The sequence below is a fragment of the Saccopteryx leptura genome, chromosome 1 (genome assembly GCF_036850995.1).
Source record: "Saccopteryx leptura isolate mSacLep1 chromosome 1, mSacLep1_pri_phased_curated, whole genome shotgun sequence".
Lineage (NCBI taxonomy): Eukaryota > Metazoa > Chordata > Mammalia > Chiroptera > Emballonuridae > Saccopteryx > Saccopteryx leptura.
In genome coordinates, this window is record NC_089503.1 from 187,309,647 (window position 1) to 187,797,233 (window position 487,587).

General features: G+C 42.5%; 2 protein-coding genes and 1 non-coding gene across 6 annotated transcripts; 1 reads left to right on the top strand and 2 right to left on the bottom strand.

Annotated features, from left to right (window-relative positions):
* The first annotated feature begins 112,073 nt into the window (after positions 1-112,073).
* On the top strand, positions 112,074-139,203 carry NTPCR (nucleoside-triphosphatase, cancer-related). 2 transcript variants are annotated; one of them, XM_066383316.1, is made up of 5 exons: positions 112,074-112,213; positions 116,771-116,933; positions 117,416-117,509; positions 132,260-132,469; positions 138,851-139,203. In XM_066383316.1, exons 1-5 carry the CDS (start codon positions 112,180-112,182, stop codon positions 138,917-138,919), a joined length of 570 nt encoding a protein of 189 aa, XP_066239413.1. In that variant the 5' UTR covers positions 112,074-112,179; the 3' UTR covers positions 138,920-139,203. The 2 variants fall into 2 exon arrangements, with proteins under 2 accessions (XP_066239413.1, XP_066239404.1); XM_066383307.1 differs by having other exon boundaries at positions 132,264-132,469.
* Positions 139,204-141,530: 2,327 nt separating this feature from the next.
* Positions 141,531-141,606, bottom strand: TRNAA-AGC (transfer RNA alanine (anticodon AGC)). Its single transcript has one exon. It is a non-coding gene; the product is annotated as a tRNA-Ala (tRNA).
* A 1,160-nt stretch (positions 141,607-142,766) lies between these two features.
* On the bottom strand, positions 142,767-487,117 carry PCNX2 (pecanex 2). 3 transcript variants are annotated; one of them, XM_066383277.1, is made up of 35 exons: positions 486,765-487,117; positions 444,962-445,167; positions 442,744-442,861; positions 442,008-442,044; positions 438,595-439,875; positions 405,000-405,147; positions 404,718-404,863; positions 403,054-403,147; positions 389,470-389,605; positions 375,802-375,947; positions 373,359-373,512; positions 373,243-373,275; positions 370,744-370,875; positions 365,947-366,118; positions 359,981-360,091; positions 358,781-358,872; positions 342,290-342,399; positions 341,063-341,159; positions 328,555-328,647; positions 327,671-327,821; positions 303,644-303,785; positions 299,864-300,041; positions 273,134-273,242; positions 260,399-260,528; positions 205,182-205,240; positions 200,979-201,194; positions 172,347-172,600; positions 167,611-167,844; positions 165,032-165,144; positions 155,579-155,723; positions 154,522-154,752; positions 153,689-153,963; positions 152,864-153,048; positions 146,320-146,768; positions 142,767-144,980 (listed from the first exon to the last, which is right to left on the bottom strand). In XM_066383277.1, exons 1-35 carry the CDS (start codon positions 486,915-486,917, stop codon positions 144,807-144,809), a joined length of 6,504 nt encoding a protein of 2,167 aa, XP_066239374.1. In that variant the 5' UTR covers positions 486,918-487,117; the 3' UTR covers positions 142,767-144,806. The 3 variants fall into 3 exon arrangements, with proteins under 3 accessions (XP_066239374.1, XP_066239392.1, XP_066239383.1); XM_066383295.1 differs by lacking the exon at positions 438,595-439,875; XM_066383286.1 differs by lacking the exon at positions 370,744-370,875.
* Between the last annotated feature and the right edge of the window lie 470 nt (positions 487,118-487,587).

Here is a 487,587-nt window from a genome sequence, read left to right on the forward strand (position 1 = left end):
AGATTCCAGTTAGGGTGTATGCAGGAGTCTCTCTATCTCCCCTCTCTCACTTACAAAAAAAAGGAAGGTACTCTGGAGTGTGTAGTACTAGAACCTCCCTGGTTGGTAATCAGTACATAGGGCATCTATCAACAGGCTGCTGGCCTGGTTCTGGGAGAAGACCTAACAAGGTCCGAGCAGAGGCCCAGACCCAGGGCTGTGCTGAAATCCGTGACTGGACCCTGACAGTAAGGTGCAGACAGAAGCTTGGTAGGTGGAACTGGGGTACCAGGCACCAGGTCAAACTAGCAAAGAGCAACTACATGCATACTTACCTATCTACTGTCTGTCTCTGTCATATCCTTAGAACATCATCTTAGGAACTGGCCCAAGGTTTCCTGCCTCAGACCAAAATTAATTCTGAGGACAAAGCCCATTGCTGAGCATGCTGGTGAGGATGGCCTCGCTCAGGCCATGGGGGAGGGAACTATCACAAAGACTCAAGAGGGAGACCCACAGCCCAAGCTGGCAGCATCTCTATAGGTCTTGTGGGCACTCCACAAAGCAGGCTGGATAAAATGTTGTGATTCTTATTTGACAGTTCATATAGTGACAAATCATTGTTTTGTTTCTCCTGGCTATGCCCTGAAGGTGCAAAAATACTTAGTGACACAGTGACAGAAAAAGATCTCAAACCTCCAACTGCCAAGCCTCATTGTAACAATGATCCGTGAATAACTGGGCAGAGCTGGTGTCTGTGTGGGTGGTCTCTGATTGATTTCACTTAAAGACAGGCAAAAAATATTTAAATGTCCAAGGAGGAAATGTTCTATTTAGGAACACCATTCTCCCAGTAAGTTGAATCCCCATTCAATTTATAATTGCTTACTATTTAAGGTTTCCAGTAGCCCAAGAAGTCTCTGTTCCCCACATTAAATGCAGATGCTTGTTATCAGCCAGACCCATAGAAACGTGAGACCTGACTCTCAGAAGTGGTAGAAAGTCCTTTTAACTTCCAACTGCAGGCATTTAAGCAGGAACTTACTTCTTGGCTCTCTGTGAAACTAGGACAGACTGAAGGCTCATGATTTGATAAGTTCTATGTAAAATGAAGCAGCTTTATGATCACTTAGAAATCAACCCTAGGATCTCTAAAATCTCTAATATCCATGATAGCTTTTCTTTTTTTATTCAGTGAGAGGAGGGGAGGCAGAGACAGACTCCTGCATGTGCCCCGACTGGTATTCACCCAGTAAAGCCCACTAAGGAGGCGATGCTCTGCCCATCTGGGGCATTGCTCTGTTGCTCAGCAACCAAACTCTTCTTAACCTCTGAGGCAGAGGCCATGTAGCCATCCTCAGCACTCGAGGCCAATTCGCTCCCATTGAGCCATGGATGCAGGAGGGGAAGAGAAAGAGAGAGAAGCGAGAGGGGCAGGAGTGGAGAAGCAGATGGGCACTTCTCCTGTGTGCCCTGACCAGGAACCGAACCTGGAACATCCACAAGCCTAGCCAATGCTCTACCACTGAGCAAACTGCCCAAGGCCCATGATGGCTTTTAAGTTGTGTCTGCATCACTCTACTAAACAGGTCATTTTAATACAAATGATCACTTTGAAGGGTCAACTAAGTTAATAGCTTGATATAAAGGCAGAACAATCAATATGGCTGATTGAAGTTTTCTATTCAATGAAACATCTTGAAGTGGGTGTCTGGCTTCTATCTAGGTTAGCTTTGTAATGGAATAGATTAGTATTGGTCATATTAGATCTCATGAGCAACTTTTGATACCCTGACATCTAATCAGGTAATTAAACATAGGTAATCCACTTGAGGTCTGCTCTCTAAGTGATAAATTTGTTCTACAGCAGTATTTACCCATAAGAATGAGAGAGCACTTTGTAAGTATTATGATTGTCTAACTCAGCAGTTCTCAACCTGTGGGTCGCGACCCTGGTGGGGGTCGAACGACCAAAACACAGGGGTCCCCGATGCTTTAGGCGACCCCTGTGTTTTGGTCGTTCGACCCCCGCCGGGGTCGCGACCCACAGGTTGAGAACTGCTGGTCTAACTACTTACTATGTTGTACACCTGAAACTAATATAAAATAATATTGAATGTAATCTGCAATGGAAAAAAATACAAAAAGAAAATTAAATGACCAAATTAAAGTCATTAAGTTCATAAATGAAAAGGCAAAGATTAGATTTTCTATTTTTTCTTCTTTTCTATTTTAAAAAATTTTTTTCATTGATTGATTTGAGAGAGATAGGAAGGGAGTGAGAGGAGGAAGGGATAAAGAGAAGAATCAACTCATTGTTCCACTTGGTGGTTCCTTTTAGTTGTGCACTCATTGGTTGCCTCATATATGTGCCCTGACTGGGAATCGACTTCACTACATTGGCTTGCCAAGACAATGCTCTATCCACTGAGACTCCCAGTCAGGGCTTCTATTTCTTCTTGAATCAGTGTTTGTGGTTTATGTCTTTCTATAAATGTGTTCATTTTGTCTAGGTTTTCTAACCTGTTAGGATACAAATGTTCTTAGTTTCCTAATATAATAACTTTTACTGCTTTTAGCTATTTGAGTCTTCTCTCTCTTCAACTCATTTAGTCTAGGTAAAGGTCTATCAATTTTGTTGATTGTTTTGAAGAATCAACTTTGATTTTGTTGAAAACCAGATACTTAAAAAATATGATGGGAAAACTCTGAAAGTCAGATTCTTCCCCTGCCCAAGGCTTTTTGTTGTTGCTATTCATTATAGTAGTTGTACTTTTTGTTTGTTCAGTGACTATTTGGGGGGAAAAAAGAATGGCACAGTTCTACTCTTTTTATAATTAATAAGAACAGAGTGATTGACTTTCTGGTGCGTGTACTGGGTGTGGCATCAGTTTTCTAAGCTGAGCCAGTAGAAAAGCTGGCAGATAAAAGAGCAACTTGTCATCAGGGCAATGATGGCCACAGAATTAAGACAGAGCCCCTTGGTTTTCTTATTTTTCTTCTCACCTTTATAGCATACACCCAGAGACAAATCAACAGAGTATTTGTACTTTTTTTATAACGGAAGCACCAAAACAAGTCAACTCTGGCAACATCAGAAACCACCTTGTTAGTTTACTTTGAGTATCCATCACCATAGAAACCAATTTAATAGGGTACCCGGTTGCCAAGTTGTCTGATCTCCAGGCTCTCTCAGCATTTCCCATCTGCTCACACAATAGCCAGAAGATGTTTGCCTTCCTGGTTACAAAATAATGCTTTAAAACTGCCTCAAGGAATCTACTCGCCCAAGCTGTTTTAATAAGGTTAATTATATAAAATATCAATTTCACAGAATATATGCCCATATGCTATCATAACATTAGTCACAAAAAATGAACATTTAATTATTCTGGTCTCTAAAGCCAATCTCTGTGGTTAGAACAGGAGAGACTCTGAATCAGTCTGTCTCATTTGTCTATGCCTGTTTTACCTAGTACACAGGGCTTTCTCTATGCTGACATGGTATTTCATTCATCCATCTATCTTGTCAACCATCTCAGCATATTTAGAGGCAGAAAGACCCTCTACAATTCTATATATACCTTTAAACCATCTCCTTTTAGGTTATTACGTCTATGTTCTTATACACTCTTACGGAACATTGAAATTCTGTTCTCTATTCAACAAGAGCCAGAAAGGAAGTTGATACTTATATATATGCTGTGAAAAAACCATAATCTATTGATTGGAATCCTACTTTCCATTCTTTCTAGATTCAAAAGTCCTAGCCCAGCTCTAGGTTTCTAAGTTGGCCAATAGCACAAAATCAGGTTCTGAACAGGGCGGGGGGGGGGGGGGGGATTTCTTGTTCTACTGAAAGGCTTATAGTGATTTTTCTCTTTCATTTCCCTATTGAAAGCCAGCATTCAAATGTGGCACTTAATGGAGAGATAACTGGTAAATGTATCATTACGATCACATTTTCCCAGAGGCAGAAATTGTCTGTGCTTCCTGTTTGCCATATTTTAGGTCAGAACATCTACCTAATAGTCCATGTATGTTTTGTAGATATTACTATATACATGTTTAGATACATGTCTATCTATTTATATGATACATATATATCAAAGGACACTTACTTAAATATTAAAAGTATTTGTCTCTAGGTGGTAGAATTATATGTTAGTTTTATTCCTTCTTATTTGCTTTTGGTTATTTAAATTTTTCAAAAAAGAATACGATTTACTTGTTTACTAATTTTTAAAATGTTCAACAACCCTATTTAAACTGCAGACAGGATCCTATGCTTACCCCAATGATAGAAGTCAATGGGGTATAATGCAAAGGCAGCCTATGTCTGTCTCTCCCCAGTGTGTGCAGCAGCGTGCAAGCATGTGAGTCCGCAGGACATGCTGCCCCCTAGAAAGCTCTATGAGTGCCAAGGAAGGAGCACTATGGGCCAGCCGAACCATTAAAACCCTCCACTTTGATTTCCTAAGAAAATAGTGGTCGACAAGAACGTACTAAAATAAGAGAGTAGAAAGAAACTAATGTTTAGTTAGTGCTTAGATATTTGTGTGTTGTCTCATTTTTCACCTTCATAATCTAGTGTCACTCCTGCTTTGCAGATAAGGAAACTGATGCTGAGTCTTTCATGGTGACGCACGAACTTATGGCAGAGCCAGCGCTGGACCTGATCCTACTAACTGCTACTCTTCCTGTTCTACTGTGTTACATCACGCTTTCTGTATCAAGAGAGTTAGGCAGACGGATGTGGCAGAGACTACCGACCAGCCAGCCATAACCACTGTTTCTCTGTGCTTTTCTATCATGGTTTCTCTTGACCTTGAGAAGTAAATACCCCTAAAACTCTATCAAAGGCCATCCATTCATTACCCTTGTAGTTGCAAACTTACTCAATGAACAAAATCCTTTTGGGTCTTTGATAAAACCCCTGTGCATAAATATTGAGTTTCCAACATATAACCCAGGATAGTATATGTTCACTAGCTCACGATCAGAGTGAAAATAACCATTCTAGACAAGTCAGGAAAAGTTGACATGAAACCTCTGGTGGAGCCTCTCCTTCTCCGTCCCTGACACTAACTGACCGTAAGGGAGCGGCAAGTGTGGGGTCAGTCTCTGACCTACTGTTTAATCAGCTGGCCTCTGACTTGGCGCACACTGATGTGAGGCTGGACTGGGAAGTGGCCTGAAAACCAGGTGCTACAACCTCCCATGCTACAGCCCGGAGAGGCAGCTGCTATGGCAGCCCCATTAGTGACAGACATGGCATCATATTGCGGGAACTCACCACAGGTTTAGAAATCCTTTCTTTTATCAACCTGCAGTCACCACTCAAAGTGGACAGAATATGACTCTTCTAATACTCTCTCTTCTCCAGGTTGAACTTGTTGTTTCTTTGAACTTATCTAATCTAAAGGTATTGTTAGGGTGTCACTGTGTGTTCTTATATCACCACTTTTCATTCTCATACATCCCTAGGCCCCAGGGCCTATGGGGAATGTACAATAATTTCTAGACTCCTCTCCATCCTACTCACTCTCTTTCAGTCATATTATAATTTGACAAAAGTCTCAGTGCATATTGCCTATAATCTGAAGTTAACCAAGAGAAAGGTTATTAATCTTACCTGTCTCTCCTCCAATCTTACCTGATAATATCACTTTTGTGTGCATCCTTTCACGACTTTATGCATATAAGCCTTTGTCTCTGCCTCCTCTCTTTCTCTCTGATTATAAATTCTACATCAGATACAGTATAAACAAGGATTATAAATTCTTACATCCTTGTGTTGTGTCTTTTAATAAGACTCCATAGCTTGCTTCCATGGGTCCTGTCCCATTCCTGCTAAATATACAAGTTAAATTTAAAACTTAAAACTCAAGGTTGTGTTGAGTTCTAACATTCTAGACTCTCTATTCTTTAGTCTAGTGCTTCTCCAGCCACCTCTGTTGGAGACATTGTCAAGTATCTGTGAAAATCCACATTCCTGTGTCCCTCAAATCCAAGTCAGAACCCATGTGGAATGCGCGAGAAACCTACATGTCAACAGATTCCTACGAATGGTGCCTGTGTGCGGACTGAAGACCGCTTTGTATACTTTTCCTGAGTGGGACCAAACATGCTCCCCCTCCCAGCCAGTCTGACCCAGGCAGGACAGCTCAGGCCCCAACACCTCCCACTGGTCTTCTTCAAGCCCATGCCCCTGTCTTGGGCTACAAACAGTGAATGGCGTGTGCCTCTCACATGGAACACGCCAGCATATTTCAAGACACATTCTTACAATGAGCCAAAATGGCTAAGCCCCTGATTGTTTATTCTGGCAAGCTTGCAAATAGCTGCTACCAAAAACTGCGTTGCCCTTCGTGTGGGTTCTTGAAGCGTTGCAGCCATTGCCTAGTCTAGAGGCGCTGCCAGACGCAAGGGCAAACAGACTCCCAATTAGGTCAGGACTTCCTGTAGGCAGAGCAGTAATGCCCAGCACCCTCTCTCACTAGAAAACTCACTGTGTGCTAAGAAATAATTACCCCAACCAGGAGAGCTGTGGCTTCTTTCTCTTCACCCCTCTGCTTACTGTTGTGTTTGAATTCTGTCACCTGATGAGTCGAGTCACAAGGAACTCAGTAGCACCATCCCTTTCAACCAAGCAGCAGGACCAAAGGTGTCACAAAGCACCTGGGGTTCATGTTGATCTTTGGGTTAGAGTTTTAGCACTAGGCAAGTTTTGACAGCCCTGGCTGGGGGCGATGGCAGAAGAACAGTTCAGCCTTGTCCTGGCAGAAAATCAGAACAAACATGTTCCAACCAGACAGAGACGGAGTTTTCAGAGAAAACGCATGCTCTATGGGCCAGACCAAGCCCAGCAGAGCCATCATGGGCCTTCTCAATATGTTTCACCATGTATTTCATGTTTATTATTGTACAAAATGACAACCATTTGCTGCCCATAGGCAGGGCTCCCAGATGGTCGAGCTGGAGTCAGCAAGCCTCCTTTGCTGAGGGCGGTCAGCACAGTAGCATCCTTCACTTCAGCCAGACTGAGGAGACTCTGTCCCTTTAAGGACCAGAGGAAACTAGATCTACACACACACACACATACACACACGCATGCACGCACGCACAAACATACACTAGTGCATTTTAGACTCTGTTCATTTTGATTGGTCCATTGCCTTGTGCTATTTCTTGCTTTGCTTTGGGTGTTCATAATTTCATTTTTTAAAATTATGTTGTTATGATGGCTTTTTGGTGTGTTAACTTGGCAAAGCTAAACTACATTTCCCAGAATCCTCTTTCTAGTATCTGGGAAGGGTGGGCTAGGAGAGATGCTCCCTGAGAGGTGGAGAAGGGGAGCAGCAGGCATCCTGTAGCACATATACCTTCTCCCACACTTTTAGTCAGACACTAATTAAGGGGCTGCTCTCAAGGGACTTTCTTCAATCAGTTGCCTTTAAGTTAGAGGAATTATCTAGATGGGCTTTCCTTAATCAGTTGGCAGGTCTTAAAGGGGACTTAGGCTTTCCATGGAGAGAGTGATTCATCCCTCTGGACAACAGTTTCAGCTCATGCCACAACATTTGGCTGTTCCTGACCTTCCCTTTCTGACAGCCTGCCCTGACAGACTTAAGGTCTGCTTAACCAGCCCAATCAATACCCTGTAATAGATCCATACATCTATGTATCTATGTCTGACCATCCATCTGTCTGACTATCTATCTATAGCTACTTCTCCATCCATGCTACTGGTTCTACCCCTGGTTAAACCATGGCTGATACAGTGCCAACTTCATAAGGTCAAGAACTATGCCTCTCTCTCTCTCTTTCTTTAATCCACCATTGTGTATAGCACAGTGCTGTGTAAATATGTGGCATGTTAAAGATTTACTCTTGGATTTATTTTATTAAGTGTAGTTACTGCGTGATTTACTCATCAGATAAATATCTACTTGATAACTTGCTGAGATTGCTTCAATTTATCTGTACTTGTTGAGTGCCTGGCAAAGGGAGTAGTAGTGTACATGTGCGCATGTGTGCATGTGGTGACACATCTGCATGCTAGACCAGAGATAAACCAGATTTAAGACTATTCCAGATGAAAGCAGATCCATGGCCCTCCTGGTTCACTCCCAGACTGCAGGTTGTTTGACCTGCTATATTGTTATCCACTGATGTTCACTTCATCAGTCACTCAGTTTTTCAGTCATTGTGGTGTAAAATTTGTGAGCCTATCAATGCAGAAATATTCACTGAGGCCCTGGAAAGTTGGCTCAGTGGTAGAGTGTTGGCCCAGCGTGTGGATGTCCTGGTCAGGGCACACAGGAGAGGCACCCATCTGCTTCTCCACCCCTCTCCCTCTTGCTTCTCTCTCCCTTCTCTATCTCTCTTTCTTCCCCTCCCGCAGTGATGACTCGATTGGAGCAAGTTGGTCCCAGATGCTGAAGATAGCTCCATGGCCTTTGCCTCAGGTTTTAAGGAGAGTTTGGTTGCTGAGCAATGGTGCAACACCCCAGATGAGCAGAGCATTTTCCCCTAGTGGGTTTTCCAGGTGGATCCCAGTCAGGGTGCATGCAGGAGTCTGTCTCCGCTTCCCCTCCTCTCACTGAATTAAAAAAAAGAGAGAGAGAGATGCACTGAATTCAACTGATCCTGGAATATCTGATCCATGCAGGCCATCACCTACCATAAATACAGCAGACACATGAGGTTATTTGCAAGTGAGGGTGTTGTTGTAAGTCGGGGGTGCAGAGAGAGAGATCAGCAGATGAAATAATCATGGACTAGCAAAGAACCACCACTCGCTCAGGCAAATGGCCCCGAGTTTGTGCTGTGTCCTATTTTTATTCACAAGACTTCAAAAAGCTTGCTTACTGAGAAATTGGCATAACATCAAGCATAACTTTTACTTAAAGATACATGGAGTACACCTGCATGATAGCTTAATAACAATATAATATCAAAAGGCATTAATTGCTATTGCTTCTATGGTTCCCACAACATTCCTCTCTTTATCTCAAGGGATAACCTTGAAAGGAACAGAAATCTTATGAGAATATTTTACTGAGAAAAAAGCCCAGCAACTGCTTTCAGTCACACAGACCTGTTTCAGTGACCCACCTTCAAGTCACAAAACAATTCTCTTGGCAAAACATTCTTTTCTTGTTGGCTGTGTTCCCATCTAAGGCCATGCAATGGATTATTTCACTACATGAGGGAATTCTCTCACATGCTAACAAACACCAGGAAAGGATCTTGTCTTTCAGGAATGCATTGGAATAACTCCTATGTAAAGAGGCTGGTGTGCTTCATGGAGACAGAAAGAGGAAGCCAGACTTAAGGGGAGAGCTGACAAACAGGCCAGGTAGTTGCCCAGTCTAATGTCAGGGCATTCTGCAAGGCTGAGCAGACTTTGAACCTCCAAGAAAATACCCAGGCTGCTGTCTGTGCTTGCTGAAACTTGTCATGGAGAAAATCCCTGTGTCTCATGTCCCTGGGTAGGTAGAGGGAGGGCTCTCTTTGATAGTGGCTGACCACACACAGGGTCATTTTTTTTTACCAATAAGGTAATGTTGGTAAAATGTTTCCCTCATGAACAAAGGTGATGTGCAGATATAGGCATGGACTCCCAACCAAAGAAATCTGATATGATAAAATATCATAATGTAACTGCTGGCCCCCAGTCATAAGATGCAGATCCCAGTTAACACAGCATAATAAGCTAATTTTCTATTATGATAGGATCTTTGAAATGAGTTTTTAATGATTATTTTTGCAAAGCATCTACAGATGTTCAGCCTCTCCATGGGCCCATTAGCTGAGCAAATGCACACTGGGGTGACAATGAAAAGAACTGTTTCATGGGAGGGAAATAGTGCATTCTTTGCCAACTAGGGTTCATTCAACAAGAAATTCCTTTGACTGTGTTTAAGTGCAGTTTTCTTTTGGCTCCCTTATCCTCTCCTGCTTTAAGCTAAAATCATTAAATATTCAGATAAGACAACCTCATCCACCCTACTGCTGTGTCCTCAAATCACCTCTCTCTAGACGGGAGGGAACTGGGGACTGCCTCTTGAGGTGCCTCTCGGACCGTCACTGACCTGTGCAGTCAGGGGAGAGCAGCTCTAACCTGGGCTCTGTGCTGTGCCCCCTGTGCAGTGTGTGTGTGTGGGGGGGGTAGTTATGGCTCCCCCAGCCTGAGAAGACTCTGTGCTGTGCCCCCCTGTGCAGTGTGTGTGTGTGTGTGGGGGGGGGTAGTTACGGCTCCCCCAGCCTGAGACAGTCACTTTATTCACTCATCTCTGTGTTCCTTCGATGCTATTGACAGAATGGGGTGATGAGATGGCTGGCAGCTCTGGGCTGCAGGTATGCTCAGGGCCACCCTGGGGCACGGCCACATGGTAGGAGAGCCCAAAGCGGAGTGAAGGCTGCCGCTGTGCCTCCTACGGCCACTGACCCTTTTGAAAACCAGAAGATGTCTGTAGGCAAGATTTAAAATGTCATGGTGCCAACATCACGATTTAAAGATCAAGGAAGAAGGACAATTACAGTAACTGCTTGTGGGGTTTAATCCACAGGGTACAAGCGGGCAGCCCAGGAGCTAGATGTCACTCACAGGCAGGTTTTGTTCCCCACGCCCCTTCACCCACCCACCAAACTTTTAAACACTGTATCATGCCTCTCCATTTCAAAATCAATTTAAAATAACATTTGCATAGTCCAGCTTATTTCAGAGAATCAGAACTGGTCACCCTGACCCCTGCTGCCATATGTACCATCTCCTAGGTGCTGAGCATCAGACACCTTTTTGGTGGCACTGAAATTCTCCAGGGACGCAAATGCCACTGTTCTCTGTCACCTCCCCGACATGGACCCCAAGTATCTGTCCCTGTTGTCACTGTCCATGCACTGTCACGTCTCATCCTGAAGATCAGAGGGAAGTCATGTGGTAGAAGGGCAGGTTGTCACCCACATTACTATGCATGCAGAAGGCTGAAAGAACACAATTTACAAGAAGCTTTTATGAAACAAATTTGTCAACTTGACCAATTTCTATTATCTCTCGGGCCTTGTTGGTGTTTGAGTTTGTGGACCATATTTTAATTAGTTTGGGGGATTTCTTGAGCCCTCTGGGCAAGTTTCTGGGCTCACAGAAAAAGGGCTTCTGGAACTGAGGAGGAGGCCATTGACCAACTGTCCTGGTTCCCCAGCTCTGAGGGGCTTCCTGGTATACAGAACTTTCAGGGAAGTTCTCAGTAAGCTGGGATGGGCAGTCACCTTCGAACGGGGCTCTGAGAAGGTGGTAGACAGCTCACCAAATGAGCCCTACCTCCTCACAGCTCTGCCTGGAGACCCACCCTGGGGAGCTGTGTCTTTCACTCTCCAGAGCTGGAAACGCCTGGTCCCCTGGGACCCAATTTCACTCACCTCTGAGGCCAGCATGCCGATGACATAGTGGCCCCTGTCCTCTGTGCTTCTGTAGCACACCTGGCTCTGGGTTTAGGCCCGAGAGCCCTTTGGGAAACTCCCAGATTGCTCGTGATTTTAGTTTGCTTCAAGCTCAGAACCTCGCCCCAATATCCGTCTGTGATGGAGCCATTATGGCACCTTGGGGTCTGGAGGGACAACAATGACACAAAAGAATGCTGCTTGGTCTGTTATTCATCTGGTTTCCTGTTCAGCAGTCTCTCTTGTTGAATATTCCCTGAAGTCACCTCTAAGAGAAAAGATTAGATATTCTTGCCAGGAGAGTAATATCACCTTTTTATCAGGGTCTTTTTTTCCCCCACAGACTGGATGTCCCCCAGCTTCCTCCTGCCATTCCTTGTCCCTCCCAGTTGCAACTCAGCAAAACGCTTACCTTCCTGGAGATCCTCTCCTCGTTCAGCTCCACTTAACTTGGTCACCACCATCAGCCTCTTGTCCCCTGGGTCCCCTGCACTGTGTGCACATGTGATTTAAATTTCATTTGTTTGGAATTCTTGGAAATTCCACCTGGGCTGAGCTGAGTTTTATTGCAGCTTGTATTCTGTGAAGAAAGGTTTTCACAAAACAAATGATTACTGACAACAAAATTACATGGACATTTAGTTTAATAAGGAAGACATCTGCCAAAGTGCTATTCATGCTTTGGGGCCTGGCTGAAGTCTCTCAACAGATGTGTATCTAGTCCACAGGCATGCCCGGCCTTTTCTCTTTCCTCTTCTTGAAACCTTCCCTTGGCCCTGGCTGGTTGGCTCAGTGGTAGAGTGTCGGCCTGGCGTGTGGATGTCCCAGGTTTGATTCCCAGTCGGGGCACACAGTAGAAGTGACCACCTGCTTCTCCACCCCTCCCCCTCCTCTTCTCTCTCCCTTTCTTTTCCTCCTACAACCATGGTTCAATTAGTTCAAGTGCATCCGCCCAGGGTGCTAAGGATGGCTCTGTGGAGCTTCTGCCTCAGGCACTAAGTATAGCTTGGTTGTGAGCATGGTCCCAAATGAGCAGAGCATCGGCCCCAGACAGGAGTTGCCAGGTAGATCCTGGTTGGGGTGTATGCAGAAGTCTGTCTCTCTATGTCCCCTCCTCTCACTTGGAAAAGAGAAAGAAAGAGAGAGAAAGAAACCCTCCCTCATGTTACCCTGGGCTGACCTCAACAGCCTCTCCCTCCTTTGATCCTCATGTCATTTCTGTGCCTTAGCTTCTTTCACCTGCATCTGTACTTCTGTAGTCAGTGTTCTCTCTATCTGTGTGAACCCGACAGCTCTTGCATGCCATCAAGTGTCTTGGCCTCACCTTCCTCTGGGGCCTTTGGCCACTGTTCTGCCATCACCATGGGGCAGCAGCTCTGCATGTGCTCAGACCAGTTCCACACTGCATGGCCCATGGGCTTCCCCTGTGCCCAGGCTCTGTAGCTCCTGCCTAGTTCACATGCAGCATGACCCACCATGTGCCTACATCCACTCAGCCCCAAACGTGGGAGGGTTAACACCTGTGAAACAAAGTATGACCAATGGGACACAAAGTTCTAGGATAAGATCTCTCTCCTCTTCTGAAGCAATTGCCCTGGGACGCATGTATTCTTACAGCCTCCATGAGGCCAATCAAGTCAGGAGAAGTCGACTGGTCAGGCATCCTGGTGTAGCTCTGCATCCTCCCCTGCCTCACCCCTACTCCTCTCCTGTCCTTCCTGCTTCCCTAGGAGTTTAATGCCTAATGAATTAGTTGCTATTAACTTTGACCTCAGGCACTGCTTCCTGAAAAACCCAGGTTAAAGCACCTATTTCCCCATCCATTACTCCCTACCTACACTGCCTCAGAGTGTCGTGGAGCCAAGCCAAGATGGGAACTTGGAGATGAGTCCCAGGGATCCAGTAAATGAGCAGCAGGTTGGGACTAGGGGTGGCCATGGTTCAGCAGAAGGAATCCTGAGGGCAGGGTGAGCTTCAGGGGCTGACTGTGCTGCTGGTGGGTCTCTCCAAAGGGTACAGCTGTCTTTGTTTTTGTTTTCTTTCTTTATGTAAAATGATCATTTTTCCATTGTCTCTGAGTAAATAGATCACATAAATTTTATTTCCCAATATATAATGCATTGTTCACACAGTTTTCCTTTTTCTATAAGAGCTTAAAGATTAGAAGCACAGGCCCTGATAAGACTAGCGGAGCTCCTGTCCGGAGGGCAGCCCTCCTTGGGCTTCAAGTTACCTCCTCCTGCTCCATGAGCCAAGCAGGTCAGGTTCCTAGCTCCTACAACCAGGAGTCCTAACTGCTGCGCAGAATGGGTGGCAGTATTTTGCTAAGAGTCAGTAAATCTAAAAATAATAAGATGCTTCCTTTAAAATAGTTAAAAATTCTAATTATTTAAATAAAATATACCCCAAATAGTCTAAAACAGGTTTTTCATTTACTAAATACATTTATAAAATAATGACTTCTCAAACCTATATGCCATGTCCCCATCATATGTACAGGTTTGTAATTAGAAGCTAGAATTGTTAGAAATCGGGAACTTGTCCTTTTCCTCCCCGGAAGTCCCCAGAGCCTGATGTTTCGAGCTCTGTGTCATAAGCACTCGGGAACATTGCTGACTCATCATAGGGAGACTATAAAATGGTTCTAGGACAGTTAGGGGTCTGGCCCTGGGACTTAAGGACCTGATTTAGAGCAAGAGAGTGGTGACCATGGTAGAGAGGCGGGTTCCGCACACAGACCTCCACTAAGGTTTTGATAGTCAGGTTTATTGAACAAAAGCTAGAAACATTTTTTTTTAATAATTTTATTTTTTTAATGGGGCGACATCAATAAATCAGGATACATATATTCAAAGATAACATGTCCAGGTTATCTTGTCGTTCAATTATGTTGCATACCCATCACCCAAAGTCAGATTGTCCTCTGTCACCTTCTATCTAGTTTTCTTTGTGCCCCTCCCCCCCTTTCCCTCTCCCTCTCCCTCCACCCCCCGTAACCACCACACTCTTATCAATGTCTCTTAGTCTCACTTTTATGTCCCACCTACATATGGAATAATGCAGTTCCTGTTTTTTTCTGATTTACTTATTTCACTTTGTATAATGTTATCAAGATCCCACCATTTTGCTGTAAATGATCCGATGTCATCATTTCTTATGGCTGAGTAGTATTCCATAGTGTATATGTGCCACATCTTCTTTATCCAGTCATCTGTTGACAGGCTTTTTGGTTGTGCTAGAAACATTTTTGCTTCAATCTCAGGGTACTCTCCCAATCCAGAAATATACGAGGCCAGAGGATGAACTGGGGTGATGGGCTCGTGTTTGTGGCCAGGTCTCTGAGCCTCGCCCACTGCGTGGCTGTACCAGAATGCAAAGCCATCCCCTTAGAACGTGCTCACCCTACCTGTCCAGGGAGAGAAAGACAGTGGGACGGTGTGCCAACTCCATGCAGGGCCACCGCCCACAGCCCCAGACATCTGGGAAGCACCTTTAGCAAAATGGCAAGCACTTGGGTCACCAGTGTCAGTTCTGAAAATGTGACTGGAGGGCTGATCTCGGGTGACATTGTAGCCGTTGCTCCCTTATATACCTCTTCAACTTTTAATCATACTTTTTTGTCGTAAAAACACATAAAATTTACCACCTTAACCGTTTTCAAGTGTGCAGTGAGCAATGTTAAGTACATTCACAATGTTGTGCAGCCATCACATCGTCCATATCCGGAACCTTCATAGTCCCAGACTGAAACTCAGTCCAGTTAAACACAGTCTCCCCCTCCTTTTCCCCTCCCCTTTCTGTTCCTGTGAAGTCACCTCTTTTAGGTGCCTCACATACGAGAGATCACACAGTATTTGTCCTTCTGTGACTGGCTTCATGTATTTAGCATCTTGTCTTCAAGCTTTACCCCTGTTGTAGCAAGTACCAGACTTTCCTTCCTTTTAAAGGCTGAATAAATCATAGAATTTCAAAGGTTAATGCTAAAAACGTTCCTCCTTTTGTTAAGAGGAAAATCAACTGAAACCCAGTGGGTTGTCAACTCTATCGAGGGCTGACTGAGACCCCTCAGAGGCTGCCACCTGGGCGACCATAAGGTCGCTGGGGTGGGGGTGGGGGGATGAGGGAGGGGGCAAAAACCACTCCCTCCCTCACCCAGAGCCGCTCTGTCTTCCTTGGTCCGGAGCTGGGCTTCTGTGTAAGATTCACTGAGGAAAAATGGATTGTGCTACTAAAAGATAGCTTGATAACCCCCTGCAGCCTCCCCCTCTTCCGTTCTCCCATAGGTCCACCCATGCCGTTTCTCTCCCTGTTTTCTTTTTCCTGACTCAGTGTCAAGGTGCCCACCTGACCCTCACTGAAGACAAAAAGAGCGACCCCACTCTCCCGGTTCAGAACAGGTGGGTGTCTGCCGACACCAGGTGAGTTGAGTTCGGCTCGGGCATGCTACACCACTGAGGAAGTTATTAGATTTGTTGCTATGAGATCCGTTCAGTGGACTTGAAAACTCACATATGCTGAAACTGTACTTAGTGCTTCCCCTCCCAGGCTCTGCCACCGCCAGAGAGAAAACTTGAGCTTGTTACAGTTATAAATAAAAACACCTCGCCCTTCCTTCCACGCTCTCTGAATCTACCCAGGCTAATGTCTTCCTTCATGTACTCCATGGGCTACATGACTAGAATCTTTCCTGTTCTTCCAAACACACTCCGAGAGCCCCCACTGTTGTCTATTTGCCAAACACCTTTTCTCCATCCGAAAGGGCTTCATCTCCCAGCGGCAGCCGGCCTGGCGGAGTTACCCCACCCAGGTCCTGAAGCAGGAAAGCCAGACCTGGTGGGTCAGTAAAAGCACCTCCTGACCAGCAGTGTTGGAGCCCCTGCGGATGGCACCTTGGGTTCCCACGTGGGAATTAGACCACAGCTTACCAATTCTGTACATCAGAGGCAGCTGGTCTACAGATTGGCTTTTCGGTGCAGACTTATGACCACTGGAAGCTCCTCCAGGCCTTACGGGGTTGTGTATCAAGCCTGATCAGAAATTGATGATGATTGGGGAAAGGTAGGGTTTAGCTCCAACACCTAGTTTCTTTATACTCAAATTCTGAACAGCACCCCCTATTGGTCCTGGGCAGTAATTGCCATAAACTTTAATTAAAGATCTGTCCATTGCAAGACCATTGTGCTGCTTAATTCTAAGGAATACTTTAATTGCCCTGCCTGGGTAGCTCAGTTGGTTACAGCATTGTCCTGATACGCCAAGGTTGTGGGTTCGGCCCCTGGTCAGGGCACATACAGAAATCAACCAATGAATGCATAAACAAGTGGAACAACTAATTAATGTTTTATCTCTCATTCTTTCAAATCAATAAATAAAAATAAAAGCAACAAAAATACTTTCAAACAAGATATCTCTTTTGTCAATGTTTATTTAAATAATAAATGAATATAAGGGGCTTCACCCATAGTCAAGATGGAACCTTCTTCACCAGGGAATTCCTCTGGCTCCCGGACTTCAACAGACTCCAGCAAGCACTTTTGTGCTCAGGGTCTGATGACCCCAAATGAATGAATGCACTGTTCACTGAGTAACAGGGCATCACATCAATAATCTGCATGCCAGTTGGACTTCAGTTTCCTCCCATCCACATTTTACTCCAGATGCTCTAATAATGACCTCTGGCTTTTTTTGTCAATGATCTTCCCTGCCACACTGCTCTGTAATTGCAGCCAATACCCGTGTTTTGATCTCAGGTTACTTGGATAGGTTTGCAGGGCAGCTCTGTCGGGTGCTTTGGGCTGGCAAAGGGCAAGCTACAGCGCTCTTCCCTAATGTCTCCCTAAGAACCCATCTGGACTAATTCCTTAGTGCCCGACATCCCGCTCACCACATTTAGCACCCAGGCCAAGCCTCCTGCCTCTTCCACCAACACCTGGACTTTCATCCCCTGTGACTTTGTCCAGGCCTCCTCAGTCCCTTAAAGCTCTGCACTGAGCCCTAGGGAACTGTCATCAGTCAAGTCCTCTGATTTGTAACTACTTGGGTAAAAGCTCTCTCCACTTCTTGCTCCAATTAAAACACAGCTGCTCTTAGAGGACACTGCTTCCACTGTGGCCTTCTTACATGATGCTTCTTTGTCTGTGTGTGTATTTCTTTCACATCCCACATACCTGGAAGAACACACCTTACAGCCATGTACCTCTATTCATCAATGATTTTAGCCCTGACTACTGCCCTTCTTTACCCTGACTCCTGTCTGTTTCTTGGCAGTTTTAACATTCACGTTGAGCATCCTCCACCTCTCAGATCCTGCACCTCCTTACTTCTCCCCAGCCTAGCCTGCCACCTCACATAATGTTTGAGCTTGTTATTACCTAGGTGCATCAGCTCTAATATCTTGATTTCCCACCCCATTTTCTGACCATAGCCTTTCATCTTGGGGCTCGCCTGCCCTAGCTTCCCACTCAAACACTTATTCCTTCTGATCAAGTGACGTACAGTTTCCCTTTGTCTGCCTGATCCCTCCCCTGATATCCCCGCTTCCTTCCTTCCTGGTTTAGATCCTGTGGCCCATCATGGTTACCCCAGCTCCTTGCCCCTCTCTTTCCCTGTCACACTCACCAGGAAAAAACCCCAAACATAGTTAAATCTAACTTCCTGTCTATTGCACAACTGCATCTGAGCAGCTGAGTGTAGCTGCAAATCAACGCAACCATGTGAGCGGTCATTTTAGTGTGATGAGTACACAGCCCTCGGCATGACTCGGGGTCCTACTGCACTCTCCTGGCCACTTGGCCCTCCTCTCTCTGGTGATCTTGCTTCTTCTTTCACTAGGGAAGTAGATGCTCACAGGAGAACATTGTTGCCCACCCAATCCATTTGTGTCTTCTGGCCCCAGGTTTCCCTTCCTCCTGTGCCAGTAGAGAATGACAAGAAGAGAGAAAGGACTGACATCATTAATGCTTCTTATTCCCAGCCCAGCCCTAAGTGCTTTATGTGGCACTAATGCTCTCAATCCCATCACAGCCCCACATGATGGATACATTATCATTTTTATTTCACAGATGTGGAAATTGAGGCACAGGAAGGTGAAGATACTTGGGAGAACTGTGTGTGCTTCTCTGTGAGAAAGCAGGCTTCCATTTGTCCCCAAACCTTGTCACCTGCCAAGGATGAGACTCTGTGCTTTCCCCTTCCCGTCGCCTTGTATCACATTCTTTTTTGCTAGATTATTCAGAAATATCTTCCATCTCAAGTAAAAGCAGGCACTGGTCTTCCCATGACTGGTCCATTTCCTGCTCCCTTGGATAGCTGACATCCTTGAGGAGAAGTCTATCCTCTCATGACCCTGCTCTAATAAAGCTTTCATGCCTGTCACTTCCACAAAGCCCTCCTCATCTTAAGAGGACTCTCTCCCCATCCAGTGCTTTCCTTGTTCCAGGTCACCCTGGGAAGTTGTTAGCAGGTGAACAGACCTGATTCCTATGTCAGCATTGACCTTGGGCCCAGCACCACGCTGCTGACATGTCACATGAGTGGATTATACAGCCTCCATGCCCATTTTAATCCAATACCCATAATCCTCCACCTTTACATGAAGGAGCCCCCAAATTTCCACCTGCTCACCCTCAGAGTTTCTTATGCCCACGAAAGACAGGAAGAGACAGTTCTTTTTTTCTATTTTAGTGATGGAGCCTTAGATTTTCTCCAGGAATGATCTCTCTACCACTAATGAGTAAAGATTTACATCTTTCCTAGACTTTCTCATACATGGACTGTAAGTTAGTGACAGATTGTCATTAATCATAGTGAAGGGGAAAAAACTAAAAATCCATTAACTAGGAAGAATATTTTGGAATAAGAAACATATAATCTGATTTGAGCGGAGCCACCCAGCCAGATGGCAAGTAGATTGAGTGCCATTTCAGCTAATGAGATCTTCTTACTCAGCTCCAAAGCCAGGCCCAGGAAAGACTCAAGAGCTTCTTAGGCAGACAATGCTGGCTTTTTATTTCACAAGGGCAAGGGCACATCCACAGGAGTAAAAAGAAAGTTCTTTTCCTGTTGTGAAATTACATTGTGTTGTCTCTCAGCAAGAAGAAATGCTAGCCAGGCCCATGTTCTGCTTCTAGACTCAGGAGGAACCAGTCTTGCTGGTCAGGAGGCAGGCACAGGATCAGTGGGCTCCCCCATCCCCCACTAATTCCGGGAACTCCAGCCCTCCTCCTCACCCTCCTTCCTAGTGAATAATCCTGAAAACTGAAAAAGGGAATTGCATGCATCAAACCTGAAGCTCCATTGTGTGGTTTGTCTTTTCATTATGTTCTTATTGTCTTTAGCTGCACAAAAACTTTTTAGTTTGATATAGTCCGATTTGTTTATCCTGTCTTTTATTTCACTTGCCCGTGGAGATAAATCAGCAAATATATTGCTGCGACAGATGTCAGTGAGCTTACTGTCTATGTTTCTTCTAAGATGCTTATGGTTTCACAACTTACATTTAAGTCCTTTATCCATTTATAGTTTATTTTTGTGAATGGTGTAAGTTGGTGGTCTAGTTTCATTTTTTTGCAGTTAGCTGCCCAATTTTCCCAACACTATTTGTTAAAGAGACTGTCTTTATTCCATTGTATGCTCTTACCTCCTTTGTCAAATGTCAGTTGTCCATAAAGGTATGGGTTTATTTCTGGGTTCTCTACTCTGTTCCATTGATTTATATGCCTGTTCTTATGCCAGTACCAAGCTGTTTTGAGTACAATGACCTTGTAGTATAACTTGATATCAGGAAGTGTGATACCACCCACTTTATTCTTCTTTTACAAGATTGCTGAGGCTATTCGTGTTCTTTTTTGGTTCCATATAAATTTTTGGAATATGTGTTCTGTATCTTTGAAGTATATCATTGGTATTTTAATAGGAATTGCATTGAATTTTTAAATTGCTTTGGGTAATATAGACATTTTAAAAGACAAACCAAACAATGGGAGAACATATTTGACAATAAGTCTGATAAGGGTTAATAACCAAAATTTATAAAGAACTTGTAAAAACTCAACACCAGGAAGACAAACAATCCAATCAAAAAATGGGCAAAAGAGAACATACAAATGGCCAATAGACAGATGAAAAAATGTTCAACATCACTAATCATTAGAGAAATGCAAATTAAAACCACAATGAGATATCACCTCACACCAGTCAGAATGGCGCTCATCAACAAAACAACACAGAGTAAGTGCTGGCGAGGATGTGGAGAAAAGGGAACCCTCCTGCACTGCTGGTGGGAATGCAGACTGGTGCAGCCACTGTGGAAAACAGTATGGAGATTCCTCAAAAAATTAAAAATCAAACTGCCTTTTGACCCAGCCATCCCACTTTTAGGAATATATCCCAAGAACACCATATCACTGATTCAAAAGAAGAAATGCACCCTTATGTTTATGGCAGCATTGTTCACAATAGCGAAGATGTGGAAACAGCCCAAGTGTCCATCAGTGGACAAGTGGATTAAAAAGCAGTGGTACAGAGAGAAAAAGATGGCAGCGGAGTAGGCGGATGCACAGACGCCCAGCTCTCACCACCAAACTGGAATACAAATCAATTTAGGAAAAATCAGCATGAAAAACCAACTCTGAAATGCAAGAACGGCTCTCAAAAACCGAGGAGCAAAGAGGAAATCACAGAAGTCCTGGTAGGGAGCCCCTGAACCTCCTCTGCTTGCCGGAACGGAGGGGGGGGGTGGGGCTGAGAGCCCAGAGAGGATCTCGGAGGGAGGGGAGCAAAAAGTACTGCTCACAGCCACTTGCCTGGCGACCAGGGAGCGAGGTGCGTTGAAAGGACCAGCTTATCTCCCAGGTGGAGAGGACAGAGAGAGGGACAGACTGTGAGGGGATAAGGAATGCAGGAGAGGAGCTAAAAGGGCTGACTCATCCGTGCTGGAGGCGGCCATAGCTGGGGAAGGGACTGAACCTTTCACAAAACAGAGCTGAAGTGCTTGCAGATCAGAGACCTCCGGACATCTCTCCAGCTCCAATCAGTGCAACAAGACACAGCTGAAAACAAGAAGTGGGGAGGAGGGGCAGTAACTCAGGTCTCCATGAATATCTGAGATAAACCTCCCCCTACTGAAGCTGAGAAAACACCCTGCCCCCAGTGAGTCTAGCCAGCTAAAGAGGCCTTCAGAGTCTCAGGTTACACCCACCGCATTCCTGGATACAGTTTCAAGGAAGCCCCCTGCTGAGATCAGTAAACACGACTATCACCTGTTAAGAAAACAAACAAATCAAGACTTCAAAGCTGCCCAAATCCCAAAGTGGATTACAGATAACAGCTGATACCAACCCAAGAAGACCTAGAAATAACACAACTGAAAACTGGAGGCAGACAACACCAAGCCTAGACTCAACCAACTCTAAAAATAAAACACCCAAAAAAGAGGATGAGAAGACAAAGGAGTGCAATCCAAATGAAACCACAAGAGACACCTTCGAGAGATGAACTGAGTGATATGGAAATAATCAAACTTCCAGATGCGGAGTTCAAAATAATGATTGTAAGGATGCTTAGGGATCTTAGAACAACAATGGAGGGGCAGTTTGAAAACCTAAATAAAGAAATAGCAACTATAAAGAAGAATCAATTGGAGACGACAAATACAATATCAGAAATAAAGACCACAATGGAAGGAATTAAAAACAGGATAGATAGAGCAGAGGACCGAATCAGCGAGTTAGAGGACAACTGGAATGAAGGCATGAAAGCAGAGAAGAAAAGAGAAAAGAGACTCAAAAAGTCAGAGGAAACTCTTAGAGAGCTCTGTGACAACATGAAGAGAAATAACATCCGCATCATAGGGGTTCCTGAAGAAAAAGAACAAGGAATAGAGACTTTGTTCAATCATATCATAGCTGAAAACTTCCCAAAATTAACGTCAGAGAAACTCTCACAAATCAAGAAGCACAGAGGATTCCATTAAAGAGAAACCCAAAGAAACCTACACCAAGACACATCATAATTAAAATACCAAAGCTAAGTGATAAAGAGAAAATATTAAAAGCTGCAAGAGAAAAAAAAGTTATCACCTACAAAGGAGCCCCCATAAGGATGACATCTGACTTCTCAACAGAAACACTTGAGGCCAGAAGGGAATGGCAAGAAATATTCAAAGTAATGCAGAGCAAGAACCTACAACCAAGACTACTTTATCCAGCAAGGCTATCGTTTAAAATTGAAGGAGAAATAAAAAGCTTCCCAGACAAAAAACAACTCAAGGAATTCATTACAACCAAACCAATGCTGCAGGAAATATTAAGGGGCCTGGTGTAAACAGATCAAAGTGGGAAAGGAATACAGAAAAAAAAAAAAAAAAAAAAAAAAGAGGAATACACCTTTAAAGAATAAAATGGCAATAAACAACTACATATCAATAATAACCTTAAATGTAAATGGATTAAATGATCCAATCAAAAGACATAGGGTAGCTGCGTGGATAAGAAAACAGGACCCATACATATGTTGTCTACAAGAGACACACCTTAGAACAAAAGACACACATAGATTGAAGGTAAAAGGATGGAAAAAAACGTTTCATGCAAACGGAAATGAAAAAAAAGCTGCGGTAGCAATACTTATATCAGACAAATTGGACTTTAAAACAAAGGATATAGTAAGAGATAAAGAAGGCCACTACATAATGATAAAGGGAGTAATCCAACAGGAAGATATAACTATTATAAATATCTATGCACCTAATATAGGAGCACCTAAATATATAAAGCAGACTTTGATGGATTTAAAGGGCAAGATCAACAGCAATACTATAATAGTAGGGGATTTCAATACCCCACTAACATCACTAGATAGATCCTCAAGAAAGAAAATTAACAAAGAAACAGCAGACTTATTGGAAACACTAGATCAACTCGATTTAATAGATATCTTCAGAACCTTTCACCCTAAAGCAGCAGAATATACATTCTTTTCAAGTGCTCATGGTACATTCTCTAGGATAGACCACATGTTAGGGCACAAAAGTGCTCTCAACAAATTTAAGAAGACTAAAATCGTATCAAGCACTTTCTCCAATCACAACGGCATGAAACTAGAAATGAATCACAAGAGAAAAGCTCAAAAATTCTCAAACACATGGAAACTAAATAGCAGGTTGTTAAATAATGAATGGATTAAGAATGAGATCAAAGAAGAAATACAAAAATTCCTAGAAACGAATGACAATGAGCATACCACAACTCAAAATTTATGGGACACAGCGAAAGCAGTGCTGAGAGGGAAGTTCATAGCACTACAGGCACACTTTAAGAAGCTAGAAAAAGCTCAAATAAACAACTTAACCCTGCATCTAAAAGAATTAGAAAAAGAACAGCAAGTAAAGCCCAAATGTAGTAGAAGGAAGGAAATAATAAAGATCAGAGCAGGAATAAATGACATAGAGGCTAAAGAAACAATACAGAAGATCAATGAAACTAGGAGCTGGTTCTTTGAAAAGGTAAACAAGATTGATGAACCTTTAACTAGACTCACCAAAAAAAAGAGAGAGAGGACTCAAATAAATAAAATTAGAAATGAGAGAGGAGAAATAACAACTGACATAACAGAAATACAAAATATTATAAGAAAATACTATGAAGAACTGTATGCCAAAAAACTAGACAACCTAGATGAAATGGACAAATTCCTTGAAACATACAATCTTCCAAAAATCAATCTGAAAGAATCAGAAAACCTAAACAGACCTATTACAACAAAGGAGATCGAAACAGTTATCAAAAAACTCCCAACAAAGTAAAGTCCAGGGCCCGATGGCTTCACAACAGAATTCTACCAAATATTCAAAGAAGAACTAACTCCTATCCTTCTCAAACTATTTCAAAAAATTCAAGAGGAAGGAAGACTTCCAAGTTCCTTTTATGAGGCGAGCATAATTCTGATTTCAAAACCAGGCAAAGACAACACAAAGAAAGAAAATTATAGCCCAATATCTCTGATGAATATAGATGCTAATATCTTCAACAAAATATTAGCAAACCGGATCCAACAATATATAGAAAAAATCATACACCATGATCAAGTGGGATTTATTCTGGGGAGGCAAGGATGGTACAATATTCGTAAATCAATCAATGTGATTCATCACATAAACAAAAGAAGGAGAAAAACCATATGATAATTTCAATAGATGCAGAAAAAGCATTTGATAAAATCCAGCACCCATTCATGATTAAAACTCTCAGCAAAGTGGGGATACAGGGAACATACCTCAATATGATAAAAGCCATCTATGAGAAACCCACAGCCAACATCATACTCAATGGACAAAAATTAAAAGCAATACCCTTAAGATCAGGAACAAGGCAAGGGTGCCCCCTTTCACCACTCTTATTTAACATGGTCCTGGAAGTCCTAGCCACAGCTATCAGACAAGAAGAAGAAATAAAAGGAATTCAAGTGGGAAAAGAAGAAGTAAAACTATCATTATTTGCAGATGATATGATATTGTATATAGAAAACCCTAAAGTCTCAGTCAAAAAGCTACTGGACCTGATAAATGAATTCAGCAAAGTGGCAGGATATAAAATCAATACTCAGAAATCAGAGGCATTTTTATACACCAACAATGAACAGTCAGAAAGAGAAATAAGGAAACAATCCCCTTCACAATTACAACCAAAAAAATAAAGTACCTAGGAATAAACTTAACCAAGGAGACTAAAGACTTGTACTTGGAAAATTACAAAGCATTGATAAAAGAAATCAAGGAAGATACAAACAAATGGAAGCATATACCGTGCTCATGGTTAGGAAGAATAAACATCATTAAAATGTCTATATTACCCAAAGCAATCTATAAGTTCAATGCAATACCAATTAAAATACCAATGACATACTTCAAAGATATAGAACACATATTCCAAAAATTTATATGGAACCAAAAGAGAACACGAATAGCCTCAGCAATCTTAAAAAAGAAGGATAAAGTGGGAGGTATCACACTCCCTGATATCAAGTTATACTACAAGGCCATTGTACTCAAAACAGCCTGTTACTGGCATAAGAACAGGCATATAGATCAATGGAACAGAACAGAGAACCCAGAAATAAACCCACAGCTCTATGGACAACTGATATTTGACAAAGGAGGCAAGGAAATACAATGGAGTAAAGACAGCCTCTTTAACAAATGGTGTTGGGAAAATTGGACAGCTACCTGCAAAAAAATGAAACTAGATCACCAGCTTACACCACTCACAAAAATAAACTCAAAATGGATAAAAGACTTAAATGTAGGCCGTGAAACCATAAGCATCTTAGAAGAAAACATAAGCAGTAAGCTCTCCAACATCTCTCGGAGCAATATATTTTCTGATTTATCTCCATGGGGAAGTGAAATAAAAGACAGGATAAACAAATGGGACTATATCAAACTAAAAAGCTTTTGCACAGCTAAAGACAACAAGAAAAGAATAAAAAGACAAACTACACAATGGGAGAACATATTTGACAATACGTCTGATAAAGGGTTAATAACCAAAATTTATAAAGAACTCGTAAATTTCAATACCAGGAAGACAAACAATCCAATCCAAAAATGGGCAAAAGAGATGAATAGACACTTCTCCAAAGAGGACATACAGATGGCCAACAGGCATATGAAAAAATGCTCAACATCACTAATCATTAGAGAAATGCAAATTAAAACCACAATGAGATATCACCTCACACCAGTCAGAATGGCGCTCATCAACAAAACAACACAGATAAGTGCTGGCGAGGATGTGGAGAAAAGGGAACCCTCCTGCACTGCTGGTGGGAATGCAGACTGGTGCAGCCTCTGTGGAAAACAGTATGGAGATTCCTCAAAAAACTGAAAATCGAACAGCCTTTTGACCCAGCTATCCCACTTTTAGGAATATACCCCAAGGACACCATAGAATGGCTCGAAAAGGAGAAATGCTCCCCCATGTTTGTGGCAGCATTGTTCACAATAGCAAAGATCTGGAAACAGCCCAAGTGTCCGTCAGAGGACGAGTGGATTAAAAAGCTTTGGTACATATATACTATGGAGTACTACTCAGCCATAAGAAATGATGACATCGGATCATTTACAATAACATGGATGGACCTTGATAACATTATACGGAGTGAAATAAGTAAATCAGAAAAAAAACTAAGAACTACATGAATCCATACATAGAAGGGACATAAAAATGAGACTCAGAGACATGAACAAGAATGTGATGGCAACAGGGGTGGAGGGTGGGGGGAGGGAGGATGGGGTGAAGAAGGAGAGAGGGGTTGGGGGAGGGGAGGGGCACAAAGAAAACCAGATAGAAGGTGACAGAAGACAATTTAACTTTGGGGGAGGGGTATACAGCACAATCAAATGTCAAAATAATCTAGAGATGTTTTCTCTCAACATATGTACCCTGATTTATCAATGTCACTGCATTAAATTTAATAAATAAATTTTTTAAAAAAAGACAATTATATAGTGACAGAACATGGTTTGACTTTAGGTGGCAGTCACACAATGCAATATATAGATCATGTATCCTAGAAATGTACACTTGAAACCTATATGATCCTATTAACTAGTGCCCTTCAAATAAAAAAAACAGTTTTTCATTAAAAAAAAAAAAAAAAAGCAGTGGTACATATATACAATGGAATACTATGGGGCCATGAAAAAGAAGGAAATCTTTCCTTTTGTGACAACATGGATGGACCTGGGAACTATTATGTTTAGTGAAATAAGCCAGGCAGAGAAAGAAAAATATCATATGACCTCACTCATATGAGGAATCCAATGAACAACGTGAACTGAGGAAAGGCATTGAGACAGAGGAGGGATCAAAGGGACCAGAGGAAAAGAGGACAGAGGGAAAGGGGATGATAGAATGGGATAAACCGGAAGGAACGGGGGGAGGGAGATGTTGGGAAGAGGGTAAAGGAGATGTTGAGGGGAATACGGAAGAGGGGGGATGCATTTGGGGCGACACTAGAATCTATGTAAACACAATAAATTAAAATCAATAAAAGAAAAAGAAAAACCTGAAGCTCCTCCTCTGGGAGGGAGCTTCAGAATCTCCTGCTCACCATGGCTGGGTAGCTCAGTTGGTTAGAGCATCGTCCCAATACACCAAGGTTGCAGGTTCAATCCCCAGTCAGGGCACAGACAAGAATCAACCAAGGAATGCATAAATAAGTAGAACAACAAATCAGTGTTTCTCTCTCTCTCTCTCTCTCTCTCTCTGTTTCTTTCTCCCACTCTCTCTCTAAAATCAATTTTAAAAAATTAAAAGAAGAATCGCCTTCTCCTATGGGAAAGAGTAGGATTTCCTGAGGGAGGGGCTGAGGGTACCAGGCTGAGGGATTGAAAGAAAAAGCTGTAAAAAGGGAAGCAATGTTGGAAAAAGAGAGAGATTGAGAGAGAGAGAGAGAGAGAGAGAGAGAGAGAGAGAGAGCTACCCTCCTTCCCTGACCAGCAGTGTGGTCCCTACTCTCGTGCAGTGTAAGGAATAATTTTGCTGGACCAGGTCACAATATCAGCTTAGAGATTTCACCACCTTTCAGTTAAGAACCTCAACGACCTTCACTGTTGTTGGCCAGGCAGGGGGTGGAGGTAGCAAGAGGACAAGGCTGTGCCAAGGAGCCCGAGAAAACCAGAGGCACCCAGGTAAAGAGGAACCACTTAAACCATCCTCACTCTAGTAAACTTGGCTGGGCTAGAGGGGCAAGCCATATTCCTCTCCCAGATAACATTGCAGGGCAGCAGGGCTAGTTTAGCCCAAGGCCTCTGCTCACCCACATAATGCCACTGTGCACATTCAGGAAAAGATGCTTACGATGGGAGACCATAGGCATTCGGGCAGATGACGCAGCTCAAGGAGTAAAGGGGGCTGGCCGGATTCTAGCCTCTTTCTGCCTTAATGCAGCAACTTGTAAATTGCATAATCCTCCACATCCTGACTCCCATAAATAACCAAAGAACTGACTGGGGGCTGAAAATGAAAGCCCCTGTAACAATCATAGTTTTTCTCTGGGAGCACTTTCTCCAGGGCACATACGAAGAGGGTGCTTTCCTCTCATGAGCTCATGCAATCCTTCTGACAAGCAGGTTGTTCAGGGCATTTGCTCCTTTGCAAATGAGGATTCTGAGGTTCCACACATTCAGTAACACATTTCAGGACAGACACAAGGAGTGAAGCACCCTGCTTGGCAGCTCCTGGCCCCATGCTCTGTCACCGCAGTCTCCACTCCCTGTTTGGAAGGCTGGCTCTTCCAACCCCACAGATGACAAAGGTTGTTTTCAGGTATTTTATGTTATTGCACCGATTCTCTTCGAACTGGCTGCAGAATGAGGTGGGTCAAACCGCTAGAGATGGTAGAGCCCAAGGTGTCCTCCCAGCCTGCACTCTTCCTGTCTGGTGACCTTAGCAAATGCCACCCATGGGTGTGGCCACGAGGGACCTAGCACCATGGAGCCATGGCTCCCTCCCTCCTCCACACCCAGGTCAGCCTGTCCCCCAGTCTGGCCCCGAAGATGCTTTGCCTCACACAGCCCTCCACACTGCCTTCCTTCCTGAGGGTCTCCTGTTAGCCACACGCTCTGGGCCACCGTGGGCAGCACTGTCCACTCTGCTTTTCTCCAGTCTGCGTGGAGAGTCCCTGTGACAGATCTCAAGTAGAGCGGCTTCTCCTGTATCCTCACAACCATTTTGTTTTGTGGCCTCAGATTTTCACTTCCAGAATGCCCCATGTGTCCAAGTCAAGAACTCCCCTCTGCGGGAGCCATGTGGCTTCCCCGGCTCCCACCACACCTGTCTATGGAGTGAACCAGCTCAGAAGCAGGTCATGCTTATGTATACATGTGCTCATATGCATATGTGTGTGCAGCTTTTGTACATAAATATTACCAAATTGTTGACTGTTTATGTTCATGCCACTTTTAATGAATACATTCTATAGACACTAAGTTGATGAAAATGACAGGTGTTAGTAACTCCTTCCCACTGAGAAAGAAAGTGCTGAGTCCAGTAGCCTCTCACACCCTTGCCCAGCCCTCCACACAGAAGCTGAGAACACGAGAGACTCCTAGCACAGACGGTCTCTCCTTGGGTTGAAGTTGTGCAACCCCCATGTCTGCGCTGTGTGGGACAACCCTCCCGGCCACCTTAGGACAGGACAGGGGGCAGCAAGTATCCATGTGGTGTGATAGCCGCCACCAAGTAGAAGGACACTGGGAAGGAGGTGCTGTGTTACTTTAAGGGCTCAGACACTTTCAAATTCAAGTTATGGAAAAAAAGAAGCTAACAAACATAAATTTTTTTAAAAAAACCAGTTGGGATGATATATATGTAACGCTATGTCACTTGATGAGATGCAATGTTGTACAAATACTGATTTTAAAGGGCAGGAAAGTCTACAAGAAAGCTGGACAGTAGAAATAAAAAACTTCTTCCCCAAGTTTGCAGGAGTGTGCCAGGTTTGCAGAGCCTCCAGAGTGGAGGTGGTGAAGGCAGAAGCCTGTTCTGAGTCAGTAGAGGGCGGGGCAGTGGCCACTTGCCCCTGGGTGAGGAGTTTAAGGGCAGCACTCACAGTGGCCACCTGCAGCAGGAAGTGAGCGGTGAACATATTGCCAGATGTTCAGATGAAAATGCATGACACCCAGTTAAATTTGAATTTCCAACAACCAAAAAGCCCATCAATAGATGACTGGATAAAGAAGATGTGGCACATATACACTATGGAATACTACTCAGCCATAAGAAATGATGACATCAGAACATTTACAGCAAAATGGTGGGATCTTGATAACATGATACGAAGCGAAATAAGTAAATCAGAAAAAAAACAGGAACTGTATTATTCCATACGTAGGTGGGACATAATAGTGAAACTAAGAGACATTTATAAGAGTGTGGTGGTTACGGGGGGGAGGGGGGAATGGGAGAGGGATAGGGGGTGGGGAGGGGCACAAAGAAAACAAGATAGAAGGTAACAGAGGACAATCTGACTTTGGGTGGTGGGTATGCAACATAATTGAACGACAAGATAACCTGGACTTGTTATCTTTGAATATATGTATCCTGATTTATTGATGTCACCCCATTAAAAAAATAAAATTATATTAAAAAAAAAATTTGAATTTCCAATAAACAGAAAATACATTTTCAGTATAAGTATGTTCCATGTAATATTTGGAATATGTTTACACTAAAAATAATTTCCAGTGTATCAGAAATTCAAATTTAACTTGGTGTCATATTTTATCTGGCAACCTTACCAAAAAGGCCACCCCCAGTCCTCATAATAATTAAAACATAAGAGACACAGGATAAGAAAGAGGTAAGTCAGGAAGGTATGCAGGGACGTTGAGGTCTTCTTTCTGGACAGCTGAAGGTAAGGAGTTAAAAAGCCTTTGATGTTGAAGTTACCTTAAAAAAAAATAAAGACTTGAAATAGAGTCAGCCTGAGTCTGGTGAAATTTCCAAGCATAAAATGTGGTTCCAATTAAATGGAAAGTTGTTTTCTTAAACTAATACTAGAATTACCTTAATGGTGATCAGAAGCCGTTATATTTAGGCAGGAAGTACCCATTCCCTAAGCCCCTCCATCCTGCCCTCCCTTTCCTTTTCTTCCTCTTTGTTTATTTTGTTTTCTCTTTCTCTTTTCTCACTTCCTTTCATTGAATACATATTTATTGGTGATTGATTCTGGACAAAGCAAATGTTCAAATGTTCGTATTTTCACTCATATCCAATTATAACTTTCTATGAGTCATTAAAAAATGAGAATCATGTAAATACACTTGTGTGCACCCTGGGGACCTGGGGAGGAAGGGGCTTGGAGCAGAGAGGCCAGTTTGTCGGCTCAGGTTCCACTCACACTAGCAGCCCAGCACAGAGCAGAGGCGGGTGCTTGGTAAGGCTGCCAAGTCAGACTCAAACATGTGCCAAGCTGTTTCCAAGTCTTCTTTAGAGATGTCTCAAATAAAAATGAAAAGTGACAACTGGGGACACAGAAGAGGCAAACCGTCAAAGACAGGGAGATCCAGGTTGTTACCATAATGAACTCTTATGCTATTAACTTCAGAAATCATTTTTAATTAACTCTTTCATTGAAAGCCACAAGAGAATTGGAAGGAGATGTAGAAGAGACATTGGCAAATCTGCTTTGTTTCTCTAGTTTTCAAAAGCTTTGTTCAGATAGCGGGCAGATTGTTTCTGATACTGAAGTCTCCCTATGGGACACTGAGTGACACCACCACAGGGCTGATTCTGTATATTTATCAGCAAGCGTTAACTGTGCATCCCTAGCAACAAGGAGCCGTGAATTACCCAACTATTTAAGTCTTCCCTTTATGACACTCCCTGGGTTTGTCGGTATCAGACATGGCCTGTCATTTTCCATGGAGTCTGAGTTTGCTGGTCCCCGATTAATGCTTACACAAACAAATGTTGGTTGTCCTTCCCACACTCGTCTTTCCAGGCTTTCTCATTTTGTCAGGGAGCTGTCACCGTGGGCAGCTGCTAATTCACAGCCTGTCTCTTTCAGCTCTTTATAGATTTGATATGCTCAAGCTTTGTATTGAGCCCATCACTTTGAATAAGAGGCTGTTTCTGAGAAAGAGGACATTGCCATCTTTCGTCCATCTTCAGAGGGAAATTAGTTCTGTTATCGAATCATTGGTTGGCACATAATTTGTTCTTGCTGTGATCTGGTAGACAACTGCATATTTACATTGTACAATTGACTACAACAGCACCCAGGTTGCCATCTTCTTGTTATTTCTCGAAGAGAAGGACAAAGAGCAAATGTATCAGAAAATTGGGAACAAAAGGAAGATTTTCATTAATGTTGGCTGGCTGGCTCTGCACTGCTGGAATTCTAGGGGCGATCATTTAACTCTGTGCTCAGCCAATTGTACTCAATGCTTCCCTTTTGGCCCATTTTCATGGCCAGAGTGACTGCCTTGTATGTGTTTTGAGTGCAATTTCTCTTTGAATCAGCCACCTGCTATTTTGTTTCAGTTCACAATGCCTATGGGCCCTAAAACACTTTGAGTCCAAAGGAGACATTGAAAGCGATGTGGTTGAATGACAGATACACTGTTTGCAAGTCCTGAGGTTTGTGCTGGACATGATAACTTCTCACACTTGGCACATGTCTTTGGGGCATCACACACAGATAGTGCTTTCATTTAGAGGAGCCAGTTTCTAAGTTAGTCATGTTTACCAATAGTCAGATGATCCTTACAACCACAGCATGTCAGTCCTGGGAGAAACTTGAAAGATCATCTAGTCTAGCTGATTGTTTTTTTACATTAGGAAACTAAAGCCCAGGAAAGCAAACTGATCAAGATAATTTACCTCTCTTTTTGCTTTCATTGGGAGTTCTTATCATTATGCACCCAAAGCCAGTCTTGTGTTCCCTGCTTCTTTAAACTCTTTGCAGAGACCAGCATTGGAGATGGCCATACTCCAAGGTAGCAATTTTCAACCAGTGTGCTGCAGGAATTTTTAAAACATGCACTACCTATTTAGTCAGGGCACAGACCTCTTTTTCCTTAGATTGCCAAATAAAATAAATAAAAACAGCCAGAACAACAATAGCTGTCTGGTGTGAATGAATCAAATTACACTTCTTTTTTTGTCAGATCGGCAAATATTTTTGCCAGGCTGCAGAATTTTAGTAATTAGTTTATGAGATGAGAATAGTTGAAAATTGTTGCTCTATTGCACATACATAATTAGAGGTTAAATGGTAATAATAGCTACTATTTGTTAGACACAGGCTATGAAAGATGGTTTTATTGTATCAGCTATAAGCCCCTTAAGAGCTCTACAGTGTATATAAGAAATAAATGTTGCAGAGGTAGAAAAGAAATGGAGGTTGAGAGAACTTAAGTAACTGGCCAAAGGTCACACAAGTAATAAATCCAAGAGATGATTTCAGCTCAGTTCTCTCAGTTTCAAAAGAGCCTGCTTCACCCACAGTATCACTTGGACCTGCCAGCACCAAAAGTTTTAAAGATGCAATTAAAATATTCAGGTTTTCAATAGAAGAAACCTGCTTCAATCTGTGTCTCGCTCCTGACCATCACGTGGTCTAGACCCCATTATTCACTCGAGAGAGCTGAAGACTCACAGTTTGTAAACAGCTTGACACAAGTATACCAACCAACTAAAAAAAAATAAGCTTTACAAGTCTAAGGGCTGAACGACGAGGAGTCTTACAGAAAAATATTATTTCATCTATACAGTTGACCCTTGAACAACATTGCTTAGAAATATGTAGGTTCACTCACACAAAAATTTTTTTCAATAAATACTGTAAATGTATTTTTTCTTCATGATTTTCTTGATAACATCTTTTTCTCTAGCTTGCTTTATTATAAAAATATAGTATAAAAATACATCACATACAAAATGTGTGTTAATGGACTGTTTATGTTATCTGTAAGGTTTCTGGTCAACAGCAAACTATTAGTAGTTAAGTTTTATGGGAGCTAAAAGTTATACATGAATTTTCAACTGCATGGGGGTTCGGTACCTGTAACCCCTGGGATGTTCAGGGGTTTGTGTAGGTTGCAATTCTTTGTCATTAGTGTTACTTTGAATATGAAAATCAGAATCGTAGGAGCTAAGTAATTCAAGGGTCTTGAACTCTTCTACTCTTTGCTTTCTTCTACGGGGCACCTTGACAAAAGAAATGGCTTGCTAACATTAAAATTCCAGGCTTCTGTGCATGAGAGGAAGAGGGGTTCTTAAAGGCATGGTTAGCTCAATGTGATAGGCAGGCTAAAGGCCTCCAAAGACATCTGTGTTCTGGAATCTGCGATTATGTTGGTTACATGGCAAAGGGGAATTAAGGATGCAGATGGATTTAAATTTGCTAATTAGAGGATCTTGAGATGGAGAGATTATTCTGGATTGTTAAAGTGAGCCCAAGATAGTCACAAGGGTCCTTATAAGCAGAGAGGCAGGAAAAGGGAGTCAGAGGCAGCTGTGATGCAGGAAGCAAGGCTCGGAGACGCGATGCAAGGACTCAACCCACCATGGCTTTCACAGTAGAGAAAGGGATGCTTCTAGAAGCTGGAAGGCAATGAAACGCAGCCTCCCTCAGAATTCTCAGAAGGAGCACTGCCATGCTGAAACCTTGACTTTAGGACTTCTGACCTCCAGACTCCGAGTTAATACATCTGTGCTGTTTTAAGCACATATGTTGGAGTCATTAGTTACAGCAGCAAAAGGAAACGAATACAACCAGTCTCCCACTCACTCATAAAACTGACATTAATTATAAAAAACAATGCTATGTTAGTTAAAATACGAATCTGATATGGATAAAAATAGCTGTAGTTCAAATAAGATAGTCCTCTATTTCTCTCATGTTAAAGTCCACACTGGTAGCTCCTGGAGGTATCTCCACTTTGCTCCATGGCCCTCTGAAGACCCAGACTCTCTTTATCTTGGGACTCTGTTATTCCTTGAGGGGGTTGCCCTCACTGGCATGACTAAAAATAGCTCACCCATAGACTCTGGACTCTAACAACTGAGGGGGGGAAGTAGAGTTGTCCTTCCCTAAAGGATGTGAGTGGGAGAGAGAGACCAAGCACAGCAACAGCAGGCAGCCCTATCTCCGGAAGTGGAAGACCCAGGACTCTAAGTTATTTCCATTAATGTTTATGATCTAGAGATACCAGATGGTATCACATAATGTCACTTATAGCCGGGGCCAGGAAGCATTTATACTGTGAGCCCATCTCACAGAAGGAGCTCACTGCGAGGCTCCTTGTCATTCCGTTAACCTCGCAAAAACGTCTACTTATATATATATTATATTGTTAATATTATATATTAATAATATAATAATATATTCATATATTATATATAATAATATATTTATATAATATAATAATATATTAATATAATATTAATATTGTTTTGGGTCTCAGTTACTATGACATGGTAAGCTATTACTGCTTTATCTCATTATCCTTACAAAAACCAGGATGATCTTAGTATTATCTCTATTTTAAAAATGAGGAAACACAAACATACGTAATTAATAATTTGCCCAAGTTTACCCAGCAAATAAGTACTGGAATGATATTTGAATCACCAGGCATTCTGGCTCCAGTCCTTGAAAAGTTAAGAATGGACCCTGGAGGAAAGTTAGCAGTCTCTTCCATAAGTTTTTGGACTGATGTGAACCAAAAAGACTGTGGTCATAGGTCATTTGGTACCAAATGGAAATATAAATATACCGGTAGTTCAGAAGGCTGTAACTGTTAGATTGGCCTAAGGAAGGACACACAGGCCTGATGAGTTTTATAAGAAGTTTATTTTTTTTAATATTTTATTTATTGATTTTTAGAGAGAGAGAGAGAGAGAGAGAGAATGGGGAGGAGCAGGAAGCATCAACTCCTATATGTGCCTTGACCAGGCAAGCCCAAGGTTTTGAACCAGCAACCTCAGCGTTCCAGGTCGACGCTTTATCCCACTGCACCACCACAGGTCAGGCCTATAAGAAGTTTATTTATACATCTGCAAAGAAAGAGGCTGAGGCTCTAGAGGCATCAATGGAGAGCTGCATGAAGGGAGTGTCTGATATAGGGACTGCTTCAGGCCTGTGCTAACATGGGGCTTGGTGCACCTAGACATGCTCAGGTTAGCATATCCTGGTTTGTGGCCTTGCTCACAGACTGTATACCAAGATGCACAAGAATAAAATTAGACCTTTACCTAACACCACATACAAAACTTAACCCCAAATGAAATCAAAACCTAAATGTAAGATCTAAAACTTTAAAGCCCTCAGAAGAAACCATAGGACAAGAGCTTCCTGACATTGTATTTGGTAGTTAGTTTTTGGATATGGCACCAAAGGTACAAGCAACAACAACAAGAATGGACAAGTTATATTTCATGTAAAAATTTTGTATGTCAAAAGACACTAATCAAGAGGGTAAAAAGTCAACCCACAGAATGGGAAGAAATATTTTCAACTCATGTATCTGATAAAGGATTAATATACAGAATATATAGATAACTCTTAAAACTCAACAACAAAAAAGGAAACAATTCAATTCAAAAATGAACAAAAGACTTGAATAGACATTTCTCTAAAGCAGACATACAAATGACCAATAAGCACATGCAAAGATGTTCAGCATCATTAATCACTAGGGAAATGCAAATCAACACTATAGCAATATACCACCTTATAATCATTAGGATGATTGTAATCATGATTTGACAGTAGTCAAATCATGTAAACATGATTTTGACAGTAGTCAAAACCCAGGAAAGAACAGTGTTGGTGAGGATAAGGAGAAATTAGAACTGTCTTGCACTGTTGGTGGAAATATAAATTGGTAAAGAGGCTATGTAGAACAGTATGGTAGTCCTTTAAAAAATTAAAAACAAAATTACCAAATGATTCAGCAATTCCACTTCAAGGTATGTACCCAAAAGAACTGAAAGTAGGTCTTGGAAAGATAGTTATACATCCATGTAAAAAGCAGTATAATTCACAATGGTGAAAATGTGGAAGGTACCCAAATGTCCATCAGTGATGAATAGACAAGCAAAATGAGGTATGCACAGACAATGGAATGTTACTCAACCTGAAAGAAGGGGGAATTCTGACTCTACCTCTTGATGGAAGAAGCTGCAAAGCCACATGCAAGGGTGTGGAAGACGTTGTGATTATTTGTACAATCTACCACAGAACAAAAAGTGAAAATATCATGGTCCAAGAAGGGAGTATTTCTCAGCTACATTTCACATTGGAGGTTAGTTTCATAAATCTAAAGTTCATGAGCATCTTAATGTACTAGACAGAGCATTATGTGCCAAAATAAGCCACCGCATGAAAAAGAAAAGCAGACAATTTCTATCATGTCACTAGAAAGAACTTGGTCTCAATTACAATGCTCTTGAAATAGAATAAATAAAAGTAACTGGGTCAAGATCTCTGTTCTTTTTATTTCTCCCCTCATTGAACATTTAGATCCATTCAAAATCCCTGTACATTTGGAACATCCGCATTGATGGCAGACCACAAGGCAAAGAAGGTGGCTCCAACTGGAATTTCCCAGGCTCAGGAAAGCTCAGGCTTTCCCTCTCAAGGAATAACAGAGTCCCAAGATAAAGAGAGCCTGGGTCTTCAGAGGGCCATGGAGCACCCCTGCTTGGCAAATCTCCCCGACTCCATGTCTGATCTCTGAGCTCCAGAGGCTAGAGCTGCCAGGTGTCAGGCATAAGAGAAAGAGCTCTCACCTGCACACCAACTGCCAAGCTCTGAACGTTTAGGTTGGACTGAATGAGAAAAATAATTGCCTGTCAAAACACCTAATTGCATCTGAGAAACCTTGTGTCCATCTTTCCTTTTGACAGGTGTCCCCAGATTTCTGTGTCCCCGTGCAGGACTCAGCTAATGCTGGCTCCAGCCCATGTGAGTGATGGACAGATTGTCACTACCCATTAGATTTTGGATGGCACCTGGGGACTCTCCTAGACTTGAGGAAAGTTGACATTGGAAAAAGGAGCATGTGAGTGAGTAGTCAGTAAAGTCCTGGGATAAGTAAAATGTTATTTATTCACATACCCCTTGCATGAAGGGGCTTGCAGGTGGCCTCCAAAAATAAATGTATAATAGAATTTTAAAAATAAATCAGAAAGAAAAGAAAGCAGGCCAAGGAGAATTAGTGAAACACTAATTTCATTTTAGGTAAGTCAGTCAGGAAAATACAAACAATTATATGAGTCCTTGTGTTCATGAGATAAAATTCAGTCAGTTCCTTGTGAGAGGAGCATTTCTCCCTACTATTCGGCTTTGAAACATTTCCCCCAAGGGACCTCACAGGTAGGATACCCTGTAATGCTGTGAGCAGGCTCCTCACCCTCCTTTTGACTGTTTTCACCAAAGGAGGATACACAAGGCCTGATGAGTTTTGTACGAAGTTTATTCTTGCATCTGTGAACAGATGGGCTGAGCTTGGCTATATTCCCCGCTGCAGGGGAAGACTTCTGTTACCTGTGGCAGTGAAACGAGAGAGGAGGGTGGTGCTGACTAAGCAACAGATTGTTCAGATGGGGACGCGGCTCATGGGCAGGATGACGGAGGGTAGAGTAGAGGTAAGACACCCATTAGGACTGTTCTGGTGGAAAGCTACAGTGACTGCCCTGGTGCTGGGTCACCTAAAGTTCAACCTGTCTAGTTGAGGGTTTTGGTAAGGGGCCCTGGACCTGAACCTAACACTCGAGCTTTTTGTTGTTTACAGAAAAAAAGGGCGAAGGTCTCTTCTCCCATAACTACTTCCTATTGGTTAGGGTGGGTGACATATAGGGAGAGAGGATGAATGGCAGTTGGCTGGCTGTTAATATTGGTCTTCTGAGGTTCAGGCTGGGGCCCAGTATGGAGTGATGGCTTGAAGTAGCATAGTCTCTTCAATGGGTTGGTTTGTAACTGTCCTAAGGCGGTCCTGGAGAGAAGAAGAAATGTGGTGTACAAGACAAGTCTGAGAAATAGAGTGAGTCTCAGGAGGGTTATAGGACCTATGAGGGGGAGTTAGCCATGCATACCAGGTGTTGGATTGATGTTCTAAGAGAAAAAGTGCCCCCTTTTCAGCTGTGAGATCTAATCTTCACCTGTTTTGTAAGGCTATAGTGAGGGCTATCATTGGGTATGGCCAGGGGTTGGTTTTCTGGTGGAGTGAGACCATGGTATGTCCAGCAACCACTTTCTTAGTGTTTGTAGGAGCTGCCATCGATGAACCAGGTGTGGTCCACATTAGGCAGGGCTTGGTCTGTGAGGTGGGGAAGAGAGAAGTGCCCTCAAATCAAGAATGTCTGGACATGAATGGGTGGGTTATCGGTCAGGCAAGGGCAGGAGCATGGCAGGATTCAGTTCTGTGCATTTGGCCGAGGTGACATGTGGGATGCTATAAAGATAATATGAAAGGCTTGAATTTGGGAGAGAAGGAGAGTTGTGTAGCTTTGTGAGATAGCAAGTTAGGAAGATTGTAGGGGGGAAGACTGTTGTTCCCTCATTTTGGTTGTCCAAAAATGAGGGGTTTTTTTCTCTCTTGTATGAGGAGGGCAGCTGCTGCTATAACCCATAGGCAGGTTGGCCATCCCTTAACAGTGGTCTCAAGTTGTTTTGATAGTGGGCTATGACTCGTCGGTCTAGCCCTAGATCTTGTCCTAAAAGGCCACAGCTATTTTCTCCCTCTCATCAGTCTGAAGTTTGGTGAGACTGGAGATAGAAGGGTGGAAGCTGAGACAAGGGCTTGTTGGAGTTTTTTAAAGGGTGGGGAGATGTTTAAGGTGGGATCTAGAGGCTCTGATAAGGGGACCTTAGTCGCCTGATAGAGGGGCTTTGCTATGAGGCCAAGGTTGGGAATCCAGATTTGAAAGTAACCTGCAAGTCCTGGGAAAGATAGAAGTTCTTGCTTTGAGGTTCATGTGAACAAGGACAAAATGAGGGTTTTCTGGTCAGTCGTTATGGCTCGGTGTTGAGGATGATAGTGAGTCCTAAGTAGGTGAGTTGGGGAGTTGACACTTGGGCCTTTTTAGGGGGAACTCTGTAACCTTTTTCTTGCTAAGAAGTTGAGAAGAACGATGGTATGTTGCTGTGATAATTGATAAGCAAGGCTTCAGAGAAGATAATCTAAGTACTGGAGAAGAATGCTGGGGTTTAGATCTAAAGTAGCTAAGCCAGAGGCTGGGGCACGGCCAAAGAAGTGGAAGCTGTCTTGGCAGCCCTGAGGGAGGACTGCCCATGTGTGTTGGTGAGACTGTAGTGAGACAGGACCACTCCAGGTGAAAGCAAATAGGTTTTGAGCATCTGGGTGTAGGGGGTGATGAAGAAAGCATCCTGAAGATTGAAGACTGTGAAATGGGAACTATTAGGGAATGAAGGATAAGATAGTGTAGAGATTGGCAACAACTGCATGGAGGGGAGAGCTGCCTGATTAATAATTCTCAGGTCCTGAACAAGGCAATAGGAACCAGCTGGTTTTCGACTGGTAAAATGCGGTGAACTGGTAGGCTTTAGGAGGTGTTGTGAGAGAAGGCAAGTCGTGGTGGGTTGTGGCCCTTATGGCTCACTAGGGATAGGGGTATTATGGCTGACAGGGATATAAAGTGGGGTCTTTGAATTGAATTTGTATTGGGGCATGGTGATGGGCTACCGAGGGGGTAGGTGGATCCCAAACTAGTGGATTAACCTGGGAGGGAGGCAGTGGAAACTCTTTAGGTTCAGGGATAGTGAGGAGGAGAAGGAGGAGGAGGAGGAGGAGGAGGAGGAGGAGGAGGAGGAGGAGAGAGGTTGTCTGCTGAAGTGTTAGCATAAGGGAGGCTCTGAATTTAGATAAACTATCTCTTCCTGGGATGGCGGTTGGACAGCTGGGGAGAATGAGAAAGGAGTGTGTAAAGGGGTGACTTCCCAGACAGAAGAGAGAAGGAGGTGATCAGTGGGTTAGAGGGAATACTGCGGACCCTAATAATTGAGATGGAGGAAGAAGACAGCGGCCCCCAGAATTTGGGAGGTGTAGAAATAATGGTCCCAATATTTAATAGGAAAGAAGTGGCCTTACTAGTGACCTGTAGTTACTCAAGACTCTGCCATTCAGATGGAGGAGGTGGAGGCCTGTGGCGAGGTGGGGCCCCTTCAGTCTTCTTCTCCAGGAGGCCAAGAAGCGCTGCTGTGTCCAGGCCAGTGCTGGGGAGAGGTGGGGGTGGGAAGGGACAGCCCTTGTGCCTTGAGGGATTCGTGGGCAGTCTGACTTCCAATGGCCTACACAGCTACAGGGAGGGCAGGGTCTGGCCCGCGCCCTGGGATTGGAACAGGAACAGCTCCAGTGTGCCTCCCCCAGGGGCCTGTCTGCTCTTAAAGCAGGCCCCTGGGGGAGGGCCGGGTAAACCCTGCTGGAATTTGAGGAGGCCTTTGGGGTCATTTGCGGAGGAGAACCACTGAAACAGAACTGGGAAGAGGAGGAGGCATTTGGAAAGCTGGGCGGGGCTTCACCACAGTCACTAGAGGTTTGAGTGATTCCTTTGGGAGAAGAGGAGGCTGTGATGAAGTAAGAGGGAGCTGCTCTATTTTGTGTTGCTATACCCCAAATGCCCTGCTCTTGGGGGAAGGCAATTTCACTAGATAATTTTGGAACCAGGATTTCTTATCCTTTGTTAATCTTGAGTTATTTGCATTTCAGGAATCTGCATTTAAATGGATGAAAATCACAACTTAATTTGAAAAAAACCAGGGCAGAAGCAGCATACTCTTAAAGAGAAAAAAAAAAGTGTTGGGGGATGGGGGAAATCATTCTGTGGAAAATTTAGTCACAAATTGGGTTTTCTTTTTTCTGGGATCCTAGTTTGTTCCCTTTATGCTTTGGTTATTTGACTTTAAAAAGCAATTTTAAAAGGTGCCTACAACTAAAATATTTCTTTCCCCTAAACAGTATCAATCATAATGGCAGCTGCAGTATAGCTATTTCATTAGTAAGTAAAATCATTTCCAATAATTCAAGATGAGTTCATTTTTCAACAGCTATTTCATTGTCTCCATATTTTTTCTTTATAGTTCCTCTAAACAGGTTTTGCCCCTAATCACACAGATCAACTTGTGTTCTCCTTTCTCTCTCTGTCTCTCTTCTCCCTCCCCCTTCGCTCCCATCCCCTCTCCCTTCCCCTCCCCCTCCCTCTCTTCCTCTTCCTCCTCCTTCTATCTCTCTATCTCTTTCTCTCCATTACTCAAAAGAAACATCCTCAAATGCCTTAAGCTACCTCAGGTCTCAGTAATGAATATAAAGATGCATTATCAAGAATAGCCTTTTCTAGCCTGACCAGATGGTGGCGCAGTGGATAGAGCATCGGACTGGGATGCGGAGGATCCAGGTTCGAGACCCCGAGGTTGCCAGCTTAAGTGCGGGCTCATCTGGTTTGGGTAAAGTTCATCAGCTTGGACCCAAGGTCGCTGGCTCGAGCAAAGGGTTACTCGGTCTGCTGAAGGCCCACGGTCAAGGCACATATGAGAAAGCAATCAATGAACAACTAAGGTGTCACAATGAAAAATGATGATTGATGCTTCTCATCTCTCTCTATTCTTATCTGTTTGTCTGTCCCTATCTATCCCTCTCTCTGACTCTCTCTGTATCTCTAAATAAAATAAAAAAAAGAGGATAGCCTTTTCTAAAACAGTAATTTTAAATCTGTTTCATGTTTTCTGAATGGCAGCTAGCCGTGGTTAAGTAGGTACCAAGTGACATGCATCACATCTACTTTTTTAAAACTGTGTTTTTAAGTCCCTGACTACATTTGTTATTGAGGCTTTAATAAAGGGAGCTGCTGAAACTTTGTTTTAACTCATACAGGGGAGCCTCCTACCCTCCAAAACAGCCAGCAGGAACAAAGTGGGGAGAAGGCACCTAAGCTTGTTTTCTTTGTTTCTCCCCTTCTTTCCTCAGAGGTGCTCGTCCCTCTGCACAGGATGGGGAGCTATTGTGACTGTCCCTATAGCCCAGGTAACCTGGACAGATGAAGTGCAGAGACAGCGCTGCTATCAGGAGGCATTTAATTATGTTTCATAAAAACAAATGATGGCTCTGTGTGAGGGGACTGGCCTGCAGCCTGGACCCTGGGAAGGACGTGTGCTCAGAAAATAGTGGCTGAACTGAGTTATTGAATTGAATTGACTTTCCACTAAATAGGGTTTAAAACACCACTCCCATCATAACAACAGAAATAAACAGGAACGGGCCATGCCATGTATAATCCTATTAACTCATTAAATAGACCACAACATTTTATGAAGTACATTAGTAAGGAGGAGACCTTCTGGAAATCAACTGGTCAAGACTCAGCTTATAAAGGCTTTGTTTGTAGAAGCAAAGAAGGAGCCCCGGAGGAGGGACTGAAATGAGCATCAGACCTCTGGGCGGACAGCCTTCTCTCCTCTTGTCATTGCCCCTCTTTCTCCAAGATAATGCAGCATGTTGCTGAGAAGCCCCGACTCCGCCTGTTACAGGTGGTGACAAGAGTGCAGTTCTTCTTGAAGGAAAGCATTCTATCAAGAGACAAAATGCAGTGAGTAGAAGAAGAGTTTATTAGCTGTACAAGAAGAAAGTCAGAGAAACGGGCCTTGCAGACAGGTTCAGGGGATTAGCCCAGGACAAGCTGCTGCTGCCCACTGCTCCCCTGGTTGCAAATCTTGGGGAGACCCTTAGAGCTTAGGAGAAAGAGAGCAGCAAGGGAAATGCACCTGGGGAGAAGAGGAGGAGTAAGGGAAAGGCAAGGCACGCTCCCAGAAGGGAGAGCACGCTGGGACCTCCATCCGAAGGGAGTTTAAGAGTGGAGATTTTAAAAGAAGTCCCAGGAGAGGACTTATATAGAATATCCATCAGCTTTTTAGGTGTGTTCTCTTAGGGTTGTGGTCTTCATTTTTGGTTGGCACCAAGCCAGGGGGTCATTAGTCAATGCAGCTGGTCCTGAGGTCAGCCATGGCTTTCCTTGTCTGTTTTTGCTGCTTTCCTGGGCCTGGAGCTAAAACACAACTGAGGCCTAAGTGTTATCTCTAAAGGATAATGCTTAAGCACTGTTCTCTGACCTTCTTGTTTGTTCCTCTTCTAAGGGGTCTAAAACCACATGATTAATGATCTGTCAGGTCAGGGAAGGGTCTGGATTCCATGACCAGTGATATGAAACCAGGGGTCTAAACAGCATAACCAGCTAAGACAGGAAGTCATCTGGGGTGCAAGGTCCTTATTTTCCCAGTTGCTAGGCACCTGGGGCTTTCCACCCTGGTGGCCTTCTGTGTCTGGCCTATAGTCCTTGCTCTGCTCATGTCTGTCTGTCTACCATGCACCTGTCTCTGTTCCTCTTTCTTCCTTACATGCTGGGTGCACTATCTGAGCCATCCTTTTCAAGGACAACGTCCTTCAATCATGCCCACCCTGTGTTCATTTCCCCTCTATCCTATATAAACTGCTGTGACCTTCATTTGACAACATAAGGACAGCCCAGGGATCACAGGACTCCCTTGACCCACATCCTCTTCCCACTGCTGTGTCTGTCCTGTGCTTCCCCTTCCAGCCACATTCCTTATGAGTTAGTTACAACACCTGCCTGTTTCATGTCCCTCTCTCTCATGGCTCAGAAACCCGCTGCATTAGTCCTTCACCCCTCCCATTCCTGTACATCCCTCCTGTCCAGATAACTGGAGACCTCCATCCTGCTGAATCTAGCTGTCCGTGGCCCAGTCTTGGTGACTCCTGCCTTCTCAGAAGATGTTTTCCCCAGGTCTCTAGGACAATGTATTGCAGTCCCCTACTACTTCTCAGTCTCATTCTCATTGGCTCGTTGCTCTTTTTTTTCCCAACTTCTAAGCACCGGCTTCACAGGAATTCATTTTCTCTGTTAAAGAATCCCTTTAAAGAAGAGTCCTTTCTTCTTTTCTGCTCACTCTTCCCCACAGCTGTGCAGGTTTATATAGGAGGTCAATGTCCAGTTATGTCTCCATCCCGAACTTGTCTTCTGAATTCCACACGCACACACTTGACATCTCTGTGAGGTCCTAGAAGCCTCTCAAACCTGACCCTTGTCAAAGCCAAACTCATCATTTTTATCCACAAACATGTTTTCCCCACTGTCCTTTCCCATCACAGTTAATGCAAATTCATTCTTCAAGTTGCTCAGGTAAAAAAGAATTCTTAAGTCTCCACCTCCCATACTCCACTATCAGCAAATTTTGTCCACTCTGCCTCAAGATCTGTCCAGTATTGATCACCCCCTACCTGTGCCCTCACCTGTGCCATGTTGATTGCAGCAGCCTTCTCACCTGTCTCCCTGATTCTGTCCTTGAACCTGTCCATCCCTCCCAAGAGTGGCACTGGCTCTCAGTCAAGGTTGGCCAAAGGGTTGAATGACCTTATAGAGGGGTTTAATGAAGATGACATATGGGGAAATTGAAAAGACACTGTTGGGCAAATGAGTTTGTAAAATCTGTATTTTATGGTTTTTCTCACTTTTATTGTTAAAATGGCACTGCTCGTGTAAATAGCCACTGTCAGGTGATACAGCTAATTACCTTTCTGTTTGGGAAGGGGCTTGGTTATGCTTATGTGTGCTGGAAGAGGGCTTTCCCGCCAAAAAGTTTTAAAAGGTGGAGCTAAGAGGCTGTTTTGGGGAGAGGAGACTGCGTGGTTGGAGAGGAGGCAGGGACCAAGATGGAGGCATTCAGAGAGAAGGAGATGGGGAACAGAGGTGAATAAGGCTGGTGAGGCCTTTGATTCTAGGAAAAACCAGAGAAAGTCAGTGGCTTTGGGAGCTCTGAATGGAAAGAGAAGTATGTATTTCTCGCTGCTGGGTGCAAGCTAGGATTAAAGGTAATGGCCCACTAGTTCTTGGCTCCACTGTTTCTTACTCTCTGTCCGAATCAAATGAGAACCTGCATGGGCCAGGCGGCTGTGATGGTGGCTGCGGCTACTGGCCTTACAGACACTGTCCCAGCTATTCCCAACTACCAGACCAAAGGAAAACCACCTTAGTGGGGATGCTTCCTGTAGCAAAGGGCTCAATTTTCAGTTCCTTTCTTCTTTCCTCCCATTTTTGAATTTCTGACCTTTTTTTAAGTGAGTATAGGGGAGATACAGAGATAGACTCCCACATGAGCCCTGACCATGATCCACCCAGCAAACTCTGTCGGGTTGGTGCTCTGCCCATCTGGAGCCATGCTCGCAACCAAGATATTTTTTTAGAGTCTGAGGTGGAGACTCCACAGAGCCATCCTCAGCATCCGGAGCCAATGTGCTCAAATCAAGCCATGGCTACAGGAGTGGAAGAGAGAGAAAGAAGAGGAAAGGGGAGAGGTGGGGAAGCAAATGGTTGCCTCTCTTTTGTGCCTGGGAATCAAACCCGGGACTTCCAAACACCAGGTCGACATTCTACTGCTGAGCCAACTGGCCAGGGCCTAAAAAAAGAGACTATGTTAAGCATAATACTAGTGAAACAGGGTAAGTTAAGCCCAAACTATTGTTTTGATTATGTTATTTTATACAGATGTCAATATAATCATTGAAAGAAATGTTACAAAAGCAACCTAAATTTTTATCTCATCTATCTCATCTTATCTATTTTTATTTTATTTTGTTTTATTTTATTTTTATTCAATGAGAGTAGGTGAGGCAGAGAGATAGACTCTCACATGTGCCCTGACTGGGATCCACCCAGCAAGCCCATTAGGGAGTGATGCTCTGCCCATATGCCCCATTGCTCAGCAACTGAACTCTTCCTAGTGCCTGAGGCAGAAGTCATGGAGGCATTCTCAGTACCTGGGGCCAACCTGCTCAAACCAATTGAGACATGGCTGTTGCAGGAGGGGAAGAGAGAGAAAGGGACAGGTAGGGGTAGAGAAGCCGATGGTGACTTCTCCTGTATTCCCTGACCAGGAATTGAACCTGAGACATCTACACGCCAGGCCGATGCTCTACCACTGAGCCAACTAGCCAGGGCCTAAATTTTTAAATAATTTTGACTGATTGTGTTATAGTCCTCAGATTATAGTCAGATAAAATACAAGAACCAGGACTGTGGCTAAGTCCAGCAAAGAACTATCCATGTGCAAGGCAGCCAGCCCACAAGGTGAGGTCATGGAGTAAATGGCTCCACTGGTTCCATTCCTGAGCATGTGGTGGATGTGGCAGTTCTCAGTTCTCAGATGAGACTTTGAGTAAGAAAGATGCCTCAAAAAATAAAAAACTTCAGAGGAGACAGACATGTTGATAACAGGGAAAAAGTAGTTTCTGATAAACTTCCATGGGACCACTAAAAGAAAGATAATTGGATAAACCATTCTGAATTTTTGGATACAACAGCCATCATTTTTCAGAAACTTTTGTTGATATCAGTGTAGGAACCCTGCTGAGTATTGTTAAAATAGCCACCACAGGGCCATTTTGGCTGTGAGCATTGTAACGACTACAACACACTATAGAAACACACCCAGGTGAGCAGCACCCGTTTTTTCTATATTTCTAGCAAGAGTATGGATTCTCTCTGCTGACCACAGAAATAAATTCTCTGTTCCAATTTTGCTTTGTTTTTAAGCCCCTATCACACAATTCTAGCCCACAGTGTCCTCTGAATGGACACACCACAATTTTTAAAACATTGCAAAATATTGCTTTAACAAGATTTATTTCTATCAGCTTCTGCCACAGATTGTTGGGCCCAGAACTAATAAAAGTACATGGATTTGTTTCTGGTCCTCTGGGGCAGGCATTTCCCAACTTTCTAGAAGTGGCAACATCCTGTTTTTAATTGTATTCCCTAACTTCCTCGCCAATGTCCTCCACCCAAATGAGACATGCTTTACCTTTTTAGTCTTTAATGGGTGGGAATTTTACCTGTTATTGTTCTGAAAAATTTTAGAGACTATTACAATGTCCTTTTAGATAATGGGGCTGAAAATCATAGCTTTAAGGCAATAGTCAAAAGAATGAATGGGACACAGAGCCAGAAGGAAAACAAAAAATCAATGGAGAACTAACATGGCAGAGTCAGAGAGGAAAAAATTAACAGAGAACCTAATTAATTAAAACAATGGAGCCCCCCAAATGTTGTCCCTCAGCACATGGGGTGGGGGTGGGTTTTGCTATATGACTGCCAAGGGCACTAAGTTTACACAATTCATTAATGCAATAAGAAATATTTTTGAGCACTTGCTATATATTATGGGCAGTTTGGCAGCCATTAAAGGGAAAAAAATAAAGATGAATACAAAATGTTTATTCCCTGAGGAATTCCAATTCTATCAGAGAAAAGGAATGGTAAACTGAGTCAGAGAACACTGAACAAATATGTTCTTTAAGATAAGACCAGAAACCAAAGCCAAGTCTCCCCTTCAGATACCACCAAGATGGGGCTCCCTCACAGCTGCTCTGTTCATTAACCTGCTAGACCAAACACTTTGGAAATGTTCATGAGATAGACACCCTCAAAGGATGAACAAAGAATACCCCAAGGAGACCCTTTTGATTTATCCACATTTCTCTAAGGAAGAATTCATTTAATCCCTGGCCAGTTGACTCCATGGTAGAGTATCTGCCTGGCATGTGGATGTCCCAGGTTCAATTCCTAGTCAGGGAACACAGGAGAAGTGACAATCTGCTTCTCCACCTCTCCTCCTCCCTTTCTCTCTCTTCCCATCCTGCAGCAACCATGGCTCAATTGGTTTGAGCAAGTTGGCCCCAGGTACTGAGGATGGTTCTTGGCCTTGCCTCAGGTGGTAAAATAGCTCAGTTGCTGAACAACGGAGCAGTGGTCCCAGGTGGGCAGAGCATTACCTCATAGTTGGCTTGCCATGTGGATCCTGTCCAGGTGCATGTGGGAGTCTGTCTCTCTGCCTCCCTGTCTCTCACTTAACAAAAATAAATAAATAAAATAAAAAATAAATTTAAAAAATAACTCGTTTAAAAGGTGTCCGTATTGAGTATACAGTTTGTGCAGGTGGAAGAGTATGTATTTGGGAAATTGAAAGCAAAAGGAAATGATTTCTTGTCATCTCATAGTGTATAGCCCTATGCTACATCTTTATGTTGGAAGACGAGATGGGCAGGGTGAGAAGGGTACAGCCCTCAGCAAATGTCTGCCCAAGAACTGGGACTCAAAAAATGCTGCCTGGCAGGATGGCAGCCCCGTGTGTGAGCTCAAGGGGCTTCTGCGAGTTGTTCACATGTGAGTGAACACCAGTCTAGTAAGTAGACTGGCCACCTTCCCAGGAAGAGTCCTATAGCTTGAGTTCCCCAGCTCCTACTGCAGTTGGGGATACTGGCAGACAGGGTCAAGGGTACTCTCAAGAAAAAGGCCCTAACCTCAGGACTCTCATGGGGTACCCTACCTGAATCTTAGGCCACTTCATCCTTGTAAATTCACTTTCTTTTTCAGTGGTTCCTTCCAGTAGAAAAGAATCACTTCTATTCTTTACACGAATTCAAGTATCTACCAGTCAGGAAACAGAGCTGGTCCCAGCTGCCCCCACCCTGTCAGAGATGCCTCTGCCTGCGTCTGCTACTCTTTTTTTTGCAACAGCTAACTCCTGTAGATGCCAACAAAGTAACTGTGCCCAGCGGTCTCTGCACATTACACTTAAGTGTATTTCCGTCCGTGGCAGATGCCTCCTCTAATTGTCATACACTGTTTATAGCCCGTAGCCCAGCTTTCGGACTTGCATCAGTATCGGCTCCTAATTCAGGGTGTGGACAGTCCTTCTCTGGCCCAGCTGCCACTTTCCCCATGAACCGATTCCACACACTAGCTGTTTTTTACACTGCCACTTCTGATATTTTTATAGCTTAGAAATTCACGCAGTTTACTAATAAAAAAAATAAGGGTTTCACTCCCTTACTTTCCACACCACTCACCTCTTTGCCCTTCCACATCCATTCTCTTCCACCAATTTGTTACATAACAATTTTTAAATTTAGTGTTTCCATTATGACCCTATAAATATTTATAGCTTAGTTATTTACTGACCTTGGATTATTTTTTCTTGAATAAATTATGTTTTCTGTGGAGTTGGTAAATGTGTCTACTGAAGTTATAAATTTGTCACCGGACTGTCAAAGAGGTGACCCATTAGCTTCATTCTTTTGCGTGGAGCCCTTTGTCCTGGGCCCCTCCTGCACCTGGCCTCCACCCCTGGTCTGATGTGCAGAAGCTGCTCTTAGGTTCTGTTTTACAATAACCATCACTATGTCTTCCTCACTTTCGGGGACAGGGGGTGACTGCATCACTTCTTTCTTGTCTGAGTCTTGATTTAAGGAGCCAGCATCTTTCTCTTTCCAGATTGGTTCCTTTGTTTTCATAGGTACATACTGTGGCTTCTTAAAGTGTCTATGGGAGGACTCTCTGCTTTGTTTTGTTTTATTCATTGGTTTTATTTTTCTTTAGATCTTGCACATCTAAAAATGTCCTTTAGATGTGCCGCCAAGAAGACTTTCCATCCCCACCAGATCAACTTGGATTTGTAGGGAGATGAGCTGGACCCAGAAGAAGTTTGATCAAACCTGAGAGGTGCAGAACTGAGGGAAGAGGCCCCATGACACATGCTGCAGTCCCACTGTGGGATGGAAGGTGCTCAGGGAGACCACGCAGATGAAGACAGCAGATGCGGAGGACATGAGGAAACTAAAGAACAGGGGCACAGAAAAGATCGGTGAAGTGGAAGACCGTATTTGCGGAAGTCGATTTGCTCAGAACAGAAGGCAGGAGGCTGTACATGCAGTGCAGAGTACTGAGGCAGAGCTGAGAAAGGAAAGGGACCGTGGACACAGAGCAGTCAAGCCCAAGAACGCAAACCATTGTCTTTACAGATTGCCAGGAAACATCCATGCCTCCTCAGCAAGGAAGGCAGTGGAAGTGCCTTCCACCCCAGCGCTGAGCAGCAACCCCAAGGTGGAACTGCACAGATGCTAAAATCACTGCTTTACAAGACTCATCTCTACTGAGTCTGCTGCCGATTACACATGGCTCTGCTTCTGGTCCTCAGGGAAGGCACTTCCAACTTCTCTGAAACTCTTAGTACTTAAATGTGGATCTCTTTGCTAATACTTAGTATCATCTATATTTTTCATTTCAGAATGCCTAAATGGCAGTGGATAGTGGTATCTTTCTATGGTTTCATTTGTACTTTCCTGTTTACTAATGAGGTTAAACACCCTTTCGTATGTTTATTGGCCATTTGGAGATCTTCTTTTATGCAATGCCTATTCAAGTCTCTTGCTTATTTTGCTACTTGTGTCCATCCTTTTCTTTTCTTTTTCCTTTTTTTTTTTTTTGACAGAGACAGAGAGAGTCAGAGAGAGGGACAGACAGACAGGAAGGGAGAAAGATGAGAAGCATCAATTCTTCGTTGCAGCTCCTTAGTTGTTCAGTGACTACTTTCTCATATGTGTCTTGATCGAGGGGGCTATAGCAGAGCAAGTAACCCCTTGCTCAAGCCAGTGACCTCACACTCAAGCTGGTGAGACCTCACTCAAGCTGGAAACCTTGGGGTTTCAAACCTGGATCCTCTGCATCCCAGTCCGACACTCTATCTACTGCACCACCACCTGATCAGGCTGTCTGTCCTTTTTCTTTATGACAGTATCTTCTGGGTAGAAACCCTTTGTTCTTATATAGTTTGTAGTTCTATTCACTCACTCTATGGCTGGTGTTTGCATGTTTATAATTGTGTCTTTTGATAAATAGAAGTTCTTAATGTAGTCATTACAATTTATAGTCTTTCCTTCATGGTTAGAAGGATTTTTTTATTTTGTTTTCTGTATACAGTTTATTTTATTTTATTTTTTATTCATTGATTTTAGAGAAAGAGAAAGGGGGAGCAATGTGTGAAAGTTTCATTGTTTGAACTTTTAGATTTAGTTCTAAACCACCTGGAGTTGATCTTTGCCCATTGTGTGAGGAATAAATCAATTTCACCATTTTTCATATATAGATATGCATTTGATTGTTCCCCATTTATGGAAAGGCAACCCTTTCCCACTGCTCTGCAATGTTATCTTGGTCATAAATCAAGTCCATATATAAGTGGTTTGTTTCTGGATCCTCTCTTCTGGTCCATTGGTGTACTTGTCTCTTGTTGCCCAAATACTCCTCTCTTAAACTACTGTATGTAGTCCATAGTAATTCTTCAGACCCAGCAGTGAGAGGCCCTCCACTCTGGTCTACTTTGAGATTGCCTGGCTGTTATTGGCCATTTACATTTTCATACAAATTTTAGAATCAGCTTGCAAAGTTTTACAAAATCTTATTGGAATGTTGATCCCAAATGCATTGACTTTATAGAAGAAAAAAGGAAAAAATTAAATATTTACTATCTTGCATCTTCCATTTGGCTTATTTCTGCAGTTATACAGATTCTCATTAGTCTCTCATAATAATGTGAGGTTTTGTGAAGTCTTGTATACTTTACATTAAATTTATTCCTAGGGCCTGACCTGTGGTGGCACAGGATAGAGTGTGGACCTGTAATGCTGAGGTTGCTGGTTCTAAACCCTGGGCTTGCCCGGTCAAGGCACATACAAGAAGCAATCAATGAACAACTAAAGTGAAGCAACCACGAGTTGCTACTTCTCACTCCTCCTTCCCTCTCTCTCCTCCCTATGTAAAATCAATAAATGAAATCTTTAAAAAAATTTATTCCTAGGTATGCGTCACTTTGACACTGTTGTAAATGAATTAATTTTTACAGTTTTCTTTTCCTTTTTAAAAAAAAATTATTTGGATGATGCTGGTTAACAAAATTAAACAGGTTTCAGACACAATTCTGCAACACATTTCTGTACATTGTATTGTGTGTATACTACCCCAAGTCAAGTGTTTGTTCTTCACCATTACACCCATATCTATACCTTCCTTCACCTTCACCCTGTTCAATCTCCCCACTGTTGTTTGTGTCCATAAGTTTGTTTGTCCTTTTTTGCTCAATCCCTCCACACCCCCATGCAAATCCCTCTGGCCATAGCTATCAGCTTGTTCTCTATGTATGAGTCTAGTTTTATCTATCTATCTGTCTGTCTATCTATCTATCTATCTATCTATCTATTTATTTTTGATTGTTAGTTCATTTTGTTCATTAGATTCCACATAAGAGTAAACTCATACAGTACATGTCTTTCTCTGACTGGCTTATTTCACTTAGCATAATGAAATATAAAGTCCATCTACACTTATAAAAGGTAAGATTTCCTTCTTTTTATGGCTGTGTAGTGCAAATGTACCACAGATTTTTTTATCTACTTGTTGGTACTTGAGCTGTAGACAGAACTTGGCTGTTGTACATAATGCAGCAATAAACATAGGGGTGCATAAGTTCTTTCAAATTAGTGTGTTGGGATTTGTAGAATATATTCCCAGAAGTGAGATTGCTGGGTCAAAAGGCAGTTCCACTTTAAATTTTTTGAGATATCACCGTACTGCTTTTCACAGTGGCTCTACCACCCTGCACTCCCACCAACAGTGCTTGAGGGTTCCCTTTGCTCCACATTCTTACCAATACTAGTTGATTGTTGATTTATTGGTGATAGCCATTCTGACAGGTGTGAGGTGATATCTCATTGTGGTTTTAATTTGTATTTCTCTGATTATTAGTGACATTGAACATCTTTTTATATGTCTATTAGTCATTTGTATTTCCTCTTTAGAAAAGTGTCCATTCAAGTCTATTGCTCATTTTAAAATTGGATTGTTTTATTTTTGGTTTGAACTTTAAATTTTTTTTTATAAATTTTGGATATTAGTCCTTTATCAGATACATCAGTGAATATGTTCTCCAATTCAATGGGTTGTCCTTTCATTTTATTGATGGTTTCCTTTGCTGTGCAAAAATATTTAAGTTTGATGCAGTTCAATTTTTTATCTTTTTTCTCATTTCCCTTGCCCGAAAAGATACTTCATAAAATTTATTGCAATGAGAAATGTCTAAGACTTTATTGCCTATGTTCTCTTTTGGATTTTTATAGTTTCATGTCTAATATTTAATTCTTAAATCAATTTTTAGTTTATTCCTGTGAATGATTTAAAAAGGTTCTTTAGTTTTATTTTTTTTTGCACATATATGTCTAAATTTTCTAACACTGTATATTGAATAGCCTGTTTTTATGGTTCTCATGTCCTCTTTATGCTTGCTACCTCTTTGTTGAAGTTTTCATCTTGTTCTTTGAATTTCCATATAAACATTACCTTGAACTCTATATCTGATAAATTGCTTACCTCCATTTCAGCTAGCTCTTTTTCTGGAGCCTTCTGTTTTGCCTTTTGCAGCCCATTTTTTTTCTCCTTATTTTTGCTGCCTCTTTGTGTTTGTTTCTTTGTATTAGATTTGCTCTGATTCTTTGTAGTATGGCCTTATGAAGTAGGTGTTCTGTTGATCCCAATGGTGTGCTCTCCTTGATCACCTGAGTTGGGTGTTCCAGGATTGACACGTGTGTGGATTATGTGGATCCTCTCTTGTACTGAGGCTTGATTGCTATTGGCCCATGGTGCCTCAGTTTGAACCTCAGGCTGGCTGGCTGTGAGGCACCACCCTGACCAAGGCATGCAAGCTGCAGTGCAGGTGCTAACCACGGAAGAAGAATTCGCTGCAGCAGGTTTGCTGCCTCACAGCTCTTTCTCTGGATATGCTGCTTGTGAAGCTAATTGGATCCTGCTCTGATGTTGTCTGAAGCTAGCCACTGGGTGTGCTGGTTCTGTGGCCTCACATTGGACAAGTAGATTTCAGAGTAAATTATGTTATTGATTAGAAAGGGACCCCATGGGGACAGATAGGTTGGGAATGAGAAAGCAGGTGAGCCCTAGGGGAAAGAAGGTTGCTGGTTGACACTTCCCAGGGAGCAGGAAATCCTACGTCCCCTGTTCTGCTCTGAGACCCAGACTGCAGGCTCCCTGGGGAACCCAGCTGCTTCTTTCAGTGTCAAGAAGCCTCCTAGTTTGTGTTGGTGGCTGCTGGCAATGACTCAGGGCAGCAATCATAGGGTAGACTGGGTGGCTTCTGATACAGCCACTCCATCCTCTCTGGCTACTGATCTGACTTGGCTCACAGAGGGCAGACTTTTCCTTCTTGTGCCCCAGAAGGGACTCTAGGGGAATGAGAAGAGGAACACCAGGGTCTCTGCCATGCCAGCTCCAGCCTGGGATGCTCAGAGCAGCCGCCATGTGACCCTCACTTACTGCGGCTCCCCACCCACAGCTGCTGGTATGGAAGGAGGCTCCTGGCTGAGGAAGGCACTGTCAGAATGGTCAGGTGTGATCGCCAGGTGGGCAGTGGGGTCCCCAAAGGAAGAGGCATAACCTGTCGCAGGCTGCACAATGGTTGTCCTCTCTGCAGTGGGCCTCAGCCAACAAGCTGCTGTGAGGTCAGCCTCTTCTTACCAAGTTACTATAATTATCTAATTTTGGATGTGGAGTGGCCAAGGTCTTCATCTGACTCCTCCTCAGGCGGTGGCTCTAAAGTGCTCACCTGGGGACTGTCACCTTGGCTCCCATGTTTGCTGCAGTAGACAAAGGAGTGTCCCCATAGCACCAGTAGCCTCCAACCAGACAGTACGTCTCCCCATGCCAGCCCCCCTGGGTCCCACCACCACTTTGATCGAGGACATGGTCATGACCAGGTGTAAAATTAAAGGTGAAAGCCACAACTTCTTGAAAGATAATCAGAACTAATCAGTCCCTTGAGCTGTCACTGTTCTGCCAGGACATCCCCTCTCATGTGTCTCCTAGGTGCCTAGGTTCCTTCTGAAGCCTTCTAATCTGCTTGGTATCCAAGACACAGCTTTAGCTACCACTTTTCTGAGTCCTCAGAGAAGGGTTGTGGGCTGCAGAAGCGATTCTGTGGGACTCAGGGCAGCAGCAGGAGACCAGAAAATCTTCCCCTTCCCAGAGAAAGAACCCAAAAATAATTGCAGTCAAGATCCCCTCCTTCTTTCCTCAACAGAGAAAAGATTTCTCATGGCCTGTCACTTCTGAGGCTTTACGGAAATGCCTTTCAAGTTTTGGAAAACAGTAACTTAGTATAAGTTGGTTTCAGAACCCCTCCCACTTGCCCACCTCCCCTCCCCCTCAGGCCTGATTCATACTGCTTTTATCAACCACACTGAGCTTAGTCCTTAGTGCTTTATCGAGATCAGGAAAAGGACAAACACTGAGGCAGGGAGACCAGGAGGCTTAGAGCTGGATTCTGGATCCTGAGTCCAGGCTTACACCAACCCAACCCTCTGTGATACCGATTCCTCAGTCCCCAGCCCCAGGGTTACTCTGTCACTGCTCTTGACTCTTGTTTCTCCCGTGTGTTGAGCCCAGCCTTTCCCCCACTCTCAGCAGCTCAGTCTGGGATGTGTCTGAAGACATCCATGTGGATTTCTGTGTGACAGCACAGTGAGCATGACTAGGATTGAGAGAGAGGTTCATGAGCAGTGCTCTACAAGTCTTCCTCAAACTGCTCCATTCATCATTGACCAATAAAGAAGCTTTGGACTTCTGCTAAGAGGCCACCCAGTAAAGGGTCTGAAGGGAAGTATCATGTAGCCCAAAGGGGAAAGATACATTGATAAAGATGACAACCTTTCTTAACACTTGCCCAGGAATGAGATGACATAGCCCTCAGCAGCTAGCAGGAACACTGTGGGTGTCTGACGGCCCAGGGCACTAGGATATGTATATCTAGGGTCATTCTTGGGGGTGATGTACAAGCCTAGAAATATGATGTGGCTTCCAGGTGAGTTTGTGTGAACACTGGTGTTTCCTGTACAGATAGATGCCCAACCTAGACCTACCTGCTGTGCTGTACTCCCAGGGAACAGATGACAAGTCACATTGAATATATATGATTTTGTCAATCATCTCTCTCTCTCTCTCTCTCTCTCTCTCTCACTCTCCACATCACCCTCTATCTCTTTCTGATACAACCAAACAGATCGGTGTCTGATAAAGACGTACTAGGGAAGGTTCCCCTGAAAAGTCTCATTTCAGTAGTTAGCATGCTATGGAGTTAGCATGCTATCTCTTCATCTGTGGGCTGCTCTTCCCCCAGTGAGGTCACATATTTCATCTGTGACTTGAGGCTCTTGAGGTTTTGTGGAGAGCATATAAAATGTTACAGAATACAGGTTTTCATGTGGGAGAGGGGGACTCATAATCCCTTGTCTAGAGCAGGGGTCCCCAAACTTTTTACACAGGGGGCCAGTTCACTGGCCCTCAGATCGTTGGAGGGCTGGACTAAAAAAACTATGAAAATCTCTATGCACACTGCACACATCTTATTTTAAAGTAAAAAAACAAAACAGGAACAAATACAATATTTAAAATAAAGAACAAGTAAATTTTAATCAACAAACTTACCAACATTTCAATGGGAACTATGGGCTTGCTTTTGGCTAATCAGATAGTCAATGTCCGGTTCCATATTTGTCACTGCTAGCCGCAACAAATGATGCAAGTGTTCATCGGTTAGTCTAGATCAGGTTGGACATTTTAAATTTTTCATCCTAGAAAATGTCTGTTTGCAGACATAAGTGCTGCCAAAAATTGTTGACATTTTAAGAGCATGGTTCCTGATATTAGGATATGTCTCTGATGAGAGATAGGCATAGAAATTAGGTAAGTTGTTTGACTTGAATGCGTCTTTCAGAGAGTCACAATTCTGCAGTTCAGCCAGTTCCATTTGGTAAATTGAATCCACATTTTCAACGTCAATAGAAAATGGGTTATGGAAAAGCCGAATGTCCTGTTCATGGAGATGAAGCTCTTTAAATCTAAATTGGAACTCCTTTTGCAACTTTTCCAGTGAATCCACACATACTTCTTTTGGGAATGCAATCAAGGATTTTTCCGCTAACAGATTTTGAGTTAAGGGGAGATGGCAGAAATTTTCCTCCTTCACTTGTTTAATAAGAAGGCCTAATTTTACTTCAAATGCTTTTACATGTGATTGCATATCACAGATGAGCTTCTCTTTTCCTTGAAGTTGCACATTGAAACTGTTGAGTAGCTCTGTTACATCTGTCAGAAAGGCGAGGTGCCGTTTCCATTCTGGATCATTGAGCTCTGGTACTTCTTTGTTTTTTGAAAGCATAAAAGCTGTAATCTGTGGAAGTAAGTCATAGAAATGTCTCAAAATTCTCCCTCGACTCAGCCAACGGACTTCGGTGTAGTACAGAACATCTTCATAGGCCACATTTAGCTCAGACAGAAATTCCTGAAATTGCCTGTGGTTTAGTGCATTAGTTCTAATGAAGTTAACACAACGTACCACAATTTTCATAACAGAGTCCCACTTCAGTGATTTACTACATAACGCTTGTTGGTGGATGAGGCAGTGTATGGCTATTGGATGAGAATGGTTAAGTTTGTCCATCTCTAGGTTAATGCGAGCAATTACTCCTTTCTTAGGCCCCACCATACTAGGCGCACCATCAGTTGTCATACTGGATAGTTTAGCCCAGTCCAGCTCCAAATCCTTCACAGTTTGGGAAACCTTTTCATAGATATCCTCTCCCATAGTTGTTCCTTTGATGCTTTGCAGTGCAGCAAGCTCTTCTGAGCTTCAAAATTGTCATTCATCCCATGAATAAAAATTAGTAGTTGTGCAGAATCACGAACATCATTGCTCTCATCGAGTACCAAGGAAAAATAAGAAAGTTTTCTCGCAGAGTTTTGCAAATGCTGATGCAAATTGTCCCCCATTTCTTCAATCCTTCGTGTTATTGTAGATCCTGAAAGACTAACTGTACTAAATAAGTCTGCCTTTTCTGGACACATCTCTTTGGCAACAGAAAGAAGGCACTCTTTAACAAATTCTCCCTCCACGAATGGTCTGCCAGCACATGCTATTAGCTTGGCAACTTGAAAACTTGCTCGCAGTGATGAAATATTTAGCTGCTTCTGCTTCACAAAAGTATTTTGCTGAGTTGACAATGAATTTTTCAGTTTTAATATTTTATCTTTTCTCACATCTCCAACCAAACAATCATATTTATCTTTATGTTGAGTTTGATAGTGTCGACGCAAATTACACTCTTTGAACACAGACATTATATTCTGACATATCAAACACACAGCTCTTTCCTTGTACTGCATGAAAAAGTAATCATAAGTCCACTGTTCTTTGAATATCCTACACTCTGAGTCAATTTTTCTCTTTCTTGATGTCATTGTTTCCTAGGGATTCCAAATTGATAATAGTTAAATACCAATATATATATATGCTCTCTGCCCCTCCATATAGGTCCCATGCTCTCTGCCCTTCATGTAGGTCCAGGCCTCTGCCTCCCATGTAGATCCAGGTTTCTGCCCACAATGTAGGTCCATGCCCTCTGCCCCCTATGTAGGTCCATGCCCTCTGTCCCCATATAGGTCCAGGTCTCTGCCCCCCCCATGTAGATCTAGGTCTCTGCCCCTCATGTAGGTCCAGTTCTCTGCCTCCCATGTAGGTCCAGGTCTCTGCCTCCCATGTAGGTCCAGGTCTCTGCCCCCCCCATGTAGATCCAGGTCTCTGCCTCCCATGTAGGTTCAGGTCTCTGCCCACAATGTAGGTCCATTTTTAAAATCCAATTAAAAAATAAATAAAAAATATATTTACCTAGTGCGGCAGCCGCTGCCGCGCTGTGGACCCGGCGCCTCGGTCTTCAGTCTGTCAGGCCTAGATACGCACGTCGCGCGCTACAACGTTGCGACGTGATCATCTAGGTAGGACAGTGAGCACCGAGCGCAATACAGGAAAGAGAGTTCCTGTATAGTGGTGGGCGCATTATTTCAATTGTAAGCGCCAGGGCGCTTACAATTGAAATGAATCAGGGAACCAGCTGAATCCCCATAAGTGCGACGGGGGCCGGGTAAAAGGCCGTCGCGGGCCGTAGTTTCGGGACCCCTGGTCTAGAGGTATACGTCACTCTATGACTCCAGGATGGGAGGGTGAGTCAGGATTAGTGTAGGAATTTTTAATTAAGGTACGTAAACATTGTTTCCAGAAGGCTTTTAGAAAGGAGAAGAGGAAGAGGTTTTCAGATAGGTTCTACTTTCTTTGCTCTGTCTAGCAAGTGGCATCAGTCCTTCCAGAGAACTATAGGAAATAGCTAAACTATGACTAGCTGACTATTTCCCCTGAAAGCTTTTCTTCTTGCATTATTTTTGTTTTTTGTTCCTCAGAAAGGAGGGGTAAGGAGGCCTGACTCTTCCTTTTTAAAATACTAACGTTAACAATTTTGTAGTTCCTTGGCACCTTATCACAATATATATGCCCCTCCCACTTCAATGCAGCATTATTTACAACAGCCAAGATATGGGAACCACCTATCGACCCTTTGATGGATGAATGGATAAAGAATATGTGGTATATATACAAAATGGAATATTATTCACCCATAAAGAAAGAAATCTTGCAATTTGTGACAAAATAGTGTTGAGTGTACTGTGTTAAATCAGACAGAGGAATACAAATATTGCACAGTATTATTTATACAAGGACTCTAAGAATGGAAAACCAAATGTGAACCCAGAGATATAGAGGACTGATTGGTGGTTTCCAGAGGAGTGGGGGTGAGCAAAATGGATGAGGGGGTAAAAGGTACAAACTCCTAGTTTTAAAATAAATAAGTCCTGGGGATGTAGTGAGCAGCAAGGTGACTACAGTTAGTACTGTACTGAAAGTTGAAAGTTGCTAAGAGTATATTTTAACAGTTCTCATCATCAGGAAAAAATGTAGTACCTTTGTGGTGACTAACATTGACTAGAGTTGTGGTAATCATTTTGCAATATACACAAATATCGAATCCTTGTGTTGTATACCCCAAACTTATATGTCCATTATATACCAATAAAATAAAAATACAAATTACTTCAGTATCAGACTATTATAGCACCTCAAAAAGTAAACAAACTTCTTTAATATTATAAATTACATACATGTTCAAATTCCCTGGCTCCCTGATTTTTAAATACACATTAACTGCTTTGAATTATAATATAGATAGGACTTCACCTCCACCACACACATTGCATTTGCTGGTTATATCTCTTCATCTGTGGGCTGCTCTTCCCTTTATCTTTTTTTCAATTCTTTAAAATAAGTCTTTATTTTCAATTGCAGTTGACATATGATATTATACTAGTTTCAGGTCTACAACATAGTGATTAGACATTAATACCTCTTACAAAGTCATCTTCCCCATGATTCGAGTACCCATCTGACAACATATGTGGTCATGACAATAATATTGACTATAGTCCATATGACTCACTGCAATCTCCTAGACTCATTTTGTTACAGGCACTTTTTTTTTTAATAATTAAATTTAATGCAGTGACATTGATAAATCAGGGTACATATGTTGAGAGAAAACATCTCCATATTATTTTGACCTTTGATTGTGCTGTATACCCCTCACCCAGAGTCAAATTGTCTTCTGTCACCTTCTATCTGGTTTTCTTTGTGCCCCTCCCCTCCCCCTCCCCCTCTCTCCTTCCTTGCCCCCTTCCCTCTCCCCCCACCACCCCACCCCCATTGTCATCACATTCTTGTTCATGTCTCTGAGTCTCATTTTTATGTCCCATCTATCTATGGATTCATATAGTTCTTAGTTTTTTCTGATTTACTTATTTCACTTCCTATAATGTTATCAAGGTCCATCCATGTTATTGTAAATGATCCAATGTCATCATTTCTTATGTCTGAGTAGTAGTATTCCATAGTATATATGTACCAAAGCTTTTTTTTTTAAACAAACCTTTTATTTTTATTTTTAATTTATTTATTCATTTTAGAGAGGAGAGAGAGAGACAGAGAGAGAGAGAGAGAAGAGAGAGAGAGACAGAGGGGAGGAGCTGAAAGCATCAACTCTCATATGTGCCCTGACCAGGCAAGCCCAGGGTTTCGAACCGGCGACCTCAGCATTTCCAAGTCGATGCTTTATCCACTGCGCCACCACAGGCCAGGCAAGCTTTTTAATCCACTTGTCCACTGACGGACACTTGGGCTGTTTCACATCTTCGCTATTGTGAATAATGCTGCCACAAACATAGGGGTGCATTTCTCCTTTTGGAGCTGATCTATGGTGTTCTTGGGGTATATTCCTAAAAGTGGGATGGCTGGGTCAAAAGGCAGTTTGATTTTTAATTTTTTGAGGAATCTCCATACTGTTTTCCACAGTGGCTGCACCAGTCTGCATTCCCACCAGCAGTGCAGGAGGGTTCCCTTTTCTCCACATCCTCACCAGCACTTACTCTGTGTTGTTTTGTTGATGAGCACCATTCTGACTGATGTGAGGTGATATCTCATTGTGGTTTTAATTTGCATTTCTCTAATGCTTAATGATGTTGAGCATTTTTTCATATGCCTATTGGCCATCTGTATGTCCTCTTTGGAAAAGTGTCTATTCATTTCTTTTGCCCATTTTTTGATTCGATTGTTTGTCTTCCTGGTGTTGAGATTTACGAGTTCTTTATAAATTTTGGTTATTAACCCCTTATCAGACGTATTGTCAAATATGTTCTCCCATTGCGTAGTTTGTCTTTTGATTCTGTTCTTATTGTCTTTAGCTGTGCATGACCTTTTTAGTTTGATATAGTCCCATTTGTTTCTCCTGTCTTTTATTTCACTTCCCCGTGGAGATAAATCAGCAAATATATCGATGAGAGAGATGTCTGAGAGCTTACTGCCTATGTTTTCTTCTAAGATGCTTATGGTTTCACGGCCTACGTTTAAGTCTTTTATCCATTTTGAATTTATTTTTGTGAATGGTGTAAGCTGGTGATCTAGTTTCTTTCTTTCTTTTTTTTTTTTTTTTTTTTTTTTTTTTTTGCAGGTAGCTGTCCAATTTTCTAAACACCATTTGTTAAAGAGGCTGTCTTTACTCCATTGTATTTCCTTACCTCCTTTGTCAAATATCAGTTGTCCATAGAGCTGTGGGTTTATTTCAGGGTTCCTTGTTCTGTTCCATTGATCTGTTCCATTGATCTATATGCCTGTTCTTATACCAGTACCAGACTGTTTTGAGTACAATGGCCTTGTAGTATAATTTCATATCAGGAAGTGTGATATCTCCCACCTTATTCTTTTTTAAGATTGCTGAGGCTATTCGTGTTCTTTTTTGGTTCCATGTAAATTTTTGGAATATGTGATCTATATCTTTGAAGTATGTCATTGGTATTTTAATTGGTATTGCATTGAATTTATAGATTGCTTTGGGTAATATAGATATTTTAATGATGTTTATTCTTCCTAACCATGAGCATGGTATATGCTTCCACTTGTTTGTATCTTCCTTGATTTCTTTTATCAATGCTTTGTAATTTTTTGAGTACAAGTCTTTAGTCTCCTTGGTTAAGTTTACTCCTAGGTACTTTATTTTTTTTTTTGGTTGTAATAGTGAAGGGGATTGTTTCCTTAATTTCTCTTTCTAACTGTTCATTGTTGGCGTATAAAAATGCCTCTGATTTCTGAGTATTGATTTTATATCCTGCTACTTTGCTGAATTCATTTATCAGGTCCAGTAGTTTTTGACTGAGACTTTAGGGTTTTCTATATACAATATCATATCATCTGCAAATAATGATACTTTTACTTCTTTTCCTACTTGAATGCCTTTTATTTCTTCTTCTTGTCTGATTGCTGTGGCTAGGACTTCCAAGACTATGTTAAATAAGAGTGGTGAAAGGGGGCATCCCTGCCTTATTCCTGATCTTAAGGGGATTGCTTTTAATTTTTGCCCATTGAGTATGATGTTGGCTGTGGGTTTCTCATAGATGGCTTTTTTCATGTTGAGGTATGTTCCCTGTAATCCCACTTTGCTGAGAGTTTTGATCATGAATGGGTGCTGGATTTTATCAAATGCTTTTTCTGCATCTATTGAAATTATCATGTGGTTTTTCTCCTTCCTTTTGTTTATGTGATGAATCACATTGATTGATTTACGAATATTGTACCAGCCTTATCTCCCCAGAATAAATCCCACTTGATCATGGTGTATGATTTTTTCCATATATTGTTGGATCCGGTTTGCTAATATTTTGTTGAGGATTTTTGCATCTATATTCATCAGAGATATTGGCCTATAATTTTCTTTCTTTGTGTTGTCTTTGCCTGCTTTTGGAATCAGAATTATGCTCGCCTCATAAAAGGAGCTTGAAAGTCTTCCTTCCTCTTGAATTTTTTGAAATAGTTTGAGAAGGATAGGAGTTAGTTCTTCTTTGAATATTTGGTAGAATTCCGTTGTGAAGCCATCAGGCTTCGGACTTTTCTTTGTTGGGAGTTTTTTTGATAACTGTTTCAATCTCCTTTGTTGTAATTGGTCTGTTTAGGTTTTCTGATTCTTCCAGATTGATTTTTGGAAGATTGTATGTTTCAAGGAATTTGTCCATTTCATCTAGGTTGTCTAGTTTTTTGGCATACAGTTCTTCATAGTATTTTCTTATAATATTTTGTATTTCTGTTATGTCAGTTGTTATTTCGCCACTCTCATTCTAATTTTATTTATTTGAGTCCTCTCTCTCTTTTTCTTGGTGATTCTAGTTAAAGGTTCGTCAATCTTGTTTACCTTTTCAAAGAACCAGCTCCTAGTTTCATTGATCCTCTGTATTGTTTCTTTAGCCTCTATGTCATTTATTTCTGCTCTGATCTTTATTATTTCCTTCCTTCTACTACATTTGGGCTTTACTTGCTGTTCTTTTTATAGTTCTTTTAGATGCAGGGTTAGGTTGTTTATTTGAGCTTTTTCTAGCTTCTTAAAGTGTGCCTATAGTGCTATGAACTTCCCTCTCAATACTGTTTTTGCTGTGTCCCATAAATTTTGAGTTGTTGTATGCTCATTGTCATTCGTTTCTAGGAATTTTTGTATTTCTTCTTTGATCTCATTCTTAATCCATTCATTATTTAACAGCCTGCTATTTAGTTTCCATGTGTTTGAGAATTTTTGAGCTTTTCTCTTGTAGTTCATTTCTAGTTTCATGCCATTGTGATCGGAGAAAGTGCTTGATATGATTTCAATCTTCTTAAATTTGTGGAGAGCACTTTTGTGCCCTAACATGTGGTCTATCCTAGAGAATGTACCATGAGCACTTGAAAAGAATGTATATTCTGCTGCTTTAGGGTGAAAGGTTCTGAAGATATCTATTAAATCGAGTTGATCTAGTGTTTCCAATAAGTCTGCTGTTTCTTTGTTAATTTTCTTTCTTGAGGATCTATCTAGTGATGTTAGTGGGGTATTGAAATCCCCTACTATTATAGTATTGCTGTTGATCTTGCCCTTTAAATCCATCAAAGTCTGCTTTATATATTTAGGTGCTCCCATATTAGGTGCATAGATATTTATAATAGTTATATCTTCCTGTTTGATTACTCCCTTTATCATTATGTAGTGACCTTCTTTATCTCTTACTATATCCTTTGTTTTAAAGTCCAATTTGTCTGATATAAGTATTGCTACCCCAGCTTTTTTTTCATTTCCATTTGCATGAAATGTTTTTTTCATTCTTTTACCTTCAATCTATGTGTATCTTTTGTTCTAAGGTGTTTCTCTTGTAGACAGCATATGTATGGGTCCTGTTTTCTTATCCATGCAGCTATCCTATGTATTTTGATTGGGTCATTTAATCCATTTACATTTAAGGTTATTATTGATATGTAGTTGTTTATTGCCATTTTATTCTTTAAAGGTGTATTTCTTTTTTTGCTATATTCTTTTCCCACTTTGACCTGTTTACACCAGGCCCCTTAACATTTCCTGCAGCATTGGTTTGGTTGTAATGAATTCCTTGAGTTGTTTTTTGTCTGGGAAACTTTTTATTTCTCCTTCAATTTTAAACGATAACCTTGCTGGATAAAGTAGTCTTGGTTGTAGGTTCTTGTTCTGCATTACTTTGAATATTTCTTGCCATTCCCTTCTGGCCTCAAGTGTTTCTGTTGAGAAGTCTGATGTCATCCTTATGGGGGCTCCTTTGTAGGTGATAACTTTTTTTTCTCTTGCAGCTTTTAATATTTTCTCTTTATCGTTTAGCTTTGGTATTTTAATTATGATGTGTCTTGGTGAAGGTTTCTTGGGGTTTCTCTTTAAAGGAGTCCTCTGTGCTTCTTGAACTTGTGAGAGTTTCTCTTGCATTAATTTAGGGAAGTTTTCAGCTATGATATGATTGAACAAAGTTTCTATCCCTTGTTCTTTTTCTTCTTCTTCAGGAACCCCTATGATGCGGATGTTATTTCTCTTCATGTTGTCACAGAGCTCTCTAAGTGTTTCCTCAGACTTTTTGAGTCTCTTTTCTTTTTTCTTCTCTGCTTTCATGCCTTCATTCCAGTTGTCCTCCAACTCGCTGATTCGATCCTCAGCTCTATCTATCCTGTTTTTAATTCCTTCCTTTGTGGTCTATATTTCTGATATTGTATTTGTCATCTCCATCTGATTCTTTTTTATACTTGCTATTTCTTTATTTAGGTGTTCATAATGGCCATCCATTGTTGTTCTAAGATCCCTAAGCATCCTTACAATCATTATTTTGAACTCTGCATCTGGAAGTTTGATTATTTCCATATCACTCAGTCATCTCCTGAAGGTTTCATTTGGATTGCACTTTTTTGTCCTCTCATTGTCTGTGTTTTCTTTGTAGAGTTGGTTGAGTCTAGGCTTGGTGTTGTCTGCCTCCAGTTTTCAGTTGTGTTATTTCTAGGTCTTCTTGGGTTGGTATCAGCTGTCATCTGTAATCCACTTTCGGATTTGGGCAGCTTTGAAGTCTTGATTTGTTTGTTTTCTTAACAGGTGATAGTCGTGTTTACTGATCTCAGCAGGGGCTTCCTTGAAACTGTATCCAGGAATGCAATGGGTGTAACCTGAGACTCTGAAGGCCTCTTTAGTCAACTAGTCTTTCTGGGGACAGGGTGTTTTCTCAGCTTCAGTAGGGGGAGTTGTATCTCAGATCTCCATGGAGACCTGAGTTAATGCCCCTCCTCCCCACTTCTTGTTTTCAGCTGTGTCTTGTTGCGCTGATTGGAGCTGGAGAGATGTCTGGAGATCTCTGATCTGGAAGCAATTCAGAACTGTTTTGTGGGGAAGGATCAGTCCCTCCCCCAGCTATGACCACCTCCAGTACAGATGAATGAGCTTTTTTTTAGATCATCTTCTGCATTGCTTAGCCCTTCACAGTCTGTCCCTCTCTCTTTCCTTTCCACTTGGGAGATATGCTGTCTTTTCAACACACCTCACTCCCTGGTCACCAGGCAAGTGGCTGTGAGCAGTATTTTCTGCTCTTTTCCATGGGGTGAGATCCCCTCTGGGCTCTCAGCCTCACCACCCCCCTCCATTCCTGTAAGCAGAGGAGATTCAGGCGCTCCCTACCAGGTTTGTTGTGGCTTCCTCTTTGCTCCTTGGTTTTTGAGAGCTGTTCTTATAGTCCAGAGTTGGTTTTTCACACTGATTTTTCCTAAATTGATTTGTATTCCAGTTTGTTGGTGAGAGCTGGGTGTCTGTGCATCCACCTACTCTGCTGCCATCTTCCAAAAGCCCAGGCACTTTCTTAAAGCTTCTTCATCCCTTCACCTCTGAACCCATCTCCCCCAGTCTCCTCCCATCTGGCCATCATCAATTAATTCTCTGTGTATTTCACTATGTTTCTGTTCTCTTTGTTCACTTATGTTGTGTTTTAGATCCCACATATCCACGAATTATATGATACTTGTTTTACATCGCATAGCCTAGGACCCTCTAAATCCACTCATCCAGGTTGTCATAAATGGCAAGATATTATTCTTTTTTATGACTGAGTAGTATTCCATTTAGACATGTACCATATTTTTTAAATCCATTTCTGTATTCATGGAAACTAGTCTTTTTACTTGAGCATTTAAACCATTTACATGAAAAGAAATTGTTGATAGGTTTACAAGCTGGTTGAGAGAAAGATCAATGAAAACACAATAGCTTCACCTGCCCTTCTGTCGGGGAGAAGCTGCCCCTCCAGCCCTCGCCCTGAGGGCAGACAGTGCAGTTATTCCTGCATCCCAGGCGCTATGCAATCTCCTGCCCCAGCGCAGGAGCTCAGAGCAGGGCAGTCTGTCAGTGGGTAAATCTGTGCACCGGCCCCTTAAGGAGAACCTGGGGCCCCAGCAAGCAGCCCTCCCTTTAACTCAGCTGCCTTCCCTGCTGCTCGCTCCTCACAGAGAGAGGTTATCAGGATTTCCCTTCCTGGAATAGGGACTCTGGGCTGAAAAGCATCAAATGGGGCTGGGAACCTGTGATCCTAATGGGGGGACCTCTGAAGCCTGGGTATCCCCCCACCAGTTCTTAACTGCCTCATTGTGAGTGTAAGGGTTTTAGTCATTGGGTTCAGCTGAGTCCTGCCCCTATTAGCACAGGTGTCATTGCAAGAGCCACATAGGAGCTGTACCCAAGGGTCCTTTCCAAGGCAGAAAGTTTTACAGGACCAGGTATCCCACATGGGAATGTACTTCAAAGGAACAGGGAGGTTGGGGGTTCATATTGAACATCTTAATTTCAGTAAAAATTATGTTATCGATCAATAAGAGACCCCATGGGGACAATCAGGCTGGGGATGAGAAAGCAGGTGAGCCCTAGGGGAAAGGTGTTGCTGGTTGACACTTCCCAGAGAGCAGGAAATCTTACATCCCCTGTTCTGCTCTGAGACCCAGACTGCAGGCTCGCTGGGGAACCCAGGCTGCTTCTTTCAATGTCAAGAAGCCTCCTAGTTTGTGTTGGTGGCTGCTGGCAATGACTCATCGGGTAGACTGGGTGGCCCCTGCTTAGGACATTCTATCTCTGTTGGCCCCTGGATCCTACTTGGGTCACAGAGGGCAGACTTTTCCTCCTTGTGCCCCAGAAGGGACTCTAGAGTACTGAGTGGAGAAGCCCCTGGGTCTCTGCCAGGTCAGCTCTAGCCTGGGATGCTCAGAGCAGCCGCCATGCGACCCTCACTTACTGAAGCTCCCCACCCATAGCTGCTGATGTGGAAGGAGGCTCCTGGCTGGGGAAGGCACAGTCAGAATGGTCAGGTGTGGTCACCAGGTGGTCAGTGAGAGCCCTGAAGGAAGAGGCCTTAGCTGTTTTGGGCAATTAAACATTGTTCCTCTCTGCAGAGGGCTCATCCAGCAAGCTGCTGTGGGGTCAGCCTCTCACTGCCATACTCCAACCGCTGGATTTTGGGCTTTGAACAGCCAAGATCTTCATTGGACATATCTTTAGGATGATGCCTTTTCATTGCTCGTCTGGAGCCTGATGACTTGACTTCCACTGTCGCTATGGTGGACAACGGAGGGTCCCCAAAGCAGCAGTAGTGACCGAGCATGCAGTAAGTCTCCCCATGACAGCCCAGCTGGGTCGCTCCACTCCCTTGATCACGCACAAGGTCATGGCCACGTGTAGAGGAAACGGTGGAAGGCACAGCTGTGGGAAGGAAATCAGAACTGATCAGTCCCTTGTGTAGGTCAGTCTGTCAGTGGGTAAATCTGTGCACCGGCCCCTTAAGGAGAACCTGGGGCTCCAGCAAGCAGCCCTCCCTTTAACTCAGCCACCTTCCCTGCCACTGGTCACCGAGAGAGGTTACTGGGATTTTCTTTCCTGGCACTGGGACCCTGGGCAGAGGAGCATCATATGGAACTAGAACTCCTGGCTCCTGGAGAGGGGCCCAGTGCACCCCAACACTTCTCTCACCACAAGTTCTTACCTGCCACACTGTGAGTGTAAGACCTGCCCCTTCCGAATGTCCAACCCGCACACCAGTATCACTGCGGCTCCTGAAACCCTTACTTCTGTGGGACTGGTGTTAGCTAGCTGTCAGGCTGTCCTGGGGGCTTGCTCTGTGTCAGCTGTAACTCTGATGTGGTGCTGGCGGGGAAGGGGGTGGGGAGCACAGTGTGTAGGCTCTGCCATCCTGAGAAGTTCTTCCCTGCACATTAACTGTGAAAACAATCACCTCCTTTGTCCTTTAGTTTTGTTTTGGAACTTGCTGACTGCCTCCCATATTGTCACTTCACATGTCCCTCTGTCCCTTGTATTTCCTGTACGCTGGTAGCTCTGGGAAGCTTTTGAAAGTGCCTGTGTCCAGACCAGACCCTGAAAATGCACTCAGTAGAACCGGGAGCTGTGAGTCTCTAATTATCCTTAGATTTCTAGGTGAGTCTGAGTCTGTTTGCCTCATGTTTGGGAAATGCCAAGCCATCTGACTCTGCATAACCACAAGTCAGCCTCAGTCTCAGCAAGGATCAGAGACGGACACTAAGGTTCTAGTTTCCTGGGTGGGCAGTGGGGGTGGTCACTGCAGGAGAGGCATTAGCTGTCTTTGTGGGTGAACTGAGGCTCAGTGGGAACATCGGGAGCCCCAGTGCGTGTGCCTCTTTCCTCTAACCAAGGTTCAGGAAACTTCCTGTGTGACCACCTTCCCTGACCTTGAGGGTCTCTGTCAGGGGAGAAGCAACAACAGTCTTCCTGCTGTGGCCTCTGAGGACAAGTGTGCTGTCCCCAGGGTGGGTGATTTCACCCAGGCCTGAGGGCCACAAGCTGCTGACAGTGTCCCCTTCTGTCCTGGGCTGCTGATATTCCCCTGTTCCCACTCCCTAGGACTAACTATCACCTTAACTGCTGAGAAATTCCACTGGTGACAGCCAGTCCCTCACTGTGGGCCCACAGCAGTCAGAGTGGTCTTTGCAGTGTCTACATTAGACCACTTCATTACCTTGTTCTAAGCCCACCCGTGACTCCCCATCACATTTAAAAAAAGCCACAGTCCTCGCCATGGTTGACAAGGCCCACTAGAGTCTGGTTCACACCTACTTCTCCCGTCACATCTCCGTTCTTTCTCTTTCTTGCCCTCCACACGGGCCTTTCTGCTGGTCCTGGACAGGCCGTCCCCAGGGCCTTTGCATTTGCCATGTCTTTCCCAGGAATACTCTTCCTCCCACTCTTATGTGGCCCCTCCCTCATGTCTCCACTGAAAGTTACCTCCTCAAGGGAGACTCTGCTGACCACCTTGTATAACTTATACACCTCATCACTCTATCTCCTATCTTATTTTGTTTTTATTTATGACAATATCATTATTTGAAATTCTACTGGTGCCTTGTCTGTCTCTTCTTTTTCTTTGTGGATGCTTTGAAGGGGAGAGGCCTCAATCACCTCAGTCACCAAAATATCCCAAGTGACAAGCACAGGTGCTCAATGCATATTTGTTGAGCAAATCCATAGATGAAGGAGTGTCTTTCTACATGACAACAGCATTTTCTCAGTCCTGCCTCTACACACACACACACACACACACACACACACACCCCACAGGGTTGTCCTCACTCCTCATTGCGTTCAGCCTGAGTCCTGCGACAATCAGCACAGGTGTCCCTGCAGGAGCCAAATAGAAGCTGCACCCAAGGGTCCTCTTCGGAGGCAGGAGGTCTTACAGGACCAGGTACATGAGAATGAACTTCAGGAAATAGAGAGGTTGGGACCTCATATTGAACAATTTAATTTCAGTAAAAATTATGTTATTGACCAGTTAGCATCCCTGTGGGGACAGTCAGGCTGGGAATGAGAAAGCAGGTGAGCCCTAGGGGAAAGAAGGTTGCTGGTTGACACTTCCCAGGGAGCAGAAAATCCTACGTCCCCTGTTCTGCTCTGAAACCCAGTCTGCAGGCTCCCTGGGGAACCCAGCTGCTTCTTTCAGTGTCAAGAAGCCTCCTAGTTTGTGTTGATAGCCGCTGGCAATGACTCATGACAGGAGCCCTTCAGGTAGACTGGGTGGCCCCTGCTGAGACCACTCTAGCCTCTCTTGAGCTCTGGATCTGACTTGGCTCACAGAGGGCAGACTTTTCCTTCTTGTGCCCCAGAAGGGACTCTAGGGGAATGAGAAGAGGAACACCAGGGTCTCTGCCATGCCAGCTCCAGCCTGGGATGCTCAGAGCAGCCGCCATGTGACCCTCACTTACTGCGGCTCCCCACCCACAGCTGCTGGTATGGAAGGAGGCTCCTGGCTGAGGAAGGCACTGTCAGAATGGTCAGGTATGATCACCAGGTGGGCAGTGGGGTCCCTGAAGGAAGAAGCCTTAGCTGTCTTAGGCCATTAAACATTGGTCTTCTCTGCAGGGGGCATCAGCCAGCAAGCTGCTGTGGGGTCAACCTCTTACCGCCATGTTCTAGTGGCCGAATTTTGGGCCTGTCGCAACCGAGGTCTTCACTGGACTTGTCTTTAGGTTGATGCAGCTTCAGCGCTTGTCCAGGGAGTGATGTCCCTGCTCCTACTCTCACTGTGGTAGACAAAGGAGGGTCCCCAAAACACTGATAGCCTCCGACAAGGCAATAGGTCTCTCCATACCAGCCCATCTGTCTTGCTCCACTCCCGAGATATGGGACATGGTGCCTGGCAGTTACAGAGGGAATGGTGGGAGCTGCGGGAAAGAAAATCAGAGCTGATCAGTCCTTTGTGTTCTCACTGTCCTGCCAGGATGTCCCCTCTCATGTGACTCCTGGTTCTTGCTGGAACCTTCTAATCTGCTTGGCATCCATGACACAGCCTTAGCCATCACTTCTCTGAGTCCTCAGAGAAGGGGTGTGGGCTGCAGAAGCGATTCTGTGGGACCCAGGGCAGCAGCAGGAGACCAGAAAATCTTCCCCTTCCCAGAGAAAGAACCCAAAAATATTTGCAGTCAGGACCCACTCCTCTCTCCAACAGAGAAAAGATTTCTCACGGCCTGTCACTTCTGAGGTGTTACAGAAATGCCTTCCAAAGTTTTGGAAAAAAAATTTTTTGTATAAATTTGTTTTCAGAATGCCTCCCACCTTGGCTGCCAACCTCAGGCCTGATTCATACTGCTTTTTTCAACCACACTGAATTCTGTTCCCTGGTGCTTTATCGAGATCAGGAAAAGGACAAACACTGAGGCAGAGAGACCAGGAGGTTCAGAGCCGGATTCCAGGTCCCGAGTCCAGGCTTACACCAACCCAAACTTCTGGGATACCGACTCCTCAGCCCCCTAGTCCCGGGGTCACTCCATCACTTTCCTTGGCTCTTGTTCTTCCTGTGGGTTGAGCCCAGCCTTTCCCTCGCACTCAGCAGCTCAGTCTGGGATGTGTCTGAGGACACCCATGTGGATGTCTGTGTGACAGCAAAGTGATCGTGACTGGGTTTGAGAGAGAGGTTCATGAGCAGTGCTCTACAAGTCTTCCTCAAACTGCTCCATTTATCATTCATTTGTCATCCAAAAGGCACTTGACTTCTGCTAAGAGGCCACCCAGTAAAGGGTCTGAAGGGAAGTATCATGTAGCCCAAAGTAAAAGGCTATATTGATAAGGATGACAACCTTTCTGAACACTTGCCCAGGAATGAGACGGCACAGCCCTCAGCTCCAACCAGGACCACTGTGGGTGTCTGAAGGCCCAGGGCGCTGGGATATGTGTAGCTAGGGTCGTTTCAGGGGTGATGGACAAGTCCAGATGATCCAGTGGCACCCAGGTGAGGGTGTGTGTGCACCAATGCCTCCTGTACAGATGCACAGTTTAGGCCTACCTGATGCGCTGTGCTCCCAGGGAACACGTGTCAGGTCACACTGAATATAGATGATCTCATCAATCATTTCTCTCTCTTTCTCTCTCCCTCTCTCAGGCAACCAAACAGGTTGGTTTCTGTTAGAGAAGTGGTTGGGACAGTTCCCTTGGAACACCACTATTCCGTAGCTACCCTGCCATGGTAACCGTGATGTCATCACTACCGAGTGAGGTCACGTATGGATTCTGTGCCATGAGGCCTTTCAGGTTTTGTGGAGATGTGGAGAGCAGGCTGGAGGCTGAGAGGCCCCCTGCCTGTGCCTTCACATCTGACCCTTACCACCCATGCCGTGGTCCAGTAGCCACTCTCCGTGGAGCGTACCTTTGGACTGCACAGCACTAAGGACCACAGGGAGGCAAGAGAATCTCCATTCTGAGATGAGCATGAGAACTAAGATTAGCCAAGACAGTCAGTTTATGGCACTGACCCTAAGGACCAAACAGTTGGAGAGGAAAATATTTGTGTGAACTGGGTAATCAAGGAAGGCTCCATGGTGGTGGCCTGAAGGAAAAGGGAGATTTGGAGTCTAGAGAGCAGAGGGAAGGCATTCCAGTCAGGAGGAGTAAAAACAAGGACAAGCTCTCTTGACCTTGTTCTGCCTCAGATGTCATTTCATAGAACCCCTGTGTTTTTAGAACTGAAGACTCAAAAAACCAAGATGTTGGGTGGATTATCCTAGGTCACACAGGTAGTGAGCAGGGGTTCTGCTCAACAGTAGGGCTTCGTGTTGGGCTCTGGCTTTATAGCTGAGACGAATGTAAGGACAAGCTCATCACATTTCAGAGTGACTCTGGGAGAGATGTTAAAGGTACCCCAAGGCAAAGTGAGGGTCCTGAATGGCTTCACAGAATAAGAATGACGGCCCCATTTTAGTACTGTACATTAAAAATGAATTCATAACAAAATGATGTAATACGAAATAGCAGCTCAATCAACACACTCCTCTCTCCCTCCACAAGGAAAACAATGACTATGCCACCACCATGAAAGAATTCGATGTGGGTGTGGCATCAGCCCCAGGGAAGAACATGGTCAACACTGTGAAGAGTGTTATTAAAGGATGATTGGGTGCTACTCAGAGGAGGAAACAGACAACTATGCCCTCAGTGTGAGCAGGTATAGAAGGAAATCATGCTTGGGCACCCTTTGATACAATGTGGCCTAGAACTTCCTACAAAGAGAAATAAACTTCTTTGGGTGGGGGATCCCAGATGCTGACCTATAATATGCAAAAATGGGACATTTGTTTTCTGGGACTATTGCAGAGGTGATCAGCCCAGGAGGAAGATTGCCGAGGCTACCATTGAACATGGTATATGTTTCTACTGTTTGTATCTTCTTCAATTTCTTTCTTCAGTGTCGTATCTCATTACAGCTAGCCTTTTTTCTGGAGATTTCTCTTGTTCTGTCATTTGGGGCCTGTCTACTTTCCCTCCAATTTTGCTGCCTCTCTGTGTTTGTTTCTATGTATTAGATAGATCTGCTATGATTCCCAGTCTTTTTGTGATGGGCTTGTGTTGAGGGTGTTCCGTCCGATCCAGTGGTGTAGTTTCTTTGATCATCTGAGCTGGGTGCTCCAGGAATATCCCTTGTGTGTGTTATGTGGGCCCTTCTTTTGTAATTGAATCTTGATTGCTATTGGCCTGTTGTGATGTTATTGACCCTCAGGCTGGCTGACTTTGAGGCTTTGCCTTGACCAATGTGTATAAGCTGCAGTGCAGGTGCTGACCACAGGAAGCAGAATTCACCTCAGCTGGGTTTGGTGCCTGACTAGCTCACCCTTTTGATATGGTGCTTGAAAAGCTAATTGGATCCTGCTCTGATGTTGTCTGAAGCTGGTCACTAGGTGTGTTGCTTCTGAGCCTCTTAGGAGGAAATCTGGTACAGGCCAGTGTAAGACACTGCTTGTGACTGTCCCTCAGCATCTTGTTTGGAGCTATATGTCATCCACAGTTTGTGACAGACTCTGCTGGGCTCATGGGGTGCATGGGGAAAGACCAAGCTGCACACCAAGGCTGGCTCTTACCAACACTGGGCCAGTGGTAGGTCAGCAAAAGACCCAAGGTACCCTGAGATCCACCTCCATCTACCTCCATCTGTCACTGCTTGTTAGGCTTGACCATTGAAAGAGCCTCTGGTGGGGTTGGGAGGGTGTGCTTAGGGCAGGCATCCCCAAACTATGGCCTGCGGGCTGCATGCAGCACCCTGAAGCCATTTATCCAGCCCCCACCGCACTTCCAGAAGAGGCACCTCTTTCATTGGTGGTCAGTGAGAGGAGCACTGTATGTGGTGGCCCTCCAACTGTCTGAGGGACAGTGAACTGGCCCCCTGTGTAAAAAGTTTGGTGACCCCTGGCTTAGGGGATCTCCCCTGTGGGGAAGGTGCCTATCAGGCTTCAGGAAAGGTGTGGGTGTGGCCCCCACCCCAAAGCCACAGGTAACAATCTGTCCTGGATTTCCCCCCAATCTTAGCAGGGTGAAGCCACCAGGAATTGGGCAGACAAAGCCTGTGTATCCTAGAGATCTGGCCTGCCAACAGGACAGTGATTCTCCTGAATTTCCCTTGTGGAGGACACACCAGTCTGTTTCTCAGGAAAGTGAGGGGAACTGCTCCCACCTCAAAGCCAGATACCCAAGTCACTGTCACTCCTGAAGTCTACCCAGACTTCCACTCCCCAGCCAAGACCCATGACTCCTCAGGAGGGTCTACTCTCTACAGGGTGAGTTGAGAGAGATTCCTGAGGTGGGCAGATGCTTTCCCCCAGGTTGATGCCTCACAGAGGGGACCGCTCTGCCCAAGAAATATGGTGACTGTGGTATTGGGGAATGACTCAGCACAGAGGTCCTCATGGCTATCCCCCACTATGTCCCTCTCCAGAGTTGCTAACCCCAGACTCTTCTCACACATCTCTAGTCTGCTCAGCCCTCCCTCCACCACAGCCTCAGGTAAGTGGCTGTGAATGCGATTTTGTGCATTGGTCCTTTAAGAGGGTGCTGTGTCTCTGAAGACTACTATCTCTTTCTGGCAGACAGAAACCTTTCTGCTTTTCATAGCAGAGTGCTATGTGATCATCTCTTCTCAGCTCTGGTGCTCTGGGCTGGGGAGCCCAGGTTGGGGTCTAGGCCCTTCACTTCTCAAGGTTAACCCCCCTACAGCTGAGAGTCCCTCTGGAATCCCAGCCTCTATAGGAGCAGGGCCACCTTTTCACCTCTTCGCCCTTCATGCCAGTCTTGATGTGGCTTCTGTGAATCCTTGGTTATAAGACTCCTCTTCTTTTGGTCTTGAGTTGGATTTCAGGATGACTCTTTTGAAATTTAGTTATCACTCCAGTTTGGTCCTAGGAAGAGGTGAGTGTAACATGCACTTAGTTCACCACCACCTTGGAGCTTCCGTTTTATTTTTCTGATTGTTCATTACAATTGTATAGAAATATAACTGATGTTGTAGTCACTGCCCTTGATAAATTGTCTTTCAATTCTAGTATTTTTGCTGTAGTTGCCTTTGGATTCTCTACATGCACAATCATCTCCCCTGCGAATAATAACCCATTGGTTTGTTTCCTTCATTCTTTTTTTTTTTTTTTCATTTTTCTGAAGCTGGAAACAGGGAGAGACAGTCAGACAGACTCCCGCATGCGCCCGACCGGGATCCACCCGGCACACCCACCAGGGGCGGTGCTCTGCCCCCCAGGGGGCGATGCTCTGCCCATCCTGGGCGTCGCCATATTGCGACCAGAGCCACTCTAGCGCCTGAGGCAGAGGCCACAGAGCCATGCCCAGCGCCCGGGCCATCTTTGCTCCAATGGAGCCTTGGCTGCGGGAGGGGAAGAGAGAGACAGAGAGGAAAGCGCGGCGGAGGGGTGGAGAAGCAAATGGGCGCTTCTCCTATGTGCCTTGGCCGGGAATCGAACCCGGGTCCTCCGCACGCTAGGCCGACGCTCTACCGCTGAGCCAACCGGCCAGGGCTGTTTCCTTCATTCTAAACTTATTTATTTTATTCTTACTCCTTTTGTACTGCCAAGGACTTCCAGACCATATTGGCACTTTTCTCTACCTCTATTTGCAGACTTGTTGATAAAACAAGGCAAACCTTAGGAAGCATGTTTCTAGAAAAATGTTTCTCTCTGAGGTATAGAGCAGACTGGCCTTGTCTACACAGTCTAGACATTTTGGGGGGGAAATCTCTAGAGAAGGATTTAGGGAAAGGTGTGGGTTTTCCTAGTGAATCTACCTTGGAGAAGCTCAAGATGTCAAGGAAATAAATTCCAACAAGGAAACTAGAGACAGAAGGCTCCCACCCACACCCCCATACCGTGTAAGATACACAATCTCTCTTTGAACCATCTACACGTGTGATCTTCACACAGCATCCAAAGATTTGTCAGTGTAGCTTAGGAAAACTTGTACAACACAATTTTTAGGGGTTGGATTGTGCCCCCCAAAATTCATATACTAAAGTCCTAACCCCCGGTACCTCAGATTATTACCTTATTTGGAAATAGTGTTGTTGTGGATATAATTAAGTAAGATGAGGTTATTAGGGTAGACCCTAATCAGATATGACTGGTGTCCTTATAAAAGGAGAACATTTGGACACAGAGACACATGTACAAGGAGAAGGTCATGTGGGGATGAAGACAGAAATGGGAGTAATGTTTCTAACAGCTAACGCATGTCAAAAATGGCTAGAAGTTAAGGGAGAGAATGGGACCACTTCTTCCCTCTCAGCCTCTGAAAGAACCAACCCTGCTGACATCTTGATCTTGAACATCTGGCCTCCAGGACTATAACACAATACATTTCTGTTGTTTAAGGTCCCCTGCCTCCAGTTTGATGTACTTTCTTAAGGCTTCCCTAGCTAACTAAGGCAGCAAAGTTTTGCTTTTCCCTTATTACAGACAACAAGAAATATGATGTGGCTCTAGTTTACTGCTTGAATTTAATAAGAAGTTTATGAATATTAAAGAGTCACTAAGATAACAAATAATGACTTTATAATGTGGCATTGTGCAGAGTATACCTTGCGGAAGTGTCTTTATTAAAGTTACCTAGAGCCTGACCTGGGGTGGTGCAGTGGATCAAGCATCGACCTGGAACACTGAGGTCGCTGGTTCAAAACCCTGGGCTTGCCTGGTCAAGGCACATACGGGAGTTGATGCTTCCTGCTCCTCCTTCCTTCTCTCTCTCTCTCTATCTCTCTCCATCTCTCTTTTCTAAAATGAATAAATAAATAAAAATAATTTTTAAAAAAGTTACCTAGAATGCTTAAATGCCTGGAGTCCACCTATGAGCTACTGAGGAGGATTTTCCTAGAGGGGCCAAAAATCGCATTTTCATGATACTTTCCTGGCGATTCTTGTGCACATTGAAGTGTGACAATGAGTGCATGATGCAATGTGCAGATGAAGTTTTATTGAGTTGCACATCTAAAACCTGTACCCAAATAGATCAATTATAAAAAAAAAAAGATAAAGGAAAGAATCAAGAGGATGAAAGCTGGAGGAAGGTGGTGAGTTGATGTAAACAGAAGGTGCAACACCACCTTCTCATGCTCCAAAGCAGAGGGCAGGAGACTGTGTGCTGTTACATGGAGCAGTCACTGCTATCTGAAGTCATACAAGGGATCAGGTGACTTCCCACAATGGAAATCAAAAGGGTTCATCAAGGTTCCTTCTGCCTCACTCTTGTTTAAAGTTAGAGAGGGCAGCATGCGACCTAAATAAAGATAATTGAGCTGTAAATTCTAGCACCTTTGATCTTTTTTTTTTTTCAACAGAGACAGAGAGAGGGACAGATAGGGACAGACAGACAGGAAGGGGGAGAGATGAGAAGCATGAATTCTTCATTACAGCACCTTAGTTGTTCATTGATGATTTCTCTTATGTGCCTTGACCAGGAAGGGGGGGGGGGACTACAGAAAAGTGAGCGATCCTTTGCTCAAAGCGGTGACCATGGGTCATGTCTATGATCCCACACTCAAGCCAGAGACGTCATGCTCAAGCTGGTGACATCGGGGTTTTGAACCTGGGTCCTCTGCATCCCAATCCAACACTCTATCCACTGCGTCACTGCCTGGTCAGGCTACCTTTGATCTTAATTAAGCAGAGTGATGCCAAGACAATGCACATGATGGGGTCACCCACGCAAACAGCAGCGCTCTAAGTTCATGTTGTTTCTGCCCTCGTCCCTTTCTGTGTCCTAGCCTTGTCTCCTGCCTCCAGAGGTGGATTAAGGTCAGTTGAGGCCCTGGGCACAGAAGAAAATATTGGGCCCCTTAAAAAAATAGAGGGAAAATAAAAATACATGTTAATAATATTTTTAAGTAAATAAAAAATATTATGTACTATTAATGTTAAAATTGCACATATGAAACCAAACTTGGTGTCATTAGAGAAAAGTGTAAAGTTGGACTTTTGCGGGGGCCTTCAGAAGTCGGGGTTCAGGGTGTGTGCCCAGTGTGCCTGCTATTAAATCTGCCTCCGCCTGCCTGCCATTGTGACTGCAGGCTTTTCAATATTCTTTCAAAAAGCCCTTTGTTGCTGCTGTTTCCAAAACATACAAACAGAGTTTGAACCCCTGCTTGAAAGGTTCACTTCTGGTCACTGGTAGAAAGAGATTCCTCAGAGAGATGACATCAGAGTAATGGCGGGGTAGGAAGTGATACCGATAAATCTCCCCCAAAACTCAACAAGATCTTCAACCAGAAACAGAAAAACCTATATTGGAGCCTCCAGATGCTTCGCAATACACCCAAAGGTATGGTCGAGTGAAAAATTGGCTAAATATATAACCAAACCCCCAAGGAAATAGGGAGTAAGAAATGCTCCACCTTCCTCACTAACCTAAACAGGGCGGCTTTCTCTGGTAACTGTGAATATAGAAACTGAGGCGGGCAAAGGAGGTGAATAGATCCAGGCCGCGGCACAAACAGCCAAACCAGGCTGTGGCACGGAGATCCAAGCCGAGGAAAAACTGATCCTGTGGCAACCCGGGCAATACAAGCTAACACTCGCGCCAAACCCAAACAAAGAAAGACAAGCGGGGCGGCCATTTTACCCGGTCTCCTGGTTGGCGTGCGCGCAGTTAGTGGGCGAGAGATTTCTTCCTAGGCCCCGAGGGTGGGTGCCCGTGTTGCCCCACGGAGAGGCAGGGTCAGAGGCCTTTCTGTGGGCCGAGGGCAGAGTCTCTGGGCAGCCCCAGCACCCTGGGAAAGCCACGCACGGGAGGGAGTGAGAACTAATTCCAACGGTGGAGATTTTCCGTGCTGGTGGGGGTTTCACTCAGAGGGAAATGCGGCCGGCCTTATATCCTGGTCTGCGCGCACAGATAGTGAATGAGAGATTCCTCCGAGTGCCTCGGCAGTGCGCGCCCGTGTTATTGCACAGAGGGGCAGAGTCAGGGGCCTTTGTGTGGGCCAAAGCGGAATCTCGGGCCACCCCAGCGCCTTGCAAGAGCCGCGCACGAGGACAGAGCGAGACTCAATTCCAACGCTGCAACTTTTCCCTGCGGTTGGGGGTTTCACTCAGAGCGTGAGACTGCTGGCCGGATATCCTGGTCTGCGCGCGCAGACAGTGAGTGAGAGTTTCCTCCAAGTGCCCTGGAAGTGGGCGCCCGCCTGTGTTACCGGACAGAGTGGCAGAGCCAGAGGTCTTTGAGTGGGCGGAAAGCCCGCCTGATTATGCTAGCAGCTCTGACTAACTGAACCTTACCCAGAGCCCTGTGCTGAGTGGAAATAGAGTGGGGAGTTGCCAGCTCTTTGAGCCTCTTACTATCCAGGCAGAGGCAGCAGCAACCCCATAGCTGGATTATCAGGCTACTAATTGAGGAAGGAAAGACTAGGAGAAAGGCTCCAGGAATGCGGACTCTCTCACTGTCGGAGCCTATAAATGCTAATGAGCATCGACTGCCAACGAGACTAAAGCACAATACATGACATTGCCATAGAGACTTATCAACTGCAAACCTCTACCTGAGCATGCCAAAGGGGCAGAACCCGGGGTACAGAATCACCAACCAGGAAGAGGGAGAGAAAAAAAAAAAAGCAAGAAGATAACCTCTCAAAATCAAGAATAATCTGCAGACTTTATAACCTATCCCATTTTATTATATTTGTTCATTTGTTTCTCTTATCTTCATTCTTGATACTTTTTTTCCTCCTCCAATTTGGCCGATTAACTCTCTGCCGGTCTTACTCTCTCCTCTCCTTGAACTACACTACCCATAAGTGTTACATCTCCCATTATCTTTTCTCTTCTCTTCCTTTCTCTCTATGAGGTTTGCACTCCAAAACCCTTAACTCTCTCTCTCTCTCTCTCTCTCTCTCCTTTCTTTTTTCTTCTTTTAGTGGTTCCCTCTTTTTTTTCTCTCTCTCTCTTTCTTTTCTCCCTCTATATTAGTTTCTTCCTTTCTCCTTTACATCTCCTCTCATTCAAACCTCAATAACAAACAAATTATCTTATATGGGACTCAAACTTATGTTTGTGGCATTTTGGGGGGTTTTTTCTTCACCCTTTTAACTCACTAGCAGTGCTCCCATCCCTGGCTCTCCATTTTATCTAGTTCTTGTTCCACTAAATACAAAAGTAATTTTTTAATTTGTCACCCCATTTTTCCATTTTCCTCTTATTCCTCTCATCATAACTCTTAGACAACCAACACCTAAAAGCAAATCATTTTATTCTTGACCCAAATTTTTTCCTTATTTGCTTTTTGTGGGTCCATACGCTCTTTTTTTTCTTTTCTTTTCTTTTTCTTTTTTCTTTTTTTTTTTTTTTTTTTTTTTTTTTTTTTGCCCCTTTATTACTTTTCCCCAATTCAGGCCCTCCATCACAGGCATTGTATGTTATAATTCACAGTTCACCACAAGATTTTCTCAAGAAAGAGGGGAGAGGAGAGGAGAGGAAAAAAGGAGGGGGGGAACAATTTCCTTTTTTAAAATTATTTTATTTTATTTTCCTTTATTTCATTATTAATTTTTTTAAAAAAAAAAACTTTTCAATTTTTTATATTTTTATTATTTTTTAAATTTTTTTTAAACTTTTTATTCTTTATTAAATCTCAATAATATCAACAAAACCACCCTCAGATGCCATTAAGGAAGAGAAAATCGAATATCATGGATACAAAAGAAAGAGAGGTAACACAGCTAAATGAGGAAAAATCTATGGAGAAAAAATTTAATATATTGGAAACCTTGGAGCTAAATGACAGAGAATTCAAGATAGAAATCCTAAAAATCCTCCAAGATATACAAGAAAACAGAGAAAGGCAATTTAGGGAGCTCAGAAAACAACTCAATCAACACAAAGAATATATGTCCAAGGAAATTGAAACTATAAAAACAAATCAAACAGAGATGAAAAACTCAACTCACGAGCTGAAAAACAAAGTAACAAGCTTAGCTAATAGAACAGGTCAGATAGAAGAGAGGATTAGTGAAATAGAAGACAAGCAACTTGAGGCACAACAGAGAGAAGAAGAAAGAGACTCAAAAATTTAAAAAAATGAGATAGCCCTACAAGAATTATCTGACACCATCAAAAACAATAACATAAGAATAATAGGTATATCAGAAGGAGAAGAGAGAGAAAATGGAATGGAGAACATACTCAAACAAATAATAGATGAGAACTATCCAAGCCTCTGGAAAGAACTAAAGCCTCAAGTTCAAGAAGCAAACAGAACTCCGAGTTTTCTTAACCCCAACAAACCTACTCCAAGGCATATCATAATGAAATTGACACAAACCAACAGCAAAGAAAAAATTCTCAAGGCAGCCAGGGAAAAGAAGAATACAACATATAAAGGCAGGCCCATTAGATTATCATCAGATTTCTCAGCAGAAACTCTACAAGCTAGAAGAGAGTGGACCCCAATATTTAAAGTCCTGAAAGAGAGGAACTTTCAGCCACGAATACTATACCCATCAAAGCTATCCTTCAAATATGAAGGAGAAATAAAAACATTCACAGATACAGAAAAGTTGAGGGAATTTATCATCAGAAAACCCCTACTCCAGGAATTACTAAAGGGGGTTCTCCAATCAGATACAAAGAACAAAAAAAAAACAGAGCCACAAGTAAAAGCTCCAAGAAGAACACAATAAAACCAAATTTAAACTGTGACAACAACAAAAAGAAAGAGGGGGAGAAGATGGAGATTAACAGTAGCAAAGGACGATGGAGTGCAAAAGTACTCACAAATAGTTCGCTACAATGAACAGGGTAGGGACCCTTTTCATTACTCAAAGGTAACCACCATTGAAAAAACCACCACAGAAGCACATGAGATAAAAAAGATAGCAACAGAGAAAAGATGTATGGAATACAACCAAATAAAAACAAAAGATAGAAAAACGAAAGAGAAGGATCAAACAAGACATAAAACTAACAGAAAGCAAGATATAAAATGGCAATAGGGAACTCACAAGTATCAATAATTACACTAAATGTAAACGGATTAAACTCACCAATAAAAAGGCACAGAGTAGCAGAATGGATTAAAAAAGAAAATCCAACTGTATGCTGCCTACAGGAAACTCATCTAAGTAACAAGGATAAAAACAAATTCAAAGTGAAAGGCTGGAAAACAATACTCCAAGCAAATAACATCCAAAAAAAAGCAGGTGTAGCAATACTCATATGGGATAATGCTGACTACAAGACAGGAAAAGTACTCAGAGACAAAAATGGCCATTTCATAATGGCTAAGGGGACACTGAATCAAGAAGACATAACAATTCTTAATATATATGCACCAAACCAAGGAGCACCAAAATATATAAGACAGCTACTTATTGATCTTAAAACAAAAACTGACAAAAACACAATCATACTTGGAGACCTCAATACACCGCTGACGGCTCTAGATCAGTCATCCAAACAGAGAATCAACAAAGACATAGTGGCCTTAAACAAAACACTAGAGCACCTGGATATGATAGACATCTACAGGACATTTCATCCCAAAGTGACTGAGTATACATTTTTCTCCAGTGTACATGGATCATTCTCAAGAATTGACCATATGTTGGGTCACAAAAACAACATCAGCAAATCCAGAAAAATCGAAGTTGTACCAAGCATATTTTCTGATCATAAAGCCTTGAAACTAGAATTCAACTGCAAAAAAGAGGGAAAAAATCCCACAAAAATGTGGAAACTAAAGAACATACTTTTAAAAAATGAATGGGTCAAAGAAGAAATAAGTGCAGAGATCAAAAGATATATACAGACTAATGAAAATGACAATACGACATATCAGAATCTATGGGATGCAGCAAAAGCAGTGATAAGAGGGAAGTTCATATCACTTCAGGCATATATGAACAAACAAGAGAGAGGCCAAGTGAACCACTTAACTTCCCACCTTAAGGAACTAGAAAAAGAAGAACAAAGACAACCCAAAACCAGCCGAAGAAAGGAGATAATAAAAATCAGAGCAGAAATAAATGAATTAGAGAACAGAAAAACTATAGAAAAAATTAATAGAACAAGGAGCTGCTTCTTTGAAAAGATCAACAAAATTGACAAACCCTTGGCAAGACTTACCAAGGAAAAAAGAGAAAGAACTCATATAAACAAAATCCAAAATGAAAGAGGAGAAATCACCACGGACACCGTAGATATACAAAGAATTATTGTAGAATACTATGAAAAACTTTATGCCACTAAATTCAACAACCTAGAAGAAATGGATAAATACCTAGAACAATACAACCTTCCTAGACCGAGTCAAGAAGAAGCAGAAAGCCTAAACAGACCTATCAGTAGAGAAGAAATAGAAAAAACCATTAAAAACCTCCCCAAAAATAAAAGTCCAGGCCCTGACGGCTATACCAGCAAATTTTATCAAACATTCAAAGAAGACTTGGTTCCTATTCTACTCAAAGTCTTCCAAAAAATTGAAGAAGAAGCAATACTTCCAAACACATTTTATGAGGCCAACATAACCCTCATACCAAAACCAGGCAAGGATGGCACAAAAAAAGAAAACTACAGACCAATATCTCTAATGAATACAGATGCTAAAATACTAAACAAAATACTGGCAAACCGAATACAACAACATATTAAAAAAATAATACATCATGATCAAGTGGGATTCATCCCAGAATCTCAAGGATGGTTCAACATACGTAAAACGGTTAACGTAATACACCATATCAACAAAACAAAAAACAAAAACCACATGATCTTATCAATAGACGCAGAAAAGGCTTTCGATAAAATACAACAGAATTTTATGGTTAAGATTCTCAACAAAATGGGTATAGAAGGAAAATATCTCAACATGATAAAGGCCATATATGATAAACCATCAGCTAACATCATATTAAATGGCACTAAACTGAAGGCTTTCCCCCTTAAATCAGGAACAAGACAGGGTTGTCCACTCTCTCCACTCTTATTTAATGTGGTACTAGAGGTTCTAGCCACAGCAATCAGACAAGACAAAGAAATAAAAGGCATCCATATCGGAAAAGAAGAAGTAAAGGTATCACTTTTTGCAGGTGATATGATCCTATACATCGAAAACCCCAAAGAATCCACAAAAAGACTACTAGAAACAATCAGCCAATACAGTAAGGTTGCAGGATACAAAATTAACATACAGAAGTCAATAACCTTTCTATATGCCAACAATGAAACAACTGAGAAGGAACTCAAAAGAATAATCCCCTTCACGATTGCAACAAAAAAAATAAAATACTTAGGAATAAACATAACAAAGAATGTAAAGTACTTATATAATGAAAACTATAAACCATTGTTAAGGGAAATCGAAAAAGATATAATGAGATGGAAGAGCCTGACCAGGCGGTGGCACAGTGGATAGAGCGTCAGACTGGGATGCGGAAGACCCAGGTTCGAGACCCCGAAGTCGCCAGCTTGAGCATGGGCTCATCTGGTTTGAGCAAAAATTCACCAGCTTGGACCCAAGGTCGCTGGCTCCAGCAAGGGGTTACTCGGTCTGCTGAAGGCCCGTGGTCAAGGCACATATGAGAAAGCAATCAATGAACAACTAAGGTGTCGCAATGCGCAACGAAAAAACTAATGATTGATGCTTCTCATCTCTCCGTTCCTGTCTGTCTGTCCCTGTCTATCCCTCACTCTGACTCTCTCTCTGTCTCTGTAAAAATAAAATAAAATAAAAAAAAATGAGATGGAAGAATATACCTTGTTCTTGGTTAGGAAGAATAAATATAATCAAGATGGCTATATTACCCTAAGCAATATACAAATTTAATGCAATTCCCATCAAACTTCCAATGATGTTTTTTAAAGAAATAGAGCAAAAAATCATCAGATTTATATGGAACTATAAAAAACCCCGAATAGCCAAAGCAATCCTAAAGAAAAAGAATGAAGCTGGGGGCATTATAATACCTGACTTCAAACTATATTATAGGGCCACGACAATCAAAACACCATGGTATTGGCAGAAAAATAGACACTCAGACCAATGGAACAGAATAAAAAACCTAGAAATAAAACCACATATATATAGTCAAATAATCTTTGATAAAGGGGCCAACAACACACAATGGAGAAAAGAAAGCCTCTTTAATAAATGGTGCTGGGAAAACTGGAAAGCCACATGCAAAAGAATGAAACTGGACTACAGTCTCTCCTCCTGTACAAAAATTAACTCAAAATGGATCAAAGATCTAAACATAAGACCTGAAACAATTAAGAACATAGAAGAAGATATAGGTACTCAACTCATGGACCTGGGTTTTAAAGAGCATTTTATGAATTTGACTCCACAGGCAAGAGAAGTGAAGGCAAAAATTAATGAATGGGACTACATCAGACTAAGAAGTTTTTGCTCAGCAAGAGAAACTGATAACAAAATAAACAGAAAGCCAACTAAATGGGAAATGATATTTTCAAACAACAGCTCAGATAAGGGCCTAATATCCAAAATATACAAAGAACTCATAAAACTCAACAACAAACAAACAACCAATCCAATAAAAAAATGGGAAGAGGATATGAACAGACACTTCTCCCAAGAAGAAATACAAATGGCCAACAGATATATGAAAAGATGCTCATCTTCTTTAGCTATTAGAGAAATGCAAATCAAAACGGCAATGAGATACCACCTCACACCTGTTCGGTTAGCGGTCATTAGCAAGACAGGTAATAGCAAATGTTGGAGAGGCTGTGGAGAAAAAGGAACCCTCATACACTGTTGGTGGGAATGTAAAGTAGTACAACCATTATGGAAGAAAGTATGGTGGTTCCTCAAAAAACTGAAAATAGAACTACCTTATAACCCAGCAATCCCTCTACTGGGTATATATCCCAAAAACTCAGAAACATTGATACATAAAGACACATGCAGCCCCATGTTTATTGCAGCATTGTTCACAGTGGCCAGGACATGGAAACAACCAAAAAGCCCATCAATAGATGACTGGATAAAGAAGATGTGGCACATATACACTATGGAATACTACTCAGCCATAAGAAATGATGATATCGGAACATTTACAGCAAAATGGTGGGATCTTGATAACATGATACGAAGCGAAATAAGTAAATCAGAAAAAAACAGGAACTGTATTATTCCATACGTAGGTGGGACATAATAGTGAAACTAAGAGACATTGATAAGAGTGTGGTGGTTACGGGGGGGGGGGGAGAGGGGGGAATGGGAGAGGGAAAGGGGGTGGGGAGGGGCACAAAGAAAACAGGATAGAAGGTGACAGAGGACAATCTGACTTTGGGTGGTGGGTATGCAACATAATTGAATGACAAGATAACCTGAACTTGTTATCTTTGAATATATGTATCCTGATTTATTGATGTCACCCCATTAAAAAAAATAAAATTATTAAAAAAAATAATAAATAAATAAAAATAAATAAATAAATAAATAAATAAATAAATAAATAAATAAATGACTTCAATTCTCAAAAAAAAAAAAGAAAGAAAGAAAGAGATTCCTCACTTTGGTCGTGAAACCTCCTATGGGAGTCAAACTACATTCTGATGGTCAACTCCAGTTGTAACGTTGCCAGGCCTGGTGTCCAGATGTTTGGTTAAGTAACACTTTCAATGTTGAGGTGAAGGTGTTATTGTTTTTATTTTTAAAGATAAGATTACTTTTTCAATCAGTAGATTTTAATCAGTAAACGATTTATCTGTGTTGAGTAAAGCAGATGGATGTGGGTCGGCCTCATCCAGAAAGCTGGAAGAGAAAAGACTGAGATCACCATAGAAAGAAGAAATTCTGCCTTTGCTCTGCCTTCAGACTCAAGCTGCAACATCAGCCCTTCCCCTGGGGCTCTAGCTAGTGGCTTTGTTTTGCAGATTTTAGACTTGCTGGTCCCTACAACCATGTGAGCCAATTCCTTAAAGTAAACCAATGTTTGTATTGTTGGCTCCTTTTCTCTGGAGAATGTTGACTAATGCATGTGTCATGTCCATGGCTGTCTGTGCTACTGATGAATAAAACTGGGGCTTATAATTGGTTATTGCCAACATTAGCTCTGGTTGGTAATACAATTCTGCTTTCATTTATTCTGTAAATAATTGTGTGCACCTACTGTGTGCTGGGCAATCAGCTAGAAGCTGTAAGACCTTTGCACAAACAAAAAAAGTTGTCTATGTTCTGAAGCCTCAGTTTCATCCATTAGTAAAATTAACACCTTCATTTGTAGCAGGTTAGTGGTTATTTTTAAAGGTAAGCTAGAAAATCTATTGATTTCCTTTACCAAAAAGAGTTTTATATACACATAGGGAAGAGAGGACAGAGAGACTTGGATTCACAAACCAGATGGGATCAAATATCTGTGGCAGCTTGGAGCACTCTTATGTTCTGAGGAGCTCTTAGAGTTGAAGGAAAAGGGACCCAGCTGTGACATCTTTCCTGGGCTTGAAGGGGAGCTAGCATCACAAGTGCCCCAAGATGCTCACTGCCATCTTAAGAACTTGAGGAGCTTGATTTTGGAACCACTTCCTTAGCCATGTTAGTGTTTGAGGCTGGGGGTGTTGTCACTTCTATAAATAATATACTGACTGACTGGTCCCCCTGTACAATGATCCTCCTACAATGTTAGCATAAGTGTGAATAAAGGGTTGACTGTTGCTCAAGGCAGTTGTTTCTGTGATTTATGTCTGGAGTTGGCCGACTTACATCTTATTGTGAAATGTCAAGACTACAAGAAATATTTTCCCATTGGAAGAGAAACAGAAAGAGAAAATGCTCGTTATAAGACACAATGTGATAACTCATGTTCACTTTCCCTTCAGGCTGCCTGACACCAGGAAAGGGAGAAGAGGGATGTTCGTGTCACAATGTTTTTGGTTCCATTATGAAAGCTATTCATTTTTTGAGAAAAATACTATGTTTCCAATGAAGCCGTCAATTAGACTGTGAAACAATCCTGCTTATTATAAAAGCATAAGAAACTAGCAAAGAGGAGAATTATTTTTATATTCACAAAGTTGAAAGAAACAAATGGTGAGGTGGTGAATATCTGAAGGTATTTGCTTCTTAGTAAACTTGCTACAACTATTACTTATAATAAAACCCAGGTACAGTTTTAGAGTCCCTTCCTGGATATAAAATGTTATGGTAAAATTTTGGGATTAATCATTTAATTTTTAGGATGTAAAAAGCTATTTGTGACAACTTACTGAACACCTCACACTCAGCTAGAAGATGTAGAGATTAAAAACTAAGCAAAGCATACAGACTCTGGCTCTAAGAGTTTAGAATTTTACTAGAGATATTGAAGTATGATGTATTGAATTCTCAAAAGGCATCTTGTATGTGTCCATTCAGGAGCAGTAATTTGATTATTTTGAATAAATTTGCCTGATGACTTAATCAAGGAAAAGGTTTAACTGACTTTTACATTTTCTAACTTGATTAGTTATAGACTTCATTGATCAAATGAATTTGTATTTTGGCACAATGATGGAAAATTCTACCAATCCAATGATAGATCATGTATTCTATTTGTGTTTTCCACTAGTGGATCATGCTCCAAGAGTACTTGTTCTCCTTTCTTGAAAATGGGTGTCTTTCTCTGTAATAAGTGGACCCTGGGGAGCTTTAAAATGTGCTTTGTGGAGCACTTGACAAGTCTTGGGTCAGATTCCCCAGGTATGGAACACTGAGTCAGGAAGGAAGTCAAGCAATGGTAGATACTCATTAGTGGTCACAGACAATTCTTCTGTCCCGTTTGGAAAATTGTGACTTAGGTCCATTGGGTCCAGGGCAGAACCTGAATCACTCAGGTTTGATCATCTGCTGAGACTAAGGACATGCCATCAAGCTTGGGGCAAAGGGAACGTTCCTACCCTCTTCCCCTACCTAAGGGCTACTGAGTTGAGTAAGCTACTCCCTCTTTCTCCATTGTTACTGGGAACAAAAGGCAGATGGCATTTATTGTGAGGCTGAAGTAAAGGTGGAAGAATATTCTTCCAAAAGAGGGACAGCATCTGATAGCTGGACAAGATTCTGTGACATTAATTGGTGTCATTTGTTGAGTCAGGCATAGATGTAATGTTAGACATCTATGAGGTTAGAGTTTATCAGAGACCAACTCGAAGGTATATCGTCTTGCCCTTTCTTTCCTTCCCTCTGTGGGCAGGGGTGTAGTTACCAATTCAGTTCCTGCAAGCTGTTTGGTAAGGAAAATCACCTTTAATTCCTGAGCCAACATAGTTCAGAAAGGAGGGAAGAAGTAGGCGTTGTATAGACAATTCCTCCGTGGCTATCTGAATGGGCTCACAGCAGCAAAGAAGACATCATTTCAGTGCCATCTTTAGGTCCCAAAGACTTTCACAGGTGTCTATAAATGCAGACATTGTGATTGTGATTTTCTAAAGCAATGACATTGGGCTGGGTCTTGGAGTTTGTCCTAGCAGAGTAAGAAGTGATCACAAGCCACCATCTTCCATGTTAATGGGGATTATTTGTTAAATGGTACTGTGTGGGCCATTAAAGGGTCCTATGGGTTCAGGAAGGGGTAAAATCTCAAACACTTTCACCCTTAGTTGGGGAATGTAGATGCACATTTAACCCTGTAACATGGGTACCTAGAGTGTTGGGGAAGGAGGTCAGGGCTGTGTCTTCACGAGCAAGGATAGAGCAGACAGGACTAAAATTCTTCTGCCTCATTCATTTCTGTATTTCTGGGTTGTGCTTCATATGCGATTTCAAAGACCAACTGCAGTGTTGGAATGACCTAACATTTCTGTGACGACTGCTTCTGTTATACCTGAAGTCTCCCAGAAAGCATATCATACACGGAAAATGTATGTAGTAAATATCTCATGAATGTCTCCAATGCAGACAATTAAAACGCATTATTCAGACCTAGCAAAGATACACTGTGGAACCTGATTAACCCCCTTTGGTAATTTACAATGAATTAACTAAATTTCCCAGGTAAGTACTGCAGCCTGATGTTACCTCTCCATGGATAGTCATCAGGTCAAGATGGTGTGAATGAGGTTGACATTTGATAATAACTCTTGAGCTCACAGACACATATAAGAGCAAACAGCAGACCTTAGGGTTAGTAAGAGCCTCAGCTATTGCTGGGTGGCACTGCTGATTTTTACAGAGGCAAAATCACATGCGGTCAGGTAATGACTCTCCCAGGAACACCCACTGTGGCAACGCAGGGAGCAGAGCCCAGGTCTGAACATCCCGCTCTGTGTTCTGTTCAAAGACCGTCCTGCATCACTTGGAGCAGCACATCTGACATAGACCTACTGGCCAATTTGACAATGCTCCATGACCTACCAAGATGGACCAGCACCTTCTCCATCAGTCGGGAGGCCAGAAAAGCAAGAGAACAATTTGGCCCTACAGGCTGAAGACAAAATGGCTTCTCTTAATGGATGGCTAAGTTTTCCACTTAACAAGAAAGAGCCAGAGGACAAGTCCAAGCCAAAAGTATCTTACAAACAAAATCCTCCCTTTTCCAGACATCTGCACCTCTTTAGTGAGGCCTTCACACGTACTCAGAAAGGCAGGAGGTTTCCTCATTTTACAGGTGAGGAAATCTGAGATACATGGAGGTGACAGGGTGGACAAGGTCGCACAGGAGCCAAAGGAGAAGCTGAGGAGTCAGCAGAAGCCCGTGCAGGGGAGGGAAATGTGATCAGGGCGCAGTGAATATACTGTCCAAGTAGAACCAAGCTAATATGCAGTATAAATTCTTTAAATGATTTTATTTTTTAAATTGAACTTTCTGATTGAAACTTAATCAGTATTGGATATTGTGCAAGTTGGGACACTGAAGGTCAAGGTTTGGAATTACACTGCAAATATCTCTTATCCTGCCCCCTAAACTACAGCCAGATGAGAACCATGTCACCAGGCAGTGAATCAAAGCAAGGGCCACTTTGAGAGTAGAATGTACTCTGCTGACTCTAGTTCACTGGTGGTGGACCCACAGCAGTCTTGGTGGTGTTAGTTCTAGGGAGGGACACAGAAACAAGTGACCTGTGATATATGGGAATGCAGATGGAGGAGCCTGGGTGAGTCATTCAAAACCACAGACAGGTAGACAGTGGCCTATTTCCTGTACTATAAGAGATGATGGTGGCAACCACCTCACAGGACGAGAGACAAGAACAGCATGAGTTAAAGACTGTCAAAGTGCTTAGGGCAGTCCTGGTGTATGGTGAGTGCTTGATTTGTTAGCTGTCCTTTGCCTTTAAAAATATGTGCACCCAGTTGGAAGAACATGGTGGTAGGAAAACCTTCCATAAGCACCAGACTTCCCAGGAAGTTAGCAGTGCTATACCTGTACCTTTAGGAGAATGGAATCAAGCTAGCCTTGGGAAAGGTCACTCTGCAACACCTATAGACACAAACATGGCACCTCATTGCTCAAGCAACATTCCCCAGAGGTGCTGATGTGATACCTGTGTGCGCTTATTGTAATGTTAAAGTAACATCAGTGAGTTAATGTAACGTGGCAGAGCACTGGTTTCTGAGCAGATGACCAAATGTCGGGGGACAAAACATCCCACGTGAAGAGTGATTTGGCTAAAAGTGTGGTGTTTAAAAAGCATTGTAGTTTTTACATTTCATTTGAAACGGTGCTATTTGTACTTTAATTATATTTATATATTTTCATTCCTGGGAAGTTAGATCTGAGTAATAAAAGAACAGGAAGGAAAAACATGCCACTCTGTACTTAAAAGACTGTTCTCTTCAATGGCTTGTATCAGTTTAACGAGTCTCTAGTCACTGTCCTCATGTTCTGACTGCCTTTAGACCAAACCTGGACCACCAAGTCAGCAAGGATTGAAGAAAATTCACCCTTTTTTAAAAGTGACTCTGAATGTCAGAGTTGGGTGAGATAAAATCTCGATAGTGAAAATTATTTCGGAAAATCTGTTCAGTCTGTTATACAAACAAGAGAGCTGCAGGTGGCTAGGAGCTATCCAAGTTCAGCAACAATTTAAAGACTGTTTTCTTTAAAAGGCAGCAGCTCCTAGATTAGAAGACTAGGTAATGTCAGCACCTTTACAATGATTTCTCCACCACCTTTAATATCCTTTTATTTTACAGTTTTTTCCTGAATGACCCCCTTTGGTTTCCCACCCATTATGTGCATACATGGCACCTCTTGTAAGTGCAGATGTTAGATGCGGTTGCACCTCTATCCCAGCTGATGTCCCCTTTTTGCTTGTTCTCTGAGGGATGTAGGAAGAAACAACCCACCTCCTGAGCTTTATGCCTTCCTACATAGCTATTTTCCCTGCTCCAGATTTAACCAGAATGTATTTGATGATAATCTTGCTAATTTACCTTTGATATGGACGTGGCAAGAGTTGGGACATTTTATTGCAGTAGCCCTGGGCTCAGCAGTCACAGAAACAGTCTGGACTGGTAAATCTGACTCTTGTTTTACACTCCTCCCACCTGCAATGTGGAATCTCAGGTCTATAAAAGTTTAATTGATAACTATTTTTACAAATTTTCACTCTGTCTACTTAATACTTTGTTTAAATTCTAGCACAGCTAATAAGTGCCAAAGCCAACATTTATTACTATCTATAAAAGCATTTGTATCTAGTACATATATAAATAACTATATATAACTCAATAACAAAAAAGCAAACAATCCAATAAAATATGGACAAATTGAATAGACACTTTCAAAAGAAGATATACAAATGGACAATTATGAAAGAGGCTCAATGTCATTAATCAGGGAGTGCAAGTTAAAAACACAAGCTATTGTTTAATGGATAAAATTTTTTAAAAATGGACAAGAGCAAGTATTGCCAAGGATGTGGAGCAACTAGAACTGTCATACATTACTAGTATACTGTGAATTTTATAACCATAGCGGTTCTCTGGCAGTTTCTTATAAAGCTTACATATGCCTACTGTATGGTGCAGCCATTGTGCTCCTCAGTATTTAGCCAAGATTAATGAAAATATATATTCACACAGAGATGGACACATAAACATTTATAATATCTTTCTTTTTTGTAATAACCTCAAATTGGGAACAACTCAAATGTTCACCAACAGATAAACACACCCTGGTATATCCTTATAACAGAACACTTAAAAATATTTAATTTATTGATTTTAGAGAGAAGAGAGAGAGAGAGAGAGAGAGAGAGAGAAGGGGCAGCAACAAGCAGGAAGCATCAACTCATAGTAGTTGCTTCTCATATGTGTCTTAACTGGGCAAGCCCAGGGTTTCAAACTGGCGACCTCAGCATCCCAGGTCAACACTTTGTCCGTGCCACCACAGGTCAGGCTCAAAAAAACCCTTTTAAGCAATAAAATGAAATCAATAAAATATCCTTGAAATAAATTCACAAACTTACTTATTTCTGTACCTTGTGCAGCAGCAGCCTGTGGCCCATCTTTCTCTTCATTTTCTCTAACTTTGTAGCTGAGTTTATAAAGATTCTCCCCTCCCCATGTTGTAACTCATAGAACCAACAGGATGTTATAAATAAAGACAAATATCCACAAAAATATATATTATGGGACATTCCAAATAGAAAAAGCTACACTATTTTGATAGAAATTAAATCAGGGGGTGTTTGGTGTATATTGGGCAGTGGGATTGTCTGGGATGGGCACAGGTAACTTTCTGGGGTGACAAAAATGCTCCCTGTCATGCATTTGTCAAAACCGGTTATGGCTGTGTATCCTTTAAGAAGCACCCATGTCAGTAGTGTTGTTTAGATAAGATGATGCCTGTAAACCATTAAACATTGAGTCCAACACACAGTAGACTCAGTTTCTGAACTAGTATTACAACTCACAAAAATTAGGGGATATTTTATCACTTCATATTCATTCCCCTAATTTTTGTGAGCACTATATTAGAAGCTTCTGGTTTCAAAATGGAAACCATAATGAGCTAGAGGAAAACACGTATTATAAAAGTTACATATCAGTTTAAAACTTTTCCCCAAGTCCCAAAGACTTGGTGTAATATGAAAGTAAGTCTAAAAGCTTTAAGGGAAATGAATTAAGGAGAGGAAGAAGGACAATAGCTTCTCTTTAAGACATAAGAAGAAAGGAAAGGAAAGATTAATTTTCTCTCCAATTTAAAATAGTGGCTTTGTTTGTATAATTAAACTACCACTTGTTTGTAAGACCTAGTAGACAGGCACAATGTGCAGATTTCAAAATTTGAAATTTAACAAAATATAAAGCAAGAAAAGCATTAATTATAAGGTTTTTTAAAAATTACAGTAGGAGATTATTGAGGAAGTTTAGTAAAGTTCTTTATTCCAAGCTTAAAGTTCATGAGTGGCTTAAAAATAATTTATTCCCATTTAAACCTACACAGATGCTTAGAAACTCTGGATCCAGAGACCTTTGGCATAGAGGCAACTAAATCAGGCCTGATAATGTGGAAGGGGTATTTGAGAGTAGTTATCCTGTCCAAAAAGAACTGAGATTTAGAGCAAATTGTAGGTTTCTGCCATGTTTCTTGATATAAAAGGAGTCTGAAAAGTGCTTTGAAATAAATTCACAGAGCTATTATTTCTGAACCCTGTGCAATGTCAGCCTACATCCCTTCTTTTGCTTTGTTTTCTCTAGCTTTTTAACCTGGGTTTATACAAATGGGCCTCCCAAGATGTACCTAAGACCACCCCAGGCTCTGAACCAAGCACGACTTGGTACTTTGTCTTGTTAAGTAGACTTGGCATAGAGGGTGCTAGGGGATGCGCCTCTGACCAGCCAGCAAGGACTGTGCTCCTGCAAAGCAGAGCAGCACCAGCAGGCAGCGGGCAGACCAATGAGGCAAAGCTTCTTGTGTCAGTGTCATTATGTCAATAGCGCTGAGCTGCAAACTTGACATGGTTTATAAGTGGGGACTGTGAAACAAAGTAAGTAGTCGTCTTTCCACTTACACAAAACGCTATGGTTTGTTGACCATGCTTCGGTTCCTTTTTGGACTTCTTCTGTAGTAAGCTTACTAAATCACTATTTTTGAGGCTTGATTGTTAGAGAAGATGTGATGATGAGGTTACCATTAAGCCAGAAATGACAGTGAAAACTGTTGTGATTGAACTGCATTCACTGGGGATTTGGGGGTCCCAGCGTGCTGGGGTTAAGCCAGACAAGGACATGTGGTAATGGACAGCAGAGCCAAAGCAATTCAGTGATCAGACTATTCAGTAATTAGAATAGTTTGACCTGCAACCTGCACAATCTCTGGTGTTGGTCGTGGTGTCTCTAGAATGGAAAGAGTTGGGTGCTTTCTAAAGTCTTAATTGTAGAAGTGGAAAAGCTCAATGTCTGGGGAACAGAAGTGTGAGCCAAGTCACCACAGTGGACTGTTACAGCCTCTCAACCTCTTATCAGACTTGAGTCAGTCCATGTCTAGTCCAGGGCCAGGACAAGAGTGAGGCAGGCAAGACTGGTAGGGTGCAAAATGTAAGAAGGTGCTCACTCTCAGGGTTCTGCAAATACAGGGTGATCACATGGGCAGAACTGTGAGCATATCACCTTAATTTAGTTCACTAGTCCCTCTCCTCCCCCCTCATCCTAGCCCCAGACAACAGAGCCCCTTAAGTGGAAGGAGGGCAAGCTGTTTAAAGAAAGGCCCTTCTACCCAGCAAACATTTATACTGTCAATCTTTCTCCAACAGGACCTGTGGCCATTTACCCAAGGAGGCATGTATTGAAGAGAGGTAAGTGGTCAGACTTGTCAAAACTTACAGGACACTGGCTTTAAACTGAAACTAACTTCTGGAGCCAAATACCACTGTACTCCACTAGTCAGAACAGGGGCTTATGAAGGTCAGGTGACAACTAAGGTTTGCCATAAATCAGTTTCATGATGGACCCCGTTGGTCTCAAACCCATCCTCTGTAAATGTCCCCAGCTTGAAATGCACAATTAGGGTACACATATTCAGCAACAGGGAAACTTCCACATTGGTCCCTTGATCTCTGGAGTGAGGATGTTATGGTAGGAAAGGCTGGCTGCCAAGGGAGCCACCCATGTGACTAGAAGGTTGAAATTTTCAGTACCCTGACCCCTCGACCTCCTGTAAGGGGAGAGGGACTGAAGATTGAGTTCAGTCACCAAAGGTCAATGATTAAATCAACCATGCCTGCTTAGTAAAGCCTCCTTCAAAACCCAGGAGGAGCTGTTCTGGGCTGGTGAACATGTGGAGGGCTGAGGGAGGGCCCTGGCACAGTGCCCGGCACCCAGGAAGTGAGATCAGTTCACTTTCTGGTTTATGATGACAAAGAGGGGAGTAGACGCTATCACTTGAGGAAGATTATACTGCAGACTTGACTTACATCTAGGCACCTCAGGAAGAGGAAGTAGCATTCTAGAAGCAAGCTATTAGGTCAAGTCTTTTGATGGAATTATAATCTACAAGAAACCCAGGGCACAGATGAGTGGGCTCAGCAGTACCATGGTGACACTTCAATGAAACCCAGACTGTGAAAGGCTGTGTAGACAAACCACTAGTCTCTTTAATAAAGAAATTATAAGAAAAAAAAAAGATGGGAGGGATCTTTATAGCAAAGAAATAGAAGATGCTTCAACTAATTACTATGTACAAACCTTATATAGATCCTAATCAAGCCAACTGATAAAATTAATGAGCTACTGTATTTCTCCATGTATAAGACGCATCATTTTTCAAAAAATTTGGGATCTAAAAACTGGGTGCATCTTATACAGTGGTTGTGGCATTTCAAATGCAATAAATGGAGCTGAAATGAGGCAATATATGAAGACAGTGATTCATCATCAGACACAGATGAGGATAAGCCAGGGGATGGGAGTTTTGACAGTGATGAGGAGTTGTATGAATTTTATGATGAATAAAATGTGAGTTCAGTAGCTTTATGTAATACATCCTTTTTCAAAATTTAGGCCCCAAAATTAAGATGTGTCTTATACATGGAAGTGTCTTATACATGGGGAAATATGGTAATTAGAAAAAATTGAACAGACTTGATATTTTATGATATCAAACAATAATGTTTTGGGTGTGGTTGTGTTTTTAAAGTATTCTAATATTTTAGAGGCATATTAAAATATTTACCAATGAAATGATATAATGTCTGATATTTTGCTTGAAAAAAAATCCAGAGTGGGTTTAGGAGGGGAGGAATGCAGACCAGCCGGGAACTGGTAACTGCTGAAGCTGTGTCCTTGGGGATTATTATTATATTCTCCCTACACTCTTACACATCTGAAAATTTACATAAGAGTTTAGGAAAATAAAAAGAAAACCTAGAGTGTAAAAACAAGTCTTAGTAGTGCTTCTCGGAGGAATGCAATACCTGAGGGAAGGCATCGTGTCCCCCTTCTAGGCATGAAAACACCATAACTGCGGCTGGTTGACTCTATACTTTCTAAGACCCTCTTCATAAAAATCCCACTTCATTCTCACAGTACACCTGAGAGTCTTGCAGGGTGGGAATTTTATTTTTAATTTTCAGTTATGGACACTGAGAATCAGAGAAATTGAATGACTTGCCTAGGGAAACATAACTGGCTAGTCTCAGCTCAACGACTTGAACTCAGTTCAATGTTCCATTTATGTTTCTAAATATTTCTTCTATCAAAAGAGGCCAAGCTCACTCATCATCCGTGCACCTGTGGCAGGGTGGGAAGCCAGGCTGCAAGGCCCTGGTCTTGTTTATGCAGGTCTGGAGAGTCCCGTTTGGCAAAGACGGGCAGTGCCCACTACCAAGTGTCAGTCTGGGGTATGGCAAGGGGCTGGGCACCTGGGTCGGGGTGGTGGGCTTTGTGTGCACTGGGTTGGGTGTAATTACCTGAAATCAGTCTAGCATTTACACAACCCAATGTTCCTTCCACTAGGGAACAAGCGCCATCACACCCATTGGTCTGATGCTGTTCCTCTTTCCTTTCCTGCCCCACCCATCCAGCCTGCATATTGGGAGTGTGGCACTCCACAGCCATCTGTCAACCATTAGTCAGAATCTGACTTGCAGGAGCTACAAGAAAGGCACACAAGAGCCCAAGGACAATCCTGGGTCTTCCAGCAATCTGTGCTGGAAGTCTGTAGATGGCGCTATTTCCTAGGGACAAAGAGGGGACAAATAGCCCTTTAGACCAACTAGGCCTGTGGGGCCATATCAGAGCCCCAAAACCATCCCAATCAAGGATCTTCACCAGCCCTTAACTGCAGGAGTCAGTTTCCCAGGATACCAGCTCCAAGGAGAACCCTGCTGGATAGAAGATCCGTCCTTGGACATCTGGTCATTCTGCAACAGCGAGGGCCTCCCTGCTGGCCTCCCTGCTGGCTCCTGCCCCTCCTCAGCTTCACCTTCCCAGTGACACAGCCTCCATGGCCCAGCTCAAACCATGCCTTCTCCAAAACCCCTCCTCTGACCAATCCAGCCATTATTGATCTTTTTTCTTCTTGACTTTCCATATATTGGTTTTTTAAAAAATATTCTAATTGTGGTAAAACACATGTAACAAAATGTACCATCTTTACTGTTTTTTTGTTTGTTTGTTTTTTGTACTTTTCTGAAGCTGGAAACCGGGAGGCAGTCAGACAGACTTCCACGTGCGCCCGGCCGGGATCCACCCGGCATGTTCACCAGGTGGTGATGCTCTGCCCATCTTGGGGCGTCGCTCTGTTGCAACCAGAGCCATTCTAGCGCAGAGGCCACAGAGCCATCCTCAGCGTCCGCAAACCCTGCTCCAATGGAGCCTTGGCTGTGGGAGGGGAAGAGAGAGATAGAGAAGAAGGAGAGCGGGAGGGGTGGAGAAGCAGATGGGCGCTTCTCCTGTGTGCCCTGGCCGGGAATCTAACCCGGGACTCCCGCACGCCAGGCCGACGCTCTACCACTGAACCAACAAGTGTACAACTCACTGGCATTAAGTACATTCAAAATACCATGCACCCATCACCACCATCCATCTCCAGAAGCCTTTTTATCATGCAAAACTTAACTCTGTCCACATTAACCAATAACTCCTATTTTCCCGCCCCCAGCACCTGATAATCACCATTCTACTTTCTATCTCTACAAATCTGACTACTCTAGGGACATCATGTTAAGTGGGGTCTTAGAGTATTTGTCTCTTTGTGTCCGGCTTGTTTCACAGCATAATGTCCTCAAGGTTCATTTAGGTTGTAGCCTTAGTCAGAATTTCCTTTCTCTTTAAAGCTGAACAATATTTCATTGTATGAATATATTATAGTTCGCTTGTCCATTCATCCACTGATGGACACTTGGGGTGCTTTTACCTTTTGGTTGTAAATGATGTTGTTATGAACATGGGTGTATAAATATTCCTTTGAGTCCCTGCTTTCAATTCTTTCAGGTTAATACCCAGAAGTGGAATCACTGGATCATATAGTAATTCCAATTTTTAGAGAGACTGCCATACTATTTTCTACTTGTTATTTTCTGCCAGTTTTCCAACAGTAGCTATTGTATTTTTATGTAGATTTTACTTGTATCATTATCTATATAATTGTGCTGTGTGCATTGTTGTGGTTTCCAAGCTAGATATACATCCTTTGTTACCTTAGAATGCCTAATAAGCACACTGTAAGCACTAGAAGTAATAAATACTACTGATGACACCGAAGTTGTATTTCTTCACAATGCCAATAAGTGCAGTAGGATGCTACTATTCATTTGTATTTCTTTCCAAAATTTCTTTACCACAGAGGAAAATTTTCAAAAGTGTTCCACTGAAAAATAAACTATTGAGTTACAAACTTATTTATTCAGCCACAATTAATCAAACCCCTAGATGCTGGGAATATAATGGTGAATAAACCTGACCCAGTTCTCTCATAAAGCTTTCATTCTAGCAGAGGAGAAGTCATTAAATAAATTTAAATAACTAATGATTCCGTTCCAGTTGTGGTAAATGGAATGAGCTAGAAGCTCAGGAAACTAAGGAAGCATAGATCAAGGATACCTGACATGTTCCAGGGTGTCAGGAATAATGAATAAATGTTAGCTAGAAGAAGATAATGGGAGGAGAGAGACTGAAGCAGAAGACAGAGTGTGTGCAAAGGCCCTGTGATCCCCATGGGCATGCAAGAACATTGTGCATCACCTCTATACCAAGCAGAAGCCCCAGGAAACTCAAGGTTGGCCTGGCTCTTTTTTTTTTTTTTTATAATAAATTTTTATTAATGGTAATGGGATGACATTAATAAATCAGGGTACATATATTCAAAGAAAACATGTCTAGGTTATTTTGTCATTAAATTATGTTGCAAACCCCTCGCCCAAAGTCAGACTGTCCTCCGCCACCCTCTATCTAGTTCTCTGTGCCCCTCCCCCTCCCCCTAACTCTCTCCCTCCCTCCCTCCCTCCCTCCCATGTCCTCCCTCCCCCCACCCTTGGTAACCACCACACTCTTGTCCATGTCTCTTAGTCTCATTTTTATGTTCCACCAATGTATGGAATCATGTAGTTCTTGCTTTTTCTGATTTACTTATTTCACTCCTTATAATGTTATCAAGATCCCACCATTTTGCTGTAAATGATCTGATGTCATCATTTCTTATGGCTGAGTAGTATTCCATAGTGTATATGTGCCACATCTTCTTTATCCAGTCTTCTATTGAAGGGCTTTTTGGTTGTTTCCATGTCTTGGCCACTGTGAACAGTGCTGCAATGAACATGGGGCTACATGTGTCTTCACGTATCAATGTTTCTGAGGTTTTGGGGTATATACCCAGTAGAGGGATTGCTGGGTCATAAGGTAGTTCTATTTGCAGTTTTTTGAGGAACCACCATACTTTCCTCCATAATGGTTGTACTACTTTACAGTCCCACCAACAGTGAATGAGGGTTCCTTTTTCTCCACAGCCTCTCCAACATTTGCTATTACCCGTCTTGTTGATAATAGCTAATCTAACAGGAGTGAGGTGGTATCTCATTGTAGTTTTGATTTGCATTTCTCTAATAACTAATGAAGTTGAGCATCTTTTCATATATCTGTTGGCCATTTGTATCTCTTCCTGGGAGAAGTGTCTGTTCATGTCCTCTTCCCATTTTTTTATTGGATTGTTTGTTTGTTTGTTGTTGAGTTTTATGAGTTCTTTGTAAATTTTGGATATTAGGCCCTTATCTGAGCTGTTGTTTGAAAATATCATTTCCCATTTAGTTGGCTGTCTGTTTATTTTTATATCAGTTTCTCTTGCTGAGCAAAAACTTTTTATTCTGATGTAGTCCCATTCATTTATCTTTGCCTTCACTTCTCTTGCCATTGGAGTCAAGTTCATAAAATGTTCTTTAAAACCCAGGTCCATGATTTTAGTACCTATGTCTTCTTCTATGTACTTTATTGTTTCAGGTCTTATATTTAGGTCTTTGATCCATTTTGAATTAATTTTAGTACACGGGGACAGGCTGTAGTCGAGTTTCATTCTTTTGCATGTGGCTTTCCAGTTTTCCCAACACCATTTGTTGAAGAGGCTTTCTTTTCTCCATTGTGTGTTGTTGGCCCCTTTATCAAAGATTATTTGACCATATATATGTGGTTTTATTTCTGGGATTTCTATTCTGTTCCATTGGTCTGAGTGTCTATTTTTCTGCCAATACCATGCTGTTTTGATTATCGTGGCCCTATAATATAGTTTAAAGTCAGGTATTGTAATGCCCCAGCTTCATTCTTTTTCCTTAGGATTGTTTTGGCTATTCAGGGTTTTTTATAGTTCCATATAAATCTGATGATTTTTTGTTCCATTTCTTTAAAAAATCTCATAGGGATTTTGATGGGAATTGCATTAAATTTGTATATTGCTTTGGGTAATATGGCCATTTTGATTATATTTATTCTTCCTATCCAAGAACAAGGAATGTTTTTCCATCTCATTGTATCTTTTTCGATTTCTCTTAACAATGCTTTGTAATTTTCATTATATAGGTCCTTTACGTTCTTTGTTATGTTTATTCCTAGGTATTTTATTTTTTTTGTTGCAATCGTGAAGGGGATTATTTTTTTGAGTTCGTTTTCTAATATTTCATTGTTGGCATATAGAAAGGCTATGGACTTTTGTATGTTAATTTTGTATCCTGCGACCTTACTGTATTGGTTTATTGTTTCTAATAATCTTTTTGTGGAGTCCTTCGGGTTTTCGATATATAGGATCATATCATCAGCAAAAAGTGATACCTTTACTTCTTCTTTTCCGATATGGATGCCTTTTATTTCTTTGTCTTGTCTGATTGCTCTGGCCAGAACTTCTAGCACCACGTTAAATAAGAGTGGAGAGAGTGGACAACCCTGTCTTGTTCCTGATTTAAGGTAGAAAGTCCTCAGTTTTATGCCGTTTAATAGGATGTTGGCTGATGGTTTATCATATATGGCCTTTATCATGTTGAGATATTTTCCTTCTATACCCATTTTGTTGAGAGTCTTAAACATAAAATTGTGTTGTATTTTATCAAAAGCCTTTTCTGCATCTATTGATAAGATCATGTGGTTTTTGTTCTTTCTTTTGTTGATATGGTGTATTACGTTAACCGTTTTGCGTATGTTGAACCATCCTTGAGATTCTGGGATGAATCCCACTTGATCATGATGTATTATTTTTTTAATATGTTGTTGTATTCGGTTTGCCAGTATTTTGTTTAGTATTTTAGCATCTGTATTCATTAGAGATATTGGTCTGTAGTTTTCTTTCTTTGTGCCATCCTTGCCAGGTTTTGGTATGAGGGTTATGTTGGCCTCATAAAATGTGTTTGGAAGTATTGCTTCTTCTTCAATTTTTTGGAAGACTTTGAGTAGAATAGGAACCAAGTTTTCTTTGAATGTTTGATAGTGGCCTGGCTCTTTTACACAACAATGCCATCATTTCTACTCTCCTGTCTTCTCAGGGACTTCTTCCATGATTACCCTCTAGAAAGTACACCACACCTTCCTTTTCATTCCCCATTCATCTGTTTTTCTTCCACGATGGCCTGCCTATATTTTTACTTGTTTATTTGTTCGTCTCTCCCCACTAGAATGTAAGCTATACCAGGGCAGATGCTGCTTGCTTTGTTGCTGTACCCTCAGCGACTAGAAGTTCCTGGCACTTAGTGGGTGGGTGAATGTGTTATAAGTAATATGCTACAAGTTATGTATAAAAAGACAGATAAGAAAATACCCTTTAGATCCTTGCTCTTTGAGGGCCTCAGAGTTGGATGGCAGGAGAAGAGGTAAATGTAAACAACTGCCTGCAGTGTCACAACTGTGGAGGTGCTGAGGAAGCATTTGGGAGGGGCCCCAAGAATCAGAAAAGCCTTCCCAGAGCAGTGACAGTGAACCTGTCTTGGAGGATGAGTAAGAGGTGATGGGGAGAGCAGGAGGTAAAGCCTCTCAGGCCCCCACCCCCTTGTTTCTTGCTCATCTCACTGGCTCGTGTCTTCTCTCCATCCTGAGTTGCAGGGACTGACAAAGAGGAGGAAAATTGGATAAGTCTTGGGTTTCTGTGCTGATGACCTAGCTTGGGTCATGTGCTTTCTGGGGCCAATCACTGAGCCAGGCAGGTGAACCAATCTCATTGACCTGAGTTGGGTCACCTGCTCCCCTGGAGAAGGGCAGGGGGATCCATACCTTTCAATATAAACACTGGGCCTGGGAGGTATGTTCCCAAAGGGAGAATTTAAGTGCTAATTTCACAGGGTAAAATGAATGCTGGCTAGCCAAGAACCACATTCCGGTGTCTTTTTCCCCCACGTTGATATTTTCACATTCTCAGTAGCCACACCCTTTGTTCTGTTCTGTTTTCCTGCCCTCAGGGCTTATCCTAACTACGTGTTGGAATCCTTGTTCTCTGTCCAGGCTGGGGAGATACCACTGGACACCAAGAGAGGGCATGTGTTGTGTAGTATGGCAGGGGGCATCCAGGCGTGCCATGTAGGACATGGGGAATGAGGTTGTAGAGTTGTCCCTGCTTCTATGCAGTGATCAGGGAGGGCCCAGAGTATTGACAGACTGTGTTAAATAGGCTTTTTAGTTATCATCACACCATTGACAACATGATTTCTTCAGGAAAAAGTCCCATATTCAAAACCAGCTTATACTGACCTATTGTTAGAAAGAAACTGCTTGTTTACTGTTTCAGTTTGTTCGAGCTGCTATAACAAAATACCAAGACTGGGTGGCTTATGAATAACAGAAATTTACTTCATACAGTTCTAGTGACTGGAAGTGTGAGATCAGGGTGCCAACATGATGGAGTAAGAGTGCTCTCCTGGGATGTGGACTTTTCAGTGTATCCTCCTGTGGAGATAGGGACTAAGAATCTCCTGGGATTGCTTTTGTAAGGGCACCACCATGAGGGCTCTGACTTCATGACCTAATGATTTCCTACATACCACCTCTTAATAACAACACCTTGGGTGTTAGGTTTTCAGCATATTAATTTGGAGGGGATACAAATGTTCAATCTATATCATTTGTATATTAATCTATATAAAGTTCTTTGCTTTGCTTTTCAAATGTTCCTCTGTCCTTTAACTATGTATAAAGTGATCACCTAGGTTTAGTTGAAATTGAGGAGGCCTTCCAAAGACATGGAACTTACAGGTTTAAAACTAGGACAGCCCTGGAAAACAGAGATATGAAAACAAACAAAAAAACCTAATTTCTAGGACTTTGGAGATTATAAAGACTTTAGACCTGTACTACAGCCTGCTTTGACTTAAAAAAAAATGTACTGCAACCTATTAAAGTGAGCCTGCACCCAGGTGCTATAGGAAGAAATAATTAAGATCACCTGTTCTTTAGGTAATCCTACCTTGGTTGGATAGTAAGCAAAAGTTAGATTCAGCACAGTACTTTAATAACCTATTTATTTAAAAAATGTGTTTCTAATTATATCTCCCTCTCTTTTGTTGTTAAGCTCTAATATAAGGTATTTCATCTTTGTTATTGATGTGAAACCCATGGAGAAAACTATAGAAATCAAAAGGCTCACATTAATGAATTACCATAAAGTGAAGACACCTATATAAATCACAACCCAAAGAAATACTGTTTAATAGAAAAAGCACATCCAACTATGGAAGAATTTTCTTTTTGTTCTCTGTGACATCAGTTCTGCACACTTGGAGTCTCTATGTTTCTTGGGCTACCTAAATGATGCCTGCTAGTAGCTCCCAGAATTCCAGGTAAAGTGTCAAAAGAAAATAGTCCAACTTCTGGTGAGTCTTGTAAATATAAACTGCTTTTCAGTAAGGTTACCAACTTTTTTACAATGAAAAGGAGGACAAAAATAAATTGAAGAAAACAATATTGTTAATAAAAGAAACATTTTATTCATTGCAACAATAATACACTATAATATGATTAATGCATAATAAAAACATTTGTAATATTTTATACTGTAATAACACTTATGTCTATTAATTTTTAATAATTAAAAATATATAAAATATAATATTATCTAAATGAGTACTTTTCCCTTGAATATTTTTTGTCAATGTATCATTTTGTAACAATATATTGGAAATATCTGAACAAGAAATATCCTTCATATTGAATTTTACGGCAAGTGCTGCATCTAGAGTATCAACATTCAATTTCAATTTCTCACTTGTCCAAAAATCATTAGCAATTGAAAAAACTCTTTCAACTGCTGCATTAGTTCCAGGGCAGCACAATGTAAATTGAACAAGAATACATTTTCACAATGAAAATGTTCATTTTTGAAACGGCTGAATATTTCCTCCCATCTTTTATCAATTTCGACATCTTCATTTTCCCATTGTATTCATTTTTTAGAATTTAAATATACATTCAGTCTTCTAATTTCTTCAAAGAGATAACTGTCATCTATTTTAATGTCTGGCATTTCTTTAGATAAAAACTCAAGACAAGATTCAATACCTGTCCAATATACTTGTGATGCAGTAGAAAAACACCATTGAAAACTGTTATTTCCCGTGATGTTTGTTTCAGATCATTCTTTGATATATTGAAAATATGTCTGGTAAAAATTCTGCACTTTTTTGATAAACTTTTATGTTATGCCCAGATTTGATTTCTCTAAGTCTGACAATTTTCTTTTTATAATTAAAGTTAAAAATTTTTCTTCAAAACGAGATTTATATTGAAGGATAAAGTCATTCAAAATAAGACTAACTTTAGTAGTTGAAATGTGTTCACCTTCAATCTTTTGAATCATTTTGTGAAAAATAGATGCTTGATTATGTACAAAATACATTAATATCTCAGATATTTTATTATTGAAAAACGATTCCAGGATTTTAGGACATTTGTCTAATCTTAAAAAATATGAATAGAGAGGCTCAAATAATTGTAGAACACGCTCTAAAGCAGGTGTTAGAGCAAGCCACTAACTTTTGAATATCCTAAAAGATTTTATATTCAACATTTGCTTCTTCACAAAATTGTTTTAAGGTAGCAACACGAACGGTAAAATGACTAAAATGCAAATAAATTGTAGTTATTACTTCTGCATCAATCGGCATAGCACATGATGCTATGTTGATTGTATTTGACAAAATATGTGCATTACAACCTATTCTTAGTATTTTCTTTTGGAGTAACTCTTGTAATTTATTTTTTTATTTATTTTTAAAAAATTTTTATTTATCTTAGTGAGCAGAGAGAGAGAGAGAAGGTGGGGAGGAGCAGGAAGCATCAACTCCCATATGTGCCTTGACCAGGCAGGCCCAGGTTTCAAACCGGCAACCTCAGCATTCCAGGCCGACACTTTACCCAGTGAGCCACCACAGGTCAGACTAACTCTTGTAATTCAACATACACATTATTCACCCCTTTGCGTCTTCACCCACCAAAATTTGTATTTGTATTATCAGCTGTTAGTGCAACAAGTTTGGATTTCAAATTGTTTTCATTTATTACTCTGTATAGATGGTTTGACAAAATTTCAGAAATTTTGCCCTCAATGGATTCTAAATTTACAATATTTACTTGAATGCCCTTGGTAACATTAAAATATTACTATTATTGGATACAATTTAATTTCATTATGATTTGATGCATCAGATAAAATTGTTACAAATGCTGCAGTTTCCAAGTCCTCTGAAAATATTTTGTCATAGTAATTTTTAAATACTGATTTCAAAATAGCCTCACATTTAGTCCTGGCACATGAAAATTTTGCATTATGAAACTTTTTCAATACTTCAGTTGTACAACCCATACTACGAAAATTTTGATTATGAATTACGGTATGAAATGCAAATGTTCCCTCCATTGCAGCCAACTGTTTTTCATCTTCAGAATAATTTGAAGTTTTAAAAAACTTGTTACTTTACAACTGGAAGCTGATGCATCTAATGATAGCTTATGTTTGTTGGTGGTCAAGTGTTTCGTTATCGCTGCTCCGCCCCCAACTGCAATACAAAGTTCTGCGCTGCAAATATTGTAGAAAACAATTGTATCTTCCTTTGATATGAGGATTGGAAATTCCTTTTTCAGTTTATCATTGAAATGGCATTTTCTCTTTTTTTATTTTTCCATCCCTTAAATGAAATTTAAAATTAAAAATAAAATATAGAGCTACACGAACGATGCAAGCACATTAGGAACTGAAAATGTTACATCATGGTAGGCAAATTTTCCAGAAGCTAAATTAATAAAACTAAATATCAAACAAAACCACTAATTTGGAGTGATATTCGGGTGTATGTATGATTTTCTAATTAAAAAGCGTCTGTTTTTTATGCAACTATTTAATAAAAATGCATTATTAATAGATACGGTTTGAGGTTAGATTTTCACTTTAAAACAAATTTTGGGAAAATACTTGTAAATAAAATTATACGTATTTGGAAATTATTAAATAATGAATTAATAAAATATGAATTGTGCTTACCTGTCTATGATCGAATATTCACTGAGAAAGAAATAATCATGAGTCTACAATGTTGTATGTGCTGTGTCGTGTTTCAGTAAGAAGTACACAAGGCTGGCCCTGGCTGGTTGGCTCAGTGGTAGAACATCGGCCCGGCGTGTGGAAGTCCTGGGTTTGATTCCCGGCCAGGGCACACAGGAGAAGCACCCATCTGCTTCTCCACTCTTCCCCCCTCCTTCCTCTCTGTCTCTCTCTTCCCCTCCCACAGCCAAGGCTCCATTGGAGCAAAGTTGTCCTTTGGGCTGAGGAAGGCTCCATGGCCTCTGCCTCAGGTGCTAGAATGGCTCTAGCTGCAACAGAGCAATGCCCCAGATGGGCAGAGCATCGCCCTCTGGTAGGCAAGCTGGGTGGATCCCAGTCAGGTGCATGTAGGAGTCTGTCTGACTGCCTCCCTGCTTCTAACTTCGGAAATACACACACACACACACACACACACAAAAGTACACAAAGCCATCAAAGCCATTTGTGCGCTCGGTGTATCTCACTTTCTCGAGGTCTCCTGTGCGGAGCGCATGCGTCTCACAATTGCATCTTGCGAATTGTCATGTCAAGTACAAATATGTCACATCACATGCAATGAATTGATTCTGCATCGATTGAACACGGACATTTACAGATTAATCTTCCAATATCAAAAAGGAGAACATGCAGGAGGAAACTTTTTGAGGGAGGATGGAACTTACAAAAGAACTGTCCTCCGTAAAAGAGGACAATTGGTCACCTTATTATCAGTGATAAAAAATATTGCACATTAGCATTTTAAACTGTTTTTGATAAAAAAAAATAGCAAGAGTGTACACATGATTGTATACATGTTCCTTTCTATATATTGGAAACTACTTCTATGGGTTCATTTGGCTACACTGGCTGTTCTTGATTTCAGTTTGCACGGAGGTAAAAGATAAACATAGGTAGAAAGCCCTGCATTACCAACGATGTGTTATAAATGTTGCAATAATGATGCTGTAGTTACACTGTACAAGTCTAAATATTTTTAGATAATTCCTTTTTAAACAGCAAGAAACAGAGGCCATCTAACCGGTGTACATAGCAGGCCAAAGGGAGCCCTGGAGGTCCCATGTGGGCACAAAACCAATTAAGTTGAGCTGTCACTGAAATTGCTTTCTCAGCCAGGATGGAGAATGATTGATCACAAGTCAAACTCTACGTTTGGCTGAAAGAGTTTACAGGTAAATCTGGACCAAGGCCCTGGCCACTTCATTTCCCTGGCTTACACGTGTCAAGTGGCTGAGGGGGCAAGCCACTTAATTCTTCACACAGGGCGAACCCCCCAACTGGGTCTTGCGTTTGTCTAACGCTCAGGCAAGAAGGGAAACTGGTCATCAGATGCAGAGCACAAGAGGGGACATTTGCCTAGTGAGGGTTTTCAACCCTGTGGACATTAGAAACTGCCAGTTTTTTAAAAAAATGTTTACCTTCACTATATTAGTTTCAGGTGTACAGCACAGTGATTAGACATTTACATACTTTGCGAAGTGATTCCCCCATGAGTCTAGTGCCCACTTGGCACCATTCAGTTCTTACAATATTATTGGACATAATCTCTCTGCTGAACTTCACATCCCCATGGCTATTCTGCAGCTACCAATTTGTATTTCTTCATCCCTTGACCTTTTTCATTAATCTGCCAATCCCCCTACCCCTCTTACAGGGTAATTTTAAACAGGAGACTAGGTGCTTAGGGCTCTGCCAAGATCAAAGACTCTGAACCTGTGCAGATGGAGCCCAGGCACCAAACAGGTTCACAGGTCACTCTTCTCTGCAGCCGCATTGGCAACGCCGGGCACACAGTTCGAACTCGCGGCAAGGTCCCCTCCTCTGAGGAAGGAGGCGGGGAGCCACACCTCCTGCAGCGGGGTTGGCTGGGCTACCGAGGGATTCAGTTTGCAGGTCCGATCCCAGGGCAGGACTCGGGCGACGGCGCTCAGGGAAGCAGCGCTGCTTTAGTAACTGAACTCCTCACGCCCTTCTCCCTGCAAACACCCCACATAAGCCCAGAACCGGACCACCACAGTCCCAGGCGCCGCTGGCGCGGAACGAACCCTAAAACAGAGGGCTCATGCAAACACCGAGGCCGGGGTTGACGGCGAATGAGGACATCGAAGCCGGGGCTGAGGGCGCATGCGCGGCCCGCGGCCGAGCGCTGAGGCGCACGCGCGGCGTGGGGGCGGGGGCGTCCAACCTGCGGAGTTGTGGCGTGCGCACGGTGGGCGGGACTTAGACCTGACCGTCCCGGGATTCGGTTCCTGACTCCGACCTGGTTGTGACCTCTACTCCTGCCCACTGTATGGCACGGCACGTGTTTCTGACGGGGCCCCCAGGTAACCCCGCGGGGTTCTGCCTCCGGGAGGCCAAGCAGTTGGCGCGGGGGCGCGCGGGGAGCGGCGGCGGGCTCCTGGCTCTGGCTGCGGGCCTTGATGTACATAATTGTACAAGCATGGTATTCTGGAGCGTGCGCACCCTTTCCCGGAAGGCGGGGTTTTGAGTACCTGAGATAGGATTGGAGATGGAGCCCCCTGTGGTGATGTAGGGTCTGGGGCTTTGTTAGGGCAGTAAACAGCCTGGCCCCGTGGCCGCCGTGACGACGACGGTGGCCTTGCAGTGGTGATGTGCGAGAAGAATGCTTGGGGATACCTGTCCCCGCTGTGATTGGTGGGAAGGGGCCCAACTTCTTTGGAGTCACCCTGCTGCCCGTGTGACCCACTTTTGTAATGGAAGCAAGTAGGGTCAGTGGAAGCGTGGTGGTAGTAGGTGTGTAACCTTTATTCCTGTCTGAATTCACTGACTCCTGAATTCTCCCCACGAACGAGACTGCAGGCTGAGAAGCCGTGGTACCCACAAGACCCCCTCTCAGACTGTGCTTCTGCCTGCTGCTCTGATGCCTGTCGCTGGGCAGGTCCCTCAGTGCTGTGGGCTGCGGAGCTCTGGCCCCTGAATGGGACAGTGTGAGGTCAAATAATAGACTAGAGGAGGAGGCGCCTTTGAAACGAGTGGCATACGGGAAAGAAGAGGCAGTGAGGTGTGGACCTCAGAGAAAGGTGGGCTAAAAGCGGAGAAAATGACTCTTCAGCTCCTTTGCAAGGCGGTCTAGTGTTCAAGTTAGCCATGAGTTCGGTCCAGTGTTCAAGTTAGCCATGAGTTCAGGTGAAGTAAATTGTTACTTTGGGCCTACAATTCTCTGTCCCTTCATTGTAATGATTATGCTTAGCCTTAAGGAGCAAAGGCTACACTTAATAGTGCAGACTTTGGAATTTTATTTTTACAAAGCAACAGAGGAGCAGAGAGGAGGAGGGTAGTTTGAGAACTCTACAATATCCAAAGACTCCCAAATACTGAAAAGGGCTGTCTCCTGAGAGTTGATTGGTCAGTGCTTTGAGATCTAGAATGTGGTTTTCCTGCATGCTGGCCCCAAGACACCTCTGTGTTTACTAACTGGTGACCTGGTAATTGTGACTGTATCTGCCTGAGTCGTGGAGTTGGCTGGGGACAGAGGCTGGCAAGGCTGGCACTGGTCTTTCTTTCTGTTTCCTTCTTTTATTTTAGAGAGACAGACTCCCACATGTGCCCTGACCGGCATCCACCTGGCAACCTCCATCTAGTGCCAATGCTTGGACCAACCAAGGTATACTCAGCACCTTGGGCCAACACTCGAACCAATTGAGCCACTGCTGTGTGAGAAAAAGAGGAATAGAAGGAGAGGGAGGCGAAGAGAAGCAGATGGTTGCTTTTCCTGTGTTCCCTGACCAGGGATAGAATCCAGGACGTCCACACATCAGGCGGATGCTCTGTTCATTGAACAAACTGGCCAGGGCCCTGTTTCCTTCTTTATAAAAGTTTTACATACATGTAGTTGAAAGAGTCTACAGTGTAGCTCTCTGGAGGGTGTCCTCAACCCACTCACCTTCTCTATCAGTCTTCCTACTGCAAGTATAATGTTTTGATTAGCTCAGTAGGCACTGTTTGTGCTATTTTACTATATCACCCAAGGGCCATGTAGTAATCTATAATTTCTTTATCTTTTATGCGCAACTTTGTTTCCCCTCTGGAGTTATTATCTGTTGTTTTTTTCATTCACTTAGTTTCTTTCTGTCACTAACTCAATCCCAAATTCTGCCTGCTGGCTAAATCTCTGTGTGTTCAGACCAGCAGGAAATCTGTCTTCTTAAAGAGTGTACTTTTTGTGAGTGCTGTCAGTGCCCCACACGCCTCCTTGGCACTTAGCATTTTGCCCACTTTCAGCTGTCCCACCTGTGACCTACCTTGAAGGGCTTTCTCTGGTCTCTGAAGCCCACTCTGCCTGTGTAAGGTGTGGCAGGCCAGAGACGTCCTGTCCCCCAGGCACGTTCTTAAATCCAATGGTAGATGGAAGTAGGCTCTCTACTTCCTTACGCCTCGTACAGGATAACTAAACTGTGTGTCCAAACCTGTCTCCCTGGATTCTGCAGTGGAACTGGGCTCCAGCTGCCCACAGTGGTAACTTGCTTGGTAATGCAGTTATCTCCCTACCAGCGTGTCTTGGGGTCACTTCCCAAATTAAACTACCTGTACTTGAATCTTTATCTCAGGATAGGCTTGATGGGAGAACCAGAACCAAAATAATTCTGGAGCTTTCTTACCCGTGCTTATTGCCTGTCTGTGTGTGGCGTGGGGCTGTCATCTTGGGGTCCTCAGTACAGCTCACATTTTAGCCAGGATACACAGGTCTTGGCTAGCAGCTTAATGAATGGAAGTGAAAAGCTAACTGAAGGAAAATTTGTAGAGCTGAAGAGGATAGGGACTTGAGCCCAGTGCCTCTTGCTTTATTGTGTTCTGCCTAACACACAGGACAATAGGACACGCCATATGTCCATTTTACTATAGCTGCTGCACCATTTTCTCTTTTGCAAAATGTAAATAGCTTTGCTTTTTCTTACATTGAGTAATGTCCATTATAAGACAAAAAAAATTCAAGGAAGTATGTGACATCCCATGAGGTCCAACACAGCGAATTAAAAATAATAATAATGCCCTGGCCGGTTGGCTCAGCGGTAGAGCATCAGCCTGGCGTGCGGGGGACCCGGGTTCGATTCCCGGCCAGGGCACACAGGAGAAGCGCCCATTTGCTTCTCCACCCCCACCCCCTCCTTCCTCTCTGTCTCTCTCTTCCCCTCCCGCAGCCAAGGCTCCATTGGAGCAAAGATGGCCCGGGCGCTGGGGATGGCTCCTTGGCCTCTGCCCCAGGCGCTAGAGTGGCTCTGGTCGCGGCAGAGCGACGCCCCGGAGGGGCAGAGCATCGCCCCCTGGTGGGCAGAGCTGCCCCTCTGGTGGGCGTGCCGGGTGGATCCCGGTCGGGCGCATGTGGGAGTCTGTCTGACTGTCTCTCCCCGTTTCCAGCTTCAGAAAAATACAAAAAAGAAAGAAAGAAAAATAATAATAATAATAATAATAATAACAACAGAGAAATACTAGGTATGTCTGCTATTTCTTAGCTTGGTTTTTCTTTGTATATTATTTTCATCTATTGTGGCTTGTTTTCCATGCTAATAAATATCTTTGTACCTGTTGTCAGATTCTGCACTGAGGATCATTCCTAACCATAGAATTACTGTGTACTGTGTAGGCACATTGAAATTACCCTTCAGAGAAGTACCAATTTACCCATCCACCAATGCCATTTGCCTGTATTACACAGATTCCTCAATGACTTTCCTAAAGCAGCAGTTAAGGGAGGTACTTAAATAAGAATAAAGGATTATATTTTATTGCAAGGAAACTTAAAGGTGTCCTTAAGGAATCCTGATGACTCTGTGGGCAGCCATAACCATAATATGATTCTCAACCCTGTGGTATTTTAAAATGGCTCTATTGCAAACCTGCTAGAAGTTTTTTTGGGTTTTTTTCTTCCATTTTTTTGGTGATTATGATGCCACTGACTTAAGTTGATGTGTGAACAAGGCTCACATAAACAAAACCATGGTGACAGATAAAGGCCCCTGTTAAAATGTATGGTCCTTATTAGGTGTGTAACCTTGGGTAAGTTACCTTACCTTTCTGGGCCTCAGTTTCGTTATCTGTAAAATAAGGGCAAGAATGGTAACTGCCCCAGAATGTGGTGTGGGGATTTAACTGAGAGAATTCTGGAGCATGTGAGAACAGGGCCTGGCTTCGTGCAGCAGTGGTTAGTGTCATGTTAGGTAGCACCAGCCAATGCCTCTGAAGACAAGTTCATCAAAGTCCACAGACCAGGTGGGGAGGAAAAGAGAGGTCAGAGGGGAGGGGAGGGGGCTGGCGGTATGTTGGTTATAATGTGTGGAGGGGTTGGGTCAACCAAAGCAATGCTTAGGGGCACTGGAGGAGGTGATAGAAGGGGTTGCCAACCTAATAGGACAGTCATGTGACAACATGTAGACACTGTTCTTTTTAATGGTAAGGACAGATATTCAGGAGCCGTAGCAATACAAGTCAATGGAGCAGGGAGGGGGTCTCCCCACTCTTAATGTGGGCCTCAAGTGCCCTGAAGGTTGAAATCCCAAGGTGCCCAGCCTTTGCCCCAAGCATGGTGAAAGAGTGTGGCCACCAAAGAGGGGAGTCAACCCGCGAGAAAAGTCCCACCTGACACTGTCATCAAGAAGCTGCTCAGTTGGTTCTAGGATTGTGTATGTAACAATAATGTTTCAGAATTTCAAACTAAACTTGAAGATACCATTCCTATTTTTATTATGTGTGTTTCTCCTTGGAATTAGAACGTTCCGCCACCTGGCACCATCAGAATGAAAGTGCAGTGACTTCATACAGTCTTTGTAGCCTGTGTTTCCCCGATGTGGTGCTCTCTGGCGGCAGGGCCTCGCTGTGCCCTAGCAAAGGAACAGCTCCTAATTGGATTTTCTTTTCCTTTTTAGGAATTGGAAAAACAACTTTGATCCAGAAAGCCAGTGAGATTTTAAAGTCCTCTGGGGTACCTGTCCATGGATTTTACACAGAAGAAGTCCGGCAGGGAGGGAAAAGAATAGGCTTTGACGTGGTCACGCTTTCTGGCCTGCGGGGACCTTTATCTAGAGTTGGGTACTGAGATTTTATTTCTTTGGTGTTTTATTCTCTCTGGGCACAGGATTAGCCATATACTGTCTACCATCTTGAAGGATCTTAGGCCTTTGGATTTTTTAGAGAAAGAAAACAGAGATTAAAGTCATGAAAAGCAAAGTGTAAAAATATCGTATTTCACTTAAAGCATATTTCATTGACTAATCAGTTTTACTCATAGCCCCATTTCTCATGCTGCATTCCAATGCTAGTTGGTGCAGTGGCTTCCAAGAGCTTCGGGGTTGGCCCCACCAAGGTTCCCACCAGACCGTTGGGGGTGGTGGGTACAGTAGCAGCCCTGCTCTCAGGGAGGACATGGACTGAAATCAGCTTCGCACACTCCTGCTTTTCATGTAGGTGGTTTTTAAGGATGATTTAGCAGAAGTGGAAGGCCAGAGGGTCAGTGGAGTCACCACCAGAAACCAATACAGGGGTCTTTCAACAAGAACTCACTATTGTTCCAGGTCAGGGTCCCCACCTGGAAAGCAGGAATGCCAAGTCGGGCAGTACATGGTGGATCTGGCGGCCTTTGAGCAGTTGGCGCTTCCGGTCTTGAACGTGAGTATGGTTTCTGCTCCTGGAGCTCATGTGCTGCCAGTGCATTGTGGGAACTGTGACCTTGGAACAGAGTGGCTTTTGCTCTTAGGGAGAGGGCAGTTTTGCATTTTATAGTTTAATCTTCAAGTGATTGGCCTTTACTAAGGATGTGCAGTGTAGTTTGCTATCACTCTGAGCTCAAGTAAATTCCTTGTCACGTAAATTCAGCACATAGAAAGATTTTATAGTGGGAGGGCTCTGTGCCCAGCTACCAACATACCCAAACATAAGTCTTTCCTCTCTTTTCCCTTAGTTATATTTCAATCCAGTTTTCACAGTGTAAGAAATAAACAGGAAGGAAGAGTCATTATATGAACATAATGGTAAGCACCTAACATATTATATCACTCACTGTATTACCTATTTTTTGTTGTTATTAAAACAGGTTGAGATATAATTCACATACCATACAGTTCACCCATTTAAAATGTAGAATTTGATTTTTCCAAGTATATTCACAGGTCTAATTGCACAACATTTTATCATTCCAAAAATATACCCATGCCCATTGAGAGCTCTGAGGAACATTTAAACAGAAGTGAGAAGATGAGAAGCCACTGTCACTCAGAGAGAATATCAGTGTGGGGTAGGGGCGCAGGAAGATAATCTAGCTGGTAGGAGCAGATCCACAGAGGCCCAGAGTCCTGGGGCAGGAGTGGACAGGGGAGGGAGGGTTGGCGAGGTGGCTGAGGCCACGTGATGCAGGGCCTATGGACCATATAGAGCAGGGGTCCCCAAACTACGGCCCGTGGGCCACATGCGGCCCCCTGAGGCCATTTATTCGGCCCTCGCAGCACTTCCAGAAGGGGCACCTCTTTCATTGGTGGTCAGTGAGAGGAGCATAGTTCCCATTGAAATACTGGTCAGTTTGTTGATTTAAATTTACTTGTTCTTTATTTTAAATATTGTATTTGTTCCCGTTTTGTTTTTTACTTTAAAATAAGATATGTGCAGTGTGCATAGGGATTTGTTCATAGTTTTTTTTTTATAGTCCGGCCCTCCCACAGTCTGAGGGACAGTGAACTGGCCCCCTGTGTAAAAAGTTTGGGAACCCCTGATATAGAGTATGGGTGTTATTTACTCTGGTATAGACTTATGACTTTGATTTACTTTTGTGAACATTGAATGGTGCAGATCTATCTCAAGAGGCTATTTCAAACCTTCCAGAAGTTTCCATTGCATCAACAATAAATTCCAAGGTTCTGGCCTGGAAGGCCCTGTGCTGTCTAGCCCTAGTAACCGCTGACTGTTCTCACCATCGTCCCGCCGTACTGGCTCAGGCACGTGCCCCGTACCTGCCAGGGCCGTGCCAGCCTTGGCCCTTGGTGCTTGCCATTTTCTTTGGTTGGCATACCTCTCAGATCTTTGCTTCTCTGCTCTTTTTTGACATTCAGGGCTCAGCTAAAATGTGAGGACTTTAGTAGTTTCTTGCTGCGAACCAGCATGGCAAGTAGTTCCAGGTCCCTGAGGGAGAACGATGTGGAAAGAAGGAAATAAACTCAAGAGAGAAAAAGGATTGGATCAGGAGGCCTCTGCAAGCTGCTGGCAAGTCAGAGCAAAACAGTGCCTGGTTTGCTTTATTATATAGCCATATGCAAATAAGGAAGTCTTAGATACAAAGTCACACATCAGAAGTAGAAACAGGAATTCTTTTAAGGATGAACAGTAATCCATTTAAGGTGTGAACAGGAATCCCCCCACCATGCATAAGTGAAATCAACCAACATCTGAACAAATAAAGGGTAAGAGGAAGACCATGTAAATTGCTTCTAGCAACTTAAGCAAGCAAGTGAAGTGGGGGGTTCGGATGAGTGCAAATACTCAGCTTTAGAGCCAATATGGAGGTGTAGGGGGGAAGAACTTAGTGTTTTGCTAAGACTTGAACTTACAAAGGCTTTGTCACTTGTAGTATCCCACAGTTTCTCAAGGCTACAGAGAATGTTAGCTGTAGCCTACTGAGGACAGTCTCCGAGTCAGAGGGCTGGAAGTGTCGTGCGCTTCATTTGGTGGGGGGGTTGCTGCTCCTTGGAGCCCACCTTCTCTTTTGCTCCCTTCCTCTTGCCTGCTCCTCCCACTTGCCCCTTTCCCAGCTCCTTCCTCTTGGGACATCCCCTTACTCCCTTTACTCCCGATGCTGGGGACTGTCGTGGACATTGTGTTTCATGGGAACAGTCACAGAACCTGGTGTTTTTCTCTTAATTCTTTTCCCAGTAGATACATACTTCTCTACTTAAATGTTCAAGAGCAAGTGAGGTACTGCAAATGAAACTCCAGGTGAAGGCTCTGGCTTTGGCACCGGATCAGTACAAAGGATTGATTTTTACTTGCCTTGCTCAGAGCAGACTGAATCCTGGGAGAGCATGGTGCACGTGTGCTGAATGTCTGCCTGCAGGATTCCACAGGGAATTGTGTGCTGCTGGAATAAGAATTGAATCTCTTTCTTAATTAAAAAATGAAGCCAACTTCTCCCATTTGTTTATGCTTTGATAACCAAACCCACCATTCATATTCTAGGCAGGAAAATTTCCCAGGCTATGATTTCTTAACCAGGTCATGGGTTTCTTTCTTTCTTTCTTTTTTTTTTTTTTCTTTTGAAGTGAGAAGTGAGAGGGGGTGGCAGACAAACAGACTCCTGCATATGCCCCACCGGGATCCACCTAGCATGCCCACCAGGGGGCGATGCTCAGCCCCTCTGGGGCATTGCTCTGCTGTAATCGGAGCCATTCTAGCGCCTGAGGCAGAGGCCACAGAGCCGTCCTCAGTGCCCGGGCAACTGCTCCAATGGAGCCTTGGCTGCAGGAGGGGAAGAGAGAGAGAGGAAGGAGAGGGGGAAGGGTGGAGAAGCAGAGGGGTGTTTCTCCTGTGTGCCCTGGGAATTGAACCCAGGACTTTCACATGCCGAGCTGATGCTCTACCACTGAGCCAACCAGCCAGGACTGGGTTTCTTTTCTGAAGCAGAGATTCTTGTCCTTTCTCATTATATTTTATTAAGATAAAGAAAGGAAAAAGAATGAGTGTTTCGTCTTTATACTAAAGAGAGAGAGAGAGAAGTTAAAGTAACTAGGCAAAAAACATAGGGGACTAGAAAGAGACAACTTCTGTCATCTGCTTTTGGAATGACCAGCTAGTGTGAACTGTAGACAGCACATTCAGGCAGGAACACCGGCTATAGACTGGTGGCATGCTAGTGTACAGTGCCGGGGACATAGGAACAGGAAACCTGACAAGTCAAGAAATACCTATTAAGTGTCTCCTGTATGAACGACAGAAAAATGGTGCATTGGGCTAGCAGGGGCATGCACGCTGTGTGCTGGGGTGGAAGTATGTGGGGTGGCTGGAACAGCACAGGCCTGGGGCTTCAGGCACAACCCCTCCCGTCCTTCCTGTCCTGCTGCTGGAGCCTCCTTTCCATAGCAGGGTGCGGTCCCACAGACCATCGTGGGCACATATGGGAAAATAGGAGAAAAATTGAGTAAGACCAGAAACATTCTAGATGCAGTCCTTTGTAGGGTTGACGGCTGTGATTTTTTTGCATCTCATGGGTGGCATCTTTCCTTATTTGACAACGTTTATTGTCTTCTTGAATATTTAAGTTATACATATTCAAGGTAGGGAATTTTAAAAAAATAAAATATAAATAAAAAAGAGAATATGAGTAACTGAATTTAACCACTGTAAGCATATTTTGTTTTTCCCCATTTTCTGTGCCCAGTGTATTTGTTCAGTCATCCGAAATTGGGAAAATGATGTGTATAGATATAGAGGCTTGGGTTGTTCCCCAGAATAGGGTTCAGTGATACAGGAATGGTCTTACAATGTGATAATCTTCACACTGTGATATTTTAATGTTTGCATATGATTTTATGGTGTGGGTTTTCATCTTTGGTTTAGCCATCATTTCTCCAGTGTGGGACATTCAGAATATTTCAGAGAACCTTTTACACACACCCATTGCATGAGTCTTTCCCCAGCCGTGAGCGTGGCTCTAGAACAGGGGTCGGGAACCTTTTTGGCTGAGAGAGCCTGAATGCCGCATATTTTAAAATGTAATTCGTGAGGGCCATACAGTATGTTTAACACTAAATACAAGTAAATGTGTGCATTTTATGTAAGACCAACACTTCTAAAGTACAATAAGCCTCTGATTTCTTTTTAATAACGTTGTTACTGCTGTTGCTAACCAATGATGAATAAAGTACTTCTTACCATTAATGCGACTTCTAATGCTGCATGGTTTTGCTGATGGCTTTGTAGTCTGGTTGATATGAGGTGAGGTTAAGCTTCATGCAGGAGTTGAGACTTCCATCCGTTAAACGTGATTGTAGATTGGTCTTAATGTTCATTTCTCCCCACTTGTGTTTGCTTGCCAACTCTGCTTGCTGTTGTGCAAGTCTTTCCAAATCTTCATTCAGTGACTTGAACTTATTCACCCACATGTCTGAGGCCTTCAGGTCAGCAGTTCGTAGCTCAAAATCTCTGACGGAGACACCAGGATGTAACTCAGATCAGCGCTGTCCACTGCACACTCGTGTGGATGAGTGATGAACTTAAAAAGACGAGTGCGCTCATGAAATTCACCAAAGTGCACTTTGAATGACTGCAGGAGATTAGATGTGAAGCCCGCTAGCTGCTGGAAGTCAAGATGTTGAGCAGGGTCACTTGCTGTGCATGCATCTTTAAACTCTCCCAGTGTTTCAAAGTGTAGTAAATGACCTGTTGCAATGTCAGCAATGAAGAGTTCCAGCTTGTTTTCAAATGCAAACACTGCTTGTTGAAGGGATAAGACTGTATTTCCAATGCCTTGCATTTTCACATTGAGCTGGTTCAGATGTTCAGTCATGTCCACAAGATAGAACTTCAGGAGCCACTCAGTGTTAGCTAACTGAGGATACTCGATGTTTTTCATTTCAAGAAGAGTCCGGATTTCGCTCAGACAGGCCGCGAAATGGCTGAGCACCTTCCCTCTTGACAACCAACGGACATTGCTGTGCAGAAGCAGACCAGGATAATTATTCCCAACTTCATCCAGCAGTGTTTTAAACTGGCGATCATTTAAAGCTTGGGCAACAATCAAGTTGACCACCTGAATGACCAGCAACATCACCTCACCAAGCTGCTCACCACACATCTGAGTACAAAGCGCCTCCTGATGTAGGATGCAGTGAAAACTTAGGATGGGTCTCTTTTCATGTTCACAAAGAAGCGCTACGAATCCTGTTTTTTTCCACCATGCACGGAGTACCATCAGTACACACTGAAATAAGTTTATCCATTAGTAGATTTTTTTTCTTTAGCGAACTCAGTGAAAGACTTGAATAAATCCTCCCCTCTTGTTGTCTCTTTTATAGGCAAAACAGCAAGACTTTCCTCACTAGTGTGTCACCCAACAGTATAACTTGCAACTTCGCTGAACTGGGATAAATGGCTTACATCTGTTGACTCATCCAAAGAGAGAGAAAAGAATGGTGCTGCATTTATGTCCTTCACTTGTGTTGCCTCAATTTGATTTGCCATCATGATGGTACGATCGTGAACAGTTCTTGCCGACAGAGGCATGTCTTTTATTCGTTTGATTATCTTGTCTTTATCCGAAAAGTCGTCAAAAAGTTCATTGGCAACATCAAGCATGGATGTTTTGGCATACCTCCCCATCTGTGAATGGCTTTCTGTTTCTCACAATTGCTAAAGCACCAGCAAAGCTAGCCGAATTCCAGCCACCTTGTTGGGTCCAAACATGGAATTGCTGCTGACTGGCTTGCACTCTGCACAGTAGCTCTTGACATGCTTTCTTCCTGCTGTCCCCTGCTGGATATTTCAATGCAAATGTAGTATGGCGTGTGTCGGAATGCTGCTTTATATTGACCGTTTCATCGATGCAATTTTTTTTTTTTTTCATTTTTCTGAAGCTGGAAACAGGGAGAGACAGTCAGACAGACTCCCGCATGCGCCCGACCAGGATCCACCTGGCACGCCCACCATGGGGCAACGCTCTGCCCACCAGGAGGCGATGCTCTGCCCATCCTGGGCGTCGTCATGTTGCGACCAGAGCCACTCTAGCGCCTGAGGCAGAGGCCACAGAGCCATCCCCAGCGCCCGGGCTATCTTTGCTCCAATGGAGCCTTGGCTGCAGGAGGGGAAGAGAGAGACAGAGAGGAAAGCGCAGCGGAGGGGTGGAGAAGCAAATGGGCGCTTCTCCTGTGTGCCCTGGCCGGGAATCGCACCCGGGTCCTCCGCACGCTAGGCCGACGCTCTACCGCTGAGCCAACCGGCCAGGGCTCATCGATGCAATTTTATCATTGCATATTAGATACACTGCAGAACCTGCTCTCTCCACAAAGGCGAATTCCTCTGTCCATTCCTGCTGAGAAGAACGATACTCCTCATCTTTTTTTCTTTTAGCCATCTTCATCAAAAGGGTTTCTGCAATTAGCTAGCTGACTACTTGATTAAAAAAGGAGGGAAGTTTACTTCCTGACCTCACAATGACTCGTGTACATTACACATTATCCAATAAAAATTTGGTGTTGTCCCGGAGGACAGCTGTGATTGGCTCCAGCCACCCGCAACCATGAACATGAGCGGTATAATCCATGAAATGAATGGATTATAATACATGAGAATGTTTTATATTTTTAACATTTTTTTAATTAAAGATTTGTCTGCGAGCCAAATGCAGCCATCAAAAGAGCCACATCTCATGAGCCATAGGTTCCTCTCCTCTGCTCTAGGAAGTGTCTGAAGGTGGAAGCTCTAGGTGGGGCATGTGGATGGTCACGGTTTGGCCGTGTGCTGATGGGGTTCCTGTGAGGCTGTGTCATTGCACCCCACCCACGGCTGGTGCTTGAGCATTCGTCTTGCACGTGGGCCAACACTGAGCTCTGTACTGATTTTCGATACTAAACTTCTTTGCTTTGATTTGCATTTTTATAGTAGTGAAGTTAAATGTTTTTCAGTTATTTTGGGGGGTATTTTTTTTAATCTTTCATTTCTTTTCTGATTCCTTTTTCTACACTTAAAAGAAATCTTTTATAAGGCAAATATCTTTTTCATATTGATTGATTTTATTTTTCTCAGTTGTCAGTTTGGTGATTTCTTTCTTTCTCTCCTTTTTTTTTTAACATTGAGAATGTCCATATTCCAAGTTACTATAAAATATGTTTCTTTTTCGGTGTACCTACTTTTTTTTTAACCTTTATGATTTTGATCCATATGGATTTTGAATATAACATACAATCACACTCTCAGTTAATTTTTTTCCAAATACTTAGCCAGTTTACCAAAAAAGTTTATAAATAACCTATTTCTCATAAGTTTTTTCTGTTTGATTAATTATATTACAAATTGTGTCTGTATATAATGTTTTAGGGTTATCTGCTCTGTTCCATTGATCTCATTCTTGCACCAGTAGCATACTATTTTAATTATCATAATAAGTAGTTACATTATTCTTCATAAAATTGTCTTACCCTTTCTTCATTTCTCCAAATTATAGTAGTAGTGGATGGTTGTAGTATTGCTGGTGAATAGTTACTGAATGCAAGTTGTGAGGTAGTCACTGATTCATTTAACTCTCAGAATAGCTCTGTCTCTATATTCCTTTTTTACAGAGGAAGAAACTGAGACATAGCATAGAAACTAACCTGCTCAGGGAATACACAGCCTGTAAGGAAGAGCTGGCACAAACTGTAGAATCAAGACTTTATTATCCATTATAAAGTCTTACATGGAATGATTTGAATGATACAAAATTATAGTTATTTAGATATAAAGAATATCTTAATATTTTAGACAACTTTCATCCTCCACAGTCAAGATCATAATCTCTCTTTATTTCTTGCTTAACATTATTTTTGGTAAGGTTATTCCTAGGTCTCTTCTACTTTCTGACGCTGCTGTAATTTAGGATTGTTTTTCTTCGTTCTGGTGATTAAGGCTGTAGGAGAACACCGGACTTTTCCTCAGTGGCCTGACAGCCACACAGTGTTTTATTAGAATCTGATGTAATGTAGGCTTTAACTTTTGTTGGTTCCCATTATGTCTCCTCCTCACACAAAAAAGATAACAATAGATTATAATGTTTTAAAGAACAAAGGACCCCTACTGCAAGCCTATTTTTTAGGCTCAACAGCGTCATTTTTAATTAAGATCCGTGGAAGGAGTGGTAACCTAGAACCAGAACGCCCAATGAAAATCACAGAGTTTGAACCTGGCATTTCCAATTTTGATCAAAATAAGGGTTTCAGTACATGTTTGTTTTTGAGAGCAGGATCTGCTTTTGATTCTTTTTTTCTTTTTTGAAACTGCTTCAAATCTTTGAAACTTCATTTTCAGGTAAGAGAACTCCTGTCTAGGAAAGGTTATTATTATTTTTATCACTTGACCTGGAAGTGCCGCTTAAGCTTTTCAGGCCACTAGGCTTTAGATAGAATTTAGAAAAAACAAGTTCCATCCAGTCTGGACTCATTCTTGAAAGGTTGATAGGAGCCAAAGCATTGCTTTAGCTCATTATTGGCAAACTGACCTTTGTGGCTCTAGTCCTCCTCCTCTCTGTTCCTGTACTTCTCCGTCATATACATACATACATCGCAAGGTCAGCCAGGGAAATCCAAAGTTATCTGGTGCAAACAAAAATTGATTTAAACGTCTATAAAAACATATCTGTTGTGAATCAAAATAGATGAACTGAGAGTTTGGTCTAAGATTGGCTCATGGCCACACTTCTTGGAAATCTGATTCTAGGGTAGGTCTGGGATGTCACTGTCTTGTCTTCCCTTGCTGGCCCCCGTGAAGTTCTGTGGCTGAGATGTGGAGCAGGCTCCCACCTTGGGTTTCCATACCTTTGTGCAATTCTTTTGCAGCCCATGCCCAAATAACATGGGGGGGGTGGAATTTTTATCAATTATGTCTCTTTTCTTCATCCACTTGGTTCTATTCCCAGGACTCTCTCTGGCTCCCTCCTCCCATGCGTCAGTCTGAAGTCCTGCAGCCTTCAATGGAAATTCACGTTGATACATTGGTTCTCTTCTGGACTCTGATACTCTGAATGTGTACATGTTTTCTTTTTTTATATTGTTTCTAATTTTTTAAAATTCTATTTGGATAAAATTTTACTCATAGAGAAAATTACATGAATAAGGACAGTGTAACATCACCAGTATACTTGTTATCCAGAATCAACTATTTTTAACATTTGCCCTGTTCACTCTCTCCGAGTGTGTGTATGTATATGTGTAAATATATAAATTTGCAGGGGAACCATTTTAAAGTATGTTGCAATCACCATTTTACTTAACTCCTATGAAAATCTTCACATAGTTTTCCTCAGAACAAGGATATACTCATATAATTGGTATAGTCATCAATCTCAGTAATTTCTTTTTTTTTTTTTAAATATTTTATTTATTGATTTTTTTAGAGAGAGAGGAGTGAGAGAGAGAGACAGAGAGAGAGAGAAGGGGGAGGAGCAGGAAGCATCAACTCCCATATGTGCCTTGACCAGGCAAGCCCAAGGTTTTGAACTGGCAACCTCAGTGTTCCAGGTCGACGCTTTATCCCACTGCACCACCACAGGTCAGGCCAATCTCAGTAATTTCTATACTAAGAAAATACTTTGATCTAATAATCTACCATCCCTATACCGTTTTGTCGATTAACTTCACAGTGTTCTTTGTAACATTTCTTTTCCTCCTACCAGGGTCAGTTATAGTATTTCCTTAGCTCCCTTCATGTGGAATATTTCTGGTCATTCTTTTACGACATTAACATTTTTGATTGGACATTCCTCTTTGAGGGTATGTCTGATGTTTCTCGTGTTTAGATTCAGCCAGAATGCTACATAAATGGTGGTGCATCTTTCTCAGGCATTCATCTGGAGGCTCCTGATGCTTGTTGATGATTTTTGATCAGACATTCCTCTTTGAGGGTCTGTCTGATGTTTCTCGCGTTTAGATTCAGCCAGAATGCTACATAAATGGTGTTGCATCTTTCTCGGGTATTTTATCTGGAGGCTCCTGATTTTGATTACGGAGCAAGGAATTGCCCATTCTGTCCACTGTGTATTTGCTACTTTTTCATTTGAAGCTAATAAACAGTGAGTGGGGAGATACTTTAGGACCATGCACATCCTCCTCATCAAAACTTCTCCTTGTTAATTTGAATTTTTAAAATAATCAGTTTAGGCCCTGGCCGGTTGGCTCAGTGGTAGAGCGTCGGCCTGGCGTGCAGAAGTCCCGGGTTCGATTCCCGGCCAGGGCACACAGGAGAAGCACCCATCTGCTTCTCCACCCCTCCCCCTCTCCTTCCTCTCTGTCTCTCTCTTCCCCTCCCGCAGCCGAGGCTCCATTGGAGCAAAGATGGCCTGGGCGCTGGGGATGGCTCCTTGGCCTCTGCCCCAGGCGCTAGAGTGGCTCTGGTCGCAACAGAGCATCACCCTGAAGGGGCAGAGCATTGCCCCCTGGTGGGCAGAGCGTCGCCCCTGGTGGGCGTGCCGGGTGGATCCTGGTCGGGCGCATGCGGGAGTCTGACTGTCTCTCCCCGTTTCCAACTTCAGAAAAATACAAAAAAAAAAAAAATCAGTTTAGCTTAAGATAAAAATAACTTTCTCTTGAGGCTTCAACTGGAAATCAAATTTAACTACTGCCTTTGAAATATTTTCTGTAACAAGGTAAGCGCTTATTAACATAAAATCACTGTACATTCAAAAGTTGAACTTTAAAAGCCACAATAGTTGATTTTTTAATTAATCTAAGCTGTACTCCTATATTTGTATCGAGTTACCTCATTAGTTAGAAAAAACATCATTACCATTTTACTGTAGCAGAAACAATCAACTTCAAGCAATTTCTAATAAAAGGACATTAGGTATACAAGATACCAAACTTTTATGAAAAGTTTAAATATTGACTAAAACTTTTATTAAGCAAGAGACATTTAAAAAAGGTTAGTTATTATAAACAGTGTCAGCTGTTGAGAAGGGGCAGGAGTGAACCATTTCGGAGAGCTGGTCACCTCTCTTCTGTGTGTAGAGGCCTGGGCTCCTGGTGGAGGCTGAGGTCCTGTCATGTGCAGGTCACACCCACCACAGGGGACCATTCTCTACTTGATGAAGTGATGCTGCTGATAGTAATTATTCTGAGACCCCCAAATATGTAGTTCTTTTTGAGCCTTGAAGTTAATATGATTATTCCAAAAAAAGAATTAGAGGTTTTGTGGCTCTCCCTCTCTCGGCCCCTAGAAACTAAAGCATATGGCTTCCAATTGAAAAGAAGATAGTTTCTTCATGGTCAAATGGATTTCTGAGATCTACGTTTTTCCTTGTTTCATGCTGCAAGTGCAGGTGGAATTGCACCCGGGTGTGGCAGGGAGTGTTGGCAGCAGATGGGAGCTGAGCAACTGTACAAATTACCCCGTTTCCTCTCCTCTCCTGCAGAGCGGAGACGCTGACACCTGCTGCATGGAGTTATTGTGTCTGTAGAGTGCGTCAGTCCCTGGCTGCTGGCAGGCGCGAAACTTAAGATAGTCTGCTGGTTTTTCTTGAGCTGAGTGAGGTGAAAGATGCTGTACCCTGGGAGGAGCCCCACATCACTCTGATTTGTGTCTGCCAGGAAGCTGGGGGTCAGATCCTGGCTGTCCATCTATTATAGAGACCCATGAGCTTGGGTGTCCAGGCTGGTCCCAGGGTGCTGGGGTCACAGGAGGAGGCTGGGTTCTCCATCCATTGGGGTAACTCAGCCAGTAGCTGCTGTTTCAGTCCCAGGATGGTGCTTGTAACCTGGAAAATGCCTCCGAGTGTCGTTATTGCAGGAGCTCTCAAGGTCCCCCATTCCCGGAAGTGCCAAGGCTCCTGATGGTTTTCAAACCTGGGCCCCAGTGCGGTAAACAGACTGTGTCTTGATCAGCTCAGAATAGTTTAGAACAATGAAAACAGGGTATTGTTTGTTCACTGGCTTTTTTGTTTTCAGCTAAAGTTGCTTGAATTTATATAGACAAAACAATTTTGAACACAGTAGTGATTCTTTTATTATGTATGTTCATGTGTTGTTTAGAAAAGCAAGCTGAGTATTTATAGGCTTCTGGGTGGATTAGCACCTAACCTTTGTCTCTCAAGTGAAAATGAATAGCTTCCACTTCTCATTAAAATCCAAGACTTATTTTTGAGAGTCATACAGTTCCTAGATAACAGAAGTCTCTCATTCCAGACAGAACAAAGATTTTAGGTGAGCCAGGGTTTTAAAATGAGTACTTCCAGTTGGTAGAAAATAACATATGTATTGTGTATCCAGATACCTGTGCAGAAGTTCAGATGGTGTCGGTGAGCTGTCATGGTGAGGTTATAGAATGGCAGGAGAGTGGTGAGCACATGCTTTGTCTGTGTACTTGCTCGTGTGTATTTACACAGACGCCCTCTTTCATTTGACTACTTACAGATATGTACCCAATAAATAGACACATACATGGCACACACATTCTTTCAGATTGCTTTTCTTTGTCTGAACTGACTGCTTTCAAAACTGTTATTTTGATGTACCACATTAGGGTTTTGCTTAGCTTTTAGGTGGCAGCCTCTGGGCAGACGACATACACAGTTATTCCTTGTCTCTGGACGGCAGTCCCCCAAGTCTTCCTGATAGTGTCTGGTCCATTGGAATGGCTTGCTCTCAGGGATTGTCTGTTTTTACACTCACAACCAGGTTGTTGGCAGCTGTCTTATTTCTCCCAAATTTGCTATTCAGTTTTGAATAATAAGTTTGGAATAAATAATGCCTTATTCAACAAACACTATCCTTCTTCCCGCACCTCCCCCTATGGAGGGCAGCGTGGCTCCTTCGGTTCAGCTTTGCAGCCTCATTCAAGTCCATAGGAAAGAAAGAATACAGCCTTGTGTGTGTGCACACGTATGTGCGTGCTACATGCAAATAGCTAAATTGAAAGATAAAAATAAAGTGCATTAGAAACACAGGAGTGTGATTGTTTAGACTCTCTTGGGTGATCACAAAGACTTCCTGTTCTTTCTGCTAATAAAATGATTGGGAAATAAACTATGTGTATGGTACTAGGTGGAGAAACAAAAAGACTCTCACTTAAAAGTTGAAAACCCTAGCTCTCACGCTTCCCACCACTCACTGCACAGCTCAGACCGTGCAGTCTCAGCGTCTTTTCCTGACGCCATGTAGCTAGCAAGCAACCTTTCTAGCACGACTTGTGACTGTCCCTGGCTTAGAATCTCTCAGGTATTGGACAAAGTCCCCACCCCTCTGTGCAACATTTAGAACTTCAGAATCTGCCCCTCAGCCTGCCTGTCACTGGCTGCCACACGCTTTACCAGCAGCCCCACTGGGCCATACCTTTGGTATTTAGAATTTGAGCAGAATCAAGGGTAACATCCATTCCGAGACTATGTTGATATCATGATTTATGGAGTCAGAGACCTTCAGTGAGAAGTACTTTGTAAATCAGCTTTACATATAGTTTTCAGGGCAGTGATTTATATAAAAATTATAAATGTCAGTCTGCAGTCACTGAAGTGTTATTATGTGCCCATTGTGGAAGAACTATTCAAAGTCATATCAGCATTCTAGAGAGGACATGTATATTACCTGTTGTGTACGAAATGCCCCCCAAATTTAAGTTTAAAACAACAAACACTATCTCACAGGGTTTCTCTGGGTCAGAATCCAGGAGCAGCTGAGCTGGGACTCAGACTAAGGGTGTCACATGAGTTTTAGTCAAGCTGTCGGTGGGGGCCGATTCATCTGAGACTTGACCATTAAGGGATCTGCCTCCAGGCTCACTTGTTCATGGTTGCTGGGAGGACTCAGTCCCTTTTCTTGTCATCGGGTATTGGAATGTCTTTATAACATGGCAGCTGTCTTCCCCAGAACGACCAGAGAGAGAGAATGAGAGAAAGGGGAGAGATAGGAGCAGAGAAATTGAAACAAGACCCAAAATGTAGTCTCTGTTACCTATCTCAGAAGTGACATATGCCTTCTACAGTACTCATGGTCACACAGACCAGCCCTGGTCCTGCGTGCATGGGGGTGGGGTGCTACACAAGGGTGCAAATCCCAGGAGCTGGGAGCCATTAGGACTCCTGGGCCTGCACCTGTTCCTAGTGTGGTTTTCAAGGAAGTAAGTGATGGACATGAAGGTGTAAAGTCTTTAGAAAGGGAATCTGAGATTTAAAGGGCACAGCCCTGCTCACTCTTTTCTTTAACCAAGATGCCTTTTCTTTTCATTTTTACTTCTTTCCACCAACCCTCATACTGCAGATTATGGAATATACAGACATTTGCCTGAAGCACTTACCTTCTCTTGGCAGATGGAATCTCATTCAGATCAAAATCAAAAACAGAGTCAGTATTATTTTAAGGGCTGCCAGACCTGTTTCATTTCTTCTAAACCCGATGCATCTGGGTCCTGCTTGTTTTCTAGGTGTCTATCCATGTAGAGCTTAGTTATTGCTGGGCCTGTTCTGCAGGAGTGAAATTTTCCAGAAAAAACGGAGGCTCAGGGATTGAATTTTCTGGGTGGGACAGTCTCCAGGGGAGCTTAGTTTGCTGTTAATTGTCCATGTGGACCATGCGATCTGTCTTCCAAACTATAGTTGACTCTCTGGACTCACTGGTGTAACTGTTGGCTGGTGAGTGAGTGTGGAGTGAGACCCCTGCTTACTGTGCCTCTGGTGTCCCAGTTACTGTCTCTGTCACCCTCAGGCAGGTTCCAGCAGCGGCCCGGAGCCAAGAGTGTGTATCATTGATGAGATTGGGAAAATGGAGCTCTTCAGCCAGCCTTTCATCCAGGCCGTTAGGCAGACTCTGTCCACCCCCGGGACTATCGTCCTGGGCACGATCCCAGTCCGGAAAGGAAAACCGCTGGCCCTTGTGGAAGAAGTACGAAACAGATCCGACGTTCAGGTGTTCAGTGTGAGTACTGCTGGCCCTCTGTTTTTGCAGATGGGGCAGTTGCCCTAAAATAGCAGGTGGCTCTAAAGCAGCGGTTCTCAACCTGTGGAAAATACATATTTATTATACAATACATTTTTAAATAAAATATGTATTTCCAATGGCTTTAGGCGACTCCTGTGTTTTGGTCGTTTGACCCCCACTGGGGTCGCGACCCACAGGTTGAGAACCGCTGCTCTAAAGTATCCCTTTGGCTTTGCGTTTCCATCTTTTTTCTCTTATGATGGAGTGCTGGTGAGTCTTATTTTCTAGGAATTTATAGAACTTAAATAATACCTTTATTCCATGTAAAAACACACCTGCCAATGGGGCAGCCTGTCTCAGCTGCTGTGGCCGTGGGCTTCCTCCCCCCACCCAGACACAGGACCTCTCCAGTACCGGCAGCACCTGCGTGTATCTCTTCCCGGGCCAGTGGTCAGGTTAGGATGCAGAAGCCGGTAAGTGCTGTTTCACGTGAAGGTTTCCTTTTGCCCTGACCCACTGGGGAAGAGGAGGCTGTGGAGAAGAGCACAGCCTGCAGACGCTGTGGAGGGCACTGCCCAGTGGGAGTCCTGTGATGGTGGCAGGTGCTGCCAGCACTGCCCAGGGCAGTGGCCAGCACCACACGTCGCTCTTCAGTCCCTCGGTCACTTAGCCACACAAACAGCACAGCTGTGGAGGCCTGCTCTGCAAAGTGAGGTCTGCAGTCCCGCAGGTGCGCACCACCAGCGAGCTGGCGAGACATGGCCTTCTAGTGCTTGCTCCAAGCTGATGGACCGGACTCCCGGGGCCCTGGGCCATGGGCCCAGCAGTCTGTTGTAACCGGTTCGTAGGCCCCTGCAGTAGGGGAGGGTCGCAGGGGGCACAGGGAGAGATGAGTAGCTGGTATAGTCATCAGTGGCAGGGTCTGAGGCAGGTGCAAAGGACTCTGATAGGACTGCTGGCACTGGTCTGCATCCTTGCCTTTCTTTCCCTTTTGTCTCTCCGTGTCCCCCTTAGTCCAATAGTGCCTTGGTCTGCTGCCCCAGGTGTCTTTGTGTCAGTGATCGCCACATTCTGGGCTGGAATCTGCCCACACCCCACTGTCTCCAGCCCCAGTTTGGGGCTGCAGGTGCCAAGTAAGCAGTCAGTCCGCAGGGCCACGCGCTTCAGGGAGAATGGAGAGCAAGTTCTAGCTGCCGAGGACCAAAGAGCACCTTATATCACTGGCAAAGTGTCTCCATGGTCAGCTGGCCTGAGGGGGATATCCACCTACTGTATCCTGGGGTACATGCGGAGTAACAGCACCCATTAGGGTTGGACCAGTTGGACCTGGAATAATTGTTCCCTCCCTCCCTCCCGCTCTGTGCTAGGCATCATTCTCGGTCTTGGTGATGAACAGTGCTGACTGAGTCACTGCTCTCATGGAGCTGACATTAATGGAGGAGGTAGATAAGAAAAATATGAGCAAATAGGCTATTTTAGGTAGTGATAAATGAAAAGAAAATAGGCACTATGGCAGTTTGGGGCTTGAGATGGGGGAGGGAGGCAGTGGTCAGGAAAGTACTCTAAGGAGCAGATGGGAGCCCAGCCCTGAGAACCACACAGGGTCACATTCTTGGTGATGTTTTTTGTTGTTGTTTTTTTTCTCAGAGACAGAGAGAGAGTCAGAGAGAGGGATAGACAGGGACAGACAGGAATGGAGAGAGATGAGAAGCATCAATCATCATTTTTTTGTTGCGACACCTTAGTTGTTCATTGATTGCTTTCTCATATGTGCCTTGACTGTGGGCCTTCAGCAGACCAAGTAACCTCTTGCTTGAGTCAGTGACCTTGGGTCCAAGCTGAGAGCTTTGCTCAAACCAGATGAGCCCACGCTCAAGCTGATGACCTCGGGGTCTTGAACCTGGGTCCTCTGCATCCCAGTCCAATGCTCTATCCACTGCGCCACCGCCTGGTCAGGCTCTTGGTGATGTTTTATGTTGCCTTCCCTACCTGTTACTTTATGTGGCTTTCATTCTTGAGTTCTGGGTTGTAGTTCTAGGGTTTCTGTGGAAATAGAGGCAATGAATAGTGAAATATCATGAAAGACAATCATTTTCAGGCCAGAGAGCTTCTAGGCTAGTGCAACCCGAAGGATTGGCTGACTGCAAAACTAATCTAGAAGTCTATGGGATTGAGGAGAAATGACTGTTAATGTCCAGAAAAAAAGTCTTAAGATAATAGCATGTTATTCTCGAGACAAAATAATCATTGCTCCTAACAATGTGTAAATAAACATTATCTTTTGGTTAATTGGGTAAGAGGGGGTGCTGACAGTCTCGGTATTCTTGACTTTCTGTGTTCCTTTGGGGCTTGAGTAGTCTTTCTGTTCCTAGTGTATACGTGAAAACTCTTATTTCTTTCTCTTTTTCATTTCTGCAAATGTAGAGGTTAGACTAGATATTTCTTGGGTCCTCTTTCTTGTTGATACATGGTAAAGCCATTTGAGTCCATTTTTGAGAACATCCTTTGCCTCTAACATGTAGTCCATGTTGCAGGCACATGTGAGGCATGTTCCTGTCTAAGAAAAATCGACCATGGGACAGTCCAAGTCTAGGGGCAGGAAAGGGAGAGATTTGTATGAGCAGAAGGTGTGGGGAGAGGTGTCTGAGGAAAATGGGCCTGTGTGGGTTTTTGAAGGAGGAAGAGGGGAAATGGAGGGAGAGCACTGCAGGTGAGAAAATACGTGTGTGCAGTATGGAGGGCAGCCTCTCTTTGCTGACAGGTGAGCTTGTCAGGCCTGTGCAGGTGGTACTGAACTCATGATGTGGGGGAATTATTCCACTCAAAGTTATTTATTATCTAGACTCACTGTTCTCAATAGTGTCAGGCAAACAGCATTACTTTTCAGAACACCTGAGAACAATTCCAGTTCTAGACAAGGTGGAATAGATGCACTTCTCCTGATTCCGCCTATGATGTACAGCAAAAACCTTGGACCTTACATATAAAGGAACCATATGAAGACCTGAATGGTGTAGATAAGCAGGCACACTGGCTAGGGACCTCAGGACCCAAGGAACAACAGGACAGACACAGTTGAAAATCACCTGTCATACCATGAACCAAGAAAATCAACTTGAATGAGAAAAATACATCACAAGCCAATCAAGATGATTATAGGAGATGTTTAAAGCAGCAGTCCTTAAAAACACTTCAGCGATAAATTACAAGCATGATTGAAACAAATGAAAAATAGTTTCAGCTAAGAAATTAGGTGTCAGCAAATATATGGAAGATGAAGAAAGAATCAGTTGAAAAGTTTAGAACTGTAAAATACTATAACCAAATAGAAAGGTCTCTGGATGAACTCACCAGCAGAATGGAGAGGACAGAGGAAAGAATCTGTGAACTGGAGGCTGAACAGTAGGAATTGCTGGACAAAGAGCAGACCAAGAACAAACACAAAGAATACAGCCTCAGGGAGTTGGCGGCTGTTATGGATCTGACATTCATGTCCTTAGAGGATGTTCTTGGTAATGTAGGAGGAACTTCTGTCATGGTGCAGGTTTGGGTACAGTGGCCTTCATGTTTCCCTTCCCCAAGTTTGCTTAAATTGTTTTCTCATGTCTTCTGGAGTTTATTGCTAAGTATAGCCACTGTAAAATGTTTTTAATTATTTTAATATTTGGTTATCTGAGACTAATTGTCAAAAACATTTAATGATAATGTCAGTGTTGTAGAGGCAGTTGAGGAAGACCTTAACGGGTCAAGGTCCCTAGAAAGAGTCATGTGTACTCTTTCATAGTTCTGTAATTACCAACCCGAAGGCAGTATTCTTATCCCTGCTAGTCACTTCTTACAACAAGGAAAAAAAATAAGAGTTTGTTCATTTCACTGGCATTTAGGAAGCATATTTCATTTCATTTCTTTTGAAATATTTTCTTTCTTTCTTTCTTTTTTTTTTTTTTTTTGTATTTTTCTGAAGCTGGAAGCGGGGAGAAACAGTCAGACAAACTCCCGCATGCGCCCGACCGGGATCCACCCGGCACGCCCACCAGGGGTGACGCTCTGCCCACCAGGGGGCGATGCTCTGCCGCAACCAGAGCCACTCTAGCGCCTGGGGCAGAGGCCAAGGAGCCATCCCCAGCGCCCAGGCCATCTTTGCTCCAATGGAGCCTTGACTGCGGGAGGGGAAGAGAGAGACAGAGAGGAAGGAGGGGGGGGTGGAGAAGCAAATGGGTGCTTCTCCTATGTGCCCTGGCCAGGAATCGAACCCTGTCCCCCGCATGCCAGGCCGACGCTCTACCGCTGAGCCAACCGGCCAGGGCCTGAAATATTTTCTTGATGGAAATGGGGGAGAATGTCGTCTGCTGAGGGTACAGAGAGAGGTGATGCCTAGAGGTTACCAAGAATTGATTGAGATCAGGCTGGCCACCAGTCACGGAGCACCTGACGCTGGGTGTGTGCTTGGCGCTTTAGGGACATCAGTGACCTGCTGAGGAATATTATATCATCTCTAATCAGAGAAGGTCACGTCCCTGTCCAGGGTCACTGAGTAGGTGGCAGAGCTGGGACTTACACCTCAGTCAGCCTGACTCCAAAGCCTGAGCATTGGGATAGCCCTGCTGGACTGTGACCCTCCCGTTCAGGGATGAGTCAGATGATTGGTGATAAAACCTCAGATTCCTAGAAATTATTTTGGTTTTCTACTTTATGAAAATGTTACTGTAACTGGAATCTGTTTTACTGTTCTGAATTAAGAGCCATAATTATGGCCTTTGGTTAATTAAGGGAAGACAGCAATGAGCCTTGTAAGGCTGTGTGGTTTCCCTTCAACCGTAGGCTCAGCCTGTGGCCCTCATTTCATTGGAGCCAGAGCTGCCCTAGGGGATAGTGTTCCTGGACACTACTGTCAGGTCAGGGCATTGGCTGTAGCATTTGCTGCTTGGCTCATGGCTTTCAGGATTCAGGTTCGTAGGAAGGCATCCCGGGCCCAGCTTGCACTCTTGGACTGAGGCTGGTTGGTAGACTAGTGTCGACTGCAGTCTGGGTGCTGCAGAGCCCAAGGGGAGGAAGACCTCTGCATTTCCTCAACAGACATTTATTTAGCACCTACTGCGTGCCCGGCCTCTGCAGACACGGGGTGTGCAATCTGCAGGGGATCAGGCACGTCCCTCCTTGCAGGGTCCACCCATACTTCACCCACTTGGGTTCTCCAGGTGCACTCAGGTCATCTCTCTGTCTGGGGGCCCCTCTGTCATTGCCCCCCCTGTGAAAACTAGGGCATGTCTGCCTGTGGAAGCCTCTCCAATTTCGGGTCTCACCTTTCATTTGTTCTTTTGTTCCTTTGTTCCTTCATTCATTGCTCTGGCTGCTGTTTATGCCTGTCCCTAGGTTCTAGTCTGCAAGCTCCATGAGGATGACCTACCAGAGTAACTCCTCTGACCCCAGAACCTTGCCCCCTTTGTGACCGGCACACATCAGTGTTGAATGGGTGAATGTTGTAGGGGCAGAACAAGAAGGCGCTGGTGATGGGAGAAGTGATGGCCCCGCCCTGCTGGGGGACAGCAGCCCCCCATCCAACTCCCCGGTGGGGTCTGAGTGCTTTGATGGTGTTCACTGGACTGTGTTTATGAAAGAAGTTAAAAATGGGTCGAGTAAAGCTTGAATCAAGTTTGTTACTTTTGTGTTTGTAATGGTGTCAATTAGAGAGCAGGCCCACTGGGGTCTAGGACCTGAGTGTGGTCTGCATTGCGTCCCCCACCAGCTCAGAGCTCAGGAAAACCTCTGATTTCTCTGGGCTCCAGCCTCCTCATCTTTCAGATGTGGGGCTGATTGCTGTCAGGGGCTCCTGGTGACACTTTCTAAGGCTATGGTGAGATGACTGGGTGACTGATCTTTGGGCCACCCAGAATTCCAGGTGTGACACTGCTCCCAGCATGCCCACCCGTAGGCGAGTTCTCCTGGCTTCACTCAGGCAGTTCCTTCTGGTCAGGCCTGATCACAGTCGGGCCGTGTCCCCTCCTGCATTCCCATTGTCCATTCCAGGGCACCTCTCATGGGGCTTAATTCTGAGATCTTTTCATGGTCTGCACCCTCAGTCATAAGCCCCCTTCCCTGTGCAAAGTCCGGTGGTGGGGTCAGCAGCCCAGTGGTGTCACTGCTGAGAGCTAGCTCCGGGTGGCCCATCTCGGGCTTCCCAGGTGCCTCACTCTGTGACCTTCTGGCTCCCCCAGAGTGTTACCTGTCCTTGGGTGTCACCGGTCCTCAAGTGTCACCTGTCCTCCAGTGTTACCTGTCCTTGAGTGTCACCTGTTCTCGATTGTCACCTGTCCTTGGGTGTCACCTGTCAGGTGATTATGAGAGAAAGGACATGATGGCCCTCTCTTCTCCCCGCAGGTCACCAAGGAAAACAGAAACCACCTCCTGCTGGATGTTGTGGCGTATGTGCAGAGCAGCTGGCAGTGAAGGGACTTGTGTCCCCGCTTCCCTGCGCGAGGACACATGCCCATCCCGCAGCAGCAGATCAGCACCCTGCTCTCGGGCCTGTGCCTGTGGGCTTCCGGAGCCCGTGGCCTGCTCCATGGACGCCTGACAGGTGTTTTCCATAAAGCAGCGGTTCTCAACCTGTGGGTCGCGACCCCGGTGGGGGTCGAACGACCAAAACACAGAGGTTGCCTAAAGCCATCGGAAATACATATTTATTATACAATACATTTTTAAACCCATGGGTTGAGAACCGCTGCCATAAAGTGTTTAAAAGATCAAATTCACTTCAGTGCTGGATTGACTACAAGATAATCATCCACTGTGGCTCATTTATGCCAAGGGTCTCTGTTTAGTTCCTCTTGCAGTTGTGGGTATGATTCGGGTAAAGTATGAAATGAGACACAGTTCTCTCAGTACCAGATGGGATTTGTCCCCATTGAAATTTATAAATGTATTTGAGGGAAGGGAGAAGAGGGGAGCTCGGCGCCCCATTAATTCAGCATGTCATGAGCAATAACTTCCTTCCCAGGTGCCGCTTCCAGTGATGACAGTTCCTGGATTTTTAAAAATTATTATCTCGAAAGAAAAACATTTCAGGCCCTTCCCCCACCCATTTCTCTCTGTTTGCTTATTACTTGATACAATAGAAATTAACATGATGGATGCAGACACACTAGTCCTTCTGTGGAGGGGTTCTCAGCTTAGGAATGGGGGTGCCTCATGTGCTTGCAGGTGTGGGTGGTGGGGTCAGAGCAGAGCTCCACTTTGGCCAAGTTCTCAACCTTTCTGTGCCTCGCTTCCCATCCAGAACACTGGGGAAATGAGTGTCATCACAGGAAGGCTGTGGTGCAGTGTGGGAGGCACCGCCATCAGCCCCCCTTCCCCCCCCCCCCCCCGCACGGCTGCAGGGGAGAGCCAGTGGGGGGGGGCTGGGCTGTCGGTGGACAGGCGAGGGGCAGCCATGCCAGGGTGCACGGAGATCACCACCGACATTCCAGAACTCAGAGGCCGAAACTTCCCTTAAGTGGTTGATGTACTGAAGTGATGCACAGTTCGGTGTTTTTAGGTCATTTCTGGTGAAGATCTATGAATTTTCAGAATTTTTTTTAGCGACTAGCATTAGCTACAAACCTGGCTGGTGTTAATGCTGAGTGTACCTGTCTGTAAGCACAGACCAATGCCGGCGTGTGTGGGAGCAGGGGTCTGGTGAGCTGGCCACGGGCACTGGGCAGAGCAGGACGCACGCATGTTTACCCCGAGCCCACAGTTTGCAGTCTGGGGGCCCTTACCCGCCGAGCCTTTGAGGGACCACACCAGAAGCCTGGTAGGTTATGTGCTAGTCCTTTCAAATGGTGCCTTGTTCAGTCTGAGGAAGAGGGTGTCACCGACTCACTGTCCCTGCCCTGCTGGGTTATTCAGGGGGCCGAGCTCACGAGGTCTGACAGGTGGGGTGTGACTTTAGCCACATTCATGGGACAGGAGGACAGGTGTGTGCCAGCTTAAGTGTGCTGGGTGGGCCACTGCGATGCCTGGGAACCCCACCCTAAAATAAATCCACTCATCTGACTCCCACAGCCCAGAGGGACCCCACTCAGCCCCAGGAGAACTGAGAAAGGGAGGTGGCTGGGGAAGCACCCTGAGTACAGCCCCATGCCCAGGCCTGGTGAGGCTGGTCGCCCAGTCTCAGGGCTCTGTCTCTGAGAGCGCTCTGGGCTCACGTCCCTCTGCCATGGGAAGGGACATTCTGCTGCTTGTCCTGAGCACAATGTTTTCAGCCATAACTGTTTAGTATACTTTGTCTTAAATGAGAAGGAAAGCAAAGACATTTATTCAGAGCAGGTAAAATAGCTAGTCTGAGGGCACTTAGAGCTGAAGCCAAATGTGTTTCTGGAGGGAAAGTGTCACAGTGCCTGCCCTTGGGAGTGAGTGGAAGAGACTCCAGCCGGCCCTGGCATTTGTGTGGCGCTGGGAGCTACTGTCCACTTTCTCTTCAGTGGTCAAGAAACAGGCTGTCCTGGGAGATGCAGGCCTTGAACCCCAGTCTGTGTGGCTCTGCAGCCCAAGACTGTCACTCCTTTTCAGTGTCATGTGCCCCCCGATCTCAGGTGACTGTTAGCTCTGATACACTGAAGCTGCTGTGGACCCCGAAGAGTGTTTAGTGTGGCTGTGGTGAGGTCCTGAAATAATTATTGTATCACTTTGTAACATAGAGAGTACGTGGGAAGGTGTCAGGTGTAGTTGTGTATTTTAAGAAATGAAATTTTTTTTTTCTTTCTTTTTTTTTTTTTTTCTGAAGCTGGAAACAGGGAGAGACAGTCAGACAGACTCCCGCATGCGCCCGACCGGGATCCACCCGGCACGCCCACCAGGGGGCGACACTCTGCCCACCAGGGGGCGATGCTCTGCCCATCCTGGGTGTCGCCATGTTGTGACCAGAGCCACTCGAGCGCCTGAGGCAGAGGCCACAGAGCCATCCCCAGCGCCTGGGCCATCTTTGCTCCAATGGAGCCTTGGCTGCGGGAGGGGAAGAGAGAGTCAGAGAGGAAAGCGCGGTGGAGGGGTGGAGAAGCAAATGGGCACTTCTCCTATGTGCCCTGGCCGGGAATCGAACCCGGGTCCTCCGCATGCTAGGCCGACGCTCTACCACTGAGCCAACCGGCCAGGGCCTAAGAAATGAAATTTAACAAAGGATAATGTTACTGCTGAATGTTTGTGTCCCCCCAAATTCATATGTTGAAATCTTGAATTCACAAATAACTATCTCGGGACCAAACATACACAGCAGCAGCATTCTGCTGAGGTTTAGAGGAGGAAGAGGTGACGGTGGGCGGTCAGGAAGAGGCACCCAGGCAGAACACCATTTGTGGTCCACTCCCCAACACTAGCCAGGACTAGTGCAGGGGAGGCTGAGCATTGTGTCCATGCTGGTGCCACCAGCTGAGTAGAGGTCTTCTCGAGAGGTAGGGTGCAGTGTGAGGCAGGTGGAGCTTGGGAATCCTCTGTCCTACCTGAGTTTGAAATGTATGTTGTTCAAATCCAGATACCTAACAGACTGCTGGGTAGGAGTCCAGCCTTCAGGGAAGAAATCACTTTGAAAAGCACAGGTTGACATGTGTTACTTGCATGAGGCATTTAAGCTAGAACAACAACAGAGCTGGACGGGACTAAGCAGAACTGATTTGGAGAGGGAGTTTCCTAAGTCCCTTCCCCTCCTCCCTAGATTGGACCTCCAATACAGTATTATAAAACCTGTTTCTTTTCACCTCTGAATGTAGGAGGATGGACACGTCTTTTAAAATACATAGACTATGATCTCTCTGATTACACTGGCTGGCAGGAAGAGGTCCCCAGTAAATTTGCAGTTCAGTCAATCCATCCCAGACCTTAAATCAAGCAGGGTGGGGGTGATGGCTGCCCAGAAGTGGAACGGGCCTTGCCTCTTCTTTCTCTTTCTGTGTCTGTGTTCATAGAAGGTTGGTTGTGTCTGGGAAGGTGACGTTTGTGTGCTGATAGCAGACCCTCATGTCCTTGAAGCTCAGTGACCTGGGACTAAATGGGAAAGGTGGAGGAGGCTCCAGAGGGCTAAGTAAACAGGCATCATATTGCACATTTTATGAGCAAAGAGAAGTTGGAGCAGTGAGTGATTTTAGAAAAGAATGTGCCAGATACAGACGGTTTCGACACCCAGTGCAAAATCAAGAATCAATGCCAGAAAGCCACATGACATATAAAAAGCACTAGAGACGTTTTCTTATCTTCAGAGAGAATTTGTCCATATCCAAATGCAGACAATGCTCTTCAGCTGTAGGCTGGTAGGACATGTGAGTAACTCCAGCAAAAAAAGTCACCTTAGGATCCTTTTCAAATGGGGGCTAATAACATGGTGTTTTTCAAGGACTATGATGAACAGCTGACTGGCTGAAGGCCAGGTTAACAAGTTCATGAGCTGTAAATATAAAAGTTCACAATTTTTAAAAATGTGACTGCATCATTGACAGTCACGAAGAGCTGTGGAGTGAGTCCAATAGCAATCTCCCATTCCAGGCACGCGCACCGTGGAGGGAAGCGTGGGCATGCAGGCAGCTCACAGCACACGTATGCTAGTCTACTGTTTCATAGAGATGCAGTCACTTTCTGTCTGCTTTTGCTGAACGCTCAGCTTCTTTCTCCCCCTGGCCACTGAAGGTTGCACCGAGAACCAGGATAAGAAGCAGAGGTAGCAGCTGGGGAAGCTCAGGAACTGTGGCAGCAGAAGGAGGTGCAGGCGCCCCAGGGTACTTGCCCTCCTCACTGGCATGCTCACTGTCATTAGCCCTTTTGGATTGCACTCTCTGGAAATGGTGGCTTTCTGTTTCTTACTTTGTGATGCCCAAGTATGGTCAGTCGTACGTCACTGTTCTCTAAATTGGAGAACACTTCATGGGAGGCCTCCCTCACAGCTCGGGGCTGCCATGGGGTCCTCTGAACTTGGCTGTAATGCTGCCCAAGAGGATTTCAGGAGCTCCAGTCAAAACGTGGTCTGGCCAACTTAGCACTGCATCAAGGTCGTACCAGCTTCTCACTGAACAAACACCTGTGTGTGAGTCGGAAACAACCAAGTCTCTGTCTCCAGGGGTTCCGATTGAGAAGAATGTGCTGTGTCTCTGACTATGGAGCTCGCTTATTATTACTTGCTAATTCTTTTTTTACCTAAATAAATAAATAAATAAATAAATAAATAAAAATTTAAAAAGCATTGCCCTTTACTTCCAAGGGAATTTTCTGTATTATCTATCCCTCTCCACACTTTCAAATCCTAGAGACCTTGAAGTGATTTGTACAACTCTTTCCAATTAAGTATTTCTTACTGTTGTCTCTTAAAAAGGGACAGCCCACTGGTCTATAATTATATTCCTTGTGGACTGTGTCCCGGGACCCCGCCCCTGCCTCCCGTTAGCCAGAAGCCAGCCTGCAGGTCTACCCGTTGGGAAACTTGAGATGGGAAAAGTCTTAGAATGTGCCCAAATGTTATCACAGTAAAGGATTCTGTCTCCTACTTTTTTGGGGGGGAAATGACAAGTTTCAGCAGAACACAAAGAACGGACACAGAAATAACTATAAACATTTTAATTCCCAAAGGAAAGGCGTGTGCAGGTGTTCCACGACCAGCAGGCCCACTTGGCCCGGGGAGCCAGCATGCGTCCTGGGAAGACCAGGCTGGGCGTGAGGGAAGCCGCCCAGATGCCATGGAGAAGGCATCGGCCCACCTGGGTGAGCTGGCCTCGCTCGCTCGCCTGCCGGGTTCTGTGGCTGTCACAGGGCACTAGGCATGATGACTGCATGCACCATCACGTTTCCCACAGCGAAGCTGTCTCCAGTTTCTAGTTACCTAATGGCGCAGATATGATAAAGCGGTGAGATTGTCTTTATGCGTGGACGTAACCCTAGTGCACTGGGCCGGCCTGTGGATGGCATCATTGGTGCTCATTGCTTTTCCACGGTGACAGGAATGTATTAACATGCAATTGTCTTATTCCCATCAGGGCAGAGTTAGTTATGTGCTCTACTATAGTTGTTTTAAGATGTCACATGGCTTTTGTCTGAGGCTTCACATTCTGGAAAGTGCTTTGTGCCTCCCTCATGCCCGGGTCCGAGGGCGGCGGGAGGACTGGCGTCCAGTTGTTCTTTTTCCCCATCATGTGAGACATATGTCAAGAACCTGAGATAAAGCTATTCCGTTTTCTCCAAGAGCTCTCATTTGTCCAAGAAAGGGCCTCGTGGGGATGACAGTCTTTGCTCTTTTTAGTTTTGGGGGAGCAGAAGGGAGGAAAAGGAGGGTGAAGCCGTGGGGAATCAGTTTCTCCCGACTGAGCCCCCCTTTCCAATCCTACTGCTCATCTGAGGTGCTCTGCTGGGAGGCCGTGTCGTCCAGGCCCATGTCCTCCTGGCTGGCTCTCCTGCAGACCACCCTGAGGCCCTCCGCCATGACCTCGGCCAGACGGCGGCCGAGAGCCTGCCCTTGCTCGGCCTCTTCGGTGGGCTCGCATGGCTCGGAGAAGTGCTTCGGGAGAGAAGAGAGAAGCAAACGGTTCAGCAAACAGGTGTGACCACTTCTGACTACCCCCAACTAACCACTGTCTGCAGGGGTGTGAGCTCAGATTACGGAGGCTGAAAGGGAGGACAGGATGCAGCTTGGGGGGCTGGAGGGCCTCTAACATGGGGACCTTTTCTCAGGTAATTTGGACAGGCTGGAGAAAGGTGACCTCAGGTGAAGGGTGTTTGTGTGTCTGGATGTCCCAGGTTCATAGACATGTAGGCCCTGTCACAAATGCCAAGTCCTGAGGTTTAACCCTGGACAGGAATCCAGAGGCCTCTTTGTTTTGGATGCAGTGGTCCTAAGGAGAGAGGGAGAGAGAACTGGCCAGAATCCCAGAACTTTACCCACAGATTGTTTCTTAACCACAGACTGGGGATGGGAGAAAGGTGTCATATTCTGTTCATTGTTATTGAGGAAATGAGAAAGAGAAGTCTGGCTATATATCTAACTAAATTTAGTTACAATCCTGAGTAAGCAGGCTCCTTGCTCTTGGCTGGTGTGGCTCCAGGTCCCCAGGAAGCCTCAGTGCCACGCTGGAAGGAGGGGCTGCTGCACCCACGCCCTGCTCATGGTGGCTCCTGCCAGCCCGGTCCCAGGTGGCCGAGGGCGCTGCCATTGCTTCCCCTTGGGGAAGCGTCCTCTTGGAGGCCTGGCCTCTGGGAGCAGCAGAAAGGCAGAGCCCCTCTCACCACCAGTAACTGCACGGGAACCAGAGCAGTTGTGAACATTCTGAACAGGCATGGGAGAGGCCCGTCTGACAGCGACGTCTGCCTGGACGTCTCCCGTGTGCCCCATGCCCCCCCTACTGTACAAACAGGTTCTCAGTGTTCCTCTCTTCAGCTAGCCTGGGCCTCAGGAGGAGGGACAGACTATTTGAGTGAAGTCCTCAAAATTCTCTTTTTCTAATATTTCAAAACAGAAGTAGGCAGCCATAGCGACAGCTTTGAAATCACACCTGTGGCCTGGAATCGGTGATGGGACCTGCTGTGCTGACGTGTGTCTTCCCTGTTCCTCAGGCAGAGTGATGTGAAAAGAGAATGAAGGGACACATGCCCCCACTGGGTGCACGAATGAGGACGTCCCCACCCCCATCCCGGCTCAGGGCTGAGGACAGCGCCTCCACTGAACTCTCCCCATACCTGTCTGTGCCTGTTACCTTCAGGGCGTGTGCTGCCCATTTGTCAGTGTCAGAGCAGGCTCAGACCACCTCCTGTCTGACACTATGTAGAGGGTGGCAAGGGTCTGCAGGCAGGTGGATGGTCATCAGACCAGGATCCCACATGCACCCTGTCTAGCCCCTTACCTGTGTGGCCTGGCTGGCAGCCCTAGCTGAGGGGCCCATCACGATGTTGACGCTGCTGGACGACTGGGTGTCACTGGTGTTGCTCCCCTCCGCGGCAGACAGTCCCGAGATGACAAGAGCGCTGGAGAAGCTCCGCTTGCCGAACAGGAAGCTGAGGGTGGAGCTGGTGGACGAGCCCAGGCTGGATCTGATCAGTGCCTCGGCCCGCTCGCGGACGCTCAGGTGGCCGGTGGTGGTGGCAGGCGGGGGCTGGGAGTGCAGGGACACATCCGAGGTGTGCAAGGAGAGCTGGCTGCCCGAGAGCCTTGGGGCCAGCCCGTGGACCGATGTGGACGTCTGCAGGAAGGCCTGGTGGCTTTCTAAGATCGGGCCTGACGAGCTCAAGATGGGTGGCCTTTGGCTAAACGCCCTGTGTGCCTGTACAGACTGACTCCTGCCCTTCTTCCTGCCTTTAAAAGAAAGCAGAACAGGTTGACATAGCAGGTGGTCACCAACATCAGTGTTTTCCCAGTGAGACAGGCGGCTAGCGCTGCCTGGGCCTGAGACCTGGTGGGCCCACGAGCTTCAGGGCTACTGGCCCCAGGCACCAGGGTGATGGACTTGTCCTGTTGACTCAGGACTTTCCTGACCTTGACACTAACATCCCACATTCCTGGGAGCCCTGGTCCCAGAAGAAGCAGGATGATAACCAGCATCAGGACTGGCCCCCCTCGAGCTATTCCTCTGTTCCTGCTTCAGGACCAGAGTCCCTGTGCTCATCTCATATGCAGTGATAATGGGAAAACATGCTAGTTGTGTTTTGTTTTGTTTTTACCACTTTTGTTGCCTTAAAAGAAAAGGAAAATACAGGGTTGAGCCACATGCTGTGGCCTTTGTTTTCTAGAACTTTTCCCTTAAGAGCAGGTCTCTGTGAGGAGGCCCCCCAGGTCCCTATGTGCAGGCAGGGTCCCTTGCCACCCCTGACTCCGCTGACCCCACCATTGCCTGGTGTGGCTCTCCCTTCCTGTGCCAGCTGTCCCTCCCCTCGGGCTTCCTTGTGGCCGCAGCTCTTGCTGACACTTGTCAAGACAAGGCCATTTTGTTTAAGGGGGTGGACAGCACCACAGATTTGGTCCTGTCCACGTCTTTAGAAGGACACCATAAACTGCATGTCCATGCCTGACCGACCCATGTAGCTCTATAGACCAGTGGCTTTCAACCTTTTCTATCCATGGCACACATAAACTACTTACTAAAATTCTGCAGCACACCAAAAATATATATTTTTTGCTGATCTGACACACAAAAAAAATAGGTACAATTTTGATTTATTCACATGGATGGCTATTGTTGTGTTGGCTGTTTTCATTTTTTTATTTAACAATCTAAGGGAAAAGAGGTCAGTGCCCCTGACTAAATAGTCAGGTATAACATGTTTTAAAAATTCCTGTGGCACACTGCATGAAAATCGCTTATCTAGACTGAGCAGCTAGAAGGACATTTACGCTCCCCAAATGCTGAATTGGTTCACATAAACATCAATGATTACAAGAGTGTAATTTTAAAATATAGTATTGTTTTGAAGGGAGCAGCTAGTGACACCACAGTGCTACTGTCTGCCTTGTCGGTGTCTCTTGAAGCTTCTGCGATTAGGCCTTCTGTCCCTCAAAATAGAGGGGCGGGGCTGGTGCCCAGGACCGCGTGGGCATTTTCCCACATTCTGCCTCACCCAAATGCCCACATCACCGACTATGCATTTGGTCATTCTAAAACTTATGCACGTCGTTAGGAGAACCCTCTGAGAAGAGACATGAGCTCCTTCAAGAATTAACATGGAGATTCCAGGGGCCCCTCCAGCTCTACTCCTGCCACATCAGCTTACTTGGCTGGATGGGTAGTGTCCTGGGGCCACTGTGATGGTGGTACCCGTTTGCGGACACTCCTGTTCTACTGGGCCCTCTCCTGCCCGGCTGCTGAGAAAATGGGGTGCAGCCTACAGTGCTGCTCAGCCCACAAGCCTGGTGCCACCCTTCCTGGGGTGAGGGCTGATCTCTGCATGGGGATCTTACAGGGAGCCAGGTCCATCTGAATGGCCCCTGCTGAGTAGTTGAATAAGTTATTCTGATAGAAGGGGAAAAAGACAGCAAAGAGGGACCCTGGTGAATGAGAATTAGGAACAGCGATGGTTGGTGACTTGTTAGTTTATTCAGAGTTCAGCAAGGCCAAACATCTGCTTGTTATTTATACTGTGATGCTGACTGGTGCCCAGAAATGCTCCACAATCACCCACAGGCCCGTGATTTGATGCTGGATAGAGGACCACCCAGCTTGGTGGGGAACGTCCCCGCACATTCCAAAAAGAAAGGGACAAAGGCCCGTCTGTGTGACAAACGGGAAGGTCCATGTTCTCTGCAGGATGAGGCCGCCTCCTCCCCTCCCCATATCATTGCTGCAGGTTTTCTTATTGCTTTTGTTGTTGCTCTTGATTAATTTTGCAAATGAAACAAGTGAGCAAACCATGCTAAATGTATCTGCTGCTCAGAATCACTGTTTCGTAGTTTTAACTTTAAATTACTTCATTATCAAAGTATGAGAGCTTCTAGGGAAAGCTTCCTCAGAACTGGGGACAGTGAGCCGCTGGGCACAGGGGAGCAGCACACACACGTGTTTCACCATGGGTGGGGGACCCCAGTCCTGTTACAGTCTGGCACTCAGCAGGGACCAAAGGAGGGAGCAGTTGGGAACCCAGTTGTGGGAATTAAGCCTTGGGCACCATGAGTGAAACAAGACTCCTGTTCTTACAATGTCGTTCCCTTTCATCTTTCAGACCCGCTCAGTCACTGCGCCTGGGTTGTGTCCTGCCCAGAGTCAGTTCTCCCCTTAGGCCTCCAGACTGACCCCCGCACCGCACCGCACTTGGCACACCCGTCCTAACTGCTGGCTCACATGGCAGTCCATGGTGCTGTCGCCCTTAGCTCTGCCTCTCTGAAGTGACAAATGATGACTAGACCATGTCCACAGGCTCAGCACACAGCACACTGACTGACAAGTTAGGGACATGAGGGACCAACTGCAGAGCTGGATCAATAGGGGGACTCACCTTTCAGGCTCTGGCTCCACAGTATCTCAGCCTGGAGGCCATATTAGCTTTCCCAGTGGTTCTCATGGCCCAGGTTAGGAAGCCCCGCCCTTACTGCAGACTTCCCAGGGCCACCTCCCTTCCCATCAGAAGAATGAGCTGAACCGACTGGAGTGCCATCCCTCCCTCCGGCACTATGTGGGCAGAGGGTATGATTCTGCCCGCTGTCAGAGCTGCAGGAGCAGGACAGAGACAGAGTCCGGTTTCTCCTCTGTTTGAAGTGGGAGGGAGTGGTGGGCTTCATCTCCTCCCTCTCCCCTCCCCACTCTCTGCCCCCTGCCCATGGTCTCAAGGTAACTCCCAAGGGCAGTGCCTTCTTCCCACAGGCATATCAGCTTGTTGAGCAAGGAGAGGGCCCTGTGGCTGCCCCTTGTCCCTGTCCCTACCACTGCCCACAACAGGCATAATGGAATCTTGCTGACTGCTTCAGGAAGAACTGGGCGTCAATCAGCTTTGCCTGCTGTGGGCCAGAAGGAAGACCAGTTGTAAGAGGAGCCCTTGCCAGCAAGGGGACAGGATACAGCCAGGCAGGCAGAGCGAGGAAGCGTGGTGGCCCCTCTGTGAATCCCCAGCTCAGGGACAAACGCAGCTCTTGAAGAGGAAGGGCAGCATCCCTGGACAGGGTGACAGGACCATGTGTGGTTGGGATCACAAGTTCATGGTAAATCCTAGCTGAGCCACGTACCAGCTGGGTGACTCTGAGCAGTGACATAACGTCTTGTGCCCAGTTTCTTCAGCTGCAAGGTGAGGATAAGAGAGTGCCCGTCTTTTAGCCTCACAGCGAGGATGGAGTGATGCCATATAAATGCTCAGGGTGGTGTTTGGCACGTTGAGCACAAGGCGGGACGGGGCGGGGGGCAATGGGCATGGGGGGGACGGGCGCTGTTACTACATTTTCTCACTTGTGGCCAGGCTGCCGTGCAGACAAGCTGGGTTCACAAAGAGTGGGAGCAGCAAGGGGCTTCCTAAAGTCCCCAAGCAGAAAGACATGGCCTCTGAGCCTGAGGCCCAATCGTGAGGGCTGGTGCCCAGGCGAGTTGCCAGGCATGCCTCCTGACCTTGGGAAGCACGGAAAGCCAGACTGCCCCACTAACAGTTTTAAGAAGCACTAATGAAAACTTAACAGCTGGGCTCTGGAAGGTCCTGCTCTGATGTCTGCATGAGTCTGTGATGCTCCAGGCCAGGGGTCTCAGCAGTAAGTGCAGGGACGGTCACTACCAACACTGGATTCAGAGAAGAAATTTTCTTTTGCTTGCTGTCGTACTCATCAGAAAGAGCTGAAGCCTCTCACTAAGTCGAGGCTGCTCTAGCATGTCTGTCTCCAACTCTAAAATGTTCTGCCTCTCCGCTGGACCACCCGTGACCCAGCCTCCCTCTGCGGGACTGCCGTGACCCAGCCTCCCTTTGCCAGACTGCCTGTGACCCAACCTGAGCTGAACCGACTAGAGTGCCATCCCTCCCTCCGGTTCTATGACTGCCCATGACCCAGCCTCCCTCTGCTGGACTGCTGCGATCCAGCTACCCATCTGCTGGACTGCCGTGACCCAGCCTCCCTCCGCCTGACTGCCCGTGACCCAGCTTCCCTTCGCTGGACCGCCGTGACCCAGCTGTCCTGCCACACCACCGCGCCATGACCCAGCTGCCCCTCCACTGGACCATCGCGCCGTGACCCAGCTGTCCTGCCACACCACCGCGCCATGACCCAGCTGCCCCTCCACTGGACCATCGCGCCGTGACCCAGCTGTCCTGCCACACCACCGCGCCATGACCCAGCTGCCCCTCCACTGGACCATCGCGCCGTGACCCAGCTGTCCTGCCACACCACCGCGCCATGACCCAGCTGCCCCTCCACTGGACCATTGCGCCGTGATCCAGCTGCCACCGCGCCGTGACCCAGCTTCCCTCCGCCAGACCACCTGTGACCCAGCCTCAGTCTGGTTCAGAGAAGCCACCTGGACAGAACAGGCAAACGCCCAGTTTCCATCTGTAAAAGTCCCTTGTGTGGTTTCTCCTGTGATAACGACTGTTAACTACTAAACAATGAGAGAGCCCTGGCTGGGCAGACACTCTGCTCAGGGTCAGGCAGATGCCACTGGGCCCAGGGAAGGGGGCCCTTTTCCCTCTAAGCAGCCCATCTACCTATCTACTTACACACCTCTCCGTTTCTCTCTTCCTATTTTCCTCCCCGCTTTCTTCCTTGTCTTTTTATCTATTTACCATCTGTCATGTGTTTGTATCTCCCTATTTATCATCTATCATCTGCCCACCTACCTACCATCACACCCCCATTTATACAAATCATTACTAGTTTGGCTAACTGCCCAGCCTGGTGGCAGGCACTGCCAGGAGCAAGGACTGACCGTGCTGACTCACAGGTGTGGCGCTGGCGGGTCTCCCGCAGGTAGAGCACTGCGCAGATGCTTCTGGATGTGAGGAAGCACTGAGGTCAGAGGATGGAACCAAGGACGGCTTTGAAGGGCAGGCCAAGTGCGATGTGCTGATGGGGACCAGGCCGAGCATCTCTGACATGTCATCAGAAGCCCTCGGCCGCCTTCTCTAACCCATCTCTGCCCCCTCCTCCCGGTGGAGCTAGGAACCTCATCCACTGCTCAAGCCTAGCTAGGCCGGCCTGAGTTTTTTTTCTTTTTTTTAAAGTGAGAAAAGGGGAGTTAGAGAGACCGACTCCCACATGCGCCTGACTAGATGGGCTGATGCTTGGACCAGCTGAGCTATCCTTAGAGTCTGGGCTGACACTCAAACCAATCTAGCCACTGTCTGCGGGAGAAGAGAGAGAAGGGAGAGATGGAGTGGGGGAGAAGTAGATGGTCACTTTTCACATGTGCCTTGACTGGGGATCAGACTTGGGACATTCGTGCACAGGGCTCCATCCACTGAGCCAACTGGCCAGGGCCAGCTAGACTTAGTTTCAATGTGATTTTAAACTTTAAATTCATTCCCAACTTGGGCTAAGGTACCTTCTGATTCCCTTCTGCAGGCACTTTCCCCCCCTTTCCTTATCCTCTGAAATGTCAGGTGTGAGAACCAAAGAGAGGCGGGAAGGAGGGCAGGGACCTGTCTGTGCTACCGCAGACATGGAGAGCGGTGGAGTCCACTCGCAGGAAGATGAAAACAGCATCGTGATCAAGAGGCATGCGGTGAAACTCATGAATGAATGAGCAGTGAGAGCAGTGGATGGACAGACAGAGGTATGAACAGACAGAAGAGAAAGGATAAAAGCTGCACCTCATAGTTTTTTTCTGAGAAAAACCTGTAAGACTCAGTGAATTGGGGGCATTCTTTATCCCAATGCTAATGTTTCTTCTAAGAAAGAGCCCTCAGAGGTTACCATGACAACACAAGTCATGGTGTTGGTCACTGGGACCACAGGAGTCTTTATCAGCAACCATGAGGGCTTACTGCACCCACCTGTGCTCTGTGCCCCTTCCTGGGGTGACCAGTGCTGGGTCCCCACTTTTCTGGGATGCTCTGTGTTGCTCTCCTGGCTGTCCCCACTTGGGGCACTGCTGCCCCCTGCAAATGGGGCTGCCCCTCCGTCCACATCCTCAGTGTTGCCTCCGCTGTGCTGGCTGGTGTTGCAGTCCTTCCGCATCCTGTGAGGAAGAAACGCTGCTGGGATTCATGCCAGGACACTCCTGACACCCCTAACACCCTCAAACCCACGTCTAAGCTGGGATGCAGTCACGCTACAGGTGAGCTGCATACCTGGGGTACAGATGGAGAGAGGGGCTCTGGTCCCCAAATCTCAGCATCTAACAGATGAAAACTCTGCACCAGGGTGAATAAGCTCCAGTCTCAACCTTCCATAAGGACCCTCAGCACTGAGGCCTGAGCTATGCCGCGTTCGTTCACATAGAACTTCCTAGAATTCACTCCAACTACCCAGACGCACAACTGCAACCAGGAAAGATGACTTGTGGTTGAAAGAGGAGCTGGGGGAGTTCCAGGTTCCCTGGGAGAGAAGTGGAACGTCTGGTTCTAAAGACCCAGAACCTCTTCAGCTCTGTGAGAACTAAGCCAGGTGCTCAGACTATGGGTGGGTGGGTGAGGCAAAAAAATGCTGACTCTCCCCTGCAACTACTGGTTGAAACAAGCAATCTTTTAGATGACACATGGGGGCTGTAATCATATGAGAGTAGCAATGGCCAGGGAAACCCCAGCCAGAAGCCCAGAGCTCTCCAAGCCACCACTCATCCCCAGCATCCAGACAAAGGCTGTGGTGTTGAGACCTACCTTAACCACTTGGTTCGGAACCATGTCCTAACACCATCCAAAGTGACAGGTCCACACCAGACGTTCTTTAGCTGCCTGTGGGTCCCTTGATAGGACGTGGTGAGCGGGGAGACATACATGGGGTACCCCAGGGGCTGATCACAGGAGGAATTAATCAGGTTTCGGAGGACCTGCTTATTGTTCTGAATGCTGCCACGCTCCGGGTTGCGGTTACGAAGGAATATGAGCTCCTGCTGTTGTCCAGCCCAAAGTCCTCGAACACATTCTTTGTTGACCTACAGGTCAGAAGGAACGGGGGAGAAAAGCAGATGGCATGTGTGTTCCATAAGCTGGATTTAACCCGCATCGAATGAGCAAGGCACTGGGTTTGATTACCCGTGACGGCAGCCCTTGGCTGGAAGCTCTTTTTGCAGTGAAGCTAAGTGGCAGGCCTACGGGAGGGCATGGTGCCATTTTCATGTGTTAGCCCAGTGGTTGGCAGCTCATGAAAAGACAACCATTGGGAAGAAAGTTCTCAGGTCTAGGAATAGGTTATTAGAGAAAGATCTGGAATTTGAGAGAATTAGAAAGTCTTTACAAATCAGTGGATGGGGACCTCCACCTAGACATGTGTCTACCAGGACTTTTTGCCAAAGCCCTCACCTACTTACAAGTTCTTGGAGGTGGGAACTGGCCCTGGCTTGGGAACGTAGCCCAGCGCCCCTCTGAGACTGAGTCTCTGAACAGATGATGCTGGCACAGAGACTTGAGTATGTGGATGAAAATATCCTACTTCTTCTCTCATGTCCCCAAGTAGAAGACTCCTGACAACCTGGAAATCTTGGCCACTGTACCTTGATCACCTTGAAGCTCAGGAAGCTCCTGTGGAGCATGATGACCTTGTACTCGTCGGTGCCCTCGTCCACCACATGCCGCAGGGTCAGTAGCTCCTCCTTGTTGGAGAGCACTGCGCCCCGCCAGGCTGGATCGCCCTCGTGGCAGATGACTACTTTCTTCTCAAAGGACTGAATGGCCTCAAACAGGACCACGGGGTCTTCATACTCATCGGGGCAAGTGAACTGGTCCTGGGCAAGGAAGTGAGGACCAGAGATCTGAGGTTGGGGGAAGTGTGCAGGTGGCAACATGGCTAGTAGCCTGCAAGGCTCAGTCCACTTCCACGTCTCACTCTTCCCTGCTCTTTTTTTGAATCCTGAGCTGTTCTGAGGATGCCTCCTTGTCCTGTTGTCCTAACCACTGGACCGTGCTCAGGAAAGAGCTCATGGCTTTGGTTCTCAGGACTTTACATGACAGTTTAGGCACCTTTGATAGGTCATCTTCTTCAGCCAATTCCCCTCTTCCATTATTGTGGAGTATTACCACTTCCCAGAAGCTCTGGAGGTCGCATTGCCACTGGCCATTGTCAGGACTATCTGAACAGACTCAATACCTGGTCACTTATGTCAGTGGTCCCCGACCTTTTTTGGTTTAATGTCAGAAAATATTTTCATGGGCCGGCCTTTAGGGTGAGACGGATAAATGCACAAAATAAAATTATGTGACCGGGTAAAAACTGTGGTATTTTTAAATAAAATTGTCAAACTTATGAGACAAGCGTCAAGAGTGAGTCTTAGACGGATGTAACAGAGGGAATATGGGCATTTTTTTAAAAAATAAAACATCGTTCAGACTTAAATATAAATAAAACGGAAATAATGTAAGTTATTTATTCTTTCTCTGCGGACCAATACCAAATGGCCCATGGACCGGTACCAGTCCGTGGCCCGGGGGTTGGGGACCACTGACTTAATAAACCTACTCATAAATGTCATGCCAGGGAAGGGGACCATATTTCTTAAAGCTGATTTTCTTTCTTAATGCTTCAGGCTGATACTTTTAAAAATGGGTGTTTACCTGGTGAAGCTTCAGGGACATCCTGATGGCGGGAGCAACAACTTTATGCAGTAGGTCCATGTCAGCAAACACCCACTCATCCTGTGCTGCTATTCTGAAGTCACCTTTGAAGAGGGTGTGGAGACCATACAGGAAAGAGTCCAGGCTATAAAACAAAGTCTCAATTACTGTTCATTCACATGCAACAAACAGTGTTTAGGATCCTGTCATTTTGAGTGAGGGCTGAGACTCCCATGACATGTCATGAAGGATCTTGATGTCTTTAGGGTGACCCGGCAGGAAAAAGAAGATGGCCCTGGATTCACCCCACTGCACTCAATGCCTCACCACAGCTGCATAGGACCCTTGTGACAACTGGTGGCATGGTCATCATCAGTAATTTTAGGAACCACCAATGTACTCGACCTCTCAGTGTGACAGCACAGATCCCAGTCAGAGTGGGGAATACGGACAGGCAAACCGCTGCCTTGACCCCGCCAGCTCTCCACCTGTCAGGAGGTATCAGGCTCACTGGAATAGCCCAGGCAGCTTTATTTCCCTCTATTCCTCGATATGGCTTTGGGCTATACTACTTGTCATAGAAACTGGATTCTACAACATGGAGAAAATGAAACCAAATAAAATCTCAAAATCGATCACTTACACTCTCAGAAAACATCCATTTTTAATCCATCCACTTAAAAATGACTAGTGATTAAAATTAATGACCAAAGGATTCTGCAAGATTATCCAGGTTATTTGCAGTTCCTGAGTTTTCCTTCTTGCATCCATTTCCTGCACATAACTGAGCATTGCTAGGACAGAGAACACAGGTGTCACACAGGGACCCTTCCACAGCTGCGCCTTCTCCAGAGACTCACCCTGCAGGGTGAGAAGAGAAGCTGTCCCTTCTTTTCCTTATTTGCACTAATAGACTGGACCGCAGCCACCTCTGCTAGCCACATTCCTGGGAGGTAGTTATGGGGCAAGGACTGGACAGGGTACCCCACGGATCTGAAGTGGGACAGGGCAGAAAGCGCATGTGAGGGGGAATCTCCAAGGGAACTCACGAGTATTCAGTGAGCTGGCTTGCTGAGCAAGACTTCTCAGTCCCTACAGGGCACCAGACCCGCCCACGCTCAGGGAAGTGTTTCTGCTGATGTCGATTTCAGCATTTCGCTGAGAAATGTACCACTTTCATTAGTGTGTGTCTAGAACTCCCTTGAGAGAGAGGCTAAGGCTCCAGGTTTGAGCGGACTGTGGTCTAATCAGGTGGGGCTCAGGTGGAGTGGCAAGAGGCAGCCTTCCAGAACGGCTCTCCCTCACAGAGCAAAGACTTCCTGGAGCTGTGAGCATCAGGGATAGCCTGTGAGGCACTCCGAGGGGAGTGACCAGAGGGCCAGGGTTAGGGGTGGGGCTTATACTGGAAAGAATCAGAGATGCCAGGTTGCTTAGACACACCTAAGAAAAAACAGGAAGGTGAGGGGCTTGCCCAGCCCCCACCCCCCTCTGCAGACCACAAAACGTGCAGCAGCCCGAGTCCAGCCCACTGCTGGCTCAGAGGCGGGTGCACCATGGGCCACCACCCTGCTCATTGTGCCTGTCGGTGTGGAAGGGGCCAGTCCCATGGGTCCTTCCCCTCCAAGGCCTCCACAATAGCTGCCTTACTGGTCATTTCTACTTTTGGAAAAAATGATACTTAGTGGCACTTACTGCTGTTCTATTAAAATGGTCCTCAGTGTAGCAAACAAAGCTTGAATTAGATATCCACTAAATTGGGGCTATTATCCCAGAAACTTGAAGGTACAGGTATCCAAGAAAGTCAGGTGTCTCATACCTGCCTTTTATCTTTAAGAGGATGAAGAGGAGGCGGGCAGAGGGCTGTGACAAACTGAGAGGGATGAGGGGGAGAGCAAAAGTCTCTATTTCTGGTTTGGAGCTTCCTAGGGCCTTGTCTTTTTGAGACTCTTCTAAGTAACTATCCCCCTATCCCCAATCCATGGCCAGCAACTGGAGTAGGGCAAAGTCTTACTTCTGAGTCAGTCAGGGTCAGACTTCACGGGGACTGAAATAGCCACCACTCTGCCCCCTAGTAGTCCCCCTCCACTCGAGCGGGTCCTCTCATCTTGTCCCATCATAGTTTGTCAGCCAGGCAATCAGGAGTTTAAGGACATCTGTGTCCACTTGTATGGGATCACGCCGGGGACAGGGCAGGGCAGGACCCTGACACAACCTGGCAGCTGTGTAGCCATGTGTTACAGATGGAGCCATTCTAGCACCTGAATGTACTACAAATTTAATAAATAAAAAAAGCTTTAAAAATATTACTCCTTAATATGAGGACAAGTAGTGGATACTTGAGTGCACTGTCTTTTTAACTGGAAGAGGCTTGTGTGGAACACTACACCACTCATGCTGAGATGACGCGGTGGCTGTGCCCTCTACCTGAGTCAGCAGAAGGACTGGCTGCACCGCTTCCTTCTTGGGACCCTGCCCTTTTCTGCAGAGTTCAGCCCTGTTCTACAGTCAGGACCTGAGCAATAAGCTTGCCTTTTCAACTGAGTGCATTTGTGTGTGTGTGCCCTGTATGTATGCGTGTGCAGATACACATGCATGTGCATGTTCATGCACATATATGGATGTGCATTTGTGTGTATGCACATGTGTGTGGATGTGCATGTATGTATACATGTGTGTGCATTCCAGTTTCTGCTTTAGAGTGACTGCACTATCAGCATGACACCAGCAACCATAAAGTAGGGTCTCAATGACCCTCTGATTGTACCGACTCCTATTTGTGTTGTCTTTCTGGTTCCTGACCCAGCTCCTATGATACAGTGATAGAACCGCAGGTGACAGTATAGATCACAACCTTCCTGGAAATAGCCATTTGCTGGCTTTAGTTTGCAGAGCCAGCCACCAATGATACCCCTGTCTGAGGTCTGCCTAAGGCTTACACTTTGACGGGTCCAGCCCATTTCAGCATCTTCCACCATCACCTTGCACGTCAGTGACGATGTGAAGATGGCCAATCAAAGCAAAGGCCGTTTCCCATCTCCCGTGTCTCAGTTGTCTTTATTCACAGAGGGACCCTCACCGCTCTATTCTAGCCAGAGGCTGCCTGTGCCCCTCCAAGCCCCACTCTCTTCAAAACCACTGAGTAGCTAGCTCACCCCAGCTGTCACCTGCACCCTTCCTCACTGTTTCTCAACTGGTGGCGATTTTGCCTCCTAGGAAACATTGGCAATGCCTAGAAACATTTTTGAATGTCACAGCTGCAGGGGTTGGGGTTGGGGGGGGGACTACTAGCATCTAGTGGGGAGAAACCAGGCAGGAGTGATTGCCACTACAATGCACAGGGCAGCCCCTCAACAAAGAACCATGCAGCCCCCCAAACTAACAGCATGCCGTTGAAAATCCCTGCTCTTTCAGGAAAATAGAGTATCACTGGAGGATCCAGATATTAAGGGTGGACAAAGGATCCAGCCTTACAGTACTTGATATTAGGATTCAGAGGGAAACAACTGGCATGCTGTGATAGTTTTTGTAGGACTCACAATGAGCCCTTCAGAACAGTGACGGATTTATTTAAACAGGTCCATATACTGTGTTCACAGACTGGCCTGGAAAGAACCTTCTGTGCAGCATTGCCACAAACGCAGAGCTTGTGGGATGCATGTGGACACCTCAGTGTGATTTGCAGGCTGGCTTCCTGAGCTCACTGATTAGTAATGGAGATCCTTGTTTAGTGAGGCCAGCACTCCAGGGTTGGGGCGCGCCTCCCCTCAGGGACACAGCAGGCTCATTCCCCCTGTGGCATCCAGCCCTTGTGTGTGCACTGGTTCACACTTCATCCCGTCTCTCCTGAGCACACTTTCCTGCCAGAGTTCCCTGAACAATAACCATGGTCCAGGTGACAGCACCGGGAAGGACACTGTCTTACATGTTGCTGGTGGTCTGCACACCACTAAGTGTATTCTCGTTTACCAGCTCGCTGCGTGCTCCCAGAAGCCCTTCCAGAGATGAGAGGGTAGGCTGGGAAGAGTGGACAAGATGAGACGGGTGGGAACAAACCCTCAGTATCTCACGCGATATGAGGAGCCACAAGGACCAACCAAACCCACAGCTGCCTCCACGCTGCCTACCCCTCTGGGGAACAGGGTTCCTTTGAAAATGTGTAACTGGAGTCACCTTTCTAATGACCAGCTCAGAGGTTGTGTTACAGTGAATGAATCTTCAAAAGCTTCTGTGCAATAATATTTTACTGAGAGCGTAGTTCTTGAATTCTCCCCACACACATACATACACAGCAGCCTCCTGAGGTCGGCAGCCAGCAATTTTCCAGTGTTTAATGGGTGCACACACCCTGGACTAATAGTGTATTCATAATTCTTCCATGCATTCTTCATCCAAGAGGTCACCCTATTGGTTATGAAGTTCAATCAAACCCTGGTTTGGATCCCAGCATCTCCCTCCTGGTGAAGGGCATCAGAGAGAAAGCATCTATGTCCCTCCAGGAGGTCCAAGGTGCTTGGAACCACACAGAGAGGCAGCACATGGCCCTGCAGAGCTGGAGGGATCCGAATGGCAGGCTCCAAACCCAAGCTTCCAATCTGGCCCTGAAACCTGTGGGTCACGCTGGCTACATCTCTTGCTCTCATTGTCATCTTTCTTTGTCTTCATCCCTAGGATTAAGCATTTCCAGGGTGTGCAAGTGGCTGGGTGAGCAGCCTGCCAGGAGTCTCTTTGAATGGGGGTCTGAGAATACAGATGTGGTTGAGGACAATGGACAGGTGTCCTGGGGGAAGGGACAAACACACCACAGTGTCCAGCATTCATCTGTCCTCTGGGGCTCAGACAAGAGTCCTGAAAGATGCAGATGTGTCCAAGAGAGCAGGGGGCACCGTGTGTGCGAACTGTGGCAGCACCTACAGGGAAGGGCACCTGGGCAGTGGGAGAGGGCGAGGAGCCACCCCAAATAGGGCAGTGCCGGGAGCCACAACACAGACACCAGCTGGCACCTCTGGCAGCTCTCGGCAACACAACCCAGCAAAGCATGTGCCCACAAAGGAAGCTGACGGAGGTGGGAGGGGAATGGTGGGTGCCATGGAGTAGCTGAGCCACTCCAGGTCAATGTCCACCCACATTGGGTGACCAAGAGACTTCCTACAGAGCGGTCGGGATTCACGGCATCACAGGGTGACAGTGAGGAGCAGGACTCTGGTTTTAAACTCGAGAAACCCATTTTGGATGTGTGGACTCCAGAACTGCAAGATAATAAATTCAGATGGCCCAGGAAGGATAGCTCAGTTGATTAGATCATCGTCCCGAAGCACAGAGGTTGCCAGTTCAATCTCCACTCAGAGCACGTACAGGAACGGTTCCTGTCTCTCTCTCTCCCCCATCCTCTCTCTTTAAAAACCAGTAAAATAAATATTAAAATATTAAAATTGCTTTAAGCACCAAGTTTATAGTCATCTGTTACAGCAGCCACAAAAAGCCAGTGCCCATCTCCAACACTGCACTGGAGGCCATGGCCAGTGTAACAGGAAAATTAACTGAGTTGTGACTATAAGAAATAGAAACCCAAGATGGTCATTATTTGCAAATGTATCTTGTAGCAAATCAGAGAATCAATTGTAATATTTATGTTTATGATAGAGTTCAGTAGATAGAGCTGCCCAGAAGGAGATCAGTATTAAAATATAGAAAATGTGACAGGAAAAAAGATCTATTCATAATCACAACACAACTTATAAATACCTAGAAATAAATGCAATGAATCACACTGGTAAACCAAACAGTATGGTTTTTCTTGAAGAACAGAGGAATCAATCACTTCAACAGCAGTGTAAACCCAGAAGCACACTGTTATGCATGGCAATGTGCTATATGGCCAAAATGGTATTTCAAATTAGTGGTGATTTTAACTATCGTATTTCCCCATGTATAAGACACACCACAATTTTATGGCCTGAAATTTGAAAAAAAAAATGTATTACATAAAGTTATTGAACTCAAATTTTATTCATCATAAAATTCATACAACTCTTCATCCACACAAGAATGCAGGAAATACAAGTAAAAAATCTACAACCACTGTATTAAGACACACCCAGTTTTTAGACCCCAAATTTTTTGATAAAGGGTGCATCTTATACATGGGGAAAAATGGTAACTATGAAATATTTAGCAAAGTGTTGGACTATCAGCTCTCCTTGGAGAGCACAGTGGGTTCCTCACCCCCAGCATGTATGAAAATACTTTCTCTGTAGGTTTGTTATGAGCCAGGACTCCACGGGTTCCACCACAGCACATCCTACTGGCTGTGCCAAGAGTGGCAGGCCCAGGCCAATCCTCAGAGCTGTTTTTGCCAGGAGCATCCTTGAGGGACAGAGTGACATCACTCGCTGCTATGAAATGGCTGGTTTCTTGAGCTCAGGGTAACGGAAATGGGTCTCAGGCTTGGGGGCCGGGGATCCCACACAGATATGTTGCTGCTCATGCTGCTGCCGTGCTGTGAGCAGTTAAGTCCTTTGTCTCTGACCCAGGCCTCCCATGTCCTCTGTCAGCATTTGCGACACAGTAACAAGGTAGCTACCTAGCTAATACCCTGAGTAAAATCAAATTTGAAGACTCGATAGGGTTCAAAAACTAAGTGGAAGGAAATAAAGCTATATACGCCCCAGAGAAAGAGGAGCTGGTGTTTTCATACTCTGATGCTACAAAAACAGTTTTAAAAAAGACACAAAATCAAGAAACAGTAAAATAACACTTTTAAAAAGATGTCATAAATAAGTACGAGTCAAGTGCACCTTGATAGAAAATATTTTAAGGCGTATTAAAATCCTAACATGAGAATAGCTCCTAAAAATCAGTAAGCACCTAACAAAAGTGGGCAAAGCATAAAAATGGGCAGGCAATTCACAGAGAAAAATTCCAAGCAACCAATAACCATGTGGGAAGATTCTTACCCTCACTGGTAATAATGGAAATACAAATTCAAATAAGATTTGAGATATAAGTTTTAATCCACGAGGCTAGAAAAATTAAGTATATTAAATATCCAGCAATCTCTCTTGTAGGCAGTCCAAATTGGGACAGCTTTTTTGGAGAGCACTTTAACTGTATTTAGTAAAGTCATATTTTTAAACTGTATCTATTAAAAGTATGTTTAAAAATTGGGGGGAGGGACTCCAGAAGCATTTTTTTTGCAAGTGAACCCATTTATTGAATTCTAGCATATGACAGAGCACAGCAGGGGGCAGGGGTCCCAGCAGGCTCCAGCCCCCCATCTTCCACTGTGCCCCCCATGGACTTCCCTGGAGCTCTGGCCTGGGCAGCGTTTAAAATCAGCTGCCTTTTGCACATCAGCGCCCAAAGTAAAAACACGTTGTAGGGCTGCACCGTGCGGGACCTCTCAGGAAAGCGAACCAGTCCCAGGTCATCAAACCTTCCCCTAAGACACAGAGAGTATTATTCCCAGATTTATCTCATTGCTATGTTTGGAACAAGTTGAGCTGTCATGGAATATTAGGGACTGTTTAAAACAAAGGAAATCCCATCAAAACAAGGTTTTAAAAAGCAGCTGGTAAGCATGGTGCTTAATCAGGGAAAAAATAAATAAACCTAACCAAGCAAGAAACACCTGGATCAGGAATCTTTTGAACAAGTCACACAAAGAACAAGACTGAAGAAACCTTTGAAAATATCCTAGAAACTGAAGCATTTAGTTTGCAATTCAGAGAGAACATTTGAAATTTATTAAAACTTTCAAATTGCTCAAAATATAATCACCTACCTTGAAGCTATCAATATCTGAAGACTCATTTTGTGAATTTGAGTTTAAAACCCTTTGACGCCTTTCTCAAATAGCACTGTCTATTTACAGTTTAGCAGAGGGCCACGTTGTCCTGGTTTACATTGCCTATGGCGAGCGCTCTTCTAGAATTTCCAACAGTCACCACATGTAGAGCACGCCTGGTTCAGCTTGAGCCTGAGCCAGGTCGCAAGGCAGAGGGGCTGGCAGCTGGTCAACTCTGCCCAGAGCAGTCCCTGTCACAGGTACCAACTTGGTCCTTAAGGATTAGCACTTCTCACCTTAGAAGAAAATCATAAAATTCTGAGAATGAGTAGCTAATGTCACAAATTCTAACTACCTCATCCTTCCCTTTCCCTCTCACTGCCTCAAGGCCCCTGTGTCCAGAAATGATGAGAACTGTCAACCACACCACTTCACCCTTATCCATTCACAACACAACTGATGAAGCCTTTTTAAACTGCCACCAGCTATGACTCACCATTGTCCCCTGCAGGATGGGCATTCGGAAACACAGTAAACAATCTTCCTAATATGTAACAATGTCCTTAGATAAATACACGAGTGGGTTTTGCTCTTAAGCTTGGAATCCAACCGAATAACAAAACTCACTCAGGTGGAGTGTGAAAGGACTTTTTGCAGAACACTGTAGCAACACGACACAAGTACTGAAGAAAGTCCAAGTAGGGGAGAAACCGGGTTGGGGGGGGGAGAGGCTCAAGAGAACTCCTTCTTTTAAGCCCCCTCATTCTGTATGATTCCCGACACTGGCTGCACCCTGGGGAGCTATAAAGAACCCGGTGTGTGGCCCACCCACAGAGGTCTGGTGTAACTGGTCCAGACTGGTAGAGCTTGCACGGGAGGGAATTTAGAAGCTCCCAGGAGATTTTAATGGAATTAACTGAGGGTTCTAAGAGACTGGCAGAGTGCAGCTCCTCGGGTCACCGTGCTGGATACCTAATGAGAAGTCTGTGAAACAGCCACCACCTGGGTGGGGAGAAGGTGACTGGTGGAATTCTGAAGGGCAGTACGCCAAGGTGCTGGTGGCGAGGTGTGGCTGGCACAGTGCCCCTTGTAAGTGAAAGGTCAAGAGCTCCCTAGTGAATCAGAGATAAGACCTGAGTGACAGAGGCAGAGAAACGGCAACAGGGTCAGGAGAGAGCTTCATTTTGTTTTTGTTCTTTAAAAAGAGAATAGTGGGCTATGTACATGCTGAGGAGAAATTCAGCAGAAAGAGTTTGAACAAGCGGAGGGGACGTCCTGGTAATCAAAGAACCTCAGAGAGCAGCAGAGCAGGGTCTAGACCAGAGCACGGGTAGGAGAAAACCAGGGAAAAGAGAGTAGCATTTATTGAGTGAGAACGTTGCCAAGCATTCATATGCATGATTTCATTTCATCTTCCCAGCAAATCTGCGAGGACCCCTGTCACGCAGAACACCTCGAAAAACCAGGGTTTTGGCTGTTCCCCATTAACATCATTTCTAGATTCAACACTCAGAGAGATCACAGTGATAAAAAAATCACATTACAGGCTACATATTCTATTATGGAAAGGGATAGCTGAGAGAAGTATAAGCAGTCCACATGTAAACAAAAGTGGTGAAAAATATCTGTCAAAAATAGAAAATATTGGTGTCATTCTGTCTTCCAGGTACCTGAGAGCCATGTTGTGAGCGGCTGTTCCCAGGGCTCTCCTTCCAAGGATGCACAGGGCGAAGGACAGGGTCACTAAAGAAGAGTCCTCGTCACTGTCCAGGGTCTTTGAAGGCTGAAAGAGGAAGATGTTAATTCAAGTGTCACACAAGGTAAACATGCACCACCCAGAATCACAAACGGAAAGTCACAGGAGACATGTGAAGTCATCCATGTGGTCATCCAGTCCTGGCTAAAGTGACCCAGGATTCTGGAACTCTCTGCTTCCTGAAGCAGAGTCTCTCATGGTTGGACATACCAGACTTTTAATGAGGAAGCTATGTTACAGGAGAGAAGGGGCTCACATGTAGCTTGCTCACCTAATCGGGAACTTTGCATATGGCACTCCAGATCATGGAGATAGAAATGACAGTCAACTGAATGCCCACCTCACACTCTTCACTGCTCTCCTTCATACCATCCACTGCCCCCTCACCCTCTCCATGCCCACCTTCACACCCTCCACTGCCCACTTCACACCATCCATGGCCACACTCACACCCTCCACTGCCCACCTCACACCCTCCACTGCCCACTTCACACCCTCCATGCCCACCTCACACCCTCCATGCCCACCTCACACCCTCCACTGCCCCCTTCACACCCTCCATGCCCACCTCACACCCTCCATGCCCACCTCACACCCTCCATGCCCACCTCACACCCTCCACTGCCCACCTCACACCCTCTATGCCCACCTCACACCCTCCATGCCCACCTCACACCCTCCATGTCCACCTTCACACCCTCCATTCCCACCTCACACCCTCCATGCCCACCTCTCACCCTCCACTGCCCACTTCACACCATCCATGCCCACCTTCACACCCTCCATGCCCACCTTCACACCCTCCATTCCCACCTCACACCCTCCATGCCCACCTCTCACCCTCCACTGCCCACTTCACACCATCCATGCCCATACTCACACCCTTCAAAGCCCACATTCACACCATTCACTGTCCACCTTCACATTGTCCATGCCCACCTTCACACCGTACAATGTCACCTTCACACCATCCATGCCTACCTTAACATCCTCCACTGCCCTCCTCCACACCCTCCATGCCCACCTGCACACCCTCCACTGCCCTCCTTCACACCATCCATGCCCACCTTCACACCCTCCATGCCCACCTTCACACCCTCCACTGCCCTCCTTCACACCATCCATGTCCACCTTCACACCCTCCACCGCCCTCCTCCACACCCTCCACTGCCCTCCTTCACACCATCCATGTCCACCTTCACACCCTCCACCGCCCTCCTCCACACCCTCCACTGCCCTCCTTCACACCATCTATGCCCACACTCACACCCTTCAAAGCCCACATTCACACCGTTCACTGTCCACCTTCACATTGTCCAGTGCCCTCCTTCACTGTCCAGTGCCACCTTCACATCGTCCACTGCCCACATTCACACTGTCCAAAGGAGGGGAGGCATGTCTAGCACGAAGAGAAGTACAGGACTCAAGTACAAATGAAAGTTTCTGTTCTCCCTATAAAGGAAGCTCACTGAGTTGACCACAAGTCCACACTCAAAAACTAAATTAAAGGAGCCATCGAGAATCAGCTTTCAAACAGCAGCAGGGGAAGGGCAGAAGAAAGTTTAAGTCAAAATACCTTTAGCAAGAAAAATGAAATGATCTCAGGAACCAGCTGACGCAAGAGGAAAGCCATGATGAGGATAGTCAAGAATCCCAACAGATCTTTGTGTCCCCACCTGCTGATGAGATTGAGCCTGGGGGCGGCTGTCAGCACACATTCACCCTGTTGAATATTCTGCCATCTGCTCTTCCCCTACCTGTTGGTAATCACTCACAAAAAGGCCCAGAACTGGACTTTGTCATAATCTAGTTCGCCCTCTCCAGGTTGTATGCCAGACTTCACCAGCGATTGATGAGATGGCTTTTCACTTAAATCTACCGTCTCCATCCACAACCCATGGGCTCAGCTTTTCATCCTGAGAAGGAAAGTCGCCGACTTCCCCATTGGTTCCTCTCCCCTCTCTGTTCCTCTTTGCCTGCCCTGCTCGTCCTTTTATAAGTTGTCACCATCCTGTTTCCTTTCTAAGAGGCCACACTCATCTCCAGAATGTGTGCAGCCTGTGAGCAACGGTGCACAAGATACACAACTCAGGAGTAACTTGAACTATCAAACTGTTAATAGAATTTTATGTCCACAATTCAATGTGGGCAGTAAATCCCCTGGATTTCACACAGATGTACTTTGTACAGAAATCTCAAAAAGTAATTTTAAACAAAGACGTTTCCAGAGCTCTCACGCTAAGATAGAGGCTCAGGGCTGCTCTGACCCTGAGCACAAAATACAGGGAAATATACCTTCAAGGCCCCTTCATTGGAATTGCGATAGATAATTTTTTTTCAATTGTTAAATAAACATTTATCCAAATAACAATGTTTTTCCTCTACTTTATTTTTATTATAGTCTACCAGAGAGTATAGGAAAGAAATTGACTGTATGATTTCTTTGTTTTTTAAACCTGCAGCCAACACCTCCAGCCCCCAACCCCTGCCCACCTCTTGTCTTTTCTGTGCACAGTACTGGATCCATTCGAGATAGACATTACAGTAGCTGGCGCGTGTGATCCCTTGGAGACACGGAACGTAGTCATCGTCAGTGTTGATGTTGAACATTGCAAGGTCACGCTCGATATAATGCCACTTGGCAAACGGTTGCAGGGACTTCAAAAGTGCCTCGTTTTTGATCCAGGACAGGAGTTTGGGGGACGTTACCATGTAGTATATTATACTCTGTAGGGAGGATACAAGATTTTGAGCCCCTGCAACATTCAAAAGCCAGAAACACTTGTTTATTGTACCTCACAAAGTCCATCGCTATCAGAGAAGTGGGGCCATTTGTATTTTCCACTACATTTAATTGAGAGAGCCCCTTTGAGACCTTCTGCAGTGTTTCTCTTAAGTTGACGAGCAGAATGCTCACAGAATGTACTAGAACAGGCTTCCCACAGCCCACTCCCATCTGAGAGCACTTGATAGGTACTGAGTTGCTGCAGGCGTCTGTGACCCAGGCGGGGCCGACCCAGCTGAGAGAGACTGGGAAGACCCTGCTCTAGCTCTCCAGCCACAGCATGTTTAACAACCTAAAACAGCACAGTTCTGATGGGCAGTACTTGTGATACAGAGTTGTCATGACACCATGCGTGTATAATCCTGGGTGCCCTAACAGTGGAACTCTATTGTGTGTCCATGATAACCCAAGTTTTCCTTCACCAAACACACCACTATGAGTCCCAGGTGGAGAAGATGCCACCCTCAGGCTTTGTGGTTCTCAGTCACAGCTTCACTGAAGGCCACCTTGTCGTTTTCAAATGCAGTCACCTTTCCGAAAGGCTAGTATCTGGCCCAGAGAAGTAACAATATGACGCAGAAAATGCAAGTCCACATCTGAGGTGGGCATTCAGCAACAGTCCTCTCCAAATATCACTGCCTTTTCACTGCTCAGGAGGAGGGGCGAGGTGCTCCTCTGTGACCCAGAGGCTGAGGCAGCCCGGGACCCTTGCTCACATCTCTTCTGGAAACCATGAGTCACATGGAGCATGACATTTGATGCAAAAAAACAAGTGTTTCTGTGGAACTAAACCCTAACTAATGGCCCTCCCTGATTGTAAACACATATTTTTTCCTAGCAAGAGGACAAGGTCATGCCTGTGGAGTGGATGTGAACAGGCTGAGGTGACAGACACCATGCACTGTCTTTGGCCAGCCCCCACCCCGTTGACAGGGACGTGAAACCTGGTCTGGGTGATTGAGGCATCTAGCTTCAGGTTATCTCAGGAGTGTGAACAGCTGAGCCGATATTTGCACCGTCTCTGGATTTGGGCTAAACAACAGCCAACACCTGATTCAGCCTCTCTCTGCTGTTAGGACTGAGGGGACCCCTTAATCTCTATAGGCTCCAATCATCCAGACCCCCAAATGGAGGATGGGGTGGAAAATGAAGTCCATAGACACTGAGTAGAATTCAGTAGGTCACAGGTTCTCCTGTAGCACCGGGCCCAAGACAATGGTGCTGGCCTTAAGAAATCCTCGTGAAGGCAGGAGGGAGAACAGGAAGGAGGGAGGGCCCAAAGGAAGCTAAAAGCAGAGGCCGGATAGACAGAAGCGTGAATGATGCTGCTTTTCATCATTGCTTCAAGTTTAAAATTATATGATGTGTACAAAGCACTTAGCACCTGGTCTGGCATATGTACATTTGCAAGAAACAAGAACAACACTGCACCTTTGGCATGTGTGACTTGTTATCCAACAAGCTGTAGCCAGCAGTCATGGCTGACAAGCAGAGGTCTGAAGCTGGGGTTGAGGGGACAGGAAGGAATGAAGGTACAGGACACAGCTTAATAGTCTATGGTGGTCACCAGGGTGCACATCTAACATTCAAAAGTTTAAATTCTGAATCTGGAGGGTTCCTACTGTCTTCTCACTGGTGGGGTCATTTAAAGCCTCTATGAGGTTTAAGGAGCTACCACAAAGTTAAGAGTGACTGAGGATTTGTAACCATGGCCAGAGTTACCACTTCTCAGCTGAGATTACAAAGTGGGGAAAGAAATGTGGTCTGTGCAAACATGTGGCTGTAGCAAACATCTGGTACAGTTTTCCCCAGTACTTCCTTATCACGTGTCCCAGACAGGAGTAACAAACAAATCGAAAGACAGAGGTTTAGTTTTCCATTGGTTTCTAAGTAAGAATTAACCTCTCAATGTATAAAGGCAGAATAGTGAATGAGGACTTTGAACGCCGGAGGTTCAAACTCCTTCCTCCAGACCTGGCAAAGTTCTGCAGTGTTGACTCAGAGCATACCCCCCCCCCCAGCTCTGTGCTGAGCTTCCCTGTGCAGGGCCTTGGCACCCCTCCCCTTCCCCCAGGGAAAACAGAACCACCCCAGCTAGCCCCCAACCATGCCCCATTTCCACTTCATTTAGGCAGAAATCCTGTCAGGGACTCAAGTCAGCGAACAGTGTGAAATCCTCACGAAATCTGTCAGAGTGAGATGGATACGATACTAAGTGGAAGTGATCAGTAAGGACAGTGAAAATCAGTTGCGTGGACCCTGATCCGTGTTGAAAAGCAGGGCCTCCACTGAAGTAATTCCCGTATCTGGCTATGCCAGCAGGGCTGCAGGTTTCTCATTTTAATTGTATATTGGCGTGTCCCATCAGGTAACTCACTCAAGGAAGGGTACTGACAGGCAGACCCACAGTCTGGCTCATCTGCAAGGCACGTGACAAGCCTGTCTCCTTTCTGTAAGAGCAGCAGAGACAAAGGCAGCCGGCAATCCAGTCCTCTCAGAAAGCAGGTGTGTCTGGACAAGAAGGGGGTTTTCAACACGAAGAATGGAGGAGAGACAGGGTGAAGACCTTAAGTCCAGGAAGGAAATGATTTCAAAATATTTTTGGACAGATGGGGACCTGACCCAGTTTATTAGAAGATAAAAAAAAAATTCTTTTGTGTACAGGAATTATTCTAAGATTTTTTCCTTATTTATTTGCCTGTCCAATAAAAAAGAATAAAAAGACTAAAACTGAACTTGTGAACACTGGAGCAATTCAGAGCTACAAAGGCAATTTTATTCACCCAGGAACCAAGACCGAAGACAAAAACATTCCTTATGTGTTTACCCTAAAATGCTGTTTCTTCTGTTCTAACAGCCATCCACGCAGCAGAAATCTCCTTTTGCTAACTCTGCCTGGGGAATGGATGTGCACAGGTTCTGAGCTGCTACTGACCAAAGGGCAGGAATGATGAGCGCTGCATTCAGGGATGACCTCGTGTGAACAGGCTGAGTGGTGCCTATGTGATGGGAAGTGCACTGTGAGGCCCATATGTCCCCAAGTCTCAACCTCTCCTGCATGCTGAGTTGGAGTTCAGAAACTTTTGTTTCTATTGGGCAGAAATTTGTCTGTAGTGGTTCCCAAGCCTAGTTGTGTATCAAATCACTCAGGAAGCATTTACAAATATAGGTGCCTGGGTGTCTCCCCAGACCCATGGCTCCTGGGTAGCATGTAGAATTCTGTAATTACCGGGAGCCTGATGTCACCAGTCTGCCTGGGGCCAGGTGACAGGACATGGATGGCATAGGGCACCTCTCCTACTTGCCGGAAACTCTCAGGCTGGCATCACTCCCCTTTCTTGGGAAAGAGTTAAGGCCACTGTTTTCCCACAGGCTAACCATTAACAGGCAACTTCTGGGGACATTCTTCAGCCCTCTGTCATTTGCACATTATCCTGGATTCTAAAATGTTTATTGATTTTAGAGAAAGAGGAATGGAAGGACAGGGCAGGTGCACTGATCCTGTGTGTGCCCTGACTGGGAATTGAACTGGCAACCTCTCTACTTCGGGATGATGCTCACCAAGCTATCCGGCCAGGACCTGGATTGGTTTTTTTTAGACTGAAATTTGTCATTTAAAGAACATGCAGGGGTCTGGGAGGCACATTTCCAAGTGTTGGGAGAGAAGGCACGTGCATGTCAATCACCAGCCCAAGGGAGGGGACACTGAACAGCAGACCCTGGCCTGGTGCCCCCAAGACCTCTGGAAAAGCTAAGTGGGCAGACCCAGAGAGGGCATCTTATCCTTTGTCTCCCACTCATGGTGGCCCATGGAGAGGCTGTTTATGGGGAGCTCCAGCTTCACAGAGAAGTGGCTCGGGACTGAACCCCATTCTTACCACACTTCCTAGAGCAGGTCGCTCTGACCCTTCCTTGCACCTGGATCTTGTCTGTTCAGACTGTATGGCCCAGACACCAGATTCCATGTTACATGAAAACTGTTCATTCGGTCCAAACAGTGCATTGGGTACTTCCACAAGTGAGCCCTCACACTCGCACTGAGCTCTGGGGACCAGTGGGGGATGTGACTCCCATGCTCAGAAAGCAGCCAGAAGCAGGAAAGGTTTCCGAGGAGGAGAATGCTAGCCTCAGACCAGGTGGGAGAAGCTCAGGTTGAGTGTGGGCACAGTGAGGAGGGAGGAGCAGAAGGAGGAGCAGGAGGAGGAGCCCTGCAGAGGTGTGGGGAGTGCAGCCAGTGTGCACATGCTGTGACAGGGGAACGGGCACAAGGGGAGCCACGGAGGGCTCAGGGCAGCAGACAAAGCCCTTGAGGATTCTGCACAAAACCAGTGGTGCCCTAACCTAGCTGGGCTTCCGAATCAGAAGCTGAGCTTCAAAATCTAGTTCTTTGCAAAGCTCTCGGAAATCTCTTGGGCTAACCTGACACGTGGGACCCAAGTGATACCTTAATGTAGTATCGGATGAGGATCCTGCGGAGGTCAAACACCTGCAGCATGGTGGCCGCGTTGTTGTCAATGATGCTGTAGCCCTCTAGGATGTACTGCGTGCGTACGATCTCCCAGGTGAGCCAGCGGAGGTTAAAGGCTGCGTTGCAGGACAGCAGGTGGGGCAGGTGACCTGGTTTGCAGCAGCAGCAGCCTCTGTCATCTTCATCGCCTTCCATGATGGCCTCCACCTCTCTCTGCTGGCAGTAGGTTCCTGGCAGAGTACAGACACTTCAGTCACATGAGACATCAGAGGTGGCCTTTGTTCAGAAGGAACGTACCTCCTGCATTTATTGAGGGGAAGATGCTGAGGAGTCTGGGGACCAGGAGGTTTAATTCTCAGATAGTGCCCCCGGATGAGCTGCAACTTCATAACCATGAACTCTTATTCATTCAGGTCTCTTTGAGTCTCAGCCCCTCCCAGTGTTCCTACTTCTTTTCATACTTAGGAACTTTCACTGTTGACAGCCTGGACTTTTTTTTTTGTCTTCCATTAGTTATAGTTTTGTTAAGCAGTTCATTTATTTGCACATTAGCTTGTCAGCTTGATCCTTTTAAAACTTGTTTTAAAACTTTTTCTGTTATCGCTGACATACAACATTACATCGGTTTCAGCAGATGTACAACATGGTGATTGGACATTTATATAACTTATGAAATGATCCCCCAATAAGTCTAGTGCACACTTGGCACCAAACACAGTTATTATACTATTATCGGCTCGATTCCTCTGCTGCACTTTTCATCCCTTTGGAGAAGCCCTTATTCTAGGGTGACACTATCCCTACTCCCAAAGCATGGTTTTTCTGGGGCCTCAGTTGAATTCCTGGGATGATCAACAAGGTATCCCTACAGGCTGATTAGAATTTCTGCATCTTTCAGCCCTGATGCCTCCATAATCTGCAGTTAGCTGACACTTTCCGAGGTCTTGAAATACAAGCACATGCAGGTCAATATGCATCCAATCACTACAGGGGTCCCTATACTAATTTCTTCAGCTCCTCCTCTGAGGAATTCACTCCTGTCTGGTATTCTGACCCAAAGTCCAGTGACTGAGCACCCAGAATTCTCACTGCCCTGTGCAGCAAGACCACTGTGCCCACCTCCCTGTGCGCAGATAAGCGCTGCCCAGAAGAGAGAGGGTCAAGTATGCAGCTTACTCTATGTTTTCTTTTGCTCACTGCTCACAGCCTCTCTCTCTCTGTTACCCGATATCTGAAAACAGTTCACTAATCTATCTTCCTGATTTTCTCACTGTTATGGAAGAAGGATTACTGGTTCTTAAGTCATGGCCAACAATGTAAGTCTCTGAACCCTTCCACATGTCTTTTCACACTTATCTCCAGCATGAAACCTGTCCCTACATTCATTTGCACAGGATCCTCTTTTTCTGAGATCCCATATTATTACTCAAGTGCCTGATACTTACCAGGTATTAACAAAGTGGTTAGTGGCATGACTGAATGAATGATTAAATGATGAAATTAGAGAATTCGTATGCAAATCACCACAAGCAAGGCAACAGACATTCCACTGAAAAAATGCAGAGCAGAAGCGATATCATTATTACATAACATGGGGAGGCAGATACAGAGAGGCAATGCTTACACTAAGGCTCTCTGTAGAGCCCATGAGTGAGAGGTCAGACTAGATCAGAGATGAAAAACTGCAACCTTCAAATTACAATGTATACACAGAACTGTCAGGATAACAGTGCAATAGAGGAGTCAGGATCGGAAAGGGGAGAAAGCAAGCAGGTTGTGTAGAAAAGGAAGACAGCGAAGATCTGATTCCAGACCCTATGCTTCCATTGGTCTTTCTCCAAGAACTCACTTCTTTGGGGCTTAGCTGAAAGTACTCTTTCTTTTTCTCACAACAGAGACAGACAGACAGACAGGAAGGGAGAGAGATGAGAAGCATCAAATCATAGTTGTGACACTTGAGTTGTTCATTGATTGCTTTCTCATACATGCCTTGACTAGTGGGTTCCAGCTGAGTCAGTGACCCCTTGCTCAAGCCAGCAACGTTGGGCTTGTTCAAGCCAGTGACCTTTGGGCTCAGGCCAACAACCATGGCGTCATATCTATGATCCCTGCGCTTAAGCCATTAATCCTGCGCTCAAGCCAGATGAGCTTGCACTCAAGCCAGCGACCTCGGGGTTTCTAACATGGGTCATCAGCATCCCAGGCTGATGCTCTACCCACTGTGCCACCACCTGGTCAGGCTAAAAGAATTATTTTAAAACATTTCAAGAGTCTCTTGGCTCATTCTGCAATATAAAACCTTTATTCTCCTGGTAAATCATATAGAAATACACAGGTGAACTTCAGAGCAGTGAGAAATTCAGACTGCTTACTCTGGGGACCCAGAGTAAGCAATGGCCACTGGTCATAAATGATCTGTCTGCTGGGATCCCAGGACTGTGGGCACTAGGTTTCAGTGGTAGGAGCATCCCATCTCGCCAAAGTGGCACCAACAGTGATGGTTTGCTGCAAGTTGACGACCTAATTTAGGAAGAAACTCTCTTTCAATAAAAGAAGTAAGATTGTTTTTAGAAATAAACTACCCAGGAAGAAGAAGAAAGGAGGGTTTTCACCCCCATTAGAGGAGCAGCACAAGTCAATGTTAAATAACATGCCTCCCAATCTGAGCTTCTTCCCACTTCTGTCCCTCCCTCATTCTTCACTAGCATTGACTATGTTGGGCTGAATGTCATGATGTAATGTTCCCTTACATCAAAAAAACTGGAAGGTGTATGTGTGTGAGTGTTTGTGTGTGTGTGTGTGTGTGTGTGTGAGAGAGAGAGAGAGAGAGAGAGAGTCCACATGTGCACTAGATGATACAGAGTGAAGATTTCTACCATCTGAGAAAAATGAGTTAATAACACACATCATAAGGACCACGGTGCTGAAGGGACAGTGCAGGAAACAGTGCCATGAAAGGCTTCTAGGTTTGACAGATGCATCATAACCACCAAAGTTTTCTAATAACCACCCGTTCAGGCAGGTCTGTGTACCTTCTCTCTTAGGAACAAAACATTCATAGTCAGGATCACATTGTAAAAGAATTTGAAGATAATGAAACGCAATTATTTCTGCATATACACTAATTTTGTTATTCAAATACAAATCAAGGCCCATATGCTCCTCAGACAGGCTCACAGGGTATGGAGCGCATGCCCTCCAAAGGGAACATTTGAAGGTCAGTTACCCCCACACTATGACCTTCTGCACCGCTGCTGGAGATGAAGGATGAGCTGGCTGGCCATCTCTATCTGGTGTTTTCATTAAAGCAGCATCTTTTAGGGGGCTGTGTTCTCATGGTCTAAGTCAGTGGGGCATAGAAGGAATTCCATCAATATTTTAAAAATTAATTATGAGAGATTCTTGGGAGTCTTTTAATTCTGATTGGAGCAGAATGCATAATTAAAGCTGTGCATATGTAACATTTGAGTTGAAAATGTATCTATCAGATACCAGATATCTGGCTGCACAGGATATGTGTCAATTTCCTCAGTGTGGCCAAAATGGGGGGCAGCCTCCCAACCTGACCTTTTCCTCCTCCCTTTTCTTGTTTCCAAGGAGCAATCATTGTTCCCCCACTCCCTTTAAGTGCTGTTGGCCATGACCACCAGAGACAGGCTGGGCCTGGCTTATTTATTCATGCTTAATTCCAGAAAGGAACGAAGTTGGTTGAAAAGGCACAGGCAGTCAGAAAGCAAATGACAAAATCTGAGTGAAAATGTGGAGAAGGAAAATACAATGAAGCCAGAATAATGTCAAGAGACCCTAACTGTGGTATGACACCTGTGTATTAACTGAAATAGACCATACTTTACTCAGGCTTTTCAGTAGCCAATGTAGAAGGAAGATGCAAATAGTTCTTTGTGTCCTTACAACAGTAACAAAATTCTTGATTGGAAGGATTATAGTTATTGGTGGCAAAGACACTACAGAGATGACATCCTCAGGATTTCATAAGGAGAATGCTGTATAACATGGTGGACACCATCCTTAATGGTTTACAAAAGGCTCACCGAGTGTCAGGCAGGTAAGTTATTTTATGCTCACTCTGTTAAAGATGGTCGCTGCTCTCATGTGGTGATGCTCTCACGTGATACAGCTAATTGCCTTTCATGTTTGGGAAGGGGCTTGGTTATACTAACGTGTGCTGGAGAAGGGACTTTTGCACCAAAAGGTTTTAAAAGGAGGAGCTAGGAGGCCATTTTGAGAAAGACAACATTCTTGTAGAGAGAGGAGGAGCCCATGTTGTAGTAGGGCTCGTGGAGGAGAGGAGCCAGCCAAAATGGCAGAATGCTGAAGGAGAAGCCAGTTTGTGCAGGAGAAAGAGATGGGGAACAGAGATGAATAAGGCTGGTGAGGTAGAAACATTTGATTCCAGGAAAAACCTGGAAAAAGTCAATGGCTTTGGAAGCCCTGAATGGAAAGGGAAGTGTTTTAGCACTGTGTGAATTTTCTTACCCGCCGAATGCGAGAAGGAATAAAGGAAAATGGCTCACCAGTTTTTGGCTCAACTGTTTCTTCCTGTATGTGCCCCAGCCTAGAATTGAACCAGCAACCTCTGCATCTCAGCATGTTGCTCCAACCAACCGAGCTATCCAGCCAGGCCTCAACTGTTTCTTTATGATCTGATCTGTTTGAATTAAATGCGAACCTAAACCTGCATGGGTCAGACAGCTGTGATGGTGGCTGCAGCTACTGGCTTTACACCGAGCCATTCTTGTATGGCCACAGTGCAAAGATAAAGCATTTCTGTATGTGGTCTGAACAATTCTGCCTCAGGATGATGGTTCTCCTGAGGTCAGTGTCACCCAAAGGAAGATTTTAGTTAGGGACTCGTGAAGACTGGGAGAACATCACACCTTTCAGAAAATCCTTGGTTTGGACCATTTCTCTCCACCTGGTCTTGACAATTATTATACACTGAGCAGCAGGGAGCTGGAATGCTTTCTTCCTGATGAGATAGTTGGGTAGTCAGTGCAGTGAAGCTTGCATTAATGGCCAGCTAGGCTGAAGACAGGGGTGGCTTTCTCTTGGCAAAGTTGAAATGCAAAAGGTCCAGCAAGTGAAATCAATCCAAAGTATCATCCCCTCCTTTCAACTCCAAAGGATTCCATGGAGGAAGTGCTTCTTGGCTGGGAAGTGTGGGCCAGGGGCCAGGGGCCCTGTTGGGAGAGGGGTGGGACAGGATTCAGGACAGGCCAGCTGCACTGGGAACATGACTCCTCTGGACACATTTGAACTTAATTCTACAGGTAACGGGCAGGTTATGAGGAATCTTAAGTCTCAAGGAAACAGGAGGAAGGTTGATCTTAAGAAAGAGTCCCCTGCAGCCTTGTGGGGATAAAGAGGAGGCCAATGACAGGAAACCAGCCATCTGCAGTCCCACTTCAGGGGAAAAGGGAGAGGGACGGAACTAGGGTACAGGCCATTTACCAGGAGATCAGAGGAAATGACAAAAATGCTGGGCCATTATGTGATGGTGACTTCAAAGGGACACATTTAAAAGGGTCCTCTGCCTCGGCTGTTGGCTCAGTGGCAGAACACTGGCCCGGTGTGTTGCTGTCCCAGGTTCCATTCCTGGTCAGGGCACACAGGAAAAACGCCCTTCTCACTTCTCTCTCTCTTTCTCTCTCCTCCTCTGCAGTCAAGGTTCAATTAGAACGAGTCAGTTGGCCTAGGCACTGAGGATGGCTCTATGGCCTCTGCCTCAGATGCTAAAAAAGTGGCTCTGGTTGCAATGGAGCAAGGCCCAGACGGGAAGAGTGTCGCCCCCTAGTGGGCTTGCCGGGTGGATCCCAGTCTAGGCACATGAAGGCGTCTGTCTCTGCCTTCCTTCCTCTCACTAAAAATAAAAATAGAAATAATAAAAATAAAATAAAATAAAATGGTCCCCTGCAGCAGAGCCCATGCAGCAAAAAGACTGCATTGGAAAAAAATGCCAGCTTGCTTTACCACTTTCCAGCAAGAAAAGTGCACATGAGAGCCTAAAGGTCTGACCTATTTTAAAGACTCAGCCCCAGGGCTCCACGGTTCCTCCTTATCTGAGTACTTTGAGAAACAATGCTCAGGTGTCCCTAAGAATCTAACAGAGTTTTCCAGAACACCCCAACTATTGTCATCATTATTATGCTTAGTTGTTATCCACTAATAATGTTTTAATATAACTTTACCAGATTTATTTGAACTGAGTTTTCAAATGATCACTGACTTCATCAGCCCAGTGAGCCGGGCACTGGGCTGAAGTTTTACATTTGCAGAGCAAAAAGGTCACCAGGAGGGGCTGACAGAAGAGAAGCTCGAATCCTCTTGTAATGCAGTCAGTCCTGCCATGGGTTAGCCTACAGTGACTCACAGAACTGGCGCAGCCTGTGCTGTTCAGGCTGCAGGTAGGACTTACAGACATGCTTGAGGGTGTGTCTTGGATTACTGCGTAAAATGTATTCCCTTCTGAGGTCACAGTTAAGGCAGTTCCTAAATTGGGGGCCACAGAAGGAAGAGGCCATCAGATAATATGGCCATTGCTGAGCTCAGAGGAGTTCATATCCACGAATGTTTGGACATGGCACAGCATGAATGTATAACGCATGTTGGAAACATCAGATATGTGAGATAGGGCGCAGTCTCAGTGAGCTCTTGTTGGGGATGCAGTCCCTTATTGCCCCTTCTAATATCATGCCACACGGGCAATGGGGCATGCATGACACTTTCTTAGGACTGGAATCTAAATGATCGTCGCCTCTTGCCAGCTGGCTATATCAAGGACTATTTTGTGACCAAATAAAATAATGTCAGAGAAGGTTTTACAATTTTCTTTGAATGATGTCGCTTTCAGGAAGGTCACAGTGGGACCCCCTTCTCCAGCCGTCCAACTTGTCCTGCAGCTTTGATGTTATGAATCTGTCTCTCTTAGCCCCTACCACCCCCCCAACTAGTTGTCTGGGACAGAATCCTACACGAGCTTAAAGGAACAAGCAGGTCATCTGTCCCCAGATGACTGCCATAGGAAGAGACCATGTACCTGTTAGACCCACCAGGTTTATTTTTTAAGAAGAAATAATTATTACAACAATTTTATATTTCAAAGAGCCTCCATTTGCTTCAAGATCTACCCAAACAAAAATAAAATTCATGAGATTTCAATGTTTGTAAGACATTATTTTTCTACCCATGTAATGATAAACTCATGTACTTGAAAAATTTTATTCTATTACTAAAAACTAGACATGAAACTCTAGGGGAAGGTAAAAATGATTAATATACTCATCAGGGTAAACCAAACTCCAGTCCTCCTGGTGGCTGCTGGCTGTTGAATTCTGAATCGAGCTTTCCCTGCCATAGTAAAGACTCCTTCTGAGAATCTGGCTCCCTGAAGCTACCAGGCACAGAGATAGGCTGAGGATCTCCACTTGGGGATGGTCTCTGACAGCAGTTTCCCCACAGTAAGAGGACCAACCAAGGCCACTGGCACCATGAAGCTGTCCTAGTACACTTACTATTTCCTAATTGCTAAACATCCTGGTGATTATCATCCCCTTTAAATTAAGCCAACCTTAATGGTGGGGAAAGAATGTGCCAAGAGTGACATGACTGAGGTCACAGAGCAGAACTGAAACCAGTGACAGGACTGGTCTGTTGAGCCCCAAATGAGTTTAGGTCTCTATTATTTAACCCTTTGAGTAGTATGAACGTTCATGTACATCCTCTTGCCTTGTGACCATCCAGTGTACAATCGTAACAAAAATTTTGATCTTAAAAATGTGTAAGGCAACATTAAAAAAAGGGCAAATGTATGTCCTTTTTGTTTCTATAAACTAGTTATCAAACAAACATGATTTTAAGTTAATAAAACTATAACTGAAACTAATTTTGTTTTTTGAAAAACTCACTCCCGGGTGTCAGTGAGCATGAAAAAAACTCACGACTCAAAGGGTTAACTGAACAATTTCTCCCCTCATCCCAATTCCTCATCCTCCAGCAGCTTTAGACTCACATGAGATCCACCAGGCAATCTCATCTGGAGCCGATGATCCAGTTTCAAGCTATTTTTAGTGCCCGAGGATGTTGTACTTCAATGGAGCTATGCTCAGTGCCCAGGGCCATGCTTGAACCAGTTAAGCCACTGGCTGTGGGAGGGGAAGAGGGAGAGAAGGGGGAGAGAGAAGGGGAGAGAAGCAGATATTGCATCTCCTGTGTGCTCTGAGAATCGAACCCAGGATGTCCATATGACAGGCCAATGTTCTATCCACTGAGCCACCGGCCAGGGCCAGACAGCATCTCATTTACTGCACACAGCAACCTGGTCAAGAAGGTGTAGTTTGCCCTTTATAAATAAGAACACTAAACTGTATGGTGCCTGATGGGGACTAGATTTATTGGGGTGATCACTTTGTAAGTTTTATAAAAGTATAATCACTATGTTGTATGCCTGAAACTAATATTGTATGTCAACTATAAGTAAAAAATAAAATATTATTTAAAAAATAAACAAGGACACTGAGTCTCAAAGTCTCAACCTGCCCAGCAGAAAGGTCTGGTCCTTTGAACTTAAAATCAGTATTTTCTCTTTATTACACACTATCCAATGAGGCTTGACAAATTATAAGTGAAAGTTGCCAGAATTGTCTTTTTTCGACCAGCCCATAGGAGAAAATGAAATAAACCCAATTACCTAGGACACATGGTAACTACATTGGGCAGGTTTGATACATAAGTATAATATAGCTTTTCCTCCAATCCTGCCCCATTTACAGTTGAGAAACCAATAAAAATTTTATTCAGAAGTCAGGAACTTTCATTCATAGTTAATCAAAGTCGTATTATCTTCCTTTCTCTCCTATAAACTCATTTCTGAGTGTTGAGTGTTAAAATATGCAGACTCAGTTCATGCTCTGCAGGAAAACCCCTTTCTTCCCAGACTTGCCACCCAAGCAGGCATAGCTTTGTCCTACCCACTAACATGTCACATCATTTGAAATGAAGAAAAACATGTGGTAGGAATTCTGAATGGAGCACTTATTATTTTATGGATAAAATTTGCAACAAAAAGATTTAACAGATTATTCAAGCTATTTAGGCATAAGAACTAAGGACTTGCTAATGGCCCACATGTTGCCCTGGTGAAGAGAGAATTCTAAATAGTTCTAAGATTAGTCTGAGAGTTATGACTCCCCGTGAATTAGTCAGTTACAACAAAGGTTTGGGCTGGATTAGCTTTAGATAAGGTGAGGTCACACAGATATTTTTTTAAATGTTCCTATAGGCCAGTGATTATGAGGTGTTAGACCATGAGATGGCTAATAACATGCACACAGACAGAAACATAAATCCTATTTTGTGATGTTTTCAGACCATGGTCATGTGCAGCCCCAGCCTGCCTGCCATGCTTTCGCTTTCCCTGTTCATCCTGCAAGAGAACCTTCGGTTTCATGGCTGTAACGGTCGACTGGTCCAGAAACCCAGGCACTGAAAGTGGGGTGGTCAGGGTCACATCTAATAGCACATTTAGGTAAAACTTTGGTTTTTGAGTTCAACAACCAAATAGATTTTTTTTTCCAAATAGATTTTTAAAAAAATGTTTACTCGTTTTTTTGTTTTTTTAAATATGCTCTCCTTCTTCAGCCTCCTCCCGCCACCCCCACCACGCCCAGTCTGTGGGTCCCTGCAAAGGTCAAGGACTTTGGAGTCAGCCACATCTATCTAGTTTTTTACCACCCCCCCCCCCCACCAGTCACCATGAAGCCTTGGGCAACTTACTGATCCTTGTCCATCCCTAAGTCTAACATAGGGATAATAACATCTACTTACTTGATAGTGTTAATATAAGGAATAGTCTGATAATATAAGTGAAGAGCTAAGCATGATTCCTGGCCTATATAACTGGTGCTCAGGAAATTTTAACTGTCTACTGTCTCGCTCATCCAGTATTTATGGGGCACCTTCCCATGAGGCAGGCAGTGCACTGGGGAGGGGCATGATAAGACAGAGTCCTTGTCCTCTGAGGGTCTCAGTTGAACAGAGAGCCTGCGTTACTCATAGCTTGTAGGAAGACATGAATATACAAACATTGCAAGAATTCTGAAAATAGACTGGCATTAATTTCCATATTATTATTTATTGTTATTGAGAAACATGTATGACTGCCCACCATCATGGATAATGGCCTGACCACAAGGATTCATGATCTAGTCATACAAATGCCCCAAACAATTTTCATCCCTACTTCATTTTAAATAAAAGGACAAGGTGATTGATACTGGTTATGTTCTCTTGTTAGAACTAATATATGAGCAAAAACTGGAAGTATTTGATCACATGGGGATGTAGAAAATACATACAAATGCAGTATCATTCATCGCAAGGAAAATACTTAGTGGCAAAAAAGTTAACAGAGAAAAATTCAGTTAAACAAATAATAGAAAGGACAAAGGTCCACATAACACTATCTACTTCCAATTCCATTTTACTTGAGTTTTCCAAAAACTTTATTAAATGACTCTTCTATATTTTCTAAGAACTCCCTTAAAAAACACTTCTTAAAAACAGAGCTTGCTGTGAGAAAAATGTAGCAGTATTCTGCTAATGAGGATCATGAAAGCTGCCCGCATACATACATGCACAGTTACATTCACTGCAGCAGCCTCAAATCTGTGTGCATGTGACCAGCCTGGACCACAGGGTCTGCTCCATCACCACATCTCTCCAGTGCTGCTTTCCAGCAACCACCATCTATCTTTCCAATCCAGTTTCTTGAATATTTCAACTCCTGGACCCTTCCCGGGTCCAGGAAGCCCTCTCACCAGGTCCTGTCTCCACCCCTCTCACGTGCTCCCTTCTCTCCTTTCTCAGCTTACACTCCATGGCCAGGCATCAGAGTTATGGCCACATCCTTGCAGACACTGGCAGTTCCCTTGTCTTCATCTCCATGATATTCATTTAGCTAAATCCCATCCCTGATTAACTCCAACTCTGCCCTTCCATAGATGCACACATGAAGCTGAATGAGTCTTAGAGAAGGACAGGAGCAATCTTAACAGGACTTCCTTTAAAATAATGATTACTAACCTCAGTGGGCGCTTCACTGTCCAAGGTATTTCCCAGTGCACATATTCACCCTTCCTCACCCTTCTCTCTAACACCCGCCTCTTAGCTGCATCTGTGCCATAGGTTCTGCATCCTCTCCTGTTTCTGCAGATGAACTGCCATGGACCCTATCCTCCCGGCCCTTCAGATTCCATCACCTGCCATCATTGCAAGCCCTCCTCTCCCCTTTGCCTAAAACCCTCCACTCTCTTCATGGCTGTGCTAGTGCTCCTGATGCCCAGTTCCTATCACCAGCCAGTAGACTAATGCTCAGGCTTGCTGACCGTCTCTGCTGTCACTGTATCAGCAGGAAGTAAGCAGCTGCTCAACACCCCTCCTCCCGACACCAGCCGTGGTCCTACACTCTGGGATACCCACCAACGGCACCTGCTCCCTGGGAGGGAATTAAACACAAACTCCAGCAAGGAGATGGTCTACTTTTCCCCAAGTGAAGCACACAGTGTAAACACTTTGTAATTTGTTAACTGATAAAATGCAGAACTGGAAAAAAGCTTAGAAACCGCAGCCAGGCTCTGATGAGGAAACTGAGGCTCCAGGAGGCCAGGCCACCTGTGATGTTCTGTTGAATATCCTGATATAATGTGTGTGTGGGTGCAACTAGCAAATTGATGAGCTTTTGAAAGGCTGTGCAAGTGATTGAAGGCATTACATCCCAGTTTCTTAGTGTTTAATAACCAGGTAAATACTATAGTACACATTTCAAATAGCCAAAAAGAAGACTGAAAGAAGGGGGAATGGTCAGGTAGAAAGAGTTCTGGTTGAGAGTCTGTGGTTTGCCTAGCTCACCTACTAACTAGCTGTGAGCCTTAGGAGAGCATGCATCTCCATGAGCCTTGTTTTTCCAATCAAATAAGTGGGAGGAAGTGATGAGATTTTGGCCATTCTGAGGGTCAATATCACCTTCACAGGCAAGTGCTCTCACCTTAGCTCAGGGTTCACACAGATCTCATAAAAGATTCACTCTAATGCCTTTTTGATTTTGCTCCTTTTCTCTATTTTTGTCTTTTCAGATAGTAATTTTGAGTTGCCTGGCTCCCCTTGTTGGCAGCACTGCAACTCCACATTCATTTTTCTCCTGTTCTAAGAGAAATGAGCTAACCCATCATTCTAGGTCACCTGGGTGACAAAAGAACAGAAATGCATTGACCAGGTCACTGATGCTGGCTTTTCACTGATGCTGGACACTTTCTGTGTCCACCTGTTTAAATAGGACTTAAAATCCAACAGATTCCATTTCTTTTGAAAAGGTTTGAACTTAGTGACCTTCATACTGTTGGCCTTCTAAAGTGCATTATTGACTTAGATCTGCTACTTTGAATTAGCACTTAAAACTGATGATTACTCGGAGGGGGGAAGATGGCAGCGGAGTAGGCGGATGCACAGATGCCAGCTCTCACCACCAAACTGGAATACAAATCAATTGAGGAAAAATCAGCATAAAAAACCAACTCTGAACTGCAAGAACAGCTCTCAAAAACCAAGGAGCAAAGAAGAAACCACAAGAATCCGGGTAGGGAGCGTCTGAACCTCCTCTGCTTACTGGAACGGAGGGGGGGGGGTGTGAGGCTGAGATCCCAGAGGGGATCTCAGAGGGAAAAGAGCAGAAACTACTACCCATAGCCACTTGCCTGGCGACCAGGGAGCGAGGTGCATTGAAAAGACCAGCTTATCTCCCAAGTGGAAAGGACAGGGAAAGGGACAGACTGTGAGGGGCTAAGGAATGCAGGAAACGAACTAAGAAAGCTGACTCACCTGAGCTGGAGGCGGCCATAGCTGGGGGAGGGACTGAACCTTTCACAAAACAGAGCTGAAGTGCTTCCAGATCAGAGATCTCCGGACATCTCTCCAGCTCCAATCAGCGCAACAAGACACAGCTGAAAACAAGAAGTGGGGAGGAGGGGCAGTAACTCAGGTCTCCATGGAGATCTGAGATACACCTCCCCCTACTGAAGCAGAGAAAACACCCTGCCCCCAGTGAGATTAGCTGGCTAAAGAGGCCTTCAGAGTCTCAGGTTACACCCATCGCATTCCTGGATACAGTTTCAAGGAAGCCCCCTGCTGAGATCAGTAAACACGACTATCACCTGTTAAGAAAACAAACAAATCAAGACTTCAAAGCTGCCCAAATCTGAAAGTGGATTACAGATAACAGCTGATACCAACCCAAGAAGACCTAGAAATAACACAACTGAAAACTGGAGGCAGACAACACCAAGCCTAGACTCAACCAACTCTACAAAGAAAACACAGACAATGAGAGGACAAAAAAGTGCAATCCAAATGAAACCTTCAGGAGATAACTGAGTGATATGGAAATAATCAAACTTCCAGATGCAGAGTTCAAAATAATGATTGTAAGGATGCTTAGGGATCTTAGAACAACAATGGATGGCCATTATGAACACCTAAATAAAGAAATAGCAAGTATAAAAAAGAATCAGATGGAGATGACAAATACAATATCAGAAATAAAGACCACAAAGGAAGGAATTAAAAACAGGATAGATAGAGCTGAGGATCGAATCAGCGAGTTGGAGGACAACTGGAATGAAGGCATGAAAGCAGAGAAGAAAAAAGAAAAGAGACTCAAAAAGTCTGAGGAAACACTTAGAGAGCTCTGTGACAACATGAAGAGAAATAACATCCGCATCATAGGGGTTCCTGAAGAAGAAGAAAAAGAACAAGGGATAGAGACTTTGTTCAATCATATCATAGCTGAAAACTTCCCTAAATTAATGCAAGAGAAACTCTCACAAATCCAAGAAGCACAGAGGACTCCATTAAAGAGAAACCCAAAGAAACCTACACCAAGACACAACATAATTAAAATACCAAAGCTAAGCGATAAAGAGAAAATATTAAAAGCTGCAAGAGAAAAAAAAGTTATCACCTACAAAGGAGCCCCCATAAGGATGACATCTGACTTCTCAACAGAAACACTTGAGGCCAGAAGGGAATGGCAAGAAATATTCAAAGTAATGCAGAACAAGAACCTACAACCAAGACTACTTTATCCAGCAAGGCTATCGTTTAAAATCGAAGGAGAAATAAAAAGTTTCCCAGACAAAAAACAACTCAAGGAATTCATTACAACCAAACCAATGCTGCAGGAAATGTTAAGGGGCCTAATGTAAACAGATCAAAGTGGGAAAAGAATATAGCAAAAAAAGGAATACACCTTTAAAGAAGAAAATGGCAATAAACAACTACATATCGATAATAACCTTAAATGTAAATGGATTAAATGATCCAATCAAAAGACATAGGGTAGCTGCATGGATAAGAAAACAGGACCCATACATATGTTGTCTACAAGAGACACACCTTAGAACAAAAGACACACATAGATTGAAGGTAAAAGGATGGAAAAAAACATTTCATGCAAACAGAAATGAAAAAAAAGCTGGGGTAGCAATACTTATATCAGACAAATTGGACTTTAAAACAAAGGATATAGTAAGAGATAAAGAAGGCCACTACATAATGATAAAGGGAGTAATCCAACAGGAAGATATAACTATTATAAATATCTATGCACCTAATATAGGAGCACCTAAATATATAAAGCAGACTTTGATGGATTTAAAGGGCAAGATCAACAGCAATACTATAATAGTAGGGGATTTCAATACCCCACTAACATCACTAGATAGATCCTCAAGAAAGAAAATTAACAAGGAAACAGCAGACTTATTGGAAACACTAGATCAACTCGATTTAATAGATATCTTCAGAACCTTTCACCCTAAAGCAGCAGAATATACATTCTTTTCAAGTGCTCATGGTACATTCTCTAGGATAGACCACATGTTAGGGCACAAAAGTGCTCTCCACAAATTTAAGAAGACTGAAATCGTATCAAGCACTTTCTCCAATCACAACGGCATGAAACTAGAAATGAATCACAAGAGAAAAGCTCAAAAATTCTCAAACACATGGAAACTAAATAGCAGGTTGTTAAATAATGAATGGATTAAGAATGAGATCAAAGAAGAAATACAAAAATTCCTAGAAACGAATGACAATGAGCATACCACAACTCAAAATTTATGGGACACAGTGAAAGCAGTGCTGAGAGGGAAGTTCATAGCAATACAGGCACACTTTCAGAAGCTAGAAAAAGCTCAAATAAACAACTTAACCCTGCATCTAAAAGAATTAGAAAAAGAACAGCAAGTAAAGCCCAAATGTAGTAGAAGGAAGGAAATAATAAAGATCAGAGCAGAAATAAATGACATAGAGGCTAAAGAAACAATACAGAAGATCAATGAAACTAGAAGCTGGTTCTTTGAAAAGGTAAACAAGATTAATGAACCTTTAACTAGACTCACCAAGAAAAAGAGAGAGAGAGGACTCAAATAAATAAAATTAGAAATGAGAGAGGAGAAATAACAACTGACACAACAGAAATACAAAATATTGTAAGAAAATACTATGAAGAACTAACTGTATGCCAAAAAACTAGACAACCTAGATGAAATGGACAAATTCCTTGAAACATACAATCTTCCAAAAATCAATCTGGAAGAATCAGAAAACCTAAACAGACCGATTACAACAAAGGAGATCGAAACAGTTATCAAAAAACTCCCAACAAAGAAAAGTCCAGGGCCCTATGGCTTCCCAACGGAATTCTACCAAATATTCAAAGAAGAACTAACTCCTATCCTTCTCAAACTATTTCAAAAAATTCAAGAGGAAGGAAGACTTCCAAGCTCCTTTTATGAGGCGAGCATAATTCTGATTCCAAAACCAGGCAAAGACAACACAAAGAAAGAAAATTATAGCCCAATATCTCTGATGAATATAGATGCTAAAATCTTAAACAAAATATTAGCAAACCAGATCCAACAATATATGGAAAAAATCATACACCATGATCAAGTGGGATTTATTCTGGGGAGGCAAGGATGGTACAATATTCGTAAATCAATCAATGTGATTCATCACATAAACAAAAGAAGGAGAAAAACCATATGATAATTTCAATAGATGCAGAAAAAGCATTTGATAAAATCCAGCACCCATTCATGATCAAAACTCTCAGCAAAGTGGGGATAGAGGGAACATACCTCAACCTGATAAAAGCCATCTATGAGAAACCCACAGCCAACATCATACTCAATGGGCAAAAATTAAAAGCAATACCCTTAAAATCAGGAACAAGGCAGGGGTGCCCCCTTTCACCACTCTTATTTAACATGGTCCTGGAAGTCCTAGCCACAGCAATCAGACAAGAAGAAGAAATAAAAGAAATTCACGTTGGAAAAAAGAAGTAAAACTATCATTATTTGCAGATGATATGATATTGTATATAGAAAACCCTAAAGTCTCAGTCAAAAAGCTACTGGACCTGATAAATGAATTCAGCAAAGTGGCAGGATATAAAATCAATACTCAGAAATCAGAGGCATTTTTATACACCAACAATGAACAGTCAGAAAGAGAAATAAGGAAACAATCCCCTTCACAATTACAACCAAAAAAATAAAGTACCTAAGAGTAAACTTAACCAAGGAGACTAAAAACTTGTACTTGGAAAATTACAAAGCATTGATAAAAGAAATCAAGGAAGATACAAACAAGTGGAAGCATATACCGTGCTCATGGTTAGGAAGAATAAACATCATTAAAATGTCTATATTACCCAAAGCAATCTATAAATTCAATGCAATACCAATTAAAATACCAATGACATACTTCAAAGATATAGAACACATATTCCAAAAATTTATATGGAACCAAAAGAGAACACGAATAGCCTCAGCAATCCTAAAAAAGAAGAATAAAGTGGGAGGTATCACACTTCCTGATATCAAGTTATACTACAAGGCCATTGTACTCAAAACAGCCTGTTACTGGCATAAGAACAGGCATATAGATCAATGGAACAGAACAGAGAACCCAGAAATAAACCCACATCTTTATGGACAATTGATATTTGACAAAGGAGGTAAGAGCATACAATGGAGTAAAGACAGTCTCTTTAACAAATGGTTTGGGGAAATTGGACAGCTACCTGCAAAAAAATGAAACTAGATCACCAGCTTACACCACTCACAAAAATAAACTCAAAATGGATAAAAGACTTAAATGTAGGCCGTGAAACCATAAGCATCTTAGAAGAAAACATAGGCAGTAAGCTCTCCGACATCTCTCGGAGCAATATATTTTCTGATTTATCTCCATGGGGAAGTGAAATAAAAGACAGGATAAACAAATGGGACTATATCAAACTAAAAAGCTTTTGCACAGCTAAAGACAACAAGAACAGAATAAAAAGACAAACTACACAATGGGAGAACATATTTGACAATATATCTGATAAGGGGTTAATAACCAAAATTTATAAAGAACTCGTAAATCTCAACACCAGGAAGACAAACAATCCAATCCAAAAATGGGCAAAAGAGATGAATAGACACTTCTCCAAAGAGGACATACAGATGGCCAACAGGCATATGAAAAAATGCTCAACATCACTAATCATTAGAGAAATGCAAATTAAAACCACAATGAGATATCACCTCACACCAGTCAGAATGGCGCTCATCAACAAAACAACACAGAATAAGTGCTGGCGAGGATGTGGAGAAAAGGAAACCCTCCTGCACTGCTGGTGGGAATGCAGACTGGTGCAGCCTCTGTGGAAAACAGTATGGAGATTCCTCAAAAAACTGAAAATCGAACTGCCTTTTGACTCAGCTATCCAACTTTTAAGAATATACCCCAAGGACACCATAGAACGGCTCGAAAAAGAGAAATGCACCCCCATGTTTGTGGCAGCATTGTTCACAATAGCAAAGATCTGGAAACAGCCCAAGTGTCCGTCAGAGGATGAGTGGATTAAAAAGCTTTGGTACATATATACTATGGAATACTACTCAGCCATAAGAAATGATGACATCAGATCATTTACAATAACATGGATGGACCTTGATAACATTATACGGAGTGAAATAAGGAAATCAGAAAAAAACTAAGAACTATATCAATCCATACATAGAAGGAACATAAAAAGGAGACTCAGAGACATGAACAATAATGTGATGGCAACAGGGGTGGGGGGTGGGGCGAGGGGGGATTGGTGAAGAAGGAGAGAGGGGTTGGGGGAGGGGAGGGGCACAAAGAAAACCAGATAGAAGGTGACAGAAGACAATTTAACTTTGGGGGAGGGGTATACAGCACAATCAAATGTCAAAATAATCTAGAGATGTTTTCTCTCAACATATGTACCCTGCTTTATCAATGTCACTGCATTAAATTTAATAAATAAATTTTTTAAAAAAAGAATAAAAGCAAACATTTCATTGAGTTTCTGAAAGGAAGTAGATTCTATTGCCTGGTAACAATAAACTTGTATTGGATCAACATAAGAATTATTCATGCAAAGTGAGAAACCATTAGACTTTTGATATTTAAAAAACAAGTTAGTTCCTCGTTTAAGAAAGATTATTTTGAAAAATAAACTATTCCTGCTTTTATATCTAATTAAATTTAGAATATCTTCATTATGAAAAATCATGTTAAAATGTCTTTTATTTTAGCTTAGTGTTATTGCTGGTTTATAGACTATTCACACACTTCAATTAAAATGGTCAGGCTACCATATTATGTTGAAATTCACATGTAAAAATTTTAAGCTTAATTTCTTTTAAGTATGAAATTATTCAGGCTTTTCATAAAAATATATAAAAAAGCATTACTAATCAAACACTTTCTAAGACTAATTTTAAACGGCTGATTTATTAAACAGCTAATTTGAAGATGATGTCTAGATTGCTTTCCTTCTTAAAGCTTACCTTGTCAAACAAATTGAGGGCAAAAAAAATATTGAAAGTTCTTCTGAAGTTAAATTAATCCATGGTGTTAGTACATCTCTTATATTCTCGTGTTATTTTAGTGATCACTAATTAATATTACTAATAAAGAACAAAATACAACAATTATCTTAAATATTTATAGATTATGAATCAATTTCACTTTAAATTATTATTTAATGATGCAGAGTTTGGCAGAAATCTATTTAATTCCAGTCTTCTTAGAAATTATAGCCTAAAGTTGTATATGTTAGTATGCCTATAACCTTTTTTTAAAAAAATTAAATTGCCCAAAAAGCTTTTAACCTGAGTAGGTGTTTTCCTGTTATAAAAGCAAGGGGTTCTTTTTAATTAAATTTTGCTCTTATTTAAAAATTATGCACATGTCTACTTAGTTTATATCCTAAACCTATTTCCCCAAAGAGTATAAAATATTTACTGAGGGAATGAAAAGATGAAAGAAAACCGTTTGTTCTTCAGATATCTGACTAGAATAAGCATTGTTTGAAAATGTTTATTGATAGTGAACTTCAGATTAATAGTATTCTCCAACAGATGACTTAGTCAACAGATGAAATAATTTAAATATTCTGGAAGATCATTGTAGTACTCAAATAGCTAAATAGTAAATATTTGCTTTTTTGTTTCATTTTCTTAAAAGTGATTATTGAGAATCTATGTACTCTAATTGATCAATGTCGCCCCGTTAAAATTAATTGTCTAAATAAAATATTTTTTAAAAGAATGATTATTGAACCATAATATTTTTAATATGCAACTCCAAGTGTTAGATTCTTAGACCTCTGCTTCTCTTTTTCTACTATAAGGCTATCTATTCCAAAGCTTCAGATTTCCTCTCTAACCCTCTTGGTCCTCTCTCCCTGCAGGTGTCATGACCGACCACTGACATCAGAGTCCATCACTTTGCCACAGGTGCCATCTCATTTTTCATCCTCATGCCCACTTGCCTTGTATAACCTTAGTATTTCTATACTAACGTGTGGTATAGCCAGGCACTGGGTTAAGTGCTTTATGAACATAATCTCATTTAATTTTCACAACAACTGTTTAAGGTATGTGCAATTATATTGTGCATTTACAGATGATGACTTAGATGGTTTCAACCTCTGGGTTGAATCTCAGCTCTGCCACATATTAACTGGGTGTTTGAAAGCAATTATTTTACCTTTCTGAGTCTCTTTCCTCATTGGTAATTCTGAGAGTACTAGCATACTAGTGCTGAATTTACAAAATATTGAGGGTCCAAGGAATCAATATAAATGACATTCTAGGATATAAGATAATGCTCATAGTGTACATATTTAAGCTCTACAAACTTTAGTTCAAGTTTCGCCTTTGCCTCTTTCTGACACTCCAGTGCTGGAGATTCTACTTCTGTTATAGTACTCATATTCTGGAATTGTTCCACAGCCATCTTGCAATTTAGAACACATTCATTCCTTATGAATGAGTGTGTTAGCTTTGAAAATTACTGTCTTAGGTTTCTTTTCTATTTGACTTATGCACTGATGACAGAATTATGGCTCCCTTGTACCTTCAGAAAATAAAAGTGGATTTTTAGCAAAGTATACATAATTCTTCACAAACCTTACTTCTCCAGCCTTATCTTTCATCTCCTGTCACTCTGACCCATACCCCCATGCACTTCACTGTAAAGCTTGTGAATATAGTTTTTTTTATCTGTCTTGAAAACTTACTACCTCTACCCATTTTTAAAATCTCTCTTAAATATTTTTTAAGAATCATCTCAAATTCATTTCCTCTTTGAAGTATTCCAGTTCTCTTTATTTCTGGTCCCCCAACCCCAACACATAATTCAGTATTTTCCAGGGGTTTTCATATTTAACCCCTTGGCTGTTTTTGTTATTCAGTCATTTTTGTATTTCCATTTCTTAGTACTTACAAGGAAGTTAAAAATAATGAAAGCAATTAGTTAATTAGTGAAAAATTACACTATCAATAGGTTAATTATTATAAATTATCCTTCCCTATAGCATTTATACTAATAAAAATACCTCTGCTATTGGACTAATAATGAACTAATCAGGAAATGAATAAAAGAAATATGACACCAGGACTTTATTTGATTAAGTAGAAAACAAATTATTTGTCTACAGCAAAGGAAAATATAGATCGTCCACGCTACCAATATTTATATAGGAACTGCTCTGACTTGCTGTGAGTTTTTGTGTTTGCACATCTACATTTTCATTGACATTGTTTCCAGTATGTGGGGCTTGTGGCTGAAAAGACCAGCACATGACCATCTCCTCTTTACTTTCTGTGCAAACATGGCTGTGGGCTTCCTTGACTCGTTGCTTAAACATCCTGTTATCTGTGTACTTGAACTCCTTGCTATGGTCTGAATGTTTATGGACCCCCAAATTCACTTTGGAATCCTTACACACAATGTGATGGTGTTAGAAGATGGGACCTTTAGAGGGTGATTCATGAGATGGATCCTCATGAATGAGGTTGGTGCTCTTATAAAAGACATCCCACATTGCACTGTAGCCCCGTTGGGCAAATGAGTTTGTAAAATTTGTATTTTTTGAGTTTTCTCACTTTTATTGTTAAAAAATGGCACAAGGCAGCCGTGTGTGTGTGTGTGTGTGTGTGTGTGTGTGTGTGTGTGTGTGCGCGCGCGCGCGCGCAAGCGCTTGCTCTCAGAGCAGGGCAGTTGATTGCAAATTGCGATTGCATTCCTGTTTGGGAAGGGCCACTGTTTCGCTGTTTGCTGGAGGAGTGGTCTTGGTTAGCCCAGGTTGTTTGCAAGCTCCGCTGAGACAGGGAGCCCTTTGACCTTTGATTCAAGGAAAAACCAGAGAAGATTCTCCTGGTTGTGGAACCAGAAAATGTGTCAGGGTTTTGGGAGCCTTGAAATGAGAGGGAAGTGTTTTCTCTGTGTGTTTGCTCATTGGCCAGTGCGAGAGTTTAATAAGCAGAATGGCCCACCACTTTTTGGCTCCACTTTTTCTTTACTCTCTGTTCGAATTCAGTGATAACCTGTATGGCCACATCAGTGGCAAACACTGGCCATACAGCCCCTTTCAACATTTGGGGATACCAGAAGTTTAAAACCTAGAAGAGGGGTCTCACCCAACTGTACTGGTACCCTGATCTTAACTTCCGGCCACCGGAACTATGAAAAATAAATTTCTATTGTTCAGCTGCCCTGTCAGTGGTTATACGTTATAGCAGATCAAATGGACTAAATCACTGCTCTTTTGAAGTTACTATAAACAACTTCCTTAATGAATGGGGTGACTTTGAGGGTGCTAAACCCTCACTCTTTTTGACCTCTGTATCATGTAAACACCATTTTAGAAATTTCTTCTATTCGTTTCTATGAGATCATGCTTTGATTATCTTCTCATTTTCTAAGTCTGCTTTAAAAAAAATTCAAATTCCTAATTACATTGTTCTCTTTCCTCACACTTCTGCTAATTTTTATCTCTAATCAATTCCTCTTCTCTTTCCTTTATTCCCATGGCGTTGCCTCTCTGTGGATGACCCCCATGTCTGCTTAGCTTATGCACTCCATTTCCAGTGCTTAACCACAAAGACATCTACCAGTTCAAACTCAATTTATAAATATTAAGTTTATGAGACTTACAAATTTTTTTGATTATTTTTCTAATTGTCCTATTTCCAGTGATTATCATTATTCTTTTTTCCCCCATCCTATAGGAATCCTTCTGATCATCTCTGATTCTTTTTCACAGTAAAGCAAATGCACATACAGTTCCAAGCCCTCATTTTCTCTCATTTCTTTCATAGTACCTTTTATTTAGCTCTCTCACCCCAAGTCACTTTTTTCTTTCATCTTGGGCACAGAGTTGCCTCCACTCCCAGCTGTGCAAGGCCAAACGACTAAGTCTGTACCAGTGGAATATGAGTAGAAAAGAAATGTGTAGATTTCACCATACCTGTCCAAGAGATGCTCACCTGAGTTTATTCGTCTTCTTTTCCTTTCTACTGGCTATGATATCTTGAACAAATTTGGGAGCAAAACCTAGGTTCCTAAGAAGATTTCCTAGAAAAGACTCAGTTACTCACCTTGCACTGGGAAAAGATAAACTTTTTAATTTTTATATTTGATTCCTTTAATACCATATTTTAGCTTTGACTCTAATGTGCTAATTATTACCAAATCAACACACCAGAGTTACCACAGAGCTATCTAATTTTAATTTCCTTTCTCTTTCTTATTCACAAATGGAGACCAGGATTTTGGACTGAACCTCTTGTTTAGGAGAGGATCCCCATCTTCTCATATGCTGAAATAAATAGAATTGAAGACAAATAAATATAGCATCTTGGGGAGGAAAAGGCACTGGAAGAATCTAGGAGAAATAAGAGAAGAGGTCAGAAATTGGAGAAACCATATGACAATAGGAGAGTTCAAAGCAGAGAATGGAAGATGAAGTCTAGTGGGACTTCAACTGGGAAAAAGAATCTTGATAGTTTTTAGGAAGAATGTGGCCTCGGGTCAAAGTAGGGAGGGAACTGTATGTACTCTAACTTAGAAATCTCTTGGGACATAAAAACGAGACTCAGAGACATGGACTAGAGTTTGGTGGTTAGGGGGGGTAAGGGAGGGAGGGGAGGGGCACAAGGAAAACCAGATAGAAGGTGATGGGAGACAATTTGACTTTGGGTGATGGGTATGCAACATAATCAAATGTCAAAATAACCTGGAGATGTTTTCTCTGAACATATGTACCCTGATTTATCAATGTCACCCCATTAAAATAAAAAAATCTCTTATTTTTCTAAAAAAAAAATGATGATTACTCCATCAACTCTTGAATGGTTTCCTCAAAGGCTCCCTGAATAGGAAAATGTAATACAAACCCAAGGACAGTAAGCACTACGATCCTTCTGCTTTATACCAAGCAGAAAAGAATGGTTTCTATTCTGGAATGCATGGGCCAAAAGGAGAAGAATAGAAATTATGGCTTTCTTATTGGTCTTCTGGATTTGAAATTGTATCAGTCACTGACTATAGTACCAGTCAATGGACCTTGATCATTCAAAATAAGATCATTCTTTTGGGATACCCAGGGTCTAAATCTTTATTCTATGTTTGGAAAATTATTCATTACTCATGACACCAGAAACTGGTTCACTGCACCAAACTCTTCTTTTTTTCTTGAGTCTTCAGCTAGACAACACTTCCCATCTTGTTTTGTAGTTGTGTCAACTCTGGACAGCAGATTGCAAGAGCAAACGATGCATCCCAGGTCAGGCCTGGTCCATAACAGCCTCTCATGCAATCCTCCACCTACATGTTTGATGTTGAAACCCAGAGGGACCTCAGAAGCAGTATGCTAGGGAACAGGCAGAGCTCCCATTAGCTGGGATCCCTGGTAATGTGGAGTGGAACTATCCCTTCCCTTCACCATCTTCTCTCAGTGATTGAACTATATGTGAGTACAGAATTAACATCTGTGTATCAGTCATGAGATCTGGAACTTAGCTGTTTCAGCAGCTAGTACAACCTTAACCAACATCCCCATATTACAGATCTTGGAGAGCTGGTGATCACCTCCCACTATGGGAACTGAAAGTCAGACACTTCCCTAGCAGCCCTTGCACTGAGAGGATATGCATGTTATCTCAGCTTTATCCATCAGCTGCACCAACACCAGGTGACTAATGAGCTAGTAACACGATAAAGCAGGTCTTCTGAGGAACAGATTCTGGAAGGGAGGTGGCAGTGGGGGATATTTATTCAGTTTCCAGGGGTGGCAGTGGTAACAGCAATAGTATTTAATATCCCAGGTAACTGTGTTGACTATGTGAAGGTCACATGTGGGTCCACCAGCTATGAGGTGACCTCTTCATGGAAACAGTACTGTTGTGTGACTTTGGACATGGTTCTTCTCAACAGCTACCCACCTGCTTTTCCAGCCTTTCAGCACCTCTGTGTCCTGCCAGTACCTTCCAAAAAACCTGCTTTAGTTAGCCACAGTTGATTTCTGTTGCTTGCAACTAAGAATGATGGATACAAATGCACCCCCTTTCCATGAGAGGGAGCTGGGGAGGCTGCCTTCCTCTGGGGGGTGCACTGTTCATTTTCTGAGAATGAGTCCTCCTTTGCTTAAGCTGCCCACATTTCCACTGACGTCTGCAGGAGGAGGACCCTGAGTCTGTATTTTGACTGCCCCAGGCTGTGCTGAACTAGGTTAAATTAGAGCAAAATAAAGCTTGCTATTTGGGAAAGTGGGGAATGGGAATAAAAGTGAAATGGTGAAGAAATACCTTAGAGAACTACCCAGGGAGAAAGAACCCAGCTCTTCCTGGGAATACTGTCTAGTATACTGGGAAGAATGTAAGACAGAACAGTCATTTTAGGTCAAGTGGATTTTCTTGCAGTAAACGTATAATTTCAACCTGTCAAGTGACAGGCTCTCTCAATGGCCCTGTGTTCCCAACCACAAGCAAACTAGGTTCAAGAAAGTGTTGTACAAGAGCGAGTGGCACTGTTTGCTCAAGACATCACTACTGTACTGAAGACACTGGGGTTTTCAGGAGGAAGAGTCTCCAGGGATCATAGGGCGACTCCTAGGCAGTCTCTCTTCACCTAGCTGCTGCTTCTCTGCCTGGCCACCTGGTGTCCATTCTGAGCCTCCTTCTGTATGTCACAAGATGATGTTTCTGGAGAGAATTGTGCAATGTGATGAGGCCCCTTTTCTATCACTTGAATCTGAGCTGTCCTTGGGAATGACTTTGGCCAATACAACATGGTGGTAGTGGTGGTGATGGTGGGGTGACGTGGTGCCTGTCTCCAAGGCTGAGCCATTAGAGGCCTTGACACATCCGTGTTCCCCCTTTTGCAATCCCAAGGCCACCTTGCTGCAAAGGTGCTTAGTCCAGCCTACAGGAGGCTGAGCGGTCACACGGAGAGGAGCCAATGTGCCAGGGGTGATGGCTAGCCCTGAATGTGGCCCTTTGGACATTCTAGTTCTGCTCATCTTCTGGCTGAATGCAATTGCATGAGTTACCTCAGGTGACCAGAGCAAAAGAGCTGCCAGCCAACAACACCATAGTGAGAAATGATAAGATATCTTTGATGTCTTACACTCCTACATTTTTTTTTTTTGTATTTTTACACTCCTACATTTTGTGGTGGCTGGTTATGCCCTGACCCCCACTAATTGATGTGAGGCGAGACAAGAACACTGGTGTGGTAGACTAGGAGGAACCTATGTGTGACCACAAGCTGGCAGACAGAGTGCTGTAAGCTTCTGAAATCCGGTTAATGTTGAACCCTGAAACAGCCGTAAACTTGCTAAAGCAGTGTAAGCTGCAAAAAACTATTGATGAAAATTGTTCAGACTCAGACTCAATTGGGCTAACTTTGAAAGCTGTTCTTTGAAATTCTGGAAAAAAAACGGAAAGCTCTCAAAATAGATGATTCTGTAGCATTACCGTATTAGAGACACATGACTTCCACCTTCCAGTATCATTTTCTAGCATTTGTGCAAAAGTTCAGGGGAGCACTCCCTCTCTGGTTGTTCTGGTTGTTCTGCAAGCTACTCTCAGACTGGTGACCTTTTCGAGAATAAGCTCCCTAATCTAGATTCCTAAAATTTGTTTGGGTGCCCAGAACAGACACCTAATCATAGAACTCACCATTCAGGAGAAAAAACAAAACAAAACTGTTGTTTAGAATGTTTAGAATATTATTTAAAGGAATAGATATTCACAAACTGTGCTTAGACATTTTTGTTTTAAGAGCCCAGACTTAGGTCTCTGTAGGTAACGATGTTAAAAGTGTGAAATGATGACAATTTGTTCTTGGCTAAAAGATGACCTTGGGTCCCTGTGACGTTCCGGCTGGCTACGACCTGGCTCCTACTCCCCTTTCTAGCATTGTCTGTGACCCCTTCTTCCCAAGTCATGTGGAACCCACATCTGGCTACCTTGTGCCTCTGTTTACTCCTCTCCATTCTAGCTATGGCCTCTCCTCTGCTCAGCTGGCCCCATATAATTCCACTGTCCCTCTCTGGTCCCCGTGGTGCCCTGTGCATGGCGCTAACCTAACACTCATTTCACTGGGCACTAATTACTCATTACATGCCTGTCTCTCCATGAGGCTCCTGGCTCCTTAAGTGGGGCCTTCACTCCTGCATTTCTAGTGCCCAACCCAGGGCCTGACAAATAATGAGTGTTAAATAAATGTTTCCTGAAGGGAATAAAAGATTCATTTGTCCAATTAGCTACATGATATACCCACTTGGATGAATCAAGGGCATTTTAAAGGAAAATATCCAAAAGAGGGCTCTTGATTACACCCCGAATGCAAAAGTACTGCTCCTCATGCAGGCTCTTAGCTGCAGGCAATGCGCCTGTGCCCACCGAGGCACCTGACAGAGAGACCGAAGCATGCTGAGCCTTCCCACCCACCACCCTGTACCTACGCTTGCTCCCCACCTCCCAGCTCCCAGCTCTTCTGTCATCACCATCCCTCTCTGCTTGGGTGACTGCTTTTATTCCCTTCGAGACATGGCAAATGAGGCCAGTCATTCGGCTTTCCAGAACCTCTCCACTGCTCCCCATTATGCAGAGAACAGAATGCAGTTCCCCTGACCCCAGCTGTGAGGTCCCACGTGAGCTGGCCTACCACCTTGTCTTGTGCTCTAGTCAGACTAGGCCCCGGGTATGGAGATGTTTCCGGGTCCCCGACTTGTCCATTCAGCACTGAGGGTTCCTGGCCTGGACAGTCCTCCCTGTCATCCATACAAGCCTTCCCGGACCAGCATGTCTAAAGCAATGGCCCTGCACACCCACGCTCTGCAGATGTGGCCCACAGAACCTGCTTCTGTCACAGCACTGGCCCACGTAGGAGCTGGTTTGCTCCTGTCTACAGGTCACACTGCATGCCCCGCTCTGAAGGGGAACATCATTGGGGTGAGACTTTCAGCTCATGTGCCCATTGTGAACTTGGCCGGACACAGAGGAGGCACCAGGGACCCAAGTGCTGAGGGAAGGAAAAACTGAAGAGCTCAGGAGAGTGATGAGTATGTTGGCTATTCGAATCCTGCATCCTCCAGTGCACAACTTAATGGGAAAACTGGGGCCAGACTTTCAAGATTCAGGTGAACACAAAGCAATGAGCATTTATGTAGGGTCTGCATACACATCATCTCATTAAAATCACATGACAACATTATGAGGCAGCTATTCTTTCTAATATCACCATTTTACAGATGAAAAGAAAGGCTCAGAACACTGAACGACTTGTCCCCACCGACCACCACATCTACGACCCACAGAACCAGGCTCTGTTTACATTCGAATTGACCCCACATGGAGCCTACCCATGGTCCATGACGTCCCACTGCTTCTGAAATTATCCCAGATGAACGAAACTAAAGTCCTGACTTACTACTATTCCAAAGGTTTACACCAGACCATATTTCACTTCATTATCCCCTCAGACGACCATTTATTTCTATCAAATTCTGGCTGAAGGCAGCTGGGACAAGCTCCTTAATCTCATTCTACAAGATAGGTGTGAAATTCTTCCTCTGTAGTGGTGACATCTAATCAAAGCCTTGTGTGATAATTAACTCAAGTGACTGCCCTCCAATATCTTGCACAATAAGAAGATTCTTACCTTGGAATTCCAGTCCTCGAAGTTGAAAGGTGACAAGACCATTTCCGATTTCAATCAGGTGAACGAAAGCATTGAGGTAATCCGAAGCCAAAATAAAACAGTCTCCAGAGCTGTAATTCCCCCATCGACCAAGAACTAGGTCTCCACAGAGAGACTCCTGCAGCGCCCTTGTCAAGTGCTCATAAAAGATGGAGTTGAGATTGTTGTCATTGTTCCCTAAAGACAGGAGAAGAAGCATTCTAAGTGAATGGTTATGCCTATGGAGTACTTAGGCCTATAAAACAGTTGCCATTTGATTAAGGCTAAATCAGACTTTTCAGATACCTCACCCATTTAGTGGATTTTGGGAGACCCTTCTGCCTTTCCCCTTTATCCATTTCCTAGGCGATCTCATCTACACAAATGGATTCAATGAGTCTAAATGCAGAACACTTACACATTCCTATTTCAGGCTGCGAACATTTGTGCTCAAGATCTGTATACCTACATGTCTAATTATCTTCTCCTGTGTGTCTTGAATGCTCCTCCCCTTCAACATGTCCTAGTTGGGCCCCTGTGCTGTTCCCCATCTGCGAAGCAACACCGACATCCAGTCAGCTATAACCTTGGAAGCTTTGTTCCCACCCCTTCACACCCAAGCCCCTCAATTTTACTGTCTTCTAAATAGTTTTCACATCTTTCTACCTTCCTACATTTCTATCACTTTTACGTTATTGCAAACTACATTAGTTCCCCAGTGGTCAATCACAATAGTCAGGGGGTCACTTATGCAGCTTCACTGGGACCTCATCTGATCTATACCACAGGAAGAATCAACTTTCCAAATTGAACTGTTGGATGTGCTACCCAGGACTTCGCAGTCACATTGCTTACAGCCCTTAGTGGCTTCTCAGTGCTCTTAGGCAGACAGGATTTCTTAACATCACTTATCATAGGGTTCCATGTATCATTCACTGGGAAAGTTGGGATGGTGCTGGGCAAACCCAGGCTCTGTGGCCACACAGGAGGCACTGGGCCATCTTCCCCCTGCTCCAGTCTCCGTCCTCACCACACATGACCTTCCTCCTCACCCTCTGTGCTCAGCACACAGAACTGCTTTCATTTGAGTGTCCCTGCTCTCCTTGAGGCTTCGCAGGCACTGATTTTTCTGCTGGGGTGGCTCTTCCATTTCTCTCCAGTTTATCACTCTGCTGTTCTTAGAGCTCAGCTCCATCACCACGTCGGAGAACCTCTGGCGACTTAGCCGGGTCAAATCTCCTATCACCAGCTCTCAGCACCATGCTCCTCTGCTTTGAAGCACTTGTCACAGTTGGAATTTGATTTTGTGTGTGTGAGTGTACATATGCTTTTATGATTATTTGATTAAAATCTGATTTCTCCAATGCGCCATAAAGTGAAGAATGACGGATCTATGCCTATTGTGCTTATTTTTCTATCCCAATCCTGGCAGAATTCCTACCATGTACTAGGGACTAAGTAAGTATCTGCTGAGTAACACCACAGATTGTACCGTTTATTTAAGAGAAATTCTCTTTCTAAGAACACACCTATCAAGTAACTCCAGGGTTTTTTGTTTTGTCATTGAGGTATAACTTATAGATAGTAAATAGCTCCATTATCTGCTAGTGTATAGATAATAATAGTAATTATTATTTTCTGAGGAGAGAGCTGGGGGTGAGGTTAGGACCACAGCCTGAGCTGCTTATCTATTCAGGGGAGGGGGAGGGAGGCCAGAGAGTCTGAGGGTCCAGGCCCAGTCTCCTCACTCCATAGTCAGCACCGGTTCTCCCTGGTTGGCAGCTTTTGTCCTATAGATACTTCTTGCTAATATGATATATTATATCCAAATACATATTATAAACTATAGATATAAATTATATACAGTTGCCATTTATTTTTCAATTATATATGTATATAAAATTCAGATTTATTAAGAACTAATTTATGCAGAGTAAAAGTCACCCCTTTTAGTGCATGATGCTAGGAGTTTTAAAGAATGGGTGTAGTCCTGGGACCACCCTTCAGCAAACACACTCGAGGTCCCCCCATGTTGCTGCAACAGCAGTGGCTCTTCCTGTCCCACTGCCGAGAACTGGCCCTTTCCATGCACCATAGGGGCTATCCACTCAGCACCTGAGGTCTATTTGCAGTTTGCAGTTTTGGTGATTATGAGTTAATCCACTAAAAACATTCATGAACAGAAGTTTTGTGAACACGGTTTTCGCTTCTCTTGGGACTGCTGATCTCCCATATGGCCAAACCATTTTCGTATTCCCCTTCCACAGTGATTGCAAGTGGTTCTGTCTCCTTGCCAGGACTTGGTGTGATCAAGTGTGGCTTGTTTATTTACTTTTAGCCATTCTACGTGAGTGGCTGACACCAAGGGAAAAGGGAAGGACAGAGGCAGAAAAGATGATATGATGAACACCCTGCCTCACCATGGGAGCCCAGGGTGTGTGTGGGGCATGGGGTTTGGGGTTCACAGTGTATTTTCCTTATCTCCCTGCAGGGTCCTGACTCCATTTGCTCCCTCCATTGCATGTCTCTGCAATGGGAAAGAAGCATTTTTGGGAAGACTAAATAAACTGGGAAGTCCTCCTGCTTTGGGTCCTGTGTGGGGGGGAAGTGCAGGGAGGGGCTAGGAGAAAAGTTTGCATTCAGAACTTTTATTTTAAGAGGATCTTTTCTTGGGGGAGTGTTTTCTAGGTCTGGAAAGTCAGAGAAGTATAATGTCACCCAGAAGAGAGAACGCCAGGCTCCAGTCTAGGCCATCTGTGGGAGTGGGACAGATTTAGAGAGGTCTGAGATAGATTATGGATTGAATGGAGTTGCCCTACTCTGACCCTTGGGAACCAAAGTGTGACTGGAGGGACATAAATGTGAAGACTGGTCCCAGATGCACCTTCATAAGTACACTGACCCACCTCCAAGAAATTTTTAAGATAATGCTATCTATTATGAATATTGTTGCTAGGCATTCATGTCAGTTAAAAGCTGAATAGAAATTAGTGTTTTTATAACCTAATTATTATTGATGAAAAGAAATAAACTGTTCTGTGGGCTGATTCATGTCATGCAGTCTAATGAAGTGTCAGTATACGCAATTTTTTTAATGCAGAATAAAGCCCGCCTGACCTCCGTTATATTCATTTTCTGTAACGATTCAGCACACATTCTGACACACTAATCAGAGATTATTCTGAGTCTCTGACAGTTTTAAAGAAAGGGCCTGAATGAGAAAATTAACTTTTGCTTAATTGTTCAAACTGTTTGATGTTTAAATAAAACAAAACAATTTAATCCACCAAAAGTAGAGATCCTCTCAGAACACATTGATCACACATCTGTATAATTAGATTAAATTGAGACAAACCTATAAATAACTAAAGGCTCAGAGCACTGAGCACACTGTCCATCCGCTTGATATCAATGGCCCTGCAATGTCACCGAGTCCCACAGCTTTGCTTTAGAGATATTAGTATCTACTTTAGAAATACTTTGCTGAATTGAAATAAAGTTCAACAAAAAAATAAACCTGTCTCTCCAGGTATTTTCAGATTTCAACTGATGATTTCCAATTAATCATGTATATGCAATTCAAATGCAGATAATGAGCACAATACAATTCTTCTTAAACAAACTTTCTGGCACAGGGGAGAATGAGGTAGATAAAAATAGAAGAGTTCAAATTTGCATTTTGGTATGAGAAAAAAAAGAGGCAGGTGATTAAAAATTAGATAGATTATGGAAAGAAAAAAGTAAAATAACTTTCTAATAAGTAAATGCTTCCATAACTTAATGTCTGAAGATTTCTGGATCCTAGATGTTGGGTCATGGAGTAGCTTGCTTTTAAAGACAAGCCAATGTCCTATACTCCTGATATGTTTACAAAGAATTTTTTTTTACTAAAAGACCAAGTTGTATAGCCTGTATTTGATGTGTACCACACAAAAAACCAACATGTCTTAATTAATAGAGGCATTCAATATGGATTCAATTCTAAATTATGGACTAATTCATTTCCAAACCAAGTCAGTATAGTCCATATGCACAGTTTTGTCTAAACAATTAGCATATTTGCCAAGACATGCATTGTCTTCACAATAATTTTAAAAAGTGAGTACTTAATTCCCCTTTTGGATGGAAGGAATCTATATAACAAAATAAACAGTTTAGTCAAAGAAAAGGAAGGTAAGTTCTTACCTGGATCCCTTTCGATCTGGACCACCAGCCTTGTGTTGGAATTGTCCATGCGCCTAGTACTAGAAAGGGCCACAAAATGGTGAAAAGTCATGATTAGATCCCTACAGATGAGACAGCTGGTATACAGAATCACCCGTATCGATGGGAAACGTAGGGGAGATGTAACTCACATACAGTGTATAAAGATATCGGCCCCTGCCTGACCAGGCAGTGGTGCAATGGATAGAGCATCGGACTGAGATGCGAAGGACCCAGGTTCGAGACCCGGAGGTTGCCAGCTTGAGCGTGGGCTCATCTGGTTTGAGCAAAGCTCACCAGCTTGGACCCAAGGTTGCTGGCTTGAGCAAGGGGTTACTTGGTCTGCTGAAGACCCGCAGTCAAGGCACATATGAGAAAGTAATCAATGAACAACTAAGGTGTCACAACGAAAAACGGATGATTGATGCTTCTCATTTCTCTTCATTCCTGTCTCTCCCTCTCTTTGACTCTCTCTCTGTAACAACAACAACAAAAATGTTGGCTCCAATTTGACAATACTGTGAAGAGTGGGGCCTTGTGGCACAGAAGAGAGGGAAACATACAAGAAACACATGGAGGGAAAAGATAAAGAGCTGTTCCCAGGATCCAAAAAATAGGCACCTTTCTTTTCAAACTGATTCCAGAAAATTATGATGACCAGTCAACATCTCCACCCCCTGCTTTCAAGAGTTGGCGTTATTCTTACAGGCTTTCTTAGGTTGAATTACAAAACTAAAACCAGCTCTCACCAACTTAGGAGAAGACAGATTGTCAGTAGTCATGGTAACAAGTGGCCACCAGAACCAGTTTTAAACCTCTTCTGTGATGATAACTCACCTCAGTTCACAGCTTTTGCAAGCCAATTAATCCACTGTGGCCCCTTGTCCCTAAAAACCATCAGGTGAGGGATAGACTCACTCCAGACTTCTGAGGGTCTCCCTAAGTGACTGCCTGTGCAGAGTGTCACCCCGCTGATGCCTCTAAAACTTCACCAGTCTTTCAATTTCACATGCCCTACAAACCAGTATATTGGCTATAGTCTGCTCTGCTCAGAGATGTGCCTGGGGCACTGTCTTAGTTCAGATAATGAGTGATGGTATACTCATCCTTTGAAGGATGAGCTATGAAACTGACGTCGACCACGTGGAGCTGGCGGTACTCAGCTATTCATGCCTAAAAAATGGCAATTTCATACGGTTAAATCTAAGCCATTAAGAATGGGTTTTCACTAGAACCATATTATTGTACAAGGGGCACATACAGTTTGAACATAATAAAGATCTTAGAATAATTGTGAAAAAACTGATCTTTAGCATGCCTGTCCCCTGCCACTGCTGTCGCTATGTCCTTTGCTTTCTCTGCTCCAGCCTCCTGGTCTTTCTCCATGTGACCTCCTACTCCCAACGCCCCTCCCTCCTCTGCACCCTTTCCAGTCCCACCCTCTTTTCCTCCTAGGCTGCTCTCACCCTTCAGTCTAGCTCAAGTCTCACCTCCCCAGGAAGCTTTCCCTGGTGCCTGCTCCTAGGCAGACCCGTGTGCCCTGTGTTCCTGCACACATCGTACCTCTTGCTATGGTTAGTATTACTAGAAATGATGACATTATTATATGTCTAATTATACTCAAGGAAGTAGCACTTGCTTGTGTAAGTACTTTACATGTATTAACTCATTATATCCACCCAGCTGCCTTCTGAGACAGGTACTGTTATATCAATTCTCACAGAGAAGGAATCTGAGATACAGTAAGATTTAACTTAAGTGCCCAAGGTTACGGGGCTAACAGGTGGCAGAGCCAGGCTTTGAATGCAGATAGGCTGACTCTGGAGCCTTCACTCCACATCAGGGCACACATCTATCTGTGTGGTTATTTGATTTTATCTGCCTCTGAGGGCAAGCTTTTGGCTCCCAGCTGATCTGCGGTAGTCACTAAGTGTTCACTGAACAGAGAAATGAATAGACAAAGATAATTTAGCTTCAAAAGTGTTTCTCTCTCATGACACCTGCTAAGAAGCTGCCACCAGATTCCATTTACATGTGATCCTTGCCATAGAGTCTGATTTAACAAATGACAAGCACTTGCTGGCAGTGGTGCTTGAGAAGAACCCTCTGCATGCAGACTTCTTTTGTGCATTTGTCTCTTGTAAATCAGAAGATGAAAAAGACACCTCGATGGAACTGTCATTTGAATAAATGAAAAGGTTTGTCTTCAGAATAAAATGATTCTCTTTTCCTTGTATGGCCGCAGATTTGAGAGCCAGCCAGGCAGGGTACCACCTGAGCTCTGGAAAGGGCTCTGACAGAGGCGAGGGAGAGGACTCTCCTGAGGTAGCAAGGGAACAGAGCTCCAGCACGCTGCCACTCAGTCTTCCTTCGAAACACCCTCAGGTCAGTTTTAAAAATAAAAAGAGCCCAGAGTGGCAGAAAACAAAGCAAACAACAAAACTTTTCCTAATGAAGGCCAAAATCCCATGTTGACATAATTAGTCCCTAAATGGAATTTTAATTTCACCCTAAGACCTAGGACAAATGGAATTTCAGCAGCGGAATGAACGGTTTTTCAAGTGTGATTGTGCCAAAAGAAAGTCATTTAACAAACTCCTTTGGGAATTCAACACCTTCTAGAACAATGGCAGATGGAAAGCTATCTTTTCAAAAGGCTATGAAATGCAGAGTGCTGAATTCTGAGCAGGGAAACTAAGCGAAGCTGCCCAGGCCCCCAGAGCCTGCGGCTCCTTGCCACACTCTCTAAGAAGATGATCCATCAGCCAGACCACATATTTTGAGCTTTTCTCCAGTGCTTCCTACTGTAAATTTGGTGCTAATTAGCTCAATAATTGAATCTCTGCCTTAACTGTCCTACTGCATGAACATCAATTCTGCTGCTCAAAGAGAAGATGGGGGCTTATGTATCACTCCCCGACCTCAGGGAGAGCACAGAGTGCTGGTCCCTGTCAGGTGTGCATCTGCAGGGATGCTTCCTACCACTTGCCTGGCAAAGTCACTACGGATTGCTAGGCAACACTGTCCTGAGGGCCACAGGCCAAGAGTCTAGTAATAGGACTTCCCAGAGAAATCTCAAGTCAAGCACCTTCTGTCATATGGTTTCACCTGAGGAACTTAAATAATCTAACAGTAAGTTATTTAGTTATATTGCTTCAAATTCTCATCTGTCAGCCCACATGGACTATCAATGGTGGAGCATTTCCATTTTTGGATGGGAACTGTGACCAGCTGGAATGAGACATTTGATGGGTGTCTGTTCACCCAGAAACCTCAAGACGGAGTTATGAACAATAGACTGCAGTTGTATTCCCAGGGCAGGACAGTCTTAGTGAAATCTGGACAACGAGGAGACAGTCTCAGAGCTTAAACAGAAAAATACTGGCACCATTTAAGTTGAATGTATAAACAAGGGGCATCTGGGTTTGCTTTACAGCTTTAACTTTTGCTGCCATGGACAACCATCTTAGCTCTCTCAATGCAATGGCACTCTCTGGCTGCTGAGTCACCATTCCTCAGAATGACTTGCCATCAGAGAAATTTCCTGAGGATTCAGGTGACTTCCAACTGGGGTAGCATCTGGGAGGCCTGGTTTAGTTCTGGTCCCTGGTACCGTAAAGAGTAGCTGTTTGGAGTTCCCAATTAAAGAGGGGTGTGTCGATCAATGTGGCCATGTTTGATGAGCCTGGGTTTGACTTTCTTTAGGTTTACCCTCCAAGACAACAAAGCTCAGCTCAGCTTAGCTATTCCTTCTCCTAGGACAGCAGATGCTCTTTGCGTGAAAATGGGTATTTGCCTTTTTCCCTAATTTTGAACAGAACTCCTCAGTACCTTGAAGGTTTTAAGCAAGTTGTTAGCTTTTGTTTCTTTATATTTTACCCATTTTTCTTTATCTGTCCTCAGTAGGGAAGGTTGGTCTTGATTACCTCACATGTCATTCATTACAAGAAATTAAACTATAGTTTGTAGGAATTATGAAAAGAGGGCATTCTTTTTAATTGCCTAATATACTGGGAGGGGCAAGAGCAGGGTTACAGTTGTGAGTATGCGAAACAGTTTGATCTTGTATTAGTATTTACTAACTATTGTATCATCTTTCACCTGAACCACTGTAAACTTACTTCTGCCCCATCCCCATATAATCAGCATGCCTCAGCATTCCCAGGGCACTGGAAAAGGCTCATCCCATTTTCTGTATGTACCATTCTATTATGTATGTGTGCACTCTGTAATATATATCAGAGCTACACTCATTATGTTATTTAGTCTTCTATAATCTTTATTTAATTTTCGGTCACTTGGTTGATCATAAAGTGCTAAGAGTTACATTTCCTACCACTATGGTGTTTCTATTTCTTATAAAATTTCCTTTTATTTTTTTCTTTATACATTTTTCTGAGTTAATGCATTTAGAGGTTCTAGCTTCATAGTGAGTTTTAATCTTTCCTGTTACAAATGTTCTTGATCCTAATGATTTTCCCCCAAATTCATCTTGGTTAACATTAAACCACAACCTCTGCTTTAATTTGTTTGTGGTTGCCTAGTATCTTCACCCTTTTTTTTATTTTTGACTGTTCTGAGTCAACATATTTTTAGTTGGTCTTTGCATTTGGTGTCCAGACAGATGTATAGTGTGTCCGTAAAGTCATGGTGCACCTTTGACCGGTCACGGGAAAGCAACAAAAGATGATAAAAGTGTGAAATCTGCATCAAATAAAAGGAAAACTCTCCCAGTTTCATACCTATTCAGTGTAGTTCAATGTGGGCTCATACACAGATTTTTTTTTAGGGTTCCTTAGGTAGCTATCCCATATAGCCTCTACAGACTCGTCACTGACTGATGGCTTACCAGAACGGGGCTTCTCCACCAAACTGCCGGTTTCCTTCAACTGCTTATCCCACCAAGTAATGTTATTCCTGTGTGGTGGCGCTTCGTTATAAATGTGCCAATATTCACGTTGTACTTTGGTCATGGATTCAAACTTAGTGAGCCACAGAACACACTGAACTTTCCTCTGTACCATCCACATCTCTACTGCATGGCCGTGGGCTGCTCCGCTGTATACACGGTGTTACGTCATCATCTGCACATGCGCACATGTGCACACGTCATCCTACAGAAACCGGGAGGGTTTTCCTTTTATTTGGTGCAGATTTCACATTTCTATCATCTTTTGTTGCTTTCCTGTGACCAGTCAAAAGTGCACCATGACTTTACGGAACACTGTACTTAACTATATTCTGTCATCATAGTTTATGTTATTATCCAATTTTATTGTTTCTTTGACTCTTGAACACACTGCACTGTGGTGTGATTATAAAGCCATAAAGACTATATTATAAAGTCATAAATTAATACCATGGACAACTTTGTTGCAATAAATTTAAAACCTTAAATAAAATGGATAATTTCTTATAAAACTGTAACATATTAAAATTAACTCAGGAAGGCTTGACTAGGCTGTGTGTGATGCAGTGGATAGAGCATCAGACTGGGATGCAGAGGACCCAGGTTCGAAGCCCCAAGGTCACCGGCTTAAGCACGGGCTCACCAGCTTGAGCACTGGGTTGCTGGCTTGAACGTGAGATCATAGACATGGCCCCATGGTCGCTGGCTTGAGTGCAAAGGTCACTGGTTTGAGCCCAAGGTTGCTGGCTTGAGCAAGGGGTCACTGGCTCTGCTGGAGCACCCCAGTCAAGGCATAAGTGAGAAATCAATCAATGAACAACTAAGGTGCTGCAACAAAGACTTGATGCTTCTCATCTCTCTCCCTTTCAGTCTGTCTGTCCCTCTCTCTCTGTTGTAAAAGCAAACAAACAAAAACTTAATTCAGTAAGAAAGAAAAGAGAGGAATGCACCTGTAGCTATTAAAAGAGATGGAATCAGTAGTTAAATAACTACCCACATATAAGAAAATCTAAACTGTAACAAGAATGATTTACCAAAAAAAGAAGAAAAAAAGTAAAGGTAAATAAAGAGGGAGAGACAGAGAATGAAGAAGGGAGAGCGAAAGAAAGCAACAAGACATGGTGGGGGGGAGGGAAGGAGGGAGACGAGGAAGGGGAGGGAGAGGGGTACAGAGAAAACTGGATAGAGGGTGATGGAGGGCGATCTCTCTTTGGGGGATGGGTATGCAACAGAACTAAATGACAAGATAACCTGGAGATGTTTTCTTTGAATATGTGTACCCTGATTTGTTGATGTCACCCCATTAAAATAAAAATTTATTTATATATAAAAAAAAAAGACATGATCACACTGGAAATTAGGAACACACCATACACATTACTCAGTTGTTATAGGTACAAATCTTCCATCAGTCCCACATTATTACATAGTAGATTTTTCGTGTCTTGAAACTTCACTATGTGTGTAGAAATGTGGGTTTTATTTTTGTTCATTACAGTCATGACTTGGTAAGTTCTCAAATCTAAGGATTCATGTCTTTGATCAATGTTGAAAATCACATTGTTTTCTCTTGAAATGAGGCTTCTCTCAATTTGTTCTATGTCTCTTTCCAGGAACTCCTTTTAGATTTCTAGTGTGCATCTGTCATTCTATTTTCTATGTCTCTTCACCTTCCTGAAATATTTCCCATATCTTTATATTCCTCTGTTGCATTCTGGTAAACTTTCTCAGATTGTTTTCTAGTTAAGATGCATTTAATTGACTATTTAACTTACATGTTATAGTATACAGTTAGTGACTACACACATTTATTTTTATAAGCTATATTTATCATTTTTTAAAATAGCATCTTGATCTTATGGTTTTATTTCTTTTTATATGATTTTTCATTCTAAATATGTATCCAATTTATTTGTCTAATTATCTGTAGTTTTGGAGGGTCAAAATCTGTTGTTATTTTGTTTGCTCTTGTTCATGATTTTCTCTTGTGTTTTGTAGTATTAGTTTGAGCACTTATTCCAGTGGGGGGTCTAACTGGGGGTTTGTTGAAAATAATATTATCCCTTGAAAATAATCTTACTGGTTCAATCCCCAGACAGGGCACATACAAGAACAGATATTTGTTCCTGTCTCTCTCCCCCCACCCTTCTTCTCTCACTAAAATCTGTAAATAGATTTTAAAAAAGAAAATTATCTTACATTTGCTTCTGTCAGTTACTCTAGGAGTTTTATATACTAATACCACTTTTATTTTCCAAAAAAGTTCCATTGATTTGAGGGAAAGAGGAAAGGAGAGAGAGAGAAAGAAAGAGGGGAAGGCAGAGAGAGAGAGAGAAGTATCAACTCATTGTTCCACTTAGTTGTACACTCATTGGTTGCTTCTCACATATGTGTCCTGACCAGGGATTGAACTTGCCACCTCTGCGTGCTGGGATGACACTCTATCCACTGAACCACCCAGCAAAGGCTACTAGAAACACTTTTATGCTGCTTTCTCATCTAAAGAATTCTTGCCTGACCTGCGGTGGCGCAGTGGATAAAGCGTCGACCTGGAAATGCTGAGGTCACCGGTTCAAAACCCTGGGCTTGCCTGGTCAAGGCACATATGGGAGTTGATGCTTCCAGCTCCTCCCCCCTTCTCTCTCTCTGTCTCTCTTTCTCCTCTCTCTCCCTGTCTCTCTCTCCTCTCTAAAAATGAATAAATAAATAAAAATTTTAAATAAAAAAAAAAGGAATTCTTATACCTGGTAGTGTAATTTTGACCTGCATTACACAGTCACCGTGGAGACTGGCTCCCATCCGGTCTCTGGCTAACACAGCTGAGCTTCCATCATTTCCCTGTGCTCAGCATTCTGCTCCTTCCCTGAGTGGAAGCTCGAGGTATAGTCTCAGTTCTGTAGGACTCACTACCAAGCCTGGCGTGGGTTTCTAAATCTCAGTGCCTAGATTTCTGAGACCTACAGCTCTCACCACCTTCACACATAGCATCAGTGGGTTTGCTTTTTCTACTATTCAATACCTCTTTGCTTCTAAGCCTTGGGAATTTTCTGACTTCCTTGCTATGCTCAAATAGGATTTGAGAAGAAACTTTACTATTATGTCTGTATACTTATAACAGAGGTAAAAATTTTGAGTTTTCTCTAATCCACTATATCTCTAGAACTGTACATCTTTTTTTTTTTTTTTTTTTTTTTTTTTTTTAAAGATGAGAAGCATCAACTTGTAGTTGAGGCACCTTACTTGTTCAGTGATTGCTTTCTTATAAGTACCTTGACCAGGGGGCTCTAGTCGAGCCAGTGATTCCTTACTCAAGCCAGTGACCCTGGGCTCATGCTAGTGACCTTGGGGCTCAAGCTAGCAACTATGGGGTCATGTCTATGATCCTACACTCAAGCTGGCAACACTGTGCTCAAGATGGTGAGCCCGCGCTCAAGCCGGATAAGTCTGCGCTCAAGCCGGTGGCCTCAGGCTTTTGAACCAGGGTCCTGTGTGTCCCAGGTCTACCTTCAATCCATTGGGCCACCACCTGGCAGAACTGGAAGTTTCTAAGCCAAGTTTTCATAAAGGGAAAAAAATGTGTTGGTTATACAGCTTTTCAAAGTAATGCATTTTTAAATTTGAAAACTAAACTCAACTCTATTCTCTTCATCTTATGCTAATAAAGCTTGCCAAGTTCTAGCTGACCCTCTGCACGAGGATCCTATCATGACTGAATTTGAACTCACCTTTTTTCTTTTTTTTCATCCTTAAACTATTTTTTTAAAGTAACTTAGATTTGGGTTGAAAAAAACCTTTTTTTTCAAAGTTGAAAATAAAGTATACAAATAGTTTGTTGTAAGATACCTGGAGGGCCTGACCAGGCAGTGAGCAGTGGATAGAGCATCGGGCTGGGATGTGGAAGACCCAGGTTCAAGACTCCGAGGTCGCCACTTGAGCGAGGGCTCATCAGGTTTGAGCAAAAGCTCACCAGCTTGGACCCAAGGTCGCTGGCTCGAGCAAGGGGTTACTTGGTCTGCTGAAGGCCCGTGGTCAAGGCACATATGAGAAAGCAATCAATGAACAACAAAGGAACCGCAACAAAGAATTGATGCTTCTCATCTCTCACCCTTCCTGTCTGTCTGTTCCTCTCTCTGTCTCTCTCTGTCTCTGTCACACACACACACACACAAAAGATACCTGGAGGAATGGGTTAAATATGATTTCTTGTTGTTTGTATGATTATGTTGAGGGGAAAGGAACACAGCTGCCACCTCATTTGCTGTGAATCTCAGTCCTTCCATCTGGAGACAGGGACAAAGAATGAAACTTTTCAGCATGTGTAAAGCAAGCAGCACATCCCATTGCCTTCGGGGCAATATTTTTTATGAAGGTCAGGCACTTGCTTTCTTTCTGATATAAAAGGTATACAGTGGTACCTTGAGATACAAGTTTAATTCGTTCTGTAACGAGCTTGTAAGTCAGTCAACTCGTATATCAAACAAATTTCTCCCATTTAAAATAACTGAAATAGATTTAATCCGTTCCAGCCCTGGGAAACATCTCCAAACCATCCTAAATTATGAAAAAAATACATGTTTTTAATTAAGAGACACACATGTATACTTTACCAATGCATAACAAAATATATGAAATAAAAGAAAAAAGTGTTATTTAGTACTTATTCTTACCTTGGAGACAGGCGGCTAACGGAGGTGAATGGCGGAGGAGGAGGAGGAGGGAAGGAGGAAGGGCTGCAGGCACTGTAGACACGTAAACTAAAACTGCACTTTCTTAACACTAAATGTAAACTACAACTGCATTTTCTTTATTTTAAACAAAACTAAAACTGCACTTTCTTTACTTAAAATGAAACCACAAAAACTTAATTGTAAAAAAAAATGCACCTTTTTAACTTTAAACTTAACCTAAGCTTAACATTATGTATTTTTCATTTAATCATCACCTGTTTTTGCCTTTTGGCTGCACTTTCGGCAACAAACAAAACCAACAAAATATTACTCTTTCTAGCCTAAACATCAGGAAAGGGACAGGCTACCAAAACAGAACACTTTTAGACAATAACCTCTCTATTCCAGCTACACACCATGCCCTCCACAACTTCCCACACCAGCAGAGGCCAATGGGGAACCAGACCTCCACCCTCACCAGGCAGTGGTAGGTGCCCTTTGGTCTCCTGCTGGGATGGTGCCAAATGGGCCTAGGACAAAATTTGGATTTTTATCATTTCCTGGGGTAAAAAAGCCACATGGGCAGCAGTAACAAAGTACTCCTCCTAACTCCTCCCTTCCAGGGAAGTATCACGTCTAGAGGGACTTCTAAACTCCTACTCACAAAAAACAAACAAGGCACTTCCCCATCTCCACATCTACAGAGGCCAACTGGGGAACTCGGGTCCCCAACACCACTTGGCAGTAACAAAGCAGTGGACCCCTTTCTCCTGCCAGAGTGGCTTCAGAAAAGACCAGTTGAAACAGAAGGTTTAAATAATATCCAGAGACTCATACATAATACACAGAATGTCCAGATTCTAGCCTAAAATTACTTGTTGTTATAAGAAACAGGAAGAGCTCAAACAAAAGGGTAAAACTAATAAATCCCAACACTGGGATGACACAGTATTATCTGACAAAGATAATAAAATGTGTCAGTGAACAATTAAGAAGACTTTTGAAACAAGTGAAAAAATAGAAACTCAGCAAAATTAGAAAGTCTCAGGAAAAAAATAGAAGATATAAAGGACCAAATAGAAATTTTAATAAAGAAGGCAGAAAAAAATAACACTGGGGAACAATTTTCTTTTCATTTTCTGTTCTTGCATGAGGTTTTAGAACTGTTTCTATATATTTCTGCATTGCTGATTCCAAATCTGAAATCCCATTTTCTGGTGCATGCTCTAGTTTTTTTTTTTTTTAATATATATATTTTTTATTTATTCATTTTAGAGAAGAGAGAGAGAGAGAGAGAGAGAGAGAGAGAGAGAGAGAAGGGGGAGGAACAGGAAGCATCAACTTCCATATGTGCCCCGACCAGGCAAGCCCAGGGCTCTGAACCAGCGACCTCAGCATTTCCAGGTCGACGCTCCATTCACTGCACCACCACAGGTCAGGCGCATGCTCTAGTTTTTATGCAATTTTAATTTCTTTTTGTTACAGTTAATGGCATGCATTGGTTTTTAAATTGGAGTTAAAGGGCAATGACTCTTGGATTGAACATAACCACAAGGAATTAATGTTTTACAAACATCACTTTTACATAATTGTAGTTGCTTTTAAATGTAAAAAATTATTATCTGATAAAAACACCCTCCTATTTTGTTTTAAGATTGAATCATGGCTTCTTCAAATAGGTGTAAATGTAAGAATAGTCCTGACACCTTCTGTTATATATGTGGTTATTACACATTTCAACTTCAAAGACACAATATTTCATCATTTGTGACACGTGCATATATTGCCTATTTTCAAGTTCCCCTTGGTGATCAAGACAAGAATTGGGCTCCTCATATGTTGTGTCATAATTGTGAGGAAATGCTTCGTGACTGGACAAAAGGAAAATGCAAAGGAATGCCTTTTAGTATTCCCATGGTTTGGCATGAACCTAAGGACCACAGCAGAGACTGTTATTTCTGTCTGATCCATACAAAGAGCATCAGCAAGAAAAAACGGCATATGATCACATATCCTAATATTCCTTCAGCAATATGACCTATCCCACACTGTGAGACACTCTCGGTTCCAGTTTTCAATGGTTTTATTTCTTCTAAGGATGAATAAAGTGACATGATGACTAAGTGTATTTTGATAAGATGCATGAGGAAATGGTTGTAGAATCTGAAGGGTCTTCTTCTGATGCCAAGCAGTCATTAACCTCTCAGCAGTTTAGTCAACCTGAATTGAATGACTTAGTAAGAATGACATAAAAATTGTCCTTGAGTTTCTGAAGTTTGAGGAGCATAACTGGATCATTTGTGTAGATCTTAAAATGGTAAATTTTCTGCTAGGACAACAGAGAGGTTTCACAAAGTATCCTTGCTTTCTGTGTTTTTGGGACAGCCGAGCTCCGGAGAAACACTGGACACAGAAGGAGTGGCCAAAACGTGAAGTTCTGGAAGTAGGGATGCAAAATATTGTGAATGAACCTGTAGTTAATTGAGACAGGATCATTTTTTCCCCACTTCACATCAAACTTGGCTTAATGAAGCAGTTGGTTCAGGCTTTGAGTAGAGAAAGTCAATGCTTTCAACATATTATTTCTGCTTTTCCTGCCTTGTCTTTCGAGAAGATAAAAGCAGGTGTATTCGATGGACCTTAAATGAAGAATTTGCCAGGAAGATGAATAAGGAGGAGAAAGCAGCATGGCAGTCTTTTGTGGCAGTTACAAAGAACTTCCTTGGCAACAAAAAAGCAGAAAATTATGAACTTCTGGTTTAACAGACTGACTTTTTTTTTTTTTTTTTGGCTTGTTTTTTTATTTTTTTATTTATTTTTATTTTTATTTATTTATTCATTTTAGAGAGGAGAGGGAGAGGGAGAGAGAGAGAGGAGAGAGAGAGAGAGAGAGAGAGAGAGAGAGAGAGAGGAGATGGAAGCATCAACTCCCATATGTGCCTTAACCAGGCAAGCCCAGGGTTTCAAACCGGCGACCTCAGCATTTCCAGGTCGACGCTTTATCCACTGCACCACCACAGGTCAGGTCTGAACTTCTGGTTTAAAGGATGCTGTTGGCTTTCCACAACATTGGATGTAACATGAGCATTAAGATTCACTTCCTGAACAGTCACTCTGATAAGTTTCCCGAAAATCTTGGAGCTGTTAGTGATGAGCAGACTACTGCTGGAGCATCAAACGAGATTGTCTTCAACAAGTACACAAATGCAAGAGCTACAAATGCAAATTTTTGCCTGAGTAGAATTTAAATAAGTTTTGTGCAAATTTTATGATTAAAATAAGTGTTTTAATATGTTCTACTTCAAAATTGTAGACAAATTCTGATGCAGTCATATCTTTTAGTGTATTAGTGCATTTACTGCATATATAAATTATATTTTCACATAGATGCTGCCCAAGAAGACATTCTACTTCATTACGTTAAACTAAATGTTGAAAATTTTACAATAAGATGAAAACCTAAAATCTTGAATTGCAAAAAATAAACTGTAGCTCACAGAGAAAAACTAATGTCAGATCTGAGATCAGTACACTCGAGTTAGGTAAGAACAAGTGTTTTTGTGGATTCAACAATAATTTTGTTCCCCAGTATAATCAATGAGCTAGAAGAGAGAACAATAAGTGTTACATAATGTGACCAACAGAGAGAAAACAGACTGAAGAAGAATGAACACTCTGGGAGACCTGCAGGACTGTAATCAGAGATTTAACATTCTTGTCATCAGAATCCCATATGGACAGGAGAAATCAGAGATTAAACTCAAAGAAATCCACACCAAGAAACATCATCGTCAAGTTTCTGAAACCAAAACAGACAAATAAACCTCTTGGGAGAACTGAGAAAGGACAACTTATCAGAAGGAAAAAAAAATTTGAAATACAGTGGATTAATTATTAGAGGCCATGGAGGTCAGAAGGAAACAGCACATCATTTGCCAAATGCTGAAAGAAAAAAAAAATCCCTCTAGAATCCTATATCCAGTGGAGCTATCATTCTGGAATGAAGAAGATTCTAAGGTTTTCTCAGATGAATGGAATCTGAGAGAATTTATGAATAGGAGATTTACCCTAAAATAATAGAGAAATTCTTTAAAAAAAGACAATAAAAGGAGGAATGTGGCCCTGGCCAGTTGGCTCAGTGGTAGAGCGTCGGCCTGGCATGCGGGAGTCCCGGGTTCGATTCCTGGCCAGGGCACACAGGAGTAGCGCCCATCTGCTTCTCCACCCCCCTCTCCTTCCTCTCTGTCTCTCTCTTCCCCTCCCGCAGTGAGGCTCCATTGGAGCAAGGATGGCCCGGGCGCTGGGGATGGCTCTTTGGCCTCTGCCCCAGGTGCTAGAGTGGCTCTGGTCACGACGGAGTGACGCCCCGGAGGGGCAGAGCATTGCCCCTGGTGGGCAGAGCGTCGCCCCCTGGTGGGCGTGCCGGGTGGATCCCGGTCGGGCGCAAGCGGGAGTCTGTCTGACTGTCTTTCCCGGTTTCTAGCTTCAGAAAAATACAAAAAGAAAAAAATATATATAAAAAAAGGAGGAATGTTGGAAAATCAAGAGGAAGAAAATACATGTGAGTACAAATATGAGCAAGCAATACAATAGACATCCCTTCTTTTAGTGTGTCTTCTAAATTTTATTTTATAATTGCAGCAAAATTTTAAAATCATGAATGTGGTTCTAAATGTGTTTAGAGAAAACATTTATAATGTTATATTAGAAATCGAGAGAATAAGAGGACATGGAAGGGAGGTGAGGTTTCTGAACTTTACTTGAACTGGTAAAATGACAATACTAGTAGACTTTGATAAATCATTTATATATAATACATTTCTAGAACAAAAACTAATTGATATACTCAACATGTTATTTTATAGAATTCTAAAAAATACACAAAAAGATAAATAAATGGAAATAATAAATAGCAAATGAAAACCAAAAAAATTAAAGGGCAGATTTGAGTTCTCATATATCAATAACTATATTAAATGTAAATAATCTAAATATACCAAGACAGAGATTGGCAAAGTGGACTAAAAAACATTATCCAACTAAATGCTGTCTATAAGAAACATACTTCAAATATAGTGACACAGGTCAGTATAAAGTAAAAAAAAAAAAAGGAGATATTTTGCAAACAAACAAAAGCATAAACTGTGATATTAATATAAGATAAGGGAGACTTGATAGCAAAGAAATTTACGAAAGATAGACAAACAATAATTAAAGAATTACCTCATGAAAAAATTACATTAATTCTAAGTATGCATGGAGCAAACAACAAAGTTGCAATATATGTGAACCAAAAATTGATAGAACAGAAAGAAGTAGACAAATCTACAATTATAGTTGGGGACTTCAACACCCAATATGCAATAATTGATAAAAAAAAACTGGACAGAAAATCGCCAAGGATATAGAAGAATCCAACTACGCTATCAACCAACAATATCTAATCAACATTTATTGAACACTCAACTCAACAAGAGTAGACTGCAAATTCTTTTCCCATGCCCAAGACAGACATCTTGACACAAAATACAGTTCCAACAAATTTAAGAGAAGTGAAATAATGAGGGTCTTTTCAAACGATAATGTACTCTATTAGAAACCCATGACTGAAAAGTAACAGGAAACTATCCAAACATTTGGAAACTAAACAGCATAATTCTAAATAATTTGTGGGTCAAAGATAAAGTTTCAGTGGAAATAAAAATACATTGAACTGAAAGAAAATAAAAATACAACACATCACACATAGCAGTGTACAGCTAAAGCAGTACTAAAAGAAATAAATTAGTGTATATAACTAAATACATACATAAAAAAGAAAAAGCTCAATAGTCTGGTTTCTTTAACTGTGAATAGTGTTTTCAAAGTCCATCTATGTTATAGCATATATAAGTTTATTGCTGAATAATACTCCATTGCATGGGACAGGACATTTCCTTCCTCCCTCCCTCCCTCCCTCCCTCCCTCCCTCCCTCCCTCCCTCCCTTCCTTCCCTTTCTTTCTTCTCTTTCTTTCTTTCTTCTTTCTTTCTTTCACATTTTCTCTTCCTTCCTTCCTTCCTTCCTTCCTTCCTTCCTTCCTTCCTTCCCTTTCTTTCTTCTCTTTCTTTCTTTCTTCTTTCTTTCTTTCACATTTTCTCTTCCTTCCTTCCTTCCTTCCTTCCTTCCTTCCTTCCCTTTCTTTCTTCTCTTTCTTTCTTTCTTTCTTTCTTTTTCTTTCTTTCACATTTTCTTTCTTTCTTTCTTTCCTTCCTTCCTTCCTTCCTTCCTTCCTTCTTCCTTTCCTTTCCTTTCCTTCCTTTCCTTTCCTTTCCCTTCCTTCCTTCCTTCCTTCCCTTTCTTTCTTTCTTCTTTCTTTCTTTCACATTTTCTCTTTCTTTCCTTCCTTCCTTCCTTCCTTCCTTCCTTCCTTCCTTCCTTCCTTCCTTCTTCCTTCCTTTCCTTTCCTTCCTTTCCTTTCCTTTCCCTTCCTTCCTTCCTTCCTTCCTTCCTTCCTTCCTTCCTTCCTTCCTTCCTTCCTTTCTTTCCTTTCTTTCTTTCTTTTTTTTTTTTTTTACAGAGACAGAGAGTGAGTCAGAGAGAGGGATAGATAGGGACAGACAGACAGGGACGAAGAGAGATAAGCATCAATCATCAGTTTTTCGTTGTGGCACTTTAGTTGTTCATTGATTGCTTTCCGATATGTGCCCTGACCATGGGGCTGCAGCAGACCGAGTAACCATGGGTCCAAGCTGGTGAGCTTTGCTCAAATGAGATGAACCCGCGCTCAAGCTGGCGACCTTGGGGTCACAAACCTGGGTTCTCCGCATCCCAGTCCAACGCTCCATCCACTGCACCACCGGCTAATCAGGCAGGACATTTTCTTTATCCATTATTCAGTTGATAATATTTAGGTTGTTTTCACTTATTGGCTACTATGAATAATGCTGATATAAACATTTATGTACAAGGTTTTGTTTAAAAACCTATTTTGCAATTTTCTTGGGCATATATCCCAGAGTGAAATTACCCTTCTCTTTTCCCTATGGTGTCCTTTGATATACAAAAGTTTTTAATTTGGATAAAGTCTAATTTACCTAATTTTTCTCTTTTTGCTTGTGCCTTTGATGCCTTATCTAAGAATCCATCACAAATCCAAAATCATGATTTACTCCTCTATTTTCTTCTAAAAGTTTCATAGTTTTAGATTTACACTTAAATCTTTGACTGATTTTGAGTTAATTTTTTACATGTTTTGACATAAGAGTTTAACTTCATTCTTTTTTTTTTTTTCAGTGTAGAAATTTAGTTTTATTTCAGCTTTAAGGGATTTACATTTTTTTTTTTAATTTTAATTTTTTAATGGGGTGACATCAATAAATCAGGATACATATATTCAAAGATAACAAGTCCAGGTTATCTTGTCGTTCAATTATGTTGCATACCCCTCACCCAAAGTCAGATTGTCCTCTGTCACCTTCTATCTTGTTTTCTTTGTGCCCCTCCCCCTCCCCCTTTCCCTCTCTCATTCCCCCCTCCCCCCCGTAACCACCACACTCTTATCAATGTCTCTTAGTTTCACTTTTATGTCCCACCTACGTATGGAATAATGCAGTTCCTGGTTTTTTCTGATTTACTTATTTCGCTTCGTATCATGTTATCAAGATCCCACCATTTTGCTGTAAATGTTCCGATGTCATCATTTCTTATGGCTGAGTAGTATTCCATATTGTATATGTGCCACATCTTCTTTATCCAGTCATCTATTGACGGGATTTTTGGTTGTTTCCATGTCCTGGCCACTGTGAACAATGCTGCAATAAACATGGGGCTGCATGTGTCTTTATGTATCAATGTTTCTGAGTTTTGGGGGTATATACCCAGTAGAGGGATTGCTGGGTCATAAGGTAGTTCCATTTTCAGTTTTTTGAGGAACCACCATACTTTCTTCCATAATGGTTGTACTACTTTACATTCCCACCAACAGTGGATGAGGGTTCCTTTTTCTCCACAGCCTCTCCAACATTTGCTATATCTGTCTTGCTAATAATGGCTAATCGAACAGGTGTGAGGTGGTATCTCATTGCCGTTTTGATTTGCATTTCTCTAATAGCTAAAGAAGATGAGCATCTTTTCATATATCTGTTGGCCATTTGTATTTCTTCCTGGGAGAAGTGTCTGTTCATGTCCTCTTCCCATTTTCTTATTGGATTGTTTGTTTGTTATTGAGTTTTATGAGTTCTTTGTATATTTTGGATATTAGGCCCTTATCTGAGCTGTTGTTTGAAAATATCATTTCCCATTTAGTTGGCTTTCTGTTTATTTTGCTATCAGTTTCTCTTGCTGAGCAAAAACTTCTTAGTCTGATGTAGTCCCATTCATTAATTTTTGCCTTCACTTCTCTTGCCATTGGAGTCAAATTCATAAAATGCTCTTTAAAACCCAGGTCCATGAGTTTAGTACCTATGTCTTCTTCTATGTACTTAATTGTTTCAGGTCTTATGTTTAGATCTTTGATCCATTTTGAGATAATTTTTGTACAGAGGGAGAGACTGTAGTCCAGTTTCATTCTATTGCATGTGGCTTTCCAGTTTTCCCAGCACCATTTATTGAAGAGGCTTTCTTTTCTCCATTGTGTGTTGTTGGCCCCTTTATCAAAAATTATTTGACTAAATATATGTGGTTTTATTTCTGGGTTTTCTATTCTGTTCCATTGGTCTGAGTGTCTATTTTTCTGCCAATACCATGGTGTTTTGATTGTCGTGGCCCTATAATATAGTTTGAAGTCAGGTATTGTAATGCCCCCAGCTTCATTCTTTTCCTTTAGGATTGCTTTGGCTATTCGGGGTTTTTTATAGTTTCATATAAATCTGATGATTTTTTGCTCTATTTCTTTAAAAAACGTCATTGGAAGTTTGATGGGAATTGCATTAAATTTGTATATTGCTTTGGGTAATATGGCCATTTTGATTATATTTATTCTTCCTAACCAAGAACAAGGTATATTCTTCCATCTCATTATATCTTTTTCGATTTCCCTTAACAATGGTTTATAGTTTTCATTATATAAGTCCTTTACATTCTTTGTTATGTTTATTCCTAAGTATTTTATTTTTTTGTTGCAATCGTGAAGGGGATTATTCTTTTGAGTTCGTTCTCAATTGTTTCATTGTTGGCATATAGAAAGGCTATTGACTTCTGTATGTTAATTTTGTATCCTGCGACCTTACTGTATTGACTTATTGTTTCTAGTAGTCTTCTTGTGGATTCTTTGGGGTTTTCGATGTATAGGATCATATCATCTGCAAAAAGTGATACCTTTACTTCTTCTTTTCCGATATGAATACCTTCTATTTCTTTGTCTTGTCTGATTGCTCTGGCTAGAACCTCTAGTACCACATTAAATAAGAGTGGAGAGAGTGAACAACCCTGTCTTGTTCCTGATTTAAGGGGAAAAGCCTTCAGTTTTGTGCCATTTAATATGATGTTAGCTGATGGTTTATCATATATGCCTTTATCATGTTGAGATATTTTCCTTCTATACCCATTTTGTTGAGAGTCTTAAACATAAAATTGTGTTGTATTTTATCGAAAGCCTTTTCTGCGTCTATTGATAAGATCATGTGGTTTTTGTTTTTTGTTTTGTTGATATGGTGTATTACGTTAACCGTTTTACGTATGTTGAACCATCCTTGAGATTTCTGGGATGAATCCCACTTGATCCTGATGTATTATCTTTTTAATATGTTGTTGTATTCGATTTGCTAGTATTTTGTTTAGTATTTTAGCATCTGTATTCATTAGAGATATTGGTCTGTAGTTTTCTTTTTTTGTGCCATCCTTGCCTGGTTTTGGTATGAGGGTTATGTTGGCCTCATAAAATGTGTTTGGAAGTATTGCTTCTTCTTCAATTTTTTGGAAGACTTTGAGTAGAATAGGAACCAAGTCTTCTTTGAATGTTTGATAAAATTTGCTGGTATAGCCGTCAGGGCCTGGACTTTTATTTTTGGGGAGGTTTTTAATGGTTTTTTCTATTTCTTCTCTACTGATAGGTCTGTTTAGGCTTTCTGCTTCTTCTTGACTGGGTCTAGGAAGGTTGCATTGTTCTAGGTATTTATCCATTTCTTCTAGGTTGTTGAATTTAGTGGCACAAAACATTTTCATAGTATTCTACAATAATTCTTTGTATATCTACGGTGTCCATGGTGATTTCTCTCTTTCATTTTGGATTTTGTCTATATGAGTTCTTTCTCTTTTTTCCTTGGTAAGTCTTGCCAAGGGTTTGTCAATTTTGTTGATCTTTTCAAAGAACCAGCTCCTTGTTCTATTAATTTTTTCTATAGTTTTTCTGTTCTCTAATTCATTTATTTCTGCTCTGATTTTTATTATCTCCTTTCTTCGGCTGGTTTTGGGTTGTCTTTGTTCTTCTTTTTCTAGTTCCTTAATGTGGGAAGTTAAGTGGTTCACTTGGGCTCTCTCTTGTTTGTTCATATATGCCTGAAGTGATATGAACTTCCCTCTTATCACTGCTTTTGCTGCATCCCATAGATTCTGATATGTCGTATTGTCATTTTCATTAGTCTGTATATATCTTTTGATCTCTGCACTTATTTCTTCTTTGACCCATTCATTTTTTAAAAGTATGTTCTTTAGTTTCCACATTCTTTTTTTTTTTTTTTTTTTTTTTTTAATAAATTTTTATTAATGGTAATGGGATGACATTAATAAATCAGGGTACATATATTCAAAGAAAACATGTCTAGGTTATTTTGTCATTAAATTATGTTGCATACCCCTCGCCCAAAGTCAGATTGTCCTTCGCCACCCTCTATCTAGTTCTCTGTGCCCCTCCCCCTCCCCCTAACTCTCCCCCTGTCCTACCTCCCCCCACCCCTGGTAACCACCACACTCTTGTCCATGTCTCTTAGTCTCATTTTTATGTTCCACCAATGTATGGAATCATGTAGTTCTTGTTTTTTTCTGATTTACTTATTTCACTCCTTATAATGTTATCAAGATCCCACCATTTTGCTGTAAATGATCTGATGTCATCGTTTCTTATGGCTGAGTAGTATTCCATAGTGTATATGTGCCACATCTTCTTTATCCAGTCTTCTATTGAAGGGCTTTTTGGTTGTTTCCATGTCTTGGCCACTGTGAACAGTGCTGCAATGAACATGGGGCTACATGTGTCTTCACGTATCAATGTTTCTGAGGTTTTGGGGTATATACCCAGTAGAGGGATTGCTGGGTCATAAGGTAGTTCTATTTGCAGTTTTTTGAGGAACCACCATACTTTCCTCCATAATGGTTGTACTACTTTACAGTCCCACCAACAGTGAATGAGGGTTCCTTTTTCTCCACAGCCTCTCCAACATTTGCTATTACCCGTCTTGTTGATCATAGCTAATCTAACAGGGGTGAGGTGGTATCTCATTGTAGTTTTGATTTGCATTTCCCTAATAACTAATGAAGCTGAACATTTTTTCATATATCTGTTGGCCATTTGTATCTCTTCCTGGGAGAAGTGTCTATTCATGTCTTCTTCCCATTTTTTTATTGGATTGTTTGTTTGTTTGTTGTTGAGTTTTATGAGTTCTTTGTAAATTTTGGAAATTAGGCCCTTATCTGAGCTGTTGTTTGAAAATATCATTTCCCATTTAGTTGGCTGTCTGTTTATTTTTATATCAGTTTCTCTTGCTGAGCAAAAACTTTTTATTCTGATGTAGTCCCATTCATTTATCTTTGCCTTCACTTCTCTTGCCATTGGAGTCAAGTTCATAAAATGTTCTTTAAAACCCAGGTCCATGAGTTTAGTACCTATGTCTTCTTCTATGTACTTTATTGTTTCAGGTCTTATATTTAGGTCTTTGATCCATTTTGAATTAATTTTAGTACACGGGGACAGGCTGTAGTCGAGTTTCATTCTTTTGCATGTGGCTTTCCAGTTTTCCCAACACCATTTGTTGAAGAGGCTTTCTTTTCTCCATTGTGTGTTGTTGGCCCCTTTATCAAAGATTATTTGACCATATATATGTGGTTTTATTTCTGGGCTTTCTATTCTGTTCCATTGGTCTGAGTGTCTATTTTTCTGCCAATACCATGCTGTTTTGATTATTGTGGCCCTATAATATAGTTTAAAGTCAGGTATTGTAATGCCCCCAGCTTCATTCTTTTTCCTTAGGATTGTTTTGGCTATTCGGGGTTTTTTATAGTTCCATATAAATCTGATGATTTTTTGTTCCATTTCTTTAAAAAATCTCATAGGAATTTTGATGGGAATTGCATTAAATTTGTATATTGCTTTGGGTAATATGGCCATTTTGATTATATTTATTCTTCCTATCCAAGAACAAGGAATATTTTTCCATCTCATTGTATCTTTTTCGATTTCCCTTAACAATGCTTTGTAATTTTCATTATATAGGTCCTTTACATTCTTTGTTATGTTTATTCCTAGGTATTTTATTTTTGTTGTTGCAATCGTGAAGGGGATTATTTTTTTGAGTTCGTTTTCTAATATTTCATTGTTGGCATAGAGAAAGGCTATGGACTTCTGTATGTTAATTTTGTATCCTGCGACCTTACTGTATTGGTTTATTGTTTCTAATAATCTTTTTGTGGAGTCCTTCGGGTTTTCGATGTATAGGATCATATCATCAGCAAAAAGTGATACCTTTACTTCTTCTTTTCCAATATGGATGCCTTTTATTTCTTTGTCTTGTCTGATTGCTCTGGCCAGAACTTCTAGCACTACGTTAAATAAGAGTGGAGAGAGTGGACAACCCTGTCTTGTTCCTGATTTAAGGGGGAAAGCCTTCAGTTTAGTGCCATTTAATATGATGTTAGCTGATGGTTTATCATATATGGCCTTTATCATGTTGAGATATTTTCCTTCTATACCCATTTTGTTGAGAGTCTTAAACATAAAATTGTGTTGTATTTTATCAAAAGCCTTTTCTGCATCTATTGATAAGATCATGTGGTTTTTGTTCTTTGTTTTGTTGATATGGTGTATTACGTTAACCGTTTTGCGTATGTTGAACCATCCTTGAGATTCTGGGATGAATCCCACTTGATCATGATGTATTATTTTTTTAATATGTTGTTGTATTCGGTTTGCCAGTATTTTGTTTAGAATTTTAGCATCTGTATTCATTAGAGATATTGGTCTGTAGTTTTCTTTCTCTGTGCCATCCTTGCCAGGTTTTGGTATGAGGGTTGTGTTGGCCTCATAAAATGTGTTCGGAAGTATTGCTTCTTCTTCAATCTTTTGGAAGACTTTGAGTAGAATAGGAACCAAGTCTTCTTTGAATGTTTGATAGAATTCACTAGTATAACCGTCTGGGCCTGGACTTTTATTTTTGGGGAGGTTTTTAATAGTTTTTTCTATTTCCTCCCTGCTGATTGGTCTGTTTAGGCTTTCTGCTTCTTCATGACTCAGTCTAGGAAGGTTGTATTGTTCTAGGAATTTATCCATTTCTTCTAGATTGTTGTATTTGGTGGCATATAATTTTTCATAGTATTCTACAATAATTCTTTGTATATCTATGATGTCTGTGGTGATCTCTCCTCTTTCATTTTGGATTTTATTTATTTGAGTCCTGTGCCTTTTTTCCTTGGTGAGTCTTGCCAAGGGTTTGTCAATTTTGTTGACCTTTTCAAAGAACCAGCTCCTTGTTTTATTGATTTTTTCTATAGTTTTTCTGTTCTCTATTTCATTTATTTCTGCTCTGATTTTTATTATCTCCTTTCTTCGGCTGGTTTTGGGTTGTCTTTGTTCTTCTTTTTCTAGTTCCTTAAGGTGTGAAGTTAAGTGGTTTACTTCGGCTCTCTCTTGTTTGTTCATATAGGCCTGAAGTGATATGAACTTTCCTCTTATTACTGCTTTTGCTGCATCCCAGAGATTCTGATATGTCGTATTTTCATTTTCATTTGTCTGTATGTATCTTTTGATCTCTGCGCTTATTTCTTCTTTGACCCATTCATTTTTTAGAAGTATGTTGTTTAGTTTCCACATTTTTGTGGGTTTTTCCCCCTCTTTTTTGCAGTTGAATTCTAGTTTCAAGGCTTTATGATCAGAAAATATGCTTGGTACAATTTCAATTTTTCTAAATTTGCTGATATTGTCTTTGTGGCCCAACATATGGTCAATTCTTGAGAATGTTCCATGTACACTAGAGAAAAATGTATACTCTGTCGCTTTGGGATGAAGTGTCCTGTAGATGTCTATCATATCCAGGTGTTCTAGTATTTCGTTCAAGGCCACTATATCTTTATTGATTCTCTGTTTGGATGACCGATCTAGAGCCGTCAGCGGAGTATTGAGGTCTCCAAGTATGATTGTATTTTTGTTAGTTTTTGTTTTAAGGTCAATAAGTAGCTGTCTTATATATTTTGGTGCTCCTTGGTTTGGTGCATATATATTAAGGACTGTTATGTCTTCTTGATTCAGTGTCCCCTTAATCATTATGAAGTGACCATTTTTGTCTCTGAGTACTTTTTCTGTCTTGTAGTCAGCATTATCAGATATGAGTATTGCTACACCTGCTTTTTTTTGGGTGTTGTTTGCTTGGAGTATTGTTTTCCAGCCTTTCACTTTGAATTTGTTTTTATCCTTGTTGCTTAGATGTGTTTCTTGTAGGCAGCATATAGTTGGATTTTCTTTTTTAATCCATTCTGCTACTCTGTGTCTTTTTATTGGTAAGTTTAATCCATTTACATTTAGTGTAATTATTGACACTTGTGGGTTCCCTACTGCCATTTTATAAATTGCTTTCTGTTAGTTTTGTATCTAGTTTGATTCTTCTCTTTTGTTTTTCTATCATTTGTTTCTGTTTGTTTGTGTTCCATACTTCTTTCCTCTGTTGCTACCTTTTTTAAGTCATGTGTTTTTGTGGTGTTTTTTTCTAGGGTGGTTACCATTAAGTAATGAAAAGGGTACCTACCATATTCATTGTAGTACCCTATCTTATAAGTATTTCTGCACTTCATCGTCCTTTGCTACTGTTAATCTCCATTCTCTCCCCCCCTTTTTTTTTCCTTTGTTGTCACAGTTTAAGTTTGGTTTTATTGTGTTCTTGGTGGAGCTGTTACTTGTGGTGTTGTTTTCTTTTGTTCTTTGAATCTGGTTGGAAAACCCCCTTTAGTATTTCCTGGAGTGGGGGCTTTCTCGTGATAAATTCTCTCATCTTTTCTGTATTTGTGAATGTTTTTATATCTCCTTCATACTTGAAGGATAGCTTTGATGGGTATAGTATTCTTGGCTGAAAGTTCCTCTCTTTCAGGGCTTTAAATATTGGGGTCCACTCTCTTCTAGCTTGTAGAGTTTCTGCTGAGAAATCTGATGATAATCTAATAGGCCTTCCTTTATATGTTGTACTCTTCTTTTCCCTGGCTGCCTTGAGAATTTTTTCTTTGTCATTGGTTTGTGTCATCTTTATTATGATGTGCCTTGGAGTGGGTTTGTTGGGGTTAAGAAAACTCGGTGTTCTGTTTGCGTCTTGAATTTGAGGCTTTAGTTCTTTCCACAGGCTTGGGAAGTTCTCGTCTATTATTTGTTTGAGTATATTCTCCATTCCATTTTCTTTCTCTTCTCCCTCTGATATACCTATTATTCTTATGTTATTCTTTCTGATGGAGTTAGATAATTCCTGTAGGGCTTTCTCGTTTTTTATTATTTTTGAGTCTCTTTCTTCTTCTCTCTGTTGTGCCTCAAGTTGTTTGTCTTCTATTTCACTAATCCTATCTTCAATCTGGGTTGTTCTGCTAGCTAAGCTTGTTACCTCGTTTTTCAGTTCGTGAATTGAGTTTTTCATTTCTGTTTGATTTGTTTTTATAGTTTCAATTTCCTTGGTAATATATTCTTTGTGTTCATTGAGTTGTTTTCTGATCTCCCTATATTGCCTTTCCGTGTTTTCTTGTATATCTCTGAGTATTTTTAAGATTTCTATTTTAAATTCTCTGTCATTTAACTCCAAGGCTTCCAATATGTTAAGTCTTTTCTCCATAGATTTTTCCACATCTATTTGTGTTACCTCTCTTTCTTTTGTATCCATAATATTCGATTTCCTCTTTCTTATTGGCATCTGAGGGTGGTCTTGTTGATAGCACTAATTAGAATTAATAAAGAGTAAAAAGTAAAAAACAAAAAAAAAACAAAAAAAAAAACAAAAAACAAACAAACAAACAAAAAAAAACAAAGGGTAAAACACCCCACAAAAAAAAGCAGTAATAATTTATTATTTCCCCCTTTTTTTTTTCTTTGTTCTCCTTCCCTCCTCTCCCCTCCTCAGGGAAATATCGTGCCTATAATGGAGGGCCTGGTTTGCGGTGAAGAGTTCAAGGGGGCAAAAAATAAAAAAAATAAATAAATAAAAAAAATAAAAAAATAAAAAAATAAAAAATAAATAAAAAAAAAATAAAAAAAGGAAGAAAATCTTAGACAAGCATAAGTTGATCTGCCTGCGGGTGACGGTCAACCAAGAGATATAATGAGAGGGACAAGAGGGAACCAGAAAAAAGGACAAAAAAAGGAATAATCAAGAAGAAAAAATAAAAATAATAAGTAAAAATACGTTGTATTAAGTGGAGCAAAGACCAAATACAATGGAGACCTTGGGTTGGGAGGACCCAAAATGCCACAAAAACAAACCAACCAGAAAAAAACTAAAACAAAACCGAAAAAGAAAAACAGAGCCAAAAAAAACCTTGAGTCCCAAATTAACTAATTTGTTCGTGATTGAGGATTAAATGGGAGGAAAGTAAAACGAGAAAAGAAAAAACGAATAGAAAGGAAAAAATAAGAAAAAGAGAAAAACGAAGGAAGAAATAAAAAAGGAAGAGAAAAAAACAAAATAAGGCAAAAAAAAACAAAAGAGGAGAGAGTGAGAATTAAGTGTCCTGGAGTATAACCCCAAAGGAGGGTGAGGATGAAGAAGAGAAATAAAATGTAACACTTATGGGTAGTGTAGTTCAAGAAAAGGGAAGCATAAGATGGGCAGAGAATAGAAGGACTGAGGTGGAGGAAATAAAGGCAATAAGATAGAAGGAACAAACAACAACAACAACAACAACAACAAAAAACCAACAAACAGTGGAACAAGCTGCAAAGTCTGTGGATTTTTCCTGATTTTGAGATGTCAATCTCTTCCTCCTTCTCCTCTCTCCCTCTTCCCGGTCGGCGACTCTGCACCCCAGGCCCTGCCCCTGCGCCACACCCAGGCAGGGACTTGCAGTTGATGGGGTTCTATGGCAATGTCACACAATTGGCTTTAGTCTTGTTGGTAGTCAAGGCCTGCCGGCGTCTGCAGGGTCTAACGACGAGAGAGTTCGCCTTCGTGGATTCTCTCTCCCAGTCCCCCCCTCCCGAACCAGCAGCCTGGCGATCCAGCCACAAGGCTGCCACTGCTTCTGCCTGGGGAGTAAGAGACTCAAAGAGCTGGGAAATCCCCACTCTATCCCCACTCAGTGCAAGGCTCTGGGAAGGGCTCTGACAGTCAGGGCCTCCAGTGTAATCAGGCGGGGGTGGGAGTCAATTGTTGTCAAGGTGATTGTTCAGCGCCTAGCATTCCGTTGGACCTCTCAACCCAGGCTTTCCACACTTTGTAGCCTGTTTTGGCCGGTAAGAAGAGGCACTAGTCTCTGCTTGCGACTAGTGTGGTATAGATCTTATTATCTGCCAAGTCCTTCTTGTTAGCGTTTATCCCTGAATCTGGAGGCTCTATCAATCAGAAGTTGCCCCCGCCCCTTTAGCGAGAGGCACCGAAAAATATTACGCCTCTTGTTTTGGGTCGGTGAACTGAGAGAGATCTTATCAATTAGAACCGAGGGTGCGCAGATTTCACGGGTTAAGTTAATTTTAGTAATTGGGTCGCAGCTGTGCTCCCGAAGGTATTTCAGGCTGCCTGCGCGCGCCCCTCCCCCAGCGCTTGATTGTTAGCTTGAATGGCTGGGTGAGGTGCCCCGCCCGCGGAGAGAATCTCCCAAGTAGGGAATACCGCCCTGGGGCCTCTCCCGCTCCCCGTGCGCAGGCCGCTGGGAACGTTAGCGGTGCTCGGTCTGCAATGCTCGGTCTGCAATAAGACCGGGAGCGCGCCAGCGGCTGCTTGCCGCTCGCCCTGCAACCGACCCGGGCGCTGTTCGCGGCGGCTGGCGGCAGCGGCCGGCAGAGGCTTCCGAGTGCGGGATGACTTACCACAGGCGCACTTTCTCGCGGCTTGAATGAACGTCCCTGCGGTAGCTTCCTCCACACCCTCGTCTCTCAGATTCGAGTGATAACAGTCCTTTTGCTTTCAGTTTGCTCCGAAGATAAATTTTCCTGTTTCTAGTTGATAAATTTGTTGTGATTTTGGGGAGATCTGTCGGACGCGCTGCTCACGGCGCCATTTCCGTGACGTCACTCCGAGTTTCCACATTCTTGTGGGATTTTTTCCCTCTTTTTTGCAGTTGAATTCTAGTTTCAAGGCTTTTTGATCAGAAAATATGCTTGGTACAACTTCAATTTTTCTGAATTTGCTAATGTTGTTTTTGTGGCCCAACATATGGTCAATTCTTGAGAATGATCCATGTACACTGGAGAAAAATGTATACTCAGTCACTTTGGGATGAAATGTCCTGTAGATGTCTATCATATCCAGGTGCTCTAGTGTTTTGTTTAAGGCCACTATGTCTTTGTTGATTCTCTGTTTGGATGAACGATCTAGAGCCGTCAGCAGTGTATTGAGGTCTCCAAGTATGATTGTATTTTTGTCAGTATTTGTTTTAAGATCAATAAGTAGCTGTCTTATATATTTTGGTGCTCCTTGGGTTGGTGCATATATATTAAGAATTGTTATGTCTTCTTGATTCAGTGTCCCCTTAGCCATTATGAAATGGCCATTTTTGTCTCTGAGTACTTTTGCTGTCTTGTAGTCAGCATTGTCAGATAAGAGTATTGCTACACCTGCTTTTTTTTTGGATGTTATTTGCTTGGAGTATTGTTTTCCAGCCTTTCACTTTGAATTTGTTTTTATCCTTTTTACTTAGATGAATTTCCTGTACGCAGCATACAGTTGGATTTTCTTTTTTAATCCATTCTGCTACTCTGTGCCTTTTTATTGGTGAGTTTAATCCGTTTACATTTAGTGTAATTATTGATAATTGTGAGTTCCCTATTGCCATTTTATATCTTGCTTTCTGTTAGTTTTGTTTCTTGTTTGATCCTTCTCTTTCGTTTTTCTATCTTTTGTTTTTATTTGGTTGTATTCCATACATCTTTCCTCTGTTGCTATCTTTTTTATCTCATGTGCTTCTGCGGTGGTTTTTTCAATGGTGGTTACCTTTGAGTAATGAAAAGGGTCCCTACCCTGGTCATTGTAGCAAACTATTTTGTGAGTACTTTTGCACTCCATCGTCCTTTGCTACTGTTAATCTCCATCTTCTCCCCCTCTTTCTTTTTGTTGTTGTCACAGTTTAAATTTGGTTTTATTGTGTTCTTCTTGGAGCTTTTACTTGTGGCTCTGTTTTTTTTTTGTTCTTTGTATCTGATTGGAGAACCCCCTTCAGTAATTCCTGGAGTGTGGGTTTTCTGATGATAAATTCCCTCATCTTTTCTGTATCTGTGAATGTTTTTATTTCTCCTTCATATTTGAAGGATAGCTTTGATAGGTATAGTATTCGTGGCTGAAAGTTCCTCTCTTTCAGGACTTTAAATATTGGGGTCCACTCTCTTCTAGCTTGTAGAGTTTCTGCTGAGAAATCTGATGATAATCTAATGGGCCTTCCTTTATATGTTGTATTCTTCTTTTCCCTGGCTGCCTTGAGAATTTTTTCTTTGCTGTTGGTTTGTGTCAATTTCATTATGATATGCCTTGGAGTAGGTTTGTTGGGGTTCAGAAAACTCGGAGTTCTGTTTGCTTCTTGAACTTGAGGCTCTAGTTCTTTCCACAGGCTTGGGAAGTTCTCATCTATTTGTTTGAGTATGTTCTCCATTCCATTTTCTCTCTCTTCTCCCTCTGATATACCTATTATTCTTATGTTATTCTTTTTGATGGAGTCAGATAATTCTTGTAGGGCTACCTCATTTTTTTTAAATTTTGAGTCTCTTTCTTCTTCTCTCTGTTGTACCTCATGTTGCTTGTCTTCTATTTCATTTATCCTCTTCTATCTGACCTGTTCTATTAGCTAAGCTTGTTACTTCGGTTTTCAGCTCGTGAATTGAGTTTTTCATCTCTGTTTGATTTGTTTTTATAGTTTCAATTTCCTTGGACATATATTCTTTGTGTTCATTGAGTTGTTTTCTGAGCTCCCTAAATTGCCTTTCTGTGTTTTCTTGTATATCTTGGAGGATTTTTAGAATTTCTATCTTGAATTCTCTGTCATTTAGCTCCAAGGTTTCCAATATATTAAATTTTTTCTCCATAGATTTTTCCTCATCTAGCTGTGTTACCTCTCTTTCTTTTGTATCCATGATATTCGATTTTCTCTTCCTTAATGGCAACTGAGGGTGGTTTTGTTGATAGTATTAATGAGATTTAATAAAGAATAAAAAGTTAAAAAAATAAAAAAATAAAAAATCGAAGAGTTGTTTTTTTAAAAAATATTAATAATGAAATAAAGAAAAATAAAATAAAATTAAAATTAAAAAAAGGAAATTATTCCCCCCCTCCTTTTTTCCTCTCCTCTCCTCTCCCCTCTTTCTTGAGAAAATCTTGTGGTGAACTGTGAATTATAACAAACAATGCCTGTGATGGAGGGCCTGAATTGAGGAAAAGTAATAAAGGGGCAAAAAAAAAAAAAGAAAAAAAAAAGGGGGTATGGACCCACAAAAAGAAAATAAGGACAAAATTTGGGTCAAGAATAAAATGATTTGCTTTTAGGTGTTGGTTGTCTAAGAGTTATGATGAGAGGAATAAGAGGAAAACAGAAAAATGGGGGGACAAATTAAAAAAATTACTATTGTATTTAGTGGAACAAGAACTAGATAAATTGGAGAGCCAGGGATCGGAGCACTGCTAGTGAGTTAAAAGGGTGAAGAAAAACCCCCCCAAAATGCCACAAACATAAGTTTGAGTTCCATATAAGATAATTTGTTTGTAATTGAGGTTTGAATGAGAGGAGATGTAAAGGAGAAAGGAAGAAACTAATATAGAGGGAGAAAAGAAAGAGAGAGAGAGAAAAAAAAGAGGGAACCACTAAAAGAAGAAAAAAGAAAAAAGAGGAGAGAGAGAGAGAGAGAGAGACTTAAGGGTTTTGGAGTGCAACCCTCATAGAGAGAAAGGAAGAGGAGAGAAAGATAATGGTAGATGTAACACTTATGGGTAGTGTAGTTCAAGGAGAGGAGAGAGTAAGACCGGCAGAGAGTTAATCGGCCAAATTGGAGGAGGAAAAAAAGTATCAAGAATGAAGATAAGAGAAACAGACGAACAAATATAATAAAATGGGATAGGTTATAAAGTCTGCAGATTATTCTTGATTTTGAGAGGTTATCTTCTTGGTTTTTCTTTTCTCTCCCTCTTCCTGGTCAGTGACTCTGTACCCCGGGTTCTGCCCCTTTGGCACGCTCAGGTAGAGGTTTGCAGTTGATAAGTCTCTATGGCAATGTCATGTATTGTGCTTTAGTCTCGTTGGCAGTCGAGGCTCATTAGCATTTATAGGCTCCGACAGTGAGAGAGTCCGTGTTCCTGGAGCCTTTCTCCTAGTCTTTCCTTCCTCAATTAGTAGCCTGATAATCCAGCTATGGGGTTGCTGCTGCCTCTGCCTGGATAGTAAGAGGCTCAAAGAGCTGGCAACTCCCCACTCTATTTCCACTCAGCACAGGGCTCTGGGTAAGGCTGAGTCAGTCAGAGCTGCTAGCATAATCAGGCGGGCTTTCCGCCCACTCAAAGACCTCTGGCTCTGCCACTCTGTCCGGTAACACAGGTGGGCACCCACTTCCGGGACGCTTGGAGGAAACTCTCGCTCAGTATCTGCGTGCGCAGACCAGGATATCCGGCCAGCAGTCTCACGCTCTGAGTGAAACCCCAACTGCAGGGAAAAGTTGCAGCGTTGGAATTGAGTCTCGCTCCGTCCCCGTGCGTGGCTTTTGCAAGGCGCTGGGGCGGCCCGAGATTCCGCTTTGGCCCACACAAAGGCCCCTGACTCTGCCCCTCTGTGCGATAACACGGGTGCGCACTGCCGAGGCACTCGGAGGAATCTTTCACTCCCTATCTGCACGTGCAAACCAGGATATAAGGCTGGCCGCGTTTCCCTCTGAGTGAAACCCCCACCAGCACAGAAAATTTCCACCGTTGGAATTAGTTCTCGCTCCCTCCCGTGTGCGGCTTTCCCAGGGCACTGGGGCTGCCCAGAGATTCTGCTTTTGGCCCACAGAAAGGCCCCTGACTCTGCCTCTCTGTGGGGTAACACGGGCACCCACTCCCGGGGCTTAGGAAGAAATCTCTCGCCCAGTAGCTGCACGCACCGACCAGTAGATCGGGTAAAATGGCTGCCCCGCTTGTCTTTCTTTGTTTGGGTTTGGCACGAGTGTTAGCTTGTATTGCCCGGGTTGCCACAGGATCAGTTTTTCCTCGGCTTGGATCTCCGTGCCACAGCCTGGTTCGGCCGTTTGTGCTGCGGCCTGGATCTATTCACCCCCTTTGCCCGCCTCAGTTTCTATATTCACAGTTACCAGAGAAAGCCGCCCTGTTTAGGTTAGTGAGGAAGGCGGAGTATTTCTTACTCCCTAATTTCTTCGGGGTTTGGTTATATATTTAGCCAATTTTTCACTCGACCATACCTTCGGGTGTATTGCGAAGCATCTGGAGGCTCCAAGTATAGGATTTTCTGTTTCTGGTTGAAGATCTTGTTGAGTTTGGGGGGAGATTTATCGGTATTGCTTCTTACCCCGCCATTACTCTGACATCATCTCTTAACTTCATTCTTTCCATGTGGCTATCCAGTTGTCCTAGCATCATTCGTGGAAAAGACTGGTTTTTTTTTTCCATTGAATGATCTTGGCACGCTTATGGAAAGTCAATCAACTGTAGATACATAGGTTTATTTCTGGACTCTCATTCCTAATCTAGTGATCAATATGTTTATCCTGACACCTGTACCACATAGTTTTATGTTTTAAAACTTACTAAAACACTATGGTAAATTTTGAAATTGAAAAATGTAAACCTTCCAATTTCATTCTTTTTAAAGATTGTTTTGGCTATGCAGGGTCCCTTGAAATTCCATATGAATTTTATGATGAGCTTGTCTTTTTATGTAAAATGGAATTAATTGAATCTATAGATCAATTTTGTGGATACTGACTTCTTATCATTGTCTTCATGTGTGTACATGAGATATCTTTCCATTTATTTATGTGCTATTTAATTTCTTTCAGCAGTGTTCATAGTTTTTAGTATTCATGTCTTCCACTTCCATGATTAAAGTTATTCCTAAGTATTTTGTTTCTTGTATACTACTATAAATTGAATTGTTTTCTAGATTTCATTTTTGGCTTGTTTAATGCTGACATATAGAAATATAACTAATTTTGTATGTTTAACTTCTTTCCTCCAAATTTGTTGAATTTAATTGTTAGCACTAACTGGGTTTGTGAATTCTTTAGGATCCATAAGATGATGTCATATATGAATCGAGATAGTTTTATTTTTTCTTTCCAACTTGAATGCCTTCTATTTTCTTGTCTAATTGTTCTGTCTAGAACTTCTAGTACAATGTTGACTAGAGGTTGTGAGAGTGGACATTCTTATCTTGTTCTTTATCTTAGTTAGAAAGCTTTTAGTCTTTCACCACTGAGCATGGTATTAGCTGTGAGTTTTTCATTGGTGCCCTTTATCAGATAGAGGACATTCCCTTTTATTCCTAGTTTCTTCAGTGTTTCTATCATGACAGTGTAGATTTTGTCAAATGCTCTTATGCTTTTTCTCTTCAATTAATGTAGCATATTACACTGACTGATTTTTATATATTGAACCATTGCATTCCTAGGATGAATCTCACTTGATCATAGTATATAATCCTTTTAATAGGCTCCTGAATTTAGTATGTTAGTATTTTTGAAAGATTTTTACATCTATATTTATAAGGGATATTAGTCTAAATTTTTCTTTCCTTGTGATAACTGACTCTGGTGTCATCATAATATTGGCTCCACTGAATAAATTAAAAACTATTTATACCTCCACTATTTTTTGGGAAGTTGAGAAGAATTGATATCAATTCTCCTTTAAATATCTTATAGAACTCACCAGTGAAGCCAACTGGGTCCTGGGCTTTTCTTTGTTGGAAGTTTTTTGATCACTAAATCCTTTTCTAGTTATAGATCTACATATTTAGATTTTCTATTTCTTCTGCAGTCACTTTTGGTAGTTTGTATGTTTTTACAAATTTGCCCAGTCATTTAGGTTATTTAATCTCTTGGCATACAATGGTTCATTGAATTTTCTTACGATTCTTTTTTTTTTTATAACTTTATTTTTTTAATGGGGTGACATCAATAAATCAGGATACATATATTCAAAGATAACATGTCCAGGCTATCTTGTCATTCAATTATGTTGCATACCCATCACCCAAAGTCAGATTGTCCTCTGTCACCTATCTAGTTTTCTTTGTGCCCCTCCCCCTCCCCCTTTCCCTTTCCGTCTCCTCCCTCCCCCCATAACCACCACACTCTTATCAATGTCTCTTAGTCTCACTTTTATGTCCCACCTACGTATGGAATAATGCAGTTCCTGTTTTTTTCTGATTTACTTATTTCACTTCATATAATGTTATCAAGATCCCACCATTTTGCTGTAAATGATCAGATGTCATCATTTCTTATGGCTGAGTAGTATTCCATATTGTATATGTGCCACATCTTCTTTATCCAGTCATCTATTGACGGGATTTTTGTTTGTTTCCATGTCCTGGCCACTGTGAACAATGCTGCAATGAACATGGGGCTGCAAGTGTCTTTGCGTATCAATGTTTCTGAGTTTTTGGGGTATATACCCAGTAGAGGGATTGCTGGGTCATAAGGTAGTTCCATTTTCAGTTTTTTGAGGAACCACCATACTTTCCTCCATAATGGTTGTACTACTTTACATTCCCACCAACAGTGGATGAGGGTTCCTTTTTCTCCACAGCCTCTCCAACATTTGCTATTACCTGTCATGTTAATAATAGCTAATCTAACAGGTGTGAGGTGGTATCTCATTGCAGTTTTGATTTGCATTTCTCTAATAACTAAAGAAGATGAGCATCTTTTCATATATCTGTTGGCCATTTGTATTTCTTCCTGGGAGAAGTGTCTGTTCATGTCCTCTTCCCATTTTCTTATTGGATTGTTTGTTTGTTTGTTGTTGAGTTTTATGAGTTCTTTGTATATTTTGGATATTAGGCCCTTATCTGAGCTGCTGTTTGAAAATATCATTTCTCATTTAGTTGGCTGACTGTTTATTTTGCTATCAGTTTCTCTTGCTGAGCAAAAACTTCTTAGTCTGATGTAGTCCCATTCATTAATTTTTGCCTTCACTTCTCTTGCCATTGGAGTCAAATTCATAAAATGCTCTTTAAAACCCAGGTCCATGAGTTTAGTACCTATGTCTTCTTCTATGTACTTAATTGTTTCAGGTCTTATGTTTAGATCTTTGATCCATTTTGAGTTAATTTTAGTACAGGGGGACAAACTGTAGTCCAGTTCCATTCTTTTGCATGTGGCTTTCCAGTTTTCCCAGCACCATTTATTGAAGAGGCTTTCTTTGCTCCATTGTGTGTTGTTGGCCCCTTTATCAAAAATTATTTGACTAAATATATGTGGTTTTATTTCTGGGTTTTCTATTCTGTTCCATTGGTCTGAGTGTCTATTTTTCTGCCAATACCATGGTGTTTTGATTGTCGTGGCCCTATAATATAGTTTGAAGTCAGGTATTGTAATGCCCCCAGCTTCATTCTTTTTCTTTAGAATTGCTTTGGCTATTCGGGGTTTTTTATAGTTCCATATAAATCTGATGATTTTTTGCTCTATTTCTTTAAAAAACGTCATTGGAAGTTTGATGGGAATTGCATTAAATTTGTATATTGCTTTGGGTAATATGGCCATTTTGATTATATTTATTCTTCCTAACCAAGAACAAGGTATATTCTTCCATCTCATTATATCTTTTTCGATTTCCCTTAACAATGGTTTATAGTTTTCATTATATAAGTCCTTTACATTCTTTGTTATGTTTATTCCTAAGTATTTTATTTTTTTGTTGCAATCGTGAAGGGGATTATTCTTTTGAGTTCGTTCTCAATTGTTTCATTGTTGGCATATAGAAAGGCTATTGACTTCTGTATGTTAATTTTGTATCCTGCTACCTTACTGTATTGGATTATTGTTTCTAGTGGTCTTTTTGTGGATTCTTTGGGGTTTTCGATGTATAGGATCATATCATCTGCAAAAAGTGATACCTTTACTTCTTCTTTTCCAATATGGATGCCTTTTATTTCTTTGTCTTGTTTGATTGCTCTGGCTAGAACCTCTAGTACCACATTAAATAAGAGTGGAGAGAGTGGACAACCCTGTCTTGTTCCTGATTTAAGGGGGAAAGCCTTCAGTTTTGTGCCATTTAATATGATGTTAGCTGATGGTTTATCATATATGGCCTTTATCATGTTGAGATATTTTCCTTCTATACCCATTTTGTTGAGAGTCTTAAACATAAAATTGTGTTGTATTTTATCGAAAGCCTTTTCTGCGTCTATTGATAAGATCGTGTGGTTTTCTTTGTTTTGTTGATATGGTGTATTACGTTAACCGTTTTACGTATGTTAAACCATCCTTGAGATTCTGGGATGAATCCCACTTGATCATGATGTATTATTTTTTAATATGTTGTTGTATTCGATTTGCTAGTATTTTGTTTAGTATTTTAGCATCTGTATTTATTAGAGATATTGGTCTGTAGTTTTCTTTTTTTGTGCCATCCTTGCCTGGCTTTGGTATGAGGGTTATGTTGGTCTCATAAAATGTGTTTGGTAGTATTGCTTCTTCTTCAATTTTTTGGAAGACTGAGTAGAATAGGAACCAAGTCTTCTTTGAATGTTTGATAAAATTCGCTGGTATAGTCATCTGGACCTGGACTTTTATTTTGGGGGAGGTTTTTAGTGGTTTTTTCTATTTCTTCTCTACTGATAGGTCTGTTTAGGCTTTCTGCTTCTTCTTGAGTCAGTCTAGGAAGGATGTATTGTTCTAAGAATTTATCTATTTCTTCTGGGTTGTTGAATTTAGTGGCATAAAGTTTTTCATAGTATTCTACAATAATTCTCTGTATATCTACGGTGTCCGTGGTGATTTCTCCTCTTTCATTTTGGATATTGTTTATATGAGTTCTTTCTCTTTTTTCCTTGGTAAGTCTTGCCAAGGGTTTGTCAATTTTGTTGATCTTTTCAAAGAACTAGCTCCTTGTTCTATTATTTTTTTCTATAGTTTTTCTGTTTTCTATTTCATTTATTTCTGCTCTGATTTTTATTATCTCCTTTCTTCGGCTGGTTTTGGGTTGTCTTTGTTCTTCTTTTTTTAGTTCCTTAAGGTGTGAAGTTAAGTGGTTCACTTGGCCTCTCTCTTGTTTTTTCATATATGCCTGAAGTGATATGAACTTCCCTCTTATCACTGCTTTTCCTGCATCCCATAGATTCTGCTATGTCGTATTGTCATTTTCATTTGTCTGTATATATCTTTTGATCTCTGTGCTTATTTCTTCTTTGACCCATTCATTTTTTAAAAGTATGTTGTTTAGTTTCCACATTTTTGTGGGATTTTTTCCCTCTTTTTTGCAGTTGAATTCTAGTTTCAAGGCTTTATGATCAGAAAATATTTTTGGTACCACTTCGATTTTTCTGAATTTGCTGATGTTGTTTTAGTGGCCCAACATATGGTCAATTCTTGAGAATGATCCATGTACACTGGAGAAAAATGTATACTCAGTCACTTTGGGATGAAATGTCCTGTAGATGTCTATCTTATCCAGGTGCTCTAGTGTTTTCTTTAAGGCCACTATATCTTTGTTGATTCTCTGTTTGGATGAACGATCTAGAGCCGTCAGCGGTGTATTGAGGTCTCCAAGTATGACTGTATTTTTGTCAGTTTTTGTTTTAAGGTCAATAAGTAGCTGTCTTATCTATTTTGGTGCTCCTTGGTTTGGTGCATATATATTAAGAATTGTTATGTCTTCTTGATTCAGTGTCCCCTTGGCCATTATGAAATGGCCATTTTTGTCTCTGAGTACTTTTGCTGTCTTGTAGTCAGCATTATCAGATATGAGTATTGCCACGCCTGCCTTTTTTTTTTGGATGTTATTTGCTTGGAGTATTGTTTTCCAGCCTTTCACTTTGGATTTGTTTTTATCCTTGTTACTTAGATGAGTTTCTTGTAGGCAGCATACAGTTGGATTTTCTTTTTTAATCCATTCTGCTACCCTGTGCCTTTTTATTGGTAAGTTTAATCTGTTTACATTTAGTGTAATTATTGACACTTCTGAGTTCCCTATTGCCATTTTATAGATTGCTGTTAGTTTTGTATCTTGTTTGATCCTTCTCTTTTGTTTTTCTATCTTTTGTTTTTATTTGGTTGTATTCCATACATCTTTGCTCTGTTGCTTCTGTGGTGTTTTTTTCAATGGTGGTTACCTTTAAGTAATGAAAAGGGTTCCTACCCTGTTCATTGTAGTGCACTATTTTGTGAGTCCTTTTGCACTCTATTGTCCTTTGCTACTGTTAATCTCCATCCTCTCCTCCCCCTTTCTTTTTGTTGTTGTCACAGTTTAAATTTGGTTTTATTGTGTTCTTCTTGGAGCTTTTACTTGTGGCTTTGTTTTTTTTTTTTTTGTTCTTTGTATCTGATTGGAGAACCCCCTTTAGTAATTTCTGGAGTGGGGTCTTTCTGATGATAAATTCCCTCATCTTTTCTGTATCTGTGAATGTTTTTATTTCTCCTTCATATTTGAAGGATAGCTTTGATGGGTATAGTATTCGTGGCTGAAAGTTCCTCTCTTTCAGGACTTTAAATATGGGGGTCCACTCTCTTCTAGCTTGTAGAGTTTCTGTTGAGAAATCGGATGATAATCTAATGGGCCTTCCTTTATATGTTGTATTCTTCTTTTCCCTGGCTGCCTTGAGAATTTTTTCTTTGCCGTTGGTTTGTGCCAATTTCATTATGATGTGCCTTGGAGTAGGTTTGTTGTGGTTAAGAAAACTCGGAGTTCTATTTGCTTCTTGAATTTGAGGCTTTAGTTCTTTCCACAGGCTTGGGAAGTTCTCATCTATTATTTGTTTATGTTCTCCATTCCATTTTCTCTCTCTCCTCCCTCTGATATACCTATTATTCTTTTTTTTTTTTTTTTGTATCTTTTTGAAGCTGGAAATGGGGAGAGACAGTCAGACAGACTCCCGCATGCGCCCGACCGGGATGCACCCGGCACGCCCACCAGGGGCGACGCTCTGCCCACCAGGAGGCGATGCTCTGCCCCTCTGGGGTGTCACTTTGCCGTGACCAGAGCCACTCTAGCGCCTGGGGCCGAGGACAAGGAGCCATCCCCAGCGCCCGGGCCATCTTTGCTCCAATGGAGCCTTGGCTGTGGGAGGGGAAGAGAGAGACAGAGAGGAAGGAGGGGGTGGGGGTGGAGAAGCAAATGGGCGCTTCTCCTATGTGCCCTGGCCGGGAATCGAACCCGTGTCCCCCGCATGCCAGGCCGACACTCTACCACTGAGCCAACCAGCCAGGGCCCTATTATTCTTATGTTATTCTTTTTGATGGAGTCAGATAATTCCTGTAGGGCTATCTCATTTTTTTTTAATTTTTGAGTCTCTTTCTTCTTCTCTCTGTTGTGCCTCAAGTTGCTTGTCTTCTATTTCACTAATCCTATATTCTATCTGGCCTCTTCTATTAGCTAAGCTTGTTACCTCGTTTTTCAGCTCGTGTATTGAGTTTTTCGTCTCTGTTTGATTTGTTTTTATAGTTTCAATTTCCTTGGAAATATATTCTTTGTGTTCATTGAGTTGTTTTCTGAGCTCCCTAAATTGCCGTTCTGTGTTTTCTTGTATATCTCTGAGTATTTTTAGGATTTCTATTTTAAATTCTATGTCATTTAACTCCAAGGTTTCCAATATATTAAATTTTTTCTCCATAGATTTTTCCTCATCTATCTGTGTTACCTCTCTTTCTTTTGTATCCATGATATTCAATTTTCTCTTCCTTAATGGCATCTGAGGGTGGTTTTGTTGATAGTATTAATGAGATTTAATAAAGAATAAAAAGTTAAAAAAGTAAAAATAAAAAATCGAAGTTTTTTTTAAAAAATAATAAAAAAAAATAAAATAAAAATTTTTTTAAAAAAAGGAAATTACTTTCCTCCCCCTTTTTTTCTTTCCTCTCCCCTCCCCTCTTTCTTGAGAAAATCTTGTGGTGAACTGTGAGTTATATTGTACTAAATAGAAAAAACAATGCCTGTACTGGAGGGCCTGAATTGGGGAGAAGTAATTAAGGGGCAAAAAAACAGAAAAAAAGGGGGTATGGACCCACAAAAAGCAAATAAGGAAAAAATTTCGGTCAAGAATAAAATGATTTGCTTTTAGGTGTTGGTTGACTAAGAGTTATGATGAGAAGAATAAGAGGGAAACAGGAAAATGGGGGGACAAATTAAAAAATTACTATTGTATTTAGTGGAACAAGAATTAGATAAAATGGAGATCCAGGGATGGGAGCACTTCTAGTGAGTTAAAAAGGTGAAGTAAAAAACCCCCAAAATCCACAAACAGAAGTTTGAGTCCCAGATAAGATAATTTGTTCATTATTGAGGTTTGAATGAGAGGAGATGTAAAGGAGAAAGGAAGAAACTAATATAGAGGGAGAAAAGAAAGAGAGAGAGAGAGAGAAAAAAAAAGAGGGTACCACTAAAAGAAGAAAAAAAAAAGAGGTGAGAGAGAGTTAAGGGTTTTGGAGGGTAACCCTCATAGAGAGAAAGGAAGTGGAAAGAAAAGATAATGGGAGATGTAACACTTATGCGTAGTGTAGTTCAAGGAGAGGAGAGAGTAAGACTGTCAGAGAGTTAAATGACCAAATTGGAGGAGGAAAAAAAGAAAAAAAATCAAGAATGAAGATGAGAAAAAAACGAACAAATATAATAAAATGGGATAGGTTATAAAGTCTGCGATTATTCTTGATTTTGAGAGGTTATCTTCTTGCTTTTTCTTTTCTCTCCCTCTTCCTGGTCAGTGACTCTGTACCCCAGGTTCTGCCCCTTTGGCACGCTCAGGTAGAGGTTTGCAGTTGATAAGTCTCTATGGCGATGTCATGTATTGTGCTTCAGTCTCGTTGGCAGTCGAGGCTCATTAGCATTTATAGGCTCCGACAGTGAGAGAGTGCGTGTTCCTGGAGCCTCTCTCCTAGTCTTTCCTTCCTCAATTAGTAGCCTGATAACCCAGCGATGGGGTTGCTGCTGTCTCTGCCTGGATAGTTAGAGGCTCAAAGAGCTGGCCACTCCCCACTCTATTCCCACTCAGCACAGGGCTCTGGGTAAGGCTCAGTCAGTAAGAGCTGCTAGCATAATCATGCGGGGCTTCTGCCCACTCAAAGACCTCTGGCTCTGCCACTCTGTCCGGTAACACGGGCGGGCACCCACTCCTGGGGTGCTTGGAGGAAAGTCTCGCTCACTATCTGCGCGCACAGACCAGGATATCAGGCGGGAAGTCTCACCCTCTGAGTGAAACACCCTCCCACACGGAAAAGTTCCAGCGTTGGAATTGGCTCTCGCTCCCTCCCCGTGCCTGGCTCCCTCAGGGCGCTGGGGCGGCTCGAGATTCTGCTTTTGGCCCACACAAAGGCCCCTGATTCTGCCCCTCTGTGGGATAACACGGGCTCCCACTCCTGAGGTGCTGGGAGGAATCTCTTTCCCTCTCTCCGTGTGCGCCGACCAGGATATCAGGCCAGCCGCCTTACCCTCTGAGTGAAACCCCTCCTGCATGGAAAAGTTCCCGTGTTGGAATTGGCTCTCGCTCTCTCTCCATGCGTGGCTCCCTCAGGACACTGGGGCAGCCCGAAGATTCTGCTTTCGGCCCACGCAAAGGCCTCTGACTCTGCCTCTCTGTGGGATAACACAGGCGCCCACTGCTGAGGCAGTCAGAGGCATCTCTCGCCCACTATCTGCGCCCGCCGACCCGGAGATCGGGGAAAATGCCTGCCCCGCTTGTCTTTCTTTGTCTGGGTTTGGCGCGAGTCTTAGCTTGTATTGCCCGGGTTGCCACAGGATCAGTTTTTCCTCGGCTTGGATCTCCATACCACAGCCTGGTTCGGCCATTTGTGCCGCAGCCTGGATCTATTCACCCCCTTTGCCCGCCTAAGTTTCTATATTCTCAGTTCCCAGTGAAAGCCGCCCTGTTAAGGTTAGTGAGGAAAGCGGAGCATCTCCCACTCCCTATTTCCTTTGGGGCTCGACTATATATTTAGCCAATTTTTCGCTCGACCATAACTTCGGGTATATTGCGAAACATCTGGAGGCTCCAAGGATAGGTTTTTCTATTTCTGGTTGAAGATCTTGTTGAGATTTGGGGGAGATTTATCGGTATCGCTTCCTACCATGCCATTACGCTGACGTCATCTGCCACGATTCTTTTAATTATACAAGGTTGGTAATATTTTCTCACTTTATGATTATAATACATGAGTTTTTTCTCTCTCTCTTTTTGGTTATTTTATGTAAAGGTCTGTCAATTTTATTGATCTTTTCTAGAAACAACTTTTGGTATGTATTTTCTCTATTGTTTTTCTATTCTCTATTTCATTTATCTCCACTTTAATCTTTATTAGTTTTTTCTGTCTGCTAGCTTTGAGTTTAGTTTGCTTATTTCTTCTACTTCCTTAAGACGGAAGATTAAGTTACTGACTTGAGATTTTTCTTGTTTTTAATGTTGGTATTTACAGTATAAATTTCCCTCTGAGCACTCATTTTGCTACATTCCATAAGTTGAAATATATTATATTTTTAAGTACTATTTTTGTTAAATACTAGTATATAAAATACAATGTGTCTGTAAAGTCATGGTGCACTTTTGACTGGTCACAGGAAAGTAACAAAAGATGATAGAAATGTGAAATCTGCATCAAATAAAAGGGAAACTCTCCCCATTTCATACCTATCCAGTGCAGTTTGATGTGGGCCCAGGCACAGATTTTTTTTAGGGCTCCTTAGGTAGCTATCCTGTATAGCCTCTACAGACTCATCACTGACTGATGGCCTACCAGAACGGGGCTTCTCCACCAAACTGCTGGTTTCCTTCAACTGCTTATCCCACTGAGTAATGTTATTCCTGTGTGGTGGTGCTTCGTTATAAACGTACCGATATTCACATTGCACTTTGGTCACGGATTCGAATTTAGTGAGCCACAGAACACACTGAACTTTCCTCTGTACCGTCCACATCTCGACTGGCATGGCCGTGGGCTGCTCCGCTGTATACACAGTGTTACGTCATCATCTGCGCATGCGCACATGCTGCCACGTCATTCTATAGAAACTGGGAGGGTTTTCCTTTTATTTGGTGCAGATTTCACGTTTCTATCGTCTTTTGTTGCTTTCCTGTGACTGGTCAAAAGTGCACCATGACTTTACGGATACACTGTCCAAACTCAATAGAAAAAGAAAACCAAAGGACCCAATTGGAAAATGAGCCTAATACAGGAATAAACATTTCCTGAAGATGCCCAATGACAAAAAAGCTCAGGAAAAGATGTTCATCATCATAAGCCATTAGGAAAAGGCAAATGAAAACCACGATGGGATGTCATTATACCTATCATTAGGGATGAAATAAGAAACAGTGAAAACACCACTATACAGTTAAGGATATGAAGAACTAGATCACTTATACATTGCTAGTGGAAGTGCAATGCTAAACAACAGAAAGTGACAAACTACTGACATGTACAATTACCTGGATGAGCCGCCACTGATTTATGGCAAGTCAGTAGTCCCACAAAGTTAATACTGTATGTAAATATGTAACTTTTTTTTAAGTGAGAGAAGGGGGGATAGAGAAACAGATTCCCACATGCACCCGACCAGGCTCCACCCTGCAATCCTTATCTGGGGCCAATGCTCAAATCAACCAAGCTATCTTCAGCATCTGAGGCCAACGCTTGGATCAACCAAGCCACTGGCTGTAGGAAGAGATGAGAGAGAGAATAGGGAGAGAGAGAAGAGAAGTAGATGGTCACTTCTCATGTATGCCTTGCCATGGATCAAACCCAAGACTTCCAAACACCAGGCAGATGCTCTAGCCACTAAGACAACTAGCCTGGGCCTGCAACATTTCTAAAATGACAAAATTACAGGGATGGAGAACAGATTAGTGATTGACAAGAGTCAGGCAGGGGGTGGGGCCAGGAAAGAGAGTGGTGCTTATAAAAGAGCACTAGGCAAGATCTTAGTGGTGATAAAATTCTTGACTGTATCAACATTGACACCTAGATTGTGATCATGTTGCAAGATGTTAACACTTGTTAAATGAGCAAAGGATTCATGGGGCAGGGATCTCTCTATGGTTTCTCTCAACTGCATGTGAATCTATAATTTGATGAAAATAATTAATTGAAAAATCTCCATAGCCAATAGCAGGTCTGAATTTATTGAGTATAATGCACTCATGGGTGATTCTCATCCCTGCTCTAAACTTACTTATGTCTCAAACTGGCATTGCTTTTCCCATTTCATAAAAAAAAAAAATCCAAGATAATCCAACATTTCAAATACAATGTATGAAGTCCAACTACTCATTCACCAGAAAGTCATAAATATTTAGAGGGTGAAAAGTGTGTCTTCTCCTTTTGCATATGCAACTAATAAAAATAGTAATAAAAAACTCAAGTTTCATGTGGTTGAAGAAAGAGTCAGCCAAATGGAGAATTTCAAAAATGGAGACATATAAGATTATAACTGATTCATAAGGATTAAATTATCAGGGCTCTGCTGGTTTCCCCTCCGGGTTTAACATGCCTGATTTAAGGCTTTGACTTCTAGGTGCTATATCTTTCTGGCAAAAAGAGGCCCAATGTCATTTGTTTGACAGTGTTTTATTTAGCATTGTGGGCAAAATTTCTTCTGGGGATGAAGACATGTATGTTTTTATTAGTTACCAGTGATATGCATAGAATTTGGGTCAACATGATCCCCATATGCAGCAAAAAGAAGTATTAAGCCCTGATGGTGGAAAGGCAGGTCCTTATGCAGTGGCACACTCAGCCCTGATGAGTCAACTCGGGTCCTTCTGTTTCCATGACCCCTTGTCTCAGGAGAGACAGCAATCTGAGAAGACTAATTCTCCAAAGTACACCTCTCTGCCTCTAGGGGAAAAAGCTCCTACTATACAGCCTTCAAAATAAATAATTTAAAAAATATAACATAGTAAAACAAGGCAAAATAAAAATAAATATATTAAATTGTTCTTATTTTTATCAGGTAATAACTTTTTTTCCCCTACTTTTCCTGTATGTGACTGTTTTTCCGTTACTGGTCATTTTTTACTTAAAAAATTCTTGCAGGGGAACATCAGTTGACTCAATTGTGTTTACATCGAGGAAAACAGCTTCCCAGTCATGAAAGGGTTGTGGTGACAGCAGAATGTTTTCAGCAGGACAAGAGAAAAAGAGCAGGCTTCTTACTTTCACAAAATGTATTTATTTCATTGATCAGACAACCACCAGGAAGCAGCAACCACATGGGAAGCCTGGGCAAAGTCTTGACCTCCATGAAGTCAGATTAAACTCAGTCTTGGGAAGACATTCAGAGAAACAAGGTGAAGAAGTCCAACTTGATTTCTAGAATACTAAAGAATGATCTTAACAGAGAGCCTCAAATGCGGAAGCCCCCAGACCCAAAGTGGCCTTCCCAGAGCCAACTTTGTCAGGAACAGAGAGAATGTGGCCAGGACATGGACATTGAATACTGGCTCAACACACAGGAGACCCTTTCAAGTGCCTCCCATGTGCCCAACAAATCCCCTGTGCCACGTACACTCGAGCCACGCAGTGAAAGGGCTTGAGACAGTGCAGATTTAACAGCGGAATATTTCCTGCCTTCCTGTATTTAGAATAAATCAATCCCATCTCCAACACTTACCTAAAAGCTGGAAGGGCTGAGGACTCTCCTTCCCCCGCCCTCCTGCTGTTAGACTCACATATCCCACACCATCCAACCTGACTCAGTCACAAAGCCGAGCTCCTTGACATGCCAAGTCAGCAGCATCGACAGCCGGGAAGCAGGTGGGCAGGCTGGAACCCTTCCTGCAGGTGCACGGTGAACTACACAATTCAGCACTTTGCAAATTCTCTAACTGCTCAGCACAATGTAACAGGACCCTGAGTATAATTATGCATCATGGCATAATGAATAATAAGCTCAAGCCAGGGCTATTTAAAAAATTCAACGCACTGGAGTTCCCCCAAAGTGTCATCCTTTTATAATATATTGGCATAATCACTCATCACCACACCTGAAGTGTCAAACCTTACCCCTGGTTATGCATGTGTGTGAGAACTTTCTCATCTGTCAGCAAGGCAGCAGGAAGGGATCAAGTTCACCATTTAGTTTCCCTGACATAACAGCACCTGCCGCAGGCTTAGAATTCCAGTTGAAATCCAAGGCAGAGAAGGAACACGGAGGAACCAGAGAGTGAGGGCAGGCTCAGACTCCTGGTCTGCCGCTACCCTGGAGCTACAGCAGGGGATAGATGCTGGGCGCCTCCTCTGGCATTCTAGACTATTTACACCCACAGGTGACAAGGTGACAAAGGGCTTACCTTTGTGCTGTCAAAAAGTATGGCAGAAGGACTGTCTAGTAAAAACCATCACCTGTTTTATTAGGAGTCTTTGGAAAGCAATTGGAAATGCCAAATGCCAAATTCATTGGCTCTCCAGCTAAGGGGTTGGGGGTTGACTGGGCCGAGCTGGTGTCATCCGGAACATTCTCATGTTCCTGGCCCTGCCTTCCTCTGCGTCTGTGCATGTATGGGCCACTCCCCACCTTGCAGGGACAAAAAGCCTGCTGCAGCATTAGGCTTGCACAGTGCCACCAAGACCAGTGTGGAAAAGGGGTTCTTCTTCCTTGCAGGTCTCTCATACCCCAAAGCCCCAGGGCCAAAGCAAGAGACCTCCAGGACTTTGGATTTCACTTGTTGCCTTTCTGTGAGTGGGCCCTTTTGGCCACAGTCTCACCTACTTGTCTGTTTCTTGTTTTCCTGTGGCCTAAAGTCCAGGAGAAGTTTGCACACAGAGCTAAGTTTCACTGGAGCAGAACAAGATACAAGGTGGGCATGCACTGCCGTAAGCCCGTAGCACAGCACTCATGTCCCTACCCCCCGGCTAAGGGTCACTGACCCTGAACTCTGAGCCACTCTGGCTCCTGGGCCTGTCTTGACACCTTTGCTTCATTCTGCATGACTGAGATTGGTTTTTGCTGGTATAGCTTTTCTTCCACTCCCTGGAAAAGTTCAAGACATGGTCCACATTCTTACCATGGCTGTGTCTGCATGTCCAGACCCCATGACCAACCAGGCCGACGCGGACTAGTGGAAGCTAAGCTTTGTCAGTCTCTTACCAATAGATATACACAATCTCCAAGTGACTCCCAAGAATTTTTAAATTACTCAGAACTCTCATATTCACATACGCATCCAAATGACTCTGCGTCCTTTCTTGGGGGGAATTCGCAAAGACCTTTCATTAGCTCCTTCCATTAGTGAGGACATTTCCTCATCTTTTCACAGGTGGCTCTGGACGTGCTGGTAGCAGCAGGCCACACCCAAAGGGATGTGCCTTAAGCCTCTCTGCCTGGGGTCTGGGGCTGCTGGGACCCAGGCCAGGTCTCAGCACACAGCCTGGACCTCATGAAGGAGGTGGCCCCATTGAGCCCTACCGCTCCCTGGCTTGGAGACACTGGGAAGTACCAGAAAGTCTCCAGAGGAACCAGGGAAGACAAACTAGAGAGCAGATGGCTTGTTTAGACCTTGCAAATGGCCCCTCATCACACTCTCTGACAGCTTGGGGAGGGGGTTTTGTGCTTTTGAGCCATGAACCTCCTGTTGTACAGTTATCGCAGGGTGGAAGCTCAGCCTAGTGGTTTTAAGAATAATTCTGGTTTTAAGAATGATAGTTGAGTCGTGCTTATTCTGACCTTCCAGAGGTCCAACACGAGGTCTGGAACCAACGTCTGCTTCTAAAGAGCGCTCTGAAGGTGACAGGGAACACAATCTGTCTCAGCAGCTCTGGGCCTTCCCTGTTCCTGGGAGGGCTGTGGAATGTTTCCTTTGGGACGGAAGGAAGCCACTCTGGCACCTGGCCTCAGGCCCTGGGTGTGACCACCCCTCTTTCCAGAAGGGGCTCTTATAAAGGTATCTCTATTTCTAGTCTTGAGCAAATGCTTTAACTGTCTTTATTTATTTGTGTGTGTGTGGAGGGATGGCTTTGAGAGGCTTCGAGACACAATGGAAAGGGTTCAGGGTTGGAAAAAGACTAGACCTGGGTTAGCATCTTGGTTCAGCTGTGAACTTGTTCTGTGACCTTGACCAAGTTATTTAACTTCCCTGAATTTCCTTTTCATGATCTGTGAAAATAAAATACAATTCTACTTCAAGAGAGGATGTAAAGATGAGAATGGATGTATCTGAGGAGGTCAGCAGGTGTTCAGTAAATATGGAAATATGAGGCTCACTCCTGGGACAGCCACGGCTGCTGCCTCGCTCCCATACCTTTCTTATTATAATTAATAATAACCTAGCAAGGCTCAACATACTCCTGGGGGTGGGTCCGAGCTCTAAGAGCCCTGAGACATTTGATGAAGGAGTGCTATGACTTTTATCTCTATAGTAACTAAGTAATCCAGGTACTTGGTACTCATATCCAAATAAATTATGGGGGTGGGTTTTTTTGGGGTTTTTTTTTTTTGTATTTTTCTGAAGTTGGAAACGGGGAGGCGGTCAGACAGACTCCCACATGCACCTGACTGGGATCCACCCGGCATGCCTACCAGGGGGCGATGCTCTACCCATCTGGGGCGTCGCTCTGTTGCGAACAGAGCCATCTAGTGCCGGAGGCAGAGGCCATGGAGCCATCCTCAGCACCCAGGCCACCTTTGCTCCAATGGAGCCTCGGCTGCCAGAGGGGAAGAGAGAGACAGAGAGGAAAGAGAGGGGGAGGGGTGGGGAAGCAGATGGGTGCTTCTCCTGTGTGCCCTGGCTGGGAATCGAACTGAGGACTCCTACACGCCAGGCCAACACTCTACCACTGAGCCAACCGGCCAGGGATATGGGGACGTTTAATCGCAGTTGAAAACTATAAATCCCTCCCCTAAGTAACTGCAAATTTGATTTATAGTGCTATGTATCACTATTAGCCCATATGCCAGATATGTTTCCCGTTTTGTACTTAAGAAAAAAATCGCCTTTAGAGAAGTTTAATGCTTTAAACAAAGATTTTAGAAGCCATGCTTCAAACAACCCAGTGGGTAGAGAATATCCAGAGAAATCCTCTCCATTCCAAAAAAGGTAAAAAATATAATGTAGTGGCAAACTTTTTGTGGCTGCCTAACCAAGTCAGGCACCTGGCTCTGGCCTGCTTATCATCATCAACAGCCCTGAAGGAAAACCAGGTGGTGACAGGCACCCTCATCTGCAGGCGACACATGTGAAGGGACGGGATGAATGAGGAAAGATGTTGAAATTGACCTCGATGGCTGGGAATGTTGAGCTAAAGCCAAAAACTGAGAGCTGACAGAGGAAGTGTACATTTCAGGTTTCCAGGAAGACACACATATAAGGCTAGAATGGTGAAAACTTGGCCATCCTCTGATAAAGCAATTGAGAGGCTTTAGATTTTTAGAAGGCACAAATGAGAACAGGACATCTAGTTCCCAGGACGTCCTAGGGCCATCTCCTTTCTGGGCATCTGGAGCTGTGAGGGTGAGGGTCAGCCCAGTGACCTTCTGGAGGAGATGCCTATGGTCTACCATTTCACACAAAGAACACTTAGGGCTACAGAGCCTCAAGTTGAGAGAGCAAAGGGGATGAGAGCTGCCTCCACACTGGTGAAGGGTAGCTGGGTCTGAGGTAAGAAGATGCTGGATCACAGGTGCATCCAGGTGACTGGGGTGTCCAGGTAATACTACAAGAAGCAGCTTCAGCTCTGTGAAGAGCCCACAGTGTGGAGACAAAGCTCTCCAGGGCCGCCCAGTGAGGTGCAGGGTCCCAACCCCCAGAGTAGGAAGGGGCTGGAGGACTCCCTTCCATGGATATGCAGGAGGATTTGGGAGGGCTTCTGTAACCTCAAGGGTCCAACTAGCCTCACTTCTACATTACAAACCCATGAAGGGCTGATGTGACCTCCTGAGACCAGTTGAAATATTTTGATCCCATATTTTGTCGTCTGATAAACCATAAAACAGAGGCGCTTTAGAGTGCCAGTTGCTTTTCCTCAAAGGTAGCTGTGACGCTCATGGAACAGAACCGGTTGCTGTGACTGGTGAGACATGAAATAAACAGCACTGGCAGGGATGTGTGTCACTGGCGGATGTGAATGCATCCCGCCATTCCAGACAGGATTTAAGATAGGTAGTGCAGATACATAAAACGTACAGATATATAAGGAAAGAGAACAAAATGGGGTATGAAAGGATAGAAATGCTGTGCAGACACACGACCTGCATGTTTAGCACAGTGCACCATGCCTCACCTGATGTTTCTGACTCTGGGAGGCACAAAGAGACAGTCATCCCATTTCACAAATGAGTTAACTGAGACTCACATATTAAATAAATTCCCCAAAGTCAACTGCCTAACCAAACAAATGAGCCAGAATTTTAATCAAGGTCTGACTGACCACAGAGACTTTCTGATGACTTGTCACTGCTTCAGGAATTGCTGAGGATGAAGTAATACTGATTATTTTCTGGCTGACAAGGGTGGGACCAAGGACTCAGAATCCAGGGCTGATGTTTTAGTAGGCCAGTGACACAGACTGATTCCTCTTGGTCAATGCCTAGCATAGATATTTTTTTTTAGAGAGACAGACAGAGACAGGAAGAAAGAGAAATGAGAAGTAGTTCATAATAGAACTCGTAGTTGTGTCACTTTAGTTGTTCATTGACTGCTTCTCATATGTGCCTTGACCAGGGGGCTCCAGCCAAGCCAGTGACCTGTTGCTCAAGCCAGCAATCTTGGGCTCAAGCCAGAGACCTTGGGCTTCAATCCAAGCAACCTTTGGGCTTGAGCCAGCGACCATGGGGTCTTGTGTCTGATCCCACGTTCCAGATGGAGATCTAGGAGTTTCAAATCTGGAAACTCAGCTTCCCAGGTCGATGCTCTATTCACTGTGCTCTATTCAGGCAGCACAGATGCTTAATGTATATTTGTTGATAAAGGATAATGCCCAGAATGACTTAACATCTTAAACCCAATCTGGAGAATATAACAGAAATCATGAAAGCACTATTTGCCTTTCAGGTAGCTGTAATAGATGTCTTCTTATAGCAACAGTATTTTAGGTTTTATAGAAGACTTCTGATGTATCAAAACAAAGTAGTATCAATGGAACTTTTCATTTTTTGGGTCTAAAGATACATAACTCATTTAGAACCAAGACATTTCTGAGATACCAGGGCCATGAGTCAAATACTTCCTAGCCTAAACATTTGTTTTATCTTAATAACAAAGTTTGGTAATTTAGTGAGTGTTTATATACATAAAGAGAAGGATGATAAATCACAATATCAAAATATGCTTCTAAAGCTCTTTGGGATACTCTGACAGGGAGTTTATAAACACAGACACTGTTATCACAGCACATTTGCTGCTGTTGCCTGTGAGTTAAATAGAGACACCAGACAGAGCTCATCATGACAGATTTTAAGGTCCTTACTTGTCTCGAGAGCATCAGTTTAATGGTGAACTTTCTAACAATTGTAAATGAAACCCAGACTGAGAATTCCCTTCCCTTTTACACAATATTGTTGGACTTGATTCATTTAAGAAAAATAAGCAAGCCAAGACATGAAGGTAAATACAGTCTATACCAACCCGGGTAGAATTTACTGATAGCCACGGAGTGAATTTATTTTCCAAAGATGATTCCTACTATACTGCTCATCCTGCAAGTCCTTCTTGAGCTTCGCCTCTCATCTTTCAAGAGGGGGAATGGAACTCCCTTCCCTCTGACTGTGGGTGGGTCCATATGGGAATGAGAGGTGGAGGCAGGGAAGGCACAGTCCAAGAAAAACTCACTGCAAATGATGTATGAAACAGCCCAGTAAGAGTGGTCAGACGAGGGTAAGATGGAAGAAGGTCCACATTTCTGCTGTCCAATGTGGCAGCCTCTGGGCACATGTGGCTATTTAAATTTAAGTGAATTAAGATTAAATAGAATTAAAAATGCAGTTCTTTAGTTACACTACCCCCGTTTCATTAGCCGCATGTGCCAGTAAGGTCACCACATTGGGCAAGGCAGATACAGAGCATCTCTGTCAGCACGGAGGCTGCTGAACAGTGCTGGCCTGGGTGCTTTTCTCCTTGTTCCTCCATCAGCAACTAGCCTCAATGGCGCTTGAGACAGGACATAACCTGGCCATTAGAGAGCAGATTAGTAAGGAGGCAGCATAGATGCTTAATGTATATTTGTTGAAAGAGGATGTGTCCTCTGCTCCTGGGAAGGAGCAGCGCTGGGGAACAGGAAAGTCTGCAGATTTCAAGACAGCCCCAGCTAGCAAGCAACTGGCCATAGTTATTGGTAGCTGGTGATTCACTTATCAGTTCCTTAGAGTATTAAAACAGTTTCATACAGTGGAGGGCTCAATGGAGACCTGCAAAATCCAGAGCCAGCTTTCAAATGCTTGAAAGAAAAAAGAGAGGACTGGAAAGGGAGGGTGATGGAGTGGTGGCCAGGAGAGGGGACCGGAAGTGCCCTTGACACACCTGGGGACATGTGCTCACCACAGCTCCACAGGGGTCTTTTAGCCAACCTTTTAAAGTGATGGGACTAGCGAACAATTAAAAAGAGTCAATTACATTAATTGACTGCTCCTTTGTATCAGATTGAAAAAAAAAGCTGATGAGGCTGGCTACGTGGACACTCTCAAGTCAGAACAGTAGACGTATTAGTATTTGAAATAAAACCCAACAGTTTGAGATAGACAGAATGAGCTTTCCAGAGCCTCCAATGGCCTCCAAATGAGATTTCCTGCCCTTTCCTTTCCTAGCACCCACTGCTCTCATGACCCTGAATTCCATCTCTGATCTTTTAAGCGGAGGGGACTCTGTGTTTTGATGCTTAACACAAGGTGAGAGCAGACCTTCAGCTCACTGGGTTTTGCATCAGGAAATTCCCTCTCCTGCGGGACTAAACATTTGCTCCAACTTGGCTCCTTCAGAGAGACCTGGTCGAGGTGAGACGTCTTCATACACACCCAGACCTCCCATCTGTAGATGGGCTGCTCAAAGATGGGCCCCTCCCACACATAACAGATAGGTAAACTGTGGACCACAACAGGATTGATAGCAAGACTGAATAAAGAAACGTGAAGCCTGCTCCAGAAGCCCACATTCGGTAACCCACACACATCCCGAGTCAGACCCGCAATGCTGGCTGGACTCTGGAAGTGAGGCAGAGAAATGATTTAGAACGTACATCCCTGCGTCCCTGCAGTAAAACCTGCACAAAGATCTCCCCATTCCCTTTCAGGCAGGGAAAAGAAGCCCTCCCTCCTTCAATGGTGATGTGAGCTGCTTATGTCAAGTCCTTCCAGGCCCAGAGACCGGGTCCCAACTCATGAGAATAGAATTTAGAAAGAAATCTTCTGTGCTGATAATGGGGTTTAAAAAACCATCCACTTTCCTGCAGCTAAAAGCACAAGAGAGGCCACTCCTCTTATTTACAAGTGTTTAAACTTTCCAGAAATGTGACTTTCAGAGTTCCAAAGAGGCCCCCCAAGCTGTTTCCCCTAACCACTCTGAGAGGCAAGCCTGTGCTGGTGGTTTGGTCTTATTCCGTGTTTCCGGAACCATACTCTATGTCTTTTTAAACAAATGCAAAAGGGGACTATTGTTTATGTATAAAATTCAAGACAACTTTATTTGTCATGCAAAAGTCCACCTCTCCAAGAATATCAGGATCCATGTAATACCTGCAAGGAACACAAGGCCCCGCCCCCAACCTTCTCATGGCCCTAGCACTGGCTGCTATGGGTGCTTGGGATTGGTTCCTTTTCCCAGGGCACCTCTACCTGTGTGCTCCTGGGATGTGTTGGACACAGTCATGGTAACACCTGTCAGCTGCGCCAAGTGGGGACAGAGACTTGTATGCATAGAGGTCAAAGAAGAATCGCACTATCACAGGCTCACGAGTGCTTCCTCTGTGCTGGGCCCTGGTCCAGGTATTTTATTGTATGAATTCATGCCATCCCCTATTATTTTATTTTTTAAAAAATTTTGTTGATTTTTAGAGAGAGAGGGAGGTAGACAGAGACAGAGAGAGACATAGATTTGTTTTTCCACTTATTCATGCTGCCATTGGTTGATTCTTATGTGTATGCTGGCCAGGGATCGAACCCACAATCTCATGTTGGAATAATGCTCTAACCAACTGAGCTACGTGGCCAGGGCCTGCTCTCCCCTGTTTTTTGCCCCATTTTACAGAAGAGGAAAGAGAAGCCTAAGGTGCCCCTGCCTTCAATGGTAGAGGTGAGGTGTGAGCCCAGGCAGACCCATGAGGATGCGTGTTTTACACCCATATAAAATGTATGACAAAAGAAACAGAAGTCATTGACCTCCTAACTTAATGTTGGCCTCTGCACAACATAAAGGGCACATTGTAAGGGGTCACAGTTGTGCAAAGTGGAGACATCTTTCTGGGGATGGATTCGGGATTATACAGCACAGCAACAGACGTGGCTAAGAATTAAGGCCAAGGACATCTGGGGTGGGGTCCTGCCTGGGCACATGGAGCGGGGCCTCTGCCCCGCAGAGCTACGGGCTGCCCCCAGGCCCTGCCCCACACACATCCTCAAGAGTTCTTGAAAATCACTTGGCGAACCATTATTCCTCTCTCCTTGCCTTTCCTTCAAAGCGACTGCCCCCCCCCCATCACAGTTTGCTTGAGGACATTTATGACCAATCAGTTCACAGAGTCAAGAAAAAGTGCACAGCCATGTTCTACAAGTGTAGTGCTGCTCAGCAAAACAGCTGCTTTCTTTATGCTGAGCTGCGATGTGTGTACTCACACGTGACATGCATATTTAGAATGCTCCCAGAGGGAGCCTGTGCCACACAGGGCCACCCCAGCATGTCAGAGAACAGGAGGATGGCCTCAGACAACCTTTTCCAGGGGCACCGGCTTACATTTGCAGTGATTGCTCACTTTCCTTCACAACTGGTGAGATCTGGACTGGTACCTAACGACAGTTGGCAATAGGTCGTGTTTTCCAGGAGCCCCAAAGCCCTTGCGTTGAGTCCCTGAACTGGGGAGGCATCCACAGACACATGCTTTGTTGCCCTCACTCCAACCAAGCCGGGCAGAGCAAGGAGCCCGGGCCTTTGCGTAGAGGAAGGTTGACAAGCCCCCTGAAGCACAAATCTTAGCAAAGCCAGTTGGCATCTACTTTAAGATCTTACTTGTAATTTTTCTCCCAGAACTTCACTGGCCTGACATAAGATGTGATGAAAATGACACTCCCGAGAAATGGGCTCAGTGGGGTAGAAAAGATTGACGTGGCCAACGTCTGAAAGAAAAGTATGGCAGAATCTGAGGAACTTGAGTTAAGGCAAAACATTATTTTTCATTGTTCAACTTCTAAACACCATTTACAATTTTGACTAGTTTATATTAGAGCTGTTTCCTCACCAAGGAGAGAAAGATAGGAAGGAAGGCAGGCCATTGTTCCCTCCACGCACATGTTCGGAACAGTGAGCCTTTCAGGGCACCAAAGTACTGCACTTGGTGACAAAGAGTACTGTGGGGCTTTCAGGAGGACCAGGACAATGCCAGAGGAGCTGGCTGGGCAGGACAACTCAAGGGGTTCAGACTGCTTTCAATCCCCACCCAAAGAGTATGTCCATTTTATAATGCTAGAACAGGGGTCGGGAACCTATGGCTTGTAAGCTAGATGTGGCTATTTTGATGGCTGCATCTGGCTCGCAGACAAATCTTTAATAAAAAAAATAACGTTAAAAATATAAAACATTCTCATGTATTACAATCCATTCATTTCCTAACGCTCACGTTCATGGTTGCGGGTGGCCGGAGTCAATCACAGCTGTCTTCTGGGACAACACCAAATTTTTATTGGATAATGCTTAATGTACATGGGTCATTGTAAGGTCAGGAAGTAAACTTCCCTCCTTTTAATCAAGTAGTCAGCTAGCTAATTGCAGAAACCCTTTTGACAAAGAAGGTGGCTAAAAGAAAAAAAGATGAGCAGTATCGTACTTTTCAGCAGGAATGGACAGAGGAATTCGCCTTTGCAGAGAGAGCAGGTTCTGCAGTGTGTCTAATATGCAATGATAAAACTACATCGATGAAACGGTCAAATAGAAAGTGGCACTTCGACACACACCATACTAAATTTGCATTGAAATATCCAGTGGGGGACAGCAGGAAGAAAGCATGTCAAGAGCTACTGTGCAGAGTGCAAGCTAGTCAGCAGCAATTCTGTGTTTGGACCCAACAAGGTGACTGAAATTCAGCTAGCTTTGCTGGTGCTTTAGCAATTGTGAGAAACGGAAAGCCATTCAGAGATGGGGAGTATGCCAAAACACTCATGCTTGATGTTGCCAATGAACTTTTTGACGACTTTTCGGATAAAGACAAGATAATCAAACGAATAAAAGACATGCCTCTGTCGGCAAGAACTGTACACGATAGTACCATCATGATGGCAAATCAAATTGAGGCGACACAAGTGAAGGACATAAATGCAGCACCATTCTTTTCTCTCGCTTTGGATGAGTCAACAGACGTAAGCCATTTATCCCAGTTCAGCATGATTGTAAGTTATGCTGTTGGTGACACTATGTGAGGAAAGTCTTGCTGTTTTGCCTATGAAAGAGACAACAAGAGGGGAGGATTTATTCAAGTCTTTCACTGAGTTTGCTAAAGAAAAAAATCTACCGATGGATAAACTTATTTTGGTGTGTACCGATGGTGCTCCGTGCCTGGTGAGGAAAAACAGAGGATTCATAGCATTTCTTCATGAACATGAAAAGAGACCAATCCTAAGTTTTCACTGCATCCTACATCAGGAGGCGCTTTGTGCTCAGATGTGTGGCGAGCAGCTTGGTGAGGTGATGTCGCTGGTCATTCGGGTGGTCAACTTTATTGTTGCCCAAGCTTTAAATGATCGCCAGTTTAAAACACTGCTGGGTGAAGTTGAGAATAATTATCCTGGTCTGCTTCTGCACAGCAATGTCCGTTGGTTGTCAAGAGGGAAGGTGCTCAGCCGTTTTGCGGCTTGTCTGAGTGAAATCCGGGCTTTTCTTGAAATGAAAAACATCGAGCATCCTGAGTTAGCTAACACTGAGTGGCTCCTGAAGTTTTACTATCTCGTGGACATGACTGAACATCTGAACCAGCTCAATGTGAAAATGCAAGGCATTGGAAATACTATTTTATCTCTTCAACAAGCAGTGTTTGCATTTAAAAACAAGCTGGAACTCTTCATCGCTGACATTGAAACAGGTCATTTACTACACTTTGAAACACTGGGAGAGTTTAAAGATGCATGCACAGCAAGTGACCCTGCTCAAGATCTTGATTTCCAGCAGCTAGCGGGCTTCACATCTAATCTCCTGCAGTCATTCAAAGCACGCTTTGGAGAATTTCATGAGTGCACTCATCTTTTTAAGTTCATCACCCATCCACACAAGTGTGCAGTGGATAGCACTGACCTGAGTTACATCCCGGTGTCTCTGTCAGAGATTTTGAGCTACAAGTTGCTGACCTGAAGGCCTCAGACATGTGGGTGAATAAGTTCAAGTCACTGAATGAAGATTTAGAAAGACTTGCATGACAGCAAGCTGAGTTGGCGAGCAAACACAAGTGGAGAGAAATGAAAAAAACTCCAACCCGAGGACCAGCTGATTGTCAAAACTTGGAACAGGCTTCCTGTCACATACCACACACTGCAGCGTGTGAGTATTGCTGTACTGACAATGTTTGGTTCTACGTATGCATGTGAGCAGTCTTTCTCACATCTAAAGAACGTAAGACCAACCTACGATCACGTTTAACAGATGGAAGTCTCAATGCCTGCATGAAGCTTAACCTCACCACGTATCAACCAGACTACAAAGCCATCAGCAAAACCATGCAGCACCAGAAGTCGCATTAATGGTAAGAAGTACTTTGTTCGTCATTGGTTAGCAACAGCTTAACAACGTTATTAAAAAGAATTCAGAGACTTATTGTACTTTAAAAGTGTTGGTCTTACATAAAATGCACACATTTACTTGTATTTAGTGTTAAACATATTGTATGGCTCTCATGGAATTGCATTTTATATATGTGGCATTCATGGCTCTCTCAGCCAAAAAGGTTCCCGGCCCTGTGCTAGAACGAATGATCTGGAAATGAAGGAGTCAGCGAGGAAAGCAGTGTTAGACTCTAAATAAGTTTACTGTGGTAGCTAAGAAAAGGACATTTAACAAGTCAGAGGTAGGGCAGAAATGAAGAGATGGCCTCAGAGGTGATTTTATTTTGGGACAATCAATAAATATAGTACGCTCGGGGTTACTATGTAAGACTGTGACCGTTACAGCTAAGGCAGTGTCATGGGACAGGGACTCTGAGACAGCAGACTATTTCTCACCAAGAGAGCCAAGAGGCCAACCTAACAGGTCAATGGTAACATCTTTCCGAGCCTCTTTGTATATGAGTACATTTAAAATGACAACATCAATGTCAATACTTAAAGTTAAAAGAAAATCAGTAGAAGCTCAAAGGGAGTAGAAAGCAGTCATCATACATATTTGACAGAGATAAGCTGGCAAAGTCTGTCTAATTATTAGAAGACAATGGTATTGCATGGTCTCTACACATATTAAAGAGTGAATATTCTCATCTTTCCCTTGAGTTTACAGGCTCAGAAACTGATGGAGGCTACCAAGGGAGAAAGCATGCTAAAACCAGAAAAAACAATTTACTAAACAGTGTCCCACTGGTCTGAAAGCTAATTCAATTCCAAAACAGAGCAAAGTAGTCCCCTAGCAGTGACAGGATGGAACCAACAGCTTTTTAATAGAGTGATAAAATAATTAACTTTTCAAAATTACTCAAAATCAAGGGCTGACATTTAGAAAACTCACAGCTTTGTCTTGATGACCCATATATCTCATTTCCTATTTATCCCATTATACCCTGCTCAGCATGATGCTGGACTCCACCTGGCAATGTCTACCCTTAAAGCTGATCAAGGGTGGGAAGGTGTCCTTGGATAACGGGAGGAGAGCTGCAGGCCTGCCAGCCAGCACACAGCTGCTGTGTCAGGTTCCAAGGTTCCTCTGAAGGGAGGACATGGATGTCACCAAAGAGAGTTTAAGGAACAAAGTGTGGGGATTGGCTGAATATTCCAAAACAGAATTATAAAATGCCCAATAGAACCTGTATCTCAAATGTTTTGAATTTCTTAAGAGAATGAGTTTGCCCATCATGAAAGTTCTTAGATTTAGCATGCACTCTGTGCCACCTGAGATGTATGCTAATGTTGCTTTTATTCTTTAGGAAATACTAAATGCCAGACAAGCTGTGCTGGTGTGAGAACGCCCAACATGCACATAGGACAGGTAATTGAAAGTTATGTATCCCACACTGGTCCTAATTCAGCTATGAAACCACCAGGAGCAACCAGCATCACTACACTCTTCTTACCAGGCATAAGGAGCCACAGGAAGTACTACGGATCTACCTGAGACCGGACATAGGATGAAAGGGGGACTCATAACTTTAGGCTTTAAAACCTAGTTTGCAATTGCAAACCCTGATTTGCAGTTGGGCATCAATCTAATAACTTCCATTTAATAAACAGGCTTTAAATTCTAGACAGGATACCTTAGACACACTTCAAAAATAAATAAGAACCACTTAACTCTTTCACCTCACTGTTGTGGTTTGAAAGGACTGTTTAGAAAAAAACAAATTACTGGTGTGACAGAAAATGATTGTAGTTAAGGAAAAGGGAGGTGCACATGCACTTCGCCACTTTTCCTTCCTTAGCTTGTTCTGCCAAATAATCTTGGAAAACCGTTAGAAAAACCAGTGTAGTCTAAGAATAGGAACATAGAACAATGTGCATTGTGAGGCTAGCTCTTGGTATGCTTAAAAAAAGGTGTTTTTAACATAAATCTGGAGGTGAGAAATTTTCAAAATTAAAAAAAAAATCTAGGGATTTCAAAATGGCAGTGGAGTAGGAAGACATACAAACTGCTACCTCCCAGGACCAAACTGAATTACAAATTAATTTAAGAACAGTCATCATGAAAAATCAACTTTGGACTAAAAGAACAGGACTCGAAAACCATGGAGCACAGAAGAAACCACACCGAGCCTGGTAGGAAGTGCGGGGATGCAGTGGGGGCTCCCCTGCTCCCAGGAGCGAGGGGTGGCTGATAGTCCAGAGGGATTCTTATTGCAGGGAGAGAGACCCTGAGAGGTGGGGGTCCTCAGCCCCAGGACCAAAGCCCCAGCCTAGAGATCCAGAGACTGGAGGAGAGAGGCTGACAGCATTGGGTGTGGAGAAGAGCGGGGTTTCTGTCTGCAGGAAATGGTTTGCAAAGAAGTTGCAGCCTTAAAGGGTGAGCATAGACAATCTCACTCACAGCCACTTGCCTGGAGCTCTGGGATGAGGAGGGCTCAGAGGACTGGTCTTACATGAAGAGAGTGGGGAGATCAAGGCACAGAGGTACAAACAGTAATGAGGAGAATACCTGTGCTGAGTCATTCTCCAATATTGAAGCATCCATAGGCAGGGGGAGGATCACTCCCTCTGTCCAGAACAAGCCTAGCATGGAGCCAATTGACCTCCAAAAAGCTCTGCAGCTCCAATGAGCATGAAAGGCAGTTTGAAAAGGAGGAAGTAAAAGGGGAGAGGCAGTGACTCAGGTTTCTGGGGAGACCTGAGCTACACCTCCCCCTTCTGATAAGGAGAACACGCCCTGCCCCCCGGAGAGTAACTGGCCAGACCATTGCTTCTGGTTTTCAGAGGTCATACTCACTGCATTCCTCTGGCCTGGATAGAGTTTCAACTGGGGCCAAAGAGCAAGATATGCCCACTACTCCCATCCTAAACACAGAAGTTCCCTGCTGGGCTCAGCAAACAAACAGCAGGGAAGTTAAGACTTTTAAGCAGCTCAACTTGTTAGGGAGAATTAAAATCCAAGCAACCAGCAGAGACTGAAGGATAAAGCCCTGGGGGAGGGGCCGCATTCCCTGTACCAACCTCAGCTAAACAAACCCAACAAGCTTGCAAATTGCACACAGAAAAAATGGGAAGACAGAGAAATGTAATCCATATGAATCAACATGAGAAATCCCCAGAAAAAGAACTGAACGAGATGGAAGTAACCAAACTACTGGATGCAAAGTTTAAAATAATGATTGTGAGGATGCTTAAGGATCTCAGAGCTACAATGCATGGACTTAATGAGCACCTAAAGAAATTGCAAGCATCAAAAAGGACATTGAAATCATAAAAAAAAAAATCAAACAGAAATGACAATTACAATATCAGAAATGATGACCACACTAGAAGGAATCAACAGCAGGCTAGATGAAGCAGACGATCAAATCAGTGCTTAGAGGACAGGAAAAATAAAAACAGAAACAGAGCAGCAAAAAGAAAAAAGAGGCTCAAAAAGTCTGAAGAAACTATAAGAGAACTCTGTGACAATATGAAGAAAAATAACATCCACATCATAGGGGTTCCTGAAGGAGAATAGAGAGAACAAGGGATAGAGAACCTGTTTGAAGAAACGATAGCTGAAAGCTTTCCTAAATTGATGAAGGAAAAAGTCATACAAGTTCAAGAAGCACAGAGTCTCAGTAAAGAGAAACCCAATGAGGCCTACATCAAGACACATCATAATTATAATACCAAAGTGTTGGTCAAATAAGTTTGTAAACATGATATATAGGTTTGCTCACTTATAGTTTGCATTGGGTGTGGGGGACAGGCTGTAAGCAGGCATGATTGATATTCTCTAAGGCTTAGTTTTAAGATTAAGCTTTTCCCAACTTACGTGACTTTGTATCAGAGACTTCCTTGTTTGTATATTGGATTAAAGGTTTTGATTTCTACACTATAAAATGGGGGCAGACCGGGAGCTTGCTCTCTCTCAGTTCCTGAAATTAGCATTGGAGGGGAGAGCAGAGAAAGGCCACATGGAGGAGAGGGGAAGCAACTAAGATGGCAGAGTGCTGAAGGAGAAGCCAGTTTGTGCAGAGTTTGTGCAGAGAGAAGGAGATGGGGAACAGAGGTGAAAACCTTTGATTCTAGGAAACTTGGATAAGTCAGTGGCTTTTGGAGCCTTGAATGGAAAGGGAAGTGTTTTCCTACTGTGTGTATTTCTTGCCCGCTGGGTGCAAGCTAGGATTAAAACTAATGGCCCACCAATTCTTGGCTCTGTTGTTTCAATACCTTCTGTCCAAATCAAATGCGAACCTGTATGAGCCAGGCAGCTATGATGGTGGCCGTGGCTACTGGCTTTACACAGAGTTAAGAGATAAAGAAAAAGTACTAAAAGAAGCAAGAGAAAAGAAGTCAATTATCTATAGAGGGGCCCCCATAAGGATGACATCTGACTTTTCAACAGAAACACTTGAGTACAGAAGGGAATGGCAAAAAATATTCAAAGTAATGCAAAACAAGACCCTACAACCAAGACTTCTTTATCCAGCAAGATTATCATTTAAAATTGAAGGAGAAATGGCCTGACTTGTGGTGGCGCAGTGGATAAAGCATTGACCTGGAACACTGAGGTTGCAGGTTTGAAACCCTGGGCTTGCCTGGTCAAGGCACATATGAGAGCTCATGCTTCCTGCTCCTCCCCTTTCTCTCTTTTGCTCTCTATTCCTCTTTCCCTCTTTCTCTCTCTCCTCTCTGAAAAATTAATGAAGTCCTTAACAAAAGTTATATAAAATTGAAGGAGAAATAAAAAGCTTCCCAAACAAACAAACAAAAAACTCAAGAAATTCATTACAACCAAACCAGTACTGCAGGAAATAAGGGGCTTGCTGTAAAAAGAGCAAAGGAAAAAAGAAATTGAGAAAAAGAGGATTACAGAGTTAAAGAATAAAATGGCAATAAACTACATATCAATAATAACCTGAAATGTAAATGGATTAAATGCTCCAATCAAAGACATAGGGTAGCTGCATGGATAAGAAAACAGGACCCGTACATATGCTGTCTACAAGAGACACACCTTAAAACAAAAGATGCACATAGACTGAGAGTAAAGGGATGGAAAAAAACTATTTCACGCAAACAGAAAGGAAAAAAATCTGGGGTAACTATACTAATATCTGACAAAATAAACTTTAAAACAAAGGTTATAGTAAGAGATAAAGAAGGTCTCTACATAATGATAAAAGGACCATTACAACAGAAAGATATAACTATTATAAATATATATGTGCCTAATATAGGAGCACCTAAATATATAAAAAAGATTTTGATGGACAAAAAGGGCGAGATCAAGAGCAACAGTATAACAGTAGAAGATTTTAATATCCCACTAACATCAATGAATAGAATTTCCAGACAGAAAATTAAAGAAATAGCGGCCTTAAATGACACACTAGATCAAGTGGATTTAATAGATATCTTCAGAACCTTTCACCCCAAAGCTGCAGAATATATATTCTTCTCAAGTGCTCATGGTACATTCTCTAGGATAGACCATATGTTAGGATACAAAACAAGTCTTAATAAATATAAGAAGATAGAAATCATATCAAGCATCTTCTCTGATCACAACGGCATGAAACTGAAAATCAACTACAATGAAAAAACTAAAAAAGATTTAAACACTTTGAGACTAAATAGCATGCTATTAAATAATGAATAGGTTAACAACGAGATCAAAGAAGAAATAAAAAACTTCTTAAAACAAATGAAAATGAACATACAACAACTACATTTATGGGACACAGCAAAAGCAGTCCTGAGAGGGAAGTTCATAGCATTACAGGCATTCCTTAAGCAGCAAGAAAAAGCTCAAATTAACAACTTAACCCTACATCTAAAAGAACTAGAAAAAAGAACAGCAACTAAAGCCCAGAGGAAGTAGAAGAAAGGTAATAATAAAGATGAGAGTGGAAATAAATGACATAGAGGGGAAAAAAAAACAATACAGAGGACGAATAAAACCAACAGCTGGTTCTTTGAAAAGGTAAACAAAGTTGATAAACCTTTAACCAGACCCACCAAGAAAAAAAGAGAGAGGACTCAAATAAATAAAATTAAAAATGACAGTGAAGAAGTAACAACTTGACACAGCAGAAATTCAAAGGATTGTAAGAAAATACTATGATGAACTGTATGCTAAAAAATTGGATAACCTAGATGAAATGGATAAATTTCTTGAACATATAATCATTCAAAAATCAATCTAGAAGAATCAGAGAACCTAAACATACCAATTATAACAAATGAGATTGAAACAGTTATCAAAAAACTCCCAACAAACAAAAGTCTTGGGCCTGATGGCTTCACAGGCAAATTATACCAAATATTCAAAAAAGAACTAACTCCTATCCTTCTCAAGCTATTTCAAAAAATTCAAGAGAAGGGAAGACTCCCAAACTCCTTTGGAAGTTTTAGGAGGCAAACATAATCCTCATTCTAAAACCAGGCAAAGACACTACAAAGAAAGAAAACTACAGGCCAATTTCCCTGATGAACTTAAATGCTAAAATTCTCAACAAAATATTAGCAAATCAAATCCAGCAATACATGAAAAAAATCATACATCATGATCAAGTAGGATTTATTCTGGGGAGGCAAGGCTGGTATAATATTTGCATATCAATCAACATGATTCATCACATAAACAAAAGGAAGGATAAAAACCACATGATGATATCAATAGATGCAGAAAAAGAATTTGATAAAATCCAGCACCCATTTATGACCAAAACTCTCAGCAAAGTGGGAATACAGGGAACATACCTCAATAGGATAAAGCCCGTCTATGACAGACCCACAACCAACATCATACTCAATGGGCAAAAATTAAAAGTAATCCCCTTAAGAACAGGAACAAGGCAGGGGTAACTCCTTTCACCACTCTTATTCAACATAATTCTGGAAGTCCTATTTACAGCCATCAGACAAGAAGAAGAAATAAAAGGCATCCAAATTGGAAAAGAAGAAGTAAAACTTTCATTATTTGTTGATGACTTGATACTGTACATAGAAAACCCTAAAGTCTCAGTCAAAAAACTACTGGACCTGATAAATGAATTCAGCAAGGTTGCAGGACATAAAATCAATATTCAGAAATCTGGCATTTATATACACCAACAGTGAACTGTCTGAAAGAGAAATTAAGGAAACAATCCCCTTCACAACTGCAACCAAAAAAATAAAGTACCTAGGAGTAAATTTAACCAAGGAGGAGACCTGTTTTTGGAAAATTATAAAACATTGATAAAAGAAATCAAGGAAGATACAAAGAAGTGGAAGCATATACTGTGTTCATGGTTAGGAAGAATAAACATTAAAATGTCTATACTACCCAAAGCAATCTATAAATTCAATGCAATTCCTATTAAAATACTAATCTCATACTTCAAAGATATAGAGCAAATATTCCAAAATAGTATATGGAATCAAAAAAGAACACGACTAGCCTCAGTAATCTTGAAAAAGAAAAATAAAGCAGGGGATATCAAACTTCCTGATATCAAGTTATACTACAAGACCATTGTACTCAAAACAGCTTGGTACTGGCATAAGAACAGGCATACAGATCAATGGAACAGAACACAGAACACAGAAATAAACCCATACCTTTATGGACAATTGATATTTGACAAAGGAGGTAATAACATACAATGGAGTAATGACAGACTCCTTAATAAATGGTGCTGGAAAAATTGGAGAAATACATGCAAAAAAAATGAAACTAGACCACCAAATTATACCATTCACAAAAATAAACTCAAAATAGATAAAATACTTGAATGTAAGTCGTGAAGCCATGATTATCTTGGAAGAAAACATAGGCACTTCTCCAAAGAGGACATACAAATGGCCAATGGGCATATGAAAAAATGTTCAACATCACTAATCATTAGAGAAACCACAATAAGATACTACCTCACAACAGTCAGAATAGCGCTCATCAACAAAACAACACATAGTAAGTGCTGGAGAGGGTGTAAAAAGAAGGGAACCCTCCTGCACTGCTGGTGGGAATGCAGACTGGTGCAGTCACTGTGGAAAAAAGTATAGAGATTCCTCAAAAAATTAAAAATGAAACTGCCTTTTAACCCAGCTATCACACTTCTAGGAATATATCCTAAGAGTACAAATCACTGACTCAGAAGAAGAAATACCCCTCCATGTTTATTGCAGCATTGTTTACAATAGCCAAGATCTAGAAACAGCCCAAGTGTCCGTCAGTGGACGAGTGGATTAAAAAGCAGAGGTACATATACACAATGGAATACTACACAGCTGTGAAAAAGAAAGAATTCTTACCCTTTGCGACAACATGGATGGACCTGGAGTCTATTATGCTAACTGAAATAAGTCAGGCAGAGAAAGAAAAATATCATATGACCTTACTCATATGAGGAATCCAATGAACAATGTGAACTGAGGAACAGAAGAGAGGCAGAGAATGGATCAAAGAGTTCAGAGAGAAAGCAGTCAGAGGGAAAGGGGATGAGAGGAGGGGATCAAAGAAAGAAAAGACATTAGCAAAAGTATATACACGTAACACAGAGAGATAGAGGGTAGGATAGTAAATCATGGAGGAAAGGGGAAGGTGGTGGGAGAGGGGGCAAAGGGGGTATCAAGGAGAACAGAGGGGTGAGGGAGGGAGGGAGATATATTCCAGGGAACACTTGTAACTAGGTAAACACAACAAATTAAAATCAATAAAAAAGAAATCTAGAATATAGTATCACATAATGATGATCCCAAGTATGTTTTTATGACTGTACACAAAGTTCAGACCCTAGAGACTCCTTACAAATGTTCACACAAGAGAAAGCTTAGCACTCCTTGAAACTAGCAAAGGGCACTCTCAGATAGAATGCCAAGGTCTAGGGCTGGTGTCACACACAAGGGCGTCTGAATCAGCAAGGGTGGGGGGCTTGTGAAGATGGCGATCCCAGGCTCCTGCCCTGAATTGTGATGTTAAAAGTATGTGCCCTGCTCAGAAATCTTATTTAGCAACCCCTTCCCAAGGATTCAAATGCAAGTAACCCCTGACCACATTTTGGGAAACAAACATTTAGAAAGTATTCAATCAGGAAAACCTTTGCAGGCAAATTTTAGGACTGAGTCAAAGATATTTTTGTTTAATCTCTCCTTTCAAGAGTGTTTTTTATTCCTGTCTCTCTCTCCTTCTCCCTACCAACCCATACACACCCTCTCCTTTCTCTTCCCCTTTCCCCACAACACACATGTGTACACGCATACACATGCATGCATACAGACATGCACAGGCACACATGTGTTCTCTCTCTCCACATGCACACTTTACTGTATCAAAGTGATCTTTAGAAGTAGCAGCTCAAATTTATTTTGAAGTAAATTAAAACAATTACACACAAGGAAATCAAATGAAACCATAAATGATAGAACTAGGTTGCTTGGCTAATAGCAACTGCAAAACAAAACCACAAATTATTATTATTTTTTGGCTTCAAAAGGGTGGGGTAATTCTGTTTGCACCTAATACTGGGTTTCTGAATATTATTAAGTATTTAACAATGAAATTATATCATAATACGATGTCATTTAATCTATAATAACAGCGAATACAACAACCCTATCCCCAAGGTTTAAATATAGCAAATAGATTTGTGCTATTTTGCACAAGTCAACAGAATCATTGAAGCAGTAATTTTCCATTTAAAAGACAGGATATCTTAATGCAGATCTGGGCCTGGGAAATGGAAGGATCAGGAAAAATATAGTAATTCTTGACTATGCATTAAGAGGCAGGAAGAGTTCAAAATTAGGAGCCATCTTTTAAAGCTAAATGATCTAAAGGGAATCCAGAGTGCCTCCCCCTCCCTATTACAATGTGATCGAAAAGACTTTAAAGTCCTCTCACTGCCAGGGTTCAATGAAAAGCATGCATCGTGAGCTGTGATGGAAATAGCAGCAGAAAGGATACGGGGTATTGCAAAAAGCTGAGCAAACACGTGAAACGAAGAACCCCAAGCCATCTGCCATGGAGCCACATACGCCATGACGAACTGTAACTTCTGAAGCAGGTCCTCAAGCTGAAAGCAAAAGGAGAAAAAGATTCATCAGAGGTGATAACCACAGTGGCAGTGGGGTCAAGGTCATTGAACGAGCACACACGTGTTACAGTCAGGAAGGGGCGGGAAAGCACTGTGGCCCTCTTATTCTTACCTCCCTTTGTCCTACACACAAGGCAGCTGCATACAGATATTTTAAAATAGCCACAAGGTGATCAGAAGAAAGCCTAGTGTAGTTTAATCGCGCCAGGTTGATTATTTCAGCCAATAGATTGACCTGGTGTATCTCTTTGCCTTTCTTAGAGAAATACTCACAGTCTGGTCTGTCCTCCTTTGTATTAGGTCATTCACAGGAGCTTCATACAAACACTTATTGTCATGGACACTGTTCAGGTTCATCTTAGCTCTTCAGTTGCTCTTGTTGGGAAAATAGCTCCATAGCATGAGTTAAAAGTTAGAACATGTGGAGATTGCCGATCTAGACAAGCCAGCCCAGGAGAAAACGCATTCTGGGGAGAAGCAGGGATGGAAAGAAGAAACCTTCTGTGGACTAGGAATGAACTCAAAGAGCAAACGTGCTCAGCGGTCCTGTCTGGAGATTTGGATACAATGTGCAGAGGAGGGGGCAGAACAGACTGCCCTCGCTGCAGACCTCTGCCTTATGGTAGAATGAATGGACAAATCCCAGACGCCAAAGCCTGCTACTGGCCCTTCTACATGGAGTCAGTACGTATACTACCAGTATGTTCCCCCAAACTCCACCTACACTCTTCATCCATAGGAAATGTTTCCAGACTGGGTGTGCCTAGACTGGCTAGCAAAGAAGACAATAAAACACACTCATCAAGGCTATGAAGTAGAATGAGGAAAAAAGCTCAGAATTCTTAATTCGGCTCATTAGGTGTTACATAGAACATCAGAAGACTACAATGACAAGAAGACAAAGGCTGGTAAATAGAACCAGTAGGGAAAGAGTCAAGGAACCAGGATAACCCAGCCCTTCAGTGAAAGGCCAACCTTATGACTTTGGAACTGAAAGACGAGGTTCCTCCGAGTTGCTTTACAGAAGTGCAATGAGGTGACACAAGACTAACCAGAATCCTCTCTGAATTTTCCTCTAGCTTTTCTCATCCTATCATAGTCACACAAATATCCTGGTTTTAGAGAAAAACTTTAAAGTAGGATTAAACATACAAGAAAAACCAAAGATAAAAGTTCTCTCAAAGACACAGCTAACACAGCATTTTTAGAAGTTGCATGCACTTCTAAAATGGCTATGTATAGAACCCCAGGGTCTAAATGTATCCACCAAGGGCTCTAAGACTTGGTGATGAAGAATGAGAGAAATAAAGAGAAGGGATGAGGACAGTGACAGAGAAAAAAGGAGAAAGTGAGCATGGAAGGGAGGGAGAGAGACAGAGACAGAGATGGACAGAAAGAGACAGGAAAGAAACAGAGAAAGGGAGAACAAAGGGAGGGTAAAAAAAAGGAAAGAAATGGAGGAGAGAGATGATATGATTGGATTTGAGAACTGAAATAGCATATGACTTCCAGGAAAGAAAACTGGATGTTTGTTTTGCTAATGACTTCTCACTTCCTTTCCTTTTCCATCAACCACCCAGGACTGACTTCCCAGATCTTTCTGAGAGGCCGATTCCATTTTCATCCTGTGCTGGTTTAGGCTTCCTGAATCCACTTTGGATAGGACCCCACAGCTCCCAGTGCCTTGGAGAGCCTAACAATCTGAAAACAGGGGTGTGTTCTGTAATGTCAGTTTCAGGTCACATCTCTTAGGTTTGCATAAAAAAATTTTCTCCCAGCACATTTTTTACGAGTCCATAAGGGACATGTACAGACTTAGACACTGACAGCTTGAACACAGACTCAAATGCTTGACTCACTTCTGTTAAAAGATTTCTTCTAAAGGCCACTATTATTTCTTGTTATCCCCACTGTTAACCCAACCACAGAAGGAAAAGGCTAATTACAAAAGAGAAGACATTCAAACACATGATTCCAGAGCACACCTGAGAAATGGTGTATTCTGCATTAACTTGCTCATGTATGTCTAACCAAAGTCTATTAAGACAAAATACCTCTGGGTTTGAAAGCTTCTGGTTGGCCCTGCTAAGAATCCTGAGTCTATTTATTAAGAATTAAGCTGTGACTCATGCCTAGGTAAAAATTGCAAGCATCAACAAGATTACCTTAGGTGATGTATGACCCCTCAAATACCCTAAAAATGAATAAGTTATGTAAAGTTACTCCTGTTGGGTTTTCAGGGTACTACTATATCCTGAGAGGTTTTTAATCCACCTTCTGAAAAAGCTGATAAGTAGGTCAGGTGCAGCAACTACAATCAGACAGGCAGTCCCAGGGAAAGCCTCCTCTGCAAGTTTAAAGCTCTAACAAGTTCAACTGTGCTGCATTATGATTAAATGAATCTATTACAATTATTTTTTTGCTTAGCACAGCAGCTTGTATTTACACATAAGCAAAACCAGCAATCAGAGACATGCACTCTGACGCTCTAATCACAGCTAAGGGCCCGGTGTCCCTGTTCTTTTCCTGTTTCTCCCTCTGCTTCAGTCTTCTTCACAAACATTGCAAAGAGCAAAATATAAGCTTTGTAAAGATTTCATAAAACAGACGCTACTATCCTCAATCGGGGAAGGGGCCAGTTCACCTGAATGCCAGTTCTTTTTGTTGTTGTTTTTTACAGATACAGAGAGAGAGTCAGAGAGAGGGATAGATAGGGACAGACAGACAGGAACGGAGAGAGATGAGAAGCATCAATCATCAGTTTTTTGTTGCGACACCTTAGTTGTTCATTGATTGCTTTCTCATATGTGCCTTGACCGTGGGCCTTCAGCAGACTGAGTGACCCCTTGCTCGAGTCAGCGACCTTGGGTCCAAGCTGGTGAGCTTTTGCTCAAACCAGTTGAGCCCGCGCTCAAGCTGGCGACCTTGAGGTCTCGAACCTGGGTTCTTCCGCATCCCAGTCTGACGCTCTATCCACTGCGCCACCGCCTGGTTAGGCTGAATGCCAGTTCTTTATGTATCTATGATTTGTCCATAGCACAGTATTCAGTGCTTGTCCACGAAGCCCACCAGGCAAAGCATGTGCTGTAGACATGTCAGATGTCAACATAGCGAATGTTTAAGAGCATGGGCTTGACAGTATGCTGCCTGGGTTTGAACCCCAGCTCACACCTAGTGTGGGATGATAATAGTACCTCCTCACAGTGTCGACTGAGGATTAAATGACTTCATTGTTGTTAAGGACTTAGAGCCATGCTTGGCAACTATAAGTGCAATATGAGAGTTTGATAAATAAACACTCAGACAAATCTTATCTTGAGGTTGAACTTCGTTCACAATCAGGAAATTCTAAAGCCTCCCAAACCACTAAAACTCACCAAGTTTGGGTCCTTCTATTCTTTAGAGGAGGAAACCAGATGCAGGGAGGCTATGTGGGCTGCTTAGGACAGACAGGGAGTCACTGGCTCCTGGGTAACCAGAGGCCAAAATTCTTGACTCTCCATCTGCTGATATTTTTACCCCCATCCCGTACTGTATCTCCTGGAGCCCACGAGCCTTTGTGAAGGACAGCAGCTAGCAAACCTCTACTTAGGCCTTCCTGCTGACAGCAAAGGGATAGGGTCAGAAGTGTGGATGTGACAGTTTGTGGCTGTAGCCATGATCAGGGACCTCTTCTCCATGAGCACAGTGATGAAGGGCTCTGCTGTGTCCTGGAATGCCCTTTCCAGTATAAAATCCCATTAACAAAATACAATACCACCCTGCAAGCATGGATAACACTCAGGAGGATCTTGAAAAGACAGGCCATCAGGTCACCTGTGCTTCCTGAATGCAAAGTTCCGTGAAGATTGATATGGCTTACATGTTTTAATCCTGAATGTGTGATCCAGGCTAAAAAAGTCTCAACTTCATCTTTTTCCATTATACTTCGTCCTTCTCTTCAAGGGTAAAATCAGGTGAAAACCTGTAAATTTTGTAACATCAGAAAGTAATGTCTAAGCACAAAAGGAAACCTGCATCTCCATCATCAATTACAAGTGTGTATGAAGAATACAGCAGGCATCACATTAGGCCACTGTGTATAAAATACACTGTGCACAAAAATTAGGGGGTATTTTATCACTTCATATTCATTTTGAAATATAATAAAACACTTAAGATAAGACTTAATAAAACTACACTACCGACACCTTTCCATTAAGCACTGCCAATGCAATGTAACATTACACTGACGTTTTTAAACAGAAATCCCATCCAGCTTAGCTATAAACTTGCATCTTCTGACAGTTTGAGACCTTTGCTTTTGTGAATGTTATCTTATTCCTAATAGTCTGCTCTCAAGATCTTAAATCTCAGCCTTGTTAAAGCATAATTAGCTTTACAAGTTACCTAAGTATGATGATAAAACAGTCATTTGGGACTTTTCTGCTGGGAAAAAAATACAAAACAAAACTATACAGAGTAAAGGAAGTTACAGTGTCATCATTCTGGCTGTTGCCCAAAGAAAAACACCACAAATGCTCTTATTTCAAAAGACTTATTTTGGAAATATCTTTCCAATAAAGCATATACATATAGAAATACAGAGATGCTGCTATATCTCTTCTATAGACTCAATCTGCATAAATCCACAACCATCTTAAGAGAGTGTCACTAAATATAGATGACCCCAACACACTTCCTCACTCTCACCTTCTGGAACAGGAATATACCATTTCTCCTTTGGGTCCCTTCCTCAAGGAAAATGATTTGCCATTTGTTGAACGTGCCTACACTGGGCCTTGTCTAAGAGATCTGCATGCATGTTTTCTTACTTGATTGGAGTGGGACCCTTACTCCCAGCCCCAGGGGCACCCCTTCTTCCTACTTCAGCTCTACAGGTCTCCCACATTAGTTGTCACTTGCCATTTATTTATTTATTTATTGCATTTTGTTGTCAGATTCAGCTAGTTTCCTTCTTCAGAAAAGTTGACACAAACTTTGTAATTACCAAGGTTGGAATTTGAAAGGACAGGTGAGTAGCTCTGGGAACCAGCTGCCGTATTAAAGGGGAGCTGAATTCTACTTGAGAGACAGTGAGATAGAGAAGGCTCTGGAGCTATGAGGAGGAACAGAAAAGATGGGGGACACTTGGAGGTAAAGGGTGGACAGGTTAGTAACAAATTCAGATGTGGGTGAAGCCAGGAGCAAAAACATGTGAGGAAACTATCAGACATTTTGAGGCAAAGGTAGAGGTATGGGGAGTAGGAAAATGTTCAAGAAGGAATGGATCAAAATAAATTCACTGCATTAAAGGACTAGTGTCGACCTGGAACGAATGCTGAGGTTGCCGGTTCAAAACCCTGGGCTTCATCGGATCATTTACAACAACATGGATGGACCTTGATAACATAAGTAAATCAGAAAAAACTAAGAACTATGTAATTCCATACATAGATGGGACATAAAAATGAGACTCAGAGACATGGACAAAAATGTGATGGTAACGGGGGAGGGGGGGGAGGAAGGAGAGAGGGGTTGGGGGAGGGGAGGGACACAAAGAAAACCAGATAGAAGGTGACAGAAGACAATCTGACTTTGGGTGAAGGGTATGCAACATAATCAAATGTCAAAATAATTTGGAGATGTTTTCTATGAACATATGTACCCTGATTTATCAATGTCACCCCATTAAAATTAATAATAAAAAAACAAAAACAAAAACAAAACCCTGGGCTTGCCTGGTCAAGGCACATATGGGAGTTGATGCTTCCTGCTCCCCCCCCCCCCCTTTTCTCTCCCTCTGTCTCTCCTCTCTCAAATAAATAAACACATAAATAAATATTTAAAGGAGTAGAAACACAATATTTCGTTTCCAAAGCACTAGGGGAGGATGGGGATCTAAGAAAGTCCACTCCATTCAATAAAAGTCAGGAAAGCAGTGGTGGTGGGAATCCAAGAAAAGTCAGAAATACAGAACAAAACACATCAGTAATTACAGCAAATGTAAACCTGCTCATTAAAATATACAGAGTCTCAATCTGTATTAAAAAGAAAATCTTGCTTTTATATGTAGATGCTTTTATAAGAAATATTAAAATGACTTAGGTTTTAGATAAAAGAATTAAAAAAAACAGGTAAATCCTAATACAAAGAAGGCTTGCTTACGTATATTAATATTAGATAATATAGAATTAAAAAAATTTATTGATTGACTTTAGAGAGAGAGGAAGGGAAAGAGTGAAAGACAGGAACATGGACCTGTTCCTGTACATGCCCCGACCAGGGATCGAACCTGCAACCTTTGCATATCAGGATGACACTCTAACTGAGCTATCAGGCCATGGTAGACAAAATTAAATTTTAATCTCAAAAAACAAAAACAAAAACAAGAACTGGGGTTAGTGATAAAAGGGAAGAATCACCAGGAAGATAAAATAACTGGAATGTATATACTTAACCACACAAGTTGAAGATATCCAGAATAAAAATGGAATTAGGGTCCTAAAATTAGGAAATATTTTAAGACACGCATCTCACAAAATGATAGTTTATTAAATTTATTTATTTATTTATTTATAAATTTATTTAATTTTTCTTAAGTGAGAAGCAGGGAGGCAGAGAGACAGACTCCCATATGTGCCCCAACCAGGATCCACTGGGGCACCTGCCCAACCAGGGCAATGCTCTGCCCACCTGGGGGCTATTGCTCCGTTGCTCAGTACCAGAGCTGATTTAGTGCCTGAGGCGAAGCCATGAAGAAGACATTTTTAGCAACCAGGACCAACTTGCTCCAATGGAACCATGGCTGTGGGAGAAGAAGAGAGAGAGAGAGAGAGAGAAGGGAGAGGTGGAGGGGTGGAGAAGCAGATGGGCGCTTCTCCTGTGTGCTCTGACCATGAATCCAACCCAGGACATCCACATGCCAGGCTGACACTCTACCACTGAGCCAACCAGCCAGAGCTTCTTAATAAGTAAATAAACATGTAAAATATCTGACCAACAGATATCAACAGAATCAACAAACTTTGTCTAACAGAGATGTGTATTAGAACCTTGCAGTTAACCAAAGAAAAAGAATATAATTTTTAAGCATATGGAAATTTATAACATATGACTTACTAAACTACAATGCTAAGAAATAATATCATGCAAATTGCTTTGCAATTAAATTAAAAGTCCACAGTAAAAAGAGGACAAAACAACAATAATGATAATAGCTACAAAGTTTGCCTCTGGATATAAGAGCAAACACAACACTAAATTATCCAAAAATAAATGATAGTCAAAATTACAAAATATTTAAAAATAAATGACAAAAAGCAGGATTCAGCTAAAGTAGTTCATATGAACATCTTAGAAAAACTTCACAGTTTATATTGGGAGAGTATTTTTAATATAAAAAATGATCAAGAATATTATAAAAAGAGAAAATATAGATGTTCACCCATTAATATAAATGCAGAATTCCTCATTAAAATATTTACAAAATGAATCTCTAAATGTACAAAACATATGATCAAAATTGGTTCATCTCATAATATTTTAATATTAGAAAAATGTCAGTATGTTTTAAAAATGAATAAAGTAAAAAAAGAAAAATTATATAATGCTCATTTGATACAGGAATAATGTTGGAAAATAAATTCAACTCTCACTCAAGAGTAAAATTCCTCACTACCCAGTAATAAAATTTTTTTTTCTTAAACCTGATGAGGAATATGAGCATTATATTGCAGTAAACATCATATCTAATAATAAAACGTAAAATAACAGCAGAAAATTTCAAGCAAGAGGTATTAAGGAGGTATCTAACCTACAAGGATAAAGTGAAAATAGAACCCTTAAGGAGGAATAAAGGAGAAAACAATGAGGGTAATAGTTCATTATTTGTGAAGTACAGTTTGAAAAACTGTTGACTAAAAAGAAAAAAGGGGCTAATGCAGGGATGAGAGTTCCCAGCAGGGGATAGCTATTCAGGCAAATGAATGGGAGCTAATAAAGGAAAATGCAGCCTGCCCTGACTCTAATTAGCAGATCTTATGCAGCCAGACACATTCAGACCCCTAGGAGAACATGACAGAAAATATTAGTTAGGGTCATATTTCATAACTGCTCATTAGTGTACACATAAATGCAGATGAAGTCATCACTGCACACTGAAATGGTACAGTCTACCAAGAGGCAGGGATGCTGCAGTCCAGAATGAAAACCTGTGTCCGTGTCCATTTCTCATTGTGGGTAGGTGAGTGAGCTGCTGAGGAAGGAGGTAAGGGCGGACTCGGACAGACAAGAGTCAGGTGATGAAAATAACTGGTGAGAGGGTGTTTGTTACCTTTGTTCTTGAAGCATCCTGCCCAAAATGACCTTGCAAGGAAGTGGTGAAAATAATATAGTTTATGCGTACACTCTGCCTTTTTTTCTTTTTCTTTTTTTTTTGTATTTTTCTGAAGCTGGAAACGGGGAGAGACAGTCAGACAGACACCCGCATGCACCCGACCAGGATCCACCCGGCACGCCCACCAGGGGTGACGCTCTGCCCACCAGGGGGCGATGCTCTGCCCCTCCGGGGCATCACTCTGCCGTGACCAGAGCCACTCTAGCGCCTGGGGCAGAGGCCAAGGAGCCATCCCCAGCGCCCGGGCCATCTTTGCTCCAATGGAGCCTTGGCTGCGGGAGGGGAAGAGAGAAACAGAGAGGAAGGAGGGAGGGGGTGGAGAAGCAAATGAGCGCTTCTCCTATGTGCCCTGGCTGGGAATCGAACCCGGGTCCCCTGCACGCTAGGCCGGCGCTCTACCGCTGAGCCAACCGGCCAGGGCCTCTGCCTTTTTTTCAATTCCTTATTCTAACCTTCACCCAACTACTCTATATGCAATCCAGGTTTCTCATCGTTTTGGATTTTATTTAGACTTTTATTCTCTGTGGAGAAAAGGCAGCTTTCTGGATTCTGTTTCTGGGAGTTTCCTTCCTCTCAAAGGTTCACTGAAATCCTATAGGTGGTCAACACTGCCTTTGGAAGGGAGATTAAGTTCCTAAGTCTCCTAGCAAGGCACATGCTGCTTTTACCCACACAGCATTTTAATAAGAGACACAAATAATGCTCATATACATAGCCATGAGGCAGTCTTTTTTGCATGGCCATCTGTTTGTCCCATCTCCCACACATCTACTGGATATCTAACTTATGTTCTCTTCTGGGAGTTTATGTGAAAATATTTAATCAACTAGTACACATACAAATAAAGTGATTCATATAGTGATGTTTCATATAATGGAAACTTTCTGCTTGAAGCATCTAAACTTTCAAAATGTATGGTATTTTGATACAAATATAATAATACAATCTCACTTTAAAAATACCAAGTAGTTCAGAATTGTAAAGTAAAAGGTCTTGTTACTCACTCCATTCAGAACTTCTAGTACCAGCCACAGTTAATGGTTGGTTGAGGAGGTCTCCTTTCCAGAATTTTCTACACATATATATGTGTAATACATGTGCATGTGTGTGTCCTTTTTATTTAAATTGAATTAGCATTATATACTGTTCCGAAACTTAGTTTTCCTACTTATCTTATAGACATCTTTAACTTTGGTATACATTGCCCTACCTCACATCTAAATAGCTGCATAATACTCCATTGGTTGGATAGACAATCTATTGAGTCACTCACTGCTAACAGACATCTAGGTTGTAAAAATAAATTTAAAAGCATAGCTGAAGAAAATGTCACACACTTATATAAGAGGTCATACAAAGCCATTGCAGGAGCTGTTAATACAGCACATGCCCTGACCTTGACCACTGCGGTAGGCACGTGGTCCATACTGGGCCAGCCATAGTCTACTAGTGTCCTTGGTACATGGTGAGTGACAGAGGAGTAAGCAGACCCCAGTTACAGAAGATAGGCGCAGGAGTTACTTCCACCATGGTTGCTGTGGGAAGAGGGCTTCTGGCAGCCATCTTGTTCCTTGTATGGAGAAAAGGAGCATGGGAACAAGCCAAGCAGACTCAAGCAACAGCAAGCAGGGGAGAAGTACAAAAGGAAGAGACCTACCACCACTGTTTGCTCTGGCTATGGCTATGTTCCAAGTGGGAACCATCGTTTTGCGTTTTTGTCATGTGCATCAGAATAGTCCATGTAAAATTAAAAAGTAGTCCAAAGGGCTTCTGGCCCATTCTTTGGGACACACAGAGCTGAAAAGAGCATTCCACCCACTCTTAAAATAAAAAGCAAGCCAGACATACTTCAAACTAATGATTTGCGTTTTCAATCCATTGGAGAACTAGGTGATGTCCTAGTCCACAACTAGGTGGTGTCCTAGCCCACAACTGAAGAAGAGACAGACACCTTCAGAGAGAGAGAGAGGAAACAGTAAGTAATCACTTGCCTGGGGTGGATGCAACCAGACCCTGGTAGGCAGAGTTTGGCCAAAAGAGTTGATGAACTATGACAGACAAATGTGGGTTAGTGGGACACTGTGATGCTCCTGGGACCATAGGAATTGCAAGTCCCTTCTTCATGAACTCCATTAGCTGATCATGGAGAAGACTGAAGGGAACCCTAAGAAAACGTATGAAGTGGTACAGGCTTGCAGGAAGAAAGCAGCACACCTGGGGGTCGGCAGCAAGCTCTGTCAGACCTGTTCTCCGATCTCTCCTTGGAAGCACAAATTTTAGTCCGGGGAGGAAAGGTGCATCAACTCTGCTCTTTAGGGCATTGGTGAAGATGCACTGCCTCTAGGGGAAGAGAATGACAACAACTAGACCCCACTCCTGAACAAGCGGAAGAAGCACCTACTGGACCCACAGCTATAGCGACAGACAGGAGAATGCAGACTTATAGCTGAGGATGGAGCAGACACTGCTCTGGCAAACCAACTCACAACCTAAACACAGGCTTCCCTCTGGGATTTTGGAAGCCTGCCTGCGGTGCCCTGAGGAAACCAGAGCAACAGCAAAACCCCAACCTGGCCAACTTCCCAACTAGATTAACTCATATTCTTGCATTAAAAATCCAACGGTGGAAAGGCATGCTCAGTCCCTTGCATGAACTCCAGTTACTTTATTCTCTGTAGTACTCTATAAGATGACCAGCTTTGAACAAAAAGTTACGAGGCTATGAAAAGGCAAGAAAGAATATACTCCTAAAAGACAAAGCAATAATCAGAGCAAGACCTAGAAATGACACATTAATTATATTAAAGGCTGTAATGGAAAAGAAGATTAGATGGGAAATTTCAGCAGGAAGATGACAACTAAAAGAAAGACTCAAATGAAAATGATAAAAAAGGAAAATACAGTAACAGATACAGAATGCTTTCAGTAGGTCACCACACTAACACAGTCACGGAGAGAACCAATGACCTTGAAGATAGGTCAAGAGAAACAACCTAAAGTGAAACACAAAAATAAATCTCAGTGAATTGAAAAAAGAAGACATTAGAGTATCCAAGAGCTGTAGAACAATAGGGTACTCATGCGTGCATGTTTTGAACCTCAGAAAGATAAGAGAAAGAGAACAGGCCAAAGAAGTATTTGAAGAGGTAATAACTAGGAAATTTCCAAAATAATGACTGACACCAAGCCACAGATTTCAGATCAGATAACATCAAGGATGACAAATACCAAAACAAGCAAACAAATGAATAAACAAATGACAAGTTCTGTACAACAACTTAGGCCCATCATAATCACACTGCTAGAAAAAAAAGGTAAAGAGAAAATTATGAAGGCAGCCAAAAAAGAAAAAGACACATTATACAGCGAAAAACGTAAGTAGAAATTACAGAAAGCTTTCATAAGAAAAATAAGGGCATAATGTTTTAAAGTACTAAAGCAGGGGTGGGGGTGGGAGCTGTCAACATACTATTCTATGCCCAGGGAATATATCTTTCAAAAATGAAAGCGAATACTTTCTTCAACAAATAAAACTGATAATTCATTGTCAAAAGACCTACACACAGACTTGTTTAAGAAAGTTCTTTAGGGACAAGAAATATGCTATAAGTTAGAAAGTTGGATGTACAGAAAGAGAGCATCATAAGTGAAATAAATGACAATAAAATAAAAATGTTCTTATTTTCAATAGCTCTAAAAGAGCAATTTTAATCTAAAGCAAAATTAGTAACAATGTATAGGTGTAAAAACAAAATGTGTGATAGTGCCACAATGGATGGAAGGGAGGAAACTGCGGAAACTTCTTACCACACATGAAATTGTATAATATTATTTGAAGGTCATTCTGATTACAGTTTTTATATTTGAATGTTAACAGCAGTGACTAAAAAAAGAGGCATGTGTAATAATAAGTCAAAAGAAGACATAAAGTAGAATTAAAGAGTAGTTCAAAGTCTTCCCTGCTACTCTTCCCCCACTGCCCCAATTAGCTGCTGCCTCTGGAGGCCCGCACAATATTCGGCTTATAACTTCACATCACCCAGACAGTGGTACAGCATTCTGGTAACAGGATGTGTTTTGGAGTCACACAGACCTGGGTTCTTATCCCTCAGCTCTGTCTCTCATTAGCTGAGATTTATCACCTGCAGGCAGCTGTGGTAATTGTCCCCATTTCAGAAGTTTATTGTGAAGATTAAATGAAATAATACATGTAATTTTTTAGCTTAGGACTCAGTATATAGTAAATGTTTATTAAATATAGGTTATTTTACCTTCTGCACTTATGACACTGGTTTAAAAGGTTTTTTTTAGGTCTTTCTTCCCCATGTCCCCACTGCAGTGTATGGTCATAGGCACTAGGTGTTATTTGTAGATGTGCCCTTACTTTCTGACAGATAAGTGGTATAAGCATGTGGTGCATGTAAGTTCAGTAGTGTTTTTCAGAAAGTGAGACAATGAGCCAATGAAAGACTCAGGTGTCTTTTCCACTCAAGGGATATCATTCACGGCTATAGTGGGCATGGGTTCAGTGAATTTTTTCTTGTTACTTCCCAATTCTCACTTACATGCCACTGATTTTCCTGATAAGAGAGGGATTTGCCCTCTTCTTCCCTGGACAGTTTAAACTTACATAGTAGCCAGCTTAATCTCATAAACAACCTTCCTTCAACTGAGGCAAAAACACCACAGTTCTCCCAAAACTGATAGCTCAAGGAAAGAAAGAAAGGGAATATCAGTGACCACGAAACCCTGTCTTAAATATGAGCATCTGGTACAGAACACAGTCTGCTATCTGCAGGCTCCTCTATAAACATCTTGCAGAACATGAGACCTCCAACCAGTAAAGAACAACAACTGCTGTGGTCGGCACTGTAAGGAAAGTAGTGCCGGCTCCTGAACAAATCCAGCTCTCCCTTTGGAAAACATCTGAATGAGGGCACTCCTAGTGAAAGGTTTTTACAATTCTTTCAGTAAAGAGAATCTAGACTTGACCCCTTGCCTGAATTCTCTGAAGCCACACAAGTAGCTTTTCTGTGTCTCAAACACAAAATACTTCCCCGTTTCTGGGAAGATCCCTGAGCAGTGGGCCTTCAATTTGGGGCCTTAATGAAGGCCTATCACTAGGGCCCTGGGGGGGGGGGGGCTGCAGTGTGCAGACAGTGAGCAGCCTCCTTCAACAGAGAAAGGTGGAGGCTTAAAAAAAAATGGATGCCCATAAATATCTTGTGGATGTGTTAGCAAGGACACATTTGACTATGGAGATCTATGAACACCATGACTAAATCCATGTCTGTATTATAGTATACTTGGGCATGAGAATAAAGAGGAAAATAAAGATGAATTGCATGCCAGGCTTGATGTCTCAAATTGGGGGGGGGGGGGGCTGATCCTAACATTGAAGGTGGAGAGGCAGAGGGGCTGCCAGCATCCATCTCAGCCCACACCCCTTCCCAGGAGATGAATTACAGTAACTTTGTTATAAGGTACTGCAATCTGTGGGTTACACTGAAACACCAGGCAGGTTACAGAAGAAATTTTGAGGAGTTTATTAACTAACCGGCTAGCTACATGGGGCACAGTCCGCAATCATGTAGGCCCTCATACCGTTCTCAGCCTGCTTTTATACAAAATCAAGTACTGGTTGGGGTGGCTAAGGAGGGGGAGCATGTACAATAGTCAATTACTAACAAGCTTACAACATTTAGCTATAGGATCTATTAAAAGGAAAAAGCATTCTCACACATCAAGACCACAAGATAACACAGTAGTGATAACTGTTTTACATACCCGGCAAAGACATTCCTGGACCTTCTAGTGTACCCATCCCTGTCACCACAAGAGTGGGAAATGAAATGGTTAGCTTAGGATAAGGAGAGAAGCTAAATGAAATTACCTGTGCTAAAAGTGTTGGGGCTACTTATTAGGAAACCTAGTAAGCTAGTCCCCACTTGTTTAGTGTTCAAGTTTTATACATATAAAAAATTTCAGAAGGGATGATTATTAGAAAGCATATAAAATGTTAAAGAATATAAGTTTTTCAGGCAAGGGGAGTGGGCTCGTGATCCCTTTGTCTAGAGGTATGTGTCACCCTCATGACTCCAGGAGGGGAGGAAGAGTTAGAATCAGTATAGGAATTTTTAATTAAGATATGTAAACACTGAATCCTAAAGGCTCTTAAAAAAGGAGAATAGGAAGTTTTCAGGTAATTTTTATCTACTTTGCTGTCTAGCAAGTGGCCCCAGTCTTTCCAGAGAACTACAGTTAAATTATGATTAACTACTAACTAACTTTTGCCCCTTTAATCTCTTTCTCTAGGGTTTTTTCCTCATCAGAAAGGAGGGGTAAGGGGGTCTGACTCTTCCTTTTAAAATACTAAAGTTAACAATGTTTGCAATTCCTTGGCACCTTATCACAACTTGTGTGGTTGAATTAAGGGAAACACACCTCCCTGGTGTGTGGGTGGTGTACAGTGGAGTGGAAGACAAGAAAGTGAATATGTTACACTATAAATCTTGACTAAAGGATGTTCAGGGCTGCTCAGACACTTCCCAGCAGTTACACAACTGGGTGAAGAGTGGAGTCATGGTTGTGGTTTCAGCTTGTCGCCATTGGGGTAGATAATCTACAGCTAGGAGCTGGCTGTGCTCCACCCCTCTCAGTTTTGCAGGGGGGTGCCTGGCTGACGACAGAGCACAGAGCCCCGTAGTCACAGAAAAGCAGCCAGCTCTGCCGGCCATACGTTAACTTCCCCACTGAGAACAGGACAGCAGGCGGCGACCAGGCAGCGAAACAAGATTTATAGGAAGTTGAGGAAATCCAAACACACACCATGAAGGCTCAAGGAGGGTCATCTAAGTGACCTACATGCTCTCTACAGCATCTCTCCTCCCACATGCCCCTGCCCCTGCACTGTGAATCATCACCTCCCTAAATAAGATGTCATCCAGCCACCACATCCAAACTAAGACTTTATCTTTCAGAAACCAGTTTTTCCATCTGTGTGCTAGCAAATGAATTCAATTAATGCATGTGGAGGAATCACTATGACCCTGCATTTTGTTAGAACTTGTGAGTAGGAAATAACTAAGCATACCCATGGACCTACCACTTAAGGAGTTTCCAATTTTCTTAGGAACAGATGCAGTAGACTATGTCCTTTGTTACTCAACTTGCAAAATTCTTCTCCTGCCCTACCCTTGGTGGCAACAAGGAACCACGTATTCCTAAGGACCCTGGAGGCTCACTATGTTCCCACGGGGGCTTTGTGAACCTCTGCAAACCATTCACTATCCCTGCGATTGAGCAGACTGGGAATAGGACCGAGTTGAAGTCTAGCTGTAAGTGACTTTGGACAAACTGCTGAATAGTCAACATAAATGAGCAACATTCAATGTTCCAGAGGTTTGCTGTGTTCCTACTGTGTGCTTGACCTTGTTTTGGAAATTGGGATTATCACTGAAGAAAACGGGCACTGATCTTTGCCCACATAGAACATGCAATCCTGTGGGAGAGACATAAAGTATAAACAAGTATAAACAAGAAAAGTATTAACAAGTCAGTGACAGAGTACGTTAGATGATGATGAATGCAAAATGGTGAAAATGGAGCAGTGTTAAAGGTTCGGAAGGGGGGCTGGGGGGGGGTTGGGCCAAGTGTAACATGAAACAGGGTCTGGCTAAGAAAGCGGGATCTGAGCGAAGCTGAGGAGCCGATGCAAAGAGCCCAGGGGATGTCTGGGAGAGAACATGTGTAGGCAGAGGCAACAGTCACGGGCCAGATGCAATGAGTATATTCAGGTCCTGAGCGGGGACGGTATAGAATTAAAAAAAATAGACTTGAAGAATTAACGAATATAAAAGATGGGTTCGGGATGCCTTTGCAATTACTGCTAGCAGAAATTACTGCCCTAGCAGAGAAAAAAACATGGCCGCCTCCAGATACCGCATCCTCCTTTCTTACAGGGCAAAGTGGGACATTAGCAACTCAATGACTTTTCTGATTACAGTTTCTAAGGCAACTCAAGAATTCTACCAAGTGCAAAAAACCCCCACCAATATTTAAACACACCAACTTTACACGAAGAAGAAACTTGTCTCCAGTCTCTCCGGGGAATACTGGGGTAGAATGAGCAAATACATGGAAGTGTGGGGAAGGGCTTAGCCTTTTACACCTTCACAGAACAAGTGAAGTGGGGGGTTGGGCAGCAGCCAGTTCCCCACACCTCTGTTCCTCAGAAATCCAAACTCTAAAAATCCTGTTGATTTTTCAGTCCCCAATGGGCAATGGCCAGAGCAAGGGCTCAAGAGTGAGAGGATGTCCCACAGAGGAATGCCTGCCAGGACAGCTGGCTGAGCAGGGGAGACCAGAGAGGAGGCCAGTGCAGTAATGGGGAAGCAGCAGGTGCTGGTCTGTGGGCCAGTGCGAGGATGCTGGCTCTTACTCCGGAGGAAGTGGGGAGCCATTTCAGGCTCTGAGCAGGAACAAGATCTGGTTTTTGTTTTAAAAGAAAAACTAGAAGTTAGAAACACTATGACAGAATAAAGACTGCCTTTAATGGGCTCATCAGTAGACTGGACATGGTCAAGGAGAAGATATGTCAATAAAAATTTCCCTAACTGCACTGTGAAGTGACCCACCAAAACAAAAAAACAGAACATCCAGGAATTGTGAGACAATATTACAAGATGTAACATGTGCACAATTTTGATACCAGAGGAAGAAGGAGAGAGTGGAGTGGAGGAAATATCTGAAGTAATCATAGTTGAGAACTTGCAAAATTAATGAGACACCAAAATACAAATCCAGAGAACTCAAAGAACACCAAGCAGGACTGAACACACACACACACACACACACACACACACACACACACGTGTATAAAATTATAAAGCTCAGGAAATCTAAATTAAGTATAGAGTTTAGTTAATAATACCATCAATTTCAGTCCATTCATTGTGACAAATGTACTATACTAATCTAAAATGTTAACAGAAGCAACTGAGTCTGGGATGTATGGAAACTCTGTACTATCTCCAAATTTTCTGTATTATTCTAAAATTATTTCAAAATAAGTTTATTTAAAAAAAAAAAACTCTCCTTCTGGCCACTCTGTTAAGACTGGGCTGTAGGGTAGTGAAAGGAGAAACAGGGGCCTTGGAGACTATTTCAGTAATTCAGGGGAAAGGTGTGATTCTAGGACCAAAATGGCAGCCCATGGAGGTAGTAAAACTGACGAGATACCTGTATATTTCCAAAGGTTTCTCTCTGACCACAGAGCCAAGAGAGCAATCGAGTGTCTGACTAGGTAACTTAACTCTGCTATCTGTAACTTTATCGTCTCCCTGCCAGACTAAACTTTAACAGGGCATTTTTCCAGAAGCATTTCTGTCCCTTAGACAGCTTAGTAAGTAGCAGCAGTAACAGTTAGCAGTCACTAAGTTATAACTGCTGAATCAAATTCTGCACACTGTGTGATGAGATACCGTAAGTCTCCTTACTTCTTGTTGGCCATAGCATCTCCCAAACATTGACAACTCAATAACAAAGCAGTGTAACTTTCCCTGCTTATCTCACACAGGAGACACTTTAAAACAACCCATCTAATAAGTTTCAGATTAACTGACATTTATATTTGCTTTAAAACTTCTTGGTGAGCTCCACAACCCAATAAACACTTAAGGCTGGTAAGTTATTTTTTACCTACTGAATTGATATTATTACAGGACCCAGTCTTCTCTAGTTGGCAGGACATTGTGAGGATTCCAGAATTGTGAGAAAAGATCAGTAAATCTGACAAGTCCATTCTTCACCTCAGTCAGAGAAAGCAAGCCAAAAACAAACTGAAATGGAAAGTGGAGCAGCGTTCAACGTTCTTCTGCTAGAAAGATGGTATGGGGCTGCTACTGCCCCCTTTTATTTCAGGATAGTGAGAGTAAGCCCACATAGTGGCCCCCTGAGAGAGGAGGGTGCCAATATTACTTCCACAGTCTCAGAGGAGGCGGAGAGAAGCCATGCCAAGGAGAGAGAATAACATTTGTTGTCCAAGATGTCCTGGCCGGCAACATTTAAGAACTCCCTTCTCGTGTTAAGTATCATGGCCTGCATCTAAATCTAGAGATGAGGGCACTTAGTAAACACTTTAAGCTGGTTCTTCATATCACACATATTTAGCATGTTTATTCCTGGCAAGGGCAGTGGATTAAATCTTTTATACATAATGAGAATGTCATAGCTAAAGCCATTCACCTCCTCTAAGTCAATAAAAGATTAACAGCCTTAAAGTGGTTGTCACTGCGGAGTTTTCTCTTAAAGATGGCTCCACTGAACAGCATATTACAAAGCTCCCTCAAACAGCCACATTAAATACACCAGCCTGTGGTCAGTGAAGAGACTCAGCCACCCCAAACAGGTGCCGAGAGCTCGCTGCACCAGGTGCCCTGCAGCAGGCACAGGGCACAAAGCAGGACTAGCACAGCATCCCTGGCCCCAAGGACTGACTGGAACAGCACCAGCCCTACGGCACTGGCAATCTCCCCCATGACTTTCCCATTGCTAAATCCAGTGCTCACTTCCGGTTTTTCAGTTTTGGTCTCCGTGAAGCCTCTGGCAGTGTTGACCACTTCCTCTTGGAACCATGTCCTTGCTGACTGTTACAGTATGCTCTGTCTTGTTTCACAGGCCACTTCTCAGTCCCTTTAGCTGGATCTCCCCCCGCCCCCCCGCCTGTTCCTTAATGCTGTCATCCTTGATGGAAGCAGTGCAAGTCTTTTGGAAGAATTCCCTGCTGAGGCGCATTCATGCACATCTGGTTGACCCAGCACTTCCAATCAGAAACCTGCTTCTGAAGCTCTCACGAGAGCAGGATGCTAGTGATCATTTTTGTGCAGTCCAATGCAGTGGCATCTGACTTCACATTGGCCCTCTCTTCCTTCTCTCCCTGACTTGTCATCCATTAGGACTTCAGTTAGAATTACAGGCCTCACTGATGAGAGGCATGGATCCCTCTGGCCACTGCACCTTGTTCGTAGATGAGCATATGAAGCAACAGGAGTCAATGAGACTGTCTCCTAGGTTACAGCTGAACCCATGAGGAGAGATGCTTTCTCTTCCCGGGATTATTAGCAATAAGAAAGCTAGTGACCAGAGTTATACCACGGACAGAGCCAATCTAAGAATGAAGTCAGCAGAGGAGAGAAGGAGAGACAGAAACAGAATTTCCAGGCTGCAATTTAAGCCTCCTCTGCACTATTAAATTCCCTTTTTATATTGAACTAGTTTCATTTTGGTGTCTGAAGAAGTCCTAACTACCAAAGAAAAAATTGAAAACAAATTAAATGTCTCTCAGTAGAGAAATGGCATGTCAGATTATAGTAGGTGCTATGGAATATTATGTAGGCATCAAAAAGAAGAGGCAATGTTATATGTCAGGGAAGTTCTCTTAAGACATATTTTTAAGCAAGAAAGGGAAGTAAGCCTGACCTGTGGTGGCGCAGTGGATAAAGCGTCGACCTGGAAATGCTGAGGTCGCCGGTTCAAAACCCTGGGCTTGCCTGGTCAAGGCACATATGGGAGTTGATACTTCCAGCTCCTCCCCCCCCCCTCTCTCTCTGTCTCTCTCTCTCTGTCTCTCCCTCTCCTCTCTAAAATGAATAAATAAAAATAAAAAAAATAAAAAAATAAAAAAGAAAGGGAAGTAAAAGCATGTAAAGAAAAATCCCATTAGTATTTTAAATGAGTGTATGGTGTGTGTGCACATGTAAGTGCTTAGGAAAACAGAATGGAAGGGATTTTTCCAAAATGTTTACAAAGGTTACCATTAAAGAGAGGAGGAGTTAAGGAGTGAGGGATGATAGACTTCCTCTGTATTTTCCACTGTTTTCTAATTTTATTACAGTAATACATTTATGTATTCCCTATGTAAATTAAAATATTGAAACAGAAAGTATTCTGCTCCATAGGTCATCATCACATCTTATTCCACAATTCAACACATCTGAAACCAACATTCTTTTACCCCAAGTGTCTTTCTCTTTTTTCCCTTAATCTCAGTAATGACACCACGTGGTCCCTAAAGCATGATCTGAGAGCTCTCCCAAATGTGGCCCTGCCTCCCACAGACCCCTTCCCCTAAATCTTCAGCAGTCACTAGCTGTTGTCAACGCAGCCTCCTGAAGACCTCCTGAGTGTGTCCCCTTCTCCTGTCCTCACTTCCACACCACAGTTCAAGCTCTTGTTTTGATTGCCTGTGTTTTTACAGCCCTCTCCAATCCAATTTCCAGGACTCCATGTGTTCCCATCTTTTACTCACTCCTGCCACGAGATGTTTCTAAAATGCAATTCTGATCCTGTGACTTAACAACCTCCAGCTGATGTTGGAATAAAGCCCAAACTCCGATACTCCCAGGCCCACCTTTCACCACCCTCCTGGCCTGTTGTCACACTTACCAAATATCTTGTAGTTCACAGAACATGCCAGAATCTCTCTTGCTTCTGATCTTTTGCACATGCAGTTCCCTCCACATAGCTCCCTTTCCCTGCCTTTCTTGCAGGATTCACTGCACCATCTTCCAGACTCAAGGTAAGTGTTGTCATTTCTGATTTTCCTGGGTACCATTTTTATATGCGCTCTTGAGATTCTCTACAATGTCACCTCCCATCACACTTTACTGTAATTATCTTTTTACCCTATGTGTCTTCTATATAGACTCCCCAAGCCAGGGAAGCAGTGTCACAAAGTACAGCCCCAAAGTAGATTCCTGCTGTACTATTTTAGAGTGTGAGATCTTAGGGCAATTAACTTAATTTCTGTGCCATGAAGCTGTAATGAGGATTAAGCAGGTCAATAGATGCAAAGTACTGTCAATACTGCCTGGCCCAAGTAAGGACTTACTATATTCTTCTTAATAGTAATCTCTATCTAGTACAGTGCCTGGCACTGAAGATATGCTCAATAAATAAACAACTACATAAAATTTTTTTTTTTTTAATTTTAGTGAGAGGATGGGAGGCAGAGAGATGGACTCTGGTATGTGCCCTGACTGGGATCTACCTGGCAAGCCCACTAAAGGGCGATGCTCTGTCCATCTGGGGCCATTGCTCTGTTGCTCAGCAATGGAGTCATTTAGCACCTGAGGCGAGGCCATGGAGCCATCCTTGGCACCCAGGGCCAACTTGCTTGAACCAATTGAGCCATGGTTGCGGGAGGGAAGAGAGAAAGAGAAAGAGAAGGTGGGGGTGGAGAAGCAGATGATCACTTCTCCTGTCTGCCCTGACCAGGAATTGAACCCAGGACATCCACATGCTGAGCCGACGCTCTACCACTGAGCCAACTGGCCAGAGCCAAAACTACTTTTATGAGCAAAGTATTTTAAACAAATACTTCGACAAGGACACAGTCCCAAAAAAGTGGTTCAATTTTAATGCAAGACTTACCATCTGCATATAGAAAACAAAGGAAAATGCCATTTAGAAACTCTGATTTCAAATTACTTGAATGTTAATTGCAGCCATCCATAATGTAACCACTCACCATGGCCCTGGTGCTGTTACTCATATAGCTTTATATAAACACTACCTCACTCATTAATTTTAATTTCCTGAATGGTAAAAGGGCTACCCCTCATGTTGAACTAATGGCCTGCAGAATTTCATGCTTAATTCATTATGAAATACCAGCAGAGTTACTCTCCGGTAGGATTTTTTCAAGTCTTGATTCTATAACAGAAAATAACTACAAATTTTGAGACAGGATGGTTTATTTATTTAATTATTATTTTTTTAACAGAGACAGAGAGAGAGTCAGAGAGAGGGATAGATAGGGACAGACAGGAACGGAGAGAGATGAGAAGCATCAATCAGTTTTTCGTTGCAACACCTTAGTTGTTCATTGATTGTTTTCTCATATGTGCCTTGACTGTGGGGCTTTAGCAGACCGAGTGACCCCTTGCTCAATCCAGCAACCTTGGGCTCAAGCTGGTGAGCCTTGCTCAAAACAGATGAGCCCGCACTCAAGCTGGCGACCTTGGGGGTCTCGAACCTGGGTCCTCTGCATCGTAGTCCTACACTCTACCCACTGTGCCACCACCTGGTCAGGCCAGACAAGATGGTTTTTAAGAACTTTTTTAGGACCAGTGGAAGAGCATGAAAGACCCTTCATCACTTTTGTTCCTGTCACAGCCAAATATTCCTTGCTACTAGATGTCTTTACCTGGAGCATGTCTTACTATCCCCCAAAGACTAAGGCATACAAGAAATGTCACAAATTAATTATAGTAATTAGTTCTTGAAAGAGAAGAATGCCTAACAGGACATAAGAGAGTAAGGAGAACGATAGAAAGAATGAGGGATATGGAGAATAGCCTGATTTCTCAAAGGAGATGGGGTGTGTGGTTGGGGTCACACTTCAGGATGGGCTGTGCCCCCACGAGCCTTGGATTATCCACCAGGAATGTCCCACCTTCTATGTTGACACATGGGCAACATGAAATCATTCCCCTTAGGCTCTGGTCCTGGAACTCATTACTTCCATTTTCACTGGGTCTGGCAGACTGAAGAGACCAGCCAACATTTCCCTACCAGACCTTAGGGGGCACTAGGAGATTCAGGGAGGCAGAGGGGAACACACAGGCAGGGCCCCCTGGAGGCCACCTACTCTGTTCACTGCCTTCTGGAACTCTGATCTTCTGTAGATCATGGCTCTCACACTGTCGTCCCCCCCACCTTTCTATCCACAAAGCCTGAAGGATGAGGAGCAACTGACTTATAATAACAAGTCCTGTATTCATGCAGCTCCTTTCTTTCAAGGAAACTGGACACCCTGCTAAGGACTTTCATTCATCTTCAGCATTCTGTGAGGAGGGCTGCCAGGCTAACTAACAATGACGCTATTTTGCAGAACAGCAGCAAGGCTGGGGCAAGCCTCAGGGATGCCTGCAATGGTCAGATAAGAGAACCTGCTGTAAGTGAGACTGAACTCTCTACTGAACAAACAACAATTCATATTGTACAATGAATGACCTTAAAGAGCAGATCTGGCTGCAAGACCAACATTGGAGATTTCTAGAAGGTCTCTAGGAAATACATAAATATAGTTTCTTATAAGATTTACTAAGATGAAGAGAATGAAGAGAAAGTGTCCACTGGCATTTGCAGGCAGGGTCTTTGCAGGAAGCACTGACTGTGGGCATCCTCACTGCCGGCACATCTGTAACTGAGTCAGTCCCACCAACTTTCTTTCCAGAAGATCTCCAATGCTGTCTCTTTATTTAACCATATATATTTTTTGTCAAGAAATCAGATCTTGTTTCTCATTCCAGAAAATGTACCCCTGCTGTGTCAGGAACCAGAGGGAATAGGCATTAGGAGCGAGGGTGCATCAGGATGACTCACTATTCAGTATGCTGATTTTTCTAGCTTTTGTCTTACTTGCTTTTTTTTTTTTTTGCTTTTAAACACAGCTATTATCTCAAGCCAAAAAGAAGACTATTCAAATTATATGTGCTAATGTTCCTTCAATCAGAAGAAATAAGAACATTGCTACTATAGGTTCTGTCTGAAATCTCTAGTCTTTTCATTGGTGCTTCAAAACGATTATGGTGGGTGGAAGTCCAATGCCAGCAACAAAGACATTTCCATGGATTTAATTTGAGACTCTCTCCCGATAGGTCCCACGCCGCTCATTATGCACAGGACACACTGTGTCCTTGTGAACGAGAAGGAACAAAAGCTACCATAACATCTTTGTTTTCCCAGCAAGCCTTTTTCCAGATGTGTAGTTGGCCATGTGTTTTCAGTGGTGGCCTTTCTCAGCTAACCACCAGGCAGCTCAGTGAGGACAGGCCCTGTGCTCCTGCGAACGCACACCACTGTTCCTGCAGCAGGAGTGGGTTCATTTAGAAGCCACATTCTTAAGACTTTTCCAGCAAGCCCCTCCCTGCTCCTGCTGCGCTGCTGGTCCCTGGGACTTCTTATTGTACAGGGTCAGACTTAACTAGACCGATCAGGGTGGAAACTAGCCTTCATATACTAACAGCATGTGACTTCTTTCTTTACATACAATGGCTTTAAAGAATCTGCCCTATATTTGTAAAGCATGGTCTACTTAAAGACTTCTTTAATAGTTATATTAATCAATCCATGAAACATTCCTGGTGAGACTGGCATCATTATTTTCTATTTTAACCCTTTGAGTAGTACGAAAGTTCACGTATGTCCTCATGCCTCCTGACCATCCAGAGTACGATCGTACAAAAATTTTTATTTTAAGAATGTATAAGGCAACATTAAAAAAAGGCAAATGTAAGTTCTTGTTTCCATAAATTGGTTATCAAACAAACATGATTTTAAGCTAATAAAACTGGAACTGGAACTAATTTCATTTTTTGAAAAAAAACTCACTACTCAAGGGGTTAAAGAAATAGGTCCAGAAAAGAATATCAATATTACCATGTCAAAATATACGTAATGGCCGAGTCAGAAATTCAACCCATCCCAACACTCTGCATCTGATAATAAGCTCTTACCACTGTGAACAGTAAAGTTGTCTATAATAACCTTGTAAGTACTTTAAAGATCATAAGATAATTTCACATTGATTATGTGAGATAACGGGAAATTACACATCATCAAGGATGTAAGCCTGTGTGTAACCTGAACTATCAGAAAATGAGATGAGTCTAACAAGACCAAAAAGCACTCAGACAGAGAACACAGGTTTGTGGGCATGGCTAGTGTTCCAGAATCAGCTGTGGACAGAGAGGCAGGCCACAGAAGGAAGGGTAAGGAACAAATGACAAGTGACACAAGGAGAGATTCAGACAGCTGAAAAAACCTGTGTCTAATCCAGGGGTCTCAAACTCGCGGCCCGCGGGCCACATGCGGCCCGCTGAACAATTTTGTGCGGCCCGCAGACTAATCCACGAAGTTCAAAATATTTTGGATAAAATTAAGTAAGCCTAGGGGCCTACTTGTATTTTTCATTTCTCTAGCATCCTAGCTAGATATTAGCTTAGTTAACAGCAGTTGTGATGCGAACTACAGTTTCTGGTCGTTTTGTGACACTGAGTAAACTGCATGTACGATTGTGCTTGTTGTACTGATTTTTTTTTGTTTTCAACTGCAGTGAGAAAAGTGTTGCATAACAGTTGCCTTTTGTAGACCTAGTGCGGCCCGCCGAACAGCTGTGATCTTGCTCTGCGGCCCACATGCTGAGTTGAGTTTGAGACCCCTGGTCTAATCGGAGTTATTGCATCATTGCACATGCAATGATGGGGTGCTGTCAGTGATGTACCGGTTGCTTTTCCCAATAATATGAGAGTTTTCAATTTCTGTGCCCCAAAACAAGCAGAGGAAAAGCCAGTAGAAGAAAAGGATAAGCAATAAAGAGAAAAATTACAGAACTGATTTTTAAAGAGATTAAAAAAAAAATGAAGTTCAGCGGGATAAAGAAAACCTCTTAAAATACAAAACGTATGAACTGAAAGGGGAAGTCGTTGGTTGAGTCCATGGCGGGGCAGAAAAGCCAGCATGTGAAGAAGCTGGGATGAAAGGAGTGGGTGTCAGTCAGCTGACACACTGGGAGTTTGCCCAGTTCCTGTCCATGTCTGCTACAAACCTCAAAAGGCTGAATGCTTGCTGAGTGATAAATAAACACACAAATAAAGAAAAAAAAATTAAATTTTAATGTCTGGTTGCTAATCTTTAATTCAGAGTATTTGAGATCTAGAAAGGCTCTGTGAAGAGATTGTCAGCAGAGACACAGCCTAAAATTCCAAGCAACACGAACAGCTAATTTATATTAATTAGTGATTTTTGGCAAATAACATGGCATATTTATATTCCATGGGAATGTTTTTGAAACAGCAGCAGGTGTGTAACATGCATATGGAATTCAATTTAATTTAATGCTATATATATCTTTTTAAAAGTTTGAAACTCTTGTCCTGGACAGGCCGCTCAGTGGATAGTGTAAACAGCCCACCAAGGTCACAGGTTCGATCCTCAGTCAGGGCACATATCAAAAGCAACCAATGAGTGCACAACTAGACGGAACAACTAGGTGGAACAATGAGTTGATGCCTTTCTTTCTCTCTCTCTCTCTCTCTCTCTCTCTCTCTCTTCCCTTTCACTCTCAAATCAATAGGAATTTTTTTTAAAAGTTTAAAACTCTTATACCATTAAATAAGAAACACACCTTTAAAATGAAGAAAAGAGCTCTTTAACTTGCCTTGCTAAACAAAATGGACATCATGAAGAAATCCAGTAGGAAACTCTCGGAAAGATCTTTGTAGTCAACGTGGAAGAAGATGACGGTGAAGCCCAGGCAAACAAACTGGCGAACTGGGTTGCAGAAGGAGGTTCGCAGTAGCTTCATGCCTGCTACGATCATCAGAAAAATGTCCCAGCTGTAGGGAAGGAAGGAAAGACAAGTCACCAATGACAAAGAACAGGCCAAGAGGCAAGTGACAATAACTAACATTTCTTGAGCATTTACTGCAAATTCCGCACTTAGTAAATACCAAATGCCAAATTGGAGGGACCTATGAAGTATTCTCACTTGCCAGAGCAGTAAGCTGAGTCTCAGAGCTGGTCACTTGTCTTTGTGTTCATGGGGTGAAGCCGGGATAAAACTGAGCCCCCAGGGCCCTTTGGGCACACACTCTGCAGTTACAGGAGGCTCCCTTCCACCACTTGCTTCTGATTGTTTCCTGTTCTTCTAAAGGACACAGAGCCCCCTGGAACTTATCTGAAGACCAATGACAGTGGCCGATTCCACAGAAAACTGAAAGACAAGTGAGCGACCAGAGCACACTGCCCAGTACGTGCCTTCTCATTATCAAAGAATCTCACCGAAGCAGCGATGTATACTAATAATAGTCAATATTAAATTCTGAAAAGTGGGGGGAAAGCCCATTTTCTTAATAAAGCCATTTTTACTCTTACATACTAACCTCCAATGTTTTTCAGCATAATTGTCATCCCAGTAAGCATAAGCTTCCTGGTCTCCCTTTCTTGCTGCTGAAAATCCTATCATTGTTTCCCTCCCTGGTATAGACCTTTTCAGTTACAGAGCTGACCAAAGCAATCGGCTAAGACCAGGACTTGGCTTTGAGGACTGAACCCTGAACACTCCTGTTCAGGAAGTCTGATTAGTACAGGTGTAGGGAGGAGCAAGCATATGCTCTGTGTGAAGTCCACCAGGTCATGAGGTCAGCAGCAAACAACCTATGTCCTGTGAGACCAGATAGTCAATGGCAATATCTCAGGACAGCCTAATGAGCATGTCCCTGCTTGAGGGCTCTGCCTTTCTGCAGGAGGCTTTGCACATTTAAGCCAAACCCCCTCCCTCAATTATAACATGCAATTTGGAAACTGTAAAGAAAGGCAGGTGGGAATGCTGTGCCGACAATGGTGGAACTTGAAGGAGGGAAATTTTTTTTTTCTGGCTAAATATACAAAAGTAGGGCCATGCTTTAATTTCCCTGAGCCTAGAGGGATCCTGGGCTCTGGACCTTATATCCCAGGATGAGGGCATTTAAAAAGTGCTTTCAAAGTATTTGCACCTATTAGGTACAAAACTGTCATGTTTTCTTCAAAGAGACCTAATGTTGGCAATTACTTTGCTGTGAGCTAACACTTTATAGATCCTCAGACCTAGGGCTGAGATTGTTCCCACTCTTCCCCCAATATCCTCAGTTTGCCTGAGGCCCTTCTGAGAAACACTAGCCTTGGATTACATGTAGGTTTGGGGGGAATGGGAATGCTTTTATGTAACTTCACATAAAGCACTTAGTGTTCCTGGGGTAAGGCTTGACCATTGCTCCATAACCCACCTTCCTTTCCCAGTGGGCAACTATACTTGCAATGAAAATACAGTACAAAAGCCTGACTTCGGGTCCAGTTGTCCTTGACAACCACTCAGGGTACAAAAATCCCTATGGGATAGCCAGGGGCTTTGCAGGAACTCCAGGGACAAGCATCTCAAGACTAGGGATATTTGGTTTTCAGGGGAGATGGGTGATCTCTGGCTATTCAGGCAAAATCTAGATGAAGGTTAACTCTGAACTTTTTTTTCTGTGCCTATGGTTACAATAGACAGCATTCATGTTATGTTTAAGACTACAGTAGACCTGAAGGACTGATTTTATTGCCTGTAATGGCGATGGTTTCAGTTCCTGGCTGTCGTAGGCTTAGCTGAAGGTTTTATAAAGGCTTATGTAACAGCAAGGGAACAATGGCCTGGGACAGCTGCAAAGCATCCATTTGGGTCAGTATGGGAAACATAAATACCTAATAAGGTATCACAGTTCACCCAGTGAGGCATCCATCTACTTATCTATCACCACTTACTAGGGGGTTGGTATGGAAAGTTGAATAAGAAAGTGCCCGTATTAAAGAATTCACTATCTGACTATCTGGTATAGTTCTCAATGAGGAGGCTTACCATAGTTCAAAACAGGTCTCCAGGTGAGACAGCTATACGGCCTCCCATTGTCCTGTTTGCGACTAGCTGGTCTAGAAGGGTGCTGGAAATGTTGGGAGACTTAGTTTTTAAGTCTTCAGATGGATGCCTCAATAATATAAAGGAATTGTCAGCTTTAGATCCTTGAGAAAAATAATTCTGTAGGTGTCATTTGAAGTTGAGAATACTGGGGAGCACATAGGTAAGGTGATACTTTCTGTCTTTAGTGTCTGGGAAAAAATTACAGGGATTAGACAGTAAGATTACTTTGAACTGGACTCTCTCTGAACTGTTTATTTGGATCTGTCTGATTCTCAACCTTAGCCTCCATCCTCTGCCAACAGCCACAACGGCTTGGTCTCAACGTGTAGGTTTAGCTCACAGTCTAAGCCTTGATGCTGGAGAGGGAGAACTTGAAATCCTTTAGCTCGATACCCAGGCAGAACTGGCACCTTCTTTGCTACTTTGGTTCTGACTGAGAGCCCTCATCCTGGGGTCAGCCAGGGTTGTACCACACTGGAAATATCTTCCACAAGCAGAAGGACTTCAAGTTCTTGATGTTAGTGGCCCTTGGATTGGGCTCCATTCAAACTATAGAAGAGGTCTACAGTCCCATTGTCTGCCTCCTTTATCCAGTGAGACAAATTTTCATCCCTGGACCCAAAGTCTAGAGTTTTAAGTACCACACTGCCCTGGCCTCACTGAACAAGGTCTGGACTAGAAGGAAGGGAAGGTCAGGAAGGTTAAAGGGTCATTTCTTTAGTGTCTGCCTTGTGTACCCATGAATTTGCTCAAAGCACAATATTTAAATGCCTCTGAGCTTAGCATGCTCAATCTCTGGCAAACATTCATGTATCTGTCCTCATCTCATCGTGAAAGGAAGAGCAGGTTTGAATATGTCAGCTTGGGATTATACATCAGGGTTGACTTGGGCACGTATTGTTTAAGCAACGTGACTGATCAGCAAATCTAGGGAAGAATCTCTTTCACAATCTCCTACTCTAACAACTTATTTGACCAGAAACTTGAACCTTTTGTCAGAAAGACAAATCCACAAATTATCCAGATTTCCATTTGTAAATTACAGTTAATTTAAATATATGAAACGAATAACTCAACTGTACATTGTAATGCTTTGCAAAAGCACAGGTCTCCTTATGACATGAAGTTCTGTGCTCTGCTTTCTAATTGTGATGCTTCTGATACATGCAGAGAGCAGATGAGTGAAGATTTGCTGAATGAAATGACACGAGACAGGGACCTCAGGTACCCCGGGCTAACACTGGGCTTTGACATTTTATTGGGGTTCCCTAAGTCTGCAGGATGGTTTTCAAATCATGGTGACATTTATTCACACCATCACTTCAAGCATCTTTAACTGCACTTGCACCCCAGTCACCCTACAAATAACTGTCTGTTCTACTAAGTATGAGAAAAGACCACCATGGAAGTTGACTTCTGCTGCGGCCACGTTAGAGAAAATTCACCGTGTTTTGAAATTGTTGTGAGCCACGTCATTAGGAGAATAAACCATTGGCTACTTACTGGGTCCTGAGTCTTCGGGAGTTGCTTATTAAAAATGCATCTATAGTGAGGGCATTCAGAATTATCGCTGGGTACAAGATATATTTTTCAAAACACTGAAGCCAAAAATAGAGTCTTTCAAACCACATTAAATGGGCCACATCTGAAAGAAACACAAAAACCATTTAGAACAGCCACTGATCAAATCATTTGTCTTTAAGTACATGTGATAATAAGTAACATCTCCTCTTTAATTCAAAAGCTGCTGGTTCAGAACTCCTGATGCTAAACATGCTATACCAATGTTCCTTCCAGAAAGCAACTCTTAGCTTTGCTTCTATGCAGTTCCTAAACATTAACATAGAGAGATATGGACCAGTACCTCAGTCCATCAAGTCAGCTGATTTTTTCATATATAATTGTTATTGGGAACAGTGCGATGACATCCTCATTATATCAGAGCATCTCAAAGTGAGGGATGAAAGTGAAGGATGAAGTATGGGGGAAAAAATCCATGAACCCATCTTCTCTGAAGCCTGGGGTCACTTGTGAGGCTGGAACTAGTTTCTGGAGTCTTCTCTTTGTCATTTTAGTCTTTAAATCCAAATCAATTTTCTGGGCACCATATGTAAATGAGAGAAAGCTGACCCCCAACCCCATCACTATGAATGTATTACATTCTCCTGTGACTTCCCGACAAAGAAGCACCATGGAGACCGAGCCTGTGCACTCAGGACTGAGCTCTGAATCAGAGACAATTAATGTCAGTTAAGGCCCTGGATGCAGAAGAAAATATTTGCCCCTTAAAAAAAAATAAAAAGAGAAACAGGGAAAATAAAAATACAAGTCAGTCACTTTTATTTTATTTTTTGCATTTTTAAAATTAATTTTAATGGGGTGACATTGATAAATCGGGGTACATATGTTCAGAGAAAACATCTCCAGATTATTTTGACATTTGATTATGTTGCATACCCCTTACCCAAAGTCAAACTGTCTTCTGTCACCTTCTATCTGGTTTTCTTTGTGCCAAGCCCCTCCCCTAACCTCCTCCCTCTCTTTCCGCACCCCCCCCACTACCATCACATTCTTGTCTATGTCTCTGAGTCTCATTTATATGTCCCATCTATGTATGGAATCATATAGCTCTTAGTTTTTTCTGATTTACTTATTTCACTCAGTATAATGTTATCAAGTCCATCTATGTTATTATAAATGATCCGATGTCATCATTTCTTATGGCTGAGCAGTATTCCATAGCATACAGTGTGTCTGTTAAGTCATGATGCACTTTTGACCAGTCACAGAAAAGCAACAAAAGACGACAGAAATGTGAAATCTGCACCAAATAAAAGGAAAACTCTCCTAGTTTCATACCTATTCAGTGCAGTTTGATGTGGGCTCCATTTGTTGCCCTACACACATCCAAACGATAGTGAAGTTCTTGCCACACATGGGTAAGGATGTCTGGTGTAACAGAGTGAATAACGTCTGTGATTCAGTTTTAAGTGATTAATATCATGGTACTTCGTTATAAATGCGCCGATATTCATGTTGCACTTTGGTCATGGATTCGAATTTAGAGAGCCACAGAACACACTGAACTTTCCTCTGTACCGTCCACATCTCGACTGGCATGGGGGTGGGCTGCTCCGCTTTATACATGGTGTTACGTCATCATCTGCACATGCGCACATGCTGCCACATCATCCTACAGAAATTGGGAGGGTTTTCCTTTTATTTGGTGCAGATTTCACATTTCTATCGTCTTTTGTTGCTTTCCTGTGACCAGTCAAAAGTGCACCGTGACGTTACAGACACACTGTATATGTACCAAAGCTTTTTAATACACTCTTCCACTGACAGACACTTGGGCAGTTTCCAGATCTCCGCTATTGTGAACAATGCTGCCATAAACATGGGGGTGCATTTCTCCTTTTGGGACAGTGCTATGGTATTCTTGGGGTATATTCCTAAAAGTGGGATAGCTGAGTCAAAAGGCAGTTCGATTTTTATTTTTTGAGGAATCTCCATACTGTTTTCCACAGTGGCTGCACCAGTCTGCATTCCCACCAGCAGTGCAGGAGGGTTCCCTTTTCTCCACATCCTCGTCAGCACTTATTCTGTGCTGTTTTGTTGATGAGCGCCATTCTGACTGGTGTGAGGTGATATCTAATTGTGGTTTTATTTTGCATTTCTCTAATGATTAGTAATGTTGAACATTTTTTCATATGCCTATTGTCCATCTGTATGTCCTCTTTGGAGAAGTGTCTATTCATTTCTTTTGCCCATTTTATATTGGATTGTTTGTCTTCCTGGTATTCAGTTTTACAAGTTCTTTTTTTTTTTTTTTTTTTTTTTTTTTTTTTGTATTTTTCTGAAACTGGAAACGGGGAGAGACAGTCAGACAGACTCCCGCATGCACCCAACCAGGATCCACCCAGCACGCCCACCAGGGGGCGACGCTCTGCCCACCAGGGGGCAATGCTCTGCTCCTCCGGGGTGTCGCTCTGTTGCAACCAGAGCCACTCTAGCGCCTGGGGCAGAGGCCAAGGAGCCATCCCCAGCGCCTGGGCCATCGTTGCTCCAATGGAGCCTCGGCTGCGGGAGGGGAAGAGAGAGACAGAGAGGAAGGAGAGGGGGAGGGGTGGAGTAGCAGATGGGCGCTTCTCCTGTGTGCCCTGGCCGGGAATCGAACCCAGGACTTCTGCACGCCAGGCCGATGCTCTACCACTGAGCCAACTGGCCAGGGCCTTTACAAGTTCTTTATAAATTTTGGTTACTAACCCTTATCAGATGTATTGTTGAATATGTTCTCCCATTGTGTCGTTTGTCTTTTTATTCTGTTCTTATTGTCATTAGCTGCGCAAAAGCTTTTTAGTTTGATATAGTCCCATTTGTTTATCCAGTCTTTTATTTCACTTGCCTGTGGAGACAAACTGGCAAATATATTGCTGTGAGAGATCTTGGAAAGCTTACTGCCTATGTTTTCTTCTAAGATGCTTATGGATTCACGGCTTACATTTAAGTCTTTTATCCATTTTGAGTTTATTTGTGTAAATGGTATAAGTTGGTGATCTAGTTTCATTGTTTTCCAGGTAGATGTCGAATTTTCCTAACACCATTTATTAAAGAGGCTGTCTTTACTCCACTGTATGCTCCTACCTCCTTTGTAAAATATCAGTTGTCCAGCCCTGGCCGGTTGGCTCAGCGGTAGAGCGTCGGCCTAGCGTGCGGAGGACCCGGGTTCGATTCCTGGCCAGGGCACATAGGAGAAGCGCCCATTTGCTTCTCCACCCCTCTGCGCGCTTTCCTCTCTGTCTCTCTCTTCCCCTCCCGCAGCCAAGGCTCCATTGGAGCAAAGATGGCCCGGGCGCTGGGCATGGCTCTGTGGCCTCTGCCTCAGGCGCTAGAGTGGCTCTGGTTGCAATATGGCGATGCCCAGGATGGGCAGAGCATCGCCCCCTGGGGGGCAGAGCACCGCCCCTGGTGGGCGTGCCGGGTAGATCCCGGTAGGGCGCATGCGGGAGTCTGTCTGACTGTCTCTCCCTGTTTCCAGCTTCAGAAAAATGAAAAAAATATATATATATATCAGTTGTCCATAAAGCTGTGGGTTTATTTCTGGGTTATCTGTTCTGTTCCATTGATCTATATGCCTGTTCTTATGCCAGTATCAGGCTGCTGTAGTATAACTTGATATCGGGAAGTGTGATACCTCCTGCTTTATTCTTCCTTTTCAAGATTGCTGAAGCTATTCGTGTTCTCTTTTGGTTCCAAATAAATTTTTGTAATATGTGTTCTATATCTTTGAAATATGTCATTGGTATTTTAATTGGTATTGCATTAAGTTTATAAATTGCTTTGGGTAATATAGACATTTTAATGATGTTTATTCTTCCTAACCATGAGCATGGTATATGCTTCCACTTGTGTCTTCCTTGATTTCTTTTATCAATGTTTTATAATTTTCCGAGTACAAGTCTTTAATCTCCTTGGTTAAATTTACTCCTACGTACTTTATTTTTTGGGTTGCAATAGTGAAGGGGATTGTTTCCTTAATTTCTCTGACAGTTCACTGTTGGTGTATAAAAATGCCTCTGATTTTTTAGTATTAATTTTATATCCTGCCACCTTACTGAATTCATTTATCAGGTACAGTAGTTGTTTGACTGAGACTTTAGGGTTTTCTATATACAATATCTATCATCTGCAAATAATGATAGTTTTACTTCTTCTTTCCAATTTGGATGTCTTTTATTTCTTTTTCTTGTCTGACTGCTATGGCTAGTACTTCCAGGACTATGTTGAATAAGAGTGGTGAAAGGGTGCACCCCTCCCTTGTTCCTGATCTTAAGAGGATTGCTTTTAATTTTTGCCCATTGAGTATGATGTTGGCTCTGGGTTTGTCATAGATGGCCATTATCATGTTGAGGTATGTTCCCTGTATTCCCACTTTGCTGAGAGTTTTGATCATGAATGGGTGCTGGATTTTATCAAGTGCTTTTTCTGCTTTTATTGAAATTATCATGGTTTTTCTCCTTCCTTTTGTTTATGTGATGAATCACACTGATTGATTTGCGAATATTGTACCAGCCTTGCCTCCTCAGAATAAATCCCACTTGATTATGGTGTATGATTTTTTTCATATATTGCTGGATCCAGTTTGCTACTATTTTCTTGAGGATTTTAGCATCTAAACTCATCAGGGATATTGGCCTATAATTTTCTTTCTTTGTGTTGTCTTTGCCTGGTTTTGGAATCAGAATTATGCTCGCCTCATAAAAGGAGCTTGGAAGTCTTCCTTCCTCTTGAATTTTTTGAATAGCTTGAGAAGGATAGGAGTTAGTTCTTCTTTGAATATCTGGTAGAGTTCACTTGTGAGCCATCAGGCCCAGGAGTTTTGTTTGTTGGGAGTTTTTTGATAGTTGTTTGATAGTTGTTTTGATCTCATTTTTTTGTAATCGGTCTGTTTAGGTTTTCTGATTCTTCCAGATTGATTTTTAAATGATTATATGTTTCAAGGAATTTGTCCATTTCATCTAGGTTGTCTAGTTTTTTGGCATACAGTTCTTCATAGTATTTTCTTATAATATTTTGTATTTCTGTTGTGTCAGTTGTTATTTCTCCACTCTCATTTCTAATTTTATTTATTTGATTCCTTTCTCTTTTTTTCTTGGTGAGTCCAGTTAAAGGTTCATCAGTCTTGTTTACCTTTTCAAAGAACCAGCTCCTGGTTTCATTGATCCTCTGTTACTCAACAGAAACACTTGAGGCCAGAAGGGAATGGCAAGAAATATTCAAAGTAATGCAGAACAAGAACTTACAACCAAGACTAGTTTATCCAACAAAGCTATCGTTTAAAATTGAAGGAGAAATATACGCCAACCTCACCCTGTGTTGCTGATAGAAAAACACTTGAATTAAAAAGAAACATTGGAGTGGCTCATAACCATAGCGACCCTGGGTACCATGGAGGCGGGGTGTGCAATAGACTTTCCAACACTCATTACATTTACTTCGAGAAGACATTTTCCAGTGAATGGGTATAAGGCTGATTCAACTGCAGGGACACAGCTCCTACTTGAGTCTACAAGGATTTACTGCGGATAATGATAACAGATATAAGTCAGCCATAGAATTTCAGTTCACCCATCCCAGGAACACATACAGCAATGAATTTCAAATAATATAGAAATCACTAATAAACTCTGAACTCACCATCCATGTCTTTCTAAATATTTGAAAGTACTTGTTCAGTGAGACTTTAAGTGTGGTGTGTGTGTGTGTAAAACTAGACTACAGACACAACTTTAAGGCATGTGGTTAAGATATTTAGGCTCTAGGAAGTCTTGGACTGTGAGCACCATCCTGCTGTCTGACCTTGGAACATCGAGTCATAGGAACTGCAGCGTTCGTTCAATGTGGCTTGATCCCACTTGTAAACAGTTAAGGCCCAGGGTCTTTAGGTTATAATTTGGCCTCTATTAGACATAATCAAGATGATAGCTATGAAGGAGGTCTATGCTGGACTTATGAAGGAGTAAAAGAATTTGTAGAGAATTAGAAACTGATCTATTCATAAGTTACTAAAACCTTTTCTTTTCTAGCTCCCTTGGTCAAAGTCACAAAGGTGGCTGAGCTGGGAGCAGGGCTGCATGCATAATTCAGCGCTGGTTCACTACTGTAGTGCCACAGGACAATGCAGATGACAGCCGTGGATGTGTACATGTGATGTAGAAGCACCCACATACCTCTCTCTGGTTCTGAACGTCTAGCTGTGAGGATAGCACACACACCAGCAGGCACAAGGTATACACTGTGTATTAAGGGAAAACATTAAGTAAAGACCCACTCCAAGGCCTGGGCTCCCTGGTGTTCAGCACAACAACCACCCAAAGCAGGGCAGAGAAAGATGTGGAAAGGGAGTTAAAATAAATATCTAGGAGTGAACAGAGAGAGCAAATCACAGAGATCACCAACTCTAAACTTTTGGCTGCAGGTTCTGCTTATTTGTATACTGAAAGAAAATTAATTGTCAAATTAATTCTTATATATCTCTATAATCTTTTTAACAGTTCAGTAATTTATTCCAATGAAATGTAACAATGTCCAGATTGTAGAAAACATTTAACAGATAAATCAAACTTGTACTGAATGTTCCTATTTGGGAGTTGAGAGGAAACAAATGGAAAAGATGAATAATAATGTGTGAGTACAGAATCCTGAAATCCAAAATATTTCAACTAATCTTTTTTTATGGAATAACCCTTAAAAGCTAATAAAAAGCAAACCATACAAATGTGATAACATGATAAATGTGTTTCTTAAGTCACCAGAGTTTCCTGACCAGGCGGTGGCACAGTGGATAGAGCATTAGACTGGGACGTAAGGGACCCAGGTTTGAGGCCCTGGGGTTGGTGGCTTGAGAACAGGCTCATCTGGTTTGAGCAAGGTTCATCAGCTTAAGCCCAAGGTCCCTGGCTTGAGCAAGGGGTTACTCGGTCTGCAGTCGGTGTGCATATGGGAGAGCAAACAATGAGAAACTAGGGTGCCACAACAGGGAGCTGGTTCTGCTTATTTGTATACTGTGCTTATTTGTATACTGTGCTTCTCATCTCTCTCCCTTCCAGCCTGTCTGTCCCTGTCTGTCCCTCTCTCTGTCTCTCTGTCTCTTTCAAAAGGGAAAAGGAAAAAATAATATTCATACAAAGTCAAGTTAAAGAAAATCTTTGAGATATTTTATAATTGCCTTTCTGTAATGTCCCAAATATGCAAAGAGAACATAAAATGTCATCACTTCAGCATTATTATAACTCCTTTTCCTAGAATATTAGGCCCCTGAGAAAAAATACAGACTAACTATGCCATTTACAAATTTAAATATGACCTATTACGATTAAACACTTTAAATCTCAAAGGCTTTTCAAGGTTGGGTTTTCTTTAGAAGCTTATGTTACCAAACTAAGTCCTTCTCAATAATGAAAAGTTAACCCCAAATCCTCAGGACGTTTTTATCTTTAGGAAGGTGATTTCTTGAATTTGAATCTTGAATTACAATTTAACCAACAAGGATACAAGGCTCCCTTTCTTATAGGGCTAAACATATCACAAATGTTTCCATGTGGATGCAGTGCAGTTACACTGGACCTGTCCCAAGGCGTCTGAGACTGAGAGACTCTGAGGAATGGAATGACCATTCCATTCCTCCTTCTGGGAGAAGCTCCATTCATGGGCAGTTGCTTCTTCCTGTGAGCACTTCTCACTGTCCTTTTCCTTACTGAGTGTAAAGTCCCTAGTACCGACATGGGCACAGGTCACTGTTTATCCTCTAGAAATAGATTCCACTTCCCAAACCAGTAGCCTGAGTTGAGGGTAAGTAATCATCCTTAAATGTAAAGCATATCACGTTGTCCTGTCACTCAAAGTTCTATAATCTTGTTTAGGGTGAACCCAGGGTTCTCATGACCTTTCTGTACCCACTACCCAATGCAGAGGGTGCATATGGCTTCCTTACATCTGGGATCCACTCTCCCCATTTTGAGGGCTAACTCCCTCTTTACCTTCAGGCCTCAAAGTAAATGGCACCTCCTCAAAAAAGCCCTTTCCCTCCACCAAATCCAAGTGTAGACCTGTTTATACTTACTCCTGCCCTATACTTTTCCTGCACTGACCTTCAAACACTGTACATACACAATGATCTGTGTTCTGACTGTCCATCTCTCCACTCCAGCCAGGAACCAGGGTGGTCTTTCTCCATCACATTTGGCAGTTAGCACTGAATCCGTTCCTTAGGAGCCACTCAGTATATGCAGGTGACATCACTGTCCCTTTCATCTCTCTAATTCAACATAGAACTGGAAGTCGTAGCCACAGAAATCAGACAAGAAGAAGAAATAAAAGGCATCCAAATTTAAAAAGAAGTAAAACTGTCACTATTTGCTGATGACATGGTACTGTATATAGAAAACCCTAAAGCAGGCAACTCTAAACTTTTGGCTGCAGGTTCTGCTTATTTGTATACTGAAAGAAAATTAATTGTCATATTAATTCTTATATATCTCTATAATCTTTTTAACAGTTCAGTAATTTATTCCAATGAAATGTAACAATGTCCAGATTGTAGAAAACATTTAACAGATAAATCAAACTTGTACTGAATGTTCCTATTTGGAAGATTAGAAGACATTTTAAAAAGAAATTGAGGAAGATACAAACAAGTAGAAGCATATACCATGTTCACTGATAGGAAGAACTAACATCATTGAAATGTCCATATTACTCAAAGCAACCTACAGATTCAATGAAATTCCTATTAAAATACTAATGGCATACTTCACAGATCGAGAATATTTGAAAAATTTATCTAGAACCAAAGAACCTAAATAGCCTCAGCAATCTTGAAAATGAAGAACAAACTGGGAGGTATCATACTTCCTGATATAAAGTTATATTACAAGGTCATTGTACTCAAAACAGCCTGGTACTGGCATAAGAACAGGCATACATATCAATGGAACAGAATAGAGAACCCAGAAACAAACCCATGCCTTTATGGTCAATTAATATTTGACAAGGGAGGCAACAATATACAATGGAATAAAGACAGTCTCTTCAATAAATGGTGTTGGAGAAAAATTGGACAGGCACACACACAAAAAAGAAACTAGACAACACAATAAATTATAAAATAAAAATTAAAAAGAAATGTTTAAAAGCTCATTTTTCCAAGAACAATCCCACTGAGTTTTTCATGAATTCAGTGGGATTACAAGAGCACCCCTGATGTCTCTCGGAGGGACGGAGACGCTTTTGGGAGAATCAGTGCAATAATGTGATTATTTTCCTCCTGATAGAGTTCCTCAACTGATTCCAAATCATAGTGTGTAAAACTGAAAACAGTAGTAAAATCATTTTATAACTTTCACATGAAGAAGGCTAAGAGAAACTTTCCAAAGTTCTCCCTACAGACACATGAAGGGAGAAACTTCTTGACAGGACAGCCATACTGCCAAGAGCCAGGTCCGTGCTGTGGTTCTGGCGCCCCTCATACCGAGCACAGCATCTCCTATGCAGCAGATGCTCGATGAATGTCAAATTCACCACTACAGAGCTCTTCTCCCAAGGAAGATGTAATCTGTGCATTATTTAAGCCACAAGATTATTTTAAAACACCATTTTGATTTTTCTACCAGGCATCTCCATTTTTTATCCTATCATAAAGCTTGACTTGACCTATGAGGATTAGGCTACTTTAGATAAGATCTCAACAGATGTGCATCAGGGAGACTAAGTCAGGACTCATCACAGTGGGCCTAGAATGGACAGCATTGCTCCCAAAGGCTTCCCCAGCCCTTCCCGGACACACAGGTGCAAACAGCCCTAGCTGCTGCTATAGCACCTGCCTATATCACCAGCTGCATTGCGAGACGTCCTGATTTTTAGGGTATTTTACACTTCTCCAACAACTGACAATTTCTTTTATTTCCATACTGTTTTTGGTTTATAGGCAGCAAAGAGAGCCCAAGTCTGCACGTGAGTTAATATAATACCCCATGACTGGCTGGAGGGCTAGAGTCTGAGGTAGGCACCACACTCCTGAGCTCTGTCTTGAGCCTCATCACCCCCGCCCCATTTAATGCTGACAGGTGCTTCTGTTGTCCCTGTCCATCTTGCTCCCCCTCAAGCACAGGTAACTGGATTCCACCTTTTTTTTCCCCTGGTGCAGTGTGAAGCTGTTGTCACTACCAATCCCAGCAGTCTCTCCAGCCTTTGGGGACTCACACAGAAAGATAAGCTTCCTAGTGGGCCACAGGGTGACTAGACCAGCCAGAGGGTAAAGTGCAGGAGGAGCAGAGTCAGGCAGAAAGGGAAAGAAAGAAGAGGAAGAAAATGTTCTTGAAAATAATAGCAGATGGAAAATTAATAAGGCAGACTTCCAACTGACAGGCTGCTTTCTGACACATCAGCTCTCAGCTCTTCTTTGGCATTCAGAACATACGTTCTTACAGAAGCACCAGAGCAAATGAGACCCCCCAGTACATAGCTCACTAGTACTGGTTCAGATCATGCTTCAAACTATTTTAGTCACTTTCAATTAAAGAGACTTTAGAGGGTTTTCTAGAGCTCTAACTGCCCCCTGAAGCTAACAATTCTTTATGGGGGGAAAAAGAGGGGTAAGAAATACGTTCGTCTCCCCAGAACTCTGCCATCTCCTCATCACACACACACACACACACACACACACACACACACACACACACACACACACACACAAGACCTCTCAAAGACTCCAGCACAGCCTTTATGTTCTAAAAATCAGACTTACATTTCAAAAGATTTCTGTATATATTATCCAGCTTGATTTCATCACTATAGAAATTCTGTAAACTAGATCATGCAAAAAGCATTATCAACTATTGACCAAAAATTTCATAACTACAGGACATATACATCCAGATTATAATGGGCTATAAGCCAACTCGCACAACGGGTGCAATGGGGCACAAAGGGAAGCACAAAATGACTGAATTTCTGAACCCTGGGGAAGAGGAGGAGAATGCACTTACTGAGCGCATTCTACTGGGCAAGGACAGTGCCAAATCCTCTACATTTATTATCTTGATTAATTTCATCCCCCAACAATCCTGTGGTAGGAATTGCCAATTATAATGAGAAAACTGGATCACAACGGTTAAGCACAACCAGCATGACAAAGCCAGGATTTGAGCTCACCCAGATTGTTCCAGAGTTCTGTGGGTAATGACACTTTAATTCCTTCCTAACCTTTCCAGAAGCTTCCTGCAGGAAAAAGCCAGGTCACATACAAAGTACGGGGAATCAGAAAGATGTCTGACTTTTCAATAGCAGCAGAGGAAGCTAAAAGACAGTGGACCCTTCCCTTAGAATTCCAGAAGAAACACTTATATTATCACAGGCTACCCATTACAAACTACCCATCAAGTGCAAAGTGAATTAAAACGCTTTGACATAGCCAAAGTCTCAAAAGTGTCCTTCACATGCACCATTTTGGGGGTTGACTTAAGGATAGGCTTCCTTCAAAATGAGGAAGTAAACAAGGAACAAGTGAAGTCCCCCAAAGGAGGCTGGGGGTAGAGCTCAGAGATTGTTTGACAGGTTTCTTGTATGGAAAACTGAACTGAGAGGTGTTTTACATAGCTATTAGACAAGTGAGCAAATTCAAAAGCAGAAATAACAAGAAATTCAATGTAATCATGGTATACTATGCCATTAAAAATGAATACAGGCCATGGATGGTTGGCTCAGTGGTAGAGCATTGGCCCAGCATGTGGAGGTCCAGGGTTCAATTCCCAGTTGGGCACATAGGAGAAGTGACCATCTGCTTCTCTATCCCACCCCTGTCCTTTCTCTCTCTCTTGTCACCCCTGCAGCCATGGCTTGAATGAGTAAGTTGACCCAGGGTGCTGAGGATGGCTCCATGGCCTTATCTCAGGTGCTAAAATAGCACAGTTGCTGAGCAATGGAGCAGCAGCCACAGATGGGCAGAGCATCAGCCCCAGACAAGGGTTGTCAGGTGGATTCCAGTTGTAGTGCATGTGGGAGTCTGTCTCTCTGCGTCCCTGCCTCTCACTTGACTTAAAAACAAAAGGAAAAAATAAATAATTACAATCACTTATAAGTAAAAAAAAAAATACTGAGTATGTATTCAACAAAAATTAAAAACTATAGTGGGAGCAAGGAGGAAGCGAAAGTGTTAATGTATAAAGAAAGATAAGAAAGATAACACTGTATCTTTCATAACAGGAAGTCAGTAGATAGGCAAATCCAAAATCTCAAGAAAGAGCAGAACATGCACATTATTTACAAGAATTGTAAATACTGGAAGATATATCTAAAGAGTAGAAAGTAGTATTTTCTGGAGAGAAGGAATCAGAAATGGCTAGATGTTGACAAAGGGCTGTTGCTTTTTATTACAACTTGTTCCATTTGATTTTTAACACTATGTATTACTTTAATATAAATGAGAAATACACTAGAAAAAGCACCATCTCTCTCAGGCAGACACCAGGCTATCTGCAAACTGACAGGCAAGATTTGTTAAAAAGCAAAGTAAATCTCATTTAAGAATTATAACATTATGACTCATCAGTGAATTAGTTTTACAAGCAAATTTTTAAAATGATAATTTAAAAGAGATTTTTCAAATCATATTTTTATGTGTATAATCTTTTATCCATTTATTCTAATGAAAAATGTAATTTAAAAATTAAAGCTTAAGCTTTCTCAGCACAGAGGAATAAGCCTGTTTGTAGGTTTGTCACTAAGCACATCGCACTCTGGTCCTTCAAACTGTCCTTTATCTCATGGCAGCCTACAGGAAACTCTTCCTCTGGTGAAGTTACAAAGCACTAAGCATTCATTAGTACATTCAACTAATATTGAACACCTACTAAGTACCAGACATTAAGTCAACATTAAAATACACAATCCCAACCCTGGCTGGTTACTCAGTGGTAGAGCGTCAGCCTGGCATGTGGATGTTGTGAAGTAGAAGGCCCAGACCTTACTTATGTGAGGGGCTTACAATTAATTGCATGTTTATTGGTTAAGCTTTTCTAATTGGTTGGATATACACATAAACCAGAAAATACATGGGGTTGTGTAATTTTTTTTTACTATTCAGTGAAAAGAGAAGAGACAGATAGAGAGATTCCCTCATGCGTGAGTTCAATTCCCAGTCAGGGCACACAGGAGAAGCGACTATCTGCTTCTCCATGCCCCCTTACTTCTCTCTCTCTTCCCCTCCTGCAGCCATGGTTCAACTGTAGCTAGTTGTTTTGGTCATTGAGGAAGCCTCCAGGGCCTCTCTGCCTCAGGCACTAAGAAGAGCTCAGCTGCCAAGCAATGCTCCAGATGGGCAAAGCATCGCCCCCTAGTGGGCTTGCTGGGTGGATCTCAGTTAGGGCGCATGAGGGAATCTCTCTATCTGTCTCTTCTCTTTTCACTGAATAGTAAAAAAAAAAATTACACAACCCCATGTATTTTCTGGTTTATGTGTATATCCAACCAATTAGAAAAGCTTAACCAATAAACATGAAATTAATTGTAAGTCCCTCACATAAGTAAGGTCTGGGCCTTCTACTTCTTTGTATCTCCTTCAAGGCTGAACAGAGTGCTGATTCCTCACCATAGGCACAGTGGTGATGGCTCCTCTGTCCAGTACAGCCATGGGTTCACTTACAAGGTCAGACATTCTTTATGACAGAAGTATGTCTTAGCCTATCTATGGGGAAAAATTAAAAGCAATTGTGAATTGATAGGTTCACAGGTGTGGCTTCGTGTAGAAACTCAGTAATTATTCTTTTTGTGATTAATATATACATAAGCTTTTTCTGAGTGAATGAATTAGTGAACAATAAAAGCCAACAATACACTTACTCTTTTTTTATTAATTTTAATGGGGTGACATTGATAAATCAGGGTACATATGTTCAAAGAAAACATCTCTAGGTTATTTTGACATTTGATTATGCTGCATTCCCATCACTCAAAGTCCAATTGTGTTCTGTCACCTTCTAACTGGTTTTCTTTGTGCCCCAGCCCTCCCCCAATCCCCTCTCTCCTCCCCCCCACCCCATAACCCCCACACTCTTCTCCATGTCTCTGAGTCTCATTTTTATGTCCCACCTATGTATGGAATCATATAGTTCTTAGTTTTTTTCTGATTTACTTATTACGCTCAGTATAATGTTATCAAGGTCCATCCATGTTGTTGTAAATGATCCGATGTCATCATTTCTTATGGCTGGGTAGTATTCCATAGTATGTATGTGTGTGTGTGTGTGTGTGTGTGTGTGTGTGTGTGTGTGTGTGTGTATGTATATATATATATATATATATATATATATATATATATCTCCTAAAGCTTTTTAATCCACTCGGTCACTGATGGACACTTGGGCTGTTTCCAGATCTTTGCTACTGTGAAAAATGCTGTCTTAAACATGGGGTGCATTTCTTCTTTGGAAGCAGTGCTATGGTGTTCTTGGGGTATATTCCTAAAAGTGGGATAGCTGGGTCAAAAGGCAGTTCGATTTTTAATTTCTTGAGGAATCTCCATACTGTTTTCCACAGTGGCTGCACCAGTCTGCATTCCCACCAGCAGTGCAGGAGGGTTCCCTTTTCTCCACATCCTCGCCAGCACTTATTCTGTGTTGTTTTGTTAATGAGCACCATTCTGACTGGTGTGAGGTGATATCTCATTGTGGTTTTAATTTGCATTTCTCTAATGATTAGTGATATTGAGCATTTTTTCATATGCCTATTGGCCATCTGTATGTCCTCTTTGGAGAAATATCTATTCATTACTTTTACCCATTTTTTGATTGGAGTGTTTGTCTTCCTGGTGTTGAGTTTTACAAGTTATTTATAAATTTTGGTTATTAACCTCTTATCAGACATATTGTCAAATATGTTCTCCCATTGTGTAGTTTGTCTTTTTATTCTGTTCTTATTGTCATTAGCTGTGCAAAAGCTTTTTAGTTTGATATAGTCCCATTTGTTTATCCCGTCTTTTATTTCACTTGCCCGTGGAGATAAATCGGCAAATGTATTGCTGCGTGAGATGTCAGAGAGCTTACACCTATATTTTCTTCTAAGATGCTTATGATTTCACGGCTTACATTTAAGTCTTTTAACCATTTGAAGTTTATTTTTGTGAATGGTGTAAGTTGATGGTCTAGTTTCATTTTTTTGAAGATAGCTATCCAATTTTCCCAACATCATTTGTTGAAGAGGCTGTCTTGACTCCATTGTATACTCTTACCTCCTTTGTCAAATAACAATTGTCCATAAAGGTGTGGGTTTACTTCTGGGTTCTCTGTTCTGTTCCATTGATCTATATGCCTGTTCTTATGCCAGTACCAGGCTGTTTTGAGTACAATGGCCTTGCAGTATAACTTGATATCCGGAAGTGTGATATCTCCCACTTTATTCTTCCTTTTCAAGATTGCTGAGGCTATTCGTGTTCTCTTTTGGTTCCATATAAATTTGTTTTTTTTATTTTTATTTTTGTATTTTTTTTGTATTTTTCTGAAGCTAGAAACCAGGAGAGACAGTCAGACAGACTCCCGCATGCGCCCAACCGGGATCCACCTGGCACGCCCACCAGGGGGCGACGCTCTGCCCACCAGGGGGCGATGCTCTGACCCTCCGGGGCGTCGCTCTGCCGCGACCAGAGCCACTCTAGCGCCTGGGGCAGAGGCCAAGGAGCCATCCCCAGCGCCCGGGCCATCTTTGCTCCAATGGAGCCTCGGCTGTGGGAGGGGAAGAGAGAGACAGAGAGGAAGGAGAGGGGGAGGGGTGGAGAAGCAAATGGGCACTTCTCCTGTGCCCTGGCTGGGAATCGAACCCGGAACTTCCACACGCCAGGCCGACGCTCTACCACTGAGCCAATTGGCCAGGGCTCCATATAAATTTTTGGAATATATTTTCTATATCTTTGAAGTATGTCATTGGTATTTTAATTGGTATTGCATTGAATTATAAATTGCTTTGGGTAATATAGACATTTTAATGATGTTTATTCTTCCTAACCATGAGAACGGTATATGCTTTCACTTGTTTGTATCTTCCCTGATTTCTTTTATCAATGTTTTATAATTTTCCAAGTACAAGTCTTTAATCTCCCTGGTTAAATTTATTCCTAGGTACTTTATCTTTTTTATTGCAATGGTGAAGAGGATTGCTTCCTTAATTTCTCTTTCTGACAGTTCATTGTTAGTGTATAAAAATGCCTCTGATTTCTGAGTATCGATTTTATATCCTGCCATCTTGCTGAATTCATTTATCAGGTACAGTAGTTGTTTGACTGAGACTTTAGGGTTTTCTATATACAATATCATATCATCTGCAAATGATAGTTTTACTTCTTTTCCAGTTTGGACGCTGTTTATTTCTTTTTCTTGTCTGATTGCTGTGGCTAGTACTTCCAGGACTATGTTGAATAAGTGTGGTGAAAGGGGATACCCCTGCCTTGTTCCTGATCTTAAGGGGATTGCTTTTAATTTTTGCCCATTGAGTACGGTGTTGGCTTTGTGTTTGTCATAGATGGCCTTTATCATGTTGAGGTATGTTCCCTGTAATCCCACTTTGCTGAGAGTTTTGATCATGAACGGGTGCTGGATTTTATCAAATGCTTTTTCTGCATCTATTGATATCATCATGTGGTTTTTCTCCTTCCTTTTGTTTATGTGATGAATCACACTGATTGATTTGCAAATATTGTACCAGCCTTGCCTCCCAAAAATAAATCCCACTTGATCATGGTGTATGATTTTTTTCATATATTGCTGGATCCGATTTGCTACTATTTTGTTGAGGATTTTAGCATCTAAATTCATCAGGGATATTGGCCTATAATTTTCTTTCTTTGTGTTGTCTTTGCCTGGTTTTGGAATCAGAATTATGCTCGCCTCATAAAAGGAGCTTGGAAGTCTTCCTTCCTCTTGAATTTTTTGAAGTAGCTTGAGAAGGATAAGAGTTAGTTCTTCTTTGAATATTTGGTAGAATTCACTCGTGAAGCCATCAGGCCTACTATGACTTTTCTTTTTTGGGAGTTTTTTGATAACTGTTTTGATCTCATTCGTTGTAATTGGTCTGTTTTTTTATTCTTCTAGATTAATTTTTAAAAGATTATATGCTTCAAGGAATTTGTCCATTTCATCTAGGTTGTCTAATTTTTTGGCATACAGTTCTTCATAGTATTTTCTTACAATATTTTGTATTTCTGTTGTTATTTCTCCACTCTCATTTCTAATTTTATTTATTTGAGTCCTCTCTCTTTTTGTCTTGGTGAGTCTGGTTAAAGGTTCATCGTTTTTGTTTACCTTTTCAAAGAACGAGCTCCTGCTTTCATTGATCCTCTGTATTGTTTCTTTAGCTTCTATGTCATTTATTTCCACTCTGATCTTTATTATTTCCTTCCTTCTTCTACCTCTGGGCTTTACTGGCTGTTCTTTTTCTACTTCTTTTAGATGCAGGGTCATGTTGTTTATTTGAGCTTTTTCTAGCTTCTTAAGGTATAATGCTATGAATTTCCCTCTCAGGACTGCTTTTGCTGTGTCCCATAAATTTTGAGTTGATGTATTCTCATTATCATTTGTTTCTAAGAATTTTTTTATTTCTTCTTTGATCTCATTGTTAACGCATTAGTTTTGAAATCCCCTACTATTATAATATTGCTGTTGATTTTGCCCTTTAAATCCATCAAAGTCTGCTTTATATATTTAAGTGCTCCTATATTAGGTGTGTAGATATTTATAACGGTTATATCTTCCTGTTGGATTGCTCCCTTTATCATTATGTAGTGACCTTCTTTATCTCTTACTATAGCCTTTGTTTTAAAGTCCATTTTGTCTGACATAAGTATTGTTACCCCAGATTTTTTTTCATTTCCATTTGCATGCAATATATTTACATCCTTTTATCTTCAGTCTATGTGCATATTTTGTTTTGAGGTGTGTCTGTTGTAAGCAGCATATGCATGGGTTCTGTTTTCTTATCCACGCAGCTACCCTATGTCTTTTGATTGGATCATTTAATCCATTTACATTTAAGGTTATTATTGATATGTAGTTGTTTATTGCCATTTTATTCTTTAAGACTGTATCCCTCATTTGCTATATTCTTTTTTTCCCCTTTGATCTGTTTACAACAGGCCCCTTAGCATTTCTTGCAGCCTTGGTTTGGTTGTAGTGAATTCCTTGAGGTTGTTTTTTTGTCTGGAAAGCTCTTTATTTCTCCTTCAATTTTAAATGATAGTCTTGCTGGATAAAGTAGTCTGGGTTGTAGGCTCTTGTTCAGTATTACTTTGAATATTTCTTGCCATTCCCTTCTGGCCTCAAGTGTTTCTGTTGAGAAGTTGGAAGTCATCCTTATGGGGGCTCCTTTGTAGGTGATAGCCTTTTTATCTCTAGCAGCTTTTAATATTTTCTCTTTATCACTTAGCTTTGGTATTTTAATTATGATGTGTCTTAGTGTAGATTTCTTTGGGTTTCTCTTTAATGGAGTTCTCTGTGCTTCTTGAACTTGTGAGATGTTTTCCTGCCTTAATTTAGGGAAGTTTTCAGCTATGATATGTTTGAACAAAGTCTCTATCCCTTGTTTTCTCTTTTTCTTCAGAACCACTATGATGCAGATGTTACTTCTCTTCATGTTGTCACAGAGATCCCTTAGCGTTCCCTCAGACTTTTTGAGTCTCTTTTCTTTTTTATGCTCTGCTTCTGTGCCTTCATTTATCTTGTCCTCTATCTTGCTGATTTGATTCTCAGCTTCATCCATCCTGCTTTTAATTCCTTCCACTGTGTTCTTCATTTTCAATATTGTATTTGTCATTTCTGATTGATTCTTTTTTATTATTTCAATGTCCTTGTTTATACTTGCTATCTCTTTACTTAGGTGTTCGTAATGACCATCTATTGTTGTTCTAAGATATTTGAGCATCGTAACAATCATTATTTTAAACTCTGCATCTGGTAATTTGCTTATATCTGACTCATTCAGGTCCTTTTCTGGGGATTTCTCTTGATTCATTTGCGTTCCATTTCTCTGCCTTCTCATTTTGTCTGTGTAAAAGAAGGTTTTGGCCACTGGATTCCACTGAATGTGGCCTCTGTGTTCCCTAGGTGTGGTCTGTCTGCCGGTCCACCACCCCCTCTGCTGCTGCTGCCTAGGCCATTCGGGTATGGGCATTGCCAATGCCAGCCCACTGGGGCTGTTGCTGTAGTTTCCGCCTCTCCTTCACGGGAGTGGCAGAGATCACATTCTCCGGTGTACAAGCCTTGGCTTTCGCCCTGCCCCCGTGGGTGGGGTTATGCTCAACCCTGAGGGCAAGGGTGAGCACCTTTGCTCAATTGCGGGTCTCTGCCTGATTCTTGGCTTTTGCCTCGCCCCTGCAGGAGGAGCTGGCTCCTGAGTCAGGCCACAAGCCTAGGTTCTGCAGGTGGGGCAAGGCTGCATTCCTGTGCCCCTACTCAAGGGCGGGTCTCTGCCCCTTCCAGGGCTCCTGCCCTTCCCTCACAGACTGGATTGCAGGCAGCCAGCAGCTAGGCTTTACCACTTTCGTATGACCCCACCTCCCCAGCTGGGCAAGACCGAGCTCACACCTGGCTCTCAGTTGTTGTCAGCTGGCTTCCGCCCTTGCCGACAGAACCGCACTTCTGTGTTCCACTGTCGCCCGCCCTTGGGCAAGCCTCAGCTGTGTGGGTGGGGACGCTGCAGCTCAGACCCTAAGACTCATTAGTATAGTCCCGAAATCTCCCTCCTTCTAAGTTCCTCTGCTCTAAGTACTGCGGGAGAGCTTGTTTGGCTGGTGTCCTGCTTCCTTTTGCTGGTATTGCTGTTTCCAGGGGAAAGATTCACTTCAGATTTGGAGAGTGGCTCGTCCCAGGGGTTAGGGTGGCTGTCTCTCAAAGTGTTTCTCCCTGTGCCTCCTAGATTACACTCTCTCCCTGCTACTCCAGTCCTCTCCTCTCTCCCCTTCCCCCTGGAGCCCTGGGTGAGTGGTTTTGAGAGAGGTTTTCTGTGCAGTCCCTTTAAGAAGAATCCTGGGTCTGAGAAATCAGTCTCTTTCTCACAAACAGTATCCTGACTTGTTTCCAGCTAAATACTGTCCATACACCTCTTCTAGGCTCTGGGGCTGCCGGCTGGGGCTTTGTTCCTGGCACTCAGGACCCTCCCCTCTCTGCTAAACTCACTTCCTCCCATGTGAGTCTCTCCCGGCTGCCGTTCACTCCGGGAAGCTGGGCAGCCCTCTCTGCGTTTCTGCTTTTCCTACCAGTCTCAGTGTGCCTTCTTCAGTGTTCCTTGGTTGAAGAGTCCTCTTAGTTTAGTCCAAAGTTGGTTTTTCCAGATGATGGTTCTTAAAATTAGGTTGTAATCCACTTTGGTTCTGGGAGGTGGAAGTTGGTACGTCCGCCTACTCCATCGCCATCTTCAAAGTCTTCTACACTTACTCTTTATCTCATTCTCTTCTCACCCCCTTAAGTCCAACTTTAATGGACAAAGGGTTGTCACCAAATCAGATTATTTCTATCTTGCTTATCTTTTTAAGAGCCTAGAATGATAATATTTTGGAAATTTATCTTTGGAGGACAATGTGGAAACTTGACCTAACTCCATTATTACCTTTCAAACTAACAGAATTATATACTTAAAATTAATGTCAGCCCAGTAAATTTAATTTTAAAAAAAGAATAACACACAAACCAGCAATCTTTCTTTTGGATATTTATCCAGAAAAAAATGCTTAATTTGAAAAAAACTAATTCCTTTGGAAAGTTCTTCTATAAAACAAATTACTCCTTTTACAACAGGGATGAAGCAATGGAGTCACTTGTCTAGAATCACTATACTCAGGAAAATACCATACTTCTCCATGTATAAGATGCTCTCATGTATAAGACACATGAGAGCATAAGACACATAATTTTGTATAAGACACATAATTTTGGGGCCGAAAATTTGAAAAAAAAGGTATTACATAAAGTTATTGAGCTCAAGTTTTATTCATCATAAAATTCATACAACTCTTCTCACTGTGAAAATTCCTATCCATTAGCTTGTCCTCATCTGTGTCTGAAGATGAATCAGTGTTTTGAACAATGAGTAAAAAACAAGTGTGAAAAAGCAGAATATGCAAGTAAAAAATCTACAACCACTGTATAAGATGCACCATTTTTTGACCCCAAATTTTTCAAAAAATGGTGCATCTTATACATGGGGAAATACAGTAAATTTGTTCCATTTTCTAAAAATCCAGTGTTCCTTGAACATTTAGTCTAGAGAGTTCTGACATGACTAATCCAATGCTATTTATAAAACTGTCTACTGGGCTATTTCCAGCATCATTCACTAAGATTGATGGGAAATAGAGCAAAAAAAAGAAAAGGAGCAACTTCCTATACACCCATTTAATGTGACTAACTCAGCCATGCTCCCATCACTAGCATGGGCCATTTAACTGCTGCATGGGACTTTAAGTGAAAGAATGTTATTCTTTCAGCTCGATCATTGTTGAAACGCCTAGTTGGGTCTGGGATGGGATAAGGTGTATTTATGTTGGTGTCAAAAGAAAGGAAATGAATTGGTTCAATTAAAATGTCTGCCGTTGGCCCAATTTTAGGATTGTTTTCAGTTAGTGATGTTAGCAGTGGGAGCAGGGGATTCCAGGGACAGCAACAGACTGTCCAGCCCTGCTCTACCTTCTTCTCAGTTGTAATGTTTATGGTCCAGGAGAAAGAAGATTTGAGCAGTTTTCCCATGAAGAGTTTCTATGTATGGTTCAAGATTTCTGTGCATGACTGTTGCAAGTGGAATAAATGAAGAGAGAAACACTATTAGAAAGGCAGAAGACCAGGAAGAGTGGCAAGGAAACCCTGGAAGTAGATGACACCAAGATGGGTTACACCCACTTCAGTAAGTCCATGCCAGCACACTTTAAATATTAGAGTTTTCCTTCTAAAACAGGTAATTGTGAAATGCAATGTGTTTTTATTCCATGTTTAATTTGTCCATATTTGGCCATATTTCAGGTAGCTTATCAAGAGCTAGTGTGGGCAAGAGAGAAACATCATAGAGCCTCTGCCTGACATTGTGCTGACGTGCACATCTGCACTAGCCCCGCCAGCCCGAAGCCCCTGAGCCTGCTCAGTGGCCCTCGAAGAGTAGGAGGCAGCATGCTCACTCGCCCCCACTCATTCGTGAATCCTTACTGAAAGGGCCATGCAGGTTTAAAATAGCTAACAGGTTCTAATTTAAATTGGGCTCTCTGTTAGATTTAGGGAAGAAAACCACCACACTAAAAAAATAAATAAGTAAATAAATCCCAAGACTTAAACTTCCCAATATTATCTCCCAAAGTTGAATTCCACACTCTGAGCTGGCCCAGTGAGGGAAGCCTCAGCCTGATCTGTCTTACTCTTCTTTCTCTCATTTGGATAAGTTCTCTCTCCTCTCCCGTGACATTTAAGTATCTAAGCGTAGAGACAGACAGAGATGACATGGACAAGCTGGGAAGTTTCCGGAATCAAAGCATATTAGTACATCAAATCCCCATCAACTAGTTACCAATGATGCCAAAATAACAAAACCCCAAATATGCTGCTAATTTCAACAAAACGGGTCTTTCTAAAGGTTTGGCAGACGAAAAGAAAATGTGACCTTCACATCACAGAAGTTTTGTGGAATTCTGCTGCTCATCAGTCCTTCTTCCTGTCCACAAGTAGGCACCCATTCGGAGGGACATTTTCTACAAGTGGACAATAAAATGAACTAACCTTTATAAATTGTCCCTACTCTGAGCCTACCTTCCCTCAGTGTTCCTAATACTGAGACAAATTTGCTTTTAAGTTACACCAGAAATTGAGAGAATTTAGAACATGTATTATGCAGCATGATCCTTAGGAACCTTTTGTTGTATATAAGAAGAGCAAGTCTGAGTTACCCTCCTGTACCTTCTAAACCCTGAGCTGGCAGCAGACGCATCATACCACTTTCTTCCACTAAACAGTGCAGCTTCCCTGTTTGGCTACTTCAAATTAAGGCAGATCCTCATACCCTCCCAGAGCTGTTCCTTGAAAAAAACACTATTTTTTTAATGACATCTTAAGTGATTCTTTTTTTCTTTGCATTTTACTACCCTCCCACCCCTTTCCCTCTGGCCACACTAGTCTACTGAGGCTACTGATTACAAGTCTGGTTGAGTCCAGTCCCTTCCCGCCAATCAATTAGCAGACCCTGGTGCCACTTATGTCCCTTGTGCCTGAACACAGAGACAACTAGATAAATCGCTCATAGCAGATAAGTTACAGTGGGCTAGACAGCTCTGTGCCAAATTAGCCATTTATACATTGTAGCTATCAATTGTCACCAATAACTCTGATGTGTTGGAAAATGTGCATAAATCAGTTCTTTGGGCACCTGATCCATCACAGAGCCAGGGGAGACCCAGCAGAAAAATTCCCCAGAAGTCTCTTATCTAGACACTCTGACTTTGTCAGAATTAAAGGCTGTTACATGATCCTGCCAGAGACAGCCTTGGGTATTGCTAGATCTGTTAATAGAGGTCTAGGTCTAGGTGAGCAAAGCAAGTTAAAAATGAAAGGGTTCTGAAGGTTAAAAGTCAGTCTTTGCCACATCCCCACAGTTTTGTAGATGGTGGGAGGGTGGTAAAGTGATGCTTTTGTTGGCCCCAAGTCAACTGGACAGTATAATCTTTAGGTCCGAATAACACAAATCAAAATTTCCTCAATAACAACAACCAATCACTATTTTTATAACCATGCCTCTAAATGATCCTGTGTCATCTTTCTTGTTTGGGAACAATCTGTATACTCCGAGGTATGCTCACTCCCTTTTCGATTGTAGCAAAACTCATGTAATTGTGACATCTACCACCAGCACCTGTTTCAGTGTACAGTTCTGTGGCATTAGAGCACACTCACATTGTAACGCATATTCCTAGGACTCCACTCAGCATGATGTTACTCTTCTGAGGAGGATGTCACTAACCTGTCACTTCTCGCTGCTGATACTCCCTATTTTTAAGCACAGGGTGGGACAGCCACATCCACGGATGGTGCTTGCGCAGCTGAGGAAGCAGGTAATGGGTCACAAACCCCACAGCGCCGGCCACAACAAACAGCACCATGCTCAGGAACGGCTGACAGAGCAGAGGGCACATTGTTAGGACAGGGGCAGGATGCCAACAACAACAACTGTCCCCTCCTTTCTCCTGTTCAAGGACAGATACAATTCAGTTCTGGTCTCAGGCCTTAGAACATCTCTTCTAGATCGCAGAAGACCCAGTTCTGTGTTTAGCTCACCAAGAACCACCAAGACAGGGCAAGGAGTCAGCCTGTGGCAGTCCGAGGCCAGGGGTTTCTGCCCAACAGGAGACTTATTATTTATTCTTTTTAAGAAGAGGTTAAAAAAAAACCAAAATTAGGTAATAGCCTTCTGTTCAATGAAACAATTCATGAACATGTAAAATTTTTCTATAGAAAAAGCAACTGTCTGTAACAACCTTAAGCCAGACATCCTATCTTGGTTTTCTCTATTTTAGTTATTCTAAACTAAAATTAGGTTCTAGTCATCTGTTTGATGCTGTGACCCCCATATCATTTGGGCTATGGTAAGTCCTCCATCTCTGCTGTGGCCTCATGGAGGAGCCCACAAGTTAGGCCTGGCATCACCCCTCCCCAGATGGGGAAAGAGAAAGGGTGAAATAGACCCAAAAGCTGCCAGGGCACTGAACCTCCGCCAGGACATGCCCCTCACAGCTCACAGAATACTCCTCAAACCTCCCACTGGCCCTCGGCTTCTTCCTCTGGCTCCACTACTCTCTCTGTCCCCAGGGCTACAGTGGGAAGAGGACTAGGCAGATGAATACGTACTCGCAAGGACAGGAACACAGTGCTGGCACTCACTGCAAACGACAGAACCGTGGCCACCGAACACATAAGGAGATCCGACTTTAAGACATCCTTCTGCGGAGAGAAAACCAGCTGTAAGGTTTACGCTTCTGTGTTTCTCTCAACAACTCTGTGTCAGCAGGCAGTCCTGGACTACTTCCCATTCAGCACATCACCTACCTGCTTATTCCCAAGGGCACACACTGGCTGGGCCCTTCATTACCTACTACGTGGGGAATAGCACAGAGACTAAGGCCAAGGATGGGGAGAAGGAAATGTGAGGCTAGCCCACTTCTGTTCACCACAGAGAGACAAGAGGTTTTCTACACATGTAAGAGGCGTAAGGTTCTTCTCCATAAACAGAGTCAGATGCAAGACCCTCAGTCTGATAAAGGGGGGTCACGACCTGATAATCTCATCGCAGCCTTAGTGTGGCTTTTTTTTTTTTAATAAATTTTTATTTTAATGGAGTGACATCAATAAATCAGGGTACATACATTCAAAGAAAACATTTCCAGGTTATCTTGTCATTTAGTTCTGTTGCATACCCATCACCCGAAGAGAGATCGTTCTCCGCCACTCTCCATCCAGTTCTCTCTGTACCCCTCCCCCTCCCCCTCTCCCTCCTTCCCTCCCCCCACCCCCTGTAACCACCACACTCCTGTCCATGCCTCTTAGTCCTGCTTTTATGTCCCACCAATGTATGGAATCCTGCAGTTCCTGTTTTTTTCTGATTCGCTTATTTCACCCCACACAATGCTACCAAGACTCCACCATTCCGCTGTAAGTGATCCGATGTCATCATTTCTCCTAGCTGAATAGTATACCATAGTGTATATGTGCCCCATCTTCTTCATCCAGTCCTCTATTTTTTTTTACAGTGATTAAAAGCCTTTAAGCAAACTCTTGGCCAATACAGCAAGAATCCATAAAAGAGTAGTGTCCTTAACATGTTCACCAAGTCCAAGTTGGCCCCATCACCATGCCAAATCCCTGAAAAATGCAACCCAACCACAGTTCAGTCTGTTAGGAGCTGTCACAGGGAGCAGGAGTCCAGGAAAGTTCCCCACAGGAAAAGTCCACATGGCACTGGAATTGTTGTCACCATTCTATACTTTGCAGCTCATGTCCAAGTCCCAATGACCGCTGCTTCTAGCTGGTAATGATTCAGGTAGACTGGAAAAAGCCATTTGCAGCATGCGTGGATATGGAGCTTCTGTTCTCCTCTGCCTGGAGAGTTGAGACCAGGTTGCTTTTCCCTGGAACTCTGTAACTGTGGCCTGGTAAAGAGAACCTTGGGATACACTAAGCTGGGTGGCAAAGGTAAATTCATAATACAAGTTGGCAAAAGGAGGATAGAGAGCTCTAAATTAGGAGTAGGTCCCAGCCTGAAATATGAGTGGGGCATTGAGGTAGGAGGGATAAAGGAAACACTATATACTAAGCAAAGCAGCAGAAAATAGGACTATCAACACCCACAACAGAGATCTTTGAGGGAAGAATAAAAAACCTGACTATTCAGGCGAGACATAGTTAAGTGGCCCTTGTGCAAATGAGATCAGTTTACCTGCTTCTTGGAAGAAATACCCTAGGCTCGTCCACAGTGTCGTAGATGGGGCCGACGGCCCTGGGCACCTTCAGCCTTCAGTGGCAAACCCCAGCTTTCTGGGCAAGGTTAGGTCATAGGTGGCTGGAGCAGGGCTGGAAGAGACTGAACCCTCCCTTAGAGGAGCGAGGGGGAAGCCCACCTTCCAGTGTCCCTGTTTCCTCACAGCAGAGGCGTGTAAGCCTGGCAGGCTTTAGCTCAATGACCTTCCTTTCCACTATTGAAGCAGGACCCAGATGGCATCCTATGAGACCCCTTTGGGGCGTTGGAGCCTTTAAGGGTGTATTCTAAAAGCTGGTAGTTCCCCTGATCTCTATTGGGCTTTTTCTGCCTCTAGGTGGCTTTGATTTTAACATGCAGACTGCCTGGTTATGCGAAACAGAAACTTCTTTTTTTTTTTTTAATTATAATTTTATTTTTTTAATGGGGCAACATCAATAAATCAGGATACATATATTCAAAGATCAACAAGTCCAGGTTATCTTGTCTTTCAATTATGTTGCATACCCATCACCCAAAGTCAGATTGTCCTCTGTCACCTTCTATCTAGTTTTCTTTGTGCCCCTCCCCCTCCCCCTTTCCCTCTCCCTTTCCCCCCTCCCCCCGTAACCACCACACTCTTATCAATGTCTCTTAGTTTCACTTTTATGTCCCACCTACTTATGGAATAATGCAGTTCCTGTTTTTTTCTGATTTACTTATTTCACTTCGTATAATGTTATCAAGATCCCACCATTTTGCTGTAAATGATCCGATGTCATCATTTCTTATGGCTGAGTAGTATTCCATAGTGTATATGTGCCACATCTTCTTTATCCAGTCGTCTATTGACGGGCTTATTAGCTATTATTAACAAGACAGGTAATAGCAAATGTTGGAGAGGCTGTGGAGAAAAAGGAACCCTCATACACTGTTGGTGGGAATGTAAAGTAGTACAACCATTATGGAAGAAAGTATGGTGGTTCCTCAAAAAAAAAAAACTGCAAATAGAACTACCTTATGACCTAGCAATCCCTCTACTGGGTATATACCCCCAAAACTCAGAAACATTGATACGTAAAGACACATGCAGCCCCATGTTCATTGCAGCATTGTTCACAGTGGCCAGGACATGGAAACAACCAGAAACTTCTTATACATTTAATTATTTCTTTGGAGCAGGACAGATTTGACATTTTATAATGTCTGATTTCAAGGCTTGTTACAAAACTATAGTAAACAGGTACTGTTGGTACAGGCACAAAAGATTCACCTAAAAGAAAGAACAGTAAAAAGGTCTAGGAAGAGACCAACACATATATGGTCAACTGATTTTAAATAAGTGTCAAGGAGAAAGGACACCTTTGCTCTATATGAGGGTCAGGGTACTTTGATCAACAACTGTTGTTGGGACAACTAAACAGCAATCTATTAAAAAAACCCAAAATAACTTGACATTTCACATCCCATACAAATATTAATGCACATCATAAACTTAATGTAAACTATCAAATTTCTCAAAGAAAACATAAGGAAAGATCTTACTGACCTCGGTTTTAGCAAAGCTTTCTTGAATAGGACACTAAAAGCTAGCATGATAAAAGAAAAGTTATTAAGTTGGACTTCATGAAAATTTAAAACTTTTGCTGTTCAAAAGATAGTGTTATAGAATAAAAAGGCAAGCCGAAGATGTGAAAAAATATTTGCAAAACATCTATGCAACAAAGGACATAGAACTTTACAAAATAAGTTAAACAACTCCCCTGACCCCTCTTCCCAGCTATACATGGGCAAAGTTTTGAACGAATTCTTTACCAAAATAGATGTAATTATAAAATAAATGGTAATTATTCAGCTCTTCATTCTTGGTCCTATTTAATGAAAATACAGACCACGCCTAACATTAGTGAAAGTAACATCAGCAAAACAAACTGAAAATGGTTCTCTCTTTTACAGCCACCAAAAAGTAGCTACTATCTGCTCCAGAAATTTTATTCTTGAAAGCATTTTTTCAAAGGAACCTTGAAAGATACCTGGACCTCAGAGGTTGTTGCTGTGTCCAGTAGAAGTGGCTGTTAACACATCAAAAGGTGGTAATTTTTACTGGTTTTCTTGTTATATAACTTTTTTGCTTACTTAAATGTATACATCTGTTTCTACAAGATATATTCAACTTAAAAAAGGAGAACATACAGTATCTGATTTCAAGGCTTATTACAAAGATACAATAATCAGGTACTGATAGTTATTGGCACAAAATAGACATCTAGAACAACAGAAGAGAATAAAGGAGGTGTTTGCATGTGCATTGCTGAGGGTGGGTTTTTCTTTAGTTTCTGTTTTATTATACAAAAGAATAACTGCTCTACTTCCCTCTTCCTTTACATGCTTGAAGGCTATAAAATCTATGACTCCAGTGAATTACTTATTTAAACAAGAGTTTTAGAATTTGTTTCATTTCAATAAATATCCTGTCTTACAAGTAAATCATACAATTCTACATCTTACAAAAATGACAGTACAAAAAAATCTAAGCAAAATGCAAATTTAGAAGGTCTCTGCCATTTTTATAATTAATTAACGTTTCCATTTAACGTCATTATGCTGCCATACTCTAGAACACAGAGAAGGGGACACATCATTCATAATCATTACATCCTGACACCAGCAGTATTTGCATCTGTGTGTTTTCTTTGCCAATAGTTTTGCTTGTGAGTGCTGACCCATGCCTCTAGTTGTAATCAGGTGTGTGTGGGTTTTTATGCATATTTATAAATGCCTATTGCTGGTATGTAAATAATTTCTACTTTTTTCAGCAGTACTTTCTTTTGTAAGAATTTTTATAATTATGTATATATTATTGTATAAACTTACGAAGTTATTTAATGGCTGAATAATTTGTCATCTTGTGCCATCCACATATACACACATGTATACAAACAGTGCCATGGTAGACGCTCCTAAAGCTCAGGTAGTGAGGGAGCCGAATGAGCTGCAGTGAGTGCTCACGTCCCAACTGCTGGATGATGGGTTGCTGTCCATTTCTTACTACGATGAATTATGCTTGATCATTTCTCTTTAAAGCACCTAAATCTTTTTTCATATTCTGAATTAATTCTTTAGAAAAACTGACAAATAGATTTACTATTTCATAGTGTTATATATATTTTATGATCCTTGATAAATTATGCTTTTCCAAATGATCGTAATAATTTACACAATGTCTAAGAGATCTCACCTTGTCACAGTTAACAGTATCATTAATTTATCCTGTTAATAGAGTCAAATGAAAAATGCCATCCTATTTTATTTTTATTTATTTATTTATTTGTATTTTTCTGAAGCTAGAAACCGGGAGAGACAGTCAGACAGACTCCCGCATGCGCCCGACCAGGATCCACCCGGCACGCCCACCAGGGGGCGACTCTCTGCCCACCAGGGGGCGATGCTCTGCCCCTCCAGTGCATCGCTCTGCTGCAACCAGAGCCACTCTAGCACCTGGGGCAGAGGCCAAGGAGCCATCCCCAGCGCCTGGGCCATCTTTGCTCCAATGGAGCCTCGGCTGCAGGAGGGAAAGAGAGACAGAGAGGAAGGAGAGGGGGAGGGGTGGAGAAGCAGATGGGCGCTTCTCCTGTGTGCCCTGGCTGGGAATCGAACCCGGGACTTCTGCACGCCAGGTCGACGCTCTACCACTGAGCCAACCGGCCAGGGCCTGCCATCCTATTTTAATTTACATTTCTTTATTTACAAAAAGTAGAGATATATATCGTATGTTTACATACTAAATATTTGGTTCCTAAATTAAATATATATTAATATATGTATTATTTGTTTATAGTTTTAAAATTAAATTACATAAATTGTTAGTTTCATATTTAGCTTTTGTCAATTTTGCAACAAAATATTTTAATAAATTATTCAAATTTTATTGCTTTTATTTTATATACAGAAGTTTAAAAGTTTTATGTATTCAGATCTAACTTGTGTGTGTGTTATTTGGTTATGCTTTATAGATTTCAAGTCTGGAGAATCATTCTCTCTCTAGAACTGAATAAACATTTGATTTTATTTCATACTCTTTCCTGAAAAGTGCATAAAATACATTATGTACAATTTAAAGAACAATTAAAAAGTAAATGCCCTAGTAACCACCAACTGCTTCAAAAAATCAGCTTGTCCACAACCCAAAAATGCCCTTGTAAATGGTTGTCCAATCATAAACACTTATGTTCTCTGTGGAGGATACTTGTCAACTATCCTAACGTTGCTTCACTTTGGTGGTTTATTGGTTGCTTGTCGTACGTAACTTGACCAGGCAAGTTCAGGATTTGAATCTGCGACCTCAGCATTCCAGGTCGATGCTTTATCCACTGTGTCACCAAGGCCAGGCAATTGTGCCCTCTTTCTTGAAAGATATTTTACTGGACATAGACCCTAGCCTGTCAGTTCCTTTCTTTACAGAATATTAAATATGTATACCAAACAACTGTCTTCAGGTTCCTACAAGTCATTTGGATGTGATCTGTTCATTTTATTGAACCGCTGTAAGATGGTCTTTGTCTTCAGTGTACTTCAGCATCACCACGGCTGGACCAGCATGGGTGATTTATTCTTTAATTTACCCCACTTGTTATTCACTGGTATTTTTAAGTTTCTACATCAATGTTTTTCATCAATTTGGCAAATTCTCAGATATTATTTCATCAAATGTTGATAATGCTCCGATTTCTCCCTGGTTTTCTGGAATTCTGATTAGATATATATTAGATCTCTTACTCTGTCCTTCTCATTTCTTTAGCTCTTCCATATTTCTTTTTTATTTATTTTTTTGTCTATGAGTGATGAAGCCTGGATATTTCCTTCTGTCTTTATCTTTCAGTTCACTAATTCTCTCTTCAGAGGTGTCTAATCTCCCATGTGCGTTTGTTTGTTTGTTTAACTACAATTGCTTCTTTTTTTTTGTTTGGTTTTTATTTAGAAGACCTACTTGATTTTTCAAACACGCTGGATTGTTTTAAACATTTTCTACTATCTATACATTTTTAAGATTTTTATTTATTTAAACACAGTAGAGATAGTTGCTCTAAAATATGTGTCTGATGTTTCCAATACCTTCAGTATTTGCAGCTCTGTTTCTGCTGGCTCCTTGTTTCCTTATATAGTTTTAAATTTCTATCATAAGCTTCTTATTCCCCTTAGAAAATTGGCTTTGGGAATATGTGGAGGCCTAGGAAGAAGGAGTCCTCTATAGAGGATTCATAATGATTTCTGCCATGAGGTGTTTCCAGTTAGGAGGCCACTTTAAACTATACAGGGGTCCTCAGGTTACGGCAGTCTCAATATATTATACATATTGAGTTTACGATGCTCACTCCCATAAAAACTTTAAAAAATTAAGATGTGATTGTTTTGGCTTACACCATTAGTGTCATACTTATGGACTATGTGGGCAAACTAGTTTGGTTGTAAGTGGAGGAAAAATATGTGACACAGTGTCCAGTACATTTATGTTCTTTTCCTTTTTCTGTGGCTTAGATATGTTTTTATGTTTTAGATTATTTTACAACTGTGTTAGGATAGGAAAGTGACTTAGGCTAGAGTTTGTTTTGACTTACACCAAAATTCAGGTTACATCACTGTTGTAGGAATGGGACTGTGCCATAGGAACAGGACTGTGTCGTAACCCGAGGACTACCTGTACTCGTAAACTGAGGAGTTCTGTGCCATCCAGATAATATAAGTTATATGTAAACCCATGGAAAGCTACAACACCTTGAGGATTTTGTTGTTTTGATGCTTAACACTGAGGAAGTTTGCTTGCATCCTCCTAATACAGTGTGAAGCCGATTTCTTCTGGTTTACCCTCCCTGAGTGCCCCAGCTGAAGCATGGAGGGCTATAGCACTAGACACTGCACCCTCACTGTGCGTGAGGTACAGGCCTGGGCTGTACCTTCTCCTCCCTCCAGTCTGAGAGCTGAAGGCTGAGGGTCAAGGTCCCCTTGGACAGAAGCCCTTGAGTTAAAAGTAGCTTCCTACTCCGCTTCTTCCAGGTCTCCTTGTTCACTCAAATTATAACCTGATGATTCCTTATTATTCTGTCAATATTTCATCACATGTAAGAATTTTTTAATATTTTACTTAGAATTTTTAATCATCAGAATGTTTGGTTGTAATAATTCAGCCTGCAGTAATATCAGAGACAGAAAGTCTCATTTGCACTCCCTCTTCCTGTCTTTCTCTCACTCTGGTGTCTGGTGAGGGACAAGCACATGGAAGTCCCTTTCCCACCCACTGCTAAGCAATTATCTCCACACCTCACACTGAATAGTCAACTCCTGATTGTGATGTTTAAGTTTTATATAATACATTCACATAAATAATCTTTCATTCTGTGTTTTACTGATTCACTAATCTCATTCTCTAATCTTGGATGAATCTTTCTTTTTTTATTACTCAGTCTTCATAATATACTATTATATCTCAAAGTGCTAAGTTCCTATTTATTATTATTCTTTTTCTGATTTTTTAAAGCTATTAACTGCTATTTTTTAAAATGAACCTCAGAATCATTTACAAATAAAATTCCTTTGGCATTGTTTTGAACTATATTAAAACTATAAGTTTATTAGGAAGAAATGGCAGTTCATAAATCTTAGCTGTCCTACCCCCAAATCAGATTATGTCTACTTGTCACCACTCATTCATAATTTCATTTACATTTTAATAGACTGCTATAGTTTTCTTCATTTCCGATGCTACTTGTTAAAATCATTCCCACTATCTGGAGAGAATAAGATAGCCAGAGAAAGACGCAGAGAAACAGAATCAGAGAGAGATAGGTAGGAAAGTTTATACTTATACTATGACACAAAGAGTATTATGCATCAAACTGTACAATATGACTCTGGTAGTCCCATTAAAATATTATAATTAGACCAGAAGACTTCAGAGAATATACATCATATTAAATTTCCTACAAGGATGTGCTCTACCTTGTACAAAGCATTTCAAAGTGTATGAGTTTGAGAAAGGCAACACCTACCCCTGCACATCTCATTATACTAATGAAGTGCTATCAAGCTTCTGCCAGGCAAATTTCTTGTCGCATTACATTGTAATCCACACATTATTTTTACTATAATAAATCAGAAAGCACCTTCATCAGTCATGAAATGAAGGAACATTTAGGGGAGATAGTTTTTCTCAGCTATCCATGAAAAAACTTTTGGGTAGATTTTGGGCCACTAAGTAGCGTTCATGGATCTTGATCTGGGAATGCTGGTTTGGCCTTGTACCTGAGCGTCTCTCAACACAGGATGTTTGAATATCAAATGTCTTCCTTCTTTATAAACTGCCATCTCAACAGCCCTGGCTGCTTCACCTATTACCCCTTTAAACATATCCCTGCCTTTAGAATTGATGGACCATGCTCTTATTCACAGCAAATGATTAGTGTTTTGGTTCCCTTGTGATGACAAATAAGTCCCAATGCTTTAGTTTGAATTGTGACCACGCTCAAAGGCACAGGGAGATGAATTTTTAAAAATGTTATCATGTTGGTTCTAAGTCCCACACATTGTCCTGAAATGGTGGATAGCAATTTAACTTATCTACATTCAGTGTAATGTACTGAGCACCTACTATGCTGTGGGGACCAAGACAATGACACAAGGCTGGGGCTGGAGAAGCCTGCCACCTATATACCATTAACCCCTTTTACTTTCATGTCATTTCTAAAAAACATAGAAAAAGTGTGGTTCAAAGACATCACACTGTTCCAAGGTCCATGCTCAAGTAAATGGCAGATTACATAACCAATAAGCATTGCTTTCCAAGTATTAATGTTTGGAAGTTGATGCCAAAAAGGGTATCCCTGCTCAAAGGATGTTTGTAATGGCCCCTGTTGGGCAGATAAAGTGTATTATGCTCACTTTGTTAAAGATAACAGGAGGAGGCCTTCGCCCAGGTGATATTAATGTGTGTTGGGGTGGGCTAAAGGCAGGCAGAATCCTTTAGCCTGGGGCTTGGTTTTGGGATTAAGCCTTTCCTACCCTTTTTGATGTAGGGTGGTACAATCCTATCATGCCTCAGAGGGTGACTTTGTATTAGAGACTTCCCTGTTTTGTATATTGGATTAAGGGTTTGGATTTCTACACTATAAAATGGGGACGGAATGAGAGTTTGGTCTCTTGGTTCCTGAGGTTAGCATGAGAGAGCAGAGAAAGTAGAGCCAGCAGCGGAAGGAGGCCACGTGGAGTAGGCCAGGAGAAGCAGCCAAGATGGCGGAGTACTGAGTGAGATGCCAGTCTGTGTAGAGTTTGTATCTGGGATAAGGAAGGAGATGGGGAACTGAGGAGAATAAGGTTGGTGAGCTAGAAACCTTTGATTCTAAGAAACTCGGATAAGTCAGTGGCTTTGTGAGCACTGAGTGTGACTGGGTTTTGGAGCCCAGTGTGTATTTTTACTTGCCCACCGGGTGCAAGGTAGGATTAAAGGTTATGGCCCACCAGTTTTTGGCTCCATGGTTTCTTTACCGACTGTCCGAATCCAATGCGAACCTGCATGGGCCAGGCGGCTGTGATAGTGGCCCTGGCCCTGGCTGCTGGCTTTACAGCCCCCATGGTATTTTCTTGGTGAATAAAGAAACAGCATCACCCCTTCATTGCTTGGGCTCCCCTTTCTCCTTCCTCCTTTCCTCCCTCCCTCCCTTTCTCCCCTCCCTCCCTCCAAGTATGGATGCACCCTTCTCCAATATCCTAGACATAAATCTAGAGCTCCAGGGCTCCTCATAAGGGCTGTGAAGATGGCAACACTAAACCAAAAGAACCTAGAAAGAGTGTTCTGTGCTCAGCAGAAGGCTGAGGCAAGAACCTGGGGAGAGGACGAAGTGTGGGGCATATCAGTAATACCCTTTGGCTGAGTGTTTGTTTGGGAAGCTTCTACTCATGCTGGCCTGCCTGCTGCTTGGTGCCAATGTTGTACGGTATCAAAAGTTATAGAATTAATATTAATATTTTAGGAAGTTTAAAGAACATTTTATTAATTTGAGCTAGGCATGCAGAGAGATTTTGTAAATGATCTTTGTACTTGTGTAATTAGCATCAAACCAGGATGGCTGATGGCATTGTATTGTAAATGCAGAGGGGAAGGAGAGTTGGATTCTCTGACCTCCCCCCACACCTGTGAGGAAGTGAGTGAATAGCTCCCCAGGTGCAGAAAGAGAAAGATTAAATTAAACCTTTTCTTATATTGATTGGCCATTTACAGGCATTTGTCCCCATGGAAACTACCCCTCCCCTCTTGAAAGCGTGTAGTTAAGTATATATCTCTGAACAAAGGAATGGCAGGTGAACACTGGAAGATGTAGGAATATCTTTTTAATATGTAGAGTAACATTTTTACCATTGTGTTACCTTGTAAGTTTTAATGTGTAGACATGTTTTTATGAACCCTACAGACAAATGTTATAAACTTGCTAATGAATTGTGTCCCATTCCCCCTTCATCCTTTTCCCAAACCTGTATAGGTGAAAACAAAGTCTATAAGCTTATGCCGTGGCCCTGGCCGGTTGGCTCAGCGGTAGAGCGTCGGCCTGGCGTGTGGGGGACCCGGGTTCGATTCCCGGCCAGGGCACATAGGAGAAGCGCCCATTTGCTTCTCCACCCCCCCCTTCCTCTCTGTCTCTCTCTTCCCCTCCCGCAGCCAAGGCTCCATTGGAGCAAAGATGGCCCGGGCGCTGGGGATGGCTCCTTGGCCTTTGCCCCAGGCGCTAGAGTGGCTCTGGTCGCAGCAGAGCTATGCCCCGGAGGGGCAGAGCATCGCCCCCTGGTGGGCAGAGCGTCACCCCTGGTGGGCGTGCCAGGTGGATCCCGGTCGGGCGCATGCAGGAGTCTGTCTGACTGTCTCTCCCCGTTTCCAGCTTCAGAAAAATACAAAAAAAAAAAAGCTTATGCCGTGATGTTAGGCTTTTTCCCTGCCCATGTATAATTAAGGGTATATTACCAGCCCCTAGACTATTATAGATGCACACGATTTGGGACTGCTGCCCTGTGTAAGATATATGCAGCTGGCATATTTAATATATTTCCTCCTTTAATAAAACTCTTCAAAACTTATCTGGACTGGGTGTCTCTGCGAAAACCCATGGAATTGTGGAATGGGTACTTTACAACACCAGCAGTGGGCGGAGCTGACTGAATGCGGTTCACTGGAATATCCAGGCAGACTGTCACCGACTGAGGGCCAATGCAGTGTGTTGGGCAAATGAGTTTGTAAAATTTGTATTTTTTAAGTTTGCTTACTTTTAAAAAATGGCACTGGGCAGCTCCAGGTATAGGATCTGTGAAATTGAAAATTACCTTCCTGCTTGGGAAGGGCCATTGTCTTGCCAGTGTTTTGCAGAGGGAAAGAGAGAAAGAAGGGAGAAGATGTGCATATTGGGAACCAGAGCAGCCGAGGGGCTTTTGGGAGCTCTGCTGAGATTGGTGGGGCCTTTGATTCTAGGAAAAACTGGAGAAGATTCTCTTGGTTATGGAACCAGAGTGGAGTGTTTTCCCTGTGTGGTGCTTGTCAGCCGGTGAGAGACTTTAATAAAGGAATAGCCCACCATTTTTTGGCTCCACTATCTCTTTGCCTTCTGTCCAAATCTAATGGAAACCTGCATATGAATGGCCATGATGGCCGCGACTATTGACCTTACACAGTGCCTGTGGCCTGCGTACAGTGGCCATCTTCAAGAGGATCTAAAAGGTGCACCCTGGCAGGTGGTTCCACAGTTCACATGCCAGGCTTCTGCCAACACAGGGCACTCTTCCTGCACTAGTCATTCTCCAGCATGGCTAGCTGGAGCCCCACTGCGAACCAGGCCCCATCAAGCAAAAGGTTATACAACACCGAAGGCTCACCACAGAATCTTTCATCTTTTGGGGGAGAGGGTCTGCAGCCAGCTCCTCCAGATTTTGATGTAAAAATTTAGGAAACAATCTGCACTGAATAAAGGACCTGAAATGGAAAAACAAACAGGTTTCACTTGTTTAAATTTGTGCCTATTATAATGTCTGAGGTAAACAACCTTGCCTTAGGCTTTACACTCACAATGACAAAACAAATCTCTACTACATAATAATAGTACAAAAAGGCAGGTCTTCAAGTGATCACAAAGATGATGTGTGCATTTCCATATTCTATCCTAATTGAGGCATAGAGTGCCTCAGGGTGCAGGTGCTCACCTACCAACAGCTGAAGCTCAGGGGACTTGCTCTTACCTGCCCCATGGGTTTCACCCTCACAACAGAGCTCAGCAGAACTCAGCATTTCAGTCAGGTACCTGACATGAAAAGTTGTGATAACTGTATTTAATGTTTCCTGATTTTTCCATGCCTTTCAATTTGCTGCACCTGACAGCCTAAAATTATGATCTCTCTGGTCCTCAAACAGTCATGGCTATCTATATCAAAGTCTTCCCCAAGTCTGGACAAATTACATGGTGACTGATGTTCTGATACATGGAAGTCTGGCACTAGACTAGAAATGAAGGGTTTTTAGTTCCAAAGTGCATGTTTATAAAATATTTAAAAATTGAATTAAGGTAAAGATAGAAAGCATATTTTCAATGACTAAGTATTATTATTAAACCTTGGGTGCAAACTTCCCTTTAGACCCAGAGGGTGCTGATTGTACTGAGAACAAAAAGCAAAAGAACAAAGCCTTCTCTTTCAGAGGTGCCAGCCCAGTATCGCCAGCATGACCCTTGGAATAAAGGCTGCAGTGCCCCTTAGTGGGTGCACAGAGGGTCCTTGCTGAGGGTGGGCTTCTCAGACAACTCGCCCACAGGGAGGCAGAGCAGCACTCAGCTGCAGCCCTCTGTGGTCCCTGCATTGTCACTTTCCTCCAAAGCACAGGGCAAAGCTGAAACGTTCACTGGAAGCTCATGAGTTTCTGGTCAACCTGAATTTCGCCTACCTTTGCCCAGGACCAGCTAGGAAGAGTCCAACCACATTGGCACTGAACAGCCATGCCCAACTTGGCAAGAGAGCAAGGCAGCAGGAACCCATGCACAGTGTGTGTGTGTGTGTGTGTGTGTGTGTGTGTGTGTTACATGGGTGTGTTACAGCTCTGTGTGTGTTACTCACAGGAACGTCGAAGGGTCGCTATTCTGCCTGCTTAGATGGTAGGAGAGCGAGACCAAGAGGCCACAGAAGGCGGAGAACAGTGCAGGGATGTGCTGTGTGCTCCACGGTTCCTGCAGAAAAGACAGCAGAAAGCTGGTCATGCAATGCTGGGTGCAGAGTGGCAGGGTGGCTCTCTACAAAACCCTTAGGCTTGCGTCCCCCAAGTCTCCCTGGATAGACATGGTGTCCTCTAATAACTCTTGCCAGTGGGTGTACCGGCACCTGATGGTCACATGATGGCCTGTCAGTTCCACTCCACTTCTACCCATGCCTCAGTGGCCAGTATAAGAAATCCCCCTACTTGGTACCGGCTCACTGACCCCCCAGGAGGATGTACTGGGTCCCTGCTATGTGTCCAGCACCAAGGAGCACACCTGTGAAGCATAGATACTGTAGTAGTTACACAAGGCAGGATGGTGATGTGACAGGGAGGTGCCAGGTGCCAGGTGCTCACAGAGCAGGAAGCAGAGGCGTGTTGGTGGAGCCCACACAGACAAACGCAGGAGAATGCAGTCCTTCCCCTGCGGGCCTTCTGGAAAGGGGGGGGCGCGTTCTGCAGGTGCTGTGGGTCATTGGGGCTGTCCACCTTCACCTCCACCCTCACACACCCTCACACATGCTCCCTCACACTGCCCTGGCCACCACCAAGTGTTTCTCTCCTTTATTTCTGACTTGGCTGGTACAAAAATACAAGAAAAGAGAAAAAAATCCAAAAGAAAAAAAAACATGCTAAATTCTATTTCCTTTCATTAATTCCTCTGTGTTTGCTGATTTTAATCTATAATTTTCTGGCAGCCATAAAGATGCAAATGCTGGGGGGAAAAAATCACAATGAGAAGTAACCTTGACCTTAGAAATAATAGCCACTGTATGACACAGAGAAAAGGTCAATGGGACAAGCCTTGGCAGGAGCTGATTCCAGGTTCATCACTTCCTGACAGGAATGATTCTATGGACAGCACTCTTAATTTCTCAATGGTTTGGCTTCCTCATCTATAAAAAGGTGACAATAACACCTTTCTTGAAGAATTACGTTAATGACTTAATAAGATCTGAGACAGTCTTGCACACTATATAGTATGTCAGTGTTCGTTTTTATTAATTGAAAGAGTATCCTTGATGGATGCTCTTCACACACAATACATTGAAGCCAGGCTAAATATATTTAAATACTTGTTTACCTACTTTTATTTGCCCAGCACCCCTTACATAATTCCCTCGCATTTACTCTCTACATAATTAACTCTCTTCACCGCACATACGAGTGCATAGCTCACCTCTTTAGTATTGAGAGACCCTCCCTCCTTACCCACTAAAATAGCAATTGCTAGATAAGGGAGTGGGTGGTAAAAATACTAAATAAACAAGTGGAGTTAGAATAGTGATGCTGTCACCTTCCTCCTACTTCCCAGCATCTGTCTTGGCCTGTGGTTACATATCTGCACGAGTGACTATCTGATTCATACCTGCTCCTCCATGGGTGGCAGCAGGGACCCGTCTCTATTACTGCCATGGATTCTGGACACTGTGTGGAGGCTGGGCCCTGAAAGGCATTTACTCAATATGTCCATAGCAGGTGCACTGGGTCCTAGTGATAGCTCCTTATGATACAGTGAACACTGGAGACGGACAGCGACATGGGCTATTGTGTTTCCGTGGCCACAAGCACACAGAACGTTGGTTTTTCCTTGGGCAGAGCAGTAGTTTAAAGCATGGCTCTGGCTAGGACTGCCAGCTTCAGTCCCACCTCTGCTGAGTACTTGCCCTAAGATACTGGGCAAACTAATAAGCCTCAATTTCCTTATCTAAGATAATTTAAAAGTCATACTCCATAGGCCTGTTGTAAGTATTATATGAAAAACTGTGTGACAAATAGTTAGTGGAATAGCCAGTATGAAATGGTTGACAAATGTGTGCTACTACTATATGCTTTACTAAGACATTGCTGCAGTCCATCTGGGCTGCAGTAATAAGCTACCACAGTCTGGGCAGCTCATATATAGTAGGGGTTTACTGCTCAAAGTGTGGGAAGCTGGGAAGTCCAAGATCAAGGTGCCAACAGATTTGGTGTCTGGTGAGACCCCCATTGTCCAGTTCACTGATGGCTGGCTTTCTTTTCACAGTGTCCTTACATAGTGGAAGGGGCAAGAACATAAATCCCAATTACGAGGGCTACATCCTCATTACCTGATCACCTCCCAAAGCACCCCCCACCAATACCATCACCTCTGCAGTTAGGATGTCAACATATGAATTGGGGATGGGGGGAACAAACATTCAGATTACAGCAGCCAAAGGAGGGGACTAAGGATTTCAGTAAAATCACATTCCCTGAAAAAATCAGAATCAACTTTAGGAATGCTCCCTCTCTAGGAGGCAAAGGAAGAACAATTTTTTGAGATTCCATATATTCTGCTGTTTCTATGCCACAGACAAAAAATAGGGAAACAGGAAATCTTTACATATCATGACTCTGACTTTGCCAAGAAGTGTTATCATTATCCTGAGCTACATAAACTAAACAGGCTTATCTTATTAGGGATAATTCTGATTTATTATTTTAAGCCTGTGCATTCTTTCTGGTGTGTGTCCTATATCAGCAAAAGTCTATATTCATTCTTCCACACGTAATTTCTTTTAAGCATAACCAATGGCTTCAGGATAAACTGTTAGGCATGAATGACTGGCAGTTTGGCCACAGAGGCAGGACAGGAGGCATAAATTATTCCTTTAACAATGTCAAAGCAAAAAGACACCAGAATGACATACTTGCTCCTCTAAGAAGGGCTGAAGGGGGCACAGAGCATAGTCCTGGTGCTGGTCTGCCTGTGTCCTAGCTCAACCACCAACCTCCAAAGAAATAACCTGGGCTGACTTGAGTTATGACAGGTTGTAAACCTGGATTTTCTAGGTTGTCTACTAAAAAGCTCCCCAAGTTCTTAATTTTGTTTATTTTTTTAAACAGATACAGTGATTCATAGAGAAATTAGAAGGCAGTTTCTCAAGGAAGCAAGACTAGGAAGAACTTCTTGGATATCAACATGAGTTCTTCTTTCATGTGCCAAATGCCACAATCTGCAAAACCATGTCATGTCAGGAAAGATTATTTTAGATTTGAAAGAAATCTCAAAGCTGAGCTAGCCTAATCCCTTGAAATTACTGATCAAGGAAGAAGACACTTACTTGAAAGGAGTGGGAAAGACTTACTCAGGATGCTGAGACAATGCTGAGACTAGGACCAAGCCACAGTTCCCGCACTGTAGATAGACTCTAGTACCCCAAATGTTTGTACTGCTAACCGTGCAAAACATGTGAGCATCTCCCCACTTCTCACACAATAAGAGTTGGTATGTTTGGAATAACCACTGTAAATTGGACGTTTCCAGTTTCATTTACCTGTTCATCTCCGATTCAATAGTGCTAGAGACATCATGGCAGATAACTGTCTGTTTTGATGTCTGTTGTAACACATGGTATAGTGACGGCCCAGAGGAAGAAGTTATGTGGGAGGAGCCCAGGGGAAGTTTCATGGAAGACCAAGTTAGGAGTGGGGTTGCCAAGGTGAATATCAATGAATGTGGGAGAGCATACTCCAAGTCATGGAAGGACGTGATGCTTCAAGCCTGAGCCTGGTTATGCTGCAGGGCGGGTACAGCTGTGTGTAATTTTAATGGTGCATCTCTTAAAGAGATATGAAGTTTGTAGAACTAGATAAAAAAAAGTGGAAAATAAGCTTGAAAAAAATAGATGGAAGGGAAATGAACTGTATGGCTTATCATCTCATAACTTTCTGCCCTGGGAAGGAAGGCAGCTGGGTGCCATAAACTCTGAAGATCAAACAGAAGGAAACAGGTTTCAACATCAACAGTGGAATCTGAATGTGACTTCAGGAAGAGCTTTCAAACCTTGATGATTCAATAAAGTTACAATTAGGAAAAGAGCATTTCTTTTCCCAAATTATTTTAAAACACGAATATTTTCTTGCAGAATTAAGATCTCAGCTCCCTGGAAGAGAAAGAAGAGACTCTTGCTCAGAGCTTTTCTCACACTTTTATGACATATTACTATGGAACAGCTCCACTATTTGAACAGCTCCACAATTTACACGCCTCTACCCACAACTAAACAAGAAAGAAACCACTCAGAATCATTTCACAGAGTTAAGATTTGGGGTGCAGGTGCCCCATTTTGTATTCCTTTCTCCTTATTCTCGCGATTACTCTCTGGGCTGTTCTGTTCAGTTGGCTTCTGCCTCTAGGGCCTGCCCCACACCCTATAGTCCCCTCCAGCCCCATTCACAGAGGGCAACCATGAAGAACAACAGTGAGACCCACTAGGGCTTTCTAAGGCATTGGGAGCCCCCCAAAGCCAAGCTTCTTCTAGAAGGACTCAAAGACAGAGGAAGAAAAAAAGATGCATTTGAGGATGCTTTTATTTTCATTTTTATTTGGGGATAAAGAAGGGAAAACTGGCATTTGGGGAGGAAGAGAACAAAAGATTTAACGGGAGCTTTTGAGAGAAAACCATCCAAAGCGCTTGGCTGTTACTGAAGGAGTCGGCGTGTTGCTCCCACAGCACCGTTGCTACAGAGAGAAGCAGAAAGAGGATAAGACTGCCTGACACTCGCAGTGGGTTATTAAACCAAGCTTTCATATTTTAAACATAAAGATATTAGTCTTTAACCCACTGAATAGTGAGTTTTTTTCATGCTCACTGACCCCCAGGAGTGAGTTTTTTTTTTCAAAAAATAAAATTAGTTCCAGTTTTATTAACTTAAAATCATATTTGTTTGATAACCAATTTATGGAAACAAGAAAAATATACAATTGCCTTTTTTTTAATGTTGCCTTACACATGTACCATCATAATCTGGATGGTCAGGAGGCACGAGGACATACATGAACATTCATACTGCTCAAAGGGTTCATTTTATTTTATATATACAATTGATTTATTATACTCCCATACACACATATGCACACAGACACACAAAAGCAATATATATATATATATATATATATATATATATATATATATATATATATATATATATATATATTAGAGGGAGTTAGGTTTTAAACAATCTCTCACCCGTCAATAATGAAGTATATATCAGGAGACACTCAGCTTCAAGATTAACATCCCTAACTGCTTTGAGACTGTCTCATGGGTGCCTGAATTAGAAATGATAGGGATTGATGAGTGCTGGATTCGTAAAGCTCCCACAGGTTCTGAAATATTTTTAAGGGGTAGAAATAAAAGTGTCTAATCATCCTGCAATTCTGCTGTAGCTTTCAAATGCATCTGGGGATTCTCTTGAGAAGGCACAGGGAAGTTCAGCTTTGAATAAAAGCACTCTCTAAAGAGAATCTTAGTTTCAGCATCCTTTTTCTCCCCCTTAGAAACTTTAGACATCTTTTTTTTTTTTTTTTAGACATCTCTAACAATGGGATCTGTGCATCTGTGGATGAACTGCTGGTTTGGTTATGAAGTGAATGCAAACACACCAAATTCTCACATTGCTGTGCCCTTAACAGGTTCACACACTTTCTAAGAAAAAATGAATCAATGTTTCTTAGTCCATTAGACATAAGGGCATTTCCGAAATCCAAGTTTTCACACCTCCTAAAATAAGAACTAGATCTTATCACTTTGACTCTCATCTAATTCTCATTTCTAGGTCTATTTTTGACATGAGTCTCATCTTTAAGTACAAGGAGCTCTGTGTTCTTAAAGTGCCAGAAATGTAGTGAGTCAGATGTCTCCTAGTCCTTGCACTGGGCGCTCTGCCTGTAATCTGCAGAGAGCCTGGGTCATCACATGACCAGAACTTGTGAGCATGCACTGAGCATGCTGAGGACTAGCCCAGCCCCTGGTGCTTGTCCCTCACAGACCCTGATACCCTCAGGGGACCCCAGGGCTCAGCGCCCAGTCCAATTCATAGTAGGTAGTCATTAGGTGTTTAGTAAATAAATGATGATCACTTTAACAATTATGACAAATAAGCCTTTCCATTTACTAAAAGTAGACATCTCTTATTTCATATTCTTTGTCATTTTGGTGACAAACACCCTATGTTTATGATTCAAGAAAATAGTTTACTTTTAGGAACAGGTCCTGGAGAAAAACGAGGTCAGTAGCTAGCAAGAGAGACTGACAGGTACCATTCATCCAAACTTTTCTATATCGACATAGATAAATACAGATATACACACATAAATATGTATATTTTTGAAAAACTATTGACATTTACTTTCCTTGTCATAGTCTTTTTCTCAGTTACCTGTATTCATTGAACACAAAACTTTAGTTTTTGGGGTTTTTTTTGTATTTTTCTGAAGTTGGAAACGGGGAGGCTGTCAGACAGACTCCAGCATGCACCCGACCGGGATCCAACCGGCATGCCCATCTGGGGCATTGCTCTGTTGCAACCAGAGCCATTCTAGTGCCTGAGGCAGTCAGGCATCCCCAAACTACGACCCACAGGCCGCATGCGGCCCCCTGAGGCCATTTATCCGGCCCCCGCCACACTTCCAGAAGGGGCACCTCTTTCATTGGTGGTCAGTGAGAGGAGCACTGTATGTGGCAGCCCTCCAATGGTCTGAGGGACAGTGAACTGGCCCCCTGTGTAAAAAGTTTGGGGACCCCTGCATGAGAGCCATCCTCAGTGCCCGGGCCATCTTTGCTCCAATGGAGCCTCGGCTGCGGGAGGGGAAGATAGAGACAGAGAGAAAGGAGAGGGGGAGGGGTGGAGAAGCAGATGGGCGCTTCTCCTGTGTGCCCTGGCCAGGAATCGAACCTGGGACTCCTGCACATCAGGCCGACCACTGAGCCAACCGGCCAGGGCCTCATTGAACACAAAACTTTAAAGAACACCTTTGACGTAATAGACCCTGGACTTTTTACAGGATATTAAAAGGAGCATGTATAACCCATCCTGGAACAGTGAGGATCTCATGGTCAAATTGGAGTGATACAAACATGCACAAACAACACTCACAAGACCAGTTCATCACTTATTGACCACTCTGCAAGTACTACAACTTTCAGGGAAGTTCCCTCATTTTACACGTGATGAAACAGATTTTTACTTCACTAATTATTACAGTGAGTATGTGTATTTTCCATGTAGAACTGATTACACACAGAAGAAGTAAGTAGTGAGCAAACACCAAAAGGACAATTTTTCTGCAGGAGTTTGGAGAGAGAGGAAGTCCTGCTGGCTTGGCTAGGACAAGCAACCGTCCCCCTGCGCAGTAATCCCCACTGCCCATGCGCCAGGCTGAGAACATTCTGTTCTGCCCACCCTCGCTCCCCTGATCTGTCAGTCCAAACCGGACCATCAATGACTCCTCCCAATATTGATTTCATGACACCTCCTGGATTTGACCAAAACCTGAGTTCAGATCTTACTTCACTCAACAATTGCCACTTATATTTTGAACAACTGGGCTTTCGTTACTCTTCCTGTTTATTTTCCCCAAATCAGTGTCAATAGCAACTGTCAAAGTCATCCAACTCAAACTTACAGATCATGACAATCCAGTATCAACTGGGTTTAGAAATCAATTGTACAGAAAGCGCTAGCTGCCTCATACCCTCTATTCCAGCGGTTCTCAACCTATGGGTCGCGACCCTGGTAGGGGTCGAACAACCAAAACACAGGGGTTGCCTAGAGCCATCGGAAATACATATTTTATTTAAAAATGTATTGTATAATAAATTTGTATTTCCAATGGCTTTAGGTGACCCCTGTGTTTTGGTCGTTGGACCCCGCTGGGGTCGCGACTCACAGGTTGAGAATCGCTGCTCTATTCCTTCTCCCCTACTTGTGATGACTTCCTCTCTAGCTGTTCACAGCTAAATGACTTGTAATGCCTACTCCCTTGCACAGAAACACGATTCTAGTTATCAAATAGAATTGAAGTCTAGTATAATGAAAATACATTAAAATTTGGATTTTATTTTTATTTTCTTTTACTTTTTAAAATATTTTATTTATTGGTTTGAGAGAGAGAGAGAGAGGCAGTGGGGAGGAGCAGGAAGCATCAATTCATAGTAGTTGCTTCTTGTAAGTGCCTTGACTGGGCAAGCCCAGGGTTTTGAAGCAGGGACCTCAGCGTTCCAGGTCGATGTTTTATCCATTGCGCCACCACAGGTCAAGCAAAAACTTGGATTTTATTTTTAAAATTATTCCTATTAACATTATCACCATTATGTGCACCACTATCATAACCATCAACTACTTTTGCTAATAATAGTCACCAGTACTATTAGTTTTCTATTGCAGTGTAAAAATTACAACTGACTTGGTAGCTTGCACAACAGAAAGGTATGACCTCACAGGGTTGTGGGTCAGGGGTCCAGGCACGGTATGACCTACTTTTGCTCAGGGTCCTGCCAGGCTGGAATCTCAGTGTTGGCCAGGGCTGTGACCCTACCTGAGACTTTGGGAGGTCTTCCAAGCACACTAGAGGTGGCAGAATTCAGTTCCTTGCCCTTAAGTCCCCATCTTCCTGTTTGCTATCTGCTGGGGTCCACTCCAACTCTGAGTAGCTACTCTAAGCCCTTGCCAAGTGGCCTTTCCATGGGCAGTTCAAGTTCACAACATGGCAGTCTTCAGAGCCAGCAAGGGAGGGGACTCACTGCTTCTTCTGCCACTGACCTCGACAGTCTCCTTCAAGGGCTTGTCTGATTCAGTCAGATTCATCCCAGTCCCACCCTTTTTGATTAACTTAGTCACCTGATTAGGGATCTTAATTGCATCAGCAAAATCCTTTCATCTTTGCCAGATAATGGAACTTAATCACAAAAGTGACATTCCATTATACTTGTAGGTCCGGCCTACACACAAGGAGCAGAATTTATGTTGGATGGGTACACCAGAGGACAGGAGTCTTTGAGTGACTTTAGAATTCTGCTCACTCATTATTTCATGAGAACCCTTGAGCTAGACACTTCATATACATTACCAATTTAATTTCACTTATGTCTGACAACAATTCATATCAGGTAAGTATCCTTAATACATTTTACAACTGAAAAAACAAGGTGTTTTAGCCACATGTCCATCTGTACTTCACACTCGCCACTGAAATATAGAAATGCTACTGTCTTATTTATTTATTTTTTTTTTGTGACGAGACAGAGAGACAGAGAAAGGGACAGATAGGGACCGACAGGCAGCAAGAGAGAGATAAGAAGCATCAACTCTTTGTTGCGGCACCTTAGTTGTTCATTGATTGCTTTCTCATATGTGCCTTGACCTGGGGGGGGGGGTTACAGCAGATCGAGTGACCCCTCGCTCAAGGATGCAACCTTGGGCTCAAGCTGGTGAGCTTTGCTCAAACCAGGTGAGCCTGCGCTCAAGCTGGCGACCTCGGGGTCTCGAACCTGGGTCCTCTGCATCCCTGTCCATCGCTCTATCCACTGCGCCATACCCTGGTCAGGCATTTTTTTTTAATGTATTATATGAAACTGTAATAAAGGGCAAAGGAAAACATACTTGGGAAGCATTTTAAAGTGAAGTACCACAGATCTGGGAGCTATCTTATTTGCCTGTGAATTGTGCTTTTGACTAGAATATCTATTTACACTTCAAGTATGTGAGAGACGAGGGTACTGAGTAAGGTTAAAAACACACCAGGCTCTGGCTGGTTGGCTCAGTGGTAGAGCATTGGCCTGGCATGTGGAGGTCCCGGATTTGACTCCTGGACAGGGCACACCATCTGCTTCATCTCCCTTTCCCTCTTGCTTCTCTTTCTCTCTTTTGTCTTCTCCCCTTCTGCAGCCATGGCTCGAATGGAGCAGGTTGGCCTGGGTGCTGAGGATGGCTCCATGGCCTCTGCCTCAGGCGCAAAAAATGGTTCTGGTTGCAACAGAGCAAGGGCCCCCGATGGGCAGAGCATCGCCCCCTGGTGGGCTTTCCAGTGGATCCAATCGGGCACATGCAGGAATTTGTCTCTTCCTCCCCTCCTCTTACTATATTAAAAAAGAAAGAGGCCCTGGCCGGTTGGCTCAGTGGTAGAGCGTCGGCCTGGCGTGCGGAAGTCCCGGGTTCGATTCCCGGCCGGGGCGCACAGGAGAGGCGCCCATCTGCTTCTCCACCCCTCCCCCTCTCCTTCCTCTCTGTCTCTCTCTTCCCCTCCCGCAGCCGAGGCTCCATTGGAGCAAAGATGGCCCGGGCGCTGGGGATGGCTCCTTGGCCTCTGCCCGAGGCGCTAGAGTGGCTCTGGTCTTAACAGAGCGACGCCCCGGAGGGGCAGAGCATCGCCCCCTGGTGGGCAAAGCGTCACCCCCTGGTGGGCGTACACCGGGTGGATCCCGGTCGGGCGCATGCGGGAGTCTGTCTGACTGTCTCTCCCCGTTTCCAGCTTCAGAAAAATACAAAAAAAAAAAAAAAGAAAGAAAGAAAGAAAGAAGAAAAGAAAGAAAGAAAAGACACAAGATCTGAGACCTGTGATGTGTGATGCTGAGTAAGACACTTAATCTCTCCGGATCCTATTTCCTCATTTTCAAAAATCAAATGAAGGGGTTGGACTACAGCAGTGGTCCCCAACCCCTGGGCCATGGACTGGTACCAGTCTGTGGGCCATTTGGTACCGGTCTGCAGAGAAAGAATAAATAACTTAAATTATTTCCGTTTTATTCATATTTAAGTCTGAACTATGTTTTATTTTTTAAAAATGACCAGATTCCCTCTGTTACATCCATCTAAGACTCACTCTTGACGCTTGTCTCAATCACGTGATACATTTATCCGTCCCACCCTAAAGGTCGGTCCGTGAAAATATTTTCTGACATTAAATCGGTCTGTGGCCCAAAAAAGGTTGGGGACCACTGAACTAGAGGACATCTAAGGTCCACCTCAGTACTAAGACTACCCTAGAGCAATAAGTTTGTTTTACATCTGCAATTAGATTTTAAATCCTGAATGCAGGGGTGATGCCATTATTTGAGCTGCAACCCTGCAGTACCTAGAAGAACACAGGAAAACTCTCACTAGCAGTTGTTAATAAAGCTTGGGAAACACTAAATTATAATAATATGCCTCAACCTCTAGATCCCCCTGCCAGCAATAAATCTCTTTGTAAGGGATGATAAAATATGGAAGTCACAGACAGACAGAAAGCCCAACTAATTAACTAATGAGACAGTTCTCCAGGGAGCAAATATTCAGTTGTTTCTGAATATCACTATTAAATATGAAGTCAATGAGGAAGTCCGTTTAGATGTTACTTGCTACCATCTTGGACACGTCAAAGAGAATACAAAATTATCAGAGGAATCAAATTATCACCTAATTAATATTCCAGAGAGCAAAATTAACTTCCAGTCCCACAATCTGTCTTTATCAAGTGAGAATAATAAAAATAAAGAACATAAATAGAGATCAAGATTCATAGAACAGCATCCCCGGCAAGGCAGCTGACATGCTAAAATTGTTCATGGGGGCCCATCCATCCATCACAGTGCAGAGATAAGAGGAAAAAAATCAATCCTAGCATTGCAAAGAGTAAGCACAAAATGAAATCAACAAAAGCATCTCTAAGAAAGAAACAGAATCATAGCTAAGGTAAGTGTGTCAGACTGAAGACTGCGAGCCTTCCCTTCTTCCTAAGGAACCCCTTGTGCATTGCTCACCTCATCCCATTTACCGCATTTAATAGGCACTGCATTTCAGAGTGGAGAGTCCATCTGTGCCTATTAGGAATCTCAGGACTTACAAATGAGAAGGGAGAAATGCAAATGGCTCTATTTTTACCAAAAGACATTGCAAAATATAGACAGAACATTAAGAATCTATAATAACAGACCACATTATTTCTCGCAAGTGGTGCTTGTTCTATGCTGAGCAAGGGAAGTAGTACCACTCTGGGATGTAATAAACCTTTTCAAGTACCCCAGTTCTACCTGGAAAAAAGCATATTGTAACACTTAAGTAAACTCCAGAGCCTCTGAATGCTCATTCCCATCACAGAGTTAGCAATGTGCTCTCAGAATGGAATCTACTTACTCCTATTCAAGTTACTTACACCTAGAGCATGCCATAAACAGAAAGGAAAGTTAATAAACAAGTCTCTGCTCAGGATAAAGAAATAGATTTTATCTTGTGGGCCAGCTCTGATTGGTTGGGCCTAGCTACCAGTAGTACTGTCTGGGCATCTGAGGCCCTCTGACTTCAGTGAACATGATGATCAACTAGCAATGTCTGGTCTAAAGATGAGAGTCAGACTTGGAGGGGTGAGCAATGAAAAACATCTATCTGGCCACTAGGTAAGAAACCCGAACTCTGTCTTCTTGAATACCAGATTCTTCAAGGGTTTCCAAAACCCCACAAGGATTTTGTGAGAAAAAAATCATTTCATGATCCCAGAAGTATATATTACTTTTGATAATATTTAAGTCATTGGTCTGACCACTCATGGAGTAATGTGGGAAGTCAGTTAATGGCAATTTTAAAGATCTTTTAATTGATTTTAGAGAGAGGAGAGAGAGAAAAAGGGGGAGAGGAGGAGCAGGAAGCATCAATTCATAGTAGCTGCTTTTCATATTTGCTTTGACCAGGCAAATCTGGGGTTTTGAATTGGCAACCTTAGCATTTCAGGTTGACGCTTATCCATGAGTTAGTGACACTTTAAAATTTTTTTTCCCCATGGATTTGAGAGATAGAGGAAGGGAGGGGGAGGGAGGGAAAGAGAAAGAGAGAGAGGGAGAGAGAGAGAAAGAGAGAAGCATCAACTCGTTCTACTTAGTTGTTCTATTTAGTTGTGCACTCATTGTTTGCTTTTTTATGTGCCCTGACCGGGGATCAAACCATGACTTTGATGTGCCAGGACAATGCTCTATTCACTGAGCTTCCCAGCAAGGGCCTACGAGTGGCACTTTGTTTTCTATTTTTGTGTGTGTGCCAGAGACAAAGAGAGAGAGAGAGAGAGAGAGAGAGAGAGAGATAGGGACAGACAGACAGGAAGGGAGAGAGATGAGAAGCATCAGTTCTCCATTGTGACACCTTAGTTGTTCATTGATTGCTTTCTCATATGTGCCTTGACTGGGGGGGGCTACAGCTGACCAAGTAGGCCAGCGACCTTTGGGTTCAAACTAGTGATCTTTGGGCTCAAGCCAGTGACCATGAGGTCATGTCTATGATCCCACCCTCAACCAGTGACCCCCCACTCAAGCTGGTGAGCCAGCACTCAAGCCAGCAACCTTGGGATTTCAAATGTGGGTCTTCTGCGTCCTAGTTCGACACTCTATCCACTGTGACACTGCCTGGTCAGGCATGTTCTCAACATCACTGATGCCATCAGCTCACCTATGGCACTCAATGCCGAGACCAGCTCAGCCGTGGGCATGCATGAAAGGAAGGTACTGCAGGATTGAAGAAAAGATATACACAAGACACCACATACAGAGAAAAATGGGTACAGGGGACTCCCAGCCTCTAGGACTGAGAGCCTGGATCACTATAGCCTCATCGAATTTATTGGTCTCTTTGCTCATTAGGTAAATTAACAGAGCCTGGGTTCAGGTACATAGAAGGGTAGTTAACAATGTCTTTCAGGTATGTAAGGAAAGGCCATTGAGATCAATTGTTTTCCTTTAAACAATCTTTCCAGTGCTTGCAAGGGCAGTGTTCTGCCCCTGCAGGACCTGGCATTCCAAAGTCTACACAAAAGACTTGTCTCAGGACCACAGTCTAATTCCCAGCCATTTCCCACAGCTCAACACCTTAGAGCTGATACCTTCTTTTTACGTAAGTTTCTGCCATGGAGACATGCCCAGTGGATCAAAACTATACCCTTCTAGCCTGGCATTCAAAATTGTCTAATTTGATGAATCCTGCACAGATACCCAATCTTCTCTCTTACCATTTCTATAGGTTCATTTCCTTTCCGCCTTTTCCACCTGCTGTGGCCATTCATCCCTAACTCGGATGAAAAGGTTTCACATGCTTGACTGTGTTCTCTACAGTGAAGTTCTTAGCCCAGTGACAAAATTTTCGAAGGCTGGACTGGTAACCACCTTCTCCGGCTGATTTGATCTTTTCTGCCTATCCACACAGCTAAGGAGAAACAACTGTCATTTTCTCCTTTCATATCTCTCTAGTACCTGGCAGAGTCATTTCTAAACAAATAAACACGAGCTGACTACCAGCAAACGTGAACTTTCCAGCTCTTCTGTCAGTTACAGAGTTTGCATCAACCAAAAGTATTTACATCAGATGCTGTTAGCAACTCAGGGTTGCAAAGAAGGTGAAGGTGAGTGAGGCTCTAATCCCAACAGCAATCATAAGACAGGAAACTGGCTTTCCCCTCCCATTCCATGTCCAGTAAATATTCACAAAGAGAACAGGCAAATTCACACTGGGAACCTCGGAAGGCACTGGTGCGTAAGCCACAGGATCTGAGGACTTCATGGCAGGTCTTATCTTACAGGTGGGATGAGTCTGAAAGAAGCTTTTGAGGTCTGACACAGGACTCCAACTCCCACTCTGCACTTGAGAGAGAGATGTATTGAGGAAGCAAGCAGGAAAAGATCTTGCTAGTGACCCCCTGCTGACATCACCTAAGTCAGAGGTGGGAGGGCTGGAGTCAAAGTGGCCACAGGGCTGGTAGGCAAGGTACTGTAGCTGCACACCTGCACACTGGCAGTGTTTGGGGAGCCCCACTGTCTCAGAGACAGCAGGCTTCCTCTGGTCAGATCATGGGTGGGATGTTGGAGCAAAGAGGGTGAAACTCAGATAACCACAGTCCCCATTATTCCATTCTCTACTGGCTGCGACGAAGCTTTCTGATAGAATTGACTCCATCAATAAGACGTTTTCTCGGGAAAAATTATATCTGAACTGGCAGCATATTATTGGAACATGCTCAGTTACGTTTTCTTCTTTTCCTTTTTTTTAGACTTGAGGTAATTCTGAAGCATTGACCAGGATGCCTTAAATTTTTCTGACAGAAGGCAATTCGATTCCTACTTGGCTAGAAGACAGGGGTCACACATCTACTGTCCATCTGCGCAGAAAGGTGACACAGATACAGCAGGTAGGTCAGGCGGGGTGTACTGAGACCTGTGAGGTGGGGAGATGTGACTCATTAGTCACAGTCTGTACCAAGTGAGAATGTGGGAATACGGGCCCAATGTTGCCAGAGATTCAAATTATTTAAGAGAACTTAGAATGTCATATTTTATAAATGGCCTAATTTTAAAATGCTGTCTCTATACTAATTTCAAACACACAGAAGCCCAAAAAGAAAACAAGTCCGTGGACTGAACAGAGACAATAGTAGTTTGTCAAAGAATATCCTGGGAAGGCCATGGCTCAGAGGCTTAGTGTATAGAGTCATCCCCATGTGTGAGGTCACGGGTTCAATCCCCGGTGAAGGCACATACAAGAGCACTCACTGAGTGCACAACTAAATGGAACAAGCGGAACGAGTTAATGCTTCTCTCTCTCTCTCAAATCAATGGAAAACAGAAAAAAACAAAACAAAAAGCCTGGAATGATGAGATACCGGTGGTTTCAAACATTAAATGCATGGTGTCCACAAAGTCAGGAAACAGCCAGCCTTCTAGCTGCAGCCTGAGAACAGACAGCAGGTGCTTGGCCCGCTCCCCATCTGCCCAGTCCCCCAACACGGTGCCTGGACCCATTCTCTCCCCCCTCTCACCTCCTGGTCTTCAGACATGTTTGTGTGATGTTCTCTCTTCACTTTTTTCCATTTCAGATAGTAATTGCTTACTTTTTAATAGGAAAGACAGGACTAAGACCTCTCCAACACTCTCTCTCTCTCTCTCTCTCTCTCTCTCTCTCTCTCTCTCACACACACACACACACACACACACACACTTCACTTTCCCCCTTCTTCCATTATCGATAGGACTATTACTCATATCATTACAAACACTGAATATGATTCACAGTGGAGCCATGCAGGTAACTGAGTTACATTTCTTTCCTAATGCACCTTTTTGTTTTCCTACAGGTAACGCTTACCTTGTTTTAGCCTTTCCTGGCCAACAGCAGGGTTTGTGCTTTCCTGTCTGGTCAAGCCTCTAGTCCACCTGTTTGCTAGAGTTCAAGTTGTATTGCTATCACGGCCTTTCCTGTGCTGTCTGTCCCTATGGCTTTATGCTACTCCACTGTCCTTTGAGTGCTACTTGAGGAAGAAGTAAAGGCAAACTCACCATCCTGCTGCCAACCAGGTGGAGGAGTCCTCCCCGTGTCATTAACTGATGGTACCAGAGAGACACCCATTGGGGGACATCAGGCCAGGTGGGCTTTGTGGCCAGGGAAAATCAGGTGTCTTCTAACACCATGAAGGCCTACCCACCGGGCCCCAGAGCACTCAGACTCCACCTCTTTTACAAATGCAGAGAACATCGGCTGACTTGGCACACTCATCGATACAACGACAGTGAGGAGGAAGGGGGAGCCATCCTCACACCTACCTTCACGGCACTGAAGCATAGCATGTGGAGTGCAGCAGCGGCGGTGGCACTCTGAGCCACACTGGAAATGGCCGATGTCATCCCAGAAACAGCTGCAACACAAACAGCAACAGTGCCTTTCTAGGTGGTAGCCCTCACAACCAGCAAATACAAGGACATCAAGGAGGGTGGTAGCGTACAAACACAAAATGCCTGCTGAAGGGCAAAAATTAAATCTATAGGATCAGTGAACAGGCACCAGGCGATGTCAGTGTGAGGAAGAGACCTACTGTTAACTCTAGATTCGGGAGAAAAGCTCTTAGTGAGAATCCTGACCACATTCTTAGAAGACCATGTTGATATATCAGTGTGCAGGTGGGGGACCTTGCTCACAGTTGAAGGCTGCTGGCCAGGACAGACGTCCTGGGCAGTGATTTGAACAGAAGAAAGAGGAGAGACCGAGATAGAGCTATGGATATAGATACGGATAGATAGGGAGATGGAGTGACAGCAACAATGGTAGAGAGGGACAGACAGGACAAGCGTCCCTGTGAGGGGTGTGTGTGTGTGGTGATATAACTGATCACCTACTACACTTTGGCGCTTTATGAATAGGATGTCATTTTCTCCTCACAGCAGCCCTAGGAGATCAGCATGTATGTTTCCTTTTAGAGAAGAGGCAGCTTTTGTGTGAAGCAATCTATAAAGTGCCCACAGAAGCTCTAGGTGTGCTGTCACTCACTGTCGTCTGAGTCTCAACTGCTTGGCAAAGAGTCACAGTAATGGTGTAGGGACACAGACAGCCTGTCTGCACAGGTGCACACTCACAGAACACACACATGCAATGTCACATTCACATGCTCATGTTCACACACTCTCAGACATGTTCAAGTACATACACACACACTAACACTTATTAACACATATGCAGACACATGATTTTCCCCAAAATGGTCAGAAGCGCCTTAAACCTATTCCAAACCTCAGAGATTCTTCTCTTTCCTGTTTCCTTGCTTGGCTTTCCCAAGCATGGTGCAGCCTATCAGTTTGGCTGAGGGAGTCCAGATGGACCCACCATCACTTGTCGCGCCCACTGGAAGCAGTTTAAGAGCCCAGGACAAAGAAAACCTAATTGTTTCGGCTCTCATTCCAGCCGGAGGCTAACTAGCCCTTATTGGAACTTTAGACCCCTTTATAGGAAGAGAAAAACATAAGACTTACCAGAACCTCCAAAAAACAGTATGTCGATTTGTTCCAAAAGATAAATGCAGAAAGTATTAATCTGCGGGAAGAGCCCAAGGAGGGAGATTGCAGGGAAGCAATATACAAACACTGAAAGTGAACAGACAAAAGTGACAGTGAGTGTGGGGGGGGCGTGCTAAGGTCCCCACTTCGGTGGCCCCCCAAACCCCCTCCCACTGCCGCCCACCCCACCATCCCGGAAACTGAAGGACAATCTATGGCTGAGCCGCAAATGTGCTGGGGGGGGGGGGGGCGGACAGGGAGCTGCTCCTGAGGCAGAGGCCAAGGAAAGGGAAAGGCCACAGACTGGCCCAGGACCACGCGGAGACCTCCGAGATGCTGACAGCAGCCTGGTCTGCAGCTCACAGGAGCCAACATGGACTTGAGACAGATGAGGGAGGGGGAAAGCAGACTGGGAAGATGGCAGGAACCTGCTAAACCCAAGGATGGCAGTTAGGGGGCCCCACCTGCAAGGGAGAGGGTGCAACAATCGCTTGGTGAACCTGTCTCCTTGAGTTGCTGAGAATCCTAAACATTCCAAATGTCACCTGGAGACTCAGAGTTCAGCCATGACTCCAGACCCCATAGGTAAGACTGGTGATTCACTAAGAAAACTCCACACACTGATGGTGGGTCACTGAAGGGCCTGTTTCTCAGGTGAACCAGTCACCTGGTAGATAAAGGTAGCCCTGCCACTTCCCCAATCCATAACCATGAAATTGGATAAAACACCCATGTGCTGTAATTCAAACTTTCAGAGATTTGTTTGAGAAAATAAAATGGAATATAGCTGCATTTTATAGCAACTTACCTACCATTCTCTTTCTCAATTCTATTTATTCACTGAATCACACTCATCTTAGTAATGGTGTAATATGTCTGTGTCTTCCTGGTCAACTCATTTTATTGCATAGAAAGTCCACAAAGTTTGATACTGCTAATCCTTTATTAAACTAAGGAAATTTTATTTCAAACCCAATATGCCTACATACTGAAACTATGTCCCAACACTACTCACAGACCACAGTCAACAGTGGGAATAGGGAGGGAAGAGAGAAGAGGCTGTTATCATTATTGCTGAAAAACCAGAAATTGCAGGAATGAGAGATTTGTGTCTCTTTCTCTTGCTAATTGTGGGTTTAAAGTCAGTATGGGACTAATCCCTCTACAACAGGACCAAGGAACTGTTCCAACTCTGTGCAAGTAAAACATGATGTAATGAATGTCGTTGTAATAAATGGCCCTTCACTTGGTATTGGAGTTGTATTTTGATACATGCAGTAAATATATTGTACTGTGGCAAGACGTTAACTACAGTCACGTGCCATATAACAACATTTTGGTTAACAAAGTACCACATGGTGATGGTGGTTACCATCTGGCTGAGGTGCGTACAATGGAATCACCTAACAATACACTCTTCAGAGTATATTGCTTCGTTAAGCTGCACCTGACTCTATAGGGTGGGACAAAGTAAGTTTATACTTGTTCATATGGAAAATAATACAATAATTAATAAATAATGATGTAAGAATAAACTCTGTTTCACATACTCACATGCTAACCTACTTTTGCCCCACCCTGTATATTGCAAAAATCTAGAACATCTGTGAATAATACACTTTTCAAAGTCAGAAATAAGATACAAATATTGATCTGTTAGACATAATTGTATAAGACACAATTCTTTTTTCAGTTTTTGTAAATGGAATTAAAAGGTATAAAAAAGAGAAATTTAATTATAGAACATATAGTTATGAGCATCAAAATTTTAATCCATATAATTTCAAGGTAATTGATCAGTTTTTCTTTTCTTAACTTTGGGACTCAAACCCTGGCCATGAAAACTGTGTACTACGCTACATCCTTCCTGGCCAGGAGAGGGACAGAGGGACGGTGCATTGAGATTTCATTTGTTCGTCGTCTCAAATGCTGTGTGTGTGACCAAAACCACAGTGAGATTAGAGAACTAGAGGGAAAAGGATGGGTGAGATATAATACAATATTAAAGGTGGGAAAGAATTACAGACAGTTCTGCAAAACATGGTATAGAATGTTCTCTGTGAGAAATACATTAGTCAATGAAACCAAAATGATGAGCAGAGAAGAACTGGAACTCAGTGAAGGTGTGAAGTGATGAGAACCTGGGAGCCCCGACTGAGGAGGTTCTGGCCGCGGCGCAGAACGAACCCCACTGAAGCCAGAGGAAGAGGAGCAGTCACCAGGGAGCCCCAGCTGGAGAGCCCCACAATGTCAGGGGCTGGAACACCAATGCCAGGAGGTGGAATGGGGGGAAGGTAGAGCCCCCATGTCATACCTGTAAGGTTGCAGGTCACATAAATAAAAAGCAGCCGCAAAGCTTGTTGCCTTGGGACAGTTGGAAAATTATATTTGAAGCTGTGAAAATTTTGTCCTTTTTTCCAAAAGTAAAAGATTAAAAAAAAAATAAAGGTTGTTGGCAATTTTCTCTGTGAACAAAAACTTTTTCTTAGCATATCATTGAAAGGGTCTATAACTTTCCCTCACTTCTTCCTTACTTCTCATTTTCCCTACTCATTACCATAAATGCAGTAACTTCTGGTATGGTTCCATTTATTTTCTAGGAAAAAAAATCTATAAATAAAAATATTGTAACTTGCTCATTTCTTTTGTTGAATGTGAATAATAATATGCAGTACTATACTTGTAGCTTTGGGAAGAAAACATGCAGAATTAAAATAACATGGAAATAAACCCAAACCCATGCAGTTGATGTGAATGCATACACAGTGTCTCAAGTGCGCCATATCTGTGTACAAAATAATTGTCCCAAAATCAACTACTAAGCTCAGAGGACAAGTCTTTCTATATGATGTAGAAATGTGAGGTCTCAGGGTGCAGAGGAGCGACCCATCCCAATAACTGTTTACAAAACTTCTACTTACCTCCAAGGGTTACATTATTGGAACTATATTATTGTAGGTAGTGCATTTTGGTCCTAATGACAAAAATATAACAAAAAACTCGCAGACCTGAAAAAGACCACAAAAGCCACTTGACCAAGAACCCATCCAGTGCACATAACCTTCTGACAACTGATGGCTGTCTCACCTTCCCTCTCTTCCATGTCAGGGAAGTCCCTGCTTCACTGGACAGCCCATGCTACTGCTGGACAGCTCTAAACAATTTTACAGGTCTTCCTTGTGGAGAGCTGTAATCCACTGGCCATTGATTGGGACTAGTTATTGCGGTTACAACGGCAGAGAACAAAATCCCTCAACCTTCCATCTGATAGCCTTTGATCTGAAGTCATCATGTTAATCTCTAGCACCCAAACGTGTCTTCTCTTGGGTGGACACCCTCTGTCCTTTGTCCCATGTCCAGACCCAGGTAGCCATTGTGGCTTCAGGACATACTAGCTTTGTCACCTCCTTCTGAAACAGAATACTAAGACCTCCTGGACTTTCTCATCCAGAGGATAATTCAAAGCCAGCCTCGCTCCCAGGCTTTTGCTGAAGTTGCCCAAATGGAAAGTAATCAAACCTCAGCCCAGAGGTTACCGGCCTCTGCCTGAGTGCAGGAAATGAGAGCTGACTACAAAGGTCTTCCACCTCACTTCTGGAGATAAAAGAGAACTTTCCTTATACTGACAGAGATGTGCACAGAGGAATTCTAAATATAAATAAAAGAAAGAAGTCATGAAGACTATTTCCCTCAGGATTCCTTTTCCTTAATTCACTGTCTTTCTTCCTATACGGACTCCTGCCCAGTTACTGCTCGCCGCTCCAGCCCTTTCCTCCTTCTCTGTTGTTCTGTTATCAGATGTTCTCTGCGTTCCTCTCCTACCGTTATCTATGACAGGAGTTTCTTGTCTTCTCAACCTGTCCAGTTTCCGTTTGACTCATCACCTTCTGCCCTTGGCTTGCATTCAGCAGACCCTGGGTGTTCCTCACTCCCTTCCTACCCCTCTTCCTCTGCCGTTTCTTCTTCCATGGACCGGTTGATGGTGCTAACCAGACACTACGGATAACAGGGGTGACAGAAAGATCACCAACAGGAAGGAAAGGCTGGTCCTCCCAAGTGTGTGGAATCATGGCCAGCAGCTCTGACTACTCAGCAAGAGAGATGAGCTAATTTATGAGAAGGTAAAAATGGCTGAAAGTCTTTCTTGGGTTGTGTGAGTGTGTGTGTGTGTGTGTGTGTGTGTGTGTGTGTGTGTGTGTTTTACCAACCAACATAACTTCAAGTAATATAAAAAGTAAAGTGAAAAGTATTAGCAGGATAGAAATAAATATTCTGCAGCCAGAGGGAAGACTATTGCCTGGGAGTCTAATCACAGGGTCAGTTCTTGTATCCTTCCAACAAGTGTCTAATTCCTGATTGAGCTCAGAGACTCTCTGACACCTGGTGCCTAACCCTCTGGGATTCAGAAGCTGCTCTACTCTTCACTTGCTGTGATAGGAAGCGAGGTGTTGAGGATGCAGTCAAAGGTGGTTTGGGTAGGCAGGTGGAGGGCAGTGAATATTTGGCCACCGATGCAGCAGGAACGGGGAGCTAATACTTGGGAAGGAGAGTCAGAATGTGGAATGTCTACTACAGTTTCCAGTGATAAGGAGCTCACAGAGAACTGATACCACAGCCAGGGTCCTCCAAGTCCCACTGGAGTGATTCAGGGAGTGTCACACGGGTTGGAGAAAGCTCAGTGTGGTTTTCACAATCTCCTCTAAGCAAGACTTCCAGCTGGCAAGCAGCAGAGCAGGGGGTGGCATCTCAGGTGGCTGCTCTCTGTCAACTCCTTTGGTCACTGTGATCTAAGTTAACGTGTGTGTACATCTCCGGATGTCATCACAAGAATTCTGAGCCCTGCAGGCCAATACTGGAGCAGTCTCTCTGTGTACTAATAACAATAATAGTGAATTCTTGGTGCCAGGCACTGTTCTATATACTTAAATATACTAACTCATTTAAAACTGGCAACAAGCTCTGAAGTGGTACTATTTTTGTCCCCATATTACAGTTGAATTTTGCTCAAGGTCACACAACCAGTACAGTAGCAGGGCTGGCATTAACACAGCCAGCCATCTGGCTTGAGTCAGGGCTCTAAGCCATCCCAACATATAGGTCACTTGTGTAAATGGGGTATTTTTTTTTTGAGAGAGAGAGAAGCAGGAAGAGAGAGAGACAGGAACATGGAGCTGCTCCTGTATGTGCCCTGATCGGGGAATCAAACCGGTGACCTCCACACTGCGGGCGGATGCTCCAACCAAGCTATCCAGCCAAGGCTTATTATTATTTATTTAAAGAGATACAGGGAGAGGAAGGGAAAAAGAGGGGAGAGGGAAGGGGAAGGGAAACATTCATTTGTTGTTCCACTCAGTCGTGCATTCTTTGGCTGCTTCCTGTGTGTGCCCTAATCGGGATGAACCCGTAACCTTGTCATTTCAGGACAATGCTCTTAACTGACTGAGATAACTGGCCAGGGCCTAAATGGAGTATTTATGTCAAACACCGACTAGGCCTCAAGGCCAGCAAAGTGTACCAGAGAAAGGCTGGGTGACCAGCCTGTCTAGGACTCTACTCAGACTGAGAACCATGCCTGATCAGGTGTTACCAAGAATCTGTGTCTTGGGGCTGTGGCTGTGGCTGCCACCCAGATGGCAAAACCACCCCCACTCTGGGGAACCCCACTGACACCCCACAACAGGCACACAGAGGCCAGTCTTCAGACATGACAGCAGTGTGAGTTCTCGGTCATGGATGTCAAAACCCTTCAGAACCATCCCCAGTTGGATGCTCTGGGCTCTGGCCCCCAGATGGTCTTCTGAAGGTGGGCAGGCCAAGAGGGAAACGCACATCTCTTCCTCCAATACCCAAGTAGGGAAGTGTCTCCCATTAGGGAGTCTGAAGATAAAGTGAAGACAGATCTGTCCTCTACATTCTGGCCCTCATCCCCAAAATGAACCCACCTATCAGGAGGTCCCTAGCTGACTGCAGCGATCCCGGAGAGAACAGCTTCAGGCCGTACACAGTGTAGGTGGGGAGGTACCTGGCTTTGGCCCCTGCATCCAGAAGCAAAATAAGGCCACACAGCACACAAAAGTAGACTGGTCTGCTGTATGTGATGATTTGGTTGTGTCCCTAGAAAATAAACACAATTTCAGAATGGCACCTTTTATTTTGATTAAGTGACAAAATCCTCATAGTGAGTCATTTATCACATGTAAGACAATTTATACAATAAAACTCATTCTCTTCCCTGCCCTACCATAATTCATACACACAAAACACTGGAAAAAGAAAAGAAACTTGCTTATTCTGGCAAATAAGAATGAGACTATCAAAAAGAATGTTATACTTCTCAGACTCAACAGATTTACCTGAAATTTTAATTACCATCTTTGGATACTATCTAGATCCAATTCAATGCTTCCCCATCAGTGAAACTTCAATTTGCAACATTCATTTCACATTACAAACTAATTTAAAGCATTATTTGCTCTACATAGTCTACCTTGAGCTTCACTATTAATGAGAAAAAGAATTGTAATTTGAGGGCTATATTTCCTTATGTCTTAAAAGCAAGACAATGAAGGTGCAAGTTATGCCTACAGAGATCGCAGAAAATGTCCTAGTAGAGTGCTGTGGAATAACATAATTAAAAAAAAAACTTGCTCGTTCTGGCCAGTGGCTCAGTGATAGAGCATTGCACAGGTGTATGAATATCTGGGGTTCGATTCCCGGCCAGGGCACACAGGAGAAGCACCCATCTACTTTTCCAACCCTCCCCCTCTTGCTTCTCTCTCTTTCTCTTCCCCTCCTGCAGCCATGGCTTGATTTGAGCGAGTTTGCCCCGGACACTGACGATGGTTTCATGGCCTGTGCCTCAGGCTCTAAAAAATGCCTCCAGTTGCAAAGGAGCAAGGGCCCCAGATGGGTAGAGCATAGACCCCTAATGAGCTTGCTGGGTTTATCCAGGTCTGTCTCTACCTCCCCTTCTCTCACTAAGATAGATAGATAGATAGATAGATAGATAGATAGATAGATAGATAGATAGATAGATAGATAGATAGATAGATAGATAAAATAAAATAAAAAACTTGCTATTTATATACTTTGCTCTGAGAAGGACCCAAAACTTACACATCTCATCTTAGCACTTAAAATATTATGAGAAGTAGAAACAGTTTTTGTTTTTCTCCTTGGAAGGACAGAAAAAGATATAAACAGAAAAATTAAGAAAAAAGATATAACATCAACTATCCAGGGCAAAAGCCAAGGAAGATTCATATCTCACAAATCGATCTACAATTCATATGGCTGGGGAAAATGAGTTAAGGGAGAATAAAACCTTTGCAATCCATGAACTACTTTGAGTATAAAAAAGTAAAGATGAAAACGATATGGTTTTGGATGTGAATTTTTAGTCATTGCCTTGAACATGTTATATTTAGAAATGCAATTTAAATTGCCACTGCTTCTATAATAGAAATAGACCTATTCTGAGACCATCTTTTAATAGGAAGGCAACAAGCTGTCCGTGGGGGCTGGCAATGCTTGGCCCTGAGTCCAGGCTCAGTCTTCAAGGAACAGTTGCACTCTTATGAAATTTCCATTTGAATCCATCTAGGTCATAGATTAATGGATGTGGGAATACTTTCTCTGCCTTTAAAAATTGAAACTGAAGCCCAAGTTAAAACAATGCATTTATTATCAAATGAATAGCAAAGTTCATTGGTTGGTACAGAAAGCTATTCAGTATACAAATACACAAGTATATAAGACAGTTTTTCAAACAGACATTTCAAAAACAATAATTAAATAGCTACCTCCCACTTGTCCTGATTCTTCCTTCTACAAAAAGGTTAAAAATAGTTTCTATGAACTGTAAGTTTTTGGCCTTGAACACTATTGAAATATCATCTTGGATCTGCCAAGTCACAATTTATTTATTGGGTGTGGGGACACTGTCTTCATATTTGTGATTTATGAGACAAAGCCTGAGGCTCCCGTAGAAAGAACCTGCCCTCCCCACACTCACACTTCACCTCATTTCCTTTACATATGTAGGGTCTCCAAATAATCCCAACAGTATTGCTGATATATAGCATATAAGTCACCTTTATCTGCCTTAGTTTCTAAGAACACCCAGTAATAAACTTTCCCTGCTCCCCTGATCCTTCCCTCACAGATGAATCAATCATCAGACTCCCCCCAGAACTGATTTTTTTAATAGAAAAATTCCACTCACTCCTCCAGGCAAAGTCTGATCACAATCTTTTAAACCTTACTCAACTCTTTCCCAACTGTTTTTAATCTTAAAACACACTGGGGCACACTGCTGATTTCAGCTGGGGGGCTTTGGAGGCTGTTTCACAGAGCTGACTGATCTACATGTGTGTTTGGCTTCCATCACGTGCCAACATTGACACGTTGACAATTTCATGTCCAGGCTGGGAGAGGTCAGAGAATCTATCAAAGCCTCCAGAAACCCCCATGAAGAGTGTTGGGGCATGTGGCTAAGGGGCCGGGCCCTTCTCTCTTCTCAAAAAAGTGTGCTGGTTGAATGTTTCACACTTGTGACGAGTGCAGCTGGGCCTCAGAGGGGACTGCACGGGGGCTGTCCACAGCATGGCCATGCACCCCACCCTGTGGTCAGGTGGCCACAAGAGCCAGCGTCAGGCTCTGCAGACCAGCTTCCCTGCTTCACCTTCCCCAGTCCACAGGGGTCAAGAGCTGCCTCACACCATCCGAGTTCACACACGTTCCTATCCAGCCACATTCAAGGTTTGGCTACTTCTGATGGAGGGTATGAAACAGCTCACGTTCCCATCCTTTCCCATGTTCTGCCTTCTTGAAATAGATTGACCCGACTAAGCCTCAGTACACTCTAACACCGGCATACTATCATTTTCATTTTTTCAAGAGTAAACTGAGGCATAAGCATTAAGAAATTTGTCCACAGACAGTATAGCAGAGCAAGGGGCACAAGTCACTGGACACCTGGCTACTACATACTGACTCCCAGAATGACCAGGGACATGACTACACTTGGAATCAAATCCTTCCATGTCTGAGGGCTCAACCTGACTTCACTAAAATCTTGCTCATACTCCCCACTCTTCAAACACATATTTGAGTGTTACTCAAGAAAAGCAAATACAGAGTATGGGGAAGCATCAGTAATAGCTTTGGGAGTTGAGTTTTCCTAAAAGGACTCTGGAGGGTCCCATGTTCTGTCCAGCCCCCTATGACACTATTTACCTCCACTGGACACCCATCAATATAGTAAGGGTCTGCCACTGTCTTTATAGTTTCTTAGGCTGGTGTAGGTTAGTTTACTTCAATGTCATTTTTTGATGACTATTAATGAGTTCACCTGTCTTTTTGGAGTCTCCCTGAACACTTTCCAGTGTCCAGGTGGGTTCCCCTTGTATATGAAATACAAGGAGGAAAGCTGGGGAGGCCACCCTCTGCCTCATGAAAAGCTGAACCCCAGGAAAACCCTAGACAACAATTATTCTGTGACTCACATTGGGTATATATAAGAAAGTCCAAAACATTTTGGAGGCAGTAGTATAGGTGACAAGCAGCAAACAAAGGGTCAAATAATTCTCCAAAGGTGACTAGTAAGATGCTATTACCAAATTTCAACATGGTAGAAATTTGAAACACTACTTAAAAAATGAAAGAAAAAAAAAAACAAACCAAACACACAGGCAAATGAGTTTCTATAAGCTCAGTTTATAATTTAATTCTACAAAACGATTTATTTTAAGTCCAACTTCCTAATTTTCAGGTGTGTGAACAGTGACAAATAGGCAGGTGCATGTGCCAAGCACAGGGTGGTGAAACAGACACAGACGCACTTCTCAGAGCACATCCAGGGCATTGTGCACTCTGCTGGCACCCATGTCACATCCTCATTTCCCCCACTGACAGAGAAAGACACTAGAAGGAGATGACCTAAGTTCTATCCCCTTTTAATGGTAGAAATTTAGCATATAAAAAATAAAAGGCAATTTGGAATGGCTCAGACTTTAAAGAGTACTTTTTTGAGCCAAGTAAATACACAACTAAAGGGATAAGTATTGTTTAATGTTTAAGATCCACTAAAACTAAGTTGACTACCTTAATTCTAGGACTGGGGATTAAGAAATGTTTTTATGTCATTCAAAGTCATTCTGCTGATAAACACTACCTTAACCAGGGGGTCAAGGTCCACAGCAACAGTGTTAAGTCATATTGACACTCAATATGATGCGATGAAAAGGGCTCTTTACCCCTGTGGTCTTCCTCCCCAAATCCTCAACACCATACTTATTATGACACAAACATTAGGTAAGTTCCAACTTAGGGACAGTCTACAAAATCCCTGTCTAGCCCTGGCCAGACACCTACGTTGGCTAGAGCATCACCCCGAAGCGCAAAGGTGGCCGGTTAGATCCCTGGACAGGACACAAACAAGAACAGATCGGTGTTCTTCTCTCTCTCTCTCTCTCTCTCTCTCTCTCTCTTTCTCTCTCTCCTTTCCCCTCTTTCTAAAATAAATAAAATAAACATAAATAAAACAAAAACAAAAAAAATTAAAAACAACAAAATTCTTGTCCAATACTCTTTAAATCTGTCAAAGTCAAAAACGAGGAAAGTCTGAGCTCACAGCCAAGTTGAGCCTAAGGGAACAGGATGACTGAAGGTAATGTGTTCTGAATGAAATTTCGGAACAGAACAACATTAGGTAATACTAAGGAATCCCAGTAGAATACCTGTGTGCTTCCAGTTACTCCAGAGGTTCTCACGTGTGCTCTGAGGTATCCACCATCAGCACATGCAGGGCTGCAGGCAGATTCCCAGGTTCCCCTTACACAAAGGTGCTGGGAACGGCTCCCCATCTGGCTCTGTGCAGGGAATCCCTCTCAGTTAGCCTCCTGTATTCTGATTTCTGAGTTACATTTAGTGGTTACTGTTGGTTAGACCTATGTATAATCCTGTGTAAGCCAAGTAGCATCCTCACAGCCCAACACTCTACCACCTGCCTCTGATCCTTGGGTTGCTTCCAGAATCCATCCAACCCTGTTTTGTGAGCTCTCTAGAGCTGTTTTCTTTCTACAGTTATATGCTTCCACGCTCAGGGTCCATACTACCATAGTCATTGGCCTGTCATTATGAATTCTACATCTATATCGAAAATATATAGTGTTAAAACTTTTATTTATATTTGGTTATCTTCTGGTTTTAACAACTTGCTCAAAATTTGCCACTTCTGTGCTCCTGGAAGGAAACAAAGAAGAGAAGTCAGTCCTTCACTATAAGAGCAAGAATCGACTGACTTATTAACAGTACCCTCCAGGTGAACAAAGTAATAATGTTCAGGAAAGCACCTTGGTTCACCTGGCAGTCCCTGATGCAGGACACTGAGCCGGGCTGTGGAGGGGGGCAGGCTGGAGAACCGCCCCACCAGACTCAGCTCTCTCCGGACCGTCCCTTTCAGAGGTAGTCTCATCTATAAACTGCAGTTGGTCCACCAGCCTTCAGAAGGCCTGCATAATCCCGTCAGATTGCAAGAGGAAATCTATTATCACTGCCACATGTTCCTTCCTCTCGAGGGCAGTTAGAGAAATGCCAACTCAAACCAGGTACAGCTCCACTTGGAAGTCTGTGTAAGTGAGTGAAGTACAGCCATGAACACAGAGGCTGAGGACGGCTTCATAACAGTGAGGAGTCACTTCTTAGGGTCTCACCATGGCATGCCTGCTCGAGTAAAGGGATAGTGGCTTGAGCTAGTCCTCTAGAGCCCAGATCTATGTAAACAATGTGACACCAACTTGGAGCGGTGACACAGGGGTCCTGCTAACGGACATTTCCAACCCCCAGGGTTATGCCGCTGCACTCATCACCCACCATTACTAGCCTTTTCTGTACTACTCCTGAAAGTATACACTAAAAATGAATGTTTCATAGCATATAACATCCCTTCCCCCAAGTCACCCAGAGAACAGTGACACCGAGGTGCTCTCACGAGAAAGGAGGGCTTATTTCCTGAAGCCAGAGGATGGTGGCCGGGCACCCAGGGTGGGCTTGAGCAGAACCTTCCCGAGCTGCCCATCTCTGCTCACAGTGCCTAACCCAGATCTCTGACAATAATCACAACAATACATCTTAATACCCTAATTATGCTGCTCCTACTTATCTTGACAGTCAGACTCTGGGATAAAAGAAAATGTATTATATGTAAACCAATTATGGGGAACAGAAGAATTGAACAACATAACAACGTGTGCCATGTGATCATCCAATTATAAGCTTTCCTTAATTACTATGAACTACACATGAGCTCTCACAGATTTAAAAGCAGTCCTTAATCCTGGGTGTGAATTTTTAAAAAGCACAATAGAGGGAAGATCACTTTCTTCCATCAGGAGGGTTTGCAGGGGGCCCACAGGAGCTCACTATGACAAAGGAGAGGTAGTTCTTCAAAGAGCTGGGAAGTCCACCAGGCAGTAGTCTCAGCACAAAGGCATGTGGCCAGGTTACTGGTGGGGACAGCGCCAGACTGTCCCATAAGGCAAGGTTCATCCAAGTCAGCGGGAAGGGGGTGGGTTTCATCAAAGAATGTCTGAGTGCCAATAGATCAGTGCTGCTGAGCCCAAAGTCTCACTTATAAAACAGCCCAGCGATGGGGTCAAAGGTAACAACTCACTTGAAAATGTGGAACAGGAAGAGAATGGTAAAAGAAGGATTCGTACTTTCATGAATGACATGATCAATGATAGCAACCATTTATTAAACAATTCCTATGTGCCAGGCACTGTTTTAAGCACATAACGTGAGTTACTTAATCCCCATTGACATTTTTATTTCCTTATTTATACATAGGGAAACTGAAGCGTGGAGAGTAAACATCTGACTCAGGGTCCAACATTCAAGCATTGGACCCAGGAAACGAAGGCAGGCAGTGTGACCACAGTCTGCAGGCTTGCACACCAGGCTGCACGGTCTTTCTAGCCGTTGAGTTCAGTGGTACAAAAAAGACCCTCCACACACTCTTTGCCCCACCCTGGATATCCCCTACCATCCACACCAAGCTCTCAGACTCAGCCTGAACCTGCCCACCATGAATTAATATTTCTATTTAATGCTGCTATGTGTATACTAAGTATATATGTATATTGATATATATATTTTCCTTTTTAAATAGACTTTGTCCTTTTCCCTATCTCAACACAAGCAGACAAGACAAGCCACTTGTCTCCTTGGACACTTACATGGATTGGCGAGGCGGGATCAGGCTGAACACTCTAGAACATAAATCAGAAGTGACTGTTATCATTCATGATTTCAAGGATACACTAGTGATGGTAAGAATTAGATGTGGTCTTGCCTTTAGCAGGGAATACTGGCAGCTAGCCATGACAAGGCAGAACAGGAGCACCCACATGTCCTTGCAAAAGCCTTGGTTCAAGGTCAGAAATCCCAGCAGGGACACCAGGACAATGAGTGAGACCGCCAGCACATTTTCCTTGACATCTTCAGTTCTGTGCAAAACAGATCCAAACCAAGGGCATAAAAGGTAAGTGTTTCTGTTTGTAAACAGGGGATCCTGCATACCTCTGAAAGACAGATAGTGACAGTAGTCATTATGTTAAGAATGCCTTTATATCTGTTGGCAATATTTTAAGGTTTAATTCATTCCTTCCCTCCCTCCCTCCCTCCCTCCCTCCCTCCCTCCCTCTCTTTCTCTTTCTTTCCTTTCCTTTTCTTTTCTCTTTTCTTTCCTTTCCTTCCCCCCCTCTTTCTTTCTTTCTCTTTCTCTCTTTTCATTCTCTCCATCCTTCCTTCTTTCCTCCTGTGTCTTACAAACAAAATTTTAACCCCAGTATTCTATTATTGAAACAAATGAAATACAGCCACACTGAGTCTCCTTAGCCTCTAAAGTGTGTTTACTGGAGAAAGCAGTTACCTATTCCATCTGCAACAGAGAAACGCATTTTATTTCATAAAGAGCCGTCACTGGCTCTTTAAATGGGGAAGGAGTGCATGAACATCTGGCTGAAGCCGATTTTTGTCTCCACATACAATCTCCATAGCCAGAAGGTGGCGCCCGGTTCAGGAGCCTGGAGAACACCAGCCAGAAAGCTGACAGTGCAGAGGGTCTGGCTGAGATGTGCCATGACCAGTCTCATTGGCTGGTCTTTTCCCAGGGGAATCAGAAATAGTGGTGTGGGGAACGAAGGTGGGCTCACCCAGGGGTGGGTATTGTCAGTGGGTTTGCAGAGAGACAAGTAAGGGATTTGTAGAGTGTTGACACAAAGGGGCTGACGGCTAGATCACAGAGCCTCAGTAGGATGGGAAGGCCACAAGACAGGCAAGGCAGTTTGACAAGAGAAAGCAGATGTGTTAAAGTGGAGAGATGGTCTGGAAACATCGAAGGGAGTTGGAGGGCATAGAAGGCTGAGAGAGGCCAGGTTTACGCTTTCAGCAATGGAAGACATCTGTGGAAAAGAGGGTGTAGGAGGGGTCACAGGAGGGGGTGGCTGACATGGAGTTAGGAGAATGGCGTAGACCTCAGGTCAGGAGTTTACACGGTCATTCACAAAAACTCTGAGTATATTTCTTACCTTACCAAGTTTTGCTCACGCACTATTTGTTTCTCCCATTAAGTAAGATCATTTTTAGAGAGGGACAACCAGTTACTTCATTCCTGGTATGTGGGCATTAATGAATATTTTTAAAAATTAATAGTTTATTTTTAAGCAATTTTAGATTCACAGCAAAACTGAAGAGAAAGTGCAGAAAGTTTCCAGACAGCTCCACCACCATCATACACCACCTTCCCCCCACCATCGATACCAGCTACTCCCAACTTTCAATAATTCCTTTTTAAAATAAAAAATTAATGTTTGAAAAGCTGCTTCACGTGACAAAATGTATTATCTTGGATCATTTTTGTTAAGTATGAAACGTTCATCTTAAGTGTGTACCCCTTGGGTTTGAGAGTGTTGTTAGAAAAACCATTATGACCCCAGTCCTTGACATGTGGGTCCTGAAATTTACTGTTGTAATTCTGCATGAATGTAGTTATTTTTAGCATGTGATCACACTATTTAAGACTTTACAATGAGTTACCAGGGGACCAACGACAGCAAGGCAGGCAGCAAGCCTTAGGAACAGCATCTTGAATTTTCAAAGCAGCGAACCAGTCGGAACCGCCCAGCCCTGTCCTCTGTGTCTCTTAAGATGGGGGGAATAGAACTGGAGTGTCCTCTACCCTATTCCCATCGTGCCTTAACTAACCTGGTCCTCCCTCCGGCCCTTCCCACCCAGGAAACACACCTTCAACCTATAACATTTTATTCTGAGAAACAATGGGAAGAGGTGGGGAAGAGTAAAAGTGTTTGAAGGAAGGATGACCATTCCACTTAGTGTGTGCCAGCCAGGAGTGGAGGCAGAGTCAAAGATGCCACAGGGCAGAGCTAGATATCACTCCGTTTCCTGTTCTCACCTCTCATGCGCTCACGCTCGGGCAGGCCGGGCCCTGATCTCCCTGTGGGAGCAGACCAACATACAGGGTTGTCTCTAAAACTGACCTTAAATCTAAACCACATACCTAATTCTCATTTGTCCTGGTTTAATTGCTAAATCACCGTTTCTTCAACTGTCAGGATCTCACTGCTTTGACTTGAGTTTTGTAGCACAACTGAGCACCTCTGGAAAAGGTCCCTGAGAACTGGGCCAGCAGCAGTCTCCCTTTGACAAACACGTGCACGCACACGGCTGTGCCCCCTCGTGTGCTTCCTCGTATACCTGCCAGCCCAGTGACTCACCGATCAAGTAACGCCAGCAAGGTAAGGCGATCATACCAGACTTTAATCCATTTGCCAGGGAAAATTATAAACTTGTAAAACTGCGCTCGGTTGAATTTTCCTTGTGCTGAAGAACAGGACGAGTCTTCCAGATCCTGGCTGCGATGCTGCCAGACACAAAGAGAAACAACAGAGAGAAGGTTTCATACTGACACACTGTTGCCATAACCGTACCTCCTAATGTGGAAGTCCAAAAAGCAGATGTTCAAATTCGGAAGCATAAACCAATGTATTTTGTACAATGGGTGCTCTAAGAAAAGGATAGCGGTCGACAAAAAGGCTCTTTCTTAGCTTAGCTACACATCCTCTTCCATTGTATTGCCCCATTAAAGCTATGTGACTCCTCATATCAAAACACTATTGTTAATTAAGGCCAAGACACTAACATGGGAAGAACGATCAGAACTCAACAAAGGATCTTAAATGACTCACTGTGTGAAAAGTTCGCTATTTAATGTAATGTGGAGATAAATGTTTAAATTACTAAGTACTAAGAGTAAAATTAAAGTACTAAGAGTAAAAAGATTTTTATTGCCAACATGTGGGTCATTGGTGCAGCCTGATATAAGGAAGACTGAAATGTTTATAGGAAAAAAGAATCTAAACCAATAAAACAGAAATAGGTGGGGAAATTCAGGTCCAAGTTTAAAACATTTAAATCCCAAATTCATCTGTGATTGGCTCCAGTCCAGTGTAGAAGAAATAAATTTTGAAAAAAATAGGTTCCATTGATTCATCTAATAAGCACTTAGTGAGTAACTTAGCTGGTATGAGGCTGGGGGATCAGGAAAGTAAGAAGAAGCTGGCAGATTGAGTCCCTGGCACCCTGATGTCTGTAGAACACCCCGTGGATATCACAATGGTTATGCACACTCAAAACCACTGTCAGCAGGCCGGGGCCCAGCACTGCGCTCCCAAAACAGGGGCTGGATGCCACACTTGGCAAGTGGAGGGGACAGGGACCTCAAAGAGAAGCCCAGGGACTGGCAGGTGGAGGGACAGGGAGGACAGAGAGAAGAGAAATGTAAAAGGGAGAAAATCAAACTTATCTCTTTTGACACCTGATACATATTTAAAACAAAGAAATGCCTGACCAGGTGGTAGCGTAGTGAATAGAGCGTTGGACTGGGATGCGGAGGATCCAGGTTCGAGACTCTGAGGTCGCCAGCTTGAGCGCAGGCTCATCTGGTTTGAGCAAAGCTCACCAGCTTGGACCCAAGGTCGTTGGCTCGAGCAAGGGGTTACTCGGTCTGCTGAAGGCCCCCGGTCAAGGCACATATGAGAAAGCAATCAATGAACTGAAGTGCCACAACAAAAATACTGATGATTGATGCTTCTCATCTCTCTCCGTTCCTGTCTGTCTGTCTGTCCCTATCTATCCCTCTCTCTGACTCTATCTCTGTCTCCGTAAAAAAACAAAAAACAAAACAAAACAAAAAGAAGTAGTTAAAACCGCCTGTTACAGCATTTCCAAAGACTGTACGTGCAAGTAAAGATCAATTAATAGTTGCTTCATTTATTCATTATTGATGATGAATAAAATGTTTCATGTGTGAACTTTCTCAGAAAACTACAAGTTATTCTCTTTTAATTTAATGGATGTAATATTGACCTCTGTTCTAGCTGTCTTCAAAACATGTATTCTTAAATACAGTGTCTGGACAAATCCTTCCCATCAGGCGTGGGTCTCTCCGTGTTCTTCCCGAGAGCCTGGGATTCAGGGTTCCCTCCACTGAATAACACTAGGTATCGTGCTTTTAAAAAATATAGTTTTATTAAATATTGAGTCGATGTACATATATATATATACCTTTGAGATGTGTGTAAGGTGTAAGTACAACAATTCAATGAATACTTGGGTGGCCATCACCCATTATAAGGAAAAGATATCACGGTGAGCACAGCCATCCCCCGTGGGCTCTCCTCCTCCCACCCTCCTCCCTTCTACTTCAGAGATCACTGCTGTCCTCATTCTTGTGCTCAGCATTCCCTTTTTTCCTTCTGTTTTACTATGCTTCCACCCAACACTTCTGTGTTGTTTAATTTTATGATTCTGAACTTCATAGATATGAGATCATAGCATATGCATCCTTTTAAAACTTGCTTTTTGCTCCTTTTCCTCCATTCTACATTATGTTCCTGAGACTCGTACATGCCGTTTTATAACTATAACATCCATTATCACAATTGTATAATATTCCATTATATGGATATGCCATTATTTATTCATTATACAGCTGAATATTCCTTCCCTCCCTCCCTCCCTCCCTCCCTCCCTCCCTCCCTCCCTCCCTCCCTCCCTCCCTCCGTCCTTCCTTCCTTCCTTCCTTCCTTCCTTCCTTCCTTCCTTCCTTCCTTCCTTCTTTCTTTCTTTCTTTCTTTTCTATACTGGGTCCCCTGTTTGTCTTTCATCAGTTTCTATATGTGTATGTGTGTAAACATGCATATATGTATATATATGTATACATAAGGATATGTATACGTATGTGTGCATGTGTGTATATATATTTATGTATATATGAACACCTATATTAATGATATGAATTACAGATATTTTTCCAGTTTATAGCTTGTCTTTCTCACTTTCTTATGGTGTTACTGATAAATAGACATTCTTTAAGTGAAATATAAATTATCCACCTTTTCCTATAAAGTATAAACTTTTTTTACTTTTTATCCTTTATTGATCCAATCGTTTTCTACACCACAGTCATAAAGATATTTGATTTGATTATCTTTCTTACAGTTCTACAGTTTTGCCTTCCACATTTATAAGTCTACAGGAATATTTGTATATTTTCTTTCCCATTAAAAAACCTGTTGTCCCAGTACCACTTTTTTTTTCTTTTTTTTTTTTTTTGTGGCAGAGACAGAGAGAGTCAGAGAGAGGACAGATAGGGACAGAAAGACAGGAAGGGAGAGAAATGAAAAACATCAACTCTTCATTGCAGCTCCTTAGTTGTTCATTGACTGATTTCTCATATGTGCCTTGACTGGGGGGCTACAGCAGAATGAGTGATCCCTTGCTTGAGCCAGTGACCTTGGGCTCAAGCTTCGGCGCCTTGCTCAAACCAGATGAGCCTGTGCTCATGCTGGTGACCTTGGAATCTCGAACCTGGGTCCTCCAAATCCCAGTCCGACACTCTATCCACTGCGCCACCACCTGGTCAGACCCAGTGCCACTTATTAGAATGTTCATCCTTTCTTCACCAGGTTACCAGAGCACCATTACTTCTACACATGTGTTATCTTAGCCTTTAAATTTTATGATGTTTGCTACCCCATTCTCTCCTGCATCTCCTTCTGAAACTCTGATGAGGAGTATGACAGTCCTTCTCACCCTGACTCCATGCCACTTAACACTCCTTCTGTTCTCTCTTGTCTCTCTGTGTCACAAATAATCATTTCTAAATATATAGTGACAGAAAATGATTTGACTTTGGGTAGTGAACACACAATGCAATATACAGATCATGTATTATAAAAATGTACTTGAAACCTATATAATTTTACTAACCAATGTCACCCAAATAAATTTAATAATAAAAAACAAGAATAAAAATATATATATATTTGGGTCCTCTGTGTCCCAGAGATAGAGATATGGATAAGGACAAACAGACAAGAAGAGAGAGAGATGAAAAGCAACATTTCTTCATTGCAGCACCTTAGTTGTTCATTGATTGCTTTCTCATATGTGCCTTGACTGGGGGCAACAGTTGAGCAAGTGACCCCTTGCTCGAGCCAACAACCTTGGGCTCAAGCTGGTGAGCCTTGCTCAAACCAGATGAGCCCACACTCAAGCTGGCAACCTTGGGGTTTCAAATTTGGGTCCTCTGTGTCCCACCCAACACTCTATCTACTACACCACCGCCTGTTTAGGCAAAAAATATTTTTTAAAATAACACATTCCATAAATTTAATTTGTCTGATCAATGGAAGATAAATTGTTTGGCTTTTGACCCATAGTCAAGTTGCTTCTCAAAAAGGCTATTCTAATTTTCAATGTCGTAAAAATATATTAATATAGCTTTGAAGAAAGTGGTAAAACTCTCGCCATTTTGACTATATTGATTAATAAAAAATAAAATTAAAAGATAAATAATTTCTTCAGCTCTCATTACCAGTTCATTAGTTCCCTACTCTTTTTTTTTTTTTTTTGTATTTTTCTGAAGTTGGAAATGGGGAGGCAGTCAGACAGACTCCCGCATGCGCCTGACCGGGATCCACCCGGCATGCCCACCAGGGGGCGATGCTCTGCCCCTCTGGGGCATCACTCTGCCGCAATCAGAGCCATTCTAGCGCCTGAGGCAGAGGCCACAGAGCCATTCTCAGCACCCAGGCAAACTTTGCTCCAATGGAGCCTCGGCTGCAGGAGGGGAAGAGACAGACAGAGAGGAAGGAGAGGGGGAGGGGTGGAGAAGCAGATGGGCGCTTCTCCTGTGTGCCCTGGCTGGGAATCGAACCTGGGACTCCCACACGCCAGGCCGACGCTCTACCACTGAGCTAACCGGCCAGGGCCTCTTTTTTTTTTTATGTGACAAAGACACAGAGAGAGGAACAGACAGACAGGAAGAGAGAGGGATAAAAAGCATCAATTCTTCATTGTAGCTCCTCAGTTCTTCATTGATTGCTTTCTCATATGTGCCTTGACCACGGAGCTATAGGAGACCGAGTGACCCCTTGCTCATGCCAGCAGCCTTGGGCTTAAGCCAGTGACTATGGGGTCATGTCTATGATCCCACACTCAAGCCAGTGACCCTGTGCTCAAGCTGATGAACCCGCGCTCAAGCCGGAGACCTCGGGGTTTCAAACCTGGGTCCTCTGCATCCCAGCCCAATACTCTATTCACTGTACCACCACCTGGTCAGGAACAAGTTCCCCACTTTTTATGTGTTGTTTCTTTTTCTTTTTTTTTTTTTTTTTTTTTGTACTTTTCTGAAGCTGGAAACGGGGAGAGACAGACAGACTCCCGCATGCGCCCGACCGGGATCCACCCGGCACACCCACCAAGGGCGATGCTCTGCCCACCAGGGGGCGATGCTCTGCCCCTCCGGGGCGTCGTTCTGCAGCAACCAGAGCCACTCTAGCGCCTGGGGCAGAGGCCAAGGAGCCATCCCCAGCGCCCGGGCCATCTTTGCTCCAATGGAGCCTTGGCTGTGGGAGGGGAAGAGAGAGACAGAGAGGAAGGAGGGGGTGGGAGCAGAGAAGCAAATGGGCGCTTCTCCTTTGTGCCCTGGCCAGGAATTGAACCCGGGTCCCCCGCACGCCAGGCCGACGCTCTACCACTGAGCCAACCGGCCAGGGCCTATGTGTTGTTTCTTATTAAATTATCCAAAATTTGATCCTCGTTATTATATTTTTTATTTCTAGAATTTGGTGCTTTTTCAGATCTGCTTTAGTCATTATATGGCCTTTTGCTTCTTATATTTTTAATCTCTTATTTCTTTAAAATATTAGATATATATTTAATCCATATTCTAAATCTGATCAATATAATTTCTAAATTCCTTTTTTCTTTCTTTTTTTTTAATTCAGTGAGAGGAGGGGAGGCAGAGAGATAGACTCTGAGCTCTTCTTTGTGCCAAAGGCAGAGGCCATAGGGCCATCCTCAGGACCCAGGGTCAACTCACTCCAATCGAGCCATGGGTGCAGAAGGGGAAAAAGAGAGAAAAAAAGGGGGGAGAGGTGGAGAAGCAGATGGTTGCTTCTACTGTGTACCCTGACAGGGAATCAAACCCCACACTCCAGGCTGACGCTCTACCACTGAGGCAACCTGCCAGGGCCCATAATTTCTAAATTTGTTGAGAGTATTTCTGCTTTCTATTGACTTTGCTGGCTCTTTCTTTATTCATGGTGGCTTGTTTTCTGATATGTTTTAGAACTTTCACTTAGTCATATTTTCCTTGGTTCATTAGTATGAATTCTTTGAGAGCAATAGCAAAGCTCTGTCCTTCTACATTAGAATAGACCTATCTCTCTCTGCTAGAAACATATGGTAACATTTTATTTTTATTTTATTTTATTTTTTTTAATTTATTCATTTTAGAAAGGAGAGAAAGAGGGAGAGGAGAGAGAGACAGAGAGAGAGAAGGGGGGAGGAGCAGGAAGCATCAACTCCCATATGTGCCTTGACCAGGCAAGCCCAGGGTTTCAAACCGGTGACCTCAGCATTTCCAGGTCAATGCTTTATCCACTGCACCACCACAGGTCAGGCCTCTGGTAGCATTTTAAACTAAATTCTTTGTTTAAAGTGTTTGGACCATCATGCCTTATAAATAAGGACTGCAAGCCCACATGAAGCTTATCTGGTGGTTATAAAGTGCTAAGAGAGACTTCTACCCCCTTAACAAACACAGAGATTTGAGGCAGGTGGTTTCCCATGCAGTACCCTTAGTAGGTGGGGCAGGTGATGACAGAGTATATTTAGTTAATCCTGACAGTTTAGGATGCTCCTCCATGGGGTCCCACATTAAGTGCTTACGCTTCCTACATTGTGCTGGACTCCTGTTCTTCTCGGCCTAATATAAAAGAGGTTGACCAGCTCTCCTAGGATCACCTCCCTTGCAGGGCTACTTCAGTCAATGCACAAACATTTTCCCTGCGTCAGTGGAAATGCAAGTTTTGCAGACAAAACTTACATTCTTCAGGGCCCTCACACTATGGCTTGTGTGTGGGGGGATTATAGGGACATCTGAGGTGGGGGCTGGGCACAGGGCACTGAGTCTAGAGGACGAAGCTGGGTCCAGGGTCATGGGAGCACATGGAGGTACAGAGCTGACCCATGAACCCAAAGGCACTGGTGGAGAGGAGGGGGCCTCAGAATGCAAGGTTCTTACAGTAGGGGACCAATGGCAGAGTCAGTAGCCGCCAACCTGCACAGCAAGTGGCAAGAGCAACTACCCCTCTGCAGGCACCACCTGCGGGCCAGGCAGGCGCCAGGCATCTGAGCAATGCTGGCCCCAGAGGATGCCCTACTACCTCCACTAGGTCTAGGAAAGTTTCCTCTTCCAGTGTCCCCGGAAAGGGGGACAGAAAGGAGAGACTGAATACAAGGGAAGAAACAGCCCTAAAATGCATTATTTGAATGAACCAAATGCTTTCTCACACTGAAAGCCTTCAAGCCTGAAAAGGCTGAGTTAATGCCTCATTGGCACTTTGAAGTCCTCCCTACCAACTCCCATTCCTGACAAGTCAGCAGGAATCAGGACTTGGTGATGTGCAATCAGTTAGAAGACAACGTGACATTTGTTCCTCATAGGAGACCAAGAGTCAACCCACAACACTATCAAACATCTTTTGGAAAATTTTGTTTAAGCAACCATAAAAACAAATATAAAACTGTGTTGTTTTTTCATAAGCAAGATTCTGTAAAAGAAACCAAAATGTCGCCGGGGGAAGGTACACACAGCTATAAAGAAACTTCAACACACTAGACAGTGTCCCATGTTAACCCACTTCCCTCAACCTGTGCCAATGAGATCCACCCTTGCATATAGCCCAGCATGGGTCTGGTCTGAGGAGCCCTGTCCATGCTCTGTCTCCTAAGGCCCCAGGGTGAGGGTACAGCTCTTAGCTCATGTCTGAGTGTGTCTTACTTTCCACGTTACCCTTTGTTTTGAATTCTCTGCTCTGCCTCCCACAGTGTCTCATCAAAGGTATACAGACTAAAGGAAGGAACACTGGGGAGTTCTTTCCTGGTAAAACCTTGGAAGAAGCCTTCATATTTTAAGCCACTTTTGGGTAATGTCATTCCCTCCAAGAACAAAATGTCTCAAGTCAAACATGTATATTTAAGAATCTCTGATTGCCAAAAAAATAAAGTACCTAGGAATAAATTTAACCAGGGAGATTAAAGACTTGTACTCGGAAAATTATAAAACATTGATAAAAGAAATCAGGGAAGACACAAACAAGTGGAAGCATATACCATGCTCATGGTTAGGAAGAATAAACATCATTAAAATGTCTATATTACCCAAAGCAATTTATAAATTCAATGCAATACCAATTAAAATACCAATGACTTACTTCAAAGATATAGAACACATATTCCAAAAATTTATATGGAACCAAAAGAGAACATGAATAGCCTCAGCAATCTTGAAAAGGAAGAATAAAGTGGGAGGTATCACACTTCCAGATATCAAGTTATACGATAAGGCCATTGTACTCAAAACAGCCTGGTACTGGCATAAGAACAGGTATATAGATCAATGGAACAGAACTGAGAACCCAGAAATAAACCCACACCTTTAAGGACAACTGATATTTGACAAAGGAGGCAAGGAAATACAATGGAGTAAAGACAGCCTCTTCAACAAATGGTGTTGAGAAAATTGGACAGCTACCTGCAAAAAAATGCAGGTAGACCACCAACTTACACCATTCACAAAAATAAACTCAAAATGGATAAAAGACTTAAATGTAAGCTGTAAAACCATAAGCATCTTAGAAGAAAACATAGGCAGTAAGCTCTCTGACATCTCTCGTAGCAATATATTTGCCAATTTGTCTCCACAGGCAAGTGAAATAAAAGACAGGATAAACAAATGGGACTATGTCAAACTAAAAAGCTTCTGCACAGCTAAAGACAATAAGAACAGAATAAAAAGACAAACTACAAAATGGGAGAATATATTTGACAATGCGTCTGATAAGGGGTTAATAACCAAAATTTATAAAGAACTTGTAAAACTTATTACCAGGAAGACAAACAATCCAATCCAAAAATGGGCAAAAGAAATGAATAGACACTTCTCCAAAGAGGATATACAGATGGCCAATAGGCATATGAAAAAATGCTCAACATCACTAATCATTAGAGAAATGCAAAATAAAACCACAATGAGATAACACCTCACACCACCTCACACCAGTGAGAATGGCGCTCATCAACAAAACAACACAGAATAAGTGCTGGCGAGGATGTGGAGAAAAGGGAACCCTCCTGCACTGCTGGTGGGAATGCAGACTGGTGCAGCCACTGTGGAAAACAGTATGGAGATTCCTCAAAAAATTAAAAATCGAACTGCCTTTTGACCCAGCTATTCCACTCTTAGGAATATACCCCAAGAACACCATAGCACTGTTTGAAAAGAAGAAATGCACCCCCATGTTTATGGCAGCATTGTTCACAATAGCGAAGATCTGGAAAAAGCCCAAGTGTCCGTCAGAGGACGAGTGGATTAAAAAGCTTTGGTACATATATACTATGGAATACTACTCAGCCATAAGAAATGATGAATTGGATCATTTATAACAACATGGATGAACCTTGATAACACTATACTGAGCGAAATAAGTAAATCAGAAAAAACTAAGAACTATATGATTCCATACATAGGTGGGACTTAAAAATGAGTCGCAGAGACATGGACAAGAGTGTGGGGGTTACGGGGTTGGGAGAAGAGAGGGAGGGGGTTGGGGGAGGGGAGGGGCACAAAGAAAACCAGTTAGAAGGTGACGGAAGACAATTGGACTTTGTGGGATGGGAATGCAGCATAAGAAAATGTCAAAATAACCTAGAGCTATTTTCTCTGAACATATGTACCCTGATTTATCAATGTCACCCCATTAAAATTCATCAAAAAATAAAAAAAAAGAATTTGTCTCATGGCTAATTCAGGCAGTTAGAAGAATAGTATAAGGATGCTAATTCTGCTTCTCAGGCCACATCCTGCAAAGGGGGCCCCAAGAAAATTAGCGATTTGGCTCCTCTGATTTTGCCAATTGGATTTAAAAAAATAGGTCAGGAATGCCCTGAAATGGAACTAACAAAACAAGGGCATAAATTTAAAGGACTTTTAGATACTGGAGCTGATGTATCTGTTATTGCTAAGCTACATTGGCCTCCTTCCTGGCCCACTCATACAGCAGCCACAGAATTACAAGGTATAGGGCAGAGTAAATCCCTTTAACAAAGTTCTAGTTTTTTATATTGGGAAGATTAAGAAGGTCATTCTGGATTTTTTTAAGCCTTATGCGCTCCCTGGATGGCCAGTTAATTTGTGGGATAGAGATGTTTTGAAAAATACGGGAGCGTTGCTTGTCAGTCCTAATGGTTTAGTCAGTACTCAGATGCTTGATCGGGGATTTTTGCCCACCAAGGGTCTAGGGAAAGAACAGCGAGGAATTCTCACCCCAATAGAAGTGGCACCCAATGCCAGAAGGTTTGGATTAGGATATCAAAATTTAGCATAGGGGACTTGGTAGCTCCTGCTACCCCAATAATGCATTGTGCAGACCCAATTACTTGGAAATCAGATAATCCTGTATGGGTAGACCAATGGCCCCTTTCTCAGGAGAAACTTAGGGCAGCTGCTCGATTGGTACAAGAGCAGCTACAGCTTGGGCAGATTGAACCATTTAATAACCCATGAAATACACTTCCATATTTTGATCTTGTCGCCTCCTTGATTATCAAGGGGCATAGGCAACCCTTACAGTTTATATACAGGTTTTAAGCCTCAAAATTATTGTTGTTCCTTTTTTCAAAGGATCAAAAATAATGGCTCTGGGAAACTTCCACTAAATGGCAAATCGCTTTTGCAAATCAATGGACAACTTTATACTGAAACAGTCAACTTAAAATCAGCTCAAAGACTAGAATTATGCCATTATCATGGCTTTTCAGCATTTGCCATATTCCTCCTTTAATCTATATACAGACAGCAAGTATTTACTTATGGTTGTTTCCACTATAAAGACTGCTGTCTTAGGGACAACTGCGGATGAACTATTTCAGCAGTTCCTCCTTCTTCAAAGACTTGTATGTCAACATAGAGCTCCATGTTTTATAGAACATACTCGAGCTCACTCCATGCTCCCTGGAGCTTTAGCACAAGGGAATGCCCTTGTTGATCAAGCTACCCGAAAGAAAATTATTTGGAGCAACCAATATTTGGACAGATCGAACAATTCAGTCTCATACTATTCATTACCAGAACGCTGCAGCCCTGTGTAAACAGCTTCAACTTTCTCAGCAAGCAGCACAGCAGATTGGTAAATCCTGTCCAAGGTGTCCTATACTACAATCTGTCCCTTCATTTGGAGTTAACCCACAAGGACTCCTACCAGGACAACTTTGGCAAATGGAGGTTACTCACATACCTTCATTTGGCAAACAGCCCTATGTCCACGTTACAGTGGATACTTATTCTGGATTTATATACATAGTAACCTCTGCCAGAACAGGAGAGGCTGCTAAGCAGGTTATAGCTCATTGTCTGTATGTATTTTTCTATTATTGGATTTCCTAAACTGGTTAAAACTGACAATGCTCCTGCATATGTAGCAAAAGCATTTACTGTATTTTGTCAAACCTTTCAAATTATGGGTATTTCTTACAATCTTTAAAGTCAAGGTATTATTAAAGCATACCTAGCAAATATTTTAAAGTCAATTTAAAAAAATTTAAAAGGGGGGAGTCATATCCTGGAACTCCTACGGGTCTACCATATCATGCTTTTTACTTAAATTTTTTAAAATTTCTTTTGAATACTGATGAACAGGAGACGCCAAATTTTCTTCTGCAAACTTCTACCTTCTTTTATTTGATCCAGCTAATAACACTGTTTTGTCTTTTTCCAAATAGCTCCAGATATACGGAAAAGGTTTATATAGGCGGATGGGGATCCTCAAACCCTTCAGCGAGATCTTCTGAGCATGGCTTTTAAGGTACCAAGAGGAAGAAAAAGCCCAATAGAGATCAGGGGAACTACCAGCTTTTAGGATATGCCCTTAAAGGCTCCAACACCCCAAAGGGGTCTCATAGGATGCCACCTGGGTCCTGCTTCAATAGTGGAAAGGAAGGTCATTGAGCTAAAGCCTGCCAGGCTTACATGCCTTTGCTGTGAGGAAAAAGGGACACTGGAAGGTGGGCTTCCCCCTCGCTCCTCTAAGGGAGGGTTCAGTCACTTCCAGCCCTGCTCCAGCCACCTATGACCTAACCTTGCCCAGAATGCTGGGGTTTGCCACTGAAGGCTGAAAGTGCCCAGGGCCGTCAGCCCCATCTACAACACTGTGGATGAGCCTAGGGTATTTATTCCAAGAAGCAGGTAAACTGATCTCATTTGCACAAGGGCCACTTAACTATGTCTCGCCTGAATAGTCAGGTTTTTTATTCTTCCCTCAAAGATCTCTGTTGTGGGTGTTGATAGTCTTATTTTCTGCTGCTTTGTTTAATATATAGTGTTTCCTTTATTCCTCCTACCTCAATGCCCCACTCATATTTCAGGCTGGGACCTACTCCTAATTTAGAGCTCTCTATCCCCCTTTTGCCTACTTCTATTGTGAATTTACCTTTGCCACCCAGCTTATTGTATCCCAAGGTTCTCTTTACCAAGCCACAGTTGCAGAACTCCAAGGAAAAGCACCCTGGTCACATCTCTCCAGGCAGAGGAGAACAGAAGCTCCATCTCCACACATGCTGCAGATGGCTTTTCCAGTCTACCTAAATCATTACCAGCTAGAAGCAGCAGTCATTGGGACTTGGACGTGAGCTGCAAAGTGTAGAATTGTGACAACAATTTCAGTGCCATGCAGACTTTTCCTGGATGTGGACTTTTTCTGGACTCCTGCTCGTTGTGACAGCTCCTAACAGACTGAACTGGGGTTGGGTTGCATTCACAGGGATTTGGAATGGTGTTGGGTCCAACTTGGACTTGGTGAACTTGTTAAGGACACTACGCTTTTATGGATTCTTGTTGTATTGACCAAGAGTTTGCTTAAAGGCTTTAATCACTGTAAAAAAAAAAAAAATATATATATATATATATGGAAGACTGGATAAAGAAGATGTGGCACATATACACTAAGGTATACTATTCAGCCATAAGAAATGATGACATTGGATCATTTACAACAAAATGGTGGGATCTTGATAACATTATACGGAGTGAAATAAGTAAATCAGAAAAAACCAAGAACTGCAAGATTCCATACATTGGTGGGACATAAAAACAAGACTAAGAGACATGGACAAGAGTGTGGTGGTTATGGGGGGAAGGGAAGGAGGGAGAGGGGAAAGGGAGGGGGAGGGGCACAAAGAAAACTAGATAGAAGGTGACGGAGGACAATCTGACTTTGGGTGATGGGTATGCAACATAACTGAATGATAAGATAACCTGGAGATGTTTTCTTTGAATATATGTACCCTGATTTATTGATGTCACCCCATTAAAATTAATAAAAATTTATTTATATATCTATATAAAAAAAGAATCTCTGGTTGTTTAATATATAAGGCCATAGGAAATTAATAAAAACCCAGATATTTTCCAAACAACGGGGGAGAAAATACTAGCATTTTAACTCAGTGAGCTCTTGAGGCATTTGTGCCACCAGCCACAAAGATCAATGTCAATGAATTTCTAATGCACTGGGAAGAGCAAGGAAGGCTTGCTTGCACCTGTGGCAGGCTTGTTGGTACCGACAGAAGGGAGCCTGCTATCTAATTGGTTTATTTTCAGGTTTGTTCAGGAGACCTCCAAGCAGCCACAAATTCACAACCCAGTGATGCTAACATCAGAGCAAGACCTGACTAATGCTGTTAAGTAAGTCAGCCTGGAAATAAGTTTCAAGATCCCTGCCTCTGGAACGTTCATAAACGGCAATGCTGGAACGAACCTGTGGGATTTCTGGCTGGGTCCTCCGCGCCACCATGAGTAACAGCTGTTGTTGAAGGGCGCTGACTGCAGGGTCTCCAGAAGAAGGATCTGGGCTCTCAGATGTGGTGGTACTGGAGGAGCTGATCTGTACGTCTCTGAAGATAGAAAAATGAAATCTTTGGTTACCCAGAAGTATGGAAGTCATGTATTTATTATAGATAGCATAGGGACACTAGGGATCCCTAACACAGGTTGCAAGAAGCAGGCAGCCATTGGACATTGTGTGTGCAAAGCTACCCATGGCAGAAGGGCACACACACATTCCAGTTGGAATGTCCAGGGGTGTATGTGGCATGGGGTAGGTAGGTAGGTGTCTGGTGTTCCAGTGGTGACGATCTTAGTGTTTCACATATTTAATGGATGGGGTGGTGGCACAGCAGTAGCCAGACTCATATTTTATGAAAACAATAAATTGTGGGTTGGACAATTTCCAAGACATCAATTAGGAAAAGATGGTGATCATCCAACACCTCTGCCACCTCCCTGTTCCCCAACACTCCCCACATGCCCTCCTCGTACCCACCCCCACCCAAAAGCAAAGGAACAACACATTAGGCAAAAGAAATGTCTCGGGTAATTGAAAAAAAGACATTGCTAAATTAGTTGTAATCTATATCAAAATAGTTCATTGTCTTTAATCACCTAGAGATTGATAGGACTTAAAATGATACAACTTTCAAGCAAGCTCAAACCTGGCACTTCTCTTTGGCTTAGAATGTAAAAATGAGGACACATGTCCCATCTGCTTTTCTAGGGGGTGCTAGTAACTTTAAGGAGACAAAGTTGGCTGCCTACCCTACAGTAATTTCTAACAGAATTCCTGCTGACATGCCTCCAATTTTACCCAGTTATCTAAGACTGTGTGCTTCAGAAGAGATCCTGGGCCGCTCCCTTGTGCCTGGGATAAAACCTGGTCTTTCTACCTCCTCCAAGGTAACTCCATGCACCTGGACCATGCCTGGCTTGGGGACAGGGGTAACACTATTCCCAGAGACCCCCGGGTGCAGAGGGGAGTCAGCCAGGAAGCAGGGAGTTCATGGGCAAGAATTTCTACTTCTTAAAAAGTAATGTGAAGAGGAGGTTATCTTTCTCACGGCCTCTAGCTATGATGTATGTTAGAAACACTTGGAGCCACGGTAACCACACTGACGCTTTGAGGGACAAGACTGAGCACAGAAGCCCGAGGACACAGAGCTGGGAGATGGAAAGAAACTGGTTTCTTGGTAACCAGCCGACCTTGCACGAATCATACCTGTGGACTTCCTGTTTTCTAAACTAACAAACCTTGCTATTGTTTAACCATTTTGAATTTGGGTCTTATGTTACCTGCCGCTACACTAATGTAATGATCTGACTTCTCATTTCACATTTCATAAGTCTCTGACAAGCTTTTGGATCTTTCATTTTCCAAATTCCCTACTGCTCTGTTCATAAATATACAAATAGATATTCTACAGGAACAGTGTTTAAAATATCTCCGCTACACACACACCGCATGAACACACAGATTTCCCTACATTGGTTTAAGACATAATTTATCACTATATGATGATACATTCAGTCAAGATCCCCCCCTTGAAAGAACAATTGAGGAAAAATCACATGTTAAATTCAGGGTTTAAGAAACAAATCAGGTGGGTTAAGTGCATAGAGTTTAAAAACTTAAAAATCTCCTTCTGTTATTTGAATGATTGTTCCATAAACAGTGATTTTGGTTCTTGCTTATATTCCTAGAATAATATCTGTTACTACCAAAAAAACAACAACAACCAGATTTATAAATGCAATATTCAAAATTTTCTGCTTTGACAGACCACTGAGTACTGGAATTCTGTCATTTCATAGCTAAATAGAATTAAAAGAGCCTTTTTAATACAGATTCGGAATAATCTAAAATTCAGCAAAATCCCAGAAGTTCACTAAAACCAAAATCATAATCTGACTTCACTGAAGGCAATGTAGGTGACATCTATAGACAGGCAGGTGGGGGATGAAAATGTGTGCTTCTGAGGAAAATTTGGAAAGTGTATAGCGCACTCTATCGCCAAGAGAAATACACTGAGAATTGACAGTGAGGTGTCCCATGGGACCATCCCAGTCAGAGCACCCTCCCCGCTGGTGCCTCCTGCTGGGAATCATGGCACAAAAGGAAGTGCCAGTGACACTGCAGCTTAATTTCTGTATCTTACTTGGCAGGTTGCCAATTGCAAAATAATGAAAAATAACATGATTTTCTTACACAAGTCATTTAAAAATCCTATGTAAAAATCAAGGGTTTGTTTTCCTTTTCAATATCTTTTCGATGAACCCTAGAATTAAACAGAAACTAGGCTTGAACTGCTCTACTACTTACTACCTGTGACTCTAAGCATGCTGTTCTCCTACCTCAAATCCTCACCTGTAAAACATGCAAGTCCCCCCCAAGGCTTGCTGTGAGAATTAAATTGGACCAGGTGTGGAAAGCACCAAATAGTGCCTGCAAGATATGAGACACTCAACAACCATTCCTAACCTTTTTATTTCTTTCTACTGCTATAGGACCTGACTTTGCTTATTCTCATATTAAATGGCAACATGACCCCTATACTCTTCACAAATAACATATAGATTCTAGTTGTTTCTAAAGTCAGGAATGGAGGAAGAGTGTTTTGCCCTCAATTCATACCTAACCCTCTTTATTTTATAAAGGTAAGTTCAAACAGTACATTAAGTTCCCTGTTAATTAATCTCTTCTACAAGAGCCAAGTTTTCTAGTTAAGGCATGATGGTATTATGGAAACTCCTGGTCTGAGCTGTGTGACAGGTGTCCTCATCTAAAAACCTGCTTGTCCTGGAAGGATGGGCTTCCTATTTTATCAGGAGGGGACAGAGCTACAGGAAACACTGATCAGTAGACAGAGACTCACCCCCTTAGTTAGATACTTCTCTGGGGACCTGATGTTGGAACTGTGACCCAGGACACCAGCTTGCCACTCAAGAACCAGAGACTACTAACATGCTAAAAATCATGTATGATAAAAAGCACAGGAGTCTTGCTACCAATCAGCGAGGACTGCCTCTCTGTCTTATTTGTATCTCTTTTCAGACTATTTGCTCCTTATTCTCCTCTCTTCAGCTTTGAGCTACATAATCACCTAAGAAGTCTCTGTTTTACTAACTTAAGGCCAAAGATTTACAATTTTCCCCACATTAATACATATATAATGTGAATGTGCTAAGTTTCAGAAGAGATTTCCTTCTGTGAAAGATCAGTGGAGATGGAAATATTCCAAACCTGCAGTGACCACACTCAGAACTGCAACAGAGTGATGCTTGCACATCTGGTCCCGATTAGCCTGCTCCCTGGTTAATCCCTACAGACTAGTTTGTGCCGCGGACCAGTGTGGCTGGTAATTCTGGCTCTTGAGTGAGAACGGTGTGGAATTAAGAAAACAGATTCATTAGTGGAATTCAGAAAATAGGCTCATTAAGAAAAAATGATAGGATCGGGAGGCCTCTTCAATGCTGATTAATACTGAAGCTCCCCACAGCTCCAGTTTGCTTTATTATATAGCCATATGCAAATAAGGAATTCCTTGATACAAAGTTACACATCTGAGGCAAAAACAAGAACTCTCCCAAGGCATAGACAGGAATTCCTCCCCACCCCCCACCCCATGCATAAGCCAAATCAACCAACATCTGAACAAACAAAGAGTAAGAGGAAGGGTATGTAAATTGCTTCCAGCAACTTAAGCAAGTGAAGTGGGTGTAAATAGTCAGCATCCCAATATGGAGGTGAAGGGGGGAGAACTTAGCCTTTTGCTAAGCCTCGAATTTACAATGGCTTTTTGCCACTTGCAGTCTACAACAAGTTTGGTTCAGGGTGATAGCAGAGATAAATTGATTGCAACTAGAATGACTCAGAGCAATAGCAGAAATAGTGATTAATGGTGGAAACTACAAAAAGAGCAAACACTAAGGAAAGAAGGGTGGATCAGATGGTGCCCTTTTGTACAGGCAGAGTTGGGTCTCAAACTGATGGTGACAATATCCGATCATATTGTACTCCCCAGGTTTTCATTCATCTAAGCTTCTAAATAACAATCAAGGTACCTGTGCTTCTGCATCTTTCCATTGATGTGGAAATTAATTCCTGAAATTCTTTCTCAGACCTCAAAAATCATGGCCCACCAGTTGGAGAGAAGAAGAGGGCTTCTTTTTCTGTGTTGACTCTGTCTTGTTTTACAAGCTTTCTCAGGGGACATGGGAACAAGCCACCCAGGGGGCAGTGCAGAAATGAAAGTCACAGTAACCACGTTCAACATGGAGGATATTTTAAATAAAGCAGCTATGTTTTGCAAACTGCAGCCTGTTAGTTAGACTTTTAACAGGGATTCTTGTTTTAAAGTCTGCAAGCAACTCTTCTTTTATATGACAGCAAAATTCATCTGTGTGTTTGAGATAAAGAGATGCCAGAAAGGGAGACAGGCCTCCAGCATGGGGTCTGAGTTCCTCAGTGTGGTGGCCGGGGCTGAGACCAGGAAGGCAGAACTCCACTATGTCACAGGACTTCTTCCCGGGGATTCAGAGAACAGAAGTCAATCTAGAATCAACCTGATACCTTCCATCCTTATGACTGTGCCTGGATGAAAACTTAGTCTATAGTATTTCTAAGAAAACAAAATGAGGACTACAGAATAATCTGAGAATGGACACGCAGAAGACAGGGCACAGAAACCAGGAGTGGCAGAAACTATTCAACATCTGTATGATCATTTGCTATGTGATCAAAAGCACCAAGAACCTCCAAACTTTTTAAAATTTAAAGCAGTGAACCCAAAACTTTCTGTTGTATAAGTCAGCAGTGATCAGCTACACACATACTCCCAGATATTTTCTGAGGTGAAATTCTCAGTTTGTACTTAAAAGGGGACATAGAATGGGGCACATCTAATATTGGAAGATGTCACGGCATTTTACTCTACATTTTGAAGACCCAACTGGTTATCTTCAGAGCCCAAGATTCCGGTTTAGCTATTCCAAACCAGGGATCAAGACTGCTTCTGACTAATGTAAAAGAGAGAGTCTTAAGACATGATTATTTCTGCACTTTTCAGTCTGTTTAACTTCTTTGGGAGACAGGTAGCTACTTAAGCACTGTGTGGTTATAAAGGGTTTTCCTGACAGTGGATCCCAGTAACAAGGAGAGCATTATTGGGAAAGGGTCCTAGAGGCTGATAATGCTAACAGCAGGGGAAGGACTCCGAGGACACAATACAGACACAGTGCGGGGTTTCTGTCCCCCTCTGGAGTCCACTCCACAGTGGGTTTAGAGATTTAGGGCTACTTTCAAAAATTAGCCTAATTTTTAACCAGAACAGTATCTGCTTAGATGTATACTATGATTCAGAAATAAATAAAAGCCAAATATATGTGAGTCCAGATAAACAAAGACATTATTACCCAATCTACTCCACTTTTAAAATAAAAACAAGGTGAAAGACTAAAATCCCCAATTAAAAATCCTCTAAACTACTTTGCCCCAGAATAAGTCTTCCATTCTGTAGGCTACATGCCTGTTTTATGAGTAATAGATACTCAGAATGCATGTAAATACCATCTTCCCATGAAATTTGCTGGGAGAGCAGACAATATGCATTTCATATGCATGTTCGTTAGACTGCTATGACATTGGAAAAGCTGGATTAATACCAAAGCATGGTTATCTATCTTCCCAGGATGAATCTCTGCCATATTACTTGGAAGAATTTATAGACAAAAGAAAGGTAAATCTTCGCTGGACAAAAAACCCAGCAACTATCTAGCTTTAATTGCAAGTCCTACAGGAGAACTAGCAAAATTTCACTCCACAATGTACCTTTCTGGACACAAAACACACCTTAACTCTCCAGGTGGACAGACCACGTCAACTTCGATTTCCTAGGCAGATCAGTAACTCCTGCTTCCTAGGTAGATAAGCTCACTTTAGGCTCAGAGCTACAGAATCAATCCTGGATAATGAGGCACTGAATTTATCTCCTGAAAGTTCTAAGTAGTCATTCTAAATGCTGCGATTTCAAGCCCGGGTTTCAGGTGTCTTTGTTCTAGTTCGTGGGGAAAGCAGGACCACATCAGATGATGTTATTTAAGCTACCTGCTCTGTGGACTGCGATCGTACAACCAGAAAATGCTGCCCATGTTTCCTTGGTAGTTAATGATGAATGTACTGGTTCCCCCAATGACAGTGGGCCAACGAGAGAAATTTGTTTCTGCTTCTGGTTTCCTCCAGGAGTTCCCAAAGAGACACTTACGGATGTTACACTGCAAATAATTCCCTACTCACACTTAGGAGTCAGGATATAAAACTGTTACATAGCAACTAGGCATAACAATGGCAAAGACAGATGGCTTTCTTGCCAATGATTAGAATTGGTGTTTTAATGGCCTAGCTGGAGGCATTCCAGCCACTGAATGGCCTTACAGGGAAAAGGCTGCTTTTCCAGAACCTTCTACAGCTGAATGGCTTAGAAACAGCTGCTACTAGGAATCCTTCCAAGTTCAAAATCAAAGTTTACATTTACTAAATTAGGAAAACTCAAAATTTAATGGCATTAAAAGCCAGGGACATAATATTAAAGCACCCACTCTAAAATTGCCAGGAAGACCAAAATGTTGGAACACAACAAGTTAGCAGGGAGAATATAAAGTACATAACTTAACCACCTTAAAATCTCATAAAGTGACTCATGAAAGTGCTAGAGGAAGGGCTTCCACCTGGCCTATAGTCAGAGTCTTTCACTCTAAAAAGAATAGTGAACTTGAGTCATTGTCTCACTGCTTCTGTTTGGAGACAGTAACAACAGCTAACATTTACTGTGTCCTCTATATCAGTTGTTGTACAGACTATTATATTCAAATTTGAAAGCCAACCATGGCTCTGGCTGGTTGGTTCAGTGGTAGAGCACTGGCCAGTGTGTGGATGTCCCAGGTTCGATTCCAGTCAGGGCACACAGAAGTGCCCATCCACTTCTCTCTCTCTCTTCCCCTCCCACAACCCTGGCTTGATTGGAGCAAGTTGGCCCTGAGCACTGAGGATGGCTCCATGGCATCCACCTCATTGGAGCTTGGTCGCTGAGCAATGGAGCAACACCCCAGATGGGCAGAGCATCACCCCCTAGTGGGCTTGCTGGGTGGATCCCAGTCAGGACGCATGCAAGAATTTGTCTCTGCCTCCTCTCCTCTCACTGCATAATAATAATTTTTTAAAAAGGAAATAAAGCCAACCAGTGAGTTAATACCTGGTATTATTTCCAGTTCTGAATTAAAAAACTGATATGTAAGATGATTAAGCAAGTAGCTTGATGTCAAACAAAAAGTAAATTTTAGTGCTGGAGTTGGAACCTGGACCTAAGACTAATAATGTTCATGTTGCAAAAGACTAAACTTCCGGTATCAGGGCCATGTGGTTCCATCACAGTCACCATTCATACACAAGACAACGGAAGACGCGACTAGAAAATCTCATTTGTTTTCAATTCGGATTTCTATGTAGAGTGGCTCAAAGAGAGTCATTTTTCAGGATTGCAAAGTGTTTTTTCTTCTCACAGAAAGAGAAGATAATATTGTGAGTTGAAAGGTGTGGACCGGGAAAGGTTGGCGCTCTGCTCTCCTAGCACCTGACGCCCCTCGCACCTGTCATGAGGCAAGGTGCTCTGCTGATGGTGTTTCGATAATCCCACATTCTGCAGTTTCTCTCTGCAAACAGGTCTAATTACAACTTGTTTGTTCTGCCACAAACAGAACAAAGCGTGAATTCCTCAAGCAGGCTTCAGGGTCCCCAGGGCCCTGCTGCCCTCCAGTTCAGCTTCTTTTCTGCTGTCCTTGAATACCCAGTGGGCCTCTGCTCCGTCCAGACTCCCAGTGGGCTGCCTCTGCCATTCCCAGTGACTCCATTAGGTATTCGTTGAATATCTATGGACAGAGGGCCCCACACAAATGAGTGAAATCCCTGGGGAATGTGATAAGCACCCCCTGACAGCAACAAAGATTTATTTTCACAATGAGGATTGATAAGAAAAAGAAGACAGGCAGATTGTGACTTGAGATGAGAATTCCCAAAGGAAGGAGTGAGTGGGGAAGCGCATGCAGGCCAAGGGGAGCGATGCAGGCTGGAAGAGGGTGGACCGGAGACTGTGTGTGGGCCTCATGGAGGGTGGTGCTGTCTGCAAGGCGGGGGGCTAGAGGAGCGGGCTCACTGCAGACCGCTCAGGTGCTGGGGGCCACGGATGGGCCCAGCAACACCAGGTATCAATCAGCATAACATGTATTAGCAAAATGGGCCACTCCACAGCAGGGTTCAGAGCACAGGGTGGAGGCCCACCTTGCAGCATTTCAAAAACATTACAACCGACATTAAACAAAAAGATCTGTATGAATGTGGACTTCCAGCTCCTTGTGGAAGACACTGGAAAACTCAGTCACCCCAGGCATACTGAATAGACTGAAGCTAAGAGCAGCAGCCTTCTGCAGACAGGATTGAGAGCCCCATGAACTGCATTGTGGACACGAGCCCCTCCACCCACCTATGTTAGCTGCCTGGGCTTCAGGTGCCCCTGCTGTGCGGGCAGGAGCAGAAGGGAGAGTCAAATGTCCACTGCCCACTGACTAGCTACTGAGGGTGAGCATGTTTCTCAATCAGTGTTCGTTTCCTTTTCTGTGAAATGTAGCACTCGGTTTTGTCATCCAAATAGAATTAGGCAACTTAATACTCAGTACAGTGCTTAGCACAGACACATTTCATAAGTGGAGGCTGCTGCTACCAGAACTATTATTACAAGACAATTTTTCTTCCAGGCCCAGGAACTACCATAACATTGCTTCCCACAGAGAGGTTCGAGACACGCTGGACACGAACACCTGCTCGCACCGCACCTGGTCAGCTGTGTTCTACTCTGACATCCTTCTTTATGTTAGAGACAGGGCTGACACTGTCCCCCCACACACATACAGAGACACACACACAGACACATATACACGGACGCTCCTACACATAGAGACACACACAGACATATAGACACATATACACACACTCCTACGTACACAGTCAAGAAAAAACACACAAACACACAGATACATATACAGAGATACTCCTATACACACAGATACGCAGACACACAATCATATACACACAGAGGTATGTTAATGCAGGGATTAAAATGTTTCAATTGAACTAGCTTGCTTAATTTTATTCAATTTTAAAACAATTTTTTCTCATACAACTAATTCAGAAATACCCAACTCATCGCTACATCATGAGCTTCCACGACATCAGGGCTTATTACAAATCCAAAGAAACTGGCCTCCCATGAATGAGTGGCATAACTTCTACCATCAGCGAGTCTGAGGAAGAGTCTAGGATTGTTGGAATAGCCATCACAAGCCTGTCAGACAGCAGTTTAAGTCCAAAAGGTCACCTAACTCCTCATAGGACTGAGCCGCTTCTCCTGAGCATCAATTAACAGACAGCAGCCCCTTCCCTGCTCTTCCAGAACCGTCTGGGGAACAGCTTCAATGTTCAGTGCTATCATTGCTGAGTAGGGACTAGTGCCCTGGGCTCGTGCACCAGACAGGAAACACTGCACATCTCCGGGGCCCACCCAGCCTCTGAACTGCCACAACCCCTGTAACGGTCTCCTCTAAAGGACTAACTTGTTTCAGTGAGTAGACAGTGTAGAGAACATGTATATTCTCAAATATATATACTAGTTAACACATACATTACTATATTTTATTTTATCTTTAAAGCATAAGAAAGAAAAGATATGAATGTGCCACTATTTTCTATATTTTAATAATGGCTACGTGCCATTATTTTCTAGAACTCTGAAGACCAATCCCCTATCAAATCACTTGCGGGAAGAAGCTGAAGGTCAAATACTTAGAACTTGACAACTTAGAACCAACTGAGCCTGGCAGACCAAGACCTTGTTTATTCAAATGTTTATAGAAAAGAGATATCAGAGAAGACTGGGGACATTACATAAAGCTTTTCTTCACGGGGAAAGGTGCTTTTACAAGACTTAATCCTAATTCTCTTTAAAGAAGCTCGGTAATTAATTGAATTGGCATTTCTCCAGAGGGAGAGAGTCCTCGAAGTTCATATGCTGATTTCCGGTGCCCAGTATCCGCCCTGCCCCAAACTTCTCTCTGAAGAGCCACACCCATACATTCCCAGAGGGAACCTACAACTATAGCTCTATCCATGCACGCAGATCCAAGCCACGCACTTGCCTTAGTGACTGGACTCGGGTACGTGGTCCAGTCAGAACCAGTCAGACATGATCAGACCTACATTGAGGTTCATGGGAATGAGGCAGGTTGTCCCTGCTGGACTTGAATGAGGGGACACAGCATCTGGGGCTGCTACAGGCACCTTGTGACCACCAGGGGACCTGTCTGCCAGTGCTGTCCAAACACAGGCACAGCAGGAGACTGATGGAGGAAGAGGAGCCACAATGGAAGACTTCCACCCAAGATGTCAGTTTCAGGACCCCACAATTCCCACATCAATGAAGCCTGTTTGACCTGAATTTCTGTCACATGACACAAAAGGGCTCTAACGGTTCTGTGACATGACACAGCAAAGTGGGGACGGGATTGATATTCTGAGATTCCCCACAGAGCCCCATGCTCCATGGGAGAGCTCAGCATCCTCAGCAGGCCCACAACTTAGCAACCTTGCTGTCACCCTTTCGGTGCGAGAAGGGCGGGCAGCAAACTGAAGCCTTGAAGGGTCCTGAAATGAGGGCGGGTTAAACAGAAAGGAGCTCCAATATGGAAGGGAATGCAGGGGGAATGCAGAGGGAATGCAGGGGGAATGCAGGGGGATGCAGGGGGAATGCAGGGGGATGCAGGGGGAATGCAGGGGGATGCAGGGGGAATGCAGAGGAATGCAGGGGGAATGCAGAGGGAATGCAGGGGGAATGCAGGGGGAATGCATGGGAAGTGCAGGGGGAATGCAGGGGGATGCAGGGGGAATGCAGAGGAATGCAGGAGAATGCAGGGGGAATGCAGAGGGAATGCATGGGAAGTGCAGGGGGAGTGCAGGGGGAATGCAGGGGGATGCAGGGGGAATGCAGGGGGATGCAGGAGAATGCAGGGGGAATGCAGAGGGAATGCAGAGGGAATGCAGGGGGAATGCATGGGAAGTGCAGGGGGAGTGCAGGGGGAATGCAGGGGGATGCAGGGGAATGCAGAGGAATGCAGGGGAATGCAGAGGAATGCAGGGGAATACGGGGGGAATGCAGAGGGAATACAGGGGGAATGCAAGAGGAATGCAGGGGGATCCAGGGGGCAATGCAGGGGGAATGCAGACAGCAGGAGTCAGAGGAAATTTCATAGAGACACTCAGGAGAGAAAGCCAGTGAAAGGGTCACTCTGGGTGAGACACTATCTAATTCTCATCTGCTTGCTGCATCTTTTAGTTCTCTAAGGTCATGGATGTGTGGCCTTACACAAACTGGAACTACCGGGAGACAGAGGTAAAGTACGTCCCTAGTGGTAAAGTGAAGTGCATTTAGCCAAAGAAATAAAAATTTAAAAAATCTTCTAATTTTATTTGGGGATAAAATAGGTTTAAATTGTTCTAAATTTAGTTTTAAAATACTACAGCTTTTTTAAATTTTATTTATTCATTTTAGAGAGGAGAGAGAGAGAGGAGAGAGAGACAGAGAGAGAGAAGGGGGGAGGAGCTGGAAGCATCAACTCCCATATGTGCCTTGACCAAGCAAGCCCAGGGTTTCGAACCAGCGACCTCAGCATTTCCAGGTCGACGCTTTATCCACTGCGCCACCACAGGTCAGGCAAAATACTACAGCTTTTGACTAAGGATCACAGAATAATACAGCAGCTTTCAAAGCTGTGTTCTCATATAATTAAACAGTTTGTAAGAAAGCTGCCACCTTTGATGACTAAACTCATCCAACCACTGAGACAGAAATCTCTGAGAGGCTGGAACTCAGGCGGGGACCGCAAACTTCCCTCTCCATTTGCAGGGGGACTTCGCATGTTTTTTGGCTGGAGAAGGAGAACTTGATTTTCTATCTATTGTGACCAGTACGTGGGTACCTGAGGGAAACCGAAGAAGAGTGGAAGGTGTGTAGGTGATGGATAACATGTGTGTTGCCTCATGGGAGTGACTGTGGACACCAGCAGCTGCTTCAGGGTCAAGGCCCAGCTGGGACTGCACTGCTGGAGACAGTTGTCACCTGGAATGCCCATCAGTTCTACCAGCAACGTGGACACCAGCATTCCTAAGCCAGTGACAAGCATCAGTGGCATTAATGAGAGAACACCCTAAAATGCTGGCATAGGACGGAATTCCACTGGAGGGAAAGGACAAGGACAGCCTTTATTCTAGATTCCTGGGAGGCTCCCCGTGAGTTCCCTAAACATACCTGGTAAGGAATGTTTAAACTTTGACTTTGGGAAGGATCATGTGCAGCCTATAGCATTCCAGTTTCACCACAAAAGTCTCCCATAAATCCTCAAGTATAGGCCCTGGCTGGTAGCTCAGTGGTAGAGCATTAGCCCAGTATATGGACGTCCCAGGTTCAATTCCCAGTTAGGGCACGAAGGAAAAGAGACCATTTGCTTCTCTTTTCTTCCTTGTCCCCCTTCTCTCCCTTTTCATCTCTTTCAGCCAGTGGCTTGACTGGTTCAAGCATGGACCTGGCTGCTGAGAATAGCTCCATTGGAACACATCAGCCTCAGGCACTAAAAGTAGCTTGGTATTCAAGCATCAGCCCTAAATGGGGGTTGCTGGGTGGATTCCGGTTGAGGTACCTGCGGGAGTCTGTCTCACTATCTTTCCTCCTCTCACTTACAAAAAATCCTCAAATATACATACTCTTCCAAAGAAATATACATGAAAACCTAACTTCCACACTTAGAGCAAGCAACTGGGGCATGTCCATGTGGATTATCCTCAAAGAATCTCAAGTTAGGATGAATGATGGATTCAGACTCCTACTCATGTCTCAGAGCTTGCCCAACACCATGATTAATCCATGTATGTTCCAGATATGCAAGATAAATTAATATCACCTTGACTAACATACTTCAGAAAGTTATTTAATGCATTCTGCAGGAAAATAGAAAAGATGTTTAGATGATATATCTACAAAACAGTTTGCCTTCGTTAGTGTTGATGGGGACCGACGACCTTTCTAGTCCATCCCTTGGGACAAACTTAATAGCATGTTCCCGAACCACATCACCATCTTCCCTGGGGAGTTCACTGTTTCACAGGGCCCCTCTGTGCTCATACTACATGTTACACTCATTTTTGGAAGTGGCTGCTAAAAAAATGGTTCCCTTTTTTTATTATTCTGCAATGTCAGATTTCCCATCTCTTTTACACAAAACCCACATGCTTTGACACCTACAAATAGATGAACACATTCATTCTATAGCAGGATCCTCACTTCAACCACAGTCAGAAGAAGTTCCACGTCGCCCAGCAATGCAACAGCTTCCAAACTTGGAAGCTGAGCTCACTTACCCAGCATGAGAGAGACCGTAGTAATCTGATCGCTGTTGCTGGGAGGGGCCTTCTTTCTGATTTCCAGACTTTAAGTAACAGGACCTAATTTCCCCTTCAAAATCACAAAATTTCAGCACAGAATATTACACAATTATTTATATATGGTCACTTCAGATTATACTTTTCTCAAGTCAGAGGAGATTCATTTCGAACTGTTTGGATAAAAATTGGCAATGTAGGTCCATTCTCTATATTTTTCCACAGAATGTGCATCTTAATGAAGAAAAGCTTCTTGACGTACCTCTTTATTAATAACACTTAGGCAAGTTTTATTCAGCTTATTACTTGCTTTTGCTCGGTTAACTTGTACCATCTTTAATTCACTGTTACATACTGTCGTCAGTGCATCTGTATATTCTCTACATGTGTCAGTGTGACCTGTGTACACTGGAACTGGGTTTTTTTGTTGTTGTTTTTCTGTTTGTTTTGTAGCATGTGCAAAAAAAGGCTCATGGAGCATGAGGGTCTGACTGGCAGATCACAGGGGATAGGACATCCCTCCTGTGAATTCTCATCTGAGCCTCAGCACTGACTGCCCTGGCAGCCTGGTAATGAGGAAAAGCAAGGATGGAATTAATTTGCAGTTAAATTAGTCAGCTGAAGAGGTTCAGGGTACGGAGGTGTGAAAATTTGTTTGCTTTGTAAATGTAAAGGATCTCTCCCCAGAAGAGGGTTCAAGAGCACCTTCTTCAGGGAGCACATGCATATAATTAACTTTGTCTGTTATGAGCAGCAGGAATGCAGATGGGAGCACTGGGTCTCAACTTGAGGGCTCCTCCCATCAAGAGAAGTATTAACAAAGACAACCACTGACTTTCTTGAGGCTGTGATGTAAGTGCCAATGTTGTGCTTTATAATGGAAAAGTCCCGTTGCATTTCTGCAGATGCAAACGCACTTCAAACTATAAACTATTGATTTATGGATCAAGTACCATATAATTTATTATTCACACCAGAATCATTTTGAGAGTAAAATAACAAGCATTAATTGATCTATAAGTGACTTAAGCCAAGACCCATCCTTGAAAAACATATCGGAACTATATTCCTTATCTACAGAGCTTTGAACTTGGCACTCCCCCCCCCCCCCGTCTCTCTTCCTTTCTTCCTTCCTATTACTTTAAATCTTTTTTATAACAAGGCACTAAAAACAGATATCAAGGTCATATTTTCAATATATACCCCAAAAACAGTTACTAGGTGTGGGCCATTGCCTTGCTGAATTTTACAACTGTGAGGAGAAAAATGTCATTAATCGTATTATTATACATCAATAAATAATTATAAGCTGTAAGAGTATCAATGAAAGAAAAGGACTGAGTATTCAGGGAACATAAAGCAGAATCTGACTACATCTGGGGATTTCAGGAAAGGTTTGCTAGTAGAACTTTCTTTAGAAAGCAAATCTGAAGAATGAGTAGCAGATTGAGGGAACAGTAGGTGCAAAGGTGCTGAGGCAGGAGAGAGTACAATCTGTTCTAAGACCATTACATGTGAACAATGGTAGGACTAAGTTTCCTTGTTCCAAAGTCTAGGATTCAGGCCAAGAGTCCACTTGAAATCCTACAAGAGCTGACAGTTTGCCCCTTCTTCCTCATTAGTAAGGAGCTTCCAAGACTTACCATGTTCATCAATGAAGACATGCATAGCATCCACAGACATCTCATCTTGCACAGATGTTTCGGGCCCACTGATGACTTGCAAGACAGAACTATCTTGCTGAGAAGTCACTCTGTAGATTATCTGTCTTTGTCTGTTGCCTTGGAAACTTAATATACATAAAAGATTCAAAAAGTATTAGGAACTCCATCTTATCCTTAACAAGCATTCAAAAACACAGGCAATAAGTGAGGTTGTCTCATACTTTGCATCAATACAAAGCTAAATAAGTAAGTTATCCTTACAGGGCTGTGATCTTGGCAGGCTCAGTGAGCACAGGGCTGGTGCTAGTGTGGTCTTGACTTTGCATTTCCAGTTTTCCTTGCTTGGAATTGTTTCTACTGGGCTTCTCATTTTCTAGGATTTCATCCTTTTTCTCTTGGGAGTAGTTATCTGAAAAACATTGCTTTATAAGGGGAGATCCAAGATGGTGGCAGACTTGGTGCATGTTACACTCGCCTCCTCCCAGGATCAAACTGGAGTTACAACTAAAGTTAACAACAATCATCCTGAATAATCAACTCAAGACTAAATAAAGAGAATCTTATAACCAAGCATTCCCAGAAGACACCACATCGAGGCTAGTAGGAAGGAAGGAGACATGAAAAGAGCTGGTCCCACTCCCGTAAACAGTGGCTGAGGTACTGGAGGGATATCTCAGCTGTGGAGGGAATTCCCCCTGAAAAGGGAGGGGCCTAAACCACTATCCAGGCTCCCCAGCCCAGAGCACCAGAAATGGGCACAGGTGCCCACATAGCATATGGCTATGAAAAGCAGTGAGGTTTCTTTCTGCCAGAAAGAGATGGGAGTCTGCAGGGATTCAGTCATCCTTAAAGAGCCAATGCACAAAATCTCAGTCACAGCTACTCACCCTGGGCTCCAGCAGAGAGGCCACTGAGCAGTCTAGAGTGGCGTGAGGAGACTCTGGGGAGTGACATGGGGGGGGGGGGGGCAGCTACCAAACTCCCTGTACTGTCATTCTCTCATATCGCCGTCTTCCTGGGCAGAGCACTCCCCTTCGTTGGGCATCACCCTGGGGAAAGCTACTGTCCCACACTTGGAGCTCCCTCTCACTCTGCCCTGCAGAGATAGGCCCTGCTTAGGAGCCAGCTGTCTTTGCTAGGGAGTTGAGGTCTGGGAAGACTCAGGGGGCAGGAGTGACTCAGTGGCCTGGCTGTGAGGTGGGGTTATTCCCCCCGATCTGCTATGAATCTGACTGACACTTCCCCCTCATGAGAGATTCAGGAAAACATCCTCCTGGGTGTTAGAAGGCTATGCTCCATGCTCTAAGGCCCCATCTACCCAACTCCTAGTGGCCCCGCATTACTGAGGTTGGGGAAAAGTCACTGACAGACAAGACCTGTAATACTGGGTTGGAGTCCACACATACCAACTTCCCTGAAGCCTGACCAGCACCTGCACCTCAGGGGAGACCCACTATCCCCTAATATCCCAACTCCTCAGACAAAGCCTAATAGGCAGCCAGAGGCGCAGGCAGCCAGTGACAAATCTAGGGGTGCCTTGGGACTTCTGCTGAACTGTCCCTGCAGCCGGTGCCCACACCCACTGGCCAGCTCCATACGACATCAGAGCAGGATCTAATAGCTTCACAAGCAGCATGTCCAAAGGGAGATCTCCTCAGGCAACAAACCCAGGTGAGGTGAATTTCACTTCCTGTTCTCAGCACCTGCACAGCAGTAGGCACACTTTGGTGAAGGTAGAACCTCACAGTCAGCCAGTTTGAGGGTCTATCCCACACACAGTGGGCTGATAGAAATCAAGATTCAATTGAGTTCTCAACAGGAGGCCCACATAACCCACACAAGGGACATTTCTAGAGCACCAACCTTAGGTGATCAAGGAGACTGCACCACTGGACCCAGCAGAACATCTACTGCATAAGGCCACCCCACAGAGACTGGGAATCATAAAGATCTACCTAATACATAGAAACAAACATTGGCCCTGGCTGGTTGGCTCAGTGGCAGAATGTCAGCTGGCTGTGTGAAAGTCACATGTTTGAGTTTGAATCCCAGTCGGGGCACACAGAAGAAGTGGCCATCTACTTCTCCACCCTTTCCATTTTTCTCTCTCTCTCTCTTTCTCTCTCCTCTCCTCCTGCAGCCATGGCTTGGTTTGAGCAAGTTGGCCCCTGGCACTGAGGACGACTCTGTGGCCTCACCTCAGGCTCTAAAATAGCTCATTGCCAAGGAACAGAGCAGTAGCCCCAGACAGGCAGAGCATCGCCCCCTAGTGGGCTTGTCAGGTGGATCCCTGTTGGGGCTGATGCGGGAGTCTACATCTGCCTCCCCACTTCTCACTTTAATAATAATAATAATAATATAACACAAACAGGCAGCAGAAATGGGGGGAAAAGAAACAGATTCTAAAACAGAACAGGAGAAATCTCCAGAAAAAGAGATAAATAAGCAATTTATCAGCTATATAGTGCAAAGTAATGGTTATACAGATGCTCAAAAAACAAAGTGAGAACTTTAATAAAGATATAACAAGCACAGAAAAGAACATAGAAAACATAATAGGAACCAGTCATAAATAAAGAATATAATATTTGACATCAAGAATAATCTGGAAGGAATTATTAGTAGGTTGGATGAAGCAGAGGATCAAATCAGAGATTTGGAGAACAAAGTAGAAAGAAAACCCCACCAATCAGAGCAGCAAAATGAAAAAAGTAAAATAAGAATGAGGAGAATTTAAGGGACTTTTGGGACAAGATGAAACATAACAACATCTGCATCACAGGGGTACCAAAAGGAGAAGAGGGAGAGCAAAGGACTGAGAACCTATTTGAAGAAATAATGATCGAAAGTTTCCATAAAAATCAATCACAAGTGCCTGACCTGTGGTGGCGCAGTGGATAAAGCGTCAACCTGGAAACGCTGAGGTTGCCGGTTCAAAACCCTGGGCTTGCCTGGTCAAGGCACATATGGGAGTTGATGCTTCCTGCTCCGACCCCTTCTCTCTCTCTCTCTCTCTCTCTCTCTCTCTCTATCTCTCTCTCTTTCTTCCCCCCCTCTCTATAATGAATAAATAAAATCTTTAAAAAAAAAATTAAAAAAAAAAAATCAATCACAAGAATAAAAAACACACAAAAAGACATGGAGGCTAAATAAAGTTATCAAGCAATGATTGCGTTAACAATGAGATAAAGGAAGAAATCAAAATATACCTTGAAACAAATAAAAATGAAACCACAACACCCCAAAATCTATGGGCACAGCGAAGGCAGTCTGAAGAGAAAAATGTATAGCATTACAGACATACCTCAAGAAACAAGAAATATCTCAAATGAACAATCTAACTTTACACTTAAAGGAACTTACAAAAGAACAACAAACAAAGCTCAAGGTGAGTAGAAGAAGGAAAATAATAAAGAGCAAGCATAAATAAATAAGATCAATGAAACCTAGAGCTGATTCTTTTAAAAGATAAACAAAATTAACAAACCTTTAACAAGACTCTTCAATGAAAAAAGAGGACCCAAACAAATAAAAATCAAAGATGAAAGAGGAGAAGTAGCAACAAACACCAAAGAAATACAAAGTATTGTAAAAAAATATTGCAAAGAATGATAGGCCAACAAATTGGACAATTTGGAAAAAAATAAATTCCTAGAAACATACAATCTTCCAAAACTGAATTCAAAAGAATCAGAAAATCTGGACAGATCACAGCCAGTAAGATTCAAGCACTAATCAAAAATTTCCAACAAACTAAAGTCCTAGACCAGATGGCTTCACGGATGAATTTTACAAACATTCAAAGAATTACTAGCTACCGTTTGCAAACTATTCCAAAAAATTCAAGAGGAGGGACGATTCCCAAGCTCTTTTTATGAGGCAGCAATATTCTAATTCCAAAACCAGACAAAGACACTACAAAGAAAGTACATTATAGGACAATATCCCTGATGAACATCGATGCTAAAATGCTCAATAATATATTAGCAAACCACATCAATAAATATATTAAAAAGGTCTTACACCATAATCAAGTGGGATTTATTCTGGGAATGCAAGGCTGGTATAACACCATCAAATCAATAAACATGATACACCACATTAACACAATGAAGGATAAAAAAAATCATATGATCATATCAAGGATACAGAAAAAAACATTTGATAAAATACAGAACTCATTTATGTTAAAAACTTTCAGCAAAGTGAGAATAGAGGGAACATACCTCAACATTATAAAGGTCATCTATAACAGACTCACAGCCAACATCAGACTCAACAGGCAAAACTACAAGTGTTCCCCTTAAGATCAGGAACAAGGCAGGGATGTCCACTATCACCACTCTTAATGAATATACTACTGGAAGTTCTAGCTAGCAATCAGTCAAGAAGAAAAAATTAAAAGTGTCCAAACTGGAAAGGAAGAAATAATACTATCATTATTATTTGCAAATGACATGATATAGTACATAGAGAACCTTACAGACTCCACCAAAAATATACTAGAATTGATCAATGAATTCAGTAAATTAGCAGGATACTAACTAAATAACAGAAATCAGTTGCACTTTTATACACTAATAACGGTCTATCAGAAAGAGAAACTAGGAAAACAATATCATTCACAATTGTTTCAAAAATAATAAAATACCTAGTGATAAGTTTAACCAAGGATGTAAAAGAACTACACTCAAAAAATTATAAGACACTGAAGAAAAAAATTGAAGATGATACGAACAAGTGGAAGCATATAATGTGTTCACAGATAGGAAAAATTAATTAAAATGTCCATATTACCCAAAGCAATCTATAGATTCAATGCAATCCCTATAGAGAAACCAATGATGTATTTCACAGAAGTAAAACTATTTAGTCCAAAAAAATTATATGAAACCAAAAAAGAGCCTGAATGGCCATAGCCATGAAAAAGAAGAACAAAGTTGGAGGAATCATGCTACCTGATATCAAACTATACTACATACAAGGCTATCATAACCAAAGCAGCATGGTACTTGCATAAAAATAGACATATAGATCAATGGAACAGAATAGAGAGCTCAGAAATCAACCCATGACTATATAGTGAATAAATGTTTGACAAAGAACATACAATGGGGTAAAAACCATCTACTCAATAAATAATGTTAGAAAATTTGGACAGATACGTGCAAAAATATGAAACTAGACAAACTTCGTAAACCATACACAAGAATATATAAAATAAAAATGAATTAAAGATTTATCTATTAGATTTAAAACTATAAAAATCTTAGAAGAAAACATAGGCAGTAAAATCTCAGACATTTCTTATAGCAAGATTTTTTTTCTGATAAATCTCCTCAGGCAAAGAAAACAAAAGAAAAAAATTAAAAAGTGGAACAACGCCAAACTTAAAAGTTTTTCACAGCAAAGGAAACAACTGAATGGGAGAACACATTTGCTGATACATCTGACAAGAAATTAATATCCAAAATTTACAAAGAACTTACAAAATTCAACACTAGAACAAACCAATTTAAAAATAGGCAAAAGCTTGAATAGATACTTTTTAAAAGAGGACATACAGATGGCCAACAGACATATGAAAATATGCTAATCATCAATCACAGAAATGCAAATTAAAATCACAATCAGGTATTACTTCACATATGACAAAATGACTATCAATAATAAATCAATAAACAACGAGTGTTGGTGAACCTGACCTGTGGTGGTACAGCAGATAAGGTGTTGACCTGAGACACTGAGGTCATCAGTTCAAAACCCCAGGCTTGCCAGGTCAACACACATACGAGAAGCAACTACAAGTGGATGTTTCCCACTCCTCCCCCCAATCCCCACTTCTCTCTCAAATCAATAAATAAAATCTTAAATAAAAAAATAAAAAAAAACAAGTGTTGGTGAGGGTGCAGAGAAAAGGGAACCGTCAAAGCACTTGTTGGTGGGAGTGCAGGTTGGTACAGTCACTGTGAAAAACAGTATGGAGGTCCCTCAAAAAATTAAAAATGGAACTACATTTTGATCCAACATTCCCACTTCTTGGAACATATCCTAAGAATCCCAAAACACTAATTCAAAAGAATATATGCACCTCTATGTTCACTGCAGTGTTGTTTACAGTAGCCAAGATCTGGAAATAGCCCAAGTGCCCATTAGTAGATGAGTGGATGAAAAAGTTGTGCTACATTTACACAATGGAATACAACATGCCAATAAAAAAAAAAGAGAAAAAAAATCTTATGTTTTCAACAATATGGATGGAAAGCATTATGGTAAGTGATGAATCAGAGAAAGAAAAGTACCAGATGATTTCACTCATAAGCGGAATCTAATGAGCAAAATGAATTAACAAGCAAAATAGACAGATTCACACATAGAGAGCAGGCTGACAGCTGTCTCTCCATGTAGGAGGTGCTCTTGAAAGAGGTGTGGGGATTGAGCAAAAACAGGCAAAAAGAAAAACAGAAAGAACTCTTGGACACAGACAATCAGTGTGGTGATGGCTGGGATGGGGGCACAGGTGGGGGAGGGTATGAGAGAAATAAATGGTGATGGACAAAGAGTTGACTGGAGGGAGTAAACCCCATACAATGTATGGAGGTGTGCTGTAAAATTGGGCAGCTGAAACCTGTATAATTAGGTTGACCGGTTTCACCCAAATACTTCAATTTACTTTAAAAAACCTGACTCATGCATGGAATAACTGTATACCTTTGTTTTCCTTCAGTACTTCCCGTTCACATCTACAGTCCACACAGTTTTGAACACTGCTCTCTTTGACTCTCAACAGGCACACGTTTACACCAGTATTTGGTAACTGTCCATGGACCATACTGTGTCAGACCTGCCCAGGAAGCTTATTAAAAGTGCAGATGCCTGAGTGCCTGTTGAAAGCTGAAGGTTTTCTGAGGGTTGGCCCAAAATTAACTTACAGGAATTTTTAATTGTTCTGTGGAAACCCAAGGTGAGTCTCACTCCCTGTTAAGTGGACAAATCACTTGTGTGTGCTGTTCTGCCTTCCCCAGGGCCCGGCCTGGTCCTGAGGGGGCATCGGTACCTGCAGCAGGTCAGCGGGTGCTACCAGACAGCGGATCTCTCTGACAACTCTGAAAGCCTGCGTGGTCTCCTGTTGGCCCACCTGCCAGGACAAACCTCCTCAGAGCCCTCCCCTTCACTTTTTACCTCCTACCATTCCCCAGTGGTGTCCGTCTCTAATTAGTCTTCACTTTGACCTAACATGCACCATGATAGCTCAAGCAACTTAGGAGTTAAAGAAGGTGCTATTGGTCTCAACCAAGGAGACTCCACTTCTCTAATAGCCTAGGCAATCCACCTCCTGGGCACACCCCTCTGAAACAGCCCCAGCACACATGCTCCATCTCTGTTTAGTAAAGGTCAGCAGCAGATATCCCCTTTTAAAGAAGATTATCCGTTATTGTAGGAAGTTCTTGGCCTCACTGGATCAAGGGTGCCCACATTTCATTTCTTCCTATGGGCCTGCTCATACTGAGGGCCAAGTTGTCTGCTTCCTCCTCTACGTAGCACCATATTGTGTTTAAATTACAATTCTCACAAGACTGGCTGTGTTTTTCCCCTGGGCTGCTGCTGTGCCCACACCTGATCTTCTCATGGAGGTGGCATTGTCATTGTTTTCTTTCTGAAAAGGGAGATGAGTGTTTTGATTGGATTGTCATTTAGTATTATGTCATTTGTTATGAATTTTTCTTTTCTTTTCTTTTTTTATTCATGAGAGGGAGGGAGCCAGACAGCCAGACTCCCGCATGTGCCTCACCCGGGATCCACCCAGCAAGCCCACAAGGGGGCGATGCTCTGCCCATCTGAGGGGTTGCTCTGCTGCTCAGCAATGAAGTTCTTCCTAGTGCCTCAGGCAGAGGCCATGGAGCCATCCTCAGTGCCTGGGGCCAACTCACTCTAATTGAGCTATGGCTGCAGGAGAAGAGAGAGAAAGAGAGAGAGAGAGAGAGAGAGAGAGAGAGAGAGAGAGAGAGAGAGAAGGGGGCAGGAGCAGGAAGCATCAACTCCCATCCTAGAAGAAAACATAGGCAGTAAAATCTCAGACATTTCTTATAGTAAGATTTTTTTTTCTAATAAATCTCCTCAGGCAAAGAAAACAAAAGAAAAAAATTAAAAAGCGGGACAACTTCAAACAAAAGTTTTTCACAGCAAAGGAAACAACTGAATGGAAGAACACATTTGCTGATACATCTGATAAAAAGTGAGAGGGGGAGGTGTGGAGAAGCAGATGGGCGCTTCTCCTGTGTGCCCTGGCCAGGAATCGAACCTGGGACATCCACACACTAGGCCAACCAGCCAGGGCATGAATTTGTTTTCAATTTTTTATTAAAGTATGCCCATCAGTCCCAATCTGTGACATCATTTAGGACCCTGCTATGCTTTAGAGGACCTTTCACATCTCTCCAAGTGTCACGTTGAAATGTGATGAGCTCATCCTTACATTCATCTCAGCTATAAATCCAGAGCCCAACATGAAGTCATACCATTGAGATGATCTCCTGTCCACTACCTGTGAGACTTTGTGTAGGCTCCTAAAATCTTGTTTTTTGAGTCCCGAGTCTAAATACACAGTGTTCTATGAACTGATATGTGAGACAAAACATGGTCAAGAAAAGCTTGAAATTGATTCACTCTTCCCATTTAAAATGCCTCCCCTACCATCTCCAGAGCTCCAAATCTCCCTTGTCCTTGAGGCCACCACCGTGGAGCCTTCCTTGATTTCCTAGTCCACATATATGTCTGCCTCTCCAACTGTTAGGTCCTTAGAGTCAGTGCCATAAACCTGGCTGTCTTAGGCTAATTTTTTGTTCTCATGCTCATCTCAGATGGAGTTTCTCTTGCTTTCCTGTGGTCCTTAGGGCTGTGCCAGTCCACAGGTATGCTGCATGGGGAATGGCTACTTGACTAGGGCTGGTGTGGGAGGATCAGTTGTGAGCGAACCAACAGGAGGCTTCTCGGCTTCCAGCCTGCTCTCTACAAAACCGTGCGAGTCTCAAGTCACACATTATATATGTGACCTCACTTGGTAGTGATAACATCAGGGTTAGTAGAGCATGCTAATTACTGAAATATGACCTTTCAGGGGAACCTTCTATAACACATCTCTACCAGACGCTAATCTGTTTGGTGGCCTGTGAGAAAAGACACACACACACACACACACACACACACACACACACACACACACACACACACGGAGAAAAGACTGACGACATCATAGATATTCACTGTGACTTGTCATCTGTCCCCTGAAAGTGAAGCAGATCAGGTATGCCTAGGCTGGGCATCTGTACAGGAGACAATGGTGTTCACACAACCTCACCTGACAGCCACATCATCTTCTTTGGTTTGTCCATCACCCCTGAGAACAACCCTAGCTACACATATCCCAGCGCCCTGGGCCCTCAGACACCCACAGTAGTCCTGGTCAGTGCTGAGGGCTGTGCTATTCCATGTCATTCCTGGGCAAGTGTTCAGAAAGGTTGTCATCTTTATCAATGTATCTTTCCCTTTTGGACTACATGGTACTTCCCTTCAGACCCTTTACTGGATGGCCCCTAAGCAAAAGTAAATGCCTTTTTGTTGGCCAATTATAAATGGAGCAGTTTGAGGAAGACTTGTAGAGCGCCATTCATGAACTTCTCTCTCAAACCCAGTCACGATCACTGCGCTGTCACACAGACATCCACATGGGGGTCCTCAGACACATCCCAGATTGAGCTGCTGAGTGTGGGGGGAAAGGCTGGGCTCAACCCACAGGAAGAACAAGAGCCAAGGAAAGTGACAGAGTAACCCTGGGGCTGGGGTCTGAGGAATCGGTATCACAGAGGGTTGGGTTGGTGTAAGCCTGGACTCAGGATCCAGAATCCAGCTCTAAGCCTCCTGGTCTCTCTGCCTCAGTGTTTGTCCTTTTCCTGATCTCGATAAAGCACTAAGGACTAAGCTCAGTGTGGTTGAAAAAAGCAGTATGAATCAGGCCTGAGGGGGAGCAGAGGTGGGCAAGTGGGAGGGGTTCTGAAACCAACTTATACTAAATTATTGTTTTCCAAAACTTGGAAGGCATTTCCGTAAAGCCTCAGAAGTGACAGGACGTGAGAAATCTTTTCTCTGTTGGAGAGAGAAGGAGGGGACCTGACTGCAATTATTTTCGGGTTCTTTCTCTGGGAAGGGGAAGATTTTTCGTCTCCTGCTGCTGCCCTGGGTCCCACAAATTCATTTCTGCAGCCCACAACCCTTCTCTGAGGACTCAGAGAAGTGATGGCTAAGGCTGTGTCTTGGATGCCAAGCAGATTAGAAGGCTTCAGCAAGGACATGGAGACACATGAGAGGGGACGTCCTGGCAGGACAGTGACAGCTCAAGGGACTGATTAGTTCTGACTTTTGTTCCAGCAGCTGTGGTTTCTACCTTTTCTTGTACACCTGGTCTCTACTACATCCCTGAACAAAGTGGTGGCAGGACCCAGGGGGGCTGGCATGGGGAGACATACTGTCTGGTTGGAGGCTACTGGTGCTATGGGGACACTCCTTTGTCTACTGCAGCAAACATGGGAGCTGAGGTGACAGTCTCCAGATGAGCACTTAAGAGGCGTCACCCTAAGAATGAGTCTGATGAAGATCTTGGCTGCTCGAAGCCCAAAATTTAACAATTATAGTAAGTTGGTAAGAGGCTGACCCTACAGCAGCTTGCTGGCTGATAACTCCGCAGAGAGGTCAATGATTATACAGCCTGAGACAGGTAATGCCTCTGCATTCAGGGCCCCCCCCCCATTGCCCACCTGGTGATCACACCTGACCATTCTGACCATGCCTTCCTCAGCCAGGAGCCTCCTTCTGGAATAGCAGCTGTGGGTGGGGAGCCGCAGTAAGTGAGGGTCACATGGCGGCTGCACTGAGCATCCCAGGCTGGATCTGGCCTGGCAGGGACCCTGGTGTTCCTCTTCTCATTCCCCTAGAGTCCCTTCTGGGGCACAAGGAGGAAAAGTCTGCCCTCTGTGAGCCAAGTAGGATCCAGGGGCCAATAGAGGATAGAGTGTCCTAAGCAGGGGCCACCCAGTCTACCCGATGAGTCATTGCCAGCAGCCACCAACACAAACTAGGAGGCTCCTTGACACTGAGAGAAGCAGCTGGGTTCCCCAGGGAGCCTGCAGTCTGGGTCTCAGAGCAGAATAGGGACGTAGGATTTCCTGCTCCCTGGGAAGTGTCAACCAGCAACCTTCTTTCCCCTAGGGCTCACCTGCTTTCTCATTCCCAGCCTATCTGTCCCCATGGGGTCCCTTCCTAATCAAACATAATTTATTCTAAAATCAACTCGTCCAATACGAGACCACAGAACCAGCACACCCAGTGATCAGCTTCAGACAACATCAGAGCAGGATCCAATTAGCTTCACAAGCAGCATATCCAGAGAAAGAGCTGTGAGGCAGCAAACCTGCTGCAGCGAATTTCTCTTCCGTGGTTAGCACCTGCACTGCAGCTTGCATGCCTTGGTCAGGGTGGGCCTCACAGACAGCCAGCCTGAGGTTCAAACTGAGGCACCATGGGCCAATAGCAATCAAGCCTCAGTACAACCGGAAAGCCCACATACTCATGCAAGGGTCATTCCTGAAACAAACAGCTCAGGTGATAAGGAGAGTATGCTACTGGATCAGCTGAACACCTACTACATAAGGCCATCCCACAAAGACTGGGAATCAGAGCAGATGTAATATAGAGAAAGAAACACAAAGAGGCAGTGAAGATAAGGGGGAAAAGAAACAGGCAAAACAGGAGAAGTCACCAGAAAAAGAGCTAGCTGGGAAGTAAGCAATTTATTGTATATAGAGTTCAAAGTATTGGTTGTATGGATGGCTCAAGGAACAAAGAGAAATATTCAACGAAGAGTTAGCAAGTGTAACAAAGGCCTTAGGAACCATAAAAAGGATAGTCAGAAATAAAGAATAAAATATTTGACATCAAGCAGACCTACAAAGAATAAACAGTAGGTTGAATAAAGCCAAGGATTGAATCAGTGATTTGGAAGACAAGGTAGAAAAAAACACTGAATAAGAGATGTAAAAAAAAAATGAAAAGAAAGAAGGAAGGAAGAATAGGAGGGACGGAGAGAGGGAAGAAGAGAGAAAGAGAGAAAGAAAGAAAAAACAAGGTTGTTTTAAGGAACTTTTGGGACAACAGGAAGCATAAGAACATCTGCATCACAGGGATGCCAGGAGAAGAGAGAGAGCAAGGGATTTAGAACATACTTGAAGAAATAGTGAGAAAAATTTCTGTAACCTGGAGAAGAAAAAAAAGAGTCAAGACCAGGAAGTGCTCAGAGTCCCAAACATGATGGATGCAAAGATGTCTACAACAAAAAACTTCATAATAAAAATGGCAAAGGTTAAAGACAAAGAGAAAATCTTAAAAGCAGCAAAGAAAGAAGTTAGTTATTACAAGGGAGCTCCCATAAGGCTGTTAGCTGATTTTCCAACAGAAACATTTCAAGCCAGAAGGGAGTGGCATGAAATATTCCAAGTGATGAAAAGCAAGGACTTACAACCAAGACTACTTTACCCAGCAATTCTTTCATTTAGAAAGTAAGGACATATCAAGAGCTTATGAGTCAAGAAGAAGCTAAAGGAGTACATTACCACCAACCCAGTATATTAAGAAATGTAAAAGGGCCTGGGGGGCAGGTAAGAAATAAAAGGAGAAAGAGGAGAAGGAAGAACACAGGACATAGGTAGAAGAATAAAATGGCAATAAATATGGACCTATCAACAAACAATTTAAATGTAAATGTCTTAAATGCTCCAATCAAAAGACATAGGGCAGGCCCTGGCCAGTTGGCTAAGCATCAGCCTGGCATGCAGATGTACCAGGTTCTATCAGGGGTTACATGAGAAGAGACCATTTGCTTCTCTGCCCTCTTTACACCCTTTCTCTATCACCGTTTCCAACTTCAGAGAAAAAAAAAAAAGAAAGGAAAATGATTTGACTTTGGGTGATGGGCATACAATGCAATCAACCATTCAAATGATATAGAAACATTTACCTGAAACCTATGTACTCTTATTGATCAATGTCACCACATTAAATTTAATTTCTAAATTACAAAAAGAAAAACAGATACATATGCACCATAATATAAGCACTACTGATATTCAGTTTACACAATCAACCCATACATAAAACATTTAGGAGATCAGCTGATGGTTACAAAACTGAATATATGTCCTGGCAATTATGCAGTAGAAGTACAATGGGCAGAATATGAGAAATGGGCATGGATATGAGTTAAGAGAAAAAGGTAAAAATTGTGTGATAATAAACCATATTTGTCAAATGTAAGTAAAAGGATACTAAAGAAAACTGATGGAATTCAAAGAAGAGATTTTAAAAAATCACTTCAAATGGAAATGGTCTTAAATGTTGCAATCAAAAAACATAAGGAAGCTAAATGGATTAAGAAAGAAAGACCCATATCCATGGTGCCACAAGAAGCCCACCTCAGAATGAAAGATACACACAGAATAAAAGTGAAGTGATGAAAAAAAAGTATTTCATACAAATAGAAATTAAAAAAAAAAGCTGGGGTAGCAATACTTTTATCTGACAAAATAGACTTCAAAGCAAAGACTATAATAAGGGACAAAGAAAGAACTGCATAATGATAAAAGGAGCAATTCTACAAAAGGATATAACCCTTGTAAACATTTACCTACCCAATGTAGGAGCACATAAATATGCAAAGCAAATTTGATGGACATAAAGAGAGAGGCTGACAGCAATACAGTCATAGTAGGAGATTTTTTTTTTTTTTTCATTTTTCCGAAGCTGGAAACCGGGAGGCAGTCAGACAGACTCCAGCATGCGCCCGACCGGGATCCACCCGGCATGCCCACCAGGGGGCGATGTTCTGCCCCTCTGGGGCGTCGCTCTGTTGCATCCAGAGCCATTCTAGCGCCTGAGGCAGAGGCCACAGAGCCATCCCCAGCGCCCGGGCCATCTTTGCTCCAATGGAGCCTCGGCTGCGGGAGGGGAAGAGAGAGACAGAGAGGAAGGAGAGGGGGAGGATTGGAGAAGCAGATGGGCGCCTCTCCTGTGTGCCCCGGCCGGGAATCGAACCCGAGACTCCTGCACTCCAGGCCGACGCTCTACCGCTGAGCCAACCGGCCAGGGCCCATAGTAGGAGATTTTAACACCCCACTGGCATTAATGGATAGATCATCCAGACAGAAAATAAATAAGGAAATAGCAGCTTTAAATGACACATAAGATCAGCTGGGTTTAATTGATATCTTTAGAGCATCCCAAAGCAGCAGAATACTCTTTTCAAGTGCACATGGAACATTCTCCAAGATAAAAAATATGTTAGGACACAAAACAAGCTTCAATAAGTTTAAGATTGAAATCATATCAAGCACCTTCTGTGACTATAATGGTACAAATCTAGAAATCAATCACAAGGAAAATAACCAAAAAATATACAAACACACCAGGACAATGAGGCTAAAAAACATGTTACTAAACAATGAATGTGGTTAACAAGGAGATCAAAGAACAAATCAAAAGATAACTTGAAACAAATGAAAGTGAGAACACAACAACCCAAAATTAAGATCAGAAAGAAGAGAGGAAGTCTGCTGTCACCACTTTTATTCAACATACTACTGTAAGTCCTGGCCACAGCAATCAGACAGGAAGAAGAAACAAAAGGCACCCAAATTGGAAAGGAAGAAGTAAAACAGTCCTTATTTGCAGATAACAGGATATGGTATATATTGAACCCTAAAGAATCCACCAAAAAACTACTAGAACTGAGAAATAAATTCAGTAAACAGGATAGAAAATAAATGTCCAGAAATCAGTCTTATTTTTATACACCAATAACAATGTATCAAAATGGAAACCAAGAAAACAATACCATTTGCAACTTCTTTGTAAAGAAAAAAATAGCTGGGAATAAATTTAACCAAAGATAAAAGACCTGTACAAGGGGTCCTCTGGCTACAATGCAGTTCAGTTCCTATGACAGTGATGTAACCCGAGTTTTAGTGTAAGTCAAAACACACCCTAGCCTAAGTCATTTACCTATCCTAACACAGCTAAAAAATCATAACCTAGCACAAAGAAACACAAACATGTCGTGGTACCATGTACTCTTCCACTGTGCGCAACCAATCCAGTTTGCCCACACAGTATATAGCACAACGCTAACTGCATAAGTTGAAACACTCATGTCTCAAGTTTTTTAATTTTCTATTGGAGTGAGCATTGTAAACTCAAAACATCATATGTCGAGACTGTTGTAACCTAAATAGCCCCTGTACTCAATAAATTACAGGACACTGAAGAAAGAAATTTATTTTTTAGCTTATATTTATTAATTTTAATGTAGTGACATTGATAAATCAGGGTACATATGTTCCAAGAAAACATCCCCAGATTATTTTGACATTTGAATATGCTGCATACCCCTCCAACAAAGTCAAATTGTCTTCTGTCAACTTCTATCTGGTTTTCTTTGTGCCCCTCCCCTTCCCCTACCCCATCCGTCTCCTTCCTCGTCCCCTCCACACCCCTTCACCCCACCCTCTGTTACCATCACAATCTTGTCCAAGTCTCTGAGTCTCATTTTTATGTCCCATCTATGTATGGGATCATATAGTTCTTAGTTTTTTCTGATTTACTTATTTCACTCCGTATAATGTTAGCAAGATCCATCCATGTTATTGTAAATGATCCGATGTCATTATTTCTTATGGCTGAATAGTATTCCATAGTATATGTGTACCAAAGCTTTTTAATCCACTCGTCCTCTGATGGACACTTGGGCTGTTTCCAGATCTTCGCTATTGTGAACAATGCTGCCATAAACATGGGGGAGCATTTCTCCTTCTGGAACCGTTCTATGGTGTCCTTGGGGTATATTCCTAAAAGTGGGATGGCTGGGTCAAAAGGCAGTTGGATTTTCAATTTTTTGAAGAATCTCCAAACTGTTTTCCACAGAGGCTGCACCAGTCTGATTCCCACCAGCAGTGTAAAAGGGTTCCCTTTTCTCCACATCCTCGCCAGCACTTACTCTGTGTTATTTTGTTGATGAGCGCCATTCTGACCAGTGTGAGATGATATCTCATTGTGGTTTTAATTTGCATTTCTCTAATGAGTAGTGATGTTGAGCATTTTTTCATAAGCCTATTGGCCATCTGTATGTCCTCTGTGGAGAAGTGTCTATTCATTTCTTTTGCCCAATTTTTGATTGGACTGTTTGTCTTCCTGGTGTTAACATTTACAAGTTCTTTATAAATTTTGGTTATTAACCCCTTATCAGACGTACTGTCAAATATGTTCTCCCATTGTGTGGTTTGTCTTTTTATTCTGTTCTTATTGTCTTTGACTGTGCAAAAGCTTTTTAGTTTGATATAGTCCCATTTGTTCATCTTGTCTTTTATTGCCCTTGCCCGTGGAGATAAATCAGCAAATATATCGCTGCGAGAAATGTAGGAGAGCTTACTGCCTATGTTTTCTTCTAAGATGCTTATGGTTTCATGCCTTACATTTAAGTCTTTTATACATTTTGAGTTTATTTTTGTGAATGGTGTAAGTTGGTGGTCTAGTTTCATTATTTTGCAGGTTGCTGTTCAATTTTCCCAACACCATTTGTTGAAGAGGCTGTCTTTACTCCATTGTATGCCCTTACCTCCTTTGTCAAATATCAGTTCTCCATAGAGCTGTGGGTTTATTTCTGGGTTTTCTGTTCTGTTCCACTGATCTATGTGCCTGTTCTTATGCCAGTACCATGCTGTTTTGAGTACAATGGCTTTGAGTAGTACAATGTTTTGAGTAGTATAGCTTGATATCAGGAAGTGTGATACCTCCACCTTTATTCTTCTTTTTTAAGATTGCTGAGGCTATTCGTGTTCTCTTTTGGTTCCATATAAATTTTTGGAATATGTGATCTTTCTCTTTAAAGTATGTCATTGCTTTTTAATTGGTATTGCATTGAATTTATAAATTGCTTTGGGTAATATAGACATTTTAATGATGTTTATTCTTCCTAACCATGAGCACGGTATATGCTTCCACTTGTTTGTATCTTCCATGATTTTTTTTATCAATGTTTTATAATTTTCCGAGTACAAGTCTTTAGTCCTCTTGGTTAAATGTACTCTTAGGTACTTTATTTTTTTGGTTGTAATAGTGAAGGGGATTGTTTCCTTAATTTCTCTTTCTGACTGTTCATTGTTGGTGTATAAAAATGCCTCTGATTTCTGAGTATTAATTATATATCCTGCTACTTTGCTGAATTCATTTATAAGGTCCAGTAGTTTTTTGACTGAGACTTTAGGGTTTTCTAAATACAATATCATATCATCTGCAAATAATGATAGCTTTACTTCTTCTTTTCCAACTTGATTGCCTTTTATTTCTTCTTCTTGTCTGATTGCTGTGGCTAGCACTTCCAGGACTATGTTGAATAAGAGTGGTGAAAGGGGGCACCCCTGCTTTGTTCCTGATCTTAAGGAGATTTCTTTTAATTTTTGCCCATTGAGTATGATGTTGGCTGTGGGTTTCTCATAGATGGCTTTTATCATGTTGAGGTATGTTCCCTGTATTCCCACTTTGTTGAGAGTGTTGATCATGAATGGGTGCTGGATTTTATCAAATGCTTTTTCTGCATCTATTGAAATTATCACGTGGTTTTTCTCCTTCCTTTTGTTTATGTGATGAATCACATTAATTAATTTGTGAATATTGTACCAGCCTTCCGTCCCAAGAATAAATCCCACTTGATCATGCTGTACGATTTTTTCCATATATTGTTGGATCCAGTTTGCTAATATTTTGTTGAGGATTTTAGCATCTATATTCATCGGGGATATTGGCCTATAATTTCTTTCTTTGTGTTGTCTTTGCCTGGTTTTGGAATCAGAATTATGCTCGCCTCATAAAAGGAGCTTGGAAGTCTTCCTTCCTCTTGAATTTTTTGAAATAGCTTGAGAAGAATAGGAGTTAGTTCTTCTTTGAATATTTGGTAGAATTCACTTGTGAAGCCATCTGGCCCAGGACTTTTCTTTGTTGGGAGTTTTTTGATAACCGTTTTGATCTCATTTGGTGTAATCGGTCTGTTTAGGTTTTCTGATTCTTCCAGATTGATTTTTGGAAGATTGTATTTTCAAGGAATTTGTTCATTTCATCTAGGTTGTCTAGTTTTTGGCATACAGTTCTTCATAATATTTTCTTACAATATTTTGTATTTCTGTTGAGGCAGTTATTTCTCCCCTCTCATTTCTAATTTTATTTGTTTGAGTCCTCTCTCTCTTTTTCTTGGTGAGTCTAGTTAAAGGTTCTTCAATCTTGTTTACCTTTTCAAAGAACCAGCTCTTGGTTTCATTGATCCTCTGTATTGTTTCTTTAGTCTCTATGTCATTTATTTCTGCTCTGATCTTTATTATTTCCTTCCTTCTACTACCTCTGGGCTTTACTTGCTGTTCTTTTTCTAGTTCTTTTAGATGCAGGAGTAAGTTTTTTATTTGAGCTTTTTCTAGCTTCTTAAAGTGTGCCTGTAGTGCTATGAACTTCCCTCTCAGTACTACTTTCGCTGTGTCCCATAAATTTTTTTTTTTTCTTTTTCATTTTTCTGAAGCTGGAAACAGGGAGAGACAGTCAGACAGACTCCCGCATGCGCGCGACCGGGATCCACCCGGCACGCCCATCATGGGACGATGCTCTGCCCACCAGGGGGTGATGCTCTGCCCATCCTGAGCGTCGCCATGTTGCGACCAGAGCTACTCTAGCGCCTGAGGCAGAGGCCACAAAGCCATCCCCAGCGCCCGGGCCATCTTTGCTCCAATGGAGCCTTGGCTGCAGGAGGGGAAGAGAGAGACAGAGAGGAAAGCGCGGCGGAGGGGTGGAGAAGCAAATGGGCGCTTCTCCTGTGTGCTCTGGCCGGGAATCGAACCCGGGTCCTCCGCACGCTAGGCCGACGCTGTACCGTTGAGCCAACCGGCCAGGGCCAAATTTTGAACTGTTGTATGCTCATTATCATTCGTTTCTAGGAATTTTCTTATTTCTTCTTTGATCTCATTCTTAGTCCGTTCGTTATTTAACAACCTGCTATTTAGTTTCCATGTGTTTGAGAATTTTTGAGCTTTTCTGTTGTGGTTGATTTCTAGTTTCATGCTGTTGTGATCAGAAAAAGTCCTTGATATGATTTCAGTCTTCTTAAATTTGTTGAGACCACTTTTGTGCCCTAACATGTGGTCTATCCTAGAGAATGTACCATGAGCACTTGAAAAGAATATATATTCTTCTGCTTTAGGGTGAAAGGTTCTGAAGATATCTATTAAATCCAGTTGATCTAGTGTGTCCTTAAAGTCTGCTGTTTCTTTGTTAATATTCTTTCTTGAGGATCTATCTGTTGATGTTAGTGGGGTATTAAAACCCCCTACTATTATAGTATTGCTGTTCATCTCGCTCTTTATATCCATCAAAGTCTGCTTTATATATTTAGGTGCTCCTATATTAGGTACGTAGATATTTATAATAGTTATATCTTCCTTTTGAATTGCTCCCCTTATCATTATGTAGTGGCCTTCTTTATCTCTTACTGTATTCTTTGTTTTAAAGTCCATTTTGTCTGATATAGGTATTGCTACCCCAGCTTTTATTTCATTTCCATTTGCATGAAATATTTTTTCCATCCTTTTACCTTCAGTCTATGTGCATCTTTTGTTTTGAGGTGTGTCTCTTGTAGACAGCATATGTATGGGTCCTGTTTTCTTAACCATGCCGCTACCCTATGTCTTTTGATTGTATCATTTAATCCATTTACTTTTAAGGTTATTATTGATATGTAGTTGTGTATTGCCATTTTATTCTTTAAAGCTGTATTCCTCTTTTTCTATATTCTTTTCCACTTTGATCTGTTTACACCATGCCCCTTAACATTTCCTGCAGCATTGGTTTGGTTGTAATGAATTCCTTGAATTTTTTTTTGTCTGGGAAACTTTTTATTTCTCCTTCAATTTTAAATGATAGCCTTGCTGGATAAAGTTGTCTTGGTCGTAGGTTCTTGTTCTGCATTAGTTTGAATATTTCTTGCCATTCCCTTATGGCTTCAAGTGTTTCTGTTGAGAAGTCTGATGCCATCCTTATGGGGGCTCCTTTGTAGGTGATAGCTTTTATTTTCTCTTGCAGCTTTTAATATTTTCTCGTTATCACTTAGGTTTGGTATTTTAATTATGCTGTGTCTTGGTGTAGGTTTCTTTGGGTTTCTCTTTAATGGAGTTCTCTGTGCTTCTTGAACTTGTGAGAGTTTCTCTTGCATTAATTTAGGGAAGTTTTCAGCTACTATTTGATTGAACAAAGTCTCTATCCCTTGTTCTTTCTCTTCTTCTTCAGGAACCCTATAATGTGAATGTTATTTCTCTTTATGTTGTCACAGAGCTCTCTAAGAGTTTCCTCAGACTTTTTGAGTCTCTTTTCTTTGTTCTTCTCTGCTTTCATGCCTTCATTCCAGTTGTCCTCCAAATCGCTGATTCGATTCTCAGCTCTATCCATCCTGTTTTTAATTCGTTCCATTGTGGTCTTCATTTCTGATACTGTATTTGTCATCTCCGACATATTCTTTTTTAATATTTCAATATCCTTTTTTATACTTGCTATTTCTTTATTTAGGTGTTCATAATGGCCATCCATTGTTGTTCTAAGATCCCTAAGCATCCTTACAATCATTATTTTGAACTCCGCATCCTGAAGTTTGGTTATTTCCATATCACTCAGTTCATTTCCTGGATGTTTCTCTTGTGGTTTCATTTGGATTGCACTTCTCTGTCTTCTCATTGTATCTATTTTGTTCTTTAGTTTCTAGAGCTGGTTCAGTCTAGGCTTGTTGTTGTCTGCCTCCAGTTTTCTACTGTGTTATTTCTAAAGAAAGAAATTTTAAAAGATGCAAAAAGTAGAAGTAGATACAAATCATGTTCATGGATAAAAAGAATTACCATAATTAAAATGTCCATATTACCTAAAGCAATCTACAGATTCAATGCAATTCTTATCAAGATACCAAGTGTATTTCACAGAACTAGAACACATATTTTAAAAACATATATGAAACCACAAAAGACCCTGAATAGCCACTGTGAAAACAGCAATCTTCAGAAGGAAGAACAAAGTTGAAGGAATCACACTACTTGATATCAAAGTATAATGCAAGGCCACAATAGTCAAAATAGCATGGTACTAGCATAAAAATAGACATTAACTCAATGGAACAGGATAGAGAGTCCAGAAATCAACCCACACTTACACAGTCATTTAATATTTGACAAAGGTGGCAAAAACATATAATTGAGTAAAGTTAATCTATTCAGTAAAAGGTGTTCGGAAATTGGACAGATTTGTGCCAAAAAAAAGAAACAACCCCTTTCTCATACCATACATAAGAATAAAGTAAAATGAATTAAAAACTTAAATATCAGAATCAAAGCCATAAAAATCCTAGAAGAAAACAAAAGTAGTAAAATCTCGGACATTTCTCATACCAATATCCTTTTTTTTTGTATAGAGCTTAAAGAAACAAAGAAAAAATAAAAAAATGGTACTATATCAAAATAAGTTTTTGAACAGTAATGGAAACCATCAACAAAACAAAAAGACAACCCACTAAATCGGATAATATATCCGCCGATACATGAGATAGAAATCAATTTCCAAAATTGATAAAGAACTTATAAAACTCAATGTCAAAAAACCAAACAACTCAATTAAAATAATGGAAAAAGATCGGAATAGACTTTTAAAGAGGGCATACAGTTGGCCCATAGACATATGAAAAAATGCTCAACATCAATGGTCCACAACCTTTTTTGGGCCACAGACTGGTTTAATGTCAGAAAATATTTTCACAGACCATTCTTTAGGGTGGGATGGATAAATGCACAAAATTAAATTACGCGACCAGCGTAAGAACTGTGGTATTTTTAAATATAATTGTCGAACTTACGATATTTATTAGGCTAAGTCAAAGGAGGAACGAGCATGTCCTTATTATTCAGGCTGTATTTAAATTTGTTATTCTGACCACGTTTCATGTCTGATTTCAATGTGTAATATGATAGGTTCAGGCTCGCTACCAATCATGAACCTACGACAATAAAAATAAACATGGATCCACTGTGTACTCATATGCAACTTTATTAGAAGTGTCCTCTTCTTTTTTTTTTTTTTTTTTTTTGTATTTTTCTGAAGCTGGAAACGGGGAGAGACAGTCAGACAGACTCCCGCATGCGCCCAACCGGGATCCACCCGGCACGCCCACCAGGGGCGACGCTCTGCCCACCAGGGGGCAATGCTCTGCCCCTCCAGGGCGTCGCTCTGCTGCGACCAGAGCCACTCTAGCGCCTGGGGCAGAGGCCAAGGAGCCATCCCCAGCGCCCCGGCCATCTTTGCTCCAATGGAGCCTTGGCTGCGGGAGGGGAAGAGAGAGACAGAGAGGAAGGAGGGGGAGGGTGGAGAAGCAAATGGGCGCTTCTCCTATGTGCCCTGGCCAGGAATCGAACCCGGGTCCCCCGCATGCCAGGCCGATGCTCTACCGCTGAACCAACCGGCCAGGGCCTAGAAGTGTCCTCTTAACATCGCACCAACAACATAACATGAGTAACATCCTCTCTGCCTCCAAACACTTTCCAGTCGCTATGGTAACATTTAAACATGCTTTAAAAATAAGATACAACACAAAAACAAATATAAAGTGCATGAAAAATACAACTCACCATTGTTATGAATATTGTTAAGTTAAGGGTTATTTATTATAATGTTTATAAGTAGCCTATCTCTCAACAACCATAACGCTAAATCAGGGGGAGCCCTGAGCTTGTTTCTCTGCAACGAGACGGTCCCATCTAGGGGTAATGGGAGACAATGACACCCAAAGTGTGCTGCATATGTCCAGTCTATTCCGTAACTTTGTTTTGGTTGCTGTCACTGCAGAAAATCCCGCTTCACACAAATAGGATGTTGGAAATGGCAACAGGGTTTTTAGTGCTTTTGTGGCGATTTCAGGATATTCTGCCATGCCTTTAATCCAGAACACCGGCAGAGTTGTAGTCTCAAACATATTTTTAAGGCCTCCGTCATTTGCGATCTCCAGTAGTTGAACCTATTCTTGCACAGACGTGCTGGATTCACCTGGTTTGTTGACAAATGGATTGCGGATCCATTCCTTGATGATTCGTGAGTCTTCTGTGGTTGGGAAGTAGCGTTCAAACTCTTTTAAAAGCAAATACAGGTGATCGTGCACCAGCTGGGGCAATGAAGGCTTGGGCTCAGTCTCTTCCAAAATTCCCGCGAATGTTTGAAACATGTTAAATATACCCCTGTTCATGCGTCGTCCCCACAAATCCAGTTTGGCTTTAAATGCAGCTACGTTATCTGCCAACTTGAAGACAGTTGTCATTTTCCCCTGAAGTGACCGACTGAGTTCATTGAGGAGGTTAAAAATGTCGCACAAGTAAGCTAGTTTTGCGACCCATTTCTTGTCACTGAAATGTGCTGCTAGCGGTGACTTTTTTTCTGAGAGAAATCTCTGCAGCAGCTCTTGTAATTCAAACACTCTGGCCAGGGACCTCCTCGGGATAACCATCTTATTTCTGTGCATAAGAGAAGGTGTCTGTGCTCCGCATTCATTTCCTCACAAAGCTGCTCGAACAGGCGCAAGTAAAGGGCGTGTGCTTTGATGTGGTTAATAACTTTAATGATATCATTCAAAACACTGTTAAGTTCCAGTGGTATATTTCGGCTAGCCAGCATTTCCCTGTGAATGACACAATGCGTAGACTCGCATTCAGGTGCAACCTCCTTAATCCGAGTAGTTAAACCAGACATCCTTCCGGTCATGGCAGCAGCTCCATCTGTGCATATGCCGACACAAAAAGACCATTTCAGTTTCCCTGATATATCGTCATCCAGCGATTTAAATAGTTCTGCAGCTGTGGTTTTGGTTGGCAATGATAGTGCACATAACATATCCTCATGCACATCCTCTTGATAAAGATAACGCACGTAAACGGGTAGCATTGCCTTATTGTGAATATCTGTAAATTCGTCAACCTGGAGAGCGTACCACAGTGATTTATTAATCTTTTCCAACAATTGTGATTCAATGTCCTCTGCTATTTCATTAATGCGCCGAGTGATGGTGGTAGCCGAAAGAGGCATCTGTGCTATCTTTTTAACCGCAGCCTCTCCTAGAAGTTCACGACAAATGTCTTTAGTCGCTGGAAGGATCAATTCTTCACCAATGGTGAATGGCTTCCTAGCCTTAGCAATACGATTAGCCACCAATATGATGCTCTCAGTGCACTTGCATTTATTTATGTAGTGGCCACCAGTAGTTGTTTCTGTCCTTCTTGTTCATGCTTTTTTCTTTCGAAATACTCAGAAGGTTTGTCTTTTAAAGCAGGGTGCTTAGTCTCCAAGTGCTGAAGCAATTTTTAAAGCTTCATTGCCTCATTACTTAGTTGGTTGCCATGGTGCACGAGAATCACTAGTTGCGAGAAATCCATACTTCAAGTAGGACTCCTGGTATTGTCTGTTAATTGAGGCCTTCTTTTTCTTCGAGGTTGTAGGTTCTTCTTCTGTCTCCTCACTGGCCCTTTTCCACTTCGAAAAAAAACTTTTGATGGAATTTTCTTTTTCATTCATTTTGCTAGTTTATGGGTTTAATTTTAGCAGCAACGTATCACGTGTCCGAGACAAGCGTCAGGAGTGAATCTTAGATGGATGTAACAGAGGGAATCTGTTCATTTTAAAAAAATAAAACATTGTTCAGAATTAAATATAAATAAAATGGAAATAATGTAAGTTATTTATTCTTTCTCTGTGGACTGGTACCAAATGGCCCACGGACCCATACCGGTCCGCAGCCCGGGGTTGGGGACCACTGCTCAACATCACTAAAGAAATGCAAATTAAAACACAATGAAATATCACCTTACATCTAATCCAATGGCTATCATAAAAAGTCAACAAACAGTAAGTGTTGGTGTGGGTGTGGAGGAAAGGGAACCCTCTTGTACTGTTGTTGGGAATGCAGACTGGTGCAGCCATTGTGGAGACAGTATAGAGATACCTGAAAAGTTAAAAATAGAACTGCTTTATTGTATGACCCAGTCATTCTACTTCTGGGAATCTATCCAAAGAAACCCAAAATGCCCAGGAGCTGAGGGTGGCTTCATGGCCTCCACCTAAGGCACTAGAATGGCTCTGGCAGCAGTGGAGCGACGCCCCAGAGGGGCAGAGCATCACCCCCAGTGGGCATGCCGGGTGGATCATGGTCAGGCGCATGCGGGAGTCTATCTTCCTCCCCACTTCTAAATTCGGAAAAATACAAAAAAAAAAAAAGAAGAAGAAATAAACCAGTCTGAGAAAGACGAGTACCATATGATTTCATCCATATGTGGAATCTAATGAACAAAACAAACTAATAAGCAAAACAGAGACAGACTCATAGAGAGCAGGGTGACAGCTGTCAGGGGTGGGGTGGGTGCTGGGTGTGGGGGGTGGAGGGATTGAGCAAAACTGGGGAAAAACGGATAGCAAACACCCATGGACACAAAGGACAATGTGGTGATTGCCAGGAGCAGGTGAGCGTGGGGCTACTAGGGGGTGGAGGAGGGGATGGGGGCATAAATGGGGACGGGACAGAGACTAGACTTGGGGGGGTAAATACACAATACTGTAAGTAATGCCGCAGTGAACATAGGGGCGCAGGTATTCTTTAAAATTGGTGTTTCGGGTTTCTTTGGGTAGATTCCCAGAAGTGGAATGACTGGGTCATAAGGCAGTTGTATTTTTAACTTTTTAGGTAGCTCTATACTGTCTCCACAGTGGCTGCACCAGTCTGCATTCCCACCAGCAGTGCAGGAGGGTTCCCTTTCCTCCACACCCTCACCAGCACTTGTTTGTTGATTTTTGGATGATAGTCATTTCAATAGATGTAAGGTGATATTTCAATGTGTTTTAATTTGCATTTCTCTGATAATTAGTACAGAGATGTATTGCAGAATTGGGCACCTGAAAACTGTGAAATTATGTTAACCAGTTCACCCCAATAAATTAAAATATTTTAAGGAAATTTATTAAAATAGTTTGTTTCCATGCCAAAAGAAAAACATTGCTTTATGTGTTAAATAAAAATTAATGTGAAAGCACTTGGAAATAATTTACCAATACTGAAACAGGAATAGATAGAAAACCTAAATAGCTCCTTTGAATTCTGAACGCATTTTAATAAACTATCATTTTACTAACTATGTAAGTACCTAAATATATTCACAAAACAGTGCATTCTTGTTGGAGACCTATTATTTAGAGATCTCCAAGCACCATCTACTTCACAGATGGATTCAGGGAGTTCCCTGAAGTAACTCCACTGACCCTGGCTTACCTGACTGAGACTCACCCAATTAGATTACTCAGGCCTAAAAGGGTCATTAGTCATCAACGGGCAACATATATATTTTTTAATTACTTAAACAAACCTGGCTATGTTGAAGCAAGGTCCCATTTGTCATTTTAAAGTCTTATCAATCTTTTCTTTTCACTCATTCTCCAAATCTAAATTTTCCAGCTAAAAGAATTGGTCCCTTTATAAAGCAGATACTGGTTAGGGATAGCTGACTTTGAACTTACATTCTTGGGCCTATGGAAGACACAGTGAGATGCTATACATCTTGCTCCTTGCCCTGGGAATATTTTTTATTTTATTTATTTTATTTTTTTACAGAGACAGAGTCAGAGAGAGGGATAGACAGACAGGAACGGAGAGAGATGAGAAACATCAATCATTAGTTTTTCGTAGTGACACCTTAGTTGTTCATTGATTGCTTTCTCATATGTGCCTTGACCATGGGGCCACAGCAGATCGAGTAATCCCTTGCTCGAGCCAGCAACCTTGGGTCCAAGCTGGTGAGCTTTGCTCAAACTAGATGAGCCCATGCTCAAGCTGGCGACCTCAGGGTCTCGAACCTGGGTCCTCCGCATCCCAGTCTGACGCTCTACCCACTGCTCCACCACCTGGTCAGGCTGCCCTGAGAATGAAATATTCCCAGGTAAGAATTTCAAGATCAAAGGTAAGAATTTCAAGATCAAAGGTAGAGATTGTATTTGGGGGCTTTTTGTTTGTTTGTTTGTTTTTACTTTTAAATAAAATGGAGAAAAGACAAGTCTTAGCTTACATCATTACACAAAATGGAATCCTCCCCTTAGAGTCAGCCTTCCCTTGTCTGAGGACACACTCCAATAACCACTTTTAAGGTCACAGGGATCACTGTAGTCCTGTGACCAAAGAGATCAACAGTCACCTGTTTGTGAGTGAGCTTTTGCCTAAAAGAACAGGACAGAGTGGTTTGAACCTGCACAGCCTTTCAGACATGCCATACCAAAAGCCCACCAACATCTGTCCACCACCACAAACAGTAACATTAGGCTACTCCCCTGGGGTCTAAATCACAGCATTATGTTTCTCATCCTTAGACTTCAAGCAATTAGAGAGGCATTACTGGCTTCCATGTGGGTCCTGAAGAGAAATATTCCGAGTACATCTGTGGAACCACCATTAGGAATTCTTTGGTACAAAAATGCTTGCATTTCATTTGGCAGCTTGTCAAGATAAAAGTATTCAGTTTTCAAAAACCACATTTGTGAGAAAGTGCTATCATAACAAATAGCTTTCTACAGTAATCATGCCACATAAAAAATTGTGGAAAGGCACATTTAGCCTGACCTGTGGTGGTGCAGTGGATAAAGCATCGACCTGGAATGCTGAGGTCGCTGGGTTGAAACCCTGGGCTTGCCTAGTAAGGCACATATGGGAGTTGATGCTTCCAGCTCCTCCTCCTTCTCTCTTTCTCTGCCTCTCTCTCTCTCCCTCTCTTTCTTTCTTCCCCTCTCTAAAATGAATAAAATCTTAAAAAAATAAAGAAAGGCACATTCAGACAGCCCACCCCCTTCATGCTACATGTATGTGCAACCATGTGTTCAGGCCCCTTAATACCTTAGGCTCTCCTTCTCTTAAATGGGTAGTTTACATGTGTCAACACACACACTATTTTTTTATTTTCTGTATGAAAACACAATTATTGCAAGTTTATTAAAATGGTACATATTAATTTTATATAATTTAAAACTAGGAAAATAATTTAAGTCACTTTTAACCCCATCATGCTGATATATGAGCTAATTTAATAAATATCACACTAGTCTTTCTTTCTTGGAACACATACTCTTCCTTTTTTTAATAAAATTTAAGTTATAACACAGATGTTGTTTTATAACTGTTATATTTATCTTAGAATACTATAAATATTTCATTAGACATTTCTCTTTATCATCCAAAAATGGTAGTTATACATTACATTGTTACAGTATAATTTATTGAACTAGACCCTTATTGTTATAAATGTAGGTTGTTTCCATTTTTTTTTTTTCTGTATTTTTCTGAAGCCGGAAACGGGGAGAGACAGTCAGACAGACTCCCACATGCGCCCAACTGGGATCCACCCGGCACGCCCACCAGGGGGTGACGCTCTGCCCACCAGGGGGTGATGCTCTGCCCCTCCGGGGCGTCGCTCTGCCTCGACCAGAGCCACTCCAGCGCCTGGGGCAGAGGCCGAGGAGCCATCCCCAGCACCCGGGCCATCTTTGCTCCAGTGGAGCCTCAGCCACGGGAAGGGAAGAGAGAGACAGAGAGGAAGGAGAGGGCGAGGGGTGGAGAAGCAGATGGGCGCCTCTCCTGTGTGCCCTGGCTGAGAATTGAACCCGGGACTTCTGCACACCAGGCCGACACTCCACCACTGAGCCAACCGGCCAGGGCCTCCATTTTTTTATACTATAGACAATTCCTCAATAAGTACCTCTAAATACATTCATAATTATTTTCTTCAAACATTTAGAAGAGACTGAATATACAAATGGAGAACAGCCAAATGACACACATGTATAAAAACAGAACTCCAATCCCCCCCAATCTACAGCAACCAGGCCCGCAAAACAACACCTTATCTACAACAACCAACCGAGGAAGCCAACATACTAAGTATTGTAGGAAGTAAGACCAGTATTTCTAGGAATCAAGGAATTAAGACGAGTATTTCTAGCAAATGATCCAGGAAGCCAAATAATAACCCTTGCAATAATCAGCCCAAAATGTCCAGGACTTGATTAATAAATGACAGATTCCCTAACTTTTGTCTCTGCTTCCAGTTTAGAACCAACCAGAGAGAGCCAAACATGCACCCCTAACCAATTACATAGGCCAGCAGCCTCCGGATCAGCACACCAGAACCTTCCCTTTGTCTATTACAAAGCTTGCCCTCTCCTCTGCCTGCCTTTGTGTCTGTGCCAAAACGCAAGTGATATATCGTTGGCGCTGAGTAACAGCCTTTGTTTCTCATTTGAATGGTCTTTCTTTATTTTCCCCAAGTAAAATAAAGCTGTATCAGAAGAAAAACAAGGCGTCTTTTTTTTCTTTTCTTTTTTTTTTTTTAGTGCACGTGCACACAAGGGGAGAGGCAGACAAAGAAGAAGAGAGAGGGATGAGAAGCTTCAATTCATAGTTGCAGTACCTTACTTTTTCACTGATTGCTTCTCATATGTGGGGGCTCCAGCTGAATCAGTGACCCCTTGCTCAAGCCAGCAATCTTGGGCTCAATCCAGAGACTTTAGGATTAAAGTCAGCAACCTTGGTCTTCAAGCCAGTAACCTTTGGGCTCAAGCCAGTGAACATGGGGTCATGTCTATGATCCCACGTTCAAACTGGTGATCTCATACTCAAGCTGGTGAACCTGGGTCCTCCGCGTCCCAGGCTGATGCTCTATCCGCTGCACCAATGCCTGGTCAAACCAAAGGGTCTTTTGATAAGAGGGCTGGATAAAGAAGATGTGGTACATATATACTACGGAATACTACTCAGCCATAAGAAATGATATACTGTCATTTACAAGAATATGGATGGACCTTGGAAACATTATACTGAAATAAGTAAATCAGAAAAAGCTAAGAACTATATGATTTCACACATATGTGGGATATAAAACTGAGACTCATGGACATAGAGAAAAGTGAAGTGGTTACCAGGGGAAAAGGGTGTACGAGGGAGGGGAGTAAAGAGGGACACGTATGCAGTGACGGAGAGTGATTTGACTTTGGGTGATAAGCACACAACACAATCAACAGTTTAAATGCTATAGAGATATTTACTTGAAAATTATGTACTCTTATTGATCGATATCACCCTATTAAATTTAATTTTCTAAATAAAAAAAGACCAAAATATGATTTTAAAGCATTTTGATAAGTTTCTATTTTCCCATAGCCTTGAAGTTTAGAACATCTCCAAGTCCTGAAGATCACCCCCAAACCCTGTGAGGTGACCTGTTAGAAATAAAAGTACAGTAGAGAAAAAGGAGGAGCATAGTAAAGAGAACTGAGATGTCTCTTCCCAGTCTCACATCCAATCTCAAGCATCATTTCACTACCAAGCAGGAGAAAGGTTAGGGTATATCCCCTAGGCTGTTACTGTCCCTAAATACTGCTGTGTTGTTTTACAAATACACTTGAAATTGGGTTTTTAGATTAAAATAAATAACAAATTATTACTTAGTGTCAATGGAGCAAGCAGATGTTAACAGTCACAAAGGTATCACTGGAAAATCATCTAATTTGCACTTTTACCACTAACTGCCTTCCAAGAACTAGAGACTCATTGTTCCTCTCTTTCATCTTTCAATAAAAACCTCTGCCCTTGCATAAAAGAGGCACATAATTCACTCCAACTCCTCTCTTTCTACGGTACCTGTGATTCCTGACAACCAGGCCTGCTTCTTTCCATAGAAAACCTCATAGCACCCATACATATACCTCTGTGCATGCTGCCTAGATCCATTTTGATTTAGGTGAGAGGAGGAGAGATAGTGAGGCAGACTTCCACATGCACCCCAACCAGGATCCACCTGGCATCCCCACCTGGGGCCAATGCTTGAGTACTGAGCTATTTTTAGCACTTGAGGCTGATGCCCTCCAACAGAGTTATCCTCAGTGCCCAGGGCCACGCTCCAACCAATCAAGCCACTGAGGGAGGGGAAGAGAGAGATAAGGGAGAAGGGTGGAGAAGCAGATGGTCACTTCTGTGTGCCCTGATTGGGAATCGAACCCCGGTGGTCCACACACCAGGCCAACACTCTACCTACTGAGCCACTGGCCAGGGCCCATAGATTTCTATTTTGACAGTGTTCTGATTGAATGTGACCACCTGAAAATTTTAAGAACAGGAGAAACTTAATAAACAAACCAAATAAAACCTCACATATGGTCTGAGGGGAAAATCAGAATAAAATGCTGAAATTGATCAGGTAGCCTGACTTTTCACCTATTTTCCTAACTGAATTCTCACAGTGAATCTGTAACATATTATTATTCCTGTTTTACTGAAGAAACTGTGACTCAGATGGATTTGGTAGGTGGTCCACCTCATTCAGCTGGTACTGCCAAACCAAAATCCAGCCTTGAGCTGCTGGGGTCCCTAGGCCGGTGCCATCCCCCGTGCCAATAGCTTCCCAGGAAGACATGTCACCTAGACCAGTGCTATCTAATGTAGTAGCCAGCAGCCACATGTGGCTATCTAAATGAATTAAAATTCAGTAATTTCATAAAATTAAAAAGTCAGTGACCAAGCTCCATTTTCAGTATTTAATAGACACATGTGGCTAGTGGCTACTGTAGCAGATAGAGTATATGGGATATTTCCATCATTGTAGGAAGCTCTGTTGGACAGTGGTGGTCTAGATGGATGAAACTTTATATTATGTAGACAATGAACACCCAAATCTTATCTCAGAAAGATTTTTATGTCAAAGTAACCAAAGCTGTCTTGTACTGCTATGTCTGTTAAAAAGTGAATGGACTCTCCTGATATTACTTTTATGCAAAATCTTAAATACACAATGTAAAATAGAGAACACCCTCCCTTTACATAATTTAAATATTCAAACTTAATGAATTTTAAAGCAAGAGTGAACCAATCAGCAAGCATGCAATCCTTTTGGCAGAGCCTGGGAAAGACAAAAGTACAAGAGTAAATTGCTGGGAGCTGCCAACTTGGAGCCAGAGGGGTCTCTTGGCTGTCCCATCGAGCAAAACACAGCCAGTAGCTGAGGGACAGTATTGACACTAAGATGTTACAATCCACAGGAAAGAAAATAGCTGCCTTGTGCAATCACAGACTTTAGGACACGACCCTAAAAATGGACACTATCTCATCAGCGACACATGCAGAAATGATATACAATACTCAAAAATCACAGAAACATGGATATGTAAAGTGAAAAGATTTTGTGTAAAAACTCTCCCTATGCCTGACCAGTGGTGGCACAGTAGAAGAGCGTCAACCTGGGACGCTGAGGTCCCAGGTTTAAAACCCCGAGGCTGGCAGCTTGAGTGTGGGGTGGCCGGCGTGAGCGTGGGATCATCAAAATGATCCAATAGTTGCCAGTTTGAGCCCAAAGTTCACTGTCTTTGTGTGTATGTGTATGTGTGTGTTTTTCTGAAGTGAGAAGCAGGGAGGCAGAGACAGACTCCCACATGTACCCAACCAGGATCCACCCAGCATGCCCACTAGGGGGTGATGCTCTGCCCATCTGGGGTGTTGCTCCATTGTAACTGGAGTCATTCTAGCACCTGAGCCAGAGGCCATGAAGCCATCCTCTGCACCAGGAACAACTTTGCTCCAATGGAGCCTTGGCTGCCGGAGGGGAAGAGAGAGATAGAGAGAAAGAAGAAGGGGAGGGGTGGAGAAGCAGATGGGCACTTCTCCTGTGTGCCCTGGCCAGGAATCGAAGCCAGGACTTCCACACACTGGGACAAAGTTCTACCACTGAGCCAACCAGCCAGGGCCAAAGTTCACTGTCTTGAAGTCTAAGGTTGCTGGCTTCAGCAAGGGGTCATGTAAACTGAAAATAAATGAATTGTCTATTCACACTGGAAGCGTAGTTTATCTTTTATGAGCATGAACTGTGGAGCAAGACTGCCTGGGATCCAAGCTCAGTTCTGGTACTTACTAGACTAAGTTGGAAAGTTGGTGAAAATATCTGAACTGCAAAAAAAGGAATGATAATTGTACTCATAACATAAGGTTAAATGAGGGGTAAATGAGTCAGTATGAGAGTAACTGTATAATTTATTGTTCAATATGGGAACTTCAGAGAGTGAAAGGCAGCACAATTAATAATTAGGTTTGGAAAACTAGAGTAAATAAATGAGGACCCTCTTAGGCAAACTACAATGTACGGTCAGCCTGTTCACATACATCAAGTGCTTAGGGCAGTGCTTGGCATAAACTAAGAGCTGTGTGTTTGTTATTATGTTCACAACAGGGAATAATTAGGGATTCTGCATTGGGGATTTTATAATGGAATTCAACAGAAATTCACTTCATGATCAGCTTGCCCAAAATGTGCCTGTTCTCTACACACAGACATCTGTTGTGAGTCCTCGTCACTGTGGTAAAACATAACTGCTTATTTCCTTGTCAAGAAATAACCTCACCTTCTAGGGAAGGCAAGCATCCATTTCTATGCCTTAAGTTTCCTAGGGGAGTAAACCAATTTTAATATATGCTCATCATGTAAGTCAGGATTGGCACCGTCAGCAAGTATCAGTGACATGCCAAGCAGCAAACAAGCACCCAACAGTGATCCCACTATTTGCAAAATCAAATCACAGAAGGCAAATAATGAAGAGATGCTTCCCTGTACCATCAGGACAGGACTGGTGTGACTCTCACCTCTGACAAGCCCGGTCTCTTTGTCCGGCTCTGCGGGGCCATGCCTTTGGCTGGGTGGCACCGCCTTGGAAGTATTGATGGACTCTAACAGGGAGACAAACTCCAGGAAGTTGGACTCGTTTGGTGTTTGTCCTTCCTTCGCCTCGAGGTCAGATTTGGAAGTTGGTATTGTTTTCTCTTTATCGGTAACAACTTCTGTGGAACTTTTGCTTAAGACATCTGTCCCACCATCCATGCTAAGGACCCGGACATGTCTCTTCTCATGGCTGGTTTTACAAGATGATGGGTCCAGGGTGGCCTGGCCCTCCTTTCCCGGCTCAGACTTGGAGGCCACAGTGGGTGTTGGTGGAGGGGCTGTTTCACAGCAGTCTCCCAGGGAAGGACTGTGGTCCTTTGTGGCATTTCCCCCATCCCCAGACTCATAGCCAGAACACTGAGTGGATGATGCCTCCACCATCAATCTCTCTGAGGTCCTCTGATTCCCCCTGCCTTCGGGACATGTAATGGCTTTGTCCCCATCCTCAGACAGATCAAGGGTGATGACAGGAATTCTTATCTGCTCCATGTTGGGAGGACTGGCCAACCCTGGGAGAGATGGCTCAGCATTGGACTTGAAACCGGTTCTCTTGGTACCAATCACCTTCAGGTGGAGTGAGCTTTCCAAGTCTGTCATGAAGTTAGGGGCACTGCTCATGGTGATGACAATTTTAATGGGCTCATGCAGACTCAGCGGGTCTCTGGGCTGAGAATTATCAATAAGAGTAACGGGTACCTCACTGTCTGAGTAGTTCACTTGCCAGTTCAAGGGTGGGTTCACCGACCAGGAGGCATCCTCTGGCTCCTGTTCAGGTTTGGTGACAACAGTGTTACACTGAGGACAGCTATTGCTCAGGCTGTCCTGAGGTGACCTGCTTTGCAACTGTTCCCTTATGGAGCCCTGGGCGTAATTCCCATGCTCTGGAATCAGGACTGAATACTCACTCCCCCAAGGCTGGAAAGAAACATCTCCTTCCAGTAAGTCATACTGAGACAAAGACAGGGGTGACAACTTCTTCAAGGCACCTTTATCCACCAAGCCGCCCTCGGACCTGTGGCGGAAAGGGGGCTGTCCCTTGTTTCCTCTTCCCTTCCCTTCACCATGGTTTTCAACTTCAGCTGGTTTCAATGGAATTGTGGACATGGCTGTGGTTTCTGGCACGTACCCTTTAGAAGCTGGTGAGCTCTCTGTTTGGCCACCAGGTGTACCTGGTGCTACAGGTTGGTCTTCTGCCAGAGCAACACCTGACATCAACAACAGCAACTTTATGAGCATTGGATATGGATGAAAAGTGGCCCAAACCCCAGACCAAGACCTAGTAAACAAACCAAAAACAGCACCAGCCACCAAGGTGATTGGATGCTTATTTGAAAAACAGCACCTCCACTGTGAAAGTGTGCATGAAATCTCTCTATTCAAAATAATGATTCAGACTTATAGTTTTTGTTGTATCAGCTCTTCCTGTTTTGTGGCCTTAGGATGCAGACATATGGTTTAAATCGGTGTTTTTCAATTACTGGTCAAATTCTGCCAGAAATTTCACACCAGTTCCCAGACTGGTGGTTGAAACACACTGGTTTAAACAACATATTTGGGTATTGCAGTCAGAACAGTCCAGGCTTTGCTATTTAGTAGCTACATTACTTTGGGCAAGTTACTGAATCCTTCTAAACCACAATTTCTCAACTGTGGTGCTTTTGACATTCTGGAGCAGGGAGTCCACTCCTGCGGCGGTGTCCTGTGCATTGTAGGATGTTTAGTAGCATTCCTGTACCAACTGGATGCCCACAGCAGCTCTGCCCTCAGGCATGACAATGAAAAATGCCTCTGGACACTGTCAAATGTCCCCAGGGGAACAAAACTCGTCAGTTGAGAACTGCCCTAGCCTCAACCTCCTTATCTGTAAAATGGAGATAATTATTCCAACCTCTTAAGGTTGCCATGGGGATCTCTAAGGATGGAAAAGAGAAGCACTACCCTGAGGACTGGCAATGGGATTGTTGGCACCTTGACCCGAGGACAGTAATAACCTCGCACTTCCGATGTGATTCATGTGTTTCAGTCTGTCCTTCTCCTGGCTCCCTGTGCCTGTGACTGACCCTACCATTCCCAAGCCTCTTAGGCTTGAAACCTTGGGCTCATCTTTTAGTTATCCCTCTTCTCCAGCCTATGCTCATTCGGTCAATCAATGCCTTCAGATTTTCCTTTACTTTACCATAAAGCGCATTCTCTGGGGGTCTGAGTGTCTGCAAAGCTATAGGAAAAATGGGATAAGCAACTTCTCTTCCTCAAATACTGGAGAAAAATAAATAATACAACTATTAAAGTAACATAAAGTATTGCCTTATTATCAAAACAAATGGGAATACTATGGGGAAAAAATGAAAAAAAATAAGATACAATTTATTTTTAAAATTAACCCTTGCTGTTGCCAATTCAGCCTATGACCCAGGGCCCAGGAGGTGGGGCCAGGAGTAGGCAGGGCACGCACTCACATCCTCTGTCCTCCACTTCTGGCCACTGTGGTGGAAAGAACTGAGAGACCCTGCCCCACCTGCTGCAGTCCCTGCTGCTAGGAAACTGTGTAACAAAAATACTTGAAACCTAACGGATGTGCATTTCATTTCAGTAGTTGTAATAAAGAAAGAAGAATCTGGATAATCCTTTACAAATTATTATCTGTGGAATTCATCCAAGTGATAAGAAAAGAAGCTTCATTTTAGGTTTCTCAGGGCCATGGTGCTAATTTTAGTTATTTTCCAGAATATAAAATTTTACACTATTTTCCAAATTTAATTGAGCATTAATTTCTTTCTGCAGTAGTACTAGAAAAAAATTGAATTATAGATCCAGGAAGGGGTTAAGTTGGGCCTCCAAATGTTCTTTTCTGAGTCTTCTGAAGGTCATCAGAAGACAATACAATGAAATCTTAGTAAAGAGGTAAAAAAAATATTTGGGGGCATTACAGGGAAGTTCTTGGAAACAAAATCTGTAACTAGAAAGAAAAGCAGAAATACAGAATGTGCTACAATTAATTTCCTCTGTCATTTTCAAGTCCATATGTCAGTGACAAATTTATTCTATTTTACATCGACTATTCTGAGCTGTATGAAATGAGGAGGAGCAGACTGGAAAATGGACAATGAAATATGACCAATAAAATGTCATAATCAGAATGTAGACATGATATACAGATCTGATGAGAAAGAATCAAAATTAAGAATAACAGAAATGAAGTTAAAATATAACTATTCAGTCTTAGGTGCAGTTTTTACTTGCATTTATTTCACTGGGATTCTGTTTTATAGAATCATTTTTCTCCTTGCTGAGGATAATGCGGTGATAAAATATTAAGCGATGGTGGCAAACACTTTACCTTCGAGATCTTCCACTGTTTCCTGTACCGGCAGCTCCTGAATAAATGAAAGAGCAGAATCAGCACCTGACTCAGCGCCCTGCCCACTTCTGGACAGTCAGTGGCCACCGCTTCTCTAGGTGACACATGGCAAAGAGACAACAGTGTCCTCTCCCTGCTTATGCCTCTAACAATATGGGCAGCAAAAACAAATACACAAACACACATTTAAGTACAGACATCCAACTAAGACCACTGTACTGGGACACGAGGAGTTTGGTAACTAAGCAACTAAAAAGAACAGGGAATGATGTGCTACTTTATACTACAGTGACGACAGCCCAAAATAATTAATCTAGAATAAAGGGGATTTATTGACTTTCCATGAGACAAGGGTGGTTTCATGTGGCGAGGCAGAGTTGACTCCAGGGGACAGCACTGCAAATACAGTGATTTAGATGAATGACAAGAAGGGACAGGGAGGTGCCTGCAATGGGTTCTTCCAGCCACAGTGGCAGGCCAGGCAGGGTGAGTACTTCCAACACACAACCTGGGTTTACCGTAAGGTCCAAACACCCCCCCACACACACCCACCCACAGGTCAGTTCCTCATGGTGACATGATATTGCACAAGCACAGGGGCCAGTATTTGCCACTACTGTGCGTGGAAACTATAATTGCACTGCACACTCCCATTCTTGGTGGGATCCACACCCCAGCAACAGGAGGAGAAAGAAACAGGAAGACTGTCACTCACCAAAAGCCCAGAGGAGTGGCAAGAGCTGATGCTCTGCTCCCTGGAGCAGTGCAGGGGAAGCGGAGGGCGGTTCTGACCGGTCTCTCCCTTCTTGCCATTGTTAATCTGCCTGGGAATGCTAGTTCAACCGGAGAAACACAGAGTAGTGACATTAGCAGTTATAATTATGACTTTCAGTATTAGTCTTCAAATAGTTTTCTCCCTAGATTCTATTTTGTCATAATCATTGAATGCAAATTATGTTTTTAATACAGAGTAATAAACATTACTTTAAAATAAGACATGGTGTATTTTTTTTTTTAAGTGCAAGGAGGGGAGACAGACAGGCATGTGCTCAGACCAGGGCCCACCCCACAACTCCCCTCTGGGGTCAATGCTTGAATCAACAAGGTTATCTACAGTGCCTGAGGGCAATATTCGAACCAACCAATCCACTGGCTGTGAGTGAGGAAGAGAGAGAGAAAGGGGAGAGGGATGGGGAGGAAGAGGGGAACAGAAGCAGATGGTTGCTTCTCAAGTGTGCCTTGACCAGGAATCAAACCAGGGAGGGATGTCTGCACGCTGGGCCGACACTCAATCCACTGAGCTAACTGGCAGAGCCAAGATGTGTTCCTTAAGCTACAATCAGAAAAAAGGGCAAGAACAGTGGCAGTGATGCTTACTTTCACGAGGATTACTCTTAACGTTTCAGTTCTATGCAATTCCTCACTTTTATATTAACAACCACAAGTATTCTTTTTTTAAAAAATTTTTATTTATTTTTTATTTATTCAATTTTTTAGAGAGGAGAGGGAGAGAGAGAGGGGGGGGGAGAGAGAGAGAGAGGAGAGACAGAGAGAGAGAAGGGGGAGGAGCTGGAAGCATCAACTCCCATATGTGTCTTGACCAGGCAAGCCCAGGGTTTCGAACCGGCGACCTCAGCATTTCCAGGTCGACGCTTTATCCACTGGGCCACCACAGGTCAGGCACAAGTATTCTTTTATAAAATACTCTGGCATGCATAGGCATTAATAGGAAAAGATAAAAATACTAAAGTAAAACATTTTTCTGGCTAAGCGTAATGAAAAAGGATTTCAGAGCATGGTTTAAGCTCATGTTTTGTTTTGTTTTCTAGTTTTTCTTCCTATTTACTGGGGTGACACCAGTTAACAAAATCACTCAGGTTTCAGGTGCACAATTCTACATCTCTGGGCACTGCATTGTGTGTTCAAGGCCAGACTTGACCCGTCACCGTTTATTCTCTCTGCGCCCTCCTCCACCTCCCTCCTGCCCTCTCCTCAGCACTCACCACACTGTTGTCCCTGGTCATGGGTTTTGGTCTCTTTTTTTCCTTTTTCTGCTCAACCTCTCCACTGTCCTCCATCAGTCCCCATCCCTAACAGCTGACAGCCTGTTTTCTATATATGAGACTGTCTCTATTTTGTGAGTTCATTTTGTTCATTAGATTCTATATATGAGTGAAGTCATACGGTACTTGTCTTCCTCTGAGTGGCTTATTGCACTTAGCATAATGCTCTCCAGGTCCGTCTGTGCTGTCAGAAAGGGTAAGCTTCCCTTCTTTTTTATGACCAAGTAGTATTCCATTGTTAAGACCATGTTAATAGTCACTTAAACCATCTTTACTACCAATGTCAATTTTATTCATAAGCGTATGCTTACAAATTTATATATTTACATATTTATATCTGCCTGTACTGACACATTTTCATAAACAATCAATAAATGAGAACAAACTTTTTAATTAAAATAAAAATTAAATTATGAGCTGATGTGCCCTGGCCGGTTGGCTCAGCGGTAGAGCGTCGGCCTAGCGTGCGGAGGACCCGGGTTCGATTCCCGGCCAGGGCACATAGGAGAAGCGCCCATTTGCTTCTCCACCCCTCTGCCGCGCCTTCCTCTCTGTCTCTCTCTTCCCCTCCTGCAGCCAAGGCTCCATTGGAGCAAAGATGGCCCGGGCGCTGGGGATGGCTCTGTGGCCTCTGCCTCAGGAGCTAGAGTGGCTCTGGTCGCAACATGGCGAAGCCCAGGATGGGCAGAGCATCACCCCCTGGTGGGCAGAGCGTCGCCCCCTGGTGGGTGTGCCGGGTAGATCCCGGTCGGGCGCATGCGGGAGTCTGTCTGACTGTCTCTCCCTGTTTCCAGCTTCAGAAAAATGCAAAAAAAAAAAAAAAAAAAGAAAAGTAAAATTATAAGCTGATGTACAAATGAGAATTGTCACCTTGGGGTTTTATGGTTAGTTATGTGTTCACTGTTGGCCTCCTTGGCTTTACTTGGCTTCTCTTTCTTCCCGGAGGGCCTCTGCTGAACGACTTCTCCTTTATCAAACATGAGGTGCAGGCGGTAGCTGACCAATTTGATTATTGTAAAGAAGACAGTCACTGAACTGCAGTAAAAAAATACACTGATGGCATTTGGAGGGAAAACCTAGAGAAGAGAGAAGGAAAAAAATCAGTTGCATATATGATTATCTTTGCTTTAAATCTGAAAGCATTTTTGGACTACTGATTGAGCATAAATTGGGCAAGACTTCAAATGACCACTTTTATAACTGTTCTTGTTGTAGGGGGAAGAGTTATCTTTTTGTCTTTTTTTTTTTTTTTTAGTCTTTCTTGTTTCTCTGGTTCTGGTGACCAGCATTGATGACCAGCACCTGACTAGTAGGCAGGACCCCAGAGCCAACCAACATATTATAGCAAGCCTCTCCATTTCTAGTAGCCCGTGTCCATGGCCTATCTGTGCACCTGGTCTTAAGGGCCAGCGAAAGGCTTAAGATGCTGTTCCCCTCATCAAAACACAAAAGCCCCGTGGAGAACCGAGGAAAGAGGAAGAGAAAGGACAGCTTCCTTTCTCCTTCCTTCCCTCCCTGGTCGCCCTCTGGGTTAGCACAATCGGACTGGGGCCCTGAGTTCCCAGAGGGGTGTGATACGGGCAAGGAGCCACAAAAGGCTGGGCTGCTTCTAAAAGGAAAAGGGACATTTCTATCCGTGACAAAGGATCTCAACATTGTCAACACAAGGTCACTGCCACCAAGCCAATGCTAACAGGAGTCCCCGAGCTGGGGTACAGGTAAACAGTTTTGCAAACTGGGGAAACATAACTGTGCATGGAAATGTCCATGAGAATAAACTAGCACTCCATCATATAAAATTCATATTCAAAACCTGTTTGAGGCCCTGGCTGGCTGGCTCAGTGGTAGAGCGTCGGCCTGGCGTGCGGGGGACCCGGGTTCGATTCCCGACCAGGGCACATAGGAGAAGCGCCCATTTGCTTCTCCACCCCCCCTCCTTCCTCTCTGTCTCTCTCTTCCCCTCCCGCAGCCAAGGCTCCATTGGAGCAAAGATGGCCCGGGCGCTGGGGATGGCTCCTTGGCCTCTGCCCCAGGCGCTAGAGTGGCTCTGGTCGAGGCAGAGCGACGCCCCGGAGGGGCAGAGCATTGCCCACTGGTGGGCAGAGTGTTGCCCCTGGTGCGTGTGCCAGGTGGATCCCGGTCGGGTGCACGCGGGAGGGAGTCTGTCTGACTGTCTCTCCCCGTTTCCAGCTTCAGAAAAATACAAAAAAAAACAAAAAACAAAAACCTGTTTGAATTATAATGAAACTTGGCTTCAAGTCCTCCACTTAGCAGGGGTAGCAGAGAGGGTTAGCGCTCACTAAATATTCCATGTGCTTCCCTACATTTCCCATCCTCCCTGTAGCAGGCTGGGGCCATGTGACTACTTTTGGCCAATAGAACTATGAGCAGAAGTGGCTGTGTCACTTCTAAGCCTAGACAGTCAGGAGCAAGGTGCCTTCTCCATTCCTCTCTTCTCATTAGTTGCTAATCTCACAAGGCATGTTTTCCACATTTTCCCTCTATAAGAATACAGAGCTTCTTCCAGCCTGGGTCCCTGGGTGACTGTGGAACAGGGCCTCATGATCTGGGACACACATACACTAGGAGTGAGAACTAACCCTCTACTCATCTGACCACTGACATCTGGGGCTATGCCTGCTGTGACAGTTAGCACTGCTTAACCGAATTAATGCTGGGGCTCCATTTCCATGGGAAGGCTTCCATTCCAATTAGATTAGAGATGAATTAGAAACAGAGAAAATCGAAGGCATTTGGATGAGACTGTTATGGAAAAGGGTGAGAAAGAAAATATTATATATGAATTATGAATGAATTCTGGGAGGATTCATCTGGAAAAACACTAACTTGTTACAATCTTTTCCATTTATCCTCAAACTGGACTCCAGCATGGGCTTGGTGATGTTGAAATTGAGAAGGAAAGAAGCTAGAACATGATGTTAATGTGAGGATAAGTATCTAGTTGGCCCTGGTGAGAAGAGGCCATTATCTCCTCCTCTATGAAAAAGCTCTTGACACTTCACCACGTCCCCGAAAGCCCACACATTTCACTAGGCCATAGTGAGAGACAGAGATTTTACAAAACATATCTAAGGAAAGGGAGGTTTTACAACACACTTACAAATGCCAATTAATTCCTCCCCAAATTCCCTGCTCTAATAATTCCTTTAAAAACCTTCCCCGTCTGCCTGAACAGGCAGTGGTGCAGTGGATAGAGCATCGCACTGGGATGCAGAGGACCCAGGTTTGAAACCCCGAGGTTGCTGCCTTCAGCGCAAGCTCATCTGGTTTGAGCAAGGCTCACCAGCTTGAGCTCAAGGTCACTAGCTTGAGCAAGGGGTTACTCAGTTTGCTGTAGCCCCCTGTCAAGGCACATATGAGAAAGCAATCAATGAACAACTAAGGTGCCACATTGAAGAATTGATGCTTCTCATCTCCCTTCCTGTCTATCTGTCCCTATCTGTTCCTCTCTGTCTCTGTCTCTGTCACACACACATACACACACACACACACACACACACACACACACACACACACACACACAAACTTTCTCCTTCCGTAGACATTCCACACAGAACCTAGCATCCTCCCAATATCCCCTCTTCTAGCTATGTAATTAAGCTCTGCTCAGATTTCCAATTCCCACTGTCAAAGACATCACCAAAAATTATTTGCAAGGTCATTTTCTGCTGATATCATTATTCTCAGTCAACAAAAGATCTTCAGCTTCTCAGATTTTCTCTCCTTATTAGTGTGGATGCAGGAAGGGAAGAAGGGTTTAGGAAGAAATGTGTCACAAATCAGCAGTTTTAAATGTTTTTAATTTATATCACAGATTTCCCCTCCCCCTAATATAAGGTATAATATTCAGATTTTGAATAGAGGTTTTCTTGCTCTAAGGAAAATGATAACTTTACCTTATTTCTATGAATTCATTATCTTAAACACATTCTAATTAACAAAGGAAGGCAACAATTTTCAGAATTATTTCCTTGGCCAAGGAAAAGCTAGATGTTGTCCCCAGACCCATTACACAGATAACTACTAATGTAACAACTCATCTGACCAAACTTTATCTAACAAAATTTCATGAAAAAACAATATGCTTTGTCCAACTCAGCATTACAAATACAGTCATATGTATTTCTCATAAGCTGAATTTCGCAGGATTTGGTGCCGTATAGAAGTATCCGTCTGTGTGAACACGCAGGCCATTGGGTGTCCTCCCCAAGAGACCCCTCACCCTCCCGTGCCCATAGCTCTCGTTCTCTCAGTCACCATTCTTTGGTTTTTAGCTTTACATTGTGGCAAAATATGTATAATGTGAAATTTACCATCTTAACCATTTCTAATTGTTCAGTGCAGTGGCATTAGGTACATTCATACAGGTTTCCAACCGAGACCACCATCCATCTCCAGAAGTTTTCATTTCCTAAACGGAAACTCTGCCCTCATTAAACATTAACTCTTCATTCCTCCCACCCAGCAATCACTAGTCTACTTTCCATCTCTACGAGCCTGACTCCTCTAGACACCGCACATAAGTGCGGACTGTACAGTATGTCATTTTGTGACTGGATCATTTCACTTGTAATAATGTTCCCAAGCTTCATCCGTAGTGTAGCATGTGTCAGCAGCTCCCTTCTTTATGAGACTGAGCAACATTGCACTGCATGTATGTACCGCTCTTGTGTATCCATTCATCTGTCAGTAGACATTTGGGTAGATTTCACCCTTTGCCTTTGGTCACTGTGAACAATGCTACTATGAATATGGGTTTACAGATAGCTCTTCAAGACCTTGCCTTCAATTTTTTTTTTCTTTTGGGATACATACTCTCATGTGGAACTGCTGGATCCTACGGTAATTCTGTTTAATTGTTTGAAGAACCACCATACGGTTTTCCATACTGGCTGCACCATTTTACACCACCCTGGTCTTCAACTTTAGGCTGATGGGTTATTACTTTTCATCTCCTGAGTAGCTGGGAGATCAATAGTCTGAGTGAGGACTCACTATAATTAATTAACACTTGTGTCCCAGTGAGAACAAGCCACTCTGCGGGTTTCACAGACATGAGGAAGGACACTACTGGGGTTTCAACCTGATGTATATTTCATAAAGATACTTTATCAATCTACTTTCACGAGCCAGTTTTAAAAAAGACTTCTGGAAATGACTGTTTTCATTTTGCAGATGAAGCAGCTGAAGCTTTAAGTGAGTCATAGAAGAGAGTTGACAAGTCCACACGTTGCCTCTTGCCTGGAAGTCACCTACCTAGCCACTTCGATAGAGAAAAAAAGAACTCAGAAAACATTTTTTACATGGCCTCTGGGAATCAAAAAAACAACACTGTTAAAGAGGAAGACAATCCCTCCCCTCCTCAGCTTCACGGATAGGATTATTCTCCCTACATGGCTGGCGTCTCCGTGCTTCTCACTCCTTCCTCACCAATGTGACAGGTGTTCTGAGGTCCAGAAACTGGGCATGCCTTGCCTTTCCCTCCCAGGAGCCAGGCTGGACCAAGGATTGTTTGTCTAGGGAGCATCTCCATGTTGCAAGGTCTCCAGACTCAGGCCCCAAGTCAGAGTGGCTCAAGGCCTGCCTCACAGCTAACCAAGTGGGTCACGTTTCCTAACTTGGGTTCACCATTAAGAAGTCCACCTACCTGAAAATATAAGTCCCATTCTTAACTAATAGCTTTATTTGCAATAAAGATGATATTTGAACTCCACCTACTGACTCCTTGTCTCTATCACATGGCTCAGAAAACAGAGGTGCTATTTATTGGTCCATCAAGTCTACACATAGTTTATGCACCTGACTGGAAGGGGAGCCTCTCAGAGTGTCAGCTGGAAGCTTTGTGCTCTTGATCTAGGCATAATTCACTTACATGGCTCATAATAAGCTTAATAAATTTGGTTTCCTGGCCCACAGCATAAACCAGAGGGGGAATGAGGACTGAATAGAGGTAAGCACAATATAATAAGACACTATTAGTGACAGTTCCTCTCAGCCAGAGGGAACTCTGATGTACAGCAGAACCTTGCAGTCTTGATGGCTATACAAGTGTCAAAAGCCAGTGTGAGAGTTATGTGTGACTGATTAATAGCTTAAATAGTGTCGAAGAAGTTAAAAATAAAAGAACTATGAAAAAGCAAGTCACCTGTGTGGTCATGTTCTGAGCCACAAACAAGCCTCAGTCACCTCTGAGGACATCAGTACAAAGCTATTATAAGATATCTAGGAACATGAAGAAAATGTTCAGTGATAGTCAATATACTGATAGAGAAATCAAGACAATGTAAAACTCTTTCATCAATATGGTTAAAGTTAAGTTGAAATTTCCCACTTAAACATTAAGCTTCAAGTAATTTAGAAAACGTTTTTACTCAGCACATAGCCTAATAAATATTTAATTAATCAGTCACACATAACTCTCACACTGGCTTTTTTTTTTTTTTTTAATTATTATCTTCTTACCTTTTTTTTTTTTTAAGATTTTATTTATTCATTATAGAGAGGGGGGAGAGAGAGAGAGAAGTGGGGAGGAGCAGGAAGCATCAACTCCCATATGTGCCTTGGCCAGGCAAGTCCAGGGTTTGAACCGGCAACCTCAGCGTTTCCAGGTTGACATTTTATCCACTGCGCCACCACAGGTCAGGCTCACACTGGCTTTTGACACTTGTATAGCCATCAAGACTGCCAAGGTTCTGCTGTACATCAGAGTTCCCTCTGGCTGAGAGGAACTGTCCAAAGTGGGAATTCATGCTGCCTGGGACAGACACAGGTTGTGGAACCTCCCAGTTCACATTTCTGGAAGCCTAACCAGTTCCATGACTGTCAGGAGATTGTAGGTTATTCCAAAAAGACAGGGCTGCAGATGGCACACTCTGAGTTGTATTACCTCTTTCAGAGGTAAGAGTGATCCCATTTTGTTCATGCATTTAGTCAAATTAGGAGAGATGAACTTTGTCCATCCAGCCATACATTCTCCAACCACACATTCAATGGTAAGTATTGAGTATTTATGTGTTAAGGTATGAGTCCCAATGACTTCATGCAAGTAGGACTCTTGTTTCCTATCTAAGCAAACTGAAATTCCTTGTTTGGGGGGGGGGGGTTGGAAACAGGTCTATACACCAAATCAGGCCACAAGATGGGAGAAATACAAGCACCTCCCTGCATTTACACATGTAAAAGAATTTATAAGTCTTCAGACCCTGGATAATAGTTCATTATATATTTCATTACTTTCCTTTAGAGATAAACAAATTTAGTATTTTCCCAGAAAATCTAGAACACTGGCTATCTACTGAGAACTGGAATGGGCACAGCAGTAGTCTGAGTCCTGGAAATATAGGTCAAGGACTCTTGGAGGCAGCCCTGTGAGAACACATGCTGAACACTACAGAGCATGACAAAGCGGGAGGAACCCTCAGAGCAACGCCCTTTACAACAGTCTAGCCTTGCAAATGTGTTTGAAAACCATGAGGCTAGAGCAATCAAGAAATTTGACTGGTTCACAAAGGATAGCCCAACTGGCACTTCTTCTTGAAAAGTAAGATGAACAAAAAGGAGAACATGCTATCTCTGAGCCTGCTCCTGGACTTCCTTTGGGTCTGCTGTTTATTTCTTATTAGATCTTCTCTAGTTTCTTTGAGCTCTTTCTCTGTGTGCACCTTTCACAAGGGAAATACTGGACAGAGACATGGAAGGAAAATGTTTGAGTTGTCAGGATAGGCTACAGGGATTTTGACAGGGGTCATTAAATTGAGAATCTTCGCGGGCCTAAATGGTTTGAAAACTACTTAGAAAGCTAGCACCTAAAATTATCCAACCCTCTCTCCTCTCCTCATAAAGAATATTGAGTGAATAGCTCAGTTAATAAATGCTTAGTATAATCAAGAAATCTGGCCTGACCAGGCCATGGTGCAGTGGATAGAGCATTGGACTGGGACGCAGAGGACCCAGGTTTGAAATCCCGAGGTTGCCAGCTTGAGCGCGGGCTCACCTGGTTTGACCAAGGCTCACCAACTTGAGCCCAAGGTTGCTGGCTTGAGCAGATATCATTTAGATATAATTTACGGGGTCACCCGGTTTGCTGTAGCCCCCCAGTCAAAGCACATATGAGAAAGCAATCAATGAACAACTAAGGTGCCACAACAAAGAATGATGCTTCTCATTTCTTTCCCTTCCTGTCTGTCTGTCCCTATCTGTCCCTGTCTCCGTGTCTCTCTGTCCCTGTCACACACACACACAAAAGAATAACTCTGGATTCCTGCTGTCTTTTCAATTTCATATGGCCACAATAAGAGTTCACATTTTATTTGCATTTTAATGTACAATGAGATAAACAGGATGAAGCAATCAGTAAGCTCATAAAAGGCAAAGAGATGTCAACTTCAATGCAATAAGCTCAGTCATAAATGGGTACTGATAACTGAGTCTGAATATCATTCAATATCAATGCCATGTGACTCAATAGAAAAATGTTATTTAGAACTAAAAGTGAGAATCTAATAATGTGAATGTTATAAAATATAAACTATATCTGATCAATGCTATGTTTCATGTTTCTATAAATGTTAGTTATATATTCAGTTTTCATAAGGAATTTTAGAACTATTTCTGACTTGACAAAGCAACTACCTTAGGACTAGGAGGTCTGAGTTCATTATCAAAAAGTTCCTTGACTCTGTGTTTTTAAGTGCCCTCAAAACCAAACAGACTATGTGCCCTGGCCAGATAGTTCAGTTGGTTAGAACATCGTCCGGAAGCACAGAGGTTGTCAGTTCACTCCCTGGTCAGGGCACCTACAGGAACAGCTTGATGTTCCTGTCACTGTCTCCTTTCATCTCTCACTAAAATCAATAAATAAAAAAAAATTTTAAACGTACATAGACTATGTTTAGTGTCATAAAATGTCAATCAAACATGTCTCAATATTTAAATATAATGAATAATACGTCTTATGTTTAAATAATGGTGTTCAAATTCAACTACATGAAAAGATTGAAATCAGCCAGTAACAATGTTTTTTTATAAGGAAGAACAAGCCAAAAATGAGTTGAATTAATAAACATTTTTATACATTCTGCTTCTCCAATAAGCAGAAGCTGCAGTGCTGTCTGAGTCACAAAGAGCAGTGCTGACAGGTCAGGGTGACGGGGTCCTTGGGAGGCTGAGCTAGAGGGGACTCTGTGCAATCTCCATGCCTACCAGCAGATCTTGCATCACTCCTCTTGCCCTGACTGCTTTTTTATAAGAACTTGGATGTTGGAATGTCTCAGAATCCTTCTTTCCTTCTATCCAACGGCAAGTGTCTTTCATTTGATTCTTCCATGGGCCAAACCTAGCAAAGGTTTTCCAGTGGGTTTCTGGTCCTACCCACTCAATGCTTTTCAATAGATGTTTTATTGGTGTTGGAGGTCTAACATTTCTCATTGCATAAGATGTTTAGCATCTCTGGCCCCCACTCTACTGCTGGTGGGAATGTAAAGTGATTCAGCCATTATGGAAAACAGTATGGGGGTTCATCAAAATATTAAGAATAGAACTACCACATGACCCAGCAATCCCTCTACTTGGTATCTACTAAAAAAACCTCAAAAATATTAGTATGCAAAAGACACGTGTACCCCATGTTCATTGCAGCATTATCCACAGTGGCCAAGACATGGAAACAACCAAAGTGTCCCTTGATAGGGGATTGAATAAAAAAGATGTGGTAGATATATACAGTGGAATACTACTCAACCATTAGAAATTATGATATATTCATTTACAACAACATGGATGGACCATGAGTACATTATACTAAGTGAAAGAAATAAATCAGAAAAAGCTAAGAACTACATGATTTCACACATAGGTGGGATATAAAACTGAGACTCATGGCCATAGATAAAAGTGAAGTGGTCAACAGGAAGAGGGGGAGGGGGGAAGGGAAGTCAAGAAGGATAAATATACAGTGACAGAAAATGATTTGACTTTAGAGTGATGTACACACAATGCAAGCAACAGTTAAATGCTATAGAAATGTTTACCTAAGAAGAAGGAGAAAGGAAGTAGGAGGTGGCCACGTTTTGCAAAGAAGCAGCCAAGATGGCAAGGTGCTGAAGGAAAAGCCAGTTTGTGCAGAGATGAGACTGGAGATGCGGAAAAGGTGCCTCAGATGACTGAGGCTAGTGGGGCCTTTGATTCTAGAAAAACACGGATGTGTCAATAGCATTGTGAGTGCTGAATGAGTGGGTTTTGGAGCCCAGTGTGTGTTTGTGTTTACTCGCCAGCTGGGTACGAGGCTAGAATTAAAGGTATGGCCCACCAGTTCTCGGCTCTGCAGTTTCAATACCAGCTGTCTGAATCAAATGTGAACCTGCACGTGCCAGGAGGCTGTGATGGCCGTGGCTACTGGCCATACACTGGCATTGAATCTTTGGAAAATCAAGCTCATGGAATAGGCGGCAATTTGGCGATGGAGTAGGCGGACATACCAACTTCCACCTCGCAGAACCAAAGTGGATTACAAGTTGATTTTAAGAACAATCATCTGGAAAAACCAACTTCGGACTAAACTAAGAGGGCTCTTTAACCAAGAATCATTGAAGAAGCCACACTGAGACAGGTAGGAGAAGCAGAAACGCAGAGAGGGCTGCCCAGCTCCCTGGATCGAACAGCAGCCTGGAGAGACTCACGTGGCGGGAAGTGAGTTTAGCGGAGAGGGGAGGGTCCTGGGCCCCAGGAACGAGGCCCCAGCCTGCAGCCCCAGAGCCTAGAAGAAGCATATGGACAGTATTCGGCTGAGAAACAAGCTAGACTGTTTGCAAGAAAGAGACAGATTTCTCAGACCCAGGATTCTTCTTAAAGGGATCGTGCAGAAAACCTCTCTCACAACCACTCAACTGGGATTCTGGGGGATGGAGAGAGATGAGAGGACCTGAGAAGCAGGAAGAGAGAGTAATCTAGGAGGCACAGGGAGAAACACTTTGAGGAACAACAATCCTAACCCCTGGGCTGAGTCACCCCCCCAAATCTAAAATGAATATTTCCCATGGAACCAGCAATACCAGCAAAGGGAAGCAGGATACCAGCCAAACAGAAGTTCTCCTGCTATACTCAGAGCAGAGTCATTTAGAACAGTGGTCCCCAACCCCTGGGGACCATTTGGAACTGGTCCTCAGAGAAAGAATAAATGACTTACATTATTTCCGTTTTATTTATATTTAAGTCTGAACGATGTTTTATTTTTTTAAAATGACCAGATTCCCTCTGATACATCCATCTAAGACTCACTCCTGACGCTTGTCTTGGTCACGTGATACGTTGCCGCTAAAATTAAACCCATAAACTAGCAAAATGAGTGAAAAACAAAATTCCATCGAAAGTTTTTTTGCGAAGTGGAAAAGGGCCAGTGAGGAGACAGAAGAAGAATCTACGACCTCAAAGAAAAAGGCTTCATTTAACAGACAATACCAGGAGTCCTACTTGAAGTATGGATTTCTCACAACTAGTAATTCTCATGCACCATGGAGAACGGCTAAGTAATGAGGCAATGAAGCCTTCAAAACTACTTCACCACTTGGAGACCAAGCACCCTGCTTTAAAAGACAAACCTTCTGAGTATTTCGAAACAAAAAAGCATGAACAAGAAAGACAGAAACAATTACTGCTGGCAACTACATCAATAAATGCGAGTGCACTGAGAGCATCATACTTGGTGGCTAATCGTATTGCTAAGGCTAGGAAGCCATTCACCATTGGTGAAGAATTGATCCTTCCAGCGACTAAAGACATTTGTCGTGAACTTCTAGGAGAGGCTGCGGTTAAAAAGAGCACAGATGCCTCTTTCGGCTACCACCATCACTCGGCGCATTAATGAAATAGCAGAGGACATTGAATCACAATTGTTGGAAAAGATTAATAAATCACTGTGGTACGCTCTCCAGGTTGACGAATTTACAGATATTCACAATAAGGCAATGCTACCCGTTTACGTGCGTTATCTTTATCAAGAGGATGTGCATGAGGATATGTTATGTGCACTATCATTGCCAACCAAAACCACAGCCGCAGAACTATTTAAATCGCTGGATGACGATATATCAGGGAAACTGAAATGGTCTTTTTGTGTCGGCATATGCACAGATGGAGCTGCTGCCATGACCGGAAGGATGTCTGGTTTAACTACTCGGATTAAGGAGGTTGCACCTGAATGCGAGTCTACGCATTGTGTCATTCACAGGGAAATGCTGGCTAGTCGAAATATACCACTGGAACTTAACAGTGTTTTGAATGATGTCATTAAAGTTATTAACCACATCAAAGCACATGCCCTTTACTTGCGCCTGTTCGAGCAGCTTTGTGAGGAAATGAATGCGGAGCACAGACACCTTCTCTTATGCACAGAAATAAGATGGTTATCCTGAGGAGGTCCCTGGCCAGAGTGTTTGAATTACAAGAGCCGCTGCAGAGATTTCTCTCAGAAAAAAAGTCACCACTAGCAGCACATTTCAGTGACGAGGAATGGGTCGCAAAACTCGCTTACTTGTGCAACATATTTAACCTCCTCAATGAACTCAGTCGGTCACTTCAGGGGAAAATGACAACTGTCTTCAAGTTGGCAGATAAAGTAGCTGCATTTAGTCAAACTGGATTTGTGGGGACGACGCATGAACAGGGGTATATTTGACATGTTTCAAACATTCGCGGGAATTTTGGAAGAGACTGAACCCAAGCCTTCATTGCCCCAGCTGGCGCACGATCACCTGTATTTGCTTTTAAAAGAGTTTGAACGCTACTTCCCAACCACAGAAGACTCACGAATCGTCAAGAAATGGATCCGCGATCCATTTGTCAACAAACCAGGTGAATCCAGCACGTCTATGCAAGAAGAGGTTCAACTACTGGAGACTGCAAATGACGGAGGCCTTAAAAATATGTTCGAGACTACAACTCTGCCGGTGTTCTGGATTAAAGGCATGGCAGAATATCCCAAGCTCGCCACAAAAGCACTAAAAACCCTGTTGCCATTTCCAACATCCTATTTGTGTGAAGCGGGATTTTCTGCAGTGACAGCAACCAAAACAAAGTTACGGAATAGACTGGACATAAGCAGTACACTTTGGGTGTCATTGTCTCCCATTACCCCTAGATGGGACCGTCTCGTTGCAGAGAAACAAGCTCAGGGCTCCCCCTGATTTAGCGTTATAGTTGTTGAGAGATAGGCTACTTATAAACATTATAATAAATAACCCTTAACTTAACAATATTCATAACAATGGTGAGTTGTATTTTTCATGCACTTTATATTTGTTTTTGTGTTGTATCTTATTTTTAAGGCATGTTTAAATGTTACCATAGTGACTGGAAAGTGTTTGGAGGCAGAGAGGATGTTACTCATGTTATGTTGTTGGTGCGATGTTAAGAGGACACTTCTAATAAAGTTGCATATGAGTACACAGTGGATCCATGTTTATTTTTATTGTCGTAGGTTCATGATTGGTAGCGAGCCTGAACCTATCATATTACACATTGAAATCAGACATGAAACATGGTCAGAATAACAAATTTAAATACAGCCTGAATAATAAGGACATGCTCGTTCCTCCTTTGACTTAGCCCAATAAATATCGTAAGTTTGACAAATATATTTTAAAATACCACAGTTTTTACGCTGGTCGCATAATTTAATTTTGTGTATTTAATCTGTCCCACCCTAAAGACCGGTCTGTGAAAATATTTTCTGACATTAAACTGGTCCATGGCTCAAAAAAGGTTGGGGACCACTGACTTAGAAACAGGGAGCCTGTCAGGGATACAGTATTGAGTGCTGAGATCTGAGCTGTAACACCACCCCAACACTGCTGAGTGATTGCCAGATGGTGGGCGGCAGCAGAATGCAAGAGCACGCTCCAGTCAGCGGGGGTGGAAGCTGGGCCGGCTATGACTGAGGCCCAGAGTGAACTCAGTCCCGACCAGTGGGGGAAAGAGGCTGAGGGAGCTGTGGCGGCGGAAGGAGCACACAAAAGTGGTCTGCCCAGGGCTGTGGGCTGGGAAAGTGAGAGCAGTCTCACTTGCACCCCTACCTGCAGGGGTAAGGCGAAAGTCAGAAAACAGGCTGAGACCTGCGGCTGAGCACAGGAAAGCAGTCCCGCCCGCAGGGGCGGAGTGGAGGCAAGGGGCCAGCCAGGGCTTGCAGCCCGAACACGTGAAGTCAGTCACACCTGTGGAGCGGGGCAAAGGCCCGCCCGCCAGGGCTTGCATTCTGGGCACATGAACAGAGCTCCACCTGTGTAGGTGAGGCGGAAACCACAGGGACCATTGCAGTGGGTCGACGCCGGCAATGCCCATACGCGAACACCCAAGCCAGCAACAGAGGGGGTGGCGGGCCTGCAGACAGACCACATCTAGGGAAAACAGAGGCCACACTCATCGGACTCCTGTGGCCACACCCTTTTTATACACAGACAAAATCGGAAAGCAGAGAAATGCAACCCAAATGAATCAAAAGAAATACCCCCAAAAAGACTTGAATGAGTCAGAAATAACCAAATTACCAAATGCAGAGTTTAAAATAACAATTGTTAGGATGATCAAAGATCTTAGAGCAACAATGGATGGACATAAAGAGCACTTAAATAAAGAGATAGCAAGAATAAAAAAGGAAATTGAAATAATAAAAAAGAATCAGTCAGAAATGACAAATACAATATCAGAAATAAAGACCACACTGGAAGGAATTAAAACCAGGATGGATAAAGCTGAGGATAAAATCAGTGAAATAGAGGACAAGATAAATGAAAGCTGAGCAGCAAAAAAAAAAGAGACTCAAAAAGTCTGAGGAAACTGTAAGAGAGCTCTGTGACAACATGAAGAGAAATAACATACGCATCATTGTGGTTCATGAAGGAGAAGAGAAAAAACAAGGGCTAGAGACTTTGTTCAATCAAATCATAGCTGAAAATTTCCCTAAATTGATGAACAAAAAGTCAGACAAGTTAAAGAAGCACAGAGAGTTCCATTAAGAATGAACCCAAAAAGGCCAACACCAAGACACATCATAATTAAAATATAAAAATTAAGATATAAAGAATACTAAAAGCTGTAAGAGAAAAGCAGTCTATTACCTACAAAGGAGCCCCCATAAGGATGACATCTGACTTCTCAACAGAAACATTAGAGGCCAGAAAGGAATGGCAAGAAATATTCAAAGTAATGCAAAACAATAGCCTACAACCAAGACTTCTTTTTTTTTTTTTTTTTTTTTTTTTTTCTTTTTCATTTTTCTGAAGCTGGAAACAGGGAGTGACAGTCAGACAGACTCCCGCATGCGCCCGACCGGGATCCACCCGGCACGCCCACCAGGGGCGGTGCTCTGCCCCCCCAGGGGGCGATGCTCTGCCCATCCTGGGCGTCGCCATATTGCGACCAGAGCCACTCTAGCGCCTGAGGCAGAGGCCACAGAGCCATGCCCAGCGCCCGGGCCATCTTTGCTCCAATGGAGCCTTGGCTGCGGGAGGGGAAGAGAGAGACAGAGAGGAAAGCGCGGCGGAGGGGTGGAGAAGCAAATGGGCGCTTCTCCTATGTGCCCTGGCCGGGAATCGAACCCGGGTCCTCCGCACGCTAGGCCGACGCTCTACCGCTGAGCCAACCGGCCAGGGCCTACAACCAAGACTTCTTTATCCAGCAAGGCTATTATTTAAAATTAAAGGAGAAATAAAAAGCTTCCCAAACAAAAAAAACTCAAAGAATTCATTACAACCAAACCGATGCTACAAGAACTATTAAGAGACCTGCTGTAAACAGAATAAAGGGGGGGAAAACATCTAGTAAAAGAGAAATGTAGATTTAAAGAATAAAATGGCAATAAACAACTACATATCAATAATAACCTTAAATGTAAATGGATTAAATGCTTCACTCAAAAGACATAGGGTAGCTTCATGGATAAGAAAACAGGAACCATACATATGCTGTCTACAAGAGACACACCTCAAAACAAAAGATACACATAGACTGAAAGTAAAGGGTTGGAAAAAAATATTTCATGTAAAATGGAAATAAAAAAAAAGCAGGGGTAGCAATACTTATATAAAAAAATAGACTTTAAAACAAAGGCTATATAGTAAGGGATAAAGAAGGTCACTACATAATGATAAAGGGAGCAATCCAACAGGAAGATAGAAGATATAACCTTTATAAATATCTATGCACCTAAATATAGGAGCACCTAAATATATAAAGCAGACTTTGATGGATATAAAGGGCAAGATCAACAGCAATACTATAATAGTAGGAGATTTCAATACCCCACTAACATCACTAGATAGATCCTCAAGAAAGAAAATTAACTAAGAAACAGCAGACTTAAAGGTCACACTTGATCAACTGGATTTAATAGATATCTTCAGAACCTTTCACCCTAAAGCAGCAGAATATACATTTTTTTCAAGTGCTCATGGTACATTCTCTAGGATAGACCACATGTTAGGGCACAAAAGCAGTCTCAACAAATTTAAGAAGATTGAAATCGTATCAAGCATTTTCTCTGATCACAATGGCATGAAACTAGAAATCAACCTCAACAGAAGAACTGAAAACTACTCAAACACTTGAAAACTAAATAGCATGTTATTAAATAACGAATGAATTAACGAGATCAAGGAATAAAAAATTTCCTTGAAACGAATGAAAACAAACATACACAACTCAAAATGTATGGGACATAGCAAAAGTAGTCTTGTGAGGGAAGTTTATAACATTACAGGAATACCTTAAGAAGCTAGAAAAAGCTCAAATAAACAATTTAACCCTGCATCTAAAAGAACAAGAATAAAAACCAGCAAGTAAAGCCCGGAGGAAGTAGAAGGAGGGAAATAATAAAGATCAGAGAGGAAATAAATGACATAGAGGCTAACAAAACAATACAGAGGATCAATGAAACCAAGAGCTGGTCCTTTGAAAAGGTAAACAAGATTGATGAACCTTTAACCAGACTCACAAAGAAAAAAAGAAAGAGGACTCAAATAAATAAAATTAGAAATGAGAGAGGAGAAGTAACAACTGACACAGCAGAAATACAAAGGATTTTAAGAAAATACTATGAAGAACTGTATGTCATAAAATTAGACAACCTAGGCGAAATGGACAAATTCCTCAAAGCATATAATCTTTCAAAAATGGATATAAAAGAACCAGAAAACCTAAACATACCGATTTCATCAAATCAGTCTGAAACAGTTATCAAAAAACTCCCAACAAACAAAAGTCCTGGGCCAGATGGCTTCATTGGCGAATATTACCAAATATTCAACAAAAAACTAACTCCTATCCTTATCAAACTATTTCAAAAAATTCAAGAGGAAGGAAGACTTCCAAGCTCCGTTTATGAGGCAAAAATAATACTGATTCCAAAACCAGGCAAAGACATTACATCAGGGGTCGGGAACCTATGGCTCGCGAGCGAGATGTGGCTCTTTTGATGGCTGCATCTGGCTTGCAGATAAATCTTTAATAAAAAAAAATAATGTTAAAAATATAAAACATTGTCATATATTACAATTCATTCATTTCCTACTGCTCATGTTCATGGTTGTGGGTGGCTGGAGCCAATCACATCTGTCCTCTGAGACAACACCAATTTTTTTTGGATAATGCATAAGGTACACAGGGTGTTGTATGGCTCTCATGGAATTACATTTTAAAATATGTGGCATTCATGGCTCTCTCAGCCAAAAAGGTTCCCAACCCCTGCACTACATAAAAAAAAAACTATAGACCAATATCCCTGATGAACTTAGATGCTAAAATTCTCAACAAAATATTAGCAAACTGGATCTAGCAATACATAAAAAAAAATCATACATCATGATCAGGTGGGATTTATTCTAGGGAGACAAGGCTGGTACAATATCCGCAAATCAATGTGATTCAACACAGAAACAAAAGGATAAAAATCACATGATAATATCAATAGATGCAGAAAAAGCATTTGATAAAATCCAGGACCCATTCATGATCAAAACTCTAAGCAAGGTGGGAGTAACGAGAACATACCTCATCATAATCAAAGCCAACATCATAATCAATGGGCAAAATTTAAAAGAAACCCCCTTAAGATCAGGAACAAGTCAGGGGTGCCCCCTTTCACCACTCTTATTCAACATAGTCCTGGAAGTCTTAGCCACAGCATTCAGACAAGAAGAAGGGATAAAAGGCATCCAAATTGGAAAGGAAGAAGTAAAACTATCATTATTTGCTGATTATATGATACTGTACATAGAAACCCTAAAGTCTCAGTCAAAAAACTACTGGACCTGAGAAATAAATTCAGCAAGGTGGCAGGATATAAAATCAGTATTCAGAAATCAGTGGCATTTTTGTACACCAACAGTGAACAGTCTGAAAGAGAAATTAAGAAAACAATCCCCTTTACTATTGCAATAAAAAAAAAATAAAGTACCTAGGAGTAAATTTAACAAGAGGTTAAAGACTTGTACTCAGAGAATTAATAAACATTGTTAAAGGAAAAGAAGGAAGATACAAACAAGTGGAAGCATATACTGTGTTCATGGATAGGAAGAATAAACATCATTAAAATGTCTCTATTACCCAAAGCAATCTATAAATTCAATGCAATTCCTATTAAAATACCAATGACATACTTCAAAGATATAGAACAAATATTTCAAAAATTTATATGGAACCAAAAAAGAACATAAACAGCCTCAGCAATCCTGAAAAAGAAGAATAAAGTAGGGGGTATCATACCTTCTGATATCAAGTTATACTACAAGGCCATCATACTCAAAACAGCTTGGTACTGGCATAAGAACGGGCATACAAATCAATGGAACAGAACAGAGAACCCAGAAATAAAACAACACCTATATGGACAATTGGTATTTGACAAAGTAGGTAAGTGCATACAATGGAGTAAAGACATTTCTTTAACAAATGGAGTTGGGAAAATTGGATGGATACTTGCAAAAAAAAGAAACTGGATCACCAACTTACACCATTCCCAAAGTAAACTCAAAATGGATAAAAGACTTAAATGTAAGCTGTGAAACTATAAACATCTTGGAAGAAAACATAGGTAGTAAACTCTCCAACATCTTTCTTAGCAATATTTTTGCTGAATTATCTGCACGGGCAAGTGAAATAAAGGACAGGATGAACAAGTGGAATTATATAAAACTAAAAAGCTTTTGTACAGCAAAAGACACCATTAAAAAAATAAAAAGACAACCCACACAATGGGAGAATATATTCGCCAATACATCTGATAAGGGGTTAATAAGCAAAATTTATAAAGTACTTGTAAAACTCAATACCAGGAAGATAAACAATCCAATCAAAAAATGGGCAAAAGAAATGAGCAGACACTTCTCCAAAGAGGACATACACATGGACAATAGGCATATGAAAAAATGCTATACATCACTAATCATTAGAAAAATGCAAATTAAAACTATAATGAGATACCACCTCACACCAGTCAGAATGGCGCTCATTTAAGGAAACAACACATTATAAGTGCTGGCGAGGATGTCGAGAAAAGGGAACCCTCCTGCACTGCTGATGGGAATGCAGACTGGTGCAGCCACTGTGGAAAACAGTATGGAGATTCCTCAAAAAATTAAAAATCGAACTGACCTTTGACCCAGCTATCCATCCCACTTCTAGGAATATATCCTATGAATACCAAATCACTGATTCAAAAGAAGAAATGCACCCCCATGTTTTTTGCAGCATTGTTTACAATAGCCAAGATCTGGAAACAGCCCAAGTGTCTGTCAGTGGACGAGTGGATTAAAAGCAGTGGTACATATACACAATGGAATACTACACAGCCATGAGGAAGAAGGAAATCTTACCTTTTGCGATAACATGGATGGGCCTGGAAACCATTATGCTAACTGAAATAAGCCAGGCAGAGAAAGAAAAATATCATATGACCTCACTCATTTGAGGAATCCAATGAACAATGTGAATTGAGCAATGGAACAGAGGCAAAGGTGGGATCAAAGGGACCAGAGGTAAAGCGGTCAGAGGGAAAGTAGAAGAGAAGATGGGATCAGAGAAGGGAAAGATTAATAAAATTAGATATATATACATAATACAGCGTTATAAAGAGCAGGACAGCAAATCCTGGAGGGAAGGGGAATGCATTGGGGGGAGGGGGAATGGGGGTAGAAGGAGATAAAGGGATGTGGGGGAGATATATTCGGTGGGACACTTGAATCTATGTAAACACAAATTAAAATCATGAAAATAAATAAATAAATAAAATAGCATTTACTTGAAACCTATGTACTCTTATTGATCAATGTCACCCATTAAATTTTTAAAATTATATAAAAAGAAAAAATGCTATTATGACTGTGATAAACTCATTGAGATGAATCCAAATATTGTCAGTATCCCAAATCTAGAACCATTGTGCCTTCTTATGTACACATGAGTAGGTATGATCAAGGTGCAGCAAAGGCCATGAGAGTCATGGACATTGCTCATTGATATTATATCATGAGCACCCACATTCTTTTAGCCTAGAATTTCTAAACCTCAGCACTACTGATATCTTGGGGTGGATAATTAATTCTCTGTTGGAGCCTGTCCTCTGCACCACAGGATGTTTAGTAGCATCTCTGGACTCTATACAAAATCAACCTCTCTAGAGTGACAACCTAATGTCTCCAGACATTGCCCAATATCCCCAGAGGAGGCAAAGACTTGACCCCACACACCCTAAAAACCACTGCTTAGTCAGTAAGTGTGTATGTGAGTACAAGTATTGATAGACTTACGACCTATGCAACTTACAACCATTTGACTTTACGACCACAATCGCTAGCCATGACTGTTCCGCGTCTGGCAGCGCAAGCATTGCCCAGTTGGGCGTATGACAGTGCTGGCCAATAAAATGTTTCATACATGTTTATATATTTTGATATGTTTTGCAATTGGGAAAATGTTTCCTATGGTATTTTTTTTTAAATGAATTTTTATTAATGGTAATGGGATGACATTAATAAATCAGGGTACATATATTCAAAGAAAACATGTCTAGGTTATTTTGTCATTAGATTATGTTGCATACCCCTCGCCCAAAGTCAGATTGTCGTTCGCCATCCTCTATCTAGTTCTCTGTGCCCCTCCCCCTCCCCCTAACTCTCCCCCTGTCCTCCCTCCCTCCACCTCTGGTAACCACCACACTCTTGTCCATGTCTCTTAGTCTCATTTTTATGTTCCACCAATGTATGGAATCATGTAGTTCTTGTTTTTTTCTGATTTACTTATTTCACTCCTTATAATGTTATCAAGATCCCACCATTTTGCTGTAAATGATCTGATGTCATCCTTTCTTATGGCTGAGTAGTATTCCATAGTGTATATGTGCCACATCTTCTTTATCCAGTCTTCTATTGAAGGGCTTTTTGGTTGTTTCCATGTCTTGGCCACTGTGAACAGTGCTGCAATGAACATGGGGCCACATGTGTCTTCACGTATCAATGTTTCTGAGGTTTTGGGGTATATACCCAGTAGAGGGATTGCTGGGTCATAAGGTAGTTCTATTTGCAGTTTTTTGAGGAACCACCATACTTTCCTCCATAATGGTTGTACTACTTTACAGTCCCACCAACAGTGAATGAGGGTTCCTTTTTCTCCACAGCCCCTCCAACATTTGCTATTACCCGTCTTGTTGATAATGGCTAATCTAACAGGGGTGAGGTGGTATCTCATTGTAGTTTTGATTTGCATTTCCCTAATAACTAATGAAGCTGAGCATCTTTTCATATATCTGTTGGCCATTTGTATCTCTTCCTGGGAGAAGTGTCTATTCATGTCCTCTTCCCATTTTTTTATTGGATTGTTTGTTTGTTTGTTGTTGAGTTTTATGAGTTCTTTGTAAATTTTGGATATTAGGCCCTTATCTGAGCTGTTGTTTGAAAATATCATTTCCCATTTAGTTGGCTGTCTGTTTATTTTGATATCAGTTTCTCTTGCTGAGCAAAAACTTTTTATTCTGATGTAGTCCCATTCATTTATCTTTGCCTTCACTTCTCTTGCCATTGGAGTCAAGTTCATAAAATGTTCTTTAAAACCCAGGTCCATGAGTTTAGTACCTATGTCTTCTTCTATGTACTTTATTGTTTCAGGTCTTATATTTAGGTCTTTGATCCATTTTTAATTAATTTTAGTACATGGGGACAGGCTGTAGTCGAGTTTCATTCTTTTGCATGTGGCTTTCCAGTTTTCCCAACACCATTTGTTGAAGAGGCTTTCTTTTCTCCATTGTGTGTTGTTGGCCCCTTTATCAAAGATTATTTGACCATATATATGTGGTTTTATTTCTGGGCTTTCTATTCTGTTCCATTGGTCTGAGTGTCTATTTTTCTGCCAATACCATGCTGTTTTGATTATCGTGGCCCTATAATATAGTTTAAAGTCAGGTATTGTAATGCCCCCAGCTTCATTCTTTTTCCTTAGGATTGTTTTGGCTATTCGGGGTTTTTTATAGTTCCATATAAATCTGATGATTTTTTGTTCCATTTCTTTAAAAAATCTCATAGGGATTTTGATGGGAATTGCATTAAATTTGTATATTGCTTTGGGTAATATGGCCATTTTGATTATATTTATTCTTCCTATCCAAGAACAAGGAATATTCTTCCATCTCATTGTATCTTTTTCGATTTCCCTTAACAATGCTTTGTAATTTTCATTATATAGGTCCTTTACATTCTTTGTTATGTTTATTCCTAGGTATTTTATTTTTTTTGTTGCAATCGTGAAGGGGATTATTTTTTTGAGTTCGTTTTCTAATATTTCATTGTTGGCATAGAGAAAGGCTATGGACTTCTGTATGTTAATTTTGTATCCTGCGACCTTACTGTATTGGTTTATTGTTTCTAATAATCTTTTTGTGGAGTCCGTCGGGTTTTCGATGTATAGGATCATATCATCAGCAAAAAGTGATACCTTTACTTCTTCTTTTCCGATATGGATGCCTTTTATTTCTTTGTCTTGTCTGACTGCTCTGGCCAGAACTTCTAGCACCACGTTAAATAAGAGTGGAGAGAGTGGACAACCCTGTCTTGTTCCTGATTTAAGGTAGAAAGTCCTCAGTTTTATGCCGTTTAAAATGATGTTGGCTGATGGTTTATCATATATGGCCTTTATCATGTTGAAATATTTTCCTTCTATACCCATTTTGTTGAGAGTCTTAAACATAAAATTGTGTTGTATTTTATCAAAAGCCTTTTCTGCATCTATTGATAAGATCATGTGGTTTTTGTTCTTTGTTTTGTTGATATGGTGTATTACATTAACCGTTTTGCGCATGTTGAACCATCCTTGAGATTCTGGGATAAATCCCACTTGATCATGATGTATTATTTTTTTAATATGTTGTTGTATTCGGTTTGCCAGTATTTTGTTTAGAATTTTAGCATCTGTATTCATTAGAGTTATTGGTCTGTAGTTTTCTTTCTTTGTGTCATCCTTGCCAGGTTTCGGTATGAGGGTTATGTTGGCCTCATAAAATGTGTTTGGAAGTATTGTTTCTTCTTCAATTTTTTGGAAGACTTTGAGTAGAATAGGAACCAAGTCTTCTTTGAATGTTTGATAGAATTCACTAGTATAACCGTCTGGGCCTGGACTTTTATTTTTGGGGAGGTTTTTAATAGTTTTTTCTATTTCCTCCCTGCTGATTGGTCTGTTTAGGCTTTCTGCTTCTTCATGACTCAGTCTAGGAAGGTTGTATTGTTCTAGGAATTTATCCATTTCTTCTAGATTGTTGTATTTGGTGGCATATAATTTTTCATAGTATTCTACAATAATTCTTTGTATATCTATGGTGTCTGTGGTGATCTCTCCTCTTTCATTTTGGATTTTATTTATTTGAGTCCTGTGCCTTTTTTCCTTGGTGAGTCTTGCCAAGGGTTCGTCAATTTTGTTGATCTTTTCAAAGAACCAGCTCCTTGTTTTATTGATTTTTTCTATAGTTTTTCTGTTCTCTATTTCATTTATTTCTGCTCTGATTTTTATTATATCCTTTCTTCGGCTGGTTTTGGGTTGTCTTTGTTCTTCTTTTTCTAGTTCCTTAAGGTGTGAAGTTAAGTGGTTTACTTCGGCTCTCTCTTGTTTGTTCATATAGGCCTGAAGTGATATGAACTTTCCTCTTATTACTGCTTTTGCTGCATCCCAGAGATTCTGATATGTCGTATTTTCATTTTCATTTGTCTGTATATATCTTTTGATCTCTGCGCTTATTTCTTCTTTGACCCATTCATTTTTTAGAAGTATGTTGTTTAGTTTCCACATTTTTGTGGGTTTTTCCCCCTCTTTTTTGCAGTTGAATTCTAGTTTCAAGGCTTTATGTCAGAAAATATGCTTGGTACAATTTCAATTTTTCTAAATTTGCTGATATTGTCTTTGTGGTCCAACATATGGTCAATTCTTGAGAATGTTCCATGTACACTAGAGAAAAATGTATACTCTGTCGCTTTGGGATGAAGTGTCCTGTAGATGTCTATCATATCCAGGTGTTCTAGTATTTCGTTTAAGGCCACTATCTCTTTATTGATTCTCTGTTTGGATGACCGATCTAGAACCGTCAGCGGAGTATTGAGGTCTCCAAGTATGACTGTATTTTTGTTAGTTTTTGTTTAAGGTCAATAAGTAGTTGTCTTATATATTTTGGTGCTCCTTGGTTTGGTGCATATATATTAAGGACTGTTATGTCTTCTTGATTCAGTGTCCCCTTAATCATTATGAAATGACCATTTTTGTCTCTGAGTACTTTTTTTATCTTGTTGTCAGCATTATCAGATATGAGTATTGCTACACCTGCTTTTTTTTGGGTGTTGTTTGCTTGGAGTATTGTTTTCCAGCCTTTCACTTTGAATTTGTTTTTATCCTTGTTGCTTAGATGTGTTTCTTGTAGGCAGCATATAGTTGGATTTTCTTTTTTAATCCATTCTGCTACTCTGTGTCTTTTTATTGGTAAGTTTAATCCATTTACATTTAGTGTAATTATTGACACTTGTGGGTTCCCTACTGCCATTTTATAAATTGCTTTCTGTTAGTTTTGTATCTAGTTTGATTCTTCTTTTTTTGTTTTTCTATCATTTGTTTTTGTTTGTTTGTGTTCCATACTTCTTTCCTCTGTTGCTACCTTTTTTAAGTCAAGTGTTTTTGTGGTGGTTTTTTCTAGGGTGGTTACCATTAAGTAATGAAAAGGGTATCTACCATATTCATTGTAGTACCCTATCTTATAAGTATTTCTGCACTTCATCGTCCTTTGCTACTGTTAATCTCCATCCTCTCCCCCCTTTTTTTCCTTTGTTGTCACAGTTTAAGTTTGGTTTTATTGTGTTCTTGGTGGAGCTGTTACTTGTGGTGTTGTTTTCTTTTGTTCTTTGAATCTGGTTGGAAAACCCCCTTTAGTATTTCCTGGAGTGGGGGCTTTCTGTTGATAAATTCTCTCATCTTTTCTGAATTTGTGAATGTTTTTATATCTCCTTCACACTTGAAGGATAGCTTTGATGGGTATAGTATTCGTGGCTGAAAGTTCCTCTCTTTCAGGGCTTTAAATATTGGGGTCCACTCTCTTCTAGCTTGTAGAGTTTCTGCTGAGAAATCTGATGATAATCTAATAGGCCTTCCTTTATATGTTGTACTCTTCTTTTCCCTGGCTGCCTTGAGAATTTTTTCTTTGTCATTGGTTTGTGTCATCTTTATTATGATGTGCCTTGGAGTGGGTTTGTTGGGGTTAAGAAAACTCGGTGTTCTGTTTGCTTCTTGAATTTGAGGCTTTAGTTCTTTCCACAGGCTTGGGAAGTTCTCGTCTATTATTTGTTTGAGTATATTCTCCATTCCATTTTCTTTCTCTTCTCCCTCTGATATACCTATTATTCTTATGTTATTCTTTCTGATGGAGTCAGACAATTCCTGTAGGGCTTTCTCGTTTTTTATTATTTTTGAGTCTCTTTCTTCTTCTCTCTGTTGTGCCTCAAGTTGTTTGTCTTCTATTTCACTAATCCTATCTTCAATCTGGGCTGTTCTGCTAGCTAAGCTTGTTACCTCGTTTTTCAGCTCGTGAATTGAGTTTTTCATTTCTGTTTGATTTGTTTTTATAGTTTCAATTTCCTTGGTAATATATTCTTTGGGTTCATTGAGTTGTTTTCTGATCTCCCTATATTGCCTTTCTGTGTTTTCTTGTATATCTCTGAGTATTTTTAAGATTTCTATTTTAAATTCTCTGTCATTTAGCTCCAAGGCTTCCAATATGTTAAGTCTTTTCTCCATAGATTTTTCCACATCTATTTGTGTTACCTCTCTTTCTTTTGTATCCATAATATTCGATTTCCTCTTTCTTATTGGCATCTGAGGGTGGTCTTGTTGATAGCACTAATTAGAATTAATAAAGAGTAAAAAGTAAAAAAAAAAAAAAAAAAAAAAAAAGGTAAAATACCCCACAAAAAAAAAAGTAATAATTTATTATTTCCCCCTTTTTTTCTTTCTTCTCTTTCCCTCCTCTCCCCTCCTCAGGGAAATATCATGCCTATAATGGAGGGCCTGATTTGGGGTGAAGGGTTCAAGGGGCAAAAAAAGGGGAGTAGGGACCTACTAAATGCAACAAAAAAAAAAAAAAGAAGAAGAAAATCTTAGACAAGCAGAAGATGATTTGCTTGTGAGTGATGGTCAACTAAGAGATATAATGAGAGGGATAAGAGGGAACCAGAAAAAAGGACAAAAAAAAGAATAATAAAGAAGAAAAAAATAAAAATGATAAGTAAAAATCTGTTGTATTAAGTGGAGCGAAGACTAAATACAATGGAGACCTTGGGTTGGGAGGACCCAAAATGCCACAAAAATAAACAAACAAGAAAAAAAGCAAAAACAAAAGCGGAAAAGAAAAATAAAGCCAAAAAAAGCCTTGAGTCCCAAATTAACTAATTTGTTCGTGATTGAAGATTAAATGGGATGAAAGTAAAACGAGAAAAGAAAAAACGAATAGAAAGGAAAAAATAAGAAAAAGAGAAAAACGAAGGAAGAAATAAAAAAGGAAGAGAAAAAAACAAGATAAAGCAAAACAAAATAAAATAAAAGAGGAGAGAGTGAGAGTTAAGTGTTTTGGAGTATAACCTTAAAGGAGGGTGAGGATGAAAAAGAGAAATAAAATGTAACACTTATGGGTAGTGTAGTTCAAGAAAAGGGAAGCATAAGATGGGCAGAGAATAGAAGGACCGAGGTGGAGGAAATAAAGGCAGTAAGATAGAAGAAACAAACAACAACAACAACAAAAAAAAATTAGTGGAACAAGTTGTAAAGTCTGTGGATTTTTCTTGATTTTGAGATGTTAACTTCTTCCTTTTTCTTTTCTCTCCCTCTTCCTGGTCGGTGACTCTACCCCAGGCTCTGCCCCTGTGTCACACTTAGGTAGGGAGTTGCAGTTGATGGGATTCTATGGCAATGTCATATAATTGGCTTTAGTCTTGCTGGTAGTCAAGGCTTGTTGGTGTTTGCAGGGTCCAACGATGAGAGAGTTTGCTTTCCTGGATTCTCTCTCCTAGTCCCCCCTTCCTGAATTAGCAGCCTGGTGATCCAGCTATAAGGCTGCAACTGCTTCTGCCTGGGGAGTAAGAGGCTCAAAGAGCTGGGAAATCCCCACTCTATCCCCACTCAGTGCAAGGCTTTGGGAAAGGCTCTGGCAGTCAGGGCCTCCAGTGTAATCAGGCGGGGGTGGGAGTCAATTGTTGTCAAGGTGACTGTTCAGCGCCTAGCATTCAGTTGGACCTCTCAACCCAGGCTTTCCACACTTTGTAGCCTGTTTCGGCTGGGAAGAAGAGGCACTAGTCTCTGCTTGCGACTAGTGTAGTATAGATCTTATTATCTGCCAAGTCCTTCTTGTTCGCGTTTATCCCTGAATATGGAGGCTCTATCAATCAGAAGTTGCCCCCGCCCCTTTAGCGAGAGGCACTAAAAAATATCACGCCTCTTGTCTTGGGTCACTGAACTGAGAGAGATCTTATCAATTAGAACCGAGGGTGCGCAGATTTCACGGCTTAAGCTAATTTCAGTGATTGGGTCGCAGCTGTGCTCCCAAAGGTATTTCAGGCTGCCTGCGCTCGCCCCTCCCCCAATGCTTGATTGTTAGCTTGAATGGCTGGGTGGTGCCCCGCCTGCGGAGAGAATCTCCCAAGTAGGGAATACCGCCCTGGGGCCTCTCCCGCTCCCCCCGCTGCTGGCGGCTGGGGCGCACCGGGCGCAGGATGATGGGGCACCCTGGGTGTGCGGGCCAGCAGGGCGCTCTGGGCGCGTGGAATGCCCAGGGTACACGCGCGAATGGGGTGCTCCGGGCACCGGTGGCTGGCGACTCTCACTCGCAGTGCGCGGGCCGCTGGGAACGTTAGCGGTGCTCGCTCTGCAACTGGACCGGGCGCGCCAGCGGCTGCTCGCCACTCTGGAGTGTGGGCGGTGCTCGCTCTGCGATCGAACCGGGCGCGCGCCGGCGGCTGCTCGCGGCGGCTGCTCGCGGCGGCTGCTCGCGGCTCCCGAGTGTGGGCTGACTCACCACAGGCGCACTTCCTCGCGGCTTGAATGAACGTCCCTGCAGTAGCTTCCTCCACACCCTCGTCTCTCAGATTCAAATGATAACAGTCCTTTCGCTTTCAGTTTGTGTGGAACTCCGGAATGCTCCGAGGATAAATTTTCCTGTTTCTAGTTGATAAATTTGTTGTGATTTTGGGGAGATCTGTCGGTCGTGCTGCTCACGGCGCCATTTCCGTGACGTCACTGTAAAATGCTCCTATGGTATTTTTTACACCTGTATTTTGTATTTTTGTATGCACCTGTATTTTGTCATTTTGTATGTTTTGCAAATATTAAACCAGTTGTACTGGCAATACAGTGTTTTACTTAAACCTGATGAATGTAAAAATAAAAAACAAAATGGTGTAGAGATGATACAAATGGCATAAAATGAAAAAATAAAATTATGATATATAATAATGAAAGGAAATTATGATAAAATATGACTTAAAGATTTTTATAACATCATTTCACAGCACTGTACATATAGCCTACTCAACATGCGACCAAATCGTATTATGACCAGTCTGTCGGAACCAATCGTGGTCATAAGTCGAGCACTAGCTGTATACCAAACATAGAGTTACAAAAGTCCCTATATGCACAGAGTTCAAAGAAGAGATAGCTGAGTAGACAAATACAAGATAGAGTAGCAAGTGCAATAATTCTGATCACCTGAGGTGTGCCTAACTCAACTGAGGGATGGGGGCAAGTGGTCAAGGAAACTCTTTCTGAGAAAGCAGTCATCTGGCAACCTCTGTGCTTCAGATCAACATTCTAACGGTAACCAACTGAGCTAACTGGCCAGGGTGCCATTATTTTTATTTAAATAGTATTTCATTATTTAATAACATGCTATTTAGTTTCCAAGTGTTTGAGTATTTTTCAGTTTTTCTGTTGTGGTTGATTTCTAGTTTCATGCCATTGTGATCAGAGAAAATGCTTGATATGATTTCAATCTTCTTAAATTTGTTGAGACTGCTTTTGTGCCCTAACATGTGGTCTATCCTAGAAAATGTACCATGAGCACTTGAAAAGAATGTATATTCTGCTGCTTTAGGGTGAAAGGTTCTGAAGATATCTATTAAATCCAGTTGATCTAGTGTGACCTTTAAGTCTGCTGTTTCTTAGTTAATTTTCTTTCTTGAGGATCTATCTAGTGATGTTAGTGGGGTATTGAAATCTCCTACTATTACAGTATTGCTGTTGATCTCGCCCTTTATATCCATCAAAGTCTGCTTTATATATTTAGGTGCTCCTATATTAGGTGCATAGATATTTATAATGGTTATATCTTCCTGTTGGATTGCTCCCTTTATCATTATGTAGTGACCTTTTTATCTCTTACTATAGCCTTTGTTTTAAAGTCCATTTTGTCTGATATAAGTATTGCTACCCCACCTTTTTTTTCATTTCCATTTGCATGAAATATTTTTTCCATCCTTTTACCTTCAGTTATGTGTATCTTTTGTTTTGAGGTGTGTCTCTTGTAGACAGCATATGTATGGGTCCTGTTTTCTTATCCACGCAGCTACTCTACATCTTTTGATTGGATCATTTAATCCATTTACATTTGTTATTATTGATATGTAGTTGTTTATTGCCATTTTATTCTTTCAAACTGTATTCCTCTTTTGCTATATTCTTTTTCCTCTTTGATCTGTTTACAACAGGCCCCTTAGTATTTCTTTCAGCACTAGTTTGGTTGTAGTGAATTCCTTGAGTTTTTTTTTTTAGTCTGGAAAGCTTTTTATTTCTCCTTCAATTTTAAACAATAGCCTTGCTGGATAAAGTAGTCTTGGTTATAGGCTCTTGTTCTGCATTACTTTGAATATTTCTTGCCATTCCCTTCTGCCCTCAAGTGTGTCTGTTGGAAAGTTTGATGTCATCCTTATGGGGGCTCCTTTGTAGGTGATAGACTTTTTTTCCCTAGAAGCTTTTAATATTTTCTCTTTATCACTTAGCTTTGGTATTTTAATTATGATGTGTCTTGGAGCTCACTCTATAGCAGTCAATTTTCTTGTTTCCTTTTTAACAACTGGAGAGCACTCTGCTAGTGGATGTACCAGCATTCATCCAACCAGTTCCTTTTCAATGAGCACCTGTTTCTAGTCTTCTGCTACAACAAACAGTGCTTCAGTGACTCATCTTGTACATATATACTCCTCTGGATTTTTAATGGCTCTATATTTAAAGCACATTGGTATTCTCTTTTAAATCTTGGCTACTGAGACAGGCCGAAACCACATTATTTTAACATGTACTTCTTGGTTTATTAGTAAAATAATCATTCACGTGTTTCTTATATATGTATGTATGTATGTATTTTTATTTCTGTGTCAATTGTATATTTAGGTCACTTCTCAGAGTGTTTCTACTTCTCTTGATTGGTTCATAATTATTCATAGGAGCCAAGTAAATATGGTAATTCTCAGGAAGACAGAATCAGGTTTGTCTTATTCTGTGTTATATTTTCAACACCCAGCCTGGTACCCAGCAAACAGCTGCTCAAAATATTGGGGAATAAGTAAATATTCATAAACTAGTAATATATGTCTACATGTATTAAAATGATCTCAATTTAAGAAGTTTACAACCTTGGAAAAGTTATTAAGCCTTTCTAGGTCTGTTTCTTCTGTGAAATGATAATAATAGTTCTTAAAGAATTGTTCATTTTTAGTACATTTTCTGATACATAATAAGCACCCAAACATTAGTGTTACTTCTTATCACCATCATCATCATTATCTATACATCATTTATCAAAATTGCAGAATAAGAAATTCAGATATGATGTATTAAGATGGAGCAAATGTTTTCATTGCCTGCATAGATTATTGGAAGTGTTGATACATAAGAAAAAATAATTAATAAATAAGCCAAACAATAGTTGTCTTGGCAAAATATTTGTTTCACTGATTTTCTTATACTCAGATTTTTTATTCCTTCTTGTTAATTAAGTATCTAGTTATACTCTCGAAAGCAAGAGTAAGTTATCAAAGGATGAGAAAGATCCATGGGAAATAAGTACTATTTCTCTTAATTTTCTTTTAAGATGGTAAAGATTTGGAGAAAGGAACTAAAATATTTTGATAATCCAATATAGAAAATTCTTAAAGTCCCTCACAGTCTAAAACTTCTATATTTGTTTTCTATATTTAAGATCAAGCATATCTATAAATGAGGCAAAATCATTTTTTGTTTGATCCAATGATCTTAAGTCCAAGTTTCCCATGATAGGGAAAAACTATTATTATAAATGCCAAAAAGAAATATGGAATTGCCATATAAATAATATAACAAAGGTTATCTTGGAAACAACAACAATTTTAATTTTAAGACCATCCAGCCTGACCTGTGGCGGCGCAGTGGATAAAGTGTCGACCTGGAAGTGCTGAGGTCGCCGGTTCGAAAGCCTGGGCTTTGCCTGGTCAAGGCACATATGGGAGTTGATGCTTCCAGCTCCTCCCCCTTCTCTCTCTCTGTCTCTCTCTCTCCTCTCTCTCTCTCTCCTCTCTAAAAATAAATTAAAAAAAAAAAAAAAAAAAAAAAAAAAAAAAAAAAGACCATCCAATACTAGCAGGGATATCTTGGTTTTCAAGCTTCATTTTTAATGATCTGGACCCTGGCCATAACAGTGTGGTGAGTATACCTGAATGAGCCCAACCACAGACTGTTACATTACTACTAAAACTGTATCTTCCCTTAACTGTTTAGATTACAATAATAAAAAGAGTGATTTGATTATCTACTGTGTACAAGGCCCCATACCAGGGACCAAGGAGGAATTAAATGACATTCCCGCCCACAAGTCCTGCGTAGTTAGGGAATGACGAGCCTCTCTTGAATCCAAATCTCTCCCCAAATATCATGCCATCTCTTTGTTCCCTACATGATAGAACAGTCTTTACCAGCTGTCTTCACTTTTTCACCTCCCACTGTCTTTGGAACCCCCAGCAATTAATTGAGCTTCTAATCCCCATCATGCCACTTCAAACATTCTTGTCAATGTCTCTAAAGACAAAAAGTCAATACAATTCTCAGTAGTACTAAACAGAATTGCTCACTTTTAAAAATAATTTTTAAAAATGTTTTTATTATAGCATGTCTGCTATAATAAATTACTACAATATTACATTACTTTTAGGTCTATGACATAGCAATTAGACATTTATGCAATTTATGAGGTGATCACCCTGGTAAGTCCTGTGGCTCACTTCTCTATATGCTCACCTCTTAAGACGCCCTGCTCTCCTGGCTTTTCCTTTGCCTCATTTACACTCCATTGTCCTGCGCTGGAGTATAGAGCTTTTGGGACCTCACCAATTAAGTCCTCTTCTCTCTTTCTACACATTATCCCTAGGAGCTGCCACTCAGTCCTTGGTGACAAGTATGGTAATATCTCTATATTGAAGATTTTCATACTCATATCTCTAATATGAATGAGAGCTTAGATCATTCCTTTGGGCTTCCCACTCCTCTATTCAACTGTCTACTCAACTTTGATACTTAAAAGTAAACTCCAAACTAACTTGTCTCAAATTAGGTGTTCAGTTTCTCATCCCTTCCTGCCAAACGCCCTCTCCTCCCCTTTCCCATCTCAGACAATGGCACTCCAGTCACCTGCTGCTCATGCTAGACAGTCAGTATCACCCTCCCTTGATTCCTCTCTCACACTCACTCCTCCACTCCCAAAATGAACTTATCACTACATCTTACCAAAATATACTCACATTTCTCCATCTTTACTGCCACCACCATCTCCTGGCTGAACTCCTAAAATAATCTCTGAACCTCCCACTTGTATTCCTGCTTTCTCTACTTGCTTTCCACCAAGCAGCCAGAGAATTTTTTTGATACAGTAAAACAGCATAACATTTTATTGTATTTTTTGAATGATGTTAATGGTTTATATCTCAAAAAATATTAAATCATCAAGAATAAAGTAAAAAACTAGAATTATATACACACAGATGAAACTAACCATATATTAAATTGATTATATAACCACAAAGACAAATAAAAAATAAAAATGATTAATCCTATACAAATGTCAAATCATTATATTGTTTACCTGAAACTAATGTAATGTTATGTGTCGATTATGTCTCAACACAATTTTTTATAAAAAGAATTAATCCAAGTAACTTTAGAACACAATACTCTCATAGCACATTATTGGTGTATTCTTAAAATAATGGTAAAGCATTCTTGAACTTGAATAAAATATTTTGTTTTGATAGTGGTATGGAAGTACTAGTAATTCTTGTGTAATTTTAGAACTTTAACAGTAATAGTCCTAGGAATCAGAGTTCCCACCGTAGGAAAAAGGAGACAGAAATGTGGAACGGATGAAAGTGAAAAAGAATTCTTTGATTTGGATCAGATTAAAGGTTACAAAATAAACCCACGATGGATGGATGGATGGATGGATGGATGGATGGATGGATGGATGGATGGGTGGGAGGGTGGGTGGATGGGTGGATGGGTGGATGGATGGGTGTGTGGATGGATGGGTGGATGGGTGGACGCTGGCTGGCTGGCTGGATGGATGGCTGGATGGATGGATGGATGGGTGAGTGGGTGGATGAATGGGTGGGTGGGCGGGCGGATGGGTGGATGGGTGGGTGTATGGATGGATGGGTGGATGGGTGGATCGCTGGCTGGCTGGCTGCCTGGCTGGCTGGATGGGTGGGTGGGTGGATGAATGGGTGGGTGGGTGGACAGATGGCTGAGTGGGTGGGCGGGCGGATGGGTGGATGGCTGGATGCATTGGTGTTTAAGCTCCTTCAACTCTGTCTACTGAAAGGACCTAGAAGCAAAGACAACCCTGAAGCAATATAAACAACAGACTCCCCCATGCCATTTCTCACCAAAAATATAAAGCTCCTTAGAGAAATGACTGATTTTTCCAGGCTGTGTAGGGAAAGTCCAAGCTAAGCCTGGACTACCTTGATGGGCCAGAAAGCAAGAAAGTGCCCAAAACCTGATGGTGATATATCCAAAAACCTCAGAACCTTGAAGAAGTTTCCACTTGCCAAACTTTAGGTAGTTTGAACATTAAAAAGAATGATAATAGGAATAGATTATAACCACTGCATTTTTAAAAATGAACCTATGATTTGGTGAACATAAATCAAAATAGATCATATCCATAGAAATGTACAACTGAAACCTATATGATCTTATTGACTAATGCCACCCTAGTAAATTTAATCTAAAAATTGAATCTATACCTTCAAAGACTGCCAATTATACTATGTGACTAGGAACTTATAATATTTTTTTAATCTTTAAAATAAACATGTTTTAAGAGGAGAAAAAGAAATGAATCCATGAAGCTATACTAACAAGCACAGCAAAACTATGTGGACAGGGGGAAAGAAAAGGTTTCTTTATAGAAGGATACCAATAAATAGAAAATCACTATTTTACAACACCATTGCAATAATCATTTAGGCAAGAATCATCATCAATTTATGCTACAACCACTTATTGAAAGTTTGGGAGGATACAATAGTATGTAAAGTCTCCAGATTTTCCTCACAGCTTACTTATTAAATACAAAGGGGAAAATGGGTTTCTCTGCCTTCACCAATGACCAAACTTAATAGCACCAACAACAGAGTGGGGTAGGGGATGATATGATGTGCCTGTTATGTGTTTGTTGCACAATAAGGACACATTGCTTAGGTGATATTGATACCCCCTCCCAAAAAATGCATAATCACACATCAAATTTTAAGGAAACAATCCAAAAAAATCATATTAAGGAACATTGTGTTAAAAAAAAACTTTCAGTATCACAAAAGAAAATGAAAGACTTGATAAACTCGTTCCAGAATAAGGGACAATTAGAGACAACTAAAAGCAATGAATGATTCTTCACCAAATCTTGAATCCTGAAAAACAAAGCAAGAAACCTGAACTATGTAGAATATTACTGGGATGACTGGGGAAATTTGAATGGAAACTATACATTAGACCAACAACTTTCAACCGGTGTGCCACAAGTATTTTTAAAATATGCCATGCCTTACTATTTAGTCAGGGGCACTGACCTTTTTTCTCTTAGCTTATCAAATAAAAAAATAACAACAGTCAAACACAACAATAGCTATCTGGTATGAATGAATAAAAATATACCTTTTTTAACAGATCGGCAAAAAATATATTTTTGGAGTGCTGCAGAATTTTAGTAATTAGTAATTCGTCTTGAGATAAAAGAGATTGGAAATTGCTCAATTCGACAACAGCACTGACCATTTGTGCGTGTGTGGTAATTATGCGGGAGAATGCCCTTTTCTTTAAGTGGTAGCTTGAAGGAAGAAAGTGTCTTAATGTATTATATATAACTTATTCTGAAATAACACAGCAAATTTTTTTTAAAAAAATGTATAAATATGTAGAGCAATGAAGCAAATATGGCAAAATGCTAAGAATTGGAGAATCTAAGAAAAAGGCATTTATTAGACTATTTTTGTTACTTTTTGTAGACTAAAATTTCCAAAAATAAAAATTGGGATAAGAAAAGTACTACCATACTTCAAACATGACAAATAAAAGAACCCCTCAGTGTGTCTCACTATACTGGGAATTTGGTTCAAACTCCTCCTGGTCTGCCCGTCACTGCCTGGCTAACTCCTAGTCATTCCTCAGATCTCCTTTGGGAAGCCTTCCCTAAACAGCAAGGCCAGGATGGGGTCTCCCATTCATACAATAGAGCACCTCCTATTTCCTCTGTAATAGCAATAATCATTGTTGTAATTATTTATATCTGTTTATCATAATTAGCTATCTTCATTAGGAGAGACACCAATCTATCTTTTGCCTGTTGTTTCTCCAATACCCTGCAGAACACTGGTCACTGAGTCTGTTGTCAGTAGACATAAGTACTGTCCAACAAATATGCCCCATTTTTCCTGGGCACATAGTAGAACTACACTTTCCTCCCCCTTTGGAGTTAGGTGTGACCATGTGACTTGCCCTGAAAAAGAGGTCTGAGTGCAAGAGGTATTTGCCACTTCCAGGCAGGATCTTCAGAAGCTAGTCATGACCTTCCCGCTCTCCCTCCCTCCCTCCACCATTGTGACTGGCAAGGTCATGGGTGAGGATGATGGGAGCAGAGCCCCTAGCCACCTCAAAATGGAGGTTCTATCAGCCTGGATACCTACAGGCCTACAATGAGCAGGAATACTTGCTGGCCATACCCAACCTCCACTGACAATGTATAAAAAATAACTTGATAAAGCAAAAGGAATCTTCAGCTTAACTGTTACATCAGCACAAATTAGCGCAGTTTAAAAGTCACCTGAAAACCTAAATATCCTTCATAGGAGATGGGTCAAAAAGTTAGCCTTTACTCATACAGTGGAATACTGTGTAGACATAAAACATAATGAAGTAACTCTTGGCCCTGGTCGGTTGGCTCAGTGGTAGAGCGTCGACCCGGTGTATAAATGTCCCAGGTTCAATTCCCAAACAGGGCACACAGGAGAAGTGCCCATCTGCTTCTCCACCTCTCCCCTCTCCTTCCTCTCTATCTCTCTCTTCCCCTTCTGCTGCCAAGACTCCACTGGAGCAAAGTTGGCTTGGGCGCTGAGGATGGCTCCATGGCCTCTGCCTCAGGTGCTAGAATGGCTCTGGTTACAACGGAGCAATACCCTAGATGGGCAGAGCATAGCCTCCTGGTGGGCTTGCCAGGTGGATCCCGGTCAGGCAAATGTAGGAGTCTGTCTCTCTGCTTCCCCACTTCTCACTTCAAAAATAAAATACACAAAAAAAATAATAATGAAGTAACTCTTTACTAAATGATCTCTGGGATGATCCTAAACTAGAAAAACAAGGATATGCATACATAAAAGACTGCATGTGTATATAACATAATATTCAACTGGAAGTGTTGATCAAAGAGTCAAGATAAGGTAGAAATTAGATTCCAAGCAACTCCTGGAACAAACACATCCAGAAACTTCTAACTGAGGTATAAAAAGGAGTTAGATGACGCTAAAACTCCCTTTCCCAAAATGAGGATGGAAGAGAGTCCAGAATGAGAGGCTTGTGAAGACTTTCAGATGGGACCATTAGTTTTCAGTGAGTCTCGTGTCTCTCTACCCTCCAAGAGTCAAGAGAGGAAGGTTTTAGTGAGGCCACTCAGAGACTTAATATGAGTCCCCTGCCGTTTGGGTGGCAGTGGGGAGCACAGCAGGCTGGTTTCTGACCCTTTCCCAGAAGAGCTAGAAGACTGGAGACTACTGGCTAAAGTGCTCTGAGGGCGGGGCCAGGGAGATGCTGCAATGTTGAGTGCGGCCTGACCTCCCAGAGTCTGCGGGGCGAGAGAACATGGGAGAGTTCACATGGGCCATGTGTGAGTCTGCAGGAGTGTGCCTTAGATAATGTCCAAATGGGCTGCTGGAGCAGAAGAAAGCTGGAGTGGATACAATTATCCAAGGAACTGTGGAAGGACCAGAGGAATATGGACAGAGCAACCCTCAGCCAGGAAGGGTAGGTGAGAGAGCACTGGCAGGGAGAACAGGGTCTCTGAAGGACATGCCCAGGGACCTCAGCAGAGAGAATCAGCTGGGAACATGGTCATGAGCCTAGATTCAGCATACCACTGGGCCAGTCAGCAAAGAAACTTCCTGTTCGTCAAAGCGCAAGGCATGAAAATGTGAACCAGTGTGTGAGGGAGCAGGACAGTAGGCAAAGTCTTTGCACCCTCAGACACCAGCCTGTCGGAGAGATGGCTGATAACTGAAGCTTAGGTTACTATATGGAACTGGACACTCTGATATCCGAAACAAGCCAGTGTTTACTTTTAAAGCAACTGCAGGACTTGTATCACTTGTAACCTGAAGTCATAGGGCTTGCACACATCTTCACCCAGGATAGAAAAACCTCCTCTACAGAGCACGCTGTAAAGGCTGGATGACTAAGAGGCTGCTCTGTCATTGAAGCTAGGACCCTTCACACCAATGTCCCATGTGTATAAAAATATCACTGAAGAACACACAACATAACACCCCATGTGCTGGTTGCCTCTCGAGGGAGATACTAGAGGCAAGTGTGGGTGGGAGTTAAACTTGTCATCACGTACTGTCTTGTAGTTTTCGTTTTTATATCTCTTCCTGCCAAAGTGCAGGAAACAGATGCCATGTCGTGAACTCACCTGTATTAAAGGTGCTCTGGCTGAGGGGGAAGAACTCCACCTGCTCGGGCCCTGGAGGTCACAATCAGCCCATTATTGTTTAGCATGTTAACTGACCTTTCTGCCAGTCTGATCAGCTGCACAGAGGGAAGCATTGCAACTGGGTATTGTGAGGATGAGGTGACTTAGTTCATGCAGTGCTCTAACACCTGAGTCTGTTACCCATGCCACTGAGAATTGGCTATTATTATTACATAATTACAACAAATAATAATAAGTTGAAGGGGAAAAATTCATCAGAAGAAAAGAACAAAATCAGAATAACATTACAAACTAACACTCTTTTTGTCCCATAGGATGTAGGAGAGACTTAGTGTTAATCAAATGGGAATAAGACTGGGTAATGTTTAAAATTCATTGTCTGAGAGACCAAGTGCTTAAACTCAGAAGACCATAATCATCTGGAAAGTATCAGCTTCCATACACAAGAAGTAACACCAAGGGCATTACGGTATTAGACGTTACAATTGGTAAAGATAACAGCATATCTGGGGAGAGCTTCTTCCAAATAGAACTAGTCACAACTGGGAGAAATCTCAAAAGCCCTAAGAGAAGTGAAGGTGGGTGGGGAGACAAATTTACCCACCAGAAATGCCATGAGCTTGCAACACTAGAGGAGAAAGAAAACAAATTTAAGCACTATGTTGATGGGTGCTCCAGCAGCCGCATCACAGGACGAGGCTGGTGCGGGCCCACATGTCCAGGTGGAAGGAGATTGAGGGTATGCAGAAGGAATTTTGCAGAACGGTGCCAAGGGTCAGCCAAGACAGACAGTATTAACTTGAGATGATAGAAGATGACTGCCCAAGGATGCCCTGGGGATGGAAGACATTTCAGTAAAAGCATTTACACAGGGGAAGCAAAGCTCTCTTTGAGCTATACCCTGTGCACATGCAGTCCAACAGCCATCTGCTGGGCGTAGCATGTGCCCAATGTAAAAGGCCCAGGCCTGCATCTCTAGGGGAGGCCTGGGGACAGGAAAGAATGCCTTGAAGCATCTCCGAGCTGCATCCCTTCCACCACAAACCCCACTCTGGTCCAGGCTGCTGAGGGCAGGAGAAATGTAAGGCAGGAAGAAGTGCAGACATTTAAGTGAGAAAGTGCAAAGGATCATGTACCTCAATGTGAAAATAAATAAGGTCTGTAGAGGTGGACAGGCTGGAAAACAAGTTCAGAGAAGGAACATGTGCTCCATATCACTCAACAGCAGAAAAAGCCTTTCTTATGAAGAAACTGAATATAAACACAAGGACTGACCAGGATGAGAGGTCACCTTGGAGGAACAGCACCTCACCCAGCAGTGCCACAAAGTAACAGCGTTCAATAGGGCGGTCAGCCCTGCCCTGCATAGCTGTGCGGGCTGCACCCTGGTCAGCCTCCAGCTGAGGGGCTCACATGGTGGCTGAAGTCCAGTCGCCAAGTCCTGAGCTGGGAAAGCGCACCTTTCCATTGTTCAAACAAAGGCATCTCACATGTTAGAAGTGGGAGCGGAAAGGAGGTGTGGCCAAAGTAATAGAAAACCTAAGGAAAAAATAGTTATGAACCCATAGGGGAAGTGTCTACAGAAGAGTCACATACTAAGGGTGACAGGAACAGCTAGAGTGCATGAAGCGCAACTATGTGTCTAGTGCTATGCCAGCACATGACAGGTTCTCCCACATCATTATGATTATAGCACTTAGAAATGAAGTGGTGCCTAGCAAAGACAGTGAGTACCACGGCAGGGAGCACAGTACAGTGGAAAAGTCAAAGGCTTGGACATCACAGAACTGCAGAGTAGTTATGTAAAAATAAGCTCATGTGTAGAAAAAAACATTTCTGAAATACATATTAAATATTAATGCGGTTATTGTGAAGAGATTAGAAATGAAATATATGTTTCTGTCATTATCAAGAAATACTAAAAGTACGTAGTGATACAGACAATATAACACTAGTTAGAATAGAAAGAGATGCAGGTTGATTTTACTACCACCAGTTTATTACATGTGAGGTCAGGATGCTCTGCTCAGTGCAAGGAAAACCAAGAGAATCAACAGAACCAAAATCTACGTCCTCAAAAATTGCATGATCCAGGAGCATATATAAATACATGTTTCAACAATTAAGGAACAGGCAGAATTCCAGGCACTCTGTAATACTAACAAGAAATCCAGGACAGTATAAGGGCAAGAGAGAAGAGAGCTTAATACTAGCTGAATGGAATTACAGAAGCCTAGACAGAGATAGCCACTCCATTGAGCTTTAAAGGATAGAGAGATTTTTTTGGCAAGTGAATGATGGGGAAGAAAAAGGAAGAAAAAAATTTTAAAAGGCCAACACATATTCAGCCATCCTTATGCACCAGGTACTTTGAGAAGTACTTTTATTAATTCCTTCAAGCCTCATATCAACCCCATTATATGTACCCCATAAGAGGTACCATTAACCTTGCTTTACAAACCAGAAACTGAAGCCTGCTCAAACTCATACAATAAGGAGGCAGAAAAACCAAGCTGGAACCCAATCTTGTGTTCCTCATCACTCTGCTATGCTGCCCCTTTAAGCAGAGAAAAAACAATGGGACCTACGGGCTAAGCAAAAATGATGGACAAGGTCACAGAAGAAGAAAGAAACTTAAAATTATTAAAGGGCCTTATGGATAAGCCTTTATATTAAGTGCTTTTTATATGAAATTTTATTTTTCCCATGAAATGGTTATTATCACATCTACTTTAAAAAATGAAAAATCTAAGGTTATCAAGTCAAACAGCTAATAAGTAGAAAAACAAATTTAAGACAGATCTGAATACAATCCCAGGTCAAGTCAGACAAACAGATGACTTTACATGCAGTATCTCATTTAAGCCTCAAAATAACCCTGTCCATCTGATAGTATTATTTTTCTCAATTTACATTTTTAAAAAATCAGGGTATGTGAGTTTCCCAAGGTCACAGAACTGGTAGGAGGTGGATCCAAAATTTGACTGAGAAGCTTGACTTCAGAGCCAAAATTCGGACACTCTGGATAAACTGCCAGAAACAGAGTAAACAAGAGCCAAATCATAGAGAACGTCAAACAGTGGACTCATTGATTTTTGCTGTGGAGATCATGGTCAAGTTATGTTTTCAGAATAAAATCTTCACCATACATAGCAAATTAGATTTTTGGCACGTAAAGTTTAGTAACAAATGGAGCATCTTACCTGAACAACTTTTCAAATAAGGTTAACCATGGTTTTAATCAAGTGTATTTAATTTACCTTAGAAGGTCATCTATATAATAGTTACTCTGTGGCACTCTATTACAGTAACCCTACTAAAATGACAAGCCCCAACTAGGTGATGTAACACTGCTCAGCACGAACCACATTAGATTTACCCATTATTATATCTTTCTACAGATTTCTTTACATAGTGATGTGGAAATGGCAAGTTGAGTAACTGAAAATTGAACCTGCCTTCTCAATGCAAAACAGGAAGAGGAGAATGAGGAAAAAAATCAACAACTGAAATAAATGGGTTTTAACATTTTGTCTTTTGACTATTATGTACAATACCAAACATTACTCCATGCTAACCAGCCAAGAGACCCAGGGCTGTTCACCTACAAAACAGGTTCCACATTCCCCAGTGACAAGCAGAGTCTGACTCATCCTAACAGCCAACATCAATTCTTAATGATTTCCATAGCCCACAAAGTCCTTTCAATTTCTTCTCCAGCGAGTCTCCATCCCCCTTTCCCTGCACTTTATCCCGAATTTCTAAGGACCTTCCCCATCACCACCAACTCCTTCCATCACTAGGAAGACACACAGGCTTTGGTAGCTTGCTCGTCTTCCCTCCATCCCGTCTCCCCAGGGTTGAGACCCTCTCACTCACCAGGTGCAGGACCAGGGGCAGCAGCAGCAGGAACAGCCACATGTAGAGGTGGCAGCTGTTGGTGAACTTGCTGTGCTCAGGCTCATGGTACCAGCCCCCTGTGAGCGCGGCCCACACGCCCTGTCGGAGCAGCTGCAGCACCTGGGACACCATGCTGGCGGCGCCCCGGGGTCGGGGTCGCGTGCTGCCCGCTGCTGCCCAGGCGCCTGGCTCTAACACCCGGGCGCCGGCGGGGCGCCCTCGCCCCCGCCCCGGCCGCCACCCTCCGCCCCACTATTGAAGCGCGAGCTGCTTTTCCGCCGGGATCCACGATTCGCGGCGTCGGAGCCGGCCGGCGGCCGCCGCCGCCGCCGCCGCCGCCGCCGCCGGGCAGGTGGGCGCCATGTCCTAGGGAGGAAGGATTTTCCCATGGTGCTCCGCGGTGGCCGCTCAGAGGATGCGCCAGAGGACCCGCCCAGGGCCAGCTCCCTCTGGGCACAGCCCTTCCTGGGCAGTGAAGGACTTGTGAGTCCCTCTGGCCTCTCTCTATTCTTTGGCCTCCGCTCGCTCCGTCCTCCTCCTCCGCCCCTCCCACTTGGGGGCAGTAAAGGCTTCAAAACCAAAGATGTCTTCATGCATAAACCGGAGACTGGGCATGCTCTGGTTTTGCTGCCTGCACCAAAATAGTTATATAACTCAGATCCTGTCACAGGTCACTCAAGGCAATTTCTTCTGAACACTGACTGATCAGCTTCATTCGTCTGCCAGACATTCTGCTGGGCTGAGCTCTACCCATGCCATTGCCACCCACTTCCTCCCTGACCTTTTCTCCTCCTCTTCCTCC

What these genes read in the sequence shown, in the direction of transcription:
- NTPCR (XM_066383307.1), top strand. Translation starts at nt 112,180, where the DNA reads ATGGCACGGCACGTGTTTCTGACGGGGCCCCCAG. An exon ending in TGGCGCTTCCGGTCTTGAAC is followed by an intron (nt 117,510 to 132,263) that starts GTGAGTATGGTT and finishes ACCCTCAGGCAG; the next exon opens with GTTCCAGCAGCGGCCCGGAG. An exon ending in CCGACGTTCAGGTGTTCAGT is followed by an intron (nt 132,470 to 138,850) that starts GTGAGTACTGCT and finishes TTCTCCCCGCAG; the next exon opens with GTCACCAAGGAAAACAGAAA.
- PCNX2 (XM_066383277.1), bottom strand. Translation starts at nt 486,917, where the DNA reads ATGGTGTCCCAGGTGCTGCAGCTGCTCCGACAGGGCGTGTGGGCCGCG. An exon ending in TGTCTTCATTGATGAACATG is followed by an intron (nt 403,148 to 404,717) that starts GTAAGTCTTGGA and finishes GTGATTTTGAAG; the next exon opens with GGGAAATTAGGTCCTGTTAC. An exon ending in TTGCTGGCGTTACTTGATCG is followed by an intron (nt 373,513 to 375,801) that starts GTGAGTCACTGG and finishes TGTTTTGCACAG; the next exon opens with AACTGAAGATGTCAAGGAAA.